This window comes from Hippocampus zosterae, chromosome 1, assembly GCF_025434085.1.
Source record: "Hippocampus zosterae strain Florida chromosome 1, ASM2543408v3, whole genome shotgun sequence".
NCBI lineage: Eukaryota > Metazoa > Chordata > Actinopteri > Syngnathiformes > Syngnathidae > Hippocampus > Hippocampus zosterae.
In genome coordinates this window covers 14,236,064-14,790,000 of record NC_067451.1, presented here as the reverse complement: position 1 = coordinate 14,790,000, position 553,937 = coordinate 14,236,064, and the positions used below count along the sequence as shown (strand labels likewise).

Below are 553,937 nucleotides of genomic sequence, written 5' to 3'. Positions count from 1 at the left end.
GATAGATAGATAGATAGATAGATAGATAGATAGACAGGAGGTTTTCTTTGCACCCATCAATTGTGGTCTTTCTCTTTGCGCTGATTCATCCCTTTGACCCTCAATGATTTCCCATTGATAAGCAGTCACATAGCTCCTCATTCAGAAATCTCTCTGACACCCGTAACGCACTCACGCTTATAACCACGCGCACACGCCCTCCACATAGCCTGCCACAGACGCTGTCCGCGGTGCTGAAACGTTCAACCAAGACGCCCACCGGATTGGGCAATTTGCCAAATTTAATCTATGTATCTATCTATCCATTGCTCGGTCTCCGTTTGTCCATCCGTCCATCTCTGTATACAATTATATTGTTTTAACCTGTGGTGTTCGGCGACTTGGCCATGGATAATGGTTGTCTTTTTTTTCCTTTCTTTTACAACGGAACAGTGTTCTGTGCAACAGGAGTGTATAATTGATTAAGAATGCTTGGAAACGCTGACAGGCAGCGGTTTGAGAGGGGGCAGACCAAGAGAAGAGAAATAAAAACGCACAATTAGGAAAAAAGCAAGAACGTGACAAACAAAGATAAAAATGCCTCAGTCGCAAGGCGTTACGAAACCATGTCTTGGACGTGGCCCGCTCTCCTGGACCTACAACAAGTAGTACATTCCAGCGGGTCCACCCCCGCCTTCCCGAGTGCTCTTCTCGCGATAGCTCGCCGGAGCCGTTTTGACAGGCAGTCGAGGTTGCAGCAGGCAGAGGGAGACTGTGACAGGAAGGTAAAGCAGGGAAGGCAGCATGATGGCGGACAGAGACAGCGGCAGTGACCACGGAGGGCCTACCTCGGGCCCTGGCTCGCTGCCGCCGGGTGCGATGGGAGCCATGTCCCGGCTACAGCACGACACCGAGGAGCTCGCCTCTAAACGGGTCGACATCCAAAACAAGCGATTCTACCTTGACGTCAAGCAGAATGTGAAAGGACGCTTCCTAAAGATAGCCGAGGTCGGCGCTGGGGGAAACAAGAGCCGCCTCACGCTCTCGATGTCGGTGGCCGTGGAGTTCCGTGATTATCTCGGTGACTTTATCGAGCATTACGCCCAGCTGGGCCCGAGCAACCCCGACTTGGTGCAGGATGAGCCCCGGCGGGCGCTCAAGAGCGAGTTCTTGGTGCGGGAGAATCGGAAATATTACATGGATCTGAAGGAGAACCAAAGGGGGCGGTTCCTGAGGATCCGGCAGACCGTTAATCGGGGGCCGGGACTGGGAAGCTCGCAAGGCCAGACCATCGCTCTGCCGGCACAGGGGCTCATCGAGTTCCGTGACGCTTTGGCCAAACTCATCGACGACTACGGCGTGGACGAGGAGCCGGCCGAGCTCCCGGAGGGCACCTCGCTCACGGTGGACAACAAGCGCTTCTTCTTCGACGTGGGCTCCAACAAGTACGGCGTGTTTATGCGCGTCAGCGAGGTGAAGCCCACCTACCGGAACTCCATCACGGTTCCGTGCAAAGTCTGGTCCAAATTTGGCAACACCTTCTGTAAATACGCCGAGGAGATGCGGAAGATCCAGGAGAGGAGTCGAGAGAAACGGGCCTCGGAACTGCTACCTGAGGGCCCGCACGGCGCAGATGACGGCGACGACGACTGACTGACTGTGACTGACTGACTCACGGAGACGAGACGCGAAGCAAAACTGAGAACTCATCGAAGAAATGAGACTTAACAGTGTCAAGTGACAGGAAAGAGAGATCTACGAGGGAATCACCCCCCACCCCCCTTCCACGCACATACACACACACACACTCGCACGCACGCACACAAGCGCCACAGACAAGGCATAACCTGGGCTGTCTCCTCGCTCATTTGACTGGATGTCACCCACTTTATCACCATGTCACAGTAAGCGCTGCTATCAAGGACTTTTAACTGTAACGTTTCAACTGTTTCTTACTTGATTTCTGTGACGATGAACAGTGTTTATATCTCTGTAAAAAGATTTTGCACACGTCAAAAGCGATTTGAAAAAAACAAGTATCAAACCATACTAAAGATTTCACCGGAAATGACAACACGTAAAAATTTTACGTAAAAATAACAGTCTACTCATCAAATACGTATTTGATATCAGCACAAAGAGAATATTTATTGACTATATCCCCAATGTGTACTTTAATATAATGGTACGCAGACTGAATATGGAAGCTCTCAACAGGTGTGTGACTGCGTGCTTGTAGGCTTGTTCTCTGAGCAGACGTGTGGTAAAGTAGGCTAGCCTTTAATTTGACCTAAAAATGCACAATCTAATTAAAACATTATTATAATGCTGAAAAAATAAAGACTGCAGCTCTCATGCACTTAAAAAAATGGGATATGTCTATCTACGTGCTGTCATAAGGATCCGACCCTCTTGCACCATCTCGATCGAAACATCAGTGACAAAAGTGCTAACTTAGATGTAATATTTATGATTTTGTGAATCAGCTGTAAAAAGAAACATCCTTATTGAGATACCCACGTTTTCTGTGGGGGATTTTTTTTTTTTTGTTGATGCTTTTATCCTCCCGGGAAGGGGGGGGGGGGGCAGGCAAACGAACACTAAGGGTCCATTTGGGTGTGTGCAAAGGTTAAAATTATAGGAGGGGAAAAGACACGCCTGCGCAGTGCAGGCATCCTCTCTGACGTCATTACAACCCGTGCCTTATACACTCCACACGTTTACGTGTCCTCACGTGGATGGTCTGTGACCTCGGTCCACTGTCATTTATGAGCGTTGTTACGCAGGCAGATATATCCTCAATACTGACCAGGGCTGCTGGATCCACACCCCCTGTGGGTGCATGGATCAGCGGCGGTGACACTGAGAGTAAGGTGCTCTGCTGCTGAGAGTCAAGGGAGGCCTTGCGGGGTAGTGAGTGCCGTGGTTGCCTGCCGGCTGCGTGGTGACTTCTCACTCCTCGGAATGCTTCGTAGCGACCTAAATGTTCTTAATATTTTGTTGATGGCTTTGCACACGGCACGATGTTAAAGCAAGCGCGTTGACGGAGACAAAGAATTCCACAGCGGCTCGACGAGACATTTTGTCGGTGTGGAGCGGTGACAAAAGCTGTTTAAAGAACTCGGCGATGCGTCCTTGCACCTTTTCTCAGTGTAGGGCGGAGGCAGTATATCTCATTATGGTGCTATTGCCCCTCCACTGCTCCTTTGCTCACTTTACATATTTATCATAAGATTCCCCTTGCTTTTCCTTATAGTTCCTTGCAGCTTTGTCTTGTCCAAAATCTTGTCAGGTTTCTCCCTCCTAGGCGGTGGCACAGCTACTTACAAGACTGGGACATTTCTTGTTAGTGTGCAATATAACATGCATGCCAATCATGGCGTAGTGTCACGTGTATGGACTTTCACAAGATGAAAACAATAAATAGGTATATGCTCATTCCAAAAGCATGACAATGTGCTTACTTAACAACGTGATGTTTTGTTTTATTGTTTTTTTTTTCTCCTCAGCTAGAAGTTCTATAAAACTTGGATCAGTGTGTTGGGTTTTCTGGCCCAGCATGAAAAACCTTCCCTTTTTTTATTCTGTGCCCCCCCCATCCCACACACACACACATCGTGGACATGTCAGCCCCCGCACATGCACGCACACAGCTTCCCCCCTACTGAGACCTCATATTGCATTTGGAGTGTTTGGGAGGCCTCTACAGTATTTCCAACAAGGCCTCCTCTCATTAGAATCCAGGAGTGTGCTTAGGGACTGAGCATGACCCCTTTCTCACCGGGGACTGATCACAGGACATACAAATTCCCATTTTGTCCCATGGTTTTACTGGAGTTAAGCTTTCGCGTCAGCAAGGAGCTAAAAGTCGACAGCTCGGGCCTGTTATTTAAACATTCTCAAATCATTTTGTAGAAAATGAGAAGGTTTGTCTCTTGAAGTACTGCACTTTAATGGCTCACCAACCCATCAGAAAGGCTACCAATGTTTCTCTTCAAAATTCTGTCTTGAATAGAAGTTTTTGGATTGGATTGGATACAACATTATTATCAAATAAAGTTTATTTCTCACATTGGCGGATGATTCGGAAAAAACAAGTCTTCAAAACTTCAGGTCTTGAATGGAAAACGCGAGTTTGACAGTCTGTTTGTGGTTGTTGGCAATTGCAGTGAGCATAAGGTTGTTTTTTGTTTTGTTTTCCATGCAGCAGTAGTCATTGTAGCCAACCCGATTCATTTTGCCTGTTGACAACAGTGTTTGCAAATGTGTTGATATGTACAGCATGTCATTTGCATTGGCCGTGCCCACATATCAAAAGCCTGCCTTTTTAAGACCCCCTTAAAATCAACTGTTAGTCGACTGACACGACCACGCATATGCATGATATCAGACGGCAGCCTTCCATGACACGTGGTTCCGTTTGCCAAACTGGACAGCCAACACATCTTCGACTTGGTGTTACCGTCCAGATTTCAGTGTCTCTCATTGGCCATGCAGGGTTCTTGCATAACCTCACAACCAAGAGCAGCCCCTGGTCACATGACTCCACACAAACCAAACCCCGAGTCACTCATTCAGCTCATCTTCTCGTTGCGGGCATACCCGACAGTCCATAGCAGAGTGTATAGGCTACATTTGTAGCCAATGCAACCTATAGCCAACAGCCAATAGACCGTTGTTGTTGTTGTTCTGAAGGAAAGTGGATCCCAGATTTTTCAATGCGGAGTGGTGTCAATGCACAATGAACATATCCCATGTCACCGTTTAGTCTGAAACCTGTTACCATCCCTTGAGATATGTTGTACTTTTCGATAATGTTTTATCTGTGATGTGTGTGTGTGTGCGTGCGTGTGTGTGTGTACATATATATAGAAAAAATATATATAAATATATGGTTTGTTATACATGATGCGCCTCCTTTCAGAAAATATCATGTAAAGAGGAAAAACATATTGCATTTTTCTTTTGCTTTGTATATTTCTACTCACAGAAAGCATTGAATTAAAATGGATACCTACTTGCACTTTAGATATATTAAGAATAAGAAGGCAAATCTGCATATTATTTTTGATAGGGATCTGATTCAAAGAATATAAATTACAGGCTTTGTGACCGTTGCTGGACAGAGATGTATGGAGTTCTACTTATTGAAGTATATTTTGTCTGTGTCAGAAAGTTTACTGAAGTAAATTGCATGATATAGTAGTGCTATACACCAATATTGTTCTTTTTATTTGTTTTAAGTTGGTAAAAATTGTCTGAGAACTGTGATAACGGCCCTCTTGTATGTTAAAGCTCTCCTTGCCCTTTCTAGAGTATTTCTTGATGGCCTTTCCTAACTACATGACGATGGTGCTTATACTTTTGACTTTGACAACGAGCTCATCCTGTACATCTCAACGTCATCACGACTCGTGTCCTGAATTGCGCTCCATTCACCACGTTATTCAATTTCTGTTGATGGCAAAAAAAGAAGAAAAAAAGAAAAGGTGTGCTGTTTTGTACAGTGCTGTTTATTTTTAAATGTTTGGGGGAGTCTTGTTGTCTGAAAAATGATTAATCATGCAATAAAAGCTCATTCCATGTGTCCCTGTCGCTGTTCACCTTTAGCAACACTACATTTATGGATGTTAAGAGACTTTTTGGTTTTGTTTGTTTTTAGAACAGGCACAGCGTGACCACTATTATTTAGTCTTTGTTCTTTTTTTCTGTATTAGGAGCATATAGATCGGCATAGTAGTACCCCCCTTTTATCCAAAAGATATTCTCATCAAACCTTTTAGTTATGTGACTTGTGCTGGCCTGAAATCACTGGCTTGGAAATTCGGCAAATATGCAATATTTTCACCTGATATTAATAGATTTTTATTCGACCTTGATATTGAGATGGATATTTGAAGCAAGAATGTTGTTAATCATTGTGTTGTAGCAGCTTCTGTGAATGTTTGTTTTGCTCAGCCAAAGTTGAAAAAAAAAACAGTTTAGGTTCACAGATTAAATCGTGCATGTTAGCATTAGGACATATGAGGAAAAGGATACATGTTGTTGGCCACATTGAATAACTGTGTAAGTCATTTTTCAATGTTTTTGGAAAACAAGAAAAAACAAATTGGTATTTAGACTTGGGTCTTTTATCCCTCTGGTTGAAGTTCTGTTACAATATCCCCAAAAATAAACTAAAATAAAAACACCAACGTGTGGTCTAAACAAAAAATTGTTTGTTTGTTTTCCAAACCAACAAATTGACATTGAAAAATGACCTATCGGAAATTATGCATTCTGACTGATGATATGTGATCCACAACAAAAACGATAAATGCATGTGCCCTAATGTTCAAAGTGAAGTCTAATCCCAACCAAGGTCTACTTAACCTTTGTGGCTCAGTTTGTCCAACATTTTAACGTCCATTTTGTGTGGGCTCTCAGCTTTCTTTGACTTGAGACTTTCATGTTTATTTAAAACAAAAGCAAACTAAATTGCTTATATAAATTGCAAAATTGTTGGTGATACCGCGTGTGTTGATCTCTGTGTTTCGTTGTCTAGATTACAATTGTGAAATATATGCAGTGGTTGTATTCTTCTAAAATGCCTTTAATATAGAGTACAAAGAAATATGTACAGTACATCATTGATGTCCGTGGCACCCAAACTGCTGCACATGGTTTCGGTGCCAATATTAATAAATCACAACTACAATCTTCTCTATAAATCCTTACTTTATGAAGCACAGACTAAATATTCAGTTAATATGTGTTGTACACTGTAAGATCATACAAAAAAAACAGTTCAAAAGTACAAACAAAACAAAATGACTCATGTTGACATCAAAGTGCCCAAGTTGTCATTTTTTTTAATTAACAGAACAATCAACATATTTTGTCACAGTCCTATTTTACAGCACAGGCCTACCCTAACATTGGAAACATCGGTTAGCACAAGAGCCAAACTGACTAGAAGGGGCAATCTTCTAACGGTTAACCGGTTAAGTCCCAAAATGATTTTCAAACCTGTCCGTTTCGCAAGAGGATAGCTGGACCCCAGAGCAGGAGACGTGACAGACCACAAGGACATGGAAAGTTCAGGGAAAAAGTCAACAAGTGCCTCAATGAGGGCTGAGTGGGGAGCTTTAACATCTACAGTTGTGTCATAAGAAAATTACTTTGAACGTATGTGTGTCTGTGTGTGTGTGCACGCGAGCATTTGGGCAGGATCAAAAAGGTGCTCGCAAACACTGGTACCATTACTACTCACTCAGCACGCCAATGTCCTCATATTATGCATGTTGCAAGAAAAGAATCCTTTATGTGATATTTTGTTCAATATATACTGGGTGTCTGCGTTGCCTTGTAGTTCTTACTGAGAAAACAAAACTATTTGCTTCTTTGAAAAAACAAATCTTTCGTCACGCTTAGAGTGACCCATGTGGCGGATGTTTTGATGGATCCTCGGCTGGCCACGTTGTTTTCCAGCCACTCTCCTGACACTTTTATTGGTGTTTGGTGCGCCAAATTGGAACAGTCCTGCCGCTACACTTGTCCAAATGGGCCAAGGGCAAAAAAAAAATGATTTTTTTTACTGTGAAAAACCCAAGACTGAACTATCGTCACTTTTTTTTAAAGAAGTGCATCTCACAATAATGGTAGCTGCATTTGTGCTGAAGTTTTTTTTTTTTCTGGAATGAGAAAGCCTGTGCCATTCCACAATAGACCTCCGGATTTTTTCCTACCTAAAATACCCAAAGCACAATTACTTCATAGAGCCCATGACAATGCTACGTGAACTTATTCCTAACCAACACGCAAAGTATGTTAACATTAAGTTGCAAATTCAGACCTTTATACACTGATATGATGGAAATGAAGTGTTTATTTCCAGATTTAATTGAAGAGGTCAGAAAAGAATCAGAATAAGTTAAGAATACTCTGGTGAAGGTAAACCCATCATCTTTCTGAAATGAAAATCCAAATAATAATGTTGAGCCACTGAAAATGGACACATAAAATTGGCCACACTTTTGAATGGTAAATGACATATTTGTGAGAAACCTCTTCAATTAAAGCTAAGCGTTGACACTTCAATCGCAATTCTTTCAAATTAATTTAGATGATATATGTGTATATATATATATATATATATGTATATATACACACACACACACACACACACACACACACATTATTAGGGTCGCGGGGGGTGCTGGAGCCTATCCCAGCTGTCTTCGGGTAGTAGGCGGGGGACACCCTGAACCGGTTGCCAGCCAATCAATCAGCTGTAAAAATATCACGGTTAAGGGTAAAGTATGAGCCTTAATGGAGACTTCTTACTTTTTCTTTTCTGATTGATATAAAAATTATTTAGTAGATATAAACACATGACGGGGTAGGACTAGATAAGTTTTTTACTTCATCCTACTCCCTTGAACATAATAACTGTGTTGAATGAAGACTGATTTCTTTCTTTTTACTTGTTTTATCTACCTTATTTTCTGTCAAATTATTACTGTATATGTTTTATGTTCAATAAACAAACAAACAAACAAAACAAACAATCGCAGGGCAAACAGAGACGAACAACCATCCGCGCTCACACTCACACACCTCGGGACAATTTGGAGTGTTCAATCAGCCTGCCATGCATGTCTTTGGAATGTTGGAGGAAACCAGAGTACCCGGACGACCCGGACGACCTCTGCACTGTGAGGTCGACGCGCTAACCGCCATATATATATATATATATATATATGTCCAAATGCTCCGGAATCTGGCTGTATTGAGAAGTGTTTCCACTCATATTTTAGGGTTCAGTCATCACCATTTCAACACTTCCCACCCCACGATTATCAGTGCAGTCTTTCAAGAAGAGAAAGGTGGCACTTAGAACAGAACATGACATAGTGCTTTCATTCAGTCACATGCTAATTTCTTCTTTGAAACGCTAAATAGAAAAAAAAAAACAAAAAACGAAATACACGCCATTGTTTCCGAGTAACGGCGGCTTCAAAATCACAGCGCGAGACCTCGAGCAAGAGTTGGCTCTGTTTCAAGTCCTTTTTGATTCAAGTTCTTCCTTGTTGACCGTGTGCTCACGAGCTGGTGTCAAGGTGCCGTGAGTAAGGCACTCAACTCCGAGCTCCTCCGGCAAGCAGTTCCATGAGGGTGTCGCTCTCTACGCGTGTGCAAGGAGACGGTTTTAAAAAGAGCGCTTTCATTTGCTGCAATAAAGATTTTCTTTTACAAATTAAATAAATAAATAAATATGTTTGCCATGGGAGGATCCTTCTGAGTGTGTTTTTTTTTTAATTTCTGTAACAGATTTGTGGTCTCGCCTTTGCAAGTCACACTCCACCCAATATGTAGGTCCAAAGGGGAGTCTGAAATGCAAAAGCCAAAATGCTACAGTCGTACCATTTCCGCTTCCTCTATCTCAGCCGCTGCCTGCAGAGACACCAGACAGAGAGGGAACCAGACGTGCCCGAACATCATTTGTGGCGTTGTCTGGTCTCATTCGCTCTGCTCAAAAGTAAATCCGTATTTCGACACGAAACAAACCGCATCACGCTTGACTTGAAAATAATACTGATGTAATAAATAGTGATCACAGTTCTGATCATTTTCAATGTGCAACAGTACTGAGGCCGAGGTGGGGGGTCTGTCAGAGTGCCGAGGGAAGGGTCTTCTATTGCTCAAGGAAACTTTATCACCAGGGTTTAGACATTTTCGGAAGGATTTTGATTTAGGTAAAACGACAACCTGGGGGACCCGAAAAGACGTTACATGACACTGGTTTGGCTTTGAGGGAGATCATTTTTAGGGCAGTGGTCTCCGTGGTCCTCTACCCTTTTCAGTTCGTCTGACCCACGGCAGTGCATCCAGCTCCTTTCCCGTTCAAGCCTCCGTGAGACTGGTTGATGGACGGCGAGGACTGAGTCTTGCGGAGGTGGCAATCGCGGCCGATGAGGACGCCCTCCATCATCCGGCCCGCCAACACGCTGGCCTCGATCTTCTCCAGATCGTCTGTCTCAGTGCGGATTTTGGCCCCAAGTAGGCTGATGTAGGTCTCATATCGAGTCTTCTGCTCAGAATGGAAGCAGAGTAGGGAGAAGGTTTGATGCAGGGAGAGATGTCAGAAATAACTGAAGTGAAAGAAATGGAACCAAAAAAAAAAGGAGCAGTATTGCCTTTTCTAAAACAGTACTCACCATAATGACAGTGACCCCCTTGAAAATTATCTCACTGCTTTTGTTCTTTGGCCAAAGCCATGACTGGCTTTGAAAACTGATATGAAAATATCAGTTTTCTGAAATGTTGAAAAAAAGAATTGAGACATATTTATCTGCCCGTACTGCCCATATCTACCAGGGAGAATGTTTGTATTGTCTCTCTGCGTGTGTTGCTGAATCCTTTGTGCTCCTATGTAGATTTGTTGCTTAAGAGTGGGACCGCACTTTTCTTGCAGACTTTAGGAAGGCAAAGGTTACTTCTCTCTTTTTTTTGTATCATATGAAAACTCCAAATAGAAGTGGCAAAAAAAAGAAGCTAGGAGCCTGTGTCAAACTGCTGCTTTTTGTGAAATGAGTTGAATTCATTGCCACCATCAGCCGTGCATATCTCAAACAATTGCTCGCAAGCCAAAGCAAAAAATAGGCAAAGCAACAGTTAGTATTTCGAATTCGCGTCCAGTACCACTGTATTTTAATGCCAAAGAAGAGATTTTTGTGCCTATTATGAAATCATACAAACACACCACAATCTCTTGAGAGCCAGTACAATGTACAAATCAAGGCGCATGGTGTTTGTGTGGTGGATTGTCCATATGTTAGCAGGTCCCTTTTCGGTCCAAGGACGATCTACTTGTAATACAGTATAATTTAACCAGCTCCACCCACAAAATAACTGGTATTGTATATTTCTAGCATCCCTTTGGGACAGGATCAGTCAAATGTGAGTATTCCTTTTTTTGTTTGATTGATACAACTGTGGGCGGCCCGGTAGTCCAGTGGTTAGCACGTCGGCTTCACAGTGCAGAGGTACCGGGTTCGATTCCAGCTCCGGCCTCCCTGTGTGGAGTTTGCATGTTCTCCCCGGGCCTGCGTGGGTTTTCTCCGGGTGCTCCGGTTTCCTCCCACATTCCAAAAATATGCATGGCAGGCTGATTGAATTGTCCCTAGGTGTGAGTGTGAGCGTGGATGGTTGTTCGTGTGTGTATTTGTGCCCTGTGATTGGCTGGCAACCGATTCGGGGTGTCCCCCGCCTACTGCCCGGAGACGGCTGGGATGGGCTCCAGCACCCCCCGCGACCCTAGTGAGGCTCAAGCGGTACGGAAGATGAATGAATGAATGAATGAATGAATGAATGAATGATACAACTGTGTACCCAATGTTATGGTCAGTGAGTGTCTGTCAAGAAATCAACAGCATAATCACGTAACAAATGACAAACGCAATAGATTATGTAAAAAAAATAATAATTTAAAAAATCTGAATATACCTCATAAGTGAGGTAGTGCTCTTTGAGTCGATACTCCTCCCATTCGCGGCTTTTGGGGTCAGATGAGGGCGGGTTTTTCCGGTGCTCTTCCAGCTCCAGGCTCATCTGCTTCAACTTGCTCTCGTGACTCAGCAGCTGCTCCTCCTGCACCAATCACACGCCGGACAAATTACAGAAGATCCGCCAAACAGCCCGTAAGATGAATGTGCATACAAATAGAATGTGTCAAAGTATGTAATGTAATATAAAAGACATGTGAGAAGCTTTGTTATTAGCAGTAAGATGAAAATGCGTTTATGCTGTTCTGGAGTTTTATAATAAAGTTTAGATGACTTTATACACCGACACACACACACACACACACACACACACACACACATACACACACATTCACATTCACATTCACATTCACACACACACACACACACACACACACACACACACACACAGACAGACAGACAGACAGACAGACAGACAGACAGACAGACAGACAGACAGACAGACAGACAGACAGACAGACAGACAGACAGACAGACAGACAGACAGACAGACAGACAGACAGATAGATAGATAGATAGATAGATAGATAGATAGATAGATAGATAGATAGATAGATAGATAGATAGATAGATAGATAGATAGATAGATAGATAGATAGATAGATATACATACACACATCAAGGTAAATTTACCCATTGAAATGAATAGAAATGCAAGTATGTATTACATTTCTATTTTATGACATATAAATGTTTTATTCTAACTGTAATTGTTTTGTGGTTGAAAACTAATACAGTACAACATAAAAATGAAAATATACTTCAGTATGAAGAAATAACACATGAAACAAACAAGTGCTTAATGTGCCTTAACTTTCAGTGAGGAGGGGAGGACAGCTCCTCCATTGAAAACAAGTCTACTTCCAAAATAATATGACAATGTTATTTGGATTTATTTATTTTTTTTGTGCATTTTCATTTTTTGGGAGGGTGGGGAAATACACACACACACACACACACAAAACGATCCAGTGTACCTGATTGAGTCTTGTTGATGACGACGGAAGGATGGGCCGGCAAAATTTTTTCATGGAGCCAATGGCAGCAGGAAAGGCTGGAGCAGAGAACAGCGCTGCAACCAGGTTTATTCGGAAGATCCACGACATCATCTCCTCCTCACTCCTAAAGAGGAAGAGCACAGCGATGAGCTGATTAAGGAATCTGGAAAGGCAAATTAACTAGTCTCCTGAATTTACTCACGGGGCTTGTAGCAGAAAAACTCTCCAGTCTGAGGTTTTGAGCTTGAGTACATTGGCTTTCTTGCTGTAATCGGTAGCGCGAGTGGCTAAGGCATGGTGGATCCGCACGGCATTCTTCAGGTCCACCTCTGAAATGTCAGCATCTGGTTTATATTCATCCTGAATGAGACAAATTGTCGGCCATATCGTAGGTTAGGCATACACTCACTTCCATGTATCAGAAAAGGAAAGAAGTAAATGTTTATGAATGTCTGTAATGTTCCAGGGAAGGCTAACACTCAGAGTTCTCATAATTGAATGCCAAGAAAATATGTAAAGTATCCATCAATATATTGAACTCCTGCTCATTTTGGGCAGAGATTTGGCAGCTACTCACAGGAAAATAACAATTCAACACTCCCATTTACTCCTATGGAAAACATACAGTTTACAATTAACCTAACGTGCATTTTTTGAAAAGTGGGAGGAAGCCCCAGCAGCTTGAGAAGAGTTCATACTCCACACAGGAAGGTCGAAGCTGAGATTCAAGCTTGGATCTTCAGAAATGTGATTTAGACGTCCAAAGTACACCTTATTTCGCCTATGTTCAAATAAAGGCTTATCGCCAGCAGAGGGAGACAAACACCCACGACAGTTGCCTCTCCCTCACTCGCCCAAGCACACAAAACCACAGTGCAGTAGAACCACTGGACAGCATCCAACACATCAGTGACGCGCGGTTTTGTACGTGTGTACGTGCGCGTGTGTGTGTGTGTGTGTGTGTGTGTGTGTGTGTGAGAGAGAGAGAGAGAGAGTTTCTATGGCAACAAGGAAAACGGGTGTGATCCAGTACCTTTTGGAGATACAGTATCATTCCCTTCAGAACCGCATAGAACTTCTTCCAGCCGCGGCGACCCCGTGGGGCTGCATCGTAGAAATGGGAGCGGGATTAGAAAAGGATTGCCTTTTCTTCACAATACAAGATTAGATTTTCACAAAATAAAAACATACAGATTAAATAAACTGCCTGTACAATCTACAGGATCGGTAAATTCACGTTTATGTACTCACTCCGTTTGCCATCCATGTCAGCATGGCTTTTGCGAGTCAGCACTCCGTGTTTGTAGGTTACAGCATTGAGGAGGACAGGAATGGCGATGAAAGGGTTATTGCTGTCCGTCACCCTGGCAACACGTTTACTGCCGCCCTCACACTGCTCCTCCACCAGCTCTGACAGGCTCTTCCTTAGCTCTTCTTCTTCACTGCACACAGAAAATAAATAAATACTAAATAATAATAATAAATAAATACATGAACAGGAGATGCGCATAGTGATGTATTTTCTTTTGGAGCAGAACTAAGAGCATACTCACACAGCCCACTCAAGCTTCTCGTTCTTGATTGAGTTATACAAGACCTGTGCAGGGAAGGCAGAACATTGGTGTGACAAAATCTTCCTGCAAGCATAAAGCATGTTTCGAGCTAGCTGCACACTTTCGGGAGAAGGTGAGTGCTGTACCTTCAATAAGTCTTTGGGAAAGTCATTGCCATTGTTGAGGCCATCTAGATTACTGATAAACTGTTGGCAAGACATCTTCTTTCCAATGTTCTGAGGAAAGAACAAGTCAAAAGTGTAACAGTTAGTGGTGTAATTTTGCGTAAACAACGTCGAAGACGGTAAATCGGCTCCTGAAATAGCTTTGACAGGGCCCAAACTGAATGCAGTTGTGCATCTGTCCACTTGGTGGCAGTGCTCATCTTCCCAATGCTCATGCTATTATTTGACAAGATTTGTACTCATCCCCCACCACGATATTTAGGTGTGCTGTAAAATTAGGGAAGGGCATTGAAATAAATTTCCATGAATGACCGATAATTTTTGGATTAGGCGGATATTATGATTGTCCATCTTTTGTGATCTGTTTTTCATAAAGTATATCTAAGAGAGTATGGCATTTTTTAAAATTTGCTGTCATTCAGCTTCATCTGCTGATTTGGAACCTCAAGTAGCATAAGCAGCGAATTTGGGATATTGGTTGAGAAACCAATGAAAGCACAATACAAGGACCGATTCAAACGTTGGCACCAGAGGAATACTTACCACCTGTGGGGACAGAGAGAGGCCAGGAAACCGGATGTGGTGAGCAGGGGGGGGATTTGAAAGGGAAGAAAAGGAACCAAAAAAAAGAGAAAGGATGTTAGTTAAAGGATGGCGATTCACTACGCGAGTGTTTAGCAGGGGCAGGATTGATGTGAGCACTTTCGGTTACATGGGCATTTGATGACTACTGATTGTGCTATGTGGTTCACATCACAATGCTCCAGTTTAAAATGAACACTTGAGACTATGTAAGGACAGGAGAGACGGAAGCAGGTCAAAAAGTAGGCTGGGAGGCAAGTGTATGGAGAGTCAGCGAGGGGTGGGGGAGGAAGTGGTGGGTGACTTTAGAAAGACAGAAACATGTCGATCAAAAATAAGATCTGCCATTGATGGCAAAGGCCTGTTTTGTTGGCATTTTGCAACTATGCAGGGTGGTTATATAAGACCGAATCCATGATAAGAGAAACACATACATGTCCGTGTAGATCGGTGTTAAGCAGCATGAGAGCGCAGGTTAATGTGTGGGCTCCATCTGCAGAGGGACGACACACAAGGCTGAGGTCAACTTCGTGTCACGCATGATTCAAACACATGCATGCGATGCCATGCATTCTCTTACAGTGAAGTAACACGCATTCAGACATCATTCATGTCACGGCGTGACAAACTAAACTTTTTGTGAAAGCACTACAGCACACTGTACTTTCACCGGCCACAACATTAGGTACAACTGAAATGTGTTATGGTATCTATAGTTCCAATTTGTTGTGATGTAGAATTAAACTCCATCATACTGAGCAATGCTAACAAATATTTAGTTCTCTAATTAAGCTACATGAGAGGGGCAAGAATAAGTAGAAACATATATACTGCGATTTAGCAACACATTATTACATTAAAAGCACTTCGATTTTTCTTCAATTAATATTCAAACCACACATGTAAAATGTACATTTTGGGGAGTAAATATTGTTATACATAAAGCTGTTGGATTGGGTTTTGGTATCCTCAGTTTACAATGGATATAACCCAAAAAAATCATTATTATTTAACTCGGAAGGCGCCAAATGTCTCTACAGCGAGACTGTCGGAAACCAACGAGCCCCTAAAATTAGATTTGCGCATCTACCTAATGTCGTGCCAAGTGAATGTATACAATTACTCTGCATAAATACACATTACATAACCCAAGTTATTCTTAGCGACTATGGTATGGAAGACCTTGCTCTACTTAAATTCCTCAAAGGCAACATCATTGCTCTGACCTTCAGAGGTGAGTGTTTGTAGATTGCAGTGGCAGAAGCGTTTGGAGAAATGCACTAGAATTCGCTCTCTTTCCTGTGTCTCCCCCATCAGTGGGAAGGCTTTTAAAAAGTTCCTGTCACACATAAAAGGCCAACTGGAAATCAGAAGTCTGAGGTCACAGATACAGACAAGCATGCTTTTAGAAACAAGGCAAAGGGGTCACGCATGATACCGTCCAAAATTTGATTTGGAATTGCATTTTCTCTGAAGATTGCATGTTACCACTGAGAGATATTTTTGCTGAGCCTTCATGTCAATAACACTTGATAATAGAAGAAAACAACGCCGGTTATTACATCACAACATATCATACCCACCATCCTAAAAAAACATTCTATTATCACTGTCCCCTTTGAACTTCTGGCCGAAGGTAATAAACAATTCACAAAAAATAAGAAAAGTGATGAGCCATTTTCTAAAACTGAGGAACAGTTTCAGAGGCCCTAACGGTTGGGATTTTGTGTTGCATTTGGACTATATGCGCTCGCAAAGTTGTACTCCACCAAGACCAATGGGTGATTCCGTGCCACATGTGCGTGCCATAACAAATCATCGGATGTGCCTGAGGGAAACTAGTCGTTTATTTATACCAGCAATCTATAATGACAGGAAGAATAATATTTTCTATACATGTTATGCTTGCCATTTTTTCCAGTTAGTTTTCAATCACATTTACACCTTGTTTAAATAGTTTGTTTGAATCTTTGTAAGTGTGTTCTAAGAATATAAAATGTGTTTAAAGTGTAAGGGATTAGGGGGGAAAATGGTTTGTGTATTCTTGACACGAGAGAGCAGATCTTATTGCTACTTCGCGATGACAGTTGGGAGAGGCATTCGCGAGGCTCAACGCTTCAGATAATGGATGGATGGATGGATTTGGAAGCAGGTGGATTTGAAACCACAATGAACAAGGGGTTCACTGTACCTCTATTAGATTATTTTTAATGTTAAAATGCACGTAGGATTAATTTAGGGCCAGTTTCATATTCTGATGAAGAGCTGCTGGAGGTACAGAAGATCAAAGCTATTGAAAAAAGAAACATTCAAAATGATGCTGGCGTTTTTGCTAAACATACTGTATTTCATTAGCTATAAATGAATGCTGCCTACCATACTAATCGATCCATTCATCCATTTTCATCCTCATTAGGGCCGCGGGTAAGATGGCGAACAGTACGGCTGCATCAGCTAAAACTTAGCAAAAATGTGATTTTTGAGCCATTTCAAATAAGACCATAGCTTTTACAGTTTAATAAAATGTTCACTTTTAGCCAGAGTAGTGAAATATTCAGGAACACTGTGAGCTTCATGGTCCCGGTCTGACAACAGCATGTTAGAACACCAACAGGTCAGCTACAAGAAAGCGGTCCGCTTGCTGTCAGCGCCGCTGGCGAAGTCCAGTGAACACAATAGTTTGATAAACACTAATGCCTTGTGAACAGCGAATGTGACATCCACACATTTGTGGATGAGTCTTTACCCCGGCACACACACCGCGGTGACTACTGAGTGCATTACCTTAAGGCCCGGTCCAGTGACAAGCCAGAGAAGTCAAAGAAACTCAGGTACTCTGATGCCACCAACTGACTAAAGTCATTACTGCAAGAAAGTAGAAGGCAAATGAAAAAGATAAAGCAACATCCATGTATTGTACACTACTTTCAAAAACTTAACAATATTGGGCTTTTGGGTGAGTGAATTTAATCAGACATGATTTGTCAAGCTCTGCCTTGTTTCAGTATGTTTTGCCCACCTTGACAGTCTCTAACAGTGAGCTTAATGGCAACATTTACAAGAGGTGTTTGTTCCATTATATTTCCTACTTCCCTTTGAATTAGCATTTGCTCTTCATCCTGCTGTTCATGTTTTGACATCATGAGACCAAGACAATATTCAAAAATTGATCAACAGCCCTTCACCATTGTAAGTGAAAGCTTAGCCTGTCAGTGTCATCAGCAGGTTGCAATCGAATATATATATATATATATATATATAGAGAGAGAGAGAGAGAGAGAGAGAGAGAGAGAGAAAGAGAGGAGTGAATGTCCTTAGTGAAAAAAAAACACAGTTTGTGATTTTTGTCTTTCACCTTCTAGTCAGAGAAGAGCAAATTGTGTGTGTGTCTGTGTGTGTGTGTTGGGGGGGTCGAATTAAATTGACCTTTAAAAGATATACTGTAGTGCATTTTATGTTCATCTTTGACCCACATAGCCCTAACTTTTTGTGAGTAGTATTCATGCTTGCATGTGCTCACTTCTTGCCCAGGTGTCTGGCCACATCGCAACGCTTGAAGCCCTCAAGGTGATAAAGGCGCTTGGCGAGCCTTTTGGCAGCTTCATAGTCAGCTCGGAAGCCATTGGCCAGAGTGTCGGTGCTACCGCGCTCCAAATGCTCCAGACTGCCCAACTCACACTCGTCTGAGTCAGACAGCACGTCTGTGATGTTGGCGTCACTGTTGGGAGGAGCACAAACACATTGACAGACAAAAACAAACACACAAGCAAGGTGACAGAAACTTACAAGCCACTTACATGCAAATTTTTGTCAAAATAGAGTTATAACGTCAAATGAGGTGCGACACTGAGACAAATTTCCATTTAAATAATCTCCTTCTTCTGTGTGCTGACTTTTTTTTAATCAAGCTGAAAGGGCAGATCACAACTGCCTCAATATCTCTCAAAGCCCCACTAGTCTTGTTATTAATTTAGAATATTTCACAATGATGAGGAAAATGTGGCTTTGGCTCAACCAAACTAAGCCTTTGTTGTTATAAAAATCCTTAAAGAAGCCCCTGAGCTAAACGGCTTCAGCTGACCTACTAAGGTCTGGGAAATAAGGGATGTAAGAATGTGACACTGAGACACAGTCCTCTGGTTCCTTTTACAAATGGATGCACACAATTTAGTCACCCCTATTTGGAGCAGTTATGCAAGTTGACAAACAGTTGAAATAGCTGTAAAGTGCAAAAAAAAATGTCTTGTGAAGTTGGTCGAGCTCTTTGAAGAGATAAAAATGATCATAGACATCAACCCAGATGATTTCCTAAGCAATAAAAGTATCAACCTGGCCATCCATTCTATTTGTAATCTACAGGTCTTTTTGAAGCTAAGGTGGAAATGTATAATCACTAGCAGACTTGTGGACACACAATCCTGCACCAAACTGATGTCACATGACTGTTGACAAACAGACAAGTTGCATTCTTTGGGGGGCAGAAAGAAAACCACCGACATTAATTCTTTGAAATACATTGTCACTTTGGGATGAGCAAACAAAGACAGAACTTGACACTGTAGGAGACATTTCACAACAAAAACTCTCATTCCTATTCCTCTCCATCACTCTAAATGGCATTTGCTCATTTCCTCTGGGTTTGCATCAGGGTGGCATGTCAGCATTCCCCCCAGAAGGTTTGTTTTTGCATAATCACATCAACCCAATTGCATTACCCTCACTAATTCAATACATTACTAGCCATTATCATTTCGGATTTGCCAGATACCAATGGATACATTGGAAGCCAAGTGCAAGTTGTAAGGGCTCAATTGTGCAGCTCGTCAAAAAGAAAAAAAAAATCAGAAACTGCCACGTGAATAGAGACTGACTCCAAAGAAAAACCCACAAACAAATATTTCCATTGCCCTCCCTTACATGTTGCAGGCTCCAGGAGCTGACTAAGGCTTTGCTCTGACCCCATCCTAGGCCCTTCAAAATCTTGCTACGTCCAAGGTTATATTTTCTTTCCTTGGCTGATTCAATAACACCGTAATTATTTTCCATAATGCCCATGACCTTGAACCACTTATAGCCGGGATACCATGCTCAGAGCCACTGCCCTCAACAACATTGCTCCAACGTTCACATTAATCCATCAAGCATTAGTAGACAAGAGATGGACATTCACTATTCCAAATTAAAGTACGAACAGATTGTATCTGCCAAAATTGCTTTCGTGTAGGGGGTTCTCGGCTCATCCTGAGGGACAGGGTGGGCAGCTGTTTTATCCGGAAGTGTGAAACCATTAGAAGAGTTATGTGTTAAAGGGCAGCCAGTGGAGTTGCTTGGGGGGAATCTGATTAAGATGCTTCCTGTAGAGCAGGAGGGTGAATGTATTTTCAGAAATACTTAATTGCACAAACTCAGGCAGAGCTTTCACATAGTTTGCAAAACATCATTGCATTTTTTGTTTGGAGCTAAAGTGCATTTCCCTGTCAGACCAAATGAATAGAGTCAATACAATCTCATTGATGGTGCACACACAAAAAAAACAACCAAAATTTACAATTGTACTTGACTTGGCAGTCGCCAATGTGGCGCCCCTCCCCCAAATAACTCACCACCAGTGATAGGACATTGTTATTTCCTAGGAATACAATCAAAACGATCATTTGAAAATGTAAACACTTGCAAAGATCAAGTGTTGCAAATTGACATTTATTAGTTACGGAACGTGTTCAATCGTTATAACATGATCAGTGTCTTCATTGCATGATGAATACAATTAATTATTAATAACAACGTCATTAAAGTTCATTTGAGCACATTTCCGGTGGCCCTTTGCATTTAAACCGTACGCTTCACCGTCCAAACGCAAGTAATGTCTGCAAATGTCATAATAATACACGAAACTGCATGTAAGTGACTATCCATCACAATACGGGACTGTAATTTACTGTGCATTGCTAGGTGATACCTAAATGCTTACTGAGAGCGCCAGTCTGCCTTAAAAACGTGTGTCAATGATACAGGACACAATGAACATGACGGTGCATGTCAGTGACTCAACTAATCTCTTTGGTGGAGCACGAACACCGAGCTTGTCTGCCTCCATGGCATGTTTGTATGTGTTCGTGAGCGTGGGTGGGACATTAAGTGATCCCCTAGGCATGAGGGATAATCACCAATTATGAAATTCTGGCATTTCATTGTTCAATTGTGGTTCACCAAGGTACAATACATAACTCGCAAAAAAAGCTTTTGTGCAAGCGCGCTATTGTGTGGCAGCATGTTTTAACTGATGAGGACCGCAGATATGATGTCGACAAAAATAACTGCTGCAATGTGTACTGTCTAACTTAACCCCACTATTTCATCAACTCGAGCTACTTTTTTTGTCTCGAGTTTGCTCATATTGATTTCCCAAATTGGTGGCCTGGTGGCCACAGCACGGGTCAGAGTACGTTCATGAAGATAACCACACGCAGAAAGAGAACTGTTAAACGGGCGAAAGAGACCATTTTAGGGCAGGGAATTATTTACAGACAAAAATAATGAAATGTCAAGAAATTATGATGATTACCGGCATTTGTTTATGTGCAATCCTATTCGATTATACTGGGCTGTGCTCTATAGGTTAAGACGCCATCAGGATCGGCCAATATGCGAATATGCGATTAGTTGTGTGAGGCAAAAATTAAGAGTTTGACAGTGATTTTCCTTGCAACGGCGGCTCACACTTTCCACTTTGCCACGCCGCAAAGTCGCTTATTCGACAGTAAAAGGTTCCATTGTTCATGAAATAAAAATATTGAACTTACAGAAGTTGCAGCAAAAAATCGAAGTGAGCATCATATTCCTCTTTCCACATCGTTTCAGAGCTGGGGAAATTACTGGTTAAAGTCGCGATGTCTGAGCGACACATCATCCGTTTCTCGCTCAAATCCGCATGGTTCCGGTTGGTTATTTCACTCCGAGCCAAGTCCGAATGTTAGTGCAGTGAAGCGGAAGTACGCTCTCATATAACTCCAGCCCACGAATGATACATCGCTGTGTGTTATTCCGCCATACTATTAACGGGCGGGGAATAAATGTGGCCTTTTTCCTCGAGGTTTTTTTGCCAGTGTGAAAACTCCACGACAGAGAGGATGTTGGGGCGGAGCACAGCACTGCGGAGACTTTTCCTGATGCAAGGTCTGATCCTTGTGAGTCGAGGTCCATACAGTACAGTACAAAGGCTTCTGCTCAACTTCCTCTAAGGCTGCACATCAATTCAAGAGTAATGCACGTCCTGGACTTTGGACTGTTAAATTTGTTTCGGTCCACATTTCGTTGATAGACGTTGCTCTATTAAGGCTTGAAATAGGGGGCTGTTGTACTGTAATTGCAATTTGATTCGCTACTCGCAAATTCGCCAATCTGCAAATTGTTTTATGAGTCCATTCTCCTTCACTGACAATTTCACCTATTTTGCTGTTTTTATTGTCAGGCTTAAGTCCTGCCAAATGGTTCCAATGAGATATTTGTTGAAGTAAGAATTGAAGCTTCATTTTACTTGAATGAGACAGTCACCCGTTAGCAAGCAGTCAGAAACTGAACACTAATTGAGGAGCATTTAGTTGTGTTGAGTGTATAATGTGTCCTAAAAGTCACACAATAAAAAATGAATGTAATGCAGTTAACAGATGAGCTAACAGTTAGCCCACTTCCTTCAATGTCCTTCTCTACAATTATCACAGTGAAAAAAATTCTATATACATTATATAAATATATAAAAATTCCTCGTCTCACCCCCCCTCGGGTGGTGTCCGTCCCTCATTCAGCTCGGGTCCTCGACCAGAGGCCAAGAAGCTTGAGGGTTCTGCGCAGTATCCTTGCTGTTCCCAGCACTGCACATTTCTGGATTGAGATGTCCGATGTTGTTCCCGGAATCTGTTGCAACCACTCACTTAGTTTGGGGGCCACTGCCCCGAGTGCTCCGACCACTACAGGCACGACTGTCACCTTGACCTTCCAGGCTCTCTCCAGCTCCTCTCTGAGCCCTTGGTATTTCTCGAGTTTCGTCGGACATCTCAGTCCAGTAATGTGCAGTGCTGGGAACAGCAAGGAGATACTGCGCAGAACCCTCAAGCTTCCTGGCCTCTGGTAGAGGACCCAAGCTGAATGAGGGACGGACACCACCCGAGGGGGGGTGAGACGAGGAATTTTTATTTATTTATATATATATTAGAGCTGTCAAACGATTAAAATATTTAATCTAATTAAAAATGCAACTGTCATAATTAACTCAAATGAACTAAAAAAATAATCGTGATTACTTATATATTTTTTATCGTTTCTGAATTTCCTTTTACATTTTTTGTCCTATTTTTCCCCATTTTAATGCTCTCATTAACTTGGAATCATGAATCAGTTTTCTATGTGCCAAATGCAAATATTTACTGAAATAATTTTACTGAAAAAAATTTCAATTTTACATGAACATTTTTCACTTGGAGTAGTTGTTTGTTTGTTTGTTTATTGAATGTTCACACATAATCTCTCACACAATATTACTGTCCATCAACAACAGTGAAAAAAATATTTTGTCACACAACAGCTGCTTTAACAGCTTTTTTAATGAAATCAAAACAGAGCAATATAACATTATAAAGTGCTTATCTAAGGTAAACTAGTAATCAGCCTATAGTGGATTTAAACCATGGTTGCATACTTCCTTTTTCTCAAGTTTGCTTTGAACACAGCAGTCTGTTTCTGTATGTTTGTTAGAGAATAACGAGGCCCCGGACACCAGTGTTCGTTATGTGCCGCTGTATTCAAAACTGCCGGCCGTATAAACACGGCAAGCACTTCCCCCGTGCTGCTGGGGCAAACCATTCTGAAAGAGGGGGGTTTCACTCCCCCTAACAAAGTCAGGCTATGTTGATTATGTTGGTCCTTCTTGCGCGGAAGTCTCTCTACGGTTTTTGTCTACCTCATTTCGGATGACTACACTTGGTTCGATGACAACACTGGAGACGTTTTATTTTCGCTAGGTCGGTACCACTGCACCGCTGAACATTCGTTGTCATGTCACCGCCTCTGCGCACCGTCACTGTCAGAGACAAACACAGAGAAGCTCCACCCACTCTATTTATATGGACACGGAACGCTGTAACCTTCCACACAAAATAGTTCCAAACAAGTAACAATCGCATCAGTGGCATACATCGTATACCTGTATGATACACAGAGAGAGAAGAACAGGTAACTTTGGTCTTGTCAGTGGAGCAATCTGGCAAGTTTTTAAAAGTAAACTTTCCATTCTTAAACTCTTTAAGTATCCGTTTTCGGTGTCTCGCGCTGCCATGGCTGGCAAAAACAGACATGGGCGTGGACTTCTGCAGTGCGTTTGTTGTTTTGTTTCTGGTGTATTTATAGAGCACCGTAACATCCGCTTGTGACGTGTGCCGCGTTAATCTCGCGAGAAAAAATTTTATCCCGTTAAAATTCATTTAAATTAATGCCAATAAAAACGTGCTAAACTGACAGCTCTAATATATATATATATATATATATATATATATATATAAAATCCTCATCTCACCCCTCTCACCCTGGTGTCCGTCCCTCATTCAGCTCGGGTCCTCTACCAGAGGCCAGGAAGCTTGAGGGTTCTGCGCAGTATCCTTGCTGCATATATATATATATATATATATATATATATATATATATATATATATTGTATCTACCCAATAAATATAGGCTAAAAATTTGCAGCCACTTTGAGTACATTTTAGTAACACACTATGGGTAGCAAATTCAGAAGCTAAGAAATGAGAAATTTTACCTCACCTTTATTACGCTCCACAACAAAATTATTCAGTAAAACTGAGGTAGACATACAAATGATTTTTAGTACTACTCCTACTTTCAAGCTCAAAATTAAATAAATTAGGTAAAATGGTAAATGGGCTTTTACTCATGTCGTGCTTTTCAACCTTTGCGGTCATGAAAGCCCGTCAGCTCTCTTCTCATTCACCCACTGATGACACAGAATCAGGAGAAACTGGGAAATCACTATCTTGCTTAAGGACACAATAGCATGGTTAGAAGGGCTAAGGTTTAAACTCACAACCTTTTGGTTGAGAGGCGACCACTCTACCATCTGAGCCATGCGGTGTTGATTGGCTCTCGTTGTATTGCAATAAATATATGAATGGAACCAGGAACCTAAGTGTATACGTAACAATTTCATGGCCTCTGAATTACGTACTCTCTACAGAAAATGATTTACATTTATGCATTTGAAATGCCTGCAAGTTGTTTGTTACCCAGTCATTTGCAGGCAGTCTAATCTGTATTATTATTTAATGGGTAGGATTTCTTTTCCTGTGTACTCTTTTTTCTTGTTCTTCGTATTTTCTGGCAGTGTGCACCGTGCTGCCTCCGGACAGTTTTTGTGTGTGTGTGTGTGTGTGTTTGTGTGTGTGTGTGTGTGCGTGTTTGTGTGTGTGTTCGGAAAGCAGATTTCTTGGTACATAATTTGGTGATATTTAACATTCTGTGTGATATGAATGTATAACATTTGAGGAGTTATTTTTGTCATGATCTGTTTTTTGATTCATTTTGTTTTCCTTGTATCCCTTTATCAATGGCTGTCTCGTTAGGTTATTGGGTCCACCTGTGCTTGTCATCCCCGGTGCCTTGCATCATCCAATCAGTTCCCTCAACCACCTGTGTTTTCCGCATTGTCTTGTCCGTTTCTTTGTATTGAGTTCGCTGTTTCCCTTTGGTCCTTGTTGGTTCATTGTTTTTGTCAGGCTTACAGTAGATGAACTTGCTGTTTGTTGTTAAATCTTTCCTTCATTTTTATTTGATTTTATTTTATTGTACTCTGAGCCTTGTTATATTGGACATTGTTGATTTAATATTTTATGATCAATCCAGCCTGGCCTCCCAGCTTCCCTGCATTTGGGTCCTCTTCCTTGGGGAACCTTAAAAATCATTCTCAATTCAATACATGAAACGTAGTGAATTCTCATCTCTGATTTACATATATACACGGCGAAATCTAAGTGTCAAATGACGAGAGCCACAAAGCACAGGAAAACTTGCTGACACACCATTGCATGCCCCCCCTTCCTCTTTCTGTTTAAGTGGAAAGAAGGAAAAAAGACGCAGATGACAGAAAAGCAGCTGGAAGGTCAGAGGTAGAGCAGAAGATAAGAATAGAGATGCAACAATGAAGGACCGTTAAATGGTAGCAAGCCATTTAATGGCTTGCTATGGTTTGCAGATGAATTCTGCTGGTGCCCAAACCAATGTCGGAATGATCGTTTGGAACCATGGCCTTTGACCAGTTCGTAAACGACGTTCCATGCCTCATGGATAACCTTTGTCATTTGCTCAAGTCTTTCACAAACAGCAAGTATTGCACAGATGTGATCTTCTCATGGCAGCTAACACAGAAGATGACTTTGCAGCTTGCTAATGTCTGCACCCACGGGAAAGGCTCCATTAGTCAAATGCGCTCATTCTTTCCAATGATTTTATTAGAAACGTCTTCAAACCAGGAAAAGGGCTTAGAGCATAACAATAACATTAATAACACCATTTAATCCAATTTTTTTAACAATAATTTGATGGACTTCATTAGCTGTGCAGTGGAATTGAGATTAGAAAGTCATATCATCATGTTTATTTCAAATATGTATATATTGTGTCTCTCAAAAAAATCAAAACGTTTACTAATATTTATTATAGTGAACGAAAATGAACAAACTCACTGACTTAAATTGAAAAAAAAAAATCTGTGTGTGAAACTTAAAAAAAAATAAAAAATACCTTTTAAAAAAATCAAAACTAGCTGACCACCCATTCATTTTCAACACCGCTCAGGATCGTGGGAGGTGCTGTAGCCTATCCCAACTAACTTCGGGCAAAGGGTGGACTACATCCTGAAGTGGTTGCCACTCAATCCCAGGAGACATACAGACACATGCAACCATTCACACCCAAATCGTCACCAAATGGGAACCGATCCCATACTGCCCGCACACAAATGGGTGTGCCACTATACCATCAGTGACTTAAACTAGTTGACATCATATGTATACAAAAGTACGGTAACTATAATAACAGCTTTACGAAAATGTCCTTTGTTTTCATCTTGGTCAATTAATATCATAGATAAGCTTTCAGGGTGGATTTTAAGTGTCTATATTTTGGGATTGTTTCACGTCCGTATAGAAAAAGGAAAGTCAAGCAGTCATTTGAGAATTGTAGTTTCCGTTACTTTATTACACAAAACTTGGTGGCTTTTGTTTCTTTTTAAATCTTGCCCTCAACAAATACTCCATTTAGTAAAAATAAAAATAAAAATGATACTATAACTAAAAAAAACGAAAACTAATAAGCAATATAAAAAGATAACTAACAAAGTTGCGATCAGACCAAAATTAACCAAAAAAACTAAAGTCAAAATAAAATAAACTTCAAACCGGTTATTACACAGGCTAGTTTGATTGAGTTTATTTCCTTTGAATGTGCCTCACCCAGGAAGTACTATAGCCTGTCAGGAACAAAAGAGATTGCAACTACTGATTGTCATCCATTTGTTTTCTAAACCTGTTTGTCCTACACTGGGTCACAAGGAGCTTCTACCTGTCTCAACTGATTAACAAAAAGGTGGACTCCACCCTGGACTGGTCTCCACAGGGGCATATATAGTACAGAGACAGACAACCATTTACACTGGAATTTAAGATATCCTTTATTCGTCCCACACTGGGGAAATTTACAATGTTTACACCGATGTTTAATTTACACCGTTACTGAATGGCATCTACTCGATAATCCGGGTTTGCCAGTCAAAAATGTTTCCTCCACATTGGCAGTTGCACGCTTCCGTATGAGACAAAGAAAAAAGAAGCACTCAGCTCAACCCAACCTGTTATTGTTACAGTGAGACTTTGCGATGTGTGGAACACACAGACTGCAGCTATAAATAGACAAGAATAAATCTGTCGCTCCTAAAATGATTCAGCGGCTGTGTGTGTGTGAGCCTGTTGGGAGGATGCAGCAGAATTTGTCTGTATTACTGCTTGTGTGTGTGTGAGTGCCTCGCTATTCCTGTCAGTGTGTGTGCGTGTCTATCTATATCACTACCTTACTGAGAACCAGGAGTGGATAATCTGCAGGATGGGGTTTTGCCACGCTATAGAATCACATTAAAGGTTTTATTCCAGTCGTGTCATGCGGAAATATGCATATGTGAGTTTATACGTGGAAAAACAGAAAGACTCTGCACATCGAGAGATGAAGTCCCGTGTTTGTGTCACCACTCACAGTTTTGTATGCACATGCGCCGCATGATTCTTGCATGTGTGACGGCATACGTGCAAGAGATTAGTTCTCAATGCAAAGCTACCCCTTCCGATATGGAATCAAATGTGCTTAGCTTCTATCTGCTGTGCAGGAGTTTAGATCCGGCAGGCCTGAACGCAAGGGGGAGGAACACACTCGTAGCATGTTTCCAGCATGGAAGGCGTGTCTGCGTGCAGAGAAGCAGCCACAGATGCTGTACACATGTAGACATGTCTTTTTGCGCCGGATTTCTGAGCGGAGTGTTTCGTAGTGGGCTACATCTTTACTTCAGTGCCTTAAATTCAGCATTTCACAGTTTTGTGTTTTGTTTTGTTTTGTTTTTTAAACGTAAGCCTCTGTTAGCTACATCCCTCAAATGATACTAAATGAACTAGTTGATAAATAAATCTGAGCCACTCAGTAGATTACAAGCTTGAAATGTACCCTTCCCTTTTCTATTTCAACGCACGCTCACCCCAAAACATCTGCAATGTGGTCTAGGGGGCGCTGTTTTTTACTTTAAAATTCCAAACACTTCCAAACACTCATGAAGTCTTTGATGAATGATGTTCAGCAAGCTCTGTCGCAGCCTGAAATGATCATGATCGATTGAATTAGGTGCGTTGGAGTAGGGAGAGCTCTAAAACAGGCCGAATATGGCTATCGAGTAACCGGAGTTCCCTACCCTGCACTAAACTATTCTATACATGGACGTCACCTCAGTAAAGACTACTTAGCTTAATGACCCTGGGTGGGTGCCAGATTATCCAATGGGGAGGATGAGGTCAGAACAGAAGAAGACAACAAGCAGTTACATTGCAGGGGAAATATTTGCTGTTTCTCACATCTGCTTTACAGATGCTGTGAGTCACAAAAAAACAAAGACACCAAAACTTTTCATTAGGGTCTTACATTCCAGAATGGCTTAAAAATATAATGTCAAAAATATTCTCATTGTTCACCATCAGCAACTGGAAAAAAATGCGGACTATCACTCTATTCATTGGCAAAGTTTCCATCCTTCTTTGATATCCCCAAAGCTTTGTTGAGTAGACATCACTGACTGCTTCATTATGAAATAGATACCATCTTTCAAAGAAAACTACCCCACCAGATGGATCCACTCGAGATTTAATTGGCAAGACAGCAATGCACACACGCACACACACACACACACACAAACTAAAACCCTGCTGTGTAGAGGAAAGCTGAAAACGATGATGTCATTGCATAAACAATAGCTCATTCAGTTTGGCACCGCTGGCCAGGAAGCAAGCCTGTGCCTAAAGCATAACATCTTTAGATGTGGGGGGGATTGGACCCATATCGTCTTATCAAAGCTAACTGAGCTGTGGGGGCACCAGCAGTGCCTGATAAACAAATCCCAGCAGTTAGTAGAGGAGATCGTGTCAAAGGTGTGTGCATCTGTTTGGCATTCCAGTCGATTTGTAACCATTGTAACCAAAAGCTGGTGGGGGCAGTGTTGGGAACGAATGTGTGCAGGCAAACAGAACAGCCATGCTACCATAGGTCAGGTTACGTGGCTCTCCTCATATGGTTCCTCTTACCGCCGCCCCCTTCAGTAGTGCTCGTCTGTGTTTTTTAGTCCCGGTTATAGCGCTGTTAAGGTAATTAAAAATAAGTTGAATGCTATGCCGGTGTGCCCCTCTTGTCCTTGGGGCCTTTGCATAAGACAAGTCAAAAGATTTGATGCTTCCATTTAATCACATACTGTAAGTGGATCAACATGACTATTCAGCAGATGTGAAGTGATTAACATCTGCCCTAAGATATTTACCAATTTGTAATAGCAACATAAACATGTGATGATCAGGACATTAGTGCATGATGAAGTAGATTCATTTTCTTTCTTTGCATGGCATACGATGGCATTATTTTATCAGGTGGCCCCATGGTTCTACATGCATATATCGGAATAATTATGAATTTAGGTAGTCAACAATAACTTAAGTAAAAGCCATCTGTAAAATGCATAGAAAAAGCCATAGAAAAATGCAGTTTCATTTCCATCCATCCTCTGAACTGCTTATCCTCAGGTGGGCTGTGATAGGTCGAGAGGCCGGGTACACCTCGAACTAGTTGCCAGCCATTTGCAGGCAGTCTAATCTGTATTTTATTCATGGCATACTTTAGAAAGGGAGAGAGGTTCATTCCACCAGTATACGGGTACGTTGATTTCTTTTTTAGTGGAATAATCTGCTTTGCGTAGCTATCATCTCTAATACGTGACTGTCCTAAAGTTTTGCCGAACCAAAAACAGCTCATTTTTTGGTGGCATTTGTTGACTCCATATTACATACATTTAAATTGGAATAACAAGAAAAAACAGACGCCTGTTTTGTCAAGTTGCTTCAGCGCTCTGGCTCCCATGTAGCCTCACGCCATCTGCTGGTTCCGTCAAGGTCAAAGCAATGTAAACGTCAGGATCTCAATGAAGCTGCTGTGACGTGTTTGCAACAGGATACGTGATGAAATCTGCCATCATTAAATTAATCGTTCATGTTCAAGTTTAATATGCTTCCAGTCTAGTTATTAATCTCAGAACAATGCACTGTACGCCACGGTCACGTCACGTTGTTGGTCAGAGAATTCACTAAATTCAGTGACAGCGCGACTTTGATCAGGACTGTAAAGTTTTAAGTACATTCATGAGGTCGGCATCTCGGGAAAACGTTTTGCACCAAACAAGGTCTGGTGGTCATTTGAGAACCACATCAAAATTGAAATGTGCACTTTTGTGTGTGTGTGTGTGTGTGTGTGTTATACGCACAGTTTTCAGTTCGCTATGCATTGAATCTTCGAAAAAATCAATATATTTTATTGTTCGGTTAAAAGTTTAAGTAGATGTTATCTTTATCATTGAGTATTATTGTTATCATTATTACTGTTATTATTGTATGTTATTCCAACCATCTTGGAAAAAGACAAACTTGTGCGAATGGACCAATTGGAACGCAGACATCACGTCCCTAGCTTCAGATAACCTGATCGTCACTCGACTTACATTTATACCAGCAGCAGGACCACCGAATGGAACAACGGCATCTTTGTGAAGTGACATTTTGTCGCCATATTATGTCCAATATTACTGACGAGAACTTAATAATTATCACAGTTTTATGGACAGCACCCAAGAAGCTTGTTTGCCTCTGCTTCAGTTCTCACCACAAATATTCAGCACTCTCTGGAACAAAGGTTCCGCATCTTTTGAAACACAAACTGTGATTAAAATATGTATTTAAAAAATATATATCTACTGTATATCCCTTTAAAATGTATATAGCAGTAGTGTCTATTTTTCATCGACTGGACTTTAGTTCTTGGATGAATTTCTGAAGAAACAAAATGTGTTTGAATTGCTTAGAAAATGTTGTTTCATTGTTGAAATAAATCTGCAAAATATAACAACACACTTACAGATACCAGTATCTGGTCTAAGTTTTTACTCACCACCTGAATCCCGAATTCAGCCAATACGAAAATAGTCGTGCTTAGTTTACTGGCTCCCTATACATTTGAGAGTTCTTTTTAAGATCCTATTATTTGTTTTCAAATCTTCAAATGGCTTCACTCCACCTTACCTCTCTGAGCTCCTCCGCCTCTGCACACCTGCGCGGTGCGTCAGGTCTGCGGAACAGACATTATTTGAAGTAGCACGAACCAAACGGAGGCTCAGAGGTGATCAAGCCTTTTCTGTTGCTGGTCCCTCTCTTTGGAATGACCTCCCACTGAGCATTCAACAAGCCCCCTCGCTGCACCTCTCTAAAATTCGTCTCAAAACTCCTTTGTATTCTTTGGCATTTGACTCGGCATGGCTCAGACTTGATCTTAGCTTTACTGTTTTGTGCTTTCTACCGACTTTGTTATTAATTAGTGTTTTATTGTTGTATATATGATATTTTCTCCATGTACAGCACTCTGTATACAGCGATGGTTGTTTTAAAGTGCTCTATAAATACAGTTGGGTTGAGTTGAGTTGAGTTTGGACTGAGAGCCATTCATCAAACAATGTTTATTCTTGTTGTAGTTTGCAGTTGTGTGTCGAGTCTCCTATTTAGCAACATGAGGGATGAAAAATACAAAACACATCTATCAGTGTCTGTCAAACGTCACGTCTCATTAGCTTGAAGTGAGATGTGGGTTGCAGTACAGTTCCACCTACGCATCTCAGTACATAACAGACAAAGCAGACCTTCTTACCTGACAGAGTTGTGCATGGCTCCGCATGTCCCCGTGGCTTCCTGGGAGTCCGTATGGTATCCATTCGGGATGCCCCAGCGTCCAGGCTGGCTCAGAACAAACTCTGACCTGCTTCCTGGAATGGTGGTCCTCAGTGGGCTACCTCCTACTCCTGCCACAGCCCCGGCTCCACCCCCGGTACCGTCCTCATCCCTAGGTTCATCGGTCAGGGCATCTGGTCCAGCCTCGGCCCCTTCCTGCTCTTGAACAGTTGCCAGCTCCAGCTCAAGAGGCTCAGGGCCCTGTAAGAGAGCCCTCTGTTGGATGAGCGGTGTCAGTGGCGCCTCAAAGCTGACGCAGCTGTCAGTCTCGTCGGTGAGCGACAGCACATCCAGAGAGTCCAAACTGCTGTAGCAGGTCCCGCCTCTCAGCAAGGCAGACTCCACGATGCGCTCAAACGTGGAACTGAAACCATCTCTGTTGTCCACCTGGCCTTTCTGTTTCTCTTCTTCCAACCCCGTCTCCCGTTCGTCCTCTTCCTCCTCATGCACCTGCTCAACAATGTGCTCAAATGCAGAGCTAAAACTGTCCTGAGTTCGTCTCCCACCCCCTTCTTTTGACACGTCTTCCTCCTCCTCCTCCTCCTCCTCCACTTCTGTGTCAGCCTGTTCCACAGTGGTTTCAAAGTCGGAGCTAAAAGTGTCTAAGTGTACATGAGGCCCTCCCTCGTATCCTTCGTAGTCCCCTTCGCCACCTTCTTCATCATCTTGGTTCCCGGTTATGCCATTTGTCAATCTGTATCAAATGAAGAAGGGAAAAACATCAGATGATTCGTTTTTGGTGCAGGGATCTTTTTTTTTTAATTAGGAGATGTACACATCATCGACAAATGTTTCAGCTTGAATGGCTACAATGAGAACTGAACTTTTCATACAGTACTTTGAGCTCATTGTACGCTAACAGTACTATATATGGCCCGCAATGTGAAAACATATTTGAAAAACATGATGAACATTGTTTTTGGCCCACTCACAAAAATGATGCTATACAGTGCGTATGTGCTGGTTGTGCGTTCAAGGATATTAAAAGGTTGATAAACAGCTTATGTGATGCTCTGCGCAAGTGGACCCTCTGCCAAAAACAGATTCGGTTGTGGTGATTTCAGTGCGCTAAGCCTCAGCTGACCCAAGCAGTGGAAGTTGGAGGAACGGACTGTGAGTCACATTTTCATCCGATCTCATCCATTTTAAACTTCTTGCGTTAACATCTTCACAATGAAGTAGCAAGAGTGGAATTGTCAAGACAAGGTCATTAGCTGGAGGAAACTAACCGTCCATCTTGCTGGGGCCGAGTTGCTCCATCCTCTGCTTGTGGTCGCATCTCTTCACCCTTTCCCCCTTCCCTGTCTTCTCTCATCTCATCCTCAGCATGCCTTCCCTCCTCCCTTGTTGAGCTCCCCTCATCATTTCTGCATTTATCTCCGCTTGCCGCATCCCTCTCTTCATCCTCCCTTCCATCTGTCGGTTGATCATGGACCACGGCGCTCGCTTTCAAATCCTCCTCACCTGCCTCTTTCTTTATTTTTGCCCTCCTTTCAACATTACAGTGTTCCTCCCCCTGTGTTCCCACCGATCCTTGACTGCTCCCGTCTTCTTTTCTCTGCTCTATGTCCTGCTTCACCTCTGTACCTGGCTTGTCTTGCCCTGTCTGGTTCAGAGCCTCTGCGGGCAGATCGCTGGTGCTTATGGAGGGCTCAGCTGGGTTCTCTGATGGGGTGGGCGACGGCAAAGCCTCCCCCTCCTGGGTCATGTTGCTCTTCACGTCAGGGTGCAATTGTCCTCTCTGGTCAGGGAGGAGGACCAGATCTTCAGATTGGCCACTGGGCAAGATGCTCTGAAAACAAAGTGAGAGTCCTTTAAAAAAAAGCCAAAACTGCACCTGAGTGATTGTGAGTATAAATTGTTTCATAAAGCACAATTGAATTATGTCAAAAGCATCCAGTAAGCTCCTGCACCCTCTGTCTATGCAGACATTAGACAACTGAATAACAACTTCCTGTTCCCTTCTCTGCTGTAAACGTGCTTTGTGAAAATTGCATCATTTCATTTGAACAGGGCTTCTTTTGCACTGGTGCACTTTTGTGCGACCTCTGGGGCTTATCTTCCATCATTACACAAGGGCAATTTTCATAAGCACAGTGTAATTACTTGAAGTTGAATTGATTGGAAAATTATGGAGGAAGAAAAAAGTAAGCGATTCTTATTCAGAGCATATCCCCCTCATGCGTCAAACATGGCGTGTACGCATGCCGTGCTCATGAAATGAGCTCAGTGGTGTTTTTTGATGATGTGATTGCTGACGGAAATAGCAAGATGAATTTGTGAAGTCTGTGCAGTGTGTGATTACACTTTTGACTCACATTCAGTTAAATGTCCAAAACTGACTTGATTTTTATTTTGAAAGCAAAAAAAGTGGAGTATTCTTCAACATCCAACCCAGTCGCGTGATCTTAGTGGAGATAAATCTCCTGTGGATTATTGAATCTCTTTCAAGAGTGGAAGCTGCGCATATTTGCATAAATTTGACAACTAACCCCGAAAGTGGGAGGGCTAACTTAGATTAAAATTTAAAGCAATGGCCAAATAATATTACTACAAATGATGATACACTAGCTGAAAAAAAAATCGGTTAGAATTGAATGGGGGGGTGGGGGGTCTGGACGTTGAGGCATGCATTCAAATAATTTTGGTTTGTTCAATAAAATTAGATGTTGAAACAACAAGTCACTCGGCAGTAACAAAATGTTCCATTTTACATTTTGAATTCAAAGACAATGTTAAAAAAAAGGATAAAAAATATTTTGTATGCATTTGTAAGTCGTTGATGAAGGTGGCACCATATCAAATCTGGCCTTAGGCGCCATATTGGCTTGGGACGCCTCTGGTCCAATCCAATGCTGCATTTGCAAAAACAGCCAGTGACTCTGCAGTCTGAAAGGAAGGCAGACAGACCTTAAATAGGACAGCGGGGTAGAGCTCAATATATAGAATTGCAGATGTTTTTCAAATGCCAGCAGGATGCATCGTATGTGTCACATTTGTGCACAAGCGCAGAGTAAAGATTAATGGAGAGATTTGTCGTCACAAGATTCAAATGCATTATTAGTCAGATTCCAACGGAATTGCCTTATATTATTGTGATGCAGTGAAAGGCAAACCCTTATAGTTGGCTGTAAAAATATACCAATCAAAATATTTTCAAGATGAAATGACTGCATACCATTGCTGTAAGGATATTATAATGTCCTTGAGAAACTAGCAACAAAACAAAAAAAACTCTAACTTGAAAAAAAATCATGACTCAATGCAGGCGGATTTGATGAGACCGTGGAAGCTTTCGTCTTTGGTTTGGACCCAAGCACGAGGACACCGCCGGCCCACTTAATTTTTTATTGGAGTAATGAAAGTGTGATGCAAATTATGCACAAGCCAAAAACTGACGCAAATTCACTCCAGGTATATTTCCCATTTTAGACATTTTCTTGTTGCAGCGACATACAAATGCAAGCTCCAATCAAATCCAAATCTTTGACCTCGAATGAAGAACTCCCTGATGGAAAACGTAGAAACGGAAAGGTTGTTAAAATACAGCAGAAAAGGCAAGTCTTTTGTGCTTTGTCTTATTTCCACAGGCAGGCACTGAGTGTCTCTGCTGCATTCCACTAATCCCTCTCACTGCCGTGTGATGATCTCAAAGGACGCTCTGAATGATCCCTCAGCAGATTCCTTCTGAATATGCGAGCTGCAATCGGCTGACACATTTTCTTCACGGGGTCAAAGTCATTGGAAGCATAATCTGTTTACCAAAAACTGTCGATATATTCTATCTTGCGGACACCTATCCCTTTGGAGCACATCACGGTCCTGCATTTTATTCGATTCATTCAATAAGCTGCAACACACAGGCAAAATCTGCATTTAAAGTCACATTTGAATTTTATCCAAACAAGTAACAATCCCACGAGCCCTCATTACTGATTATAATTGAGTCCAAATAGCCCTAAACTATAATGATGTTGACAGTGGAGCATTTAGTAATTACCAAGCATATGCAAACAAGCACTGTTAGCATCCATTTATGCAGCTACATAAGCACGCATTTGCAAAGCGCGCAGTCAAATGTGAGCGCATACGCAAGCAAAACAGTGACAAGGCTCCATAAATGGAAACAGTCAACCGTTATGAAACCAGAAATGGAAAGTGGGAATTCTCGCCGTGTCTGACTCTCGTGTTTCCTTTCTCTTCCCTTCTCTCCACTCCATCTGCTCCACATTATGTTTCCTAATATCTCTGTCTAAATCCACTGTCAGACTTTCGTTCAGAACTAAGTGAGCTAAATGGGTCTTCGAAAAAGAACTACGCCCCATTGTGATTTCCACTACTGAGGAAAGCAGATCTGCTCTCACACATACTACAAGAATACATGTAGCCTTTAGAAAAGAGCTATGGGATTCTTATTGCAGTTCCACTTTTGTCAGCGGAACATTGAAGCACTTCAACCTCATCAAAATAAGTTCATTGCACTCAGACCACCCGTCAATCATGCAAACACACACACATGCCCAATCAGACAAATACGGTAAACCACCAAACACAGTGCACTTGATACACAGCTGATAAAAGGTTGTCACTTGTGCCTTTCCTATTGCACCCTTTTATCTTTCAGACCCACCACAGACACAAACACACAGCGTCTAATGCACACACACCCACGTCTGCATATTACACACACACCAGTGTGATTTATTGATCTCTCTGCCATAGAGTCGTGGTCCACTGGGAGGCTCTCAGATAACCATGATTGGGATCTGTCAGAGATCCCAAAGTGGCTACTAATGCAATCAGACTGGAATTAAACAGACTGACTTGTTGGGAATCACATTTAACACAATCCAATTCAAAACGACAATCAAGCCACATGAATGTACACCTTTTAATTTCATCGTCTACCAATCGAAAAATCTAGAACACATAGTCCATGCAGTGATTGAGTGTATAATCTGTTATATTTTAACTTTATATTTTTATGTTGGATATTATATATTTTTTTAGATTTTTTTCAATATCTTCATACAGTATAATTCAACATTGCCCCCCCCCCCCCCCCCCCACACTCCATAACTACAAAAGATCCTACGGAACATTCACATTCAATTGCACGTTTAGATTTTGTCACTAAGTGGTTTTATTATTATTTCTCTACTTTTCATACTTTTCATATACACTGCGATAGGCTGGCAACCAGTTCAGGGTGTACCGCAATTACTGCTGAAAGTCATCTGCGATAGGCTCTAGCACGTGACCCTCGTAAAGAGAAGCAGATAAGAAAATGGATGGATTTTCATGTTGACTCCATCAGGAGTCAACAAAGGTTTTAGTATTATTGTGTTTCTCCTATTATTAATATGACTTGAGAATTTTGAAATGATACTTGAAGGCACGACTATAGTTACAATAAATGTTTTAGGCTGTCCTGCATAGCAGAACATGTGTTTGGCCTTGGACTATCCAATGTATTGTCCGCCTGTACTCAGATTCCTTGTTTATACACTTTGACCTCTAAACTGACCTTCGTGTGTCCGATGCATATGCACACTTGTGCCACATGTGGAGAATTGCGTCACTCGTCAGATTTGTCATCACAGCCAAGTGAACAATGACGCATGATGAGCAGCTGTTAATAGCTAAGCATAACAATGCAGGGAAAGAGCGCCTCAGAATCATTTTGAAGCCCTGGACGAAAGTAAGACGTGTCAGGTTTTCTTGACAATTTCATTCGTAAGACAGCAAAATCAAGTCATTCGGTTTCATGTACAGCATAATATGGCTTATTTCTGCCTCAACGTCTGGAAACAATATGTCGTGTGAATGCTTCAGATCTTTCTTTTTAAGGCACAGCTATCACGTTCCAGTGACTATTTTAAACAGAGCTAATGCAATATGCATGTATCTGCCCGAGTGATGAAATGAAGAATGACAATAAGATGTGAGTTCTATGCCCCCCACCTCCACTCTTCTTCTAACAGAGACATGCTCCAAAAGAAAAAGGAAAAAAACTCACTCTCACGGTTATAAATGACCCACTGACCCTGTTCACCTCATGCTGGCTGCATGCAGCCTTGCCACTGCAGCGACAGTCCAAAGCTTTAGTGTCACCTTTTAAAAATGTATTTATATGTCATGCATACAGATGGAGGAAGAAACAATTTCCTGCTTGTCAACCCAAGACAGGAAGGCAGCAAAACACAAAGTTGGAAGCAATCAAGAATGTGTTTTTGGCTGCCTGCTATATCCAGCAAGAATCGAGCCTCCAATGAAGCGGAAAAGTCCCCCCAAATCGCCCCGATATGTCACTTCTAGCACATCAACCATTTGCTGCTGTTTCTGATACTGTATCCTTACTCTACAAATACTGTAAACGCATATACGCAGAACAACGTCCGCTTTACTGCCAATACTTTTTGAAAGATTTTGGAGTTGATTATTTTGCCGCTGCTCTAATTCATCCATAGTCTTATGAAAGGGTTGCGATCCGATTCTAATACACCAAACTCATACATGCATACAGATAGATAGATAGATAGATAGATAGATAGATAGATAGATAGATAGATAGATAGATAGATAGATAGATAGATAGATAGATAGATAGATAGATAGATAGATAGATAGATAGATAGATAGATAGATAGATAGATAGATAGATAGATAGAATATATTTAGTCAAAAATGAAATACTGAAGGGGAACTAAGGGGTCAAGCCCAACCGCTGACTGATTAATTCATGAAGATTTGTTGTCTCAGTCCTTCTTGCCCACATATACAATAGAATACATAATGCATGGCTTTATCTTATTATCGGCTTAATCTCTTCCATTTACAACAGAATTGTGTCTTTGTGGGGGTTGTACACAGCCAGAATTTCAATGTTAGCATTCTCACGTAAAATCTAATAAAACTAGAGTTCACTGGCAACACTTCCAATGATCAAATTTGAAAGATTTTACATGTTAAATCCTATGCAGTCGTAGAGATGGATTTTCACTTGTGCCAATCAAGCGTGCGCCTGATGCTGCTGCTGGAGCGTCTCCATGTCTGACACCTTGACTTTGAGATAAACAGTCGGGAGACGCACTGTGCTGTTGTCTCAGGGCTGTGAAATGCAAGGGATCTTGACTAGACATGTAAATGTGTATAAGTAGGATAGCCGGGTCTTTTCTAATACGGATGATCATTAAGATGTCATTGAGTCCCTCTTCCAAAGAACCCCTGGTTCAGTATAAGCACCTCCCACCTCTTCCCACACACACACACACACAATCATCTTTATGTGTCCATTTGTGTCAACCAACTGCCTCTTAACATGTGCTTGTCCCATGCTTGTTTTTCCCAGAGTCCCCCAGTACACTTTAAATGACATAAACAAACTAGATAGACAGGGCATCATTGTCTACTTGCACAGTGTGCATGTGTGTGAGTGTGTGTGTGTGTGTGTGTGTGTGTGTGTGTGTGTGTGTGTGTGAGAGAGAGAGAGAGAGAGAGAGAGAGAGAGAGAGAGAGAGCGAGCGAGAGAGAGAGAGAGAGAGAGAGAGCGATGTCCTCCCAGCCTCCTCGAGCCAGTAACCATGACAACAAGATGGCTGGGAGACTTGTTTCAAGCTCAATTGAGGCCGGTTGTCTTTCTTTCAATACAAAATAGACCTGGGTAACGTTTCAAAAAGCAACGTGTCTTCTGTTTAACTAATGAAGACGGGGAAAGGGCGATAAAATACGAACACACCTGTCATAAAATCCCACGACCTATTCGTTGCGTTAGCTAAACACACACTGCAGGTCGAGACCTAATATTATGATCCCAGATTAGCAAGAAAAACAGCACGTCAAGCACCCCGCCAGCCCATATATCATGACACACAAATAGACCAGAACCGTGTTACAAGTCCATTAAGATACTGTGCTATCATTATGCAACGATAACCGCAGTCGTCGAAAATGAATATTTCGTCACTCACCGGTAAAACGCGAGCGTGGCGATGCTCCTCTGTCGCCGTCTGTCTCCGTACATTCGCACCGGGGAATAGCGCGATCAGACGGGTTCGGTTCTCCTTCTCAAATTCTCTCCCTCACTCTCTCTCTCTCTCTCTCTCCCTCTCTCTCTCCACCTCCCTGGCCTCAGTTCTTGAGGACGGACGGCCTGTCTCTACCGTCACACGATGCCGCACAGTGTGTCTGGTGGGCGGCTGGGATGCGCTTCGGAGCACCGTCACTCTCACTGGCTGGGCTGGAGCAGCGCGTCACTGGTGCCAGGACAGCCTGCAAGGCAAATCAGCACCAGAGTTAACCGGAACGCATTTGAAAACTCGAAATGTGTTAGATGTACAGTCCTCGAGGAGAATGAAAGAATGAACGTCCTCCTCTTCGATTCATACTGGCCTATTTATTTCACAGGCTATTGACATCACATGAGTCGTGATTGGAAGGGGGAAAGTTGGAATAGTGACCCGGAAAAAAAAACACAGCCTGCAGATGATTTACAGCATTTTAAATAGTTCTGTCCAAGGTCTAAAGTACCACAGATGTCATATCCAGGCATACGCATTCATCATGCACGTTTGGTTAGATATGACATTGACGTCTGCTAGAGAAATCAAGATGAAGTAGCCTGATTTGATACATTCTAGGCCAACTGCTGGATAAATAAATCAACCAATTTAAACCCGATTTGGGGCCATGCACACGTGTCAAGAATAGATTCTTTGGCAAATGATGAGACTGCACCTCCAAAGAAGTTTTTATCAGCTTTTATAAAGCGGAGACACATATTTAAATACATCTCCATCCATCCTCATTGAAAAAAAATGTTGCAAAAAGTAAATAGACCGGTAAAAGTGAACTGCCTGTGAAGAGCATCGATTGGTTTTGCCTGTCATTATGTCGCAGGCAAAGATAAACAAAATACAGTTTCATCATTTATGCTCAATCTGGTGTCAATCTGGGGGGGGGGGGGTTGTTGTTTTTTTACCTTGGTGCTTTCTACCATCTTTGTTCCTGATTTATTGCTTTAGTGTTGTATATATGGTAGTTGCTTCATGTACAGCACTTTGTATGCAGCGATTGCTGTTTGAAAGTGCTCTATAGATACAGTTGAGTTGGTTGCCAGAGTATTTTAAACAAACCTACGTCAGGAAAAATGAAACTACCCACAATAATGAGACAACCACAATATACCACTCAAATGCAGACAATTAATTAGGCAGCCTGGAGAACAAAGACGAATAGCAGTATTGGAGAAGTACTGATTTATTAGTGGACATTGCGTCTTTGTGAAAGCGTTCCTCACAAAATGAGGAATTGATTTTCCCCACATATTTGTGAAAAGAGTGAGATTGTGCCGTCAACAAGCAATTGCTATCTGCCCTGAGCTGTGATGACGTGGCCGCTTAATGTCTTTAAATAGAAGAATGTTATTTACCTGCGCATTCTCTGTCAGCTATCTGCACTGTCCTCAACCCGATGCCATTTATTTGCTGTAAACAAGCACAGTTAAATTGTGAAATCAAATACAGAGTAATCATTTACGTGTACTCTTATTACATGATTCAAAGGACACATTATCATATTTGTTTGTTTGTTTGTTCGTTTCACAATTTCAAAGAGTTCTGAGATACCTTGCTTTTGCACGCTTCAGTCAAATCAAAATAACAATAAAAAATATTAGTACAATTTACACAACATATTTGTGGTCTTGTTGACATTGGTTTGTTTTTAAAGTATTGATGAGTGACTGATTGCACTCTCTCATTAGTCATGAAATGGAAGACGAATATTTATCATTACTTTTAGGTAGTGAAAACACCTTCATTTGCACAGTTCGTCAAATAATGACACGCTTGCTTCAAGCTGTATCCTATCTGCCACTCCTAGTTAAAATGTACTGTAAACTGGCACATAAAACATACAATTAATAAACATTGTATATACCACAATGTTCAACCGTATAACTTCAGCTAACGAAACACAGCTAGCTTAATGCTAACAAACCCTGTAAACCCCCTTTGACAGGATTCGGACCAGCGTGTATCCGTTAACTTGAACAATGAACCATGATAAACTTTCCAATCAACGTATAATGAAAGCTGCGCTTGCCATTAGATCACGCCGTCTTCAGCTGGCATGGCTGGATACGCCATTGAGACAAACTCGATTCTGACTCCTTCGATTGTGCGTTGGCTTACTTTATGTCACTCCAGAACAGAACTCAAGTGAGGTTTCATGGAATTTGCTGACGACTTGAGGAACTTTACAGATGCTGATTGTGTGACCTTGTGTCACTTTTAAGGTCAATTTTTGTGGAAAATGGTGGTTGAATCCCCTTTGAAAAATTTGGAAGTACTATTATTGGAATGTCACCTCAAAGCCACCAAAGTGTTTACATTTATTTTATTGTATTTTATATTTTTACAAAACACCAACATTGTGTGATGTTTCTTTCTTGGGTATTGGACTAAGCCTCTCAGGCTTTATTGCTAAGTCGCTATGGATTGAGAAGCTCCGTCAATGGAGGGATCTCTTGTGATCAATAGCACATGAGAAGGAGATGGAAAAAACACTGAAGTATTAGGAAGAAGCAGGTTTATAAAGTCATGAGGGGGGTTGTGGGCAGAACAAAAGAGGCTGGTGTGTGTGTTTGAAGACAAGGGGAGGAGAAGGTTAGACAGGCAAGGCCCACTGTGAGGCAGGTGGGGGGTGGGCAGAGAGGATGTTCTTGTGCAAAAGATGGAAAGACGTGATAGGAGGGGGGGTTCAGATGACAACGGGAGGATGCACAGCTGACCAGAGAATGAGAGATTCAAAACATAGTTTCGGGGGAACCTACCGGAGAGGCGATGTCAATCCTAATTACTAATTCATTAACCTGCTGGTCTCCCCACACCCCCCCCCCCCCCAACCCCGGCCCCCTGTAGACATACACACATATACACAGACACACATTGCTCCCTCATTTGTGTCCCTGGAGAGGCGGAGAGATGGATGGAGGAATAAAAGTGGTGTGTCTGCTGCTAAGTGACATCTGCTGGACCATGACGGCAGAAACATTTAGGGGACACTGGAAATCCCTGATGTGGCAACGGGATGGGGGAAGGCAGGGTCGAGTTATTGCTGGGTGATGAAAATAAGATAACAGCTTGGTTGGATGGGGTGAGGCGGTCCCCTGTGAGGCTGCATGAAGAAGTGAGTTGTTGTGTAGAGAAAAGACAAGACCATGTGGTGTGGGCAAGGTTTGCAAGGGTCTGCCTATCCCATGACTAATGACGAATCAATAGGCTAATGTTGATCAGCTCGAACATTCATTCATTCATTCATCTTCCGAGCCGCTTGATCCTCACTAGGGTCGCGGGGGGTGCTGGAGCCTATCCCAGCTGTCTTCGGGCAGTAGGCGGGGGACACCCTGAATCGGTTGCCAGCCAATCGCAGGGCACACAGAAACGAACAACCATTCGCACTCACACTCACACTTTGGGACAATTTAGAGTGTTCAATCAGCCTGCCACGCATGTTTTTGGAATGTGGGAGGAAACCGGAGCACCCGGAGAAAACCCACGCAGGCCCGGGGAGAACATGCAAACTCCACACAGGGAGGCCATTGCTGGAATCGAACCCGGTACCTCTGCACTGTGAAGCCGATGTGCTAGCCACTGGACTACCGGGCCGCCGCTCAACGAACAACATTATGAAAATACACTCATTGGCTGCAACATCAGGTATGCTTCCACAAACTAATGAAATCTAACACCAAGGATGGCATCAAACATCCTGCCAAAAAAGTGTGTTGCACATACAGTATTGCTTATTATGGGTTAGGTCCCAGATGTGGACAAAATGATGGTAGAATGTTAATCCTGTTCAGTAATATGACACAAAATCACTTAAATGCCACATTAAAAAGGTGCACCTTTGACAGTGTCAATTAAACCTTACCATCAATATTTTATTTGTTACACCCCTTGAAGTGGGCATACAGTTGTACCTAATGAAGTGTCCAGTGTGCTACAGTGCAAACGGTATTCATATTGCTCTTTTTCAACATTTATTTTCTTACAGCCCTAACATTATTTTTTTACCGTGCAAATTCTTCACAAGAAAACAAACAATGTGACCTTTTTTCAATGGGTCTTAATAATCAGATAAGATATAAGATATAAGATATCCTTTATTTGTCCCACACTGGGGAAATTTACAGACTCCAGCAGCAAGAATGTGGGTAGAAAGAAGAAAGAAGAAAAAACAAACAAACACCGTTCAATTGAGTGCAATATAAATAAAAAATTGATAAATCGCAGTGCTATTTACAATTGTTTTTCACATTTTACATTTGTTTCACATCAGGTAGGACAACTTGTCAAATATGGACACACATCTGCAGTGGGGAACTTCATACACTGCATCCTTCAATCTAAAACAATGCATGCCTACTCTACACCGGAAAAAAAAAACCCTACAGACCTCTACAAAGATGGGAATATAGTGACTGAGGTGGAATGAGTAAAGGAAAAATCCTGCAAATGAGCATCGATCCAAAGAGCTTAGCGCTCATAAGCTGTCTCCTGCGACAGGGCAAACAACGGGGGGCTGGTTGAGGCATGGCACACACAGTATACACATTTTGGTGTGTAAAGTGCGTTGATGCTAAGTGTTTTAACATTTCAATGACATTAAAGTTTTGTTTTTGTTTTTTTGTTTATAGTTGCCACTTGGGTGGTTTGATGGTGTGGCATGATCTGCTTTACAATGATCTCATTGTTGGTCATTTCAAAAGAAAGGCACCTCAGCTTCATTCGGCTTCTGACATCATTATTCAGACTCGATCAGAACAGCTTCATGGAGGAGGAAGGGGATATTGCCTGGCTGAGTGTTGCTTGTGACAGGATGTCCACAGGCATGAAAACGTATGACACATTGCCTCAGATAAGTGAGTCTTGGAGAGCTTTCCATCACTTTCACCTGTGTGCACTTGTTCACCACATAGAGCCAAAGGGGGAACATCTAGCACCTGAAAAAATGTCTGTGTTTGTTTTCTGGAGCGCACATGTGCTTGTGTGTGCATGCATTTGTGTGTTTGAGAGACCGCCAGACAGACAAACATGGGACATCATGCCAACATCATGACAGAGTGTGCCATGTGTGTTTTGAGATTCATTCTGTCTATTGTGGTCACCGTGCCAACTAAGAGTTTGCCGAGCAGCCAGGTCAACAGACTGACATGTTGCCATAGAAACAGCAACACACTCCGTCCTCCTATATGCCAAGTGGTAAATACAGAATTAAGAAGTTTTTGAAAAGAAAAAAAGAGAAAAATAGTACGAAGCTGACACACAGATGGAGTCGGGTTCCTTCTGTATTTCCATTCCAAGAGCTGATTTGAGCCACTCGAAATGTGATTTTGTGAATTTTTTTTTTATGTGAATTGCTTCCGATTTCCAGAAAACCCAGACTCCTGACAGAGCATCATTTTATAGAGCTTAAGAGTGTGCGGCGGCAGGAAATAGAATGCATAGCTCCCTGCTGGTTTTCTTTCCAAAGAATAAGCCAACACACACTCACTCCTGTTTTGACTGCTTTCCAGGGGGGTACTGAGCCTGTGTTCAGATGTAGCACTTTCTACAAATGTTTTTCCACTGTTGATCCAGCTGTATGAAAAGCAACCATTTTTAGCCTTCAGCTTGGATAGGTTTCACAGCCTGGAGCTAAAGAACCTAACAAAGTCATGAATAGAACCAAGTCTCTCCTGTGAAAAAAAAAAGTGGAATAATTCACCAGAAACTCTAGTCATGCATCCTGCTTAACTAATTGCTAGTCTGCACTCCATCAAATAACCATTATTGTAAACATAATAGGACATGACTTTTGTTTATTATCTAAAGAGGTCTATAAATACAATGATTTATTTGTTCTATGCCAAAACCCCGCGAAACAAATCGAACAGAAATTCAACAATGGTGCTCTAGGAGAATGGTGTTCAATGATGGCCCCAGCTTGCTTGTTCTGCCTTGGAAAGAAAAATACTGTCAATATTTGTGGTCTGTCTAACCACAACCATCATGTTGTGCAAAAAATATTGTGGGGTGGATTATAAAACGCTGTAATATATATAGATTGATAGATAGATATCCAACTTAAGGTCTACAGTGTATGTATGTATAGTGCACTCCCTATCCTCACTACTAGTGAAACAATTCAGCCCACTTGCGGAACAGTGTCTTACTTGTCACATTTTTTCCACTACTGCATTTCTGACCTTTCTGGTCATGGACCTTTCTGCACACGAGTAGGATAACTGCGACCACATGTTACTTGTGAGACAGTTTTCAACGAGTTCACATTTGTGGCTTGCTAGGAATATGTACTTTGCACATAGTTGTCCCACTTGTATGAAAATGTATCCTCGTAGTGAAGACAAACAGCTACATGGAACTCAAAGTGAATATCAAGGATGTGGAATAAATGCTTCAACGGCTTTCCATTAGTCTGTGGTTACCCATAACACGTGAAGGAGGAAAAAAAAATAAAAAGTTACCAGAGGTCTGCGGACAAGCTAACAGTGGTTAAACTGCTTTCTCTCAGTGCGTATCATTCACTTTATGATGAATTCACTTTTAGACGGACATTACGTTGCTTGTGGTGTTTGATTGCTGGTTTGGAAAAATAATCTGCTTAACCTGCTGTCCCCTCGACATGTACAGTATATATTATATTTGTTGTCCTCGTGTCTTCGAATATTACAGTTTTAATCCCTCCAATAACAGCCTCGCATGTTAAGACGTGACACCATCTTGACGTCCCTGATTTTCTTTTTCCAAGCAGGTCTGAAACATTTTTCTGATGACTTTGCCGACTCATTTCTTATTTTGGTTTTCACAATGGTGACTGCAGGGCCACCTAGTGTTGAAAGTAAGAAGTACAATGCACACCACCGCATACTGAGTGCAGACCATAGTACATGACGGTACATGTAATTTTTCGAATGTGCTGTAGGAGATAACAAAGGACCTGCCCGGCGGCCCAGATTTTGGACAGGCCTGAATGAGAATCTACCGATTCAGAGCTGGGGCTACATTTTACCGAATAAGACTACAAAATGCTTCCAATAATTTGATTTTCGACTCGACCTTTAGTATGATTCCTCCTCGTTAGGTATTGAAGTGAATCTTTAAAATCATATATTTCGGTTGTTTGGATTTGTTTGAGCAGAAATCAGAGGAGATTAAAGTAAGAGGAAAAGCTGGAATCATATTTTAATGTTCTCAACTGCTCCCCTCATTCTTTCCACCCTACTATGCATATTTTGGTTCAGGAGTGTGGAAAATATTGCTGAGTATCCTTCATGACTGCCTCGGAATTGGAGAGCAGGCAAGGATAAAGTTATTAAGCAGCACGTGAGAGGCTGAGTTCACCAATCCTCCATTCTGCGCGCCAACCCACACTCCTGTTTTGTGTTGTAAAAGAATAATAGAACAGTAACTTCAAAATATATCATTCAGCCGCTCACACCTTTGTTACTAACCTAGTAACCCAACACATAATACATCCATCCATCCATCCATCCATTTTCTGTTCTGCTTTATCCTCACTTGGGTCGTGGGGGGTACTGGAGCCCATCCCAGCTGTCTTCTGGCAGTAGGCGGGGGACAACCTGAACCGGTTCCCAGCCAATTGCAGGGCACACAGAGACAAACAACAATGCTCGCTCACACTCACACCTAGGGACAATTTAGTGTGTTCAATCAGCCTGCCATGCATGTTTCTGGAATAGGGGAGGAAACCGGAGTACCCGGAGAAAACCCACACAGGCCCGGGGAGAACATGCAAACTCCACACAGGAGGCCAGAGCTGGAATCGAACCCGGTACCGCTGCACTGAAGGTCGACACACTAACCACTGGACCACCAGGCCGCTGATATATAATACAGTATTACAAATATTAACTGGCCAGTGGCTAAACACAATTCATAGTAGGACACAGACTTAATAAATTATAGGCTATTTTCGTTTTGTTTGGAGTGTTTAGAACACTTTAATTTAACTTTTTGTTATTATTAGAGGTAAGCGTGGCTCGGGCCTTCTGTGTAGAGTTTAGGTTTTCCCCTTGTGCTTGTGTGAATTTTCTCCCACTATTCTGGCTACTTCCCACATTTCCAAAATGGTGTGAATTTCCATCCATCCATGAATCAATTTTCCTGAACCACTTATTCACACTCGGTCCGCGGGCGTGATGGAGCCTATCCCAAGTGTCATTGGGCGAGAGGGAATGCATTCTTTTTTTTGTGCGGCACCGTCCCACTTGTCCAGCAGAGGTCACTGTGTCTACAAAATATCATCAAAACGTGCTCCGTATTAAAATCCTCACCTCGTCCACGTGCTGGATGACACATTGCCGATAACTGTGGGGACTTTCCCAAGGTGTGTGCCGATGGAAATTCAAATGTAGGTTGATGAGAAGGACATATGCATCGCTTGCTGTGGAAAACAATTTCCTCATAATTCCCAGACAGCAACGGATCATTAAAGGAGTTGTTCTAATCTTGACCTGACTAATCCTTCCATTCACATCTCGTAATATTTATGGGTGACAGTATTGTTTGGCTTCCTGGTTCAGACATTTTTTTTCAACTTTATATTAGATGATATTCTGCCTATATATCTGGTTGAGGAAATTGCCTCAAAATAATCAAAGAGGAAGTGAAAGGAAATGTGTTTTTGTTTATTTGGTTTATTTGTTTTGAGTGATTGTCATTGTTTCATTTACCGGAGTTTGTTCATTGTTCCTCTCAGACCCCACAATGCCAATGCTCTATTACTCCCATGTCTCAACCTTGACCTTTCCTCGGTCTCACCAGTGACAAACAAAGAGAGAAAAACAAACAGGTGTCTGGTATCAGTGTGACTCGACTTTTGACAGAAACTCATCTGTCCTGACCACTGATCCATGTGGTTTCATTTGGCGTGCTGCCATATATAGAATTACAAGAACTAATGAGGTTGTTGTTTTTGTTGAGGAATTTACATGCAGGTTCCGAGAAAGGCACATCCGTTTTGGCCTAACGGGGTCACATAATCAGGTGGAATTATCACCCGCATAACAATAAAGTGTACTAAAATGAAAGATCCTTGCTATCTTTTATATTTCACAGACAAAACTAAACGTGTGTGTCACAGAAGAATTTCTTGAATTGGACCCTCGTGCCTAAAGAAACGTCCAGTGAGTGGAAAGAGCCATAAATATTCAATATTCAGTCTGTGAGTACCAATCTCCTTCGTCAACTGGACTCTAAAATGGCAGCATTGTGAGGTAGGAAGGACAAAGAAAACACAATGAGCGGTGGCTTAATAAACGTGCCAGCAACCTGTCATCAGCTTCAGTGCGCACATTCTTTCCTGCACATGTGGTGTTTTGATTACTGCTTTCACACAAAGCCAGCAGGACTTCCTACAGGAAGAAAACAACGGAAGGAGACTGAAGATCAACAACCGATTCGCTGGTAAACAGATGAAATCGTAAGGAAAAATGAACCCCCCCCCCCACGAGTTCCTGTTTGTGGTGTCCACATGATGCAATTACATATGAAAGAGCTTATTATGGTTTTATTTATACAGTACTTACTAGATAGAAGTAGGCCTAATTCTGCATGCAGCGGAGTAACATTTAAGAGTCATTTATAATGACGCTGAGCTGTTTTTAGATCACTTATTTGGAAATGCATCTTTAATTTGTTTTACGTGATTCATTTTTTTTGGCAGGTGATTGGGGAAAGAGGAGGGAAAAGATCAACGTTTTATTGTTGGTCCGTCCCACTGCTGTTGAGTACAAATGCAGCAGAGTAGAGCTGAGACGGCATTCCACCCCTCTGACGACTGAGCTCACAAATGCACACATGCCTACACAAACACACACACTGTTCCATGCGCCCACGTCACACACTTATCATTCCGCTCTCTTGAGGAAGCTCAGACTAGTATAAGGAGATGCTGGCGGCTGGCAGACAAAGTAAGTCCGCTCTCATTCGCTCTCTCATTTTATCCTTGTCATCGCCATTCTAGAGTCTGCCTCACTTCATTTGTCTCCCACACTCTGCTGTGTCACTGTGAAAGCAGCCGCTGCGTTCTCACATGGTGTGACTTTTAAAACTTTTCGCTCAGTATGCATTGCGCACACCTTGCGCCTTTCTCCCTCACACACACACACATACTCTCTTTCTTTTCCCTGCATGTGAGCCAAGGCACAAGTAAGAGCTGAGCTCATTTGCATGTTGGAGCATGGCCAGAAGGGCAAGCTTTGTCTTTACATGGGAACAAAAGAGTTAGGCCTGTGAATGTTGATTCTCTATTTATGGCCTCCACGCAACTCTGTTGACTATGCTTGGTTAACTATAGCAGCTAGGGTGCCGGTAGAGAGCTGCTACCTGTCTGGCAGACATGACACACCTGCAGATATAGTATCTTAGATGCATGACATCAGATAGATTACAATTCAATAAATTTTTGTAAATCACTTTTAAAAACATGGGGGTGGGGGGGTTCCTCTGGGTTTCAACCTGGCATGGGGATGCTGGTTTTCGTCATCTGATTTGACTTTGTGTAATTTGTTTACTTTTTACATGTTACATCATTTATTGAAGACATCAAACCGCCACTCACTGTGTGTTTGCGGTAATTACGATTAATTTTGCAACACTAAGTGAAAATCCAAATTGGCATCATAATTATCTTACTGCTCCAAGAGCCCCACAGACGTCAAAGTGCATGCCCGTTGAAAGCTCCAGCTTAATGCTGTCAATCCAAATCTGGCTCACACGTGGCCACACCTGATGCCCTAAAGTAGGGCCTGATGTTTCAACACTATTTACCTCCTTCCAACAGCCATTGGCTGAGTCTTATCACACAGCTCAATTGCTATTGGCTACATCTCAGTCGCTCTTTTTGAATTTCTATTTACACACTTTGAAGGAGGAAGACGTTTGCTTTTCTGGGAATGGGCTTTTTGAGGACTTCCCGCGGTAATACCTAACTGGGCTGTTAATGGCTACCTAGCAATGCCGTGTGTGTGTGTGTGTGTGTGTTGGTGAACTACTGAAACTATGTGTGTTTGTATTTATGAGGAAATGTGTGAGTCAAAATGTGAGTATAAGAGCTCATTTACCTGATGGTGAAGAAGAAGCACCTGTGGCTAAAGACAAACAGTGCCAAGGTTTACTTTCTGGACCTGGATTTAACACCTCTGTCAGATAGGAGGATTTTCATTTTGGCTGTAGATATGCAAGTCGTATGTTTAAAAAAAAAACTTTTTTCAAATGCATTTCCAATACCCTCTCACTGTATGCACAGTAAAAAAAAAATCCACACACACATTTGAACGCTATGGTGTGAAAGGTGAAATCGTTGAGGTAGCAATCATCTTTCTCTCTCATCTTTCTTCTCAAATCACAGCAGCAGCCTTCAGTATATACCATTGATCCGGACACATTGCACCTTCAACTCAAGAGAGTCCAACATATTCTCTCTGGTCTGAGGAGGCAGCCAAAGGATAGCAGGGCTTTACCTGATCCTTGCCTCATTCAGAGAGCAGGAAACCTGAGCACAAAAACCAGGGCGAGCCATGATAAGCAGCTACCACTGCAACAAGAGACTGTGAACCGACCGACTTCGACACCGACAGCTGGTTGCGGTGCTTGAAAAAGAGTGTCAGGATGCTTGCTAAAATCCTGGAGGAGATGTGGGTTGAGCCGGAGGTTCTGGCGGCGCTGAGTGAAGAGCAGAAGAGGATCCTCTTCCTCAAAATGAGAGAGGAGCAAGTACGCCGTTGGAAGGAGAGGGAGGAACGGCAAGAAGAAGACAAAAGAAAGCCAAAGAAAGGTAACTTTGCTTAAACATTACTTCATGTTCACTAAAAACTGGGAAAAGCAATAGAGGTTGACAAATACTTCACATTTTAAAGCAACAAATCGTTATTTAGACAGGATCCAATATTTCTAGGTTGTTTCACTTGTCAGCTTTCTCCTACTTATTCCACCGTTTCTATGTTATTTTGGCAACCACAAATCCTTACAGGGTTCTTCATGGTTTATTATGTCAACTCTCGCATGTGTTCACCAAAATCCCTACCTGCAGTCCTTGCTTTGCAGTGTGTGTGTGTGTGTGTGTGTGTGTGACTGATAGCTTCCATCAGCGTAAGTCGAATAGGTTTACCAGTTTGCAGCTGAGTAAGATTGACTAACCCCTGTGGTTTCAACCATATATTAAATTACAGTCTTTGTTTACCCAACCTCTGCCACATCACCTGAGGCAACCAAGTCTGTGTTACACAACACGCATCTTTTGTTGCTTGTGATGTGCATGGCGAAAACCAAATACATAATGAAAACTTTACAATAGAATTAAGATTTCTTTTAATAATAAATGTACTTTTGAGTTAAATGTATTTATTTAAAATAAAATAATAATGAAGGTAACACTAAAAAAAAAAAATGAAAACAAAACACAACAACAATATGTATGTCCAGTCCAGTGTGTACCACATCTTCAGCCTGATGTTAGCCTAGATCGGCTCCAGTTCACGACCCAGCTTGCGAACCTCAGGTCCATGACCAACCTCAGAAAACAGGCTTGCTGTTTGGTCGTTACCTGAGTAACTGTGATGTCATTTTTATTTTCTGGTCACCCCCAAAGATTGATATAAACAGGTGGATTTTAAATTCATATTCCAGAAGAACTATTTTTAATCAGAACCTTGAGTTTAGACTAGTGAGGCGCATACAGCATATTACTGAAATGTAGATTTTAGGCTTGACTCCCCCCTTGATATACAGTACTGTAAAACAAGCAACAACCTTTGTTGTCCTTTCAAGCAGTGACCATTTTAATCATCAAGCTTTTTTTTTTAGAAAAAAGGCAAGTGCAAAACCTAGAAAGAAAGAATGAAAAAGGGCAAGTTATTAAGCATCAGTTAAAAATAATAATAATCATCATTTTCGCTTTCCCTGTTGTTTTGATATTTATTTTTGTATGTGTGTTGAATGGAATTGTGAATTTGAAATGTTCAAAAGGTTATGCTTAAAGTGAAATCATATTTGTTGAAATGGGTATCGTTTGGATTGAAATGACACAAGAAAGTCTCAAAGATTTTTTGATCGAGATAGGATTAAATATTTTACATGTATTCATATTTTAAACATTTGGGAAATTAATCATGTTCCTGATCAATACACAAACTTTGCCACCATACTTTTGTGCCAACTATAAATTCAGAACAATGGATATGAAAAAAAAACAATCAAACTGTAAAAAAAAGAATCATAATAACAAAGAAAAGAGGGAAGAAAAAATGTTTCAATATAATATCACAACACAATTTAAAGTCCACTTTAAGATTAGGCCAGGGCACGAATAATTTTGGTCTTAAATGCTGGCGTGTTTTATACAAACAGCAATGCTGCATTCATAAATTCGTTTGGGTGCACTCTTAACAAAGAACGAGAGCGTTAAATCTGCAAGTAAAAGGCCAAGGGGGCAGAAATAATCTGCAAGCAAGGACAAAGAGGCTGCCAGAGGAATAAATTTGTAGGACAGCACCATCTTCTGGAAACAAGTCTTCATAACAATCCATGAGGCGACGTGCTCGCCTCGATTTCCCTTTTTTTGTTGTTGTTTGTTTGCAGCCACCAACAAGCACGTGAGCTGGCTCCTCGGTCGTGATGGAGATGTGTGTGTCCGTGTGATTGGAGAAGAGGACGAGTTCAGGTCTTCCAAACTTCTCCAGAACCTTCTCAATAACAGGTTAGCACGCACAAAGTCACGCGAGGAACCGTCATTCACATTATTTTTATGGAATGAAAGTCGATTTTGGAAATCCCAGCATCAACGTCAAAAATGGCTAATGACTGCCGATTATTCGTGATAAATTAGAACGCATTTGGAAATAGCTACATTAATAAACAAACACATTATATTAAGATCTCGATGACAATGTCCAGTGTATGTGTTTGTCTGCTTTCTACCGCCTTTATTACCATTTCGTCTTACTGTTTATTGTGTATGTTAAATCGCTCCATGTACAGCACTTTGTATGCAGCGATGGCTGTTTGAAAGTACTCTATAAATACTGTTGACTTGACTTGACTTGACTTATAAGACAGTTCAGTCCTTTTTGTTTATTTAAACATGAGTTCAAATAAAAACAGTAATTTTTGTAAACATCCTATTAAATCCTTCCAAGGCGCAACACTGAAAAATATGCCACTTGGCTGCGAAAGTAATCAGTGTACAGCTCATGGAACAGTATAAATTTACTGCCCCATCAAAATAACTCAATACCTAGACATTGTTGAAACAGCTAAAAACAACAGTGACAACACCCCTGAGTGAAAAAGTCCAAATTGGGCCCAAAGTGTCAATTTGTTTGTGTGGCCAGCATTATTTTCCAGCCTTGTCTTAACCCTCTTGGACATGAAGTTCACCAGAACTTTATTTCCACCAGAACCCTCTTTCACTCCTCCATGATAACATCACTGAGCAACTCACGTTTGTGCCATAATGAGAGAACTCACGCTCACTGTCATGTTGGCTCTTGATCCTCAGTCAGCACATTCCACATAGATTCCTGCCGCCCTCTAACCCAGCACGTGACCACATGACATCACTAAGCCTTTGATAAAATGACAACAGTAAACTAAAGTTAAGTGGTTAGCTTGCTGTCCACTCATCCCTTATTGGATTATTCAAGTTATTTGCTTTATGCGTCATTGGAGGAGTGATTCAAAGGCTGTTGTGACTGACTGTCTGCTGACCGTCCTCTGATGACGACTGTTGTGGAACAGGCTCCATCCTGATAATATGAATGGCATCCAGACAGCAGACACGCAGGCAGGAAAAACCGCCCGGCAGCTTGGATTTAAAGAAGAAACCCAGCTCGCCCTCACTGATGACGCGGCTGTGAGTTAATGTGTTTGTGTTGGCTGTTTAAGTTAAGATTATGTGATAACCGCCCACTGATTGTAACATTGTGCTTTCTTTGCACACAGAATGACCCCGACTCACCAAACGCCCAATCGTCTGAGGATGAGATGGACGGCTACAGCGCAGATGACGACCTGAAAGACCCCGGCCAGAGCAGTGACAGTGAATCAGGCAGCAGCTCAGACAATCTCAGTGACTGGGCTCCTCTCTACAGGCCCCATTTTAGTAGCTATGGCAACAAACCAGCACTCAAAGCCCAGCTGTTAGACGCAGAAAGGGTCAGCCCACAGGCCAGAGGTGAGAAAACCAAAGAGCACTGATGGTCAAAACAAACTGCCAATGTTCAGTTCTCTTATAGGTACAAAATACTGATTGATCAAAAGCAAAAGTGGTAAAAATCCAACAAAATGTGTCGTTAGTTTAGCATGCTGACCCTGCATCATATGAAAATCTTGTCAAATGCATCACTTTACCCTGCTCTAAAACGATCCATCAATCCATTAACTCATTCACTCCCAAAGACGTTTTTAAACGTCTTTTTAGACTTGGTCCAGAATTGGCTGGTACTGAATGAGTTAATGGTTTTCTATCCTACTTGACTGGTCGCCAGTCAATGGCATTGCACATATAGACAACTGCAGGCACATGCTAATACTTTATACTTCATTCGAAGACTATTGTTCCAGTACATGGGTATGTACTGGAACATACCCACTGGAACCAGTATGTGGTTTCATTGCATACCGAGGTCTTCAGAGCCATACAAATGCCAATGAGTGTTGTGCCATTGCCAACTACGTGAATGGAATACATCTTACAGAGTTGTCAGTCGTTAACAGGGTTCTTTTGACAATGCTCCATTTAAAATGTAAAAACAAACAAACAAACCAAAAAAAAAGCCCACAAAATCATTGCCACTTTTGTGAGTCCTTGTCATGTAAACATGGCCGACGTTTTCAACTTTTTAAAGTGAATGTAAGACAGTGGTTTGTTTGGGGTACTGTTCCACTGTGTCTTGACAAAATATATAACTGTGCCATCATCATACATCAAACCAACACATTTCTAAAGTAAGATTAAAGCAATAAGTCATGGTGGACTAAATCGGTTAGGTCTTAGAACACATCCTTGTGGAGTTTCAAATTTTGCAAATTTGTTGCAGGCAGTGAAGCACTGCAAATAATAATGTTTCAGACCTTAGCCTTGTTTATTTATTACTTTCCCCACTTCCAATCAGGTTAGGACATGATGTAAAATATAAGTTTTAAAAAAGAGCACAATGATGTGCATATCCTTTTCAACCCATATTCAAGTGAATGCACTGCAAAGACAAGATGTTTCATGTTCAAACTGATTATCAGACTAAATGAATTTGGTCTTAGAAGGTATCCTTGTGGAGTTGCACATTTTGCAATTTCACTGCAGGCAGTGAAGCACTGCAAATAATAATGTTTCAGACTGTAGCCTTGTTTGTTAATTATTTTCCCCAATTCGGTTGTTCAAAAGCAAGGATGCGCTCAGGCATACCACTTTGTGAGCGACTGTGTGCTGTGGTCTGATGAGTTCGCATTCCAAATTGATTTTGGAAATCATGGACCTCCTATCCTCCAGGCCAAAGAGGAAAAGAACCATCCACATTGTAACTTGTGCAAAGTTCAAAAGATAGCATTTGTGATGGTATGGTGGGTGTTGGTGCCCATGGCATGAGTAACCTGCACATCTGTGATAGCACCATTAATGTTGAAAAGGTACAAATTGAATTTGGGGCAGCATATGCTATCCAAACAATGTCCTTTTCAGCGACATCCATGCTTATTTCAGCAAGAAAATAGCGAGCCAGATAATGAATTCATGTGTTACAATAAGCAGTATAGTATTAGACTGGCCTGTCCTGCTAGCAGTTTAGACTGTGTCTCCCGTTGTAAGCATGTGTCTCATGATGAAGCGCAAAATCCAACAACGGAGACCTCAGACTGTTGAGCTACAAAAAAAAAAAGGGAAAATAGTGCCCTTAAAATGCTTAATGAGTGTTGTTAAAATGATATGCAAGACAGTGATTAACAAGACCCTGTCCAAACATGTTACAGGCATCAAAATCCAAATCTGTGAATTTTTGAAAGTAAATAGATGAATAAATAAATAAATACAGGGTCTTTTTAAATGTATTAAATTGAATATACAGTAGGTCGAAAATGATTTACGTTTTACCCAATGCCCCAACTTCATTTGAACACGGATTTGTACAATAAACAATTACAGTTTTTCTTGTTTTTTTTATTCTCACACCTCACCTGCATAATTGCAAGTACCGGTAGGTATAATACTAAAGCCGGCAGTGTCATTCTGACTTTTTTTAAAATTAATGTTGTCATTACTTTCCTTCTCAGATGGCTTAATTGTTCAAGAGAATAAGTCAGAATATGGAGGCAGAGTGGCCCAGCTCAGGAAAGCCTTTGGATCTGTTCCTTCTCATAGCTTCAGTAAGCCTCCATTGCCTGCAAAACCTGCTCATCTACTGACCAGAGGCACGTCACTGATCCATTAACACGCCGCTCGGCCTGCTGTGAAACAATGCTGTGGCCCCTAAGAGACTGATGAACTGAATCATGTCATGAGTACTGTGCAAAGAGTAACTCCAGACTTAAGACATCTGTGGTCCAGCTCAAGGCCACATGAAGGCGGAACAGGACCCTAACTTGAACCCCAAAGTTCAATTGGGCATGGAGTAATATGCAGAGAGAGCTCAATCACCATCTTGGACAACTTTCAAATGAAATCTAATAACCAGTGGCGCTTTGTTTTCATGGTACAGGTATTCTTGTGTTTATGGTGGGTTCGCATGTGAAGTATCATACTCAAAAATAACCTGCTCTAAAGTGCTTGAACAAATGATTTGACAGTGTGACGGTGTTTAAATACAAGGATCCCAGCAATTCTGACTTTTAGTGCACTGAGATGATAGGACAGATCAAGTAATGTCATCTTACTACTTCATTCTTCAACTCAAACAGAAAGACAAAAGTCCACTCAAAGGAGAGAAGTCAAATAATTCAAAGAAAATGCTCAATAGCTACAACAAACACAAAACAAGAGGACCTTTTTGCATGAACATCATTATGGTGTGTACAGTGCACTCAGTGGCCCAAAACTTCAGGTACTTGTATATCTGCACAAGCCGATTCATGGACAATCCCAAAGCACAAGTAGGATACAGTTATTGAATAAATAAATATTCAACCGGCTTGCCATTACAGTGCAAGTGTGTTGAACCTTCACAGCACTTTCATTTGTTGTCAAGTGTACTGGTTAACAGCCAGGATACACCGTGAATGCCAAATATTTACAGACCAAACTGCACTTTCGTTTCCCTTTCGGGTGGTTCAGAAAAAAAACCCCACCTCAAAACTCAAAATCTGGAATTTCTCCATTGCGAGACTAATAAAGGTTTTCTTAATCTTAATCTTAATTTTCTTAAAACAAAAGGTGTTGTAGCATGGCATGAGCAAGCATTGCCATTGAGTATGTGGAAGATGACTAGTATTAAGTGTTGCTTTCTCACGTGTTTAAATTGTCCCTGCAAAATTGAACATAGATGGTTTTTATCAGGGGTGTCAAACTCATTTTTTGTCACTTGCCACATTATAATTTCCAATTCCCTTGGAGGGCTGTTATGACTGTGAAACCATATAAGGAAGCCATGAATAATGGTTTATTCAACTGTAGTTTAAGTTACTGTCATGAGGGTTTTGGTAACAAGAAAACTTACAATGGCTCTCTTGTACATTAGTTATGAAGATTTTAAATTTTGGTTACATTTTTAGCAAGCATCATAGAAGTCAACATGTTTGATTTGCTTTCGTGGGCCACATCATATGATGTGGCGGGCCAGATCTGGACCCCGGGCCTTGAGTTTGACACTGATGATTTATAAGATGGGAAAAAATGACACAATACTTGTCTTTATTACATATTCTACTGATGTTGTGTGTCTCGAGACAACATTCTGTGTGTGTGTGCGTGTGTGTGTGTGTTAGGGTGAGGGTTGGGGGTGGGGGGGTTCCAATAGTGTTAGACAAGGAGGTTGTTGATCGTGGCCGGCTCTCACAACGATTATCTATTCAGCAAGAAAACAGCCCACCAGAGATCAAACAGAGAGCACATAAAGCTGATTAGCATGTGGTTAAGACGCAGAGACAGAGGGCGAGACGCTCGAGGAGACGGAGCAAATGCCAGTTGGGTCACGGGGAAGCAACACGTCACAGCCGACTCATTAAAGCTCCTCAGCATTCCCTCACCACCTCCACACCCTCAGGATTTGGCGTCTCCGTGTGTGTGCGTGTGTGTGCGTGTGCGTGTGCGTGTGTGTGCGTGTGCGTGTGTGTGCGTGTGCGTGTGTGTGCGCACGCCCCATATCTTGGATCATGTGACTCGACGCACGCAAGCAGTGTGAAAAGGCCCACTATATTTAGCAGGGCAGTGTAGGGTTTCCCAGCCAGGCATTGTGGAGAGAGCGGTCAACTTTGCCGCATAAGAAAGTGAACACATATCAAGTGTGAGTGGCAAGAGTGTGCAGGTGCTTTTAAAAAAAATGTATGCCCCAGAAGGAGAAATCGGGACACTTCTCAAGTGATGTGACAATGCACCTGTCAAAGACCACATGCTGTACACCTGAGACCGTTTCCTTCCATAATGAAGTAATCGTGGCAAAACAGGAGCTCAGACTACTGAGTTGCAGCTCTCAGTTGGACATAATGCCTTATTTCTCACATCTGTTTAAAATGAAACACAATAATAAATGCATACAAAGAGTGGAATGTCACATGATTGAAAATGTACTTGATGTTATACTGTATTTAGCACCTTAACTCCGGAGTTTTTGGAGTTACGCTGCCACGCAAGTTGAAGTGCGGGTGAAAAGGAGAGCAACCGTCACTGATGCACTTTTCAGATCATTTGGGGTAGAAACAGTCATAAATACGGAAGCGGGAAGCTGCCAATGGGGAGTAAAAATATTTTGACTGGCAAATACGTTCAAACGTTCTAATGTGAAAGGTATTGAAATATTCATTATGAATACAAGAGAAAATTGACACAAGAGTGCCAGGGTGAGGATGTATATAATCCCGATACAAACCAAAAGTTGTAAAAATATCACGGTTAAGGGTAAAGTATGAGCCTTAATAGAGACTTCTTCTTACTTTTTCTTTTCTGATTGATATAAAAATGATTTAGTAGATATAAACGCATAACGGTCTAGGACTAGATAAGTTTTTTACTTCATCCTACTCCCTTGAACATAATAACTGTGTTGAATGAAGACTGATTTCTTTCTTTTTACTTTTTTATCTACCTTATTTTCTGTCAAATTATTACTGTATATGTTTTATGTTCAATAAACAAACAAACAAAACAAACAAACAAACAATGTAGTTGAATTAATTCAAACCTACTTGCGAGTACATTCAGATGGATTTAAATACGTTCAAATGTACTGCCAAGTATGCTCAAATGTACTCACAAGTATAAACGCAAAAATATAAAATCAGTACATGCCTGGTAGGATCTGCAGCAGATCATACACTCAAATCAAGATATCAAAACTTCCTGTTACATCGTAAATGTGCATATTGTCCTTATCGGACGCTGCTTACTTCTGGTATATATATGAAGCATCCATCCATCCATTTTCTAATCCATTTATAATGACAAGGGTCGCGGGCATCCTTGAGCCTATGCCAGCCGTCTTTGGGCAGTAGGCGTGTTACACACTGAACTGGTTGCCAGCCAATTGCAGGGGACCATTCGCGCTCACACTCACACCAAGATCGTTGCATTAAACTGCCATGCATGTTTTTGAAATGTGGGAGGAAACCGAAGTACCTGGAGAAAACCCACGCGGGAACGGGGAGAACATGCAAACTCCACACAGGAAGGCTGGTGCCAGAATTGAATCTACTACTTCTGCTCTGTGAGGCCGAAGTACTAACCAGTCGACCACCGTCCCGCCATTTTAAAAGCAATATCAGATTGTCAATGTTTATTTTTCATGAAATTATCATTTATTCTCGCTTCTGTCAGATTAAAGTTATTTCTGTGTTGGGATTTCTGTCATTAATAGAGGGGGACCAACAATTATGTCCATGTGTATAGACGTCCATCCATCCATCCATCCATCCATACATTATCTGATCCGCTTAATCCTCACAAGGGTCGCGGGCGTGCTGCAGCCTATCCCAGCTGTCTTTCAGTAATATTCAGTACAGATCCCATTAGATTAGCACAGGCAATCAGATTAGATGGCTACTACTTGTCCTTTGCTAGTTATTTTTGTTATTTTGCATGTCAATTAATTCCAGAAAAAAACCACATTATATTGCTCTTTGTTTTGGCACCCCAGGCAATATTGAACTTTTCTGAGCGTCTCCATGACATCTTTACAGAACATGTTTGTGGGATGCTTCTGTCAAAATACCCTCTGGCTCAAGGGGTAAAGCACATTTTACACTCCCTACGTCTTGCAGTTACAATAACACACTGGTTCTCAAACTTTTGACACCAACTACTACCTAAATAATTGTCTCTCCAAGTACCACCATCATTATCAATATTCATACATAACAGTATAGTAGGCCTGCGTGTTCATCAAAAATGAGACAAAGTACCCCCCTTACCAAAAAAAAGTACATTTGGCATTATTTTAAGCCACTGTAGCAAAATTCACAGTTTGAATATAAAAACTGTGCCTACATAGAGGGGGGAGATCATATGATTCAATTCAAATGTCTTTCACATTAAAATGTTTAATCAAAAATATATCTAAATAAAAATTAGAAACAAACAAATAAAACAAACAAAAAAAGCCCAATAGACTTTAGGAAAGAGGCGTGGTACACCCAGGACCCGTCGCCAGCTATGTATCGTGTCACAATGTACTATATATTTTTGTTCAATTCATTAAAAAGCCATTGATTCAAAATAAATTCTGCCCCCCCTCCACATCCCCAAACACACACACTAAAAATACAAAACAAAAACACCTACATGTCTGCTCAGTAAACAATTCTGTTTAAACTATTGATATTTGTTCAAACAACGCCTCAAGATAGCTGATGACTCTCACACGATTTGCAAACCCATGACAAGTTACCTGGTCTGCGGGTGGATAACAGAAGCAGCGTCGCTCTTTTCTTTTCTGGAAATTAAACCAAAGGAACACTTTTTGGGAGTGAAGGGGTTTAAATGAAGCGCACGCCATTTTTACCAGAAATATTATTTTTTTTCCACCCACTTAGCGAGTACATTGAAATCATCTGCTTTGATTTGAATAAAGGACATGAAAATATCATAGTAAAGATTTTTCTGAGAACAGCAGATTTCAGCTAAACTACTGAAGGAAAGATTAATATTTATTTATTGATCATTGTCATAGCTCTTGTTTTCATTTTGTTAACAATAAAGTAAACAGATTTCATGTGTGTTTCCACATTTTACAGGGATTACCGCAGACCATTGAAGAAAACTGTAATGAGAGTAGTATTTTATCAACCATTAGTGGTGTATGATCATTATAAATCCAGCAAAACAACTCAGTTCAAGATTTATCAGTCCGTTAAAAAGAAAACGCTCTTGAGAGTGATGCAAATGGAGGAGCGAAGGCCGCTCCGAGCTGAATACTCGGTGGTAACAATCGATTCCGCATCATGAGATGGCGTGACAAGAGGCCGTGATGAACTATCGCTGCAGGCAGGCAGACTTTATCAGCGTGCTTTGCTTAACTTCCTGGAGCCACGGTGGCTTTTTTTCCCCCCACTCTGCAACCAGCAGCAGGCTAAAGATTAACAGATTTTTTTGCACACATTACCTCTGAGAGAGAAGACCATCTGACCTTGCCTAAAATGGCGACCAAACGTGTGAAATTGTTTTGATTGCTTCAAGAAGGACATACTGTTAGATTTTATTTATTTTTGGCAAGTCAAGTCAAGTCAACAGTATTTATAGAGCACTTTCAAACAGCCATCGCTGCATACAAAGTGATGTACATGGAGCAATTTAACATGCACAATAAACAGTAAGACAAATCGTTAATAAAGGCGGGAGAAAGCACCAAACAGTAAAACCAAGAACAAATCTAAGTCATGCTGAGTCGAAGGCCAAAGAATACAAGTGAGTTTTGAGGAGGGTTTTGAAGATGGGCAGCGAGGAGGCTTGCCGAATGTTCAGTGGGAGGTCATTCCAGAGAGAGGGACCAGCAACAGAAAAGGCTCGATCCCCTCTGAGCATCAGTTTTGTTCTTGGTACTTCTAACAAAGACTGGTCCACAGACCTGAGGCGCTGGGCAGGTGAGTAGGGGCGGATGAGCTCAGAGAGGTAAGGTGGCGCAAGATTATTTAGAGATTTGAAAACAAAGAGGAGGATATTGAAAATAACTCTAAAATGAATGGGGAGCCAGTGAAGGGATGCCAGAGTAGGAGTTATGTGCTCCCTCTTACGAGTACCAGTCAAGAGGAGAGCAGCGGCATTCTGGACCAGCTGAAGGCGCTTAATGGAGGACTGGCTGACTCCAAAGTAAAGGGCATTGCAGTAATCGAGCCGGGATGTGACAAAGACATGAATTACTGTCTCAAAGTGTTCATGTGAGAGGAAAGGTTTTATTTTGGCCAGCTGTCTAAGGTGAAAGAAGCTGGATTTAACAACGGCACCAATTTGCCGATCGAGTTTGAAATCACTGTCTAGTTTAAGGCCCAAGTTGATACTGTTGACTTAAGATAAGGAGACTGGGGGCCCATGTCTACAGGATGGGATGTACAAGGGCCACTGGGACCAAACAGTATCACCTCTGTCTTCTTTTCGTCGAATTTGAAGAGATTTTGTTATAACATTTTTAATACCATGAATGTGACATGTTTTCATCAAAATACCACAAGGATCAAGAATTATGATGCACTTGGTATCCCCTATGTCTTGTCTTGCCATAACTTGCAAGCAAATGACATGCAACAACGCTCCATCTCCTTCTGGGCTACAAATGAAAGGCATTGTACGTGTGGAGACAGCACTTCCTACACTACGATGTGTGTGTGTGTGTGTGTGTGGCAGATGGACGATTGAACACACAAATACATTGACCGGTATATTTCCGACCGCGTCGATCGTTTCTCAGAGCAATCAGGTATTTGCAGCTTATCAGAGGTTAACACACATTATAAAGTGAATTCAGAGATTTGTTTCTAAAGACATAGTTTAAAGATGAAAGGTAAAAGCGTGCAAAGATTGGGAGATATGTGGCACTGAACTCTTTCGCCATTTCAGTTTTCCAGATTTTTGGGGTCTGGCTAAAGCGCCTTCCAATTACTATGAGATTTGAATGAATTCCTTTACATCTATAGCACAGCACGTTAGCCAACACTAATTGTATACATAGAACAAAACTAATTGCAGCTCGACTTACATTTGGCTTTGACAGTACAACAGTAATGTTGCACCCGTGCACATTGAGGATGTTGGCTGATAAGAGTGACTAGAAAAATGTAGTGAGGTAAACAAGCCATTCTACATTAAATGAAGCTTAACTACCTACCAGAAATGTGGCAAGTTAAGCTACAATAAAATGACAACGGTAGCTAAACTATCAGAGAGCTACTTCGGGTCAACATGTTGTAATTGCACTTTTGGGGTATGAATAACCACATAATTTAACCTTAATACCGGTACTCATGTTTCTCGTTACCACCACAAAAGCAATGACTGTGACTAACATTGTGTTGTTAATAACACAACTGAACAGCGTGTATGGTACAAATAATGTTTATAGTTGCAGATCTCATTTTTCCTACCTCTTCCTTAGTTCCCTTAACACACACGCACACATAGACACACGCAAACACGTGCACAACACACACATGCACACAATTTTACCCTATTGCTGTCCAAAATATGTTGATTACTAAAGCCTTGTTTGTGAAGTCGTGATGACTAGCTTAGTTGCCGATTGTTGTTCGAACTTTGGGAACTAACACTGGCTGTCCTTAAATTTGTGTTGCACTTTTCGGATATTGATAGAGCTTCCTTTTGGGGTTGCCCAGTCAACCCTGGAATGAAAAACTGTTCTGTGAGAACTTGATAAGTAACGTTGTCTCAAGCCGCACAGGTTCCATCCCACTCTGCTGCATTTTTTTCCCTACATCATCTACGACGAACATCAGTTAGGGGGATACACATGTGCAATCAAAAAGAAGAGTTGCATTTAAGGTTAAAAAACGCCTGTGGAAATGTCGCTCCTGTGGACATACCGCACGCAGTATGTGTTCACCAAAGTAGCTTGACTACTCAAAAGCTATTTGATGTTGAAAACAAGGACGCTACGACCACTCGACTGAGAAATGTAGTTAAACTAGTAATGCCGCTATTTGTGACACCACTATGCCCGACAGTAATAGCATCTCTCCATAATAGCGCATCAGACAGTGTCATTCAGTGGCCGGTCTCTGGCCGTCTCTTGAAAGTGGAACCAAAACTTGACGCGGTCTAACCAATCACAGCAAAGGAAAAACTCGTTGTGATCAGAAATAGGCACACACCAAAAAATACTGTGGATATACTTGATTGTTTAATTTCACTCTTGATGGTTAGGCATTTGCGCTAGAAAGTCATTGATTCATTTTTGCACCGTGTTGTCCTCACAAGGGGTCGCAGGTGTGCTGGAGCCTCTCCTACAGACTTTGGGCAAGAGGCGGGGTTCGGAATAGACTGGTGACCAGCCAATCACAGGGCACATAGAGACAATGAAAAATTCACAGTTGAATTCAAACATAAGGACATTTTCGAGTCTTCAATGAACCTAACATGCAAAAATAATAGTAATCAATACAATAAAATAAACTAGACCGGAGAGAACATTCATACGCCCCACTGGATGACCAAAGGCCGGATTCAAATCCAAATTCTCAGAACTGGGCCACCTCCAGAGACACAAATACTGTATTGGTGCAGTGCTCAATCAATTAAAAATGAGTAATATAAACCGCCTGCGTCCCTCACTCACTCCGCACACCACCGCTATCCTTGTTCACAGTCTCGTCACTTCCCGTATTGACTACTGCAACTCACTCCTCTTCGGTGTCCATCAGAAATTCTTCCATAAACTTCAACTTGTTCAGAATTCAGCAGCCCGGATCATCACGAGAACCCCCTCCTTCCATCATATCACCCCCATCCTCCGACAGCTCCACTGGCTACCTGTAAAACTTAGAATCAACTTCAAATTACTTCTCAATACATTCAAAGCCATCCACAACCTTGCGCCCCCCTATCTGTCAGATCTTCTTCAAATCTCCATTCCCTCTCGCTCACTCAGGTCCTCATCCTCCCTCCACCTTTTTCTACCCTCTGCCCGTCTCAGTACAATGGGGTGCAGAGCCTTCAGTCGCTCTGCCCCCAAACTCTGGAACTCACTTCCTCCCAACATTCGTAATATTGACTCTCTTTCCTTATTCAAAACCCACCTATTCAGACTTGCCTACCCGCCTTAAATCTTTCTTTCTTTCTTTATTATTTTATCTGTGTTTTACCATTGGTCTTGGCTGTACAGTGTCCTTGAGTGTTGTGAAAGGCGCTTACAAATGTCATGTATTATTATTATTATTATTAAAAAGTCACTTTTCCTGATGTTCCCCATAAATATTCATAACGCTGACAACCATAATAATAAACATTGTTTAAATGAATCGCTCTTTGACAGTGTTAATCAAAGCCAGCATTCTCTTTGAAAAGGGAGACTTATTGATTATGTGACCCGCGAGACTGATTAGGTATTTATGGTTAAAGCGCAGCAGTGACACAGAGTATTTTATTCTTGTAAAACCACTTTTTTGGAAAGAGCATTTGTAATGTATTTTTATTTAGGTGTCCCTAATATTGCGGCTGCTCAGTGTAACATTTGACAAGGACAAAATCAATCTATTACTGAATAACGATTTACGGGTGGGTGAAGCTGTTTTTAGATGTTGGCCTCATCTAAATCCATCTTTAATAGCTTAAAAGGTCAAAGGTAAAGAGTCCCCTTTGGCCCCAGTGTCACCAAAATACAACCAGAGGGCAGATGAGGCTGAACTTTTCAAGGAAGTAGAGACATCTGTGTGTGTGTGTTACCGCAGTGGGCTCTCCCCATGAGAGTGAGGCCTCACGGCTCTGAGGTTTGGAGTTTGAATCTCTGCTCTCGCCTGTTTGCATGATCAAGCTGTGCTTGCACGGATTTACTTCCACCCAAAACCATGAAAGACTGAAAATCACCCTGATGTGAGTGTCAATGTTTGTTTGTCTATATGCGTCTTGTCATTGACTGGCGACTAGTCCAGGGTGTACCGCACCCGCGCACTCACAATCAGTTGGAACAGGCCCCAGCACACGCGCGCAAGTATGGACGGGCACAATAGAAAATTGATAGAGTGCCGTGGTTTTAAAAGATCCTACGTTGTGTCCGACATTTTGCCACACAATGAGACGCAGAGGCCAGGACTGGAAAAGTCTGGCTCGCGAGTGGGGGTCCGCCCCGCCTCCAGCGCAGGTTGCAGCGTGCAGGCTGGCAAAGTATTGCACTGCAGTGCGAGAAGAGTTGCTGCCAACATATGCAGGCGCCACGGGGTTGCTTGATTGCACTCACCCAGCGGCACCGACCGACGCGACCGTCATTCATTCCACCCGGCACGCACTCACGCGCCTCACTGTCTCAATGCATTTCTATCACCTTCGTCACTCTACTCTCCGGAACTCACACTCATCTCTTCTCTTTCTTTGTTTGGCCCACGTTATCTCCATCCCCTGCTGTCCATCTCCCCGCGTGTCAATCTTTCTCTTTTTTCCCCTCCTGTGGCCTGCTTTTCATCCCTCCCAGTTTCACCCTCTCCAATACCCCGGCCCCCACCCCCACCTCCCTCTCTGCCCTTCACCAAGTCTCTTTCAAGCCCCCCTACGCAACCCCGTTCACCCTCCACCTTCTCTCCCTCTCCCTGGATCCGCTTTCGACCCCCCACCCCTCCTCTTCCCCCTCCTCCACCCACCCCCTCCCCGTCCCCTGTTCAATCCCTTTTCCTCCCCCTTTCTTTCCTGCCATCTTGCAGGCCAGTGGAGCCAGACTGCAGGCGTTCAGGGAGTCACTGGACCTGCTGGGCAGCGGGTGACACAGATTTCCGGTGTGTGTGTGTGTGTGTGTGTGTGTGTGTGTGCGTGTGTGTGTGTGTGTGTGTGTGCGTGCGTGCGTGAAGAAAAAAAGGGCGGGGGGATTAGGTTCCAAATCACTAGAAAGGGACCGACGAGGGGTGGGGGGCTGCAGCTCCAAGAATGTTGCTGTCGTGCGAGAGCCACAGAAAGATGAGTGTGAGGACTTGGAAGCTTGTGTGTTTGTCATTCAGAGCGAGTGTTGTAATTGCATGATGTTGGAGCTCGCTGCTGTTCTCCATGAGTTGGCAGTGTCCTGCATTGGCTGGCGTGCTGCGCCTCTCTCTCTCTCTTTCGCCTGACAAACACACACACACACACACTCACACACAACCCCCCACCCCCACAGATGCACGCACACACACACGGTCCCTCTGCGATCCCCCTGACTGAAGGCGCACAGGAAGTGCAGCCGTGGCCCAATTATAGCGTGACACCTCAGGCCGACCGTTGCCATGGTTACGTCTTCCCTGAGGTCCCCTGGAGTGTGGCGCTGAGGAAGAAGGTCTTATCACATCAGCCATCGTTACGGCAACAAGCGAAAAACCCACACGGCCCAGCTCGCTCCGAGATCTTTCTTATGTGGAGTTGTGAATAAAAAACACATTGCGTCACAGTGTGTGCGTGGTTGTGAATGGAGATTGTTTGTGATGTGTGTCAGCTTAGGTGTGCTCGTCAAGCAGCGTGGAGGTGTGAGTGTGTGTGTCTGTGGGGTGGTGATAAGGCTCTCTGCCACGCCATTAGGTGACTCATAATCCACACACACACACACACACATGCGTGCACATGTATCAGCGGAAGCACGGTGGCCAATGAACACATACCCCCAATTAAATATGAGTACAAGCGTGTAGACAACCGCGCATGGCCAATTTCTTTTATTTCAAAAGGGCAAACAGATCTATACAGTACAAGTTGCACATGAAATAATTTAGACGACTCGCTTTACTGATGATGCGGTAACAACAGAATTGAGAGTCCCTGTTGGAAACAAAACATTTGGCTCTTTTTTTTCCTTCGTCATTCTTTTTAAACGGCTGCAACACAATACATCCAAACTGGGAAGGGATGTAAAAAAGACATAATGTTTTTCCCCCCCCCGATATTTACAGTCTATTTACAGCTTTTTTTTTGTCATCGGCGATACAGTGACACATTGGTGTCTTTTCACTCTCTCTCTATCACTCTCTCTCTCTCTCTCTCTCTCCTCTCCTCTCCAAGTCACTGATTGTCAAAAGAAAGGATGGGAACGAGTGAGAACATTCTTGAAGAGGTGCAGCTCTGCACTAAACATCATGTCCACGTCTTTGAACCACCATGGTGTCCAGTGTGTGTCTACTGTTTGTGTGTGTGTGCGTGTGTGTGTGTGTGTGTGTGTGCGTATGCTTGTTTTGCACTTCAGCTCCTCAACAATCATCCAAGCAGGATCCTGTGACAAATGCAACAAACGTTACTATCCATCCAAGGCTCCGCTGCTTCTCTCCTGCGCCAGGCCCAAAGAAAAGTCGGAACCTCTGAGGTCAAATGCGGACACTCTGCCCTCAAACCCAGGACCTCCCGGCTTCCTCTTCAGCTCCTCGCACTTCCTGTATTTACAGATCTGGTGTCCCCTCTTACGATTGCGGCAGCTGCTGCACTGTTCGCAGTTCGTCTGACGCCGACACGGGACGCACTCTCCGCACCGCTTCCTCTTCCTCCTGCTGCCGCCGCCGCCGCCGCCGCCGCCGCCCAGAGAGCCGGGAGAGTGACCCTCGGCCACCAGGCCCTCAATGCCCTCGGCCCCCATTGCCGTGCTCCTCCAGTGGCCTCCCCCCATCTGGAACCCAGCGAGAGGCAAGAGAGTGGGGCTGAAAGGGAACCAGGCACCCAGGTAGGGCTGGATGTCTGTCCGGCATCCGGGAGAGTCCTCTTCCTCCTCATCAGGCCCGGATCCTCCTCCCTCGCCATCCCCCTTGCCTCCCTTCACCTCCGCCGCGTCCCTTTTAGCCGGCTGGCTGCTCTGCGCACCCGAGCTGGCCTGCTCCGTGGCGGTGGGGGTCAGTGCCAGCAGCCCGGCGCGCATCAGCAGCTCTGCGGCATGGGCCAGGTGTAGCCCGCTGGGCGACTCCCACATGTCGGGCCAGGAGGGGGCCCGGCGAGGTTTAGTGGGGCCGGGTGGGGTTGCCTGCTGCTGGGCCGGGGAGGGTTGGATCAGGCCTTTGACGTCCATGCCTTGGGAAGGGCTGGCGATGTAATGGGACAGGCCGTAAGGGTGGCTGGAGCGCTTGAGGCTGGGTCTCAGAGGCTCGTTGGGGATTTTAGCACTGCTGTTGGCTTGATCTGGCGAGGAAGGGCCAGCAATGTCTACCGCTGTGGACATAGCCGTGAATGTGGGCGTCGGTTTGTGTCCTTGTGTGTGCGCCGGAGGGGGTGGGGGGGGTGAGGAGAGGGGAGGTGAGGTGAGGGAGAGAGGGATAGACGCCGGCGCGCAGAGTTGACAACTGTCCTGTTCCTTCAGCCAAAATGGCAAGCCTTGGCCTGTGTCCTTATTCCCATTCTCTGCAGCAGCCGTGGAGTCCTGGGGAGCAACACATGAACAGAGCGAAGGGAGGAGGGTTAAGAATAGAAATGTCGGGGGAGAGGGGAAAAAAAAAGCAGAGTAAACACAGCAGGCTAACATAGCTCAAGCGGTGCTTAGAATGTGACAAATGCATAACAATAACGTCATCATCATAATAATGTCAATTGTTTGAAAATAAAGCTTCCTAAAAGAAGCTAACCGGCTCCTGTGAGCACGAGCGCATGTGCAGCTGATTTCCGCATACAGGAGGTTAGTATCCCTTTAAGAATTTCACGGTATATCAATGCAATCAATAACAGAGCGACAACAATATGCAAAGATATGCGCATATGCGCAGGTCAAATGTGGAGCGCGCTTTTCAAATACATTTTGACGACTGCTCTTATGTGTGCCAGCCATGCTTATGTGGCTTTCCGGGGTAACACTACACACAGAAGCGTCCAAAAACAAGGCTGTCTTTTGTCTGCTGTCGACGACGAGCAGCGGCGAGGTGCGCAACGATGCGGTGGCAGTGGATAGAGAGGGAAAAAAAACAAGCAGGCTATATTCCGTGGACACGTTTATGGACAAATTCGGTGTTAATCAAGCGATGGATACACGTAGCAGTCACCCGAGAGCCCGGAGGAGTGTTTTTCGCGTGGATTGGCGAGGCTTGTCGGTGTTTTCGGGCCGAGTTGAGGTTACCTAAAACGACGACGTTCGGCCGACGCCACGGCGCGCTGACCACAGTCCGAGTGGTCGCTGCGACACGCACGGAAGGCGACAGCACAAAGCAGCGGCAACCAACCAGGAAGTAGCGTGGAAACGTCTCGTCTTACCTTCTAAAACGCTCGTTCGAAAGCCGCTGTCAAAATAAAAAAGCTTCGATGAAGTCATGAACTAATGGCGTTGGTGCTGGTCGTAGCGTACACAGACGGCCGAGCTGCCGATTCCTCCTCCACCTCTCCGTCCCGGAGGGTCTGCAAACACTCGGCACGGAATTTGGGGGCGTCGCTCAAAATGCGAAGTGGACTCGACGGCGGCGGTCCGACACCGCCGTGGCGTGGTGGTCGTCGTGGTCACGACGAGCCACGGAAATGCACGCAAACGTTTCAACATGCGGATGGAAGTCGGCACTTTAACACACAGACGTGAAGAAAAGCAGGCATGAAACACCCCCACCGGCCCGTCTGTTGTCACCCGGGTTGTTACTTATTATGTGACAGCTATTTTTAAAAAATAAAATGTTTTGCAGGTTACCATTTCAACAAATAACCCCAACAAATGTTCACACAAAGTTTGCATCACTTTGCATTTAGTTAAGTACCCTATCATGTTAAGCTCGGACACCGCCCCCTCCCTTTCATGGTATTTATTTACTTTGTTCATCTGTCTATGCCAGCGGTGTATAGTGACAGGCACAACACCTAGTGACATTTCACCTAACATAGTTGCCATTTTTGGTTGCCAGTGCGCCGGGGTATTTTTCTTGAGTAAAATGCGTGATTTATGACATGTGTGCCCTGCCTCATTAACAGAAGGAAAACACGACTGTGATAGATGACGTAAACATTGATGGGAGCGAGAGGAGGTATCTGTTTTGAACAATGGATTTGGCAACAACGGATTTAATTTCAATTCATTTTGGGTCCTCAGTTGACCTGTTATAATGTACTTTGTATACGTGCGTACATTGGGTGGTGTATGTTTTATTAACACTTAAGGTATTAGATTGGATCTATGTGTAAACGCAAGTGCAAGCTGCATACAAATAACAATTTGTATAATTATATTTTTATTATAATTATTGGTATTACGTATTCGGAGATAGATTAGTCTGCTTTGGTCGTGTCAACACAGATGCAGCTGAGGGCTTTTGCGTTCTATTACATTTACATCTAGATAGAATTACTTGTTTTGTTTTTGATCTTATTTCCGAATCGTACTTTCCTTTGTGAGGGGCCAACACACCCAAAACAACTCGTTAAAAACTAAACGTTGGGGCAACATATGTTCCCGGTCAGTTTGCCCGTGGAACAGACAATAAACATGGCCGCAGACCAGAGCCGCTTGCGCAGGTGACTCCTCACGAGACGCGGGAGTCCACTCCACCTCTTACGAGAGTCCTGCTTGCATCTGGCACGCAGCCACATAAGCCTGTGCACGCGCGCGTGCGTGTGTGCGTGCGCGCGTGTCACTATAGCGGCAGTGGGAGCCCCCGCCAACACTCGTGAACACGCTCTGGACACGACTGCTCGTGTAAACACAGCGTCTTCTAGTGGTGACCACACATAATGACGCGTCTTAAAATGGCCACTGGTGCTAGAGGTGGACACTGCAGAACGCAGCCTTTCATCAAGCACGCGCACACGCACACACACTTCTGCCACCAGGCTGGCGTGGGTCAGTGTTTAAATGCAGTGGTTCTATACCTTTGGTATTTTGATAGCAAGGACTTCCTAAATTTAAAAAAAAAACAAAGAAACAAAAAAAGGCAAGGTGCGCTCATCAAAGTCCCACCAAAAGCAAACTTTATTCACATGATACAGAAGAGGAGACAATACAATCTGGAATTGGACAGTAGAAAAACTCAAGAAAAAGAAGCATTGGGGAAGTTGAGTCTAGCTTTGAGCACATAAAAGTGTTGCCACAGTGAGTGATTATAGTTGATCAGCATTTTTTCAGAACCATGGAGGATCATTTAAGTCAGACAAATGTCAAGCACTTAGCACATAAAATAAAATATGTAACATTCATCTTTGTAGTGTATCTTGAAACAGAATTTATTTAAGGCCTTGTGTTTCCTTATATGACTTCAGAAACAAACCATAACACCACCACACCTCTGACCATTCAACATCTCTCTGCAAATGATTAATTTCATAGTACCAGAAATACTTTCACCTCAGTTATTGTGGTAGCAGATTCTATTTTGTGTTTTTTTGTGACAACATGATACTGTGAACAGTGCTTGCAACGCCATTACGCCATACAGACAAACAGGGGAGGCATGAAGAAGGGAGCACCAAAATTGGGATTGGTTGGCTCAAACGTCCCTCTTCTTGATGATGAGAGGGCCCACATTGTCGCCAGTTTCCTCATTATGTTTGCTATGGGCACCATCGCAATAAGGGAACTGCAACAGAAGAACAACACCTCATACGTCAGCTCCTTATTTTCATATCCTGAATCAACAATCTGGGGTTTGTAAGTTAAGACAACCATTTAAATTGTCTGGGACAATACAATACTAAGTGGTTAGCTCATTTTAGTGCTTGTGTGACAGTTACAGGTGGTCCCACACGGGCTTCACTACAGTTCCAACATCTGACAACCTCATGTTACAAACTGCACACAATCAACTATTTTGAGCAGCGTGAAGATACGGCATCACGCAGTGCAAAGATGCACACTATTTGTATTTTTCAAAGTTTAAGACAACACAATAAAACCTCAATTTAGAGTGCACCCCTTCAGTGTAGTACAAGCTTCTGCCACAACATGCCAGGCAGTACCGAGGTCCACTGGATGAGATGCCGTGATATTACAAGCAAGAAGAAGAGCTAAAGAAGTTCCCAAAAATGCTCCGGTGATGGTCATGTCCACAAAGTCCCCAGGCCACCCCCCAGAGTCATTCACGGCTCACCGCGACATGGGAAGCACGCACGGCTATTAGTCAATGTTTTATAGCTGATGTTTGACCATGAAACTGATTATTTCTACTGAGAATCTCATGTTGAAATTCAAGACTATGTTCAAAACTCGTAGAAGAGGGCGCTGAAAACACATTTGTTACAGAGACTGATGTTAGTCTTTGGCAATAAGTAAGACTGGCTTGAAATCTGACCTTCTTTGACTTCCAACAGCGGCAGTACACAGCCTTGGTGCCAATGTCCTCCATGTCAAAGCTGTGAACCACTTTGGGACTGTCTTTGTTGATACACGTGTTCACCGGGCCCTTTTTGCAACTCCGCCCACTCAGGTAACGGCTCACCAGGAAGCCTCCTGTGGCTGCAACAACCGCAACAGGCACTGCGACCAGGAAATGCTCTGCAGAAACACAAAAACGGGAAAACTACACTAAAAAGTAGTGTTTGGGCTTTTCTTGTGTATGCTAGGGCTGGATTTGTACCCAAAGGCTCAGGTGACACAATTTTGAAGTAATGAAATTTGATGGTTGGCTAATGCAGGTTTCATGTGTTCTGTGGGTTTCATGTGTTACGTGGCGTAAAGTAGTATATCCGTATGGATTTGGAATTTTTTAAATGGGTGAGTCACTGTTAAAGTCCTGCTCCGGACAAAATGTAGAAATGGCAACCCACCCACATAACTTGTCTGCATCCTGGCTAACATTGGAGTACCATCCAAGCCCAAGAGGTGCAGAATTTTCCTATTACTTTCACATCTGTGTGACACAGGTAGATGCACCTTTTAAACTTGATGCAATTATAACACATATCCATCCATTTTCTGATCCGCTTATCCTCATTAAGCTTGCAGGGCGTGCTGGAGCCTATCCCAGCTGTCTCCAGGCAGTAGGCGGGGTACACCCTGAACTGGTTGCCAACCAATCACAGGTTATAACACAAATATTGAATATATATTGTGTCAGTATAGTAAATCAGCATATATTGTACCGTACTGTAAATGGGAGCAAATGATGCCTTTCCCAAATGGAATAAGGACCTATTCCTTATTCCACTTGTGAAAGGCATAATTTTGAAACAAACACTTAAAGATTTCGAGAATGACAAATATGCTCTCGCCATTGTATGCAAGGTACTTTCGACATATAAGGAGGAACGTGTGGAGTTTTTTTTTTTTTTTTTCCCGAGGAGTGTGTTGGAGCAGATGTCTCAAAAGTCACAAGACGAACAAGCTTAACAGGTCCCGTGTCTCGGGAGCCACAAGGCCATTACATGGAGAGAAAGTTGGATCACCTTCAAACTCACCACTGGCTGTAAACTATATTTGGCTCTTTGGCCTTAATTTAGGCTAGCAATTAGCCCCTAATAAAAGCACTAGGTGTCCCTGCAGCACTTTGCACGAACGAGTTGTCATTCATTTTAGGGGCTGACGTGACTTCCGGTTGTATATATCCAAACAAACTGTCACTTAAACTGTGATAAAATGACCAAGTGTCAAGGGGCCAAGCTAAGTTTTGTTATTTAAGTTACAACGAAACCAGTCGCAACTTGCTACGAAGCTATAGTTGAACACTTTACCTTTTGACAAACTCATTCCCGAGCTGGTTGACAATTGTGGAATGGCGGGTAGCCCGGGAGTGGCCATGTTTTTCTCTGGACGCTTCTTTACTTGGCGTCAGCGGCAAGGTCAATCGCGGCTGCCGTCCTCTTTTCGCAAGCGTTGGTCTCGCCTATAGCACGTCACCCCACAACACAGACGTCATAACAAAGAAGGCACAAGAGGCTTTAAATAATTACTCTGGACTACTTCCGGTTTCGTTTTAGGGTTTTTTTTTCATCTCCAAAGGTCTCCAAATATCAGGGTTAAATTAACTTGATGAAGAGATTTGCACGTGGCTATCTTCGGCATCTTCTCGATTGGTTCAGATACCGTACCAACAACTAGAAAGGTTTTGCAAACAAGCAGATGCCTCTTTCATTGACATTGAGAATTAAAGGAAGTGAACTCGCTTGATGGCTACGATCTTTGGTGAAAATCAACGTTTGAGTATCATGGACGGAGCAAAGAACATTTATTTAAAACACACTAGTATGAGAACTGTTGCAAGTTGGTCGGGGTGTAACGAACACCGATGTGAATCATAAAATCGGGTTTGACTTAAAATGTGAATGCAGTGTAACGAACACTGATTTGAATCGTAAACTCGGTTTTGACTTAAAAATATGTGAGTGCATCAACACTCGCCGAATGAAGCTGTCTCAATATAGCCTGAACAAAAAGTGAGAAATCTGTTTGATGTTCTTGATTTGTCGTTTCTTTGAATGTAATTCCCTTCAATAGTTTGGGTGTAAGAGACTTATTACATATCGGCGACGAATAAAAATGGCAAAAGTTCTCAATACACTTAATGTTCGATAAATCTCTTTGAAGGAAATGTCACATTAACCGTATTGAAAAATTACTAAAATCATTGCCTACTTTCAACAAGAAATTCATTGCATCACAATCATTCAAATCGAGCCATATGGTGTGAAATGAAATCATAATCCCACTCGCTCGAACCGACTTGAATTTTCTACTTGAAATGCCACCCTCGAATTGTATTAAATCCCATATATCAAGATACGTATCAAATCGCCTTTCATTGAAGAAATGCACACTCCTACTTATTGGGTAAAACTGCACTCGTGGGCATTTACACACAGGGAGTGCCTTACGGAACTATCACCTTGAACCTTTTGCCACACATCAACACAACCATGAAGTGGAATTAAATTCATACGATATATTAAAACTTTTTTATTATAAATAAAAGCGGTGTGAAAAAGTATTAACACTTTTTTTTCTCTAGATTGCAGAAAACGGATTACAGAAAGTTAATCGATGATTCGATGATTCAAAGTTGACCTAAATGACCGATGTAGATCAGAAAGAAGTGCGCTACTATGCCAAAAGTAGCAGGAGTGGTGGGGAGAAAATGTTCAGTTGTTCTCGTGCGCTCAATTGTTTTACGAGAGAGGAAAACATGGATTTTAAAATGAATATCAAGGACATTTAATACATGCCTAAACTGTTTCCATTGGTAATCTGTTAATGGTAACTTGTCCGCAACTCCTATGAAGCAATCCTTCATGAAACAATTCCAATTAACGAAGTGTCTACTTCTCTACAACTAAAATAATCTTGTAATTTCGCGAGGCAACATCTGGGGGCGACAGAACAAAAACTGCTCACGCAACCGAGCGGTAAGTATATACTGTACAGTACTAGTGCAGCGTAAAGTACACTGCATAGTCATTTTAGGTGTGCTACATACGAACATTTCCTATCAACGCATAAAATCAATCTACCAACCAATTTATTCAAGACACTCTGTATGGACTGCATAGGCGGAGCTAAACTACTACATGACGAGATTCAAATCCCAGTGTTGTGTTCCGAACCCTGAAAACTAAAACTCTCAAATCTGAATATAAAAATGTACAGTGGCAATCAACGCAGTAAAAGCAACTGTTGTGTCTCAGCATTCCCACCGCGCCATCTCTGGTGTCATTTTACTAGCTTTTACTTGATATTCCTCACACAAATTAAAAATTTAAGGTGACATTCAATTGTCCCCAAATTATGAACCACACATCATTTTGAACAACTTACGTGCACATGAAAAAAAGTTAAACATATATCCTCATTAAAAATGGTCCAAGTCATATTTTAACAAAACATCAAAGGGGGGCCGTTTGCCTAAAAACATCTAATGATGCTAGCCACCTTCGGCTAAAATCAGCTACATCCTTAAGATCATTTGATTCTGCGCTGAAATGAAATTATATTAATCAGTATTTGGTCCCGTTTTTTGTTTTCTGAAAATACTTCAGTAGGGTGACTCTTCCATAAATGTGTGAAAAACTTTTTAAAAAATCTTTTCACAGAGTGGACTTTCCAACATATTCATAAAAAAATATTTTTTCATATACATGGAGTACGGTGCTGTATATGTTGCTCTATGTGACTCGCTGTTGTTTTGCAGCTTCACACGGACTCTTTGCGGACTTATATAGGTATATATTTTACCTGTATGTTAATTGGTCGCTAATTTGCGGATTTTCGCTTATCGTGGGTGGTTTTGGTCCCCATTAACCGTGATAAACGAGGGATTACTGTAATATATAAATATGAATGAATGAAACTCACAGAACTTGACTCAATGTACTTAAGTTGGAAGCTTAAAAAGGGATCTAAAGCTATTAAATAACCATGTCTTTTCTCCGATGTCCTCCCAAAAAGGTGTTAGAATGAGACAAGACAAGAGTCACAGGTTTTTATTACACAGTTTAATCAACACACAAAGCTCAACGAGCCTCTCAGAGTAATTCAATATACAGAGGTTTTGTGCAAGAAGAGTGGGTTCTCCTCGCACTCAAGAGCCCAAGCCAGTCCCAGAGCCATTTATGATGATAACCTCTAAATTTAACAAAAAGCAAATGGCAAAAAGAAAACAAGCAACCTAAAGAGACATGGGGAGAGGGATGGGTGGGGCGGGTAAAAACACAGGTTGGAGAGAAAAAAAATGCTTAAATACCGATACAGTTGTCCATGTGAATGTGGTTGTATATAACATGGGTGTTACATCATTGTATTTAATACAGAGTGCCGTTCGACTCAGTCAATCTGCTTTCTCCACAGATGGGAATCAAAAAAGAAAAAACTAAAATATTGGATGCAAAGTGTAAAAAAAAAGTCCCCCAATTTTGTGTGCCCCTCCACCCCCCCCCCAAAAATGGATAAAAAGAAACGGGTCCCTTCAAAGATTAGATGCTCAAAGGAATGCTTTAAATTGTGGTGGGTGGGTGGGGGTTTAGACGGCGACAACCAAACCCGCAAGGAAACCAACTAAAACGCAGTCAGATGTGAGGAATAAAAGGGCGGGGGCACAAAGGAAGAGGCGCTTATTACCATTACAAGTTGGCTGTTCGTTCACGGGAGGGAGGGCGTGTCAGGTGGTTGGAGAGGCAAGACAAAAAGAGATGGAGACATACGGGGGAGGAGAATCAACACATATGGGGCAGAGGTACTCTGGTGATGGGGAGGCGTGGCTCAATGAAAGCACTCCAATGGAAACCAACAAGATCTTATTTTAAACTTTTCATTTGTTTGTAAGTGTTTTTTGTGTTTGTTTTCTCTTTATATCTCATAGCTTCCCAAAATTTTGCCATAGAACTGGTTGGCCACAATTCTGCCTCACCAACACTACATTGCATACTTTGTTGTCCATTCCCGGGCTATTTTGTTGTACCTGAAACAGACAGATGGACAAATCATGAGAATTTCTGTTATTCAATCATACCCCGTGATTTCTGTCTCTCAAAATTGCGACAAAAATAATACAATACATTACAATACATGCTGATTTATATAGCGCTTTCACAACAGAGGCAGCTGTAACAAAGCGCTTTACAAAATAGTTAACAAAGTAAAATAATAATGGCGGTATCGTTGCAGAAATTGATTTTATCTTTTCAGCTTCCAATTAAGTCCAACTTCAAAATAAAGCTTGGTTTGCAAAGCATACATAGACGTCAATAACTTGGGAACACTTTTATTTTTTAAATGCTTTTTTTAATCGTCTGTGTTGTGGCATCTGTCCCAATTCAAATTTTTTTGGAAAGGAAGTCCAATTAAAATTAAGAGAAAAATTAAGCAATAATGTCATTATATGCGTTGATTATTCAAAACCAACCTGATAAAGAGCAACATTTTATTTTGTAACATGTAAGCTGTAACTGACAGTTTGAAAGTAGACATAATCACAGACACTCTTAAGGGCACATAAATTATAGTGCTGTGCTAAAATAATAGCCCCTTTTGAACTTTTGCCCGCCCCACTTTTTTTTTTATTAAAAAAAAAAGTTTAAAATATAATTTGAATTTCCTCCCACTTTTTGTTGATTCATCACAACAACAACAAAAATCCAAATTCATATCCTTATGTTTGAAGTCTGAAATATGGCAAAAGGTCAGAAAATCCAAAGAGGGCCAAATACTTCCACAAGCCACTGTATGATTTTCTTGCGTACTTCACACTGAACCGAACTGAACCAAAATGAAGACAGAGGAAACATACTTTTCCCTGTCCGTCTTGTAGATACGGGCGATCTCGGGTACTAAGGGGTCATCCGGGTTTGGGTCGCACAGAAGAGAGCAGATGGACAAGAGAACTGCCAAGAACATGAAGAGGTTCAAACAGCATTCAAATGACCAGTTTAGAAAAAAAATCTGGACATTTTCCATGTTGTGCAGACAGATTTAGTTTACATATTTGTGTAAAGTAATACATATTGTGGGGCAACTCATCTTACACATGCAATTCAAAATATGAAAATTACTTTGGGTGTTAACCTCCTATAAGTAAAAGGAACAATAAATAAAAGAGTTAACTATGAATGATGACAGAGTGCGTATGGACGGGTGGAACTGCCAATTGTGGAGAAAACATTTTTGACTGGCAAACGTATTTGCAAGTACATTGAAACATACAAATATGAATGACAAATTTTCCCATATTGTACAAATACATTAGAAAGTTAAGTAAACAAACATTGTTCATTGGCTATTTAGTCAAATTGCCAATGTGGAGTAAACATTTTTGACGGGCAAATATGTTCAAACGTATCTGAAAACATGCTCAAAACCAATGCATGACTTTCATTTGGCATTTTTGTACCCGCATGCCATGTGGAATTTTGGGGGAAGTCAAAACATAATTGAACAATTACAAACATTTCTTGACATTCATACAGTAGATGATCTGACAGGGGCCCAAAATATTTTTGTTGGGATCAACCGACAAATCGTGGAAATGGATGTGTCAGGTCATGCCTGATATCCAAAAGCTTTTCCATGATTTCTAACGTGCATTACTGCCACCTGTGCGTCTTAGCAGTCAGTGAAAAGGCAGCTGGGCGAAGAAGACCGCTTTGCGTGGTTCCCGAAGATTCTTGTGCAGCAAGCACAATGTGTCAACGCGTTTTGAGAGTCCGAAGGCTCGACTGAAAGCGCTTACCTTTGGAGATGGTGAGAGCTGGAGACCACTGTGATCGCAGGATGTCAAGACAAATGCTGCCGTTGCTGTTGATATTTGGATGGTAGATTCTTGTGGTAAATGCAACCTGTAGAAGACGCACGCACGCACACAAGGAAGTCAATAAGAGGCAACATTTTTGCCACTTCCATTTTTCAGGGTGTTCTTGTCTCGCATACCTTTGGTGGTTTGAAGGGGTAATCTGTGGGGAAGTGGATGGTCAAGAAGAAAACCCCGCCTTGGTAAGGACTGTCATTCTAATGCAGGACACAAAAATGTTTAGCCTAAAACATACACAGAGAAGCTCCATGGATGACAAACTAAGGATCATACAATAAGTTAATGGACCTGTCAACATACTCAGAGAGAGAGCTCTGCGTTCAATACTTACAGGCCCCATTATTGTGGCTTGCCAATGAAAACCTGAAACGCAGAGGAGCTGATTAGGAGGGAACAGTAGTTGGGGGATCCATTGCATTTTTCAGATGAACTTGCATCAAAAAGTATTGCTTTGGAGAATGTATTGACTTGTGGTGCTTAGTAATTGGTTTTGCCTTCACATGTCCCTTTAACCTTTGTACATGTTATTTTAACATGCCGATGGAAGTCTACCGGTGAGCTGCTCGTGGCACCAAAAGAGGTTACCAACATTTTGCAAGTGGCACAAAATATTATTGGTCATATCTAGGTAAAACGGGTATATTTTAGATAGTTTTCATATTACATCTAATTTCGTTTGCTGTACCTACCTACACAGGGTGAGGGTATATACATCACTATTTAACAGACCAAATGAGAACAAATACAAAAAAGAAGCCCCCCCCCCCCAACAAGCCATGAACAGCTCAGGAGAGACAACAAATACGTGATCATATGCACGCAAACATTACAGAAATGGTATTTAATAAATAGTATGTATATTGTGATCATGCTTAAGGAGCACAATTTAAAGCCAGTGTGTTAACTGCTGAATTAAACCGATTAGGCACGGGCTCATTGGTATGCTGTGGTGGTGCTTAGCTTCCGCTCAGCCTCTCCTAAAGGCTGTCAGTCTGTGAACTATTGCCCCTTTTTGCCAATGCACAAGTAGGCTCAGCTCAAATCTGCTCGTCGGCTTATTATTACGATTATAATTATTATTTACTGTCCAAATTAAGGACCCAAAGAAAAAAGGCACAATGCGGGTAATTTTATTTTAACCATATTTAACCTTTCATTAAGATGTCAACACAACAATAAAAAAGTCAAACTGGTCGACATATAGAGCCAATAAACGCCTTTTGAAACAATGTACTTTGTACAATAGAAAGGTTCAGAGAATCTGGAGAAATCACTGCATGTAAGCAGCAAAGCTGAAAACCAACATTCAATGCCCGTGACCTTTGATCCCTCAGGTGATGCTGCATCAAAAACAAACATCCATATGTAAAGGATATCACCACAAGGGCTAGGAACACCTCGGAGAGCCAATTTATTTAAATACAGTTCTGCGCTACATCTGAAAGTGCAACTTAAAAGTCTATTTTGCAAAGCAAAAGCCATTTATCAACAACACCCAGAAACACCGCAGGCTTCTCGGGGCCTGAGCTCATTTAAGATGGACTGATACAAAGTGCAAATGTGCTCTTGGTCTGAAAACTCCACATTTCAAATTGTTTTTGGAACTAGTGGATGTTGTGTCCTCTTGGCCAAAAAGGAAAAGAACCATTTGGACTGTTAGGGACGGAAAGTTCAAAAGCCAGGATCTGTGATGGTATGGGGCTGTGTTAGTGCCAATGGCACGGATAACTTACACATCAGCGCGGGTACTAGGCTGGCTTGCCTGCAGCCCAGACCGGTCTACCATTGAAACTGTGTGACACATTATGAAGCCTAACGACATACGACAGCGGAGACAACTGTTGAACAGCTAAAGCTGTAAATCAAGCCAAGAACGGGAAAGACTATAACCTACAAAGTGTCAACAATATGTGTCCTCAGTTCCCAAACGTTTATTGAATGTTAAGAGAAAAGTTGATTAATCATAGCGGTAAGCATGAATTGACCCGGTCCCAACTTTTTTGGAACGTGTTGCAGCCTTAAAATTCTAGAGATAAGGATTATTTGCTAAAAACAATAGTTTGTTTGATTTGCAAATCATGATATTCTGTTTAACACAACGTCCAAACTTAATTGGAATTGGGTTGGTGCATTAACATTCAATGTTCAAGTGTAGTGAACTAATAATCTTGGAGTGCGTGTGTAACCCAGGGGTTGTTAAGACTTCTTTAATATCTTGTGTTAATGTGATGTTTTACACATGCAATACAGTTAACCAACCGTTTTAGCTTTTCTCTTTGCTTTTCTCATGCTGTGAAACATGTGGCTTTTAATGGATTTGTGGTTTATTTATGAACTTTTATGAACTTCAAGCAATTATTAGATTTACCCAAAGGTTGACCAATGAAATTACCGAACATGTCATAGTGGACCAATGAAACTGTCTCGGGTCTGCCATCATAATGAATAGTCATCAGCCAGAAAGCTAACACTGGGAGAAGGTGATAAAAGTGACTTTGCATTAACATCAGTATTCTCCTGCAGTGTCACAAGACACTCGCCACACGATGCCAACACTCTGAGGCAGAACTTCCATGTAAAATTTCAGCATTCTTACATTTTTCAAAACATGATCTGCTAGCCAACGTTACACTACTCTTAGTTAAAAGTGGGGTTTTTTTTCAATTGATACGTACATCCGAGTTTGTTTCTGCGCTTATAAGGTTTACTTGTATACATGCAGTGTATATTCCTATTCATGAATTTGACACATGGCGCTTGAGGCATTTAGCTTTCCTAGCAACTGACTTGGATTCATTTACTTTATTGGTACCACTTAATTCATTCAGTGACATATTCGCCATGTCTTGAACTGATCATGTGATGAAAACAGTCTTCCTGCTCTGAGATGAACGGACTGAGCTGGCAGCATCCATTCAACGGTAGTGGCATACAGTCAATAGCAGGAAAATCAGCTGAGTTGCAAAATGAATTGTTCGACATGATGCTTTATGACCTTGTTTTGTTGAAATGCATTTAAATACAGCATGCTGTGCTGTTATAATGTCAAGACTGTGAACACAACATTCAGTCAATACTTAAAAAATAAACACTGTTCATAACAATGAACTAAGACGTGTTTTAAGTCTTTAGGACTCATAATCTATAAGTGTGTACTGTATATCCAACTGTTGTGGACATTTGACTCTTGATTATGGTAGTAAGGTGATAAACGTACTGTCATCTCCTACAGGTCCAGCAGAACACTGGGCTGGGGGATCCCGTGCGAAGTCATTCAACTCCTAACACAAACCCCAAAAAAAACAATAGCAGAAAAGTCAGTTAAGTCGAAGCAAAATCATATGCATTGAAGTTTCAAGACCTGGGCCTTGTAAAATTATGAACAGTACAAATTACAGGTGGCGCCAGACCCCTTTTACTGGGAAACATGCCCAAGTAACAACGGGCTGTTACCCAATATCAGGCGCAGACTGACCATTGCGGCGCGAAAAATATAACAAAATTGCCACGCAGTCATTAACGTGTTGCAGCGACCACCACCAGTGTTTCGGTCCAATCATTGATTCGCAACATGCTCACGATGGGTGGCTGCTTGCTTCCCCTTCAATCCCAGGTAAGCGGCACTAGCAGGTGGGCCCCACCTTCGACAGACGGCATAAATTTGTTTAGATCAATGACACAATGCTACAAAGGTAAAATAAGAACCTCATTGTCTGAATAAAAGAAAAAAATTAACTAATGAACATTGCAATAACACATTGGGCGTCGGTGAGCCCCCTACAAGCAGGCTTGTTGAAAATGAATCAAACTTATGGATCAGGGCACGCAAAAAGAATAAAAACCAAAAGAGGATGAAGAAAAAAAATGAAGAGCTGGTGATAAGTGTTTTTATATGTTGCAGAAGAAAAGTAGTACTGCCAGTTTGTCCGAGTATCACAAGGCCGATTGCACATTACTCGCTCACATTAAACAACAGGAAACACAAAATTACTGGGCTAACATTGCCCTAATGGCCACAGCAGGAATCAGGAGCCAGTTAATCTGGAAGACAGTGGAATATTACATAGATGCCTACACATCATACACAATTTTTTTTATTATTTTTTATTTCACGGTCAACCTACTGTTGGATAAAATACCTGATGCACGACAGGCCAAGAATTCCTCATGCCGGCGATTGACCAATCAGAGCCGTTCACGGCAATATAATGCTGCTCGCATTATATTCCAATTACATATTGCAAGAGTTGCCAGTCTAGTAAGGGAGTGACATATTTCCCGTGAGTGTTTCTCGACCCAAACATTTTTATCTATCTTAGAAGTAGTGTATTGGCATGTTACTGTCTCTACATACCTTTCATTTTTACAAGCACTGCATAACACAGGCAGCCCGGTAGTCGAGTGGTTAGCACGTCGACTTCACAGTGCAGAGGTACCGGGTTCGATTGGAGCTCCGGCTTTCCTGTGTGGCGTTTGCATATGTTCTCCCCGTGCTTGCGTGGGTTTTCTCCGGGTCCTCCGGTTTCCTCCCACATTCCAAAAACATGCATGGCAGGCTGATTGAACACTCCAAATTGTCCCTAGGTGTGAGCGTGAGCGCGAATGGCTGTTTGTTTCTGTGTGCCCTGCGATTGGCTGGCGACCGGTTCAGGGTGTCCCCCACCTACTGCCCGAAGGCAGCTGGGATAGGCTCCAATACCCAGCACGACCCTAGTGAGGATGAAGTAGTTCTGAAAATGGATTAATGTATGAATGAATTAATGAATGCATAACACATCGCCAATGACAAGGAATTTACACGGATGTCATTATTTTACACGCAACTTAATTTTGACACACATTCAACTACTGGTAACCAGGCATAGATTTTTTTTAGGGCTTGGAATGAATTCAATATCGATATATATATATATATATATATATATATATATATATATATATATATATATATATATAGCGATAGTCGTGATCAATATCAGTTGAAATTGCACTCAACATTAATATTAAAAAAATAAAAATAACAAAAAAAATCAGGACACAAAACCCAACCCTTGGTGCTGCATGCAGAAGCTACAGTTTGACGTCCAATTACAAGCACTTCAGTGTGTAAAATGTTGTGAATTATTAGAATGCAACGACATAAGTTGGAAACACGCACTACGGTACCTCAGAGAGACCACACTTCGCAAGCCTATTACCAATCTCTTCAGCAGAGGTGTGAGCAAAATGTCATCACAAACGACTTAAGTGTTCCCTCAAGTGACTAAGTGCATTGCATTTGTTATACATGCTGTTTTTATTGGTACAGCAAATTTATGATTGGCTGATTTATTGTCAGACTTGTTTATTACTATTTACTGTGACATTGAAAGGAACTTCTACTTACTCCCATGCCACTGGCCAACTACGTCCGCTTGTGTAATGTGTCAATGCAATTAAACCAACCTATAGGGCACACACACTGACTTTTTTTAAACAGACATTTGGACCATCTCAAATACACATTTGTAGACGGCCCGGTGGTCGAGTAGTTAGCGCGTCGACCTCAGTACAGAGGTACCGGGTTCGATTCCAGCTCCGGCAAAAAAATGCATGGGAGGTTAAATGGACCACTGTAAATTGTCCCTAGTGTGAGCACGGTTGATTGTTCATCTCTGTGTGTCCTGCGATTGGTTGGCAACCGGTTCAGGGTGTCCCCCGCCTACTGCCCGAAGACGGCTGGGATAGGCTCCAATACCCCCCACGACCCTAGTGAGGATTAAGCGGTTCGGAAAATGGATGGGTGGATATTTTCAAGTAATATTACATAAATTCTTTTTTTCTCCAGGTGCTTATTTGGAGGGGAAAAATAATAATATTAAATATATAATCGATATCAATTTATAAGAACAACCTTTGTCGCAAATGCACTAAGGAGTGGCACCCAAATTTCGTTGTATGTTTTACAATGACAATAAAGGCGATTCTGATTCTGCAAAAATTATCTGAGTAGGTTTTGATGGGAATGTTAAAGCCAACAAAACCTATACCAGTTGAAACAGAAATTAATAAAGGCAGTGTTAAAACGGTATAATCTGGAAGAGGGTAAATAAGAAGTCATTCGTTAGTGATGGCTTTCCTTTTTTATTGAAGAAAGCCATAAGTGTGGGTTTGTTTTCGTATTTTTGCTGTTAGCATTCAGGTGGACAAAGGATGTAATTTAAAAAGCTCTTTCCTCCGTCCCCATTTCAAATCTTGGTTTTTATTTAGTTTGTTTTGCTGTGGTTGCTATTGTTTGGTTTGGAATTAATTGCTTTACAAACAAAAAAACTAAAGCACCTGCAACCAGGTAGACTCTGCAGAACTGCCACAGACACTCGCATAGAGTCCACTCAAATGTGCTACATACTGAATCTACAATATTGCTAAATGAATCGCAGCATTATGTAATAGTAGTACTAGTTCAGATATGGCAGGCAGTGCACGCGACAAAAGAAGGCAGCATGGATACTATTTAGGGACTGAGTAACAACAATTACTCTATGTTCTAATTTGTTTCAGACAGAGATCCAAGTCAACTACAAGTTGTTGTTTTTTTGGAGCCGGTGCAGCCGTACAAATGTTACCTGGTGTCAATGTGAGCGAGGAAAACTCTAACAGGATCAGTGCAGAATCAGATTTATGGTTGCCGTATAAACACTTAGTAGACAACGACCAGCTAATAAGATCTAAGAAACGGTATGTCGTTGTTCTGCGGCTCGCCCGCTGTCACTAACGCGACATCAGTCGAACTACGCGTGGGGCCTGCTAACATCATTTACAGCTTCCCGGCGGTCTGGTGAAATGTCAGTTGCAAAACACAAACAAAATGGCAAGATATAACTTTTTTTCCTGACACAACCACGTAAAATACCTTTCAAGGTTGCGCATTGTCAAAGTAATATGATGGGAAAAAAGCACAAGCACAAAACTCCTTTAGATGACATCCGTCCTCACGTCCGGAACCTGATAGCAAACGGAACACGTTTATCCATATTTAATAATACACTGTGTGGATCCATTCACTAAAAAATCCAACTTAGCGATTTGGACAACAATTAATCGAGCGTAAGGGGTCGTTGTTGAGAGAGCTAGCATAGCCGCTAAGGGGACAACTGTCAAATGTAGCAGCGAGTTGAGCCACTCACATTAGCAATAAGAAATAAAGTTAGCAAGCATCGTATCCGCGTGGGAGACTTCGAAAAACGATACGATGGACGACGAGCTCAATTATTAGCGAGTCCAATCAAATTTTACCTGAGTGTTAATGTGTTAGCTTAGCTTCATCTGAGGAAACATTGAGTTTATCATCGTTAGCTAGCCACACGGGCATATTCAGATAAGCAAAGCAGTTGAATGCAGACGTAATGTCGTTCACACGGGAGTGCCAACAGCCCAACATATGGCGATTAAACGCGTGGAAGGTAAGCCAAATGAAGATAACCACCCACGGGAAACAAAGTCGTCGTGTAAATCGAGGTGGCCCGTTGGAGAGACCGAAAGCGGCGCATTGCTTTAGCCTCCCAACTGTCGTCGATGGCTGGCTGGAGGTGATCTACGCACAGGCCAGTCGCGACGATTTTGACAATGTCAGGAAATTATACGAAGCGTAATAACCCCAAAAAGACGGCCAGTTATAGAACAACGTAGGGGGAAACCCACAACATAACTGCGAAATACAGGGCCTCTGCGCTCACTTCCTTACCTTGTGGATTCTTTTCAGAGCCATTGTTGTGCTAGCGCTTCTGCCAGGGAAAACGTGCGGGTAAAATGGCGATTGATATCAGTCCGTTGATAAATCACCGACGTGATTATCATAGAACACGACCAGAGAACACTCAAACGATCGTAGATCGCTACTACAACGAGCTATCTAAGGAATTCCAAGTCGAAAGTAAGCGATGGAAGGGTTAGACCCGCAGTCCTTCCTCCTACTGCAGCAGCTACCAAATCACAGCGGGCCTGTGCCTACACAACAGGAACAATGACAGAACATCCGACTGCGCGCCTTCACAATAATACATTTAACCATTGCAGAAAAGTTTGAGGTTGGCGTTTATTGTCTTGTGGCCATGTTTTGTAGTAAAATGAGTTTAACTGGATTTGTTCAAGAACATTAAAAAATTATAAGTGCCACTGGTCAATGGCAACCTTTGAAATCTTTTGACTCCCAACGCCCCTATCCTTCCCATCCCAAGCAAACACACGTACAAGTGCAGCACAAACTCGAAAGCAGCGATTAGAACAGAATAGCTACATGCTAAGTTTATTGTCTTTAAACGTTATTGAATTGATAAAAAACACATTTAAAATGTAATATCATTGCTGGATGGGCTCTACCGGTGCGACACAGATTTCCGGTGTATTGCCGTACCTGCTTGCCGGGAATCAAAACCAGCATCATCGGAAAGAAAGTGAGCAAGCGACATGTACCAATACACGACCAGTGAATTAGCTGAGGTTTATTGTTAACATCCTAAATTAGGATCCTAATTCAATTCATCATCGTGTAAAGTAATTGTGTATCACTCTAAATTTCAATATTTACAAGGATCTATAAATGCATGCCTTTGAAAAGAATAGAAGACTTGACCTGAGATGTTGAACAATGCAGACCTTTTGAAGTGAGACTTTAGTACAGTATACATGAAGCAACGCCATTACAACAGAAGCAAAAGTACTTACATTGTACTTAAGAAACAGACACTTCTGTCTGTCTGTCTGTCTGTCTGTCTGTCTGTCTGTCTGTCTGTCTGTCTGTCTGTCTGTCTGTCTGTCTGTCTGTCTATCAACAGTGTCTATATCCATAGAAATTGGGCAATATTTGCATTTCACTTTCACGGCATGGTGAGTGACTGGTAAGCACATCCGCCTCACAGTGCAGAGGTGCAGGGTTCGAGTTTGAACTTTGGATTCCTCCCACATTCCAAAATCATGCACGGCAGTCTAATGGAATCAATTTTCTGATCCGTTTAAGCTCACAAGGGTCTCGGTGGCGTGCTGGAGCCTATTCCAAATGTCTTTGGGAAGTAGGCGGGGGACACCCTGAACTGGTTGCCAGCCAATCGCAGAGCACACATAGACAAAGAACCATCTGTGCTCTCTCTTATATACCTAGGGAAATGTTAGGGTGTTCCATGAACCTGCCCCGCATGTTTTTGGAAGGTGGGAAGAAACTGGAGTACCGAGAGAAAACCCACGTAGGCACGGGGAGAACATGTGAACTCCACACACGAATAACACAGCCGGTATCAAACCGTTGCACCTCTGCACTGTGAGGCCGACATGCTAACCGGTCGACCACCGGGCCGCTCTAGGTTGCACATACAGGATTGATATAAATTTGCCAATATGGCCTAACAACTGTACTATGTACAGACAGAGCCATAAACTCTGCTTCACATGTGAGCAACCCAATGGTAGCTTGTTTCTTAGTCTTCCATGAAACATTAGGAATGTTTTCTTAAGGCTAATACAGTAATTTGTTATGCTTTGTCTGTCACGAATGTCAACTGCCTAATCATCACTGTACACTTGTAGTTCAAGGGTGTCATCACATTTATTGAAGTAAAGTTCCCTACGATCTGTTTTACTGTAGACCATTGCTCTTCTGTTGATGTTGTGGAATATTGTAATAACTTACTCAATATGAAACTCAAATAAAGTCTCATGCAAGTAGTTAAATTAAGATACCCAAAGCCACTCTGTATTACCTGACATCACACATCTCTTCTGTCTACTCAGTATAATTATAGTTCACATAGCGCCATTCTTGGTTTACAGTTTTTTCAACATACTTTCTTAATGTCAATTTTACACACTTGTTTGTCACCTTGTTTAAAATCACTACCTAGGTTGTGTTTCCGTTTACATAATTGAAGAGAAACTGTAGAATGGCTGAGAGTTGATGGAGCAAAATCAGATTCACTTTGAACTTCTCCAAATTTTCTGCAAACAGCTGATTATATCTAATAAGGCGATGAATCAATCGAGACAAGCTCATTTCTCAAAACGTATTGGTGAGAACCGGAATAACCCGACAACTACCGGTATATTTTTCCACAATTGATCATTTGATTAATCCTGTTTTTAACAACCAAATCAATATGTCGTCGAATGCAATGTGTAAAGAATTTGCAGCCCATTTAATAGTAAAATAGAGGCTAGAATGTCAAACCTATTGCACTGTCAATCCTTGGATTTCAACATGAGTTCTTACTAATTATAAACCTATAATGAACCTGCCATTTTAAGTAGGATTTAGAAAAATGGAATTTAATCAGATGATTCATTCATTCATTCATTCATCTTCCGAGCCGCTTGATCCTCACTAGGGTCGCGGGGGGTGCTGGAGCCTATCCCAGCTGTCTTCGGGCATTATACGGGGGACACCCCGAATCGGTTGCCAGCCAATCGCAGGGCACACAGAAACGAACGACCATTCGCACTCACACTCACACCTAGGGACAATTTAGAGTGTTCAATGAGCCTGCCGTGCATGTTTTTGGAACATGTGAGGAAACCGGAGTACCCGGAGAAAACCCACGCAGGCCCGGGGAGAACATGCAAACTCCACACAGGGAGGCCGGAGTTGGAATTGAACCCGGTACCTCTGCACTGTGAAGTCGACATGCTAACCACTGGACTACCGGGCCGTTAATCAGATGATTGATTTATTAAACATTAATTTTAATCTGCTTTCTGGGCTAAAAGTATGGGAGCCTGCTTTAAAAACCCACTGTGTCTTAAGATTCAAACAAATATTTAAACGGTGGGGAAATCCCTCAAACTACAGTAGTCCTAAATGTGCGATCCACCTATGTTTGCCAGGATTGATTCGGCCCATTTGACCAGCCAATCACTGGGCCCCACTGGTTTGTACCCCTACATTTGAACAAAAAGGTGCAGATATGTCCCCTTTACACCCATTTGATAGTTTGGACCAATAATGTATCATTTTTAACCATACAAAGTAGACTACCGGTACTTATTTGTACCAAGTGGTTCAATTGTGAGCTCTGTAGTTGTAGGATAGAAAACGACATAACAACAGTAACTATTTTATGACATTGTACCGTATTTGTGTCTTACTTAAGAGTTCATTGTGAGGACTTTTGGCACACCTGAAGACCACGTGACAAAATTGTCAGACCAGTACAGTCATCCGAGCTATGCGTGAATGGCGAGCCCTGTACTGTAAGTGCAATCCTCCACAGGATGGCAGTAATAGTCCGGGTGCGTATTTGTGCCTATGCACGTCGTCCCGCGTGAGACTGAATATGCGAGGGAATTCCTTCTCTCGCCATTCTGGGGTGTTGTCGACCGGTTGTACGTCGTTGCTTCGCAGGGGGTCATTGAGAGGTAGAGCCCGAGTTTCTTCTTGGTGAGAATCTGCTGCAGTCTACCCCCATATCTCTCCCCCCTTTCCTACAAAACCCAGCATCTTCACCAAAACAAGTCCGAGATTTAAGCATGCCGCCTCAAATGCCGCGAGCTATCCGTCCTCCCAGTCCCAAAAACCTGAGGACCAACAGCTGGTTTTCCCCGACCGAGAAAAAAAACAGAGAACCCGCCAAATGATGCCAGTGCCGCAACCTGTACCCTCGCATATCGTCGACACCTGCAACAGGAGGACCCGACAACACCACGTTGTGTGACAGAAGATCAGAACCCCCCTCCACCCCTCACCCCCCCCCCCCCCCTACACACAGTCGCCCTCGTTCCGACTCCCTGGATGTCCGTCTGCAACGCAACTCCCGCGGACCGGCTGATTAAATGTAGGCATGGCGAACGATGCACGGCCATTGACGGCGACTGAACATGATGAGCACACTGATTCAGCTGTGATCATCCATCACTGGTTCCTCGCCCTCTCTTTCTCTTAATCTCAGAATTCTCAATTTAAAGTCAGAATTCAGAGATTGAAGTGAGAATCTTGCCAACCTTATTTTTTTAATCCATTGGCCCTAATCCTCCACCGTATCCCTGCGTGTTATCGAAACACCTAATTTCACTCAATAAAGTCACCGTGCATGTGGCTGCGTCTCAACCTTTTCGATGAGGGCGGGAGAATAGAAGTGGTGGGTGGGGAGGTTGGAATCGGGGTGGGGCGGGGGGGGGGGGGTAATCCAGCGCCATACGACACAATCAGGGTCTTCCCCTCGATTATTAGAATTAGAATTCGTTCCTCGGCGAGGCAATACCCCATTTTCCAAAGGAGGAGGAGGGGGCGGGGGTGGTGGTTTGCAATGTAGCGGCTCCGTGTACGCGCACTACTCCTAGCGGTGGTTCGCTGTCACTGAATAATACCCTCCAGAGTCACCCACGGAGTGATAGAGGGAGACACAAGCCGGCGAGTGTCGGAGATGAGCGTCTTGTTCCAATGAAACGCCGAGCAGTGTGACGATGACAGCGAAAGGCAGACATAAAGGTAAAGAGCGTCTCTGCGCGTGTTTTGCTATGCGGCGTGAATGTGGTCACGGGAGATGATGTTGCGGCGACGCGAACAGGGAGGGAGGAAAGGATGCTGCTACGTGGAAGCGTTTTACAACAATTCTGCCTATCATATGCTGAGTTTTTACTGTGCACGTTATATGTATGCGTGTGCACGTCTGCTTCCCCCACCAAAGGCTGGCCTACATTTGCGGTCTAGTTTTATTTTTAGACACGGATAGGTGATCGATTGCTTATAAACGCTAGGATACAGTAAAAACTTTTCCAGACCGAGTGTGCGGCATCCTTGCGGTTTTTCGTCTTTAAGATTGACTTCCCCACCGCGGCCCTTTAAATCCACGCACGGTCGTCTTCTCGCCGAGGCTTGCGCGTCCGAGAGCGATGGTTGCTTTTGTTGCCGCTCCTCCAGCCTCCTTCTTGGCTTCACCTCATGTTTGCCTGACGGTCAAACGAGAGACAAAATGGAGTGAGGATATGCTGGGCTGCAGATGAGGGAGTCCGTCGCCCGCCCGGCCGTCGCCAAGATGACGACTCGTCATCTCGACGATTCGTGCCGCACTAATGCTGTGTTGTTAATGCATCATTGGATTATGGAATATTTAATGTGCTGAAGAGAGTACGCGTGGCTGACTATAGGAAGGGGGCTTGTCGTGCGTATGTAGTCACCACTACTAGCCTGACATGTTTCACGCAGACACAGGCGCAGCATCTCTGTCACATGCGACGATGTTTGGTCGACCCACTGGTAAGACAGTCACAAGGTCTCTCTGCCGGAAGAAGCGGAGCTGACAGCTGGACGCGTCGCCCGGGCATGCCCCGGTATTCCGTGCGTAGGTCGTGCTCAGAAGGGGAGGGGGGCTTGCAGTTTTTGCACGTAGACCATTAGACTGAGATGTGCATGCACTTCCTGGTCGATTGTGTGTGTGTGCGTGTGTGGGTGTACAATTGTACGGCACGCTTACGCATGTGCATGGGCGGTGCTGGATCTCTGAACTTGCTGATAATATAGAATGCCCGACCCCCCCAAGCAGCATCGTGGATGAATAGTTGCCTCGCAGAAAGAGAGCTTCTCACAGGGGCATAGTTAAGGGGAGGAGCTGTGTGGGCATGTCCCTTTCTGAATGTGTCACCTCGTGTTTTAATTAAAACACTTCAATTCCCTTTTAACATCCAATATATTACATTTGTTTATAAATGGCATTGAAAGCATCATGAACATTCAAGATGCAGACGACCAGTCACACACACACACACGCGCGCGCGCACACACGTACACACACTCACGCACACACGCGCGCACACACGCATACACGCACTCACACACACACGCACACACACGCGCGCGCACACACACGTACACACACTCACACACGCACACACACGCACACACACGCACACACACACGAAGTAGAGGCGACATACAAATGCAAGCGGCCTGCTGCCATGCTGCCATGGTAGAGTTTAAAAAGCAAAATAATAAAAATTATAATAATCAGAAAAAATGTTTGACGGGTTGGTTGTTTATAATTAATTTCAAAAGTTGACTCACACCTATTCAGATGTAAAGTTTTTGTGATATAACTTGTAACAATGAGGCCAGGTAAAAATAATTCAATAACTGTTTCCCTCATTAACGTGACTGATCATATGTCACTCAGTTGAAAAAATATATATCGGCAGCCACGTAGCATAATTGGCTAAGTCCAGCCTTCCATCCATCCGTATCCGAGCCGCTTATCCTCACGAGGGTTGCGGGTGTTTGCCTATCCCAACCATCTTTGGGCATTAGGCCGGGTACACCCTAAACTGGTTACCAGCCAATCACGGTTCACACACATCCAAACAACCATTCACACTTATTTTTCAATACTTTTGGAAAACAAGAAAAAAACACATTTTTAGAACACATATTGGTATTTTGGGAGGCGTCTTTTCCCTTTTGCTTACTTGTTCAGCCATCTGATTGAAGTTTTGGTTCCAATGTCAATAATAAAATACTAACATATGGAACCCCATCGAAAAGGTCTGCCACTGCTACTGTTGGCCCAGAGGATGCAATGTCCATGTTTTCCAAAAGCAATTTGAAATGTGGACTCATCAGACCACAGAACCCTTTTCCACTTTGCATCAGTCCATCTCAGATGAGCTTGGGCCAACAGAAGGTTTTTACTTGCGTTTTAGATCTAGCGACAAACTGAAGTGATCTCGATCCCCTGTATGCTCATATCATATAAGTCCTTTTTTAAAGCAGTGCCACCTGAGTGATCAAACATCATAGTCATTCAATGTTGATTTTCGGCCTTGCCAATTGCGCGAAGATATTTTCAGGATTCTCTGAATGGTTTTGATGACATTGTGGACTGGAGATGATGAAATTCCTAAATATCTTGAAATTGAGAACCATTGTTCCTAAACAGTTGGACTATTTGATTACATCGTTGTTCACAAGGTGGTGAACCTCCATTCATCCTTGCTTGTTAATAACGGAGCCTTCGAGCTATGCTCCTTTTATACCCAATACAAACACTCACCTGTTTCAGTTTGGGAACTCAATTTTGAACTATGAACTCAACTTGTTCATTTCATGATTTTTGAGTTGATTTTTGGACTGGTACTTTTTTTCACCTAATATCAAAATTAGATTATTGTGAAGGGCGGCCCGGTAGTCCAGTGGTTAGCACGTCGGCTTCACAGTGCAGAGGTACCGGGTTCAATTCCAGCTCCGGCCTCCCTGTGTGGAGTTTGCATGTTCTCCCCGGGCCTGCGTGGGTTTTCTCCGGGTGCTCCAGTTTCCTCCCACATTCCAAAAATATGCATGGCAGGCTGATTGAACACTCTAAATTGTCCCTAGGTGTGAGTGTGAGCGTGGATGGTTGTTCGTCTATGTGTGCCCTGCGATTGGCTGGCAACCGATTCAGGGTGTCCCCCGCCTACTGCCCGGAGACAGCTGGGATAGGCTCCAGCACCCCCCGCGACCCTAGTGAAGATAAAGCGGTTAGTAAGATGAATGAATGAATGAACATTATTGTGAACGCTTTTGTTTTGAGTCCGAAAAATTGAAGCATTTATCGATGAATGAATACTTCTAAAAGTAACATACATGGTTTCCATAAACACTGACATCAGGAATGAGTGGAAACAGGATATACTGCAATTGCATGCAAAGTGAAGTTGTTGTCTCTATGGTAACGTTTTTAATAAATGACTGTAATTAAATGTACCTGAATTGCTCAATGAGTGTGTGTCAGTCATGTGATTGACTGCTGATCCGTTCAGGGAGTACCGTGACCCCAACAGAAGTCAGCTGTGACAGTCTCCGGCTTCTAGTGTGTTATCGAAAATGGATGGATGGATGGACGGTTGTTTGTTTTCTACTCTCCTTAACAACTCCCCTTCCAATATACCATCATTACTCTCCCTGTGTGTTGTAAACATCTGGCCCACCAGAGCTCAGCTGCCTCCACATCAAAGCAATTGTGCAGCATATACCCTCATGCATTAGCCATCACAACACACACACACACACACACACGCTCAAAAAGCACGTTCGCTTACAAACGGAGCAACACCACAAAGCAGCTCATCACACCTGTTGAGAATGATTTAATGTGTTTGTGCTGAAGGAAGACGGTGACATCAGTCACCCAGACAGCACTGGTGACATCAGTCACCCAGACAGCACTGGGTCGGTTAGACTGAGCTTGGTGGTTCCCATGTTATGGATTTTAGTGCTGTTTGTCAGATAGAAGTGTGTGGAGATGGAGCCAAAGGACAAAGCATCCCCAAAGGAATGGACAGAAAGTGTGGGGGCGAGGCGACAGAGCGAGGGAGAGTAGAGCGTGTGAAAAGGCCACAAAGGAGTCTTGCTGGATCAAGGCACAGCAACAAGATTGATCTTTTTGCACCTTTATGACTCACATTTGATAAATATTACAATTCCCTCTAATATGAGGAATGTTATTGCAGAGCCAAATGCCAACAAGCACTGTAATGCTTGTTCACACAGCATGATCTCGTTCACAGTTCTGTGTTCAATCTCAGCTGCAGTCTTTCGCTTAGGAGTTTGCATTGTCCATGTGTATGAATGGTGTTTCTATTCGCCCTGGAGAGTAAAAAGTCAAATCACATCATATAGCAATCCGCAAGTAACATGGAAATATACGATTGGATGTTAAGTAAACACTACCATCATCGATTGCTATCTTCCCCAGAATCTCAGGAGGAAAGTTTTTGGACTACAGGACTAAAAACTTTGGCGAGTGTTAGTTCTTTGACTTGGTTAAAATCAAGGAGGAATTGGCAATCAATTTTGCGTTTATTGTTGCAGAAAAACATTAGAATGTAATGACACCGCCTTGCAACTGCACTGAGGAGCCTATGTCATGGCTTGGTGTAAGCACTAAACTAAATCAGGATCATGGCATGTAAAAACATATTCCTGGCTAATAATATTCACTAATACTCCATGCACAGTTGTTTGTTAGCAAGCGGTGCAGAACACTCAGCGGGGATGAAGCACGTTGATTGAATAAAAATGCATCTGTCCTTCCTCATTTTATCTCTAGCTGCAAAAGGATCCATCTTCAAGATGCAAAGATTAATGATGCTATCATAAAATATGGGCATTGCTTTTTGAAACTAAACCTAAGCAAGCTCTATCAAATAATAGCATAATTCAAGTTGTGCCATTTTGTGGCTGCGACTCGATAAATGTGTTGACCAGTCTATCTGGTATCCATTTCTTATCAGCGTAAACAGAATAGCCAGTATAAAAAAGCTGCTTTATAGCATCACATTCAATTAAGTGTGGTCACAACGGGCTCGGCTGATGCAATGCCTAGAAGAGAGCGAAGAAGGCGCAAGGATAGGCGAGGAAGCCAAATGCAAAAGTTTTATGCCCCCCGTGAGCATAGGTCCTTCATTGTCTGTGGCAAAGCTCTGTTTCATCGTAATGCCCTCCAAGAGACTTTTGTTACAGTGCACATTTTGGTTCGTAAGCACAACTGAGGTTGGTAGTGTGAGTCATGGCCGCATTTCATTTAGCCGTACAAGAGTCACAGTCGTGGGGATGTGAGAACTGGCTGTCTGACCCATGGAACTGGCTCAGCAAAGCTTAGCGGCACATCAGCGATCTTCACTTTATGCTGGACAAATTGCAAATAAGCAAAAAAGAAAGACATTGATACATTGGCACACATTTCAGTACATATTTGACTTGTGTCAATGGGGACTCTTTTTCTCAGTTGGAATCGGGATTTTAGACCAGATGGGCGAAATTATAAACAATTCAAAACAGCAGTCAGTGTTAGCACAAATGTTTCAGACTTCCGCAAGAACACAGAATAAACAAAAAATAAATTCAGTCAAAGCTTCCTACAACAACAACTGAACATTATTTAAGGTTTAACTGATGCACTTTATGTGGCAGCTATGCACTGACTCCCATTTGCCGTAAATTTGAACATGTTTGGTCAATGCTGAACATAGCCACATCCCACTTATAAGAGGGTGTGCACACATTCGTGCAACTACACTCTCTGAAATTGTTATTTTTCATTCATTCATTCATTCATTCATTCATTCATTCATTCATTCATTCATTCATTCATTCATTCATTCATTCATTCATCTTCCGAACCGCTTTATCCTCACTTGGGTCGCAGGGGGTGCTGGAGCCTATCCCAGCTGTCTCTGGGCAGTAGGCGGTGGACACCCTGAATCGGTTGCCAGCCAATCGCAGGGCACATAGATACAAACAACCATGCACACGCACACTCACACCTAGGGACAATTTAGAGTGTTAAATCAGCCTGCCATGCATGTTTTTGGAATGTGGGAGGAAACCGGAGTACCCGGAGAAAACCCACGCAGGCCCGGGGAGAACAAGCAAACTCTACACAGGGAGGCCGGCACTGGAATTGAACCCGTTACCTCTGCACTGTGAAGCCGACGTGCTAACCACTGGACTACCGGGCCGGCCGTTATTTTTAATTACATTAAATTAAAATTAATTTAATTTAATTTTTTAATTTCAAAATTATTTGAACAGGATTCAATTGAGTCATGTCGGTTATAAGGCAAACAAATTTATGAAAGTGTTTTGCAATAATTTATCTTGGTCGCATTTTTTTCCTGTCACAAATAAATGGCATTTGAAAAAGGTATGTAAACTTTTTACAAGTGTAATTGTTCTATTACATCTATTGTTTTATTTTTAGTTTTTCTTAGCCATGCCATACAATTTCTTGGCAGTTTATTCGTATAAGCGGAGCTTAAAGGGCTCAATCATAACTGTCCTGTTTCCAGGGATGCACATATAATTTTGAATCTGGTTCTTTGAAATAAATTGTTCTTTGAAATAAAGTTCATTTTCAGAGTACGTAGAAACATATCAATTCATCAAAGCTTGCTGATATCTAATCTGCACAGTTGCCCACATGCATGCATGTATTCATGCATGTGCAAGCCACCACTTCTGGCGTGGCTTGGGGGACTCTGGCCATATTTCTTTTTAGTGCAACATGCGGTCCCATTCCCTCACGGTTGCCCCAAGGCCTTGTTTGAACTGCATATTAGGCGCATAAATGTGTTAAATTTGCATGTTGTTTCGTGAACCAGGGGTCACACCTTGACAGGTCTGTGTGCGTCCTGTGGGGAGAGGGGCAGGTCACTGTCTATTTATAGGGAAAGTACGAGAGAGAGAGAGAGAGAGAGGGAAACAGGGAGCGAGGTGGGGTGGGGGGGAGCTGTTGTCTAATGAGGGCAGGCTGTTAGGCGATGAGTTGTTGTTTCTGTTTGTGTGAGTGTGTGTGTGAGTGTACACAGATGGCGCTTCATGTGTGTAGTGTGCATTAATTGAATGACTTCAAACATATCTTTGCTTATTCCCCTACCACCATCACCACCTTCAAATACCCACGGTCCTGTCTGCTGATCTGGGGCAAAGATGACGGATAAACACACATACACACACGCACTATTAAGAGTCACACAGTTCCCTCTTCAATTTCTATGCACTCCAGATTTTGCTCCTCCCCCTTTTTTAATGACTTGGTCTCATCCTTTCATCCTCCACTTCTTTGCATTTTATTTATTCCTGCAGAGCAACAGAATGCAGGATCTTGGAAGGTGTGTGTATGGGATCATGTTAGATGTAGGTTAGATGTTAACCTACATCTAATAACTTACTGACACACACACACACACACTTGTCACTCGACTAGAAACGCACAGATGATCAGTAGACACAATGTTGCACAAGAATGATAAGATAAGATAAGATATCCTTTATTCGTCCCACACTGGGGAAATTTACAGCCTCCAGCAGCAAGAATGTATGTAGAAAGGAGAAAGAGGAAAAAAAAAAAAATGAGGGATCCTCACTTGTCTATTGTACGTCTTATTGCAGTTCAACATCGAATGTTTCAAATATGTGACAAGTACTCTCCTTAATGTTTATACCCGTTTTCCGAACAAAAAAATTTGAAGAGATGTTGGCATCTTCAGTCTTGTCTGCAATCTCTCTGTTCATCATTGCTGTCACTTCCTGCTACAACATCCCCGCTGCTTGCGAATAGTGTTCTGTGACGCTGAAACTAATGAAATATCCCTATAATTGATTTTAGCCATTATAAATAGTAGGAGGGTGCATTCTGATCAAATTCTGCTCCACTTAGGGCATTTGAGCAGCCCAAACAAATTTAGGGGCTTTGGTTGAAAGCCATGTCATGGACTCATCCTTCGCTGCTCTGTGCTGTTGAGATTTTTGGCAGAGCTGGCTGCTTTTTCACTGAATAGATTCCACACTTGGGAGTTCATCTGTGGAGAGTAAGTCAAAGGACATAAACAGTAGGCAGTGTGAATGGATGAGTGAGAATATTCACAGTCAGTAAGAACTACCTAAAAGTGATTTCATCTGTCATTGTGCAACGGTTGGGGATCACACGCCCCTCCCTTGAAAGAGGAAAATTACCTTTGTTTCTCCCTCAAAGGATTCTTCACCCGAGATGTGCAACAGATTCCTTCAGTTTTTCATTGATAAGGTCTCTACAGCTAGGACTCCGGTCTCAAATACCGCATCTGACCCCTCTGTCCATGTTCCATGTTCAGCTGTACTAAATTCTTTTGATACTGTGTCGTTGGCGCTTTTGGAGGATGTAGTTCGCCAGATGTAGCCATCTGGCTCCCCTTGCGACTCTCTTCCCCCACGCTTCTTTCAGGAGGTTCTCCCGAGTGTTGGTGCATCGGTCTTGGATATCATCAACAGCAGCCTTTCTTCTGGTGTAGTTCCCCAACAGTTTAAACGTGCAGTGGTCCAACCCTTGATCAAGAAACCTGGTCTTGATCCAGATGTGCTGTCAAGTTACAGGCCCATTTCCAAACTGCCTTTCATTTCCAAAATTCTGGAAAAAGTGGTGCACATGCAGTTGAAACTTTTCTTGGATGAACATAACATCTTGGAGGTCTTCCAGTCAGGTTTCAAGACAATGCATAGCATGGAGTCAGCCCTGTTACGCGTTTCTAATGACATCCTCCTGGCAAATGACTCTGGAGACCACGTGTGTCTGGTTTTATCGGACTTAACTGCACCATTTGATACAGTGGATCACAGTATTCTGCTGACTCGTTTGCAGAACTTGTTGGGCATTGGCGGCAGTGCTCTTGAGTGGTTTGGGTCCTATCTCGCTGACAGGACCTTTTGTGTCAGCCTTGGCTGCTCTGAGTCACGCACTGCTCCCCTGTCATGTGGTGTTCCACAGGGCTCAATTCTGGGGCCTCTGCTGTTCTCGCTGTATCTGCTCCCATTGGGTTCCATCTTAAGGAAACATGGTATTCTCTTCCACTGCTATGCAGATGACTGCCAGATCTATGTCCCACTGAGCAAGAAAGACGCCTTCTCATTAAGACCACTCCTATCCTGTCTGGAAGAAATCAAAACCTGGATGGCACAAAATTTCTTGAAATTCAACAAAACAAAGACAGAGGTGATATTATTTGGTCCCAGTGGCCCTTGTACATTCCATTCTGTAGACTTGGGCCCCCTGTCTCCTTATCTGAATTCAACGGTCTCAAACTTGGGCTTTAAACTGGACAGTGATTTCAAACTCGATCGGCAAATCGGTGCCGTTGTTAAATCCAGCTTCTTTCACCTTAGACAGCTAGCCAAAATAAAACTTCTCCTCTCACATGAACACTTTGAGACAGTAATTCATGCCTTTGTCACATCCCGGCTCGATTACTGCAATGCCCTGTACTTCGGAGTCAGCCAGTCCTCCATTAAGCGCCTTCAGCTGGTCCAGAATGCCGTTGCTCGCCTCTTGACTGGTACTCGTAAGAGGGAGCATATAACTCCTACTCTGGCATCCCTTCACTGGCTCCCCATTCATTTTAGAGTTATTTTCAACATCCTCCTCTTTGTTTTCAAATCTCTGAATAATCTCGCGCCACCTTACCTCTCTGAGCTCATCCGCCCCTACACACCTGCCCGGCGCCTCAGGTCTGTGGACCAGTCTTTGTTAGAAGTACCAAGAACAAAACTGATGCTCAGAGGGGATCGAGCCTTTTCTGTTGCTGGTCCCTCTCTCTGGAATGACCTCCCACTGAACATTCGGCAAACCTCCTCGCTGCCCATCTTTAAAGCCCTCCTCAAAACTCACTTGTATTCTTTGGCGTTCGACTCAGCATGACTTAGATTTGTTCTTGATTTTACTGCTTGGTGCTTTCTACCGCCTTTATTACGGATTCGTCTTACTGTTTATTGTGTATGTAAATACTCTATAAATACTGTTGACTTGACAGTCATAAAAAGGTCAAATTGAAAAATTTGTCGAAATAATCATCACAACTTTAAATACTTGAGTTGTATAAATGAGGATTTTGTGGTGATATGTAGTATTCTTGGACAGGTTGTCCACAGGGTCACAAAAGTGCCTTCAAACTTCTAATCACTTAGTCGGCCTATTTAAAGAGTGATGAAGGGCCTCTTCGTAAAGTCCAGTCAGCTAACCTTTATGCCGTCAGGTTCTGGACCGAATCGAATAATGTTTGTGGATTCCAGAAATGCTGGCTCAGGCAAATTGCGATAACAAAAATATTTATTACAGAAAAGCACACCGACAAAGTACAAACAGAAATCACTGGTCTCAAGGAGCCAGGAGAAACAATGCATAAACAAAAGCACTTGCAAAAGGCAAGGCATGAGGGAACACCAAGAATAAACAAACGAAATATCAAGAAGCCAATCACGCAAAGCCAAAGATCAAGAGCAGTAAGAAAACAAATAAAAATACTTACAAACTAGAAACAATGAAAAACAAGAGCAACTATGGAACACTTGAAGCGCAACAGCGAGCAAGTTCAATAATCCGACACGAGACTAGAAAGCTTAGCAGTCCTTTAATACTTGGCAAAGCTTGATTGGAAAATACGGAACAGGTGCGCCTGCTGGAGGGAAACGCCCTTCACTACAACTGGATCTGAAACATAATTAAAGCAGACAGAACATGACATATGCCACCTTTCCTACACCTTTTTTGGATGATGTCACCAAATCAAGGAGTGATGAAAACGTGCTTTCTGTCCAACATACGATAGGATAGCACTTTTTCAAATGAATTTGACTCCACTTTTCCATACTGACGTAAACGCGCAACGACAAGTATCGCTGACGTATCTTGCGGACTTCACCCATCCATCTGTTAGCGTGGCGGCCGTGCTGGAGCCTTTCCCAGCTGTTTTCAGGCAATAGGCAGGGTACACCTTGAATAGGTCACCCGTCAATTCCAGCACACATAGTCAAACAACCATTCAGTTTTTTGTGCACAAGTGCATTACAACCAAAACAACAATGACAAACTTGTGGGATGTTCTTGTCTTTGTGCTTCTAAAACATCATTTTACGACACCACTACTTGAATTGATTTGAATCGTATTACTTACACACGTCAAGTTATAAACTCACTCATTTGTTGTTGTAATGTGTGATAATGAATGAATAATCATTGAGGTTAAGATGGTTTTATGTGACTACTTTCCATCTGGCCAAATCTGAATGTAAACACTATATAAACACCAATTGCATTAGTTGTCTCCTCCCACAGTGCTGAAATCATACACTGCCACTGACGGCTATCTTGTCGATGCCGAATATGCATTGTCACTAGGAGGTTTGGCAGTGATTAAGAACAACCCTGAACCTCAAATTCAAATGTCTTTCTGCACTAAAATGAAAAAGAGCTTGTATTATGTGCCAATGAAAAGGTCAGCAGTCGGTTGAAAATGACATTTATGGTAAAACTGCATTGGTGCCGAGCCCTCTTCTGGAAATGGTTTTCCCAAGTATCATTTCGTTCTCTGCTGCTCTTGACACCCTGCCGTCTTGTTCACACTTGACTCTACATTTATGAGTGTGCGCATACACACAGATGCACACACACACGCGCAAACGCACACACATATACATGCCTTAGTTTTGCCTCAAACGAGGTGCATGCATGTATTGAGTTACTGTGTATGTACTAGCTTGTGTTTATGTACATTACACCACTGGACTACAAAGTTGAGTCACACATTGACCACGGCTTATTCTCGTTTTTTTTTTCAGAACTCTGAAGTCACACGCACGAGTAACTTATACTCTTCTGTGTTGTCTGACTGCCTGGTATGCACAAACTTTTTAAAAATATTAATCAGCCGCTACCTGAAAGGCAAAGATGGTCCTCGCACTCGGTGTGGAGTGACGGAAAGCAGACTCTCCAGTTTGGCAGCTGCTGTTGTCCTGGGTTGTGTCAGGGTGCTCTGGTGTGTTGATGTGTTGTATTCACTCTTAAGCTTACGTAATGGCCTACTTATTGAGACATGAGGTGCAATTAGGTAGTAGCGAGTCGTCATGTGTTAGCTAATGCCTCTTTTCTACAGCACAGTACCTACATGGCTACGACTCGACTTTTTTCCACTGTCACAACTAGTTATAGACCAATTACACTGGTAAACAGAACATTTTAATCAATGAGTCCCTAAAGGTGTTTTTGACACTGATTTAAAAATGACTTTATGAAATTTTTAATCACATTTTTGAGATATTTTCATTTTTGGTTTTTAAGTTTGACCAATAAAAGCTTGCTTGCTCAATACAGATTTTACCATGCATTGTAATTCATAGCTAGATGTTTCAGAAAAAAAATCACCTGTTCGTGAAAAAACTGATTGGTGACGGGATCCCACAAACGTACACACAAATAAAATCCATAATAAAAACATTTATTTCAAGAAAAGACAAAGGGCCGACAAAGTACAAACAGAAATCGCTGGCAGCAAAAAGCTAGCAAAATGAAACATGAATGGAAAGAGCTTGAAAAAGGCAGTGTAATAGCAAAACCTCAAAATGCAAAAAACAAATAGCAAGAGTCCAAACATGCCTAACCCAAATCAGCAAAAATCTGTGATTATTAAGTGTGTGTATATAAAAAAAAAAATCCTCATCTCACCCCTCGGGTGGTGTCCGTCCCTCATTCAGCTTGGGTCCTCTACCAGAGGCCAGGAAGCTTGAGGGTTCTGCGCAGTATCCTTGCTGTTCCCAGCACTGCACATTTCTGGACTGAGATGTCCGATGTTGTTCCCGGGATCTGTTGCAACCACTCATCTAGTTTGGGGGTCACTGCCCCGAGTGCTCCGACCACCACAGGCACGACTGTCACCTTTACCTTCCAGGCTCTCTCCAGCTCCTCTCTGAGCCCTTGGTATTTCTCGAGTTTCTCATGATCCTTCTTCCTGATGTTTCCATCACTTGGGACCGCTACATCCACTACAACGGCTTTCCTCTGCCCTTTATCTATGATCACGATATCTGGTTGGTTCGCCATTACCATCTTGTCAGTCTGGATCTGGAAGTCCCACAGGATCTTCGCTCGGTCATTCTCCACCACCTTCGGAGGTGTTTCCCATTTTGACCTTGGGGTTTCCAGTCCATTCTCCGCACAGATGTTTCGGTAGACTATGCCAGCCACCTGGTTATGGCGTTCCATGTAGGCTTTCCCTGCCAGCATCTCACACCCTGCAGTTATGTGTTGGATCGTCTCAGGTGCCTCTTTGCACAACCTACACCTTGGGTCTTGTCTGGTGTGGTATATCTGGGCCTCGATGGCTCTGGTGCTCAAGGCCTGCTCCTGAGCAGCCAGGATGAGTGCCTCTGTGCTGTCCTTCAGGCCAGCCCTCTCTAGCCACTGATAGGACTTCTTGAGATCAGCCACTTCAGTTATGGTCCGGTGGTACATCCCGTGTAGGGGCTTGTCCTCCCATGATGGTCCCTCTTCCAGCGCCTCATCTTCTGTTCCCCATTGTCTGAGACATTCTCTGAGTACGTCATCCGTTGGAGCCTTCTCCTTGATGTATTCATGGAGCTTGGATGTTTCATCCTGGACAGTGGCTCTCACACTCACTAGTCCCCGGCCTCCATCCTTTCGGCTTGCGTACAGTCTCAGGGTGCTGGATTTGGGATGGAACCCTCCATGCATGGTTAGGAGCTTTCGGGTCTTAACGTCTGTGGTGTGAATCTCTTCCTTTGGCCACCTTATTATTCCTGCAGGGTATCTGATCACTGGCAGGGCATAGCTGTTTATTGCCCGGGTCTTATTCTTGCCATTGAGCTGGCTTCTTAGGACTTGCCTCACTCGCTGGAGGTATTTGGCCGTAGCCGCTTTCCTTGTTGCCAGTTCGAGGTTGCCATTGGCTTGTGGTATACCAAGGTACTTGTAGCTGTCCTCAATGTCTGCTATTGTTCCTTCAGGGAGTGAGACCCCTTCAGTGCGGACTACCTTTCCTCTCTTAGTCACCATCCGACTACATTTCTCAAGCCCGAATGACATCCCGATGTCGCTGCTGTAGATCCTGGTTGTGTGGATCAGGGAATCTATGTCCCTTTCGCTCTTAGCATACAGCTTTATGTCATCCATGTAGAGGAGGTGACTGATCATAGCTCCATTTCTGAGGCGGTATCCATAGCCTGTCTTGGTGATTACATGGCTTAGGGGGTTCAGTCCTATGCAGAACAGCAGTGGGGAGAGTGCATCACCTTGGTATATGCCACATTTGATGGACACTTGGGTAAGTGGCTTGCCATTGGCTTCAAGTGTGGTTTTCCACATCCTCATCGAGTTCGCAACGAAGGCTCTTAGGGTCCTGTTCACCTTATACAACTCCAAGCATTCAGTGATCCATGTATGTGGCATCGAGCTTTCTTGTAATCAATCCAAGCTGTGCACAGGTTGGTACGTCGGGACCTGCAGTCTTGTGCGACTGTTCTGTCAACCAGGAGCTGATGTTTGGCTCCTCTGGTATCTCTACCAATGCCCTTCTGTGCTTCGTTCATGTATTGATCCATGTGTCCACTTATCTTAGCCGCAATGATGCCTGACATGAGCTTCCATGTTGTGGAGAGACAGGTTATTGGCCGATAGTTAGATGGGGCTGCACCCTTCGAGGGATCCTTCATGATCAGGATCGTTCGCCCTTCGGTTAGCCATTCTGGGTGAGTCCCATCCCTCAGCAGCTGGTTCATTTGTACTGCTAGGCGCTCATGGAGTGCTGTGAGTTTCTTTAGCCAGTAAGTGTGGACCATGTCCGGGCCTGGTGCTGTCCAGTTCTTCATATCTGAGACTCTTTCCTGTATGTCTGCCACTGTTATGGTAACCGGGTTCTGTTCAGGGAGGTTGCTGTGTTCCTCTCTCAGGGTCACCAGCCATTGTGCACTGCTGTTATGTGCAACCTCCTTCTCCCATATGCCTTTCCAGTACCTTTCAGTTTCCAGTGTTGGTGGGTCAGCTATGGTGTTAGGACCCTGCCACTGAGCGTACACTTTCGCAGGTTGTGTTGCGAACAGCCTGTTTATTCGTCTGGCCTCATTCTCTTTCGTGTACCGCTTTAGGCGACTGGACAAGGCTTGGAGCCTTTGTTTGGCAGTTTCGAGTGCTTCAGGTATGGTCATCTGGATGTACCTCTCGGGTATCGGCCTTTTCATCACACCTCTCTGGGCCTCCGTCAATTGACTCACATCTTTCCGGGCCGCCTTGCTCTTAGCCTCCAACCGTCTTTTCCATGGTGGGTAACTTATCTCATGGCTTCCATGGTTGCTCTTATAGCCCAGAGTCTCCAGGATCACTGATGCTAAAGCGTATATCAGCTCATTGGTTTCTGTGATCGTTACGGTAGGGATCGCCCTCAGTGCTGCATTCACACTTTCTATGAGACTTTCAGATGGTACTTCACATAGCCGTTGTAATCGGTTTCTAGGTTGCCCAGCTTTCATTCTCGCCATGATCTTAGCTTTCAGGTCAGTTGCTCCCTCGCTCAGCATTTCATTCATTGGGGCTGGCCACCCAATCTCATCATCTGCATTCATTGGGGCTTGCCTCCCAATCTCTTGTATGACCTCCTCCTCTGATCTGGCAGCCTGGGGCCCTTCACCATGGAACCTGCGTTGTACCTCATCAATCTCAAGTTGTGACAGCAGTTGCCGTTTGTGGATGTTGGAACACTGAGCTACTAGTTGTTTCGCGGTCAACCGTGACTGTGGGTTTCGAAGTAACCATTTAGCCCACATTCTCTGCATGTAACCCCTCTGACTAGGGTTGCTTGAGTAGTAGCATTCCAACAGAGCCATGTTATCGCATCTCGCCCATCTCCGCTTTGTTCCAGTAGCCCATTTTTCATCAAGGTGCTCTGGTTCCCCAGCACCTGACGCAGACCTTGTTTGGCCGGGCGACGTCTGAGCCGGCATGTCATTCGTTTTATTGTCTCTCATCATTGTATGAGGTAGGCATTAGCGTGAAGGATCTTGCCCAAGGACCCACACTGGATGGTGTTATGTGCTCATTTTTGCCCCAAGCGGGATTCGAACCACCGTCTCCCGTATGCCAAACCGATGCCTTACCAACTGAGCTATCCAGCCGCTGTGTATATATATATATATATATATATATATATATATATATATATATATATATGAATGACTGATGCCAGCATCTTACACCATGCTGGCATCAGTAAGATGCTGGCAGAGAAAGCCTACATGGAACGCCATAACTAGGTGGCTGGCATAGTCTACCGAAACATCTGTGCGGAGTATGGACAGGAAACCCCAAGGTCAAAATGGGAAACACCTCCGAAGGTGGTGAGGAATGACTGAGCAAAGATCCTGTGGGACAAGTGATGGAAACATCAGAAAGAAGGAACACGAGAAACTCGAGAAATACCAAGGGCTCAGAGAGGAGCTGGAGAGAGCCTGGAAGGTAAAGGTGACAGTCATGCCTGTGGTGGTCGGAGCACTCGGGGCAGTGACCCCCAAACTAGATGAGTGGTTGCAACAGAACCCGGGAACAACATCGGACATGTCAGTCCAGAAATGTGCAGTGCTGGGAACAGCAAGGATACTGCGCAGAACCCTCAAGCTTCCTGGCCTCTGGTAGAGGACCTGAGCTGAATGAGGGATGGACACCACCTGTGGGGTGAGACGAGGATTTTTTTTTTTGACTGATGCATTCAATGAGGTATGGTTTTCTCAGTCTCCCAAAAACCAAAGCGAGTAGATTACTGTAAGGCACCACACAATGGAAAGTGGACCGAAGTTGTATCTGGCAAAAATATGATCCATTCGTGCCACGAGCAAGCTTTGTACAACCCGTTTTTCATGTACTTAGCTATAGCACTGGACGTACCCATGTCATTGAGGGTTGGGTGCTTGTTCCTTAGCAAAATGGAATGTGAAATTCACGTTAAAATATCCTGACCGACATGAGTGCGAACCCTCACAGAGATGATTGTCGCTTGTTCCCAGCGTCAAAAATGAGAAAGAGGCATGGCAATCTCGAACAGGGAGGAATAAACAGACGGTGCAAGAGGAGTGCAAAACAGAGACAAAGTAGCAGAGTCAACGTGTGCGTGTGTTTGTGTGTGTGTGTGTGTGTGTGTGTTTGTGTGTGTGTGTGTGTGCGTGTGTGTGTGTGTGTGTGTCTGTGTGTGTGTGTGTGGAGAGAAAAAGAGCCAGGCCTACTTTTAGTGTGTGATCTAGGCCATTATCTGTGTTAGCACTGGTGGGGCTCGAACAGGCTCAGTGGATTCTGCGCAACAATGCCTTTTATTACATATGATCTCATGTGTGTTCAGGTGATGTGCCTCTCACAAAACAAGCAGTCAGCCATGTACTGTAACTGCTACTGTTGCATACATGATGTACGCATGCGCCCTGTACACCTCTGCCTTTTGTTTCGTACCACTGACTTTGTGTTCGCTCGTGTATGATCGCAATGTTACCAACGTGTCTATTTTTTGTGGCTGTGACTCCTCACGTGCAGCTGTACACTCTCGTTGTATCACCCTCGTCCCCGCACCCCCGTGCTCCAGCAGTGGCCTGAGGGCCTTCATTATGTAAGAAAGACATTACTGCAGAACAGAGGCGAGCACCCCTGATAACTGTGGCAGCCCCTGCTTCATTACAGTACGCCTTACCCTCCATAACTTACGCAGAGTCAAAGCGTGCAGCTCAATAATGGAGAGCACAGAGGGCCTCTAATGTTTGGAGACATCTATTCATCATTTCTGCACCCCTCAGTCACAGTGCACACCAGCTCGCTTTTGTTTTCATCCGCACACCTTTTCAAATGATCTCTCTCCACAGCGGTCCCCTTCCCTCTGGCCCATCGGCTGACCATGAAGGAAGTGTTCGACGCTGAGGGCCGACCGAGGGTGGACCTGCTCAAAGCTCACCTCACCAAGGAGGGCCGGCTGGAGGAGGCGGTGGCCTTGCGCATCATCGATGAAGGCGCTGCCATCCTACGCCAGGAGCGCACCATGTTGGACATTGAGGCTCCAGTAACAGGTATGGCTCTACAAGGCAGTAAAATGATTACTCATAGTAATTAAAAAGTAGAAGATTACCCAAAAAAGATCTGGACTGCACATCACCATTGTGAAGAACTGTGCCGATAGTTCGACGTGAAATGCTCAGCCGAATTAATTCCCAAACTGGCAAAACGAAAATCAAGATGCACAGGTTTTATGCTCGACAAATATAGTTATTGCGAGTCATTACCCTCAAATAACTTTGCGTTTCCCCGTTGTTGCAACCAATTCAGTCTACATTATTAAGGCAGGTAGGTGCAGGGTAAGTCTTTCACTTACATTCGCATGTACATTAGTACATGTTTGAACCACAGACTTATATATGAATGAACTCACAGTGCAGCCTCCTCCCCGTTGGGAGAAGCAAAGCCACCGGTCGATCCCCAAACCCGCCTAACTTGAATACATTGATTTCGCTGCAGCGTTTTCACATTGTTTGCTGTCTCTACAGCATAAATGCCACCATGTATAGCCTACGGTTGTATAAAGAAATCTGGGAGAAGTGCTACAAGCACATTTTACAGGTAAGAATGTCATCTTAAATGTTCTCAAACAAGGTATACCCAGTGGGGGGCGGTGAGCTTTGGAGCTGGGCCTTCAGTGGTTATCAAGTGATCGAATCCACCTTAAATAACGCCATCACGTGAAAATATGTACCCCCAGAGACAATCGATATATTATACACCTCACAATATCTGCATGTATTTGCTTGACAAGGAAATGGCATGAAGCAAGGAGAATAGGGCGGGTGGGAAGACAGGGTAGATTGAGATTAATGGAAAGCAAAATGGAAAACTGATTTCTGAAACTAGAAGACAACCATACGTACTGCAACCCACCCAGACGATGGACAAAAGTGTGTGTGTATATTTATGCAAATCTTAAGTGGTGAGATGAATCTATGTGGGTTGTTCCACATTGCTAGTCTTTCACAGGTCCCCGGGGACAATGAAAGACAAGCAGATGTTGCGCTGGTGGAGTAGAAGGTGTTTATTGCAAACCTTTTGCAACCTGCTGTTTTCGGCACAGAAATATTGATCTGCTATTCGAAGTTCTTCCGCAGCTAAACAATCTGACTCAGAAGAACCTACCTCACATTACTTTTGTCTGAGCAAGACAAAGTGATGAGTGAATAATTACAAATAGAACTGAGACGAATTAGTCCAGGTTTTCACGGACGGTACTAAACAGAAGAGAAAATCTCGATAAAGAATTGAGAAATGGGTGGATAGGGAAATAAAATTCAGGCTTTGGGAGAAACACAGAAGATAGAAATTCAACTGCCTTAAAAAAACTACAATAAAAAAGTGGGAGAAGCACAACAATCCGGCACTGTATTTTTTTACTGGCCAAACAGAGTCTTGTAAATTAGAGAGATTAATTCTGAATAATAACAATTTTGGCGCATTATAAGGCGCCAGCAAGAAAGCTGGAAATGAGGACCATTTTTTAAAATCTTCTAACTGGAATATGATACATCCAATAAACAAAAGATTGGAATCCATAGATGAAAACAAAAATTTGAATTCCCCAGCCAGAACTCGTACCAACAGCAAATGCAATGTGTGTGAGCTGACCTAATGAGGAGATTTGCAGTCCATGTGTGAGGAAAAATAGACAAATATTGCCAGTGCAACATGCGGCGGATGTCTACGTTCGTGGTTTCATACCCAGAATGGCTGACCCTTCCATAACGTGGGTGTGCACACCCACACAAAAATATTTCTTTCCAATAAAGGGAGACTGTTTGTTTTGAAAAAAATGTACAACTATTTCTTTTGAGAGAATACCTGGAAAAGTTGGTCCCATTGTTTACACCATTACTTTCCATTTAGGTGGCTGTAGCACCCTTGTATGCAGTGAGTGATCATGAGTGGTGCTGCAGGGCAATTATCCAATTTCACTCAATTTGTCTGAAAATGATTATTTATTGATTACCAAAAGGACTTTGCTCATCTGCCGATGTGAGTGATGGAATGTGACAGACAAAGCAATTAAATTTTGTTGTTTCAGTCTGGGTACGTTTGGTTTGGATTCCTCATGTGACCTTTTTTCGCCACCTGTTCTCGTTATGAGTGTTCCTTGTGTTTAACCAATCATCTCGCTCAACCCTTTGTGTCTTGTCCAGATGTTTCTTGTTGTCTTGTCACTTTGCCTGTATTTAGTTCACTGAGTTTCTGTCAGTCTTTGTTGGGTCGTTGTGAGCCGTGAAGATGTGAGCATACATCTGCTCCTGTCATGTTTTGTTTCCTGTTATAGTTTGGTTTGATACTTGTGATTTCCAAGCATTTTTTGAGTACTTCGACTTGGTGTTTTTTCCATTGTACTCCTGTGTGTATTTTTTGTTAAATACATTTTGGTCTATCCTCCCTGCTCCTCCCGGCTTTTTGGGGTCCTACAATTACAATCACGCAAAACGTGACAAATTGTCTCATATGAAATGGCTGAAGTTACAGTGAGCCTGGGTAGCCACCTCTCAGGGATTCCACCAAGCAGCTACTAAAAACTAAACCGGCCAAAATTCCACATTGAATATGTTTGCGGGCAAATTGAAATGAGACAAGATCGCCATGATTTCAGTTTTCAGTTTTTTGGGGTGACATTTTTGTTTTGTGTTGTGCAGTGAGATTTTTTTTTTTGTAAAGGGGGGATGTTTACGCCACTAGGCATTCTTGCAGAGGCTCATTGATGAGTGAAAAAGCAGATATGTATGGCTCAATTTCACCCAGGTCATTCTCAAATTCAAGGTGGATTGAAAAGAGGATGCAAAACTGACAGAGACAGAAAGATTGCAACGTGATGAAGGGACAGACAGATGTCAGCATTCAGACAGATGTGGAAGATCTAAAATGAAGCGGCTGCAGAGGGGCGCTTTGACTAAGGGAAAGCAGACAGATGGTGAGAGAGGGGATGGGGAGATCATACGGTCCCGAAGTCTTTCACAATGTGACAGCTTCCAACGAGAAGGCTCATTTGAGGTGGTGGAGTACACATTGGGATATGAAATGCAACATGCATATTTGACGAAATTGAATCGTGAAGTACGGGTTCACTGAATGACAACATTCACCATAACACCGAGGGTCAGTTTTAGTGCGAAACGGTGACACAAGACTCTTTTCTGAATGATGACAATTTGTTTTGGGCAAATCAAACTATATTTATGCTGCACGGTTCAAGTGGCACAATTGCGATTTGGAAGAATTTAGATATGTGTCATGTCTGCAGAACAAGACAAAAAAAACAAGGAATTGGGTCCAATTGTTGATGATAATCACATACAGACGTCATTGCAGTTTTCTTACACTGTATGCTCAAAATGCACAAATAAATACCAAAAAACTAAACAAAACAAAACAAAAAAAAAGCTTCCACTGATATAACGACAATAATTGCTGACGGGACAAATGCTCAGTTTACGCTAAGTCAGTCTAGGTCAGGGGTGGGCAATTATTTTCCCGGGGGGGGCAAATGAGAAGCAGAAAATATTGTGGAGGGCCTGGCCAAAAGTTAGAAATAGAAATAGAAAATAAAGAAGATAGCACAATGTCTTTGTATGCCAGTCATAATGTAACATTCTCCTCCACCATCACACTCAGCACCGGTTCTCCTTAAGGATGTGTACTGAGCCCCCTGTTGTTCATGCTCTACACATTTGACTGCTGTCCGACTCTTATTAGCGGTTCAGTTTTTAACATGATAATAAATCAAACCATTCTAGGAAATGTTCATTTGCTCGAGCCACAAGCAATTTACTCTGTGCATGGAAATTGCCAGACTCGGACTGAGTAAGAATCGCTTCCTTGTTTTTCAAAGTCTCGTAGATTTGAGTCTTTCCGACTCCAGGCGTCTCCTGAATGTTTCGTACTTTGTTACCCGCTTCGTTTAATCAGATACATATCACTTTCCCTTCCATGGTCATTACTCTCTCCCTCTTTCTTCGTCTTCCCTTCCCTCCCTGTGCTCTGCAACTTGAAGTAACTGAGCCACCTGGTGTTGAAATACCTGTAATTACAAGTCCAAACGAAATGAATGCAATTAAACCTTAATTGTGCACCAATCTTCGGCGGGCCGGATTAAAAAGACCAACGGGCCGGATCCCGCCCGCGGGCCGTAGTTTGCCCACCTCTGACTCTAGGTCAACCAGTGTGCCACGTTTAATATTTGTATTGTGTATTATTGTTTACGTCTGTCCTCACTTGTGTACTTCTATGTATTGTTGCAAGAATTCTGTGAATGATAACACCGTATTGGATGTGTCACATGTGAATAAACATTTGGAAAAATGGGATACAGGCATTCAACGGGAATTGCCCACTTGGATCTGCGGTGTCGATCCAGCCAAAGCGTCATAGTGGAATGGGGGGAGCATAATGTACAATTCAAATTGCTTCTGTGCAGAATGTGACTGCAACCAGGATGATACGATGCCCTCGTATGATATATGTCATTGTCAGTGTGCGGAGATATCCACGGCCAGTTCTTCGACCTGATGAAGTTGTTTGAAGTGGGAGGTTCCCCTGCCAATACGCGCTACCTCTTCCTGGGGGACTATGTGGACAGGGGCTATTTCAGTATCGAGGTGAGAACGCATCGACACTGGATCATGACCGAGCCTGACTGCAGATTGCGAATAATTAACGCTGCCCTTAAAGTGATTATAAATGTCTACGTTGATACTTTAGAAGACCGTAATTGATGGTGGACATCTATAAGGGATGACAGAGTCCAACCATCAAAAAATAAAATAAAATAAAAACGTTTTTCCCCATTTTTAAATGACATTATCGACAACAAGACCACAAATTGTCTTTGTGCAGTAGATGCAAGTGCATGAAGGTTTTTCTGCACATCACATTGTCTTGCTGAAGTGAACCGTGGTGAAGCGTGAGTGTTATGTCATTGACAGTTTGGTGGGAGGTGAGCAATATTTAGTCCACCTTTGTTCCTATCGTCAAGGGCAGACAGACCTAATGTAGAGCAGTCCCTTTCAGGATATCAGCTGGGAAAACTCAATTCTGGAGTCAATTTATTTTAGTTACATTTGTTTAGTTTACTTTGACTCTCACGTTACCCCAAATTGACCATTGCTGTCTGATTATGGCCATATGAAGTTCAAGTCTGTATTTTGTTCCCTTTCAGACACTTGCATTTTGCGCAGAGGTGGTTAGACAGACAGTTGCGTGATGCGACAAATAGGATGAGAATTAAAAACAGCAGGCCATGTGAATGGACTGTAACCACGAACAAACACTCAATGTTGCAAAATTAGCTCTACTCTTATCCGGCATATTGAAATGTTGCTATGATGTATGATGAAGACTCGTTTTTGTGTGATTTCCTTCCCAATTTTTGTGAATGGCATTTGAAAAGGGTCTATGCTTGTGAATGTGTTTCATTAAATGTTTTGCTAAACTTTTATTTTGATGTATTGCTCACTGTTCAAATGTTAAGGACTTTTTCTTTTGTATTATTTACTTTTTTTGTGTGTATTATTGAAGATAATTGTTTGTTCAGTCAAAAGAAAGAGGAATGACCATTTGCATGTTTCTACCATAGACACAACAAATCATCTCATTCGTTTGCTTCTTTGAATTCTTTCTCTTTCCCCGGTGAACATTTAGTGTGTGCTGTACTTGTGGTCACTGAAAATCCTCTACCCAAAGACACTCTTTCTTCTACGGGGAAATCATGAATGTAGACATCTGACGGAATATTTCACCTTCAAACAAGAATGTGAGTAACTCGTTTGTTCTCTCAAAATGTCACAACGTGTGCGTTCATCCTATGCGTCATTTCCACTTATGCGGTGCGATTTCTTAGTGAAAAGTTGTTCATAAGAGCAACAGTTTCTCCACAGTGTTGCATTTTTTTATCGCTCATTTTATTTAATTAAAATTTGGGCAGCACATTGTGTAGAACAATTGCCTCAAAGTCCCAGGATTCTGGATTCAAATTTTCAGGTTGCATGCACTACTCCAGCATTTAAAAAAAACATCTCTCTCTCTCTTTTCCGATCCGCTTAATCCTCACAAGGGTCGCGACGGGTGCTGCAGCCTATCCCAGCTGTCTTCGGGCAGTAGGCGGGGGACACCCTGAACCGGTTGCCAGCCTATCGCAGGGCACATAGAGATGAACAACCATCTGCGCTCACACTCACACCTCGGAACAATTTAGAGTGTTCTATCAGCCTGCCATGCATGTATTTGGAATGTGGGAGGAAACCCTAGTACCCGGAGAAAACCCACACAGGCCCGGAATGATGCAAACTCCACACAGTACCGTATGAGGGAGTCCAGTAATGCCATTGGAAAAGTATTTTGTTTTGTATCATAGTGTATCAGTGTTTGATCCCAGATTAAGTGTGGTCCTCTATCTCTCCATTCCTCGACCATGTTCCTAGCTGAGTCCTTCAGTCTTCATTCCCCCCAATCGAGACTTTCTTTGAGCTGATTCTTCCATTCCTTTCCCAGATCATTTCTAAGCCTACTCTCTGACTCCACTCTGCCTGTGAGTCCTGTCCAAGAGTGGATGATTAGCGGCAAATTAATTTGGCCCACACTGATTGGTTCTGGGACATCCTCCTCAATGTCTGATTGGCCAGGGGACGAGGAAGCTAATTTCCCCTGGTGCTCCTGGCGAATAGTGGTCGCCCTCAATTACCATCTGCTGCATGTGTGTGCTTTTGCAGTATCTTTAGAAATAATGCGTGTGTGTGTATGTGTGTGTGTGTGTGAGAGAGAGAGAGAGAGAGAGAGAGAGAGAGAGAGAGAGAGAGAGAGAGAGAACAAGAAGAAGAAGAAAAGAGCTGACACATGTCACAAGTCACATGGAGTGAATGACAATGACACTCCTGGCAAACACACTCACACACACACCTTTACATCTCTCGGCTCACATAAATGCTACACTGTTCCAATACTCACCTTGATTGATTGGAGCAAATCGCCTGTCCTCAGCCACTTCCTTCTCCTCTTACTCTCCACAAATGTTGCCCCCTTCTTTTCTTCTCTCTTGTATCATTTCTAAATGTCCTCCCTTTTTTTCTATTCATGACATTATCGTATTGTTAGTCTTCCACAATCTACTCCTTTGATTTCATGATTTATTTTTTTTAACCTTTGTGCTATTTTAATCCAGCGATATTGTCTTTGTGTTAGAACTCATTTTCAGGGCCGTGTGTGAAATGTACTTTCAAGATACGTCCTCTTGGAGTTCATAAGTGATATTGCTGCCAAATCAAAGGAGGATTTTGTTTTTAGAACATTTTTCTCACAGTCTGTGCTGCTTCATGCTCATATTTGGGTCAGATTTTTAAATCCCTGAAAGTGGAGTCTTGAAAGCATATATTGCACCTATGCCATCCTATATGTGTTTTCATGTGTCCATACATAAATGGCTCATGAAAGTCACACTGCGCTTTCAGTCCCAGCTTTGATCTCTCTCACTTTCTTTCTCACTTTATACTTTTGTTTGAATCCAATAACAAACACACTGTGTGACAAACTGGCCGTTCAAAGCATAATCCAAAATACATTTGGAGCTTCTCTCAACTTGTGTCCCAAAATGTCCCGCAGGTAAGATTAAGTATTCGGAGCAGGTGTATGACTCCTGCATGGAGGCGTTTGATTGCCTGCCGCTAGCAGCTCTGATGAACCAGCAGTTTCTCTGTGTGCACGGGGGCCTTTCACCAGAGATCCACACACTGGATGACATCAAAAAGGTACACACGCTCAAAATCTTGTTGCACACATTTGAGATAACCTCACTCTTTTTTGTTTAGATTTGTTGCATCAAATTTCGACATTTTCAAACATTTGAAAACAGAAAATAATTCTGGGTGATTAATAGCATATTCTCCTGGCATATTTTCTGAAGCGAAGTGCACTTTTTTGGCTGTGCCAATCCTCACATCGACTTACTATAACTGTGTCATTTACGCATTCAGGGTAGAACTCAACAAAAAGGAGGGCGTGCCCTGTTAAATCTCACCTTGTGCGCACACTCCCAAAAACATGGGTTCCTTTCCTCTTGCACAATCTAAAGACTGTAGTAAGTCCAGGTCCTTGTGAAGGTACATCATATTGCAGACTTTGGGCCCTATTTTCATGCGCAGTGCAATTCTAGTGCATCTAGAGCCATTTGCGCCATTGTGGGAGTGAACATAGCCAACTTAATTGCTGGCCAACTGAAGCACTCCTTTCATTCCCTTTAATTCAGCACAGGTAGAAGCATAATGGACTCGCTCGCTGGTGCCCAAGCAGGAAATTAGCGTTCACAGAGGACTTTTATCACAAACAGCAAGGAGCTGCCCACTTGTGGCTGCTTTAAAGTTGAGCACTGTAAAGTGAGCCTTTAGGGGACAACTTTTACCCCGGATCCTACATCTGAGTGTGACACCCTCCTTAGCTCCGTGCACGCACACGCACACACACACACAGACACACACAGTCATGGGGTGGCCCACATATGCTCACCAACTGTTCACCAGCCAGAATGTGAATGTACGACATTATGCCGACGGCGGGACATTGACATTATGTCATATTAATTGGGGAAAAGGGATCAGTACCAGTGGACTTGTTTTGTTTTGGTGTTTTTTGTTTTTTGTTTTACCTGCAAATACCATTTCTGCAGGCTGATGGGGGCTTGAGCCCTGACCACAAAGGCACATTACTGGGCAACCTGATCAACATTCACTCGCTTTGCACTGGCTCCAAACATCCATTCAGTCCTGAATTAGTATTCTTACGAAAGTATTTTTATTGAATACAGACTGCTAAAACACGTTCTCCTTCAAAGTAGCCAGTTAGATGAGCTGCACACACATCACTAGTGTGTAACTTCCAGATCTTCTACTTAAGTTAATTTCACACTTAAAGTGTGACATCTTTTCCAAATGGCTTTCTACAGAATTCTGAAAACTCCACACTCCGGGAATTAGGGCCATTCTCAGATTTCATTGAGTCACCCCTGTTTTTCTGATCACGCACAAATTTCTAGGTTACGTGTGTCAGATGTGTGCACGTGAGTATTGGAGGCATAGTTTGAAAGTGGTAAGCCATGCGCTTAAAAAAATGACTTGATTGCAAGCGGGAGGATATGCCCTGAGGATTTGCTATTCAATATTGTATTGTTACTGCATTTTTGGAGGTTCCTTGTCTATGATGATATTTGATTTCTCTCCAGTAATTAGGTCCTTTTTTTTATGAAATGTTTTTCTTGGGTTTGTTGTGTTGTCAGGATTACAATCGTGCCCTGCTGATGAAACTATGTGAAACTCGTATGTACTTTAAATCAAAATATGCTGCCATTAACCTACACAGGTGCAGTGGTAATGTCATAGTCCATCCATCCATCCATCACCGTTATTTCCTCTGGCGTCTGTCTTCATTAGGATCAGACATGAGCCGGATCCTATCCTAGCTGAATTTAACCAATGACCGTACACCCTTGCCAATCCAAGAGCTTTTGCTTCATAATTCTTTTTATTTATCTTAATACAGTATTGGTCACATAGAATATTAGCAGCAGATATCTTCAGGGATAGTCACTTGACCGAAACAACCTTGGCCCCTTTGCAGCTAACTGGTTTCATGTTCTCTGTTTTTCATGTCTTCAATTCTGTTTGGATTTTTCACGAGGACCATGAAATAAAACACTACATGCTGAATGTAATACAACATACAAAACTCCCCACATGACCGTGGAGATATTAAGAGAGCACACACTTCCTCATCTAATGGCAGTGTTTCCATGGTGAATCTTTTGTTGTGAGATCCTCTACCTCCTGGTTGGTGGGGTGGGGGTGTGGGGGGTTGCTATTGAGAGGATCTATAGTGTATGTGACTATGTGTGATATGTTTGCTTTCTTTCCTTTGATTTACATGACATGTTCTGGTGTGTCTGATTTTGTGGAGGAAAACATGGGTGTGTCCCTTCCTCACAGCCCTCGTGTACAGTATGTGAGACTTATGTCGATGTGCTTTTGTGTGTCAATGTTGTGTCCTAGTTGGACCGATTCAAGGAGCCTCCGGCGTTTGGGCCCATGTGTGACTTGTTGTGGGCAGACCCACTTGAAGATTTTGGCAATGAGAAGACCCAAGAGTACTTTGGACACAATACAGTCAGAGGCTGCTCCTATTTCTATAGGTAACCCCCCCCCCCCCCCCCTCCACACACACACACACACACAATGTCCAAAGTACACAAGAGTCATACGCTGTTGCTCCAGTTATGATGCAGCCCAACAGGCTGGTAAAACGTGATGTTTAAACTGGAATGACTTTAACTTACAAATCAGAAGTCTCATATGTTTTAGGTGGACTTCAAGCTATTACTTTGGGACGCTATAATGATGCGAAGAGAGTGATTCCTCCCATGATCTCTGATCCAACAACGATCACTTGGATTAGAACTGGAGACGAAAATCTTGGCCAGTTCATAACACGCACATTTGCACACGCAGACAACAGACACACGGTTTGGTGATCAAACACAAAAACACATGCAGGCAGTTCTGTTTCGGCAAGAAACAATATCCCACAATCCCAAGGGAAGCTGCACGATTCTGTTGCTATGACGACTGGCTCCCCATGCCAGACACAAGTGATATTAAGATACAGTGAGAGAAGAGGGAGAGTGACATCGGAGAAGTCCATGATGGTGCTGGTGTTGAGGAGAGGAGATAAAAGATGCACATGAAACTGTCAACAGTGAGAAATGGAACCAAACAAGCTGCACTTAAAAGAGCGATGACGCGCTCTTAATATTTGCGGTGGTGTTCCTGGTGTCGAAGTTGTTCATACGACATGTTTTTTCTTGCATAGAGAAGTGATTTTCTTCAAGTTTAGAAAAAGCCATTTTATCCAAGATATTGGCAGAGTATCCATCGCCTCGGCAACATTAACCCTTTCAGGCACAACGGTTACTACAGTGGACAGTGGACAGCTTGTCATTTTATCAGCTGCTTTTACATATTTACATATCGCTTGTATGTGTATTCTGTGTAGCTGATCATTAATGGGTGCATTTTGTTTTATAGTGCCGCGGTGGATTTTATTCACATTCACTGACTTTCTTTTCGTCCTCTTCTTTTCCTATCCCAGTTACCCGGCAGTGTGTGAGTTTTTACAGACCAACAACTTGCTTTCTATCATAAGAGCGCATGAAGCACAGGATGCTGGGTAAGACGTCTGTGTAATGTGTTGTTCGACATTTGTTTTCACTTGAAAAGCCAAATGCACAAGGACATTTTCTTCTTACGACAACCAGGAAAATGTCCTGTGCAAAACTCCAAGGCCGCCATGAGATATGTTGTTCATGCTAGGATGGCAAACAGATGGGCACTGTCAATTGTTCCTTTGTTGCCATAGGGCTGCAAAAGGTTGAAAATCAATTTCTTTATGCAGGCACTCGCCAAAATTACTTTACATTAAAAATGTGGCTTCAGATTTAAGTGAAAGTGCTTTTGACGGTCTATCACGATCAAATTTCCACTTCTTTAGTTTGTTAGTCAACAAAGCTAGCAGGGAGGGCTGACATATGCCACATGGTTGCAAATTCGCACTCTTGCTTGACTGAAAAGAACTAAAACATCAAGTTTTGACATCTTGGGTTTAGTTCCTCTTTGAACTTATTGAAACACGCTGTGTCACTAACAGGAAATGGGAAACTGTGGAGATGCAATGAATTACAAGGTGAGGAGACAAAAGCAAGTCGTGTCTCTTTACTCTCAAACAAAACTGACAGTTTTCACAGCAAGCAACCCTTGTTAACCTTTAAACATATTTAATTCACTTCTCTGCCTTACAGACACCAGATTAGGGCTTAGATAGGATATGTAAATGCATCCATTTTCATCTAAACGTAATCATTTAACCTGGAGAAAGTCTGTGGCTGGCTAACGAAAAATAGACTTAATGTTTTGTTAGTTATAAACTTTGAAACAACTGCTACTTTTGAAACATGGAAAGCGACATATACGAAGAGCGCATACAAAAATAATCACAGGTGATCGTATACCAGTATATTTTCTCTCCCATGTGGGAAAACCAACAATTATTACTGCAGCTTGACAGTCTTCTCCGCCTCTGCTTCTTAATTATTCTGCATGCTGCCGAGCATGTTGTCGCACAGCGTGAGAGTATACACAAAAACGTGGCCCTGTAAATTTGGACTGTCGAAAATAGTAAAAAAATGATTTAACTAACACAGGACTGTTTGTATGTCCCAAAAGTTTGTAAGATGAATGTTCATCGGCAGTAGTAAAATAAAAAATATAACAGCAGAAGACTACGTTAAAATGATAACTGTCGAAAGGGTCCTCAAAACCGGAAAGCAAGTGATGTTCTTGCACCACTTTGTCCCATACATTCAACCTCAGCCTGCCTTATTCACAAGCGATGATTTTTTTACAGCAGACTGACCAGCTATCCTGATGTAGAATGGGAAAATACATATTCATGTGGGGTTGTCATTGTCTCTGACCCATAATCCCCGCCCACCACCACCCCATCCCAGCATCTGTTAGCCGAGAAAAAAAAAATCCTCTCAATGTAATGCAGCAATTAAGGAAGCACTATTCCACTTGTTGTTGCCGCTGTACTCTTTGTTCAGTTTGGTGAACCCATTATCGGCCATCAACTGTGTACTATGCTTTTTGTGGTCCATGGGTCTTCATATTTGTGCAATATGTGGTTCATACACTTTGATCAGGAAACTTGACAATCTTTAACTCTACAAAAATATCCCCATAGGTACCGTATGTACAGAAAGAGTCAGACAACGGGGTTTCCTTCACTCATCACCATCTTCTCCGCTCCAAACTACCTAGACGTCTATAATAACAAAGGTAACTCTCACATGAACACAAATACACACTCAGCTACATATTTAATCAAGTTAATCCCAACAAAAAGTTGAGCTGAAGTGTGTGCGTGTGTGTAATTGTGTTTCCAGCGGCAGTGCTGAAATATGAGAACAACGTAATGAACATCCGTCAGTTCAACTGCTCTCCTCACCCCTACTGGCTGCCTAACTTCATGGACGTCTTTACCTGGTCTCTGCCTTTTGTGGGGGAAAAGGGTATCACACGCATGCACACGTGCAGTATAATGATGTATTTTTATCCAGCACCCTTTGCAATGACGTCACTTACTGTTCATGATTTATTCTACCAGGGTAGTCAATGCTGTTACTTGTAACATCAGCCACGTTCAAACAGCACTAAATGCATAAGGACACGCGCTGTTATTTTTGACATGTTGAAGTGCGAAGCAGTAGAACAGATTATGTACCTGAGGTGTAGCGGCAAGCAAGAACTAAAAATAAAATATTGTGAGAAGGTGGGAAAATGTGCCGATGTACAAACATATTTTCAAAGTTGGGGTCCCTATGGTACCAATTTATGTGTCCTTCAACCAGAATCATACTGCCAAAGCGCATCTGTTTTGTCAACCAGGAAGTAGGCTGCCACCAATGTTCCCTCTTAATTTTCTGTGTGTCTGAGCATTCACACAAACTCCGTGAGCATTCCTTGAATTGCGTTGCGCCACATCGGACATGCACGTGGTGGCCAAACCAAGATCACACCTGTCCATAACCTGATCTCATAATAATTTACACCACACATTTATTGACAAAAAATAAATACATCGAACCACCTAGATGTATATTAAAATAGAGGAAGGAGATTTGTACAATGCGCAAAATGAGCCCAGGTTTGTAAGAATCGGTTCCAGATTCATGATTTTATGCCACTTTTCAAATCATGACCCGTACAGAAATTAATGGACCGTAAGTAAATGGGAGTATTTAAAAATAAATAATGACTCCAATATTTGCTATTAAAACAATGAAACAAAACCAAAAAAAAAAAACAATAACTGGTAATAAAAACATGTGTGGACCAACAAAGCAGTAGAATCAGCAGTTAAATTAAAGGCCAGGCAATAAAAGTCAGTTTTGAGAAGAGATTTAAAAGAAGAAAACGATGTCACCTGTCTGAGTTCTCAAGGCAGTGAGTTCCCCAGACACAAAGCTCATCCCGCAAATGTGTTATCCATATTACGTAGATGTTTTCTATTAGTATTCAGCGCAAACACGATTCACGAGTGACTCGGCTCCTTTTTCTTTTAACCATCAATTAATATGGAATAAAGTCCCAATATGTGATAAAAAAAGGGTATAACCCACTGAAGTTCTACACATGCCAGAAAATAATTTAATTCCAAAGGTACAGAATTTTTTTTCAGGCCAATATTAAAAATGTGACAAAAACTTGTCATGTGGTCATTTTGTTGTGAGCCTAGTATGAATATTTCCATCTATAGTGACGGAGATGCTGGTGAACGTCTTGAGTATCTGCTCTGATGACGAACTCATGAATGATGGCGATGAGATCTTCGATGGTAAGAACACTCCACACTACCACTAAGGATTCAGCTGAACATTCCACAATGTTAACAATTCGGAATCCATCGTAGAAGAGTCTTCTTTGTGACAATTAATAACATGCTGTTTGTCTCTTTTACAGCAAGTGCAGCTGCAGCCAGGAAGGAGGTGATTAAGAACAAAATCCGTGCCATCGGGAAGATGGCCAAAATGTTTTCTGTTCTACGGTGAGTTGACTTGAGAACAGAGTCTAGAATGTACTGTGTTAGTCTGATGCCCTGGACGTTCCTTCATTTGATTTTTTTTTTTTTTTTGGTTTGGCAATGCTTTCATGACATCTCTATTTTTTATTTTTGTAACAATCAGAAGACACCCAAAAACTGAAGAAAACTGTAAAAGGTTCAAGTATTTAGTGTTACAATCATCCCATTATGTTAAACTGTGTTAAGCGCAGGGGTGTCAAACTCATTTTAGTCGCGAGCCAGTTTTGGTGTCCCCTTAAAGGGCCGTTGCGACTTTGTCACTGAGAGAGGCGTGCCCGTAGCATCATGCATGCGGAAGAGCACGTTGGATTCCATGCAGGAGATCGACGTGCGCAAAGTGCATTTACACGTCAAGGAAGCACAACATCTCCACTTGTGGACGATGTAATCGGCCGTGCATGTATTGGATACCGTCTTGCACCCACGACTGTGTGTGATAACCCAAGTCATGGAGCACTGCAGTCATGGGAGGCTGTTAATATATTTTTAAGATTAAAATGATTCTAATTTGTTTCCTGAATTGATTTCTATATTGCTTCAGAGGGATTGTCCCATGCTGTTGTCATATAAATAAAATAAGATGCCATCCGTGACACATGTCCGCAAGTGCCGAATCCCTCTGCCTGTGCCTACATTAAATACAGCAAACTCGTGAGACGCCATCTGCGCTACATTAAGACTTTTAGGTCATCTAAAATTGAGTCTCCTTTTTCTCACCAAATTGGCAGGTGAGCCTGGTGGAGGGCAATAGAAAACGCCCAAATTCAACCAAATTCAAATTCAAAGCGCGGTCTACCAAATTCACCTAAACGCTAACCAAGACTTGCAGCAGTGCAAAAATAGAGATGTGTCTGTTTTTACACTAAGCACAGTCTACTTTCTGTGACCAAATTATCTTTTCCTATGCTTAGTCTTCATCTTCTCTGCCGCCTTCTCTTCTCTCTTCTCTCTCTCTCTCTCTCTCAGGGAGGAGAGTGAGAACGTGTTGACCCTGAAGGGGCTGACCCCCACAGGTATGCTGCCAAGCGGAGTGCTTTCAGGGGGCAAACAGACTCTGCAGAGCGGTGAGTGTTTTACACAATCGCAAACACACACTTAAACACACTTGACTGTCAAACCAAACCCAGAACTCTCCTGAATAGACCAAACATTTGAAAATAGATGAATCCACACACAGGTAACTACAAATATGGTAGACTTGGAAGCACGTGCGTTGGACCACACTGAGGTCCTTTCTTGCCTTCTTTCCTCTTCTCCTCTTGAACGTCCGTTTATCTCCTGTCATCCCTCTGCCTTGTGGACTCATTCCCTCTCTCCACTTCACTTGTGCTGAGGATACTAACAGCCTGCTGGTTGTACGTGTGAGACAGAGGGGGACGGATATCAGGGGAGAGGAGAGAAAGGGATAGTGTGTGAGTGAGCCAAAGGTGCCGCTAACCCCAGGAGCCCTCAAACCTGCCTCGCCCTCAGCGCTGCTCTGCGGGCCTCACGTGGATTCAGCCTGAAACATGCTTTTGCATGTTTCAATGTGCAAGTTTCACACATATTTCCAACAGAGGGCCTGTATTTTTCATAAGCCTCCATGAGCCACAAACGCTGTCATGTCCAGAGATGTGTATCTGCGCAGAAGCATGTTTCAGCCTTCACTCGTGGTTTTTTTATTTTATTTTATTTTTTGTCTCCTCCGTCTCTTTGACTCTGCTCTCTCGGAATCTGTCGTCTTTCTTCCTGTCCCCTCTTCCTCTTCTGATCTGTCTGACCATCATTCAGCTACCATTGAGGCCATAGAAGCCATCGAGACAGTTAAGGATGCCGAAGGTAAAGCCACTCATATCAACGTGCGTGTGCGTGTGTGATGTGTGGTTGGGGGGGGGGGGGGGTGCGAGCAGCATGGAAGCGCTCTTTGCCACCCACGCCCATTAAATCATAGATTGTCTTTACTCATGATGCACAACGCTTTTCTAACTGCATCCGCTCTCACAACAAAGCCGATAACCGCAGCTCGCTGAAGTCACCACATTAAAACACATTCATATTCAAACAAAAATACTCTTTATATTCTTTCTTTTTTGGTGGGGGGTCAAATAACAACCTTCTTCATCTTTTTCTCTCCTAGCACACACAAGTGTTCACATTCGAAAGCCACTATCATTTTGGAATACACATGCGCGCGCACACACACATCAGTTGGTGGTGGGAGTGTGCATTGTTGAGGTGGATCTGGCCCCCTTGTTGTCTGCTATTCCTTTTATTCAATATGTTATAGATGCTGTCGACGAGGACTATGAAATCAATCTGTTTCCTCCTGTGAGCAACCTGTGAGGAGGGAGATGAAATTGTTGTCATATATATATATAAAAAGATACGTTGACTCCTTCTCTTTTAACGTTGTCCGCAAAAGGGCAAAGAGATTTACAGCATAGGAAAGAGCTGATTGCCACAACTTTGTTTCAATACACTAAGCCACTATCATTTTGGAACTGTTCATTTACCAAACAGATTGATGTCATGGTACTTGTATTTAATGTGTCAGTATTTTGTTTACAAAGGCTTGGTGGTGAAAAGCACGCTTTAATTAACTGCAATGTTCCAGTTTGTCTGTTCTTCCAAAATCACTGAGGTGTGGAAAGCAATGGTTTGCATATCAATTATTCAATGTGGAATTGAATGCCTGGAACACGATTCGGTATGGACATAGTCAAGACTGGGAAATATTTGCAATGTTGAGCTTTGGTGCTCATCCACAAGCCAGGATTTGAAGTTTGAAGAAGAAATCTCAGAATTACGGTCAAAGGAAAATACAACCAATGGCCTGCGGCCTGTGGCATTTAGCACCGAAAGCAACATTGCAATTCGACCTGGCATGGCATTACAGTATAATGGTTTCCCGTAGGCCCTCGAATGCAACAGTCACATTTCCACCAAGTAGTATACTCCAGTTCTATGGTGTGATTTGTAACTGTAAAACCTGCTCTGGCCTGTGTTTGTTCCACAAGATTATGGAGAGTATTTGCCCCTTTCCTGATTTCTGTGTTCTTTGTATATTTATCACATACAAAGGTTTCAGGTTCAGAAAAGCAATTTTAATATCACACAGGGACTGATCAGGGAAATACACAATGCAGTTTCTAAATGCCAATGTAATTTTTCAGGCACAAATAAACAAAAATCCAAACCTACTGCACCCTGAACCTAATCATTGGTTGTTCTGAAATCAAGCATTTGCGATAATTGGTGATGAGTTTTTCTCGTTGTTTTGTTTTGGTTTTGGCCTGCTCCTCTTCAACTTTGCCATGAAGGGTTCTCAAGCATGAACTGCCCATTTAAGGTCACACTACATCATCTCAATTGGATTTAAATACTGACTTTGACTTTGCCATTCCTAAAACCTTAATAGGGGGGTGGGGGGTTAAGCCAATCAGAATTGGACTTGCTGATGTGTTTTGGATCATTGACGTGCTGCATGATCCAAGAGCACTTGAGTTTGAAGGCGCAAACTGTTTGTCGGACATTCTCCTTCAGGATTTTCTGTTAGATAGCATACATCATTGTCCCATAAATCTCAGCAAGTTGTCCTGGTCCTGAGTTAGCAAAGCAGCCACAGACCATCTCACTGTCATCGCCCTGCTTCCCTGTTGACAGAATGTTATTTTTGGGTTGTCTCTGTGTGATATTAAAATAGGTTTGACGAACTGAAATCTTTGTGTTTGATAAATATGCAAAGAACACAGAAATCAGTCTACGTTTAGTACAAGCAATGTCAAATGGAGGTAATGTTTGCTTGAAATATTTTTGTCCGCTCCCAAAAATTGTGTTCCCTCCCAAACTGAACGGGGCAGCTTGGTGTAATATAAACCAGGACAAAGAGATTTAAAGTTCACAAGCTAGCATGCTAAAAAAACAACAACAAACAAAAAAAAATGTTCGAAGCCATGGCATTCCTGAACATATTCTGTGCTGCAGGCATCATATTCCCCTTGTATCTTGCTATAATTGACCACAAGTTGAACTCATTACAAAGTCTTTGCTCACACACCCTCTTTTGAATTTGGATTTGTATTTATAACCTTGTCTGTGACTTATCATAACTACAATCCATAATTTGTTCAAGTCAATAAATTATGGGTATTTCTTGTATGATGTTTTTTTCTGTGATGTAAATAGACCCCTTAGACCAATGTTGGATGTCCAGTGTGAAGCAGAATATTTGTAAGTGGCTGCATGTTGGTGAAAGATATTAGCAGTCTGAACAGTGGTGCTTTTCAATGGGAGTATCTGTCATCATTGATGACAAATGCTGGTGGCGGCTGAAACTGTCACCTGGTCTGCTGTGTTTTGTCAAGTTGTCTTGTGAAACTATATAAAATGGCCAAATTAAACGGCTGCTTTTCTTTCCTTTAGGAATAAGCCTCAATTGTTCCTCAATTGACGGTACAGAGTGGAGCAACAACTCTTGTAGTTAAGCCTAATTAAATGAGTCCACTGTTTTAAGCAGTTAAAATAAATGAAAACATGACGACTCCATTTGCGAGACCAAATGAACCACCATTTCTGTTAGAGCTGTGATTTGTTTCATCCACTCGCCCTCCAAAGGGCTTTGCTGATCTAGGATCAGTGGTTAGGTCCTCCAGCTAATCCGGGCTCAGCATGGAGAACAACAGATAAACGCTGCCTGATGTGTGTAGATACTGCGAGAAGAACAAGCGCAGTATGACTAGATTCTGTTTATCCAAACCGAAAGCTTCCGGAGATAGACAGGACTAAATAATCTGCTTGTCCCGACTGGTATTGAACGAAAGCATTAAAAGGTTCTGCCAATTAGATTAGACTCGAGCTGGACTGACATTCAGTCAAGAGGGGTTTTCTTTCAAGAGTTTGGATACAGGCATTTCTTTCAAACGTCCAGATAATAATTGCATATGCACTGTTTGTGCGTCTGCTTGTCTTCGCAGCCATCCGAGGCTTCTCCCCACAGCATCGGATCAGCAGTTTTGAGGAGGCCAAAGGTCTGGACCGAATCAACGAGAGAATGCCGCCGCGGCGTGACGCCATCAACAGTGTGGGCCTGTCCATGGGCCGCATGAATATGGGAGAGCCCAATGGGACGGATAGCAACAGCAATATACAGTGATTGGATGCGTACTGTCACACGGCCAGACGCAGTTCCTGCAGTTTCAACCCTCGTATAGCACCATCCTGAACGATAATCTGTACATACTCAGACTCGATACGCAAAAGCATTACACACAAACGCATATTTCACACATACAAAACATACGCACACTCATATGATTACCGGTATCTACTCCTTGTTTTTCGCTGTACGTTAAGGCTCGAGTGTGGCCGGACTTTAGGAAGTCTTCTCTATTTAGAGAACTACCACTCCCTTGTACCCACGGCAAGAAAGAGGAAAGGAACTACAAAATGAGCAGAACGAGAGAGGCGACTATTCACTGTGCATGTCGGCGATCACCAGTGGGTGCACAGCGTCAGCGTCATGCGGCCGCGTCGATGGAATGAGTCGCGTTGACGAGGAGCGAATGGGGTCAAGGTGCGGCCATCGGAAGCTTCAGAGAGTCTTGTTCCTGTTTGCAGCAAAACGCGAGAAGTGGAACCAAATGTATAAAAAGTGATGTTTTTATGGGAAGGATGATATGCTTTAATAGTGTCCATGCAGTTATGTTTGACAAATGTGCCGTTCACCAAGATAGAGGGGGGAGGGGGGGACGAGCGGTGGCTTATCCAACAAAGATGCGCAAAGATAATCGCAGCCTGATCTGAGCCCTCGTCTGTTATTGTGGGGAGAACATTCCCATTTGCTTTTGTAGCACAAGACCTCCACCCAATTAAGAGTGGAGGGCCACTCACCCCCTCTGGTCTCAGGCTAACTAGCTCTCGGGGAGAAAAAAAAATGTCGGAAACTAGGCTGTGATGAAGTATCTCTCCTGAGCTTTGGTATGTAAATAGCATACTTGGAACGTTTATATTGCACACCTGATGCAAGATGCAGTTGAGCAGTAACGGATTGCTTCATGTTTGTGAGAGGACGCTGGTTGAAATGTGAAGTCATTCAAAATTAATTCCCTTTCCGCAACCCTCTTGCTACCAAATAGCAGTGATGGCCAATAATCTCTGGCCTGAATAGCAGGAAATTCTATTTTACGGAAGACACAAATTCTTCAAGAAAAGAAGTCCGAGGAAAAACATCTTTATAAAGCATTTATATTAACGCATCGGTGCATGCACAGTTAAGTTATTTGATAATACTGTAATGTGAATTATATATTTGTGCTCTGTGTTTCATCATAGTAAGAGTTTTTTTTCTTCTGTTTTTCTGGCTAATGTGAGGAGAAATGACACAGTTTGCTCATCATGTCAATTTGAATATTTTGTATTCACTTTGTGTGATGTTAGGTTGACTTTTCTTCCCAGTTCTTATCATCACCGCCTTCCCGTTTCTTTTAGCGCTGTCCAGAATGACGGAACACTTTGAATCAAAGGTGTGGAGTCCGCAGCCCATATTTTGTTCTTTGTCAATGTACAGGAATCGTTTCTAATGAAATACGAATTGGTATTGAATGACCACCCAATATACAGAGGCACAGGCGATTGGGCAGCCAAAAGCATGATTGCATGGTTTAAAAAAAAAAAAAAGTAGAAAAACAAAACCAAAAAAAATGTGCAGTTCACAGCAGCAAGACACATTTTAACACAGTACGCCGTGTTGCTGTGACAATTTAAAGAACTGTGTACTTGCATACATCTTCATTTCTGGTTATTGATATTTATGGTTCAATGCTTATATTTATTACAAACATAATTCTTAATATTTAATCTCTCTCTCCTCTCTCTCTCTCTCTCTCTCTCTCTCTCTCGCTCCGATTGTTGCTTTTTATGTTCCGTTTCTCCTTGGTCGATCTTGCTGTGATTCTTTGGGTGGGAGAGGTGAAACCATGTGCCCCTGGCAACCGCATGCCATGCCATTGCGACTGTGCCACGGTTTCTTTTCCCTCTCTTTCTCGCTTTCTCTCGCTGTCTTTTCTTTCCCTTCTCTTGCTCACTCTTTTGGTTTTCAACTCTCCAATCACCAACACTATAAGCATGCCCCTGGGACGATCCACTTTTTTTACTCTTGAATAAAATATGCATGAAACTTTGGTATCAATCCTTGGCCTTTTGTTCCTGGAGATGAAACATTGCAAACTCCATGTCCCCTCCATCCAGCCATCCATTTTCTAATTCTCTGATCCTCACAAGGGTCGCGGGTTGTGCTGGAGCTCATCCCAGCTGTCTTCGGGCAGTAGGAAGGGGACAACCTGAACTGGCTGCCAGCCGATCGCAAGGCACACAAAGACCAACAACCATTCGCGCTCACAGTCACACCAAGGGACAATTTAGAGTCATGCGTTGACCTTGCACACATGTTTTGGGAATGTGGGAGGACACCATACCACCTGGAGAAAACCCCAGAAAAATGGGGAGCATGTCGGCCTCACAGTGCAGAGAGGTGCAGGGTTCGATTCCGGCTGCGGTCTTCCTGTGTGGAGTTCTCCATGTGCCTGCGTGGGTTTTATCCGGGTCCTCTGGTTTCCTCCTCACATTCCAAAAACATGCATGGCAGGCTGATTGAACACTCCAAGTGTGATTGTGAGCACAAATGGTTGTTGGTCTATGTATACCCTGCGATTGGCTGGCAACCAGTTCAGGGTGGACACAACTGCCCGAAGACAGCTGGGATACGCTCCAGAACGACCGCGAACCTTGTGAGGATCAAAGGATTAGACAATGGATAGATGGAAGCAGACTAAAAGTGACAAAGTGACGCTATGTGGCTATTTTGAATACACACTGGAATTCTTTGTGTCTAGTTTGACAGTATAACCAAACGGAGAGGAACAAAAAGAAGAGAGAGAGAGAGACAGAAAGCGAGCGAGAGAGAGTGAGATAGCCTGTATAAAAGTTGGGTCACTCATATTTTAAGGCACCACTGTGCTTCCTTTATTTCCGATGTCAGCATCTGTTTGTTGTTTCTCCAGAACTGGGAAGAACCTCCTTCTTCCCTGACTGGCAATGACCCAGAAATGTCGCTTATTTTCGAGTCTTTGGGAGGAGAGAACAAACAAACGTGAATCAATTAAGGTTTGATGCTGGGATGAGAGTCTATTTGTACAACAGATGTCCTCATGATGAGCTTCACTGACAACATTCGAGTCGACGTTTATCAACATGAGATGCGCTGAGCAAATTGCAGCTGATGCCATTTGATCTACTTCCAGAGCCACAAATATCCTCTTCCACTTGGGAACTGGAACTAATTGTAGAAATGAAATGCAAGCACATGATCAGGTAGGCACCAAATTGAAATCTTGGTGATGCATTTTAGGCTGTAAAAATATAATTCCTATATCCCCACACAGTTCAGAGGTCTATGAGGTGTGTCATAAAAAAGTACAAAACAATATTTCACTATTCCAAGTACTCCCTCTGGAGCAGGGGTGAGCAATTATTTTTTGCATAGGGCCACATGAGAACCAGAAAATATTATGGAGGGCCGGATCAAAAGAGTGAACTAAATTCAACATAATATTAATTGGATTTCTTTATTTAAAAAGCAGCATTTTGCATTTTTTGGCACGTTTTTCAGACTTTAAGAGTACATTATTCCGTCGTATCAGACGGGATTTGCTTGACTTGGCGCTACTGCGGGCTTCCGTATCGTCTCCCCCTTCCTCCCTATGCTCTGCAACTTCAAGTAACTGTGCCACCTGGCATTGAAGTGCCTGTCATTACAAGTCCAAATGAAATGATTGCAGTCATTGACAGCGAACCTTAATTGTGTACCAACCTTCGGCGGGCCGGATTAAAAAGACCAACGGGCCGGATTTGGCCCGCGAGCCGTGGTTTGCCCACCCCTACTCTGCAGTCTACTGCAGTTTTCCAGCCTTTTCTGCCACACCTTCATACACTCCTAAAAGAATTCGTCAAAGATTCTCCGCAGCTCCGTCGTCGCAGCCGCTTTGATTTTGCAAACATCTTCAAAACAGTCCACATGGGAAATCACACAGTGTCAGGTCATGTGCTTAGGGAGTTTGCTCCAGCAAGGCAATGCCTGTCTTGGCCAGGAACTGAGCAAGTCAGGCATTGTTAGAAGACACTTTGCCATGAAGCAGCCACGAGTTGTCCTGCCACGACTTTCACCTCATCTTGTGCACTGAACAAAGCGAAGGCTGCAAGGTCTCCTTATAGATGTGCCGGTTGATCGTCTGGCTGACATTAGGGAAACGCTCCTAGTTTGTGGACTGGCTTTAGAATACATCTTTAGAGACATTAGCTTCGGACCTTTTTCTGACACATCTCGACACACTCTTCAAGATATGAACCACAAATATTTAAGGGAGCCAAGTCTGTCTGTAGCTTTTGTTCTAAATATATGGGCATCCTACATAAGAAGGTGATGCGCATTTGCGGGGGATGCCATTTGCTTTTGCCTGACATCTTCAAAAGGGTGTCAGGTGGCTCCCGCTGAGAGGTGATGTGTTGTGACATTCTTGGTGTGCAGAGTCCATGAGGGATGGCAATTTCAGACATCTAGGGGGTCAAATATGGCCCAAAGCCTGCCTTTGTCCTTTAACTTGGCCTACCGAGACTGCTGCTGCCGCATCACTAACAATCCTTGAAGTATATCAATCATTTTAAACAGCGGTTATCAAATGAAAAGTTGGATTTTGAGCACAATATTATTTTTAGGAAAACGTAGGAAGACATTTCTAACTTGACAGTGCTTCATTTGCAAGCCTTACAGTGTAAAACAGTGTCACTATTGTTTGCAAGCCTTACACTGCAAGACTTGCAAACAATAGTTCCCTGTCGAGTAACAGAGGAACAAAAGAGCTGAACCTCACAGAATGAAATGTGCTGTACTCCAGTTCATAATGAACTGTTCATTCCTAATCCATGCGGACTGAATTACGAATTGAATGAATGAAAGCGAACCAGAGTGTCACGTTTTCCGTGATGGTAGTTGTAGGACCCCAAAAAGCAGGGAGGCAGGGAGGAGCAGGGTGGATTGACCAAAATGTATTTAACAAAAAATACACACAGGAGTACAATGGAAAAAACACAAAGTCGAAGTACTCAAAAAAATGCCTGGAAATCACAAGTATCAAACCAAACTATAACAGGAAACACAACATGACAGGAGCACACGTATGCTCACATACTTACAGCTAACCATGACCCAACAAAGACTGGTAGAAACTCAGGGAACTAAATACAAGCTAAGTGACGAGACAACGAGAAACACCTGTACAACACACAAAGGGTTGAGGGAGCTAATTGGTTACGAAAAAAGGGCACATGAGGAATCAAAACCGAACATAACCAGATCGAAACATAACACAGAGAACCTTAATCTATGCGCTCCGTGTCGTGAGCCTCTGATTTCAAGAAAGAGACAGGCTCGCATTGCATGGCAGAACTGCGTTTCCTCCAAGAGACTTGAAGAAGCCTACCGGAAGGCCAAGAGTGAAGCACAGAAAGAGATCCGGAGGATCCAAAATCAATGGTGGGTTAACTTTGCCCACCAAATGCAGAGTTTTGCTGACCGTCACGATACTAGATCCTTCTTCGAAACAACGAGGAAGATCATCGGTCCGTCTCACAGTGCTCCAATGGCTGTGAAGGCAAAGGACGGCACAATCCTGCAGGAAAAGGAGGATAATCACCAGCGATGGAAGGAGCATTTCATGGAGCTCCTGAACCGTCCGACATGCGCAATAGACGGCTTCCTCGATCCTGTCCCCCAGTTCCCCGTGCAACACTGGATGACGGAGCTGCCGACTCTCCGGTAGATCTCCGGAGCCCTGAGAAGGATGAAGAAGAACAAAGCTGCTCGAGTCGACGACATCCCCATAGAACTTTTACAAGCTGGGGTGGCACATCTCCTCACCGGCCTCCACACCTTCATCCTTCAATGCTGGGCCGAGGAGACGGTGCCTGGGGAACTGAAGGACTCCGTCATCGTCACAATATTCATGAAGGGCGACAAACTGGACTGTGGAAACTATCGTGGAATTTCCCTGCTGTCAACTGCTGGAAAACTCATCTGTCGTATACTGGCAGGCCGACTCACCTGTCTCGCTGAGCGGGTTCTTCCGGAGTCCCAGGCGGGCTTCCGTCCAGGAAGGGGAACCGCGGACATGGTGTTCTGCGCCAGACAGCTCCTGGAGAAGTGCCGGGAGCAGCGGAGGCAGTTCCACGCCATCTTTTATGATCTGGCCAAAGCGTTTGATTCTGTGTCCCGAGCAGCACTCTGGAAAGTGCTGGAACGTCAAGGCTGCCCCCCCAAATTCATAACCCTCATCCGGATGTTTCACGACGGCATGAAGGGTTGCGTCCTGACTCAGGGTGAAATGACTCCCCCATTCCCGGTTCGGACCGGAGTCAAACAGGGCTGCACGGTGGCGCCGACGTTGTTCTGCCTCTACATCGCCGCGGTCATCCACCACGTCACCCCTGTCCAGGAGCACTGAATCACTCTACGCTACCAAACTGAAGGGTCACTTTGATTGGCAGTGGGGCTGTGCGGGGCGGGGTCCGGATCCTCGAGACTCGACGCGTCGCTGCGGAGGAGCACCGGCGAGCGCGGAGGAAGGAGAGGGCCCGGCAACCGCCCGGCCCCCCAACCCACTTCTGTCAATCCTGCGGGCGGGGCTTCCGGGGAAGACTGGGCCTCCACAGTCATCGGAGACACAAGCATCAGGAGCCATCGCCTTGTCCTGGGGGCCGCATCCCTCGATAACGAGGGCCTTTACCGACCGATCGAAGCGCTCCGTGCTTGATGTACTGCAGGTATCAAACCACCATCCGCTTTAAGGTTTATGCCATACCTGCGCTAAATTAGCAGCATATGGAATTACAGTCCAGGCTGCGTCACTCAGGGCTGGGGGCGTCGACGGAGTAAAAGCTCGCCACACAGTGTTTATAAGGAAGTGCGTCTGGCGACACGATGCCGCCTGCCGAAACAAGCCAGACCTCACTCTCGCTCGCTTGTCAAAGTTCGTGACACGAACTTCGTGCCTTGCCTATTATGGAGCAGAAACGCAAATTATCCACCGTGTGGGACTATTTTGATCTCCTGGATAATAGGGTATGTCAAATCTCTTTCTCTCACCAAGTGCCTCTCAGATTATTGACATTATTGACCATTCTAATTCAAATTCATTTCAAGGTAACTCTTAGTTACTATTCACATTTTATTGCAGGTGAAATGTCCAATTTGAAAGGGTCGACTTATCATATGCCAACAAAAGCACCTCCACCATGCTGAGGCATTATCGGGCAAAGCATGAGAATGAAGTTCCCAATACAATGGAACAATAGCAGACATTGAGGACAGCTACAAGTACCTCGGTATACCACAAGCCAATGGCAACCTCGAACTGGCAACAAGGAAAGCGGCTCCGGCCAAATACCTCCGCGAGTGAGGCAAGTCCTAAGAAGCCAGCTCAATGGCAAGAATAAGACCCGGGCAATAAACAGCTTTGCCCTGCCAGTGATCAGATGCAGTGATTCCCTGCAGGAATAATAAGGTCTGGAAAGGTCTGGACTGGAAACCCCAAGGTCAAAATGGGAAACACCTCCAAAGGTGGTGGAGAATAACAGAGCGAAGATCCTGTGGGACCTCCAGATCCAGACTGACAAGATGGTAATGGCGAACCAACCGGATATCGTGATCATAGATAAAGGGCAGAGGAAAGCCGTTGTAGTGGATGTAGCGGTGCCAAGTGATGGAAACATCAAAAAGAAGGAACATGAGAAACTCGAGAAATACCAAGGGCTCAGAGAGGAGCTGGAGAGAGCCTGGAAGGTAAAGGTGACAGTCATGCTTGTGGTGGTCGGAGCACTCGGGGCAGTGACCCCCAAACTAGATGAGTGGTTGCAACAGATCCCAGGAACAACATCGGACATCTCAGTCCAGAAATGTGCAGTGCTGGGAACAGCAAGGATACTGCGCAGAACCCTCAAGCTTCCTGGCCTCTGGTAGAGGACCTGAGCTGAATGAGGGACGGACACCGCCCGAGGGGGGGGTGAGACTAGGAATTTTGAAATTTTTATATAATGCATACATATTTTTTAAAATGTCCAAATGCTCCGGAATCTGGCTGTATTGAGAGCTGGAATCAAACCTCTGCACTGTGAAGCCGACGTGCTAACCACTGGACTACCGGGCCACCCTGGAGTATCTTGTTTTTCTAAATAAAAATGTGTGAAGACAAAGCCCACAAATATCCTCATTCACATGATTTTCACATTATTGAAACATAGTAACTCGCTGGCGTAGTTGAAAAACTAATTCAAGAGAGGAGCACAAGAAAACTACCCAAATCAGAATTAAGCTCATAAAAATGAATACATTTATAAAATATAGTAAATACATCAGAATTACATTGATAAATGTATTAATTGTATCAATGAAATGCTGTGTCCATTATAAATATGAGAAAATCGACATAAATGTGCTGGAATGAGCATGTACATACAAACCTAAAGTTATAAAAATAAATAAGTACAGCACACATAAAGGTAAAAACGTTGATATGAAGACATTTTCATTTCTGTCGTGAAAAATGATCAACTCATATATTATCTAGTACTACTCCTTTTTATATAAGTTTTTCAATAAACAAGAAACAAACTTTGAATGAATCAATATGAATACATGGATGTGAATTTTGTAGACACTTCATCATCAATCAGTCAGTTCAGTCTGCCAAGTGGGTTGGCTGCAGGGTTGGCCAAGTGGGTTGGCTGCAGCATGTGGCAGTGGTCAGAGACACAGTATCAGCACAGTATCAACAGTGTGTCTGTGTCGACACGCCTCATGAAGCCTCATGAACCCATCACTACTCCACAACTTCCACTGTCACATTTGCTACACGGCGACTTCATAAAACGCATAGTAAGGAAAATGAGTACCTTATATTATAAAAGTACTGTTATATTTCAAATGCTTGCCTGCCATCCTACGGGTGTAAATGGATGTGTTGTGGGGCGATGTGGCCGAGGAGTCCAGTCCCTGTCTGATTCAACCAAGGAAAACAGGGTCACAAGTATAAATTACCAATTGTGTTTTCGTGTTTAAAATATCTGCTTATTCCTGTGTGGAGTTTACATGTTCAGTGAGATTTTTTTCTGCGTGTTCTGGCTTCCATCCACATTCCAAAAACATGCATGTGTTCATAGGGTGGGCTCCAGGCGGCCCCAATGAGGACAACTGCTATATATTTTTTTTATTTGAATGTTATTTCATTTGAAATGGACAGGCTTTGAGAAAGAATTTGCAGTCTTTATATCGAGGACAGTCTAATAAAGTTGCAAACTACTGGAGTTTAATCAGAAAACAAAAATATTAAACAGTCAGCATGATACACCAATTTGCAGTTTAGTTCTACACCAGTAGAAAGGTAAACTCAAACACAATCACATTGTTCAATGAATACCTCTCTGACGGTGTAATTCATAACTGAGCATTATTGTCTTGATCTTGATAGGCGACAGACTTTCAGCAATATCCTCACCACCTGGTCAAAAGCAATAATTTGGCCATGAAGGATCAGGTTAGTAAAGCAAAGTAACAGCGCCATCTACCTGTAAAACATGGTCACATGATATAGTATAGCAAACAAAACAAAACAGTACTGCGAAAAAAACATCCCCGTTTTTTTATTCCATTTCATTTTAATAATAATAATAATAATAATAATAATAATAATAATAATAATAATAATAATAATACATATTATTTGTGGGCGCCTTTCTAGAAACTCAAGGACACCTTACAACAAGTAGTTAAAATCACGAGTACAATGTTAAAAACAACATCAAATAAGATAAGAAAAAAATACAATAAAAATAAATAAATAAATAAACTAATAGCTTTATTGTCCGAGTGAATAGGCTTGTCTAAACAGGTGTGTTTTGAGGCTGGATTTGAAATGTGTTAATGAGTCTGAATTACGAAGGTCAGCTGGGAGTGAGTTCCAAAGCTGGGGAGCAGAGCGACTGAAGGCTCTATTTCCCATGGTGACGAGGCGAGCAGGGGGGACAGAGAGGAGGACAGAGGAGGAGGAACGAAGAGAGCGGACAGGCGTAGAAATATGGATGAGGTCAGATAGGTATGGATTTTCTTTTTTTTCTTCGAACCACTTGACAAAATTAAATTGTGTAAATTCAACGCACCATTCAGTGTAAGTGCATTCAATGTTTCAGGAAATAATTAAGACATTCTTTCTGACAGTGGAAGAGACATCCATTGATCCATAATCTGACCCTCGTATCCTAACAGGGGAAGTGGCGATCTGGAGCCTATCCCAGCTGTCTTTGGGGAGTCAGTGGGGCACACCCTGAACTGCTTCCCAGCCAATCGCACGTCAAGCATTTACAATTTGCACTCACAACCACACCTTGGAACAAATTAAAGTGATCCATTAACCTACCATGTATGTTTTGGACTGTGGAAGAAAAGGGAGTACCCGGGGAAAACCCACGCAGGCACAGGGAGAACATGCAAACTCCACACAGGAAGGCCAAAGCCGGAATCGAACCCTGCACCTCTGCGCTGTGAGGCGGATGTGCTAACTAGTCACCCACAGCTCCGCCCATCGAGAATGTCCCTATGGTGAAATTATTTTTCTATGGCTACCATCATTTGTCCAGGCCTGTTTCACTAGTTTATCTTTTTAATATTTCTGTTGAATTTCACTAAACATGACAACTATTTTTGTCCAAGTAAATCATTTATTGGAATCACCTCACATCCTATCTTTGACCGTACAAAGACAAGTCACTGAGCAAATAGCCCAAACTGTCTCTCAACCAAACATGTTAAGGCTCTTTGGGGATGTTACTGTTCAGTTTATCAGCTCACAGTCAAAGGGACTTAGAATGCAGTACGCAAAATTCACTTTTGTATCACTTGGGAACGAAGCGTTTCCTGACATTTTATAAAGGAAAAGTATGTAGTCGCCCTTTCAAAAGTATTGGAACAATGAGGTCAATGTCTTTATATTTATTGTTGTTGCTGAAACATGAGAAAAGAAATTCATATTTAATCGTTTTGGGGGAGTTGGGGGGTATTTGCATCCGGTACACAATTTAGATTATAGAAAAAAAATCAACATTGCTTGTACCGTTAATTAATGAATATCATTCTATTGTCTTGTTATTGCATGTTCTCAAACTAATGTCCCTTCTGTTCCAGACACTGCTGACAATGCGAAGCAATGGAGTGGCACACATCATGGCTACCTCACGACTAACTTTTCGCAAAGACTTTCTTGCACTTCGTTGAAATGATTCCAGTAATCTTTCTTCTTTTGTGGGGCTTGTCGATGGACATGGTCTTGCGGAACACTTCCTATGGATGTCGTGAACAGTTCCACCAGCTTCAAACCTAGCTCTAATTCGAGTGACGGTAACTCGTGTTGGTGGTGTTTTGTTAAACTCCCTCCTAAATTGTCTTTGCACTTCTACTGCATTTTCATACTTCCAGTAGCATTTTAGATTAAATTTCCTTTCTTCAAAGTCAAGTCTGGCTACCATCATTTGATTCAATGATTTGATTTGATTCAGTCTATAAAGAAAGAATAAATAATTGAGTTATCAGCTGCTAAATTGTGTATACATTTTTTAGGACACCCTATATATGTATTCCTTTTTACAGCCCGCCAATCACCACCAGGCGTGATTGGCGTGCGGGAGCAGCTCAGGATCTTTTTTTTTTTTCCAGAGAAGTGACATAACATGTCCTCTGAACCAGCTTCTGTAGCCGTGGCTCTGACTGCCAAGGTCCTTGACTTAAGCCGCTACCCATCTGCGAAACACCTGATGTCCTTGGCCCCTGCCATAGTTGGTGAACCTTTCCGAAGCAGGACTGAAATGAATGACTACAGCCAGGAAAAAGTGACATTTTAATACAAATTATGAGCAGGTATCTAACTGAACAGTTTTGTTTCTTGCAAATCGGGTGCTTTGTTGTGTGCATGTGTTTTTGTAAATAAACAAACCCTAAGATGCAAATGGATGAGTTCACCTCAATTTGGGTGACGATTGAGACAGGTCAGACTTGTTCTCCACCAATGGCATTGTAAGCAGGTGACGTCAGCTGACAAGCTAATGTTATTCTAACAAGCTAGTCTTCCGGGTTGAACTAAACAAGCCAGTTTAATCCTTCTCTTTGAGATATAGGATCATTGGAGCTTTGGACGTTTGAGTCTCCTTTTCAGAATATATTTCTATATTTCAACGGATAAGAAAAGAGAAAATTTATTAAATGGAGATCTGCATTTTTTTCTCTTAAATGCTGGAAATGTATGATGCTCACCTGTGATCCTTTTGCTTATGTTTAAAAAAAATCCCATTCATTGCCTCGTGAGTACATTTGAATATTCACAGGCACATTTAAAAAAATGTTTAAAATACATAAAACTGGTTGATTTCATTCATTCAACAAGACTGAGTTTTATAAGTTGAAGGTCCAAGCCTGTGGAAAATCCTCCCTGATGATAGAAGCACAGCTCATATCTTTAACAACAAACCTAAGAACCTTTATGCAAGCCTTGATGAACGTGTTTATCTTCCGGCAGTCACAGCTGGGTTTTGTTTTATTTTTCATTCAAGACATTTCTGCATCAATCATTTGTTGGGTGAGTGGGTGCATCTTTTTACCCCGCCGTTCACAGTGGCGAGTTCCAACTGTTTGAGTGAAAAGTGCTCTCATAATAACGCTTGATTGGTTGATGATGATTTATATTCCTGATTATCAAATGGTACATTGACAATCGTATCAGACCACTAAGTCACAGTCCTGATTACGCCGTGTTCTTGCACTTTGTCATTTTCTCTGAGGAAAACAACTTTTCACTTCATCTTCGTTAAGAACCCATGATGTCGAAGGAGGAACATTTTCAGAGCCGGTGACTCAGCAGTCTAGTGCTTTCCATATTGTCTTTTCATGATTGCACAGTTAGAAATGTTAGGCAAGTTACTCATTTTCCTTACTATGCGTTTTTTGAAGTTGTCGTGTTACAAATGTGACAGTGGCAGATGTGGAGTGACCTGAAAGACAATTATTATGAGAAGACCATTTTCATGAATATAATCGAGATCTAACATAAAACACATCTCAAGGGATTAATGAATGAATGAGTAAGGTGTTACTCAACTGTGAGTAAGGCAGGGCTCACATCACGAGTCTGGACCCGTCGAGGTCAGGTGATCGCAGCCTCGCCACCGCTTGTTTGGAAGCAAATTGCAACTAAAATGGCAATTCCATTACCACACAGTTGCCACATTTGAAAAACAAAACAAAACAAAACAGCTGTGAAAATACACTGTAACATTGTTGTCTGATCATTACGGTTTAAAGACAAGCATCTTAAAATGGGATGTCATTAAAGGTTTTTATCCAGGACAAACAAAAATGTATCTGTATGTGTCACAAGTCAACATGTTGAATCGTAGTTTTTTTCTTCCATAAAGCCAGTCCGCCAAAAGGTTTTAAACATCCATCCAAACACACCCGCGCGCACGCACACACACACACACTCACACTACGTGCCTTTTTTCTTACCTTATTAACTTTAATTGAAGGCTTATTTTCTCATGCGGAAATATTTGATTCACAGATGCTAAATAGTATTTGCAAACACAGCAAACTATGTGGTGAAAATAAAATATCTCAGTAAGTGTCCAGTCTACGTTGTAGTTTGATATATCTTCTATGCTGTAAAGTCAAGCCCCCACCGCCCAAAAAAACGTATTAAAATCACCCCCCATCACGAAGAGCACCCGTTAACCAGCACACAAATCCTTTTGTTTATTTTCTACATTTGGATCGTTGCATGATGCAACTTGCATCACTGTATTCACTCGCGGTGTCCACGATGTCTCACAATTTGTTTTACGCGCAGAAATAAGCGGTCGTCAAAGTTTTTACTCACATGGTGTTTGTGTATTTAAGTTTTGCTAATTTTCTTTTTCATTTCCAGGTGGCGTTTTTTTTAAGGTACACTGTTGCTGAACCAGATTATATTAGGTGCCACTTCCTTCAACCTGGCGACCGAAACGTCCGGAGAAATTGTGTGAGACGTTTCGGGAACGTTCGAAAGCTCTAAGCCCCGCCCACACGCGCGAGTTCAGCTGATGCAACCAACTCCTCCGCTACAAAACTCGTACGCTCTCATCCGCGTATGTCCAGACTTGACGCCGCTCATCAATACATGGAGAAGAAAGAAAGTCAACGTCCGGACGAGATACCGGAGTTGTACACACAGGAATCGAGATGGTCTATACCGCGGCTCTTCTCTTTGGAAAGAAAGTGCCCGTCTTGGGAGAGGAAGAAAGCATCACGGACGTGATGGGAACGTACTTTTTCAGGCTCTCGTCGCTGCGTCAAGAAAAAAGAGAAGGCCCTTTGCTTCGACGGGGAAGCGTAGACAGTTGCCACGAGCCCGACAACCCTTCACTTTGTAAGTATACAAACTTGTACAAATAACTTGCGGTGGGGGCTGATCGAACTAGTTCATGTCGCAGAAGAAGCACCAAGCGACGCTTTCTGATGCAAGTGGTGCGTTTCTTGAATCAGCCGATGTCATGCTGACCAGTTGAATTTCTCTTCTGGTGATTCTCAGCAATGTATATTGGAATGTAAGAACAATATGCAGACACAGTGAACCTGTTTATCGCAGGGAGTGCATTACAGATGGAGCGTATTATTATTATTTTTCCTTTTACAGCTTTACCCCATTGCAAGTCCCCAATCTAAATGAGGACTTCTCAGCTAAAGATCACTTTCAAACCAGCGCTACAGCATGGGTTCACTGTATACTTTTATCTTTTTCAATGTATTCAACTAAGAAAAGCTCTTTCTGCTGTCCTTCACAGCTCCCAACATGGATGCTGGTTTGGAGCAGGAAGAGAGAGTCCTTCAACAAGATTTGACGCGTCACATAGAGCGCTGCCTAACGGAGGCCAAGGTTTCCGTGCTCCACTGCAAGGTGCTGCTTCTCCCCCGCCAGATGACCGCCCGGGTCGGTCGCGATGTGCTGCGCTCCTCCACGGATGAGCCGTGCGGGCTGCGGGGCGCCTCCATCAGGCTCTATGTGGACACCAAGAATGGCCTCAAGTCTTTGGGCTCCATTTTTCCCGACTCGAGTGTCACCCCGACATTTGAGCTGTCGGTCGTGTTTAAGGCGGACACGAATGACAGCTGGCCACCACTCAAGCACATCTTTGAGAGCAGTAAAGCGTTAAAGCTGAGACCAGAGTACAAGCTGGTAAAGAGAAAGCTCTACTCCTCTGCCAGTCCTGTCATCCACGAGTTTAACTAGAGAAGGGGGGCAGCAGGTAGCCCCCAAGGACCACATGACTGGCCCTGTGTTGCATATCTAAATGTTCAAGCTCAGGTTTTACAAATCCACAGGTTCTGAACTGAACCTGGCGTCACGTTATACTTCATGCTTATTGTTGTGTAGAGTTGAATATTTGAATTTGTTTGAGCAAAGGGTCAGACTGTAAATTATTGAATGTCTACTGACTTGACCGCTCATTTGCACAAATTGTTGACTGTCCCAAGTGTACACTGGATGCATCCCCTCTGGAAGGGGCGGGTCTTATTCCTTGAATGTGCTTTGTATTTATAAGAAATAAAACCCTTTGTTCACATTTTTTTTTCCAAGTGTGAAATTAATACCCTCCATATAGGAAGTTACCGTGTGAGACTTTGGAGGCTCAACTGAACTTACATGGAAACAATTTAAATGTTTTCATGTGTGTGTGTGGAACATCGTTGAGAGCAGCGGTGCTCAACCTTTTTTCCTGATGGCCCTATGAAAAATTTTTCAGCCAAGTAGTCCTTAACCAGCACACATTTGGAAGCATTTTTGAAAGTCCATTTGCAGTGGTATCTCTCAAACTAGAGATTAAAAGTTATTAACAAAAACAGACAAAAAAACCTACCAATAATCAACACTAAATCTTGCATTGTTGCACTGAACGGAGTGTTTTTGCATTGAAGTGAGAAATTGAGGATCTTTGTCATCCTTAGTGGCAGCGGGCAACTGCTGCAACTATTTTTTTTAATTCTTCCGAATAGATGCGAATTTTCATAATTTAAAATCTCATGTACCCCCTGAAATGCCTTCTCATACCCTCAGGGGTATGCATAAACCCCGTTTGAGAGCGACTGGTTTCGACTTCCATCTATTTAACGAATGCAGGGAAAAATCACTCCTTTTTTCAAGAGAACAGCAATTAGGACAATATAATAGTTTAAAACAAATCTTTTATTTAACAAATGTACAACAAAACATATGATACATGGATCTGCTACCCAAACACAAACTGTAAATGGTACCATCATGTGGGCACAAAACGTTGTTTTATTTATTTTTTTTGCTTTCATCTAGAACACATTACACAAGCTGTCTTAGATCACGCCACAAATTCTGGCAACATCTTAAGCGACTAGTACAGCAAAACTGGCTTGACAAAACTTAACTCCGCTTTCGACTCCTCCTCCAACAAAGTTTGACTAATTTCATTTTTGACCGGGGATGCATCTCTGGCTTCTACTCACTTTCCTTTACGTAGTTGAAAAATGTCTTGGCATCGTTGCAGCTAGGCCAGAGCAATGACTCAAATTCAAATCGGCATTGCTGAATGTAATTCTCAATGCGCAATGGCTGCAATTTGGGAATAAACAACAACAACAACAACAACAAAAAGCTGCAGCGATTTTGGTCAGAAGCTTTTTCAATAGGTATGTATCTTTTTATTTTTCAGTGCCTAGATTCATTGCTTAATACATGCCATCCACATGGTTACATATTGTTGTAATTTGACTACTGACTTACTGAAGTGTTTTTATTCCACACCTGTGCGGTAGAATTTTGTGAAGTTTTAGCGGACACTTTAAAGACTGCAAGTCAACTTTCATATTTGTTGTTGTGGTGGTAATTAAGCGCAAGCCTGACCTATAAGACTAAAACATTTATGTATCATAAATGTGATCATTAATTTGTAATGGAGATGAATTTATTGCTCGTGTTGATCGAAACAAATATAAAGTACATGGGACATGAGACCCTTGGAAAAAAAAATGCATACTAAATCACGATTGCAGTATCGAGGATGAAAAAAGTTCTATTCCATAATTTTTCAAAATTGTTCAGCCCTAGTTACCGTTGATGATAAATCGAGTATTTTGAACACCACCGTATCTCGAAGACATGGACTGTTCATCTAGAAACTGTGGTGGTGCATTCACTGACACTGAAGAGAATGGGAGTCAACAACTGAACATAATGTAAAAAAACAAAACAACATTGGCACTTAACAGTGCTAAATGATGGTTATTTACATTTTGCTACGATGGACAACTTCCAATGAGCAACTCAAAAGCCATGACTTCCCTAAAACCCATTAAAAAATAAATACTGTATTACAAACAATGGGGAACCCCCCTCCCCCCAGAGGACACATAGAAAAGCTGAACACCTTTGCTTCTAAACCGACAACAAAATTCAAGTCAACAGGTGAAAAAAAAAAATAAAGAAAAGTGATTGAGCAGGAAAAGTCTTCCAATTTCACAGTAATAAGTCAAGTTTCTTTCCAATGTTTTGCCGCAATCTCAACCGTCTCTGAATGCACCACCAAGGGAGATATTTGAATATGGTCCTACAGGCCAACTGCAGAAGGTAAAAAAAAAGAAAAAAAGATGCCGCTCTATGGAAAGACATCGACACATCCACACGTACCGTATGCTCATCTACAGAAAAGAAGAAATGCACTAGCACAGGTGCTAATACACGATAGGCCCACACACTGAACACCTCTCTCAACTGAACTACGAGACCAAAGCCACACATTTCCTCTTTTGCCTTCAGGGGGGTCTTGCTCAAGTCTATTTCTTCATTTTCAGGTCAGCCTCCATTGCACTACGGCGACCCCTGGTGCCGCCATCCTGTAGTGCAGAAAGAGGGGGATGGGGGCGGGGGGGGGGGGGGGGTAAGCAGGAAGCAAATGGAAAGAAGGAAGGGGACGGGGGAGGGGGGGCAAGAAGGTGCATTAACATTTAGGTCGAGAAAGTCCAAGATCAGCTGGGCAGAGGGAGGGGATGTAAGTGAGGTGTATGAGGTGGGGGAGGGGGTGTTCCTCCTCAGATGGACAACAGAAATAAACAATGATCAACTGAAAATCCATCTCAAGGGAAGAAAAGAATTATCGAGCATGCAGACAGGGGGAAAAAAATACAGACATGAAAGAAGCACGTGTCAGTGCGCCGGGACTGACGAGAAACCCATGAACGGAGCAATACAACACACTTCAAATGTGTGTGTTGGAACTTCCAGGTTTTGGGGAGACTGAGGAGGGGAATGTTATTGGTTGGCCAAGCACTGATGTTTAACGTTGTTACAAACGCTAACAATATTGTCACCTTCTTAAAATAACGGCCCAAGTCATATATTGACATTTTATTCATATTATTTTTTTTGTCTTCAACATCTCGTGACTCTAGCCACCGCTGCTTATATCAGCAACATCCTTAGAGGGAAACAGATCCTTCAATTCTACCGTTGAAATGAAATTAGAAAGTAATACAAAGTCAGCAGTAATTTTTGTCTGAAAAAAAAAATGACGGGCTGTTATTTTTAGGACGTTTTCGAAAGAATCTTGGTTGTGGTTTATCTTGGTTAAGCTCATATTGCGCTTGCTGGTGAAGGTAAAAAAAAAAAAAAAATTAAAAAACCTGTTGTGAGTGATTATTGTGCATCATTGTATAAATCTGTTTAATGCTCTCCGCTCCTGAGTTAGATTCTCCTTTAAGAAGGGAACATACGCATTTTGATGACGTTCTGAGTCTGTGGGATGGTGGGATCAAATCCAGGCCTGCCCGTGTAGAGTTTGCATATTGTCCCTGCAAGCTTGTGTTGGCGCGGGTTTTCTTCTGGCGCTCCTCAAAGTTGTCTTTAGGTGTGACACGACGGCCTGTTTGATGATGCGTGCGGTGCAATAGGGCTGGCGACCATTCCGGGCACACCATCTCACACTCAAATTCAGTAGTATACAAACGGATGGCTGGTTTGACAGTGAATGCAGCTCGGGAAATATTTTGGAGCTGGAGAACGTGTTGCTTTGTATCGAAATGTGGATTTCCTGCAAATCTAGCCAACATATTTATTAAGTCGAGCGTTCATAACTTCCTGTTGCTTGTGACTCCCGTGAAATTTGTGTGTGCGTTCTGTCGATGGAAGGCCAGAGCCATTGTTCCGTGCCTTCTTCAATAGACGCAACCCGCGTGAGCACCAAGGCGCGGTGACATCAACCCCCCCCCCACGCAGAGTTGCAACCAACGGCTCACAAATGTCGACCGATTTTGCGAGTTACAACATACTCATCAGTCCATTTTTTTGCATCGATCAGTGTGCACAGCAGTTAATGGAAGTTCATCTAATTCGAATAAAGTCAACTGTGCGTAGACCCCGCAAAGCAAACACCGATAAGCCGTGAGGACAGTTGAGTTGCAACAAGTAGCAGTACTGGTCAAAAGGTGACTAACTTGGCCATCACGTGGCAGATAGCCTTTTGAATCTATACGGTGCTCAGACTGAGCTCAAATCTTCTGCGATTCCAGGAGTCCCAATTCTCTGCTGGGACAATAACAATTAGCGTTCATTATGGGGGGTTGAACAGCGTCTTGGTCTTCATAGTCACGTTTAAGTTTTTTGTTTGCTTTTTACTTTTCTTCATACAATAAGAAAGTTACAATCGATGATCAACGGAATCAATAATGATTTTGATGATGGATGAATGGTTTGGAGACCTTGTTTGATGTGAAATTGCCCAAGCGCTTGGACGTTCAGCCTCTGAAAAGTAAATATCCTCAGATTTCCGCCGTCCCCCACGAAAGCAGAGGGATGAGCTTTGCGTCCAATCAAAAGAACCCATTTGCAAACATCTGCTTTTACTTTGGAAAACAATGATTGACATTTTTGCCCATCATCTGACATGTCACATACCAAACCAGTCACCAGCATTGCAGCTTATTTTTTTGGGTGCGTTTTTCTGCACTGTCCTATTTTCGAATAAAAGGATGGAAATATATATATTTTAAATCCGATTAGTAATCGCTTAACTAAGATAACCCCCCCCCACCCCCCAAACTTTGAACAGATGTAATCATATGGCCCAATACACTTCTATCATGCAAGAAATGTCAAACTGAAAAGAGGAGACGAGTGAACTGATGAGGTGGTTGCGATGGCAAAAACGCGGGCGGGAACCGGCCCGCGGCCTGCCGCTGGTGAGATCTGATCAATAACCTGCATACTTACAAAGAGAGAGAGAAGGAAAGCAGGAGAGGCCATTGGGACCATGTCCTGCAGAAGGACACACATTGGAGTGAGAAGGAGAGAACGTGCACATACACACTCACGCACACACGCGTGCGAGAAAGCAAGCGTCATTCAAGTGTCCATCAAACAGTTAAGCAAGTGCAAAGACGAGCGTCCAAAGAAATACCGATGAATAAAAGGTCACAAAAAACACGCACACAATCGTACGCAAATAAGCAGGTACTTGTAATAATTTGGTGGTATTCAATCCGAGAATATAATGTATCAATCATTTCACGAAGACCGTTTCACTGAAACTGTCGCAGAGGCATTCATTTGACAATGTTGCTCATCGCTGGTGTGTGGCCGAAACCTCCTTGGTCAAAATTTGGCAAATTTTATAAAACACATTTCCACCCCTCACAAATCTATACTATTGGACAGTAGCCCACACGTGTTCGTGTTTACAAGTGATTGACCAATCTAAAGTGTTGCAAATGACTTGCTCTCTGATGATGCAACGGCTGAATAAGCGTGACCTTTTTTTGGGAGGGTCTTGTCAAGAGATGATTTCGGAGGTTTGAAGATTCCAGCAAACGCCAGCGTCCTTTATGTGGTTGTAGTTTGCAGTGGGGCATGACCGTACTGAGAGCCATTCCGAACATTTTAGACTCTCACGTAACTAATCGAAGTAGCCAGAATATGTCGCTCAAACCTGAGCATCATTTTCTTTTTTTTTTACAGAATAATACGTGATGTAACTGTTGCGGTTGTTTTGTGCGACCGGCACACTGTATGGTTAGCCACAGGCATCTGATACACGTACACGATCCATGCACAAGACGGGTACGGAACAATGGCAGCACAAGTCCAAATCAGCAATGACAACGGGCTTCACAAAAGTACTTGCGACGGGCATTTGACTCAACTTCCTTATTAGATTGTTTATGTTTCGCTTTTCATATACTTTGCATGGATGAACAATTTTTATGGAAGGGGAGAATCACTGTCAATGTTCCAAGATTCATGATGCCCGGCTGAACTTCCAACTAGGTCGATGTCATGTTGAGACCGCAATGTCGGAATTGAATCAATCGTGCCCGTGCTGGATGCATCCAAGCAAGGCACCCCCCGCCCAAAAAAAGCCTGCATTGCTTCAACAGCCGATGAAGCACAATTGCGCACTATCTGAAAGCCGATGAAGTAATATCATGCTCGTCCTTGACAACAACCATAAAACAACACATTCGCACAATTTACTGTCAGAGTTATCTTCCCCAAATTACCAATCCCTCATAATGCAAAACGCTGTCCTTTGAAATGTTTCAGGACGTTGTGATGAGCCGCAACTTCGGGCTGGCCTTATCTTGGGGAGTGTAGTGAAGAGCGATTTGGACAATCGTCTTTGATTTCAAAAGGTGTCAGTGCTTCGGGATACAAACAAATCGCCTTAATTTGTTGCTTCTTTGGATTTCATTCACTTGAATTTTTGAACTTTGACACCTTGTTACCTGTTCATCGGGACAAATCGAAATGTTTCAAAATCCAGATGAACATAGCACAATAGATATAGAAATAGATTTGTGTTTGGTATGTCATTTCTTGGTTGTCACCATGCTTTAGGGGAAAATGGTGCCAACATTTGCAACTTGCATTTGCCAAATATCTGTTTGGCATGGACTCTTCTTTGAAAACTCGCGGAACTCCAAGTGTGACCTATGGGCCCTGCTACACTGGTCCGGCATCCGCTCTATGAATTGGCATGCCACATTTGCCCTATTTGGACCAATAGGGCAACTTTAAGATGGTGTTCTCAAAATAAAGCTGTGGCACCATTCACACCTATCTCCAAACCTATCCTTGGTAAAACGGAGGATTTCAGAGACAGGCTGCAAAGGGGGCATCCCGAGAAGACCGTTTTCTCACCCTCAACACACGCACGCGCACACGCACGCAGGTATCAAAGGCGGTTCCTCTACAGATGACAAGGTTTGCAGGACGACATGGTCGACATGGCTCACTGCCCAGATAATTCGGAGCAGACCGCACATAGCCCATCTCTGGGAGGCCTGCCGAGATTGCCCTTCATCGTCACATGCACTGGCACCTGAACACGTGGATGCGATTAATCCAGATTTGGATCGCAGGGTCAAAATGAAGATGCATGGAACACTGTACTGATTGTTGCAATGAAAAAGCAACATCTGTTGGGGGAGGCGGTGTGATGGTGTGAGGCGGCATCTGCCTCACTGAGAAACGAGGCCCATTGTCATCGAGATAAACATCGACGCAGACAGATGACAGTCGCAACACGTGCAATTTGATCATCTCCTAATTCTGAGACTAATCGATCAAGACGACAACGAGACTCCCGCCAGAATTTGGGAGCTACTATCAGTAGTCCCGCCCTCAGCCCACTTCAGCACTTGTGCGATCAGCTTGGACATGCTGTTCATGCGAAGGGTGGCCAACACAACCACGTTGGCTGACATGTGACACATGCTGGTTGAAGAATGAGATGCCAGGCCACAGCGGTGTGTGACCAGCATGCTGATCATCATGAGGAGGTGTTGGCCCATTGTGGCCGTTGATCATTCTTCCACCCTCCTGATTGAGTGTTCAACAAATGGTTAAATGGCCAAAATGTTTGGTTTCCTCCAATTTCAATCATCTAATCTACCAAACACGAGTCAAGTAAAAAGAAACTGTTCGGCAGGAGCAGAAAATATTTGGAACATTACTTTTGCTCTTTCCACAAATACATGTCCATGATAGAAGCTAATCTATTTTCAGACTTGTCTCGTGCTGCGAAAGCACAAAGCCTTGGCACTGGGAGGGCGAAATTCCACCACCGCGCCCTCAGTGTAGTCTATGGCATGTGTTATTTCATTCTAATATCTTTCATTCAAAATAGCTTTTATCAATCAGCCTAAGTTACAAGACATGAACCTCCAGCCAATCAAAGATGCAACTACCAGGCAGGCATCTTGTTTGTACAAAAACACGGAAATAGCTCCATTGTGCTGAGAGTCACACACTTTTGCGAAATGAGGGTATGAGATATACTGCGGTCATACCGAATGTAGGTTGAGCTATTCTCACAATGCCATTACATACAACTATGTATTCACAAAAAGTTCGGGACTTCTGGCTTTCAGGTGAAATTTATGGAAAATGTAAAAAATTCACATTGCAGTGATATCATAAGAAAGTAAGGCATTTAAACAGAAGGATGCACTGGTGATTTCCTCATCTCAAACAATTCATTCAAACTAAAGTTAACAACAATGGTGGGTACACCACAACAAAAAATGTAAACACCTCAATAACTCGTCATGTGCCCTTGGGTGTGTTCATGCTGTTCACAAGTTGACTTATTGTCAGCTGAGGCATGGCATCCCAATTTTCTTGAAGGGCGGCCTTTAGGTCATTGAGGTTCTGGGGGCAAAGTTTTGAGTCTCGACACGGCGACTCAGCTGATCCCGCAGATTTCAATAGGAACCACGTCTTGAGAAAGTGCAGGCCATTCCATTTGAGGTACACCAGTCTCCAACAGCCGTTCCCTGATGATGCGACCGCGATGAGCTCAAGAATTGTCATCCATGAAGATGAAATTAGGCCCGTGTTGTTCATCTTGGGGCACAGTCACTGGATCAATAATGTTATCAATGTTATCAATAAATATGTTATAAATTATAATGATTGGACGCATCTGCCCACACTGTAATGCCGCCACCACCAAAAGTCCGTCTGGTGACAACGGTGGCTGATGCACAGCGCTCTCCTTGAAGTCCTACATCGTCGGCGGCCATCATTTCTGCTCAACCAGAATCGACTTGTCCAGCATAAATGCTCCCCGGCCCATGCAAGACGATGACGCCTGTGCCTGGTGGCGTGGTCAGGGACCCTTGCAAGTCGCAGTCCACGCTGACGTAAACGGTTTCAAATGGCCTCACGTGACTCTTGGGTGCTTCTCACCTCCCTTAAACGTGCCTGGAGTTGAATGGCATTCATTATTCTGTTTATCAGGACATTGTTTATAATGAAGTGGTCATCGCCATGGGATGTGGCCAAAGGACATCCACTTCTACATCTTTCTGTGATTCGTCCAGTCTCTCGGTATCTCTGTTGCAACCTGCTGATGACACTCCGTGACACTAAGCTCATTCGCCACTTCCGTCTGAGATCGTCCAATTGAAAGCATCACAATGGGAAGGTACCCTTGATCCATTGTTAGGTGTCGCCTTGGTCTCATAATGTCAAAATGGGAACAGCATGATGAGGACGATTGTTTAAACACCAGCTCTAATTGAATCGGGATTTATTGGTCGTTTCATGGATCAAACACCTATTGTGAATTTTGCCGTTAAGCTCCTTATGAGAGAACAGCAACCTGTGCAAAAAATACTGAAACATGTAACAGTTTGACATGTGCATTCAAAAGCTTAGAGAAGGTCACTTTAAGTTCACCTGTGAAGAGTTGAATGCATTTTAGGCTTGTCCTGAAATTTCATCCGAAAGGCAAAAATCCCAAACTTTTTGTGAGTAGCGTATAAAGTAAATACAGGTTGCATAGACAGGGCCGAACCTATACAGCTACATCGGAGCCAGACGGCTTTGAGAATATGATACTTTTTCACATACACGCCAGGTTCAAAGTGTACAAACACTGTATGACAAAATGATAAATGCGGTATGTGGGCACTGGGACTTGTACAACACAGCCAGCTTCCAACATGAGCCAATAAGTAGCAGGCGTAAGCTACTTGTGTGATGACAGCTGTTGAACCAAGACAGTAATATTTTCAGTAAAAGCAGCGGTCACCTGACTGACTGGCGATCATGTTCATGTTTTTTTTTTTTTTATTACTGTCAGAGAAGATGTTAACATGTTAACATTACATATTGTTTTTAGTGTTTATCAACAGGTTTTTAAAAAAGAATTTGGGGGATATAAATTGTTTTTTCCAATGTATTTTTGCATGGGTCTACAGTAAAGTAAATATACTTAAATAGATACATCGCCCCATTTTCTGATGGAATCGGTGATCGAGTATTTGCTTCTATTTTTCAAACCTTCGTGACTGCTGATCGACCCCAAAAACCCTGATCGCATAGAGTCTACTCATAAGAACTATGTTCAACCACATACCAACAGGTCACTGGACATTCATGCAACATCAGCAAGTACCAGAACAGCTGAGTCAAGCGGCTGACTTGTACAGGTGCGCGCCCGCACGGAGGTAAGAAAAGAAGTGTAGCCCCCTGCAGGAAAATATTTTCCCAGAAATTATTGCACCACATCACTTATGGGTGAGCAGGGAGGATATCGTCAGGCACATAAAGACAATGTCTCAGCTTTCCTGTGTGTGTTGCCTGTGTCTTTAAATGTGTGTGTATCTTCATAGGAATGCGAAATTCAACAGTTAAAGACAACAGAAAATCACACATCAAGGTCTGACTTGCTGTGGAATACAATTGTTTTTTCCCCCTTTTCATAATGTACTGCTGATTGCGATAACACACTTTTGCTGGAAAAGGAGACCTGCCAACAGACTGCTGATGGTTGACAACCATTGAAATATCTGTGGCAGAGACTCAGAGCAAATTGTGCAGTGTATTTCTATGAGCAATGCAAGGCACAGATGTAAAAGAAAGTATATTCTTAACTACCGGTAAATGAAATAGTGTTAAATTCATAATCTGAGGCAGTGGAGATTTGTATTTAGTTGGAATAGAAACACATATTTAAGGAGAAGTGTTACACAGGTCCCCGATTCTAATAGTCACTTCAGCCACATATCCATTTTACAAGACCTTGGGCATGCCAACTCAAGCAAGTGGTCCAATGAGTAACATCAATGCTCAAAGCAAACTACAGTAAATCTCCTCCACTGCAGGGGCTACCTACGTTTCAGAACAACCCCGCAATAAATGCAAACTGCCCGGCATGTTGTTCCAGCATTTACGGGACTTCATTTCTTCTTAAGGTCTTTAAAAACGCACTTTTAAAATTATACTAACACATTTGAACATGTATAATATACTGAGAGAGCAAAATCAATGAATGCCACACATTCAACGTGTACTCACACCTACAAAGACGACTACGATGATGATGCAGCGCGCTGTAATACAAAATATTCTTGTTTCAATGCCGAAATGAAGGTGTCTTAAATTGGCAAGCGTGTCATGTAGTGAAGTTGACCAAGGGATGCTGATGGTGTAGTGGTACACTCGCCTGTCTTGTGTGCGGGCACCGTGGGATCGGTTACCACTCAGTGGCGCTGTGTGGGTGTGAATGGTTGTTCGTCTCTATATATGCCCTGACACTGACTGGCGAACAGTTCAAGGAGTTCAAGGTGTGGTCCGCCTTTCGCCCAAATAAGCTGGGATCAGCTCCATCACCCTCCCACGACCCTATGCAGGATAAGCCGTGATGAAAATGGATGGATGGATGAAATTGACTGTCCATCTGCATAAACACTGCTTCGTTCTTGTTACGAACGTGGCTGTGGGCAGTTGCAGGCTGCGTTTCTTCTTTCGTTGGTGACTCCATCAGTGTTGTTTCGGAACTGCAGTGCACAACCCATGCCAGGATCCCACTCCAATATCATTACATTATGTACAGCGTGTGAAACGTGCAAGTCATTAGCAAGGTAGGCAGTGCGCGACGCGCCCACTGACAGAACACTACTGCCAATCAGCGGCTGACAAAAAGGCCGCGACGCTCTGATTGATTGAATTAGTAGATACGGGTATTTTATCGTGACATGTGGGATTATTAACTGAAAAATATAAGTCACCTAATAAAAGTACCATCAAAGCATTCTTGTATATATGGTTGCCATTTGATTATTTATTCAATCTGAAACATCTGATTCTTGGTAGACCTGAACAAATATATCGTTCCAGTTCAAAGAAACAAATGTGTGGAACGAGTGTGTAATTTTCGTCACAGTTAAGTTGCTCAACACACCTTCTCAGCTGGCTCGCCAGGTTTGCGATTTCCCTCCCTGCCACGAAGGCTCTTGGCGGAGATGGCGCTCTCTGAGGTCTGCATGATGAGCTGTGTGGCCAGGAACTGCTGCACGTGCTCCAGGACGTCACGCTGCATCTCCAGAGCCATGTGGTAGACGTCGTGGTCTGATGAGTTGTACATGACGGCATTCTGAAACATCAGCATGATGTCCCGCTGGAATTCTGCTGTTGTACGGATCACGCCGGATTCGATATTCTTCTTAATTGCAGATAGGTCCATCGGTCTGTGACAGGATGAGTTTGAAAGATATGTTATTTTGTTTGTTGTTTAAAAAAAACTTTCATTAAAATGAATAAATAAATAAACATAAAATGAAAAATAAAAAGTTTGGCTGGACAATACGGTATTTTGGTCTGAGAGGTTCCATGTGCTATGCAATATTTATTAAAGAAAAATGGCAATGTATTGTATTCATTCATCTTCCGAGCCTATCCCAGCTGTCTTCGGGCAGTAGGCGGGGGACACCCTGAATCGGTTGCCAGCCAATCGCAGGGCACACAGAAACGAACAACCATTCGCACTCACACTCACACCTAGGGACAATTTAGAGTGTTCAATCAGCCTGCCATGCATGTTTTTGGAATGTGGGAGGAAACCGGAGCACCCGGAGAAAACCAACGTATTGTATAAAAGCACCAATACATCAAAACAAATGAGAATGTCAAGAAATTAATTTGTTTTACAAATTGTAATTATTGTCCAATGGGACAAGATGAGTCACAACAGCAACGGTTGTGTTGTACGCGTGCCTTTGAGGGACATCAGCAACAAGGCCAGTTTGTTAGCACGTCAGCACAGCGCTGTAAGTTTTAGCTTACTGGAACTCGGGTTCCCCTTTTGTATTTGACAGCTCGTCAGGTTCAATAAAGCTCTGAAAGTGCACCAGCGACTGTCGCTTTTTTCCGCCCCCGCCCCACTCTACCGGAGAGGCAGCGTATCTGGAGATTACAAATTTTGCTCATAGAACAAAGCAAATTTCGTGAAAAACTCCTAAATTGAAGCAGTCACAAGTCAAGTTGTACATGTTAATATTTGGATAACCCAGCTGTTTAAATGGATTGCAGGAAGACTGTGATCTCACCTGTGTACAATGCTGTGGTAACCAGGAGCGATATCATCTGACACAGGCTGCAAGAAGACACTGGCATATCTGATAGAAACAAATTGAACAAAACGAGGTTGAGTTGTGGCAGAAGCACTGTGCAAAACAATGGCAGCAGAAAACCGTTGATTTGTGTTCTCGGCAGAGGCAAAGTTGGGAGAGCAACACCTGTGGTTAGCCGCAGCTCTCCAAACCAGCATTATGGCTTTCTTCCAAATTTTCTGGGCCTGTACAGCCTCTTGGTCCTCACCACATGTAGACCTGGTAGGAACAGAGAATGGGGAATGGGACCCAAATGAGAAAGAAAAAAACATGCATGCAAATTATGGCTACGGAGACATGAGCAGGTGGATACTCACAGCTGGGAGGAAGAGGCAGGGCTGCTGGCCAGTGAATCGGCTGTGTAGCGCTGAGAGGGCGGCCCATAACCATCTTCACTCTCGCTGGCTGCTCGCTCCACTTCTGACAAATAGGGGCCCTCGCCCTCGCCCTCGCCGCACTCCTCTTTCAGCTCCATCCCTTCTTCAGGATCACACTCGCTCCCTGCTTCCTCATCTTTCACCTCCTGATTTCAAGTACCGGTACATGCAGCAATTAGGTCAGTGGCAGAATATTGAGAACAACTTTTCAAATCTATAATAATGTTTAGGCCTATTACCTTGGACTCTCTGCCAGATACAGAACTGTCCTCGGAATCTGTGGGCCGAAAATTATTGTTATTATCATCTTTTAACAGGCACATCATGTGTGTGTTTGTGAGGTCACCTAGGCATGGTGGGTTCACCTCGGGCTGGTTCCACTCCTCCACTTCACTCTTCACGACAAGATTTGTGTCCACCTTCCCTACGTTCCTCTCTTCTGTCTCATCACCTCCAGCAGCAACATATTCAGAGGTGCCACACAAAGTGATGTCATTTTCAGTCACAGCTGGCTCACAGTTTCCCTTGACCTGCTCCTCTGTGCTTGTCGTTTCGGGTTGATTTTGGCCATGCGGGCTCACAGGGGTGGGGACAGACAGTGCGGCCACATCGCAATCCTCCTGTATGTGCTCAGAGTCTTGGGCAGTGGATGTTGAGTCTGATTCCTTTAGTTCCTGAGTTTCCCAGGGGCCGGGCAGGGTGTGTCCTTCTGAGACGGCCTCTTCACACAGAGACAGTGCTGCTTCCACTGCTGCTGCGTCCAAAGCCTCCACCGAATCATCCACCTGGGAAGCAGAGCAAGCATGACTTCCCATTAGGCTTTATCGAATTGCTGGTCTTCTATACAGTGGAAGTACTGGTAACGTAGTGGTACATTGCGCAGCCTTTTGTACAGATGGTTCGATTTCTGCCAAATACGTAGCTGCTGCGTGGTTTGTATCAGGAAGGGCATTTCGCCCAAAAAGTGTGCCAAACAAATTATGCCAGTGACAAGCCAAAAGTCCCAACGTACTGCCAAAAGTCCCAACATCATGACCCTCATTTGTTCCGACAACGTTCATAGCCCTAAATGTTTGCAAGCCAAAGCAATTCTTTCAGTTAAAATAAATTGAATTGAATTCAATCATTCCAGCCCCAGAAATAAGTTATGCTAATCTTGTTTCTGTGGGATTAGATAAAAAGAAACAGAAATGAATGAACGCTTTATTGCACCTTTCTTCGAAAGAATAGTACAAAGCAGATGAACCCGGGTGCAGATGTGTGGGAACACGCCACATTGGCGCACCGAGCAGGAGCTACCCTGCACGGCACAGACCCTTCCCACACTACAGCTTCTGTAGCAAGTACATCTGTAGCGTTCCGTGTGACAAATGAGGCATACTTTAGGAACCAAGGAAATATTTTGTTGAAAAACGACTTTGTTTATGAATTGGGTTGTTCTTGAACTAAGACTTCACTGTAGTTTGGACCAGCTGAGCTCTGCGTGTATTGCAGACTACTGCCACCTGCTGTTCAAATGAAGCTCAAATCAATACAGGTACAGTACAGGTATTGTCTTTTCAATGACCCTGAAAATATACCACCCAATATTGAGATGTCAAGTACTGTATATACAAAATGTAAATATGATATAACTGAGCTGTGTTCCGCACAAAAATTATTTTTTTATTTCTAAGGCAGATGGACAACTACGAAACCATAATATATTCTCATCTTCCGAGCCGCTTGATCCTCACTAGGGTCACGGGGGGGGTGCTGGAGCCTATCCCAGCTGTCTTCGGGCAGTAGGCGGGGGACACCCTGAACCGGTTGCCAGCCTATCGCAGGGCACATAGAGATGAACAACCATCTGCGCTCACACTCACACCTCGGAACAATTTAGAGTGTTCTATCAGCCTGCCATGCATGTACAGTATTTGGAATGTGGGAGGAAACCCTAGTACCCGGAGAAAACCCACACAGGCCCGGAATGATGCAAACTCCACACAGTACCGTATGAGGGAGTGCAGTAATGCCATTGGAAAAGTATTTCGTTTTGTATCATAGTGGACACCCTGAATCGGTTGCCAGCCAATCGCAGGCCATAATATATTGTACAACACAATTCCAATGAATTTGAGACATTGTGTAAAACATAAATAAAATCATGTTCAACCTATATTTAATTTAATACACTCCAGAGACGAGACATTTTTAAAACTGATAAAATGATTGATATTAGCAAATAATCATTAACTTTGAATTTTATGGCTACAAGACGTGCCCATAAAGCTGGGATTCTATCACGTTTACCACCGTGTTACATCACCTTTTCTTTTAACAACATTCAATTGTTGAAGCTTTGTCGGTGGAACACTTTCCTATTCTTGCTTGATGTACAGCTTTAACTTTTCAACAGTCCGGGGTCTCCGTTTTCGTATTTTACACTTCATAACGCACCACACTTTTTCAATGGGAGACGGGTCTTTTTGGCATTCTCTTGCTGAAATAAGCAGGTGGTTCATGAAAAAGACATTGCTTGGAAGGCAGCACATGTTTCCACGAAAACCTGTATGTCCCTTTCAGCATTAATGATGCCTTCACAGATGTGCAAGTTACCCATGTCATTGACGCTAACAAAGCTCAATACTATCACAAATGCTGGCTTTTGAACATTGCATCCATAACAGTCCAGATGTTTCTTTGGCCAAGAGGACAGGGCATCTACTATTTCCCAAAACTATTTAAAATGCGGACTCATCAGACCACAGTTTACTTCTCCACTTTGCACTCGTCCATCTCAGATGAGCTTGGGCCCAGATAGGCCAGCGGCGTTTATGGGTGTTGTTGATATATGGCTTTTGCTTTGCATAGTATGGTTTTAAGCTGCACGTATGGATGTAGTGCCCAACAGTCTTTGCTGAAATTGGCCTTCTAAAGCGCTCCTATTCTTTACATCATTTTGTCTTGGTTTTTGCGGCCTGAGGGATGAAGTTCAAGTGCATTCAGAGTTGGTTTTCAGCCATGCCGCTTACATGCAGTGATTTCTCCAGAATATCGATGGGCACCTTTGGTGAGCATTCCTCAACTTTTTTGCCACCTGTCCAAAGTTTTATGGAACGTGTTGCAGCCATAAAATTCAAAGTTAATGATTATATGCTAAAGGCAATAAAATTTAGCAGTTTGAACATTAAATATCTTTTCTTTGTAATTTATTCAATTAAATACAGGTTGAACATGATTTGGAAATCATTGCATTCTGTTTTTATTTATGTTTAACACAAAGTTCCAACTTGATTGCAATTGGATTTGTAAATCAATCTCTTTTGGGGACATGAAAGAACTGAAGACCACCCTATTTACATAAAAGAAAACAGTATTCTCAGCCCAAGTGTGTACCTTTTCCTCAATGATGGCGATGATGTCGCCTACGGTTTCCAGATCTAGTTCATCTCCCATGTAAGAGACAGCGACAAGGTCTTCTTCGACTAATCCCGTCTCTTCACCAAGCTCTGCCTTCTCTGCAGCTTCAACTTCCCCCACTGCAAACAAAAAATAGAGAGCACACAATGAAACGGTTGCTGACACAAGTGTGAGCAGTACCTCACAGACCTCCAATGTTTTACATTAATGTAGTCCTGCCTCTTTCTTAGCTCAGCAATCACAAAAGAACTGGTACTTGCTTTAACCCCCCCCCCCCCCAAAAAAATGCAAAAGATTCAAACATACATTCCTGCCCAGGAAATCTAACAATCATGTCTTCATTTACAGTACATTGCTTGTATGCTAAATCTAAGAATGACCAAGCTAAATTTAATTTTTGATTGACGGTTTCAGTTACACACCAATGTTGACACAAGCAAACCAAAACTTACATTATGTTACGAGTACATTTACCTGTCACGACATCATGGTCCGGTGGTAATGGGGTGGTGACAACAGCAGACGTCTGTATTCCATTGCTAAGACTTCCAGAGGAGTCGCCGTCAGTAACCTGCAAGAGCACAATCATGTGTTCTTCTTGAAATAAACAGTCTGTATACAAGTTATTGTCAGGTTTCTACTGTTTTTTTAAACACTTTATTCAGTAAATTGTGAGTGGTCGACATGGGCTCAATAATGTATCAGAGTATTTGTATCTTGCTTGTAGCATTCCCTGATGTAAATAATACACATCCCAAAGAAACACTGACTATTCTAAAAAGTATTATTTTACTTAAAAGCTGGTTTGGCACACTGGGAAAATAATTGATTGAAGCACTATAAAGAACTTTAAAAAGGAGATTTAAATGTGAAGGATAATTGGGGACCTCCATTTTGGAAAAGAAACTAAGACCTTTTTGAAACATCAAATGAAAGAAATGCTGACAAGGCATGCTTATTTTGTCATTTTGTTCAACAGACCATCAGACAGCTCTGGCATTGTTGTTGTGGTCTAACGCTATTGTACGACAGCATCTATCACGGGATAACAATTACAGTATCCTGACAAAAAACATTATGAGAGAAGGCTCTGTTGTTCATAAAGTAACCCGACTGAAATCTCACACGGTTGTGCTCCTAAGTTTACATACCCTTGGGATATGTACGTTTAGGAGCACAACTGTACACCATACGCTTTGCTGACGAGAAATTACAGTCCAATTGGCTGTGGTGCACATAACTTTGCTTCACGAATCATGTGACTTTCTTGAATTGTAAAATTCAGGCTATGCTGGCTCTCACAAGGCAGGGGCTGGCTGAGATGTGGTTGCCTTTTTTCAGCAGTTCCGACAGGAGAGGAGAGGGTGGCGGTGTAGCTTTCTGAGGCAGGAGCCTCTTCTGTGAGGTGTCCTCTACAAGAAGGGTAAGGCCTCCGTCTTTAGGTCCTGGGCCTGGAGCTTCTGTCACTGGGAGAAAAAAACCTACACCTTGAACCTAGAGCAGCAGCAGAACATTAAATGAATGGTCAACAAAGTTCAGAGAGATCAAATCAATCAGTAAAAACACTGACTATAAAAATGGTATGGCAGATCAAGAGGAAGGCTAACATGCTAACAGCTGGTATACAGGAAACCGTTGCTGATTTGCAAATTTCAATTCTTACAACAATACTAATCAAAGAAAAAGGCACCTACGTATTTACACCTATTTGCATATTTTTATGCTCTCAACGTCACACCTAGCTCCTTAACATAAATATGGTTTACCTTTTTTTACATTTGTATGAATGCGATTTAAAACGCTGCCTGTTCAGTTAAAATGCCCTTCTAATATGTCTGTAGATAAAAAACAAAAATCCCCCTAATTAGAGTATAATAATGTTTGGCTTGATTTTTGGCTTTGGTCTGAACACAAAAAACAGCTATTAGGTGAGTGTTTCAGTTAATACAATCTGCAAATAGGTTACTTGGCGAGTAGCAATAACTATTTGAGGGTACAAAATACAAACAAATAGGAGCATCTTTGAAAAAGGTTTGTGTTTGACAAGGACTTTAATACATAGACACGCATACACTTACAGAGTGGGTGCTGGTGTCATCTGAGACAACGCCTGCGGGTTCCGTGGGTGGCGGGGGAGCCGATGCATCCATCTGAGATTCCAGGTTCGTGGGACTGGTCCCCAAAGGGGACCGAACAGTGACACTGGGCAGACGCTTGGGTGTGTTTTTGATTGCCTGACGAGCTGAAAGACAAGGAGAATAATATTTGTAGTCATTAAACTTCCTTTTTATCTTTAAAACAATTAGTATACAGTATTTATTCAGAACTGGTACAAATATTCTAATTGGAAATGCATTGGTTCTGACGACTAAAGCGTAACCAATCAGGCATTCTCAAAACTATTCCGGCCGATGAAAACAAACAAACAATAAAAAAGTCAGGTACAACAAAGGCCATCTGGGGTACAAATGAGTCACTCGCTGTGGCAACACCTGATGGTACAGGTCAAAAGTAGCAAGGGCAACAGATTTCAAAATTCTGTAGTTTTTGCATGCAAACTTCCGGACTTCTCAGTAAATCAAGTCACATGATTTGTGACAGTTGAATGAATATATGTGTATCATTCTGATTCTTTATATGCTGTCATTTTGCCAAATCATTTCCAGAACATTATAGCTCGGTCATGAAGCTCATGCAAAGAAAGACCAAATCCGGATAAACCGATTGACATTTTGCACTGCCTAACTATCAAACGTCACCTTCACCAGGTTGTCACACACGGTCTGCATATAGCTTTCTTAATCTATCTGGGATCCCTTAGTCAACCACTCTTTCAAATTGGCATTTATGAGGTAGTCATCAGAGAATTTTTATGTACCCATTGCAAGTTTTGACAACAGAGAAGATCACAGAAGCTGCATATGTGTCATATTATGCGCTGTTTTGAAGTCCCCTCAGAAAAAGAGTAGAAGAGCTCATTACTGGTGACAGATGGTTATCGTCTTCAAAACAGACAAGATAATAAATCTTGAGGAGACAAAATACAGCTATGCTGTCCCATAGTCAAGAAGAGATGCAGTTCAGTGTCCAAGGAGTAAAGAGATTTGCCCTCAGGCCTGAGAGATGTATTTTGTAAATCTGAAAGTGCACACTTTTTTATTTGATGGGTGCGTCTTCAGTACAACTCAGGAATTTGCAAAAGCTATTTCTAAAACCAGTATTTTTTGACAATTCTCACCTTGATATGCCATTTCTGTTGCTTTTCTCTTCTGCTCTGCCTCCTCCTCATCCTGCTTCTTCTTTCTGTGGCAGTAAATTGAAAGAAAAGGAAAGGAAAAGTGTGGATGCTTTAACACAGTAAAGCAATTAAACTCGATGAACTAGTCTTACAATGTTATCTCTGCCCACTGGTCTTTCAGCTGGGGGTCCATGTGACCTGTCTGTATTAGATCTACTTCCTTTTTCAACTTCCTGCAGACAGAAATCACAGATTGGGTGAGGGGTGAAAAAGTCGCATCACAAATTTTTAAAGCTTCCTTAAAGGTTGTAGCTACCTGTATTGTTCTTGCGTGTCTCGTAATAGTTTTTTCAGCTCCTCTATCCTCTCAGTAGTCAGTCTACGAACAATTACATCTTCAATGGTCTCAACCACCTCCCCCTTCTCACCACGCTTACGTCTAGAACAAAAGTCACGTTCAACACAAATTACAAGTGTGCCAAATGCAACAACAGATCATTGTTTTCGTATTTTGTCTGTGTACATGTGTTTTTCGGGACTGACTTAGGGGCTTCTGTGGCTTCCAGCAGCTCAGAGTATTGCGAGGCACAATGCTGAAACATTAGATGAATAAATAATCCCTCATGTTGAGGACACTGATTAAATCCAATGCTACCAGCTCAGAAGACAATAGCCGGGATCTCTTACCTTTTGTGAGAACCAGTCAGGTGGTCGACCGGGCTCAGAGAAAGGCTTGATGGCTCTACTTACAGACACCCTAAATGTATCCAAAGAGGAAAAGTTACTTCAAGTTAAGACAATCGTACAAAGTGATATTCTTCTAAGATTAGAAACTATGTTCATAAATGAAGAGGAGGGATATTGAATTATCGGTTTACCAGTTTTGGTCACCACTCCTCATAACAGAGGAAGCCAGGCACAGTTTCTCCCTGACTGACCATGGCTCCGTCGGCCCCACATTCAGAATCTTATGTTCTGGAACAAAGCACAAATACAGTGAGCACTGAGTACCAATAAAATGTTCAGAAGCGTTGTGATAAGCTGATTGCATCAGACTGACATTTTAAAAAATGTATTCTGAACAAATTTGATTATGTTTGTATATGAAACAATATATATAATACAATATGTGAAGAGTGGCCCAGTGTTCCAGTGGTTAGCGATCAGCCTCACAGTGCAGAGGTACCGGGTTCAATTCCAGGTCCGGCCTCCTTATGTGGAGTTTGCATTTTCTCCACGGGCCTGCGTGGGTTTTCTCCGGGTATTCCAGTTTCCTCCCACATTCCAAAAACATGCATGTCAGGCTGACTGAACACTCTAAATTGTCCCCAGGTGTAAGTGTGACTGTGAGTGCGGATGGTTGTTCGTCTCTGCGTGCCCTGCGATTGGCTGGTAATCAGTTCAGGGTTCGCCCCCCCGCCCCCCACTTCCAAGAGACAGCTGGGATAGGCTCGACCTTTGTGAGGATAAGCGGATTGGAAAATAAATGAATGAATGTGTGAATGCATATACAATTCTGAAGGAAAATTTGGACCACAGTGAACAAGAATAAAGTAATTGACCAAAAATTAAAGGTAATAAACATTTACAAGACCGTATTACAAAAAGTTTAATCTATATTGTGATTGTTGAAGATAATTCGTTAATGTTTTAATAGCAACACACTCATCAATGTACAGTTGTTTTGTTGAATCTGATGTACATATAATTGATAAGATCGAACATTAACCAATAATGTATGGCATAAATCTCAGGAAACTAAGATTTACGTCAGAATTGTAATGTTTATAGCCACAATTAAAGCTAATTACTTGACTGACCTATGATTAAAGAAATGTGATTTTGGCGAGAATACAGTTTTGTTTTCAGTGATTTTCAGTGATCTTAATTTAAAAGGGAGTACAATTAGAATAAATTAACATAAACACATAGGGGATATGTGCATTTTGAGTTTAAAAAAAACAATCATTAACGTCAATCGTTTTGGGTTACTTACGTCAAAATACTATAGCAGACAACGCACCAAAACATTCAGCATGACTATATAACAACCCAAAACTAAAAACTTAACGTAAAGCAGGGTGAGCTGATGTATTCATTATCCAGTTTATTTGTAGGTGGCTAGCCTAATTGATACGACTTTACATCCCGTTTAAATTAGGCTGTATTGCTTGAAACGAAATCATAGCAGTTACAGTGACCGATTGAAAGGGGGAAGAGAAATTGCAGAAAGTAGAGGCAAATACAATAAAGGCGCGCTAACGAATCGTCGATACACAATCTGCGTTAGCTTGACACTGTTATTACGGGGGAATACTATGGTGAGACACAAACAGCTACGCTATGCTACGTTTCTTTAAGCAGATCAAACTCCGATTTTCAACTAAAACAAGACAAAAAACAAAGCTTGGGGGATATTCTCTTTACGTCTGTGCAATAAACTACAAAGAAAAACCCTAGAGAGCTCTAAAAACATTACTCACTGCCTATGCCGCTCGCCATTTCTTTTGTAACAAGGCCAAGGTCCCAACTTCCGCCGGACGAATTTCAGTCGTACACAAATGGAACTCGCCATAGACATAAAATTACTCCGCCCTTTGGAATGCTTCGTTATTGTACGTAAACGTCACTGCCATGCCATATTGAATGTGTCAAAGTGGCATGATTGCCGCAGACGTTGCGACGTTAATTTGCTGCAGCGAGATGCTGTGCTTCGACTTGTGTGGAGTTTGCGTGTTCTCCCCGGAACTGCGTGGATTTTCTCCGGGGACTCCGGTTTCCTCCCACATTCCAAAAACATGCATGGCAGGCTACTGAACACACTAAATTGCCCCATAGTGTGAGTGTGAGCACGGATGGTTCGTCTGTGTGTGCCCTGCGATTGGTTGGAAACCGGTTCAGGGTGTCCCCCGCCTACTGCATGAAGACGGCTGGGATAGACTCCAGCACCAACCCCCCCGAGGATGAATCGGTTCAGAAAATACTTACAAGTACTTACAATACTTCTATCTCCATTGAAGTTTAGGCATTATCTGTTGCCTATTTTCCACCTGCGATCTCCGAGCCGGGTGAAAAATGCAAAGATGACAAAATGAAGATGTTCACAATCAGTTAAATATTGGCAGTCTTTATTTCAACAAGACTAAGAAATGTTTAATATACATTTTTCTTACAATTCAACATCTATCTCATCTTGTTTTTCCATAACTTTTAGGAGATACTCTGACATGTATAAATCTGTTGTAATGTTACGGCCTCTTTCAGAGACATCTAAAATGGCTGCTCTTTATTTACACTTCTCTTATTCTTTTCAGTTGTTCAGACATTCTCTCCTCAGAGATGATTGAGTTCATTCATTTCCTTGTAGGCCGAAGACATATCAAAGACTACCAACACCTGTCCAACTCAACTTCGTCCCGAGACCAAAGTTGTTTTGTGGTTCAAAAACACGTCATCCTGCAGCGGGACCAACTCCTGCCAGCTGGAAAATGCTCCTGCGGTCCGGCCCGCAAGCACAGACATTTACCATCATTTTCAAAAACACTTAATCTGAAAGTTCATTTTTTTGGAGGGGTATTCGTCACTCAATGCAACTCTTCTACATGAGCGGGAAGACTTGCATAAGCACTTGAAAAAATGTTAGTAATATACCATGTCGGTCAAATTAAAGTACAGCAATGCCAAATTCAATCGCAGAAGCTCAGGCTTAATTATTTTAAGTTAAGGCTTCGTGATGTTAAACTGATTGCATAGGAGTTCCTTCAAAGTGAGATTTTTAACAGTGATATCCTCACTGATTCATTCTCAGTCTTCATGACTGGACTGCTCACTTATGTTGAAGACATTTTCATGTGAGCTTACAATCAACCTGTCAATTTCAAAACCAAACAGGAGGCAAAAAGGCAGTGACCAGTATTTTCTGCCAGTCCTTACTGTAGACAGACCTTGTAGGTCCATCAAGGTACCGGTACTTGGAAAAGCCACTTTAAAAAAATCTGAAAACTGCATATGTAAAACCCTAAAATGTAAATGAAAGACTTTGTGATGTTTAAGTGACGATGAATATTGTTAATTATGGATAGTCTCTGTCAGTTTCAGGGAAGATGCACGTACTGTAAATTACTGTACAGAGTCACCTCAATTGTTGAGATGAAATGAAAAAGATAACTCAGAATAATGAAATGAACAGAAAGTCTTGTGTTGTGCTTTTTGGCCAAACAACATATGACACAAAGGGGATTTCAGCACCTGACAGACACAATTCGGGTAAATCAAATTCATTTTACCTTTAGAAGTTGCCAATTATTCTACGGATATACAGTATGATGCCCCCCCCCCTCAAATAACAAAACAAAAAAATCTACTGCACATTGCATTCATTTTGGTTGCAATTGCGACAAAACTTCAACATCATCCATGAGTTGAAATTATGCGGCTGTGAGGTTTAGGATTGATTTTTTGAAATGGTTCACAAGGAGTCCAATTATACCAAAAAAGGGCATGTATGAGGTACAAATGTGCAAACAAGTTGCACACTAGCCAGTTCAACCATCTAAAAGTGGCATTCAAAACCCACTGTAGTACCTAAGATACATCTTCATACCAAAAATAGCTATAAAAAAATACAGTACCCCTTCAACATAAAAACCCTGTATTAAAATAATCTTTTTCTTTTGATCGAAGCACTCTCTTTTGGTTCTCTTGTCTAGATGAATGTGTGAAAACACATTACTTTCAAACATGCAAGACTGTACAAAGTCAGATCTTCAGTCGCGAACTGAGTTGACAGTACAAAAACAGGGGCATTTGGGACTTGTCAGCTTTGCCGTCTTCAGGGATAACACCGGGAGAGTCCAGCTCCTTGTCAGGCCTGATCTCCATTCAGCGGGCGCCAGCCACAGATAACATCTCTACCAGACACTTTCAACTCCATAGTCACTTGATTGCACTGACAGAGAGAGCATGTATGAGGTATGACCTTACTACAAAACATCTGAACAGAGAAACTTAGACATGAGGCTGTGATTAGGCTCAGAGCCGATATAAACTGTGCAGGTTTGGACTCAAAGGGAGTCCTCAAAGCTCTTGTGAAGAATGATTCCACCCACTGAAAAAAAAATGCTGCAACTTCTCTCTTTGTATTGACTGTATGAAGTAATGTTGTAGCCCTGACACAACATGCTATTTTTCCAAGGCAAACACAGAACAAAGAGCCGACACAGTTTCCCTAAGTTAGGAGAAACAAGTCGAGACTCCCCATTCCCAGAATTTCATGCTGGCTGTTGGAGGTTCATGCATAAATGCACAGAGATTCACAGTTTGCACACAGAGCGATAAATGACTGTCAGAAATGAACGCTCATTATCACTGCTCTAATATAACTACTAAAACCTAGGTTTTTTGTTTTTGTTTTTGCAGATGTCTGTAGGATGGACGGACACCAGTGACAAAGAAGGTCTGTTCCGTCATAGATACCATGTGTTGGTTGTTTTTTGTAGACGGCACCATCAAAGAAGGCACACACAGAAGGATGAGAAGAGACTGCCGAAATAAGACATAGTTTTCCTAATGCTGCAGGCACAACCATTGTGTAGCTCCAACTGAGCCAGAAGGAATCAAGGTTTTAGTTAGTGGGAAAGGTGGCTTTCTTGGGATGAGAATCAGATTGTTGGACACTGTAGTCCTCGAAACATGCAAACAATTAATTAAAAGTGAAATTATTGTAATATTAAGAAGAGCACCCCCCCCCCCCCTCCCCGCCGTCCTCCCCTCTCTCCAATGGTGGACTGTCCGAGGTCCTGAAGGCAGTCTTGTTAAAGTCTTTCTGACAGTTTTCCACTGAACTCCATCGTTCTCATTCTCAGTCATTCTCTTCATCACATGGCCCAAATACTTTTATCTCAAGTAAGCAGTAAGCAGGGCCAGCCCGCAGAGCGCCAGTGCCACGCTTCCCTGCAGGGTTACGCCAGCTGACGCTTCACCGTGCACCAGATTAACCCGAGGATCCACCGGATTGGGAGGAGTGGAGAAGTAGATGTCCCGATCCATGTCACAGGATGGAGAATCGCAGCCGCTGCCACTCTCCTCTCCGCCGCTGGCTTCCTCGTCTGAGTGCACAGCGACACAGAAAGTGATGTATTTGCACATATCCTCATAGGCAATTACGACTTTAGCATTCTCACCGTTATCAATTGAGATATCATTGCCGCTGTGCGCAGCTCTCAGCCAACTTGTCATTTCCTTCAGAACTGCAATCTGGCTTCGAATCACAATGTCTGGCTTTGTGATGTCCACATCCACATCAGGGTTGGACACCTGATTGGCCAGCCCGTTGCCAATGACAACCGCCTCATACCTATGTGACAAAAATCAGCAATATAAGCTGGTTTAGCAGAGGCGGTGTCAGTTTACTATGCAGTACAGTGAAGTTCAGTTTATTGCGGGGCGGGGTCACGGGTGACAGACCCACCCAGAACTTTTTTTTAAATTCTACTAAATCGAATTTTTTAAACACACTGGAAATGCATTTGAACACAAAACAACAAATGCAAGAATAAAATGTGAATAAAAATTGAATAATGTCTGGGTACATCTTTGTGCCTTGAAGATGCGGCGCCTGTTGGGGTAGGTGTGTTGTCAATGAGCCTGCTTTTATGAGTCTCTGGACATGAGCTATGGCTGACAGTAGCTCCTGCGTGAGTTTTCTCATTGCATGAAAAAAAGCATGGAGTGTATCAGTGACTGTGGCTCCCCTTTCCCAGACGTGAGGGCATTTAAATAAGTAAATACAATTGAAGCTCAATTTCATGGACTCAACAGACTCCAGATTCAACGGAAAATATTGTCCAGTCCACTGAAAATGCCCCTTTGTCAAGCAATTGTCTGTTGGTTACAGAATTGTCTGCTGTTGGTGCTATGGTGCAATCCACAGGCAGAGACCAGTACACGTATTTTCTTGGTTAAAGATCACAGCTATGCAGTACAGATCACAGCAGGCTAATAGACTTTGTCTGCACGACACTCAGGTAATGGAGTTGCATCTTCGTATGCACACAGCTAAAAAGCTCAAAAGGAAAGTGCCGTGCCTACCTTTGTATGTTTATAATTATAATTGCTTGTCATGTAGTGTGTGTGTGTGTATTTTGTTACAGTATACAGTAGATTTTTTTTTCAAGCCCATATGTAATCATAACTGGGGAGGGGCGGGGGGGGGGGGGGGGTATCATACTAATATTAGGGCTCATGATCAGCAAAGCACTATAGCTACCCAAGCACCAGCAAGGTCAATTTGGATAAACTGTCAAACAGCTTCAAGCTTTTTTATATCACTTAACTGGGCATTTCATTTGTCTCTAATGTATGACTCCTCACCCACATTAGTCCATTAAATCGGGGTTCTGCTGTATGCTGTAAAACAACAACAACACAAAGACTGCTTAAAAACCCCAGAAAAATATATCTGAAATCATTTACCTGCTTTTTGCTGTACCATTCCAGCAGTCATCACCAGGTGCAATTCTCTCACCATCACAAACAGTGTCTGGCAATGTGGACCAAAATTTCTTGGCGTGTTTCAACTTCTTCTTTACATCACTCGTCTGTTTTAGAAAACACAACTCAAGCACTGCCTCACAAAAAGACACAGTGGTCTATATCGATCATCTTAAAAGTTACCAGTCTATCTAAACTTGTTCCAGCAGCAGTGGTAGGTCTTGCGTCAGGGTTGTACGGGCGGAAGCGACCAGTGAAGACCGTGTCCTTGGCAGAACGTTTGGAGCGGAATGTCATGCTGGGTTTAGGCTGGCCACATCCATGGAATACCTGCCATCCAAGGAAAAACATTAAATGCTATTTAGTCTCAGTGTATTTTTTGCATCTGTCCAATAGATGGAAAATACTGACTTTCTGTGAAACTTGCATGCTGTTCTCTTGCATGTTCATGATAGCGTCGGAAATCTTCACATCAATGGGATCCATGACAGACTCGAAATTGAAAGGACCCTCCAGCCTCTCAACCAGAGCGAGCATAGCATCTTAAAACAATAGGACAAACTACAAAGTTAGAAATCGTTCATGGAAAAGTCCCTTCAACCACCTCAAGCATTGGTGTTACGAATGATGTCCACTAGGGGGAACTAAAGTCAAAATCTGCATCGTGCTTTGGTGGCTGTGAATTCCAGGTGGCTCCGACACACAACAGTGGGTTTAATGGTCGAATATGGTACAATTAACAAAAAAATCTTGAACTTGTTTTGTCACAGCTCTAGACAACAACAGCTACATTTTAAACACAGGCCACAAAGCTGTGCTATGAAATAGTTTGGTGTCATCATATTTCAATACTCATCTGTATGTCAGAACAGCAAAAGAATTTCAAACGTTTTTAGCTTATCATACACAGTTCCACGATAAATATAATGAAACGGATGTGCCTTTGTGTCTACTGATGGATCTACATTGATCAGGAAGCTGTGTGTGCAGAATAACAGGCGACGATGGTGTTTCCTTGGAGAGTTAATACAGTGTTATCCCAAACGTTACTGCCCCAAAGCACATGTTTTAGATGAGCCAAATACAGTGGAACCTGAGGGTACGAACAACCTGTTTTAAAACCAATTTGGGTCATGTTCAAAAATGTTCAGAGAAAAATCCCCCCAAAAAATGTCAGACTATTTTCAATTTGTAACGGTCATAGTATGGCTGTATGAAAGATTTATATTGTGCCTCTACCTGCGCCGCAGTATGGACTCTGAACAAAACGCAATGCTGTAAAGTAAACATTTGTTGTCGGTTTCGCCGTGCGAGGCATTGTTGTGCACGGACTTCTGCCTCCACAACCTCAACCAACCGTCATCACTTTTTGCCCGGTGGTTTCGAATCAACGAGTTCATGTAAATAGTCAAGAAGCTTCAACCAAATATCTTTAGGCCACTTATGTTCTCATGCCAATACGGGTAGAAAAATGTCGTCAACTCTGAAAACCAACAGCAGTGTAATACAAAGAAAAAGGCATGGAGATTCTACACAAGACTTGAGCTACTCTGCAGGACCTTACTATCATCACTTACCAAGAAAGTTGTTCCACTCTGTATCCAGGTCTGCCTGATTGGCCAAACAGCCCCGCATCACATTCAGACAGTAATTCTGGCAGGGCTTCAGTGCCACTTGGCCCGAACAGTAGGGACAGTACAACATCTTCATGGCGGCTCGCACGCAGCTGGGAGACGCGCTGACCTGCAGGGCAGTGTGAAGACAAACATTGACGCAATAACACACTTGGACACTGACTGTTTCGTTTACAAACTATTATTTCACAAAAGGGTATAATCTAATCATCAATTAATCACTCTGCACAGTGGAAAAACATTGTCACTGCAGAAAAAACAAAGTGGTTTATGTTATCAGGCTGTAATGGAATCGGAGCCAAGAATGATATGTGTTTGGAAAACACAGCGCCGCATTCCGAGGGAAACGTTTATCGCTGGCAAAAGCGCCTCTCTTTAACTCTTACCGTTGAGACTTTGTGGACCACCTCCGGCATGAGGTTTAAGCCGCGCACAAATGTGCGCGCGGCGACAAAAGCGCGCGTCAACTGGATGCGGAGCTTGCGAGGCACGTCTCCAAAAGGTTGCAGCTGCTCGGTGTGGCGACTGACACACTCCATGTAGGCGTCACTGAATTCATATTGCACGTTGACCAACCGGAACATCCTCTCCAGGAGGTCAGCCCAAAAGTCTGACAGCATGGACTCCAGGTTTACACCCGCGCTGCCGGACACGTAGTACCGCATCAGGGCCTGGAAGAAGTTCTTGAACAGCTCGGCATTCTGCACGTACATCATCCCGTAGGTTCGTACAAACATGCTGTGCAGTGACTCCTCTGCATTTTTCAAAAGTTCCCGGAAGAACTCTGTAAGGGGATGGAAGACAAGAGGAGATTTGTGTCATTAGTGAAAAATCAACCTTCTCTTCGTGCCATTTAAAATTCTGACCATTATGCAGGATTTATTAATTGCATCATTAAGCAAGTGAGAAAAACAGAGCACCATTTGGCCGCACCTAGCAGAGTTGCTGTTGATTCAGCATCATTGAAGAATGCTGTATCAACGGTGCTACATAAGTTAAGCGTGATTGATTTTTTTGAAGAAGCATCTATTTGTACGCATTTGAAACCATGGAAGGTGACAATAAGTAACAAAAAAAAAAGGATAAATCCTTAGGTATTATATACCCCGCTCTTGTAGGAAGATACTTTAATGATGCCTGTTTTTTTTCCTTGTCTTTTTGACAGTTCAGGTTTGACAGGTCAAATTTCTAAAACTGCCAAAGAAAATCAAAATGTAAACTAACGCTGTTGAAACAGTATGCAAAAGGATCAAAACCTGAACAATGCGGACTGTTGGAAAATGTTTGGCTCAGTATCACAGAAGGGCCATTCAGCAGTGACATCGCCTTACATCAAAACTGACCATCATCAATGGCATTTTTTTCCTCTTGTCACATTCCATTGGCTTTGATTCTCCTGGCTTCTCTTGGACAGTCCTTCAGAGGCCCTTTTTCAATAGGATTACTGAATAATGAGAACTGTTTCCCCTCCAATATACGGACCTGTGTGCCTTTACCCATCCCAACATCTCCCTCCCTATTCTGCTTTCACTTCATCAGTTCCTTCAGCGATCGCTCTTCAGTAGACAGCGAACAATGACCTACTTCATCCTGAGGAATGTCCACCCCCTTCCTCCTCCACCTACCCTCAATAATCCAGTCCCCCTTGCCCCCCGACTCTCTTAATCTGAACAAAATGAGAATTCCACAGAGTCACTGAAAAACGCGTCGCCTTCAGCCGTGCATGCATGCAAGCCGGCGCTCACAGCCCCCTTTCACTCATCTCCTTTCTTCCCCTCGCTGCCGCGTGCAGACAAAACTTCTGTCCCACTGCCGTTTCTCCGGGTGCCCTATGCTTGCCTTTGAAATGTAAAGTTCCCATGCTCTCACAGAAGGAGACACTAAACGTTCCTTGCCACACACACACACACACATACACACACGCACGCACACAGTCCCCTCGTAATGCTGTCACTTCCACTCCAGACTGACATACTAAAAAGAAAAAATGGGGAAGGGGAGGAGTGAGGGCAGCATGGGGTGGGTTAAGTTGAGGGCTTTTTTAACTCCAAATCCCCACTGTGTTGCCAAGGATACCGGAAACACCGCAGCCCCCAAATCACATGCACAGGCACACACAACAGATGACAAGAAACCAAGTTGTACTCTTCACTGACTGAGATTAAAATAAAATGTTCAGCAACAACCTTGGAATTTTATCGTACCAACAAGTTCAATGTCAGAAAGAAGAGTAGATCAGGGTCTTACATCAACAGTGCACCGGGGCCATTAAGTGACCAGTCGAAGTTGACTGACGTTGACCCGACTGGGCGGGTAAAAATCACATATAGTAATTGGGAATTCAACAAGTACTATATGAGTGAATACTTATTTAAATTGATCAATCGTCACTGATATTTTTACCACACCGCAATTTTTTTTGAGTGTCAGGTTACCTCCTTCCATAAGGAATGGCTTTTTTTCCCCAAGCTCAAAAAGGCCAAATGTTGTAAAGAAATCTGTTAGATTTTATACTGCAAAACAAACACAAAAGTAAGGTCCCATCAATAATCCTTTCTTACAAAGGCTTAAATGTTATGTCTCCAAGATGCTACATATGAAATACTCATTGAAATGGTTATCTTGTATAATGTGTCATGAATCTACCGGGGTCAACACAACATGGGTCAAGGTGGCCCAACGACTAAAAAAACTTTATGTAGGACCCTGCTGATAGACATGAAGACGAGGCCGTTGGGAGGAAAGGAGGAAAAGGTGGTTTCCGTGCTATGAGTATGAGCAACAACATACAGGCATCTTGCAAAGTTGATGAGATGAGTTGTTGCAACAGGAAAGGCTACACACAGCAAGTTCAATGTAGAACGACACAAATGGTCAATTCTATCCTCTTCAGTCCTCCCTCCAGCCATTCCGTTGTCTCACTATGCATCTTGCATAGGAGCCCGAAATGATAAACAACGATCTTAATCCATGATAGAACAGAACATCCAAAACACCTCCCACTACACCCTCCCATTTCCTTCTCTTTGCACCCCCACCTGTGTTCCCTTAAACTCTGCTCCACCCAATCTCAACCCAAGAATTAATTGCACCCCTATTTGTGCCAATTAGTTCTTGCTTTTCTCATGGGATGTGATTCCGTCACTCCTGCTGCTGGATGTCTGGCGGAGGGTGCCTCTTGTGAGAAGCTTTAATCCACGTTCTTAAATTCCTCACATGAGCCTGCTCTGCTGGACAGGGTCAGAGTAATAAGGCCGGCAGACGGGCTGAGATCATGGTAACGGGGGGGGGAGAACTATTTCTGTCTCCTAATTGGCCATGACTTCCAGCTCCAGGCACAGGGTGAGAGCGTGTCTAATCACAAACTACCACTTCCTGGATTTGTTCGTGTGTAAATGTGTCTTAGTCACGTCTGTTTTCATTGACATTTCTAGCTATGTTTATGCAGAGATGCGCAGTGCGGTTCATGTCATCTTCATGAACGGTTAATACAAGGGTAGGCACTTTGTGTGTCAGCTCAAGGATGTCGGGAGAATAACGAGTCAATAATAGGACAGCAATCTGAACATGTCATAAGCGGCGAAAGGTGTCAAATGGTGCAAGGGGAAGAAAGCGCAGCGGGTTTTTGTCAAGAGATCCCACATCTAACAGTTTGAATATCAGTATCGGGTAAAAAAATATCGTATTTATTATATTTCTGAACATTTAAACGTAACAGAGCTTCAAAATAATGCAATTGTGCAAATATCTTAGCAGCTTAGCTTTATTATATTAATATAATATTTCACAATGTTTCAGGGATTTTTTTCTGAAAATTTTTTGGTAGTGATGCGATTGGAGTGACACGGATGCACACAGACACGTCACCTCAGATGATCACAGCCCTCCTGCAGGCAGAGACAGAGTGATGAGTTTGTCTTCACAGCTTGCTTGGAGGGAGCGCCAAGCTGAAAGATGCTCCTTAATAATAGTCTGCCTTGCCTGATTTAAAGAACCCTCCTCACTAACCGGCATGGTCAAAGAGTTGAAAAAGTTGAGAAAGCCGAGAGCGTGACAGACGACTTCACTTCAAATTGAAGTTAATTGAGTGTAAATGTTTTGGTGACAAGCAAGCTTGTTCCCCACTGGTTGCATTTAAGGAGGTCAAAGATCAATAGTGCAGTTTCTAGTAGAGAGAAGTCACGCACGTACCCAACAACAACGTAGCTGCGTGGACTTGTCATTTTAGTATTAGAGTATCAAAAATAGAAAATGCCACTGATTTGGTGTGATGGTCCATATAATATAAATACATATAGTAAGATAAAAACAGATACACACTGATGTACGCTCTTTTCTTCCTTAATGCATTGCCGAGATATTAGATGGGGACTCAGTATCAGCAGATACTTTCAACCACTGACTGCCCAAAAAGCAGGATCAGGACATCCCCAGTACATAATTTTAAAAAATGCTATTGTATGAAATATAAAAATTCCCACAATATTTATAACCTTTTGATGCTTTTAAATGATTTGAGAGGATCCATTGAAATGAGAGCAACTTGGACCAGCGTGAGTACAAAAAGGAGCACGAAACTGGTCAGGGAAGAAGAAGAAAGAAGAAGAAAGAAAGAAATGGAGGAAAAGAAAGGTTTGAGTGGGACGAGAGGGAATGTCCGGAGAGGCGCAAGATGGGGACAAAGGGCAGCAAAAGGAGAAAAGCGAGGGGCTGCCGCTGCATTCTGACACGTCACATTCCAGTTCACATCTGGCTGCAATACACACGCACCCTGTTGCTGACAATCCTTCGCTCTTTTTCACAGACACACAAGATGTAAAGGTCTGTGACCCACATATGCACAGATGTGCACATAGGACATGCATAGCACATCCATAAAGTAACCCGACTTCTCAATATGACTGTTGCATCATCCTTTCCACAGCCTGACTACACCCTTAATCTTAATCCGAGAAACACATCTACCAGAACGGCAGTGGTGGCTTGGGCGAGCGCACAAACAGTCTAGAGCAGGGGTCCCCAAACTACGGCCCGCGGGCACATTTAACCCGACCCTCTAACCCTCCTGTTGTCCTTGGGGCAAAATGACCCGTCACTGTGTTAAAAACTCCCCAAAAAAACCCTAAATGATCATTTTTAACTTGAAATTTTATGACTTTTCCTAGATTGTCCCCAACTGCAGAAAATTTGAAATGTTTTTATTCACATTTCCATGGAAGCTGTACAAAAAAAAGTACAAAGGTGGTCTTCGGGGCAAAATGACCCATGACGCAAATAGGGTTGAAATCAAGGTCACAAAGTTATTTACACACCATAGAATGTTTCAGTGTTTTAGTTGTGTCTCAGATCAATTAGTAGAACACGTGAACAAGACGGTAGCAGACATAAACAAGACAAGATAGGTGGCGTTCTCGTAGATGGCAGAACTCTTTTTTTGTGGATTTCAAGGGGCTATAAAGAGAGAGACTTGTTTAGTTATTATTTATTTCCTGTTTGTTTTCTGTGAAGAACTCAGAGAGGGTTATTTAGTTGTTATTTATTTCATTAATAGTGTTATTATTTGTTTCCTGACTTTTTTTCTGTAAAGAACCTGGAAAGGGTTATTTGGTTATGTGTGGCTTTCTGGGAAAGCTCCCCTACGATCGTTGATGTTACAAACTGACACCGGCCCCCCATCAGAGAAGGGAAAAGTTCACAGGAAAAACTTTGGGGACCCCTGGTCTAGAGCCTCGTGCCACTTCCTCTGTGATTCCGCAGTGTCGCATGTTCCCAAGTGCTTCCGCCCTCCACAAGCAAAATCGGAACCAACTATTTACAGACATATCCACATGTCCGCACAAACTGAGGAAAAAGGCAGCGCAAATCTGAAAATTTGTGTGGTCCGTCTGGGAGCGTGTGCATCTCTCGAGAGAAGGAAGACCGGTAGAGGGGGCCGCTGAGGGAGGGCACCGAGATGTTGAGAGACAGGTGGATGGGCCAGTGGACAAAGCCCAACTGTTTCTGCTGCTCAGGGCAACGCTATGGCAGGTAGGAGCGTCCGTCAAGAAACCACGGCGCTTGCACGGAAACCGCTGCTAGTTAGGGGAACACTTGGCCCGCAAATGTACTGTAGCATGAAACGTAGCTGGTGTTTGTGTATGAGTGCTCGCTTACGGTCAAAGTGCTCATGCCTCTGTCGAAAGGTCGACTGTAGACTGCTGCTAAGCCTGGAGACAGGGGCTTTGATATCGTAGTGACTCTGCTGGCTCAGCTTTTCCTCCATCTCCATGGTGCAGCAGGAGAAACCCTGCGGACAGACTTTCAATGATGCTCCTGGAAGAGAGGGGGAGGGAGGGGTGGGGGGAGCACGCATGTAAAAATACTGTAAGATTATGTGTCACAACAATATCGAATCACCTGTAAATTTGTTCCATAATGGGGGAATTTGCAGAAAAAAAGGCTGTATGAGACCATCTTCACACTCAAGCACGCAGGTTGCATACCCAAAATGCTCCTACCACTAGGGGTCGCATGACGAACATGATGAAAGTCCAGTAGACGAGTCCCTGATGATGTCATTGATATTATTCCAGATACGTTTAAACGCAAGTGCTTCACTGTTAGTCACGCGAAGGCTCAATTGTATTTCTAGACTGGGAAAGCCAAGTAAGGTTTGCACAGCTAAGGGAAATGTGTCCTTTGTTTTGGTCCACCGCAGCAGTTGGTTCTGCATGGTGGGAATTTGCGGCATTTGCGTATAATCACAGACCTCCTCATTTGCGGTGGAATCATTCCTCACTCTTCTTTCCCTTAGATAGTCGTGGCTGAGACGTTGTTCAAATTCTGCTTGAACCAAGCCTTTGTGCTTTTAACTGGACTAGACTCTCAGGTGTTAGGCATCTGCTCACCTATTTAAACAGGTTATTCCAAATGTTTCAGAAAGGGGAATTTTTACCTTAGACTGAATAGTGGTGGCATCTAAACGGAGTCACTGACAGCTCATAGGTGCATTATTCACCTTGCACATTGTTGCAGCTTACGCTCAGATGCATTTTACCCTCCTCACTTATAACCCTATTTTAATAAATAACAAGATCAAAGATTTCATCCTAATGCATGTTGCAGTGGCAAGAACAAAACTTTATTGCCATTTTAAAACAGATCCAAAGAACTTATTTCTGTGTCACTGTCAACTAAGCAAAACTATTGGGAACTACAGTAACCATTTCTTAAAAGTCTTTCATACATCAGTCATGGTCAAGTGTGTCAAAGGTACCTTTTTTACATTCAGTTAAAAGAAGAATGAATGTAAAACTGCAGCAGCAATAACGCCTTAAAAAAAAAGAAAAAAAGAAAAAGAGGGACCCTTTCAGGACATGTAAAGTGGTGCGTTTAGTTTTCCCCAAGTGGAGGTGCTGGCAAAGGATTCTTGCTACTTGCACAGGGAAGAGCTTTATCCTCAGCTTTAAGAGATGAATTTAGTTTTGTAACTGTACAATCGGTTTGGGGGATTTTCAGCACTTCTTCCCATTACGACAAGACAACCATGGAAAATGTATAACATTTCATATGCTGATATACTGTAAGTTATTTTATATCCCAATGATATATATCCTGATAGAGTATTTTTCCTTAAAAATTACATAAAATGAATCACAATTTACTCGTCTTTTTCCCAATGTATTTATGAAACACATTTTATACTGGAAACACAATCTAGGTAGGGCCAGACTGATTAATCCGCCTGCCGATTAAACTGGTCAATTATATTCCTACAAACATGAGCAAAAAGTCTCGCATCGCTCGGGCAGCCCGTCGCTTCACCGGGTGTTAGCAGATGACTGAGCTGGGAAGAAAATAAAGTAAACAGGAATCCCTCCATAGAGGCGAGCAAAGAAGGAAGCTTGAAATAAGAGAATAAATGAGTGGGTTATATAATATGCGAGACATGTTTATATGACACTGCCATATACAGTACATCGTTATATCGCACAGCTTGAACTACAAATCATAAACTGAAGTGATGTTTCCATCTACTACATTATCACGTAGAAAAGTGAAATTGCAATTAAAATGGTCATAAGGACATATAGCATTGTACTCTCACTAGAGGGTGATTCAAAACAAATATCTGGTTTTAATGAAGAAGTTATGTGCAGTCAAAGTTGTTCAAATGGCATCCAAAGGAGGGATGCACCCTGGCGCCATCAACTGGACCCCTCTGTCTGGGATCAAGTCCATGTAATCCTCTAGTGACTTCTCTCACAGTCCTTTCCCCAAAGTCATCTCTCTCTAAACCTCGCCCACACCAGCAGGCCCCGTTCATGTACACGTGAACACTGGCAGCCCCAACTTAAACATATTCACACATCACATCACCGCTCAACACATGGCTCTTTGTACAGGCATGATTGGAGACACCGGGAGCATGGGGTACATACACACACACCCACACACAAGCACACACACGCATGCACGCACACACACCAAACTTTCAGGTCTTACAGATATCCAACCCCCCACCCTCCAACAGGGGCCACACTGCACAGCACTCAGAAGGGCTATATCCACATGGAAAATAACCCTAGTTACCAAAGTACACAAATAAAAGTGAGATGGCCGATATTTCACAGGAATGCCCGTACAAATGTTGGATTATTATCTCAAAGATTCAAGTCTCTGAAAACTCAAGGTTCTTAGCTCATGCATACTTTGGAAGTCTTTTTTTTACTTCCTGGTATTTGGAAGTCTTTTTTTAACACACACACACACACACACACACAAAGCACACACACACAAAGCCTGAGGCACAAGACAGCGAGTGTCGATAGAAGTCGGCATCGTGCAAGACTATCAACATTAATTATTGACAGCAAACCTTTGCCAATTATTTTCGTTCAGTCACCGACATGAATAGTCTTTGTTTTCGGTGAACCGAATCATCCTTTTAGGGGCCTCTCCGGACAACCGCTTCCCATTCCTCAAAGATGAAACAAGACAGAGAGAAATCTTTGTTTGGGTGTCACTCTGAAGAGGAAAATAGCCATTTATGGTGGTCAAAACAAGTGAACGCCACCTTGTAAACAAACGTGGTTGTGTGCCGTGGCATTCATCAGCACTCCACTACTTCTCTGGCTTTCCTTTGTGGGGAGACCACCATCCCCTCTAAATGGCTCATAAAATAAGACACTTCCCTTTGACATTGTCCTGCCTTTCAAACGCTTCTCTCAGAAGAAGGATGGCGGGGGAGGTGAAAACGCCTCACAGACAAAAAACAGATTAGACACCTTGCCGCCCTCTCTGCCTGCCATCATGTGCCCCTGAACCAGACAGACATCAGGTTGCGGCCCCCGCCAACCCTCTGCCCACCCTCCCTCCTCGTCAACTACCACCACCCTACAGGCTTAACCGGTGAGGTCAAGGGTTAACAGCCACTGCTCTGAGAGAGGTCCTGTCCTCTGACAACCCCCTTGTCCATCAGCCCGGCACATCCACCACACACAGTAACCCACCACCCAAACCTCAGTCATCCAAACATAACGCCATAAACACGCACCAGTAGACATATTGGCAATTAAAAGTCGTAAAAGTCACAAATTCAAGTAAAAAATATAAATAGAAAGGCTTATCCCTCAATTCACTCCATTTGAAGTCATGAAAGCCCCTGTGGGATTATTTCTGTACCATCGTAAACTCAAAACATTGCTAAAAACTATTAGCAGAGCTGTGAAGGAAAAAGTGGGAGAAGTTCACGTTGCACGACTGTTTGCTTGCTTCAACTCAGCGCTGACACACATTTGTACCAAATAAACTGAAATTGGCCATAAATTATGTACATACCGATTCCTATCGCGAGGAATGTTTGCAATGTAAAACTGTGGAGGCATTTGATTTCAAAACAATCCGACTACAAAGTGACTGGTAGGCGCCATAGCACCAACTATACTGGCCAAGTAACTGAAATCAAACGTGAACGAAAAGTCTGACTATAAATAAAGATAACGATGACTCACGACTGAGCGTTGTTCACTAGAACTGTAAATCCGCACTCCCGACAGACATAGGATTACCCTTCCTGCCTCCGCATTTCTGCTTAAGGTGCATCCCTGGGCCTGGATATTGTACAATAGCTTTCTGTTCAGATACACATCCAGTCATGCCGTGTCAGACAGACTGGCAGGCATTTGGAGAGTATGCTGTTTTTTTCTTTTGACTGATTGATTGAAGATAGGAACACACAACAAATATCCGTCCATCCATCTATCTATCCATCTCAGTCGCTTATCCTCGCTCGAGTTACGGGCGTGCGAAAACCTAACCCAGCTGTGTTCAGGCAGCAGGCGCGATACTCCCTGAACTGGTTGCCACGAATCGCAGGGCACACTCAGACAAATAACTATTAACGCTCACCTAGGGACAATTTAGTGCGTTTCATTAGCCTGCCATGCATGTTTATGAAACATGGGAGGAAACTATAGTACCCGGATAAAATCCATGCAGGAACGGGGAGAACATGCAAACTCCACATAGGGCTGCAGCCCGTATTCGAACCCGGGACCTCTGTACTGTGAGGGTGTAGATACTGTAGGTTTGGCACAGCAATTGACTGGTTAGCACGTCCGCCTCACAGTTCAGAGGTCCCGGGTTTGAATCCAGGCTCCGGCCTTCCTGTGTGGAATTTGCATGTACACACATTCTCACACACACACATACATATACAGTATATATAGCAAATACTGTACCTGTATCATATTTATATCCCCACCTCCTTTACTTGAAGTCTGGTCTCTTGCCGTCTATGCATATTATTCAGAGTACCGTAAGTTTGATGTTATACAAGTCCCATTCAGTCAGAAATTTATGACCAATCATTATTCTGTCCTCAAAGAAAACAACTTGCTTTCACGGCACCATCTCAAAGGGCTTTACTGCATAGCATTTTAATGATAACTTTGGAAAAGCCATCATTTCATTCCACGTTGGACGTGTGAAGTTGAAATTAAACCCCAACCTTTAACGAGGATAAGAATAATAGTCGTTGAGAAGGATCCATAATTGTGCACAGTAACATATGGGAATCTCCCCCTGGAGTCAATTTTGCAGGTGTAAAACAAAACATGCAAGAGTCAAGGCCTCCATTAGAAACCTCAGAAGCAGGAGCTCAGACTATCATTTCATGCCATAAATGTTCACTGTCATACAGTGTTAGCAGTAGCAAGTACAATATATTATTTCCCCCGCAGGTTGCAAAGATTTCATTCACTCGGTGAGATGCCGGACGACTACACTACATCTTTGGAGCGGAGCCGCAGGCGGGAAGGAGGTTCCACACACCCACGTACTCACATCAAGTCGCTCCTCAGTCCAACCGCAGACTTGCTTGAGGGCACCGTGCCAGTCATAGTTGAAGAAAGGAGAAGTGTGTCTTGTGCACATTCCAAATTCAGATTTTCCTACCTGCCCTCAATGTCAGTGCTGTCCTAAAGACAAGCTTACATTTCACTTTATTCACTAACACACTGTACTTGTGTTCAGATTTTAAGGTTCAAATAACATTCTAAAATATGCCGTTTGAGTTTTTTCTTAACATCCCAAATGAAACTAAATTATTTTTAAAATGAAAAGAAAAAAGGCTGAGTTGCATCAACAAGGTTTAATTTAATGTAAGATTAGCGCTAATCAGAGATAAGTAAAATCACATTTCAAATGAGTTCATTCGGTTTTAAAATTAAGCAGAGCGCTGCTGCACCATGTGAGATTATTCTCAATTTCCTAAAACTATTTAATGGATTATAAACTGAGTCTAACCCCATTTATAAGGTTGAGATTGAAATTAAAGTTCATCATACAATACAATACATGCTGATTTATATAGCGCTTTCACAACAGCGGCAGCTGTAACAAAGCGCTTAACAAAACAGTTAACATAAAGTAAATAATAAACACAACACATAACATAAAACACGGACACGGACGTCATGCAGTTCTAACCACTTTTCCATCACACGCTTTGTTGTTTGAAGCAGTTTGAGATGAAAGAGGAGAGAATCATGAAATATGTGATTAAATGTACATACTACACTGTTACACTACTGTCAAGCCTTCTGTGTCAACAGCTGCTCCCCCCGCCCCCCTTCAATTAAACATTACAAGCTGTAATTTTAAATTTACATCCCATATCTGACTGGGCGGCGGACGTTTGGTTTGCAAGTGAGTGTGCACGTAGCGAATGTTGTCTTTTATGGGCTGACATTGTTGGTCACAAGCAAAAACATGAGCCTAATGTTACTTGTTAACTTGATAACTATGTGATAACAGCTCCGTAAGAGAAGCTTAATCTTTGACAACAACAAGCTGTCTGAAAAAATGCAATTCTGCAATGTCAGGCACGGTGCTTCGACCACCTTGATTTTGATGCAAATATGGGACATGGCACGGATTGGCTAGGAAAAGTTTAATACCATCTCACAACAGCGCAAAAAGGCCCCTTACGCCCAGCTCTACTGGCGCAACGTGTAAAGAAAGAAAACTTCACCCAATGCATATAGTTAGACTCCGCTTATACGCTAAACTTGTGCCCAGAACAAAAATAGGGCCCACACAGTACAGACTAGCAGACTCAGAGACATGCCTCCGTGGCGATTATGTTGGCAGAGGTGACTTTTCTGTTGCTGGTCCATCTCTCTGGAATGACCTCCCACTGAACATTCGGCAAGCCTCCTCGCTGCCCATCTTTAAAGCCCTCCTCAAAACTCACTTGTATTCTTTGGCGTTTGACTCAGCATGACTTAGATTTGCTATTGGTTTTACTGCTTGGTGATTTCTACCGCCTTATTACTTATTACTTATTACTGATTCGTCTTACTGTTTATTGTATATGTTAAATCGCTCCATGTACAGCACTTTGTATGCAGCGATGGCTGTTTGAAAGTGCTCTATAAATACTGTTGACTTGACTTGACTTGACTTTCCCATCAAAGGCATGTACACATGCACATGTACATATGTGGCGGCCATGTTAGCAGTCTCATCAAAGTAACTGAAAGCATGGACATTAGCTTAACATCGCAGTAGGCGTGCAGCTTAACTCATTCAGTACCAGCCAATTCTGGACCAAGTCTGAAAAGGCGTTTTAAAAACGTCTTTGGGAGTGAATGAGTCAACAGAAGCATGTTGTACTCTACCTATTCATATTTGTATCTGCTCTCTAAGGCAGCATTCCCCCATTGGTCTGTGATACCGCGGGGTGGCTGTACATAAGGAGCAAGCTGGTTCGACACTTGCTCCTGCTGTTGTGAAGTGAACTGAGTCGATTTCACATCCACCATTCAGTGTTTGTATCTCAGGTTTGAACTCGAGTCAAAAAAAAAAAAAAAAAAGAAAGAAAATCAACCGAATGATGACTCCTTTATCAAAGAACTTGTAGGGTTAACTGTATTTCAAGGCACCATGGTATTGTCAATAAAGGAATTTAAGGCAACTGTTTTGTATAAACATCAAGTTTGAAGAAAGTTTGGGATGGTTTTTCACAGCACTAAATAAATCTCAGTAAGTGTGGCTGAGTGAATTGAGGGGATGGGCACCTCACAGTTTCTAAAAGACTTCTCTAGTTTATGTTAAGCTTGGGAAAAAAAATGAAAGCCAGCACAGGCTAACTGCATCTTATATACTCCATATGTGTCATACAGTTGTGGGTACAGCAAGAGCAGATGCTGAATCACCACAATGGGAGAGAATATTTAATAAGCATTATTAGAGACAGGGCTGATCATATGCATTTGATCAGAGTAGGGCAATGCTTCCACCTACTTTGTCTTCACGAGTTATCCTCTCATAAATAAGGTAATGACAAGTCTATAGGCATATGTATGGCCAAAGCAATGATGAGTTTCAGTTTTAAACTGCATAAAGACAAATGAACAAGAATGTCCAGTAATTGTGCCACTCAATATATTTTTTGGGGCAGAGGGAGCAATGTCAATGCTTGTGTCTTTGATTTCCTTTACAAGTCACAAGTACTTGCGGCCTCGTTATCACCAATCAAACGTAAATCTAGATCGGCTATTGTAATAGTTTGTTCATGCCTAAATCATGGCAGATAAGCTTCTATCGAATCCGCGTGTTGGCTTCATCTGGATGACTTGCACTAAACAAAAAATTCCGAAGAAATGCTGCATACTTGACCTGTGTGGGGAACTAATTTTAGTGCATGTCAGCTGTCCCATGACTCTATTCATTACTAGTCTTGAGTGTGTTAATAACAACAGAAAGCCAGAAACTTGAACTTTAACACCAAGAGCTTTTGCAACAACTACAGGAATACGCATCCTCAACATCTTTATTTTTCCAATAAAGTTTGAGTCATTTATTTTGCTTTTACGTGTATGGAAGACGATTAGGGCCAATGAAGAAACAAAATATATACAGTATATAAGGTTGGCAAGCCCTAATCCTCTTCCTTGGAGGTGAGATGACGTTGATTCACTAATTTTCTGCAACTCATTCATTCCAACTACTGACTGGAAAGACTTTTTGATGACTGCTTGTTTTTTACAAGCAGCTCCACCACATAGCAACGCATGAACCATAACTCAATAAATACTTGACTTCATCATTTGACTGACTGAGCCACAGTAGCGAGTTCCGTCATCGAGGCTAGCCGATTCAACTGCTGGGCATTTGGCAGTCAGTTGATGAGAGGCAGACATTCTTACATGATGAGCGAGGAAGTATAGAGGATATTGAATTGTTCTTGGCAATACGATCACGTGAACAGCTTCAAAAGGAGGAGGGGGGGGGGGTTGAAGACACACAAAAGATGACTGCAAGAACTGTACTCAACGATGCCACAGGGGTGCAAGAATGATAAGTAGGAATGAAGCAATACAACAAATTCACAGTTCAGAATTTCAGTGCCACTGTTCCAGACTTTTTCAACACAAACGAAATTGAATCAAATGAAAAAGTGTTTCCGGTCCAGCTATTCTTGACACGATCAATTGTGCAGTTTTAACTGTCAAGTGCACTGCTGTAGTTGAACTGTAAAATTTGGTGCATGCCTGCTTTTGTCTTGGTCCACTTGATTTTGCATTGGGGTGATATCAGCATAAATATGTTGTCATGTCGATCCCATATGTCGACGATTCATTAAGGAAAGAAAAAGATGGATTGGGGAATGACAGTGATAAAATGTTTCTTTCAATAAATTGAGGATTAAAGCCTTCAAAACATATGTACGACTTCTCACTTTTACCACCAAACATTTATGATTCATTGTGTGTGCATATAAACAAAATTGTTCATTCATTGCAAATTGTTTTTCAGGACTGTCAGTATCCAAGTGCATGGATAGATGAATCATTATTAGTTTGTCGTGACCAGAGTCCATGACTGATTACTAAACCACTCGGGTCCTCTTGCCAATTTAAATTCTCCACTTGTGAGTGTTCCAAAATGCTGTCATCCATGAACATTTACCCTGAAGCGCCTGGGGTGATTCTACAACATCACAGCAGCCTCTCACTCCGTTTCCCTCTCCCAACCCGAGCCGGCATCTCGAGCTTCTTGTCCAGGCACAAAAGCTCCCTTGCCTATACTCCTTCCCAGGTCACTGCTTTGTCGGGATTTCAAGGTGCTCGCACATTTCCCCGAGTACATTCACAAAACAGAAAATAGGAACTACCACTGTTTGTTGCCCCTCCCAAAATGTTCCACCATTTAGCGTTGAAATAATCTGAAGACAATGCCTGACATTTACGTGCAAAGCAGAATGAGGCAAATTTAGAACCTCAGTAGAGATGCACATTTGGCATGACGGGATTGACATTATTCGTAGTACTATATTTGGTGGATGTGACAGTAAATGTTCATAGGTTTCAAAGTGTCTAATGATCTTGCGTTGCATGGAGGTTTAAGAAAAACACTATTAAACTGTTGCAAATGTGTTACTGATTAGTAAAGGACAATGACTTAGGGGTCATCCCCTGAGCCAGTTATTTCATGAATGCCCCCCACCCCTCAAAAAAAAAAAATTAATGAGGTCACAGCATATCAGTCACCACTGCCCAACATGATCTCTGATCTACAGTACATAGAAAAGGCAAGAATCGTATCTGAAGGCGCTGCAAAAACGTTTTTGATTAGTGCAATTTCTACTGCACACTAACATTTCCAGAATTTATTTTAGCAGCTGTTAGTCTCTCCAGGAAGAATGCTCATGTCTATTTATATAAAATAACAATAAAGCAATAAACTGAGTATGTCATGAAACTTTCATTTTTACCTTCACGACTCGGAGGCACTGGCAATGATTGATGGGAACGACTGGCCTTATCTTCCAGCTTCGCCACATTTTGCATTCAGAATCTATGCCTTCTGAGAAGCAGCAAACATTTTGTGAGCTTGATGTCGTGCTTCTGTAACATACCATATTCCAGGGGTGTCCAAACTTTTTGCCAAGGGGGCCAGATTTTATGTGGTAAAATGTCGGGGGGGCCGACCTTGGCTGACATTCTTTACATTGAACAACAACATTGTTCAACAAATTTTAGTAAGCCAGTCTGTTTCACATTTCCATTTTTATTTTAATTTCAACAATCTTAAGAATTTATTTTGGTTCATTTGAAACAGGAATTTGAAATATGACATATCAGTCAATATAAACACGGAGTAATGTCTTGTTAACTCGTGAGTGATGCCCCCTAGTGTCTAAATGCTATTACTCATTTAGTGAATGCTATTACTCATTTAGCCACTAGAGGGAAGCAGTACTCTATGAAACATCTCTCACCAGTCTACGAGACCTCAGTCAATGCAACACGTGTTCCATTGCGCCCAACCTGCGGGCCAGACGGCACTGATTTTATGACAGAGGCCGAGGGCCGGATGAAATTCGACCGCGGGCCGGATTTGGCCCGCGGGCCGGACTTTGGACATGCCTGCCATATTCCATCTTGCCTTTAACCCCAGTTCAATCTTTTGAGCATGTGAGACAAAGAGTTATTAGGGTTTGAAAGAGTAAGGCAGGATTTATAGTCAAGATTTGACGAGGTGAGTTGTGTACAACTACATACACAACAGGAGGGAACAAGATATTGCAGTGCTTAATTATCACAACTGAGAGGTGGGAAAAAGTACACATGACGCCTAATGCAACACTCTGATTGAACGCCCGTTGAGCTATTCTTACAATGCGATTACAAATAAAGCTAATGAAGTTTGTGCACCTGCAGGTGAGACAATTAATGCATTTGAGGCGACATGAGTGGGGGGGGAGTACATTCGCTTTCGCTCGAAAGTTGGTAAGTTTGAACTGAGAGCCAGACATTACATCGCGACAGCCAGTGGAGGTCAATCATGTACTTTGCGCATAACTCACATGCTGATATTGAAAACACACACACACACATACACATACACATACACATACACATACACACACACGGCGTCGGGAGCAGTTAGTGTGGAGAAACAATGAAGGACAGACAAATTTGTGCAGTCTAAGTGTACCGACAGCTGTAGGGTGGGGCAATTATGGGAAAAAAATAACGCAATATTCTTTTTGTCAAGCACAAAATGGTCCATTGACGATTCTTTCACAACGTTGGGAATTTGGCAATGCACTGCGCCGTTTTGCACATGAATCGTTTTCCTTTGGTTATGTGTTTAACATCAAGAGAAGGCAAAATCCAAATCACGATTAAAATGCAATTCATCATCAGCTTCCAATACCAGGTGGGACAGATCCATAAATGAGCAGATCTGAAGAATGGTGAGCTAGGGAAGTTGAAAGTTCAGGGCATTTTCAGGTTTACAGCTGCTGAACTGTGAACCAAAACGGCAACTGTATTTAGAATAGCGACTTTCATGTCTCGCGATCAAACCCATGTGAGGCACAAGGGGGGAATTTATATTTTATATTCAGTCTATGCACCATCAGACCTGAGGCTGGTCTTACTAGATCTCTCCTTCGCTGACAGCAAATTCATAGCATATAAAAGAAAAGGCCTTTATGTAAGTCTAAGTGCTTCACAATGGGACTCTTCTGTCAGCGATTACAGTTGAATGAACAAATGGAGCCTTTTCAAGAGACAAAATTATACTGATATGCTTCCATTGGTCATGAAGCGATTCAGCTGGGTTTACACCCACAATGGCGCAAACTGCCCGTCTCCAACGGCACGCATCTGCAAAAATACCAAAAGAAAGGTAGCCCCACCCATGCTCACAACCAGCCCACGCTTTGCGCTAGACTTGCGCTGCGCTCAAATCTAAAGCCCTATGTGTGTGCTGGTTAATGAGATCAAGAGAGAAATATATAAGGGCCCTCCTTCTGTTTTGATAAAACACCAGAACCTTTTGAAAAGGTTAAACGCAAAATACACATCGTCATTATGTTTTTTAAAAAAAACATTAAGGACAATGTGAATATGTACCATCCTAAAGCAGTTGATGTCCACCAGATGATAAAGCAGGACATGGCCAGGCAAAGTGCCTCAGGCGGAATGAGGTCAGCTACAAGATTAGGTTTCTGGAGGCTCGGCACTACAAAGACGCAACAGAGATTTTGATATACCTGTTGGGCCTTACGACATTGGACACCAGTTGAGCTGCTGGGAAGAAAACCAATCGTCAGAGACGGTCAAAGGGACAACAAGAAAATCTAAAGCTGACAGCACAATGGTTTTATGGACCTTAGTCATGAATGCTGCAACACGTTCATCATGTTGTCGCTGTGTATGTGCTTCTTAGCCGCTTGCCATTCCACTCATTCACAAGAATTTAAGGCCTGGCAGGTCAACTAGGTTTCCCATTGAACTCATTATTCTGCCAACACACATTAGGCTGAAAACATACCAACCGAATGATTTGCAACCTCAGAGCCATCGTTAAACAAAATATTCTTTGATGTTTGAGATTCTTTTGCCTCAAGCCAGCAGGAAGCCTGCCATTGTTTTCATCATGTTTGGCATTTCAGTTTTGCTCTAAACATGGCATCAGTTCGTGAGTCAAGCTCAGAAAGGTTCAGCAGCCAAGGCTCCGCCTAAGGTTTTTTTCGAAGGTTGTTTGTTTGACGAAATAAACCGAATGAAAACCTCCTGTTCCTTTCTCAAATACTATAATTGTATATTGAAATAAATCTGACCGAGAGTAGGAAACAGAAGAATCAGATAAATATTAGGAAACATATTTAAATTGCAGTTCTGATACGTGAGCAAAGTGTGAGCGAGGGCCTTGTCAGAGGGTGATGTAGGATGTAGGAGTCATTAACGGGGATTACAAATCATCTGGCCAGGAACCAGCGCGACGTTTCAACCCAAAAAACCTTTCAATACATACAAATCTCCAATACACACAAATCGCAATGACGATCATCACTACTGGCACGGACAATTGAACTTGAAATCTTCCGTTTTCACTTCTTGCAGTTTACAGTAATGAGATGATTTCAGTGAGGGAGTTGTATCACCCAAGGGGCTCTCAGGCCACGCCTGCAGTTTCAGATCAGAGGCTACAGCCCTTGGTGTTGGCGGAGCAACAAAAGTCATGAAGGGATCAACACGGGGGAGATGTTCGGGAATACCCATAACCGAGAACCGTTTCTACTTCAAGCAGTTTATGGACAGAAAAAGACTCACAAAAGCAGGCAGCTTAATCAACAGGAGGCAGTCAAATAATGGAGAGATGGTTGAAGGCATAGCATAAGAGTTGTAACAGACAATACATAAGGTACATATCAGTCACCAAGTCAGACGGTGCATGATTTCAATCACAGTGTTTTACACGAACATATCCAGCACAACATATATCCCCTTGTCTCCAGGACACTCAGATCAACTTGGACTGGTCCAAACTCTTTCCTGTCAGTCAAACATCCCACTCTTTTACTCTGCATGCCTTGGTCAATTCCTGCAGAGCTCTTTGTTGTTGAGTGCTCCCAGCTCTGGGCTTCCCAGTGTGTGGGTCTTGGTGGTCCGGTGTGGAATGTGGTGAGGAAGGGGGTAGGAAGGCTCGCATATTTGGGGCTACTCAATTGTTCTTGCACTCAGCATCCACCCCCCAGAGTGATCTCTCGCTCACTTGGCCATTTGTAGAGGTCCTGGTTAAAGCAAAAGATGCTGAGATGGAATTACAGGCTCTCTCGGTGAATACACTGCCCTTGAACTGATGTTGCACACAGAGCATATTAAACAAGTTTAAGGGGAAACTTGACATTCCAATTGAAGTTTAAGAAAGAGGGCTTTGCAGAGCTTGGAATAGATGGGCCGTGCAAATCCTCACAATTTTCAATTAAAACTTTTTTTTTTACTTTTTCTGGACACCGATTTGCCCTATTGTTGTTGTAGTTGCTAGCATCTGGAGAGCCAGTGATGTCGGTACTGCCCTGCTGTGTTCACAGGAAGCTGATAAAAGGGGAGAGACAGCGCAGAGGTGACAGGCACGTGCAGCAGGACTCCCACTCTTGGCCGAAGTCAAAGCCAGATTGCCCCCCGCCCTGAGGTTCACAAAACTTCTGCATCATGATATCTAAACGTCATTACCGATAGTTAGTGAGGAGATGTCACATACAAAGGTCCAAGAGCATCAGGAACTTTCACGTTAGAACTATTTTTGAATGGAATATTGGTCCAGGGTGGGCCCTTCCAGCAAGTAATCATAATCCTTTTACACTACAGCCAGCAACACCTTTCTAAGACGGTGTTAGCTGTAAGGTGAAAAGATTTGAAATGCACACATTCGGTGAATCTGCAACGCAGCACGGCGGTACTTTGTTATGGTTTGCTACTGGTATGAGTATTGCGCCATATAAAAAAATGTAAAATGGCAACTAGTAGTTGAAGAGATTGTAGTCTGCTTCCAGACTACTGCCGACGTGTCGATGAGGAAGGCACCGACGCCCCAGCTCACCAGGTTTGCACAACCCTTTCACTCGGACATCTCCTTGCACGCATGCATGTTTGTGACCCGGTTCTTTGTGTGGTGTGCAGCACAAATACACAGCAGAGTGCCAGTTGAATTGAAGAGGGTTCCTGCTTTGAGAGGGCTGTGGAATTTCTTTCTTCCCTCTAAGATGTCAAAATAATAATGATGATGACCATCTGTCATTTGAACCACGATTGCATACCTCAGAAAGAAAGTGACTGTAGTAATGTTTTGATCTAATGGTGGGTGTTTTGTTTGTTTGTTTTTTTAAATAACACACTCTCTCTCAGGTTGCCTCCAAATTATCCTTGAATTTCTGAAGATATACTTGTTATTGAATGTTTACCAAAAAAAACAAAGATACTGTTCTCACTCCAAACTTCTTATTTGCAATCTATACAATCCAACACCCCTTTTTTGTGAATGTTTTATGTAAACCTTTTGGAAAGGTTGGTCAGGTGCAACCTTTGCTCAAGGTGGTATAAAGGTTGAATCAAGGCGCTTTTCCTAATTATTTAGAAAACTCGAATGATCTATCCTCCAAGAACTTCTGACTTATCTTGCTTGGATAGGAAAGGTCAGGAAAGTAAAGTTGCGAAGCAGAAATGAGAATTCGAAGAGGCCAAATGTCTGTAGCACAACACAATCGTAATTATTGTACATTGTAGTTGTATACAGTATTCCATTTGGCATTACAAAACAACACTATTTATTACAATTTTGGTTGTTAAAGGAAAAGACCTTCAATGTACTGAAGCAACTTCTCATGAAAAAAACATGCAGGGCGGTTCACATAAAACAAAGAATTTTATGGGATTGACCTTGAGAGAAAGACAAGACATTTGAATGGTTGTTTAATAGTTAATTACGTAGCACTGGAGTTAAAATGTGAAGAGCCTCTTTGGAGGGCCACTAAAATAGTGACCTTTGGGTAATAAAAGGCCTGTCAGGCTTTGTGTGCACTAGGTTCCTTCTCCAGTATTTGGACACTCTATATCACACCATTAATTCTTTAGTAACAGGGTGAGTTGCTTCTGGACTGGCTGAAATATGGCCACCAATGGAAAAGAACGGTTTCACCTTCAGGCCATTTTTTTAAGAGTGAGTATAGACGACAAAGAGGTTCAGGTATTATAAGGATGAACCAAATATGTTTACTTTGCAGAACTGTGTGAACCCATATTGCACAATAGAACTAGTGTACATTTTTTCCTCTGATTTGACTCTTGACGAAGCTATCCACGACAAAACTCGAGCAAAATAGCGAGTTGCCTTAGGCTACAATTTGTTTGGCCGGACTGTTAACTGAACAAGGTATGTAAATGATTAAGATAATATAAGATATCCTTTATTCGTCCCACAATGGGGAAATTTACAGCCTCCAGCAGCAAGAATGTATGTAGAAAGAAGAAAGGAGAAAGAGAAAAAAAACAACAAACATCTTTCAATTAAATACAATATGAACACAAATGGATAAAAATTATTATTATTATTATGATTGTTATTTTCTATTCATCAGCCTGACAGCAGTCGGTAGGAACGAGCGTCGGTATCTCTCCTTCTTGCAGCGCAGGTGTAACAGTCTCTGGCTGAAGGAGCTACCAAGTGCTGTCAGGGCGGGCTGGAGGGGGTGGGAGGGACTGGCCATCATAGCTTTTAGCTTAGTTAGCATCCTTCTGTTGCCCACCTCCTCCAGAGTGTCAAGGGAGCAGCCCAGGACAGAACTGGCCTTCCTGACCAGTCGCTCCAGTCTCTTTCTGTCCCGGGCCGAGATGCTGCCTGACCAGCAGACAATGCCATAATGGATGGCCGAGGCCACCACCGAGTTATAGAACGAGTTATAGATTAAGGAACCAAATAAGACAGGTATTTCCATACAGAGTGGGATGACTTTTTTCGGGAAAAAAAAAACTTTAGGATGGTATTTTCAAAATGCATTTGCCTTGTCTGCCAACATACTATCGCTAAAAGGGAAGAAGGGAAAGGTTGAGCGCCATTTTTGGGCCATGTGACCAACCCACACTCCCTTGACGATCGATGTAATGTGCATCTCTGATCCTTACCATACTGTGGCCATTGCGCTTCACAAAGCAAAACATTTACTTAATTGAAAACAATGTATTGTTCTTTTTTGTTTAAAATTTGCTTATTTTAACCTGTATTCTTTGCCATGGCGGGGGCAAAGATTGGACTGGATTGGTTATTGCTCGTACGGCCGTAAATCTATCCTTGTTGGCTAGCTGGGACCAGCTGCTAGCTAGCGGGTGAGACATTGTCCTTAGGGCCAACTCCCTTCGTTTGCTGTCGCTGCTGGGTGAGAGTCCAGCAGAAAAGTAACGGCAGAGGCACTGATACACAGCTGAAATGGGCTTTATTGACTTTAGTGCTTAACAGTTTCATTTAATGCTCAATACCCACTTACACACTTCAGCGCCATCCGGCTACAAAGCACTGCATCTCCTCACCTACATCCACAAGCATATTGAGTTTCCCATCACATTCAAGTCTGACAGCAGCAATGGTGCAAGATTTGTTGTGATTCGAGTCCAAAAATTCTCAATCACTGATCGTTTTCCCACACCAATTCCAATTCTAATGCACAGCCTAACTAACATGACATGAGCCTTGCAAATGTTCTATTTTCCAGTGAACTGACGTGGCCCGAATGAATCACCACATACTGTCACAGATAAGAAATTAGGGCTTGGATGTAGAATGTGGAATGAGACTGATCCCATGTGATCAACAAGGAATTCACAATCTGGGCCTGCTGTTACTGTCCATCACTTAATTTGGTCTACGCAGAAGCGTTTGGGGTTTCTATTTCACTTTTACTGCATTACAACATCTTTATTGTACCTCTTGTCAGGTCTCAACAAAGCCCCCAAAGTAACATTAACGGGAACAAACATCGCCACTGCTGCACCGTGCCAACAATAACACAAGATTTCCATGGTTGTAAAAGGTAGGTTTTTGAATCCTGCGTCTCCGATACGACTCATAGTCCACCAGTCTGATTTACTATCAGTGAGCCAGTTCCCGTAAATATTTCGTGAAGTACTTATTAGACATTTGGCAAAAATGTTTTCTTGCTCCGAATAAAAAGAAGTTAGTTATCCTGGAAAAATGTCTGAAGCTACGGTTTGGATCTCACAGTACTGTTAACCTGAGGTTGACCTTTTGAAGCAGTTTGTGGACACACCTGACTCACTTTAATGACAATGAACCTTGAGACTTACAGTATAGCTCTCTATGGATGAATTTTCTCAGTGGCCAGGAGTCTTTTTGTACTTAAGGCCCAGACAGACATACCCAGGCCATTGAAATCTATTGTAAAGGAGAAAGCAGGCGGGTAGCTCTCACACCTGTACAATAAATCCAGATTTATTCACAACCTTTCAAATTCCAAGGATGCAGCACAATTAAATGTGACCAATAGAGACATATTAGGGTACTCTTAACAACACTAAGCATCACAAAGACATACTTTCAGAACACAAACAATGGTCCTTCAGACTTCAAATGCAAACAGTGCTCTCCTTAATGGACAGTTACACCCAACTCCAATCAATTGAATGACCCAAATGTAATTTTTTCCCCCATTTCAAAAAATACTCAATTGGCCCATAAGGTCACGATCTCCATGTGTAATGCTATTTACAACACTTTATTATTCAGAATTGTACAACAAATGTTGACACCCTTTCTGTAAAGTAGAGGTGATACAGTTAATAAAAATCACTGGCAAATAAAATCAACGATCAAAGTGTGCATATTCATTTAACCAGTATAAAAAGGAAATGAGAGAAAGGAGGGATTTGAAGTACGGTGGGCAAAGTAGAATTTCAACCCCAACTCTGCTCCCCCACCCCAACCCTCACTGTAAAAGTCACTTCCATTTGTTTCCATTACTTGGGTTGAACTCACAATTATGTATGCCAAGAGGATGTGTTTTTTGCAGGGATAGAATTGTTTGTCTGATAATACAATTTATCTGTAGCTTCTTACAAAACAATGACATCTGTCAAACTGGCATAGATCCAGTGCATGTTTTTTCTAACTTTGCATAAAGCTGTGCTTTCACTTGATCAATGCATTGCTGAATGGCAGATTATAAACAAACAAAAGACACCGTAATAGTGAAATATTATATATATATATATATATATATATATATATATATATATATATATATATATATATATAAAACATCCATCAAACCTGTTCTCACTACCTCCAAAGGCTAAACTAATCCCCTGCCAGCTTGGGAGTTTGACTGAGGAAGTTTGGAAATAAACAAAGGCTGCCTTCTTTCAGTGGGGAGCACACTGTGTGTGTGTTGATTATACCTCTCCATTGTTATGAATTGCCTTCAAGTATTTCCTAAATGATTGTTATATTTACTGGCTGAAGCACTTAAGTGTTGCCAGCCACCCGCCAAGGTGCAAAACAAGCCACTAAAGGCATCAAAGAAGCTTGTGCGAGCTTGTCCCTTGCTTTTATTTGACATACTGTAAGTATCTGAGAAAATGAAAATGCGTCTAATTAACGACCACTTTGATAAAGGGTTTGGGGCCAAGGAAACAATCTTTAAAGCGGTTTATCTTTAATTCTTTGCAATTTATTTGACAGACAGAGGCAAATAAGAATGATGTTACATTGTTCAGCGGGCTTGGCTAACAACAAAGTGACCGCTGGACCACCAGAAGACCTCTGTGGCCCATAACGGGCCCCGATTCCCATATTGAGAACCATTCTTTCATAGCAGATTTTTTTAAACAGTCTGAAGAGAAAATTGGACAACATTTCGACTTTACCGTTAACTCCTTTGTTGGGAACATCGTTGACGTTGAAGCCTTTGGAACTGTAAGCAGCGCGAACGTCGTTGCAGTTTTTCGACTTTTGCTCCGCCGTGGCCGACACACAAAACACGACCAGCGTGCTCAGCGCACACAGCAACAGCAGCGTCTTCATGTTGTCAGTTTCAGACAAACAAACAAAAAATAAAAGATAAAATAATCTGATCGGCGAGTGCAAAAAGTTTCCAGCAGTGCTGTAATCTAAGTATGCGCTACACGAATGTTCCTCATGGAGACACGTTGGTTTCCTTCAGCTCAACAGCTTCATTGACTCAAAAGAGAGGGAGCAAAAATCAAAATCACCGAAACCGCTGGAAAACACACCCTCTAACGTATTCCCTTAAACGGAGAGGGCGTTCAAGAAAAATGTCGAGTTCCAGGGTCCTCTAAAGACACGTAGAAGAGCCCAAAAAAAGTTTGGAAGAGTTTAAAAAAACTTTTTTGCACTGCAGAGAAGAATCCCAAAAGGTGGCTCATCCGTTTCGACGACAGAATTAACCACCGGCGGGGAATAAATGACAAAAGGGTCTTATTCTTTCGGTCCTTTTCTCGTCTTCTGTCCACACGCTTGAAGGCCGTGGTTTTTGCGGGTCGGGACAGCAGACTGTATAATCGTCCTACAGCGATTCAAATGCAGGCTGGAGGCGCTGGTAGACAGTAGACACCCAGGAGAGAGGAGAAGTTCCGGGGACAAAGAGAGTGGAGAGCAGGAACACAAGGGCTGGATTCACGAGTCAGGAGCAGGAGTGTCTACATTTCTTTGGCTCCACTTCGCAAGACTCGTGTTCGCCAGGACTACGAAGAACCCCCCAAACTGGTCAAAAAGTGAACCCCTGCAAACACCTCACGCATCAAGAAGAGACAGTAGACAACCCAGAACCTTAAATCACCCTATCACCGAGGACTCTCATTTGACTTCATGAGTTTCTTATCTGTTCATCCAGATGGATGGGGATAATACGACAGATAACCATTGGACCAGGGGGGTTTCCTGGCTCAGAAGAGTTGGTATCTTTCTGATGGTGTCAATGTCTGCCTCCTATAGCACTGCTTTCCAGTATTTAGAGCCTACATGTAGTTCTTCTACATCATTCTTTCAGATTTCCTTTTTCAAAATACACTTGTTGCCACAAATATGACATCTGACGTCACTGAAAAACCAAAATCACGAATTGTAGACTCGCTTTGGAACGCTTTTTTCGCCCTGCAAAATCAGATGTGCTTTGTTACAAAAGAAAAAAATATTGACCGTTTGAAAATACCTAGTAGACCAATTTTTATGAATAGAAATGGTAAAAATTGCTTTGGCTGTGGACTTAAAATTGATGTCATTATCGAAAACACTAAAATGACAGTAATGCATGTGCTAATAATGGTTTGTTCTTGTTTTCAGGTCTATGTAATGGAGGACCGTTGGGAGAAAGAAAGATAAATAACAGAACTTTCCATTTTTCCCAGAGTGTTGTCATGTAAAGTTAACCCTAAATGTAATAACGGTGAAAATAAGCCTTTCCTTATTCAGGGATATAACAGAGGCACCTCGAGCACCCCCTTAAATAGAGACCTCAGGTGAAAACAAACACATTGTGTTGTGAAAGTTTATAAAATACATGTAGCCCACTTATTTATTTTTTGAGGGAGATTTACTCACTTCAAACCGAATGCCGCCGCTCCTGTCCGGACGTGTTGTTTCAGTTCTGGTTTTATTATTCAGTACATTGTAGTTTGTTTAAATTCTGTCTCGTGTTCCAGGAACTGTGGAGTAAAAATTTCTCCAATGGTACTTTACACAAACACACAGATCGAGCTGACAGAGCTCTACATACTTGCATGTTGGTCAAAATACAGGTAGAGCCATGCACTACATTTAGTCTACATTCAGTCGAAAAGAAACCACTGCGCAAATGGTTCCAAACAGAAAGGGTCAAACAAAGAAAATCACAACACATCATTTACAATCATGTAAAAATATCAATGGAATGCAAAATGTTACATTTTCAAGGACTTAATATTTTTCTGATTGTTATGATAATGTATTACATGTTTATTTTTAATATTTTGGAGCGGTGGGAGACCTTTGATTACTCCGTTGTGATGCCTCCAGCTGGAAATCTCTTATTGCAAAGCAAACAGATGCAGACGTTTTCAAACTCACGCAACGGTCTGAAAGACATTTTATTCAAATACAAATTCCCCAGATTCTTCAGCGACTACTTCGCTCATACCATTCAACCATGAGCTTGGTCTTAAATATTGGCTTTGGGGAATAAATTGCACCTTGCGTTTTTTTGTCATTTAACAGAGTCCCTTAATTAAAATGAAAACATACATTTTAATTAATGTATGTTTTCATTAAATATGAAATATATAATTTATTCATTCATTCATCTTCCGAGCCGCTTGATCCTCACCAGGGTCGCGGGGGGTGCTGGCCAGTAGGCGGGGGACAACCCGAACCGGTTGCCAGCCAATCGCAGGGCACACAGAAACAAACAACAATTCGCACTCACACTCACACCAAGGGACAATTTAGAGTGTTCAATCAGCCTGCCACGCATGTTTTTGGAATGTGGGAGGAAACCGGAGCACCCGGAGAAAACCCACGCAGGCCCGGGGAGAACATGCAAACTCCACACAGGGAGGCCGGAGCTGGAATCGAACCCGGTACCTCTGCACTGTGAAGCCGACGTGCTAACCACTGGACTACCGGGCCGCCCCTGAAATATATATTTCATATATAATATATGAAACTTTCTAATGTACATATTCGAAAGTTATATGCCAGCTTTAAAACATGTTTAAACAAGGCTGACTTGTGGGTTGTGCGTGTGTGCGCACATTCATTGGTTTGGGGGTAGCACTCAGCAAAATGACATTCCTCCTTTTGTGTCCACATTCCTCAGGCGGCTGCATTCATTGCGTGTGACTGTGGCGGCTGCAGGGGTTGCCGAGGAACAGGAGGAGGATGCTGGAGCTGTGCGCTTGAGAGAGCGTGGGCCCGGTGCTTTTCTTAATAGGCCAACAAAAGGTCCAAAAATGCTCCAGTGCCATGACAATTAGACATGAATGAGCTCTGAGCGACGTGACATGTCTTGTGCCTTCCATCTGACCGAGGAATTGAATCAGCCGGCCTGGTTCAAATTGGACTGGACTGGGCATCCAACACACACGGAAGCACCTGAATCACAATGGTATCTTAATTTTGTGCAGGGCTTGACAGCCAGTCAAGTAGCCCAACGATGAAATACATATTCTGCATATTCATTAGGAGGCAGAAAATGCAACCATTTCTGATAGTCAGCACATTGCGGCATTCCTGCTGACTAACATCAATTTGACCTGTCACTCTCTTAATGCGTGCTGTTTCAACATTGCCTCAATATTACCCTAAGAAAACACATGTACTCTGCATCTCAATAGGCCTGTTTGCCCTTTCTGCGGCCATGCATTAGCATTCAAAATATAACACCCCCGACACCGCACCTTGGGTAGGCGGCTGTTCTCTCTGCAGCCAGCGTTTGCTCATCTCCTCCTAATCAGCCTCTGTTTTCCATGTAAAAAGCTGCAATACAGTTCATGAGAGAATAGCACAGCTGGAGCACAATTTCGTTTTTATCTAAATCTGCAGCACGGAGGCCCTGCAGGTGTGAAAAGTTACAGTCAAGCACCCAGATGGAGAAAAAGGATTGCCAAATGTGTTTGCAGTGATGGGTGTGTTTGCCTTGTTAGGTAAGGGAGTAGCTTCATAGGTAGAAAGAAAATCAATTAAGATTAATGAACCTTTATCATTGCTGGGGGTTATATGCATCCGTCAGCTGGTCAGCGTATTAGCCTCACAGTAGAAACCGGGACAAATAAACTGCTGAGTTAGAGCAACAGAGATACTGTATATGAACTGCAAATGAAATAGAATCAAGAAATGTGTTCACGACGTATATGAGTATTCTGCAATTGGCTGTCAACCAGAACGCTCAAATGTGAAATATTCACTGAACCCTCATATGAGAATGACTCATAGTGAGTCATATGATGGCTCAGGCGTACTCTATGATTCGCTACTGGCATTCATACTGTCATACTACATTTATTGTGAGATCAATGTTTGCAGAGTCTATATTTTGTAGAAAGAATCATAAATGTGCAAGACATTTCTAATATTATACCCAACAGTGGATCAATTGCCACATAGCTTGTATGCCTTGTATGTACCCTCGGCTGTGATTGACTGGCGATGATTCCAGGGTATACCCCAAGGCTGGGATGTCAGCTAGGATAAGTTGCACGACTCCATGGCCCTTAAGAAGATAAATTGTAGAAAACAAGACAGCAATAAGGAAACAATTGACATATATGCATATTATATGTTGGCCCTTTTTGACGACCAGAAATATAATTGTGACTTTACATATTACAAAGACTAACTCACATGTGAACACAGCCAGATTTAAAAGCTGACATACTTTACATTTTATATACTATATAGGGGAAAGGCCGCTTCATATTCTTCACAGCTGCTTTGCCACCATCATCTGTGTTTGACGAATGGTAAGTCCACCCCTGAAATGAGCCTCAATTATTTAACAGTGGGACAAAAATTAACCAACACATTTTCAAAAAGAGTCAAATTACTAAAGATTTACATAGACAGGCTATACTAGAGACCAGGCAAGCAATTATGTCCTGTTTAAGTGGGAAGGGCAGAGTAAAATAATCATGTCACTGAGCACCAGAATGGAATTACAACACAGTGAGATAATTGCTGTTGTTTGCTCAGGTTGCCACCTTTAATTAGTCTGCTCTGAAGTTATCAAAATCAACATCTGACAAGATATGCAGTTGAGCAGATGTGAAACATGGTGCCCAAATCTAAATATAAGTATTCTTAAATTAGACCCACTCATTTTGGTCATGTTTTGCTTTTAATAATGATGAGACACTATATATCATGAACATATTGCAAATAAATAGAATGATCAATGGGTATTTATTCACATTAGACATACATTTAGCTGTCATTTTAAATACATTCATTGAGATTAAATGTCACTTTTCCCAATCGGCATTGGGAAATTGAGAAGAATAGAAACCATTCGTTTGGACACATTTGCTCATGACATGTTCACAATACTGTTGCAATTTTCAATTGGAGCCCAGTCTCGTCAACACGGAAAGTCATTTTGGTGGCAGCAACGTTATAGTGCAAGCCTTCACACTATATGGTTGGAGGCAGCGGCATTACAGATTTAATAACCAAAATAAATGAAAGCAACGCTTTCATTGAGGAAAAAAACAAACAAACATTCAAATAAAAATATTTCTAGATACAACATAAACATTTCAAAAGTGCATACAAAAGCTCCTGCAAGTGAAAATGAATTGCAATGACTGTTACACAAACATTTTGTTGCCTAGTGCTGACATTGGCAGGAAACTCCACTACAGTTCTGCTGACATCAATGATGTTCCTTGCCTTCACCATAGACATACAGACAGGGCTATATTTTCTTGCCCAGCCAAGTCTAATGCAAAGCAGCTTCGATTGTGTGCATGGGAAGGGTTTTTTTTCTTCTTGTATTTTTGTCGACTAGAACAATCGGAAATTGGGATTTGCGCCGTTGTGGGCGTGAACCCCGTGAACAAAGCTGACTTGAGTTGCGCCCAATAAAAACGTCGCCTCTCATTCCATTTAAAATCAGTGTGGGAGAAGTGCTCTGTCTTTGTCATGGTACAAGCAGAAATAGCCCCCCTGGAGGCAATGCAAAAGATCGAAGCATGAAAAGTATGTTTATATGGAACTGCAATTAGACCCCCACCGCTGGATGATGTCAAGTATGCCAGGGTGATCACCCGTGTGAAATGGGCACTTTGAGAGCGCCTTCCAACCAGCGTCCATGTGTGACCTGCTTCCAGCTTGTCTAAAGTTTAGTCTAGCTTTCAGCCACCAAATTATCAGGTGCACCGAGGGCATGTAAGAGAAAACGCCCTCGGTCCGCCAGAATGCCCAGATTGATACACCATAGTCTGCCAAATTTCCAAACACGCTAAACTAGGTGTACATGGAATGAAATATTCAGCAGCTTATACACCCAAGCACATTTGTGTTGTCTACGAAAATAGAGCCCACAAACACCGCATTGATAGCTGAATCATACCTTGGCGTCGCCACCATATTAGCTGTGAAAAAGTGGAGCGATTGGAAAAGATTCCTCATTCATGTGTAGCTTGGATTTTACAGTCAAAGTCAGAGCTCATGGGGTTACATTTCACAAGGGAGACTGAACAATTCCTTCAATTGTATTTGGCCAGCATATTTTTATATTGATGACTTTGAAGCTAATACTATGAATAAATAATAAATAACAAATCGTTTTTTGTGATTGCCAATGTCAAATTGACATGAATCACTGAAAATAAAACGGATCAAAATCAGTTACATGTAAACGTCACTGCTCTTTCCTCAGAAAACACACACATCACATCTACATCTAAAGACACACAGAAATATTGAATATTAATGTTCATCATCGCAGTAACAGTATGATACACATGGGTACCTGTAAACACTCATAAAAACAATAGAAAAATACATACATTGGTTTGGTGCGATTCAGCACTCAAGGCAAATGTACTGTAATGATGTGTTGACATCTCTGGCCTTCAGTGTAGCAGGAAACACATCAATCTCTTAAAGGGCCAGTGCACAGTACATGTAGCTTCTCAAATTTGACAAAATTTGAATGTTCGCCTTTGTTAAACAACAGGGTATTTTAAATGGTCGTAATTATTTACAAAATTATAATAATAATAATAATAATACATTTTATTTGTGGGCGCCTTTCTAGAAACTCAAGGACACCTTACAACAAGCAGTTAAAATCACGAATACAATGTTAAAAACAACATTAAATAAAATGAGAAAAAATACAACACAAATAACTAAATAAAAATAATGGCTTTATGGTCTGAGTGAATAGGCGTGTCTAAACAGATGTGTTTAAAATTGTCAATGTGTGAATTGTCATCAAAATTAAATGGGGACATGCTATCAAGAACACCAAGCCATCTTCAAACATCCAAGTAGATACTGTATACTGTAAACTGCGGGCAAACACACAGTCATTTAAAAAAAAAAAAAGCTAAATTTCCCATGTAAATATTTCTATACAATTCCAGCTTGACACCTTGTGAAATACGGTAATATATTTTCCAGAAGTTGATAAAATTTGTTAATATTGAAAATGTTCATATTTTGTAAGCATAGAACCAACACAGAAAAACTTACACAGTACAGTTTGTAGCCGGACACATACTGTACATATACGCTCAGGCCTTGACTACCTTTGTAATGGACCGACAAGAGCAACCAGTCTGAAATTATTTGGCTATGTCTAGGACATAACAACACCAGAGAACTACATGAAACATTTTTGTGGCATTGGGTGATTGTGTGGGTTTTTACCTATCAAGGCAAGGAGGAGATTTATTTCCATGGGTCTAGTGCTTGCAAGGCAGTAATTCAGTGCAGGCAAGGACAGGGAGCATTTGAGAAAAAAAAAGTCCACATGCCTCCCATTTCCACTTGCCGGTCAGTGACAGTGCTCAGTACTAAGCGGTGACTTGGATGTCAGAATCAGAGTGGAGATGCTGCAACACTCTCATTTGTTAATAATGGGAGATGCAGAGAGAATGGGTTCCTTACTTACATAATAGTAAAAGTTTCTCAGTTGTGCTTTCATAACAAGAGAATTGAGCATTGTCTGATGCTCATGCTTTGTTCAGTCTTTTTCGGAACCACGTCTCTGAAACAATGTTAAAAAGAGTTTCTTTTGTTCGACAGAGTTTGTAGTGTGTGCAAGTGAGTGCACAGGGCAGATGGTCAGTGGTGACACAGAAGTAGGAAACACAGACCGACAGAGACCATCAGGACCAGGTAGACGCTCTCCAGGGCGGTCCCAGGCGAAGGGATGTGTCCAACTCCAGCTGTGGCCAACCGAGGTGTCAGAAGCTGCTCCTGGAAGGTGAAGTCATCCATTGCCAGGTTGTCGGCGAGGTCTGAGAGGTTAAGTAGATGAAAAATAGGGATAGGGCAGCGCAGATGGGTGGGTGAAGGGAGGGAACAAAAGAATGAAAAAGATATGAGAGGAAGGAAAAGATGGGAAGGATGAAGACATTTAGACCCGACATTGTCACAAAGCTGAAAAACATGTGTGGTATGTCAGTCCTCCTTCTGTATGATGCCTTGCACAGCTGTAACAACAATGCTAAACAAGGAGATTGGCAAAAAGCCGAGCACACTGTATGTGTAATTGCAGACACAAACTGCATCGCAAAGCATTTTTCACTGCAAGTGTTGAATTGTGAAGCAAAGATGATACGAACCTTAAACGGTTGCCTTATGCCAAGCTTCAAACGTGTTCTGTCTTTTTCACGGATTGAGGAACTGTCTGGGAAGAGCGCCGTTTAGCTCACAGTTGCATATTTTGATCGACATATTTATGTCAGTTTGCAAAATGAATCACACGACATACTGCAATTGAGAGAAAGCAAACACCACTTCACTGTTTTGAACTGTGTGCTTGTGGTGTTTTGGAGTCAGCAAAATGTATTGACAAAGAGGACATCACGCATGCTCATAGTTTCTTTCCAAAGGGACATACATCTCCATGTTCATTTTGACATGACATGCACATTGCTGCATTTTCAATCATTGTAACGCATCTATATGGACAGGAAGCACTCTTTGACAACATTATCATCCGTGCAAAAAACAAAATCAAAATGCGCAGGAAGTATATTCATGTTTGTACGAGAATGTTGTCCTTGAACAGCGCTCTTCCTCTCGTCCCCTCACATCTGAAGCAAAACACTTCGGGCCAAATTGAGAAAATGCAAACCTCAACTTAAGCAAATAGACGACACTGAAGAGAAAGTGGAAGAAACAGAAAGACAGCAACATATTTAACATTGTCAGGCTATCATTAATAACTACGGGTAGTGACTCCATTTTTACTTCATAACAACCACCAAGAGAGTAATTACACATATTGCAGCCAGCCCAACTCAGGATTCAGGCAATTCTCACTATGCATCAAGTGCTACTCATCCTAGGTGTTACTACTCCACAGTGGGAGTGGTGTTTGACTCTATTTCGAGTAACTAAAAGCTGTACTTAATGTATGATTTATATTTCTTAACCATACATTACTCCTCTGCTCCTGTACCACACTTCTCCCTGTCCATCTGTTGCGCATGCTGCAGGGATTTAGTCACCTGCTGCTGCGCTCTTACTCACAGCTGCCTCATCGCTCCGCATCCACAGCTGTGCACTTCGACTGACACTGAGCAGAAGCCGTCCCTCCCGTGCGCACGCGGGTATGTTTGTGTGCATGTGAGAGGGTGGGAGAGAGAAACTGACGATACTGCCTCTGCTTTGTCTGGCGAAAAGCTATGAAGGAGACGGGAATAGGAAGGCTGAGTTATATGAGGGGGCGGTAGGATATCAGTAATGAGGCGCGCTGTGCTTCGGCATGCCAACGATGAGCTCGTGCCAGATGGACGCGCATACACTGTCACATCTGCGCTCAAAGAATAATGCAAAGTTCCAAAACGGATTAATAAGATATCCTTTATTCGTCCCACACTGGGGAAATTTACAGCCTCCAGCAGCAAGAATGTATGTAGAAAGAAGAAAGAGAAAAAAAACAACAAACATCTTTCAATTAAATGCAATATGAACACAAAATGGATAAATGTATCCTATGCTGCTGTGTGGGAGGAAGGGGTGTCACATAATCACTGTGCAATCGGAGGAAGCAGTTAGAAACAGACTCGAGATGCCCTCCTTGAACACATGAGAGGGTCGTTCCTTAGTGCTCAGGCCGTTTGCGGCCAGGCTTTAAAGAGAGGAAAGGCAGACCTCCGTAAAACTCCAAAGTTTGAAATGGCACCATCTCGGAATTTCATTGGAATTACGACATCATTTCGAAATGCGCCAGAGGGACAATTAACTTTTCCTCTCCTCCTGTGTGCTTTCCCCCCACTTCGTCATGGCATGGCATCGGGCAGACATTCACCGAGGCTCTGAAAGAGCAATTTGTCACTGGCGATTGCAGTGCACCATAATGCTGAATCAATTAAGTCCAAGGTGAAATTCAATACAGCGCACATACAATAAAGAGGAGGGCAGGAGCAAGTGTGTTTGTTGGAATTTGGCTTGGTTTGCGAGTGCGTCTAAGAAAAAGTGTCCAATGAGAAAGCATTATATTTGAGTGGCAAACATTTGCAACTGTGTGTGCAAAGTGAAAATATGACCTCCGTCTCTCTGCTAGTTTAAACACACGAGCAGGACCACAGAGGGGCTTTGTTCTGCAAGCTCTGAAACGACTCCAAGGGGACAGAATACTACACTAACTTAAATCCCCAAAAGTCGAATGCAGGGTCAGCAAGAACAATATCCTGGCATAATTAGTGATCAACACCTGTGCCTGTGTGTAACAACGTATAGAAAGAGTGAGAGAGAATCGTTTCAGGCAGGAGTCATGACAGTAGACACGCAGTGACAATTAGTCAGACAGATGGATATAGAGAGAGCCGCAAAAGATTTACAATCTTGCGTGTGATTATCGTGACCAATGTTGTCTTTCATTTGAGCAAAACAGCCCCCCCCCCATTCACAACCACCTAAACCCTCCATTTTGAGACCATCACGCCACCAAGGGCACCAACTTGCTAGTGTACCCCTCGCTCGTTTTATTGTGACCATTTGAGCTCAAGTTACAAGCCAGGGGAGAGGTCAGCAGTGCACCCATCGATTGGTGACGCTCTGGTTGTATATGGCTCTGAATGAGCCAGACGTATCACAAGTCAACAGCCGCCGATGCGTTTAAGCTGCAACTTCATGTTGTCTTAAGCCACAAGTCCCCAGGAGCAGGACAGGTCAGGGAATTGCGGTCTTTCGGGGTGAGCGGATGTTTGTTTGGATCCCTGGAGTGGGTCAAAGAGTGGCGGAGCGTCTGTATATACATGCGTGTATGCATGTGGACTCGTGGTGGTCTGTCTGTGCAAAAGGAAATGGGGGTAAAGGGGATGTGGGACTGGACTTTTCTTGACGGAGCTTGAGACATTTTCTGTCCAGTCTGTAGTTTTTGTTATGAGCTAGGCCTTCAAAAACAGCCACGTGCGGTGAAAAGCTACATTTAGTGCAAACACAGTTAGATTAAAAATTATTTTTGTAAGACAGGACATCATAGGCAGGTTCCGAGAAATTGAGCATTTCTCTGTTTCTGTTTCTTTTAAGCAACTCTGCTGTGTTGTGATATTAGTGTAGGTTGTCGCAAATAACTTCAATGATGAATAAAGTTCTCGTTACCACATATAGTGTACGCTGTCAGGACATTATTAGAAATAACACTTTGGCAAAAAAGATGAAGCTTTACATCGGGCCACTGCCTCGGTCTTCACTATTAGTCCCATGGTCTCGTTGGTGTGCATATTTGTAAGATTAGCGATGATGAGAACAACTGAAGCTAGCGAGGCGGACCACTGTTCCTAGATTCCAAGAATCAGCTTATCTTCATATCTCTGATTCACACACACACACACACACACACACACACACCCACACACACACACACACACACACACACCATGCTGCCCGGAATAACATTATTATATACAACGTAAAGCATTAATTCATTACGATTGTGCTGATCCTTCTATTGTGCATGCTTTGGCCACTAGGGGGAAGTTTAATACAGAAACATAGTGACACGTGGAGATGGAGGATATGGTCAAAACTCCTCAGTAAACTGTAATAATATTATCAGTTTTTCACTGAGGATACAGAATATATGCCGTTGCGTATTGTTATATTGTCTGTCTACACATGTTGTTGCACCATTTGTGTTCAAATATCCGAATGCGATTTGTGTATCAAAACTGTATATTAAAACTGTTTTGTTTGCACTTTGAGTGAGGTTAGCATTTCTTTAGTGATTACCCTGTTTATTTTCCCAATGTATTATGCATAGGATCAAGAGTTCTTCTGACTTTACTGAAAGAGTAAAATTGAAAAAACACAATCAGAATTTTTGTGGGCTGTCACAGTAATGGAAGTTGAACTTTAAAATATAAATGATTGATATTTTTGGCTATAATGTTACAACAACAGTTACCATAACAAAGCAGGACGTTGTTTGCTCCAAAACAATTTGCTGAGTTGTATTTCCTCATATCCTTAAATTGAGACAACTACCTGCGCCAACTCTTATTTCTTTGTTGTGAAATACGGGACTGCCAATTTTCACAATAGCAAAACTTTAACAAAAAAGAAATAAAATACAAAACAATAAAAATAAAAATAGTATTGTTGAATTGCCCAACTTAAAATGTTATCAAAGTTTGTTGCCTTGATTTTTTTAAACTGTGTACGCAGTTTATTATCAAAAAAAAAAAATCTATGACTAAACATCAACCCTTTGATTCACATTCCATTCACATTCCATTACTGAGAGCTGTTGCATGACCATGTAGTGCTCCAATACACTTCAGGATCCGCCACTTTCTATCCTGATTATCCTCATTAAAATCAATCACAGCTGAGCGGCAGGTGGGGTACATCTTGGACTGATCGCAAACCAATCAGAAAAATAAAAATGTCTCTTCGTCTCATAACACTGCTCGTCACACAAGCCAAAGATAAAGCAGAACACACAGCCTGGCCTCTATTTTCGTGCTCAGCACAAGTCTAATGCAAAGCAGTGTCTAATTGTGTGCACGGGTGGAGTTTTTTTCCATTTGGTATTTTCGCAGGTGAGCGCAGTTAGAAACGGGTGTTTGCGCCGTTGTGGACGTGAACACAGCCGACAAGCTTCCCGGTCAACGGGCGCGGCTCCTCTCATTCCCCTTAAAATCATCTTTGACTTTGCAGAAGCTGAAATAGACTCTTGGAAGTCCAAGATCAACTGACGCAAAGTACGAAACAAGCAGACTTCCCACGGCCGGAGGATGTAAAGTTGGCCAAGGCTATCACAGATTGCTGCTGTCACGGGGGCGCTCGGAGACTGCCTTCCAACCTTGATTGTTTGATATGTGACCAGTGCATCCTGATGTTACCTGCTGGTATCTCGTCTGACGAATGTTCACCTAAAAGTTATGATCTCTGCTATTTATATTTAAATGATTCACAGTGAGTATATATCGTAAATATATTTCTTAAATACGTCTTAATTCCTTTCAATAAAGGTGAACATTGCCAGATGACATGATTGTTACAACCCCTCGGGTTGATATGTACTTTCGTGGTCCAGTACAGTTTATTCAGTACATGTGCGCTATGCACAAAGGCTTTTTTTGGGTTAGATAAGTATGTGGAATGTTAAGTCTCCAAACACAGGTGCTTCTTATGAAATTGGAGAGATGGTTTAGATTGCTGCTACATTGGCAGACGCTGTGTGCACATAACACGCCAAAGCGGGTCAAATTTGATCTAGGTTCTCAGCAAGAATTAACCATCTTAGAAGACATTAAAGAGTTTGAGGTAAAGCAAATATTTGATCATTTACCTCATATCAACAAAACAAAGCGAATGTTACACTCAGCAAATTTGGAAAGTCTCTCTCTCTAGAATCCTTGGTCAGTGTATGGAACTCAAACTCAATGAGAGAACCATACTCCTGCAGAAAGATGACAGGAGCTCTATGGATTGTGTCATCTGATGGTGAATCTGTGTACGTGTATGGTGAGGCGGGGGCATAACCGATAAGGCGGTGGACTGTGATTACTGGCTTGTTATGAAATGCTCTGGCCAAATTATATTGCTTCTCTGACTTGACCTGAGTAATTTGTCTCATGACACCGCTGACTGAGAGCTGAGAATCAACCGAGGGAGCCGTGCAGGATGCTTCTGTCTGTGGAATGTGACCGTCTGCCTCCACACCCACAGGCTGACCACAGGGGTGATCGAAGGGACTAGGAATGCTGGGCCAATACAAACGGAACAAACCAAGCAGGCTGTGATTTGGGCCTGTGGGACATCACTACGCTCTGAGTGGCCCTGGCCTCGCAACCTCCAAAACACTCCCAGTTGTGATGTTACAGACTAAGGGGAATAGGTGAAGTCCTGTAAATAGGTGATGATGAAACACTTGGAATTTAGAAATGTATGAGAAAAAGTTCCTTTTTGGGAGTGCGTGTTTCTGTTCCAACAGACTGCGTTAACCATGACTTTGGTCGACAAACACAAGTCAACACCTTTTAATTATCAGTGAGGAAAGTTGGCGTTTGTGAGAAGATAAGCCACTTGTTACAAAATTGGCCTCTCGCTGCACCGTGCAGGATTTGATGTACACCGATGTCCGGTTTTTAATAGTCTTTATACAAGTGAAATGTAGTTATAGAAATTAGAAATTGAGAAAGTTGGAAGATAAATAAAAACTGGAAACAGGGTCTTACATTTCAAATGAAAAAAATCCTTTTACAGCTGTCAAGGCGTAAAGTGTGTGAGCAAGAGAGTGAGGTAAAAACGATCACAAATCAAGCGTACAAAGAACACATTCTGTGCGCGAGGCATGGCAAAGGTCTCATTCAGGGTGGGGAGCCCCGTGCTCACAGAAAAGGCCTGTAACCTTGCAGAGCTCCGTTTACTACTATTGGATGGTCTGAGAGTGACTGGAAGGTTTTTTTTTGAGGGAGGATGAGACAACTAGGTTGTTATGAGGGTGAGAGGGATTGCGGCACAAAGAACCAGAGAGTGCACTGGCTGTGCAATAAGCAGTCATGTGGATGAGTGTGTCAGCTTTTGCCTGAAGGAACTGCTGGCCAAAGAGCCTTTGAGGAACATATTCTTAAGGCGCTATCTTTATCATCCAATAATGAGTGAGGTTGGCTTCCCACAGAGATATTTACATATCTCCGCAGACGGCAGTCCAGAGAGGGAACACGAGCTGGCATTTTGGGACATGTGTTTTATGCCTGCAAACAAACACGCAGAGCTTTCTTTGCATTCATGCCCGATGAAAGACAGACTAGAATTACTACAATGAGGGACAATTTGGCTGTACAGATCCAGTTGAGTGCTTTCACTGACTATTTGGAGCTGGTTCCAGTGGTCAGCCTGTGGTTTTATGCAACAGCTCACAGCCGATTGACAAGAGTGCTCCGGCAATGCTCACGGCATTGTTGAATTACATTCAAGAATGAGCTGCATAATCAAAAGCGAAGGCCGCTTGGAAAGAGACACGGCTACGTGCGAAGAGGGAGAATTTTGGAGACGCATGTGAGAGCTGGGGGTTAACGTGTAACATGTAAATCAGCCGAGCCTTTAAAAAGTTCCTGCGGAGATTCCCACAAAATGGCTGCAGTGTGTTACTGTGGCAGCAAGCAATGGAGCAGTGAGCCTCGAGAATGGACCCGCTGTGTGCAGAGTGTTTGTGGACTGTGGCTGAGCTGATGGACACAACCCAGGAACGGGCCTGGAATCAATTTAGTGCGTCCAAAAGTGCCTGTGAATGTAAATAAAGCTCTTGAGCAAACAAACGCTTTTCCAAAAGGCACACACAAACAGAAATATGCATAAAGCCTACAAAACGAATCAAGCGCTGGTGGGCCCCCTTCATGAAAATGATGAGAATCCAGTCAGATCTGTGATTGTTTCCACCGAAATTCAAAACAGGGATCCCCTTCTGGCCTTTCAAAAATCTTAAGGATTTTATCCCTGGAATCATATGAAAAGGCGGCATGGCAGAAAACCAACAAGCGTTCAATAAGAGGGGAACTTCCTCCCTCTGTTCTTGCCCTCACTTTTCTCCAATCTCCTTTCAAAACAGCACACACAGACACGCACACGCACACACTCGTCCACACATAGCTGGGAACACAGTGGAGCTAGTAAGAACCAGAGAGCACCATTGCAACAAGCCAAGCCTATTTACACAGATGGTGGCAAACGTCATCATTTTTGTGTGGGGCGTGGAGGAGGCGAGGAAGGAGCAGGATTGGCTGACTGAACAGAGGTTGCTTATGAGCTGAAAAAGAGATGAACGTTTTGAACATTCAGGTGGTTTCACATTATACCATGTCCGGCTCTAGCATCCATCAACCTTTTCACACCTCTGCTGCCCTCCAGAAATGTACAGCATTTTCACTTGGCAATATAGTCACTGATCATTCTAAACACAACATACAAAGGGGTTTTGCATATAGAACTCTTTTAATAGGATGGGAATGTATTTACTTATTTATTTTTAGTACTGTAATTCCTGAGAAAATGAGGAGTGAATGCTGATCGAAGTTGTCTGCAAGGGGCATATTTTGATTGGCGGTTGAATAAAATGTGATGACATGTAGTGCCACTACATTGCTTCTTTCTTGTCCATTATCTTGTCTTTCATTTCTTTCTTTCTTTCTTTCTTTCTCTCTCGCAGAAAAACATTTTGGCAAATGATCGGTGGACTGAGAAAAGTCACACACAAAAAATGCAGAACAGCTCAAATCCTGTGCAAAATGAAACACTTTTTTCGAAACAGTATACAAGTCACCGATTCTGATTCATAACCTTTATGGACAGAATTTCTAGGCGCAGCCGAAGCGTTGAATGGGTCCGTTTTGGTGGCCTCAGTATTGCATCTCTGATTTTTGCAGATGATGTGGTACTGTTGGCTCCTTCAAGCAGGGCTCTCCAACACTCACTGGAGCGTTTCACAGCCAAGTGTGAAGCGGTTGGGATGAGGATCAGCACCTCCAAATCTGAAACAATGGTTTTCTCATTCAGAAAAGGGTGGACTGCACCCTCCGGGTCGGGGAGGAGATCTTGCCCCAAGTGGAGGAGTTTAAGTATTTTGGTGTCTTGTTCACGAGTGAGGGCCGGAGGGAGCAAGAGATCAACAGGCGGATCGGTGCAGCGTCTGCCGTGATGCGGACTTTGTATCGGTCTGTCGTGGTAAAGAGGGAGCTGAGCCAAAGGCGAAGCTCTCAATTTACTGGTCGATCTACGTCCCAACCCTCATCTATGGTCACGAGCTACACACACACACACACACACACACACACACACACACACACACACACACACATGCACACGCACACGCACACACACACACATTTTCATTAGGCTTAATTGTGTTTGAACCAGTTACACACTGCTGAATTAAACTTAAAACACAATTAGCAATTCTACCTCTCTGTGATTATATTACTGAAAGCGAAGTACACAGAAAGTGCAAACATAAATGTTAAATTCAAACTCAACACAAGCTCAATGCCGCAAACTATCCAAAATACAGTTTATTTCTCCATATCATTAAAATCTGTCATATATAATGACAAAAAAAACATGTCCCAATTCCATAAGCCCTGAAAACAGAGGAAAACAGTGTAATACCATTACAGGCTAAAAGTAAGTTTTCAGTAACAAAACAAATAAGGAAATCTGAATAAAATGAATTAAATATTACACATCCATTCTCCTGGCTGAATATTTCTAAAGAAACACTGCAGGCAATATTCTCAATGGCAAGACAACAGGGGAAGAAACGTTGTGAATGATGGCTCCATCGTTGCACAGCTGCGAGTTCAATCTGGTCACAAGTTTCTTCCACGGCCTGAATGAGGGGCACCACAGCCTGGAGCCGGAAATCAGAAAACTTCCACCGGCATGCTGAAAAAAAAAATCTCTTCGATGTGGTTTAGAAATGGAAAATATGGGGGAAGTACAGCACTGTGAACTATGGATGGTGTTCTGCGCGAAATAGCAGAAGCGGTGAAATGACACATTGTCCCAGATGACATAGTGTTGCATCTGGTTATTTACTGTGACAAGGTGGTGCCATTGGTCCAAAATTGTCAGAATCAGTGTCGCAAGGGGTCATTTTGGCAAGACGGTGGACGACGCCATTTTGTGAAATAGCAGCACAAAGGGTGAATAGTTTGAATTTATGCTAAATTTACATGTAAAAACACGTGCCCGATCATCACAATGCTCAAGTGGACAAAATGTACCTCCACGTACTCATGACACAGCTGTTTGGTTCTCTTCGCATTCTTCTCAAAAGTCACTCGATAAAGTTGTTTGATTTGAAATTGATGTTTTTGTCAGTGATCCGCAATGTGGCATAATTCAATTCAAATTAGGCATTTCAAAGAATATTTACTCAGTTAGGTAATTTCATGCTTGTCGGGTGGGTACATACTCCAGCGACCGAACTATTTTTAAAAATTTTATTTAAGTCACGCTAGCACAAAATGTGCCCTGTAAATCTTGCTTCTACAATTAAAGGTTTTGCGAGAATGCCACTTTCAAAAGTCCTCCACAACATCAATGTCCGACACATCTTTTCCTCGGGCACGTGGTGCATGCATGGCCACCACATGTAGATAATCTTGCACTCAGAAAGAATGCTTGTGTGTTATAGCTCACATAATCAACTCGAGAATGTAATATACTGGATGTACAAACACACAACAAACAGAGTGGATATAGCGTGAGCCACAGTGTCTGGAATATGGCTGCTCGGATGAAAACGTGGTAAACACTAATGTGGAGAAGCGGCACCGTGTGACTCACCTATCAGGTGCCGAGAGTCAAAGGTCACAGCTGCAGCTAATTTACATGCCAGGTTCTCGCACTGGCAACGTGTATGGGTGTTAATTTGACCCATATCCAGAGTGCACAATGTTTAGGTTTCCAGTGTATCAACCAAAAATGATCAAAGGTGTTTTTTTTTTTTTTGGTCACATTCTACTCTACCCCTGCATTCACTCACCACATTCCTCTTTCTTTTACACAAAGACAAACAGTCTGACATGATGGCAATATTTCCACTTTGGAATTTAATAACCTGCCGTTTTAATGAAATGCTCCAGAAAGCTTCCAGAAGAACAGCTTTCCTTTGGGGTACTTAAAATGACCGAGCGTCTGAGTGCACCGTTCTTACAAGAGGTCTATTCACGTGGCTCCTGCTGAGGACATTGAGTTACAATGCATATCCTGCCAGGCAAAAAAAAAGTGCTCCGGCTTGCTTAGCTGTAAGCTGAAATAATAATTCTTATAATGTACATTTTTAAAAAATCATTTTGGTATACTATTCACTAGTTCCAGGTTTCTAGTATTTTCCAGAGGTTTCTCCAGTCAACTAAAGGTTAAAAGAATACAAAGGACCACACAGAAAAAATAAAAGCATCCATGAAAAGCCAATTTGTAAAATCATTCAACGGGCTTAATATCAACCCAGTTGATGGTAAAAAATATTAGAAATAATTATTGTAAAATAATTCTGCAACATCATGACTTCAATAATGTGAAAGCTTGAGTTTGTTCCTGACTTCATTTGAGTAATTTTTTTTCGCTACAGAATTACTTTTTATTAAGTTATGATGTTGATGAATTTTTCTAGCATCATTGGTATTTAGTCTTTACAGAGTGGCCCTAATATGGCTTTGTACAATAAAATAACCTTTCATTGGAGGAATTCCAATTTATACCCATTTTACGTAAGTCCTAAGATATAACTTGCATTTCACTTTACATTGAATGGTGTAGTGAGGGATGTACTTGTTTTGCTGTTTTACGGGGTGAACGGTTTGAGGCCAGTTGTGAAAGCATAAAAACACGGGTGAGCCCTCATTAACATCCATTCATCACTGCCCACACCATCACGTTCAATACATGATAAATAATAATTCTTGCACAGTACAAAAAAAAACCATCAAATATTTAGCATACCGTCCTTGATTGAACATAATATATTTCTGTTTCATTTTAAAATATTTTTTTCTTATTTGTTGTGACATAAATGTGACAATAGAGCACGTAGTGGTGCAGGCGACGAAAGTGAATGTTCCAGACAATGTTCTGCAAAACACTGTGACCAATGTGTAGGAATGCTTAAGATCCGTCCAGTCATTTTCTATGTCATTTGCCCTCAGTCGGCCGGCATGAAACTGGATCAGTTGACATTCGCCGAGAAACGGCGCACACCCTGTCAACTGTTCGCCAGTCAAGTCATTTGCACACAACTCCACACAGAGATGTTTCAACAAAGACTAAACTCCTGACTGTGAGGCAGATGTAGTAGCCACTAGTTCTCCGTGTTGGCACTCACGAGCAGGTAAGGTAGAAAAATAAAATAAAAATGTAAAAAAACAACAACAACAACAACAACAAAAGCCTCAAATAATTTAGCAGTTCCGTAGCACAAAGCACAGCAGGGGACAACACCATCAGAGGTCACAGTAAAGACTGATTTGTGCTTGGTTGCTGGTGACGGGTCGGGGGGCAGGGCGGGGGGCCGGGAGGTTGTCCTGGAATAGCTCTCCTGCCCTGGAATGTTTTGGGGAATGTTGTTCGGCAAGAGGAATGATTGGTCAGGAGGGGAACTGTGTGTGTGTGTGTGTGTGTGTGTGTGTGTGTGTGTGTGTGTGTGTGTGTGTGTGTGTGTGTGTGTGTGTGGGTGTGTGTGTGAGTGTGTGTGTGTGTGTGTGGCAAGGGTAATCAGTCAGTCGTGGAATCCGTGTTGAGGGCGAGTGGGGACAGATCAACCATTAGGCACGTTTTGGGTACATCCTCCGTGTATTTGGAGGTTGACAACCAAGCATGCGGGCATCTCTGCCCCGCGTCGGACCTCTCAGCACCTTGTTGTTGTGGCTTCTGTCACCTTTCTGTTTTCAGTATTTGCCTGTGTCATGTGTTGTATCGTCCTTGCACTCCTGGCTTTGGGAAAGCAGGTCTGGCTCGTCCATTCAATAGCCCCACAGCTCAGACATCCAGCCCATTAGCCCTCATGCTCTGTAGGTTGACCTTTGAACCTCAATCCCCCAGTCCCATATTTGACCAAAACAGGCTGAAAGGGCCATGCAAGGTCAGCATTTTGATGGGTCGTTGCAGGCTATCAGCCACTATCTGTGTGTCTGCCAATGAGTGGGGACTTACCAAGGTCTGCAAACATTTCTAGCTTACATGCACAGGGGTCTAAACAGCCTGGGGACAGTCACAAAATTGAAGCAAAATCGAAATCTGCGTATACACATCCTAACATGTCTTGAAAGTTTCTTCTGTTGTCGAGATCACAAATACTGTGCACAACACACATGGCCACTCCTCCTTCAAAACAGTTGTCGAACGAAGGCGGACGAAGAAGAAGGCTAAAGGGAATTTTCAAATGGAGCTTTGCTTCTATAGCTTAAATGGCCCACTGACTTAACCTTCAGCAGCTTGTAAAGAAATAAGACACAGTTTGATGTGCCTGGAAGTGAGACATTAGAGTCCAGAAGCGATGGCATGAGGCTCTCACGGTCAAGTCCGCTGCAAGTGACGGCCCTCCAGGAGTCCCGTGTTAACCTCTGCTTCTTACTTTTGCTCCCTGCCCAGAAAACCCAAATCTCTGCCATAACATCCCCAACAGGCGGACTACTCCCTTGGACTTGTTTGCTCAGCTGCACTGGCTTTGTCTCGGCGTGTTGGGCTCCCTTGTTCCCGCTCCCCGGCATTTTCTCCCTCTTTTTCTGTTTGATTTCTTTTCTGCAAGCAGTTTGTAGCCTCAGTTGCTCTTTGTTTGGTCTAAGCAGAGCCCGTCTGACCATTTTAACTGACAGCATTGAGGTCAAGAGGTCGACTCGAGGCGGCTACCTGAGGAAGTCTCACGTCTTCCACCTCATAGTGTCACCTTTGTGTCAAGATGTACAGTCGTCATGTAAACACCTCTGCTTGTGTTTGGACTCTGCTCGCTTTGACTCACTGCAGAGGGAAACTTGCCGTGCGCTAACCAGTCTTACAGCAAAAAGCTCTAGTTTGTTTAATGAACAACTACTTCATAGCCTGTGACCGAAATGTTTTCACAGTCCGTCTCATAAAGACAAGTGCATGTCTTTTAAAGTGAGACTAAACCATTATTGTCACCTGTACCCAGCAGCCGAGTTCAGTGAAGTGATTGACAGACGGTGGAAGAGCAATTCTGCGCACCATGTCTGCTTTGGCTCAGAAAAGTCTCACCAAACTGGGACGAAACATAACATCAGCCCACCGTACCAACCGCTCACCAGAACATTGTGAAACATATCAACGACTGCCAGTTCATGCCACGACTGCTTGGATCCAGCAGTTTCGGGTCAGGAAACAGCAGTCTGAGTCAAGAGCTCAGGGTGCCCAAAGAGCATATACTGACACAAACTTGAAATACAGCCAATTACAGTATAATCACTTTGAGTAATGTCAATTTTTTATTTATGTATTTATTTATTTACAGAAATTGATAATTTTCAGTCAGGCTATCCCTATAAATAGTGGGGGTCCACTATTTGGCTTTGTTATGGGGGGGCTGTAAAATAGGGCTATGCAAAGCTACGAAATTTACAGCACAGTGAAACAATGAATTGGAACAACACAAGCAAACACACAACAACAATTTTTTGATTTGAGTTGGGAGTTGCTATGACTAACGGCAACGAAAAGGGAGACGATTGTCTCCACAACTCACTACAGCATTAGTGTCTATATTTGTCATTTGAAGTATGACGATGACACGCTGGTTAAGAGTCGGCTTGATCAATGGGCGACCAGAGGTCGTTTACATCACCCATATGGTATTGGCTCTGGCTGACCCGGTGGAAACAGTACATCCTTGTACCTAATATTTTGTACAGCTCTGTTTAGTCGAACAGGTACCCAGCAATGGACAAAAAAGGTAATAAATAAATGAATGCATCTAACCTGCAAAGACGCGTAAACGTTTGCGTCGTGGTGGTGGTCCCAGGCCCGACATGCCAGTGCACTCGTCCTCATCATCACAGTCGCCGCTTTGGAATCCCTCGTCGCCTTCATCGCTCCACCCGACCACCCCACTTGTGCGCGTCCGGGCCCTCCAGCGTTTTTCAGATACCGTTACATGGCGCAGCAACTGTGGAAGGAACAGAAAGTAGCGAAGCCAATCAGCGCATTGACAGTAAAGCCAGTAAAATATGACGTTCATTCAAGGAGTAACTAGAATGAGCCAATTAGGATTTTATTTTGTAGGGTATGAATCACCTAAAGCAACACCAAAATCACTTGCAGGCAGCAAACAAATTGTTATCCATGCATCCATCCAGGGACGTAGCCAAACATTTTTCAATGTGATGGCCAAGCCACGGGTGGCCGTGTGTGCATCTGTGATTCTTTATCATACCTCCATAGTCAGGGTTTCATAGAATAAAATTCACACATACCGAGAACAATTCTACACAATTCTGAATGTTGCTTTTTTCCTTAGATTTGTTCCTGTTTGTATTAAGAGTGTGTGTGTGTGTGTGTGTGTGGGTGTGTGTATATATATATATGCATTTTACTTCATAAGACCATGGATAGTATAGACTTCTCAGCCATAATGTTAGCTTGCCATGGCGGGGAAGTCATGATTTTGAATGGTCTTTACCTAAAAGTGATTGTTTCACATTTTGCGCTCGGATCAATTGTATATTTATTTTTTAAAAAGATGATGGAGTGTAAACACACGAAGGGAGTACTGCATTCACGGAAGAAATAAAAATCACAGCTATAAAATATTTTCCCCGTGGTGGCCAGGTGGGTTGACTGACCACAGACTTACATGGGGTGGCCATGGCCAAACCTGGCCGCTTTGTAGCTCTGACCCTGCATTCATCACCCGTTTTCAAAAGCGCTAGTCCTCATCAGTGCTGCGGGTGTGCTAAAGCCTATCCCAGCTGACTTCAGGCAAGAAGTATTATCGGGTTCAATGTCTGTTTTTAAAATATGGGAGGAATGTGCTGTACTATGAGAAAATCCACAAAAACATGCAAGCTCCACACAGGAAGACCGGAGCCAAAATCTGAACCCAGGAATTATGGACTTGAGGATGACATACTTACTCCTCCACGTGCTACCTAATTATATTTACAAAGTATAAATTTTGTTTCATTATCTATGTTAGTATTTTGATGACAAGAAAATAATTACAGGTAAATAATTTGCTATTTGTCAACCAATCAAGGTGCTTGGACGTGACCTCTTTGTTCTACCTGAACCTTGATTCGTCATTTACCAAGATAACCTGTGGCCATGATGTGTGAATTCTCTTTCGTCACATCAATTGTCACAGCAGATTGTAAGCATGAGTTGACCTCTTGGCTGAAAAGCAGCTTGACTCTCGGGTACTTGCCAAGAAATTTACAGAAGCTCTTAAAGTGTTATGCAGAACATAACGGACGTGTCTTACAGAGCACTCTGGCAATGCAATCTCAGAAAAAAAGTGCAATTGTTCAAATGTATTGCGGTGTGTAATTCCATTATTAAAATCATGTTAAACATCTCAACTTGAAAGGGGAAACATTCTTACGATTCATTACCAAAGGATGAATGGGGGTGGGGGGGGTGGGGGGGGGGGGTAGGAGTTCATTCTTGTACCAACTGGTGAAAAAATGTGAGTGAGTGCAGAGACGACCTCACTTGTCGTGCTCTGACCATCTTTCAGTCTCCTTAACATCGCACATGATTGAGAGCCCTGCCAAGCTCGCAGATGTGCTAAATTCCAAGTCCGTGCCTCGCGAGTTCCTCCTTTCATCTCACCGCTCTGCCTCCTTGAATGCTTTTTATTGAGTTGCTTCTATCTGCATACGTCAGCGCGATTGTTGTTGTGTTCGTTGTTTAGGCTTTCTCTGGGAGAAAATGTAGTTCATATGTGCTGTGTCTCCGGTCAGCTGTGATTGGACTTTGTGTGCGTGTAGAAGCAATAGACAGAGACAGCTGAAGTATAAAACTCTAATCACAAACTGATGTCAGTCTGAGCATAAACAAAGCCGTTCTCTTCCTTGCCATACAAACTCGTCGGTCTGGGTTTTACAACATGAGAATTCAGACAGACGCAACACACGATCACTTTATTTCACAATGCCCACAGAAAGACACCTCAATTTATATCCCGGCATGATAAAAGAGCAAACTTTTCTCAAAGGCTATTTACATACACATTAGGATGGACAAGCAGCCTTCTACAGGCAGAAAGGACGATACATACGTGAGACAAGAGGTGTCACTTGAGGACAAATTCTCTCAATGATGAGTGGGAGTTAAATGTACTAAACAGACTCCTTTAAGGGCAGGACACTGTTTGTCCACTTTGGCCAGAGTCCTCCACAGATTTACTGACTTGGAGAAATTGCTTCTCCTCGTGCCTAGCAACCTGTTTGGACTTTGTGAGGGCCCCTTGTAGCCCATCTAAGGCAAACAAACACTTGAAAAGAGGCACATTGATGCAATGGTTCGGTAGAAATTAGGGGGGGAAAACATGACAACAATAAAAACAGAAAAAAACCCACAAGAATGGCAGTACTGCGCCAATGTGAAGTGTTTACGCAAGCACCATTAAGAGTAACTGATCACCTGCAAGCAAACATACCTTAACACAAAAACTCAAACTGCCATTTGACTAAATGCTCACGACAAGACACGTCAAGAGTTTATTTTTTCTTATCAATCTGACACGCTGTATTTATATGACAGTGTCAATCAAAACTGAACTTGGTGAAGGTAGAATTGTTGATTGAAATGCTCACCATTTTGCATGGTCGAGGACTAAAATGCAGCAAAGCAGGGAGGCAAGACCGGGAGCAAGAGGAATATTTATTCACAAAAGACAAAAAGGCAAGCAAGGTGCATGGAAACAGAAAGACTGTCGTTTCAGAATTTAAAAAACAAAAACAGGATATAAATTCAACCAAAAACTGGGAGTGCATTGATCACAACTGGGAACAAGAACACAACAAGACAGAAACAGAAGCAACAGAAATAATCCGAAGAAGACGGGAACTAAATACAAGTCAACGAGTGATGATAAATACCTCATGCGAGTGATGAGAGGGAACCGATTGGTCGAAAGAAGGGACCGGGCTCACGAGAACACGAGGACACAAAAATCTTATGACACAGACAAGGAATGGAAACAGCGACAGGAAAACGTGACAAAACTCAATCCAAGCAAAACCAAATGAACAAAAACGTATATCGTGGTAGAAATGACCTCAGCTCAACTCAAATTTATCTGTCGAGCATTCCCCCCCAAAATAATAATAACCCTGCTCCCTACCAAGTGCAGTAATGGAGTAAAGAAAAGGAGTAGAAAAACACAGCATAAACATTCTGGAATCAAATATAAGAAGTTTCTTTCAGTCCTACACAAGGAAAGCAACGTCAGTATCATGCCAGCTATAAATACGAGCAGAGGCACAGTGGCTGTGAAGTAAGATGTTTTTTCAAGAATTGGACACAAACGTGGGCAGCATAATTATAGCAGTGGTGGAAGTGAGCAGTAGCCTTGCGCGGTGCCCTTTTCCACAAAGGGGTGGGCCTCTGGGCCTCTGTGGCAGGGCGCGGTGGCTTCTCCCCACCGGCTGCTGGCCTCTGCCTTGGCAGTGCGAGCAGGGGAGGGCTGGATTGTATGTTTGTGTCACAAGTGACGCGGCTCTTTTGGCATATGGCTCGAACAGTGATCTGGAAGGAGCAATCGAGATTCACCACAAAACCTCAAGTTGCTTCACCAGGGACTTTCGTGGAATTCAATAAGACAAAAAAACCCCAAAGCGCATAGGAGCATTGGGACAGATAAAAGAGACATTGTTGACAACTGCTCAGTCTGTTTTCCATTAAAGCTTGGCCTTTTTTTTTTTTTTTTTTTACTAAGACCCGGCAGCAGGTATGAGCCTCCAACCGATTGTGGGTTCAACTCCCCCTAGCGCAAATCATATCCGAGGAAATGCTCACTTTCCAGGGACTGCGCACGAAGTTGTGTGGAATTGTGCTGAATGCAGGCCAGCTCAGACAGAAACCCAGAAAGCACAAAGGGCTGTCACAGCCTCCCACACAGGACATGAACTCCACACGGGGTCACTGCTGGACACAGCAGCTGCAGCAGAGCCACGGTGGACGTCCGCTGATACAAATAAACCTCCTCCCACTGGTGGAATTTTGTCATTCATGACGGCGCGTGAAAAATAGGAAGGACGAAGACGGAACAGAAACATGTATCATCTTGTGTGTGTGATCTCCACGGAGTTTGAACGAGCGCTGTTGCAAGTGACAGACAGCGAGTAATGAAGACAGAACATGTTCAAAAAAAGGGTCTCTCCTTCTCAGGTCCTGTCTTATGTTCTTCTTCTCCATGCAGAGGACATGTCTGGACTAGAAGCGTATGACTCGGCCCAGGCGGAATCTGCTGCTCACAAAGTTTCAATGCGCCAACACATCTTGTCTACAAATCTAATCTCGACAATTTGGGGCCCAACTTCCCCAAGAGACGATTACTTTCCAGACATATCTATTTTTGTAAAAGTCTTGGTTCCACCTTATCTTTTGGACCGTTTCCAGAATCATCAATACGATCGTAAAAATGCCCCAAAAACAGTTTGCACTTTGTAATGAGCGTGAAGTTAAGGCGGACTTTGGAAAATAACATCAGAACATTTCGTTCTTCATTGAGACTTTATAGAATCTAGCATCTTAATGTGACCATCTTTTCACCTTTCACTTTTTACATTTCACAGACAGTCATTGTTTTGGCACATCAACACTTGGGACTTTTTTTCATCATGTACACCTTTTCTGGTGTGTGGCCCTAATCCGCCGAAGTAAATAAATATGTGGCAAGTTAGTACAAGGTTCTCTCTTGACATGGTAGTAGAGCATTAGAGATCATTACAAAATATTTTCCTTTACATATAAAACAGCCACAGTCAAGAAAATAAACACAGATTTGTAAGACCAGTAGGTCAGTTGTGGACTTGCAAGACAAACAAACACCCAAAAAGCACCACCAATGACGAAATGGTTCATGGCATTTGAGGAAAATAACCTGAAAGATGAGAACACCAAAAGTAATTGTGGCCCTGCGTCGAGTGGAGTTTGTGCAAACACAGCCATGTGTAACTTACCACCTGCCAGCACACACACCTCAGCACATAAACATTCAAACTGCCATCGTGACTGACCCATCAGACATTTCGTTAGGTATACCCGCACAATCTCGTCAGTAAAGCCCCCTCTGGTTAGCTAAACAGCGGGAGAGAAAAGTACATTATTTATCCGCAACACTAAAATAGCAATGCTATGGATCCTTTGGCGGTGTACTTGTGATGTCATCATGACACGGTGGGCTCAGGGTGGGGGGACTGTATTTGGTTTCTTCTGACCGCTTTACTGACCAACTCCTGTTTAATTGTATGAAACAGACACAGTCAGAGGGAAAGAAAGGTAAGAGGGAACCGTTAATCCAGTAATTGCTATAAATAAGCGTGCAGACACTTTCACAACAAGCTGTCAACTCACCAAGACCATCGCCCTTTGGTCGTACCAAATATGAAAATAAAACCACACTACCGCATGACATCAGTGTGACAATATGTCAAAAACCAGCATTAGCTTGGAACAAATTCCAAGTCCCAAAGACTCACATGAAGAGAGTGCGGTTAGTCTTGCCTGTCTCTGACACACCAACAAACAAACAAATCCATTAAAAGCAGGCGCACGTAAACAGTCCCCAGTTTCCAAAAGAGAAAAAAATTGTATCCACATTTGCATCAAAATGTACACATCACTCAAAGTTATGGAAATCAGTTGCGTAGTTCCTGTAGCATCTAGATACTGCTGTTTGCAACAAAAGGAAAAATGTTAAAGACCAATTTCGAACAGGTGCATCTTTAGGCACCACAAATATTTTGAACATTTTGATATATGCTGGGTCCGAACAACAGTTTCTTAATAAGTTAAAAACAGCCTTGTTCACATGGCTGTCCGTCGAAGAACTACATTTCATGTGGATTTGGACTAAAATGTGTTTTTTGATCCACATATGTGCCACCTCACCATAAAGTCATGAAAGCATTCGTAAAGTTACTTTTGTACTTCTGTGATACTTCTGAATTAATGGAATCAGAAAAACTGCAAAATGTAAAACTATGGCATTTGAATTGAATACATTCCTTTAACAAGACAGTGATACCCAAACAACAGAATACCAACAATTTTGAAAAGATGTCATTCAGTTAGCAGTATATCGTACATTTTGATGAACTTCCACACTTTTTCACAAATCCAATCATTCTTTTTGTTTTTTCTTTAGACAATCACATTGCATTGTGTATTGTTATCGGCTTGAATCATTAGGCCACAGGGAGTGTTAAAAGAAACCCAAACCTCAGAAATGTGAGTCAGACGTGCTAACCGCTAGTCCTGCCATGACAAGCATGAACACACACTTACTGACATCAGACCAATTAGGGTTTCCGTTACAATCAACAACCTCTATTTGAATGCATCAACAGTCACTGAAAAGCCAACAGAGAGTCGAGAAGACAAGCGGGAAAACGACACTGAATTAGAAACCCAAGTCGCCGAGAAGAGCAACGCTGCCTGCGCAAACGCAAATACAGATGATTATGAAATCCCAGCGGAAAGATTTTTAAAGTTGGCCTGCGGCATCTACAACCAAACACCGTAAGGCTTTGACACACTGATACAAATGTTATAACAGAGATACCAGAAAAGTCCCTCATGCAATTCAATGCCTTAAGTCGGGACTCACCCAACATATTCCAAATCTTCATCCCACCACTATTATTTTGCAATTATAGAAACCAACAACACTGTACAAACGTGCATTTTAATAGCATGCAAGTGTGCCACATACATAAGCAGGAGCCCTTTAGAATCAATATTTATCCATCCATCCATTTTTCGATCCGCTTATCCTCACGAGGGTCGCGGGGGGTGCTGGAGCCTATCCCAGCCGTATTGGGGCAGTAGGCGGGGGACACCCTGAACCGGTTGCCAGCCAATCGTAGGGCACGCACAGATGAACAACCATTCGCGCTCACACTCACACCTAGGGACAATTTTGAGTGTTCAAACAGCCTGCCATTCTTTTGGAATGTGGGAGGAAACCGGAGTACCCAGAGAAAATCCATGAAGGCCCGTGGAGAACATGCAAACTGGAGGCCGGAACTGGAATTGCACTGTGAGGTCCACGCGCAAACGACTGGACCACCGGGTGGCCCATCAAAAATGTCGCTAATGCTAATTTGAATGAGGAGGAAACAGCAAACTATTAATGAGGTAAATCAATAAAAATGAAAAAGAATGGAATTGATGTATCTTTGTCACACTGCATCAGTCGAAAGCTGCTTCTTCTGGTGTGCCCGCGTTGTCTCCCTGGGACCAGTCTAAGAGAGACAGCTATACCGATCATTGAGTCATTATTCTGAAGCCCACAGAACTAGGCCATACTTTGCAGCAGCCGGTCATTTTACAATGGGATGTCCTGCCTTGAAGTGAGATTCATACTAACGTTTCAACTACTCTCTAAGCTCATCCATTCGGCACTAGTGCTGTTCTGCGCAAAGGACAATGACCATATGACAGCGAGTACTGTTAATTACTACACTTAGTGTCTTCAAAACAGCCAAACAACTGTCGAAAGGAAAGCCCCGCTAGTACTTAAATGCGAATGCTAATTAGCATCCATCTTACAATTCTTGAACCCTTTGACCAAAAGATTAGCACAAATGTTTCAACAACAATATGTCGACAAATTGCAGTTCTCATTGTTTTGCGTTTAATCAGTTTCATTTGCTAGCTTCAAGTCTCTTTTTTGAAGATTTGCTCAACTATTTGTCAAATTGCTGTTTTGTGTCAAGTGTGTAGAGTTGAGGCCCCTGCCACCACACAGCGCTCCTATCTCAAGTTTGTGCTGACAAGTCAGAGCAAAAATTGAACGACAGCACGTATCCCAAAACGTGTCGGGTCACTCGCATCTCAAGGCAGCACTGTATTAGAATTTAAATGTGAATGTTGGTCAGAATTTGATTGGTGGGCCTTGCAGTAGTACAAGAAACAACAGTGATTGGGATCGCGTTAATATTGAAAAGTCTGACTCCCAAAACTGTTCATGAAGGTAATAAAGGAAATAGACCTTCTACACCTTAAATTCTAAACCAGGCAGCCAGGCAGGCGGGCAGCCCGACTTAGTAAGATACATAAAGTGTGACAGCGGACACTTTTCCACGCTCTGAGTCATGGAAAGCTCCAATGCAGAGTTCTGCAGTCTCACCTGCAGCTCACGGCTCATCACTCAACTAACTTTTATTCAATGTGAAATGTATAGAGGGAACAAACCGCTCTCTCTCTCTCTCTCTCTCTCATTCTCATTCTTCTCTTTGACAGCCCAACAAACCAGCCCGGCCCCACCCAACCCCTGTCCTCCTTAGCGTGTCCACAGCTCAATATGTCACGCAATGGTCGCTCAGCCTCAGACTGTCAGACAGTTAACGCAGACAAGATTAATTTCCTGATGTTAATTCAAGTCGTAACACAAACACAGAGAAGAAAAGCAGCTCTGCGGTCGTTAAACTGGGTGCGGACCCACTCCACCTTTTGTGACTAAGCCCACAACTTTATTTCCAGACTCCTCTAGCTGGACTGAAAACTGGAATTCATATTTTGCTGGCAGTCACTTTGTTTCTTGTTTCAATTACCTTTGGAAGGGAAACTCTTGAGCCATTTACATATTTTAGGCCTATCAGATTAAATCATTTGTTACCGTGCCATCCTTCGCTAATTAAAATGCAACAAGATATGTGTGTTTATTTCACAAGACTCAGCTCAGTTTAAAGAGTGAATGTAGTGCCCTGTCTTAAAAGGATTTGCTATAGCAATGATTTTCAACTGTTGTGAGGCCTATGAAAATGTTGACTAATTTCTGTGAATGCGACTGATTGGCTGCATAATGCTGAACAGTTTAAAAAGACTCATTCCCGTCCAAGCGGCTGGATGTGAAATCAGATTACTCTTCTCGGACAATCTCTTTTTGTCTGCTAGCCATCTCCTTTGCACGGTATCGCGGTGGTTCCCAGAGTCATGTGTTGGTAAGAAACCTTCCGTTTAGCAGCAGTTGTCCACTGCATGAGAATCCCATGATCACACGTAGGGAGCCGACAGACTCAGTCGGGTAAAACAATATATTTCGGACTCTCAACAAAGAGCGCATATTAGAGATGGGCCTTTGACTAATGCTATCTCACATGCACAAAGATATTTTAAACGCATTTTCACCTCACTCCGATTTAGTTTAAAAAAAAAAAAAGAAGACATCTTGACAATACATCACTTGTCTATCATTTTATGAGGTTCAACATGAGGCAATAACACCATGGGACATGTTTCATATTGCACTCAAGATCATGTTGCACATTTCGAATGGCACACGACTTCCTCGTCTTTCCCTGTCTACACACTAATGCAGAAGACAGAGATTTTGGAAAGTCTTTAGTCTGGCCATATTTCCCCAAAAACTGAGTTTCCAAGGCCCAAAAACCCAATTTGCATGTGAACAAGATCAGCATGCAAAACTATGGCTACAATGCCTTGGCCTTGACCATTAAGGGGTAAAACCTTATTCTGATTCATTCATTATTCAATCAATATACAGTACTGTGTGTATTTTTTTTTTGATGACGGACAAGCTCTCTAAAGAGTCTGAGCTCCCGTTTTGAAACCAGCGGTAAGGAGGCGTGTTGAGCAGCAGTATAAGGGAAGCACCGCATTTTGAGAAAGAATATCAATGTGTGATGAACGAAAAGACCACCCAGCCATGCACCCATCCATCGACTATTGCGCTTGTACCCATTTGGGTCACGGGTAAGCTGGAACCTATACCGAGTGAGTTAGGCGAAGATGCAGAGTATACCTTGGCCTGGTCGCCACCCAATCACTGGGCACATGTTGACAAACAAGTATGCAGACTCAAAATCACACTTTTGGGCAGGTTAGTCTTCAATTATGCGAACGTGCAAGTTTTTGGGAACATAGGAGGAAGATGAAGTTAAACAAAAAGACCATTCAGCAAAAATAAATAAAACAATACACACATATGGTCATGAATTATTTTGGGGCGCGAGTTACTCTCACTTCATAGAAGACGCCGCCTTGTTTTTCTTTTGACCCGTTGCTGACAAGGAGCACCACTCCATGTAGCAAATTCTTAATAATTACTTCAGGAAGAATTGATAACGTATAATGTATGATAATAATAATGTATGACGGCAACACAATCCAAACAAAATTAAAGTTTCCCAGTCGTCCTCGTGGGACTGGTTGATGCTGTTGTATTACCACGACCACCCCACCCCCCACCCTTTAGTTTGAAGGGAATGGTGAGACAATTGTCAAGCTGAAGACCAGGAGGGCAGACCAGGCACACCGCATCATTTAATGTGTCCTGCGAAAGCAGCTCGTGAGCATCAAATTCAGGCTTCTTGCCAAAATCGCAAAATTGTCTTCTTTAATAGTACTGACAATCGCAAGCGTTTTCTGTTACCAGTCCCCCTTTTGAAATAAGATGATTAATGGTTTAAGTAGTGAACTAGTCATCCTTCAATTTATTGTGTGTTAGTAAACATATTAGGCAATTAAGTTTATATGGTTTCACAGTCATAACTGCCCTCTTAGAGAAGCCATCACCGTATTAAAAAATAATGAGTATGACAACACTGAGGGGGCAGAAGTGATCCATCAAAAAATGCCACACACAAAGTGGCCAATTTAGGTTGCAAATGCTGACTAGTTGCTTTGCATGAGTTCAAAAAGCAACCTTGTTTTTTAGCCTGATCAAAATGCAGATGATGCGGCTTTTTAAAGGATGGCGTCCCTTTGAGCACCTTGAGCTGCATTCAGAAATGACATATTAGAGATGAAGTCAACAAAAATGGTCAAAGATTCAACTACACAGGGCAGACAAAAGTGGTTGAGTTAACAATAAACACTAAACGTGTGATATTTAGTATGTTGATGCCGCATCGATTGCCTTTTAATAACATAATTGCCTTTTATATGTTTTTGGACAAACAACAACAAAAGACAACAAATTCAACAAACTGGAAGAGCTCAGTTAAACCTCTGTGGATTATCATGACCTGGATGGTTGAGAATCTACACAGAAATCAAGAGAACGCAATGACTTAGCAGGCTCAATGGCATTTAACCCATTCAGTACCAGGCATTCTGGACCAAGTCTGAAAAGACGTTTAAAAACGTCTTTGGGAGTGAATGAGTTAAATTGATATTGCGAAAGTAAGCAAAACATGACCGAAGCAATTATGCTATTAAGCATAATGTCATTATGCGTGGAAATCAAATTTTGTACACCTAAAGTGGTACAACTCTGTGTTGAGTAAATCTACTAATTTGCTTTCGGCAATGATTATTAACATCCCGCCTAACATACTGTTCACTGAAAAATATTTGATGAATTTACCAGTACTCGATTTTATTGTGTCAAGAGGTTGCATGAAATAAAATTATCTGGATCCAAATAACATTTTTTTTTACTCTGATTTCGCAGGAAAAATATTATCTGAATCCAGATGACTTTTTTTGTGCAGCCACGTGATGAAATGAAATTGAGTAAATTCAACACACCATTTGTTTTCAGTGTATATGTACACCTCGCATCAATAAATTGGAGTTGGGTTTGTTATAAGAGTAAAACCACATTTTTGTGCAGAACACGTTAATAGTTGACTTTACTTTGCTGATTATGAGTGATCGCTCGAAGACAAAAATGCCAAGGCCGATTTATTTATTTGCTCCACATCTAATCATGACAGACTCAACACAACCTGAGGGCCAAACGGCGGCTGCTGAGATGAAAAGCCAAGGACTTTGAGGGGCAATGAAAAAAAGTTAAGGGAGTGCAAACACTCTGACAGGTCCGGAGAGGAGCCTCTACTCTGCTGTGCCTGCCACAAACAAAAGGCGGAGGAGGTCTGTGACCCTCACATAGAGACCCTCTGATGACCTAGCGCAGACAGGAAACAGGAAGTGTGACCCCTGACCTCTTTGTGGGGGAAGGAATCCTGTTACACGGGAACATGTGACTGCGCCCGGTGACAACACAACAAGCTCAGAACGTCAGGATTGCAACAGGAAAAATTGATACATTCATCTACCTTGTGGCAAACTTATAAAGAGTAAAAAAAAACTAAATTAAAAACGGTAAGCTTGAACCGAGAACAAAGCATCATGGTGAGGTAGGCTTTTATTTAAAGAGCATTTTTAGATCGGTTTAATTGAAAATTATGCTATCCAGTTCAAATCACTCCTGCTCATTTTGAATGATAGCAAAGTTGACTCTCCTCAAACTGAATCAGAGGTTTGACTTACTCCAAATCAGAGGTTTTGAATTCAGACCATGTGATGTAACACCAGGTTGCGCGCGGGTCTCTTTCTGCCATCAGGCATTAAATCACAACAAAAATAAAAGATGATGATTGCTCAAATTAACTTAATGATGCCTTTCTTTTTTTAGCGAGTAATGTGGTCATTTATCGTTAAATCAAGATGAATGATGCAAAGCAGAAACGGGGACAGCGCGACGGATGAGTGGTTCGCACGTCTGGAAATAAACGAATAAGGTGGTGGGTCAGATGGGAAGAAAGGAAGGAAAAGGAAGAAAAAATTTCAAATGGAGACAATGGAACAAACAATGGTCAATATAGTCTATTCTATTCTGAATTAGATATTTACTTTGTGTTCATGTAAATGTTTGACAAAGGCAAAGTAATACTGTGGATTGGAATAAATTCAAATTCAAGGTTTGAACCCAATCATGAATATCATTTGTGGGGAAGTAACCAAATTAGTTGAAACGGATTTGTTATTTCAAGTTGTTACAAAGTATTTTTCAGCGCAGGCACAACTTTTATAACCCTGCCGTGTCAGAATTACACCTTGTGCAATGGGGTGGCCGTGGTGTGGGAGTGGTTACAGAGAAGTCAGCCTGACTTGAGCCAAGAGGTTTGAAACGGGGGGGATAGGCAGACTAATTGGGAGGAAAAGGACCTTCACATGCTCCGTCTGACCTCCCAGCCAGCAGGGGAGAGGGCTGCTGTGGTACTATGTGGACGTGGGGACGTCTGGGGGCAGTGGGGGGTTATCTGGTCGCTAGATTCCCAAAGTTAAAGAACCATAACTTCAAATAACGCCTCCAATCTTAAACCGAGCATGAAGCCCAAAGCCACCTGACAGGATAACGTGCGTGTGGCGCTTTGACAAGGGAAATGACTGCGCCTGCATAAATGCCCCCCCTCCTCCTCCCCATCTCCTCAGAGGTTTACACCAGGTGTCACACTTCATTTAAAAAACCCTCATGGCTTATCACCCGCTTATAAATATAGCAGAATAACAAGCGCTCCTTCCTCCTCTGCTTCAAGGGCAGCCTTCCTCACCCACATAAAACCGAGGAGGGCAAGAGGACGAAGGCCCCGAGGGGGTTTGTTAAATGACGCTTGGTAAATAACATCAAACAGATTTCTGCCGCTTTGACTTGAGGCAGCATAATGGCTCGGTGAGCGAGTCGACATTGACAAAACAGGCCCTGTCTGACACCTTTGGTGTCTATTAGTCTTGATTATAAGCACACCCGGTAGGAGAACGCCAACGAATGCTGGCACTCTTATGAAACGGTTTCTATTTTATATCTGCAGTAATTATAACACGCAATGCGTGTGTCACGTAATTTAAAAGCGATCTGAAGAGCCGGTTTATGCTCAAGCCATCTGGTTGTATGTCACGGGCATATGTAAAAAGTATGGGTTATAATTAGAGACGCACGCATGTAAAAAAAATACACAGACACACACACACACACTGAACATGTACTGTGTTCCCTTTGTGTGTGTGTGTGTGTATTCTATATGAGTTTGCATAAGGTGTCACGCACATACTGGCCAGGCTCTGGTGCCTCTGAGGAAGTGAGACTGTGCGATGGAATTTTTGGCACTCAGGACGTGGTTTATTTTCCACCCCGGATTCCTGTTCTACCTGCAAGATTTTCCCAGGTTCTGGCTTCAATTAGCCTGGGAAGCTGGAAAGAGGGGAAGGGATCTCGGGCTTTAGAGGGAAGGACGAGGCGGGAGGGAGGCGAGGGAGGGAAGCGCGACAGAACTGGAGTCTGTCACACACAAGTCGGCACAGCTGGAGTGTTGGAAAGAGGGCCAATGAGCCCGCAGAGATAAAGGACGCTTCCAAGTTGTAAAACTTTTAACACGGAATTCAAGGATGGGTTAATCTGGTAATGAGAGAGCAATTTGAACAGTTTGTGATGAAGGAATTTGATGTTGCCCAAATAGCAGCCATACAAAGACTTCTTTCATACCCGTTGTGTTGTTGTTAATGTATCTCTCTAAAGAGCGTCGCATAGCTAAGTCGAGCTTGTCAGAATAAGTCCCAAGAGGTCTGACCCTCTAAATTGCAAATTCATCCAACAAATGAGTGGGAAACACTCTGTAATCAAAGACCAATCACATAATTGCTCTATTTTGCCACTAGCTCAACCATCTCCTGTGAGATTAGTTGTTCGGAGTTGAAACTTGATACCCTGGGAAGTTCAACAGATGTGGAGCTAAACAAGCTCATCTCTGCAGAAGAAGAAGACATCATCAAAATAATATGTTCTCACTTGAAGGCCCGCGTCACCACACGGGAGCTGTCTGGGCCACTTTTCATAACGGACACAGCGCAAGCAAGGCGTCAGGACACACGGCGGAGGCGATGTGTTGTGTTGATGTACACTTGACCGTGTCAGCTCTGACATATTTCAAACCGCACAGACAGGACCTCACAAAGCGACAAAAAAGTACCACGGCTCCTCAAAGTTTTGGGCTGCTTCAAGAATTTGTGAGGTTAAAACAGAAGGAAGCAAAGTTGCTCAATCCATTTTTTTTTTTTTTGGCAGATCATGTTAAACTTCGGCTCAGGAATCTTATCAGCAGTGACAAGCGTGAGAAAAGATATATTAGTTCTTTTTGGTATTTTCCTTCGGGTGCCTCTTCCAGATAGACTCTGTGACTGTAGATACTGGGATCAATGCTGACAATGTGAGAAATGACACATTTCCGCTGCATAGCTTGCATTTCTCACGGTTTCCATCAGAGAGGCACTTGGAGGTGGGGAGGAAAAAAAAAAGACGATACACATTCCAAATGCGGTCTGACAATTGGAAATGCATTAAATAGTCCCCACAGGAATCTGCAGAGAAAAAGTGTTGATTCCACGGAGAAACGATCCTGATTTTGCATAGAGCAAATTATGATTCTACGGCATGAAAGTTGATTTTCTGAAGGCATTAAAATAAAGACCTAAAAGACCAGTTACAACGCAAAATATCTGCAAAACCAAAACACTGAGGAAAATTGCGGTGATAAAATAATCATCGTCAATATTTTCAATGTCACGCTAGGGCAGACGAATTGAACAGTAATAATTATTTTAGATTTTATTTTCATGATTTCTAAAGTGCAAAACATTACACCAAATATGGGTTGAAGATAGAACAAGTAGTTTTAAAGCAAAGACTGAAAATGGACACTAACCACTTGACCTGGATATTATAAGCATTCTGCATACATGTATGATAGTTGTCATTCAACCAACATTTATTACGCGCGGCGATGACCTGACGTCATCTTTAGTGGACATCTCCGTTATGTGACGGCATCTTTGCCAGTGTTGGAATCCAATGCGTCTGTCCTCAATGTTCTCCCTCTGTTCTGTTCTTGACTGCTTTTCCCTTAATTCAGTGTGTGCTGGGCGTCTCCCCAATCATGACATCTGTCTCAGCCACACACCTAAATGTGACTGACTAGGGGGCAAACTGTTCAGATGGACGGAATATTGCATCAGAATCGAACTTGGTTCAACCCGTTATTTGAGTTTAGCCATATGGCCGCCGAATGCGTCGCCTGAATGGATCAACACGCTGCGTTGAACTCGGAATTTGGCAGCCTGGCCCCAAAATGAGCGCCACTAAAATGATACATCTGAATATGAATGAATACACACTCCATGCTGGCTCACCTGCACTTCAAATGTGTCACAAATCGCCATCCCGTCATCATGGTAACACAATGCTGTAGTTGCTAGAGACAAGTACCCTGCAGTTGCTCATGAGTTTGAGATAGGACGCCCCGCCCCATCTCAAAGCGGGCTAATTTTAACAGGACTGTAAAAAACAGGGTGAAACATAAGGAACATTGCATATTTTGTCTCGCATCAACATTGAAAAACTGTGCTTACGTAACAGTCATTTAAACTTCCCTAGACTATGGAATTGGATTGCTTGACTGCAATTTGCGAAGAATTCTCCTTACTTTGTGCACCGCTGTTAGACGACTCTGCTGTGTAAAAATTTGTCTTGACAGCTGGGCAGTAAATGACTTAACGGCAAATGAAATCCGCAATCAGTTTTTCATCAGATGATCTTCCAGGATTTTAAAACTCAAGTAGAGTTCATGCAGACGCCAGAGTTAAAGGTGGACAGTAATATCAGGAATCTATTTCCAGAATTAAAGAATGCGCGCGCACGCACACGCACACACACACACACACACACATACACACACGCACACACACACACACACACGCACACACGCACACACACACGCACACACACGCATGCACACACACACGCACACACACACACATGCACACACACGCACACACACACACGCACACACACACAAACGCGCGCACACACACGCACACGCACAGTGTCTGCAACACAATGAGGTTTGTCGTCTTAGCAAAAGACAAATGTCATCACTAAGAAATATGATCTCCATGACAAATAGTTCACATGAAGTGGAGCAGCTCTGCTTAATATCATATTGTTAATAATATTTGTCTCTAGCGGGGCTGGGCTGTTTTCAAAGGATTAGTTTGTGTGAGGGTCCATTATAACTTTGTTATACAGCAGCTCCAAAAGATAAAAAGAAAACAAACAAACCCCCATAATATAGCATTGAAGGGGGCATTGTTATCATTTTTCTTTGATCATATATTCCATGCAACCATTTTGCACAGCACTCGTTCTCATTCGGGTAACGGGTGAGCTGCAGCCTATCCTAGCCAGCTGACTTTGGGCGAGAGGAGGGGTACACACCGGACTGGTCAACCGTTCATACTCACATTCACACCTGACAATGTTAAATATTCATTTGAGGCAGGCATGCTCATCACTTGCCCACCATGCTGCCCCTTTTATCATATTATCACAAAATAATTGTATTTTGTTGGATGAGGAGTGGACACATGCATTTGTCAAATCATTTCTTGCATATATCTAGAACAAGCGTCAGCTCGTACCAGTACGTAAATAATTATATATTGATGGGCAAAAATAATCCCAATGTTGACAGAAAAAAAACCCACCCGCATTGTCAAAACAGAGTCAAACTGAGTCATGAGTGGGAAACGTTAAAAATAACAAGACAGGAGGGGAGTGAACAAACTTCCAACAATGATGTTAAAAGCCTGACTTTCCAGCAGGACTATAAGCATGAGGTCATGCTGAAAAACAAAATTACAGTCGGAAACCACAAGCCTCTGTATTTTTTCTTGAGAGTTTCTTCTTGTCAGAGGAGCTAAGAGGGTCGGCAGCTGCTCTTTGGATCTTTCAGGTTGTTTAAAGCCGAGAGAAGTATTGTAATCCACCAAGACAGGCCTGCAGCGCTCGCCGGCTCTCGCTCTCTCTCATGCACACACACACACACACACACACACACACACACACACACACACACACACACACACACACACACACACACACACACACTTTAGGCAAATGTGTCTGTGTTTGTGGTGCTGTGGTGATTCAGTATGTTGACAGCTACAAGTTGTACCACCGGGAAGCGGGAAATTTGGCCACAGCCATTGCGTAATACATCTGCCAGCTAACTTTGAGCCTAGGTGCAAGCATTTCTGGTTCCTGCCCGCCACGCTCCAAAAGGTGGTTTCCATGGTGATGACAGTATGAAATATAGGTCTCTAACACTAAAAATAGCCAGAGCACACTGTGCGATTAATTTTTAAACGTCAAAACAATCTCAATCGCCCTTGCAAGTGTCCTACACTGGCCCCACTGTTGTGAATTTGTGTCTGAGACCACACACAAAGGGTTTTTTTTACAAGTTCCTGCCTCTAACACAAAATGGACAAATGTTCACTTGTCTGTGCTAACCGCTGCATCACCTGAGTGATGGCTCACAGGTAAGTGCACACACATACACAACATAAACTTATTCTACATTACATAAAAGAATAATAATAACAATTCCAAAAAAATCATAGCACTCACCTGGTTGATGTGCTTGAGTTTGTCTATCATCTGACTGATGACTGGCTCGAGGGGCTTGTTGTTTCGGGATTCAGAACCTGAGTGTGAGCGCTTCAGGTTGGGCCCCGAAACCCTGACAGAGCAGCAAGACATTATGTTGCTGAATTAGAAATACAGTCATTGGCATAGGGCACTGACATCAGGGTGTAAAAAAAATGAACACTCGACCATAAAGTTAAAAACTGCTTGATACAGTATTAAGCTCAAACTGCATTGTATTGAGAGATGTTTCCAAAGCAAAGGGCATTGTTCATAAATCGAAATTCCAAGTATTCTTGCCAAGTACTAACTCAATATATCCATCCATCCATGTTCGATTTTTTCGGTTGCGCTAGAACATAATCCAAATGGTAGACAAACACCTATACACACTCACATTGACACCGATGCAGAATTTAGTTTTCAATAATGTGAAGGAAAGCCGGAGTTTCTATAGAAAACTCATGCAAACTCAACACCAGAAGGCAAGAGTTGAGATTTGAACCGCGAACCTCCCAACTGTGAGGCAGACGCGCAAATTAGTCCACTGTATTGCATGTCGTTAATATCATAATATCCGATCCACTGAAACACCTACAGACATAATTTTGACCTCAGGAAAAAGGGATCAATGGTTATAAATATAATATAATATAATATAATATAATATAATATAATATAATATAATATAATATAATATAATATAATATAATATAATATAATATAATATAATATAATATAATATAAACATAAACATAAATATAAATATATTTGACTCTAATCAGGAGAGGCCCTTGGGTTCACACTAAAACAGTTCTGTACTAGAAGACAAAAGCTGGCCAGTGGCTACCCACAGTCTTAATAAATAAATAAATAAAAATATATTTTAAAAAAATAGATAAGACAAAGCTAAAACGTTGATGACAGCGTCTGCTCAAACGACATGGGGGTTGTTATTATTCTCAGGGTAAGCGACTAAAACTTGAAGTTTACTGCCATCTCGTGGTAATTATGTAAATCGCAAGCCCTCTCTTTCGAAATGTAAATAAATCTCTTGTGATTCATGTATATTTACAACTTAACACAAACGAAACGCATCCCCCTTCATTTAAATAATAACATTGTTTTAAATAGTCAACGGAGAGTCCCCTGTTCAGTGCCACCTCGAAAACAAGGGTATCCAAGGATATTTTTTTCACATCTTTGCAGATTTCTCAAAAGTGACAGAACCCCGAATTTCATGTTTACGTTTGCCAGTCCAAACCATTCTTGTAACTCTGCACCGCACAGGATAAACATTTAGAAACATCCGCTAGTCAGGAAATTGACGACTGAGGATTGGGGGGGTTTGCCCCAATTAGGAAATAATTATTTCCAGTGTCAAACGTTTGCCATCATAAATCTTTTTTCTTTGCGTGATTTTGGTATCATGTCAACACTCTCACCTGTGATATTAGTGAAAAAGAAGCCACGGCTACTTATTAACATACAGTACTGTAACTTTGACAACTTGGAATGAAATCCAGCAGGCCTCACGTGTACACACACACACACACACACACACACACACACACACACACAAAAGAAATTTACCTTCAATTTCCATTAAGCAGACTTTTTCTGTGCACTAATTCCGGCTTTCCATTAAATTCAGAAGACGGTTTGCCGAATTATTTATTCTTCTTATTAGGAACAATCTCCACCCTTTTCCGCTGCTAATTATCATATTAATAATGGAAAGGGGTGGGGGGGGGGGTCCATTTAGCTAAGGATCAGGGGATGTGTGGGTTGAGGGGGGAGATGGATTAGAAGATGGAGCTAAGCTAATGTTCCATATAATAGTTCCCTGTAATGTTACTAGATGCAACATATTGTATTTATATATTTTGTTTTCTAACTATTTTCATGTTATATTACTTTGATCCGATTATTCAACCAAAATTAGACCGGCTGATACAGCTAATTCTCAACAGAAGTGCAGCTATTTCCACATTACTTTGGTTGGTTTATTGAACATAAAACATATACAGTAACAATTTGACAGAAAATAGGGTAAATAAAATAGTAAAAAGAAATAAATCGGTCTTCATTAAACACAGTTATTATGTTCAAGGGAGTAGGAAGATGGCGCACACCCGACTGAGCTAACAGGTACGGACAGGGGTCACGCTTTTTTGTGTTTTGCCTCTTCTGTTAATGCAGCCACTTGACATCTGGTGAGAGAGCCTTCAGTGACACAGCCCTCCAAATCCCTGAAACACCCTCCCGACTGAAATCTGTGACATGACTTCCCTGATAATTAGTTTTTAACAAGTTTTTAACAATTAGTAGTAGTAGTCGTCGTAGTGCAGTAAAATTATAATGAATGAATACCTCTCAGATAGTCCTATGGGAAGATAAAGAATATCAGACAGTGGCCTCCTATGTTGAACAGCCAAATTATTTAAAAAAAAAAATCCTCATCTCACCCCTCGGGTGGTGTCCGTCCCTCATTCAGCTCGGGTCCTCTACCAGAGGCCAGGAAGCTTGAGGGTTCTGCGCAGTATCCTTGCTGTTCCCAGCACTGCACATTTCTGGACTGAGATGTCCGATGTTGTTCCCGGGATCTGTTGCAACCACTCATCTAGTTTGGGGGTCACTACCCCGAGTGCTCCGACCACCACAGGCACGACAGTCACCTTTACCTTCCAGGCTCTCTCCAGCTCCTCTCTGAGCCCTTGGTATTTCTCGAGTTTCTCATGTTCCTTCTTCCTGATGTTTCCATCACTTGGGACCGCTACATCCACTACAACGGCTTTCCTCTGCCCTTTATCTACGATCATATATATATATATATATATATATATATATATATATATATATATATATGGGCGGCCCGGTAGTCCAGTGGTTAGCACGTGGGCTTCACAGTGCAGAGGTACCGGGTTCGATTCCAGCTCCGGCCTCCCTGTGTGGAGTTTGCATGTTCTCCCCGGGCCTCGCGTGGGTTTTCTCCGGGTTCTCCGGTTTCCTCCCACATTCCAAAAAAACATGCGTGGCAGGCTGTTTGGACGTTCTAAATTGTCCCTAGGTGTGAGTGTGAGTGCGAATGGTTGTTCGTCTCTGTGTGCCCTGCGATTGGCTGGCAACCGATTCAGGGTGTCCCCCGCCTACTGCCCGAAGACGGCTGGGATAGGCTCCAGCACCCCCCGCGACCCTAGTGAGGATCAAGCGGCTCGGAAGATGAATGAATGAATGAATATATATATATATATATATATATATATATATATTAGCTGGTTCGCCGCCCTCCGGGCTTATCAGCTAGTTCCTGCGGAAGGCTGGTAAGGTGGGCCTTCGGCCCACAAAAGTGTTGTTGCTTGGTTCAACTTTTTGTTCATCTTCATTGCTTATCGCGAAAATAAAGAGATGTTTAGCTCTACTAAATAACTAACAATTTCATTGCAATGCTTGTGGGTAGACAACATTTTTTCGCTAAGATGCCCGTGCGATCGTAGTGAGCCACTGCCTGAGCGGCGCAGTGGCGGCGCGCAGTGGCGCGGTGAAGTAGGTACGTTTTGAAAAGGGACAGACGGAAGGACAGACCGCGTGCGGGACGACGCGCAATATATATATAATATATATATATTATACATATATATATATATATATATACACACCGGTATATAGGATATTTTTCTATTTCCATAATTTCCAATGAGCAACAAATGAAATGAAAGGAGGTTTAACTCTGAGATTGGACATCATGTCTTCGACACACATACCAAAGAATGTTCCGTATCTATTGTACACCAATCCTTGTGTGACTCAAACTGAAATAAACACTGGTATCTTTTGCTTTCTCCGACCATCTCTTCCCCCAGATATTGAATGTTTAGACACCACAAAACATTTTCTCTTCCATCATTTATCCCTCGCGCGTATGCAGAAGAGGATATGTACTGTTGGAGATCACACACCGCTCCAATCTATCAGTTATCAGCGTGACGCTGTTTGATGTGCTGAAAAAAGTTGCTCCTGTGATCTTAGCTCGGACTGGTATGGTAAATACGCCTGACAAAAAGTACTATATTTGGCCTTAAGCTCGCAATGGGAAAAAATGCAAACATCCAACCCTTGATTTTTCCAGGACTCTATAAAAAAATGTTTTTAAAAAATTCCCACAATGAACCGCGCGAGACAATTTGAAGAAGATCCTATCTGTAATTGTAATGGAGTATAATCCAACACAAATCGTAGAGTAAAAATGTACTTTGCTGTTTTTACGCACACGTGCCATACGAGGTGATACTGAGAATTTTTTGCCGGGAGGTATTGTAATCGCTCCATCATTCACTCTCCACTGCAGCCCACCTACACGCTCCTATCACGCCGTTAAGTCCAGCTTGTAATCGTCCCCTCCGGACAGTCATGCCCCTCACCAGCACCGTGTCTCCTCCTTAAATTCGCTATCTTTGCGGCAGACTCCCACAGCAGCTGCCCTCTTGAACAAGAGGTCAAAAATTCACCCGGAGCACATTTCCTCTAAAACGTGCCAGTGCAAAGATTCAACTCCAAACAATTTCAAATGGCAAGCTGTACTTCCATTGGGAGGGTATGGGTGCCAAATTAAAAATGGTGGTGTGAAAGGATGAACAGAAAGCAGCAGCGTGGTCATACCTGGGGTATCATTTTCATGTCTGGGATCCTTCTGACATTCTCACATGGGACAGAGTATTCTTAGAGACCTTGTTACACATTGTTTGCGTTAACTTCAAATTTAAAGAAGATAAAATCGATTTGAATGCAAACTCTAAAACAACACTATCATTCATTCATTCTTTCATCTTCCGAGCCGCTTGATCCTCACTAGGGTCGCGGGGGGTGCTGGAGCCTATCCCAGCTGTCTTCGGGCAGTAGGCGGGGGACACCCTGAATCGGTTGCCAGACAATCACAGGGCACACCGAGACGAACAACCATTCGCACTCACACTCACACCTAGGGACAATTTAGAGTGTTCAATCAGCCTGCCACGCACGTTTTTGGAATGTGGGAGGAAACCGGAGCACCCGGAGAAAACCCACGCAGGCCCGGGGAGAACATGCAAGCTCCACACAGGGAGGCCGGAGCTGGAATCGAACCCGGTACCTCTGCACTGTGAAGCCGACGTGCTTACCACTGGACTACCGGGCCGCCCTCAACACTATCATCTAACAGTAAAATAACATTCAATTGTGGCAGTCAACTTGATTTAAAATCATTACTTTCAAACCACAGCGAAGCTAAGAACTTGGCCAAGAAGTCATTGTTTATCATGGTTTCATGATATACGAGTGAAGTGGAATTCTATGGACACCACATGGAGAAATATGGAACAAAGGAGAGACTGATGGAGTCAGCAATTAAGTGAACAGCAAGACGGTGAAAGCATGCCTGATATTAATAGTCCTGTCGCGCCAAAGTCAAGTCACACTGTTGTTGTGTGTAGCTCAATTAGCGCTTCACACTTTCGTTATTGGTTTTCGGGCCAACACAGAAAGGAGCAGTTGAATGTGGGAAGATGATCGTAAAGTTCGATTTTTTTTCATGCACAATTTGTTCCCCCTGATTTCTGAAGTGCTTAGCTCCGCTCCAGGGTGTACCTCATCTGTCACCCAAAAATGGGATAGACTACAAGTAACCCAAGCACTACAGAAATCAATCAAATGCTTTCCGTTTGGACTACCGGGCGGCCTGGTAGTCCAGTGGTTAGCGCGTCGGCTTCACAGTGCAGAGGTACTGGGTTCGATTCCAGCTCCGGCCTCCCTGTGTGAAGTTTGCATGTTCTCCCCGGGCATGTGTGTGTTTTCTCCGGGTGCTCCAGTTTCCTCCCACATTCCAAAGACATGCGTGAGAAGCTGATTGGACGCTCTAAATTGTCCCTAGGTGTGAATGTGAGTGCGAATGGTTGTTCGTTTCTGTGTGCCCTGCGATTGTCTGGCAACCAGTTCAGGGTATACCTCACCTAATTACCGAAGACTGGTTTAGGCTTCAGCACACCCCTTGTGAGGATAAAGCGGTTCGGAAAATGGATGGATGGATGGATGGCTTTCCGTTTGGCCCACATGATCCATTCAAGAAGATACGCCACTGACTTACCTGTCTGTCATTTCTTGGCCGTTCCAGCAGAGAGAGTGGTTTGCTGGGGGAGGCTCTCGGCTGCACAGAGACTCCCCGAGACCACTGTAGAAGGAGCTGAATTCTCTCAGATTAGAAATAAACTCCCTGAAGAAGGGGAAGCAAGAAAATGTCCATCACATGACTCGAAAGAGAAAGCTAGCCAATGAGCTCAGTCCCGCAGGAGAGCAAAAAGTAGCAATGTCTCTTCTCCTAATTGGTGTTAATGTAGGTACTGTGTTGCAGAGGCCAGTGGGCCCGAGCGGCATTGTTACAAAGTGCGCTCGGGCCTGTTACTGCATTACTTATGTGGGGGAAATAAACTGGATGAAACTAGCAGAGTGCCATTTCGGCGCACAAACACGCAACCAAACGAGAAGCCTGTGGTCCGCTCACCTCCGGAGCCCCGCTAAGGTCTCGTCAGGATCCGAGGGCGATGGCTGAGTGTTGCGGGCCACAGAGGCAGCGGGATGCTGGAAAGGAGGAGATACGACAGAGCGGGCGGTCCGCTGTTGAGATTGTCCGCACATGCCGCTCACCTGCAGAAGAGAGGGAGAAAGGACACTGAGAGTGCTTCTATTTTACTTCCAGCTTCCGCTTGTAAGCAGGTTCAATGTCACTCCGTTAAGCGACGACGGCACCACAGGCGCTGTCTGCACTCGATCTGCTGAGCCCCTCTGCAAATTGTCATCTGTTTAGGTGTGTTTATTTTGAGAAGGGAAGAAAGTGGGGATTTGCATAACAAACGCGTCATTGTATCATCCGCCAGCCATTCTTCAGCTTGTCATCCCAACACTCCGAAACGTGAGGCAATAAAATGAGGCCTCTCGTTTGCCACGCTCCCAAAATAAATGCCATTGTGTTTTCACATGGGATGTACATACCAATAATAAAGAAGGAGTCCCACTCTGTCTCAGAGAGATAATAGACTTGGCGCAGCCTTTGCAGGTGCTATAAACATGCAAATTGTTGTTAATGTTTCGCTGTTTAAAGATTTGCTGGTGGTTTAATTTCCCCAGGGGATACTGGCCTGAGCTTAATTTTGCCATTTAGCTTTAACGGCTAATTGCGCCTTGATCTCGTGAAACGGGATAGACTGGTGCTGCAGTAGCACATTACTTATGGAGACTGATGGATCAGTGAATATGTCTATATTCGGAATATGGTGGCACACACTCAGGGATCAAGCACAAATATGCACTCGCTATCATTTAAAGTCTCCATAAGACTTTTACCCCATGACATGAGGACAACCTAATGTAAAAACTCACACAGGCACACATACAAACACACGCATTTATTAACTTGCTGAGCTAAATGGGAGATGATAAAAAAAAAAAGCAAAATAAAAACAATCACACAACAGTACCAAACATACACACAGACAAGCACATAGACTAACTTGTTTCATGAAATCAGCATTGTCAGATCGTATAACAGGTCATAACTTAAAGTACAAAATTGGATGTAACTCGCCCTCACGGGCAAAACACTCATGCCTCAAAATATGGGGTTGGAGGTGAGTCAGACTGCACCGATGGCCCACCGCAGTCAGCCCAGAATATGTATTTGTTATTTTGTTTAAACGTGTACAATGTTTAATTTTGTTTAAGTGACTGTGATTGTTAATAGTTGTTGCTGGACCCTGAACTGGTTGCCAGCCAATCGTAGGACACATTACGGTCGACACTTCATACGTGTGTTGCGGTAACAGGTTTCAATTGTGCAAAGACATTTTCACTCAGCATCGAGGCTCCTTCCCCTGATTTAATATGAGCGGATTCGTGAGGTGACAGCGGCGTCGGCGGATAGCAATGTTCGTGCGACAATAATTCCATGACGTGTGCTCACCCTGCGTTTCACCCTCCCCCACATTTTTCTTTCCTGCTACGTCAACCACTTAATTTAAATAAACTTTTTATATGACTAAAATATGCTATACAAAATCCAAATACAGGTCAGGTAAAAAATAAAAAAGTCATCCGTTGCACACATTTGCTGTGAGCTGGGAGGGTGAGAGTAGTGCGGAATTGCTCACGCAACTTGGAGGGAACACGACCCTACCGAGGATAAGCGGTTCTGAAGATGGATGGATGGTCGGACGGATATATTGTTTGTTGTCTGGTTTGACAATAAAAAACAAACCCACTAAGACAGAGACAAAGACATTTTTCCTCCTCCTGTCCCCAAAAGGTAACATTAGGAGGTCCCCGTGGACCCCACAACAGCCGGAATACCTTAGCAAAATACCCACACCCACGTATCCATGCACTCAAAATTATGAGGTTTCCTTGGTATACTCCCCAGAAAGAAAAGTGGACCTCACAACAAAAGTCAAATGTAACCTAAATTACACTAAACAAACACACGCACGCACGCACACACTCACATAAATACCTATTTATGCTATATTAGGGCCTCATAACTTGACAAATACTTCGCATAAACATACACGCACACACACATTTTTTCTGTCAGTGAATCCTCTTCTCCGACATCCCCTCCTGTAATTGTCCCTGCGGCGAGCACTGATGCTCTCTGGCCATGATTAATGTGATGGGAACCATGTTCTTCTTTTGGTTGGCACGTTCCTTCAGAAGCCACAGGGGACTCTGGGACGGAGCGATTCAGCACAGACGCCCCTCCGCCCACCCATGGGCTTGTTTCGCGAAATCCTCAAGGAAGGGGCACATTATCGGGGTATTAATGTCGCGCAGGGATGGACTAACACGAGCTACAGGGTAGCAGCTGATAAAGCCTGCCTCAGTGGTAGTGCTTAGAAATACCTGCCCAGTTTTATCTTCACTGAGCAGCCTGCCGCACTGATGGTGGATGGGGCCTGTCCACAAGTCATAAAACACACAATCGGGCCTTATGATTTGCGGTGTACAAGCATGCACCTCAGCTCTTCTGAGTCTACATCGCATCATGACGTAAAGCTACAACTGCAAATAAATACTTGGATGAGATGACTTTCATTAGAATTCCACTTGACTGGTCGTAATATTACACTTTTTAGTAAGCAGTTTGAGGGAGAAGATATTGGCCATGAGCAACTTCACTATGGCTCTTCCTTATTTTAATAGACATTTGCAACGAGTGCACTCAATTCTTAACGTACCATTTTGACCTTTGTAGGCACAACTTTCGTGCCCGCCGCACATCGAGTATGCAAACTACAATCGAACCTCTTTCCAACGTATCCCGTTTACGTTTTCACCACGTTTTACGTTCACATTTCCAAATCCCAATTGCACATAATACATTTTCCATTTGCAGATTTTGCTAAAAACCAACGCCGTTCTAAAAATAAACGTCATTAAAATGACTGGATTTTTCCCGCAGCGTCCAAAACAGTCAGTTCCAAACCTTTGTTACCAATTGTGGACCCCGCACCCTTTCATACCATGAGGACCCCCTCACTCATAAGGGTTGACGAGTTCTCCAAATGCAGAACATAACACAACTGATTATTATATGGAAATCTTTTTAATTCTTCTCCATTATTAACAGTTCTTATCCATTATCATCTTCTTAACCGAAAAGAAACATGAAATTAATTTCCTTGCAAATAAATCAAATTTAATAATATAAATTGAAAAAGTAAGAACTCAAAATAAATAAAAATGCTTTTGTTATGCCGCACAAAAAAATGGAGCTGATTATTTGACTCCGTGCCCTTTCAGCGGGCGTTTAAACTTGGCTCCCTCTGGAAACCAGTTGGAGCCCACTCAATCAATTTCATTGACAGATTTATGTAATTATTGAGAATATTTGCTTATCATCTGGGAAATAAAATGAGAAATGTTTGCACATAGCCAGCCACATCAATGTGTTCGGTTGCCCACACTACCGGCTGTGAAACACCGCAATAGCCGGCCACTGAGACAGATGTGGCTCCCAAACTGTTTTCCAAGATCAGATGATTCTCATAGGGGTATGGCCGCAAGCCACACTTCGCTTCGCACAGTCCAGTGAGCAGTTAAAGGCCACTCATTCATTGTTTGTAAGGCTTTAGGCCAGGGGTGGGCAAACTTTTTGGCTCGGGGGCCGCATTGACTTTTAAAATTTGACAGAAGGGCCAGGTCAGCACGAGCTATGGTACATTAAAAAAAAAACTGCATTTGTTGACAGTCCATATTAAACATCAACAGAACAAAAGCATGAACATACTGTATTAATATACTTTTTTTTAATGACGACAGTGTTGTTGATGATCTATTTTAGCCTGTGCATTTCTCCAGATGGGTTGTGATCAGACCAGTAGAAGTAGAGCGATACAGAGGTCCTGGGTGGTCGAAAAGATCACGCCCCCCCCCCCCTGTGTTCTGCAACTTCAAGTCAATGCGCCACCTGGCGGTGAAGTGCCTGTCATTACAAGTCCAATTGAAATGAATGCAATCATTCACATCGAACCTTAATTGTAGACCGACCTTCGGCGGGCCGGATTAAAAAGACCAACGGGCCGGATTCGGCCTGCGGGCCGTAGTTTGCCTCCTTCTGCTTTAGGCACACGAGGTCGGCGCTTAACGAGTGGCAAGCTCGCTTTCATTGAAAAATGTTTTCCTCAACTGTGTGTTGGGTCAGTACGTGTCGACCGGAACTTGTCTAAATGCAAACGATACACAGACCTGCCTGTTCAGTTGCTCCAAAGTACCGGTAATTCATTGTTCGGGAAAATATGTTCACCTTTTCAATGGAGGCGCCTTAAGCATGAATCCTTTTAGTGCACATCTGTCTCCTTTGTTTTTCAAATGGACCAATTGATGTCCTGTAGGTGGGCAGTGATGTCACGGTAAATGACTGGATCAAAAGAGTCAGCACAGAAGAGTCAGTAGTGTGGGTGCCAGATAATTCATTCAATCCGTCTGTGATGTCTCTGTAATATTTGAAAAGCGCTATACAAGTGGCAGCCCATTTACCCTGACTGACCTTGATAAATCGATCTTTGACTAAAATGTATCAAGAATTTCTATTTGCATACCCCTAACTTTGATGAAGGTGCTCAATAGTGGATCCATGCCTGTCTACTTGTACGTTTTCCCCATATTTTATATGTTTTTTAAAATAATTTAAAATTATGTACGGCGTATTACAACTTTTATACGGGGGGAAAAAAAACGATTGTGAACCATCTCACGAAGACCACTTGGGCTCAAATCCAAATCGTCTCACCTGCTAGTAGCCAACGACAATGCCGTCGTCGATCGCTACTATTGTCATGGCAAACCAGCAAAAGTAATCCTCAATCGTATTTTTTTTTTCATCGCTGCATGCGGTCGGATTGATAAAGCATGATGTGTGCATGCGCGGTAAACCGATGTACGGGTTTTTGTTGCTTTGCAAGGGGAATCGTAATCATTTATAAGGGCAAGTATTAGCCAAGGTTGACAGGTATGTGGATCAGATATTCTAAGGTCAGATTTTTCTGAATTCAGACCGTTAACCTATAGTACAGGATGAGTTCTTGCAAAACAACTTAAGTTGTTTAAGTTCAGATCAACTTGTGAGTCAATCAGTTTCATATACTTTGGCTTCACATGAAAAAGAAGTGACACAAAACAAAAATTACATTCCAAAGTCATTCATCTGCCACGAAGAGTAAAACAGATGAGTCAACGATGCGATTCACAGCAGAGTTAAAATAGAGATCTGCTTCCTGGCAAGGTTATGAAAGTTCTCCTATAAGAAAAATTGATTTCACAGTTTTCACTCACAGTTCCGTAATTTCTGAACCATTAGGAATTGTTAAATGCATGGCTTCCACTTTTTAGCCACCGCTTATGGTACTGATAAAACATCAAAAAGATTTGAATGTGTTTAATACACAGTAAGACCCATAACTTTCCAATTAGGGTGAAATTATGAGGCGATTACATGCATTGCACGTTAACGAATCTGTATTTTAGGGCAAATCCGGGGTAATTGCGTTTTGCAGCCGGTATATTTATAGAGGCCTAAATGTGAAGTACCGTAAATAGGACGCGTTTGAGTAAACTGGCAATCAGCAAGAGTGCCAGTATTAAGTGACTTGATTAACAAAACCACATGCTTCTGCATGGTAAAGATGGGGACAGTTTGTCTTCTAGTAGAATTGTCTCATGACCTGTTATGTTTTACAAGCTCATAGGAGATTGTTTTGCTTTGGGTTTTTCCCCCCTGAATCACGTTCTGATTTCCTGAGTGAAATATTTATTAGGATTTAGTCAGATCTGCCTGCACAACAGCCAGGGAATGGCAAATCAGAGAACTGAGGAAAGTGAAGAGTTCTAAAAGCATGTTACTGACGCAGTGACAAGACGTGGCATTATAGCGCGCTTGCTGCTGTGTCTGGTGTGAAATGACACATAACAGACAATCTCCAACAATGCCGGCCAGATTCATCATCTTTGTGTCACAGTCGACTTCCCGTCTTCATTTGAGCCGAGGCCTGGCTGGGTGATGAACGTCTCCTCTGCACCCATCTGTCCCTCGTCCTCTTGGGTTCCCCCCCCCCCCCCCCCCGGCCACACTTTTCTTTTATTCTGTCCCTGTCTTTGTCGCTCCTTTGCTCTTCTTTCTCCTGAGTAACTGATAAAAATAGAGCTTCATAAATCATGCATCTTCTCTCGCAGCCAAGCGAATGAGCGGCAGAAAAAGAGGGAATGAAAGAGCGAGTGTAATGTTCGGAGTGAGATGTACAGAGTGAGGTGGATGACATCAAACTCCGAGAGAAAGGGTGGGAAGTTGACAAGGGGATAGATTGGAGCTGCGGGGCTCTTGGCTGCCCTCTCTTTTCTCGCCGAACAGGTTGATTCATTCTGGATTTGTGCCGGGAGGAAGAAATGAACATTAATATGCTGGGGGAGAAGGCCGCCAGACTTATGATGGTCACCCCGCCAGCAGAGTCCATGTTTAAAGTGTTCACAGGCCAGACGCCTCTCTCTCGAGTGTGCTCAGTCAATCTGTCTATCACTGTGGGTAACACAGTGCATCCCGAGAGGGCAGGTTAAGTGAGAGGCTCGAAATCACATGAAACTACCAAACAAGGCAACATAAGAGGATCCTTTCAGAAACTATTGAAGTAGACTTCAAAAGGATGTTTTTTTTTTCTTTGCAAGGTAGATGCTTACATGTCAAAGTCAGGCTAAGAGTTTGTAAGTAAAGCGCATTTGCAATGTTTGCATCTTACAAATCATTCAATGTGTTTAAAGTGCAATTCTTTTGGTTGTAAATGAGTTCAACCTTGACCGAAGCTCCCATTTACAAACTGAGATTCACTTTGGCTTTCATGCAAAACCTTTTCATTCACCATTTCAGAATAGGAATGTTGTTCGTCTTGAAAGCTATCTTTTAAATCGGATACTCTTCCGAATTACTTTTTTCCATGTCTACGGTACAGTGGTACCTCTACTTACGAACGTATCCTCATACAAAATTTTCAAGTTACGAAACGTCTCAACAGGAAAATATTGCCTGTTGCCATGAAAAACAATCCAAGAAACCCAAGGTGAAAATACAGTATAGACTGCTGCTCGCAGCTCAGAGTTTTCTGCATGCAACATATTTATAGCTGCTCTCCCATTGGCTATTACCGAGCATCATCCTGGCATCCCATTGGCTAAGAGGGACTTCTATCGTATGTGTCTATGTGTGCAGATGGAGAGATATGTGTCTATGCAGCGTCCTCGTCATTCACCCCTCGGGCCATGAGGTGTGCCGATAGTTTTATGTAAATGTGAATCACCCAGAAAAAGTGTTCACCAGTCAGGCGATCGCTCACTATGCTGATGTTTGCCTTGGGCATTTTCGAAGGATTGTTAAAAGTCAACAAAGCAAACGTCCTGAGATCAGTTCTTTCCGAAACGCCAGGTAAAAACCACTTCTGGGAGAGAACACGGACTCAAGAGGGCAAAAAACAATGAGGACGCAGTTAAAAGTTAAATGACCATCATTTTTATTCGTTATTCTTAGTTTTTTTACATTATGCACAACTATCATTTATTGCGCAATAATCTAATTGTAACATGTATATCGTATGCATATTTTGATGCATTTTTATGCTTTAGGAAACATTTATGACTGAATTTTGGGTAGGCTTGGAACGAATTAGGGCATTTACATGGAAAACGCGTCTCTACTTACAAAAGTTTTCTAATTCAGAAATTTCTTCCAGAACCAATGAATTTCGTAATTAGAGGCACCACTGTAGACTGATCCATCAATGAGTTTGCTCAGAATACAATGAACTTAATGATGTTTTTTCCATCAAATACATGTAATTAAAAATGTAGTTTCCTTAGGTACATGTTAAATATCGCAAGATCAAAATCACAATATCAACACCCATACAGCATATTGCATAGTTTTCCAATATCACGCTCTTCTCCACCCTGCAGTCCTTTGTACTGCTATGAAATTAAGTGCATAGCAATGAAAAAAAAACATACTTTTGGTTAACTTGGTGACAAGTATTACAGAGACTACCAGATGGATTGAATTCTTAAGGTCCTTTTCCACTGTACATATTTGGATATGTCTCATTGAAATTTGGAGCTGAAAGGTGCAAAGTACTTATTTGGGGTAAAATTATGAAGTGCGTTCAATTCTCCAGTGATGTTTTGCAGAAAAAAAAACCCGCAGTAAGGGAAACAATGCCGCTGTCCTTTCAATGACAATCCTGAGCAAGGGGTGTCTCTGCAAGATTACATTGGAACACTAACCCACTCAGACAGACACGCATGACCTTGTCACAAACCGGAGCAACACACTGACATAGCAGCGATAATCCTATATGGTGGAATCGGCCTAAGCCGTGAACACACATTCAAGTCATCCGTAGCGACTGCAACTGCCATGGTTTTTAATTTTAAATGGTGATCCTGCATAGAGAGACGGAAAGAGCCTCAGCGATTTGAGGATGCGAAGTAAGTGAGGTCAACCTGTGAATTAATAAATGATGGCTTGTGAGTGGAAACCCGGTCACTGCGGGGATTCCGGGTGTGAGAGTGAAAAGTTCACCAGATATACAAGAGCAAACACACATCCGGCTCTGTCGCTTTGGCAGAAAAATGCCTCCATATTTCATGAGCACTACTCTGCAACTTCACTTGTGGGTCTCGAACAAACCTGACGATTTTATTGCAGTAGAAATCGCACATAACGGGTCACCGCTGTTGGGACGGCTTTTAACTGCTGGGGGAAAAATACGGAAATGCTTGTTAAAACAATGCTCTCTGACACTTTTATACATTTGTTTTATGACTCGGAAAATGTTGCTTTTAAAACTGTTAATACGCTCTCACTGGTACACCTACACACTTTATAGAGATCCAAGAGCTTTTTTTTCTAAATAAACCTTCGCAAATGATCATGCTCACTTGGGGTTGATACTCTCAGAAATGTGTGAATATTTTTACTTAACTTTGAAATGAATAATTCAAATAATTAACATCGTTATTTTATGTTGTCGGTTTCTGTAATTTAGCAAGCATTCCAATGAGAGCAACCTTTTAAATATAGCATAAATATTAAGAAAGTTACGAAAGCTTGAATCTCGATTTGAACACAGGCCACGCTTAAAATCTTCACCCTTAGTGGCTTCCTAACAAGTTGGCAAAAAAAAATCTACGCATTTTCACCATTTATCACAGAAAAATGCTCTCAAAAAGGAAATTTAATAACAAAAGAACAAAAGGGAATCAAGGTTCGCAGATTAATCAAAACTAGTGAATAAACAAAAGTCAAGCTCATGAACAAAATGATGCGACTCAACATCACAGGGGATGATTTGAGGGCTGACACGGATTGAGACAGCAAACACAATGAACTGACAAAGACAGATAGAAGCCAGGGAACAAAGGGCTAGTTCGGAAATTCACTTTGATGTCCACGCACAACTCCGATGCAAAAAATCTGCTCATCAGCAAGCTCTGAGAAGCCTGATAACAATCCTGATCATCTGAATCAGTTGTGTTGGAAGAGGGAGACATCTAAAACAGGCTGGAATGGGAATCACGAGGTCCGGACTTGGGCATCACTCTTCTAATTCTATCAGGATCTCATTCTTGAACCGGTTCTTTAAGGACTGCCTGACACACTGTATGTGCTCAGTTGGAGCATCGAGAGCGCGCACCGGCACTTGTGATTTTAGTGCACTTGGAAGAACCGGACGGCACATTTAAACATCACTTTCCGGGTTTCCTAACGGTCAGAGCGAACTAGCGTGCGTTTAAGAAGTATTTCCGAATGTTGAACTCAATTAACGTTTGAAATTATACACCATAAACTCGGTGGGTCGTGAAAAAAAAAAAGAGCACCATAACTTCTAGTTCTCCAAGGAGAAGCCAGCCAAACGTTGTTGTGTGCACCCCTGGTTCATTTTCAGCGAAATTGTGACAAACAATAATTCAATGAATCAAGAGAATGCATCCATTTGTCATCAATCTTCGGGAAACATGGACCAACGTTGTTTGGCAAAGCATAAGACGTCAAAGATATCTTTCACCACGAATAAGATTCTTCCTGTGAAATAATGAATGCCTATAAACCAAAATGTGTGTATTACAGTATAATGAGTGGGAGGCGGGGGTTGTTTTCTACGGATTAGTCTCATTAGCGATCGGGTAGAGTGGCATCCATACCAGCAGACTCTGGGCGACAGACGGGGTACACCCTGAACTGGTCAACAGTCAATTGCAGGGCACATATTAAGTATTCATTAAGTCTTTAGAGAGTGTTGAATTATTAACCGAACATGCATTTGTGAAAACCATGCAATCACAGGAAGAACACCGCAAACACCATACAGGCACCGAGGTGTGAAGCAAAGAATTGAACACAAAATCATTGCCAATGTGCTGGCTCATAGATTTGAGTTGAAAATCTTCACCTTAACAGAAATGATTCAGCTTCAAAAAAGACAACATTCTTTCCAAAAAGAACAAAATGGGAGACAATGATTATAAGAGAAAGGTGAGCTGTTGTGTCTGTACTTCAACAAAAGGTTTTACCTCACAGCCATTGAGACCGACAGTAAAACCACCGTTTCCTCTCATAAAGTTCAAGGTTGTTTATTCCAACTTGATCGTAATTTGTGGTTCCTGGCCTGTATGTGTGTGTGTGTATGACTCACCACACTACTGAGACGGCCGCGTGTATTTACTGCATTCTTGAGTGCCAGTTTGATCATGGCCGGAAGTCTGAGGACAACCGCCTCCATGTCCTGCTCGCCGCTCATGGCCGCCGCCAACTTCCCCAAGCCATCCACGTAGGTCTTCCAATGAGGCTGCACCTCGACCGCTCCCCCCAGGCAGCCGTGCATAACCGCTTGACAGAATCCTCTGCAGACTGGCGGCCCAAGCAAGCCCTGGCAGTGCGGACAGTACCACAGTCTCATCAAGGCTCGGCTACAGTCCCGACCGGGTCGCAGGTGGTCCGTGGTATTAACAACCTCGATGCCCAGGTTCAACGCCTGAAGAAAAACTCGCGTTGCAAGAAGGGAGCGGGAGAGACGGGTCATCATGAGTTTGGGATAAGGGCCAAAGGCTGCCGAGTCCTTCCAGGCCTCTTTGACGCACTCCTCGGACAAAGACCCGCTGCCCCCAAGCAGGCGACGATATGTCATGTGGAAAAGACGGCCATAGAGCACCGCCACCATGTGATCCACCGTGGAGTCCGAGCCCAGGATGTAGAGCGACATGTCCAGGAAGAGCTGTCCGACTGAGCTCTGGGCTCCACTTCCGAGAGCGGGGAACTCAGACTTCAGCATAGCCAGTGTAGCATTTCGACCATGGCGCAGCACCAAGTCAAAAGCCTCTGCAAGACAACAAACAAACGATAGCGGGGAGTTATTGTAAATAGACGGTGAGTGTTTATTGAAAGCTGGGATTAAAACACACTGAGCACACCATCGCCGGAGCTGCCGCGGGCCACAGCTCACACCCAGACACTCACATGCAGACTCGCGACTTGAGCCAAACCAGCCAATTTACACCCAAAAGCTTCTTTTTTTTTTCCTTTGGATGGGTTGGCTGGATCCAAGATTTTTATGAATTGCAGGTGCAGGTGCAGGTTACAGGGTTTACTGTAGTTCAAGTATGATCTCTAGTAATTATCTAAATTCTTTTATTTGGTCCAAAAACCCCATCACAGAGATAGCTGAGATACTGGGTTGTTTAGTGTTTTAGTGTGTCTTTAAAGCACATTTCCTCATCTGGTCTAACGTTTCCAAGAATTCTGGAGTGTAAAATACAATTCAACCCAATCATCTGATGCAAACAAGCAAAACAAAAAAACAAACAGGAACTAACAATGACTTTATTAGTGTGCCTTGTACATCGGATACTGTACAAAGCTATCCATAGAGAGTGTGCAAGAAGCAAGGCAAGCGTGGAAGGAAAATAATCAGCCGCATTTTGAGGCTCAAAGAGTCAACGTCTTATCTTCAAGCTGGCGCAGGAGATGAGGGCTCTATCAATGCAGCCAGCAGCCATCGTATGAAAGGACAATAACAGCAGGGATTTAGAGCACTATTACCAAACTTCACGGGGAACTGAAAGTCGGTGCAATGAAGCTTTTCCCTGGAGAGAAGCGAGTGATGCTGAAGTTCTACCCCCCACAGGTCCTCTATACCTCTATTTTGAATGATGGCTCCATCTTAGATGTGCGGCGAAATGCATTGCTTTGAGGGACTCCGACGGCAGTGATTGGTTGATTTGCTTGAACAGCATGCCATTTCATCTTTTTTGGGGAATGTCTGATTTCACGGGAGATGGGTTGGTGGGGAAACATCTGCTTTGGTTTGAATAAGAGCTGTCATTGAGCTTCTGTATGAGCTCTATGCATCTTTGAGAAGAGAATAGCACCGGAAATACAGTGTCAGTGAGCAAGTAAATTCACCACGTGTCCCATGACAACAGTTAACATGATGAAAGTCAGTACCAGTGCATTTACAGTCCCCTCCAAAAATGTTGGAACGACACGGTCCCTTAATTTTTGTTGAATACTGAAGACATTTTGGGCTTCAGACAAAAATTCATAATTCTAACTTTTATTTCATGGTATTTAACTCTGGCGGCCTGGTAGTCCAGTGGTTAGCACGTCGTCTTCACAGTGCAGAGGTACCAGGTTCGATTCCAGCTCCGGCCTCCCTGTGTGGAATCTCCGGGTGCTCCGGTTTCCTCCCACATTCCAAAAACATGCATGGCAGGCTGATTGAACACTCTAAATTGTCCCTATGTGTGAGTGCGGGCGTGCATGGTTGTTTGTCTCTGTGTGCCCTGCGATTGGCTGGCAACCAATTCGGGGTGTCCCCGCCTACTGCCCGAAGACAGCTGAGATAGGCTACAGCACCCCCCGCGACCCTAATGAGGATGAAGCGGTTCGGAAGATGAATGAATGGTATTTAACTCTAGATGACAAGTCAGGACAGAGCACCTCTTATTGAAAGACGCCTACTTTTCAAGGGAGCAAAACTAGCGTATTTTCTGCACTATAAGGTGCACCGAAAAGGATTCGATTTTCTCAAAAGCTGACAGCGTGCCTGACAATCCGATGCGCCTTATACATGGATCAATATTCTGATTTCTGGGATGTGGCATTTTAAATGTTCTGGAAAGTGTTTTGTTACAGGCGCAGTATTTGCGAAGGCTCAATATAAATACTGTATTGGATTCCTTTTAGCGTGGCTCCATCTAGTGGATGCATAACGGCACTATTGTAGCTTCTATTCTATGCACCTTATAATGCGCTGCGACCGATATGTTATTTTTTTTTTTTAAATAGGCCATTCATTGACGGTGCGCCTTATACTCCAAAGCACCTTATAGTGCAGAAAATAGAGTATTGAAATTGACATGATGAAATTAAAGTGAACAATATGAATAAACAATGTGAATAATTTGTTCAAAGGAATTTCTATCCTAAACACGGTTGAAAAAGGTAGCCGTCATCAGGCCATGGTGAGCACAGACTGACGGTGTAAAATCTCCGTTTGATCATTAGGTCACAAGGTATCTTTCTCTTGCGATTTTCAAGGAGAGATATTGAGCTTTTTCTTCATGTGTCTATAACAGTGGTCCTCAACTAGAAATGCTGTCGGTCCACTTTTTTTTTTTAATAAGACCAAGGTCCGGTCCCATGCACAGCGGTCATGGGGAGCAGGGCAATATGCCCATTTAGTATGGTCAAGCTAAGCTTATACAAATCAACACTCCTCACAACCAACCAATAATGGGGTGCATGAAAATAATTATTCACTTTGCCAGTACACAGCAAATAACGAGGGGTATTGTGTTGAGGCACAGGAACTCTTTTATTTTGTTAAGTTGTGCCTGCTTAATAATAGAAATAGCCCTTTTAGGGAAATAAGACATTTTTATTTTAACTTTGTTAAACAGTAGTTGTAATTTTCCCATTAATTTAACAAAAACAAAACAAAATGCTAATTTTACCAAAATAAATACTAAACATAAAAACAAAAATATCCTTTTCATTTGTACAATTCCCTTTTCACATCCCTTCTGAAATCACTTAAAAAATATATCAGAAGAGGAGTTAAGAACCATTGTAAATACTGACACAAGGGAGCACAGGAATGTGCAGTGCTTTTCTTCCACTATAGGTGAATGCAATGTCTGAGGCATGCAAATATTATTTGAGGACGCCATTGGGATGTTCATTTACCGTGTTGCGGTGTTCTGCTATTAAACAGCTGCAAAGTAGACGGCAGCAGAACTGCACACAATCGAAACCTCCCGCGATTCGTTTTGTCTAATTGTCTGTGTGCGGCTCTCCTGGGCTGAAGCTGTGAGCACACTGTGACGTCGCGCATGCGTCTGTTTCCTGACACAATCGTCCATTTTGAATGCGTGCTGATGCTTATGTATGGACACACCTTAAGTTCAGAGGAGCCAATCAGCGCATCGTTATCGCCGACATGCCCTGCTCAGGCAAGGTCTCGAGTGAGTCAAACATTATACACACAAAGTCGCGCTGCCGCGGTCCTCTGCATTACATCTGTTAGTGCACGCAAAGAATACAACGGATAATTTTAACAAGCAATCCCGGTAATGCGCAGATTATAGTCCACAAATATAAATTGTATAACGTAAAAATCAATTTATAAATTATTTTATACAATTTGCCGAGGGTCCGGACAGAGGAGGCCCGGACAGAGGAGGTCGGCGGTCCGGTCGTGGATCGCGGTCCGCCAGTTGAGGAAGAGGGGTCTATAACGTGCTTCACTCCATATACACTATGCACACACATCCATTAGTTAAAACTTGTGTACTGGTGTCTGGGAGAGTCATCTGGGATCAGCTCCAGCTCATCCATAACCCAAATGTGGATAAGCAATGTAGAAAATGGATGGATAATCAGATATTTCTTTGGTTCGTGCTTGCCTGGTGCTTGTTCTCATTGTTTGAGGCTAGCTGCCTTGATCACACACACACACGCACACACACACACACACCATAAATAATAACTCTGTCTTTCATCTGCTTCTCTTAAAGGGACTACGTATTGCTCACTCTTAAAACGGGCTTTGTGGGGTAGGTATGGTGCGATATGAGAGTTGAGTGGATTTTTATTGATGATTTGAAAAAGATTTTAGCTAATATGGTTATTCAATGGGCTTTCATCCAGTGGTTATTGTGATAACATAATGCTTCAGGATAAAGTAAAGCGAGCACGGTGTTATCGCCTTTGTATTCGGCAAAATGGTTTGATGGAGTACAAAGAGAATTGACGGGCATGGCATATTGGTTTACATTTTCAGGCTGCCGCGCCACCTGAGGGATACTGTACCTCCCCATGTGATCACTCGGGAGACGAGATGAAGAAGAAGGGAGAGATGTGGTACCAAGTTGCACATCCACCTCAAGTGTATTTGCTCCTCTTATCCATTGTTTCTTCTTATTTTCCTCTAATTCCACTGCTACATGTAGCATCTCTTTCCCCACAAGGAGCAGAGCCACTTTGTAAAGTTTCACAGAAAGACTACAGGGCTCATGATAAACGCAATTCACTGGATGTAAGTAGCCAGGGTCATGGTAAGAAACACCGCAAGCCCATTTCCTGTGCATGCTGCTGTTTTTCTTTCATCGGCGAAAGCATTTGTGGGATCAGGTGTCCTCTAATGGACGGAGAGGGCCTGTATGTCAGAGACCTGTGGCATTCTGGATTCAACTGTAGGGGGGTTGAGAACACACATTAGCTAAGCAGGAGCCCACAGATGGATAGCTACAGGGACACAATTAGAATTATCAGTAACGTTTACTTTGTCAATGTCACAGATGGAGGCAAGCTGGCTGCCTGTTTGTCCTCTTGGACTGAGAGCTTTGCACAGACGCGCCAATGGAGCAAGATTGAAATATCTCTGCCTCATTCCCCTCGGCCCTCCAAATTTCAACATTTTCACCCAAGGGTTGAGATTTTTTCAGAATTGTGGCCAAGTGCTGGCAAAAAAGGCTCGATGAGAGGACTGGCACCTAAAGCATGGATGACACCACAGAGCGGAGAGGGCACAAGCAAAAGCCGGCTACAACAAGCTACACAGGCTGGAATTCTAATTTGGTTTCCATCCCTGTGTCCTTTCAATTTCACCTAATTCAAGCGTCTCGTATCCTTTGAGCATTAAAATACGGATCAGATACTTCAAAGTCCTACAGAGGGCGCCGACTGTCATCAGTGTTATATTTCCATCGTGTTAGCACATCATGTGGCAGATCAACTTTCTCAGTTTGTCATGGCATTATCTAAAGTCTCCCTGCCCCAAAGCTGTGCACATTAAGTTAGTCTAATGTGGAGACACCCCTTCATTTTGACATCAAGAAGCTGAAACTGACACGAAGCGCGGTTCTCTTTTAATATATTAATTCTCTATCATTGCTCATATTCGATGTTCATGAAGCCCTCAGACCGCTTGTCAAATAAATCAGCTATAGGGCTCGTGGCAGACAAGACTGGCTGACCACCGACTGCGGCTGTCTGCAATGGCAGACTCGCTCTCAACTGCCTCATCAATCTTCGCGCCATTCTCCCATTATCCGCGTGCGAGAAAAACATCAATAAATTACCACAACAATGAGACTAATCCATTTGGTTGATGGAGTGTCACCTCGAGACGCCACAGAGACAAATGTAGAAGTTGCAAGCACCTGGTCCCGGTGACAAAATAACACATGCACAAGCTTCCCAAGGAGGACTGGCAGTCACATTCAAAAGGATTACCGGTAACTGCACAAGTGCTTTCTCTTTTGCTTTCTTTTCTTTCACAGAAGGGTGAAATTTGACGATGTCAAAGGGGAAAAAAAATGGGTGACTACCACAGAAGTCGAAATGGAAATTGTTGCAACATAGCAAAAAAAAGCCTTTTCGGTCTAGATGTCTATATTTATGAAATCCACCCGTCCATCCATTTTCAAGAACGCTTGTCTTCATTAGTGCAGTGGCTGAGCTGGAGCCTATCCGAGCTGACTCTGGGGAGGCATAGTACCGACACTAATTGTAGCGCACATATGAACAAACAACCATTCACTATGTGGATGCAAACTCCCCATAGCTCAAATTGAAAATGCACTTGAAAACGCATCCATTTATATTTGTGGTCTCCTGATGGAAAATGGATTTGGATTGAATGTTGTTGCTCATGCATATGACAATTTGTCAACCAAAATGTTTGAATTGAAAAACGTGTTAATATGTGTGATTAATTGAGTGCAATAAATCAATTAAACACTTCATGAATTAACAATGTCGCTGATGATGTAGCGATGCACTCGTCGGACTTGTGTGCGGGCAGCATGGGGATCGGTTCCCACTCAGTGACGGTGTGAATGTGGGTGTGTGGTGTTGCTTGTCTCTATATGTTCCCTGCGACTGACTGACGACCACTTCAAGGGTTAGTCCGCCATTAACCCGATGTCAGCTGTGATATGGTCCAGCAACTCCCGTGACCGTACAAGATAAGCCGTGTTGAAAGTGGATAGATGGGTGGATTATTGAATTAGCTCGAGGCTGGGATCTTAATTGTTTTTTTTTCCGTTTAATCCCATCACAAATTTTAAAACATTCCATGATGACGAGAAAAATATGTACATCTAGTTCTAAATCTGTCCAGTAGTAGTAATTTGTTGCACACACAAACACACACCCACACACATTTCCCAGCAGACTTTTATAAGTCCTTCTAGAAAAAAAATAGTTGTGGTTGATTGCCTGTACTTGTTCCAGGTAATCTGAGAGCTAATCACCTGACAATCTGCTCTCGTGGGATGGGTCCGCGTGTCTACGGCTTTACATGGTAGCTATGGGAGCAGCACAGCCAAGTCGGCTGGGCTGATTCCAGGAAGCATGCAAGCAGGATTCTGGTCAGGCCCAGATAGCATCACCAGTAGACGTGAGGGCCAGTGGACAGCAAGGTGGAAATAATATTTGCTTGAGGTTACTCCATCTGTCCTTCACGGTAAACATACACCAACAAACATCGCATGTGCACACAGAATCGCGACGCTTTCCCGCAGAGCACAACAGTAGCCAGCTGGCAACACTGTGGGCCAACATTTTGCACACCATTGTGCGAGAGTCCGGTATGACTCAAAGATGACGATGAGACAGTCACACACCAGAAGATCCTTTTCATTCATGAAAATGTTGGGATAGTTTTCCGTCAAAACCAGACCAATGCAGGGGAACCTCAAAATGCCAATTCCGTTTTTTGTAATGTTCACTGTAGTAACTTAAAATACCACTGTACTTTGTACTTTGTAGTTGGCTGACCGTTTTCCTCCTCTGAGCTAGTTATATTGAGTCTACTGAAAAGGCAAGCAAGAGAATATCCATCCATATCATCCCCTCTGTTTGAAATTGATTATTGGTTCAAGAAGCACATTTCCCATCATGACCCGCATCTCTTCCAAGTTGCAACCAGAGAATGCAGAAACAAATAGTGCTGCCTCGTAGCTGAAACAAAAGATACCGGGCTGTTTCCTCTCTTTCAGTGTTTCTGACTTTCACTATTGATTCCATCCTTCTGTGGTGCTCGCCAAGGTCAAAACGGCCGACTTGCAGGCTCCATCAGAGGACAGGATACTGCAGTGAAGAGAACACGGCAGGGAGCAGAAGACACCGGGGCATAAGCAAAGCCAGCAAAGGGCCAGAGGGTAGAAGAAGGACAGTTTTAGTATGATCTTCCCAGAAAGGAAACTTTGAGTGAGGCTTTGAAGCTGCATTCAAAGGCAGCAGAGTCAAGCGTTGGCAGAGCTGTAAGACATACCAGGCACTTGGCAAAAGTCAAGCACACTGATGGTGTGAAGGCACACCATCTGACTCAGGACTCGGGACTCCTTCCAATATAGACTGGATCCTTTGGTGAAATGTTAATGCAATAATCAGTGGGAGGAAGTCAGATCTAGCGTCAACCAAAACTTAGTTTCCACCTTTCACTTCCCGCACGCCGATAACGTGAGCCACGGCAAGGGTGGGGCGGTCTCTGTGTGTGATGTAACACCAGAAGGCGTCCAGCCCAGCTAGGCTTTTTGGAACCTTCTCTGCAGTTCACTTCTCAGAAAAAAAATATGAACCTGTGATTCTCAGTTACGCTTTTCAGTGTGTTTTTATGAATGCACAAGATGTACACGTTGACTTGGAAATTGAAGTGCAAATCCAAGCCTTGTTCGTTCAAGAAAACTTTCTTTGCTGAATAAATGAAAAGCATATTGGAATTAGGAAGGTCTCTCTTCTCTCTTGAAGCCGCAATCTCACCTACCTTTAAACTCAGACTGACACACTGATGTCAAATGTCAGACAGAGATATTCTTACAGTTTGAACAGGACTAAGCAATACATAGGATATTGCAAAAGCGCTACATAAATAAAATTGTATTTTACTGTATACATGATTTTCATATCAACATATACTGTACCAACATACAGGTATACCAGAGCATATCAAACAAGTGTCAGCACAAAACTATGACATGAAGTGAAACTGTGGGTTTCCACTCTTTCCATCCATCATGAACACACATGCAGCATTGTGGCTCTGGTTGCTTTCCAGGGCTGCAGTTCAAAGATCCATCCATCCATTTTCCGAACCGCTTAATCCTCACTAAGGTCGTGGGGGGTATTGGAGCCTATCCCAGCCGTCTTCGGGCAGTAGGCGGGGGACACCCTGAATCAGTTGCAAGCCAATCGCAGGGCACACAGAGACGAACAACCATCCACGCTCACATTCACACCTAGGGACAATTTAGAGCGTCCAATCAGCCTGCCATGCATGTTTTTGGAATGTGCGAGGAAACCGGAGCACCCGGAGAAAACCCACGCAGGCCCGGGGAGAACATGCAAACTCCGCACAGGGAGGCCGGAGCTGGAATCTAACCCGGTACCTCTGCACTGTGAAGCCGGCGTGCTAACCACTGGACTACCGGGCCGCCCCAGTTTAAAGATGGTGGATTAAAAAGACTTACTTTATGTAGCTCGTCCCGACTGAAAACAATTTAAGACTACACATATTGATCAACCAAGCTCAAGCGCCACTCTCTAAATCAAGTGGCTCCACTTTGTTCATCCAATGTGCATCTGTGAGGAGGTCCTGTGCCGTGAGATGAATATGCTCCCACACACGCGCCCACTCGGTTGCGCAAAAATACATTTACAAAGAAATGTATTTTTTCAGATCACAATCACACACTGACATTTCAAGCGCTTGAAGAGTCTATCTGTTTTTGAAGAGCGGTGTGGAGGCGATCAATGAGAAATAATCTGTGAGTTCGGAAAAGGCCGACAAGATGACATGCAATAGAAGTTCTTCAAATCGATGAGTGCACAGTGTGAGAGATCCTGAGCGAAAGAAACAAGATGTGTGAACGATGGAAGGATCCGGCGAGGGTGTCACTGAGATCGCGCCCGACTTTGTTCTATACACCAAGGAGGTGAGGTTCTCATCACTCTCTTCCTCTGTCAGTAAGATGTCACAGAAACTACAGGTGGGATGCCCCCAAATGAATAGAAAGCGCACGGCAGATTCGGTTGATTTAGAAAAGGTGTTTTTTTTTCCTCATTAAATGTAATTCAAAAATAGTAGTATTTTAAGAAACAAATCTCGTGTGCCAAATTCTTAACAGGCTTCAGGGAAGAGAAGGCGCAGCACAAACAAGTCACTGAGCTCCGCTGACCCACTCCGCCATCAGTGGGCAGTTGAGAGACGTTGTGCTGCGCCTGCTTGAATCCAAATGAGATGTTTTATTGGAACAGAATTTAGTCGTGAAAATCAACGACCACCGTTAATAAAGTCAAGATAGTAAGCCCATTATCCTCGTCTCGAATGCCTTGTGTTGTTTTTAATTAATACCAAAAGGGGAAAAAAGGGAAATGTTACTTTTCTCCTTCATGAATAAAAACTGAAATTATTTTTTAACGGCATTTTCTTGCTGCTTTAATGATAAATAGCAAGCCATGAGAGCTCTTCTGGCCTCATATATTCTCAGGACAAGTAGATGTCATCAGATTCAATTAGTAGGCACTCACATTAGTCCAAGTCCACACGCGCATGACGTCATGGAAGAATGTAAACTGTCTTTTCTCTCAGGTGTGAACACATTGTAGAGCTGTGGGGGGGGGGGGGTCCCTTTCTCATGGTATCAGTACGAACGGCAAGTGGACAACCGCAGTTCGCAGGACATCCATTCATTAAAACCCTTTCAGGGACAGCTGTTACGACAGTGAACAGTTTCGCATGTTATCAGGTTGCAGGTCATCATTATTGGTGCATGAAAGGGTTCATTTGAGATTGAGAATGTTTTTTTTTAGTTCATGACCAGCAGTAGGGAGAAGCATGATTAAATCTGTGATCTTGGCAATGACAGTGGTGAAGCCCCACTATCATGTCATCTAACACAGTTGTACGCGATCCAAAAAGAAAAGGCGCCAGCTGTCAGCAACATCTGAAACGGAATCAAGCCGAGCAGCCATCTCCGAGTGCAACACTTCAGAAGACGACAAAGAATGCAGCGCTGAACGACTGTTTCAAGGGTGAACTAAAAGAAAGAATCTGACGGTACTGTCGAGCACAAAGGGTGCCTGGAATCGAAGAAGAGGAATGAGCAAAGTAGCAGTTTAGACGGCTCATTTAAAATTAATTCGCTCATTTTCCTTATGCGGAGAGTGGATCAACATTCCATACACCCCAAATCAAGATAATATTTCTTTTGGGGTACAGTATAGTATTTGTAGATATATTGTATTTTCGTCTGAACATTGTTTTTTTTTGTCTTTTGTGTAGAAGTACTGCAGGGGAAAGTGAGTAGCGAGTATATTCGACAACAAACATGCTCAATGCGCTCACTTCAAAAGAATTCTCTTGTGTAACAATCAATTTGAAGCTAAGCTCTTACGTGATCTTATCATTAAACGCGCTAATAGCCTGAAAGCACATCAGACACAGCAATGAGACGCCGATTGCTGAGCTTTACCTGATGCAAACATTACAGCAATATTAGTCTGTGACTGACATTTAAAGCCAAAATCGACTTAAAGAGGAGGAGGAGGATGGTGGAAGCCTCCCACGCGGACAGCTGAGAGGTAAGAAGCTGCAATCTGAAGTGCCATGTGAGTTTCGATGAGCATTTTTTTGGATGGTCTTGCTGCTTTCGGTCTGTACAAGTGTGAAAGACAGAGTTAACTGGTCCCAGATCTGTCCTTTTGCACACCTTATCAGGGGTCATTTTCAACCACTTACCCCTTTCAGGGTCACTGGTGAATTGGAGCCTATCCTAAGTGACTTTGGGTGCACTCTGGTCTGCAGGTTGCACAAAGAGTCAACGTGCCATTGAGTGGGGATCGATGCCAGGCCAGCTGATCAAAAGTCACCAATGTGAACACCGGGAAGCTTGTTAAAACTGCCCACGGAAAACCACACCAAAAACAAGCACATCAGTGAAGATGTACACTAAGTATTGCCGTTGATGCGAACTGACATAATAGATAGCCTCGTATCATAAAGTAAAATATTAAAATAAATATGCATCAGCTGCCGTCTCAAACAATTTGACTTGCACAGACAACAAATGCTTCTGACTTGCTTTTTCTTTTTTCCGGGCTCGCAAAAACTGAAACAAGAACAGCTCCTTCTCCGAAAGAATATTCAAAAAGATCACTTCCCCAAAGTCAGCGTTCTGGTGAATCTGAGCATTGTTAGCCAAAGTCGATGGATAAACAAGTTAATTGAGTAATGCTGCACAGCGTGAAGACGTTCTCCCACCTGTGCTATAAATAGGTGAGAGGAAAGAAACTCTGTTGCATGATGGGAGAGATACTGAAAACTCCGTTGTTTATGTGTGAGAGATGAAACACAAACACCCACGCCACCTCAGTGACTGAGGGGTATCCTCAACTTCAACACCCACTTCTTTCTCACTGCATCTTCACAAACTGTCATCCGAAAAGTGACTCTAGTTTGCAATCACCCCCCCCCCACACACACACACACAAACTGACATTGATGCCAGTTTAGCAGAATGTGTGTTTCAGTCACCACAACACAAATGAGATACAAAGAGGCACAAACACCCTGACAAGCTCCTGGTTTGATCAAAGCTGCAGCGCACAAGCACATACGCACACACGCAAGAGCACACCTAGCCTTCTCCATTAATTAGGCCTGCTCTAACCTTCTGTGCCTTTTCTCCCCCATTTTTCACCCCCAAATACATTCTACGTTCATTTGAAGTGAAAAAGAAATTCACATTAAAGGAGATGGTAACAACAGGGTTCCCACTCTTCCACTTGTATTTATTTATTGACCTTTTAAGGACTTTTGAGGGCTAATTTAGTTTTTAAGGACTTTTCTCCATTCAGGGGATTCGCGGTGGATTTAATGCCCGCTCGGCAATAAGCGGGCTGAACAGAAAGCCACATCTCACTGTGCTGGTGCTCAAATCATAGCTGCCAAAGGATGGGCACATCTTTATTTTTAGGGGCAATCAGCGAACCCTTTATTTGACATACTGCATGTGAATTTTTCATTTTCCTACCTGTATTACAAGTAGGAAAATGAAAAAAAATTGAGTTCATTCTCGAAAAAAATTAAAATTTAGAAAATATAAAACAAAAAAATACATTTGTATGGATTTGTATTGATTTTAGAAACTTTCCCTTAAAATTAAGGACAATTAAGAAAATAATTTTACAACTTCTTTTTTAATGGATATTTATGAACTTTAAGGACCTGTGGGAACCCTGAACAATGTTACGGGAGTGGGTGTCAAAGGAAAAGTGATGACACAAGGCCATGTTTATTTTATTTATTGCAAGGTGAATCCCCTTTTCCCCTCCACAGCCCCAAATCCCTCTTGAACCCTGTCCTCCTATCCTCCGTGAATCAACCCAGCCATCCTTACATTACGATCTCAACAAACACTGAATTTTTAATGAGGGTCTCAGTCAGAGGGGACCTGGCTTCTTCCATTCACCTTCGCCCACCACCTTTCACTCACCTTCACTCCTGCACCGGCTCTCTCTAATTCACCCACGCAAGCCCCGATTTCTCCCCTTCCCCTTCCCAAAGTCACAGTGATGAATGGGTGAGTGCTGCCATCTCCGTGCACCCACCAGCGAAAGGCAGAGGCCAGCTAACGCGGCTCAGACGCTCCCTGGATCATAGGCAGGAGAGACAGTAATTAATCCTGGAGGCAGTGCTGCAGGATGTACTCTGTGCTTCAGGAACATATGGGGTGTGTGCGGGTGTGAAACTCTAGACAGTTATATTAATACATGTGTAAAACTTGGGGTGATGTGTCTCAGAGCACAAGGTTAGATCAGCCTGCGCGTGTGTGTGTGTGTGGGGGGGGGGGCACCTTAAATAAACACCACTTGGGTACAGACTGGAGCAGCCAGAGGCAGGACATACAAGACTGTCCTTCAACTCTTGGGTCAAACACACTGAAATACACGCACGCACGCACACACACACACACACACACACACGCACACACACACACACACACACACACACACACACACACACAGTTCCTTGGCAACAATGAATAACATAGCTGGGGAAACCCAATGCAGAAAGTGTGACAGGGTTGTGAAATAATATTCCGGCTCCTTTGTTGGACTAAATCGATTGTCGGCGGCACTCTGAATAATAACTAAGGTCTAATTGGGTGCAGAAATCTGAGAAGCCTCCAACGCCACATTCCCTCAAACCGCAGCCATTGGTGTTACTCAACTGCAGACAGCACCAGGAATTTATTTGTACAAATGCTTTAAACCCAAGTCAACCCCAAAATGTTCTGAACAATAATATGTTGTCTATACATTCTGATGAATATTGTGTGTGTGGAATAGGAGTTAAACTGAGAAATCCTGCTGCCTCCAGTTGAGGATATAAATATTCTGAATTTAAGTCCAGTTGACATAATTGCATCCATATTTGCTGTCTGATTTTCCATCAGCTACGTACCTGTGTTTGAAATTCTTACCGCACTATGGTATTGAATATCAAATTGTGCCCTGGGCTTTGCAACTACCTGGGGACCATCTGTAATTTTTTCTTATTATTTAAGTGGACGATGCACACGATGAGTCATCAGGGCACAGTGTCAGGAAGAGCAGAGGTCATACAGTAAAAATGCATCACTTTGATAAGAGTCTCCCAGGAACCTAAGGGGCAAAGTTGGCTCCATAAACATCAAGGTGTATTTTCTATCATTGCGCCATGCTAATTGGGCCAATCTGTTACCCACTGACTGACATGTTTAATGTTTCGGGGGATGAGCGATTATTGCAGTGTACACAAGTGATCTGGCCCCCGGGCCTTGAGTTTGACACCATGATTTAGAGTGCTCCATTAACCTGCCATATATGGGTTTTTTTGGAATATGGGAGGAAGCCAGAGTACCTGGAGAAAACCCACGCAGGCAAGAGGAGAACATGCAAAACTGAGGTCTTTGCATAATGTGACATCATCACAGTGACAGGTTTTGTCCATGGGTAGAGCATGCAGCTCCAGACGAATGTTACTCATATTGTGAATAGTATGAGCTCAAGAGTGTTTGCATGGATGCAGGAAATAAAAATGTTGTGTCCAATAAGAGGTTGGGGGCTTTGGACAGCTTGCAAACAAATCAAATGAACAACTTCCAGCCATGTTGGATGTCTGCTAGCCAGAATACCGGAACAAGTATGTGCTGGGCTGCAGCCCACGTGCAGTGACCCATTTTTTCCCCAAGAAGAGGTAACTATCAGCAGCACAGCCATTGGGTTCCAGAGGCGGGCGTACGCCGTCCCAGCGGACAGAACGCTATTACAGCACAGGAAATACAATCATGATAAGTCCAGAGGCTAAATGTAACATTTGGCAATCACACAACAGAGGAGTTAGGTCCTTTTTAAGTCCAACCAGCACCCCCTACCCGCGCTTAAACGTATTTGAGCTGCTTGAAGATCTGATCAAAGACACTTGTACACCTAGTGAGTAGCTGTTGGTGTGCTGCACAGCATCCAGAACAAAACAATGAAAGAAAGCAGGTTTTTCTCGACATTTTTTTTATCATACCAAGAGACATTCCTGGGGGAGATTAGCCGGCATGTATGATGCCAGAGTGAGGCTGGTGGTTTCCAGTATGCAGAGATGAGTGGGAGAAATGGAGAGACTGGATTAAAGAAAAAAGGCGAGGAGGGACGATTTGAGACGAGAGGTCACAGCAAAGGGGGGAGAATGGAGTGACAGATATGGAAATGAAGTCAAGAGGGAGACAGAGATACCAAGTTTTCCTTCACTTCCTCTTTGTATTTACCCTTCAAAAAGGGAGAGAGCACAGCCTAATAAAACATTTATCATTCCAGGAAAGCGCTTTAATGTCTGTGGTCTTAAAAGGCGGGAAGAAAGGAAAGAGAAACGAAACAAGAGAGAGAGAGAGAGAGAGAGAGAGAGAGAGAGAGAGAGAGAGAGAGAGAGAGAGAGAGGATGAAAGAGAGCGTGTACTGTGGATAGTGGTGAAAGGTGGACGAGTGGCAGGGCACATGCAAACACCCACACAAATGAGAACAGACAATATATTCAAACCGAAGATCAGGAGATGCTCTGACAAATAATTTATCAGAAGACAAAGAACGTTTTTTATGGTAATTACCCAGGCTTGATTCATAAGAACGATACACGAATAAATTCATCTTGATCTTGAACACAGTGTGTGCAAAATTAGGCGTGTTTTTGCTTTTGATAAAACACGAGGGGTCTGGGAAAGTTAGTGAAGTCAACATGATTTGAAATATGGTATACTATAATATACAGTCCAAGAGAAGCCGTAAATAGACACAAAGTAAAAGCGGTGAGATGCCCGAAGTAGTCACTAAAAACATGGCCGCTTATTATCAAAGCCAATTGATTGTTTGTCCTTTTAATACTAAGTGTCTCATTTTACACTTTACACTGAAGAAAGTTGACAAAGAGACAGAGAGAGAACAAGACAGACAGACAGACAGACATTCTTGGAGTTTCATCAGCATCAGCTGTAATAATCACTTTTGCATCACACCTTTGCTATTCATAATTAAATTTCAGAATGTGTTTTACTGATTTTATAATTTCCAATTTAAAGTGCTCAGCTTGTTTTTATGATGAAGTGAGATTATTCCAAACAATAATGATTGGTTTTACTATTGGTGCTTTCTACCGCCTTTATTACCGATTTGTCTTACTGTTTATTGTGCATGTTAAATCGCTCCATGTACAGCACTTTGTATGCAGCGATGGCTGTTTGAAAGTGCTCTATAAATACTGTTGACTTGACTTGACTTGAATAATGGTGACAGAACAATTCTGGAAGTATTACCATTTTCTTTACTGGTGTGCGTGTGCGTATATGTGTGTGTGGGTGTGTGTGTGTGTGTGTGCACGTGTGAGTGTGCGCGTGTGAGTGTGTGTGTGCGCGTGTGCGCGTGGGGTTTGGGGGGGGGGGGCTTGTGCATGAAATGCTCTCAATAAATAAAGCTGCTTTGCAGTGCCGTGAAGAAAACCGCCTTGGAGTCATCTGTGCCCCAACCTTTTGACAGTCAGCATTAGTGTGTATATGTGTGTCAAAGGATTTTGCTGTCTTTGTGTACAACAGAGAAATTTTCATCCTGCAGTTCTGTTGCACAAGTGTGGCAGCCCAACGTCACAGCTTAATCAGGCATCCCCTGAGGCTTGAATACAACCACTAGCCAAAAGTATTCCCCTCCGGTGTGACTGCCAGGCCCAACACGGCTTGGTTGACAGACTAACAGCCTCGTACGGCAGCCCACAGCGGGCTCGGGCAATAGAGGGGCAAGACGCAGCAAGAGGATGTTAGTCTGCATGTGAGAATGTGTGTCTGTCTGCATCTTGCTTAAGTTTGTCTGGGTGACTTAATGCGGGCTGAAATGGGATGGGACCCTCGGGGAAGATGAACTTTTGACCCTCATGCCACACCCTAAGGCTGAAGGCTTATCTCACTATTAGAGAATATATACAATACAATATAATGCTGATTTATATAGCGCTTTCACAACATCGGCAGCTGTAATATGATGGAATTGTCGGTTCATCATTATTTCACATCGAACTACCGGTAAACTGTCATCGTCATTTGGTCTGTCTGTCATACAGTTTCAACCGTGCTTCCGTCAGTAAATTTCACCGGTGTGTCAACTGTCAAAAGGGTAAAAATTGTAGTGCACTACATATGAGTGTATTTGCTTCATAGAGGGCCTGTCCAAATAGCTTTACACATACACATACGGAAGGAACGGATCCTTTGAATTCGCCAAATGCTTAGGAAAGGTGCCTGGATGCAACCGTAAAACCCCCTTTAGGACAGGTTATTCCTGAACAGCCTTTAGGAAAGTATAGTAAAAACCTTCCTTTACGGCAGCATAATTTGGAGCAACAGGACACCAACAAACTACATGAAGCTGTTGAGTTTCATGTCCAAGACATACAGTATAATAATTGATTAGTGGTTCGGATAATGGATGGATGGATTTATGTTAAAAAAAAAAGCACTAACTAAATTATTTTTTTCACAAATGTGGATAGTCAATGAGGTCAAGGAAAATCAAAGGAGTGTTTCCCCACAAACAGAAGAATAAAATTGTAAACCCCTCTCCATAATTCATTAGAGAATTGGCAATCCCCAAATCAATGAAACACATCATAACAAAAAAACAACACTTAGTATGTATCATTTCTGTTTTATTATTTAGCTAATATTTTTCGGGTAATGTCCGCAAGCTAGAGACTTGTGTCAGTGGTATTCGCTGTGCCTTGATAACGTCGATTAGGAAAAGGGGGGAAAAACTCATTTGAACCGGTGCTGGCCTTTCCTGTGTTCAAAAGGAAGCAGCTTTTCATCTCTCCTTGACCCGATAACGTCATCGAACAAAGGTGAAGCAAAATTGGCATGAAGGTTAGGAGATTTTACTTTCTGAAAAGGCCAAATATTGGGGGGGGGGGGGGGGAAGACTTTAATAAAAATGTTTAGGGGTGGCATCCATTGCTCACAAACGTTTGCTCTTGATGTTCTTCTTGGCTTTGCCATTGGTTCCCCATATAATGAGAATGATGTATGTGCACTTTATGGGGATTCCGTCTTTTTAATGACGTGAATGCTGAGATGGACTAGCGACCAGTCCCCCCCCCTGATGATTCAAATATGGGAAGCAAAAGATAAACTAACGAAAACTGTTGGGAAGGGCTGGAACTCACCCACGACCCCAATTAGGACAAGTGTGAAAGAAAATGAATGGATGGATGAATTATCTGAAAATCTGCATTCCTCTCTATGTGCAGGTATGAGTAAGAGACTTCAAAGTGCAACACAACGGCTTACTTTAATTTAGTACAGGTTATTATTATCATCATTAAATGTGCCAAAATTATTTCAGGTACTTCAAAACAAATGAACCGCAGCGCCGTAAATCATCCAACTATGGGAGGGAAAAGATAAACTAACAAAAAACTGGCTTGCGACTTCACTCTCAGATCCAGCCGCAGGGAACTGTTAAGTGTCTGGAGAAAAAGATGGGGGGGGGGGGCATTGTTTGTTTTTTAATCTTCTCATAAATTCCCCATTTGGCATCCTATTTCGAAACTTGTTTTAAAATAAGATGGTACCCGTCTGTGGATGTGTTTATCTTATTTCCAGCAGCATTTTTGGTTACAATCAATCATATCAAAGTCATGTTGAGCCAAGTGGACGTTTCTTTTTATTCCACAAATTCAAAGGTATTATTGTTCGAGAGATTTCGATAAAGGTGGCTCTGATGTCATTACTTGCACTCAAAACGGCGCTTTGAAACAAAGTGATGGAAATGCCGTGGCATGCGCTGTCATTTTTAGTTTACTGCCGGCTTTCCGCCGAGGTGTTAATGATAGAGATAAAATATTCACGTGAGTAATGTTAATCTCAATGTGTCTGCAAGCTATCACCCCTAATAGTCACATTAAAAATGAAGCCAATTAAAAATAGGAACGAATTAGAATTAGTTAAAACGAATCCTGGTTTGAAGCGGCAGGAAGTAAGTCTTATCTTGGGGAGGGGGAAGGATGGGTCGTGTAATTATTTTTCGCTGCTTCTGAACACCTGTTGCTGTCTGTCTCCTTAATTAGATCAGCAACCACAAGGAGAGGACACACACCAGGAATGCACGCCAGCTCTCTCTCACAAACATGCAAAGATCTGCATCAGGTGGTCGACTTTTGAATGCAGAGTTTGTCCACTTCTCTTTTGAACGTCGAACATCTGCACTCACATCCATGTGAGTGTGCCAGACCAAATATTGAAAATATCTCAATGTCATTCTTTGCTAACACTGAGCTTTGTTGCAATGCGTTTCAAGACCATAATATCGATGACATGCTTTCATCAAAAGACACCAACATTGAAGGATTACAGGACACTTTTAACGCCAGTTTTGTAGCTTCGTTACGATCGGCCTACTAAAACCACCATGCAAGTGAATGCTTGCTTAACCTGCACAGTACAGCAGTTAGTTACTATGGTGACCAGACCAAGGACGTTGCAACAGGCAAGTGGATATGTCTTTCAGAGGTGTGGCAGCTCTAAATGTCAAGGAAACGCGAGACGAAGCATATTGGATTTTCAATCAAGGAGGCAGAACTTCATGACCAATCTATTTTTTGTTCTTCGTTAGAATTATTATTATTTGTTTCACAAAGGTGGAGGTAGCAGAGATGAGGATGTTGAAGTTCTCTTTGGGAGTGACCGGGTTGCATAGGATCAGGAATGAGTACATCAGAGGGACAACTCATGTGAGAGGTTTTGGAGAGAAAGTCAGAGGGGCCAGACTGAGATGGTTTGGACATGACCAAAGGAGAGAGGGTGAATATATTGGGAGAAGGATTCTGAGTCTTGAACTGCCAGGCAGGAGGCCGAGAGGAAGAACAAAGAGGAGGTTTATGGATGTAGTGAAAGAGGACATGGAGGTAGCTGGTGTGAGAGAAGAGGATGCACAAAACAGGGTTAGATGGAGGCAACTGATTCGCTGCGGCGACCCCGGAGAAGAAACGCCGAAAGGAAAAGAAGAACTCTACTCATGCCTACTTCATTCTTGTGAAAATATCAAAGTGATCATCGGCATAATTTGCATTTTATTGACATTATATGTGTGTTTCTATGAGGAAAAACATTATTACCGCCACAAAATCCAAAAGATGAATGTTTTTTTCATACATATTTATACAGACTAAAGTGGACAAGATGTCACGTGAGGAGCGGATTTTGGATCCGGAAGCAGGCAGGAGACAAAAGCGGCAAAGTAAAATTTTTTGTATCCAAAAATTTAAAGTTTAAAAAACACAGCAAAGCTGGACGCAGCAGCTCATAGAAGGCTTAACGTTCTGACAACATTGTAACTGAGTAACTCCAGCTTATGTACAGAAAAACAAGGCCAGCCCAGTGTGACCAACTAAAGACCCAAAGCAACAAACAACATCAAGGAGAGAGCAAAACTCTGCCACAGTCACAACACACGAGTAGGAATGTGCCCATGGCATTTGGTCATAGTTTTCAGATATTTAACGACATTCTAGTTTGTTAGACTCCACAGCCCCCGCGGCTAGTAGCTCTTCTTTTTTTATCTTTAAAACAAACAATATCTGAAAAAATATATACATTTCAGCTGCAACTTTCTTAAATGAGCATATTGTACAATGTTTTTTTTAACTCTATCAGTAACAGCCAACTCTAGACTCCTTTTTTTTTTTATCTTAAGTCTTGGAAAATTTGAAAAAAAATAAGTATCTGGTGTTGATCATGTGGAGTGTGAAAAGACATAAATATGTCTTTGGGAGTGAATGAGTTTTAATTTTGGTGCAAGTTTATTTAATTTTTTTTAAACACTGAAAGCGTTTCTAATTTCTTAATGAGATGTTTTGTGGGATAAGAAAACCAAAATGATAACACTCTCTTTGGGCATTTAAAAAGAGTAAGTGCAGTCTTGGCACTGCAAGGGAGACTAACACGAGAAGTGACAGGCGTGGTGAACAATGCAGCAGCTCGATGTTGTGGATTTAATGTTTCTGTTCCTCAATTCAGTGTCGCTCCAAAAGCATCAAAGAAGCTGCTTCTCAACCGCCATTCAAAGTCTGTAGACTTTCAAATGACATTGACAGTCAAAGTGTCTCCTGCACAGCAAGAGTTACATGGATTGTCTTTCTTTTGAAAGTATTCAATGACTGTTTTCTTTTCCACATTATTTTATGTCAGACACAAAGAGACTTCCAGAGAGACCCCGGGGGTGGGGAGCAGAAAAGGGAATTCTTTTTAGCAAAATAACTTTGAGAGAAAGTAATTTTCTGACATGCCGTGTCGTGTTCATCCCTTTCGGTGTGTTCCCAAGGCTTCCTATTATTTTTCAAAGAACAGAGTAGCTCTCTGTCAGAGTGACTCAAGAAGAAACGGTCAGGGTCACTGTCTACAAGCAGCCCACAAATAATTTGTTTTTGTAGTCGGGAATGAAAGGTTCTTTTCGTCTGCACTTTTCTGTTCAAAATCCAGATTCCAGTGATGCTGCTGGTTTGAACAGATACAAAAGAAAGCGCTAAAAAAAGACTTCGCACAACTTTGGATGATTTTGTTCTGTGTCCATTCATGCAGATGTATTTCTTCGTTGTTGGCTGTTTATGTTTGAGACAATGAGCCTCATTGACAAATTGTTCTTAAGAGCAAACTTATTCTTATAGCCCCGTTACAATATGCACTCTGTGAATCACGTGACATTTACCGATGTTTTCTTATGAACACTCCACAGAACACGACTGGAATTCATGAAACTCATTCGAGTCTCCTCCAACAAGAAATTGAACCTCCCATTTGCTCCTGTTGCTGGCAGAGATGTGTCCCTCGAGCCGGTCCTTGGCCTCGAGGACCGGCTCGAGGACCGAGGGGCGGTCCTTGGTCCTCGGCCTTGAGGACCGGCTCGAGGACCGAGGGGCGGTCCTTGGTCCTCGGCCTTGAGGACCGCTCGAAGACTGAGGGGCGGTCCTTGGTCCTAGGTCTTGGCCTTGGAGTCAAGTCCTTGTCCTTGACCTCGGATTGCCGGTCCTCTGACACAATGAGGGATAAAGCATCGAAACCCTTGTATAAGGACCGCAAAAATCCCAAAAGAATCTAATAAATTCCATCCAAGGAAACCCATATTGATGGATTTACTCTGGCACTTTAAAAGGGCAGGTCTGCCACTGACAGGTAACAGTTAGCACAGCATATAAAGAGCAGCATCACAGTTAGTTTCAATCACGGTTTGTTGCGTTCGCGATCTGCAGTTTAAATAGCGTGTAAAGCCTTTCTGTAACAGTGGTGTCTTTTATTTAGTTATTTTTGCACAGACGTCACGTTTGTGCGGTTGCATTAGAATGTTTGTTTGAACCAAGTAATTTGCGTTACAGTTGGAGTCAATAATGTCCGCAGTTCACTTCCGGGTTTGGCCGTTGGGATTTGGAGTCCTTTTACTTGATGTGTTTTGTGTGTTTGTGATGTGGTGTGTTAGTGTGTTTCTTCTAATTTACTTTAGTTTTGTTTTGTTTTGTTTTCAGTGTTGGGGGAGGTGTACACAACAGATGACGTTATGTGCGTATGCGGGCTATTATTTTAGTCCGCAAACTGAGGAATCGCGCGGATGAAAGTTTGAGATGGCGGCGAAAACAACTTACCAAGGTGTACTAATTACGATATTTAAGAAAAGGTACTGCATATTTGATTTTTCGTATGAATCATCCAATGGGCGTATCACTAAACTTACCTGTGACGTATGCACAGAACGGGAGAGTGAAATACAACGCGAGGCACGATTACGAGGAAAATTGATCATTAGATTTGTAGGCTAATCGCTGTGAAAAATATTATGAAACAGTATTGTTTATTCTATAATTTACTGGTTGTAGCGTGGTAACTTTATGAATAAAACAGTCGTCACAAGGTGTCCTAATGCTAATGTTAACTGTTGGTAGAACTAATGATGACGTGTGTTAAATTCTTTCGTCAAATTGATCGTAGATTACACATGCATCGTCTTGGGAAGAGGATGTCAAGCCACATCAATACATGCCTGTATTAATGATTACCAGTCAATTAATCTTTGCAGTGTGAGATTGGAAAAATACTCTGAATGTGCCACATGAGTACACCAGTTTTTGATCCATTTATTTTTTGGAATAAACCTGGAGTACACAGCTGCTGATGTAATGTTCATTGTTAATGCATAGTTTTCAAACATTGACCCTTGAAACATTATACTTTTGAGTTTCGGAATTCTTGATTATCAATATCAGTCAAAATAGAAAAATGGGTTCCCATGATGAACGTTTACGGAACACAACATTTGTTATCGTGGTTTCCCATTGGGTAATCCGACGGAACCGAAAAACGGTTACCATGAATTTCTGAAATCCTCAGGCCTGCTCCTGAATTATTAAAAATTTTTGCAGCTTTTGTTTATCATTGTATGTTCTGTATATGTTGTTGTTTGTGTTATTATCATATGCAATTGAATAAGTAGACTCTTTCAGAATTCGAAATTTGGGACACTCTCAATGCATAATGGGACTCATACTTTTCTGATCAGCGAGTCCCTGTGAGTGCTGCCGGTAAACTGTAAAATTATCACTGAGAGATTACCGCTTTTTCTGCAGTCAGTGATCGACTTCTATGCAAAGTCATTTCTCAACTTGTGTTCCGTGCCATGTCATGCCTGTTGAGTGTTGATTTACTTCATATTAAACGACTGCACTAAAACATTAATTCATAAATGTATACCATATGATTTTATTTTTTTCTCTCCGTATATATAACACGTACCCTGACTGTTCTACTCTTTGCATAAAAACACTTAATTCAAGCATTAGGGAGTGCAAAGGGTTTTAATGGAGGGGTGTTGCAAATCATGAGGACCTGCCAAGTGGTATGATAGCATTGTTTTATACTAGAGCTGTCAGTTTAGCGCGTTTTTATTGGCATTGATTTAAATGAATTTTAACGGGATTACATTTTTTCTCGCGAGATTAACGCGGCACACGTCACAAGCGGATGTTACGTTGCTCTATAAATACACCAGAACAAAACAACAAGCGCGCTGCAGAAGTCCACGCCCATGTCCGTTTTGCCAGCCACGGCAGCACGAGACACCGAAAACGGATACTTAAAGAGTTTATGAATGGAAAGTTTACTTTTAAAAAGTTGCCCGATTGCTCCACTGACAAGACCAAAGTTATCTGTTCTTCTCTCTCTCTGTATCATGCAGGTATACGATGTATGCCACTGACACGATTGTTACTTGTTTGGAACTATTTTGTGTGGAAGGTTACAGTGTTCTGCGTCCATATAAATAGAGCGGGTGGAGCTTCTCTATGTTTGTCTGACAGTGGTAGCGACCTAGCGAAAATAAAACGTCTCCAGTGTTGTCATCGAACCAAGTGTAGTCATTCGAAATGAGGTCTACACAAAAACCGTAGAGAGACTTCCGCACAAGAAGGACCAACACAATCAACATAGCCTGACTGTGTTAGGGGGAGTGACTCCCCCCCGCTTTCAGAATGGTTTGCCCCAGCAGCACGGGGAAAGTGCGTGCGCTTTTTTGGACGGCGGGCAGTTTTGAATACAGCGGCACATAATGAATACTGGTGTCTGGTGTCTCGTTATTCTTCAACAAACATACAGAAACAGACTGCTGTGTTCAAAGCAAACTTGAGAAAAACGAAGTATGCAACCATGGTTTAAATCCACTATAGGCTGAGTACTAGTTTACCTTAGATGTGCACTTTATAATGTTATATTGCTCTGTTTTGATTTTATAAAAAAAGCTGTTAAAGCAGCTGTTTTGTGACAAAATATTGTTTTCACTGTTGTTGATGGAGAGTAATATTGTGTGAGAGATTATGTGTGAATAACTGCAACCGATTTTCAATGTTCATGTAAAATTGAAAATCGAAGTTGTTATTTTAGTAAATATTTGCATTTGGCACATAGAAAATTGATTCATGATTCCATGTTGATGAGAGCATTAAAATGGGGGAAAATAGGACAAAAAATGTAAAAGGAAATTCAGAAACGATAAAAAATGTTTGAGTAATCATGATTAATTTTTTAGTCCATTTGAGTTAATTATGACAGTTGCATTTTTAATTAGCTTAAATATTTTAATCGTTTGACAGCTCTATTTTATACATGTCCTCGGCTAAGCCTCAGTTTCAAAATCAGTCCTTGGTCATTGGCCTTGGCCTCGGAGGCAAGTCCTTGGTCCTTGGCCTCGGAAAATTTCTCAAGTCCTTGGCCTTGTCCTTGCCGCGGAAAAGTTTCCAAGTCCTTGGCCTTGGCCTTGGCCTCGGACTCAAGTCCTTGGCCTTGGCCTCGGGTTGCCGGTCCTTGGACAAGACACTGGTTGCTGGATCGTCAGCACTCTAGCTACTGCGAGGATGAGCAACTGGAACGATGACACCATTTTTCATCAATGCAACTGAGGAACCACACACTTCCTAAACACATGAATAACAAAAATGCCAATTATAAACGGGACACGATATGTCCCTTTTTTTTTAACGAGCAAATGTACAAAACAGTATCTTAATATATGTCAATGCTCTAATGCACATATAAAAGAAACGCTCCTCAACTCCAAAGGCTTTGAAGCAAACAAAAATAGCCTCCTGTTAATCCCCCCCACAACACACACACAGCATGAAAAGGGGCTGCATAAGAAGAGAAAACTGCTGAACAACAAACCAACAAGAACTCATTTTATACACGTTTTCACAAAAATCAACTCACCCAAAGCTTTAAATATCATGTTTTTCCTTCATGTATTTCAAAATCTCCATCAATCATTAGACCAACTTGCGCACCTTTAAAACAGGGTGCAGTATGGGGATATCAAGCTCACTTTGCTTTTTTGGAGGGACCTTAATAAAAGTTCCTTGTGGGTGCGACATCCGTACTGCAACTTGTCAAAGCCACCATATGCATTTGTGACACGATGACACTACAACTTAGTAACTCGGCATGTACTGCAAACGAGCTGCCAATGGTTCTTTGAAAAAAAAAAGAATAAATCCAATATTTTTCAATCACTGTTTTTGTACTTTTGATATCGGCGCTGGGGTAGTGACTTAAAATCTTTCATGCCTGATAGCATCAAACTAGCCAGACAGGTGTACGCTTAAATTTGGTGAAAATATTCCCTGCACTACACATTTTTATCATTTTCATAAATTATTGGAGGGCCACTCCGGAGTTTGGCCGTGCGCCACATGGCCACCTGTTGCTCATCTCTAACCAACTGTGTGTGTAATTCGTTTCCCACGTTACCGGTACTTTTCAGTTTTAGATTCGGCTTCTCTGGCACATACGTAGGTGATAGGTGACTTGAGCCAGACCGCCGATGTGTCGCTGTGACCATTTTCCTGGCTCTGCATCTTCCTATCTATCTACACTTTGGCGCACATATCGAGGTAAAACCAATTAGGGCCGCAGAGTCACACATTGTCACATGGGCAAGCCGGAGTGCCATCCCAACCCTGGAGCTGTGCAGCCAAGAGTATAAGAGTAGTAATCATGGGGGAAGGATTCACATCTTCCTAACGCAATCTATAAGAAAAAAGCTCCACGGCTATGTGTCGATCTTCCTGCCATCCCTTATTTTTGTTAAGCAAAGAATTCTGGTATATAATAAAATAATTCAAAACTCTGGTAAGCTAGTCACTGTAAGTATAATACAGCGAGCAGTAAATATAGAAGGACCAGGCGAAAGGTTCCCACAGAACTCCAGCCTTTCTCCTGGGTTGGTCATTAATCCTGACAGAGCCTCGAATTTTGACCCTTCTTCACCTTATGAAGGCCTCCACACTCATACAAGAGTGTTGTAAGCAGATCGAGTCACAATCACACCCCGGGAGTCTTGTACCCAGTTTGTTCGGAAATGTTGTGGTTAAACCCAACACCTCTCCTGGGCTTTTAACGGGCTTGGGCTTGATCTCGCTGCATGCGCGTCATCTTTTTAAAGTGCTGCATCTCGTGCACCTCTGAAAAATAGATGAATATACTGTAAGTGATGCTGCTTTGTATTAGAGCAAAGTCTGCCTTCTCACTGCAGGAAGTACGTCATCCATCTCTGAACGTAAAATGTGTCAAAAAACAAATGTTTCATGGGAAGAAGAAGAGAAAAAAAACTTTTGAAGCACAACATTGAATTCCATATAGCAGAATACTAAAGAGGGTCCCCATCTTTAAATTAATGAATAATGATGGCTGCATTCTTCGTTTCAGTGTAACGATGGAAATGTATGGAGGATTTTGAAAAGTCCACAGTTCTCAGCCAAAGCTTTGCAAAACCCACCTTGCAAAGCGCAGCACAAGCGAATAAGAATAGAAGGGGGAAATCAGATATGACCTCTTCACAAGACCCATGACCAGCCAGCAAACCTTCACAGTTGAAACTGGATCATGCAGTTTTCCCCTCCAAATAAGCTCATTGTTTTTCAATTACTTCACACAAGAGTGAAGGCGTATGCACCGAACAGCCGCTTAGAGTGTACTGCCTTTTTAGAGCCCTTGGAGTGGGGCGTAGAGGTGATGAAGTGCGCTCCCGCATGGGGATTTACATGGGCAACGACAAGTGAGACCTGGAAGAGTGTGATTGGGAGTGCACATTGACATTGGATGTCTGTGCTTTTCACGGATTGTACATAACCAACACCTCGTTTCAGCATTAGGGTGAAGGTATATGCACTTGGCATCCAAACACCAAAAGCCACGGTTCAATGATCAAATTTGTGGTCTTGCCAGCTGACTTGCAGCAGCGTCTTGGATGGGGAAAGGCAGAGCTGTCAACCAATCACCACCTGGTGATGAGTTAGCTACGATGGTGGGGGAAGGATCCTGGTCTGGCATGGCAGATCCAAACGTATTGTTAGACTCTGTTGGGAAAGTCCGACGGAGTCTTATGTCAGGAGGTGTTTCAATTCCTACTCCGGCAGAACTTTGAGCACATCAAGGGGACAGACGAGTACGAGTTTATCATGTTCCTTGCTTCCATGCCGCAGTTTAGTGCAGCAGCATATCCAACGAAGAACCAAAAAAATGAAGTAATATTATGCATGAAAACAATGGTGATTTTTTAATCAGTTTTTGATGTCAGGCTGCAATGCCACTTTGCTTGGCTGATAAATGTGTAAATCTAAGTTTAATGTCCGCTCCTTACCACACATCTGAAGTCGAGGTGGCTGTAGTGAAGGCCTCGACGGTTCATCCTTATATTTGATAGGAGAACAGTGAGATCAGTCAAACGGCAGTGAGGAATACTCGAAAGACAGACAAGCCAACAAAGAACACTTGACCTCATTGTATAAAAAGTCATTTCGGATCGGGTGTTTTTCTCTTCTCATTAATGTGAAGTCTTTGTGTTGCACTGAGACATTCTTAATGGAAGCCCTTTGCTCTGCCGAAGAACTGTGTCATGACTACAGAAATACGACGAATGATGGGGGTACTCTCAAGTTATTAACACTGCATGGACTTTTGAACTCTGTCTGACTTCAGAGCAGGGATGAACACGTGAACAGAAAGAATGTGTGATAAGCTCGGTAAATGCTGGTCAAAACCTCCATGATTCGATTTCTTTTAAAGTGCGCACAACAGAGTGTACAGTATACAGATTCATCACCAAGTGAAAGGACGGGGTCAATACATTCACCTAATTTACCTGCTACAAGACTACAAATGCAAAATAACGAGACTCCCTGCGGAGGTTGACAGGTAGTAAAACAGCACAAGGGTTCTGTGATGGATGACAGTGAGAGATGCTGCTCTGGGACAAGAAGACAGGTAACAGCATGGAGACTCATGGGAAGGGGGTTGTGGGGGCAAGTGGTTTGAGTGACAGGGTGACACTGTCAGCTCCTCTGCATCATACTCTTCAGGGGGTCCTCGAGTGTGTTGTGGTGAGTAAAGCGCTGCAGTGACAAGAGTTCCACAAATGTAACTAGGGCATGTTTTACTGCTCTTGTTCAAATTCCCTCAAGTGGACCCAGTGAGGCCAACATGTCGCCAGCACGTCGTCGTCAGATCCTCCAAAGCCTGCACAGCCAGAGGCCCTCCCTCAAGGACGATGCACAACCCTCGGGTGGCTCATTCCAACTCACAACAAAACATTTCAGACTCATAATGAAAACGTACTAAAACACAAGTTCATCTCCATCCACTTCCACCCTGCGTCTTGGCCATCCGGCGGGGGATAAATTATGAATGAACGGCCGCCGAGTCGGACGGGATCGATAGTAACAAGGTCTGAATTTGCCATGAAATGTTTTTCCTGTTTATTTCTTTTACAGCCTTTCCCATCTGTATGCTGGTTTGTCCCTGAGAAGAACAAAAGCCCAATGTCAAAGAGTCATGGATGCTCGAGAGAATAACAACTTTAACAGCTGTAATGAAGATTCCGCAAAAATCCGATCCAGTACACTGCAGATGATGTGAGAGTTAATCGAGCACTCTGATCGAGCCACCAGTCCACTGACAGGCCGACCGGGAATCAACTGAGGGTGGGTGGGGTAATGGAGCTCGCCGGAGTGCTCCCCGCTTCACGCCACTTAGCCTCTCTTCTATCCGAGGGAGGCAGAGGTGCTCCTACGGGACTCTGCGCAGACTCCTCGCAACCCAAACATTTCTCCTCACATCAGTCACGCCATGCAGGCAGAGAAACACGTAGAGCTTCTCTACGCCACTCCTCTTTCTTCAGTCTCGCTGTGTAACCCAATTAGTCTTTGCTTGACCTTGACATCCACTCACAGTCCTGCTGGGCTAACATGGTGTCCTTCTTCATCACTCAATATACTCTAAGTATGGACAATTCTACCTTTGGCTGCAGCCTCAAAGCTGGCTGGGACTCCACTGATTTCTTTCAAAGCATTTACTGCTGGCTGACATTTTTATAAACCACGCCAGATGCTGCTGCTGATCTTATCACGCATCTAATTTTGTGATTTTTGGAAAGATGTGTGAAAGAATACCAAGTTTAAAAGTTTATTTATCCTGGCATTGTCCCGTTTCGCTTGCACATAAAATGTCTCTGGTGTGAAATATTTCCAGGCTCTCTGTGTAAAAGGGTGATGGTGCTGCATTTGAGGTTGATGGGAAGTACGACATATCCCACTTGGAGAACTCAAAATATTCTGGGCAAAAATAACATGGTTGATGATCACAGTGTAGTAATGTGTTTGTGAAGAAACAACAATAATATTAGCGGGCATGACAGCAAAATTTCACCCATATTTGGTTGCCCAGAGCTTTTTCTTTTAACTTCGTGCAGGAGAAGTAACATAGGAAATCGAATATTTTTCTTACAGCATACAATACTGCAATGGATTTTGACCAGAGATGGATCGGCTCGCCAAAATGTTCCTCAAGTAAGAGTAGAACATTAAGGCAAATTCTTCAACAAGAAATGCTCCTATGCACTGTACATAAACTTTCTTTATGCTCTAAAAACAGCACAGTAGGCTAACCAGGCAGCAATTACATGGAAAAACCAGAACATCTTTTTTTCTAGTCCGTAAAGTATTCATAGATTGAAAGTGAGGCCAGTGGTGGTCCAACTCAATTTTTCTGCCACATTTCATGTAAATTAGTCACTTTGAAAACATTGCTTCTGTGTGGGGCAACTGGGGCCACAGAGACTTGCTGTGCAGTCATGTGACTGCCTGTCTCCGTTTGATTGATGAAGTGGAGTCAAACATCGCGAGTGGTAACCTTGGACTATTGAAACAGATTCCTGTGACAGCACCCAGGGCATAAGTCTCTCTGTGTAGACCACGCAAGTAACAATAGCTTTTGAAAAATAATGAAGCAGCGAGCAGAATGTACAGTAACTCATTGCTATTAAGCAAAAGTCACATTCCTTCATTACAAAACGGTCCAAGTACAAAGTATGTCACATTAAACCTATTCAGACAAGTACTGTACAATGTATTCAAAAAGTTACTGAAGTAAATTGAAAGCAGTAAATACCGCGCCTTTTGACACACCATTTTGGTCATCTCAACTGTTGATTGTCTTCAGGATTATTCAATGATGAAACAAATTTTGTCATAACTATAACAGTAGATTTGTCAATCATCAGGAATGATATAATTATTTGGCTACATCAAAATATAAGGAAGCTGTATATTTATTTCATTGTCATCAATAGAGGTGGGCGGGGAGGGAGGGGTTGTTTTTTTTTTCTTTTCTTTTTTTTTTAATCATTTTTCAATCAAACCATGTCATGAGATGGGCAGGTTTAGGATTATTTGGCCATGGCAGAATATAAGTACCATTGTTTGTTTTTTTCTCCAAAAAGCTCATCCCCTCCACCCAACCAACCATGGTTGTTTTGGCTCGATGGGTGAGCTCATGTTGCATAAGCAAATGAATATTTCATATGCAGATATTAACAATTCATCACTTTGGTGGCAGATGGTCAAAGGCAAAAGACAAGCAGTGAGGTCACAAGTTGAGAACAGAAAGAACCGTAGAAACTGAAGTGAACAATTCACAGGGAGCTACTCACTCAATTTTTAAACTCGCACTGCAATCTACCTCTGTTAAACAACTTAGACGTGCGAGTAAAATGACATCAGAGTGCACTTTGCCAAAGCCTGAGATGCTTTTCACCAGACCTTGAAGATTGATCTAAGAGCAGAGGTCCCAAATCACAACTTGACAAAAAGTAAGCACAAAGAAAAAGATTGTGGTCTTGATGAGGTTGAACTCACTAAACTCAAAAGAGTTTGATCAAAAGGTGGGACGACTTTGAATTGAAAAGGCTCACAAACTTTTTCAGCTCCGGCACATCAATTGTAAAGATACTGTACTGCATGTTGAGGCTTTACCTGAAGACTTTTGAGAAAGGAATTATATTTGGTCATGTGAAGCAAAATTGACGTTGCACGGGTCACTAAGTGGAACCATGTGATTTCTCCAGGTCCACCAAAAAAGACAGGATGGAGACTTAGCCACCGCCCCCTCGCTCCCCCACACCCCTTCACACCCCCCCCCCCATCCCTCCAAAAGGTTCGAATCAATGTCATGCATGATGTAACATCAGCATCTTGTGCATGCTCATTGTATCAAAGGACTACCTCTGCACATGTTTTGTTTTCCTTCCTCAAAAAGAAGCAGCACCTTCAACAACAGCTGTTGAGTGACCAATGTGACAAGAGAAAAAGACAGACAACGGACGTTATTTGAAAAAAGCTGACTCTCATTCAAAACAGTAAAACCCAAAGTCACTTTTGGTGGCCTTGTGGTTCGAATTTCTACCTACAGGTCTAAGGTTCAGTGTTGGGATCTCATTTCTGGCCTTCTTGTGTGGGGATTGCAGGTTGTCTCGGTGTCACACAGTAAACTAGGATAGACTCCAACTCACCAGCAACCCGAACAAGTGGAATGGCGAATAGAAAATGGATGGAATGGCGACTAGCTTTTAGAGGGTTTGAGTTGAACCCTGGAACAGATGAGTTCTATTTTGGCGATTCCCTAAGGGAAAAATTGGTTGGAACAGTCTCACATTCTGGAACGGACTTTCCACCTTAGAGGTGTCACTATACTTATATATGAAGGCAGTAAATATCGTAGTATACAAGTGTTACAAACATAGACATTCATTGATCAGGATTATATGTAAAAAAAAAAATTCAGGTTAGTTAAAGCATAATAATTTTGCTTGAAAAGGGCAGCCTGGTGGTCCAGTGGTTAGTGCGTCGACCTCACAGTGCAGTGAGTGGGTTCGTGGGTTCAGTCCCAGCTCCGTGTGGTGTTTCCATGTTCTCCCCGTGCCTGCGTGGTTTTTTTCCGGGTACACCATTTTCCTCCTACATTACCAAAACATGCATGGCAGGCTGATTGGACACTCTAAAATGTCCCTAAGGTGTGAGTGTGAGCGCGGGTAGTTGTTCTTCTCTGTGTGCCCTGCGATTGGCTGGCAACCGGTTTAGGGTGTCCCCACCTAGTGCCCGAAGACGGCTGGGATAGGCTCCAGCACGGCCGCCACCCTCATCAAGATAAGTGTTGAAATATTTATTTGAATTTCTTCACATTTCATGAGTGCCATTGTACTCTCATGGATAAAGTACAAATTACATTTCCATGGGAATTAATAGTGTGAATATGATTTGCCTTTACTTTGTTCCCTAAACTGACTCATGTTTAGTCAAGTCAGCATGACCAACCTCTCAGCTTCTCTGTGACAGGAGAATCAGTACAGTCAACAATGAAATACAAGAAAACCATGTCGCATTGATACAGATTTGTCAGTTTTATTGCTTTTCAGTTTGCATCCATGTACTTTTTAGATTTTAGAGACATGCATGCGAGGAAATGGTATGTATTTGGCAGCTAACGGAACATATGGAAATACCCAGGGTTAATTGGGAGAAGCTCATTTGCTCATTGCCCATGTCAATATGGGGCATTCCCTCTCTTGACAGCTCTCCATCCCGACTCATGTCATCAGACAGCCCAAAAAACAAAAGGCTCCTTCTCTCAGCTGGAGATGGGAGGAGCTGTCAGTCCCTTCTGCTCTGTTTGATGAGAGCATTTCAAATGACACTTTGATCCTTGCTGCATACTGTTTGTTTTTCCTCCATGATGAAATTCAGCTCGAGAGGCATGCAACAAGGCACATCATTAAAATGTGGCTCAAACACCGAGAGCTACTATGCTTGTCCTGAAAAAACACTCGTGACAATTTTGGGTCACATCAACATAAAAAACAGTGCGGTGGGTGGTGTAGGAGTTTACAAATGAATAGAAACCATGTATTCTCACACGCGAAAAATAGTCCGCCGTGGTGACACAACGACTCAAGTGAAAAACATTTTTTTTTCTTTTAAGAGAATAAATGATCTTAGGATCTCAAAAGGTACAAATATATGGCTCATTCCAGAATTCGAGGACATTTTAGCTTCCAAATTCTTGAAAAAGACACCTTCACTTTTCTGATTTTCTGCTACATATTCATCAACAATCGGTAATATATTTTCAAAGGCTTTGATTCGCTCATTTTTGATCAATTGTACAATTTTTATTTCATGATTACCGGTACATATTTTTTTAGTGGTACTTGTAATCACAGTAACAGCATTGAAGGAAAGAGATTTGCAAATCGGACGAATGTTAGCGTTCCGTCAGGAGTAGAAGCTAGCTTTTTAGCTAACTGTTGCTGCTGACCAATCCATGCACTTTCCATTCTTTTGGAAGATTATTTCTTAATGTGAAATACAGTGTATCATGTTATTCACTGCTTTCCTCTTCTTCAACCATGCTAAAAATGCTATGGTAACGGGTGCGTGCAGTTGGTGCGCACACATACCATGAGTAATTATTATTTAAAATATGACATTTATTAAAACAAATGCTCCAATGGGTCCAAGAGACGAAATAAAATTGTGAAATTTAAGTTTCATTTTGACGGATTTATTTGAGATTCAATTTGGTGATGGATGTTGGGACAAGAGAAAATGGCATTTTAGGGGGTACTCCAGACTTATTTGGTATTATTTAAACTATTTTCAAGCATTTGTTTTTGTTTTTTTGTATTTTGTATGTGGATGATTTAAATTTTGATTGTTGGGACACATGTCCTCCAATTCTGGAATGACCCACATGCCTAACACAGGCTAATTCTAAATCTCCCATTACTTTCAATTATTTTTCTTTTTGTTTCACCGACGTTGTTGTTCATCAGGGAGAAATTATGACAACACTTTTAAAAGCATTAGAAATGCTCACAAAAGTTATCCGAATGTCTTATTCCTCCTTCATATTCAAAACAAGCAAATCCTTCACAGCAGAGATCAGCTCAGGATGAATACAACACAACACATTCACTCTCAGACGAGAAGCCACCCTTTGTTAAGCGCACATGTAAGATGAGCAGGCCAAAGTGTGTGTGTGTCTCACAGAGCCTCTTTTCTTTCATAATTCCACTTTTGAAGAATTTTTACCCCATGCAGTGATGACCGGCTGAAATATTATCTACAGAGAGACAGCCGTCATGTTTGGGTTGGTCAAATAGAAAGACAGAGTTTGATTAAAAAGGTACATTCTAAATGGACTTTAAACAGGGTGCCAGCTTTGTTGCTAAGAAGGAAGCCGGGGCCTCCTGTGGAGACAGGAGAGCTTGGCAACCTACATAAAGCCTGTAGGGATAAGACAGACTTTTTGCGAAGCCAAACAATGAACAATGAGAGCACTGACACTAAATAAAAACCAAGTGATATTTGGGTATAATGTGTTAAATGATTCATATGCTAATCGTTAAAGGCTAGCTTTATTACATGAAAAAGGATCCCACACATCCCTCACAGTTAACTAGCCTGCATGATGAAAACAAGGCTAGCTACCTGGTCCACTTTTTGGCCTTTTTTTAAAAAAATTACAAATCAAGCTTCGGTGCATTAGTCACTATGTACAGTATCATTTAAAAACATAAAAGAAAATTACATCGTACCATCAAAACCTTCAAAGCAGTAAATCATATAAAACAAGCACACAAAGAGGCTGTGTGAGGGAGGCAATGGTTTTTCAAAGTTTGCAAATGTGTTCAATAAAGCAAGAACTACTGTTTATGTCATGCATACATAAATATGTAAGTATGTGTAACAACCAATCACAGTAAATGCTTTAAATGTTGCTTGAATGTAACTATTTCTTATATATAAATGTAAGCTCATGTGTTTTCTTTCTCCTATTCTTGTCAGAGACTTAACTGCTTCAAATGGACACTGGAGGCTGAGCGATAGGACCTAAATCGTAACTACTCCAAAATTGCCTCGCCCCCTAAAAAAAAATCTGAATTGAAAACTGGCCACTTTACAGTGGAAATACTGTAGTGTCATAAAGTCCAGTTTTTCTTAAAGAGTACGCCTTGAAAGGGAATTTCCGATGATCTGATATCGTCCTCTGTCGAAAATCAAGCTTCGGCCGCATATCGAGCTGAAACAATCATAAGTGATTGTAGCTGAACCAATAAGAAGATAGATAAACACACTCGTCACAGCGCCAGCCGGATGGTTTTCTGGAGGTGACTCTTCAAACCGATTGACTAAGAGAAGAGCCAGCGATTTCAGTGGTGTACGTGTGGTCAACACCTGCACTCGAGGTCCTGAAGGCACTGGACGAAAGAATATGTGCATGGCAGCAAATCAAAGATGAAATCTGATCGGACAGAAAAAAAACAAAAAGAAATACCCACAAAGGATTGGAAGCCTCGCGGCAAAGTCATAAGCACTGAAATGAAGACAATACACTGTTCGAAATAAATTATTTCCACTTCATTTAAGTTGTAAATTTAAGTCTGTGTTTCTGATAGTGTTTGTGCCTCAAGGCCTTGAGTGAACGCCACCACTATCATTATAAGCGTTTATGTATGTGCATAATGATGAAAACACACAGGGCACATATTGTCAGCGACTATCTGTGCCAAGTCTGTCATCTTAATCGAGTGACAAAGTGCATCAATTTTGCATTTGCCTCTGGGGACGCATGCCAGATTTTCTTGACTCAATCCACAAATGGATAATGAGGGAAAAATCACAGTTGGGTTGGATTCGCAGGTGCAGTTTTTTTTTTTTTATGTTGTTCCTTACACACTCAAAATGTTCTCTCGGGCACTTCACTTCTTTGAGACACAGTCCTTGGTGACTCCTTTAAACTACAAGCAAAATTGGTGCACTCAAATTGGGAGCATGCACACACCGCATACTGTATCATTACTTTGTACAATAGTTTGCCAGAGAGAGCGTAAGAAAAAAAACTAATGCGTGATGGGCATCATGATAAAACGCACTCAATGGCAATTAGGTTCAAGTTAAAATTGCAAGTTGATGGAAGAAGTTGTGGTAATGGTTGGTGTACCCCATTGTGTCTGCTAAACGATGCTCCAAGGAACCCATTGGATGCAGGAAAAGTGCCTCTCCACATCATTAAGTTATTAGATTGGCCCAGGGCAGCACGTAAACAACTTCACGCAGCATGCATACTGTACAACCTACCAGTCTTTATTGGATTACTGAGGGGAAACTACTTCGGTAGACAAAATGACTGAATGGTGGAAGTGAGGCAAAGGAGGTATTATAGGAAATGAGATGATGACAAGACTGACCTGCAGCATTCCCTGGTCAAGGGGACAGCTAACGAGCCGATTAAGAGAAGAGACGTGGAGGACACCCAGGTCCACTTTGGATTATTGGCTACAAGGGGCCTGCCAAGATTCTCCACCATTCACCTCCTGCTTTATCTTGTTTTGACATACTAGCGCTGAAAATGTCCATCCAGCACCATCACAGACACATGAGGGGATTTTTTTTTGTCACGGTCAACCATGGCCACGCCACAGTGGATCAAAGACAATTGAATATTTGAGGTTTCTAATGAGATAATAAATATAGTAGCTGCTTGGAACAAGAATCGAAAAGCCACTCGTTACGAATTTGATTCTTGTAAACATGTGCGAAAAAAGCCGGCACAGGGTCATGTTTACCACTGTGTGACATCATCTTTCCTTTTAACAACACTCAATATGTGTTTGGGAACACTAATTGTTGAGGCTTTGAAAGTCAAACTCCTTCCCAATCTTGCTTGATATACAACTTCAGTTACGGTACTCAACATTCCGGTGTCTTCATTGTCAGATTTTGCACCTCATAATGTGTTACACATTTTTAATGGGAGACAGGTCTGGACTGCAGGCAGGCCAGTATAAGACCTGCACTCTTTTACTACAAAGCCACACTGTTGCAACGCATGCGGAATGTGGTTTGGTGTCATCTTGCTGAAATAAGCAGGGACATCAATGAAAAAGATACTGCTTGAGTGACAGCATATGTTGCTCCAAAACTTGGTTTACAGCTTTCAACGTTAATGATGCGAGTCAGGCGGCGCGTTTCCATCAGCTGTCACTGAAACAGTAGTCTGTTAGTGACGAAATGAGAAGTTCCGTAGATACTGACCTGTTTATGGACGATTACATCGATGGACAAAAACCCACTTCCGTCAGTGCTGACTTAGACCTTCAGTTTTTGACGTTTTCTATCACTCGTCATTTATCAAACGGTAATTTGTTTTTTTCTTTTGTTTTGTTAAGGATGAGCTTGGCTTACTTTGTAACAACACAGTGATCCTGTTTTGCATGCGGTTTTCCATACACTGGAACTAAGTGTACATATTTTCTTTTTTTTGTGGGCGGGCCGGGTGGGGGTCATTGATGCGACTAACATGTTCCCCGTGTTTTTGTACTGTAATTATAAAACATTAAAAAAATTATAAAACTGTAAGATAAAACAGTACAAATCTAATCTATTGACTTCAAACCTTTACATAGTATTACCAGTCTTTGGTAGCTGCTTGTGAAATGTGCTTGCATGCTGGAATGGCTCGCATCCTGTACATCTTATGCTTTTGTATGAGACCAGACAGGAAAGCAGCTGGTGCGCGCATGAAACGCAAACAAACTACAAAAAAAAAACACATTACTAGATTGTCTGTGCCTAAAAGGTACCCAAAGTCATCCATGCACTGACCTTGAGAACAGCCCACTGATCAAGCGTGTTGGTGGACTGGGCCGGGCTGCCCCACTTTAAAGCAGATATCACACTCACATGCTCAAATATCTATGCATGACATTATAACAATCCAGGTCAATCCTGTCATCTCATGTTTATTAATTGGGTTTGCTCCTTGGATTTGGTTGTGATTGCCTTGAGGGTCAGGATTGTTACCCCGCCGGCTGAAAAGGAGCAATGGACTGTGATGAAACTGAGCCGACAGGATTGTGGTCTGTGGATGTGCCATTTTACCCAAGGACTGTATAAGCACATGTACACAAATCCTGCCTGCTCCACTGCACATGAAGATGCTGCTCTCTTGACCGAGCGTGAACATGCTAACAACTATTCTACCCTGCTGCCTTCAATCAAGATGTGCTGTGGAAAAAAAAATGTTTTGAAGTCGTTCATCTATGAAGTGAACACTCATCCATAATGTAACTTCACACGAGACCTCAGCGTACGTTTCACAGTTTACTGACTATTAAAGGGAGTGTGTTTAGCTTTTTATTCTGCTTTTTTTGCTGCCACACTTACAGCATTGCAAAGGAAGGACCAGTCTCAATAGGTCATATGGCAAACGGAAAAATAGAAGGAAAGAGAAAATCTGTGCACTGACATTCGAAGCGGTGAGACTCACATACTGCATGTGTCATCTCGAGGCCGAATGTTTTGTGGTCAAGTCTGTTTTATTACTATTAACTGTAGTGGAATTAATGTAGGCAAAATGGCATTTTTAAAATTGTCTGAATAATCAGTCAATGACTCGTGAATGATTACCAGTAGCACATGGCAGCAGTCATAGGTACGTGACATAGTAATAGCAATCACATGGTCTTTTGACTATTCCTGTATGATAAAACTACAGTCAAATTAGGAGTGGGAGATATGGCAAAAAAAAACATGATTGTTTTCATCATTATTCTTTTTTTTTTTAACTAATTTTACTGACCATTTTCCTCATATAAAACATATTTAAAATGTATGTAAACACCCGCAAAAGTTAAATACCAGTAGGTTTGTCATGTTGCCATCCGACATCCGAACGGAGTCTCTGCAAACTTTGTATACAACTTTGGTTTGCGCCTTGTCCGATGAGGGAAAAGCCAAAACAAGTCCATGCTATGGAGGTGGAATTATTTTATTTTTTGGGAGCAATTCTTTTTCACTTTGGCTTTGGGCCTTGGCTTTCCATTATACAAATAAACAGGGAGGCAGGACATTGACTGTACAGTTCACTATACCTGCTGTGATTGGTTGTACGGGTGCACGTCAGCGGCTCTGGGCCTCAATAGAGCTAAACTGGATAGAATGTGCCCTATAGACAATGTCATGATCTTTCAGCTTCATGAGATCGTTAACATGTGAAAGTCCTTCACCATCAAATATCGTTGTATCAACCACCTCTAAATCAAAGTATTTTTGTTGTAACTTTTGTTTCCGACTTCTCCCACAGCATTGACACAGACAGCTGAAATGACATTGTGTATCGTCATTTTCACTGCGCTACATTATGTGCTGACTGACACACTCTAATAGAATATTCATAATTCATTTATGGAATTAAATTCCCAGCATGTGCAACTTTGACTTCTCTTCCCAGCATGTGCAATTTTGACTTCTCATTTCAAATTCTAAAGATGAGCACCCAGAACAGGTTTGCAGATTCTCATTTTGAACAAAAATTGAAAGCATCGGGCCATTACGAGTGAGGCAATCATGGTACGCGGGGGAAGTTGATATTATGATCTCAGTAATAGGAATCAAAACGAAATTTGAGTCCATCACAAATCAGAGTAGGCGCTGCAATTATTCCAATGCACATTATTTCCTCAGTATAACATCAAGATATTAGTCAGGGCTCATTAGATTGCCAAAGAGCAAAGAAGGCATATATATGTGATCGCCGTGCACGACTAGATAGGCCTAACATCTTACCTATGCCTAATCATCCATCCATTATCCGAACCGCTTAATCCTCACTAGGGTCGCGGGGGGTGCTGGAGCCTATCCCAGCCGTCTTCGGGCAGTAGGCGGGGGACACCCTGAACCGGTTGCCAGCCAATCGCAGCCTATGCCTAACCATCGGTCTGAAAGCAAGGACGAGTATTGAAGCCGTCATCCCCAACCAAGGTGCCATGGCAGACTAGTGTGCGCTGATCATCAGGAGTGCCATGAGATCCAATTACACTAAATTTGTCGAAGAATTATTATTTATTCCATCGCTTGGTTGATCCATCTATGCGAGTGATGTATGGTGACAGACAGCACAATTAAAAAGGCTACTGCCATTAGATGGCAAGAAGTAAATTAAACATGTGTATTCACCTATTGCCATTCATACAACAGTAAATCGTAGCTTCCATCAAGTATGACGGCTTTGTTTTCAATTAAACAGGGCCAGATTTCACACTGGGTATCGGCCTATTTGTGAAGTTGCCATTTCAGTCCTGACTAATGTGTCAATATTTACTTGCAGGAAGGCTCTGTCCAGTGATTTGTATTTTTTCTCAGTTACAACCACTATGCAAGTTAATGAAAGAGGGAAACTATTGTGTGCGTATTACATAATCAACAGTTTTCCTCTGAACCTGCTCATTTAAATTTTGGACTTTATTACTTTTATTGAGGGAGTTGATTACAATCCATCTACTAATTTTACCAAACTATTATTAAAACAAGTATCTCTGCTTCTACTTAAATACAGAGTGTGAGTATTTTTGCCACCTCTACTGAACAAGTGAGGGTGGGCGAAAGCAAACTGAGCAGGTAGAGCCACAGGGAGGAGGAGGTGCAGAGCTGGAACACTCAGAGATGGGAGATAGATGAGTGGAGAGCGGAAGCCTTTTGATCTGTGCTAGGAGTAAGTGAAAAAAAACGAACAGCAAAGAATATACGCTCAATTCCCAGTACTGGTAGCATTAACACATGGAGGAAGAGGGAGAGGGAGAAAGGAGGAGGTGAGGGGGGAGAAAGAGAGAGAGAGAGAAAGTCAAATACATTGACGGAGACAGACATGGAAAGAGAAGATGACACGGTCTGAGGAAGAAGAGGAAGATAAAGTAGAGGGAGACAGATAAGGCCAGGATGATAAAAGGATTTCTGGTCCGTGGGATGTTTTGGGAGTTCTGTGCAGCCCTTCACTAAAGCAATTAGTATTGAACCCCGTCTAGGAAAGTACAGCGCTCTCTAATGTTGTTAGCTGTGGACAACCAAGTCAAGCAAACCGCATAGTCCCCATTAAACCCCATGTTTTAATTGCCATGTGTGTGTGTGTGTGTGTGTGTCCTTCCAAAGCTCTCTACACATAAGCAAGCGGTATAAACCCGGTGAAGAAGTTTTGATGCAAGCATTTTACAGCACCCGTTACACAAAAAGTCTCAAAGGGTCTTGCAGCCGCATGAAGTGTCCCTCGACAATAGTAAGACAGCTATCAATGTGTTACGCCCAGACAGGATTTTATGGCTTATTGGCAGTTGTAACTCCTTCGAGTTGATAATTGACTATAAAGAAAACGATCCATTTTCTGATCCCTTAAAAAGTGGGAGCCACATGTACAAACTGTTGTAATTCCTGCACTGTACGCTTTATTTGCATGTAAATACTGCACCTGCAAATGAAATCAAAACGTCTGCCGTTAAAGCACACCTTCTTCTTTCATTTCAAGTCCATTGCGGTTTTAAGAGCCAAAAACATGAAAATGGTGTCGATGTCCAATGTTTATGGACCTGACCGCACAGGCAGTTTCACTGTGCTTAGCGATCATGAAATGCTGAGAGAAAGATCAATAGGAGACTTGGCCAGCCATGTGTGTGTGTGTGTTCATTGTGCTTTCTACGACTACAATACTCAAAGTCTCTTTTTGAAGGAGTTACATTACGCGCCATCTCACCACCTGTCTGACCTCTTCACCTTGAGTGGCTGTCTGAACTGCTGCTGTTTTTCACCGTATAGCTCCCAGTCTTAGGTGGAAGTGTACCTTCCCTTTCCGGAGCGACACGTCTGCCACCCAGAGCCAAACGACATCAAAAGTCTCGTCAACAATCTCCCATTTGTTGTTAGAACCTTGATTTGAACAGCAACACGTTGCCGCTTCTAGAACGGACGGGCACATTACATTGTGAATGTGCGTCTGAGGATGTAGCTACGGACACCAGTGCAGTTGTTGTCCCATAAAAAGCTTCTAAAGTTGAAACCATCGCACGTATTTGTTATTTGTCAACTCAGCGCTTACCTTGGAAAATGGCAGCATTCTGGATGATAATACGCTTGAGTTGAGCACTGACATCTTGCAGGCCGGACTCCATGTTGCTGCGAGCGGCAAACTGATAGCGCTCCTCCATCTTTTTAGAACAGCAGGCGGGGCCTTTGGTTTGGCAAACCTGCAGGTCGGCACCTGGCAGGAAATCAAAAGGGACATGAGGCTTTGAGTCTTGATGAGTACAAGGAAAGAAGCCAAACTGCCACTGATGTGTAATTTTATATCAGTTTCTGCCTCGCACAGCATCAGAGCAGTCATCAGACCAGATCCTGCCTGAATAAACTTGAGATTCTTCTGAAGAGCTAGTGATGCTTCGGGAAAAATAAACAGCTGCTAAAAATATGAGTCATTTGGAGACTTGCGCCGTGTTGTTTCCCACAGAGATCAATTTGGTCAAGAGAAATTTCGGGACCACTCAAGGCTTCAGTGAGATCAAAAGTCTTTTCTTTCTGCACAACGTTGGGAGCCAGGAGCAGTGATTCTTGCAGACAAACATAGCCAGCATGTTCTTAGATAACACGACCGCTGGTAAGACTGGCGAGGGTGAAATGTGCAGTCGTTTACACATCCAATGATAAGAATTAATTGGGCTCACAAAATTTTCTCAAACGTGGATAAACAAACAATATTTCTCGGCACGGTAGCTGAACAATAACTGGATTTCATTTCAGAAATTGACATCTGAAGGAAGAGAGACAATTAAGATGAATGTTGCGTCATTCTGGTAATTGGAGCGATGCGACAGTGTTGCAAAGTCACTTTTGTCAATCCCCATACAAAACCGCACTAAACACTGCAGTAATAAAAACACAGCCCAGTTCAATTGGACACTCCAACACAAGAAACACATTAATCCATCCATTTTGCGATCCGCTTGATTCCCATATGGGTCGCGGGAGGGTGCTGGAGCCCATCCCAACCGCAATTCGGGCGGTAGACGGGGGACACCCTGAACCGATTGCCAACCAAGTCGCAGGGCACACAGAGACGAACAACAATCCACGCTCACACTCACACCTAGGGACAATTTAGAGTGTTCAATCAGCCTGCCACGCATGTCTTTGGAATGTGGGAGGAAACCGGAGGACCCGGAGAAAACCCACGCAGGCACGGGGAGAACATGCAAACTCCGCACAGGGAGGGTGGAGCTGGAATTGAACCAGGTACCTCCGCACTGTGAGGTCGAAACGCTAACCGCTGGACCACAGGGCCGCCGAAACACATTAATACTTTAACAATCTACATTCTTTATTCTTTGTGATGATGTTGAACTTTGCCAAGACATTTTCTCCGCTGTTTATTCATGAATGAATGTGACGCACTTGCACATGCAAATGTCCTCCGTTTTAGAAAACAGTATTTCAGTGTTTAGATGGCACGACAGTTTTAACCCTTTTAAATTGTTAAATAGGCAGTCATTCGTTTTATGTTTATCATTTTTGTGAAACCTCTTCAAGTCAAGCTGAGCGTGGGTACTCCAATTACATCTTGTTTCAAATCCATTGTGTGAGCTAGAAAGGCAAAATCAAAATAACTGATTCCATCAGTCCATCCATTTTTTTATTTTGCTTATTCAGATATCCAAAGTCCTTTTCAACAGCAGAACTGCTATGTTGGGATATAAATAGAATTGCTTTCACCTTATAAAAGAGACTTTTTTTGGCACCCGAGTCAGTGTTTGGACATCCCTAATAAGGTGAATGCCTATTGGCCCCTTCAAGCTTTTGATCTTGAGAAACGGACGAGACTATAAATGGCAGACGGCAGATGACCATTTTGTGAGGAGATGCACCCGCCCGACTGTCAGTGGAACTGATTAACGAGCATCAGAGAACAACACTGCAAAACAATTCACCTAAAATCCTGATCTCAAACGACTCCACTTCCTGGTGGAGGAGCGCAGTCTCAGCAGTGAATAAGGAAATAAAACTGTCACACATCTTTTGTGCACGCTGAGAACCTTGAAGCAATACCGACGATGGTCTCCAATTGATAAGATCAACTCAATTTCAAGCTGCAGGGGAAAATGATTAAACTGTCAGCAACACTGTGGTTAGCATAAACAATGCAGAGGAAGTATGCTGGAATGAAACTTTCAAATCAGACAATATAGACACGTTAAGGGGCAGATGATAAATGCCCTTTACTCGTTAAATTCATCATAATGGGGAAAAAAAATCTTTTTCTGATCCAAAAACATCTGTGAGTTTGATTGCACCAGCTCGTATTGTGATAAGATTTGGTCCCCCTACTTTGTCAATGTTGCATGATTTTGTTTTGTCTGAGAGGCTTGACACGTCATTGACCCTGAGGTCAATCAAATTCGGGGATCAAAATCCTCACTTGCATATGAATTCCTTTTCGTACATGCCAATTGACGTGTAAATCCTCAAACATACAAACTCAGCTCAAGGTGATGCCTTTCAATTCTGTACTTTCAATCAATATAGTGAAAGTGAGGTGGGGGGTCAAACAATTCAACATGCAGAACAGTCGTCAAGGTTTTTCAGGGTACTTGAGGCTAACTCGACAAAAAAAATAAATAAATCCCTGACAATCCCACTTGTGTCTTTACAGAAAGCAAGGGACCTTGAGGATGACCTCTCACATGTCTACCAAATTTAATCCACAGAACAGTGGATTCACCGCTTCACTTTCTGCGCACCAATTACATAATTACAATGATGCAAGTTTAATGATGACACATTAGGGAAAAGGACTGGTATTAATATACAGAAGGTATTAAAAGTTGTATTCATTGAGAGCATACGTTATAGATCGACTACCGGTGTAATCTCAAACCACGTGGGATTTTTGCTCACAGCTAGAAACAATAATCAAATAAGAGAGAATGAAGGAATTAGACAACACCGTTTACAACCAGCCTCAATATTGATGTGGTGGCAAATGGGATTAATTTAAAAATGTAAGTGTTCCTGATTTTCTTATTTACTTTACTTTAAGCTACTTAATGAAGATCTAAAAAACGGAAATTCGATTCTGTCATTCAGACCAATCTGGACTTGAATGAAGAAAAGTTTGCATCATTAAAGAGATATTTTCACAAAGACTTTCAATGAAATAAAAGACAAATGTGTGCTGAATTAGACTTACAGTGCATCATTTGTCATACTTTTTGGCTAGTTTTGGTGCCATGTCGACGGCAGGGGTGTTTGTTCTTTGCTGCCGACTATAATTAAGAATGAGTTTAAAACTTACAGTGGTCAACAGAAGCATCCACCACCAAAGCCGGGTTAAATTTGAGTGTTGACCGAAACCTATTGTTTGATGAAACACAGTTCTCAAGTTGGGTTTTATAAGGCAAAGCGAAACACCACCACCGACCACTTGATACAAACATTGGATCACTTTAGTTCACTATTTTACTGTGAAGGAGAGCTAACACTCAACACATTGTTAATAACCGTAAATGGCTGCACGTCAGTATGTTTGTAAAATAGTTCGGGAGGGTTTTTATCACATTTACCAAGTACCAAGGACTAAACTGAGGCTCAGAGGGGATCGAGCCTTTTCTGTTGCTGGTCCCTCTCTCTGGAATGACCTCCCACTGAACATTCGGCATGCCTCCTCACTGCCCATCTTCAAAACCCTCCTCAAAACTCACTTGTATTCTTTGGCATTCGACTCAGCATGACTTAATTTTGTTCTTGGTTTTACTGTTTGGTGCTTTCTACCGCCTTTATTACCGATTTGTCTTACTGTTTATTCTGCATGTTAAATTGCTCCATGTACAGCACTTTGTATGCAGCGATGGCTGTTTGAAAGTGCTCTATAAATACTTTTGACTTGACTTGACATTTGCAAGGCTCTCTCATCTTGAGGTCCAATAGTGCACATTTGTCAAAATTCTTTGCCATCTTCATTCATGTCAGACAAAAGTATTTGTTTCAGCACAGACGACAAAAAAAGTGGCATAATGTCATATTGATCGTTTGTTGTTGTTGTGTGAGAGGACATTTGTAGCCTCCTACAAAGTCATCATCGCATTTTCAGTTCTTCACTCATTTCACATCCACACATTTCGGTTGGGTGCCTTAGTGTGTACTGTAGACACACACACATACACACACACATTATACTGTGGAAAAAGTAGACATATCACTTAAAATATCGAGGTTTGTTTATCACTGTCCACAGAACCTGTATACTGACACAATCTAAAGAAATCCAACACATTCTGGAGACATAGTGTTCTCTTTTGATTGACGCTGTCAGAGGTATTACCCGTCCACTATTTACTCTACTGAGTCTCCTCGTTCGGGTCATAAGGGAGCAGGATGTCACTTTTTGTACACCCAAGACTGATCGCCAGCCAAATTCCTGGTACATACAGAAGATCAATCATTGACTCTCATTGAGACCCAATGGCCATTTAGAGTTTTCAGTCGACCCTATTTATGTAACCCATAGAGGAAATGCACTCCACGCATGAAAGCCAGAGCGGAAATTCAAACCCAGGACCTCTCATCTGAGTCACATGTGCTAACCGCTGTTTCACCGTGTTGCCTATCAGAAGTATTAACATTTGAACAAAACCACGTTTTCCTCAAATGTGTTTTCCCATTGCCGTAAAGCATCAGTGAGCATCTAGAAAAGCACTCTAGGTGAAACAAGAATTATTATTCAGTGACATTTGATGTGGTGTCCAAAGGCAATGAATCTAATTGTGCCACCTTTAAATTAGCTGCTTAAGGAAAACAGCAGGGAACCCCTTTCACGATAATGTCATCCTATTTTAATATCTTTTATCTTATACAGTGTTCATCAAAATGGAACATTTGTATTGGGTCTTATTAGGTGGTACTGGTGCACCTCATATTAAACCTTTCCTTGAAGCTACATCAAAGGGTTTTGCAGAGGTTTTAGTCGAGCTGACAGACAGAAGCAATTAGTCCCTTTAGAATATACTGTATAATTCTAAATAGATATCCCAATTGGGCACATCATCCTGATTAACGTTTTAACGAAATTGTAGCAGGGCAACTCTAGGTGTCATGTGCATGTGGTAAAGTAAACCGTGCCGCAACTGTGACAAACTGTCCTTTGGCTGACAGCACGGCGAGGTTACTTCTTGAACTATCTCTCCTTAGTTGAAGACAGACAGACTTTAAGATTGGTTAAGGCTAAATATTTCTATGGATCTTTCCCCAGCGGCTGTTCGATATCTGCTGGCCCAGGTGCAGGGTGTTTGATTAAAAGTGGATGCATGGAGAAAACCCGTTGCTGGAGCTGCATGTACCCGCAGTTGGGAGATGAATATGAAATGTGGAGAGGGCAAGCCAATTTTTTTTTTCTCAATGCATGTCACGCTTCTTCCCCGCTATTAAAGTTGCTTCCTTTTCACATTTACTCCACTCTTCCCTGTTTTGGAAGAATGTTTTCTGGCAAAGAGAAAAAGCAGAATGGAGAGTGTGACAGTTCACCTGGAGGACATTGACACTCAAACACCTAATAATGAACATTTGCCACCTTTCCCAAAGCGGAATTGGTTGTTTTACAGGCTTTGAGTCATTTTGTTTTAACCAAGTATCTGTTTTTTTTTAAATATTAAGTTGGTGTGAATTTAAATTTTTCCACTATCGAGGAAAGTGAGCTTGCCCGTGATCACAGTAATTTATTGGAGGCCATTAGTCTTGATTTGTGTTCATTCCATCATTACAACTTAATGTAAAATTTGGTCCGAACAAAATCAAAGAGTAGCCAAGGAAATCAACCATATGCTTAGATTAATACTCACTGATTTCCACCCTTCCTGTTTGAAACGAGCCAAGTTGAATTTTAACATCTTATTTTGCAGGTTGGGACGATTTGAGCTAAGTAGCCTGGGTTGTGTGCCACTTCTGCTACTTGCAGGTGGTAAAAGGAGCTCATACACGGTACGTAGAGGAAGCGTTGGACTGGAGTACTGGACTGTCGTTTAACATGTGGTCAACAGTCAGGATCAAATTCGCGGATATACTGTTGAGGGCGAGGTAGTACCTGAGACGGCGGTTTCGGGGACCCACTTGGATCCCGGGTGCAGAGTGTGAAACACAGCGCGGACCTCCTGGCAATTCGGCACCTGTCCGCCGATCCCGGAGAACAACCGGATGAAGGCGCACAAGAGAAGGGCACTGCTGACTCTTAAACTAAACATGGTTGGAAAGCAAAACTTAACTGCGATGGCAAAAACGTCATATATCAAAGTCTGCAAAAACATATGAAAGCAATCAAAGTTCGAAGATTAGGGTTTTCAGCGCCGGATTTTTGACTCTGCGAGCTTGTGGGTCAGCATCCTTCGGCGGGTCGAGCTCCAGCGACCACGCGAGCAATTCCGACGCCGGCAAGTTGTGATCTCCTGCACCGAACACTGCTCGAGTCAACTAAAGGCACGTGCGCGCGCGCTCTCGAAGGGGCGTGCACATACACACACCTTGGTGCACATTGAGGGCTTCGTTGGTGCTCGTATCAGCGGCAGCATTGTGAAACGATGTCCGATTAATGTGACGCAGTTGTGTTGATAAAAAAAAAATATTGAATGCGATTCGGGTCACGTGATCCTTTGTGCTGCAATAGTCACAACAGAGACAAACATGGTTGGGAATTAATTAATTCAAATCAAATTATTCAGTTACACGTTCTCACATATCTCAAGTTCACTCTTAATTTTAAACGCCAAATGAGACGTTTGTTAGCAAGTTCACACTCTCAAAATATCTCGCCGGCACTTGGTATCAAATGAGTGTCAATGGCGTCATCTAGCGGTCAATCTGCATGCCAACCACATTGCAGACAGAAATTCACAATACGAAAACGACTCAGCAGTTATTCCAGAAGTATCCTTTTCATTTTAATTGCGGACCACATCGTTTTCCTTTAGCAAGCCGTGTTAAAATAAATAATCACCTCACCATTTTATGTGTAAACGAACTCCCTTGAATTAAAGATTTTTAACAAAAAATTGATTTCAAAAATCAGAAGTTGGGGGGGTGACAATCAAATATAAACATCGGTGTTCAACACATGTTGAGTGATGTTTGAATTTCTGACAAAATGAGACACAGAGTTTGTAAGAATCATGAGATTTTATTTGTTTCATTGGGCCACAAACAACATGGCAGGCTGAAGATGGCTCCCGCGCCTCGAGTTTTACACAAGTGGTATACACTAATGGAGGTTGTCGCGACACATTTCATTTAAGACGTCCATTTACACATATAGCTCTGATGGGGCACATAAAAAGGACATGGCCTACCAAATACAGACTGCAAGCCTCAAATTTGACATTTTGGCATCATCCCTGTCCAGCCAAAGGTCCCTGTACTAGTACACCCCGTCCTCAGAAGTAGAACAACCACGTTCATTCCTTAGTAAGTCAAAACTACTAACAGGCATTTGGTGCTACAGGTAGGGCTCAAGAGGCTACTACAGTAGTTGGGCTTGGTGCAGATCTGTTGAAAAGATTTAATACTAGTAGGCCAGAAGTGGCTCTAGCAGTGAAATAAATGTTACTAATAAAATTCAGTCATTCTACCAGTCCACTATATTGTGTTGCTAGCGAGGAAAAAGAGCATACTAGTATGCGTGGACCTTAAGATAAACAAACGACAACAAATTAACGCTCAAACGGCTTGTCGCAGCTCAGGAGATATACTGTAACCCTTTAGCCACCAATTCAGTCATTTCAGTAGTGTGACTTCATTTCAGAGTCTTTACTTTAAACTTTAGAAGCCCTGTGAGTACCCTGTGAAAGCCCATTCAAGTAGCGGATGAACCTCTGCACCACACAGAAGAGCTTATATTTAAACCACGAACAGCCCACCATACTGCAATGTATTTCAATCCATCTCTTCAGATAAAAATTGCCGCAGCCTTATAAACTCAGGGATGGGCTAATCATCTGGCGGATGACAGATGGATACTGTGCAATTCCTTTCATTTAGTAAGGTGTTGGAATTGCGAGATCATCCACCTGAAAACCACAAGATAAAAGCAGCAGTGTTTTTAAGTCTCCCATAAAGTTCTGCGCAACAGAGAGAATCGAATAGCTTGGCCTTGCCATTATGAACAATGTATAACGTTCAGGATTTAGGGACATCTTCGGTGGGTTTTGTGTGACAAACGGAGAGCTTTGCATGGATTTGCACAGCAAAATGTGACAGAAGCTGAAAGCAAACCAACAAAACTCGCCGTCGGCCCATAAGTCCACACAATTACTGATTGACGAGGCATGGTGGAAGGCCAAGTGACTGGCAACACCTGAAGTGCACAAACTGCAGTAGGTTTAAGTGAACACTACCTGCACTGTGAGCACTTTGGAACAGCCAAGTCAATGACGGGACATATGCACAGCATGACAGATGGAAGAGATTTAATGTGTTTCTCAACTACAATGGGAACAAAAACCCCTCGAGGTAAAAAAAATATTCCTCCTAAATCACTTGGGAACACACACTTCAAAGTTCCTCTCTTCTATTTTTCACATTTTAATAAAACAGCTAATCAAGCATTTGATAGCTTATTGCCTATTATTGATGAATGTCTAGCAGAAAATCAGAAAAGTGAATGAATCATTTAAGAATTTTGAAGCCAAAATGTCCAGCAATTCTCGATCGACCTTGGAACAGACTTAAATGTTCAAATCCTATGGATTAAATTGCCACCGGTGTCCTGGAATGGCTTGTGGAGGTTCCACTTTATCGGGCTATGTAATATAATGGGATTATATCTGCACCATTGATTGTTGGCATGAAGACAAAGTATGATTTGTTAGCCAGAAAGAACCACATGAGCACTTTCTTTTCAAGCGTTAAACAGCGGGGTTTATGATTTTGTAGTTATCTAACAAATATTAATAGTGTTAAAGTGTAGTCCCTCCCTCCCACAGATTGCTTGCAGAGAACTCCTCGGAGAGTCAGCATAAAAAAAAGCTCACCAGCCAGAAGGAGCAACTAGGGCAGTAGATTATCAAGTATTACACTATACTACACTAGATGCACCTTAGCTGGAGGGCCTTGGGGTCAAGCGGCTCATCGTAGGTGGCGAGAAGAGATTGGTGTGCTCCATTGCAAGCAAGACAATGTCCAATAATTCTGAAAAGGAAATAAAAACGAGTTGATTGCGTCACATAAAGAAGAGACTCACTCGAAATTCATCTTTGGATCACTGTGAAAGAACAAATGCCGTCAAGCCAGATGATTCGGTCTGCAACTGCAAATGCAATTTGTTTGTGGAAAAGGATCACAACCTTTTTAAGGGTCGTTCTTGTTGGGAGGAGCCACGTAACAACGGATGAGCCGATTGTTGTCCACTTAGGCGTCGGATGCTCAGGAACTAAATTTCTTTGAGGAGGTGAAATTTTGTTTTATTTATAGTTTATTGGAGATGTTTAGTCATTTGTGTTGAGAGTGTTTTTTTAAACAGTCTTTTGGTGCATTTGATTGATTTCTACTGGTGTTGGTTCATGTGTTCGTATGTGTTGATCTTTTGTGAAGAATGAATAGTTTAACCTCTGCTGAACTATGCGTCTTGTTGTCCTTTGCTAAACATAAATATTGCTGGAGTGTATTAGCATATTCATTACTTGCTGTCTTGTTTAGATTTGACAGATTTATTTCAATACCTCCTCAATGTTGTTCTTTGAAGTACATTATTAACACAAGTGCTTGTGTGAATTTGCTGCAGTGCTCTCCAACTCTGTCTTTAATTCATCAAGAGATGCACAGAAAAACCCAATTTACCTGAAAGAAAGTGCCTACGATCCGGTCATCAGCGTGCATTCTTGAGATCAAATCTCATAGTAATTCATATCAATCTTAAGAACTAGAATCGGGGTGATTGTATGACTTCAAGTGCCTGATTCCTCTTGCACAAGAATCCCCAAAAAATATTCAATTGACCAGGATACAGGTACGTACGTAATTAATCAAAATCAAACAATTGTTTTTGTTGATTGCCCGATTCCGGATCCCACAAATCAGTGCAGCACACTTGATTTCATTGACTGAATGAATACTTTGAATGCAGGATTAACTAATATATTCAGTCGTCATTTTTTTTCCCACATTTTGTTCAGTTATAGCCTCACCCCAAAATGGACTCCCCCTCCAAAAAAAAATCTACACAACATTCCATAATGACAATGTGGGGAGCGTGAGGGGGTTATTTTTTGTTTTTGCAAATTTGACATTAAATAGTAAGTAATCGAATGTATTAAGTCAGACGGGTCATATTCCGGTCCTCGCAGGCCGCTGTACTGCCCGTTTCGCCATCCCTTCATGGTGAAACACACCTGATTCAAAGGATCAGATAATCGGCAAGCTCTGAAGAAACATAAGAACAATCCTCATCATTTGAATCAGGTGTGTTGCAGCAGTGACAGATTGAAAACAGGCAGGAGATTGGCCCTGACGAACCGAGTTTGGACACCCTTGTATATTAAGTATTCACAGCCTTTGCTCAATATTTTGTTGATGCACCTTTGGTAGCAATTAATCTCATCAGATCAGCTAATTTTCTTCCTCTGTGTGAGAGTCTTTCAGGTGCCTTTTGGCAAACTCTCAGCAGGCTGCCCATGTGCCTTTTATGAAGGACTAGCTTCTGTCTGGCCACTCCAGCATACAGGCCTGATTGGTGGAGTGCTGAAAGACGTGGTTGTCTTTCTGGAACGTTCTCCTCTCTCCACAAATGGAGCTCTGAGTAACCATTGGGTTCTTGGTCACCTTCCTGACCAAGGCCCTTCTGCCCCAATTGCTCAGTTTAGACTGGCAGACAGCTCTAGGTAGAGTCCTATTGGTTCAGATCTTCCATTTACGGATGATGGATGCCACTGTGTTCATTGGAACCTTCAAAGCAGCAGAATTTTTTCTGTTCCCTTCCGTAGATTTATGTCTTAAAGCAATCCCGTCTCTGAGGTCGACAGACAATGCCTTTGACTTCATGTTTGGTTTGTACTCTGACATGCACCTGTGGCAACTGAATTTGCCACAGGTGGACACCAGTTAATTGTCGGAACCTCTCAAGGATTATCAGTGGAAACATGATGTGCCTGGGCTCAATTTTGAGCTTCGTGGCAATGGTTATGAATACCCATTTATAATGTGATTACTTTTTTTAAAATTCGTTTGCAAAGAAAGAAAAATCTATGACAATTATCATGGGGTGTTGTGTGTAGAATGTATTCAATTTAGGAATGAATGAAGTTCACGTTTTACTACCAGATTCTCAAGAGTTGCAAAAGGCTTGTCTAAAACGAAAACAAATTAGAAAGTAGTTGAGACACAGGAAAATAAGTTCCAACTGTGAGGTCGTGTCCTGCTTCTTACATAGTGGCGCCAAAGGCACCTCGTGATAAGCACGTCGATGTTTTAAAAAAAAAGTCCCAGGGACACTACCATCAGTTTATTCGATAATACCTCGGCTCTAATAGGATAACGTATTGATTTTTATCCCACAACAAGCATTTTAAACTTAATGTACTGCGACTTCAAAACATGCTTCACATAAAGTTGTTGTGACATTAATACACTCTTTTTGTTTGTAAAACACCAATGCATCGCATTACTTTAACGACCAACAGTCTCTTCAATGAATGGGACACGCGTGAGATAGAGCAGCCTACCTTGAGTTGGTTGCACGAGGGTGGTTAAAGAAGGAAAGTAGAGCCTGGTTCATCGTGCAGAGCCGCGAGCTCCACTCCACTCAGCCTTGGCCACAGATGTTGCAACCTGCGCGACCCTTTTTTGGCACAAACAAAACGTTTTTTCATGCATGAAATCGCGAGAGCACCTTTATAGTGGTTTTTCCTGTTAGTGGGGGTGGGGTGGACGCGCCGGCGACAAAATCTTCCGAGGGTGTAAATCGCCACCAAAAGACCTCTTGTAAACAAGCCAAACAAACGGGGAAAAACGATGGCAATAAAGAGCGTCGTAGCGTATTCTTTTCATTCCGGCAACGTGGTTGCATTGATCTGTTTGCCGGTAAAAGCAGCAACCCAAGAGAGACTTGTGACCTCTCACCCTTGTAAACCCTGCCCCCACAGACCCTTCTGCTCCGTCTGCAGGAGCCCGCCTCATTTGCGCGTAGATATCACCCCCCCCACCCCCCCAAAAAAAAAAGATCATCACTATTATTTCTTGTCCCTCCACAAGCCGTTAGGAGCTCGGTGCAACCCCCTCCACTCCCCCCCTTCGCCTATGTCATTATTGTGGGAACCAGCGTTGCCTAACTTGCCTCTTTCCAGGGTCGAACTTTGACCTACATTCCCACTCTGCATGTTCCCTGCTGGTGCGGTGCGGACACGACGTAGATCGTGGTCATGCCGAGCCCGGAGTCCCATATTTGCATTAGTCAATGACTGTGGCATTTGGAACAATTATTCAAATGAAATCCACGTGTTGAACTGACCTGCAGATAGACTAACTTGTTGCACAAACTTCAGTACGGTTCAAAAACCAGGGACTATTTTGCCGGTGCAATCACTCAAGTATACGCGGTAGACATTTCAGGTATAGTAAGTATTCAAAAAACAAAGTGCTCAGAGATAAGAGAGAGCAATCTTTGTGTCGGTTTCCTCCTAGCAAGATGGAGCGTGTGTCAGCGTTTTTTGAACAGGCCTGCCACAAGCCTGGGAGGAGGAAGAGGGGGAGGAGGTGATTGCTTCCAACTCAAATAAATATGCTGGCAAACAAGGGAGACAATTAAGGCAAACGCTCAGTAATTTTACATAATGAATTCGTGAGAGTGTAAACGTTGATACACAATTACTCTTGAACCTATTATCCCATAAATGTTGATTTGGGCGCTAAGAGAGAGGCAAATTGATTTAGGTTGCAAAGGGGAAAAATAATTGCTAAATCACTGGCAAACCTAGTCAATTTTCCAAAATTCAAAATTGTAAAGATTCCAACATATTTCACAACCTATACAAGATGAATTGACTTGACTATGACTCTCATGTTTGAACAAAATGTTAGAGGTCAGTGATGTCCCGACAACTAGGGGTACACCAACGGAGCCGGTTTTATAACCGTCCACCCACAGAGTCTCAATGTTCGCGACGGCTCCGTAGGTTTGTGTCACGTGATCCGACATGCAGCATGTTAAATATGAATTCACCGGAACAGCGTTTATTTGCAAACATAAACCTCAAGACTTCTGCAATTTTGTGAACATGAAAGAATCTGGAGATCATATGCGGTTTGATTGCAACAAAGTTTATTAATGAATGCGTTCACACTTCTTTATAAATGTACAGAGAATTCCACCCAAATTAAGTCTGTTCATGATTAAATAGGGGAGACGGCATCAAATACTACCGGAATCAGGAAATATACAGTCAAGTCCATAATTAGAAGACTATACAGCATGTTATTATCTTGCTCTATAGTTTAACAATCAAGGACTTCGTGTCATGATCTTGCCAGTGATTTACTGTCTGTAGTCGCAGTTGGAGGTAGGATTCAAACATGAAATATTTTTAGCACAATATAAACAAGGTGCCAAATAATACGAGGAGTTTCCTCTCGGTAAGTGACTGTATAACAGGGAGATGCCTGTACTATACACACTTAGTAACTATTGTGTATATTAGATGATTTAAAATGGACATTCAAACAGAATATATCCCATGTGGGTGTTCTTGGCTTTATAGTTACTTATGATAATCGATGCACATTATAAAAATTAGGAAAACGGAATTGTATTTGTCTCCATATTAGAAAGGCTTTGGTTTAAAAAGATAGAATTACTGAAATGAACGTGACCGTGACAATCCATTTAACATCTTTAAATAAGGTACCACTCACTCTAAAGGTCCCACATGGTAATTCATTATGAAGTAGCATCCATGTGGCACCACCCAATAAAATAGTTTTGCCACAAAGAAAAACCCTGTTCAAGTTTGACCACGTAGAAAGATCACATAATGCACACATACAAACCACACAAATTGAAATGTTAGGGAATGCAAAGGAGAAAAAAAGGAATTTCTAAACTTTTGAGGTATTTTCCATAGTTAGGATTGTGCACCTAGAAAGTGCATCCTGAAATTTAACATTTTCGTCCCAATGGCTGAAGTCAAGCAGATACACCAAATTAAATGACTGCGAGGAAATTAATATATTCTCCACTCGTTATCATAACATAGTCCCTCTTGTTTAAATGCTTCAAAAAATGCATCACGGTGGAACAAATGCAATATTACATTTTAAAAAAAGTATCACAAAGACATTTGACCTTGTGCATTGCGTGTGTGTGTAAAATTAAACATATCCGCCAAAGAATCCTAGTTAGACATTTCAAACAAAGCATGATTTTATATTAAATTTCCTATCGTCTCCATTTTTCTAAATCAAGTTCAATTCATCAAACAAAGCAAGCCCTTTTGAAAACAAAATCTTCATGCTAACTGATTAGAAAACAGACTTTGGCATATGACTTCTGTATGTTTGTATAAATACTTGTGGTGCATCCTTTGCAGCTGCAGCGGATTAATGCCATCTTAACTTTCCACAATTTGCCTGCTATCAGTGAGTGTCTTTTCATTTATCGTTGTTTGTAAGAGAACATATGAGGAGTGGCAAGGCCACACGGGGGTTAACAAGGGAAAATTTAAGATTGATGTGATATTACAGAAATAACTTGATATCGAAAACAGTTCAGGACGGGAGATGTAATTTCCTCGTGATTGTGTCCAAATTCCCTCAAACTTAAACACCTGAGTCTGAGACCAGAAGGAGATCTGCCATAATTGACCAAGTAATATTATTGAATATTGGTGAGAGCATTTTTGGTTGAACAAATCCTTTTTTTTTATTACAATAAAATGCACACTGTGGCACTAGCATTCACGCGGTACAATATTGCAGGTGATTAAAACTTGTCAAGTGTAATGTGATGTTCTATTTTGAAATGATGACCTAAAAATGTTTTGACCTTACTGTGGAAATGTTTCCAACTGTAATCTCAGAATGGCTTTATTAGTGTGTGGTCATTTGAGTGCGGTCCTCATACTCTATACATGACAATGTGAGGATGGAACAGGGTCTTCCCAGTGAGATCAATTGGTCACTGTGTGGATGGCGCAGGGATGGGTGTTACCCCGCAGCGCTATCTGATGCCTTGTTTCCATTTCAGGCATGCCAGCTCCGCCGAGCGCTGGCTAAAACCACCTTCACAAATCAATTCATTCCTCTGCTGTTTTGATTTTCTCTTGCTGTGCTGGCAAACGCATTGGTACTCTCGTCACTGACCTCCACGAGCGCAAAATGCAGACAAAGGCCTAAAAACGGCATATTAGGCACGCAGAACGACAATGTGCAAACTAGGTTATTAATATGAGCCACATGCCAAAGATGTCTTTTGACATCGTTTAAATACTCGAATGAACAGGAAAATGAACAATAAGGCAATGAATCAGATGTGTCACGAGAGCGGTTGGATGAGATCATATTGGAACATGAACAGTTTTTCAGTCGACACGCACACACGCGAGTTTCTGTCATTGTCTTACTGCTGGAGCTCATGCCGCCAATGGAGTGATTTTGTCAAAGGTCTGTGCTGGCAAAAAGGAAAATCTGGAAGAGTAACAGTTTAAGGTCTGACAATACAAGAATGGACAAGTCAACACGTAAGAAGCGCTACGTTTACATAAGAGTTCTTGGCCCACTCAGGTTGCTGTATGGAAATCCCATTCAAACTAAAAAGCAGACAGAAGTCATCTTTACTTTGTTCCTATATTTTGTAATGAACGCTAAGCCTTACAGAAACACGTCTTTCGACGCTGGCTGGCACTACTGCATCTACCGCTTTTGGAGCACTCCATTCTGCAGCCTCAGGCTTCCTCTGGGCCTGTGGACTTCTTAAGGTCCCGGATCTGCTTGACAAGATAGTTTTTCTCGTCGCAAAATTGCTCATCCTCTGACCGGTCAGTCTGAAAGTGGCTCAGGAACTCCACCAGTTTGGTCTGGTTCTTCAGCAGGATGTCCAGCACTGGCTGAGTCTTGTTGGGATTTGCAACAAACACCTGAGAGATACAATGAGGAATATTTCATCATTAAAGGGGAAGTCAACCCCCCAAAATGTTCTTCACTATGCGCCTGCACACGGCATTCAGATTAACATTGCATTTGTGAGAAATGAGGGCTCAGGTAATGACCAATCATGATTAGTCGTTTTAGTGTGATGTCATTTTCAGTCGACAGCAAGTGGCAAAATGGCCGACCCGGAGATGAACAAAAACTGGTGGATTTTCCTGCTTAACTCATATTCCACAAACACAATATTAATCAGAATGCAGTATTCCGACTAGTGCGGTTGCAAAGAACTTATTAGTGTCAAAATTTGGGGGTTGACTTCCCCGCTAAACTGATAATTGATATGTCAATACCAATGTCTATTTCAGCATGTTTACTCCCATGCTATTTATCTTAACGAGCAGAAAATGCCTGCTTGATTTCAGCAATTAACAAATACACATCACTGGATTAGAGATAGCATCATAGGAAAATACCAACCAGAGAATTTCTCACAAGTTCAAAAAAACGTAAAACTGACATCGGAACAATTAGAAACGGACCACTCGCCTTGAAAACATGAAACGCTTCAAACTGGATGTTGCGACTGTTATCTCGTAACATGTTCATCATCATCTTCAGGTTCTCTGCTCGGCTGATGTACTTTGTCATCACTGTAAAGTTGTGTCTATCCAGCAAAAGCTCCCCAAGAAGCTGAAAACATGTTTTCAATCTTAATTGTAAACTGTGAATACTTGCACAACTTTGATTCATGTTAAACCTGTGAAGGCGGTACCTTTAAAGACTGTCGCTTGGTGACGTAATTGTCAGAATGCAGGAGCTTCTCATATTCTGTAAATACCTGGCAGACATTTTTCAAAAGGAATATTAGATCAAGTCACGACATTGTTTCTAGTGAGGGCATTTGAGCATTTACCCGGTCATAATTGGTCTCCAAGAAATCAGCACACATAAGCTTATGCCTTGTGAGGAGATCCTAACAGAAAAGGGTTGTTAGAAGATGCACATGACCCAAACAGACAGGATTACTAAAAAAAAAAAAATAATAATAAAATCTCAGCATACCTTGAATGATGCAAAGGCATCTGACGCTATGTCAAAGGTGGAGAGCTCCACATATCGGAAGAAACAGTAGAACTCTTCAGAGAAGAGTATAGTCCGAGCTAACGGCTCATGGCGAAGACACTCTCTCAGCATCATTCCACAGTTCAGAGCCACTTCTGCACTCTCATATCTGTACACCATACAAGTCAGGTATGCAAATGTACATAATTGACATGCAATAGCCATATTTATTCTTCGAATGAAACTTATAATGTGCAATGAATAGTATAACAACTGAGGTTGAATGCCCCTGGAGTTGTACAATTCCGCTCTAAATTCCCATAAAACCTCAGCAAGTCTAACCGCTGATTGGATGCCAGCATACATCTCCAACTTCAACAACTCTTATAAGCCTTGAGCACAGTGAGCATTTTAGGATTATTTTAGCATGTTTTGCACATTCTTGAGCATATTTAGGATTCGATTCGTACCCAGTGAGGAAAAGAGTGACGACCATAGAAAATAAAATGGCTCCCATTGCAATACAGCAGTAGTGCAGTCCCAAATATCATTGTGCTGTGAAAAACACGAATGCCCATTTTGGGGGGATTTTTTTTTCTCGCATTTTTTACGTTAATGGGGTGCCCGCATTTCAGACAACCATTAATTTTTTTTTAAATGTGAAAAATGAAAAAAAGGGCATGAGTTTTCCAGGACAGCGATATGCTTCATCTGTCCCTGTACTGGGTGGGTAATACAATATGATTCGAGCAATAGTTGAACCAAAATATCAAAACAAGAATGAAAAGTGCAGTTCCAAAGTTGTGTCAAGTCTTAATCTGAAGTGTCAACTCTAAACACATGCAGTAATCATCCTTTGGTTTTCTATTATTTAATCTAGATGAGCAGTTCAGAAGGGGCGATGGATGGAAACATTCAGTTTCATGACAGTATGTGTTAAAAAACGCAACACATAAAGCCAGCTGTCTTCTTCTGATTTCCCCTTTAGTAAAGGTTAAACAAAAAAAAAATCACAATTACCTTATTCAAGACAAAATTTCAAAGAAAAGGTTGTGCTTGAGATTTAGTGTATTTCTCCAGTGATGATCTAGGTCATACAAATTGATCTAGGTCGTACAAACGAGCCCATCAGTTAGAGACAGCAGCTCAGCTGATTCCAACTCAATATAAATCGTACATCCACAATACGCAAGCTGGCCCCATTTCAGACCGCTGTACAACTAGCGTGTGACAACCATTTTTTTTTTTCAAATATACGTCTGTCACACAGGTAAATGCAACAAGTTCAAGCTCGCTCTCTGGGAGTTTTTGGAACATATTCTGGTGGGTAGCTTTAAAATTTGAAAATTTGTAAGGCATGTCAAGGGAACGTCATTTTGTCAGAAACGTTTTCATGGTGTCAATAAGAGGCTAAATTACTCTAATAGTCATGATTCTGATGTGATTCAAACAAGAGGGACTTACCCTTTTAACAGCATGAAGAGGATCTGTTGGTGCGTAGAGATGTATTCTACCGTCGGAGTGCGTGTTCCAATCTGCCGTCTGACAATATTACTGAACAAATGAACCACATCCTTCTTACCCTGTTTAAGAAAAAAATAGATATACTGTATATTAATGGTTGGGCCTGAAAAAAAGGTTTAATTCAATACAGCATTGTATCTAAATAATAATTGTAAAAAAATTAAGATGACTACTTCACGGATTTCACTTATCACTGGTTCTTTTTGGAACCTAACCACCGCGATAAATGAGGGATTACTGTATAGTAAAGCAATGGGAAGCATGTATACTACCTCAAAGTCAATCCTTTGCAAATTTGCAATGAGTGAAATGAGAAGGTTGGTGTTGTACAGCTCCTGTGCAAGTTGAGCCACTGCCTCGGTCTGAGGCTCCTTCTCACCTGTCCCACAAAGGACCTCCTTCAAAGAAGCGAGATTTTTTGAAGCTTCCTCTGCCACCTGAGAAGTGCACAGTTAAAATTAAGAGACATTCATTTCCAAGTATAAACAACCCCACCCAACAGTCACCTTTTCACACTTTTTACTTTCTCCAGCGTCCAGCTTTTCCATATATGTCACATTTTCTTTCAAACTCCTCACTATTTCTGCTGGACTCTTCTGAGACTTTCCGAAAGGAAAAGGCATGACTGAATGAGATGACCTAGTACCTGTCAGAAAAAAAGAATACAACCGTGACTTGCATTAGGTAATAGTTGCGAAACGCACACCTTAAGAAACAAGGCCACGGCGAGAGTTGGTTAGCTTCTTCCAGTGGCAAGTCGACACTGTAACAAACTACTGAAGACCAGATCAACAGACCTAGCAAGCGGCGACATCAACTTCCTCTAGTAACTTTTTCATTAAGGTTAAACACTTTTCGCGTGACTTTTAGAGATTCAATTGTCAGAGCAATGTTCATCGCCAAAGTTTAGCTAGCTTGTGACCGAGTGACAAGAGACTAGCAATCGCTAATACTACACGGACAGTGAACACGACGAACACACAAAACACGGATTAACGATTCTCAAGTGTCAAAACTCACCGACCAAATGCGAGGAGTAGTTTTAAAGTTGGAGGAAGGACGGTGGCTAAAGCTTAGCTAGTAGGCTAGCGAGTTGCTTCTACTTTCCTGTTGTCACTGTTAGGTTGTGTTTAAATGTAACCTTATCTCGGATCAGTCGCTTTCTTTGCCCGACTCGTAACAAAATACGGCTACAAAATTCCCTGACGAACGACCATCGTAGCGGTGCTTATGAGTGTAAACCTCGCTACTCTTGACCGGCTGTCACCTAACTAGCTAACTGACTAGTTTCAAGCAGATGGCTGGCCAAACTGACAACTTAATTTCCCTGAATGACTGCAGCGCAATTGCAAGCATCGTCGGCCTCTCACAATCTCCCCTCTCCTATTCCCGGGGACGCTAGGTGGGCTTGTTTTACCCCTATGATGACTGACATCGATGTTAGCCAATCATGTTAGGAATACGGCACTTTTTTTTCGGCAACCGTCCCCTCTTGACGAAAATTTGTTTCGGGGATTATTTATACAGTACTGTATTATGTTTGGGTGGATGTTTCAAGATGTTTCAAGAATGTGCTATATAACTGTGATCATCTAAATTCTTTTTTTTATCTAAATCCGTGTTTCTGGTTAATGAGTAACAACTGTAGTGTTATATAGTGGTGTGCGCTATTTTGGAATCGATCTGACACAGGGCCATCCAATACCGGTAATCTGCAATAATTAAGAACGATAAATCTTTAGAATTACTAAATGCCAATTAATATTTACAATCTCTAAATATTTCTGTGATGTTTTGTATTATTATCTGGCGCCACCTTACCTCTCTGAGCTCATCCGTCCCTACACACCTGCCCGGCGCCTCAGGTCTGTGGACCAGACATTATTAGAAGTTGAGTTTGTTTTGTTTGTTTATTGAACATAAAACATATACAGTAATAATTTGACAGATAATAAGGTAGATAGAAAGTAAAAAGAAAGAAATCAGTCTTCATTCAACACAGTTATTATGTTCAAGGGAGTAGGATGAAGTAAAAAAAACTTATCTAGTCCTACCCCGTTATGTGTTTATATCTACTAAATCATTTTTATATGAATCAGAAAAGAAAAAAAGTAAGAAGAAGTCTCCATTAAGGCTCATACTTTACCCTTAACCGTGATATTTTTACAACTTTTGGTTTGTATCGGGATTATATACAGCCACACCCTGGCAGAAGTACCAAGAACTAAACTCAGCTCAGAGGGGATCGAGCCTTTTCTGTTGCTGGTCCCTTTCTCTGGAATGACCTCCAACTGAACATTCGGCAAGCCTCCTCGCTGCCCATCTTCAAAGCCCTCCTCAAAACTCACTTGTATTCTTTGGCATTCGACTGAGCATGACTTAGATTTGTTCTTGGTTTTACTGTTTGGTGCTTTCTACCACCTTTATTGCCGATTTGTCTTACTGTTTATTGTGCATATTAAATTGCTCCATGTACAGCACTTTGTATGCAGCAATGGCTGTTTGAAAGTGTTCTATACTGTTGACTTGACTATTATTAACTGGTTCAAAGCCAGGGTATAATTATTAGGACATTTTATTGGTGAATAGAAAATACATTTCCCCCGTACATTGTCATGTGTGGCTATTTTTATTCTTGAACAAAGTGCACAAAATTATCACCGTAACCAGAAAACGTTTTTCAGGTACTGTGCAAAAACTGCTAGACAAAAAATTACTTTTAAAAATCCCACTTTATTGCACTACTTTCATGGATTTGAATTGTAAAAAAAAATCATCAAATTATTCATCAGAAATATGATAAAACATTTTTTAAAAGATTTTTTTCAAGTGTAATGTCCAAATACAAGGACAAAACATTTATTCCCTTCAATACACTTCTTTTATCATTCTGAAAAACAACATTGGAAAAAATATAATAAAGTGTGAGGAATTAAACAATCCCCAAATCCTGGAGATAAACCAGAAGGGACTCTGTACAGAACATGGTTTTGGATACAGGTTTTTGTGAGCGATTCAGTTGAGCTGCTTCATATCTGTGGATCCATGCATTGTGTGTGCTGGTGGGTGGACGGACTGATTTTTTGCCTTGCTCAGTCACATGCGGCGGCACAACATGGAAACATACGGGAGGTCGGTGGGGATAGGGGCAGAGTGTGCTTGCTTGGCGCTGAAACAAACAGCGAGTCCAGCGATCTGGTTGTCACCTTTTTGATGAAACTGCAGCAGTGCATACAAAAGTGAAACTGAAATTAGTTTATCGATCTCACCCTGGAAGTATTAATCCGATATTCACACTGCCTTGGTATGTATATTATCCATATTTGGATTGATAGTCCTGTAACGTCGTAGCAACAGTGGTTGTCGGAGTGTCATAAAGTTTCATAAAATGTCATATTTATTATTATTCGGGTCAAATCATATTTTTTTTCAAGTTATATTTTACTAAAAAGAAAAGGCTTTTTATGAAAGCATTTGGTACAGTAATAACGGAATACTCAATAAATCAATCAATAAAGAATTCCCACTTTTAGGCACGTGGCATTCATTCACTGGCGTTCCTTCTGGTGTGCCGCCTTGGCCACACGGGGGGAGTATTGACCCGCTAACTACGTCACGTGATCACGTGAGTGTGCCATGACGAGCAGCATAGTTTAATGACTGCCAAATCGAAGTGGGCAGAAAACGGAGCGATTTTGCGACTTACCGGCTGTATAAGTTAATTTTGCCTATCTATCCATGGCATCCACCACTTTAACGACCGTGTTCACCGTTTTAATCAAATCGCCGACTTTGCCGAAATTCACAGCGCACGACGTTTTTATCGTCATTATGTTTTCCGTCCTCTTACAATGGAGCTGATTTAAAAGCTTTTTAAACTCTGGACGCATACCATTTTTTGTCCCTGGCTGGGTCCCTGGTAAGAGATGCTACGCTTACACGGGGGGGAAGACAAGACGCATTGTAATGGCGAAGGTAAAACTTGCTAATGATGCTAACTGACGGATTTTTTTATACATTCCGTCCTATGTTTGCGCAAAGAAAAAAGTCGTTTGTTTTACGCCGCTGTCTATTAGTACATACGACCGCACAGCAAGATATGACAATTTTAAAATACGGTATACAGTAATCGCTTATGTAAATGGCTACAGGAGTTTCAACGGTTTCCGCAGGCACAAATCGTTATAGTGCCGTCCGTCAAGGCGCAGGGGGCGTTTCTACGAAGACTGTGACGTCGAACGCAATCTCAATGTCCAAACCCGTGTTCCCGTCGAAGTATATGTCGCATGTCCCAATTCTCAGAATGGCTCTCTGGCCCCACCTCCTTTGCGCCATTTCCCCACACTTCAGTTATGCTCCCATCGGAAACTCAAGTTACCCAGAATTCTTTCGTGGAAGAGTTTTTACTTTACTACTATTTTACGTAAGTTTTATTAAAATGTTATGCCGCAAAAGTGACAAAACAATTGTAAGCTTATGTTATATTATTAATTATGATTTTATGTTTGAGCATCATATTTTCATGTTAAGCGTACCTAAATTATATTCTGTTGTTTAATAATTGCTTAGACGTGTTTTTATGTTGATAGGTTCTTATTGGCTGTTAAAGTAATAAGCAGGAAGTGATTTTAGTTAGGGGAGTTGTGTTCTCGGACGTGCTGCGGTGCAGGTGTTTTTTTTTCTTTTTCTCCTTTTATTAAACTGCATTAAAGGATTCCATCTCTCCATCTGTCGTTCCCAAAGAAGAGCCATCCACTGAAAAACAACGAACCCCTCAACTTACACAATTACCGGCTTCCCCTCCATGAGCCGTCACCTTACTCTGGTGAAGGGTTTTGCATGTCCCAATGAGCTTTGGTGCTAAATTGTCTGAAGGGGTGTTCACGCGGCAAGATTTGGTCCGGTGCTGCACCGGGGCTGCCCCAGTAGAGCGTACACACGTGCAAATTACCTCCGGCATAGCCCCGGAAAAAGGCTTACACCGGACCAAATTTGATCCACCTCAGGGAGGTTGTTTAAAAATTTGCTCCGGAGCAAATGCTCGTTTGCGAAGCAGCACCGATGTAAATTTGCATGTGTGAACGCAACTGGGTTAAATTTGCTCCAGAGCAAATGCTTGTGAAGAGTACGTATGGCGAGAATGCGTTGCTTTCGTGTTCTGTCGGACTTCCGTAATGTGTTTGTTTAATAACGACACAAGACTTGGCTGGTAACATCTTTCTTTTTGTAGGAGACTGGACTGTCTCGGAGTTGTTTGTTGCTTTGTTGTTTGTTCACAACCGCCGCGCCCCCATATCATTTATTTTGTGATTTCCTCTCATGATTTTCTGTTTGGCGCATTAGTGTTTGCTTTTCTGAGTGTCATTGAAGTCATCGTTGATTTACGTTTTCGTGGGCGGTCACTCTCGAGCAGAAGGCACGGAGACCGAGAAGGAGAAGGACGTGCCTGTCCAGTAGTCGCTCGAGTTGTGTATATACAGTACGTTTTAAAAAGAACCAACATGACAGCTTATTTGTTTTCTGTCGTTTTGCTCCGCTGCAGAAACTGCCGTGTGAACGCAAGTGGGGCTGCACCGACGCTGTGCCGATGCTGTCACGCTCAGCGGCTTTGTACGTGTGAACGCTCCACACAATTTGCTGCGATGCAAAATATATCGCAACAAAATACATCAGTGCAGCGCCGGAGCAAATGTGTGCCGTATGAACACCCCATGAGACTTGATGCCTCGAAGTTTTTTTTTTCTTGGTCTTAACGTTTTATCATTACCATTTATGTTTCATGTCACATGAAACTGCATTTTGCTGTGTGTAGCTCAGGGGTGCCCAAACCTTTTGGATCGAAGATCTACTTTTCGATCAACTAACCTCACGGGATCTACCCTTACCGGCGCGTGCATGCGCACACACGCACACACATGCACGCCATGAGGAGAAACAGCCTGAAACTGACGCATGCGATGCACTTTTGCAGCCTGTTAACTATCGTAGCTCACACGCACCGTTTTAAAGTGCTTCCCTGGGCCCTCCTAGATTCCTATTCTTTGCTTGTGCCCTCGGTGAATTGTACACGAACCAAACTCTGAATGAGAATCATGACGATAAAAGATAGAGCGCAACAGCTCTGATCACAAGCTGCAATTGCAAACTGCTGAGCACTAACAACGTCCGGTGACGTAATCACACGCCCCCGTGAATTTAAGATTTACCTGCTTAATTTTATTTTTTAAATATTTTTTTGTGAAAATGAGACTGATAAGATGTACAAACACACACAAATGGTTGTTTGTTTTTTTTCTCCTCGACACTCCTCGGATCTACTTGGGACCTGTCTTAGATCTACCGGTAGATCAGGATCGACCTAATGGGCACCCCTGGTGTAGATGATATAATGCTAGTTGCAGAAAATGAATCTGACGTTTAAAAAATGTTAACAGTTGTTTATTCATGGTGGAATAAAATGAGAATGAAGATACAAGTGATACATTTCAGTAAACAAGGGCCTAAGTTGACAAACTTTGAATTTCATTTTGTTGATAACATTTGGTCATTTTCTAAAAGGTACAAATATCTTAGTTTTGTTGTTATAAAAGCATTATCTGATTCAGTAGGGAGAGACCTTGGACCTGTTATTAATAAAGTTCAGGCTTAACGCCATCTAGACTTCAATACCTGCACAGAATCATCACCACAAATGATGCCTTTGTCTCGTGTTGTACTATGGTGCTGGGGTGTGGGGTTGCAAACAAGCCCACTTTGAAAATGTAGAGCTTTAAGTTATTTTCTAGGGGTAAATAAAATGCTCCTAAATGTGCTCAGAATAGCGATATGGGTTTGTAACCATGTCACGTGAGACATGTTGGTGATATGGGACCAGGCACTTTCAATTGTGCATGACCATAAATAAGAAATTTAAAGTAAAACTAAAGCAAAACATTTTACACCACCGGACCGAAAAAGAAATCCAAAACGTTAATACACCATTCGTCACACTTTTACAAATTAAGAAATCATAATTTAACATTAAATTACAGGCATACGATTGTAATGTGATTATGACACGAAAGAGTTAGTACCAGTCTTTTTTAATTTATGAATTTCACTTTTTAAAATGAACTATTGAAATAAATAAACGTTCTTTTTCCACATTCGAATATACAGTACCTACTCCCAATTACAGTTGTTAATTTTATATGAGATTGCCATGTCATTATTACAAACATGGATGATCAAGTGTGGTTACCTGCAACCGACTCTGGTTCCACATACAATATCCCGTAACATAGTGAAGTATCTTGCATCCGTGTCGACCAAACCATATTTATTTTCACATTTCCAAAGTTCAAATTGCACCTCGTCACGTGTGCTTTTATTCTGAAAGCCACGTCCGGAAGTAGCGAATGTAAGGCTTCGGTTACTAGCTTCACTGTGGTTAAGTGGGGAATGCACACGATCACTTGTGAAGGACGGGGAGAAATTCAGTCGCCACTCGCTACACTTTCCCTTTTCTTAACCTCTTGGCGCCGTAAGATAATAGTTGGCAGGTAAGACTTTTGTATCACGGCCTTGCGAGACAGCCAGTGTGTTTCGTGGCCTGCTGTGGTTCGAGGCCGTTGTGCTGGCGCTCAAGCCAAGCTGCTCTCTTCTCAGAGATACATCACGTATGGCGCTCTTTGCTTTCGAAGCGGTTTGCAAAGACCCGCGCCTGTCATGACTAGATCCCGCATTTAAAGGGAAATATTCGCTGCTTTTGCGCTTCACACTACCACCGAAACAAAAAGTCCTATTTTCATACCTGGGCCTTTTTCTTTCGTTTTTTATTATTTTAAACTCGGGCCTTGTGAAACATTTCGAGGCGTTGAAACGTTCCCAGTTCCCCCAAAATCACCAGTTTGTAGCTAGTTTGTCAGCGTAGGATATACACACCCCCTTTAATTCAAAACTTTGGGGGAAGAAACCGAGGGGAGTTTCCTCATTTCATATACTGCGGCCACATATTCCTCACATTGTTCGCCGTGGAATATGCCGAAATGTTCATTGATCAGGATTGTTTAGCGAACAGTTGACTTTGTAATAAGACTTGATTAAGTGTCGGTTCCATGGGCTTATTCTGTGTTTGCACGCCGCTGTAGCCGCCGCAGTGAGGCGATGGTGGCTCTGCTATCATGGCAGTAATGGCTCGTTCTAGGCGTCGCAGTACATTGTTTGTCCTAAGGAAGAAAAAAAAAACATTCACTTTTATTTTTACATTAATGGCGAGTCTCATCTTGAAATGTTTACGTGGATTACTTCCATCAAGCTCGTTTAGCAGCGTTTTAAACGCACCATCCTTGGAAAAAAAATAGCGATTGAACTGTCTCTTGTTGACAGAAGTGGTTTTGATTTTTACATAAATGCTTAATTAATGTGTCATTTTAATTTATTATTAAATAAAATGTATTCGTATAATAATTGAACTACGTAATCTTAAAAGATTTTGAAGCGTAAAATACAAGACGCCGTGTTCTAAAATGTCCCATTTATGTTAAAATAATATTTTTACAGACAGAGTGGATGCAAAAATGAATCCGATTTGATACATATGCAGGACTCATAAATACTAGGTAGCTTGTGTCAGCAAAATGTATTGCATCATTCAGAATGATATATGCACAGGTAGTCCTCATATATACTGTGTGTGTATGTACTGTATGTATAATTTATTTGATATAATTGGATTGGTCCTGATTTTGCCTAGTTTAACATAATTATCCTTAGGCTGACTCCTGGTGTTGCATCCACAGGCCTCTGCTGTGCCGATATAATAAACTATCACTGCCATCATACACAAACAACATTCCTCAAATGGTCATTTGAGAAACCTTTAATCTATACTGTGCATATTTCATTACCGGTATATGTCACAGATGTACTAAATATGTTACGCAAGAGGAGATGATTCAGCATTTGTATGGACCACAACTCTACAAGTCTATGTCTTTTGGATGCATTGCTCTTCTTTTGTTGTCTTAGTATATTTTTAGAGTTTATTCTACTCATTCAAAGTTTGGGTTCCAGGTGTATCTTTGGCTTTTTTCCTCCGACTTAAATTTATCGCTCATCTTACGACTGAAGCAGTATTACTGATGAGGATGAGTTGTTATAAAGCCTTTCTAATCCTGCTGGTCTTTTTCACTTCCTTGTTTGATTTTCATTGGAAACTCATCCGCTCTCAGCGCTCCAGATCATGTCTGGGCAGAGGAAAGGTGCTGCAGCTCGCCTCCCTAAATGCGCCTTCTGTCGAACCAGCAGGGAAAAAGACTGCGGGCAGCTGCTAGTGTCTGATAGCCAGAAGGTGGCAGCCCACCACAAGTGCATGGTAAGCAGATAGAGCATAGTGGTCTTTTTACTTGTAGACATGTGACTGGACAAACTACGTTAACCCACACCAACATTATTACAGAGGGAATATTTTTGGGGGGCTAGGGCAGCAGGGGGGTTATTCAATCACCATTTAAATGCATATCTAACCTACATGGATTTTGTTAACATGTTTTTGTTGAAGATCAATCTTCGGATGTTGTAAAAGCTACTGTACACCGGGAGATAAATGTACTGTTCATCCTTATGTGGAATATGACGCAGAATATAAACGGTAATTTACAATATTGCTATTAATAGAACTGTTACTGGTGGGATCTAACACTAAGCTAATCAAACACACAAAAAAGAGTCAATGCCTATGGCTAAGGGCCCGCAGGCATTGAAGACAATTATAGGGATGCAAAAAGTTGAAAAATTTGAGAATTAAGCGTTGGCATCAATTTTATTATGAATTTGTTGTGTCACGTAGTTGTGACATCACACATGCAGATAGCACCACCAGCATTAGGATTAGAGCCGAAGAAGAAAGTCACGTTTGAATTTAATTAATGTAAGTGAGACTGAGAGAGCAGGGGGGTAGGATGCTGTATATTTTTTCATGGAATTTCTGATGCCTGCTGCACTTTGTACACTAACGAGTCACCAATTAACAAGGCAGCTACAGGCAGGTAGTCTAGATGCAATAAAGGTGAAAGTGCTAAATGAAAGAAAAAAAAAAGGACCAAACCCAATATGTTATCACTTTGACGCTTTCTTTATCATATTATTATTAGTGGCCATGGCCTCTGTCTCAGTCTCTAGCATTTATCATGTAGATTGTGGTTTGTCATTGTCTTATATTTATGGTGTTTTCCGAGTCGATGGCATCCTACTTAATTTTGCACCCAGAAATTCCTTGATTTAAAAAAAAAAAGAAAAGAGAGAGAGGGAAATGGTGTGCATTGACTGCAAGAATGAAATGTCCAAATGTTGTTATACCTTTATTTTTCCAATCATTATTTTACAAAAGTCACTGGCAAGACATGAAATGTGGAATGTTTTTCTTTAGATGGTGGATCCAAGACTACACTAAAAATGTTTTTTTGTGTTTTTTTCATGTTTGTGGCATAGCTTTTCTCCTCTGCTCTGGTGTCATCACACTCAGATAATGAAAACATTGGAGGATTTTCTGTTGAAGATGTCAAGAAGGAGATCAAAAGGGGAAACAAATTGGTGAGTCTTTTTTTAAACAGTGCATTAACAAAGGCGGTGGTAAAGCAGAACAGAGAACACTCCAAATTCGAATATCTACCCGTTCGGTTCTGAAATTTCATCAGAAATATCACAAAACTTAAAGATGTGTGAGATCTTAGTGTCCTGGACATTATGAGAGCGCAGCCCAGCCAGCCTTAGGCTTAACTTTCCGCATTTTTATTTTTATTTGTTCTTTTATGTGTTTTTGTGAGTTTATTCTTTTTAAAGATACCAGTTTCAATAAGGGGTTCTTGGATTGATTGTCCAGCGTTCGGTACCATTTTATATGCAGACTCACCATTGATCCAAGGGTCGTCACTTGTTAATAAATCCCCCCATCCATCCATTCTCTATCGCTTATCTGGAGTTGGGTCGCAGGGGCAAGAGCTTTAGCAGGGAAACCCAGACTTCACTCTCCCCAGCCACTTGTTAAAATGACAATTTTCCAACTTGTTAGGAAAAAGGGAAAAAATGATTTTATTTTTACTTTGAAAGTAATAATGAAGGCCTCGCTACAGATGTGTTCATCATGTCATCGGCCGGGTGCTACTATTGGCTGTGATGTGAATACGTGCCGGAGGACTTACCACTACTACTGCGCTGTAAAGGACAAAGCCCAGGTTAAAGAGAATGCATCACAAGGAACTTACCTGTAAGTTACTTTCCCTTTAGACACCTTTTAGACCTCTTTTAAAATATACATCATTTCATTTAACTATTGAACTACTACCTTCTCTAAATTGTAGAGTTTACTGCCGCAAACATCGGGATGCTTCTCGAGATGGCATTGAAGGCAAGTCTGTCCACAATGTTAATTGTATTTTTTGTTATGTCTACTCCATGCCCCCCAACCCCTGCACTTCACTTGTGCAATATTTATGAATAAGATGTTTGATCCATTTTCTAAAGGTCTCTCTCCAATGTTTTGTTTGTTTTTAGATGAAGAGGAAGGTGTGGCCAATGACTCGGACTCCTCACCGCCACAAAATAGGGGCAGAGGAAGATTTGAGAAGGGCAGAAGCAAGGTTCGTGGCCAGTCAGAAGACACCCGCTCTACCTCCTCCCAGGCTGCAGACGAGGAGACTTCCTCACATGTAAGGCGACTTGCCTGCACACAAGGTCGTTTCCAGTGTGTCTCACATTCACTTGCATGGTGGGTTGACTGTTAAGGTGGTCTCTCAGCGGTGTCTATGTGCTGTACTGTGTGTCGTAGCGGGAGAGGTCACCCCTTAGGGCCAGTCCGGCTGATGGCGGGCAGCGCTGTGGCTTCTGCCATGCTGGTGATGAAGAAAACGAAACGAGGGGCGTACTTCATACCGATAACTCCAAAAAAGTGGCTGCTCACTACAAATGCATGGTACGGTCTGTGTGCGTGTACATCCAAGTGTGTATGCTTGCGTGAGTGTGTTTGTGTGCCATTAAGGTTGTTGCAGTGAACTTAAGTGGTTGTGCTGTGTTACCACATCTTCTCTTCTGGCTTTACAGCTTTTTTCGTCTGGGACAGTTCAGCTGACCACCACATCACGGGCGGAATTCGGGAACTTTGATGTGAAAACCGTAATCCAAGAGATAAAGAGAGGGAAAAGAATGGTAGAAAAAAAATTCTTTCTCCATTTTTTTGATGAACAACTGTGAAAGTAGACGATTATCATCTAATCAAAATTTGTGGTTGTCTTGTTGTATTTGAAGAAATGCACACTTTGCACCCAGCTGGGTGCAACCATTGGCTGTGAGATCAAAGCCTGTGTGAAGACTTACCACTATCACTGCGGTCTGCAGGACAAAGCAAAGTACATTGAGAACATGGCACGCGGAATCTACAAGTGAGCACTGTTAAGACCAGTCTTATTTCTTGTCTAGTAAAATGCTTGCACAGTCCATTCCTAACGCTGCTTTGAGCCACAGCTTTGTAGAGGATGAATTGTTGTTGTTCAGTGTTAGTTACAAATCCCCCTTTGTTTTAGACTATATTGTAAGAACCACAGTGGCAATGAGGAACGGGATGAGGAAGATGAAGAACGAGAGAATCGCAGTAGAGAAAGAGCAGCGATCGACCACGGAGGAACACCGTCAATGCAAGTGAATGGCAACTAGTTACAATGTAAGAATTTCAAATCCATAATCCGTTGGCGGCCATGTTTTCTACCCACAACAATAACATCGAAAAATATATTCGCCTTCAAAATCAGTTTTTAATGACCTGGTTGATTTTTCTGTTTTACAGGTTTGACCGCAGTGCAAACAGCAAAACTTGTCGGGGGAGCTATGCGTTTTTCTACAAAATCTCAGCCTACTCTCAACGCTGTGGTCTTTAGTTTCCCATCAATTGTCCTCAGCACCTCGCCCTCCCAAATAAACGGATGCCATGCATTGAGACTAGATGAGCTTTTCACGCACTGGTGATACCCACAGAGCATGGACTCGTGCAAAATTGTGTTGAAAAGCCAAAGGTTAACTTTCACAAGAGAGTCATGTGGACATATCTTCAACCGTCTTCTGCTACTGTCATGACTGAAGTTCTAATTGCCACCCCACAGACCACTACACTTGATGAAACCATATTGTTCCTTTTCCCTCACTGCAATAGCTGTCACCAGTCTCTCCCAAGTTGTGCAGTTTTATCATTTTGTTTTGTTCATCATATTTTTCGAAATCTCTTCATGTTAGCCTTTCTTTCTTGATACGTAACACATTTGCTACTGTGTAATCATCGTGAGTAATTTTGAATGTTTGGATATCTGATGGGCACAAGTCCAAGTTTTACTGGCATGCACTTGCATTTGTCCACATTTAATGGTGGATTCTTGGTTTTCTGTTTAGCCGCAAAAGAGCTCAGTACAAGGCTCTTCAGGAAAGTTGGCTTGACTTTGTTTGGTGTGATGTTACATGTATCTCTACAAATATATCCAATCGTTTTTGGAAATAGAAAATGTTTTGTATTTTACATGTTTACTGAAAAAAACGTGGTCTTCTTATTTGACTGTTCGGAAAAAAAAACCTTCTCATGTAGCTGGTAACTCGATGCTCCGCTTCCAAGAGAGGAATGTCACACCAGCCAAAGTATCATGAAGTCACTGTGTATCTTTGTGAATTTAGTTTTACATTCTTGAATCTGACTGAAGCTTATCATGCTCACCTGGAACATTCATTCTGCCTTTTTAGTATTTTCAATAAATTGATTTGTGCATTTTAATTCATGTAAATGCACAGATGTCTCTTTGCATATTTGTTTGGTTCTTCCGTTCAACACTTAAATGTTCCGTTTTGGGGATTGGATCTACAATGGGGCGGCCTGGTCGTCCAGTGGTTAGCACGTTGGCTTCACAGTGCAGAGGTACTGGGTTCGATTCCAGCTCTGGCCTCTCTGTGTGGATTTTGCATGTTCTCCCCGGGCCTGCGTGGGTTTTCTCCGGGCACTCCGGTTTCCTCCCACATTCCAAAAACATGCGTGGCAGGCTGATTGGACGCTGTAAATTGTCACTGTGAGTGTGGGCGTGGATGGCTGTTCGTCTCTGTGTGCCCTGCGATTGGCTGGCAATTGATTCAGGGTGCTCACAGAGCAAACCACGTGTCGATGCATGTGCCTGCTTCATTATGTCACGTGATTGACACGTGAACTGCATTGACACAGTCCAGGCTTCTAATTGACACACCGGCTGCGTTGACACAGTCCAGGCTGCTAATTGACACATCGACTGTGTTGACACAGTCCAGGCTGCTAATTGACACATCGGCTGCGTTGACACAGTCCAGGCTGCTAATTGACACGTGAACTGCACCGGTGCAGTTTAGACTGCATCGGCTGCTTGGCACAGTACAGGCTGCGCCACTTACTCCAGGGGGCGTCGACTCAGTGCAGAGGGCGTTGACGCAGCAAAAGCCCGCCGCACAGTGTTTATAAGGAAGTCGTTTGGCGACACAACGCCACCTGCCGAAACAAGCCAGACCTCACTCACGCTCGCTTGTCGAAGTTCGTGTCAGTGCAGACTTCGTGTTCGTGCCTTGCCTTCCTTGCCGATTATGGAGCAGAGACGCAAATCATCCGCCGTGTGGGACCATTTTGATGTCCCGGAGAATAAGGTATTATTTATTTATTTATTCAAATCGCCTTCTGTCGCCGAGAGCCTCGGCGAGAGGCACTCGCCGAGTGCCTCTCAGATTATTGACATGTGTTGTACCATTCTAATCCGAATACATTTCAAGGTAACTCTTAGTTACTTCTTATTCACATTTCATTACAGGTGAAATGTCGAATTTGCCGGGTCGAATTGTCATACACCAACAGAAGCACCTCCACCATGCTGAGGCATTATCGGGCCAAGCATGAGAATGAAGTTCGCGATACACCCAGTATTACACCAGGTATACAAACGTTCACTCATCTTTTCGCGGTTGCTATGTTGATGATTTAATTGACAATCAGTAATTATTATTGGTTGACTCTCCACTCAATGTTTGACAATCAAGGTTCCAGGAAGCAGCTGTACTGGAAGGACCAACACACTTCTTTCCCAAACATCTCCCACCTCGCAAAGGAGTTCCTTTGTACGCCAGCCTCATCCGTCCCTTGTGAGCGTGTGTTCTCCACAGCAGGAGAAATCGCTTGTAAAAGACGCAACAGGCTGAAGTTTAAAACATTGGAGCATCTTATTTTTCTCAATAAAAATTTGTGAAATAAAAGCCCACAAGCATCCTCATTCAAATGATCTTCACATTATTTGAACAAATTGAATGTTGCAAAATGAATGCATGGATGTGAATGATATTGTATACACTTCATCATCAAATCGATGAATGACCTTATGAAAATGTTTTGGAACAGTTGTAGATGCAAAACCGTACTGGCAGCTACATAATAGATAATAAAAAATATCCCAAACCATAGGGATCCTCCCAAAAACTAAGGATGTGCTGAATAAGAGATCCTTGTACACATACTTTTATTACTTCCATATTTGACCTATTGTGTGGGAATATGGGGAAATGCCAGTAAAACACTGTTTTAAAACTACAATACAAAGCAATCGGAACAATCACTGGTTCCAAATGGACGGAACCCACAAATCCACTGTTTATCAAATTAATGAAATCTCATGACCTGATTGACTTCAAAATCGCCCAATTAATGTACAAAGCACACAATAACCTTTGCCAAAAGATCCAGAAGCTTTTTAAAATTCGAGAAAGTTGTCATAATTTAGGGGGTACTAATCTATACAAAATCCAAAACACTAAACGAACATCACACAAAGGAGTGTATCTGTAATAGGTGTAAATCTGTAGAATGATTCAGAAACGGACCAGTAAAATGAGGAACTCTCTTGCTGAGATTAAAAATGAATTCGAGAGTAGTACAAGACAACTACACAAATCAGAATTAAGCTGATAAATTCGATACACTCATGAAATATAGCAATACATCAGAAATACATTGATGAGATTATTTAATATATTAATGACATGTAGCATCCATTATGAATATGAGAAAATCGACATATACATGTGCTCTAAAGAGTATGTACTGTATATACAAACCTAATGTAAAAATGTATTAGTACAGCATACATAAGGATAAAAGCATTTGTTGATATTTAGACTTTCTTTCCTATTTAGAAAAATGATCAATTCATATATAGGAAGGGGTAGGACTCGGGGTAGGTTTTTTGCTTCTTTCTACTCCTCTGAACACATATTTGTGATGATGACTATTTTCTTTTCCTTTTTTTATATCTTACCTTCACCTTTTGCCAATTTATTACCGAATTGTATATTTTATATGTTCAATATACAAAACAATTTATCAGTCAGTTCAGTCTGTTAAGTGGGTTGGCTGCAGGGATCTTGAAGGTCCAGCAGGTGGCAGTGGTCAGTGACACAGTATCAGCACAGTATCAACACAGTGTGTCAGTGTGTCGACACGCCTCATGAGGCCTCATGGACCCATCACTAAGGGTGTCCCTCGCCTGCTGCCCGAAGACGGGCAGCAGGGTTGGGTTCCAGCACCCCCCGTGACCCGAGTGAGGATCAAGCGGTTCGGAAAATGGATGGATGGATCTACAATAGTGGTAGGATAATGTTGTGAATGAACCCCAGCATATACAGTTGGGGTTGGATGGGAAACATAAATGCTAGATGGGGCCTGTATTTTTCATCAGTATGACTGGAGGGCCGCACAGTACCACGCACTTCCTAACCAGATGTATGACAAAAATGCTTCCAATATGGTACGCCATTTCTTCCCTATTTACCTAGTTGTCCCATGCGTCTGTCACACACAAATGCAAAGAGTGAATTTAACAATAATGAACAAGGTAGAAGACAGCAAAGTGGTATTGGTCCATTCTCCTCTGTCCTGTGCCAAATCATCTGTCTTTCTGCCTGCACGCAGACAGCTCACCCCTTTGCGCTGTCTCCGTCTGTCATGATCGTTGCCTAGTAGTGCACTCAATGCACACAACACCAGGCTGCACCGTGGGCTTTAAAAATGTAGAGTGAGGCAGATACTCCGAGACTCCAGTTTGACCTCAAATGACGAAACTACAACAAAAATATAGACGAGAGTGGGACGAGGCATAACCATGGTTTGACACCGTCAGTTGAGAGGACTATGAAGCAAACTGTAAAGTTTGGCGCAGAATTTTTTTGTGGTTTTCTGTAGTTCAGTCTTTGAATGTGTCACGTTGAGCCCGAGGCGATGAAAAATCGCCTCGTGCACAACAAAAATAACGAGGTGGATCCCAGGGAAAAGCAGACACGAAAAGATTTTGTATGAAACACAAAAGGTTTTAATAACGAACAGAAAGAGCCCGACAGGGAAAACGGTAACAAAAAACGCTGGTCAAATAAGGACCAGGAAATAAGGGAAACAACCGAAAACGCTCGCGGAAAAACAAAGAGCGAGGAAGTACAGAGATCAGTAAACTTAGAGCAATAACAATTTGGATGCAACGCGACTAACAATAGTAGTGGCCGTAAGGCAAAAAGGCAGCGAGTAATATCGAACGATGAAATAGCAAGAGAGCGCAATGGCACAGTAAGGAATTCTCCGGCAGTGAGATGACTGCCGGAGTCTCTTAATAAAGGAGGGTAATCAGCCCGAAATTACGGACAGGTGTGCAGATGGCGGAGGAGAAAACCCGCCACCTGCTGGCGGACACGCGACGTGACAGAATGCCCTTTTGTTGTGAAGAACCAAGCAGGTGAGAACTGAGTACCACTTCATCACAGCATGTGACAAAGAGGACTAATCACGGAAGATAATGAGTGCTGCATTCTAGAGCATCATCACTTACTCCAGTTTTCGCAGCATGTGCTGACTGCAGGACACAATGCATCGGGCAGGTGATGCATTGCGAGCTTTGTCGCCCGGGCATAAACTGGAATATCAAGAGGCCGAGGTTTTTTTCCCAGCATATGCACCCACAGCACAGAGCAGGAAATACATGCAGTGAACAAACCCTTTCGTAAAAGAAATTATGAAAAATAGTTAACAGGGATGAAAACAAAGGAGGAGAAAAACAAAAAAATATCCTTTGTTCTATTTATTTCATTTTCCTTTTTGGTTCTTTTTTATGTTAATAAGGATGTTATTAGCAGACAAATGACAGACAAATGACATCATAGTCGGGGTAGAGAGTTGGAAGGGCGCGAAATATTTTTTCCTCTCCCAACTTTCTCTAGCCCAGGTACAACATTAGGCAAAAAAAGGCTCACATATGCGTTCGTTGTAAAAGGGGGCGAGTCTCCCAAATCCTGCTGTTGATTGCTCACCTCGTTCTTACGTCATAGTGGCAACCTACTTGCTCCACCCGAGTGGAGAAAGTTACGTGCGTCACGTGTGCAGCTAGCTAGAGCGAGCCGGAAGGGTACAGCAACGGTAACGACGCAGATCACGCAGCTAGCTTCTCCCATGTGACTTGTCACAGGGGATTGCAACATTAAGAACTGTTCATCTTTGTCTCCGTTATATTGGGGAACACGCACTGTACACCAAAGGGAAGGGAGCTCAAGCGGGAACCGACATGGCGACATCAGGCCAGTGTGTTGTGGTAAGTCTCCCTCGCTTCACAGAAGGCTTGTCGGCATGCTCATACAGTCGACATATGGGCGCACTCCCGCGTCTCGAACGAGGGCGTTACTCATGTGTTTTGTTAAGTCCCTGTATGCCATCTATACTGTGGTTGTAATTCCCCTCGCTTTAACGTGTTTCGTATTTGTCACCGTTTCAGCAATTTCAAGCGCTTGCCCTCGTGCCCACTATGCTTTGTGTACGTCACTCAGGCGTCTTTTTAAAATATAATTTATTGTTTGACCTCCACAGTGGCATTTCGTGCGGATTTTTCCACAATAAATCAACATTATGACTTCATCATACTCTGGAACAGCCGGTAGCAAGAAACCTGCAAACTCCAAGACCGGAACATGTACAAATCATACATTTGCGAATTATACTTTGCACAAACGCGATTCGCATTTCATGCGTTAGCACTGTCTTGTGTTTTACACTCGTGGACAAAATTGTTGGTAAGAAATAGAATACGATACATCTTTATTTGTACAGCCTTTTCACAACAGCTGCAGCTGAAACAAAACACAACAAAAATATTAATAATGCAACGGATGTGATCTATGATTGTCACTGAAAAAAGATGATACTGACTAACATAATAATACATTTAAAAATAAATATTTCAAACTAGCCAAATAAAATTGGACATTACTTCTGAATTGATCATACAGTACAGTAATGCATTACAAAATAAATACATTGCTTTTGAATTTTGGCCTCAACAGAATCATTTTTAAAAAGACAATGAATAAATCAGGCCTAGACACAAATGATGGGACCTTGAATATTTTGTTGCACCAATCTTGCACCCGTTGTATTTTGGCACACTCCTCGTGAGCGAACTGCTCCGGTTGTCTTAAGTTTGAAGTGTGTCTTACACAGATGTTCAATCAGGGTCCATAGAAGGCCACTTTAGAAGAATGTTTTGCTCTAAGCTTTCTTTTTTAAATGTGTATATTGGGTCATTATGCTGTTGGGAAAACCCATAATCTGTACCTGAGGCCTTCTGATTGTACACTCATAACTGTGTAGTTGTACGGTTTCAGCATATCTTGCAAATCTGTTTCATTTTGGGCAAAGGGGTCAAAATTATTTCCCCTTCTTTGATTTTGTGACTGCTTTTGCTTGTGACCATGGACTGGGTTGTTAAAAAGTGATAAAATATGGACGAACCAGGGCATAAAAAGAGAAAAACTCTCGCCCATGGAAGCCATGTACTAAAATGGGGGACAAACACAGGCGAGTATGCTGGATGGATTAAAGCATCTTCAAAAGGAGCAGAGAATTCCTACGTACTCATTTATTTCGTCAGTGACAATGTATGTATGCATGTACATCCATTATCTGACCCGCTTAAACACAATTAAAATTATGTTTTGTTGAAACTTGACTGAAGAAAAACTGGATGACTTTGACTACCGGTAAATGCTGAAAGTTACATATAGGTTTTATCGAAACACATGCTGGCATCCAAGCAATGTTTTTTTCTTGGATGCCCCTGCTTATTTTCAGCAAGACAATGCCCAACCACTTTCCTCACGTGTTACAACAGCGTGCGAGAGCCCGGGTACTAGGCTGGCCTGCCTATAGTCCAGACCTGTTTCTCATTGAAAATGTGTGCTGCATTATGACGTGTAAAATATGACAACAAAGTACTGGGATTCGTGAACTGCTGAAGCTGGATATCATGCAAGAATGGGAAAGAATTCCACCTGCAAAGCCTCAACAATTCAATGTCTCCTCTCCTTATTGGGTCTTTTTTATGAATGTCAAATTGATAAAACTGACAAGGGTCCTCAGTTCCCAAACCTTTTTTGGAATCTTGTTCATAGAAAGGGTGATGTAATGCAGTGTTAAACATGTCCCGGCTTTTTTGGTTCCAAGTTAACTATTATTTGCTGAAAACAATAAAGTTAAAAAAATGTGAACATGAAATATATATCTTGTTTTTGTAGTGTATTCAATTAAATATGCTTAACATGATTAGCAAATTTGACAAAGTTTATCCAATCCAAATAATTGTGTTCTGTTTTTATGTACGGTATCACAACTTCACTGGAATTGGGTTTGTACATTTACGTAAGAGTGCATTACGTAAGACTGTATCATAAGTTCAAGCTCTGTTAAGTACACTATTGCCGAACATGGAATTTTCCTGTACAAACGTCAAAGTTGTCCCAGAAAGAAGTTCACCGCGTATTATGTCTGTGGGGGGGAACACTCTCTCAGATCATGTGACCTTGAGGGACATCTGCTGTGTGTCACGGTTATCTGGATTTGCGATTGTGTAGCCCACACAGATGGGCATGCTTTTTGCAGCTTTCACAAATGCGTTAATTGTACCCTTGTACAACTCAACCACATTTTCCGTTAGGACGCAGATGCGGACGCTTGACTCCTCTGACCTCATGGTTTACATTACTTGCTATCGTCAAAAGGTTTAGCCTGCTTGTAATTACAGTACCGGTACTCTCATTATTCCCGAGGTACCTGCACCAGCTTCTCAGCTTTCACATGACACCAGTTCTGTCATCTTGTTTCATCAAGGCAAACAGTTGTGCAACGCTAGTGGATATGTGACAAAATACAGGAAACATACAGTATTGCGTTTTAAAGGAAATGCATGTATAGCTTTAAGGTGTAGACACTCCAGTGGTTGCAATCGGAACCCCTCCAGTCCCACTTGATATTTTCTCAATGTCTAAATTGTACATGGCTCTCTGGTTTTTACAGCCAAGTCCAACGGTCATTACCTCTTACAAAAAGACTGATTTGTTAGTTTGTTACCAGTGTCACACTGAACAATTTGTGTAATTCAGTGGTAAAATGCCGCCATAAATTGTTAGTATCGACAGTACGAGTATGGAATATATTATGAGTTTTCAAATTATAATCATTTGGACTTCAATCAAATGATTCAAATCAAAGTCTGCATATTATACATTCCACGAGTTGGAACCTTTTCTTGGGAAAGTAAAGCTCCAATGACCTAGTCATCTGACCTTGTCCTGCCCTCCTATCAGATTAATGTTAGGGAACACCCCTGTCTCTTGCTTCCTTTCAGATCACCGACGATGAGCAGGGGTACGATCTGGATCTGTTCTGCATCCCAAAACACTATGCATCAGACTTGGAGAGGGTCTACATCCCACACGGACTGATTTTGGACAGGTGATTTTTGGACACGTTTTTCAAGAGCTTGCAAAAATATGACAGCTAATGTCAGCCTCTAATGCAAAAATGTGGTTTGTCTAAATCAGTGCTTATTCAATAAATATGTTTGTAGTTCAAATATTAGGTGTTGCAAAGAGTATTATGTGTCTTAATTCCTAAAATGCTGTGCTTTACACAAGTACTTTTTTTTCTTTGAGATGGGGTGTGTTGATGACTGCTCTCTCGACCAAGTTCTCACATGATTCACAGGAAAATAACGCTTAGTGGCGAATTGCCGGTCATGGCAAAGTAAGCACTGCAAAATAAAACATTAATGTTCATGCTGTTCACGGGGTCCGGGAGAAAGACAAGTTGTGTTTTATGGATACATTTTTGTTACATTGATATCAAGCAAAAAAAATCATGCTTGATATTCGTCAAAGGGAAAGAAATGAAGTTTGGTGTTGTGGACGAGACTCTGGCTGAGCTTTAGAAATGATGCCTGCTGACACAAAACAAAAGTGGAACCTTCTGTGAGTAGAGCAGAAAACTGAGCTGTCCACCTTCTCGGTCCCTCTCCCTCATGTGATCCCAGGACAGAACGATTGGCCAGGGAGATTATGAAGGAAATGGGAGCGCACCACATTGTTGCCCTCTGTGTGCTGAAAGGGGGCTACAAGTTCTTTGCAGACCTGCTGGACTACATCAAGGCCCTGAACAGGAACAGCGACCGCTCCATCCCTATGACGGTGGACTTCATTCGCCTGAAGAGCTACTGTGTAATTAATTTTTATCATATATTTTGTTTGCCTAAAATCCTCACATTTTTAAATCGTGCGTTTTTCATCTGCAATCGGTGCAGAATGACCAGTCAACAGGAGAAATCAAAGTCATTGGAGGAGATGACTTGTCGACTTTGACAGGCAAGGTGAGTGTTTCTTCAAATGGTCGCATTATATTATAAATGCCACTAATTGGCCTGCTTTCCCTGCATTACTGTGCAATACACCGACACATAGAAAAGGAATCATACTCAAGTCTGCACGTTAAGATAATATTGAGTCCATTGATTCTCCGAAGCGCTCATCCTCACTAGGGTTGCGGGAATATCAAATGTTTCCAATTCAACTCGACTCAACTTCATTTCTTTTCCACAGAATGTGCTGATTGTGGAGGTATGTTTTTTTCTGCATTTGATACTATTGTAGTTTGCTTTCTACTTGAATCCCAGTTAATATGAGCTTCTCTTGCAATGTCCCTCAGGATATTATCGACACTGGGAAGACAATGATGACATTATTGCAACTCCTTAAACAGTACAATCCCAAGATGGTTAAAGTGGCAAGGTTAGGTAAACCCCTACTCGGTGCAACTAAGAAACCATGTGCTTATAGTTAAGGGCAAAAGTATTTGGACAGTGCACTGTTTAGAGTACCGTAGTTCCATTACCAAACAAGAATTAATTATCCAACTGCAATGCATTCCCTGTTTACATCAAGAGTCGTAGACATTTTGAGTTGGCATTTAAGAACTGTTTACTGGAATAACCAAAAAGTAACAAAAGTGTGATGCAAATTCTATGTCACAATTATCCTATAACTTATAACTGCTTCAGACAACAAAGTGCATGCAGGAAAGTGGTTAAGAGTGCACGATTGTCTGTGTCTCATGTGTTGTTTTGTATTATTTTGTCATTTTTTTGTTAACTTTTCTTTTGATAGCGGCGCTGAAACCCGCAGCGGTTCCTCTTGTTTTATGTTGAGAGGGAAGAAATTGAATCTGTGCTGTATGTTACACATACAGTACATTTGACAATAAAGTTTATCCAATCCAATTGTGACCAAAACAATCAGTTGGTAGTATTACCATCCTTGTATAAAAAAAGATACAGATACATGGACATCAGGAAACCTATAAAAACAAGGTCAACATGACATAGTTGTGGGGCTTAATCCCACTTCCATTCATTTGTTGCTGAAGGAATTCAGTTTGTGGACCAAAGTGTGACTGCATTTCAAATCCATTGTAAAAATGCGACAAACTTGTCAATATCCAAATACCTCTGGTCATAACTAAGCTGGCACCTAGGGGAAAAAAATTGTAAGCAGTTTAGGTTTAATTATTGTTATTTTTTAACTATTTCTCAATATCATTTTAACTTGGTTTCCATGTAGTTTGCTGGTGAAAAGGACACCAAGGAGTGTTGGGTACCGACCAGACTGTGAGTTGAAACTTTGTTTGATTCAAAACAACAGGCACGTGTTTTCGATGAGTTGAGATGTCTGACATATTTGGTCTCTGTGTTTCAGTTGTAGGCTTTGAGGTCCCTGACAAATTTGTGGTGGGATATGCACTAGACTACAACGAGTACTTTAGAGATTTAAATGTGAGTATGTATTTTCTGTCAATGAAATATTGCCGCTGTCTGATGACAGTTCATTGCTTTCTTATACTGACCAAAAATATCCATTGATTTTTATTTTATTATTATTTTTTTTAACAAGCATGTGTCAGACTTGGTTCGGCGGAAATATGTCTTTGTCAGTCAAAAACAGGATGGCATGCAAGGTTGTTGTCACTCAAAGTAACGTCGATTGGATGACATCTTCCGTTTGTTAGCAGTGTGGTCCAAAGAGGAAGTACAGGAGAAAATATTATCATGTTAAAAAGACAGTGATGATAAGCTATTATCTGTGCATTTCCTTGTACTTAGATTTCCAATGTCTGTCCTTTTTTTCCAGTGCTTTTAACAATTCTTAACTTTTGGCTTCCTTTGTGTTTCAGCATATCTGCGTCATTAGCGAAACAGGGAAGGAGAAGTACAAGGCATGAAGAGGACCTTTTATTTTTGGACGACTGGTTATATTTTTTAAAGACCAATTTTATTTTGGAGTGCATAACAAAAAAAACGATGCCTGCTCAGATTATCCAGGGGGTGCACGGGTATTGTGATATTTTCGTTCTCTCCACTCCCATATTATTCTGTTTCTTACCTCAGATAAAGCCATGTTTGGGAAATACAGTATGGCTGTAAGGTCAATGGTCAATAGTTAACCTTCATGAAATCTGAAATGGTGAACCTTGTTACCTGTCTGTCCACATTGTGTGTGAATACTAAACTAGCTTCTGATCAGACCCAATGTTTGCTGCTAAAATGTCAAAGAACGAATAGCACTGAGGCAATTTTCTCGGAATCGTCAAGATTTTTACTTTATCTGAATTTCAATTTATTACTGTAATGGCATCATTGCTTCAGTCATTTTGCAACATTTTCAAAAAACAAGGATGAAAATGCAGCTACCGCTAATTAAACAGATGGGAGTACAGTTGCTTCAATTCAAACTTTGCAGATTAACGTGACAATCTACACAGACACACATTGGTATTTTTTGTTTGTTTGTATTGTGACCGTGAATTGTAAAAAGATTTTGGCAATTAAGCTAACAAGTTAAAATATACAGTAAAAGCTGTGATGATTGAATTTTAAGAAACTGGCTAACCACAAATTAATTGTAAAGACCGTTGTTTTCATCACCCAGTTTTACTGATGACTGCTCTTAAAATAATGGGAAAATCGAATTTTGTATGTATATCTTGTATTAATAATAGATAGATGCATAAAATAGACCCCCGAATACTTTTGCTTGGACACCCGTGGAATTCCATGTGTTTTTTTACAAATATTTTTAAGTTTTTTTTTTTTTGACTGTACTTGAAAGTCACAGTTATGTGATTTTTATCCCCGCATTTCAATGTTTTCACTTATTCTGCATGAATGTTGTGGGATGACAATGTTGTCATTCGCTTTTACAAGGAAATCGCAAATCAGGTGTTCTGTCCCAAAGCACATAGAGGCCCAAGATGAATAGTGATGAATTTATGAGTGGAGGGTTTTCTTTCTTTTAAAGCAAAACAGTTGATCATATTGTGTACTATATGCGTCAATTTTGGTATATAAACTGTTATGTCTTTATTTTTTGCTGTTTAATCACGAATACTCAAAAAAGAAACAATTTTAGTTTTGACGTGTCATAACTAGGCAGACCTGACCAATGTGTTCAGCTTTAGCTCAACACAAGCTTTCAACCAGTGGTGTCACCCTTATAAAGTACTAGCTGGTTCGCCGCAGCTCGTTCCTGCGGGAGGCTGGTAAGGTGGGCCTACGGCCCACAAAAGTGTTGTTGCTTTATTCAACTTTTTGTTCATCTTCATTGCTTATCGCGAAAATGAAGAGATGTTTAGCTCTACTAAATAACTAACAATTTCATTGCAATGCTTGTGGGTAGACAACATTTTTTCGCTAAGATGCCCGCGCGAATGTCGTGAGCCGCTGCCTGAGCGGCGCAGTGGCGGCGCGTGGCGGCGCGGTGAAGTAGATACGTTTTGAAAAGGGACAGACGGAAGGACAGACCGCGTGCGGGACGACGCGCAATATATAGATAGATGTTTTGCTGTCTTGCACAATAAATTTGCACACCCTGACTTGTGTATTTTAATTCCTTACATTATGCCCAAACGTTATCTGGGAATTGAATTAATGTATCTTACTTCCAGATGTCATGCCGACATCTGGTATTTGTATGCTGCTTCCAGGAAATATTCTTTCCAGTCAGATTAGACGGTTCTATGAGTGTTCAAGCCTGCACTCGGGCCAGTGCTGTATTTAATTTAAATTAAACCAGCCTCTGCTTATTGTCGATATCAACGACGCAGTCAATTACGGTAAGAAACTGCCTACTCCCTGCGAGGGCCAACTTCAAAATAAACGTTTGAAACATAAATGCATGGCCACTACAACGATGCTTTTGATGTAAAATGACTTGAGAAGATAAAATTAATTAATTTAGTAGATAAAAGTCCATTATCACGCAACCATCCCACTTCTGAGAAATCTAGACTATCATGGGGTGGTACAAAGGAGCTCGGTTTTAGTTGGATCTGTTCTAATTATCAATAAAAGTATTAAGATCTGTGTATGGCTGGTGCCAGGCAAAATACTCGCACGAAATCCTCCCTTTTCACGAAGATTAATGGCATGTTTGTTGAGTCATTATTAACATTTTGTCGTCAAAGAGTTCGAGCCATTCTCAACACTTTAGAATGAGCAATAATGTGTTCACAAAATTGTGGGGACTGGCTATTAGATTTTCATCCATCAGTGGCGATATTGTAAATCCATCCATTCATCCATTTTCTGATCTGCTTATCCTCACAAGGGTCGCAGGGCGTGCTGGAGCCTATTCCAGCTGTCTTCGGGCAGTAGGCCGGCTCCATCCTGAATTGGTTGGATATTGTAACTACAATGTTTCAGAAAGACTATACCGTGATACCACCCATAAGATTTCAATCAGATACTGATATATTTCCAGATTTGAAAAACTGAATGCATTATTTAAACGATGGTACGTTTGTGGGTTCAATTCCCATGAATGGCTGTCCATTTATGCGTGCACAGTGCCTTGTGAGTGACTGGTGACCACTTATGGTCGGTCGTCTCCCCCTTTTACCTAAAGTCCGCTGGGAAAGGCTCCAGCAGCCCGGGACTCTGAATAGGAAAAGCGTCTTTGAAAACGGATGGATTGATGAAAGTATTGTACAGATTTTTAAATAATTTTATTTTTACGCGTAACATCGGATATTCATGAAACCACCATGCACCCATGGGATTGTCTAGATCAGGTGTCACCAACATTTTTGAGGGTGAGAGCAACTTCATGTGTACCGATTGTGTGAAGGGCTACCAAATTGATACACGTCTGAAATAACATATTTGTCCAAAATACCTTCAATAATATGAGGATGTGTTATTTTTAATACTTGATGATTTAAATTGTCAGACTTTGACCGTGTTTCGAAATGTCTCACAGTACTGCCAATGTTTGCATTTTTAAATCATAATTTCTACTAGCAAATCACAATGTCCAGGCACTGGCGGGCTACTCAAGTGGTCTTCACGGGCTACCTGGTGCCCGCGGGCACCATGTTGGTGACCACTGGTCTAGATCCATTTAGCAGCTCACTTAAGTGGATTGCGTGATAACGATTTTTAAATAACTTTTGAAATTCGTATTATTGGGGATTTAATTACAGTCAAACGTGAATATTTTAAATGACTTGGTTTTCAAATGGAGCATCAGATCTGAATGAAAACTTTACACTTCCACCTGCAGACCTCAGAAGTGGAATAGTTGTGCAAAATGACGAATTATTTTTGTTTTTGCAGACAGATATAGTCACATGCAAATTCCAAATGAGTTAGATTTTGAAATGCAACATCAAAATGGTTGCGTAATAACGGAGGGATTATTTTATAGATTTTGTTTAAATCAAAATCAATGTCCATTTTTATTTTCCGAGCTTTTATTTTTTTGAACTCCTCACGTCGGGTTACCGTAATGCAGGGTAGCAAACACGTATAGTCCATGGGGCTGGCCTGATCGTAATCCTAAAACGGGCGTGAAGTTTGGCTTCTGTGCTAACAAGTAGCTACCATAATGCGATGCTGTGACGATCCAATACTTAATTGTCGGCCAGCTGCAGAAGCGGAGTAACGCAACTCTACGCCGTATAGTGCTTAGCTTGTTTTCGCGGGACCTTGTCGACATCAAAACAGACGTACTGTACTCGAGTGTACAGCTAAGAACGAGTTACCCGGATCTCTGGACATGGCATTACGGCTATTGGCGCTAATGCTAACGCATCTAGCTAGTTAGCTCATTTGGCTAAGCTGCTGAGCGACTGACGGCCGTTGGAGCGGCTGTTAATATTCGCGAGCAACAAGCTAAGCCAACAATCGCTAACGTCAGCTCTGTGTTAACCACGCGTTATCAGAACCACTTGATGTAAAACTGCATTTGACTTGAACGTTCATTGTGCACTTCGTTATCATTTAGTAGTTGTAGCCACCACGATCTACTTTACTGAACGCGCTTTCGATGGTAACCGTTGTAGTCAGTAGGCACGCTCTTGCAACTATCAGCTCGAGTTACTGGTCATTGTGCTGCATTTAGCCATTGCATGCTAGCCATCCATCTGGAAAGTTGGTGAATCCACGTAACGTTACAAATAACGTTAACGCGGACCATCCGTGTCGTGGCAATTCTGTTGTAAATAATAGTAGTGACAACGTTATTTTGTTTGACGGCGTTAAGTTTTTTTTGTACGGTAGAGTTGTTCAGGAGACGGGCCTCGTTGATTGCGGTGGGTTCTGTCTGACGCTGGAGCTTTTAAAAAATAACTTCTTTCGCACCAGGCTGATTGATGATTTATTCTCAAACGTGCGGAGTTGACACGTTTCGAGAGCAAACATGTAACAACTTAGACTTGGCCTTTGGGATCACAAAACGAATCGCAACATTAACTTGACACAATGCACAATTCAGGAGTCCTATCACAAGAAAAGATGGAGCTAGACCTGGAGAGCCCATCTTCCTTAGTTCAGACGGAGGGGCAGCTGAGAAGATCCAACAGTGCACCCATGATTAATGGCCTAAGGTTCTTTTGTTAACTATTTCACCAAACGTGTTCCTTGTATATGTTTACTTAAGTGCAGTCAACACTGACCTTTTAACTGTAAGCTCTGAAGTAAAACGAGTTTGTCACATTGCAGTGATAACTCCCAAGTGTTTCAGAGAGAGGTCTTGCGATGCCGCAGAAATAGCACAACGGTTGTCAACAGGCCCAATGTGGTACAACACTTAATTTCAATATAATTTCTGTTTTTGGTGTTAGTCAATTGCGAATGTTGACCCCTCATCTCTCATTGCAGGTTCCGTCGTCGCCCATCCGTGTTCCCAGCACCAGGCTTCATCAGATCAAACAAGTAAGAAAAGGAACATCTGCACACAGTCATGTGGTAACATAAGCATGGCAGACCACCATCTCCCTCTCAAACCATAGGGATTAATGGTGTTTTATAAACATGCTAGAGTAACATTTTGGGGTTAGCAAGACCTTTGGTTTGAAATGATCAATTGGTAGTACCAGACTCCAACAGAGACATTGACTGAAGTGCGGGTCAAGTCAGTGATTGTCTAATAATATTGTTGTGGTTATGTAAATAAGAATTAATACTTTAATATGCCATCACAGGAAGAGGGGGTCGATCTGATGAACAGAGAAACTGCACATGAGCGGTAAGATAATTTATTGAAGCAGTTTGAGGATTTTCTGTTGAGGGAACCTCTTAAAGCGGTTCCTCACAAACTAAATTTAAAGATCTTAACTGTTTTGTTTTTTTTTAGTTGTGAGAGACGCACACATGAGAAAAATAATGAATGTGTCTGCTTATTGCTGTTAGTGAGCGTGATCAGGGCTCTCGGGCGTGCCCAAGTTTCACACTGGTGCCACTGAAAAAAATTCTAGCTTGTACACTTACAACTCGCTGATGAGGTGGCCGTTTTGCCACTTGCTGTCATCTGAAAATGGCATCACAGTTGCTCAAGGTTCAGGTACTGACCAGTCACGGCTCAACTGTTTTCTGTGTTTGGTCGTGTGAATTTCAAAGGCTAACCCTTCGATTGGTTGTTGCTGCAGATTCCTATTCCGATACTGACCACACTGATTAGCTGGACATTTTTCAATTTTAGAGCTGTTCACTAATGATTATTTTAATATTCGATTAGTCTCAGTTATTTTCTCCAACGAATAGATGAATCAGATTTTTCTATCCGAATTTCCATTCCATTAATATAAAAAAGCGGGCACATTTCAAATTAATAATGTAGAAAACGCACACACATACTATGTTGAGCCGCTGGTTATGAACCCCCCTTTAAAGTACAATTCGAGTTATACACAAAATGTTAGTTGAAAAATGACCTTTATTTTACTATTTTTTATATACTGTACAGATTGTCTTGGCATGAATACCATAAGCAGCCACATTGAATGAGTGCCCAAGCAGAACCTGTGTTGACACAGGGAGGGTTAGTTAAAGCTCTTGTCATTCAGGAGTAAAAAGATCGGTGCTGTTCTCCTTTTCTAGGCTATGTATTTGTTATTGTATTTGATTTTACAGGGAGACACCACGTTGTGGTTTTTAATTTGGTATTATGTAGTGATTGCCTTGTCAGCTCTGAATAGTTTGGTACCATTTGAGAATATTAAAATTTTACTGATAACCTTGCCTGTACAGTTAATAGTTGTGGTAGTTTTATGATGGCACCAGTTAGAGCAAGGTATGCTGCAACACCTCCCTCATCGCCAACCCCTGCCCCCTCCAAAGTACAAGTTTTGTTGGAATTTATGTTGTGATGAGCTGAGTCCCCCCCCCCCCCCCAAAAAAAAATCTGACACTCGATTGCAAGAATGGATTGGTATGAAAACACAAAGCACATTAAAAGTGCAGTACATTAAGCCGAGGAGCATTCAGAATGCTGTACTTTATTGTTTAAAGAACATCACAAACCGCTGTTATGTCACAATGTGGCAAAGCTGACCGACACCTCAATGCCTGCAATCACACAAGCCAGTTTAGTTCCTCTTCTTAACTGTACTGTTGGCAAACAAGAGTTCAACTGTCATTTGGTGGGATTGTCCCTTAAAGTATAAAATTGAAGCTCTTGTTTTCTATTTCTGTCCACGCAGGGAAGTTCAAGCTGCTATGCAAATAAGCCAGTCGTGGGAGGAAAGTCTTAGTCTGGTAAGCTCCGTCACATCACTTGTTACACATTGGTTGTCATCTCTCGGCTGTATTTCTTCTTGGCATGTTTTGGCCTCTGGGCATTGCTGCTCTTGTGTGGAGTTAGCGTGAAATAACATGCTAGATGAAAAATACAATGACTGTGTTTGGGAGTTAACAGGGCCACCAGTCTTTCAAGTTCAGGCTGCGTTGGTAGTATAATACTCCAACATTATTTTAATGACTTAAACTGTCAGTTTGGGTGATGAACAATGTTCATATTTTTGTTTTGTTTGGTTTTGTTTTAGAGCGACAATGATTTGGAAAAGTCTGCATCGTCGTCTCCTAAGCGCATCGACTTTGTGCCTGTGTCCCCAGCACCATCTCCAACTAGAGGGATAGGGAAAAAGGTACAGCTCACCTTTTCATGTATTAAAATGCACATGAACTCATTGTACTGCCACGAAGTAGATGAAGGTACCCTAAACTAACCTTATTCGCCCCAATCACCTTCAGTCAGATTTTGGTCATGACAATGCTTTGTGCTAGCTGGTAGGAAGTAATTTCTTGATTGACTGTAAGCAAACACGGGACTGGAGACTTTTCAACAATCTGATAGAATGGATCCAAACCGGTTAATATTTAGCATTTTATGCATAATTGCTGATTGACTGTAATGTCATAATTTATGACATCATGTATTGCATCAGCAAAATAAGACATTACATCACCAATGTATGATGTAAAAAAAAAAAAAGAAAAAAGAACGAGCCACAGTATGTATTATTTTAATATTTCTCAAATTCTAAATAGCCTTGCTCTCATAAATGCAGTGAGGCATACATCAGGCATCTGACTGGTTGCCCTGTATGTCAATCAAGTATGTCAATTTAACATGAGTTACATCAATATGAGTTAAGTTCTCAAATGAATGTGATTCTATGACACAATGCTATGAATGCTGCATCTTTGCATTTGACAACGGATGACAGGCGGAAATCTACTTATTCTATTTATATATTTATTTTAACTCATTTGCTGCTGTTGACAGGCTGCTCTATCCATGGTATAAAACTGGGATGGCTGGCAGTGATTTGTGTTGATGCCGTGAGAGCTAATTGACAAAATCAGCCGAGAGATATATGGCGTGGGCACCCAAAGCGTACGATGTATGAACAATAGAAGCAGAAAACAACAGTTAGGGGTGCACCGTCTACATACATTTAAGAAAAGAATTGAAAACAGAATCGGTAAACTGAAAACACCTGTATGGGCGTCATGCCTAACCCAAGCTTTATAATGGATTTGTATTGATGAGTTTCCATTACATATCCGAATTTGTATCCGTATTTGGAAGAAGTCTGGTCCAAATCATTTCGTTTCTATCAATGCTATCACAATGCATACAGGAGTTATGTCAATTGGGAAACCTCCTAGTTGTTGTTTTCCCTTGAAATCCAGCCTTTGAGTACAATAAATGAATGGCTCTGCAGACGTCTGACAATGATTTAATGTTGTCTCATGTGTTGCGTATCATTCTGTTTCTTGCTGGGAGCAGCAGTGCTTTTCTCCTTCCCTTCAAATCCTTGTGAGCAGCAATGGCCTCACTCCCAGTCCTATACCAAGTCCAACCAGACGCTTTGGGTGAGTCGCTATTGATTTTTCGACATCAATGTTCACTTGACCTCCTGACGTCTTTTGCTGGCTTGATTTTGATTATCATTAACTCAGGGGTTTGGTGGGTGGGGTCACATGTCACAATTGGGCTACTGTTTGAAAAACAGCCTCACCTTTGACGCTTTCTGTGTACTCTATGTACATTGTGTGACATTTAAAGAAGACTGAAGTGGCCAGTTTGAGATTGACTTGTTAAGTCCATGTTTTTACTCTCAGCCGGCGTAGCCAGAGCCCCATCAACTGCATCAGGGCCAGCATACTTGGACCCATCAAACGCAAAGGTAATAATATTAATATTACATTTTAAAAAATTGGGCATGGTTCTGAAATGTGCACTTGAGGTTGACGTTTGGTGCTCATTTTTCCTCCCCGACCCACCAACCTGAACTTAGACCTATCGCAAGGTATATCATTTGTATGTGTGGATATGTTATCAAATATAACTGCCGCATCATAATAGCTAACCTGTCGCCCTCTCAACTCTCGCGGTCTTCTGTGTGTTGACCTTGTATCAGGCAGACTTGGGCTATTTTAGAAGCTTTTTTTTTTAGCTTAACCTGTTTACACCTTATTGTGCTTTGGATTTTTGGTCATTATGTGACCTTTAAAATTTCAGAAAATGAAGAAAAACAATCCTTTTGCTCCAATTTCCGATCAGCAGAAACCGGCTGAACGGCTTTGATTTCCAATTTTATGCGATAGATCAACACAAAGTAGCTCATGATTGTGAATTGAAAGGAAAATGAAATGCACTTTTCGAACTGATAAGCGAATATAAATCTGAAAAGTGTGGGATGCCTAATTTTTGATCCCCATAATATTTTAATATCTAATACCCACAAATACAACACAGTGCAATCAATTGCCTTTAAAATGTACCTCATTAGTAAATATCAGAGATGGGAGTAAGTCAGATACGTCTCAAGTTGTCACCTTCAAATCTCAAGGAAGTCCGAAGTCACTGTGGGGGAAGAAAAAAAAATCAATACTTCAATACGTCGTACTTCTCAACACAAATCAGAATTCTGCAAACATTTTATTTTTTTGTTGCATTCTCACATGCAGGTGAGATGGAGACAGAGAGTCAACCGAAAAGGCTCTTTCAAGGCACCACTACTATGTTGTCATCTGATGTCTCCAACTTGGCAGATCTTGGCTCCTGGTAAGATATACTCAGCAGCCACGACCAATAAATGAACTGGTTCAGATTTCACTAGAAAGTAATTGTTGTTATATGCTCGGATTATGGTAACGGTTTCAACAAAGCTGTTGAGAAAGCCATCAGATTTTGAATAAATCCTCAGAGCTGTTGTGGTTTGTCTGATAGAAGCATCTGAACTTGTTTTCCATGATAAATTTAGATTGTTCACAAATATGGGCCTGGTGTGATACTACATCTGTACTTGCCAATTTAATAGGAGCAGATCATGAATTAATAAACCCCATACACGTTACTTTAATATAATCAATGACACACCCAAAATAGGGTGAGAAAAAAATCTATATAGTGGGTCCTCCGTTTATAGTGGAGTTCTAAATTTGAAGTTGCAACCTACTGGACATATGATGATACACATTACGAAACATAGCCCATAGAAAAGATTCTATCGTGTCACTTTTTTTACAATTGTGTCTGCCGTCACTGGTCATCTGCGGCAAGCTGTTTGTCGCAACAATGTCAGAGGAAGCTTGATTTGATAGGCAAAAGCTTTCACTTGTCAATCTTGTGTGACGCAACTGCCACCAGGTGGCAGACTGAACAACAGGATATGGAAGTGAATCATGGACACAAAGACTTCCTACATTACAATCGTAAGGTGCAAAATAACATCTAAAAGTAATTGAAAATTAAATCACGAGGTGGGTCAATGCAAATAATGGTAACTACTGCTTTGAGAAAGAATAACCTAACATTTTGAATACAATTGACTTTTATTTATATAGCACATCACAACAGCTGCAACTTTAACAAAGCACTTTACGGAACATTAATGTAACTACTGTTTTAGCTATTTTTTTTATAAAAAGCTCCTTGAGGCATGCTGGGTACTCCTAACTAAACATGCATAGCAGTTTGCATTTTGAACCTCGTCAAAACACAAAGAATACCAAAACTGAGAAGATAATTGTGAATTATACTATGAGAGATTTCTTCCATATTGCCCAGCATGAGAACTGATGCTACAGTAGTAAAGTCATCATTACAGTACTTCTATGGAAAAACATTTGTAGGGGAAAAAATACCAAATAACCAATAAATGTTGTGGTAAATGTGCATCCCTTCTTTGGCCACATGATGACATTGTTTAACTGCTGAGGAAACGAATTCATTTCACAACGCATGTAACCTTGAACTGTTTATTTCGGGCCTGTCATAACATAAGCAGTCAGGTTCTCTGGTTAGGGCACTTGAGGCGGTGCTTGCAACTTGTACTTGAAGGAATGGATGTGCTAGTAGCCTTTGAGCAGTTACACTTTCTTTATCAACATGAACCACAGTGAACCCTGCTCTGTCGTGGTTCATGGTTGACGCCCCAGCTTTATTGCATATTTTCACGGGTTTTGACAGTGTACTGGCAAGTCTGAATTCAGAGTTGCATGCCTTCAATTGAGTGACATGTTGTACCGCAACATGCTAGGACAGCACCGAGAGCTTCTGGAAGTAGATGCAGTCTAATAGAGAGCAATGGGAAGAGGCTTAGAAGGTTCTCCACTAGGTTGCAGCAATAAATTTGGTCCCACTCAAAGTTGATTTAGTATGAAAGTGGGTTCTCCACACTAAGAAGTATTTTTTTCCGTTGCAAGTCTTTTCTTGATGACCACCTCCAGTCATCTTCATAAGCACAGAAGATTTTGCGCAGAGCGTGTCTGCGTCTTTGTTTTTGAGAGATCATGAGATTTCTGCCTTGGAGGGCCTGTTTCGAGATCAATAGTGGAACAGAATCTTTGCGTGTGGTGCTGTGTGTTGAGGTTGTCGCATCACACAATCCGACAAATTGTTTAAAGCCAGTCTTTTACGTGTTGGGTCTGTCACATATTAAAAAATATATTTTCGGATTTCAAATATCCCTGTGTGTCCCATGTCTGTGTTTTCACGCAGCCACTCTCCGGATGGTTTGTTGGATGGCAGCCTCAGTAGCATCTGCTCCTCAACTGACTCCCCGGGCAAAATGGAGGGAGTGTCACCGTCTTCGTCCAGCAACTCTCCCTTTGCTCCCCTCCAGGATTTATCTCCCAAGTAAAAGCGTGATGGCAATAAGACACATCCCAAAGCCAGTCTTCTCTGGCCAGGAAACACGTTTCCCTGTAGACCCTCCACCTCAGCAATGTCGAGAGGAACGCGCGGAGTTGCTGGTTTTCTGGCCATGTCTGAAGTCAAGAGGTGAAAGCCATGTTGTGGAGTGACAAACGGTGACAGTGTGAAAGACTGAAGATGCTGAGTACAAGCTGCTAGTCATTGGATGGATAGTGCTCGGCTTGACTGGCTTTAGCGCTACAATTACAATAGCTATCATTCATGTGTGTCCCCCTCAATAGAGATGAGACATGAAGCACTGGACAAAACCCTGTTTGGATTTGTGTATTTCCCGTTTGTGCTGGACCCTATTTTTTCCAACAGGCCTTTGTATGTAAAGACTTGAGTTTTGTTTTGTTTTTTTTGTAAAGATTTAACTTATTGTTTGCTATCATATACATAGTAATCTTATGGATTAGCTTCTATAGATTATAAAATTGATGTGATGAGGTTTAATGGTGACACCATGCGTCTGCAAAAAAAGAATATATGGAAACTTTACTGTTATACTGCGTAGAGACAACTGTGCCCTTGGTTAAAGAGAGTGCATGTTTGTATGTCACATGGCACACCAGGAGGAGCAATGAAAAACCTTGCAGTTACTTGCATACAACAGGTGGTGGTCTTGGTAGTGTTTAACACTGAAGGCCTCTCGATAGTTGTACGGGGGGGGTATTTATGGTAAAACAAAAAACTTTATTTAGGACTGCGATAGCGTTCTATCCCGAGTATAAGTTAACATTTGTGTTATTTTGAGTGCAGTTCACATCCAAATGGCGCCAGTGCTTTGTTTTATGGGAGGCTGCTGTTTCTGCTGTGGTTCATGTTGCACAGGGTTATCTGTTTGTTTTGTTTTCAGCCTGTGTTAGTCTTAAATGAGGGAGGAGTTTGACTGGACCTCCAATTACTAGAAAAATAGAACCGTATGTCAAGTTTAAGCCTATACTGTGACTTTTGCACCTAATTTGTGATCACCTGTCCCCCTTTATGTACGAACAAGGATGTGATTGTAATGATTTTAAAGGAGTTGTGCCCTTTTTACTCTGAAGAATGGTTTGTTTGCAGTTATGCAAATGAATGTCATTTTACCCTATCCAAGATTAGAACATGGAAAAAGCGGTTAGTTTGCCCATCTGTCGATGCATGACTTTAGTGACGTCAAATGTCAAACTCGCCTTTGCTTTTTGTTTGCGTTCATATCAAAGATGAAATAAATTATTTCTTTGTCTGCTGTGTATGTGTTCCCATTCGAGAGCATGTCATGCAATCTGCCATCAACAGCAGACCTCATTTACAGCCTTATCGCGGCTCTCTAACTAAAAATACTGTCATTTATACCAGGTTTCTGTACTGACACTTTATTGAACGTTTGGAATATTGGAATAGTACATGTATTTTAAGCAAAAGGCTTTTTTGTAACACGATTGCTTGAAAAAAAAATCAGATTGGTACTGATACATGCAGAAAATTGCATTGCGTCTTCTTCAATCCACTTGATTTGAAACATCAATAATGTTGGTTACAAGTAAATGCAGTAAGAAAATTGGTATGGCTTTATACACATGTATGTAGGTTGCATTTTCATTCACTGCTGCTCACTTCACTTTCATCGCAATCGATGGGAAGAATCATGCTTCTTCACAGGTCCTGCCCAAGGACACCCCACAGGTCTGTTTCCATCAATGTGCCACAAACAAACCTGCAGTTGTAACGTATAACACTCAAATGTTTCAGATGTGAAGATGTATGGGGAGAGAACCCCCCCCCCCCCACCTGTAGCCAGCTTGACCGATGAAACAATAGTGTGTGTGTGTGTGGCAATGTCTGATTAGTTCAGCCCCCCTCAGCTTCATCCATTTCATGTGCGCAAGATGACCATTGTGAGAAGTCCTGAAATGAAAGAATTAGGACACCATACTCTTAACAAAACTGAACATTACTTTTATCCCAGTTGAACTTATGAATGTATAAAATGTATTCCGCTCACCGAGAACATAAGCAGCTACAAGTTTCTTGTTAACACTTAAGTGGAGGTAGACAGGCACAGTGGATTCTTGCTCCCCCAGAGTTGGGAGCATCAGGGCTGCCACACACACGAGCCCCAATAGCACCGTCAACAAACTGGGCCCTCCAGTGGTAGGACGGCTCTCTGTGAGACACACATCATTTAACAAAACTGCTACTCCATACCAAACAGCCTGCAACATATTAATTCTGACACGGGGGTACATATTTGAACAGTGGTGTAAATGCTCCAGCAGTGGACACCATTTGGGACAATTTGTTTTTATGGAAGTGTGTGTGTGTGTGTGTGTGTCCCCGCACGCACACATCATGTGAATAAGATGACACCTGAAAACAAGAAGTGATTAACAACACCTCACCATTGCGAGGCTTTAAATGGGCTATTTCAAAGGAAGTAGTGTTTAATCTGGTCTGTCACAATAGTCTCATCAACTGTTTGCAACAGAGCTACAGAGAGACTGGAAGTGTCACACAAAGGCATACTTGTGGAAGTGGACCTTCTTGGAAATGTAACAGTTAGATTATGAACCAAAAAGACTTGTGAATTTTTAAATTTGTGAAAATGTGGGCCTGCTTGGTAACTGGTTTTTACCCTGGCCAAACCCATTGGACAGGCTTCTTGAAGGAATACCTCCCCAAATGAGCAATTGGCTCCCTCTATTGGCCAAAGGCTACACCCTTACCTGTTTGAAAAACAGTCTGTTCAAAAAACTCGCTGTCCGCCAGCTGGTCTTTGGCCCTGCGCTCATCATCTTGTGAACGGAGGCCGCCGGGCTCCTGCAAGGCCGAGGGACGCAGCGTGGCCGTGACCTCCTTGCGGCCCAGAGCTTTGCGTTGACTTTGCTCCGACACCTGCAGGCGGAACTTGTCGTACACGCCATAATGGCATGGCCGCACGTCTCGTAGTCGAATTACGCTGCATTACATAGATCACACAGACAGAAAAGTTAGTTCACTGGAATCATTGGCGTAACGTCAGGGTAAGCAAAACCTTCTCCGATGGCCTAAACACAATCAGAAACGCGGATTTACATTTCCTACCTAAATTTTAGCATTCCCGCTATGAAATTTTATAAATGTGTTCCCCACTAGCATTTCTTTTGGCTGCACTGGCTTACAGTACAGTAATCGACCCAAGGCCTTCCCAATCAGGAGAGCTGACCGATGCCTCTTCAACTCCAAGTGGACTTTCAAATTTGCCTCATCGGGTCAATTAGCTGTCCCAAAATGATATCAGCAGTTTTTCTGTAATGAGACTGGTTGGTCGGAGTAAAACTTGCTTCAGACAACTTTCAATTGGCAAAACACATTAAGCTTAAGGTTATATCGCCTGTTAGGTGCATCTGGAAATGTCAACTGAAATTTCCCTAACTTTTTGTCAGTAGTGTATTTTGCCTATTCAAACACACAAAAGAAGCTCACATGTCAACACAACACTGCGGCTTGACAGCTCCGGTGGCGTCCACCACAGTATACTTGTTTGGCGCTGTACACAGCACTGGGGGAGAAAAAAAAGACATCAATGTTCATTGGCAAAACATACAAGTCACGTCCATACAAGTCACTATTGTGTGCCTACTGACCTTTAAACTTGAGAGCAAACTCATAGGGATTGTAGAGGGTGAGCACCTGCTTGTGAGACGTCTGCTCATCGGCATAGAAGACGAGCTCAGTGGGGAACACAAACACGGGAAGGTTTCCTTCCACCAGCTCAGGCTGTCGATGCTGCTGCTGCATTGGCACCCACTGAGCTCTTTTCCGGCCCCCGTCCACAGTCTGCCCGGGGCCCCTCTTCCCTCACTTTGCAAACTCTAGCAGGCTGTGTGAAAGAAAATGGCACCCCTGGGTTCTATGGCATGGCACTGTGAGTGGACAGAGGTGGACGCCAATATTAATAAGGCCTTCCGTTGTAGCATTCAATTCCATAATTTGGAACCCTTCATATGCACACAAACACAGTGACTCTGTGTATTTTTATCTGGCAACTCTTTTCACATTGCTCTTTTTGTTCAACTGTCATACTATTCTTCTATTTTCCATGACACTTGTCCTCATTCGGGTCATGGGTGAGCTGAAGCCTATCCCAGCTGACTTGGAGTGAGATGCATAATATACCTGAAAGTGGGCACATTCACATATGCACACCTATTGTCAATCTTCAATGGACCTAACATGCATATTTTAGTGATGTGGAAAGAAGCTAGAGTGCCTTGAGGTAACCTGCGTTTAACTATCCATCCCCATCCATCCATCCATTTTCTGATCCGCTTTATCCTCATAAGGGTCGCGGGGGGTGCTGGAGCCTATCCCAGCTGTCTTCGGGCAGTAGGCAGGGGACACCCTGAACCGGTTCCCAGCCAATTGCAGGGCACACAGAGACGAACAACCATGCGTGCTCACACTCACACCGAGGGTCAATTTAGTGTGTTCAATCAGCCTGCCATGTATGTATGTGGAATGTGGGAGGAAACTGGAGTACCCGGAGAAAACCCGCACAGGGAGAACATACAAACTCCACACAGGAAGGCCGGAGCGAACCCGGTACCTCTGCACTGTGAGGCCGATGCACTAACCACTCGTCACAGGGCTGCCCTGTGTTTAACGAATGAACTATAAATATTTACCTTGGATAATTAAAAATATATATATATTATATATATATATTGTCATAATAATCTGACACATTTTGTTCAACACAAAAATAACAAGATATGACCATTAGTTAGTGGGTGTAACTATTTAACAGATATTTGAGTTCAATATTTTGGAGTGCAACCGTAATGGAGGGAAAGCAAGGGCAGCACAGAGATCTAAGTGGTTTGCATGTCTGTCTAACGGCTATAACGTGTTGGATTTGACTCTCAAGTTGGCATTTCCTCACTGAGGTCACTTGCATGGGGTTTCTTTGGGTATGCCAGCTTCCTCCCGCATCCTTGTGTCCATGTTAGGTTCAGTGAAGGCTCGAAATCTTCTAAAAATGTGAATGCAGTATGAATGGTAATTTGTACATGACCTTAAGGACAAGCGCGATACAAAATGTTTGGGAAAATGTGGTTTACTGACACATCATTTCTTTGCGAAAAACTGTGAATAATATCAAATTAAGTCAAGTAAACAAAAAAATGTCAATTTTTTTTAATTTCAGTATCCTATGCAGGACAGATAAACCTGCCATTCTTGTTATTGGTGTTAGTTGCACTGCTTTGTGATTCCCCATAATTAAATGTTGTGTTACCTCAGTGCAACCGTTTGTGCAGTTTTATCCCTTAGGAACACTAAATGTCGCATCGAGTAGCTAAAACGTTTAATGCATGTCTGTTAGGTTCTAATGCATGTTACAGAAGGCCATAACTCGCTCCACGCGGTCATTTGTTGACATGTTTTTATGGTCAGGCAGGGTCTGAACACGAGGCTAGTGGTCGTGTCGCAACACTCGATGCTCCGGGAAAAAAACTCACAAATGTAATCGTCTTCGTCGTGTGGGCATCAACAACGGTACACACAATGTTACACTTTCAATGTCATGTAAGAAATGTTATGTTATTATTCTTCGTCTGGAAATGAAGCCCACAGAAAAAATGCACAATTAAGCTTTCATGTTGATGCTTAATATTCATTGAAACGGGCTTTTATACGATTATGATACATACCCACACTAATCGCCAATTAACCCTATCAGATTTAAATTCGATGACATTTCATCCGAAGAGTTATATTGTCGTATTATTGTAGCTAAAGAGCTAGCATGCTACGACAACACGAATGCTAACCCAAAGGCTAATCTGTAAAATGTCCTGCCGCAATTACCATACTTCATGATAATCAAACAATACATTTTTGGAACTACATAAAATCAAAGTGAAGAATTACCTCAATTGTAAGGTTAATGTCACCGCCGGGGTTTTCTTGTGCCGATGCCAGTGCTGCTCTTCCTTTCTAGTCTGTTTTGTCAATACAGTACTGTAATAGGCTGCAGAATTCGCGGGGCATGCTGGGAAGAGTTCGAAGAACGTGCGAAGACGTCAACAAAACGACTTGACATCAAGTGTTTGTTGTTTACGTTCTTTACGACCCATACAAACTGTATAGTACAATCAAGTGCTGGCTTCATTAAGTACATCATGCACATATGTTTAAACACGATCGTTGAGTCCATTATAAATTTGCATTTTTACTCATGTCACGATGTTAAGGGTCATGCACATCTGATTTATTTATATATATACACATATATATATATACACACACACACACACACACGACGTAATTCATTTATATTTACTGTTACAACCATTACGCATTTACGACACAGGAGACAAACCACAATTACTGTGTAGTACACAGTTCTATTTGTATAGCACGAACACGACCACGTCAATCGCGTTACTGCTGCTCGTTTATATAGATGTGGCACGTGAGGGGCGTGCCCATAGCAGGCCCGCTGAGCCAATTACGTCGTGGTGGAGGCAGGGGGCGTTCCTTTTGGTTGGGAACAGAAGTTGAACACCGCGAGCCGAGCCAGAACACTGGAAAGGCGGACAGAGGGAGGGCAGAGGCAGCGGCCCTCTTCTGGAGGGGGTGGGGGGGACTTATTATAACAAATATATACGCACGTGTGACCTGCTTGGCCGTACTATAGGTCATATGTGGATAACAGTTAATGAAAAAAAAAAGCATACAACCGCAGCTTTACATTTAAAATGCCTATTTTAGTTTTCCTGTTAGACACGTCCGCCTCTATGAATCAGCGCACTTATTTGGGTACGACGTATCTGGACATTGCTAAAGGCGCGGTTGAGGTCTTTATGAAGGTAACGAACGCTTTTACCCCGACTTTTTCCCCCTCAGCAAGTGTGCACCTTTGGCGAGCGTCGGCTTCCTTGGGCGAAATCGGTCGAAATTAATATATGTTGTTTTGGTTTTCCTTTTTTGACAGCTGCGTGCCCGAGACCCGGCTAGTAGAGGCGACAGGTACATGCTAGTTACATTCGATGATCCGCCATACGGAGTGAAGGTAATTAGCAACTGATACAATTGATACATTTGCCAGCCCAAGTTGTTTTTCTGTTCGTGGGATTTTATTGTCCGTCTGGTGCGTTGCCAGCATTCGATGGCCTTCCGGTAGCAAAACAGCGGCAATTTATTTGTTCGCGCTATCCGCAGAAGCAGAGCATCGCATCCTCCTTACATCCAGCGGACATTTTGCTTTTGTGTAGCGAAAACTCTCGGGCGTTGAGATGGAGGCGTAGAAATTTATTATCGTCCGTGACGTCACATTCGCCTCACAGTGCACTGTCCTCATTGGCAAACGAAGCCGTCAGTCATCATTAACCCTGCCCCTTGCCCTATTGGCGTATAACCATTGGACTGCAAGTTGATAAACCGCCTTCACTGGACTTGAGTGCGATGGAACAATATACTGTATGATGATTATTTTTCATACCGATACTGCGAGAACTGTGTTTCAGTACACAATCATACCTGCCCCTCCTTCACCGTCATCTCTTTCACGCATCATTGTGTGATGGATATTTCGAGGGACTCATCAGTGTTGACATATTGCATTCAAATGAATGCCCGGCAATCTCCCTAAGCGTCTGCCATTTACAATTGATGTGTCGTTAAAAAATACAATAAAAATAAGTTAATAAACACCTGGATCATGGACAAATATTAATGCAACCTGTGACACACTACAGTTCTTACAGAGCCTCTCAACATGTCATTTGTTTGACATGTTTTATAACCTGGCACCTGACTCTGTGGGTTTTCTTGCCAGATGAATTTACATCCTATCTGTTTGTGGCACCAACTGAAAGAGGTTTACAACAAAAGGACAATAGATTAACACATGTTGAAAGAGCATTCCAATGCAGTTCAATGCATATTATCACCAGGACATTGACAAATGGAACATTGAATGTTTGTTTAGCACAAACTTTGATCACAGTAATTTGGAACTGTTTCCTATTAATTTAATGAATATAATGTAATTATCCCCATCCATTATAGCCTAACAATTGTGTTGATATACAGCAGTGTTGTGTCCAAGGACCGGCAACCCGAGGCCAAGTCCATGGACTTACCTCCGAGGCAAGGCCAAGGACTTGAGAAATTTTCCGAGGCCAAGGACCAAGGACTTGCCTCCGAGGCCAAGGCCAAGGACCAAGGACTGATTTTGAAACTGAGGCCTAGCCGAGGACATGTATAAAAATATGCTATCATACCACTTGGCAGGTCCTCATGATTTGCAACACCCCTCCATTATAACCCTTTGCACTCCCTAACGCTTGAATGAAGTGTTTTTATTCAAAGAGTAGAACAGTCAGGGTACGTGTTGTATATACTGAGAGAAAAAAATAAAATCATATGGTATACTGTACATTTATGAATGAATGTTTTAGTGCAGTCGTTTCTTAATATGAAGTAAATCAACACTCAACAGGCATGACATGGCATGGAACAGAAGTTGAGAAATTACTTTGCATAGAAGTCAATCACTGACTGCAGAAAAAGCGGTAATCTCTCAGTGATAATTTTACAGTTTACCGGCAGCGAGTCCCAGGGACTCGCTGATCAGAAAAGTATGAGTCCCATTATGCATTGAGAGAGTCCCAAATTTCGAATTCTGAAAGGGTCTACTTATTCAATTGCATATGATAATAACACAAACAACAACATATGGAGTACATACAATGATAAACAAATGCTGCAAACATTTAAATAATTCAGGAGCAGGCCTGAGGATTTCAGAAATTCATGGTAACCGTTTTTCGGTGCCGTCGGATTACCCAATGGGAAACCACGATAACAAGTGTTGGGTTCCGTAAACGTTTATCATGGGAACCCATTTTTCTATTTTGACTGATATTGATAATCAAGAATTCCGAAACTCAAAAGTATAATGTTTCAAGGGTCAATGTTTGAAAACTGCATTAACAATGAACATTACATCAGCAGCTGTGTACTCCAGGTTTATTCCAAAAAATAAATGGATCAAAAACTGGTGTACTCATGTAGCACATTCAGAGTATTTTTCCAATCTCACACTGCAACGATTAATTTACTGGTAATCATTAATACAGGTAAGTATTGATGTGACTTGACATCCTCTTCCCAAGACGATGCACGTGTACTATCAATTTGACGAAAGAATTTAACACACGTCATCATTAGTTCTACCCACAGTTAATACTACACCTTGTGACGAATGTTTTATTCATAAAGTTACCACGCTACAACCAGTAAATTATAGAATAAACAATACTGTTTCATAATATTTTTCACAGCGATTAGCCTACAAATCTAATGACCAACGTGCCTCGCGTCGTATCTTGCTCTCGCGGTCTGTGCATACGTCACAGGTGATACGCCCTTTGGACGATTCATACGAAATATCAGACTAGCATTCCCATTTCTTGAATATCGTAATTAGTAGACCTTGGTGAGTTTTTTTTCTCAAACTTTCATCCGCGCGATTCCTCAGTTTGCGGACTAAAATAGCAACCCGCATGCGCACATAACGTCATCTATTGCGTCCCCCCCAACACTGAAAACAAAACGAAAGTAAATCTGAAGAAACACACTCACACACGACATCACAAACACACATTCAGGCGCAGTGAAATCGCGTTGATCACTGAGTCAACTCGTGTGTGGTGACTTTTATAGTTAAACTAATTATCGGTACCGTGAAAATGACGCCACGGAAACGACACGCTACCGGTAACGATGGTTACTGTGAAATCCTCAGACTTGCCGTAGTTTTTTTGTTTGTTTTAACTGAGACATTTCCTTGCGTCCCAAAAACGCACATTGTTTGGAACTGTGCGTCCCGTGGGTTAATTATGCGTCTAGGACGCGGGACGCAGAGGTAACGAGATGGCTGTACTCTAAACATTATTCTCTGAGTACTACTATTATTACCACTCCCACTAATACTACATTAATGATTTTAATACCTTCAACTTCACATTAATAATAAAAATAATTAAATCAACCATGATTTCAAACTATGTATTATCAATATTCATTATTCCAAACATGAGAAAGCATTCAGCAAACATAACTGGAATCGAGGAAAAGGACTCCAAATCCCAACGGCCAACCCCAAGTGAAGTGCCTCTATTATTGACTCCAGCTGTAACGCAAATTACTTAATTCAATGCCGCTCTTTACACGTTGCACTGACTGTCACCTGTCAGTGGTAGCCCCGTCCCTCTTAAAGTGCCAGATAAAGTCATCAGCATGGGTATTCCTGGATGGGTTTTGTTGGATTTCTTCATGATTTTTGCGACCCTTGGGCCCACTTTGAATCTGTGGACGAAGGATTAGAGGCTCAAATCCGTTGTGTCCGAAGACCGGCAACCCAAGGCCATGGACTTGACTGAGGACCACGAGCCGGTCCTCGAGGCCGAGGACCACGAGCCGGTCCTCGAGGCCTAGGACCGGCTCAAGGAACACATCACTGATATACAGGTTGAGTTTGAAAGTTAAAAAAAACAAATCCTGCCATTTACAGTTTTAAAAAATGTGTCTCTTGCTGGAGCTTACATTTAATAGCAAGCTACTTCTTTGCGTAGGCTTGTATTTTGTGACATTTGTAGAACTGTAGTTGTAGCTCGAGTGCCTTTGTGCAAGACACAAAGTCACATCCTCATTAATCGAATGATTACAAATAATTGGGACATAACATCCAGTTTGAATTTTCTCTTCATTATGTGGTTTTGTGCCTTGTGAGAAATGCCAAGTTCAGTTGTGGAATTGGTTTTTATCCATCTTCAGCTTCAGACAGGCACATGTGTTGCTCCAAAGCTCAAGTAGTACATTCACTATGATGAGCAACAGTCGGAACGGGCTGAAAATGAATGAAAGCTCAAGATACTGTACAAACAAACAACAAACTCACACACAAATATTTTTTTCCCCACGTATTTCCTCCTCCCAACCCTTGCGGTCGACCTGGGACCAGTTCGCTGGCTCCCGGTCGATTCTGAATGACGTATTGGGCACCGCTGCCTTAAAATCAGAGATAATTCGCTGACTAGCTTAGCACTTAGCGCCGTTGTTTGGGCATGAGTGGTTATGCAGTCATCTGATTGGTTGCTCTCTATGTTAATCAAGTAACGAGATTGATGATAGGCTGGCGGAGTACGTTCTGTGAAATTGGCGCCTTGTTTGAATGGCATCGCTGCTGCCGAGGTGTTTTCGACGCTTGTCGTGTGAAAGCCCCAGAGCCGCATTGAACTAGCCAAAGAGCCGCATGCGGCTCGCCCGCCGCGGGTTGGCCACCCCTGGTCTACAGGCTGAAAGTGAGAGCATTTTCCCCTCAGTTCTTAAATTTTGAATTTTCATACGAATTACACAGTGGAACAATGGCGTGATAAGAGAATGTGTGTGTTTTTTTGGTACTTAATCCAGTTAGCATTATTGCCAAAACAGCTGTCAATACACTTGCAAAACTAGTAAATTGCATGATTACACAGTTATTTACTATTTTCTCAATCTCAAATTTTTATCATTCTGTTGTTTTGGCACAGCATTCCAAATCATTTGCACACTCGTTTTTACACCAGTATTTTTGAATGGTGCTGTGATGCTACATGTCAGCCACACCACAGATAATGGTTTCATTGCGGATATGTTTGTACCGGTAGTTCCTTTGAAAGAGGAGGAATTTGCACGGAATGGCTCAGAATTTGCACAAAAAATGCTTTTTTTTTCTGTCCTCTTCCCTTACCCGCAGTGGCTCCTCTCTCTCCTGTGGTTGAGAGGAAAGACATTTCATCTGTGCTGTATGTTTGTACATCGAGCACATTGAACAATAAAGTGGACTTGAACTTGAACTTATGTTGTATGCACATGATTTGTGCATGGTTGATTGTAATGGAAGGACACAATTTTACTGCATGGGGCTTCTCCAATTGTGCCGTTACACAGGCAATAAATTGTTGATGTAGAAGGAGAGGGAGGCTGCTGGGCGAAAATAAAATAAAAATATTCTGTCGTCTGAATTATTGAGTGCAAGCAAGGCTTTATATGTCTACCAGCCTACACAAGGGTGTAGCTGCTGTACTGTATGCCTGGCTCAGTAGCTCAGCGTTGTGGTTCAAATGACCTAATATCATACATGCAAGCACAATGGGATTCCACCTACATCCACTTTTCCACTCTTACTCTACTCTCGCTGAACTATGCTGTAAGAAAACACGTTGACACTGGCACTTCAGGCTCTCCTCTGCCCCTCCCTTTTCAACATTGGAAGTGGTAATCTTGCAGGTCATCCTTAGATTAAGCATGAAGCTGCAGCACTGAAGTACTTGACCTCACTGGAGAAAAAGTCCAAGAGTAGCTCCACACCCACATCCTCTCCCGTAGGATTACTGTATGTGTCTATGTATCCTTCACAGAGAGAGAGAGCAGTGGGAGGTGTATTTTTGGACTCTTTTGTAGGAACTTAGACCAGTGATACCCAACCAGTGTGCTGGGGCACATTACTGTGTTGTGAGAACTCCGCCGGTGTGCCACGGGAACTTATCAAATTTCAATTAATTGATGAGAAAATAATTTATGAATCACAAATAATGTATCTGTAACTGTACTAAATCTCAACTGATTATAATCGGTCCTCGGTCCCTCACCCAAACAACCACCAACTTTACCCTCACTATAGATAACTTCACCATGTTCCCCCTCCTCTCACTGTCGCAACCTCGGGGTCCTTTTTGATAATAACCTCTCTTTCGATCAACACATCAACCAAACCACCAAAACTGCTTTCTTCCACCTCAAAAACATCCGCCCATCACTTTCTTTCAACGCTGCTCAAACCCTCATCCACGCCTTCATCACCTCCCGCCTTGACTACTGCAATAGCATTCTCTATGGTACAACCTCCAAACTCCTCAATAAACTACAGTACATCCAGAATGCCACCGCCCGCCTACTCACCCACACCCGCACTCGTGATCACATCACCCCCGTCCTTAAAAACCTCCACTGGCTCCCTGTTCCCCAGCGTATTCAATTTAAACTGCTCCTACTCACCTATAAAGCCCTTCACAATCAGGCCCCCTCCTATCTTTCCAACCTTTACCAATACACTCCTTCCCGCAATCTCCGCTCCTCAAACACAAACCTCCTCGCCATCCCCGTGACCAAGCTCAAAACCTGGGGGGACCGAGCCTTCTCTGTCGCCGCCCCCACCCTCTGGAACGCTCTACCACAACACATCCGCAACTGTACTGACCTCCAATCCTTCAAATCATCCCTAAAAACTCACCTGTTCCGCTATGCTTTTAATACCTTTTAATCTCTTTTACCAATTTTTCTTTTGTTCATCCAAATGTGCTTTTGTAAATTATGTATGCTTGTTTTAAATGCACATTTTTATCCTGTGTTTTTATGCTCTTGTAAAGTGTCTTTGAGTGAGATGAAAAGCGCTTTCAAATAAAATGTATTATTATTATTATCTATGTTGATCTTCTATTCAATGGCAAAAAGTATGAAATTGATATATTTGTTTGGTGGTGTGCCATGCGATTTTTCGAACTGGAAATATGTGCCGTGGCTCAGTAAAGGTTGGCCATCACTGACATGGACACTTCAGTGGGGATATGTCTGTGTGTATGATTGCCTATTTGAAAACATTGTCTCATCTAATGGTCTTTGTCATGTCTTGAAAAATGTTGAGTGCTTGGATATCAGTCTGTGGAAAAATCTCTATTTGCCGCTTTTCTTTTGGAATAAATCCCACGTGTTACTCTGTGTTTATGTTTATTCTCACTCTACTGTGCTCAGCCTCATTGCTCTTTGTATTGCAGGCAGGGTGGAAGGAAAACCACGCCACCTTCATGTGTGAGCTGAAGAACCTGCAGGCGTCTGGGCTGACGACATTAGGCCACGCTCTTCGCACAGCCTTTGACCTGCTTAACCTTAACCGCCTTGTCTCAGGCATCGACAATTATGGCCAGGTAAAGTATGTGATGTCGTCGTCCTCTACTGCAGTGTTATTTGTTGCTTCCGGAGAAAAGTGGAAAATGTGCACAGGCGTCTTCAGAAAATGCTTGATGAAACTAATGATCAGTATTTGACTGACGTGGTCAACTAGGTTCACAGTAAATTGAGTATTTTGGTTGCAGTGGAATAAAACTGCACTGCGTCATACTGAAAGCTATTTGTTTAAATGCAGTATATTTTTGATGCTATTGATGACATGAGAAGGATTCATGCATTCTTGAAAACATGGATGGATACTATAATTGGATTACAGCCCGTGTCCTAAAACACTACTCAGTTATGATTGTCCCATTTGGAATAAATCCAATTCCTTTTCTTGAAACGCCTCCGTGGACTTAATCTCTACAGAGGCAATGTATGCTGTACAGGCAATGTGTGTTGTGGTAATGTGGCCTTCCACGTGACTCATGGTGATATCAGATGTTTAATTTTGCAGCTATTGTATTGGAAATTATTCGATTTTGCAGGTGTACTTATGCTGGCCAGTGTGTCCATAATACTTTTTTTTTTTTTTTTTACAAACTTTACACTTAGTGCGATAAATTGATTGAATTTGAGAAGAACATTTTCCCAAATCCTCTTGAACTTAGCCTGGTGCTTGAGTGAAAGATTTGATGAGCGTAAAAGCTTGTAGATAGGCTTTATTCATAGGAGACATCTAATTCTAATCCATTCCATCTGGCTTCATATTCTTCACTCCTGTCTTGCATCTCTTCCTCTGACAGGGGCCGGGTGGATTACGATGCTCAAGTAGTCACACCAGTTAAGGAGTGTGAAAATCTCCCTAAGCATTCTGTCTGTGTTGCATTAAGACAAGGCTGACCTCTGTAACACGGAGCCTCTCGAACTGTGAACATAGTAATTCTGTCACAAAGAAACAACGGCCAACTTTCATAGACAGCATTTTATTGTTTACTTGATGCTCATATATTTATCGATATTGTTCCAACAGTCCCCATGTCAACTTGGAATCTTTTTAGAATCGATTATCTTATCGACTATTCCATCAAATAATCACAATCGGATGGGTTTTCCTTGCCCCCCAACCCTAGTTGAGAAATCTTTCCTGCCAATGTGCCTTTGCACATCATTGCAAATAAGACTTAAGTTTGTTAAAGTTGTTGTAAGTTATTAAAACTATCATGACAATAATAGTCAACAATTTCTTTGAAATTCATTTGTGCAAAAACTTGGAAAACCTTGATCAGAACCTTTCTTGAGCCATTCCCATTAAAAAAATAAATAAATGATGACGGCAATTGACGTTGACGGCGCTCTTCATAAGGATTCCTGCTGTAGGCATTTCAGGTGAAAGCATTCAAATGGTTCACAGGCATGTCACTTTGTTCACAGGCAGCAAGCTATAGTACGCTAAGTTTAGCTTTCTTGCATATTTCAAACTTTCCACATCTTAACCCTGATATCTACAAGCAACACCGTCATGGCTGAAAGATGTGATGGATTGTTGAATTGCTAACACAGCATTGTATAAAGTGTGCCAGGGTTCAAATCCATGTCACGAATGGTCGCATCCTACTTGGGTATGAACGTAATCGTGGTTTGTCTCATTGTGTGTTTGACTGTTGATCATTTGAGGGTGTACACAATGCCTCTTATATGTGTCATCTTGGACAGGCTCTAACTTCCCTGGCGTCACCCTCAACAAGATAAGCAAATTGAAAATGGATGGACAGTTGAGTACTTTGTCTAAATTTGTAGATGACTCTGGGATGTTTCCTTCTTAGGGCCGTAACCCCTTCTTCCTCGAGCCTTCCGTAATCATCACGATCACTGATGGCAACAAACTCACACACAGCTCTGGTGTCCCAGAGGAGGTAAAAAAAATCCCCCAAAACAGCAATAATGCGTTGCTATGTTCTACTTGGCACCACTGAAGCCAGCATGTGATCTGAAATGTGCATATGTCATAAGCTTCGTTTTGCCCCTGTGCAGCTGCACCTTCCTCTGAACTCACCTCTGGCCGGCAGCGAGCTAACCAAAGAGCCCTTCCGTTGGGACCAGAGGTTGTTCGCGCTGGTACTTCGTCTCCCTGGAGCAGCGACTGCAGACAACGAGCAACTTGGCAGCGTCCCCACCGATGAGTCCGCCATCACCCAAATGTGTGAAGTCACAGGAGGTTGACACTCACATACTCTTTTGTTGTCTTCAAAGAGATTTTTTGGGGACGGGGTTGTATTTGTATGCAGTGATGGCTGTTTGAAAGTGCTCTATAAATACTGTTGACTTGACTTTTCTATTCGCTCTATGTTAGAAGCACATACAGTTTTCTGTTTTTGTCTCAGGGCGATCGTACTGCGTGCGAACACAAAGAATGCTGAACCAGTGTCTCGAGTCACTTGTCCAAAAAGTTCAAAGTGGTGTTGTCATTAACTTTGAGAAAAGTGGGCCAGATCCCCCTCTTCTTGGGGAAGGTGAGTTACTTATTGATCCACACTTCATCCTACTAAAAGCCGTTTCTCTCTCCTTGAATTGTTTTACTGTAACAGAAACAACTTTTACACATCTTATCAATAGCAACGTATTAATCTTGTGCAGAACCGTCCATGGTGTGTGACGCACAACTACAAATTTAGTTTGAGTGGCTGTGAGATTTTTTTTTCCCCCTTCATAACACTAATGGCATGGAAAGATCTCTTGTTTCCGGAAAATTCAGTGTAAAACATCCATAACCACGGATTAACATGAAATATTTTGACCAAACAATGGCCTCTTTTATTTTGAAGACAACTCAGTGGAGTCAAGCCGCTCTGTGTCGTCCTTCAGTCCACAGCTGTGGCACAGTTGCCACAAACTCATATATGTGCGACCCAACCCCAAAACAGGGGTGCCAGTTGGGCATTGGCCCATACCAGAGTCTTTCTGGCCGGACCAGAACTCTCCTACGCTGGTGAGTAAAGAACTGAGAGCGGAACTTTTTTTTCTTCTGTGGTGGAATTTTCCTGCTGATATTGCATCTGTCAAGAACGAACTTGTTTGTCGAATCATACATGCAACTCCGATGTCTCACTGTGAGCTGTTAAATTTTTAATTTTCTCGTTCCACTTACAGCGGCTACAACTTTGGTTAGACTGTAGAGTTTAGTGAGGTGCTCTCCAAAAGCGAAAAATAATAATAATAAATGTTCTGAACATTCAAATGGTGAGAAATAATTTCACATTATATTTGGATATATATTGTCATTGATTATAAGGCAGTGTACTGTACATTTAGTTTTTGTAATATTTAGCTCCTCTGCCATGTTGTGCAACTATCTATTTACCCATTTTCTCAAGGGGTTCTCCTCATTAGGGTCACGGTTGAGCTGAGGTACCCCAGCTATTCTCAGGCGGTTACCTACAAACAACCATTCACACTTACCTTCACATCTTTGAGTCATTTTAAGTCTTTGGGGAACTTAAGGAATAACTACTTTTGGAATGTGAGGGGAAAGCTGGAGTACCTGGAGAAAGCCCACGCAAGTACGGGGACAACATGAAAACTACACAGGAATTTGAGAGCTTGGATTCTCACCCAGAACCTCACAATTTTTGGGCACACACTTTGTCACCGTGCATCTTCCTGCAAACTACAACCACAAAGTTAAATAGATTGTTCAATTACTAGTTCTTGAAGTGTGTCAGTCAAAGCTGAACAATACTATCTCTGCATCCGTAGCTTTTTCTACTCCTCCTGGGTTGGATGCTATTGTGTGCAGGTGTACCTATTGTTGTGGCCTGTGAATGTATTGCACTTGTCCTCGCCACAGAAAATTTTTATTGAAACTGAATTCCCTGCTCTCAGCCCCCTCGCACTGCCCATCCTGTGGTGCGTTTCTCCTGTGTGGACTGTGAGCCAATGGTGATAGACAAGCTTCCGTTTGACAAATACGAACTGGAGCCCTCGCCTCTCACCCAATACATTCTGGAAAGGAAGTCTCCACACATGTGCTGGCAGGTAGGTATTCACACGCAAATCTGTCGGATCAAGCGCCGAAACAATAAATTCACAATCAAAGCATCACGTGTGTCTTGTGATCTGATGCACACATATGCGTTGGCACAATCGTGCTTGACTTCATATGAAATAATAACACATTCCTCCACCCTCTTGCCTCAGGTGTTTGTGAGCAGCAGCGGGAAGCAAAGTGACCTGGGCCAGCCTTTTGGTTACCTTAAAGCCAGCACCACTCTCACTTGTGTGAACCTCTTTGTCATGCCTTATAACTACCCAGTGCTCCTCCCACTCCTTGGTGAGACATACTTTTTAATTTTGTAATGGTATCCAAACTCCTGGGTTATTTAGTGTGAGCTGGTTTTAATCATGTGGAGCATTAGGCATTACATTTTATTCAGACATCATTTGCAGTCAACATTCACCTACAGAACATTGTTGTAGCGGAGAGAGATCAATATCCCATACCCGCAACAGCCTTAACTGTATATGAGGAACTGAAGGTCAATTGGGCTGCTCAGTGCTCTTTATTTTCTGCTCTCAGACGACTTGTTCAAAGTGCACAAATTAAAACCAAACCTCAAGTGGCGACAAGCCTTGGAGATGTACCTAAAGACGATGCCCCCGTACTACCTCTTGGTAAGTCACTGTCAGCCCTTCTGCGGCTTACGTGTAATTTTATTGCTGTTGTTCTTGCAAAAAATAACATCTTGAATTTTCTCTGATGTCTTTTGACAGCCTTTGAAAAAAGCCTTGAGGATGATGGGGGCACCAAATTTAATAGGAGACAGCATGGACTGTGGTCTGAGTTTCAGTGTCATCTCTTATCTGAAAAAGCTCAGCCAGCAGGTAAACATACCATGCCTACAGGATCCCTTCGTCTTACGTCAGTCGTGTGAAAGCTGCAGATGGCCGATGGTAGACAGTTGTTCCCCAACACTTTAACTAGGGGTGGCACTGTCAAGGTTGAATTTAATCAGGAAACTGGGCCACCTCCAATTTGTTTGAACTTTGATTTTTTTTTGCTGTATAAATAATCGAAAGCAGATGAATCTCCTCTAGGTTCAATATTGTTAGCCAATGGAACTTTACTGTCTCCAGGAGGCAAACACCTGTTTGACACAATCAAACATAGAGGAAGGGGGGATGTGGACAGGGATAATACATTTTCATAAATACATCAATTATAGTCAATACATAGTTGTCATCATGTTATATGGAGTGCAACCTCGGATCTAACCCCTGATTTAAATGCTCAGCAGCTCTTGGGACGGACGGTCTCTGGTACAGTGCCATGAAAAAGCAATTGCCCCTTTCTTGATTTCTGTGTTCTTTGCATATTTATCACACAGAAAGGTCTCAGTGCACCAAACCAATTTTAATATCACACAGAGACAAACCAAGGAATTACAAAATGCAGTTTTGCCAATTTTATTCATCAAGGCGGGAAAAAAAAATCCAAACTAACCTGTCCCGATGTGAAAAGGTAATTGCTCAGTGAACCTCCTAATGGCTTGTACCACCCTTGGCAGCAATAACTAAAATCAAGCAATTTCCTTGATTATAATGATAATTAGTGATGAATCTTTCACATCACAGAATTTTTTTGCCTGGTTAAAGACGACAAAAAAAAACATAATTCCATTTCATAATAAATGGCCAACTGATTTTCTTTTTATACTTAAAATTGAACTGTGCAGAGCAATACACAATTTTTTCCTCTCTACAAACATTAACAAGAATTTAAGTGAATCTCTCCCCAAATATTTTGGTCTATGAGACGAAGTGATACCAGAAGCACAGTAGAAATTTTGCAGGCTGAAACAACTCACTTAAGTCTGAACGTGTAGAGCTACCAATGTGAAGTAAAAATATTCTGACCGACAAAGACATTAAACCTACTCACAAATACATCCATCCATCCATTTTCCGAACCGCTATAATATTTCAGGCTTATTCAGTTTTTCAGCACATAACTGTGGATGTGAGTTGGTTCAAAAATATGGCACAGGTCAAATCTGCGGGGAACACAGGCTGTTTTCATGCAATTTTTATTTGATTTGGTCGAGTGTTATCAATGACAGCATATTTGGTTTCTGAATACCAACCTGTTAAATTAAGCTTTTCCATCTTTCATCAAGGCAAAGATCGAATCTGAGCGCTTCATCGTATCTGTGGGGAAGAAGGCACCACAAGAAACTGGCATAAGGGTGAAGAACCACTCCAACTCATTGTCTCTGGCCCACCGGCGAGATTTTAAGCAGCTACTACATGGAATCACTGGGGAGGGTCCACTTCGTATGGTGGACATCAACTTAAAGGAGTTTTCTGGATTCCAAATCGCCCTGCTCAACAAGGCAGGTGGAGGACAACATGTCCCTGTACTAAATACTTGTTTTACTTGTGTGGAATAATGAAACGTGTCTACTTTCCAGGATGTAAAGCCTCAAGCTTATCGAAACGCCTACGACATTCCCAGACGGAATCTTCTGGATCAGCTCACTCGAATGCGGTCGAATTTACTGCGGACTTCACAAAAACTAATCAGAGGACAGGATGAAGGTATGTTGCATCGCATTTTAGAAACCATATAACACTTTCACAAAGCCTACGCAACCTAATGAGTTTGAATGTACTGTACTTGTTAGATTACCTGCACAGTATCCCAGTGGCTCAGATGGGAAACTACCAGGAGTACCTGAAGATGATGCCGTCTCCTCTGAGAGAAATCGACCCCGATCAACCGAAACGATTGCACACCTTCGGGAATCCTTTCAAGCAGGATAAGAAGGTAGTAACAAAACATGGGCATACACTGTTTGGTACCCTGCAATCGGTCGGCGACCGGCCCAGGCTCTACTCTGCCTCTCGCCCAGAGTCAGCTCATTTAGGACACAGCTCATGCACACACCTGAGGATACGGTGGCTATATGAACCTAGATTTTGTAGGCTTTTTCAAAGATTTCCTGATCAAAACTTCATGAGGTTTCATACATTCATTTATGAGAAACTGGTCAAAATTCACACCAAGTCTGAATGTGAAGGTGGTGACCAGTCCAGGATGTACCCCACCTCTCATCCCAGAACCTGATGAGGACAAGTACTGTCCAATATTTATGGGGGCCGGGGGGTGTTCTGTGGTCTGGCGAGTCCACATTTCAAATTGTTTTGGAAAGCTTCAACAATTAGTGTCCTCAGTTCCCATTGTTTATTGAATGTTATTGAAAGAAAAGGCGATGTAACACGGTGATAATGACGCTGTCCCAGCTTTTTTGGAACTTGCTGTAGCCATAACTTTCAAAGTTAATAATTATTTGCTGAAAGAATAAAGTTTAACGGTTTGAACATTAAATATCTTGTTTTTGTAGTGCATTCAATTAAATATAGGTTGCATGTGATTTGTAAATTATTGTAGTTTATTTACAACATCTATTTACAACATCCCAACTTCATTGCATTTGGGTTTGTAACATAAAAAATCTGGTTTGCTAAGACTGGTTTGACTGTAGGCTCCAGTTACATTTTGTTTCCTGGTTCCCAGATGTAATTTTTGCGATTCAGGATGATGTTTGTGCTTGGTCATAGATGTGCACTCATTCCACTTGATGTAATCAAGACTTGGCGGATGTCTGTGCTTTTCTGTATTCTTGCCAGCCAGTTCAAGTGTTTGCCCCATGTGTTTTCCCAGGGAATGATGATCGACGAGGCCGATGAGTTTGTCTTGGGCCCTCAAAACAAGAAAAGGGCAAATTCCAGTGACGCAAATGCAGGTGCCACTTTGAAGAGAAGGCGGAGCATGTCACCGTTGCTACGACGGCCCCAGACTGCACCAGTCAACACCAACCACATTCTGATTGGAAAGAGTCCAGTTGGAGGTCAAGGGCAACCAAATCTCCTGAAAGTAATACCGCAGCACAAAGGTACGACTTCAGTGGTAATAGTGTCAAAAAGAGCTGAATTTGTACTTTCACTTGCGGACCCGGTGCAAGGCTGAGAGGCCAAGCCGTTGATGGAGGAACTCAGCCCCAGGGTGATATCTTGGAAATCAGCCACACTGTCATTCCCCAATCAGACAAAACTCAGAATGACTCGCTTACAGACACATTTTTATAAATGCAAAGATAAGAAAAGATATACTTGTTTGTGTACTTCCAACATTGATGGCTGTGCTGTGCCGGCACGCCAGAAACCATCAAAAAGGGAGATAGGCAATTACCATTGGGAAGTCATCTCGGCCACATGCATTTCAAAAGACAAATAAACATACCGTATGACTATTTTCTTTAGGGCTGGATGGCAATGTGGTGGTCACGGAGAGTAATGGTGATGTTATTCTCGGGCCTGAGTCCGGGGACATTTGGCCCTGTGAGGAGGACCCTGTGACAGGAACGCAACCTTCGCTCAGCTTGGAGGGAAAAGCCACACTAGAAAGAGTGGATCAGAGGGAGGAGGTTAACATGACCAAGGAGAAACCAGTGGTCCAGGACGGTCAAGAGGAGCAGTCACTTGAGGAGCGATACAACTGTGAGCGGCTGAGTCCACAGAGCCAGTTAGAGAGTGCAGTTCCTGAGCCAGCAGTGCTGGAGACCATATTCATACCGCCACTAGATGGCAGTCAAGCAGAACTGCGAACGCGGGTCATCAAGGAGGTCCGCAAACCTGGCCGAAGTGAGTAAGAACCAGTCAAGTATAGCTTGCAAAAACCGACCCGTTCTGATGAACACAATATGACAATACTGTAGCTATTTAGTAATATTATCACTTTAGAGCAGTCGTTCTTAACCTTGTTGAAGGTTCATATGCACATTCACCGAACCCTTCATTCGTGAAAAATAAAAAGTGCTCCTTCAGTTTTGAGTTGCTCAACTTGGCATGACAACTCATGCAGATAAGACACTGACTCCCATCATTTTGCCTGATGCATGTGAATCCATGTTGTAAATATGAGTCCGATGTTGTTTTTATTTTATTTTTTTTGCTCGACATAGTTAGCATGTATTAAAACATTTCTTTAAAAAAAAAATCACACAACGTACTATCGCGACAGTCACTCGTTGACGACTAAGTGAACAACATTTCCGGCAGCACTGATTGGACAAGCGATGTAATGTGATCATCTGTCGCGGGCGTGTCATAACTAATTAACATGTTGAGTCGGGTGTGTCTTAACCTCCAAGGCAAAGGCGAACTGTTGAACCCCGGAGACCGATTCAACGAACCCCTGGGGTTCAATCGAACCCAGGTTGAGAACCACTGCTTTAGAGCAAATCACAAACCATGCATTGTCCGTTTTTCTGGCTTTTTTTTTTTTTTTACAAAGTAAGGCAGCACATTTTCCGAAAGGTCTCAACTGACCATCACTGTGACTTGAGACATTATTTGCTGTTGACTCAACTTTGATTCTTGTCTTTGTTCCCTTCACCAGACTTTGAGGCAATACTAGAACTACTGCAGCAGGTCAAAGGGCCGGTCAATATCCAGCGCTACTTTATCCAACATGCCATTAAAGAGGCCTCCAGGTAAGAAATAGTTGAGCAGCGCGTTGCTCCTCTTGCACTGTTGCCATAAAGCACGCATGCACATTCAAATACACATGGAGAAAACCAAATATACCTGACCAAAATGACGAAAGGAATGTACATTGACAACATTTAAATACATTAACAACAGATCCTTAAAAACATCTAAATGTAAAGAAACAAATGTAGAGGTTTCCAAAATTACTGAAAGGTCACACTGTGAAATTAAGTTTAAAATGTTTAAAATACCTCAAACAAAGAAAGAGTCCTTCACTTCACTTCTGTTGGAAGCTTATTCTTTTTTGCATGCAGCATAACAGCTCAATGCTGCTTCACCATGTTTGCATTGAACTGTGCTGGGCTCCACTAACTCACCCAAGGCTGCAGACCTCAGAGCCCTGCTGGGTTTATAATCAATCAGGCCTTCTCAAATGTATTCGGCATCCAAAGGTGTGTGCTAACTTCCAGTTCAGATACATTTAAATGTGATTGGTTAATTCTAAACACAGCCACATCCCCCGTTCAAAGATGGTATCCGCGCTTATGCTACTAGTGAAGTGCTAGATTTTGGCTGGTAGACTGTTAGAATATGACTCATTACGAGTACAGCTAACATGCACTTGTCAACTAGTTCTGACTTTTGCCTCACTAGTTGTTCGACTAATACACCTGTCATTTTACTAGTACAGTATCTTTTATTGTCTTACTAGTGAGAACAGAAAGCATACTGTTTCATGGACCTCAAGCTGCCGATCAAGAATGTTGGATAACTTTTTAACGTTTTGCCGTACGTGCATCAAGCCGCCTTTGATTAGTCCATCGGAGTTTCATTCCTCTCCCCTCTCTCTTAACAATCTCATCCAGGTTCAAGAAGCGGATGCTGATCCAGCAGTTAGAGCTGACCCTCGTCAAGCTAGACGAAAAGCATGGGACACCGTCACAGCCTCCCAGTGATCTTGGCAGTTGAGGAACGTCAGCTGCGCTGTGTGTCGCCATGGACAACACAAGAGTGAGACGCCAAAAAAGGACAAGCATAGGACAAAAGCACTTCGATGAGAACGGTCCACATGATGTTATGTCACGTCCTGTTGGCTTATCTGCATGACAGATTCATTGGGGATAAGTTGAGCGACTTTATGAATATAATCCTCTTCATCGTGACAGATGACATCCACAATCATCCACTCGACAAACACTCCGCCATACACGCAATAAGCCATAAAACGTCCTCAAATGGCAGCGCAAAGCTTTCTTCAGCTGGTCTGAAGTGTGCTTCTGAAGCTCAAATCGCTGTTTTGAAAACAGTCATTCATGAGCTCCTATTGCCACTGCCACGACTGCTCTTTCCCCATCTCTGTTACTGATATGTGTGCATCTGCAATTCTTTGATGTGAAAGCAATATACAGTGTGTGTGTGTATACCATATATATATATATATAATGTATGTATGTTCGATTCCGGCTCCAGCCTCCCCATGTGGAGTTTGTATGTTCTTCCCATGCATGGCAGGTTACACTCAAAATCGTCCCTTGGTGTGAGTGTGAGCGCGAATGGTTGTTCGTCTCTGTGCGATTTGCTGGCAACCAGGTTCAGGGTGTCCCCCGCCTACTGCCCAAAGTCAAAGGTACTGCTGAGGTCAGGATTATTGTCCCATTGAATTTCAATTATCTCTGCATTAAGGTCAATGCAAATGACCTTTGCACAATTGGAATGTTTTATGTAATGTAAAAAACATCATCACTCAAAAATGTCTATTGTGCAACCTTTTGGGCACAATGACTCAACACATAGCTCTCTAATGTCCTGTTAAAACTGCATTCCAGTCGTGTCTTTCGGTTTATTTTCAGCACACTTTCTGGCTTGGCTGATTTTAACTCGCTGTCGGTTTTTAACGAGATTTGGGCCAGTCCTTCTTAGCTATGAAGTGTCCTCTAAAAATCACTTACTAAGCAGCTCAGTCATTTGAAAATATTCAGTTCAGTGCAGGAAGCAAGACTGCAAGACAACCTTGACCATATTATACGAAGGATGGTGTTATTTTAATCTTTGGTTTTATGTGGCCGCCACGCAATAAGATCAGAACTCAAATTTATTCGTTAGTTCTGGCTTTTCAAATATTGTACTTGTATGGCAAAAGTAGTATTGCACCCCTGGAATCAGGCAGAGCATTTTTTTATCCGTAAAACTTTGTAATTGACACAATTGTTTTTGCAAAACGTTATCACTTTTTGGGTAGTTTTGGTCGACAATTAAAATTGCAAACATGATATTGCTGGATACTGCATTTTATACATTTTTTTCCCCCATTCCACATCGTGAGACGATATTTAGTAACTTCAGACTAATTGTGCTCTGATTGTACAAGATTAATTCATTTGCAATTATTTCTGTTCAGTTCTTCTCTATGAGAAGTTCAGAGAAGCTCAACCATCCTGACATGACGACACAATCTCACAAATGTATTTAAAAAAACATCTTAAGATTTACAAACACCCCGACTGGGGATGTTTTTGTCCTCATTTGACATGCTGCAATCAAACAACATGCAATAGTGTTTTGAGAGCTTGGAAATGATGGACACAGATGTTCGAAAGTGACAATATATCAGTGTTAGAGGGTGTATGGTGATGGAACGCAGAGAAGTCCCCCTCTCCTTTGCAGTCACAAAGTTTTCTTACAGCCGTCTGTGTCCATCATCGAGAGCACACAGGCACACGTTTTACAGTGTCGCTCTCTGGGAGATTACACAGATTTCAAGGAAATTGAACATAACCGTAACCACTGACCTAAAAAATCCCATCTGGCATTGTAAGTCCCTAAAACGTGCCAAGTCGCGAGCGCACACTTCTCCCCCCCCCCCCCCCCCCCCCCCCACCCCCCCCCCCCAATGACTGTCTCCTCTGACTGGCATTGTGACAGCGTCATTTGAAAGAATTTGTGCATCTGTGCGGCCTCGGCTGACGGTTACATCTGCTGCAGTGATGACGTAACAACTCCCTCCTTTGTTTTCATGACCAATGTTCACTACTGTTTCATGTTCATAAGCAGACTGATTATTTTTGTGAATTTGTTCATTTCAGAGGAAGACAACTATTTTGAAAGGCAATTTTGTAAACTTATAGTTTTATTGAATTTTTGTACAAAACAAATAAACCAGCTCTAAGATGTGTGCATGTCGACCTGTGTGCATATTTTGACTGCTTGAGAAAAATCAAGGTTTCTAATAAAATATATTGTGTGTGTGTGCGTGTGTGTGTGTGTGCGTGTTGGTGGCGGCCCGGTAGTCCAGTGGTTAGCACGTCGGCTTCACAGTGCAGAGGTACCGGGGTTCGATTCCAGCTCCGGCCTCTCTGTGTGGAGTTTGCATGTTCTCCCCGGGCCTGCGTGGGTTTTCTCCGGGTGCTCCGGTTTCCTCCCACATTCCAAAGACATGCATGGCAGGCTGATTGGACGCTCTAAATTGTCCCTAGGTGTGAGTGTGGGCGTGGATGGTTGTTTGTCTCTGTGTGCCCTGCGATTGGCTGGCAACTGATTCAGGGTGTCCCCCGTCTACTGTCCGAAGACGGCTGGGATAGGCTCCAGCACCCTCCGCGACCCTAGTGAGGATCAAGCGGTTCGGAAAATGGATGGATGGAGATATATATCCCCCCCCCCCCCCAAACCTTTTCTGGTTTGAAGAAATATTTTAGACCAGTATGGATTAAAACAAGTAAGGTTCGGGCGTAGCCTACTTTATGTATAAACCTTTCTGATAAGGAATTGCTCACCAGCTAAATATCACTACAAATATTCATAGCCTGCAAGACCAAACAATGACAACTTGCTCCCTGTCACTGTGGTCGAATTCCTTCACGAAAATGCTCCATCCTGCTCAAAGCACTAATTGGAATAAAATGTTGGCTTGAACCTGAAGTCATTCCAGTACATAGAAAATACATTGAATCCTTAAAGTGTGCCATAGTATCTGTTGCGTCACCCACCCATAAAACACAGGTTATTTTTATACATATTGCATTACATTTAGTTCATATAGTATATAAATAATATATCCAGTAATGTTCCAGGTCCCTTTCCTCTCATCAAGGGAATTGGCAACGACTGCAAGACAACATGTGAAGTTGTGGTTAGCATGTCCATCTCATAGGGGAATAACTCTCAATTCCAGTCACTGCTTCCTGTGTGGAGTTTGCCTGTTCTCCATTGTGCATTTGAGGCTTTTCTCCAGGTACTCCAGCTTCCTCCTACACTGTCTCTGGTGTTTCAAGTTAACACTCACACTTTGTCCGCTACAGCTCCTCAAGAGTCACCCATGGATGGAGAGAATACATGAGGGAGGTGATGACTGATGAAAAATAAGGATAAAAGGAAGCGTAGAAGAGGTGACTAGTGTGATCCAGAATGTGGAAATGGGATTTGGCTGTGGTTCAGTGCAGAGCAGGATCTATTCTGTGAGATAGAATGGCTGTTGGGCACCCCCCAAAATTTGGAAAAAAATCATCAGCTATTTTCCTTAACACATTTGACAGAAAGCTGATGAAATATACTAGACAATACAAACAATAATAATAATACATTTTATTTATAGGCGCCTTTCAAGACACCCAAGGACCCTTTACAATAACAAACAAATACGGGTTGAGCAGCGGCAGCCAAAACGCGCCAGCTTCGCTCAACCCGGAAGACAGAAAGAAACCACAAGGGTGGGAGAGGGGGAGAAAAAACACACGCTCAAACTACCCTCATTTTGAGGATAATTTGAGTTAGACAATAATTGCTTTCTTGACTGACTTCATTGTGCTTCAAAAAGTTGACCAATTTTAAAAGTGGCCCTATCATCCTTCCGTTTTTCTGTATGTGGCCCTCATAAGAAAAACTGGACAGTCCTGTTCTACTGGTTGCCAGCCAACCGCAGGGCATTCATAGACAAATTACCATGTTTCTTTTTTTTGTTTCTTTTTTATGTCACAAGTTAGCGCAAAGCCCGTGGGAAAAAATTAGGCGAGGCAGACGTTAGCCAATTGAATAATTTATTGTTACCAATAAATAACTTCAAACAATAAAAAGGAGTATGGAATGTGAGCATGTAAATTCATTGTGAATACATGCCATCCATCCATCCATCCATCCACCATGGAAAATGGATGCATGTAAATTCATCCATTTTCTAATCCGCTTATCCTCACGAGGGTTGCGCGTCCCGTAAATACGGTATCCTAAGTGTGCGCAAAGTGCATGGATGAATGTAGGTATACGTGTGTAATGTGTGAATGAAACACACAAAGGAGTGTTACTTGAGGGCAGAGGGCCAGCAAGGGATTGAGGAGCACACCTAAAGACCTGTTGAGCTACCCAAGGACCCTCCCCTGCCTGCCTGAGAAAACCGCCCCAGCAGGAGGAGCTGTGACATTTAGGAGTGACCAAGTCGGATAAGATTAGAAATGAGTGGGACAGCCAAAGTGAAGATGTTTTGGGGTCAGTCGGTGGCTGTGTCCAAATTCACAGGCTGGGTCCTCCGAAGTTCGCATGACGTGGCCCGCTGGCGCGACTTGCCTGTGCCTGGTGTCCAAATTCACAGAGGTTTATGCGGTCCATGAAGGCATCAAAGGTCCCAGCCTGCAAATTGTCTTTCTAGAATTTGTAAACCACATGTGGTTGAGTCATGCCAGAAGTGACGTCATGTGGAAGAAAAATGCAGCTTTTGGAGGAGGCACCATGTGAATTTGGACACAGTCAGAGAGCCAGCTTGGATGGTGGTGAAAGTGGTTGAAGGATGAGAATGGAGCTGCCAGGCAAGTGAAGTGGAGGAAAACAGAAGAGAAGGTGGCAAAAGATGTCGAGAGGGAAGACAAGGGCAGTTAGTGTTTGAAACAAAAGTCGACCGTAGAACTTTTTTTTTTTAGCCACCAAAACGATGGTCAGTTTTATTTCCTCTAAGCGTTCATTTAGAATGATTGCAGAGCTAATTTGAAATGCCAAGTCTAAATGGAAACCACATGAAATTCAAACATCAAGAGTAAAATCCGGTTGCTTTTATTAAATTATATATTAATAAAATGTCAATGAAAACAGATGTACCAATCATTTCTCTTCCAAGTCAAGAGGGATGAGTCAACACCCCCCGCCCCCCATGTCCGGTCAACACAAATCTAACAGGAACCTTCTGTTTCAGGGAGCTAAACTTAAAAACTAAAGGTTAAAACTAAATGCTTCCCTGGCCTAAGACAATGAAAAATTGATGAAATGAAACGGCTTCTTTTATTTATCCTTCATACAGAGAATATTCAGTGCAAAGGAGAGAAATATCCCAAGTCGTGTCGCGGGGGACACAAATGGCTAAGATGCCTCTGTATGCAAGACTCCAAAGCATTTCCATACTGTATATACAAATCAACTGAAGGGTTGGCACACTGGTGGAGGCGACTACTTCAGTGAAAAGAGGTGCACGTTTGTACAGCATGACTGATACTTTATGTACAAATGCATGATCAAAAAAATAGGGGATGGTCAGTCGTGACTCTGCCCCTTCCGTCTAATGACAACAACAACAAAAAATCCTAACCAACATGAGTAATTTCACAGGCAGGGAAAAGGCCAGTCTCAGTGCAAATACTCCAGCTTGCGGAGCCGTAACGGATTTGGAAGCGCTTGCTGAGAGGATGGCTCTTCCTCGGCAGCGCGGAACAGCACTCGTCCTCGGTGGTTGAAAAGGTAAAAAGATGGATGATTCCTCAGTGTGTCAAACGTTCTGTCCAGGGGAAAAAAATGGCATTTAGCCACAATAAAACGGAAACTTCTGCAAGTAACACATACATGCACACACACCAACTTTTTTTGTCGTACAGTAGCCCCATAAATAGGCAGCTGAAATACATCTTTGATGTTTTAAAATTGAGGACTCCCCCACTATATTGTGGCATCTGAGGCCCAGTGCGTATTGCTGTTGATAAAGCTTGTAAACAGCTGGAAACGTGCGACTTTGATGTGCAGTCTTAGGGCAGACACCAAATGATGATACACTTACTAGATAAGTGTATGCCATTTACCATTTGAAATCACATTTTTTCATCTGGTGGACGATGTGTGACTTTTTTTTTTAACTGACGGAAGCAATGATGGAAGCTCAGTTAAAATAACATGACGGGCTGACCTGCTGATGAGTACAGTTTGATTTGGCTTGGGAAAAAAATGATGGACTGACAATGACGGACGGGCAACATGTTGCCAAGTGCCCACATCAGGTAACAGCCATGATCATTTCCGTTACCACACACGTTAGCGTGAAGCTAGCGGACTTTTGTTTGATGCAATTATATGGTTTTTGGTTAAACATTTTGACGTGTCAATATGAGGTGTTTAAGTTGAATTGACCATGCCAGTTTGACAGCAAACATCGACTGGGAGGGGAAAATTAGCAGTTTTAATACACATGCTCTTATTTGGAAAACTGTGCAAGCAAGAACCGTGAGAACAGGTTTAAATAAGCCTGGGGTGGCGGGCTGTTTTTCACATGTTTTTATTTGCTCTCGCTATATCCTGGATTTTCTCCCACTCCGGGTCATCAATTATCTTTGACTCAAACTAGACTAAAGTGTCAACAGTTTTCGTCAACTAGAACTAGACTGAAATAGCCATAGACAATTCTGACTAAAATAAGAATAAGACTAAAATGCTCAGTGTAGAAAAGGCTCAGCTCATTCATTTATTTATTGCGAGACATTCGTGATAAGATATCCTTTATTTGTCCGACACTGGGGAAATTTACAGCCTCCTGTTGACGGATTTAAGTATTGCGTAAAACTTGACGAGACTAAAAGAGTATGCACATGACTAAAACTAATAAGAACTGAAATGACAGTTTAACATAAAGATTAGAGAAAAACAAAACTAATTTCTGGAATAAAGTAAGCCATTTTAGATCATATGTTGTGCCAACTTTGTTCTGTGAAGAATTAAGTTGAACACCCACCTGAGAAATAGAATATTGAACAGAATATTGCTGAATTGATGTTTATCCAATTTTTGCACTTGTTTCTGTTAGGATATTTCAAATGGTTCGTAATTAGGAAAAAGTTAATTATCAAAAAATGTGAATACTGTATATTCAGAATGCACATAGAATTATTTGCACCAAAACATTGGCAAAATGTTGTCGTAATCTAACTCATTAGGCCACTAATATAATGATCTTGCCCACTTGAAGTCAAATTGGGTTGATTGTGGCCCACAAACTAAAATCGCACAGTCAATGCAACTACAAGATTAAGCATGAAAGACAAACACCGTCATGTCTGTCAACTTGTGTACTGCACAAGAAATGTATGAGGACAGGTTGGTGTTGGATAAAAGAAGTAAAAGAGCACTTAAGGAGCCGTATTAAATGAGACAAAAAAATACCAACATCTTCTACTCATTTTATACTTGTTTCCACAGATTTGTCGATTAATCTGATTTTGGAATAAATGTGTTAAAGAGTAAAGAGTCTTATAGACAGCATGTGTATTAAAGTGTGAATAGGCAGAGTCGTTTTTCAGGTGTATGCAGCAACCTACTTGTTCTTGAGCTCTGAGGAGGCGTCCATGTCTTTAAACTCCCCAGCGATATGGACAATGCCATAGCAGGTCATGACGAATGACAGTAATGTCTGGAGCACAATCTGCAACTCGAACAAAAGTTCGTCGTGTCAAAACATCTCCTGTTGTGCAACGAGAATCTTAAACGTGGGGGAAATGAATGAGACTCACGTCGATTGGCAGAGTTTCGTTTTCCTTCTCTGTTAGTCGCATGTAAGATCGATCTGTGGGAGAAGACGATGAAGTAAAACCCAAGTCAGCGAGATACCGATCAAGTTTTAAATTTAAAAACATCTGCACACGTGTCATTTGGAAAGATTGCGATTTAAGATCCAAGGGTATCATTCCCGCTTGAGCTGAGTTAGCATCTTGCAAGCTAGACGTCACCGCACAAGGCCTCGCGAGCGGCTAAATGCATCAATGCCATCCGAGCCCCTCTCCCGAAAGACAACTGGACCGACATCCATGCATCCACTCCACGCATATAAACTCACGCTGTGCCGCTGAGAAAGCTGCGTGTGCTAAGGCAAAAAGTCCAACGCCGACGACACCTTTCCAAAACGACGTAGCCATTTTCAACAGGAAAACCCTGTGCAGTGCCGTAAAGTGAAACGTGTCGTAAAAAGTCGACAAAAGAAAAACATCGCACCGGTATGGATGCAATGTAATATTACACACAGTTTCAGCATTAACATTGCGTCGAACTGTTAAATTAAAAACAAATCTGCAGTTAGAAAAACTATGATTCCATTTTAATATGTCGTGCACACAATTAAACACATATTTTAGCTACATAAATGTTTAAAAGCAATTCTAAAGATTAATTGCGAATGCATTGAACTTTGAAGTTACACTGAAGTGTACTTAGGAAGTGATTAGCTGGACATGTACTGTACCACACTTTGAGAAGCATTGATCAAAAGGGAAATATTTTGGTGAAGTGTTATTTATGTTAACTTCTGTTCTAGCAATTATTTAAAAAAACGAAATCCAATAATTAACATCAATGACTGTTATTTTTCAAGGTCGTGTTGCCCGCTGTGTGTCAGTAGATGGCGGTAAGGTATGTAATAGATGGTTGCCAAGCATCAATAACTACCAAAGAAGACGAAGAATATCCGGCACGAGCCATCACCCTCCTTTCCAGTCCTCAGGTACACATTCAGCAAGTCAATCCCTTGTTGTAAATATTCACTTAACGAACTGACCATTTGTAGTTATTTCAGTAGAAGCCAACATGGCGGAGGTCATTCAAAAGAAGTTGAATACTGAGTTAGAAAAATATACTCAGATGCAAAAAGGTACGTGCTTTATGTGGCGTTGCAAGATTTTGGGCTATGGTGACTTGCTAGGTTTCCATATATGGGGGAGTCGCGCATTCCACGCAGTCTGGATTTTGTACATTTATGTGTTTAGGTTACTAAAGTGCTAACGTAATTGTCTTACTACCGATTGTCTGTGCTACTTAGATGTTAGCAAGAGCATGTCAGCACGACAGAAGCTGGAGACGCAGCTAGCAGAGAACAATATCGTAAAAGAGGTACATTGGCCATATAGCAGACCGCACGTGATTTATGATTCGGCGTAATAACATGGCTGCATTTTCTTTGTTTCTAGGAGCTGGATATATTAGATAGTGCAAATACGGTGTACAAATTGATTGGGCCTGTTTTGGTAAAACAAGACTTGGACGAGGCAAAAGCGACTGTGACAAAAAGATTGGAATACATCAATGGAGAAATGTGAGTCACTTCGTTTGAGTTCTGTCATCTTTTTTCGGTCCACCCATGTGTTATTATTATTATTTTTTGTATAGCTGCTACTCTCCATCCATTTTCTGTAGTGCTTGTTCTCATTAGGGTCACTGGTGAGCTGGAGCCTACTCTAGTTGATTTGTGGGCGTGACGTCGAGACAGAGGAACACAGGTTTCTCAACCTGATTCTGGTTTTATTTGTATGTTTAAAAACACCGGCAATTGAATTTAATACACGCTCAGCTGTGAATTTTTGTTAGACGCCGCACAAATGCAAGAATACAAGGCATGTCCCACCTCTCAGACGGTTCATTGCCTCGTTCGCAGGCATCTCGGCAAGAGATGGAAAGCAGACTTCCATCTTTTCAGCAACTGTTTAGAAATAAAAGTGTGACTCAAACAGTGAACCTGGAGTTTCAAAGTAATCTTTCATGTGAATTCCCAAACCCCAACTCTTAACGCAACTTTGGGGGCCTTTTAGGTCAAAGTGATACAGTATAGTATGATACTAAACCACATGGTTGTAAGCGTATCAACAAGACTATAAGTACAGTGAACAGTGTTGTATTGAAAATTCACTCGTAATTCAGGCTCCTAAAAAGTTTGCTTCCTCTTCTTCGGTCGTATGTTACAAAATAATTGAGAACAACTGGTCTAAATGAGGGTGGCCCGGTGATTGAGTGATTAGCGCGTCAACCTCACAGTGCAGAGGTATCGGGTTCGATTCGAGCTCCGGGCTTCCTGTGTGGAGTTTGCATGTTCTCCCTGTGCCTCCGGGTTCCTCCCACATTCCAAAAACATGCATGGCAGGCTGATTGATCACTCTAAATTGTCCCTAGGTTTGTGTGTGAGCGTGGATGGTTGTTTGTCTCTGTGTGCCCTGTGATGGCTAGCAATCGGTTCAGGGTATCCCCCGCCTACTGCCCGAAGACGGCTGGGATAAGCTCCAGCACTCCCTGTGGCCCTTTTGAGGATAAAGTGGTTCAGAAAATTGATGGATGGTCTAAAAAACGGATGTGTGTTTGTGTGTGTGTGTGTGAGTGTGTGTGTGTGCGCACGCGTCCGCCTCGATTCACGTCAACATACTGTCCCTCCTTGCCCCCATGATTCCACCAAATAGCGCCAAAGCGATATTATTACTTTATAGCCTGGCACAGAACCACAAAGTGTGACCCATTAATTTGTTTCAAAATTTAATCAACCAAAAAAAAAGAGGCACTTTGATATCACAGCTCCCACAGGAAAGTGCCAGGATAAAACTATATACATTTATTGATCACATGCCCATATATCTTGCTCAGTTAAGCCATTCATACAGTGGTTGATTCACTTTTGAACCATGTCCCCTTGATCTCTTGCATGTGTATCTGCACTCCCGTTTGGATTTCAGTGTGCATGTCGTATGTAGAAACAAAAATGTGAAAATGTAAATAGCTGATGTCATTCAAGTGGTCAGTGAAGGAGAAGTTGACTCTTAACTCCTCCCATTAGCGAGTCATTCCCATAATATGTTTGACACCATTTTCACACTGGAATCTAAATTTTATTAAGAAAAAGAAAGCACAAAATTGTCCGATGTAGTTTGGCTTGTAATCCAGTAGAAGGTATCTTTGGCTAGCACTTCAGAGTTGACTCTTTTTCTCTTAGTCCGCATCAACAGTTAAAGAGTGAGAAACATAATTGCAGCACCCAACAAGGCAACATATGCGTTTTGGGGGATTTCACACCACCAAATGCAATATTTTTCCCACTCCTGAAAAATAAATATTTGGAAGTGTCAGAATGTAGAATATTTGATTCATTAAAGGAGACTTGGTCCAACTCACATTTTGATGTGATTGACTCGAAAAGTGAGCACGGTGCACAAGTTCTAAGGTCTTGACGATGTTTCCAGTCAAATAGAGAACAGACTTGAAATGTTGCTTCCATTTTTGTTTTTATTTTCTGTCTCCATCTCTTCTTACAGTCAGCGGTATGACACACTCCTGAAAGACTTGGAGAAGAAGTCTGACCAGCACCGACAGCTTTTGTCCAGTTTACAGCAGGAGTTTCAGAAAGCGCAAGGCCTCACTGTCGGGAAAGTCTGACCAAGTGAAGAATTTCGATTCATCAATACGCACGCGCATACTTCAGAGACATAATCACATCCTTACAGCTCAGAAGATGGGATTGAAAATTCACCCGCATCTGTCGTTTAAATGCAACGCAAGCATTGCGACTCCTCTGTTTGTAACTAATAATAAATCTTTTCTTATTCATGAAACTGTTTCAACAGCTTGTCTTGATGACTTGTCAGGTGACGATTAGACACATTAGCAATGCACATATGAATTTTAACATGGTTTGAGGAAAGGATGAACACGTATTGAGTCTGCATCTCTTCAAAATCCTTCAAATAGCGAATGATATTCAGTGTACAATGATGGGGCGGGGACTGGGACCCCAGTTTGCAAGATAAAAACAAATACCTGCTCGATACTCTTTAAAAAAAATGGTTTATTAACATGCAGGATGACTCGACAACCCATGGCAAAAAATTAGGGCATGGGTCATCACTTTAGTTGTCTAATTTTGGTGGGGAGAAAAGGAAATCCATCCCTCTGCCTTGAAGAAACTTAAAAGAGCAAGACGAAATGTTTGTGTACTTTTTAACATACGGACTTGTTGGAAGTTTTGGCTTTTTTGGTGTGCCGAAAAAATTGAATCGGAATTCAGCCCCTACATTTTGTATTTACTTGGGTAGTCTCTGCGTGATATTAAAATTTGGTTTTGGTGAACTGAAACCTTTTGTATGTGATAAACATGCAAAGAACACAGAAATCACAAAGGCGGCAAATGCTACTTCACAGCACTGTATGGTATTTCATTTCAGACATTTCTACTGTGATTTGAACAGTGTTTTATGGTTTTCATGCTCATGCTGTTGGGAATACAGTTGACAAAATCCAACAGCATCATTTTCTATTTTGGGGTATGTTGTTGTCAACGGTGGCACAATGGGCAACTGGTGAGCATGTCAGCCTCACTCTACAGCAGGCATGTCCAAAGTCCGGCCCGGTCGAATTTCATCCGGCCCTCGGCCCCCGTCATAAAATCAGTGCCGTCTGGCCCGCAGGTTGGGCGCAATGGAACACGTGTTGGATTGACTGAGGTCTCGTAGACTGGTGAGTGATGTTTCATAGAGTACTTCTTCCCTCTAGTGGCTAAATGAGTAATAGCATTCACTAAATGAGTAATAGCATTTAGACACTAGAGGGCATCACTCACGAGTTAACAAGACATCACTCCATGTTTATATTGACTGATATGTCATATTTCAAATGATCCTTGCAGTTGTGGATATGTGTATTGCTTGTTCATTTCCCTGTTGTTCGAGTCAAAGGTTTTGTGACTACAGTATTGAAAAGTCATGGTGATACATTTTATGTTTCAAATCAATCAATTTGCACTCAGGAGACTTCTGTTTAAGAAAAAGTCAAGTGAATAAGCAGTTGCATGTGATATACCTGTTTCAAATGAACCAAAAGAAATTCTCAAGATTGTTGAAATTAAAATAAAAATGGAAATGTGAAACAGACTGGCTTACTAAAATTTGTTGAACAATATTGTTGTTCAATGTAAAGAATGTCAGCCAAGGTCGGCCCCCCGACATTTTACCACATAAAATCTGGCCCCCTTGGCAAAAAGTTTTGACACCCCTGCTCTACAGAGATCCAGCGTTTCAATCCTTCCTGTTTGCATGTTCTCCTCATCCTTGTGTGGGTTTTCCCCGGGTACTCAGTTTTCCTCCCACATTCCATGGATAGTAGGTTAATGGAACGCTCCAATTTCTCCCTTGGAATGATTTGATGATGGATGAATGGTTGGATGTTATCAACATAGCAATCGTTGACTTGTGACAAATTGCAAAGGCGTCTGTAATTATTTAGCTGACCATTGTTTTCTTCTGTTTCCATATAGTATATTATTGGGGTTGGGATTTACTCATTTGTTTCTTTTTTTGTGACGAAACGAAGAAAGGTGTTCAGAGAACGTTATATTTCAAATGCACTACAAACTGCCCCAATAGTGGCACCCGTAACGTGGAAGTCCCCCGTGAAACACTTGAGAGTGATTTGGTCTTAACGCCGTCAGTGTGAATTGACACTTAAACTTCTGGTGCGCACGAGCCTGAGAGGTCTTTGGCGCGTGGGTGTGAGCGATCCCACGCTGCCATTTGACACACCACGCACCGTTCCAGAAACACGGCCTCTATATCACAATCTTCTGAAGAATGGTGTGTTCTTAATGCAATATGCGTGATACCTGCATCCGTGTGCTCTTTTGGCTCCAAATCAATCCACGCAGCTATTTGATGAAATGTAATGATAGTTGCGATGTCATAATATCAATATATTCAAATACATTTGGGTTAGTTTACGCACAGATAAGTAGTTCAACATAAAAGGGGCGACCACGTGACTTCACCGGTGCGTTACTTTCCCCCAAAACGAAATCGCGTTAAAGAGCACAAACACATTTGCGATGCATCTTTACCTCGTTTCCTTCAGTACTCTCGCTCAACGCGGGTGCCTTCAAACCCAGCCAAGTAATCCTCCTTTGCGACTTTTTTTTTAAACGCAGAGACAATAAATGAAGTTTAATCTGTTTTTTTGGGAAGCAAATGCCCCTCAATGAAAAGATAATCTCATTCCTTTCATTGACGCTCCTTTGCTGCGGGAGGTTTAATCCGTGTGTGAATAGAGAATCCTGGCCATGCGATCAACCAGCGGGACTAACACCTCCATTCAGAGCAGCAGACTGCCAGGAAATTGTGCTTTTCAAGTTACAGTACTCCCCTGCCTTGCTACCTTGAAATTAGGTGAACATTGGGTTCTGAAAAGTATTGTAAATATTAAACGTGTTTGATGAATCACTATGATAGAGGTTTTCCATTGTTTTTTTAACTACTCAATTTAAATGAACTTTTGGACGATATCACTGGTCAACAAATCTCGTAAACCTTTTTTTAAATCAGAGTTGTAAACTTCTCTTGTTAGGTTCAGCATGTGTCATAGCTACTGTAAATTACAAGGCATGGTAAAATCCATAATGCAGAAGCTTTTGTTGGTCAAATTTAAAAAGAAAAACAATGAAAATAGTATATATATAAATAACCTGATGTGCAAGTAACAAAGTGAAGGAAGGCATTTTTAATCAGAATAATCTTTGTGTAGAACACACATGGAATTTGTCTCCGGTACTAAAATACTTTTAGAGACACATAAAGCCATTTCTGATTCAAATTTACTGTTGGCCATGACTGTTTTCTTTAATTTATTGAGAAATTCATATGTGGTCCCGTCACATTTTGTTGTTGGGCACCTGCTCTACATTCTCATCAAATACTAAGAGAAAACATGCACACACACATTTCACAAGCACAACCATCTCTGCAGGGCTGTTTGCACTCTTGTTTCCTGATGGTCAATATGGATAAACCATTAAGGCGCACATTGTGATGTTGATCTCACAGGGCTTTCATCTTCGAAAAGAAACGACAGTGGCCTTTAACAGCCGTCCCAGGCAGCCAGTTTCAAGTGTCCTTAAATTGTTCAAGAAAGTTGTTCATATCCTCAACAAGGTTTTCAAAATTTGATTTAAACTTCCAACTCAACTCTGTCGTCGATGCTGGACGATAACACTTTGTGGAACAGCGAAATATCTGGTCGTTGCAGAGCCACCGTCTTGATACGTCGACGTGAGTCCAAAAATAAGATGGTTCTTGATGAGCAGAGCAGTTAGCTGTGTTAGCTTCAGCTTGTGCTAGACCAGGGGTAGTGAACTCCAGTTCCTTGAGAGCCATATCTGACCTGTTTTAGATCCCTCTTGACTTCAACACACCTGATTCAAACGCAGCTCATTAGCAAGCCCTGTAGAGGCCTGAAATAATCATGAACAATTGAATCAGGTGTGTTGGAGTAGGGAGGGATCTAAAACAGGCAGAATATGGCTCTTGAGGGTCTGGAGTTCCCTACCCCTGTGCTAGACTAATCGACATATACCGGGTAGTCTTTGACTATTTATACGGGCAGGGTTTGTGGTGAGGAAGGAAGTCAACGACATAAAGCAAAGATCCATCATGGTCACCAAAACAATAAAGACAATAATCCACTGACTGTGTGTCTATGAAAATTTTATTGAGTCGGAAATAATATGACATTGTGTCATCACTTGCAGGAGGTTTTATGAGTCAGGATGGAAAGTTGTGGATGAGCATAAAGGTTAGCCTCATGTTGACATCTTTAGTTAGTCTGATTGCTTTTAACAGATGTTTTGTGATAAAAAACATATACCATTAGGATTACAACACTGAAAGCGACACATTTCGCTTCACGACACTGACATCAGTACTGGGTGGCCAGAGCAAATTATAAGGGCGGTGAAATGTTTTAGCAAAACTGAGACCTGGTTTTGTGCATGTCAATTAATTTAATGGTCCTTCTAAATATTTAATGATGGTCCTACTGCTTGGGGACCCCAGGAGACTGAGAAACAACTCTTCCGAGCACTGTCGGTTGATAATTCTTTTTCTTTTAAAAAATTTTTTAGATTGAGTATTTATCTGAATTTATGTTCAGATTTTAAATTTCTGAAGTCATATATAAACCTATTCTTACATAATCATCATGTGAATTGAACAGCATGTCACTTTGTGTTTTGTTGGAATTCATCACTTTATCTGATTTACTGAATCAACATATTTAGACTCTTTGCGGTAGAATTGGTCTTGTTGTTGCAAACAAGTTCCAATGAAATCTAATCATCCAATTGTGTTTCAGCCTTTGTAGATTGGGTGCTGTCTGGATTGCTGGACATTGTGTGAGTGGCCACTCGTGTGTCCGTCTACATGTGAAAGCAAATCCAAGACGTCATTAGCATGTCAATTGGGATGTCCAATGTGCATCGAGTATGTGTGAACTACAATGCCCTTTCATATTGGATGACCAATTGACTGTAGAATTGCTCAAGCCAACCCAGCAACAAAAAAAAAAAAAAAGAAAAGAAAAGAAAAAAGAAAAAAATGCCAAAAATAGTAGCAAAAAAGTAAAAAAATCAAAAACATTAACAAGACTTTTTGCTAATTTGCATCGTGTTCCCATCCTTGCATAAAAAAATAAGACCATGATCAAAATATAAGAAAACCCTGAAACATAGGTCACATTAAAGCATCTGCACATGGACGTATGGCCCACGTGAGTACTGTAGTCAGTGGGCTAACAAGTGATGGGACGTTGTGATTTTCTGTAAATGTTGTAGAAATGATCATTTGAAAATATAAAGACTTGCAGGGATTTCTAGACATTAATTGTTTTGTATAGCAGTCTGTTTCTTTGAGAAATACTTGTTTCTAATTAGTGGGAGAAATCATTGCATAGGAATAACGTATGATTGAAGGTAATTTGGGCAAATGTCTTATTTCAGAAGTGTGGATGCATCTGCTATCCCTGCGTATTAAGCAGTTCTCTTTTTCAAAAAAAGAAAGTTGGTGACCCCTGGTCTACTGGCATGAAAATGTATCAAAAATAGAATTTACCACTTTACCACATGAAAAAATTCATGACTGAGGCCAGGGCCTCCACACAGGGTCCGGACTCTGGACGCAGGCTGTGGGGGAGGAGAGCTGTTTTGTGGTGTCGGAGTACTGATACACGGTCGCCTGGGGCTGGTAAGCATGGGAAATGCCTTCCTGGAGCTGGTGCTGACTCTGATGCGCAGCATACAGAGAGTGGACGTGTTTGTGTGGACTCACTGAAGTGGGCTCTTGAGACCCTTGGTTGGAACCTGATTCATCACTGGCTATGAAGCGTCTGATCCTGAGGAGACACGACCTCATGCCCTCCCGGTCATCATGACGCTGCGGGGGGACACTGGGGCGCTGCCCCTGGGTTGACAAAACGGACGTTATTGCAGGCTGACCCATCTCGTCCTTTTTGTCCGACTTTAAGAATCGCACCACACTCTCCAAGATTTCAGCCTTCTCCACTTTAGGGTTGGTTAATTTCTAAAATGAACAAGAAAAGAGACAAACGGTCAAAGTCAGAATCATCTGGAATGCATGGATGCAGTCGGTCCTTTGCCCTATCATGGTTTGAGATGACACACAGCGCACAAAAAAGTTTGCAGTTTGCATCAGAATACATATGTCGTCACAAGGCTCGTTCGCAGTACTGTCATTACATTATTTGTCTACAATTTCTTTTCAGTCTTTTTTTGATTCTTTTTTGTGCAACTCATTTTAATTCTGACATTATTGAAGTACAGTTTGTCCCTATAATTAGTAAAGGTTTCATGTTCAAACTGTTTAATGTTGTAGTTGCTTCCATTCATATCGAATGCACTTTTTAGAACTAAAACTGAAAAAAAAATCTTTTTAATGAACCCTTGGGCCCCACTGTGCTTTTGTGTTTTTTTAAATGTTAATGTTTTTGGGCAGTCCATTTTTTGGAGGGTTGGTGTAAAAATTGTGTGAAACGCTGAGGTACATAATAGTTTGCTCACAGGAAACTTACTTTTCTTTCTTTTTTCATTTATTGTCAAGGGTTTTTCATGCTAATATTTACTATAATTAGAACTACGCGTAGTTTGGTGCTAGACTGTGGCGTGTTTCAATTTACGCACGAATTGGGGTAATGGGGGAGCCCGAGAAACGGAACGCCGTCGACGACAACGACAGACCGTCGTAAACCAAGAACAGCACGCAATCTTATCACAACGTGTACCTCATTGTGTGTGTTCTCCAGCATCAAAACTCTCAACGTCTCCAAACTGCGGTTGATACGCTCCCGTCTGCGTTTCTCCATCACAGGTTTCGACACCTTGAAAAAAAGTCAGTCAAATATCGCTCGAATCAGAAACACGTCTGTTGTTTTTGTTGTTGTTATAGTTCCAAATGTGCAGCTTACCCTTCTCATTCTGTGCCTGTGAGGCTGTGGTGAAGTGCACGCTTTCATACCGACTTGTATCGGCAAAGCTCGCTCTGCACAAATCCAGAAAGTGGATGTCTTGCACCTGGTTTGCAAATATAAGGAGGTCCCTGCCGCGCCCCAAGCATTTAGGAGACGAAGCGAGGCCAATTTCATTTACATTTAATCCTCTTTGACTCATGCATGTCCCGCGGTACCGCCTTAATTCACATGTAAAATCACGTCTTCAACTGGAAAAGTCTTTCATGTGCGGCCGGTTGTTCAACGACACCGCGAAAGACGAGGCACAGGTAAATGAGCTCGGGGAAAACCCCGGGAATAGGATACAATAAAATAAAAATAAATACAGAACAACAGCAAATACAACCAGGTGTATGTATGATTGATAACAATATCACAGATGAATAGTTCAGGGAATACACCTTTTACGGGAGTGGACAATATCAGGACACAGCAAACAAGAACGATAGTAAAATACTGTATTATTACAATCAATTACAAGTATATAATGTTTTTGTTCTACTGCGTGAACCTCTTATGGTCGCTGCTGTGTCCATGAATGCATCCATAAACGCTCGCGCGCACATGCGCGCGCACTCGCGAACGCACACGCACGCACAAACTTTTGCCGCTGACCAGATCGTCCATTTCACACCCGAACGCCCGTGCTCGTGTTGTTTATTTTCCCTCCAGGAGTGTCGTTGTTAAAGAGTAGCACGAGCACACTTGTGCACCACAACACGTGTCTTGTTTGAATGACGGCCGGATGTTGTATAACATATATTTGATTTGCCCTCGACCAACGTGCATGCATGGTGGCACTTTTGGTGTGTGCACACTGCATTTGTGGCCGCCCTGATCCCTATAATAGGCTCGAGTGTGGAGATAACACTAAAGGATGATAGGATCATGGCTATCCCGCGGAGATTAAGCGCCTTTCAGACGCGCTGATACTTCCGCTTCAAATCAAAGAGGGCCGATTAGTGGAGGCCCGAAGACCATGGTAACCATGGCTAACCGAGTCTCTCATTCTCATCTATCTATCTATCTATCTATCTATCTATCTATCTATCTATCTATCTATCTATCTATCTATCTATCTATCTATCTATCTATCTATCTATCTATCTATCTATCTATCTATCTATCTATCTATCTATCTATCTATCTATCTATCTATCTATCTATCTATCTATCTATCTATCTATCTATCTATCTATCTATCTATCTATCTATCTATCTATCTATCTATCTATCTAAAACAACTGTATTTATTTTATTTCATTTTATCCATTTTGAGTGTACTTACAGTACTTAAGTACACAAAAGATGGTTCCACGGGCTCCTCTAAAAAAATGATATATGAAGGACCTTGTATGATCTTGTCATTTTATCATTTTGAGTGAAGCGTGATGTAAAAATTCCAAATTTTGATATGAAACAAACCTGGCCATTTCCATAATAATTCGTCAGTAAAATACAGTACTGGATATCCAACACACACTCACCAACTGAACTGGACTGAATCAACAAAACATGATACCGCAATGTACTGCATCATGTACTGCAGTATATATTTGCTTAACTCTATGACTTCACAGGAATATATTTTCACTATATTTATTCATTCAAAAATTCTAGTACGTAGACCTAAAGTGTACTGTAAATTACCCAATTCAGAGCCTTTCCATACCTGTAGCAATACACTCATGTCACTGCAACATACCATTTTGTGCTAAACTGCATATCAACTGTGGGTGAACATTCATACTGCAGAGGCCACATTTGATTTTCAAAAGGGACAGGTGGGGGTGAATCGGGTTAACGTGTAAAAAATGCTTTTGATGAAGAAAAAAACGACAGTTTTTCTCTCATGTTTCGGTACATTTCTCTGCTCAGAATAGACATTTTCAAAAAACTAAGAGCATTTTTGAAAACAATTCATACAAAGAGCAAAACATCATGAATGCCCCCAAAAGTCATTCCCTTTGTCAAAATCCTTCTAACGCCTCTTAGAAGTCAATATCTGTGTCACTGAACATGTCAGTGCTTTGGCCTTGAAGTGCAAAACACAAAATCAATCATTAAACACAACAGAAAAAACACACACACCAAAAAATGAACACATCAGCAAATCAAAAACACAAAACACAAAAAATAAAAACAGAACACAAACGCAAAAAAAAAACCCAAACAAACCTAAAGTCCCCAAACTTATTGCAACAGCAAATTAAAAATCATTAAAAAAAACAACAAAAAAACTAATCACGGCAGCAAATGAAAAAAGGCACACAAATAACTAAACAAAAGTTACTTTGACACTCATGGTATATTTAAATCGTGAAATTATGGTATTTAATGTTGGTGTGCCACCCCAATATTTTAAATGTCCTCATCTAGCCACCCCCAAAAATGGAGTGGGTTGCATGTAGCAGGCAGGCCAAACTTTCCTCACCTCTGCTGTACGCTATTTAATTGCAGCATGGGCATTACAGTCTGCATTTTGTTGTCTTGTACTTGTGACACTAAAGTTGAATCTAATCTGTCTGACCTAATTTAATTTCATTTACCATATTCTTTCTGGGGGAGGAGTTAAGTGTACACACCCTCTTAAACAAAACAAATACTGTAGAATGCTCGCTTCAGCCTGTGATGGAACTAATTAATTATTTTTTTAAAGTGTGCTTTGTGGACACCAAATGGACCGTTTCCTTCCAATATCGTAACTCTTTCGTGCAGTCACGCCGACCTAAGTATGTGTGCCTGTGTGTGTGTGGGGGGGGGGGGGGGGGGCGGCACCGGGAGACGTGTAGTGAAGGTAACAAGTGGCCGTCTGGCTTGTGAAATGCAAACAGGAGGTATGAAGTTGACCCCCGAGCAGCACACTTGACACTCGGGTGTAAACATCATCCTCACACTTCATCATCATCTTCATCAGCAGACAAACGTGCCCCCCCTTTCCTGTCCTCTGCTCCCATGGAAGCAAACCCCATATTCGTAGTTCTTTACAGTTACGTTCAACGCGTCTCTCTAAACGAGAGGCATGTAAAGCATCAAATTGCGTTCGGACCCAGGGAAATTCACTCGTGGACGTCGTGCTCGTTTGGTCGTGGTCATCACTTCATGCAAAACATCGAAGTCTCACACATCATAAAAAGTTGGGCAGTTTCTCACTTCATTTCTGTTCCCACGAGAACGAAAGCCCTTTCCCAGCCTCGCACCCCATTGGGGGCATGTGAGGGTGAATACGTCGCCCGATTAAACATTTAAATAAATTGTATGCAATTCTATCTATTGATTTTTCGTTTTTCACATTTTTTTTCTGATCGCTTATTGCAAAAGATTTTTTAACGGAATGTAAGTAAGCACTGAGATAAAACAAAATGCGTGACACATGAAAGCAAACTAGCATAAAATAAGACATTTAATTGTTGATATTATGAAGATGTGGCTCAATCAAGCTTTCATTGTTGTGTGACATGAGTTGAGTTTTTCCGATCTCTATTTAAAAAGTGTAGTTTTGATTTTGTGATAGGGGCAGCAAAAAAAATCCTAATCAAGGCATTCTGATTATGAGGCGTGGCCACGGACGCCTGCCAGCCAATCAAAGGCGAGCTGTGGGCGCCTACTTAAGCACCCCTCCCACTATCATCACCATGTTCTTCACCGCACCAGCTCTCACTTCGGGACCAACATGACAAGGAACTTTGCGAAAACGCTCGAGGAGGATAACAAGAGTAGAAAAAGGGTGAGACTTACACGTGATCATTTGCTCACATAGGATTTACATAGAAAGTACCTCGAAGATCGGGCTACCAAGTTGGTGGGTGAGGAGGTGGGGTTGATATAGTTTTGACTTTTGCATGATTTAGCCCATTTTTTCAGTTATTCTAAACATAATAAGTGAAGAGTTCTTATCTCATTTGAAGACAATCATAGATTTATTTCACAACATTTACACTCTCCACGTGGATAAAAAAAAATCAAACACCTTTGGGACGTCTTATGTCGTTACAATTCAAATGATGAGCTGTTCAGAACACAACATATGTGCCGGGACCCCAACTTAAGCAATGCTTGCGTGGACCAATCCCCTATATGAGAGGACAAAATCCTATATAAGTGGCATGAAATATGTTTGTGGCGAAATGTGTTTTTTTGTATATTTTTCAATTTAAGTTATACAAAAAAATTAAAGACAAAGAAACACTTAGATGAGACAAAAGGTCAATCAATAAGTCAAATTATAAAAATACTTTTGAATTAATATTTGACAAGGTAAAGCCAAGACGAGCATTGTCGTGGTTGTAAGGACTCATATATTGAATATCATTATATTCAGTGCTGGCTCAGGGCTTTACAGGGCCCCAAGCAGAGTTTGATGTAGGAGGGGAAGGGGTGGGGGGGCACCTCCCATCAACACAAGTCACTTACCTCCTGACACAGGTACAGTACACGGGATTTTCATATTTGAGTCATCCCTCTCATTTCTTTTGTGAATACAGTATGTTTATAAACATTCTCATGCTTTTAGGGGTACACCCCGAGGCAGTTACTTAATTCGTTTGCGCCTCAGGCAGGTGAATCAATCAATCAATCAATTCATCAATCCATCAAAACATTAGAGCGCTTTTCACAGAAATTGTAACTGAAAGTGCTTTAGAGATCAAAATCATATTGTGTTGCATTATTTGGAGATTGAGTAAAACCCAAATTTGCAGCATCTACTCATCTTGCTGTCGATACTTATCAATAGATTCTCAAACCGGCTGTGGAAAAGAAGAGAAGAGATCGGATAAACAAAAGCCTTGCAGAGCTCAGAAGCTTGTTGTTGACTAATACTGCGGATCCGGTGAGTTGTCGTTATTCAAAAATGAAAATGTGAGCAGATAGCATCTATTGATAGGAACTGTATTGAAAACAATATCACCAACAGCGTTTGCAGAATCCCAAAATTGAGAAAGCAGAAATTTTGGACTTGACTGTGGAATATCTTCACAAGTGGACAGATGGCAAGAAAATGAGCAATGGTTAGTCACACAATGTGCTGTATCCGCTAGGCCAGTGTTTCCCAACCTCCATTGAGCTGAAGTGGACTACTGTATACAGTTTATCTTTGAACATTCTTATGGCACACCACCAAGCAAAATTGAGGGGGAAGAGAGAGAGAGACAAGTGGATACACAGATTAATGAAATACTATCCGCCATGTCGTGGAAGAGCATTTAATTGTTCTGCTTTCCACCATATATCACTACGAAAGACAGAGGATGACTTGCGCGGCACATTGGTTGGGAATCACTGATCTAGTCATGTTCATATCAACCTTTGCAACACCTAATGAGGGAACCGCTCCCTCTGTATCCACCAGATGCTCCCAGTGGTGTGGTAAGTTTCGACCCGAGTGGCCCTCCTTGCTTTACCGTTGAGGGTGCAGGTTTTCGGCAGTGTGTGTGGCAAATGGCCAGCTATATGCATAAGATGCCGGCGTTGCAGCGAGCCGGCTTAATGGAAGGGCTGAAGCACCATGCGGAGAAGCATCGGGCCGAACAACAGCCTTCGTTCAACTCCCGCACGACACTGACGAATGCGGCGTCAGCGGAGGTCATTAGCACATCTGAGATTCAAGATTCCCACAACGCCCTGCTCCTCTCGCATTCCCCGCCTCAGCCTCATGGTTGCTCCACTCCGCTCCATTCTCCTCCCACCTCCCCCTGGTTCTCCACATTTTCTTCCTCCTCTCCTCCTTTCCCCTCGTTCGCCTGTCACTTCTCCTTTTCTCCCAGCCTGTCACCTCTGTCAGCCAACACCTCTTTTTCCTCCCTCCCGCACTCCATTCACGCTCTGCCCGCCCACGTGACTTCCTCCTCCTCCTCGCCCACGTTGGCTCAGCAGGCAGGCCCGACGGTCTTCCACTACCCCTCGGTTACCTCGTCGAGGTCCCCTTCGCTCCCCACTCAGTCACAGAAGTCATCCGCACTCACGTGGAGACCCTGGTTCTGAAGTGTGGCGCCCTCTAGCGATGAGTGACTGGAACTCCAGTATGCCTGCAAATGGACAGTGTAAATACACGATGAAATGACTACTATTTTGGAATTCCCTTGTAAATAAATCTTATTGTTTTTGTTCTTTCGCGATCATGGCGTGATAAAGGTCGCTTGTGAATATTTTGGTCAGTAGTGGTTTACACCTTAGAACTCATGGATTACATGGTTGAAGTTTTTGCTCAGTCTCTTCTTAAGTCATGAACACTGGCCTCAGCTGAGGCGAGGGAGACCTCCCATTTTTTATTTTTTTTGTGTTGTCCTGGGTTCCTTTGTGACCTCCCTGATAAATCGCTGCTCTGATCTTGGGGTTATTTCCTTCAGACGGTAACACCTGGAAAGATTTACCACTGTTCCATGTTTTTCATTTGTGGAAAATGACTCTCATCGTGGTTGGCCGGAGTCCTAAAACTTTAGTATTGACTTTTGCAACCCTTTGCGGCCTGATGGATGCCTGATAGTGATCCACTTATTTGTAACTATTCACAAAATATTGATATTATAAAATGTATTTTTCTCAAATGACCATAATAACAATTGAATAATGATCAGTCTTATGCTATTGGTTGGAATACAGTACTTAATATTCCCTAAATTATTGCTATGACTATTATGATATGACGCTAGTGATGATGATAATGATGGTGATGATTATTAGTCGTAGTAGTACTAGTACACGTCCTAGTAGTAGTAGTACAGTAGTAGACTTATGTAAAACCATGTAACTAGTGGAATTATTATTGTTACTATTGAAATCCCACTGACAAAATGGTCCAGAGAACGGATGGATGCATGGTTCCATCTACTGCATTCAGGAGCACCGAAAACGCTTGAAGAAAATATTGGCCAAACACCCTTCTGGAAGAGATTTAATTCTTGGCCAAAAGAGGGCAGCACTGACACACTTCAGTTGCAAAGTCGAGGTGGTGAGCTCCAACTTCGATTCCCTTCTCATCCTTCCAGTCATCCAGCAATCGTCAACTGTACTTTTCCTCACTATTATCGTGTGGGTGTGCTGGAGCCTAACCCTACTGACATTGGGTGACAGGCAGGCTATACCCTGGACCGGTCAACAGTCACTTGCAGGGAAGAATCTGCCAACAACCATTCCCACCTTTCGACGCTTATTCTTCAATGAACCAAACAAAGCATATTTTGTTCACTTTAGCTAAACGGGGTACGTATTATCACAGGTCATGATTCTTCTGTTCTTTTAATTCCCTCCAGAATGTGAATGCTCCTAACACACTATCAGATGATGATTTCTAGAAAAAAATTGCAATCGTTCCATCACTGGACTGGAGGGTCTCACTGGGAAAAAGGAGAATTAATCACATGATAGAACATGTACATTGGATAATGGTTACTCACCCCCACCACCCCCACCTCCCTTTGCTCCGAAGAAGCTCCTCTGTTTGAGTCCCATTAGTTATGAGGCGGCCATTGTTCTTTGTCAGCCAAATGAGAGGGCATACACATCATTGAGCAGCTCGACTCTTCACTGCGCCTCATCACATGTTTTGAGTGTATGAAAGCGGAGAAGGCTGCCCACGCTGTGAAGGATGCTTTCCACCGCACGGCACACATAATTAATAGGGAAAAGGGGGAAAAGAGTGACCTGACAATGGTGGAAAAACTCCCTGGCATTTTCTCCTGACACACTGATTAGAGCTGATCCTGTTTCCGCCTCTAATCGCCGTTTTGTTTGCCGTGAATGTGCCTCAGCATTCCTGATTGGGAGAAAACTTGAGATGCGTTGGTGCATGCTGAAGATGTGTGAATTCAATCGGCTTGTGCATTGTACAAATACGAACAGCGATATGCAGTGATGGGAGGCATCAAAGTACAGCCACGTACTTCAGTTGTTTTTTCGGCGATCTGTATTTGTCTTGTATTATGTTGTATGTTCAGGTTTAATTCTGTTATTTTGCTGGCTCCACTGATATGAGTCAAGTACGATACTGAAAATACGACTCAAAAAAGCACCAAGAATTACACAATCATTCAACCAAGGGAATGGGGAAAAAACCCAGTAGGCCAACAACACCCCCTCCAAAAAAAAACAATAAGTGCTTTTTTATGGTACATTTACATTCAATAAAGCAAAATGTTCCAGTGGGGTTTCGCTTTCTCATTCCACAGCTCTTAAACAGTTTAAAGCTCGCCCAAAAGCAAAGGATAATATTACACAGAAGGCAGACCTAACTTTGTTGCCATTTGAAAAAAAAAAACTCGAAACAAAAGTTGAAAGTTTCCAGAATCAAAGTATTTTACCTGACCAGCTGCACAGACTGCAGTGCAATACTGTTGTCATGCAAAAATATTTTTCTTACGATTGCTAGTAAATATTGTAATGATTTCTATCATTGCCTTCCAATGCCAAATGTGACCCTTACAATTACATTTGTCAAAATAATAAAATGCGCACTTGATGGTTTTATCAGTTGTCTCTTTAAGCAGGCAGGACTTCACATTTTTTTGCAGTGGAGTCATTTCGTTTTATCCGGCAGACGAGGACCACACTCAGATAGTGTGTCAATGCTCAAGAATGTAGATCTGTCAATAAGCGTAGCAAAATATCATTTTCCCTCCCTTTCATTTCTCTCTCTCTGCCGGGCTACTTTGAAGTAAATAGTGAAAAGATCCCAGACTGTAGCAAATTACCTGCGGACTGAAGCATTTTTGACATAAGTCCTGAGAGAAGGGGCGAGCCACTTTTCCCGGCGGCCCCTTTGCCGTTTTTAATCTGAGGCTGGGGGAAACAGTGGCGCTGACAGAATGGTGGGACAGCTGGACATGCTTCCAGGCCGCCAGTAACGGGCCAGAGAGAAGCCAAGAGAAGGGCCACTGCAGATATCTCAGCACCAAACCAACAACTCAACAACAGACCTGAGGATTGGCCGGCCGGACGCGTCTTCTCAGGGAGCCCCATCCCAAATCTGGAATAATCACGATGTCTTGCTCTCGTTTTGGATTTTCAACATGATCTATTTCGATACGAAATGAAGACATCATCAGGGATGAATCAATATGTGTCCATATGTCATATGGATTGCGGTTGTTTCATAAAAATGAGAACAGGGACACAATACGAGTCATTACATCATCATTAAGAAACTTCCATTGTGTATTAGAAACATTTAACACTTTGGAATCTATGAAAATTTTGCTTATCCACAAGGAATGTTTCATTGTTTCTGTGTTAAGCAGTGATGATTCGATATATAGGCAGCAGGTGGAACATGTGGTTAGCATGTCTGCTCAGGTGGTTCAGGTCGAAATCGTGGCTCAGCCCCCCCTGTGAGGTGTCTGCATTTTCTTCCTGTTGCTTGGATGAGTCTTTACACTTCTGAAGAATGGGGAAAAGTTTTATATGAGACACTGTGTGCCCGTGTCACAGTCCCGAAACCTCAACAGGGTTTGCTTGCCATGTGGATTTTTTTTTTTAGATTAAGTCTTTTGGATCTCCTTGATTAATAAAGTACTGAAAAAAGGACAATTTGATTTATGATTATGTCCGATTACTTTTGTTCACTTAAAAAGGTGGAGGAGGCATGTATAGAATGTTTTGCACACCCTACATCGTTCACCTGATTTGGATGTAAATACCCTCAAATTCAAGCTCAGAGACTGAACTTAAAGCATGTGTCGATTTTTTTAAAATTTGAAATCCATTGTGGTATTGTACACAACTGGAATGTTGAAAATTGTCTGGACCTTTATGGCCTTGACTGTAGGCTGTATGTGACAACTAGTGCACATATTGCTGAAAAATGCTGCTGATGTATTAACATTAGAGGGGAACATTATTTTTATATTAGCTAGGAAGACTTTGTATTTTTATTGCCTACAGCACTTTCTGTTTTAAGTGGCCTGTTCTATTTTGTCTCTATAATGTTTAATTGTGAATTGCAAAATCAAACATCCCTTCAAGTTAGCGCATAGTCACACAGCCAAGCCAGAACATTCCTGTTGCGTGTGCGACTATGCATGGCCAAGATGTCTCAGTGGTGTAACATGCCAGTCTCAAGGGATTCTGCTCCCCAAAGGAAGGCTACGGTAAGCTGTCATTACCTTTTCAAAGGTTTAACATTTGACACATAAACGCACCCCAGCAGCCCTTTTAACCACCGTAAAATGAACTGCAATGTAAGTATGGAAGTAGCACACTTTGACTACTAGTCATTACAATATACTGTACTTACTTCACAATGTACTTAATTGTATCGTGAATGCTTAAAGACTCATAGTTATTCATCTCCTTGTCAGATTTTAGTCTGAACCTGTGCTCTTGCGACTCTTTCAACATAATGACCTGCGAAGAAATCTTCCAGCAGTTCTCCAATGTTCTCTGATGGAATGTGAACAAAAACAGGAATCATGAATGAAAACAATGACAAACTTCAATCCTATTTTTCGAGATAGGTTGTCCTCACTTAGGGTGAGAGGCGGGGTACACTCTAGACTGGTCACCAATCAATCACAGGACATGTGTAGACAAACAACCATTCATGCTCACATCCACATCTAAGGATAATTCAGACCCTCTAATGAACCTAACCTAATCTGCATGTTTTTGGGAACGCTGGAGAAAACTCACACAAATATGCAGAGACTGCGCAAGAAGGATGAGCTCAGACTGAAACCCATACATTGTATATGAGCCCTTAAATATGCTTCGGTATATATAAATACATATATAAATATATAAAGGCGATTTTGTCATCATAGCCGTTCAGTTTTTATGCAGATTTGAACACCCCCCACCAAAAATAAAAAACAATAATACAAATCCCTCTACATGCTGTCAGTCGAGTGAGGGCATCCACCAAGGCCAAAGTATCCCAATCTTGATAATCTGATTAGTTCGGTTCAAACTGCACATGCAAAAGGGATGCTGCTGGTTTCTTGCCATTTCCATGTTCCATCCGTCCACAAATTGTATGGAAAGTTGTTCTTTAAGCAACTTAAAAATCACGGAATAATCAAGCCAATACCTTCCTCCCTTTGCACCTGTGGGAGGTAATTACAGGCCTGGAGTAAAGGAACTAAATGGGATCAAATATCATCTAAATAAACCTACAGTCTACGTCAGGGGTGCTCAAACTTTATGGATCGAAGATCTACTTTTCGTTCAACTAACCTCCCGGGATCTACCCTTACCGGCACGCGTGCACGCACGCACACACACGCCCTGATTAGAAACAGCCTGAAACTGAGGCATGCGACACACTTTTGCAGCCTGTTAACTATCGTAGCTCACACGTACCGTTTTAAAGTGCTTCCCTGGGCCCTCATAGATTCCTGTTCTTTGCTCGTGCCCTCTGTGAATTGTACACGAAACAAACTCTGAATGAGAATAGTGACGATAAAAGATAGAGCGCAACAGTTCTGATCACAAGCTGCAACTGCCGAGAGCTAACAACTTCCGGTGACGTAATCACGCGCCACCATAAATTCAAGATTTACCTGCTTTACTTTATTTTAAAATATTTTTTGAGTGAAAATGAGACTGATAAGATGATTAGGGTGCAGTGTACATTAACACAAAAAAATATATTATTAACATGTACAAAACACACAAATGGTTGTTTGTTTTTTTTCTCCTCGACACTCCTCGGATCTACTTGGGACCTGTCTTAGATCTACCGGTAGATCAGGATCTACCTAATGAGCACCCCTGGTCTACGTGGTGGCACATGTGCGTGTATCACATATTGTAGCTTTCATTGTGTGCATGTTTGATGTCCACAGGGAAACTCTGCCCCCTTAATGTGCTTCACCCTAAGTGACCCACAAACAATAATGCAACACTCACCGGTGAAAAACGAAACCAGTTAGGGAACAGAGTTCTCAAATGGGCCTGGCTGTCACTGATTCGGGACAAGGGGCTTTATTTTTGTTGGATGCATAGGCACACATATTAACTGCACTACTTCTTCTAAATGTAAATTCTAAAGTTGCAGAACACTTGAAAATACCAGTACAGTGGTGCCTTGACTGCGATGTCAAATCAATATTCCAATTGAAGTGAAGGGAATTCCATTGGTCCGTTGCAGGTCCCCCAAAAAACACCAGCATTTTGTTGTGACCTATTTTTTTTACAAAACAACACGAGCACAGTATTGTAGAGAATAATAATAAAACATCATAATGTAGAATCTAAAGAAATTACTTTTTTAAAACATATAACTAACTGCATGTTGGGACAAGCGGGAAGTCTCAGCAACAAATTTCTGCTTATGCTGTGTGCATCTAAAGGGCCTCGTGAGTACACCTCAGAAACAGGGCCAGTTCTGTGACCCACTAGACCAGAGATAGACAACTGGCAGCCCGCGGGCCAAATGTGGACACGACCATATACAGAGCGGCCACTAGATTCGTTATAGTGAAAGTGAAAATCATACAACAAGACCAGGGTTTAAGTTGTAATAACAGCATTCACCACTAGATAGTAGACTTCAACTGGGTCTTCTCTATCAGATAAGAGGCAGCATCGAGTGGATTCGGCACAAATCAGATTTCAGCGGTGCACATCCTGTCAAGAGGAAACAAATCTTGTCTCTAAGGTTAAATCAGAAGCAGATTATATGTTCACCAATTTAAAAGGCAAACCAATGTGGTGAGTTATCATAGAGGCACTATGAGATATGAAATATTTCAAAGTCTCTCGTAGCTGATCTCAAGCCAAAAGTACACAAAGAACAGTGTAGTTTTGTTTGTTTTTGTTTTCTGTCGGAGCCACAACCACACAGGAGGCTGCCCTCACGACATCTTGTGCTGATGCGCTTGAGTTTGTTAAAGCTGAGAAGCCGGAAATTGTGTCGAGGTGTGTTAATGAAATGGCCAGCGCTTTGGCTAATCTGGTTAAAGACTTAAAAGACATTTTTTTTGCATCTGACAAAAACTCCCTGTAGTTTTTGACATTCACGATTGATCTGAATGAAACAGGTTATGCATGACTGCAAGGATATCTCCCTGGACTTATACAAAAGTACACATGTGATGGATGTTAGCCAGCTGCTGATTTCCACAAGAACCGTTGACAATTCGTTTGACGTGCATGAGGAGTTACTCAAATGTGTGTCCTCAAAAAACACGGACGTATTTAATGGCATTAATAGTGTTGTAAACACGTAGGGCGGTCAAGCGGCTCTCATGACGGATGGCGCACTTTGCAGGGCTACTTCAAGTTAAGTGAACCGCCACCCTATTATGCACTGCATCATGCATCAAGCAGGTGGGGGCCGATTCATTTGGGGATTTAGAATGACATGCAGGACAAAAATTGGGTCATATAAACCCTTTCAAGCACCCTGTAACCTGACAACATAATAAGATGGCCACTGTAGTAACCGCTGTCCCTGAAAGCGTTGAAATGATATTGTTGTCTCTTACCTGGTTAGGAAGTGCTTGGTGCTATGTGGCCCCGAGTGGCACTGGTAAAAAACTGCTAAATTTGGGCACTTGTAAGTCCCCCCGCTAAAACTGAAAGTATTATTACAGTGTAAGCATATTTATGCACTTATAATGGTAATTATGGTGTGGGACATATCCGAGTGGTCCACGTCTCTCTGATGGATTACTTTTCTGAAGAACAACAACCACGAATCCAATTAAATCCAAGGAACTTGACTGTGGCACACTCAAAGTAGACAGGAAGTAACCTGAGCCAAACAGGAGGGACTCAAATGAGACAAGGCTCGCTTGGAGAATGACATTTGACATAAGGCGCTCTTGATTCATGCATCAGTGCGCCTCACTATCAGGAGCTTCAATCGCATTGGTACGATGGTTTGTCTTTCGCCCTCTGTATTTTTGCAACACTCATTTTTGCTGGGGATGATGAACAATGACTGCCTTTTCAGAGATCCTATCACATTTTCCTCTGGAAGGGGTATTGCCATGAACACTTGTAATCATTTCCTCACTGATTACAGGTACTTTTTAAACTTCATGATGATGATTCATTTTCAATGAGCATCCATACTCATCCTTTTGCTCGAGCAAATCTTTTCTCTGTTCTCCCTGTGGCGTGAGAGAGTGTTTACGTTCTGGAGTTGTTCATTTTGGGAAAGTACTTCCTCTTCAGCCTCTGTGACCCTGCCCACCCTCCCCCTATGGGTGGGCTGTGACCCTGTTAGCCTGCAGCCACCGCAGGTTGCAAGCACTCACCCTAAAAGGTTTGCAATCCAGGGCATGGACTTCACTGCATTTTGTGCACTTTGCCCTCCTCCAGAATTCAGTAAGAACCTGCGGGCCACAGGTCAGTGGACCAAACCGAGGCGGCCGACAAAAATAGTGAGTGATTCACAGGTCATCTAAAAATACCGGCTTCTGTCCGTTCTCATTTAGAAACGACTTAATTTCCAGGGCAGCCTTATGGGAACGTCTGCCCGGATGTCACCAGAAACAAGAGTGTGTTTGCGAAAAAGGAGGCTTAGTGATGCCGATGTCCCTTTCCTCGCATGTAACCTCATACTGCTGAGAAAATGTCAGAGTGCACAAGAAAAAAGAGACTGCGGCCATCAGATTCTCCAGGGCCTTAAGGGGCCCCATGCCCTGACAAATAGAGCAGTCTGTCCTTATCTCTGCCATGGAAGAATTCCACCGTGACTGCGGTAGCGGCAGCGTCTTAAGACATGCGCTTTTTCAATATTGCAGCTCACACCTAGTCTAAAATTAGTTGAATTTAAAATGTGTTTTTTTTTTGCTCTATGTGTGGCTCCGATTACAACAGCACTATATTTAACAGTGCAGAGGAACATGATCTGATCAAAGATGACAGGTACTTTTACGCACAATGCTCCAAAATATACCACCCCGCGCTCCAGAGACTAAGCAAAGAATGACAAGGCTGCAATTGAAGCTATTTGTGGAATTTGAGCGCAGGCATTACAAGCATGGAAAAATAGATGCACTTTTTTTTTTTTTTATTGCTGTGTCAAAAGCGGCCACCTGTCATCACCGCTGCAGATGAGCTGAGTCTTGGCTAGCCGGGGTTTTCCCACCGCAACACCTGCATCCATGCAGGAACAAGCGGTGAAAAGGAGCTACAGTAAAAGAGGAAATTACATCCTGTCCTTGCCAAATACTTTCAACGTTTATTGAGCTGGGAAGACATAAACAGTTGTGTTCGTACGAGGCCTACTTCGGTCCAGCGATTGAGGTTGCACTGATTGCAGTCAATCGCCGAGCTCGGCCCCAAGAGGATAAATCGGATTGAATTTGATTCGACTGCTGACGCGGCACTTGTAATGTCGTGTCTCGACAAAGTCATCACGGTGTAACACAATCTTGTCTGCGGGATATCAACCTGCAATTGATGATTGCGAATCATTTTCATCTGCTGGTTTCAATCTTTCCTCTGCACTTACCTGCTGCCCACACAAGTTGCTCAGGTAGTGCAGCTTCCAAGGGGCGGTGCATCCATATAAGCCATGAGCAGGTTTCCAGGCCAACACTAGAGGTTACCTGCAATGAAAAGGCGGAATGGTGTTTAGAAAATATGCCACACATTTCCAAGGTTGTGGGTTCAAATCCGGGCTTCCAATGTGGAGTTTGCATGTGGAAGCCGTGGCTTTACGGCGCAATCACTCCCGCTTCCTCCAAGATTCCCAAATCTTGCAAGTTAGGTTCGTTGAGGACACCTTATGTAAGTATGAGTGAGCATAAATGCTCGTCTGTCGATTTATGCTCTGCGTTTGGCAGGCGACCAGTTTAGGCTGTACCTTGCCTCTTGCCTAAATTCCACTGGGGTGGGCTTCAGCTTACCCGCGATCCGAGTGCGGATAAGTATTATATCATTTACGAAGAGCTGCATTTGTGAGTCATATCTTTCTGGGATTTTTTTTAAATTTTTTTGCCAAGTTGGTTTATAAATTAAGTTGCAATGATAAAACATTTTTGGTCAGTCACACACAGACACAAACGATCGGGGTGGAAGCCGGTCCCCACTTCACAGTGATGATCTGTTATTGACCGGCAGGCCAACTATACATCATCCGCAAGTGGAGTTCTGCTTGCAGTTTCTTATAGACATACTTTGCATTCTTTCATCTTCTGCAAGGATTCCAGCGAGTCTTATTTCTGTTTCCACAATGTCAATGACTGTGCATGCCTCTCCTGCACTGAATTTAAAGGGAATGAGTGGAGCTGCTTTCATTGACCAAGAAATAAGTTAGCTCCATTCACTCCCATAACTGCGCAAATGCAAGTACACCCTGAACTAGTCACAAGCTAATTGCATGGCACATATGGGCAAATAACACTCATGTTTGTGAGAAGCAGTCAGAGGAAAACCCATTCAAGCAAGTAAATGTGCCCCGAAAAACATTTGGTGTGTGTGCAGGTTTTCATCCCTTCTTGTCTAATCACTGTCCTCTTCATCCATGTTGCCTCCATCCCGACGTTTCATCTTTGAAGCGTCAGAACATTTGAGAGATGAGTGCTCTATCTCCTTTTGAGAAGTGTTGCGTGAGACTGTGTGTGTTTGTGTGTGTGTGTGTGTGTGTGTGTGAGAGTGTGTGTAGTTTATCAGAGATTTACTCTCTCCTCTTCTGTGTGTGCGTGTTTTTTTTTTTTTTTTATGAGACACAGATGCCCCCCATTGAATGCAGCACATCTTATCTGTCATTCAGAACATGGTACAACAGTGTAGACCACCAAGCTCTCATCTGCTCTGAGGAGTAAAGGCGGCGAGATATGATAAAAGAGATGAAGTTCTGCTACGGGACCTGGTGGTACTCTGTCTGGCACATCTCGATGCTTCTGATAGGACGTTGCGATAAGTAACATGAAAGTGTCCTGTCATCAGCTTTTTTCTTCTCTCTTATCTGTCCCACAACAACACAGCATCAATTAAAAAAAAAAAAGGTTGGCACGTTACTCCTTTTTCAGAAGTGAAGCTTGGTCCTGTCGATGGCTTTTCTACTGTTTGGTGAGCATACTCTCAGCCTCCTCACCTCTGGACTGCTTACAGCCTGGCACGACTCCTCATCCATTTTTATAGCACTTCTCCTTATTAGCGTAGCGGGTGAGCTGGAGTGTTTCCCAACTGACTGTGGGTGAGAGGCAGGGTGTACCCAGGAACCAGTCACAAGGTACATGGAGATGATCATGTATTTTTCTCTTGTAAGTGTGGCCCTGATGCACCTTCCACAAAAATAACTAGACAAAGATTCGGAGACATGTTTCTTTATATTGCATGATGCAGGAATACATAAACTGAATCAGTAACCTGGCTTAAAGTAAAATAGCATTGTATGGCATAATCAGTTTACAACAAAGAGAATTTGGACAGTGCTTTTGAACCTGATGATGTTTGCTGGCGAGTGTACTGTAGAGGCACAGCTCTCACTTGAAGTTGGAAACACATGAGTTTCTCTGAAAGGTGATCAAAGCTGACATCATAATTATCACCATCTACAGTATTACCATTTTCAAAGCTACCAAATGCTGGCAAGATTCTATATTTTGCAAGAATGGGATGCAATAATGTGGTGTCGCTCACCTGGGAACATCCATTTTTTTTCTTGCCATTTATCTTGTTCAGTATCAGGCGAAAGTCAGACTACATCCCGGACTGGTCGCCGGTCAACCATAGGGCACAGAGAGACAGACAACCATTAACACTTACGTAGACACCGTCAACGAGTGGGAGTTGATCCTACTACACTGGCTGTGCGTAAATCATGGGAGCGAACAACTACACTATCAGTGACGGACATATGTAAAAAATATACAAAATTTTGCAACATAGCGAAAGAACATCTGCATTATTTTGAGGGCAAGTGTGCAAAGCAAGTTGTTGAAAACTCTATTGGTGAAATAAGCTCAACAGGAAAATGCATTTATCATGAATATCGTGAATCGTGAGAAAATCAAGTCGAATCAACCCATGACTTAGAATAGATTGCAACATTTGAGACGTCACAGGACTGTAGTTGCTTTTTTAAGTGAAATAAATACAATGAGGCAGGAAGCAGCCACCACTCCCTGTCTTCGGGAATTTGGCACTTCTGTTTTCTTTTGGCTGAACCTTCTGTCTCCAAAACTCCACTGAGATTGTAAAAAGAGGAGAATAGACACCACTCAAAAAGACAAAGACACGATTAAAGAAAGGACCCTTGGTAGCAGTGTGTGTGTGTGTGTGTGTGTGTGTGTGTGTGTGCGTGCGTGCGTGTGTCACTACTTGCACATATTTCTAATGATGACTTTTTGCAGGATGACAGGGTGCTTGTTGACACAGCGCATGCTGAATGGATGTGTAACGTCTGCCGCTGTGCAGACATTGAAATGCGTCCCTATCGATGTTGTTATGATTACAAGCCTCTCCGGGTCAGACCAAAGAAATGAGGTGGTCCTTATGAAAATAAACATGATCTGTGCCGTGTATAACACCCTATTGTAAAGCATCAACCAATGACAACGTAAATCCTCACCTATCCACCTTCAGGGCCTGGGATTGGAACGACTGTTGTGATTGGTCACCGCCGTCGAGGCTTGTTGTGGAAACGCTGTGCGATTTGCCTCCCAGAAAACTATCTTTGTTTGGTTCTGACAGGGGGAATGTGTGGCTAAGCATCCATGTGGCATTTGGAGCAGCTCAAATGAGTCCCCTGCATTCGCACACACAAGCGCTTTGATCTTGCCAAGCAGGTGGGCGTCAGCTGTTGAAAAGAATCGGAGGGATTCTTCCTTTTTTTTAAGGTAAGCTTCCACGAATTTGTCATATGGTCCACGACAATCTGAGCACCATACCTGTTGCTAACATCAAGGTACGTACTTTTATTCCCCTTCAGCAATAATTAATGACGCGTTCTGGTTTCATAACACAGAGAGGCCGACCTGCCCCGTTGGCAGCAGGTCTCTGATCATCTCACTGATAAATTTGGCTCCAACAAAAACATACCAGGGCTAGCGCAACACCCGATCCAAACAGACATTGCTGAGAAATACTAAACCCTAATATAAAACATTCAACGCGTTAAACTTGAATAAAGGCAGAATACATGCAGATAGGGTTTGGTTTAAGTAGGGGGATAATTTCACTGGGAATATGACCCTTGCCCACATTGTCATTGTAAAACAAAAAACAAAAAATCCCCCAAAAACTGAGAATGAAAAACTCAACATGAAATATCATTGAAGCATAAAGCGGCATCCTCAATAACAATCAAGAATGGTTACAAGTTGTAACCAGAGTAACTGCAGCGAACCTCTAACCTGTTTTTGGGAAAGCTTTTTTTCCCCAATACTCTGTAACAGATTATTTCTATTTTTATCCTTTCCAACGTTAAAATAATAATAATTCTCAAGTCAACCCATCCATAGCGTTGAACATCACCACATATATCAAGCTCAAGTTGCATTGTTTAACCCTGTAACTGTAATTTATATCTCAACAGACCAGTCTTCAACACATTCAACATGTCATTATGAAAAAAAAAACGAACTCAAAGAAAACTAAACCTTTATCTGCTCTAAAACATTCAATCCTGCTTTCTGTCGGGGCCCTGTCCAAGCTTATGAAAGTGAATTGTACCTAATGAAGCAGACAACATGGAGATCCTCCTGATCATGACATGGGAAATGAATTTGGGAGGTTCCGTTGAAACTCAAGACAACCTGACAATGATATTTCCTGTGACCATTGAGTCTGTTCTTTGCCAGATCTGTGCCGTGATTAGCTGCTGGGAAGTGAGCGGATGGATACTTTTTAGAGTGAGGAGGAGGACAAGCTTGCAGAGAGAGAGAGTGAGAGAGAGAGAGAGAGAGAGAGAGAGAGAGAGAGAGAGAGAGAGAGAGAGAGAGAGAGAGAGAGAGAGAGAGAGAGAGAGAGATCAGAGTAAGTCATTTCAAAATTAATTCCACCATTAATGTGACCAATATCCTCCCACACCCATGATTCATTTTCGGTACTGTATGGTTTTCTATTGGTTAAGATCAGTGTTGTGGTTTTTGTCAAAAATAGCTTTCAAGCGTGCGTTGAAAGTAAATTTTTAAACATGGTTTGATATTGTTCTTCATCGAGAATTAAGCTGAAACAGTCACAAGCGATAAAAAAACAAAACCAAAAACCCCTCACTCATCACAAGGTCTGTGGGATGGCTTTCTGGAGATAAATTTACACTCAGATTGGCGAAAAGAAGAACCGGCAATTCCAATGGTGTGAGTCTTGCCAACGGCTGCACTTGAGGCTCTGAAGGCGAAATAATATATGCGTGGCAACACATCGAAGCTGATATCTGAAACAAATAAATAAATAAATGGATGAATAAATAAATAAAATAAACCCGCAAACAACTGGAAAGCGCTCAGCCAAGACACATGCTATGAAATGAAGACAAAAGACTGTTGGAATGAAATTATTTCCACTTCATTTAGGCTGTAAATACATGTCTGTGCTTATCATACTGTTTGGGCCTGCAGGGGAGACTTTGAAGGACCTGACGGCATGCCACTGTATTCTGAGGGAAATTAGGTAAATTAAGTCTCTACTGAAGGTCCAGGTCCAAAACTCACCGCCCACCACCATATCATAACAATAACACGCATGGTAGCAGGGTTGAGTAGTGGTTACTACACCTGCCTGACAGTCAAGAGGTCCTAAACTTGGCACGTTCTCCCTGACTGGGTCCAGCTCACCCTTGCCACGAATGAGGACATGCGGGGAAAATAGACGGATAATAATTAAAACAATATACCGTATGCAGGCTACTTTTGCATACTGTCATTGGATTCCGAGTATGACAAGTATGGTTCTGCTCTACATAAGCACATTTGGACAGAATAGGTGAGAACATTTCGACTTTTTTCCTAAATATCGAAATTAAAACTTGGACTTCCCACATGCATTGGTTCATGATTGACTGATGGCGCTTTGTGTGATTTAATAAATGTTCTCTGGCTGTGACATGAGGTTAACAGTCTTCCATATTGTGATTTCAAGGTGGTGTCTGATTATTGGCTGCTTTTATCCATCCAGCTTGTTGCTTCTGCACTGATGAAGAGGTGATGTGTCTTTCCAGGCCAGGGGATTTCCTTCTTTCAGAAGTACTCAAAGTTATTAGTGGAGGAGGATCTGCTGCCAGTTCTAAGTTCTAAATGATATTCGCTGCTCTGCTAAACGACCCAAAAAGTACATTCTCAAGGATAACTGCTTTTACGGTATAATAAAATCAGTTCAGATGAGATCTCAATACATTAGTTCACCTGGAAAAAAAAAAAAAAAACAATCTTCCAATGTTTCATTGTACCCACATCCACTACAAAGCGTGCAAATTATGTAATAAGAGATTGAATATCGCATATTGAGTGATTACGCACATATTGAGTCACATGGACTTGAGTGAAGTGTTTTTCCTTAGGCTCTCTTTGGCTCTATAAAGCCCACACGGATGGATCACTTACGACTTGCTGGGACTTGTCCAGGTAGAGTCACATGATTTAAACTGTAAATCGCAGTGGGCCGCAATTTGACAGCGGCAGATTAATGTACTTCATGACAAAGCCCTGTTTCAACTTTATGAGAAACATGGAAAATGACCTTGAAAGCAAAACGATTTTCGTCTGTTAGTGTAAGGATTCAGTAACAAATTGAGGGAGTGAGACACTTTAAAGCGAGACTTTTGCAAAGGACAGTGATGGGAAGTGAGAGCACCCACCTACACACACACTTTGATATACTGCTGCAACCAGGAGTTTGAACGTGTGAAAACAAAGATGACACTTGAGTATGAAAGGGCGGTTGTTTGTACATCGGTCCTTATCTGCCTATATCATGCATAGAAATATGCTTCAGAACAGTCTTTGATTCAAGATTCAAGAGCGTTTTATTGTCCCCACGGGGCAATTTGCGGTGCAGCCAGCCAGACAAACAATACAGAACTACAATCAACAAATGACAGTAAATAGCTCAAATACATGACAATAATAGCTCAAATGAAATCATAAAAACAAACTAAAATGACAAAGACCACAGTGAGTGCTGTATGCTTTAACCCTTTTACACACCAATAACGATAACTTGTAAAGATAACATGATAGGCTGTCCACAGTGGTCACCGCTGTCCCTGAAAGGGTGAAAATGCTAAAAGCGCTAAAAACAAGGGTAAAAAGACTGAAAAATAGCTCAAAATGCACACAGTCAATTAGGGCTGTGTAAAAGGCCAGTGGCCACTGCAGTGGGCTTTTTAAAAAATTATTTTTACCTTTTTTATACCGGAGCCCAGAATGACGCAATTTGAATTCAGATGGCAGGAGATGCGTGGGATCTGATAAAACCTGCCGTGTTTTCATTGAGAGACCTGTTCTGATAGGAAAGAGTATGAACAAATTCAATAAAACAAGAGTAAAACATCTTCATAATATCGTTTGGACAAATGTATAATGATGATCTATCATTACAGCAGATTTTTTTTTTATTATAACCAGCTCTGACTGTATTTTCTCTATCTCACATCATTTCCATTTGTGCACTTTTGAGTAATGTGGTTTATAAAACAACAAGAATGTAAACTTCACATACAGTATACACATTTGAGTGTAGAAATTCATCCAGCAAGTAAGCTGACACTGTGTAACAACCGAGCAACAGAGACATTATCTAGTCCACGTTGAGTCATTTGGCCCATTTGTATTCTTGACATCGTGGGAACTCCTGAATGGAAAAAAAAAATGTCATATCCAACTTGCCTCGCTATTTCCTAACGATTTTAACAATTAAATCTAAAAAATGATTGCAACCTTGATTAGAAGTGAACGACCTTCAAAAATATTAGCAAGAGGCACAAGAAAAACGATCATTCAGGTAAGAGCCAACCCAAACATCACAGCAAAGGGATTTTCAGCGGTCTCTTGCTGTGCCTGGGACACTTGCACGCTTCACCAATAAGAAGAACACTTAGTCGACCGGGCTTTCATGAAAGCATTGCTTGGAAGAAGACACTGCTTACAAAAAAAGAACAAAGTACCTGCACAAATCTGGAGCATTTTAGAAGTCCATTCTGTGGACAGATGAGTCCAAAATTCATGTTTGGCGAAAACCTTCACCTTACAGTGAATAATAGATGGCGGGAATGTTAAGATCTGAGCTTGATTTCATCTTCAGGACCTGGTTAACTCCACATAGATCAGGGAATATTGCAATCTCCTGGACCATAACCTGAAGTCATCCGTTGTTAAAGTTTGGCAGAAGATGGATCATGCAACATGATAATGATCCAAAGCCTTCCAGCAATACAACCAAGGAGAGGCAGAAGAAGAAGATTCATGTTCTAGATAGGCCCTGTCAAAGTTCTGACTTAAATTGTATCAATTGCTGTGGTGAGACCTGAACTGGGCAGTTCATGCCAGATACCCAGCCAACCTGTTGCATTCTGCAAGGAAAAGTGGGCAAAAATCGCCCCAAATATAAATGTAAAGAAAATGATCAATTTCTCATTTTCAATCCTCTTCAAATGTTTTGCAGTGATCTTCTTCTAGATGTAATTTAGCCCAATAATGCATGAAATATCTGTCCATAAATACACCAAAAGTAGCAATTTCTTAAGCACTTTGCCTTATTAGGGTGGCAGGTGAATTGCAGCCTACCCTTGAATTGGTTGCCTTTTAATTAATATCGACAAACAACCACTCACACTCACTTTCAAACTTGTGGACAATTTCGAGAACGGGTTGTTTCAGTTCAATTATTTTCCTACGGGAAAGAAAAAGAAAAGAAAATGTGAACACATCGCAAGACAACCATTGTGAAAGGATTGCATTGGACCTCGGACATTCTGCTGCAAGACATTTACTTACCTGGGTTGAAAGGTCATTGAGGTCACTGTTTTTGCAAGCCCTCTGCTGGTACACATTTCTGCTGCACTTAATCAAAACTACTGCAACCAGTTCCCTGTGACCAGGATATAAATCAAACATTGGGAGAGTTTTATAGCATGTCTCGTTTATTGCCTCAAATCATCAGCTGCTGTTTTGACCAAGAAAGAGGGAGGCGGGGGGGGGGGGGGGGCAACAACACTGTTTGCCAATATGGCCACAAGCAGGAGTAATTGGTAGTATTCAGAGTTTGGGATGGCGGCCAAATTTGAGCAGTTCATCTGCCACCGTGAGCCGCGCTGCATGTGCATGTACGCCGGGCTCAAGTGCGACGGCCAATAGATGTGCAGGATTTCACGCTAAATTCTTCTCACATATCCTTTCTCTCTGCCCTGTCTTTAAGGCGCTACCTCTAAGCCCTCTTTTCTCTCAACCCCCACCCCACCCCCCTGTTTTGTTATTTTACCTGGAGGTGCAGGTGTGAAAGGGTGAGGCTGTGGAAAAACATAAGAGCTTGTCATGAAGGAATCCACTGACCGACCTCTGCGTCTTGGCACACAATGACAAATGGCTTCACAATTTTCCACCTGAATGAGGGGCAACAAAGCACATTTCCACTAGCACTGTTCGGTCCAGCTAGTGAGAGTACAGTCCTCCTCTATCGTCCTGTCGAACCAGCAGCACACCAAGCTGACAAAAACGCACTCGTGCCTATCCACAAAAAGTGTTTCACATCATACGCTCATGAGCTCATCTCTGCTGCGGGGCTGAATGAGGATGGATTTGACTGATAATTTGCAGACCAAAAAATTAAAAACAACATAGATTAAAAGTCTCACGGGTGTTAAAGTGTGTGTGCCTCTTGTCTCCTTACTGGTAGCAAGGGCTCTCCCGCCAAGTGCCCTGTTTCGTTTGGCAGTCTTGAGAGAACACCACGTGCATGTTTTATCTTTGAATTTATGGTTTTACCAATAACTCCTTTCAAGTGTGTGTTTATCCTTCAGGATCCACAGCACCGCGGCGAAACCAGACAGACAGCTGGTGGATGTGCAAGAAACTGTATACGCTTTAATGGACTTTGCAACTGCATTGCATCATGCGCAAAAGCCATTCAACACGAACCACACACGATTTGTCAAAAGGCTTTTGAGTAGGAATTCCTAAAACGGGATTTTTTTGCTCCTGACCAACTGCAGCACGTGATTGCCTTCAATTACCACAATCTCTAGATTGTGACTGTCGGGCGTCCGCAAGTTTGCGGACAGAATCGGACAGAATCGGACCGCACAAATGTAGACTCAGGAAAGTTGATCGAGCGAAAATATTTCTTTACAAAAATAAATGCAAGGCTGACAAAGTATAAATAATGACGCTGGACAACAAGCCAGGATGAATGCGAAGAAAATAAAAAGCGTTCGCAGAAGACAAGGAAAAAACACAAATGAAAATAGCTTGAAACAAAAGTAAAAGAAAGAACAAACCATGTGGAGAACAAACCGTGTTTGCACTTTAACATATCAAACACGACTTACTTGAATAACAGAGGAAACATAAATCAAGGCAAAAGTCAAAAACGGAACAAGAGTAAAATGAAGAATGACTTGAGCAAGGCAAAATTATTCGACAGGTTGGCGTGGGTCCATGAGGTCCGAAAATAGTCCCAATAATTGCGATGCCAGACAGGTTCGCGGCAGAAAAAACGGGAACGCCTCTGCCACCTATTGGACACTAACAGAACGCGATCATGACAGTGACCTCAAAGACAATGGGAAAAAACAAACAAACAAACAACTAAAGAAATAATCAAATGAATGAATACATTGATTCATTTATCGCTTTTCATACATAACAAAAAGGAGCATAAATAAATAAATGCTTGGGGATTCCATCCAGGTCATTTCTTTCTCAGAGCAATGAAGTTGCATCCAATTGCACTGTTCTGCTGGTGGTTCGATTCCAGCGCCGGCCTCCCTGTGTGGAGTTTGCATGTTCGCCCCAGGCCTGCGCGGGTTTTTTCCGGGTACTCAGATTTCCTCCCACATTCCAAAAACATGCATGGCAACGATCAGCTCATCAGCAAGCTCTTTCGAGGCCTGAACAATTTAATCAGGTGTGTTGGAGTAGGGAAGGACCTAAAACAGGCAGGATATGCCTCTCAAGGAACTGGAGTTCCCTACCCGTGCTCTCAAGTGTTCCGAGATGTGAGTGTGAGCACGGATGGTTGTTCGTCTCTAAGTGCCCTGCGATTGGCTGGCAACCGGTTCAGGGTGTCCCCTGCCTACTGGCCGAAGATGGCTGGGATAGGCTCCAGCACCCCCCACGACCTTTGTGAGGATAAAAAATCTGAAAATGGATGGATGGACGGATATACTAAAGAGAGAGTTGCACAATTATCTCATACTTGTGTGGACAGGGCTAGCCACTCAAAAAACAGGGTGCGCAAAGTGTGGTGTGGATCTTGCACAGGCAATATTTATCAAGTCACATGAGAACTGTTTTATATTGTGAAATAAAAAGCATGATATGTCTTCTTTAATCATCTCCCGTCTCATGATGTCTCATGTGCGTAATGAGAGTTAAAACAGCATTCAACGACATATACACAAAAGTCCATTCGAACAACTTGCACACTCTCATTAGAACTCAGGTATCGTGATGCTCGGTTGAGTGATGCGAGGTATTCGTTTAACTAGATAGATAGAAAACAGTGGACTGTATGGCATCCGTCCTGTTAAAAATGTCTGATAGTCATTTGAATCGTCTACCCAACCCCTTCAGATGCACATGATATTTGTCAGAGGAATCCATCCATCTTTTGGAGAATGTCGCGGCTGGTAATTCCTGCTAACCAGTGTTTTCACTGCTGATTGAATTGCTTCCAAAGCAGAGAGGAATGTTTCATGTGGAAGCTATGGAAATGAACCAATTGACCTTTTGCCTGACCCCAAAGATCTCTACGCCCTGTGGGAGAACAAACTGTCAGGCGGCACCAGAGTCAGGAAATCAAAGGGGGAGCGCTACGCTGTTATTAGCGCAATGGCACTGTGAGACATGCCGACACTCCTCTGCGCATGGCTTGACATCACAGAAGATAACAGCCAATTCTAAGTAGGTGACATGTAGTTTATCATCAATAATAGTATAAAGGCAGGCAGTAATAATACAATACAAGCTGATGAATGCTTATTGAGCATGTGAGTATGTGTGTCCTGGCGGGGCAGTCCGGCTGGGTGATTATGTCCTATAGGGATAACCTGTCACAGTGCTGAGAGCTTAATTGATGCCTCATGCTTTTCGGTGGGCAATTATGGCGCCCAAATGTCAAGCCCTAATTTGTGACTGTGTAATGTGGACACACACACACACACACACGCACACATAGACATGAACATACACATGCATATACACTTACACATACACACACGGGCCACCGGAAGGGGTGACACGACTTCTCCACAGGGATTCACTCACAGGTTTGTTCAGCAGAGTAGCTTAGAACATAGCAGCTCAAATGCTGTCAGAGTTTACGTCATGAATCAGTCAAAACAATGCAACCCTTTTTTTAAACACTAATTTGTTTTGTTAGTTGAAATAATTAAATGTACAATAAAACTCAAACCTTTGTTCTAAATATGAAAATGCGTCTTCTCTGAATCAGTTGCTTATTTATGGCCTCGTAATTACACAAAGATGTTGAATTTGTTCTCAAAATGAGCACCCTGAAAATACAAATCAAAGATTAGCTGTTGATATTTTTTTTTAATGCAGACCAATCAAGAAAAAAAAGATTTTAAAACATTATTATTATTTTTTCTCTCTCTTTTTTTTTTAGGGGACAAAAATATTTTTGTTCACTTATGTGATGTTTATTACTGCCCCTTCAAGACATTAGGCCTGGTTAGTTTCAACAACCCCATAGACCATTTCATAATGTTTGTGAACAAAATGCGCCAGGCTTTTAATTATGGACTAACCCTGCCCTAAACTCAATCTATGACAAGTGTTTAGGGTTGCGCTGCCAGATATTCCCCCAAGTTTTTTTTGGGACCCATTTCCTTAAAAAGCACCACAGTGATCCAGCAGGTTTGAAAAGGATGCATCCAATGCATGTTGCAAAGAGTTGCACAAAAAAAAAAGCCTGCTGTCATCTGGTAACCACTTCTCCTGGTGCAGACTGGCAAGAAAAGCTCCAACATAAGGTTTGCGTTGGGCATTTTCTCAGAGGTATCTATAAAATGTTTGGTTGGCTTGACTTACAATATCTTAGCCACTCCTAATGTCCAGCCTGCTCGGAGACCACAATGTTAGGATTTATATTATTGACTCAACTTACTGATTGAAATGTAAAATCATCTAAAAATGTTGTGTTTCAGCGCCGCAAGGATCTGGTTTTGAATGTCTGCTTGCCCTTTTGTTGTAGACAGTTTGGATGTTTTCCTTGTAAATATGTCAGCTTTCTCTTAGTTTGGCTTCCGCCCACAATCCAACAACATACATGTTAGGTTAATTGACTCTCAATTATCCACAGGTATGAAATATTATAATTTACTGGAGACTAATTCGGGTTGTATGGTCATTTCTTGGCAAAATGTTCCCCCCATGGTTATTTTGTCACATGTGAGGACTCAGGACCTTTATACATCGGAACCTAAGGTACTTTTGCAGTATGAATATTTGTCAATAATTTTCTTGTATCTAACAATGGCTGCTTTCTATTCATGTCTCCATGGAGATGGAGATAGAAATGCGAACAGAGGAGCATACTTTCCACTGGAGCAAGCCGTCAACTTGAAATGTGTCAGTAAATCAGGTATGCTGCTCTAATTGCTCCTCGCAGATGTCAGACCACAAAGTCCTGTCCTGTCAGCGACTACACCAAACAGAGTAGAACTCAAACTCAGTGAAATGTGGCCGCAAATGCACGATGGATGTTTGTTGGGGAAAGGATGAATGGATCGCACAGTGCTCGACACCTCTGGCTGCTGATGTCAAATGGATAAAGCTACACTTAAACTGCTGGTATAATCCATATAAACACACACATGCAGCTCCATGTGACATTTACAGTACCTGTGAAATGAGCACACTTCAAAGAGCCCTAAATCAATAGTCACAGGATTCAATTGGCATAAAACAAACTCTCAGAAGGGGCTACAGGTGAGCTTCTCTGTACCTCCCTGTCCTCCCTAAACACTGCATTTTAAATATAGAAGTGATGCTCCGGGATCACCGGGGCCAGACAACAAAGCAGGCTATATTATTTCCTCCCTCCTCCCGCTAAGTCTCGGCCTCAACAAGGGGTCTGAGATCAGACTCTTTGAGGGAACACCTGTCAGGGTGGACGATCGCTGATTTCCACACCTGCCTGTGTACTCACTTTGCACACACACATACGCATGCGCGCACACACGTACACGCCAAAGCACGCATGTGCACAAACTTGATTGGGTTTCAAGAGCCCTTCAAGGCCTCCGCTGAGGAGGTGATGAAAGTCAGGGAGCGTCCATGAGGCTTGGGAGAGAGGTTTTAAGTGTTTTGAGCAAGTAGTTACACACCACCTGGAGGAGCTGAAGCACAGGGGCCAGGTAGATTCCAAAACATTCACTGGCAATATCCATCATGATTAAAGAACTCTATTATGCAAAGGTAATAGCCTCACATTTATTGCATAGTTAACTCGAGGACAAAGTGTAAACAAACTTGCAAAGAAATATATATATCAATGAGCCTCCATTTATAGCTCCAGCTGTTTCTTACTGATAACAGGTTTACAGGATAATAAATGGATGTGTGATGTCAATATAATTCTTGGGTTTGTCTTGTTTTTTTTGGGCAGGGGGGGATATCAAACGGTTGCAAATAACTCATTAAAGCAACAAAGTAGCATAAAGCCTTTTGCCGGATACTGTGTTCTTTGGATCGCTTGAAGAGATGGGACTGGAAAGGAATGATGAACACACCCCTTCCATCACTTCTATTGTGTGAAGTGAAAGAAAGATGAGTAGTGGCATATTACTACATTAGAGTTGTGTCTCACGATAGGCATGCGTGTGTTTACACAGCGGAGAGGGGAGGTCCACACGCACGCGCAGGTGATAATTCCGGTTGCATGTTGCTGACATTAATCGATGACAGGGGTGTGTTGATGTTCAAGGTGTGCAAGTGGGAAAGTCCCAGAGTATCATGCAGTGGAAATACAGAGAGGGAGCAAGAGAGACAGAGAGAGAGAGAGCGAGAGAGAGAGGGAGAGAGAGAGAGAGAGAGAGAGAACTGTCAGGAGGCTTTGCTCCCCCCAGCTCGCCATCACGCACATACATCACAGGCTGAGCTTTCAAGCTTCAGTAAGGATCTGCTCTCGACCGAGGAGGAAACAGCACGGTTATGATATGAGAATGTGGAGTCCTAAAAATATATCACTCAGACGTTCATCTTTTTTTTTTTTTCTTACTACCGACGAGTTCATACACGAACCTCCTACAACACTATTACCATTTTGGTTACTTCTTTTATCGACATGAGTCAAAATATGAGAAACCGCCTCTCAGTATGACACAATGCGATTCTTCACGAGTACAAACTACAATCACTTAAATACGTACCTATTGCTCAATTAATAATTCTTCAACAGTGTCAATTCGTCCCAGTGTGGGACGAATAAAGGATATCTTATCTTATCTTATCTTAATAATAACCATAACAGTAATAATACATTTCATCAGAAGTGAGCAATATTATCTTTACAGAAGCAGACTTTGTGATGCAGCTCTTATATTGGATCTCATGAGACTGTGCAAGAGGTCTGCTGTTTCTTTTCTTTAGGATTGTTGGAAGGAGGACACACGTTGCAAGAGATACAGTCTTCTTATTTTGTAAAATAAAAACAGTTTAACTTTCATTGTAAAAATAATCTGGCGGCAGAGGTCACCTAATCTTTATCACTCTGACCTCCACTTTTATTCAGCCACTAACTTCTCAGACCTGCTGTCGAGGTCGACATTGTAATTGGCCTATTCAGCCAATGGTGGACTTTGAGGTTTTTATGTGTGTATCAACTCGATATGAGCTGCGCCCAAGAATGATGGAGCCCATGAAGAAACACAACATTGATCTTGTAAACAGGTTTATATGTTGAAACTGTGGACGATAAAGGCAACCAGTCAAAGTGTTTCTTTTACAAAACGGCTTTCGAAAGTAACCATGGGCGTCAGTTAGCTCCGATTCTCACGATGAAACACATCATGATCACATTCGTATTTATTGTTTTTCATCAATAACTTGTAAGGGATCTTGCTGATGACACACACGGTTGGTCTGTAACTGCGCCACATTTTTAATTGTGACTCGTACTTGTGGTGAAATGCATTGAGAACATTAGGGGGACGATTAAAAACGTCACTAATATTGATCATATGCTTGGTGGCCTGACAGTATTGTGGAGCTTTTCAATGGATGGAAGACGTAGTAATTGTACAGTGTTTCAGTCTTTACATAATTCATACACTTTCTAGTGGTTTCTCTATGCTGCATGTATCTAAATGTAAAAAATATATTCTCAAATAAATAAATATATAACATAAATATATGTATCTAAAAGGAATAAATAAATCAGTACACTTTAGCTCTTCTTTAAAAAAAAAGTCACTGTTTTCCTTCAAAGTCCTCCTGAACAGCACAAAGCACCCAAACAAACACATTCCCGCATGCTCATCGGATGTCCCAGAGGACAAGGCCGTTCCAGCTTGGACTCCCATTCTATTGCAGGTACTTTGAGGTTCTTCCGTCCACACGGACAAACGGCGCCCTCATGTTGAGCGTGCAGACTGACAGAGTCAGACAGTCTCGCCTGCCTGTGGCTGCTGAGAGATGCCCGTGCATTCCTAGAAGGGGCCCGGGTGCCTTTATCCCCACCGGCTGGCCCACTGTCCTCCAGCCTGCACAGCCTGCATCCGTCCCCACTCACTTGCTGCCTGCGTGGAAAGGGTGGCAGCAGCTTTTCCCGCTCTGGACCGGACCTTGGCAGGTTTCAGCTATGGCCCAGGATGTCCCTGTATAGCTCTGGCACGCGATCAGGGTCAACGGGCCTGGGCAAAAAGTGTGTAAATTTTTGATGCCGCCTGGATTTAGTCCCATCCCTTGGTGTGCCGTCTTTATTTAAAGCCACAAAATAACGTGTCCCTTTGTCTCCGTGTTTGTAGAGGTTGGACGAGTATGTGTTGTACCAGTTCTCCTCAAACTGCTCTCGAAAGACACATTCAGCTGTCAGCTTCTCCTGACAACAAAAGGAAAACAACTTTTCAACATTTTTTTCCAAATACAAAACCTTTTTAACATTGTGCAGCTTCTGCACACATATACACTGTAACATCGTTACTTCCAATTAAATGGAAATGTATTCAGTAGAAGTTGTAGAACGTCAGTACTTTACAATGTACAGTCATTTATTGTGCATGTATAATAGCTACTGATTCAGGGAGCTGTACATCAGTGAAAAAAATTGCATGTTGAATTTACTCAATTTTATTTCGTTAAGTGGCTGCACATAATTGAATCATCTGATTTTGATTGTTTAAAAGTAGATGCAGAGTCTACTTGAGCATGTACTGGGATTCAGTTTGTTTTGTTTTGTGCAACCATTTGACAAAAAAAGCGATTACATTCAACACAGCATATTTTTCAGCCGTGTACTTGAAAGTTAGTAAAAGCATTTATCTATCTATAAAAGCTTATAAAGGTACTTACAGAGCCATATAGCTCTCCTTTGTCATTCATTCCCAAATAGAGTCCACTGTCCACTCCTCGGATGCTTATTAGGCCAACAGCAAGGCTTATAAATTCCAAAATACCTGGAAATGTAACAGCACATGACAGTCAGTATAATATATCAGTCATGTTTCAAACTACATGACAACTACCAAATGAGACCCGTTTTAATTACAGACTAGACAAGTATGACTGATGTATTTTTGGGGTTGGTTATCCAATTCACATTTTAACATTGCAGTATGCTCTTTTTTTTTTTAGATCAGGATAAATATCAATGTACCGAAACGACTGTGGTCCTTTCTCGTCCCTTGCACGGTGCCATCCGGAAGTATTTCCAGATGGAAACCAGTCCTGCAATACAACTGCCTCCTCCTCAGGATCCCTTTGAGGTGCGTTAAATCCGCGGCCGAGCTGCGGGACAGTCCGTCCCCCGGTAACAGTTGCTCCCCGAGCAGGGTCGGTGGACTGTCCACGATTGGGGTCAAGAGGAAATGGGAACCGACGTGCGCGATACCGTCGATGCCGTGCAGGACGCCACCAAGTTCCCCGAGAGAAGCAATCGAAGCAGCAACAGAAGCAGCCATCGCGAAGTTCACAGAGGAGCACACTTGGCGTGGATCCTGAGCGCCCCGATCACTTATTCCATGTTGTGCAAGGATTCTTCGCCACTGTCCACGTTCTGCAAATACACGCTTCTTCCCTCTCTCTCTCTCTCTCTCTCTCTCTCTCTCTCTCTCTCTCTCTCTCTCTCTCTCTCTCTCTCTCTCTCTCTCTCTCTCTCTCTCTCTCTCTCTCTCTCTCTCTCTCTCTCTCTCTCTCTCTCTCTCTCTCTCTCTTGCTCGCTCTCTTTTACCACTCCTCACGCTGCGTACCTGCTGGATGCCTCTGTGGGTCCGTGGGTTGGGGTGGAATGGGGTGGGTGGCTGAGGGGATTTAAGGATGCGTACAAACTGCAGTGCAGGCAGGTAGGTAAGCTCCTGGGAGGTTTGCGCTCAGTAGCAGGCAAGGTAAAGCAGGTGCAAAAGCAGAGACGTAGGAATGGGCGGGGCTGTCACACTTGAGACGAGCTCTGGCCGGGCTGCAGCCCCCCCCCCTCCCCCACTTCTCTCCTGCCCGGGCGACCCATGAGGCCACGAACAAAGGTTGAGAATGAACCCTCTATTTTTGCCAATATTTTGCCTTTATATTTATCAATGATATTCCGTTGGTGAATTTCCCCACGAGGGATTAAGAATAATTTAAAAAACAAGTACATAGACGACAACACCACAACACTGTAAGAGCAGACTGGAGTTGATTTACACCACATTCCAAGTGATAAAGTAGTAAATGTGACAAGGAATATAGGCCACGAGTCACCAAACGTTTTTAAACAGAGGACTACAGGTACTTCTTGGATACTGATTAATGCAAAGGTCACTGGGTTTCATACTCACTTCTGAAATAAGCTCATGCTGCCTTTAAAGTGCAAGTCACCACAAATATTTTCTTGACATTAATATGTTGTGTACACCCATGGTAGTCGAAAAATTGTATTCTGATTAATGTTGCGTTTGTGGACTAGGAATTAAGAAGCAAAATCTACTCTGTTTTCATCTATCTCAAGGGACGGCCATTTTGCCAGTTGCTGTCGACTGAAAATGAATGACATTACAGTTGTTGTTGTTGTTGTTTTTTTTTTGGAAAGCAGAATAGATTTTCGCTGACCACCCCCAAGCCTGATTAACTCCAGTCTGTTTGATTGAGAAAATCACTTCAATAGATTCTGTCATAACAAAGTTAAGTTGGCCAAAAGATCTCAAAAAGGAGAATAAAATACCTCGATCCCCCCAAAAAATTCGAGAACAGATGCAAAATAAAGTAGACACATATCAATCTGGAAAGGAGTAAACAGACATTCCTAAAGCTGGACAACTCAAAGGTTCCATGGTGAGAGCCATTATCCACAAATGGAGAAAAAATGGAATACCTGTATTGATGAACCTTCCCAGGTGAACCTTCCCAGGAGTGGCCGGACAACAACAATTACCCCAAGAGCACATCAACGACTCATCCAGGAGGTCACAAAGACATCCAGGAGAACGCTAAAAGAACTGTGGGCACTCTCAATTAAGGTCAGTGCAAGTTTTCATTACGCAACAATAAGGAAGAGCCAAAAACGGCAAGTCCGAATGCGAGCTTCTGGATGTGCGTTTTGGCTTACTGTAGCTGTTTGCTCATGTTTTATTTTCATACTTATGTGATTCCCATTCAACAAAGTGCATAAGCAACTCTCACTCCATAAAAGTAAGCAACATGTACTACTACGCCATGACAGTGCAAAAAATACTATAACCTATCCAAAAATTAAATTATGTTCGTCTGTTCTTCCTCAGAACTACTACCAACAAAAAGATCCTGAACAACTTGTGGAATGTGCGTGTCACAATGCTCAGGCGACACTTTCAACATATTGGCAACCAATCTCAAAACACACATCACTTTGATGGGTTGATATATATAATTATGTTCCTGAAAAAAATAAATAAGGGGTGTGAAAACATGTGATCAAAGCGGCACATCAAAGCCAAGCCAAAATGTGGGTGTAGGGGTTATGCACCTAATGCTCCCTGGTTCCACCAGCTTTACCCCCTCATCCCCTCTAAAAAAATGTTTTAAAAATACTACACTAGGCTCTGTTGATTGTGAACTGCTTTTGGGTGCCCTCTAGTGATTGCAGTGCCCAGACCTGATGCTTTTTTTTGCTCATGTCTTTGGCAAGACCTGGATGGCACAAAATTTCTTGAATTTCAATGAAAACAAGAAGTTATGGTGTTTGGTCCCAGAGGCCCTTGTCCATCCCATCCTGCGGACTTGGGCCCCTTGGCTTTTCACAAGCCAACAGTCTTGAATTTGGATCTTAAACTGGGCGGTGATTTTAAAATTGGTGCCATTGTTAAATGCAGCTTCTTTCATTTTAGGCAGCTGGCTAACTAAGCGGAGGCTCAGAGGAGATCGAACCTTTTCTGTTGCTGGGCCCTCTCTTTGGAACGATCTCCCACTGAATGTTCGGCAAACCCCCTTGCTGCCCATTTTTAAAACTCATCTTAAAACTAATTTTTATTCCTTGGCATTTAATTCAGTATGCAACTAGATTTTTTGGTTTACTGTTTTCGTGCGTTCTACTGTTTTTGTTATGAATTTATTGTTAATTGCTGTATGAATTAATTTTGCTCCATTTACAGCACTTTGTATACAGCGATGGTTGTTTTAAAGTCTGTTTTCATACATTTGCATCAGGCCAAAACTCCATTCTAGCTCAGTTTAAGATACAATCTTGATACACCAATTCAGGTTGGCTTTACAATTACATCATCAAATGTATGTGAAGTTACAGTACTCTTAGTCTTGTCATTATCAGGCGCTGTCCATTGCCCTTTGGTGCTGAAACAGCACGGTGACCACATGACCTAAAAGATGTCCTACCTACATGCTTTTGAGGAATATAGAAAGGTTTACACCACACCATGTAAATAACGAGCCCCAACGTTGAGTTTCTCCACATACATTGTTTGTACTGATACTTCCACAAGTAAAATTACTTTTATTGGCTTTATAGGCTCTGTTTTTGCCCCTCATACTCAAGCAAGCAGCTGATCACAGCATACACTCATCTGACATTGTACCTATCTATCTATCTATCTATCTATCTATCTATCTATCTATCTATCTATCTATCTATCTATCTATCTATCTATCTATCTATCTATCTATCTATCTATCTATCTATCTATCTATCTATCTATCTATCTATCTATCTATCTATCTATCTATCTATCTATCTATCTATCTATCTATCTATCTATCTGTCTATCTATCTGTCTATCTATCTATCTATCTATCTATCTATCTATCTATCTATCTATCTATCTATCTATCTATCTATCTATCTATCTATCTATCTATCTATCTATCTATCTATCTATCTATCTATCTATCTATCTGTCTGTCTGTCTGTCTGTCTGTCTGTCTGTCTGTCTGTCTGTCTGTCTGTCTGTCTATGTTAGTGACATCATGGCTCAGTAGGGTGGTCGTCTCCCAACCCAGAGGTTGCGGGTCTAATCCTCAGCTATTGCGACCTTGTCGAAGTGTCCTTGAGCAAGATACCGAACCCCCTGTTGCTCCAGATGCTGCGTCATCAGTAGGTAAATGAGGAAACAGTGTAAAGCAAAAAGTGCTAAGTGACGGCCCATTTCCCATTCTCCCTCTCTCTCTTTCGCGTGACGTCACATGGTCAGATGGGCTACACGATTCTGTGCCACACATCACCATTATAATAACATTGTTAAATTAAATGCAATAGGTTGTGGCTGTAATATTGTTGCTAATTGCTGTATTATATTTGAAACTAGGTCACTGTTGGTGTTGTGGGCACAATGCTGACTTTCGAGCAGCCAGTGTGGGATCAGTTCCACAGCAGTTCAGTCTAAGTGTGAATGGTTTCCTGTGTGATTAACTGGTGGTCAATTTGGGGCGCACAGTATTCAGCTGTGATAGGCTCCAGCCTCCCCACAACAGGATAAGCTGTTGAAAACAAATTGCTGCTGGAGGTACTGGTAACTAATGCTTAGGCCGCAGGATGCTGGTACACAGGGCTGACGTTCGATGATTGGTGGGGTCAGTTAGCGAGGGGGGTTAATGGTTAAGCGGTGGAGAAACACATTCTCTGTACCCATTACAAGTGGCACAGTGCCACCTGACTGAGAGATCTGCTCTGTCCTCACCAGTCCAGCCGCTCTGATCTGGCTGGGAATGGACTTTTGAAGAGCACAAGGATGAAATATGTGGCCAAAAGAACATGCACCTTATTAGTGAATTCAAGCAGGGCCTCTGTTTTGAGCAATCCGGTCTTTATAATCACCAAAAGTTATAGTATCAAATTTTAAAAATGCACATTCATGAATGTGGATGTGCGTTTACCAGCTTGGACCTATGGCCCGCATTTTCAGCCGTGTAGAAGTTGCAAAGGGATTAGCTCTTTAAGTGTATATAAGAAACAGCTCACCACTGTCCGAAGCTAAAAACAAGAAACTAGTCCACATAATAATTGCAGACTTCATTGCTGAGGCACGGCAAATGCTTTTCATGGATTCCAGAAATGCACATCATTACAGTAAAAAAAAAAAAAAGAAGAAACGACAAAAACAAGACAATTAATTAATTCATATAATATATGAATTATTATATTATATATATGAATATATAATAATTCATAATAATTATGTTTGCTTGAAAGCAGGACGGTGGCCTGCATACGTTAAGCACATCCATCGGCCTGTTTTCAGGTTGGCGTCCAAATCCAGACTCTGGCCGTCTTTGAGGGCTTTGTGTGTTTTCCCCAAGTGCTCTGGCTTCCTCCACGTTCAATAAACATACAGGTTAGCTTCATTGAAGTCTCTAAACTGTCATTGGGTGTGAATGTGAGTGTGAATGATTTTTTTTTTTTTGGTCAATATGTGCTTTGCGATTGCATTTTTGGAATGTGTGAGGACAGTTGAGATTTTAACAAAAACCTTGAGAACTGTGTGGCAGACACGCGAATCACAGCACCATCGTGCTTTTGCCTCCACTAAGGCGATATACAGTGTGATGGCCACATACTGTGTTTTATAACCTGTTGACATGTTTATACAAACACTGCATGGGCTGATTTTCATCTGACTTGTTGGTGATGGATGTTTCCAGTGTTTCAGGTAACTGCTGTAGGTGTATTCTAAGTCGAACGTCCTGATGTCAGTATGGCTGTAAATATGTTCCCATCTTTGCTATTCTGTTGATAAACTGACCATGTGCTCAATAGTGATTTGCCTAATCACACCTCAGTCGAGTTATCAGATTAATAACGCCAATTTTTCTTTTCTGCCGCAAAGATTACGGTCCTAATGGCACCTACCAACCCTATAAAGATCTAAAAGAAATTTGAATTCCCCTGGCTCTTATTTGAAATGTCTGGCCTTACATGCCGAAGGAAGAGCGCAGAACGTTCTGTTGCATATTATCCATCCTACCTCAGTCAGAGTCTGATCTTCCGGTGTTACTCAATTTAAGGGTTGAGTATATTGTAAAGGTATCTCTCAGTTTGGCACATCTCCTTTGACTGACAGACGGAGCATTGAGCCAATCTCAATGCAAGTTTTATTCTTTATTACCGTCCTTTTCTAAACAGTTTCATTTGTCTCGTCACACACTTTGTCAAACTGTCCAAGTGTAGTCACTCCTGCAGAACAACATGTTGAAAAGCAAGTGGGATGCGTCATCAGACAATACGTGCAGGCTTGGTGTGCTTCAGTCATAACACCTGCGTAAAGATAGACATCTTTACCAGCAACCCCACTTTTATGGCTCATTTATGTGGCAACAAACTTTAGATCCACAGTGATCAAGCCATGCAACAGGCTTGTCATAAATGGAATGTTGAGGCATTTTGATAACTGTGATTGATTGGCGTTTAAGGTTTCTGACCTGCTCTCCTTATTCTTTTCTCACTTGACACTAAAATGGTCATAACCGTCTTTGATAGTTTTTAACAGATGGAAGATTAGTATTGACCTACCGTGTAATATTAACCACTCTCATCGCCATTGAATGTGGAAGAGAATGATTATTGGTGTTGTTGAAGTCAACTTTCACTTCACTTTTGTTTGCAAGGGTAACTTTGATTTGCTTCTTAATTTGTCAGGAATGCATGTTTTTCATGCAAGTTATTCTTATTAGTATTCAGCAGAGTAATGCACTTTAGTGGCGAACACGTCACATCATATAGCAATGATCATCGCCTACTTTCGTGCAGCCTATAAAATGTGTCAATGCAAGGTTATTGGCAGTGTTATCAATGCCATTATGTCCACCATGTGTGTTTACGACACTCTCTTCTTATCTTCTCCTTTATTGGCCATTGGAATGCATGGGCAGCAATACACAGAGTGCATGGCTGTCCGCATTAACTTGGTTTTCCCTTTTTCTTTCCTGGTTCTGTGTTCGCGCTTATTTGATATGTATATTGTATCTATGAAGCTATTTGATCAATTATACCTTAAGAAAATGTTATTCACATACAGGTGCTGTACCATGTGCACCCATCCATCATCTGATCCGCTTACCCTCACAAGGGTGGCGGGGGTGCTGGAGCCTATCCCAGCTGTTTTCGAAGAGTAGGCGGAGTTTATGCTGAACTGGTTGCCATCCAATTGCACGGCAGAAAATAGACAAACAACCATTCATGCTCACAATCACACCTTGGGATAATTTAGGGCATTCAATCAACCAACCATGCATGTTTTTGGCATGCGGGAGGAAACCCGAGGACTTCAATAAAAACTATTTTTCACACAATGAGTAGCCCCTCACACATACATGTTGATGATTCGCCAAAAGAACGTAACGCAACTACCGGTAATTATGAAATTAAAATGTTTTCATTTTGTCTTCTTAATTTCAATATTTAATTCTCAGGCATTGTCTTTCTTTAACTCAAATTATAGAAGCAATACGCTCCCCTCCAAAATAATTGGAACTGCAAGGTTAATTCATTTGTTTTTGTTGTGTACTGAAGACATTTGAGTTTCTAATCAAATGATGACTATCCCACAAAAGTTCAGAATTCCAGCTTTTATTTCATGCTATTTACCTCTACAAGTGTGAAACAACTTGGGGACAGAGCACATTTTATTTGAAGCCACCCACTTTTCGACTGGTGGAAAATTGTCATCCTTGTATCAATGTACTAATTTGTACATTCAAGACTCTCTGTTATGATTAGGCACTTTACAACCATTTCTATAAGAGGCAAACCTTTCTCACTTCAAGTTGTTCATTTGTCACTCCAAGCTGTTGTTCCAAACAAAATGATCATGGCAACCATGGCAACTGATTTAACATCAAACGTCCGCTAATTAAATGCCATCATACAGTAAATTGCAGGCGCACTTACCAAAATGAGCACAAATTTTTCGTTAAATTACAATACAAATCTCCACTATTAAGGAGGACACAGGAAACAAAAGCATGTCTGCGTTTAAATGTGAAGCTCTGTAAAAAGAGGCGGCCTGATTTCTTTTTAGTTCTTTTTTTTCTTTTGGGTGGGTGTCAAATTGCTGGTTTGTAATGATTTTGGGAAGACTAAAAAAAAAAAAAACTTTCTTCCTGACACAAACTACACTCCAAAAAAACGATGACACCCATGCATTTTTGTTTTCTCATTAAAATATGTGACAGTGACTTAATCATAGCTTTAAACACTCTGGTAGAGCAATCAAGTTGTGTGTCTTACCTCAAGTGTGTGGTTATATATTCGTACAAGCTTTAACTTCAGTGAAGGATTTCATTAACTTGTTAGTTGTTGAATAACAATTGACCAGCAAAGTTGCATGATGTAAGCGAAGCGGTCAGTGTGGGCGAATATGGTTTTAAGGTTTCCACCCGAGCAAGCACCTTTCGCTCAGTGGGTGAGGTGAGCCAGTGAAGCATCAGCTCTCCCAATGCTCCCAATGCTCTCTCCTCTGTTGCTTTTGCTAAGTGCCAGTGTTGGGATTCGGGGCTTTTAATCCTGCTGTTAAACGTTGCGGCTTTGTCAGAGGGAGAAAAGGACCGGATTGATCTGGGAACAAAGCGTTGCTTTCGAGAATGAGGGAGTCGTTTGAACCCAGCTATGTCGAGACTTGTCCCACTGGCCACCCCCTGATCACTGCGGACATTATGAAGCCTGAGAATGGCATTGGATTACATCTCTGGGACTGCCACTCTGTATGAAGTGTTTCTGTGGAATTCTCTGTATTGTCTAACAACATCTACTTGAGCTCAGAGGTTGAGCTGGCGGGAGGGAGGGAAGTGGGGTGGGGGGGGGGTGTTCCCTAAGAGTGAAGGTGTGTGGTATTGGTGAGACCTGGCTGGAATCTTAAAGGTTTTCTTTTTTTTTTCTTCGACCCATTTAAGCTTAAAAGGCTTTGAAGTAAAAAATATCTTGTCATTATAGGGCCGTACCTGCCAAACTGAGAGCGCTTGATGAGAAGTTGGAGCACCTTGGTGTGCCAAAGTCTCGGATGAAACTTTGGCATGTGCATATGTTCCTATGACTTTCATGTCAACCAAAAAGCACGTGTGTCCCACTCTCGGATTGTGGATGCAAGGCTAAATTAAAAAAAAAAAAAAGCTTAATTGGTTACCATTTTTAATTCAAGTATTCAATTTCCTAAATGTCTACCTGCAGCAAATCACAAACCAGATTTTTCCCCCCCACCCATGACACTCAGAGCAGTCACCCAGAACTATCTTTGCACAATTCTCTATCTTCCCGAGGAAACAAAAGCTTGGGAATGCTTTCAGAGGCAGAGAGGACAAGCCTCCCAAGATGGCTCGTGACACTTACTCTTCCCATCTCCGTGTCACATAACAAAGGGAGCTGAAGGACACGGCACAAAACCTGAATCGGCCATTCTCAATCAGTGACAGATCACTTGAGAATGTATTACACCTTGTTACCCAAACACGATCAGAAGCCGTAGGCCTTAAATTTGTTTGGGTTTGCCTCGAGATAGGTCAGCTCAGTTCAGTAAAGCTTGTGTTTGTGTGAGGGGAACACCAAGCATGAAGTCAAAAGGCACCTTTTAAGATGTTATCAGTCAGCGTGAGAAGATTACTCTTGTCTGAAGACGTGCTGTCTTTCTTTGGATGGCTTATTCATCTGGGATGCGTGACTTTGAACATTTGTAAACACCTTAAGCAAACTAAGTGATGCTATTTGATGCCACATTTCGGGCCAAAATGGAACATCTTGTTTTTTGTTTCTTGACTAATTGTTCTCGCTGTTCTTGCTGTCATCCGCTGAAAGAGTACGTCTTTCCCAACAAGTCAGTGCAATGTTGACTCAGGTTTTGTTTCATTCCTTTTTTTTTTGTTTAATTATTGTTTTTGGGAATGCAAAGCCGACAGCTCATGCAGGCCTCAGAATTATGTTATTTATTTTATTTAAGTAATTACATTTTTGAGAATTTCATTCTGTAAAAGCTGGAAAATTTTCAAATTGGTGTCCATTCCCGGAACACCTCACCAGGTAGGCATTCAGGAGGCATCCTAAACTGGTGCCCGAGCCACCTCATCTGGCTCCTCTCAACATGGAGGAGAAGCAGCTCTGAGTCCCTCCCAGATAACCGGGTTTCTCACCTTATCTCTAAGGGAGAGACCCGACACCCTGGGAGGAAACTCCTTTTGGCCTCTTGTATCCGGGATCTTGTTCTTTCGGTCACAAGTGGTGGGTCGTGACCATAGATGAGGGTGGGGACATAGATCGTCCGGTAAATTGAGAGCTTCGCTTTCTGGCTCAGCTTATTCTTCACCACGACAGACCAATACAAAGTCTGCAAGACATAAAATGATTAAATCATAAACTGAATAGTAATACAACATACAAAGTCTCCTCGGCTGCTTTCTCCGTCTCACTCTCTCTGTACCATCAACCAACAGGCAGATAATTAAGCAATGTGTTTTATATCTAATAAGACATATAAAACTAATACATTAATCCACTTCGCATCATTCTAGGATGGACCATTTGCTCTAACTCTGACCTAAACCTCTGAGCTCATACGCCCCTACACCCCTGCCCGGCGCCTCAGGTCTGTGGACCAGTCTTTGCTAGACGTACCAAGAACTAAACTGAGGCTCAGAGGGGATCGAGCCTTTTCTGTTGCTGGTCCATCTCTCTGGAATGACCTCCCACTGAACATTCGGCAAGCCTCCTCGCTGCCCATCTTTAAATCCCTCCTCAAAACTCACTTGTATTCTTTGGCGTTTGACTCAGCATGACTTAGATTTGCTATTGGTTTTACTGCTTGGTGCTTTCTACCGCCTTATTACTTATTACTTATTACTGATTCGTCTTACTGTTTATTGTATATGTTAAATCGCTCCATGTACAGCACTTTGTATGCAGCGATGGCTGTTTGAAAGTGCTCTATAAATATTGTTGACTTGACTTGACTTGACTAAACCTGGTTCGTGTTATCGTCAGTAAATTTTGCTGGTCCTTCATTCATCATCTGTCAATGATCAGGCCACCCGTCCGTCATCATCAGTCCATTATTATTTCAAGCTGACCAAATCTATCATTGTCAGTCCATCACTCGATTAGTGTTATTTTCCCCACGCTTCATCATCACTAAATTACCGCTACAGGGATTTTTAAAAATGCTTTATTAAACAATTTATTACAGCTCATCACCACTATTTTGAGACAGTCAGATCTTCTTCGCCGGCGGCGCATCTGCGACAACAATGTACTTACAACATTACATGCACAGGACATGCAAACTCACACAAACACAAACATGGTGCGGTGAAATAAAAAAATGTGGGACAATATCATTGCGGTCTGTCATTTCTTTCTCAGAGCATTGAATCAATTGCAACTGGATTGCTGAGGTTGTCTTAGAAGATGTTTTGCCTCTCACCGGAAAAGATTTAATCAGTTCGTGCAACAAAGCTTGGTTCGGAATGACCAGCCTGAATTAACTATTTATGCTCTGCGTTGGAAGCATGCTCCACCATCATAATTGGTGCCATTCATTTGGGATGCAAAACATCATTAAGATGTCGTGCAGGGACAAGTCATTGCATGAAACTCCCTCATCAATATTCCATTCAGTTGTGAAAAGGCAGTGGAACTACCTCTGCAATCAAGAGGGACTTTGTTTTGTCATTGTGGTCAGGGTAAAATTATTGAGCCTCTGAAGTCCCTATCCTACTGAGCGGTGAACATTTGCGACTTATTGGCGAAGACAGCAAAATGCGTGTGCACGTCAGGGTTCGTTCAAGGTCACAAGTGCTCACCAAACCTTCACCAGATGTCACCAACAGCTTTCCTGTTTTTTTTTTCTTGTCGCAACATGTTCAAAATTCACTTGCGACAAGAAAAGTACAGGAAAACGTCTGACGAACATGTGGGGACCGTTTGGCGAACATTTGCGATCTTGAACGAACCCTCACAAATCATTCGCACAAAACATTCCCTGCCTTCGAAAACATTCACAAATGTTCGCCGCTCTGTGGGATAGGGGCTTTAGAAAGGGATGAAAGGATGGCATTGTATGTGAGGAGGGGGGGGGGGGGCTAGGTGCTTCAGCACCCCAAAAATGAACTAGACATGCCTATGGATAATACTTGATCAGAATGTTAATATGTTACTCCACCATCCATTGCTTTGGTCAGAATGAACAAATTGATGACTCACTAACTGAATGAATGAAGCTTTTGAATTGACATTTGCACCATTTAAGGTATGAAATTGTCCAAACAGGGTGAAACTTGTCTGAGGCTTTTATCTCCTGCACTACATGCAGGTGGATGTAAACATGCATAGCTGTATAGAGAGATAAGAGCTTCGCTTTGAGGTTTTATCACTCACACACAGAATAAGGTGGCTTTGCTGGGCCAAACCTTCGCATCTCTGGAAGGTCTTAGATTAAACTGAAGCCCGCACAACCATCAAAAAGATCATTAAAATGGGTGCTCCGGTTTTGAAAAATATCATTACGCTTTGCAGGTAAACAAACATACTTTTCATATATTCATAACGCTCAGAAATAAGTGGCAGAATTGTTGAAACACCAATTGTATGGACTAGACGGCAATGACAAAAACAAAAACAAAAAACAATTGAATCTTCCAATTTCTAAAATACTAAATGAATTCTGTCTGGAATTTCTCTTAATGCCCTTTTTCTTTCATGAACCTTTCCTTTTTTTTCTTTTACAGCACACCTCTCAAGTCAAAATGGATCATTGCCACACAGCATATGCATTGTTTTTTTTGTATGTCTTCGTTGTTCTGTTTGAAAAAATGCATATACCGTATATTCCAGGAGCTGATTTGTCTTTCTTCATGTGAGATTGCTGCACTGAAATCCTCATTATGTCAAGTGCAATTATCTTATCTTATTGTTCTCGTCTTTGTGCATGTAAGCGTGTGTGGTACTGCCGTGCGCATGATTTATGTACTTGTCAAGATTGGCCGAGAGGCTGTACTTCAAAAACCTCTTAACTGAAGATTGACACCGTTTCTGTCCAGACCCACATGTTTTATTTTTACAGTTTCTTGCGAAGTGGTATTTGGGCTCAGGTTACCTTTTGTGATGGGTTTGACCATGACGATACCAGTCAGAAAAGAAGATGTGTCACTGTGGAAAGCACTCCCTCTCCCTCTCCCTTGCTTTCTCTCTCTCTCACACACACACACACACGCATGCAAACACACTTGTGCACACACACACATACACACACACCTCCTGATAGACAGATCCATCCTTTCAAAACTCGGCCTAAAGACTTGAACCGTAGGTGTGTCTTTTTTGTTTTGATTCCCTCTGTATTACCGCTGGTATCTTTCCAGCTCAAGTTCAAAAAGTGAAATGCTTGCAAAACACGTAACAGACATGTCTTCAGGCCTGCGGTTGGGCTTTCCCCGGTGTGTTCTAATTACAAGTGTATGAGGATCTTTTCATGGGCTGAGATGGCAACAGCGAGGTGCATTCAAGAATTCTTCCGTAATTAGCTCAGGGATCATGTTGTAAATCTCCTTCTATGGTGAAAAGAAGCGACGCACAGAGGAAGTGGTATTTTATCAGCGTTCTCACATCCTTCCGTAGTCCAGCAACATGTAAAAAATGAAAATTAATGAGTGATAAACATTTTCAACATTTGTAAGCCATATTTAAATTGCACAGGTTGATGTTGGTTTGCTGATGATGAGTGATGTTTCTGTGATCATTTAATACACATAACACCAATTAAAAGAAATTGTCTGTTGTATGTCAGCAATGTGTAGTTAAAGTGGTTCAACATCCACAGTGAAAGCGCTAGCCCCTGTGTAAACTGTGGCAATAATCACCATTGTGCAATCCCAGATCAGCACTATGGCATTACGACCACCAGGCTGCTGTAAAGGGGAAAAACATATTTGCAATATGTTCTATGCAGCCCCACGACTCGAAACACGGCATTCTGATTAATACTGCGTATGTGGAATATGAGTTAAGCAGTAAAATGTACCCGTTTTTGTCCATCTTGCGGGCGGCCATTTGGCCACTCGCTGTCAACTGAACATTACATTACAGTTGCTCAGAGCTCAGTTAATGACGAATCATGGCCCTGCTTCAGAAAACAGGTGAGCCGTGACTGGTTGTCTCCTGAGCCCTGATCCACTGTGATGTCATTTTCATCCGACAGAAAGTGGCAAAATGGCTGCCCCTTTAGACTACCGAATGCTAAAAACAGCTGGATTTTACTGCTTAATTCATATTCCACAAAAGCAATACAATTAAAAATACAGGAGTTAGACTAGTGAAGGCCCATAGAACATATTATTGTCAGGAAAATTTTGGAAAATTTCCTCTCTAAATATGAGAGTTCTGAGGCAAACAGCGGATGGAATGGACCTAATAACCATAATTACCTTTTAAACAAGCGCCACAACACCCACACACCCATCCTTTCCAGGGAATTACCTCTCAGATTTTGACCCTGCTTGCTGCACCCTGTGCATATGATTCATTGGTTCAATGTCCTGTCAAGAGACTGCATGCATGGCTGCAGCCAGTCTCATGTCAGACATGATGGACCTCTCAGATAAAGTACAGTCCGTCACGCCTGTCACACTCCCTTTTGGTCTGTTTGAAGATGGAACTCTAAATTCAATCTGAATCTGTTTCAGGACTCCTGAATGCCATCATGAAATCTTTATGAAAGCTTTATCCAATTTACAGGCAATGTTTTAAATCCAATTATATATATATATAAAATATATTGCGCGTCTTCCCGCACGCGGTCTGTCCTTCCGTCTGTCCCTTTTCAAAACGTACCTACTTCACCGCGCCGCTGCGCGCCGCCACTGCGCGCCGCCACTGCGCCGCTCAGGCAGTGGCTCACTACAATCGCGCGGGCATCTTAGCGAAAAAATGTTGTCTACCCACAAGCATTGCAATGAAATTGTTAGTTATTTAGTAGAGCTAAACATCTCTTTATTTTCGCGATAAGCAATGAAGATGAACAAAAAGTTGAACCAAGCAACAACACTTTTGTGGGCCGAAGGCCCACCTCACCAGCCTTCCGCAGGAACTAGCTGATGAGCCGCCCGGAGGGCGGCGAACCACCACCTTACCAGCCTTCTGCAGGATCTAGCTGATGAGCCGCCCGGAGGGCGGCGAACCAGCTAGTATATATATATATATATATATATATATATATAATATATATATATATATATATATGAGTGAATAAAATGGTAAAAAGAAAAAAAAGACATTACAATAACTGTACCCTTAGGAGATCATTGACAATAATGCTTCTTTCATGTCTCGTGCAACATGCCCCTTTCCCAAATTTTGTGATTTTTTTTTTTTTAATGTGCATTCTTGCAAACTGGAAGTGTCTATTATAAATAAACAGAACAACATTTTCTAGCCAGTTTAATCCTTATGAGGGTCGTGAGGTAGCTGGAGCCTATTTTGTCATTGACTTTGCCCAGAGGTGGGCTGCACTCTGGACTGGTCACCATACAATCAGATCATTACTTGTGTTTTAAAAATCAAAATGACTGCTCTGAAAAGGGACATTTTGAATGGATGTAAAATAGTTACGATACAACCTTCCTATGATGTCGCATGTCTGTTTCATCACTAAATCAGCTGAATCAGGTCTACCTCTTTGCTCTTGTCCTTTGGCTTTTCCCTAATCTAGATTGCATGTGCCAAATTTACAGTATTTTGGCTTCTAAGAGCTGACATTCAATGCCTGTTGTAGGTCTTAAAAAAGAGAGAGCCAGCATGCGGAAGCCCGGAGCATGTGGGATGGAAGCAGTCTTGGTCTGTGTTTTGATCTCACAAAGGTAGCTGCAGCATGCCTTATTTATTTATTTGCTTAAATGAGAATTCAATACAGTGTTTGACCTTCTTTTTAGTTCTCTTACAAAGTACACATGCTTTGATGTTCATAGAGTAAAGTGGAAACTTTACTTTTCATTAAAAATCTACTTCCTTTGAGTAAAATAACACTTGCAAAGATGCCAGTAGTATGTGGAAGGACTGTGCTGCACAGCTTGTATTTGTATTGTGCAGGATTAACGACCCCCCTGTTTGGTCACAGGCACAGTGAGATATTAAACATTAACTTTGAGTAATTATTCAATAGCTGGATCTCTGTACAGCTATTGACTAACATCTTTACAGCTTTGGGCATAGTGAAGTCAATGCCAGTGTTAATATTTACCTGGCAGCCCCACCACAATCCAATTGCAATCGATGCAGTGTGAAACAGACCCAGATGATAGTGTCACATCAGTTGTGTAAAGTGCACGTGAGAAAACAATCCGGGGCATGTGACGAATGTTATGATGCACAGTTATCGTATTTTCTTTTAGAAGATTGACCAAAACATTTTTAGGACAAAGCTTTGAAGGTTCACTTTTTTTTGCAGACTTCAGAAGATAACGTTTGAGAAAGGCATGCTTAGTCTGTTGTTTTTCCTGAGGTAAATATGTTTTCACGTGTTAATATCCCCTCAATGACTTGCATACATTGAAACTGTTGTGATTTGCTCATGACCGGGTTAAGTAATGTTTTGTATGTGCAACTGTGGTGGTGGCGTTTCCTGTCAACAGCCTGGCTTTGTCGCCCATGTTCAAGGACGAATTGCAGACAGAACTACTTGAAATGAAGTTCTTCTTCTATTCCAAAGCCTGCGATCGGTCAAGGAACTTTTCACTTATACCTCTTCGCTATACACCAATGTATGTGATGTCAGCAGATACTTGTGCCCCACAGCATATCAGATAAAAAGTTGTACCATTCTTTTTAGCATTTCAGCCAGCTTTATACATAAGTGTTTTCTATCAGTTTCTTCTGACTGTAAATTTCAACTATACAATGGATTTAAGGTTTACACACCCCTGTTCAAATGGCAGGCTCTTGAGGAAACATTTCCATTTGAACCTTTTTGAGACGGTAAGTAAAAATAAAACACTTTATATGGTTGCAATAGTGTGCACATCCTGTTCTAAATGATCAACGACAAGAAATCTGATCATTTTCATCTCGTTTTTGCTTGGGGTCTAAAATGTCCATCGATTTTAGCCCAGTCTTTACTTAATGAACTACATTTTGGTTTCATCTCCATCAGTCTACGAAAATGAGCTCATTTAGAGCTCATTTCCTTGTCTGTTGAGTAGAATAACCTTTGGCTAATGACAAACTGGCAGGGTTTACTTTCTGGACCTGGTTTTAACACCTCTATCAGACAGAATTTCCATTTTGTCCATCAATAGGTTTCATTCAAGAGATGGTTGATCGGGATGAACACTGGTATTTATATAATAGGTGTGTATGTAAGGATGTATTCACACCTGTACTGTTCGGTCAACTGTAAACGGACCAGGCTTCGTTTCCCATACTGGTTTGGACCTTTTGCGCAGATGAGAATACACACAATCCTGGTGCAGATCGAGCAACCAAACCAAGACTCACTTTTTGAGGTGGTCCCAGTACACTTACAAACGGACTCGGTGCGGTTCGTGACAGGTCTGAATACAACCCACTGCCGGTCAGACCTAAAACAAAATATGTGTGACTTTTTGGGCTGAACAAGCCACTGTGGAAAATATTACCCCGGACTAAATGCTGATCATACCTGATCATTTGTCTTGTGTTTAGCCATGTCGCTGCCAGCAAGTTGTTGGGTGTAAGCATGCAGAGTCCACGCTCCTGCGGGTTACTGCATGCATTTGCTGACACTGTTCTACAATTGAGAAACATGGCGTTGCGAAATGAATGAGCTGCTCTTGACACTCAAAATTATTTTGAAGCTCTCATAACAGCACAAATATGCAGAGCAGGAATGCCGGCATGTAAAAAATTGCATGTTTGTGCTCTCTGTACTGCCCTCGTCATTTCAGTCCAATGAGTGCACCGGTTGTCACATGTGGCAATGTGTTTACAGAATATAGTTCACTTGCAAAAACTACAGTGTGAATATGAACCGCATCAAACAACAACAACAAAAAAATAAAGTGGACCAAAGGACGTTTCTGGTGTGACTACACTCGAAAAATTTCATTCACCTCCCTGAAAAAGTCAGTTGTGATTTCATGCTTTTTTTAAAATGACTACAACAACAACATCTTAATGACAGCCATTATTTATGGGCGGAGACAGCTTGTTTTCAAACATCATCCTGACTATTGTTTCCTTGCTCACTTTGCCACATTCTGTTGTTACCTACCTTCTGAAAACGGTGACTGATCATCACCAAAATTCATATGCACAGCTTTACTCATGTCCCCTCCATCCAGTGAAAATATACAAGCCATCAGCAGATTATTTTGTATTTTATTTAGATTAAATGTGAGCTCCGAAGAGGAAAAGCTGTTATCACCTCCAAAAAATCAAAATATTGTGTCGACCATTTTACATTTTGACAGGTTGAACAGGACAAGAGTAGGGATGTGCACATGAATTTTGGTGGCGATTGGTTTAGTTTTCAGAAATTTAGTGTCAGAAAGTAGTCAGCTGCACATTGCTTATGCAGTCAAAGTTAGTGGGGCGAAGCTGGCTTCTGTCTGGCCAGAGATAGACCTCCAAACCGATATAGGAGTGAAGTACATCCCGGATGGAAAATAGGTCGTAAGCCGGTATGACACGCGCTCATTGATGTGGCTGCTGAAAGTGCGTCAATGTTGCAAAGGCAGCTGATGCAGATGTTGGCTTGGCGAAGTTTCAAAGTTGCACTTTGAAAAATCCGGCACATTTATGACCAGGTTTCTAAATGAACTCTTTTGATCAGAGGTCATCATATTGCCTGTTGACTCTCTAAAGTTACCAGCTAAACAGAATTTCCACCAGCCATTTTTTTTTACCTCTGCCGTTTTTAACCACTTTGAACTACATTCACACTATCTCTGTTCATTTCTCGCATTGGTTGCACCCTAGACTGCAGCATGAAATATCACATTCTTAGAGTCAATCGTATTAAACGCCATTATGTAGCATTACGGCACAATATTAATTGGAAATGTAGGAGTCACCGCCAGGGTAAAAATGACTGAGAGCAAAACGTAGTGGAGCATAGGGTTGGCCACCATTTGAATTGAAATGATTTTGGTTTCAAACAATTCTCTATTTCGATTATTTTTGGGGTGTTTAAACTATGGACATTTATTATTTGCGGCTCACAGCAAAGACTATAATAACACTTGACATGGCCCCTGTCATTTGCCTGCATTGTATGACCGTACTTACCTTCTACACTGAGTGGCAAGGCAGGAGAACAGAAGTTTCTTCTTCATCTTCCTTGTCTTAAACCAATCAGTCATCATTCAATAGAGCCACGGGACACACCAAAATGTTGAAAAATCATTCATGTTTCTCTTTCTTACTTAGTTTTTTTTTAATATGCAGATACTGTCAAGAAAAATAAATACAATATATCTTCACAAACCTTTACCCACACTGATGAATTGTTTAAGTGTTAAATGAAACATGTCAAAGCAGTCAAAAGCACAAACAGAAATGTTTTAGTCGGGTGCCTGGGATGACACAGTGAATGTGCTTAACATATGATATTTATTTTTTGAGTTTGCATTCAGATATGTCGTCCATTTATTCTTTAAATTTGCAATTGGTATTCTAAATAAAACATGGCAGAGTATCAAGAGGTCAAAGAATACTGCATCCATGTGAAAATTGAAGAAATATCTCATATCCAAATTTTAAATGACTCTCAGCAGGAAGGCGCTGCAAACTAGCGTTTATCACAACGTTCTCTCCTCTTGGTCCGGAATGCCAGTTCAAAACATTGGTCTTGTAGTCACCGATTCAACTTATCCTGCTTGTTGGTCCAACCACCACAGCGCAACAAGTTCCCAAGCCAAACAAGATATTTTTCAATGCAATGGGGGCGAATGGCAGAGTGCAAGTCATTTGATTTTGAATATCTGCTGATACTGAGTCCCGATGAACACCTCTGCAATACAATAGAATGGAGAGGAAAAAGAACCCCACATCCCAATTGTTTCAATTATCTTATTCATTTATTTTGAATGAAGGTATCTCAAGATGAAACACGTTATATGGCTGTTAATGAGCAGTGGTTCAAATAATGAAAAGAATGAAACTATTTTATCCTTGACTTTAGAAATTAAGACAATTTAAAAATCAAATCTTTTTGAGCTGATACCAATCAGCTGAAAGTCATGTGATCGGCCCAGAGTTTTAACCATGTCCACTGGATGCCTCAGAAATGCGCTTGATGTGATTGTGACCAGACTCAATCGCTGGTACAGCGGTGAATCTGGTTTTCCACGCTATAATTTATGGTGATTTATCTATACACATTTCCATTCAAATGTTGACCCAGAATTAAAGCGCATATTTCCTGTGATGACGTTCCCGGTTAAGTTCGGAGGAAGTGATCGAACAGCATACTGCATGTTCATCTTTACCTGCGTGACAAGACACCAACAAAACACAGCACACTCGAGCAGCATGTTGCTAGATTTCCATTGATAATCAAGTGGGCCTCATCATTAGGCTAAGAGATATTTTAGGGCCCACACCTTGTTAAAACAGCAAACCATCACAGAGAAGTCATTACTCCATTTATTCGGCTGTGTATGTTACCTGTTTAGAGGGCCCCCCGGTGATAGAAGGAACTAGTCCCGTGGGATGCTTGAGTGGAGATCAATAGGCCCAATGTTTGAGTCACCAGCCAACCCTGAGATGTTTGGGGATTCATCACTTTTGTTTTTGTTTATTCAAGTATCAGGTTAATCTGCTTTAGAAATGTCTGCAAGAGGCCTGACCTCTTCCCAAAAGCGACAGCTTACCCCCCTTCTCTGTTGATGAGAGCTCTGCGAGTCCATACTGCACGGGGAAAATCCAGCAATGTATGCTTTATCTCTTAGGATGTGTTATCTCCCTGGTGACTTTAAGGTCCCGTTCACACCAAAGGAATCGCCTCGGGATGAAAAGAAGAAGATTATGTTTTGTGTGAACTGGAGCGCTGCCCTTTGTTGACACTTGTAGCTGTCTGCTTTATGTGGCACTTATAATTTCACGATTTGCATTTCACAATGCTCAAGTTTATGTCTTTGCAGGGAATTGTCTTTGAAGACTTCAGATCTTTCTTACAATTTCCCAACAACAACCTGGATGATTGTACCTTTGCTAACTGTTACACTGGTCAACAGGGCCGGAGTGGGACTGACTTTTCAGTTTTGGCGTTTCACGGCTCAGAGCTGCCCACTTTAGTTCACAAAGTTTTAACTGCCAGCAGCGCAACAAAGTCCCAAGCCGTGCAAGACATTTTTCAATGCAATGAGGACTAATTATTGCTTAAAAAAGGAGGTGAAAAAACGTGCAAATACACCACTCCATGTAACGAAGCCAACTGTATCAAATAGTTTAGCTGAGGTCTCTTAAGGTCATTAAGGTCATCTTTATTAACCTTATTATTATATGAAATATATTTATTAATATATTAACCTTGACCTCACCGGAGTCACATTCTCATTTCCCCATGAGAGCCCTCAGAAATAAGGTGGATAAAATGCTGCATCTGAGGAAGGTGGTAGGTGGGACTTTTCAAACTCCTGACAAGGGAAATTGCACGACAAGACAGAAGACATCTTTGAACTGTGAGGTTCGAGTTCTGAAGTCAGAAAAAAAAAGGACCCTGAGTTCGCGGACCTATTTCAATGTGATGTTACTCGATAATGGCAACCCCAGGGAGCGAGACCCAGACCGTTAATGGCAAAACACAACTGACAAGATTCCAAACATACTGTATATTTAGCTTTATTTAATTATTATTACGGTACATTAATTAAGTTGTTCAATTAACACAACGTGATTAAAATGCTTTGAAGATAAGATGTTCCTCTATTTATATAAATGGAGGAAATGATGAATAAGGTTTGCCGGAGCTCAGTTGTGATGAACATGTGTTGTGATGAACCAGAACAACAAACAAGTTATTGAAATCAGCCATCTATGTTGTTTACATTCACCTCAAATGCTTTGAGGATGGAACTTCGACCATCCATCCATTGTCTGAACAGCTTATCCTCACGAGGGTCGTGGGCATGCTGGAGCCTATCCAAGCTGAATTCGGGCAGTAGGCGGGTACACCCTGAACTGGTTGCCAGCCAATCTCAGGGCACACGTAGACAACCATTCACGTTCACAATCACACTTAGGGAGAGTTTAGACCGTTCAATCAACCTACCATGGAATTTGGGAGGAAACTGGAGTGCCCGAAGAAAACTCACTTCTGCACTGCGCGGGGAGAATATGCAAACTCCAGACAGGTGGGGACAGAATCAAACCCCTTCTCTCTGCACTGTGAGGCCGATGTGGTAGACTTCCCGCCTTTCTCAAATGCAGTATAAAGTGAATGGCAACCATATCACGTTATCATCCTACAATGCATTGGGCATGTGAAAAACATAGCGGCCGCTATACTGTATATGAGATTATGTTGGAAAAAAGCAAGTATTTTTTTTTACAAGAAATTAACAATATGTTTAATAGTAGAGGTCAGCGGTTGTATTTTATGAAAGCAGATTTATCGAATGCTGTTAAAAGAGCAAGTTTAAGGCAGGTAACAATGAGATTGGTTTGCTATTGCGATAAATGCAGATACCACTGCAGTAGGCTTGCTGGTTTTCGAAATGATTCGCCTGAGATTTGCTACTAAATCTACATCTACAATATATTCTCATCTGGGAAGGCTGCAGGAAAGACATGAAACCTGGGCTTGGGTTATCTGTAATTACAATCAATAATGGATTTCCAAACCGTGCAAATCTACAAATGGACGTGTATGAAGTGTCAAATGGAGACAACTATACTACCAACCAACGTGGAACATCACCACCATCTACTGGATTAAAATGGATATATATTGAAATTTACAGCCCCCCAAGTAGGCTGAGCATTGATCTTATATAGTTGATATTATATATTTGTTGTTGTGACCTTTTTCCCAACGAATGTTAGAATCGTTGCTTAGCAATTCCTGGAAAGACACTTTTCCAAGAGCTGCTAATTGTTTTTAATAGATGGAAGGTAATGAGGACGGGAGTATTTAACTACAAATCCCAAGGACCCCTTGTAAACGCAATTTTGTTCAGGGATCCAGGCGTGGCGCTACACCGGGGCGCTATTGCACCGTGAGAAACTTATTATCAGGAAAGCCACTCCCCACCCCATTTTAGATTTTGGATTCATTTCAATCGTTTTTTAACATATCAAGAATTTATTCTAATCCAATCTCTTATTACATGTTTATTCTGCGCCTATACTCCATCTGTGTTTGGGATGGGTGGAGAGGGCAAGGGTGTCCGGAGTCTTAGTTTGCGCTTTCGGTTCAAGAAGTTCGAGTACTTTTATAACCAACATGTATGTGCTGGTTATCATCCCTTCAAAAAACGATCATCTCCATTATTTTCTCCCGCATCACACACACACACGCGCGCGCGCGCGCAAACACACACACACACGCACACACACGCACGCGCGCGCACACACACACACACGCGCGCACACACACACGCACGCACACACACACACACGCACACACACGCACACGCACACGTATTAAACACCCCAATCCCCAGGAGAGAAAAAAATCGGTGCCTTGCCAGTTTGTGTCGTATCTCGGACCAGTGCGGGCAATGCCACACACAAACATTTTCATATGTGTGCACTTGATTATAATACTCGCTTCCACATTACTGTTTTTTTCTTCGGCTGAGCAAATCTACGGCCCCGTTAGAAGGAGCTGTCCCGTCCGCTTGGAGTGTGCCTATAGTTAAAAGAGACACACCATCTGCCTCTAAGAACACAGCTGATTGGCCGACAATCCTGTGAGTTCAGATTGTCGTTCAGATGGAGCTCGAAGAAAAATAACAGCTTGTTTTAAACTAATTGTCGTATACACATTTTCATTGGATCGAGGCTGCTTTTTTTAAACGTTGAAATGCAATTGCATTCGCTCGACTAAATTTCATTTGAGGAAGAACGTGATATCGACCGTTGATTTGAAAGGATATTGAAGTCGCTAATGTTAGCTGGTGTTGAATCGCTTATTAAAAGAGGCTAGTTGGCTAGTATTGTAGTATGGTGCAGTTAGCTTCATGGCAAACTCGGAAATCAGTTTGCGAATGATTACATGAATATTTATGCCATGTTGATTCTAGTTAACAACTTTCACTAACATCGTGTGTTAGCCTCGCGCTATCCGGGTTTAGCACTGCCACTAAGCTACCTCTATCCATTTGTCTCCAAGGTGACGGTGCTTGTGCTTTCGTGCATCAATTTCCGCTTGGTATTTATCAGCAAGACGTGTGCCACTATCGATCATTCAAGATCAACCGCGGTGTTATCTGGAAGACCTTACCGTGGATGACTGAAGTAATGGTGCTGCGTGGCCGCCGCCGGGCGGACCGGTGTTAGGAGCCGGGCACACAGCGGAGTAGGTCGGTCTGGAGATGCCGGAGCGGGTATGCCGCTTTTTGAACACAATGTAGTAGCTGTGGGTATAGAAGAGTGGATCTACCTCTCCGACTCGGCACTTGGACTAGGGAATCAACTTTTCTGCCCAACCTGCAGTGGCACATATATGGATGGTGGGTTCGCAGTATGCCCACCCCCTCATCTACCACAACAAAACAGACTGGAGGGAGCCGCTGTGCAGGAGAGGGGCCCATGTTTGCCAGCTCTTCCTCTCCTCTTAGCTCCTCTTTCCGGTTTGTCCCGGCTTTCTTTCTGGGTGCAGTGGCAGCAGTAGTGTTCCAGCTGTCATGGGGAGGCTTGTCCCTTACCTCCTTCATCCTGAAGCTCTTCATTTATGTGTCATTCGCCCTCCTCTGTTTCCTGGCTGGGAGCTTTGTTCTGCTTGTCAGGAAGAGTCCTCTCAAAGTCAGCTGCTTTGACAGACACAGGAAACATTCAGTCCAACAGCTGGAGTTCTTCAACAAGCTCATGGTAAGATGTTTCTAGTGTCTCAAAGACACAGGTTCCCTCCTTCCACCAACCACAACATTCGGTACACTTGCACAATCAATTGCAGTTACAGTATTACCAGCCCGGTGCTTGGCTCACTCTTGTGCCGCTAGAAATGGTCAGTGGGTACTGTGGGAAATGATCCAATTTTATGAAAAGCTTTTATTGATAAATTACAAATATATCTATGTTCATTTAGGCAGAACAATGAAATGCTCTTCCAATGGATGGCAAAGAGTACAACATATCTCTCTATCCACCTGTTGCCATTCATGCAACAGAATACGTCATGGCTTGTAAAATAGGCTTGGCTCAGTCAAGGTTGGGAAACACTGGTCTGATGGGTTCTAATATAATCAATAGAAAATGACCTATAAAGATATTGTTGTAGTTTGTAGTGGAGTAGACCTGCACAGCATCAGACTCAGTCAAAAATTTGCCCCTCTTAGTTGAATGAGGTAGATTTCAGATATACAATGCAGTGCCGTTCTACACCACTGCAAATAACACATATTGTATGTAACTTGGTTGGTGTGCCGATTAAAACTAACCGATATTATAATTGCAAAAGCTGTTTAAAAAAAAATCACACAAGTATTGATGTCAGATATCGTCATGTGGTGCTGAACTGAACTAATGCATTGGTTTCAATGAGCTCGGAATAAATTTCTTCAGGCTTTTACTGAAATTGCTGTGTGAAAAGGGACCACATGCATTCATCAACAAAGAACAGGCTTGTGCAATTTGGTTGAATCATTCTAAGAAAAGTGATACTGTCTTGCTTTTATGGGAAAGCAGTGGCTTTTTTATTTGTTCATTCCTGCGCTGAATGACTTATTCATGTTGCTTCTGTGGAAAAGAAAGTCAACATATTTCTTTTACTTTCAAGTCAAGTCAAGTCAAGTCAACAGTATTTATAGAGCACTTTCAAACAGCCATCGCTGCATACAAAGTGCTGTACATATACATATAACATATACAATAAACAGTAAGACGAATCAGTAATAAGTAATAAGTAATAAGGCGGTAGAAAGCACCAAGCAGTAAAACCAATAGCAAATCTAAGTCATGCTGAGTCAAACGCCAAAGAATACAAGTGAGTTTTGAGGAGGGATTTAAAGATGGGCAGCGAGGAGGCTTGCCGAATGTTCAGTGGGAGGTCATTCCAGAGAGATGGACCAGCAACAGAAAAGGCTCGATCCCCTCTGAGCCTCAGTTTAGTTCTTGGTACGTCTAGCAAAGACTGGTCCACAGACCTGAGGCGCCGGGCAGGGGTGTAGGGGCGTATGAGCTCAGAGAGGTAAGGTGGCGCGAGATTATTCAGAGATTTGAAAACAAAGAGGAGGATCTTAAAAATAATTCTAAAATGAATGGGGAGCCAGTGAAGGGATGCCAAAGTAGGAGTTATATGCTCCCTCTTACGAGTACCAGTCAAGAGGCGAGCAGCGGCATTCTGTACCAGCTGAAGGCGCTTGATGGAGGACTGGCTGACTCCAAAGTACAGGGCGTTGCAGTAATCGAGCCGGGATGTGACAAAGGCATGAATTACTGTCTCAAAGTGTTCATGTGAGAGGAAAGGTTTTATTTTGGCCAGCTGTCTAAGGTGAAAGAAGCTGGATTTAACAACGGCACCAATTTGCCGATCGAGTTTGAAATCACTGTCCAGTTTAAGTCCCAAGTTTGAGACCGTTGATTTCAGATAAGGAGATAGGGGGCCCAAGTCTACAGGATGGAATGTACAAGGTCCACTGGGGCCAAACAATATCACCTCTGTCTTCTTTTCGTTGAACTTCAAGAAATTTTGTGCCATCCAGGTTTTGATTTCTTCCAGACAGGATAGGAGTGGCCTTAATGAGAAGGTGTCTTTCTTGCTCAGTGGGACATAGATCTGGCAGTCATCTGCATAGCAGTGGAAAGGAATACCATGTTTCCTTAAGATGGAACCCAATGGGAGCAGATACAGCGAGAACAGCAGAGGCCCCAGAATTGAGCCCTGTGGAACACCACATGACAGGGGAGCAGTGCGTGATTCAGAGCAGCCAAGGCTGACACAAAAGGTCCTGTCAGCTAGATAGGACCTAAACCAATCAAGAGCACTCCCGCCAATGCCCACCAAGTGCTGCAAACGAGTCAGCAGAATACTGTGATCCACTGTATCAAATGCTGCAGTTAAGTCCAATAAAACCAGACACACGTGGTCTCCAGAGTCATTTGCCAGGAGGATGTCATTAGAAACGCGTAACAGGGCTGACTCCGTGCTATGCATCGTCTTGAAACCTGACTGGAAGACCTCCAAGATGTTATGTTCATCCAAGAAAAGTTTCAACTGCATGTGCACCACTTTTTCCAGAATTTTGGAAATGAAAGGCAGTTTGGAAATGGGTCTGTAACTTGACAGCTCATCTGGATCAAGACCAGGTTTCTTGATCAAGGGTTGGACCACAGCATGTTTAAACTGTTGGGGAACTACACCAGAAGAAAGGCTGCTGTTGATGATATCCAAGACCGATGCACCAACACTCGGGAGAACCTCCTGAAAGAAGCGTGGGGGAAGAGAGTCGCAAGGGGAGCCAGATGGCTTCGTCTGGCGAACTACATCCTCCAAAAGCGCCAAGGACACAGTATCAAAAGAATTTAGGACAGCTGAACATGGAACATGGACAGAGGGGTCAGATGCGGTATTTGGGACCGGAATCCTAGCTGTAGAGACCTTATCAATAAAGAACTGAAGGAATCTGTTGCACATCTCGGCTGAAGAATCCGAGCAAGTAGGCAGAGGGGGTTTGAGTACAGAATCTATAAAGACATTGTCAATTGTACATTTTTCGCTGTAGCACATTTCCCCCAATGTTTATATTGCTCTTTTACATTGTCAGACTGAAGGGAATGAACTAACGTTAACTGTTTTTTCAGACTCGATTTTCTGCCCCAGTTCAAGAATTGAGCCAGAGTCGGAGGGTAGTGGTATCACACAATTTGGACAAAGTCCTCAAGGAAGGTAAAGTAAGAATTAAGTTATTTTATTTTTTGTGTGGCAGTGCGCAGGATGAAACTGAAGTTGTACATCACCAAACTTTATATCATTAAAGACACTATAGCAGACGCATAATTCTAGCAAAATATATTCATCAATCTCTTCAGGAACAACTACTCCGTATACAGTACTCCCTTTGCTGTGTTTCTTGCATTTCTTATTTATTATGATAAATGTTATGCAAATGAAATCGGCCAATGTATTTTTCCGTGTTTCTATATCTTAAATGTTAACTCCAGCATAAAATCAGCGTATTTGCACTTCAGTAAAATGTCACTCCTGACAATCCTCTTTTCTATAATTCATCTCGCATACACACTAGTTAATTCAATTTGTTGTGAAGTGATTAATCATTTAATCAGCGCTTTTCTTTTAACATTTTTTTCTACACCCAAATGATGGTTGTATGACTATTAACAAAATTGCACATTCTGACTACTTGCAGACACCTTTTTGTGTTACAAATTTATGTTGAGCAAATGCCAAATGTGTTACACTGGCTCTGCTAAATGTCATAACAACCTCAGCTTCTAAAAAAACTGCTGAGTGATGGATCTTTGCTCCCCCATGTCATCATAGCCAGACACTATTTTAACACGGCTGCAAAATGAGTTGCGAAACTAAGAATCACTTGCCTTCCTCATTTACACAATGGGTGTTTATTTAAACCTGCTGCATGTGTTTGTAAAAAATACTGTTGATTATCATTAAAAAAATACACTACTGTCAGGGTATTCTTGTTGTCATTGTAACCACAATGAATACATCTCCAGGTTTTAAGGTCTCGTTCGGATTATAGTTGGAGACCCAACCTTCTGTTCGTATTGTGTTTTACAACAATAATAAACAGTATTTATAATTCGTGTGGATAAAATTCATCGAGTGGGTATGAATACCATGGGCGTCAGTGAATGGCGGGCGATGGATGTATATTTGGACACACTGTTTTTTTTTAAATGCCATCATAATGCCGAGACTCTGATATATAATTTTCAAGCAATGGTAATAATTTACTGATCCTTGAGGTGTCTGATGACTTGAGGTTTTCATAATTAAAGTCAAAGGTGCTTTCTCCTAAATTGTTCAACACCTCTTGACCATGAAATAAATCTGGAATTCTGAACTTTTGTGTCACATTCGTTTGATCTGAAACCCAAATAGTCTTCGGTATACAATGGAAGCAAAATAATTGACCTCGCCATTCCAATAATTTTGAAGGGACTGTATTTGGCTAACTAGAAGCTCATTCACTTGTTAAATATGTGGATCATTATGCAATTTGTGTCAACTCTGATGTGAATATATATTTAGGTTACTGTCTCTTGTGATATTTTCTGTTCCCAGATGTGCTAAAGCTTGTATTTTCAACCACAGAATATATTTGATTAAGACATGTTGTCTACCCACAGTGTTGGACTATGCCTACAGAGACTACATCCTGTCCTGGTACATTCCTTTGAGTCGTGATGAGGGCCAGTTGTACTCCATGCTGTCAGAGGACTGGTGGCAGATGATTGGGCAGTTGAGATGTCGACTTGCCGATATAGATCTTGTTAACGTGGTGTGTTACGACACCATCCGAATTTTACATACACACTTCACTGGCCTCAAGGCTGCATCTGCAAGGTACCCACTTCTACCAATCCATTTATGTTCATAAAAACAAACAAAAATGAAACATGTACAGAACCTGCAAGGTAGTGTGGTAGAGTAAACCACTGGTGTCAAACTCGAGGCCCGGGGGCCAGATCTGGGCTGCCATATCATTTCATGTGGCCCACAAAAGCAAATTACCAGTATGTGCATTGACTTCATGTTTCTTGGTAAAATACCAAATTAGTAAATTAGCTTCACTTTTAAGAACATTGAGATGTTGCAAGCATTGTTTACCAATCAAAAGTACTTATTCATAAATTTGTTGAGTGTAATATGAGGCGATCATTTATTTGGGTGCACAGTCATAACGGCCCTCTGAAGGAAACCATAACTGTGATGTATCACGTTATAAAAATGAGTTTGACCCCTCCTTAATTTTCAAGAAAAGTTTGTTTTCAGTGTTGTGGTCGAATGTAATAAAGTAACTGTCACCTAATTTTTCCCACTTTCATTCACTCTTTCCTCTGCTCATGTTAGTGGAGAGAAATTACATGATCATCGACGCTCACTTTGTGTTGACACACACATTGCCACCAAAACACAAAGTCCAAATATTCACTTATCAACTAGTTTCATTATCATATAAAGCCACGGAAGCCTTAATATCACTGTATTGCCTTCCCGTTTGTGAAAATGATTTGGAATTAAATGTGTCGACCGGAACTCTATGCTATGCTATCTCTTGGTATTGAAATCACTCAGACTTTTAAGTACTTCATGTCAAGATGACAGAACCAGTCCTGTTCCTTCTTCATTGTGTGTTTTTTTTTTTATGTGTGGACAGACCAGATGAAGGAGCTCGGCCATTTCCACTCCATCCATGTTTGGTTCGTCCGGAGTCAGAGTTGGCCTTCCTTCGCTGCGTAGCCAGAATACTGCTGCTATGTTTGTTGCCACAAAAGGATGCAAAGTCTCACACACTACGCTGCTGCCTCACAGAAGTGATCACTACGAAAGGTATTTCAACTTGTTTATCAGTCACTGCAATACTTAGAAGTTGTTAGAACAAAATCTGAAATAAAGTCATGTGGTTTCGAGAAGGTGTATAGTGCCTTTTGATTTTATGACCATGTTCTGTTCTTTGAGGGTAGTGATGCCAATGTAATCAATTTTAGCAGCCATTTGAGTAGATAGTAATCTAATGCATTCATATTTTGAAAATAGTAGTTTGAAAAGGTACTGTTCCAAAATTTCTATTGCATTCTTCAGTGATTAGACCACACATACGATCAACATATAAACCGCATTAGAATGTCTATCTCCAGTAACGGCAATTAAATACCTGTACAAATTTGCATTATTTATATGGCCAGCTGGACCACTGTTTTGTCCCTTTACAAAGGAGTCAATAGCAGACAATTGCCACTGGATTGTAGAAGTCAGCAACATGAGGCGGAAGTCATTGATCACCACACCAAATTCGGTGTGTGCTAAACAAAACGAAAGACTCCTTTTTTGTTTAAAAACAATTATTTAAGTCAAAAAGTCTGTAAAAAAACAACCTTTTTTTGTGTGTGTGCGTGTGTGTTCTACAGTTTTGAAGCCTTTGGTGGAGGTTCTTAGCGACCCCGACTCCATAAACAGGATGCTGCTATCTCAAATGGAGCAGCGGGAGCAGCAGGCTGAGCAGCAGAAGAAAGCTTACACCTATGCTGCCTCTTATGAAGACTTCATTAAACTGATATCAACTTCCACTGATGTCATTTTCCTCAAACAACTCAGGCATGACACCGAAATAATGCACAGCGCATACACAATAGATCCTACTGTCCTTACATACTAATTGCAGTTTACGCAAATGTGTTTAGCAAACAGTGTAAACAGCTCATCTTTTTGCTGCTGTGGGTTGTTGTTGCCATGGGAGCAGACTATGCGTCTGAGGCAATATAAGAGAGCTCAATGCAGAAAAAGTCATATTGCTGCTTTGTCTCATTAATCCAATATTATTTGCTAACTTCAGTCAAATTACTCAGATTCAACACTTTCTCATTACTTTAGGTTGCAAAAGATATCAAATGATTGTTCATGTAATTTTAGTCACACCATATTAAAGATCCAAAGACATCACACTATTTACTCAACAACCTTTCCTCCCTGCAGGTATCAGATAGTGGTAGAAATTATTCATGCCACCACCATCAGCAGCCTGCCACAGCTCAAGAAACAGAAAGGTACTATTTATTGCTTTTCATCAAGATGTCACCCCCCCCCCCCCCCCCCAACTTCAGTCAGGTTTGGTGCTGTGCTGTTAAATTTTATGGCATCAGCTTGACTAAATTTAGTTTAGAACCTAAATCGGTAGCTTCATCAAAGTTAGTAATGTTTTGCTTCTGTGAATATGTTTCCATAAAAGACTCCCTTCAAATTTTAGGGCATCTGTGAACAATCCAAAAATGAGTGACTTAATGCAGTGGTCACCAACCTTTTTTGTGTCATGGAACAGTTGAGCTAAGAACATGCTGTTTGTAGACCGGCCACCATTTTTTTCATTGCTATAAAATTGCCAGCTTTAAAGCACTAGTACTGACAACTAAGATCACTATAAGAATAATTAAACATGTTAACAGTTTTTTTCATTCTACTGTAAAACTGTGTAAAATAAAATAACACAGTGAACTATTAAGACATGGACCAATCAAATAATAAATTCGCTAATAATTTTTAAGTTCTGATCTATGTACAGCGTTAGCATCGTTGCTACTTGCAAATGTGACTAATCAAAAGCTGTACAATTGATTGCTGCTTTCATCCAGTGGTGGCCGGCTAGTTATTAGAGTGGAAACTGCACGACACTGGGGGGTCACCAAACGTTTTGAAACTGAGTGCTACTACTTGATCAATGCTAAGTTTGATACACATTGCTGAAATAACAAATGTGCTCAAATTACATTGAGTAATATTTCTAATTATTCATGCTAATCATTTATGTGAAGATAATATTCATGTTAACGGTTTCTCACAATAAGTGGGAAACGGATGCATATCAATATGCAACACTTTAGTTTATATATCTCTGCCATTGTTCACAACGTCCCATTCATTTTGTTCTACTTGCTGCCCGCTGGTGATCTCTATTCTGAACACATCCTGGTATTGAATCTGATGACTAAATATTTCACATTCATGTAAAATGTGTGAAGGTTTTCTACATTTTGGATCTATTCTGCAGAATTCAGTTCTTCAAGGAAGTTCGGTCGGCAATTGGGTTTTGAACCTGCTGTGATGTGACACTGACTCCACACTAAATAATTTGGTCCCACTCCCTTGGTTTGTCTTTGTCTCTCCCAGAGCGTAAAGGCAAAGAATCAGCAGCCATGAAGGCAGACCTGCTAAGGGCCAGGGACATGAAACGATACATCAATCAGCTGACTGTTGCTAAGAAACAATGTGAGAAACGAATCCGGCTACTAGGTGGCCCAAACTATGAGAACAATGAAGATGGAGGAGCCGATGACAGTGATGAGCCTCTCAGCCAGAGGGTACTCTTTTTTTAAATTGTATTATTATTAATATTATGTACATTTCTGACTTATCATTCTGGCTCATTTTACAGACTAAAGCCTGAATTATGATTATCTCATTGGCCCAAATCCCATTTGCCTCATGTTAGCCTTTTTCCTCATGTTCAGATTCTCCTGTTCGATGACATCATGTGCAATCCAGGTTACAGGGAACATTTCAGAGATTACATGGAGAGAGTTGATCGGAGAGCTCTGATAAGCTTCTGGGAATTGGTGGAAACACTGAAAACTGCCAACAAGGTGACGCACTTAATCAAATATTAACTATACTAACTCAACGAAAGTTTGAATAAAGTACAGTTAGCATGGGTGTGTCATTGTGCATTTGTATTCAACAGAATGAGGTGCCCCAAATTGTTGGAGAAATCTACCAGAAGTTCTTTGTAGAAAGTAGAGAGATTCCGGTGGAGAAGTTTTTGTTGAAGGAGATCCAACAGAGTTTAGTAGGAAACAGAGGAACTGAAGTCTTTGTGAGACTACAGGAACAGGTCAAATTTCTACTTCTAAAACTATGATCACTAAAGCCATGCAATGTCCAAATGTTCTTCTACAGTGTCAGTTCTGTCCTTGCCAATTTCTAGATGGCTGAGACAATGAGGGAGCGTTACTACCCTTCCTTCCTGGTTTCGGATCTCTACGAAAGGCTCATCAAACGAGATGAGCAGCACAGCCAGTCACAGTGTCGCACTGAGGAGAAGGACGAAGGGGTTAGAAAACATGCACGGATTCTTACCATGAATGTACAATATCTGCACATGCCTCGGTGTGTACATTCCTCTTGGGGGTGTACACATTTCAAGTTGTACGTCTTCAAGAAATATGTTTGTGTTATGGTGTAGTGTCGGGCTCTAGATGCTGGAGAGGAGGTGTGTGATGAGGGCAGTAAAGGAATCAATGAGCAGGCCAGCTACGCTGCCACTAAACTACGCCAGCTGTATGACAAATTGGAGTATAAGAGGCAAGCCCTGGGCTCTATTCAGAATGCACCCAAACCAGATAAGAGGGTAAAGAAATATTAACAAATAATTAACGTTATTATAAGTAACTAGCTTTGTGAGGGTATGGATCGAATTATTACATGTGTAAAACCTCATGGCCTGGAGGCCAGACCGTCCCGCCACATCATTGTATGTGGCCTGCGAAAGCAAATTATGTGTCAACAAAATTGAAATCTTTGAAATTATGAATGCTTTTACTTGACATTTGCTGTCGGTTAGCATGCCGGCTAAACTGTTTGTGTGTTTCTAGATTGTGAGCAAACTAAAAGAAGAAATAGCGGCCATGGAGAGAGAGCACAGTGAACTTCAGCGACATATCACCAGAACTGACTGGTGGTGTGAAAACCTGGGTCACTGGAGCGCTACAATTACCACTGCTGAAGTAATTTCTTTTTGATTACATTTTTGATTTATCATATACCTTAGCATAATGAGCCAGCTGATGCCCCATATCATTCTGTGGGTGGGAACAAACAAGAAAAAATATGTCACTGGATAGATTAGGTCTGGCAAACGCTCGACTGATTGCATGACAAATATTTAAGTATTTTTTTCCCACAAACAGTACAATCCCAGAGTGTCTTTTATTTTGTGTTATCTAATGAAGCATTGAATACTACAGGTTTTTGTGAAAATTAATGTGTACTGTGGACATTTTAAAATGGTAAAATAATTTTTGACAAAATGAGTGTTGGTGGGTTTTTTTTCCAGGCTACAGAGGAAGGTGGGGAAACTGTAGCTTGTTACAATGTGTGTGTCGACCTGTTGGAAGGTGAGGAGACCGTGAACAGCCACTGGAGCGTCCAAAGAAAACTTACTGAATTCCACATGTTGCACCGCAAACTGACAGAGGTAACACAAAATCAAACACACTAATTCTAGTGATCATGTGGAAATATATTGCCAAGTCATTACTTGTGGTGATAATGGTAATGTCCAATATCACTGCGACCATTAATAATTACAGTATTGTTCTGTCAGTGTTTTCCATCTTTGAAGAAACTTCAATTACCATCACTCAGCAAGCTTCCTTTCAAATCCATTGACCAGAAGTTCTTGGATAAGAGCAAAACTCAGCTCAATACCTTTTTACAGGTAAAATAAAATATATATATAATGTACAGTCACACTTAGACCAGGATATAGAATGCTACACGGCTATTCTTTTAAGGATTAAAGTGCTTGTTTCCAGAAGGAAGCACAGAAAGATAAACTGCTCACAAAGATTCAACAAAAAAATTCTAATAGTACTATAGATTCACTTCAAGTCAGTCTAAGAGATCGATTGAGCTTGTTTGGTTCATGGCAGCTCAGTGGCCACACTGTCGCTGAGCAGTTCATAAAATTTAGTGCATGTGCTTGCAGCGTCTGCTGACAGATGAACGACTGTGTCAGTCAGAAGCACTTTATGCATTCCTCAGTCCGTCTCCAGAACACCTCAAGGTAACCAATTTGTTCTCATTCTTCTTTCAAAGAAGTAGCATGTACGAAATCAATTTTGTCATCTCTGTGGCTCTTAGCTCACACCAACTTTTAGAGTTGATTTCTATTACGTCTTTTCAAAACAAATATAAATGTGTCATCAAGGGCAACCCTTCGTAGAATTGATCGTGATACTCTAAAGTGATGAAGGATATCACCTTTACTAAGAGCTGTTTGTTTAATACAGTATACCGGTATTATTAATTTGGTGTTGGATGACAGAAACAATACAGTCCATTCATGTTATGCTCCTGTCTGATGTTTAAAGGTGATGTCCATTCAGAAAAAGTCTTCTTTCTCTCTGGCCTCTTTCCTGGAGAAACTTCCTGGGGATTTTTTTTCTCATACAGAGGTACCAACTCATATAGGCTCCCTTGGCCATCATTTGTACTGTGAGTGCCGCATGTGCTTTTTATTGCTGTTTATAGGAGGAGGCGGACGACGACAGCGACTTGTCAGATTACGGCGATGAGACAGACGGAAGGAGAGATGCACTGGCTGAGCCTTGCTTTATGCTCATTGGCGAGATATTTGAACTCAGAGGAAGTGAGTGCAACACTTCCTGCATCATATTTTGTTGCTTTTGCCACACTTTATTAATTTGAAAATTCTGTCTTGAATCAATTTTGTAAATCTCTATTTTTGTTTATGAACACTTAATTTAAATGCACATATTTCTGGTCATTCACTCAGTGTTTAAATGGGTGAGGAAAACCCTTATTGCACTAGTCCAGGTGACATTTGGACGAACCATCAACAAGTGAGTACAAGTGGAAAGTCAAAGTGATATGAATAACATGTAATTCTGAACACGGTATCGTGCATATCCACTTGAACTTTTTGTCCTGCCCAACTGCAGACAGATCAGGGACACAGTGAACTGGATCTTCTCTGAACAGATGTTGGTGTGTTACATCAATGTCTTCAAGGACACTTTCTGGCCCAACGGGATTCTGGCAGCACATGTCAATGTCCGAACTGATGCTGAACGCACTGAAACCAAGGAACGAGCTCAACAAAAACTACTTGAAAATATTCCAGGTAGCAAATAAATATTGTTAGGTCTTTATTTAAAAAAGAGAGAAGGAGCGAAGTGAATTATTTAACTTTGTGATTTTAACATTGCTCTAAGTTTGAAACTGAAATGCAAGATGCACAATAACCCCCCACCCCTTCACCACCCCCTGTATTTATTTTACCTCCTATATATCAGATGCATTAGCAAATCTAGTGGGCCAACAGAATGCCCGTCATGGAGTGATCAAGGTCTTCAATGCCCTACAAGAAGCGAGTGCCAACAAACATCTTCTCTATGTAAGAACACTAGCTTTCTTAGTAAGTTTTTTTTCTTTTTGTCTGCAAGTGTAACTGGAGTGTTTTTTTTTCTTTAAAGGTCTTGATGGAAATGTTACTAAAGGAAGTGTGTTCTGAACTCCGAGAAGAAGTTGAGAACATGTGAAAAAGTACATTTTTACACTCATACTTTTTGTACTTGCTTATCTTTTATGCCCACTCCTTATACACACACACTCACACACTCACAATAAATGTGTCTTTTCTTGCAGAATATGCTGCCAGGATTGAGATGAAGGGATACCCAGAGTTGGAAAAACAGGGTTTGGAATTTGTTTCAGTAGTAACCTTCAAGCATTGCGACTTTATTCATCTGTTTATGTTATCATCTATCATAAGTGGCAACTTCAGGAAGCTCCCCATCGTTGCCTGGGAAGATAATGTCGTGATCCTTTGGAAACATCAATGAGGTCAATACTAGAGTCCACCTCTTGTACTTTTACATATCTTTGCACAGGTGGTAGTATCTCCAGAGCACACAATGAGCCTTGAAGATGATCCGAGTGTGATGGAGACCTGATCAAAAGTGTAATTTTGTCACTAATGACAGACAACAAAGGCATCTTAATAAGGTTTAGGGTTTTTTTTGAGTGGTTGCATAAAAAATATCAATTGGGGGGAACAAAAATGTGCTATGTTGGCCTTTGTAATGTTAACCGATCATTACCAACAAAGATAGACTGACAAAGCAGTGTTTGGCCCTTATGCTGATTTGATTTGTAAAACTTGGCCTGTGAGAAAATGTTGGCCTGGCAAGCAATTAAAAGGCACTCATGTTAATTCTGGTAAAAATTGCAACTACAGTACTCAGATTTGTATTATGTTCACTCAGACGAGACTAACTACAGGTATGCGGTTCACTTTTATTCCAGAAGACTGGAACGTTGTTCTTGTGTGAATTGAAACTGTGAGACCTCCTTCTCCTTGATCATTAGCAGCAAACAGCAGATCTGTATCACAACCAAGATTGTTTCTTAATCTAAAGCTAAGAAGGCGGCAACAAATTGTGAAAGTAAAACACTTGGTTGTTGAGTCATCATGTTCAAATTGATTTGTGTAGACATTGATTCAATGCAGCAAAACAAATGAGGTTCAGGTTGCTTGTTGCCTTTGTAAAATTACAAATATGTTGAATGCAACCTCTCAACATTCCTGCTACACAAAATCTGAGCAACACTTGTTCTGTGATTGTTGTAAAGGCTTATAATCGTGCAATATAATGCCATGTAAAAGTCATTGTGATTATTTTATTTATTGATAGATTTTATTTTTACCAAAATTGTTTAGAAAGCATTTATATAAGGAATAAATAAATGGGGAAAAATCCTTCACTGTGGTATTTTGTTGCCTGAAAAATATAAGCTCTTGACTAATCATCATGCTTTCAATGATGGGGAGACGATTGCAAGTCGTGTCTCTTTTACTCTCCACACAAACTGATTTCTTCAAAAAGCAAGTACCAAGTGGTGCCCGTCCTTCTTCCATTGGATCCAGTGAGTGTTACACTACCGCCACTCCCTTAAAGATACAGGACCCTGGTGATTGTAGAAAACCGCTTGATACAGTGTGGAAGAAAGGAGGTGTTGAGTACTGTAGTGTTGATCGCCCCAGGAGTCGTTGCCACCATACGACAAGACAAGCAAATGTCGAATTACAAGGGGTGCAGCATCATGCTTTCGAAATAAAAGCGTTCGTTGACAGTGAAGCGGTTACCTAGCTGACTTCCGTTCAGGAGGCGTCACTTGTTTTCCCTGTGATTCTTGTCTCCTCCAACTAACAAGCAACGCACAACAGAAGAACGAGTGGCGATGGGACAACAGGAACTTTTAACACGCGCATTCCCTAATAATTTACGGATCAATCGGTAAGTACCGCTTTTCATTTTAAACGTGACACGGTTCTGGTCCAAACCCCAAATAAACTGCCATATGCGTTTTATTTTGACAAGGTACACCGGAACCTGCATTAACATTTGGGTAAATGTTTAAGACGGAACAAGGCGCCGCAGAACACTTGCTAGGTACAAGCCGTTCTACAGGTAAGTAACGTTGCATATGACGAACTAATGATGAAGTTTGGCGAACAGCGTGAGACGTTAGCATCCACACATTTGATTTAGTGTGAGGTATTGTTGAGCTTTGCTGGTTTCATTGTTCGCTTTGACTGTTATATTCAGGCAAACAGGCGAGCTAAACCTTAAACTGTGGGATTGGATTAGCTTGCACAAATTGCAGTAAACCTGATTGATCGTTCGTGCCGTCAATGTACAGTAATAGCTGCGCTGACTACTATTTATAAATAAGTTTGACGCCGTGTGTAGCTCGATAGCTAACTCTTCGGTGCTTATGTGGTTGCCTGACAACGGGAATTAAAGAGCCAGCAACCGCATTTATTAATTTGACTGGTAATGAATGGACAGCACCTACTAATTCATTTGAACTAGACCAAACGGGTGTTTAACCCACACCATTTGAAAAATGTAACTCCTTTGACAGAAAACACTGGCTAGTGTGATTCCTGGGTCATTCCAGGCAATTTAGGCATTACCATGTTTGGAAAAAGCCACCACTTACTTAAAAAAAAAATCTATCTGCATTTAGAAGGTCGAGATTATCTTTTGTTGCTCACGTATAGACGACAAAAATTTCCATAACATACGCATGCTCACACCTTTTGTACATGGATGATTTGACATTTGGGAGAGAGGGGCAATTCTGTTTTCGAGATAAACAAGGTGTCCATAAAACATAATACAAAATCAACGGATGATGATATATGTTGATTGGATTAGTTACCTGCGTTCTCTGGTTTATCTCATTGCATTCGAAACTGTGTTTCACTACATTGGAAACTGCATGTCCTTGGGTTCTTAAATTAAATGTTTTCATAACGTTGGATTGGAAGATGTGTACTAATGTTTCGGCCAATTCATTCACCAAGCATCACTCTCTGGGACTTTCCTCTGTAGGGTTATAATAAAGATATTGTGCATTGAACAAAAAAATTCGATATCTACTCCTCATTTTAATCATTTCCACAAATGTGTCTATTCATTTGCTGTTATAATAAATTTGAAATTGTAAAGAGACTTTCTGGACGTGTTATGTTAATACTGTACCTTTTGCCAGATTGAGATGGAAGATGAGCTTGAGCTCTTCATCAGGGAGCGAAAGGCAAGGGTGGCCCATGATAGAGCTAGTTTGGAGCAAGATCCTCCTTACATGGAAATCCAGGTGAGTTGGCATATTCTTCAAAACCAGGCGACACTTTTCAAACTTTGACAATAATGCTATCACACATTCTGATCAAATGGTTTATTTTTGTCCACAAACACTCCAATATTTGACGTTATGGAAAGGCTGAACCCAATACTCTCCTGTATTGTTTATTTTTATTCTGTTGATGTGAGCCACTTTTGTAAGTAATTAAGTATATTTTCATCTGACAGGCAAAACCTCTTAGAAGCTATGGGTCCCCGCTCAAGGAGAACATTCCGCCCAAGTTAACTGCACAGGAGAATGGTACATGATCATGAGGGCTGGGTGATGCGCCTTTATTGTATCCAAATCGAAATATGGACATTCAAGCTATTAACATCGAAATGAGGATTATATCAGTCACTTGACCTCTCCACACTTGTGTAGCACAGAAAGCTTACACACAAGTCATCTACTTCCATGTTCGCCGTGGATGGTACACTTATTTTGTGTCTCAAAGCATTATGTGACCATATTCAAAATTACCAGCGGATAAAATAGCAGACCTTGTGAGTGAGCCTCACCTTTCAGTATATCTATATTAATAATATCATTCTTGTATTGTTATCGAGATATCCGGCAAACCAATCATGATAGTAAATTTTGGCCATATCACAGAGCCCTAATGACTACACACTAATGCATAGTGTCATAGTGTTACGGTTTCCAGCTTTCTGTGATGTCTTTATTGTTGTGAATTTAAAGGAACCACATCTGCTTATGGTTCATTTGGTGTGTTTCTATCAGAAGAAAGCAGCAATGTGGGTCTTCCCCTCGGTGTGGAGTATGAAAAGAAGAAAAAAAGGCTTCAGCATGAGCTCCGTATGGACTACAGACGCTACATTGCACAGGTGACAGATTTGTCATGCTTTCATAAAAGTCATGATCCAGCCCAGTGACAATTCCAAAATGCACAAATAATGACAGCCTTTCAAATCCCTGCCAAGTGAAAATTCCACTGCGGCTTGTACCATTTGGAAAACTGAATTGATAAACTAGGCTCGACATTGCGTTTTGCAGTGTTAGCACTGGTGCGACCAACTTTTTCAGTTGGTCCCACCGCATAGGATTTGGTAGCAACCATTTTTGGAGAGGCATGATATAGCATGATCATGTTTGCTGATCTCATTTGGAACACCGTATTTTCGTACCATGTAAAGATGGACTCAACACCTTTGCAAAATATTTAGCTGTAATAAGAACTGTTTGCAACAAGCAGCGGCTGACAAAACAGGGCAGTTGTTTTATGTATCTTTAAAAGAAGACAAAAAAGGGAAACGATACCATGGTAAAAAAACTTAAAAACATAAGTAAAAAGCAGTGAAATAACTGAAAGCTAAACAACTTGGAATTACTTTTAGTTGTATTACTGGTACGGGCGGCCCAGTAGTCCAGTGGTTAGCACGTCGGCTTCACAGTACAGAGGTACAGGGTTCGATTCCAGATTCGGCCTCCCTGTGTGGAGTTTGCATGTTCTCCCCGGGCTTGCGTGGGTTTTCTCCGGGTGCTCCGGTTTCCTCCCACATTCCAAAAACATGCGTGGCAGGCTGATTGAACACTCTAAATTGTCCCTTGGTGTGAGTGTGAGAGCGAATGGTTGTTCGTTTCTGTGTGCCCTGCGATTGGCTGGCAACCGATTCAGGGTGTCCCCCGCCTACTGCCCGAAGACAGCTGGGATAGGCTCCAGCACCCCCCGCGACCCTAGTGAGGATCAAGCGGCTCGGAAAATGAATGAATGAATGTATTATTGGTAATTCAACAAAATGCGAGGATACCAATTATAATGCTTTTGATTACATAAACCAAAAAAAACACACATTTTGAACATGTTTGAACCCAGAACAACAATTAAACATGGAAAATCAAACTGTACATTACATCCCTCTTTCTTTAGCAAAATGGTGTCCTCAGACAGCGCCCCCCTTCACGGAGGGACGTCGGCACTCTGACAGAAGCTCATAAGGAGTCTCGCAGAGCTCTTTCCCCTCCTGAGAGTCCCTTACACCAGGTCAGACGAGAGAATCTTGTGGACGAGGAGTCAGAGGGGGAACAGTACACAGAAGAGAAGCTATCAGAGGTCACAAGTAGCAGGCGACTGGGTTTGGACTGCAGTTCCAAGAAGACACATTTCAACAAGGATGATGGGAGGTAGTTGTAACACACCTTTTCGCCTGTTTTTTTTCTGTATTTTCTGTGTGCATCTTTTAATTAAGCTTTGGCATTTTCCCAGGGAGGAGAGTGAGAGTCCTTCAGGTTTTGCCGGCCAAGGTAGACGATCAAGAGCACTGAATAAATCTGATCAAGCAGAATTTTCTACTGGCCTTTTAATTGGTAAAAACGACTTGCATAACACACTCAAGTTGAATGATTGCCAACAAGCTGCCCTGTGACCTTTACAGTGATTCTGAATAAAATACTCGGACAACCTCTTTTTTTCAGGAGAAATTGATACAGATGTAATCCTACAAAGGAGGAAAGAGCGCTACAGAGTGGAGCTGCAGGAACAAATAGCCGAGCAACTCAGAAACAAAAAAAGGTAAGTGTATTCACCACAGGGCTCTAGACTAACTTTTTGTACGGGTTGTACTCATCGATTTTTGTATAAAATGCAAACTATCGTCCGATCCCGGTCACTCGCATCGATGTAAAGTCCATTTATGATTCACTTCCTGGTTTGGTCTCTAGCATGTCAAGAAATGGGCAAAAATGTTGCTCATTGTTTTCTAAATTGAAGAAAAAGAAGGTGTTTGACTTGTGACAAATGACTTTGATTGAACAAAATGATAATCAGTCTGCTTTCATGGAGGACTATAGAAATCTGAATATTTTGTGTTGAAAGACTGAAGTCAAAGCCTTTGGACAATTTTTAAGTTAAACGATGGATCAAAACGATCAGTCTGTTATCGAACGAGTGTTTAATTTGATAAACAATTGTTTTCCAATTAATTGTTGCACCTCCAAATGGGTTATGTTTAAGCATTTATTATGTTGTATTCTTTGTACAGGGAGAAAGATTTGGAGCTGAAAGTTGCAGCAACAGGAGCAAACGATCCAGAGAAACAGGTCAGCATGTATCTGACAAAGGGTTTTACGATATATCGTTCGAACATGGTCATCGCATGTACTCGTGCGCAGTAGTGACATCACTGGTCCTGCTATGTAGGAGGCAAATTAACTTTGTGTTGTCATCTACATTCAAGGGCTACAGGTACTGTATTTTCTGCTCTGCAAGGCACTTGGGATTATAAAGCGCAACCGATCCCACGCTGCCCGCACACAAGTCAAGCGAGTGTACTACTACACCATCAGCGACTTGTTGGTGAATGCACATGTCTATTAGTGTCGGGCAGAATCCTTTCAGGTTCCAATTGGTTCCTGCTAATAATCACCACTAGATGGCATAGGAACACTAACAGCGAAACAACTCATTTGCCAACTCATGCTGAAGAGACTATGACACCATATGGAAGGCACATTGGGTAATAGGGCGCACTGTCAGCTTTTGGGAAAATTGAATGCTTTTAGGTGCACCTTTTGGTGCGGAAAATACAGTACCGGTACTTTTTATTCAATGATAGTGCATGAGTACAGTTTGACAGTTAACAAATTATGCTCCAACTAACAGGCAAAATGGTGTGTGTCAAAAATTACCGTCAGGTGCGCTCATCCAACCTGCATATTATCAAAAGGCAATGTCACAATTCATTGACAAAACAGACAGCAGGAAAGACAATCGTGGACAAATGAGCAGAAAAGAGTCGGTGGCAAAAAGTAAATACGTTAAGGCTGATAAATATATGGGGACAACAGTCATTCGGAGCACAAAATCCTTGAAATTGCCGCAAATGCGTCAGGACAGAAACCTCCCAGAGTAGCCATATTTACCATATTCATATCTATAAACGCATGGCACCATGTGACATGTTTTGTGTACATGCGTGTCACTCCACGGACGAGTTCCGTTCCAATTAAAAGTCACATTTGTTTTTATTATGTGAACGACCACACACAAAAAAAAATCTGATTGGGCATCATATCCTGCAGCGTGAACATAAGATAAGATAAGATATCCTTTATTCGTCCCACACTGGGGAAATTTACAGCCTCCAGCAGAAAGAACACATAGTATGTTCGTGGGCGATGTATATGACATGGACTCTTAGGTCCTCCACTCCATGTCACAAAGCTTTTGAATGACATTTAACTCCTAGGTTATCATCTCCTTGTCACAAAGCTTTAATAGAAACCCTCTATCAAAGTGATTCACAGAGAACGTAAGTTGAGATGTCTCAGGGCAACCAAGACTTTGAAAAGAGGGGCTTCAGGACACAAAGAAGCGAAAGACAATGTCCATGACAGACCAAAGCTACAGAAAGAAGACAGCTGCAGTCCTCAATCTTAGCTATGCAACCTTGCCAAGCGAAATGAGGTGATTTCCTTTTGTGGCCATAAAAAGACACTGGATGCTTCACTGTTCTGTGTTTTGATCTTTAAATCAATGTTCTACGCATTTATGCTTAGTTTCCACAATGTTTGATGATTGCGTGCAGTGTCTGATGGTACCAAGCTGCAAAGAAAGCAAAGCACCATCTGGAAAATTCTGACCACTTGAGTTCAGGGGCAACTCAAATCCTCATAGCACCTGTCCTGTATGGAGTTGTTGGCCACAGCAGAGTTTAGGCTTATTCAAGCATTTTAACATGACCTAAACAAAACCTACCTTTACAAACAACTGAAAACTTTTTTGGGGAGAACGATCAAAATTGTTTGATTAAATTTACCCGTAAACGACTTTGAAAACCGTCAGTCAATTGTAATCATATCTCGTCACCTGATACTGGTCGAAAGTGGACAGTGGTGATGCTCTCATTTATAGCAAACTTGTGTGTCTGTCCGTGCACATTAGCCAAACCGAATCAGGCAGTTTGGACTGAGCAAGAGAAAAGAGTCTTGGCTGTCGCGGCACTCCATGTTGGGACAGAGCGAATCATCATCCAGCTTACCTAATCATGACAAGACCGGTGTTGGAGACAGGCTGATGCCTGCACAGAATCAGTCCCATGTCGCCTTTCAGTCTCCATTGTTGGATTGCAATGAAGGTGGGCTGTCTCCTGAAAGACAGCCTTTTGGCCTCTCCTTTCCCAGAGTGATGGACACTTCCAGGTATACATTGTGTTATTTACTCGTCACTTTTTTATGCCTCGTTGCTGGGAAACATTTTTGCTATTAAAGGTTTATTAAACAGAAGAGATGCTAATCCTGATTGGGTTATGTGATTGTGAAGGGAATACCCCCCCCCCCCTTTTAAAACATTTTTTATTAACATACTAGCCTCAGATGATAATTTTTGTTGTTGTTCTTTTTAGTGTACTGGCCCATTCCTGTACATCAATTGACCTACAATCCTTACACCAAGACAACATGATCAGTTTAACTTTTTTTCATTCCTCAGAATTCCTTTGCTCTCTCCTCATCCTGCTCACATAGTCAGTCCCTATCGAGAGCCCCGTTACAATTACAGCAACAGAAACTTCCTTGACCCAAGCCTTGCCTACTGTGAGTACTAAACTCTTCTGTTGAATACGATCCACTCTCTAATCTCAAGCCACAATCATCTTTCACCATTTAAATGAATCTCCACATATAGATGGTCATTTGCCTTACCCTGCTGCGGGACTTCCCCTGTCTTACTATAACATGCCACCAGGAGGAGCTATGTGCAGTCAATTGAGTGACACAAGCCCCCAAAGTGGAAGCAGTTTACCTGAGCCCACGCCACAGTAAATATCCTCGCTTCTCTGTTAACTCCGTTTTGCGTGAGGACCCGATGTGCATCTTATAATTTGTTTTGATGAAACATCCTTTATTATTTAATATTTAGGCCTTGTTTGATTTTACTGCCCGAAAGTGTTGAATCTAGAATTAAACCAATTTAACCCACATTGTTATGAGTGTTGTCAAAATGTTTCAAAAAAAGGATGCACATGGCCACTACAGAGCCCAGATGATTAAATAGTTGCAGCCCTAGTTGATACCCATTTAATGATTATTTTAATAATTGATTCATCTCTTGACTTTTTCAGAAATTAATCAAACTGAAAATATACATTCATTTCCATCTGTTTATTTCAGGACATGACATTATTTCAGATTGACTGCAGAACATTTACAAATACAAATTATGATTCAGTTACTGATTCGGTCTGTAACAAAATTTTCATCACTGTTTCCCGAAGTAAAAGCAAATGTTTCATTTTGATTCAACACGGAGGTAACCAGTCCATTTTCATGGAGGACTACATAACACAGTTATTTCCAATTGAGAAGATGTAATTCTCATCATTTGAACAATTTTAAATTAGAAAGGTAACTAAACTATTTGTTAATCATCAAAGTTGAGTTAATTGCTGTACCTCTAGGATCAAGAAGTGCCTATTTAAGATCTCATCAAAGTATCATGTTATTAAGTCTTGACATTTCTAATTAGGTTACTAGGTTAAATGTTTGTACAGAAAACGTTAAAATAACAAAATGGTCTTTACAGTGCATGTTTTTTTTCCCTCCCCGATCCTGGCAGGCCCACTACTGAAACTGTTTCAACAGCCCCCTATACTGGGCTAGTCCCCCCAGAGAGACCCAAATCAAACAGGGAAAGGACATTGAACTATGGAGAAGCCCTGAAAAAACAGGTAAGACGTACTATAGAAATAATTAGTTTTGTTAGAAACTCTCTGCATAAACAATAACATCTGATTCTTTTCATTATTTTGTCACTATGCCTTTGTTGTAATTGTGAATATTGCTGCTGTGACAATTTCATTTCACCCATGGATGGATGCATCCCTCCACCAAAGACAATTTGATACGATTGTCAATACGATACGATTCTGGGATGGAACGATTTTAGTGTTACGATTTGATTCAGTGGGATTACGATTTGACATATTACGGCTGTAATATTTGGTATAATATTAAAACCTGTAGATTTTGCCATGATATTTACTGTTGAACCTTGCGAGAGGAAAAAAAACAGAGTGTCACAGTGTACTCGTTAGCACTAAGCACAGCAGTGTTTTTCGAAGGTAGTGAATGTTGCCTTCACGTCAGGGTTTGTTCAAGGTCACAAACATTCACTCAACATTTGCCAGGCATTCAACTGTAGTTTTATATTTTAGAGCTGACCTGAGCATATTAAACATTTTCTTGCGACCCTCAAAAGAAACAAAAAAAAACTTGGGCGGACATTTTGCGAACATTTGCGACCTTGTAAAAACTCTGACCGTGAACGTTTATTTTTCTACAATCGCAATTGTTCGCCCCTCAGTGGGGTAAGGGCTGTCGGAGCACTAAAACATGCACTTTGGACTGTGCGCCTGGATTATTATTATATTTATTTATTTTTATTTTTTTTAATTTTTTTATGAGCACACCTTGAAAAACCGGGACATTTACGAGCCCTGCCAGTGTGGTATTCATGAAAATTTGGCTGAGACAAACTGTATGAAAATGTGAATTGGTTGAAGAGAAGTTTGAAGAGTGTGAAATTCATTAAGTGCATCTTAGTTTGCGATATGTTGACAGAATGATGCCAGTGAAAGGAGCAGCAAGCTATTGAACAAGGTAAAATAGGTTTTTGAGCAGCCCTATTGAAACCTTGGATCCCCAGTTGGACAGACGTGTATTTAGTAGATGTGTTTGTTAGACTGTCAGATGTTAAATGCTCCCATGCACCACCATTACTGCTCCTATCTTCCTTTGTTTTTTCTGTAGTGCCTCTCATCATTTGTGTATGTCAGATCCTATTCTCGCCTAAGAACATGTTTTATCCTTGAAGTACAGTCTTATATCCATACAACAAGGCAGGTTTTTATTGTTTAAAACACATCACTGCGGTATTTTCTGGGTCCTGCTAGAGCCCTAAATAAAGCAATTACAGTAACTAAGATCCCCATTTTGATGCAGTATTCAGCACAGAAATTGACTTTTGATGTCCAATGGTTGTTGCGCTAATGTTAAGTATTGTATCCTGCCATTATTTTGCATAGCAGAAGACATTATCTTAATTTAATCTTTGTGAGGAAAAAAATCTGCACCCTGACGAAACTATATAAACTTGAGGAAATTGCAATATTACCGGTACTCCAAATTGTAATACGTACAGTAGTTCAGTTGTTATTATGGGAGTACATTTGATGTATGATCGATTTGGTCAGATGTAATAGAAACCAAATGTAGCCACAAATCATCAAAGAATCACTGGTTTGAGCTTAAGTAGAGCTGTGGAGTCTTCATCTGATGAAAGGAGGACTGTTTGTTTTGAAGATTTTGGAGCAGCAGGAGCGGAAACGAGTAGAGAGGGAGGAGCGCGAGCGTTACGAGGCCAAGCTGGAGGCCGACATGAAGAGGCATCAGCCTTGGGGTCGAGGCGGCGGTGGAGCCCCACTCAAAGACAGTACAGGAAATCTCATCGGTGTGTCCTACTGTCACCCTCAAAGTTTTGCCTAATACCCAATTTGATAACTTCACCACACTCCTCTGTGTGTGTATATTATGGTAAGCTTTTGTTTTCTCATGGCCAGCTGACCTCAAGCAGATGCACAAGTTGAATGAAGAGGCCCACAGTAACCCAGAGTGGCAACAAAGAGCCCCAGCTGTGATAGCCCCTTGCCCAATTGAGCACTCCAATGATAGGATCTCTGGTACTGTAGCAATGTTGCATACCGTCCATAATTCTGAACTGAAATCTTCCTCTTCAATGCTATAGTATATTCATGTTATACAGTATGCTCAATTTCAGGTAACCAGTATTTTTAAGATAATTTAATTTTCCAGGTCATCGGACACACATATCGATTGAGGAGGCAAACAGTAACCCAGAGCAGCATCAGAGAGCACCAGTTGTGGTTGCAGCCTGTCCATCTGAGCATCCCAACGACAGGATCTCTGGTACTGTTGCAAAGAAAAGAATCAATGACAATTGTTCTGCGAAATACATTCCACAGCTGGCTACTTCAATAAGCAAAATGGAGTGGTCAAAACTAAGAAAATATTTTGCAGGTATGGCTGACATGGACAGTATTGCTGACAGCCTGAGGAGGCCTGAATGTGCTTAGATATGAGCTCTAAAGTTGTACATGTTGTGAATCTCTGTGGCCGATGTGATTTAGAGTTAAACTCTAAATCACGCTTTTTTCCAAGCGGTAGTATTTGGATCAGAAGAAGAATGAGCTGGGATACAACTTGGTGAGCGCAATTTAGTGCATTGAAATAGACCGATTGCTGGCCAGCCAGAGATTGTCTTTGGATAAGAAACGATATTTGGACACAGTCTTGTGTCCAACATGAAGAATAAAATGGAATGTGTTGTGAGAAACATGAAGATGGAGAGAAATGCGCCCCCCCCCCCCCAAAAAAAAAGATGTCTCCCGATTTCCAACACACTGGATTCAAATGAAATCTTTTTTTTCTTAACGCATTGCCGAAGTATTGGATTGTGACTCGCTTTTGGCAGATACTTAAAACCGGAGACAAAGTACAAATTTGGTGACTAGTGTAATGTAATTGTTTTTATTTTTCCCCATTTTCCCCCTCAATATTGTAATTGCAATTTCATGTGCCTTTAATTTTTTCTATATCCTCTACCAATGTTTTTTTTTAAACAAACTAATCAATTTCACATCAGATTTATAATACATACAGCGATCCCTCACTTATCGCGGTTAATGGGGACCGGGACCCTACCGCGATAAGTGTATGTGGGTAGCAGCATGTTTAAAATATGTAAACAGTGATTATACTTTACATATTTCAGACAAAGACACATTTAATTTTTAAATTACAAAACCTTATACAGTAATTAACATTCATCAGCATTGCCTTCTGAGTGAGATGAACGAGAGTCAACAGCGTGACGAGACACAAGGGAAGGTGCTGGGTGGGGCTGCGAAGATGCGCAGCCAATCAGCTCATGGGATGAACCATGAGTTCATTTGAAAGACAGTTTATCATTTACAATTGTTAACTTACTAAATACTTTTCAGGTGTTTAAACATTCACAACCACTTCACAAAATTCTACCAAACAAATGTAATGTAAACATAAATCAGTAAGTGATAAATCAGATTACAATGATGATACAATCAAATCTGCGGCTTTATTATTTCATCTTTTCATGTTTCATGAAACAATATGTAAACATCTGAAATGCATTTCTTGAGCACCACATGTATCTAGGCGCTATACCATTGAAATTACATGTATGTAAAAGCCCACTGTCCAAAATGAAGCTGTGTCCCGTCCCAAAAATTACAGGCTTTTTTAATTTGAAAGTTGCATTTTACTACATTGCGGTGTCGATTTGAATTAGATTAAATGAAATATTATCGGCTTGACTTAAAATAATATTTTTTTCTTTTTTAGGTTTCACTCATGTTCAAACACCCCAATTTTCCAGGGGCAGTGTGTTGACCAACCAGCCTAGACCACAGCAACTCGATGAGCAAGACAAGTACAAAGCTTACCTGAAAAAGCAGGTACTGTATCTCGTAAAGCAGCGTTCGTTCAATATGGCTGATTTTGATTGGTAAATGACGCTAATGCAAATCAGAAGCTTTTGGTCTTCAAACTCCAAACGCAGAATTGAGATTCGATTTTGGTTGTTTGACCGGAAAGAGTGCCATTCTGTTACACTGCACACAGATTTGGAAATTCGACAGGTCATGACTATCATCTAGCGACAAACTAAAAGCAGCCACCATTCCCCTTCTCAAAATTGGCCTCATCCCTCCAAGCTCCAGCGTACCTCCTCGGTAAGGATGATCTAGGCTGGGAATTTAGATAGAAACTGCCTTTGCTTTCAGATTGAAGAGAAACTTCATAAACAGGCAGAGGAGAGGGAACGGAACAGACTGGAAGATGAAAAGCTCGAGAGGAAGGTGGCAGAGCAGATGGCTCGTATTAAGAGAGAATATGAAGAAGAACAAGAGAAGAAGAAACGGAAGGAGATGGAGGTAAGGTGCTTTTTGTTCAAAGGCACCATGCCCAAAAACTTAATTCTTAATCATTTTGTGGGGTGTGTGGAATCTGCATTATAGCAAAAGGCCAAGGAACAAGAACAGCTTAAGCTGGCAGAACAGAGGAAGATGGAAGCAGAAAGAAAGAAGACTGAGGAGAAGGAGAAAGCAGCGCAGAAGCAACGTGAGCAAGCGAAGCATGCTCAGGTACGTAGACTCTGGTCTACGTTTGGGCACTTGTCTCCCCTAATGAATTGTTCGGACAATAACAAGTAAATGAAAATTTTGATTTTTTTTTTTTTTATGTGTTGCAATGAAAGTCACAAAAGATTCTACACATTCGATTTTCCCCAGTGGGTCATACTGCATGTATCATTTATTTTGTAACTTTAGGTTCACCGGGAGTCGTCGGCTCCAGTTCCAAGTCTGCAGAAGAGTCCCAGGTCATCCATTTTTGAGAGCCGTCACTCCACTGCTGCCGTATCTGTGAGTCTCACTTTTGCGCAAATAAATCATTTAAAAGTAAGAATGCGGACATGATTCTAGCCTGCTTACAGAGTCTGGACAAAGCAAGAATCTGCTTCCGATCTTGTTAGGTTATAGAACAGAAATGGCTCTCTTTCTTACAAGTTTCTTTTTTTCTGGTTGAAAATGTGACCCTTACTTTTCTATTTTTGTCTTCAGGAGCAATCTATGTCTGGTCACAGATCTCCCCCTGTTCCTGCTTGTAGAAATCAACTACGAGCTGCAGGTGCGTACACGCAGAGTGTGTATATTATTACTAGCAAAAAAATTATGAACTACTTTGCATCCATAAAATTGTGAAGTTGAACTCCCTTTCGGGTACAATTTGGAGCGGTATTTTATGAAATTAAACTTCCCATGGTACTCTGCTTTCATTCACATAAATCCATATCTAAACAAAGACGCTTCTCTGATGTGCGTTAATAGTGATTACCAAGTGATTTAGCCATGCATGTCCTGCTCTGGTCCCAGGTAGTTGGTAGTTTAGTGTGTTGGTCAAGCAAGTGTTGGTCACCTCTGCAGTGCTCCATAAAAACACCATCTCTCCCGTAGCGTGAACATATTCACCACCTATTTGGTACTGTGTGGGGAATATCCAGCAGTAGTTGGAACCGATCTCAAATCAGCAAGCAATGATTTTTGAGTCTTTACCCAATAAATGTCAGCAATGTAAATTCATAGCATGACATCGTAGCCGTACACCAGTTATAATTATTCCAACAAAAACTAGTACCACGCAACTATTACTTCCTCTTAGCCTTTTATGTTTTCTTTTTGTTGTGTAACGCATATCACAAGACCATCATGCTTTTTGTGTAAGAAAATTGAGATTTTGTGTTCCCATTCTATTGTGGCTTCCACCGAATTGATCATTCTATGTATTGTTTATATTTTCAGTCAGTAAACTTGACGTGTACAGTGAACTGTCAGCGTTGCGTCGGCAGCTTCGTGCAGAGCAAAAGCGACTTGAGACTCATCTGCAGCAGGGCGTTTGTGATGAAATGGACCCCGTAATAACTGGAAGGTCAGATCCCTTACGTATGACAATGTTCAGCTTACAATTCCAGCCTGGCCCGAAACAATTTCATGTATAGCTGTGAGACAGAAAATTAATGCTCCTGAACTTGATTTGTATTAAACACCAAGGTATAATAAAAAGCAATGCTAAAAATAGCTCGGTCTCATTATTTGCAGCGATGGGTAGACTTGTATCGCTGTGTAAATTTTACGTTGATGATTTAAGATGTTTCTATTAACACAGACAATCACGTCCACGAGTGGATGTTTTTAATATGGCGATGCTGCGGCTCCAGGCTCCGGTTCGAAAGCCCCCCTCCAGAAACATGGAACCAAGTAATCTGCTCCAAATTCATGACACGCTTCAGCTTGATTACACAGGTTGAAGAACTTAAGCTTTGAATTGCATTATTTTCAGAAGAGATAACGGCCGCAAATTACTCCTGACTGCTTCGTATGTGTATGTCAGATCGTGAATCCAGGTTGAGTTCCGTGGAGGTTGAGAGGATGGAGAGAGTGGGTGCGGCCAGCAGGAGGAGGCGTGTCTACAATGAACCGCTTCAGAAGCTCAGTAGCCAGAGGCCCTCATACACGCATGGTCGGAGAACAGTGCTTCTTTTTAATTCTAATTAATATAGAAGTAAACTTGACCTTTTTGAGTGTGTCTGAATGATGAACTGGCTTCAGGAGACTTCCATGTCCTTTATGATAAAAAGAAAAAATCGGGAATGACTCAAGTTATTCAAAATATGTAGGGTTGCATCTGTAGTCAAAAGTTCTATGGCTATGGCCACTCACATGGTCACAATCTTCAAAGGCCTTTCTAAACCATCTGCCGCAGACGTCGACACCACGTGCAACTGTGCCATTGCCCCAAAGAAGGGAATTTGGATCAAATGCGTGCAATTGCATGCTTTTTAAAATGGAAAAGAAGTCCAATTTTAATCTGTTTTTAATTTTAATTTTAATTTCTTTGGCGTCGGGGGCGACTACGCCTAGAACAATGGATTTCATCCCTCTGGTCTTACATCAAATTCACCGAATCATTGATACTCGACCAATACAGTATCATCTACAGTTCAATACACTGTTCTTAAAATTTCTGACCATTAATGGGACATTGTGATTTCCTAGGAAAGCTGTCGGGTACAATTGAATGCTCATTGGAAAATATAAAAACAAAAAGCATTTCCTAGTAAAATAAGTGTCCTTGTTAAATCCTTTGACTTTTGTGACAAATTTCTTAACGTGATCAATGTCCTCACAGAATATGAATAAAGATAATTTGAGCCAATTTATTTCAGAAGGGTGTATCAAACTATCAAAATGATATTGGCTAATTTGTTATGGCTTTTGTCCAAAAATATACCCTAATAATTTTTTTCCAATGGGATGCCATATCTAGAAATATGCAGTATGGGTTCTGAGGTTTTGTTCCATTTGTAATTTGTGTAATTAGTTCAAAGATTTGACACTTGTTTTCTTGGAGTGAAAAATGTCAGCCATTTTGGAGGTGTAAATATAAATGACCAATTTGTTTTTGCTAATTGTGGAAGCCATAAAATAAAACTTTTGTGTTTCAGGTGATTTTGATGTATGCCATACTCATCAAAACGATCTGGTGAGCGACAAATAATGGTTGCTTTGTCATCCTCAGTATTTCTTCTGTGAACTTCACTGTAGCCTTTAGCATGGAGTTCTGAATGGGAGGATTTTGTGTTTCAGGAAAGTGTGATGGGGCGACATGCAAGAGGATCTCTCCTCGAGTCGGATAGCGCTTTTCTTGGTAAGAGAGCTGTGCTTGAAACCGATTAACTCAAAGCAACGTAACACGGGTTGTTTTCAAGAGGTCAAATAATACATTGTTGAAAAAAAAGCTTTATTTTCAAACTTTCTCCTGTGGTTAGATTTAACTAATTTTCTTATTATGGGTGTTTTCAGCCCCTTTAGGAGATGCTTTTTCTGTGCCAAGCTCCCCAGAGGCTGAGACAACACTGCTCTCAGCCCGGGAAAGGAGGAGGCTGACCAAACAGTCCCAGCATTCTCTGGTGCGAACCTTTCCATAACTTAGTGTACATACTTCAACCATGTTTTTCATCTCAGTGCTCCTGTGACATTTGTCCTGTTATAATGCAACAATGATGATACTTTACTTATGACTAATCTTGTGTTTCACATCCTCTGATGTTTAGGAACCAGACAACCCCACCCATTCAGGTAGCAGGAAGCAAAGAGAAGCAGAGTCGAGCGGTGAGGAAAAAAGCCAGGAAAAGATGTCCCCCGCTTGTGGGGGCAACAGAGCCGGTACAGCCTGTGACATATTTAGAAATGTTAAGAGCTATGTGGATTTATAACGAGTGACTACTGTTCCTTGATCTCCAGGAATAGTGGACCTATCTGATGAGGACTTGTTGCCTCCCAAAATTTCTCAGCTCACTCACAACCGTCAAAGTTCAATAGAATCCTTCTCGACTGATCCCTGGATGCGACCGGGTACTTCAGAAACTCTCAAATGTTTAGAAGAATCCATGAAAAGGGACCCTTTGACAACGTAGGGGCTTATCCAGTCTGTACCTGACTTACCACGTGATATTTCTGTTTAATAAATGACAAAAGAATGGGTCAGTGGGAATTTCTAATCAATAGCTTAGTTTCAATATTCACTGAGTTACAGGGAACTTTAATTTATTTTACAATGTACTGATGCAATATACTTTTCAATAAATTATTTGTATGGCTATTTTATAAGTGGATTTCTTTTTTTTTTTCTTCAAAAAAATGACGGTGACGAAGTGCAAACTACTTGATCAGAGCCCACCGACTGTGCGCGCGTGCGCGCGAAGACGCAAGGCAGCATAGGACACGTAATACAAGGGGGAGTGGATGCTGGAAGGACTCGGGGTGTTGTTGGTTGAGAGGGTTAAGGCGATTTCTCCTGCTCATTGGTCGAGAGAAATGGAATCAGATGACGTAGTGGTTCCGGGTTCGTGAGTCTTTCGAAGAGGTAACTGTCGGTCATTCGGAATGGAGACTGGAGTCACGACCAGCCGGCTTCACGCTGTCCAAGGTAAGAATGGCGCCAGCCTGTCAATTAAGCTGGATATCACTCGCTTGCTGCCCACTATAATCCTATTCGCGACTTTATCCGTTTGTAGTTTGAAATTGCGGTTAATTGGAGAGGGAAGTGTTGAATAGGTTTAGATCAAACTGGTCTCAATATCCGTTGTTTGTGGAGGGCGGGCATCAACGGCTGCTCAAAGCCGTACTGACACACTTGCACGAGCGGCGACTTTTGTCCTCTTTGCTTCCTATTGTTTGACAATCAATACGGAGCCTATTGAGACGATTTTTTGTTCATATTATGTCACAAATAAGGTTGGGTTTGAATATTTTTAATTGCGGCGCAAGTCAACAGGAAATGTGGTAAGAGGGGTAAGTCTGGTTGATAATGAAGTCACAAGAAGGTAGCTTAGCATCTATGGCGTCAAAACTACAGTGATTCACCTCACAGACATGGGGCAGCCGACGTTCCTTAACCTGCGTCACGTTACGCCGCCCCTTGAAGGCTTCCAGGAAAACGCAGTCCTTTCATCACTTTGATGTCTCTATTTTTTTAAGTTCAGATCGTAGTCCTCATGCGATTGCGGAGGAACGTTTTTTTTAACTTTTACGTTCAGGCTCCCTGTAGCAGTTTTGTAGTTTTAGTGTAACGTGGTCATGAGCGGGTTCACCTGAGAGGTCAGCGAGGAGGAGAAGGAGAGCTTGACCTTCGCAGGGTGGGGTGAGTCCTGCGTCAAGTGATTGGTTGGGCCACGCTGTCACTTATAAAGCGCTTTTCTACCTCGGGTACTCATCGAGCTTTACACTGTTACCCCATTCATCTACTGATGACGCAGCATCAGGAGCAACTGGGCGTTCAGTTTCTTGCTCAAAGACACTTCGACATGGTCGCAATGACCCGAAACGACCACGCTAAGACCTTAGCCGAGCAGCTCCCTGATCGCATAGTCACTCTAATTTGGCTTTTTAAAGATGACGTGGCCTGTTACTGTTGAATGTTTGCCATTGTGAGTTTGAGCTTTCACACTCATTCATACTTTGACATCACTTGACTGTTTCTTATGAATGGACAGTGGAGGCAAAGAGTAGCATCATGGGGATAAGCAGATTTGAAAATGGTGGATGCATAGAACTCTAAATTATACTGTACGAAGTCCCTGGGTCCTTTGGAACAGTGCCCAAAAGAGGCTTCTTCAAAACTGTTGTAAGATGAATAATTTTGTAAACGTATAGAAGAGACTAAAGTCTTAAAAGGCATTGAATGCATGAACCTAAAAATTAGACTCTAATAGGCATTAAAATGCCCCTAATGGTTTTAATGGATTTGATGTGCAGTAATGCTTTTCAATTTTTAAAAAAATATATCATATCATTGCAGTTTCAAAAAGCTTTGTTTATTCAAATTCATTCTGCGTTTGGAGCTTTGGTTTATTCAAAAAGGTGTTTATGCTCTACTGTCTCTTATTCATTTTTTTGTCATTTGCATAATGTAAAATTAGGACTATTTTTATGGTTTTTCAGCAGAACCTTGAAGATTGAACACAACGGGTTTTGGGATACTGGTAGACCTCCAATTTGTTGGGTTCTGCAACTTAGAACATAATGTACTCTAATAGAAATAATCACTCACACAGTCAAACCAAAATTATGTTAAAAGTAACATTTTAACATTCTTGTAACTATCAGTGAAGTATTCACAGTTTCTATGCATCAATAAAATAGTCACAACTCCAAGGACAAAATGTATTGACATCACAGATGCAGTGTATTTTTCAGCAACAGTAACTGTTGTGTAAAAGGAAAAGTAAACTCTAATTAAACAGTGAAACCACGGCCTTAGATAACAGCTTACGATGTAGACACCGTTGTCTTATAAATAAAGGATATCTTATCTTATTGCTAGCTAATTCTTTCAAAAATAAAAACAAAGCAAAGCTGTATCCTTTGATGCTGTCTTAAAAGTCTTGCATGGTTGATTATACACACTGTACATGATGCATGATGGTGGTTGTGATAACTGCCTTGGTGCTGCATCACAACCACTCGGAAATAAATGTTTCGGACACAAGACGTTCCTGCGTCCTATTATGTTTTGTGCTCAGATAGCAGCCGCAGTCCTCTTGACATGTTTGACGTAACTGCACTTACCTAAATTTAACAGTTCAGAGTTCTTTTCCTGTGTCATGAAAGGGCATTTAGACTTTTCTTGGTTTGGTGTAGTGTAAAATTCAACGCTGCATGTCACCTTACTTGCTCTGTAACAGACTTTTGTCTTTTCTTTCAGTTCAATACTCTGGCATCTGAGGGACGGGGGACATCAAGCCATCACTGGGCCTCTAAGGCATATAGTGTTCTTCCCTACCCTTTTTTAGAGCAGCTCCCCATCTAAAGCAGGGCTGCCACTCTGCCTTCCCCTCCTCCCTACATAATCCTTCTGTAACGGTATGGGTTTTCAGTCAGATACTGTTCAATCACTCCTCCTGTTTCCTGTCCACCTTGTGGTGTGGCTCTACTCTGTCATCTCCTTCCTACCATGGTACTACATCACCGGGGCTGGCCAGAGGAACACTATGTCTAAGCGGGTCAAGGCCCGCTCCACTACAGGCTGTGCGGAGGGACCTTACCGCTCCGTGGACCACTTCGACAAGCTGGCCAAGGAAGACCTGCCTGGCAAGGACACTCTAGATAAGTTGTTCACATTCGCTGTGGAGCGCTTTGGAGATTCACCATGTCTTGGCACCAGAGAAGTCTTGAGCGAAGAAAACGAGATACAGCCCAACGGCAAAGTTTTTAAAAAAGTTCGTATGGATGTCTTTTATTTGTTTGAGGCTTACCTTATTGGTTTTGTGTATTTGATGACTAAAGGCTCTGATTTTGCATCTTGACTCCTTCTAGCTGATCCTTGGTGATTACAAATGGCTCTCCTACAATCAAATCGACTCTCTGGTCAGTCAGTTTGGCAGCGGATTGGCAGCTCTCGGACAGCAACCCAAAAGCACCATTGCAATCTTCTGCGAGACCAGAGCGGAGTGGATGATAACTGCCCAAACATGCTTTAGGCATAATTTCCCATGTGTGTATTATTTACAGTGTGTCTCCAGTGAATTTTATGGAAAAGGCAACATACCCATCTTCAGTCAATAAATGTTCTCTCAACAGTGGTGACATTCTATGCAACGTTGGGAGAGGAGGCAATTGAGTTTGGACTGAATGAAACTGGAGTTTCACATCTTGTAACCAGTGTGGAGCTGCTAGAGACCAAACTAAAAGTGAGTTTTTATCCCTTGTAACACATGATTACCATCAGCTATGCCATTTCTCAACTTCCTCTACACATTCAAATAGTGGTTGTTCTAATAGACAATGGGTCTCACATAATTGACACTAAAATAAACAAAATCAATCCCCCTTAGGGAAAGAGTTCCTACCAAAAATAACACACAAACTACACCATTATGAACAATAGCGATCTTTCTATCAAGTGGTATGTCCGCTTTGGTAAAATACACCCTGAGTGCCTTGTGTGCATATATAATGTATTGCATACAGACTGAAAATGTGGCACATGACAATGCTCTATGGCCCATAGGTGTCAAAGTCCGGTCCTCGGGGGCCGCTTTCCTGCATGTTTTCCATCTCGTCCTTTTGCAACACACCTGATTCATCAGCAAGTTCTGCAGAAGCCTGATATCGATCCTGTTCATTAGAATCAGGTGTGTTGCAACAGGGAAAGATGGAAAACATGCAAGATGGTGGCTCTCGAGGACTGGAGTTTGACACCTTTGCTCAGGGGTGAGCAATCCCAGCCCTGGAGAGACGCTATGCTGCATCTTTTCCCATCTCTCCTTGTTGCACCACACCTGATTCTAATGATCAGATTATCAGCAAGCTCTGCGGAAGCCTGATATTGAACCACCCCAAAGCAAATTAAAGAGGGCTATATGCAGTGATCTTAAATTGAGCCACTGCTTGCAGCAGTTAATAACTGGTGCATGGATAGTAGTTCCTCCACTACTTGCTGGGCCTATTACAACTCCAATCAAAAGACTGTGTCGTTGTGCAGATGTTTAAAGTGAATCAACGCTTTGTCCTTTTACTGCCTTCATTTCCATGCTCTTGTGGGTTTCTATTATATTCAGTAACCACCATGAAGTCCTCAAGACTTTCTTCCTTCACCATTTATGGGTGCTGACATCCTTTCTCACTGCATTTGTAATTCCTTGATTTATTTTCCCAGATATCACTCCCTGTTATCAGTATTTTATGCAAATGTTTTCACTGTACACAAGCCATGAAACCAGATTTATAGAGAAGCTGCGGTCTCTTATTCGTAGAGACGTCAGCAGTTTCGGAGCAATAAACTTATGCAGGCATTTTGACACCCTGTTTTTGCTCTTGTTTATCCAGAATGTGCTTCCAAATATCCCAAAACTGAAACATATAATCTATGTGAACAAGAAGAAAATGACCACAGAGGGCTTCCCAGCAAGACTTTCTATCCACAGCATGCAAGAAGTGCAAAATCTGGGTGCGCTACCGGAAAATGGTGCGTGTCCTGCAGTCACACCTTGGAGCATGTACAGACAGTACCGTAACGAGAGAAATTATCATACCCAGTTTGAGGTGTTTTTTTTCCTCCTCAGTAGCTAGGAATGTGCTTTGCCGCAGATAGTATTTTTTAAGTGGCACATACCAGAAATGACACGGAACACATGAAACCACCAAGCTTGCACACAATGCAATGACGTTTGAGTGTCACCTCACGCATCTTCCTTGTTCTATTGTTGAAACATTGTACATGCTCTGATCACTGTTACTTTATTTGGTTTTTCCGTCCGGAATTTCAAGCGTCCTTGGCCGCAAACATTTCCCGCTTAATTGCCCCTCATAATCTTTTGTTAGCAGCAACAATGCTTCTCAAAAGTTCCGGTGTGTTTTGGGTTGCGTGTCGTGTTTAGAGTTTCAACAATACTGTTTGGTGTTGATTCCATTAGGTCAATTTTGGTCACAGCTGATCGTCACATCTCAGTCGAGCAGTACTCCTTTAGTTGCATTTTTATAATTGTCTATTCTTTAAATATTATCTTCAGTTTTAACTTTTTAAGATTGGGTATCTCCAGTCAGATTTACTTTGGCAAATTTGTGTTTATAACATGGTATGATGACGTCCGAGGGCACTGTCAGGAATGAGCAGAAAGAAACAGTAATTGTAATGCACAATAATTGCAATCATTTTTCTGTTGTGTTTTGCAGCAGGAAAGGAACTTGTGAAACCGCAGTCGTCGGACCTGGCTGTGGTCATGTACACCAGCGGATCCACTGGGCGTCCCAAAGGAGTCATGATTATCCACAGTAATTTGATTGCAGGAATGACAGGCCAATGTGAGCGCATCCCAGGACTAGGGTACGTTTGAATATTTACAAAAGCAGTTCAAACTTGAGCTGTAAATGTATGACTTTGCAAACAATCATTCATTTAGAATTTTATGGGTGCTACATGTTTCAAGAAAGACTGAAAGTGCCATGATTGAGTATGGCATGAGCTTCCCTGAATTGCTGAGTCATTCATAAGCAAAGATGAGGCTAGGTTCACCTCTTTAACAACTGCATGAGAAAATAGTCAAAACGGTTTAAAGACAATGTTCATCAATGTACATTTGGCAAGGAATTCAGGGATTTCATCATCTACGGTCCATAATATCATCAAAAAGGTTCAGAGAATTTGGAGAAATCAAGCAAGGCCCGAAAACCAACACTCAATGGCCGTGACCTTCGTTCCCTCAGGCGGCAACGCATCAAAAACCAACATCAATGTGTAAAGGATATCACCACAAGGCCACAGGATCACTTCCGAAACCCCTTTTCCAGTAAATGCAGTGTTAACGCCACATTCGTAATTGCAACTTCAGACTCTACTATGCAAATCAAAAGCCAATTATCAACAACACCCTGAAACGCCACCGGCTTCTCTGTGCCCGAGCTCATGGAAGGACGGACTGATGCAAACTGGAAAAGTGTTCTGTGGTTTGACAAGTCCATGTTTCAAAGTGTTTTAGAAATTGTGGACATTGTGTCCTCAGAGCCAAAAAAGAACCATCTGGACTGTTACGGACGCAAAGTTGAAAAACCAGCGTCTGATGATATTTGGCTGTGTTGGTGGCAATGACATGGATAACTTACACATCTATGAAGGCACCATTATTGCTTAAAGTTATATACATGCTTTGTAGGAACACATCCTGTCATACAAGCACAGTCTTTTTCATGGACACACCTGCTTGCTTCAGCAAGACAATGCCAAATCACATTCTGCACATGTAACAACAGACTGGCTTGCCTGCAGCCTAGACCGGTCTCCCATTGAGAATGTATCCGCAAAACTGCACTGCATATTTTTTCTATTATATATTTTCAAAAAGAACCTCTCGAGTGCTGTCAACGCTGTATGTGCTTCCCAGCTGCCAAAGAAATTGTGGAATGTGTGATTAGAAAGAAATAAGTAAAGTTGAATAATACTGTCATGTACCACTGATGATGCCTGAAGACGTCCTTGTTTGATAAGAAAAAAGGCAGGTTTTATATTACGGGCGGTCTGTATAATTTTTAGCAGTCATATGAAATTTTTTAATTGTTTGTTTATTATTATTTTTTTGGGGGGGGCGATATTTTGAGCATGTTGGCATGATTAAATGTTTTATCTATTGGCTTGAAACTGAAAAAGGCGGATGCCACAAAATGCAGCAGAGGAATAGCTTTACTGTAAAGTTCTGAGTATAAACCACAACTCCCCCTCCCCCCACCATCTTTAAAGTTCTGACTGTCAGAGCTGCCTGCAATTTTTTTTTGACTCCTGGTTTAGCCCCTGTGCTTTAAAGGTCCATCTCAAACAATGAGAATATCATGAAAAAGTTCAACTAAATTAATGAAAAAAATAGTTTCAGAAAGGGAAACCCATTCCTTTATATGACTATTTACAGAGTCGTATATTTCAAGCATTTTATTTTCTTCAAGTTGATGATTATGGTTTGCAGCTAAGGAAAACCCCAAATTCATTCATTGCGTCTCAGAAAAATGGGAATATTCTGAAAAGGTTTACAGTATTGTAAAGTCATGGCGTCACACCCTCATCAGCTAATCGACTTGAAACGTCTGCAAAGGTTTCCTGGTCTCAATCTCGGTCAGTAGGCTACACAGACTCGCGAAAGCTGTCCATTGACACACTCCACAAGGGGACGCTAAGCCAAAGGTCATTACCGACTAAGCTGTTTTTCCCACAAAGTGCTTATGACAAGCATGATCATAGAAAGTAAAGGCCCACCAGCAAAAGGGATAACTGCAGCCTTGGGAGGATTGCCGCGCAATATCAATTCAAGAATGTGGGAGAGCTTTACATGGCCAGGAGCTGTGGACTGAGGATGGAATTGGCTCATTAAGAGCGACTATGAATCAGTGAATCATCCTAGACATGTTATCATGTCAAGCCCCTCCTGAATCAGAGACGGAAGTGTCATTCCTGGGTTGTGGAGAAAGGGAATTGGACTGATGGCTTAGTGGTTCAAATTCCTTTTTTCAGTTAGAAGTAAATAGTTCATTGAATTTGGAAATCATAGTCTGGAGATAAGAGAGGCACAGAATCCACGTTGTTTGAAATCCACTGTGATGTCCTCGCGTTCAGTGGAAAAAAAAGGAAGTAGTTCATACAAACCAACTGTGCTTTTAAATGTTCCAACCATAACACGCGATGTGACTACACAGTACACAGCTGCAGGCTCTCACCTTCTTTTTTTTTCTCCTACAGCCCAAAGGATATTTACATTGGCTACCTGCCTCTGGCTCATGTTCTGGAGATGACTGCGGAGATCAGCTGTGTCACATACGGATGTCCGATAGGTTACTCTTCCCCACACACGCTGTCCGATCAGGTAAACATCCCACATAGCCATATTTCAAGTCAATTTTGCATGTTGACACGAAGTGTCGTTGGCTTAGTGGATGTGATTATCTGTCCTTGATCTTCTAGTCCTCAAAAATCAAGAGAGGAAGCAGTGGTGACACCACTGTGCTGAAACCCACGCTGATGGCAGCTGTGCCTGTAAGAATCGTAATTGTTTTCCCTCTTGTCACTTTTTGTTACATTCCCCCTGCTTTTAGCTCATGTCTCATTTTGCCCCACCAAATAGGAAATTTTGGATCGCATAAACAAGAATGTGATGAACAAAGTGCAAGACATGAGCTTTGTTCAGAAGATGGTGTTCAACCTGGGCTACCAATACAAACTGAAGCAGATCAAGAGAGGCTACGATGCACCGCTCTGCAATGCGTAAGGACCGTCTGTGGCTTTCGAACAAACATTCTCATGTTGCCGCTCGCAGCGTTAAAAGTAGAGCAGCTGGTTGAACTTCTTCCAATGATGAAGAGCCTGTTGTGCAGCCTGTTGTTCGACAAAGTGAGGAAGCTGCTGGGCGGGCGAGTGCGGTTGATGCTGTCAGGAGGAGCTCCTTTGTCCCCAGCTACACAGCGGTTCATGAATGTGTGCTTCTGCTGTCCCGTGGGCCAAGGCTATGGCCTCACTGAAACCTGTGGAGCAGGCACCATCACTGAGGGTAAGGCCACTCCAGCATTAATCAGATGCATTGTGTTTGGGCTCTGGCTGCACACGATTTTTTGGCCGGGTCTGGGAAAAACAATGCTGTTGTGAAGCTACTGACTGCTTATCAGCATTTGTGTATTCAAGTCTAGTGTCGTGATATTCTTGCCAATCAGCACAGGAAAGTTGAAAGTAATGCATACAATACTCACATATTCATACTGTAAATATAAATAACAAATTTTCAAGCGTTAAACAGGCTCTCTAATCTCAGTAATGTTACTACCACTTTATGTTGTATGCATGAATGTAAATCTATTATAATGGGACCTGGGGGTTCTTTATCCCCAGCCTTTGAAGTTGTGCTTCACGGGTGACTGTGGACAGAGATTTTTTCAAAACTCTATTGTGTGAAGACTACATTTAACAAAGGACATTACTATGTACAGTGGGGAGGATAGGATAATTCTTTGATCTCCTTCATTACAAATAAATGAATACGAGCATATTTTAACACTGAGAAACAGACTCCAAGAAATACTGGTCATAAAATATGTAAATTGTCATTTGCTCAAGAGAAACAAGAAACCCACAAAACAGTTGACATTACCTTGGAGGCACGCAAGCTAGCCACACTCTTTTTGGAGAAGAACCTGACCACATTCGAGCTACTGGAAACGCCAAGCGATTTGGGGAAATTTGGATTTAGATAGATCCTGCTCTGTGAAGTTGATTTTCTGAATACAAAGTAACCAATTGCCCTTGGTCCTGCACTTCCCGCACACGGAATAAGAATAATCGAGAAAAGTGAGAGATCAGCCCGGAACTACATGGGTGGATCTTGTTAATGTCCTAAAGGTCGTTGGTAACATAGTCAGCAATTAAAGACACTTGGTTATGCACTGTAATGTAATAAAATCCTGCTGTACCGTTAAGGTCCCCCTGTTTGAAATGGCGCATGCACCAGGCACGTTTCTGTCTAAAGTGTGCAAATGAAAGCTTGAATTGAATGATGTCAAGAATTTGGGTGATGTGGTCAGATGAGACCAGATTTGACACGGGATCTCGATTATTTGTAGAGGTAGAAGAAGTTTGGAGTTCACAATTAACAGTTGAAGAGGAATGGACGAATGTTCCTCTGAAATGTGTGCAAACCTAATGAAGAATTACAACATGTCTGATTGCAAACAAGGGCATGTCTACAAAGTTATACTTCACTTGGGGATCAAAAACCCTCCACACATTAACATTCATGACTTTTCCACTCTCTCTGTAGAAATACACCAAGCATCAAAAAATTGACTGCGATCAGTGGACACATGCTCAAAATCGGCAGGAGGGGATGATGTTCTCATTTTTATTGTTCTGTCATACAGTTGCAGATAGAAGCACCGGTCGTGTCGGAGCGCCACTTATTTGCTGTGAGTTGAGACTGCGGGACTGGGCTGAAGGTATGTGTATTTAACAGACTTGTTCCCTCTTGTCTCAGATTCCACCAAAACAACCGTCAGTTGCGGTGTTAATACATCTTTGTGCTTCTTCATTTGGTTCTTTGAATCAGGCGGCTACACCAGCAAAGATAAACCGAACCCCAGAGGAGAGGTCCTGATTGGCGGCCCAAATGTGACCATGGGTTACTTCAAGTACGAGAGTAAGGATGAGGACTTTTTTGTGGACGAAAATGGTCAGAGATGGTTTTGCACTGGAGATGTTGGCGAGGTTCATCCAGATGGCTGTCTACAAATAGTAGGTGGGTGTCATCACAAAAATAAATGGCAGCCAATGCCAAAAAAATGAGTAATTTTTTTTTAATTTACCCCCACTCCCCAGACCGTAAGAAAGACCTGGTCAAACTGCAAGCAGGGGAATACGTGTCTCTCGGTAAGGTGGAGTCGGCCCTGAAGAACAGCTCCCTCATAGACAACATCTGTGTTTATGCAAACAGGTGAGTCACATGATACCATTGTCAATTCTTGCAAACGTATCGACAAAGTACCGTACATGAGAATTGGCTCGTGTTCTATTTCAAGACCAAAGTGTTGCTTTTGTTGCAAAAGCTAAAACCAGATGTGGTCATTGCACAGGAAATAAGAGGGGAAGAGCATTTTTCCTATTAGCGAGGGCAAGTTACCAGTAGGTGGCAGTAGTGTCATTCCAATGAGACACGATACAAAATCTGACATGCATGAGGAGTCTTCAATCCAATACTGTTACTCTACAAGTGACTGCACGCTACGATAGCACAGTAACTTGATACGGTGCTCTGAACCATATGATTCCACACTTTGCCATCAACTACCTTTGTGTCCAGAATTTTGGGACACCTGATACATTGCGTGCTACTAGAAACTTAGGAATGTCATCATTGCTGTAAGTGCAAGTGTGACACACTTGTAGGCCATAAACAAAACACATTCAAAGTATAAATGATGAATACTTGTAAGGGGGATTGGCATGTGACAACGTGACCACTTAATAATTGGCTCAGTTTGAAAACTCGGACGTAAGGACCAGTTTAAACCGCAGATTCCCTGCATTTACATTTTTACATCAGGAATCTTCCACTGATAAGACTACTACATCCTGTGTTGGTACTTTCACTTCTGCTTATTTTAGTGCTTCCCAATTATTTTCTGTTACATTTTCCGTACCCCCAACTATAGTATAATTTGTCAAAGAAATTATGTACACCTCTGCATAACATCGTGTCTTTAATAACTATAAAGGCAGCAAAAGAGATTAACTGATAAAGAACACCTTTAATGTTTTTGTAGTCTTATCACAAAAGATTTGAAGTGATTCATTTACCTGAAATAAATGCCACTGCCACCTGTTGTGGAACTGCAGATACATTTTAATCTTGTACTGTATGCAAAAAAAAAAGTATGTTCCCTTTGACAAGGACTGGCTCCCTGGCTAAAAATGGTTTGTGCGACTTTTGTTTGGCAACTTCCATCTCCCTTTACTTCTGCTGATTTATTTGGATTAGTGTGCATGCAGTTAATTACCCTGTCTTCATTATCTTCCCCTTCAGTGACCAGAACTATGTGATCAGCTTTGTGGTTCCCAACCAGAAGCGGCTGATGGAACTGGCCAAGCAGAGAGGACTGGTCACAGATTGGGAGGAAATCTGCATACATGCCGACATGGAGGAGGTGGTCTTGAGGGAGATCAAGGACGTTGCTGCTAAAAGTAGGAGCTCATTGTTATAAGACTAATCTGTCCTCATCTGTTTTACTTTTTTTGTATTTTATTTTTCACGCCATATAATTGAAATTGTTTCCCTCCCATCCTTGTAGTTAAACTGCAGCGCTTTGAAATTCCTGCGAAGGTCCATCTGAGCCCGGAGCCGTGGACGCCTGAGATGGGTCTTGTCACAGACGCGTTTAAGTTGAAGCGGAAAGAGCTTAAGAACCACTATCGCCACCACATCGAGAGAATGTATGGGGGCAAATAACAGCCACATTTTCTGCCAAGAGGCTTTATTTCAGCTTGACCACTTTTTTGCCTGTAGTTTTCCTGTGAAGTGTGTGGGTTTCTTTGCTGTCTGTGTTCCAGAGGCACACAAATGAAATTGGGCTGAACAGGGAAGTTAGTTTTTGATCCCCCTGTGCAACTAGCATGTTAAAAGGAGGATGGTTACAAATGACCAGGGAAATAACTTTGTCACCCTTTCAAAATATCACCTCTCCATGTGTTGATAATGCTGTGCTATGTTAAGGTCAATGAACTATTAATGAAAGCGATGCTCTTTTGTAGTAGGAGTACTGATGTTACTGTGCCTTCAGTCTGTAGCGGAATTGTGTGGCGTCTTGGTAACAAGCAGTCGGGTGTTTCTATGGCCATGCTAGAAGTTTACATGAAGCATTAGGTCACTTAACACTCCTATCCAGAGAGATGCTTGGCGACCTGGACTTAATTTATTCTGTCAATTTTTTTTCATGCTATTTATGTCAATTGATGCTGAAAAAAGACCAAATGTGTAACCATAAATGACTCAGGAACACCAGGAGCAGATGTTTTATTTTTGGACACTGCCAAAAATGGTTTGCTTGCACTTACAGCACATGCCGAGCAGCTTATTTTGTTCAAGATAGATGGGTTAAAAAAAAAAAAACATGCCACATTTTTAGCCTTTATAAGGGGAAACTTACCATGTATTTTCATGAACATGTTTGTATACTGTACACAAACCACTCCATTCTGATCATGGGCCTTATTGTTCAAGCTTTTCCTGAAAATAAAACCTTTCATATGAAACATTGAACTGTGTATATTAAAAAAAAAAGAAAAGCTGAGGACACTCAGCTGTTCCAATCTTGAAAACGAAAACAATCACTAGCAATCTTCCACACTGGCTGGTCGTTGTTCGGTGACGCCTGAGCCGTTAAAAGAAAGTTCTGGTTGTAGAAACGCTGCTTGTTCCCTTCAAACTTAACTGTTCCGCCAGTCACCACAAGTAGAGTCATCTGACCTTGGGTTGCTTGATCTGTGAGGCAAGGGAAACAAGGGTGAGCTCTTGATCGAGATCTTGGAATTTAAATCTGTATTGCAAAGGGCATCCTGAGTCTGGCCCTAAGGCCATGTTTGTTTGGTTTTTCTTTAATCAGCTGATGCAGCTTGCAATGCTCTTGGGGGGGGGGGGGGGGGGGAATTGGGGCATCAGTGTAAAATGTGCAAGTTCCTGTGGATGGATCCTTAAACGGTCTTAAATGCATTGAACCTTCGAATAAGGCCTCAAATGTCAAATTGATCCATTTCACAAAAATGTTGAAATAATTTACTGAACGTGACTTGTGTAACAACTTGGAATCAATACAACAGATACAAATTCATCAATTTCACAAAAATGTTGAAATAATTTAGCCACCGTGACGTGTAACATCTCGGAATCAATACAACTGACGTGGTTTTTGTCATGATTTGTATAATATAGATACAGTATACAAGTCTGTGCACAATCATTTTAACGGTCATCCAAAGCCAGAAACTCTTTTGGTCACATCTGGTCCCCATCATATTAGCATTTGGCCTCTCGGGGTGCCACGAACCGTGAACCGGTTGACAATCCAGTGTCTGGACTTGGAACTCGCTGGAAGGCAGGGCCTCAAAGAACTCTCCCAGCGCATCTAGTCCTGACACAGTGTTTCCATTCCACACCAAGGTTGCCTTATCCAAGTAGAGTCTGGTGAGGTTCTGAGACACAAAAGTAGCGAGACATCAGAAAACAGTCCAGTTTGATATTCCGTGATGATAGAATGAGAGCACCCAGTGGTGTAAAGATCATCCAAGGCCAATGAATGCCAAATAAGAGTAAAAGGGTTTTTGCACAACTTGCTGTTCTCAAACAAATGAGTTCAATGGCAAAATTCACAAGTATTTGATCCATGAATGGACCATTAAATTTCCCGTTTCAATGCACTTCGTCACAAAACAGCACTAGGATGTTCTCGGAGGTGAAGTGGCCACAGAGTTGATAGTTCCTCAGAGGTTATCAGCGGGTTGCAACGATGACATATGGAGACTGAAAGAGTCACAGAAAGACAAATAAGTGGAAGACTTTCTTTCCTTGATCATAAAATTTTTGGCATTCGACTCTACATGACCTGCTCCATGTGCAGCACTTTGTATTCAGCGATGGCTGTTTGAAAGTGCTCTATAAATACTGTTGACTTGACTTGATCACTTCATGGTTTAACCAACTTTGGAGTATTTCATGGTTCAGCTCCTTGTTCGAAAACATTACGTTGTGCAAAGCATATTGAAACATTGACCTTATGAGATGGACAAGTGCATTTGAAAGTTTATAGGTCAAGTTTAGAAAGAGGGGGGAGTTGAGAGATGTGCATGTGAATTTTCGTGATGATATATGGCATTTTTCAGACATTAAGCGACGTTAAGCTTTTTTCCACCCACATTAAGCGTTGTACACGTCTCAAGATGAAGACAAGACATTCCAATTTAACGGCTACTCACTCTTCTTTTCTTATCCATGCAGTCGTAGTAAATGTTGACGAACTCCTCCGAATATCTACACGACTGGTCCGCATGGGTCCTAAAATCCTACGGGAATGCAAAACGGTTTACAGACAAATTGGTATTGTTGTTTCTAGCCACGTGCCCGTAAAAAAACTAGTACAACTAACTACATTGTGCTGTCTGTCGACGAAAAAAAATTAAACTATATCTTACCAACGTCGCTGCCATTAGTAATATATGCAATGTTTTGGTATGGCGCTGGAGAGTTCGTTAGATAAATTTAATCCAGTATTGCTGATTGTATTATTTCAATTAGCTTGTCTTCAATGTCCACTACGCTGTGCCATCGATCCTTGTTTTACTTCCTGCAAAAGTAACTTGACCTACCAAAATAAATTCAATGTGGGTTATGTGCAATATGGTTGTCCACTTTAATTGGTACAGGATTTTTCATATATTTGCTAATTACTTCTATTCATATTTATTTGTATATCCATCAAAAATATACAGTATTTCAGTGGCACAGATTGTAGAGATCTCGAGTTGAGTTTTATTGTGACTGGTTCGCTGGTTTTATGCGGAAGTAGAAGTAATAATTTCCTGAGTCATTCCCCCGTGTTTCAAATCCACCAAAGTGTGCACTTGTATGCATTCTGTTTTTCAGAATACATTTTGGTGCTTGTTTAAGTATATATAAGAATGGAGGGGTCTGTATCAAACGTTGACGTGTGTAATTTAGCATATTTGGGTCAGTTTGAGAAACTAAAAGAGTGCATTTTATCAGATAAAACCCTTGCCTGCAAAACGGACCAGGTAAGAACGCACGACCCAGCAACTTGTTTTGTTTACGCGATGACAGCACAGCTAAACCATTCATTTTGCACATTCCTCTGATTTCAGGATCACAGAACTGCCCTTCACTGGGCTTGCTCGGCTGGCCATACCAACATTGTTTCTTTTCTACTTGACCTGGGAGTTGAAGTGAACCTGCAAGATGATGTATGGATTAAAACACAGAACAGTACATTTAGAACGAAGAACCACTCTTCCAGCCTTTCAACTGGTTTGCCACTAAAATAATGACAATAGATGGCAGCACACGTTCTGGTCAAACACAATCTCGAGTTTCACCAACAAACACGCTTACAACACAAAGAATAACAATATCGAATGGCAGAGGTTATCTCGAGCACCAATCATTTTAGGCTGAGTGCATATTAGGTAAACTTCAGTATATGCAGGGTTTCCCATAAATCTCCATACATAGGAAAAATAAACATTTCTTGACACGAGCCATACGACTGCTTGCCCAACTACCCTTTAGGATAATTTCAATTCGTTGCTCTTTATTCAAATGCATTCTCTGGGTTCTTCTGGATTTTTTCTCCTATGTATGGAGACTTATGGGACACCCTGTCGTTCCTATTTGTACGTACAAAGTAAAAACAATGTAGTAAGTATACATCAATATATTGATTATTGGCTGGATACCACTCAAGTTTGTGCTCCACCATTCCCCCAGCTGTGCCCCGAATGAGGACTGGTGGTACTGTATAAAAAAGATGGATATACAGTACAGTATACTTAAGAAAGCGATCCAAAAGCATCACTGCGGTTATGATGCATATATGTTTGTTTCACATTGAATAACTGCTCTGTATTCTATGCTTAAATGCATTTTAATTTTAAGAATTTATTTTTTATTGATATGCTCGAAAACAAACATGAATCTTGCGGTGTGCTGATTGCAGTCACCACTGTGGGGTGTAAATCTGAAATTATTTTAATTTCAGTTATTGACCTTCATTTAATGTGCAACAGAGGTACTTAAATAGAGGGGAAAAACGGGGTATGGCAAGGGAAATGATTGCTTGTTGAATCGGGGAACTCAAAATGAGAGTCGTTATTAATGTAATGTGTTATTTCCAGGCTGCATGGACCCCTCTTCACATTGCATCGTCTGCAGGTAGAGAAGACATTGTCAGAGCACTAATATCTAAAGGGGCTCAGCTCAACTCTGTAAATCAAAATGGATGCACTCCTCTACATTATGCTGCCTCCAAGGACAAATATGAGGTAACATTCTAATATAAATGACTTTTCTCCATCTCTATATTTTTTGTTTGGTGTAGCCAGGTTTTTTTACATTTTAAATTGTGAGTTGTTGATTTAGCTCCAAGGAGGCAGAAAAATCTATCCATCCATTTGCAACACCTCTTATCTTGAAAAGGGCCATGGAGGTTGCTGGAGCTTGTCCCAGCCAACAACTTGAATGTCTCCGGTTGGTCTAAAATGCTGCTGTTCGCCTCCTAACTGCACCTTGTAAAAGGGAGCACATTCACCCCAATACTGGCTTCTCTTCACAGGCTCCCAGTACATTTTGGAATCCATTTTAACATACTTCTATTTGTATTCAAATCTTTAAATGTCCTTTCTTCACCTAACCTCTCTGAACTCGTCCACCCCTACGTACCTGCTCAGTGCCTCAGGTCTTCAGACCAGATGCTACTGGAGGTGCAGAGGACTAAGTGGAGCCTCAGAGGGAATTGACCTATTTTATAAGGCCCTTTGGGGCAAATCATGCATGCCGACTACATGTTTCTTGCATATTATCTTCACTTTGAACAATGCCGAGAGATGAGATATTGTAAGCATTTTTTGTTACCAATCTCTTTTTTAAAATAAACTGAAAATAGTTGAAGAACTAACTATTTACTGGCTTCTGAGTTCAAAACTAGTTATCCATCAAATTGTTCTGGATATGTGATAATTAATACAAGGCAATCATACATTTATATGGGTTAACAGTCATATCAACTCTCCTGTAACTATAACGTTGCCCACGACAAAAATGGGTTTGACACCGCTGCTTTAAAAGAATGTGAACTATATAATGTGAACTAAGTAGAAAAACAAGTAGGCTTCTTTCAATGTTGTGCTTCTCTTTCCCATAGATTGCACTGCTATTGCTTGAAAATGGAGCAGACCCAAATGCCACAGACAAACTTGATTCCACTCCACTGCATAGAGCGTCCGCCAAGGGCAACTATCGCCTGATCCAGCTGCTTCTCAAACAGAGTGCCTCGACCAACATCCAAGACTCGCAGGGCAACACAGCACTGTATGTATGGAGCACTGTATGTATGGAGCAATGGTTTGAAACCACTGTACCATAATAACATGATTTATAACATAAATTATTTGATACTTAGAGCGAACAATGTGGAAGTGTGAAATGACTAAAAGGCATATTTATATTTGCAATTATTTTGCTTGCAATTTTGTTGAACCAGCCACCTGGCGTGTGACGAGGAGCGTGTTGAAGCAGCAAAGTTGTTGGTTGAACATGGAGCCAGCATTTACATTGAAAACAAGGAGGAGAAAACCCCTCTGCAGATGGCCAAGGGGAGCCTGGGCAATGTACTTCGTCGAATTGTGGAAGGATGATGCATTTCCACCCTAAGGTGCTTGTTCAGCTGTTCAGCTTGTTCACCATTTTGACCTGGTCACTAAACTGGAGATAAGTGGAAACGCATCAGCAGCACATATCTGACCAAAAACACTGAAATGCACTGCCCAAAACTGCAGCCCACCTTCTGTGAAGTTTGAATTGTTGCAACTTGCTTAATAAAATCAGTGTTAAGCTTGTTTTTAATGTGTGGGTTTTCATTTTGATGTACTGTTGCACATCCATTGCCATCTTGTTGGATAGAGCAATAGTTAAGGTACAAATACAATACAATACAATACAATATATGCTGATTTATATAGCGCTTAGTGATTTGCATTTACTCATAACGACCATTTGAAATTTGTAATCATAAGTAGGGTTCTTTTTAGGAATCTGTAATGCTTTACTTTGAGTCTTTATTGTTCTTATGTCTTTTTTTAATTTTATTTTTTTTATCTTTTGCTGAGAACTTTTGAAAAACGGTACCTGTGTTACTTCTCTGCTAGCTTGCCCAGGGCTGGCATTGGCAAATTTACATCACCGCATCACTTGGTTTTGTGTGTTGATGTGGGTCCACATAACAGAGACAATTGAGAAAATGTGAACTGTTTATTAATCTAAGCAGCAGAGCACTCTTATTCAGCCTGTGACTCACACCATAAACTGAGAACATGCCTTTGTTCAGGAATGCATTGTGATGACAGGTAAGAGTTGAGCAAGGAATGTTTTCAACACATTTAGGGGACACACCCACACTGTCTGAGAGCTAAGTGGAGGTTTTATTTTACATGATTTGGGAGACTCATTTGATATATTTTGTTGATGTATTTATTTTCATTCATTCAAATTTGCCAGGCTTGTTAACAAAACTGTTATCTGTGGTTTGTAAATTTGTAAGACATTTTACCATAGCTGTACAGGACCATTAAAATCATAGAGAGGTGCTGAATTTAGTTGCTGAGCAGAAACGTTGCTAATTCCGCACCGGGTCTGATTTTTTTTCAGTTCCCTGTGGCCCCTCCAGCACTCTCAGGCAATTTCAATGTTCACTCTTATGTTTCAGAAGCAAAGTGGGGCCTGAGAGGTATGACCCCCCCCCCCCCCCACACACACACACACAAATGTATGTCAGTGAATTTTATTGCAGTTGAGTAAATACATCTGCTTGTACCAGTTATTCTTGACAACTGTATGTATTCTGCATTTAAAGTTCGTCGTGTGAGACTGATTAGTGGTTGTTGCAACCACTAATTTGGTTTCTACCATCATGGACGAAAAGAGTTTCAAAAACATGCAACCGATATGTGCGTTTGTTAAATCGTCTCAAAACTGCGTTTGCTTGCTTGAATATTAGTTGTTGTTGCAACCACTAATTTGGTTTCTACCATCATGGACGAAAAGAGTTTCAAAAACATGCAACCGATATGTGCGTTTGTTAAATCGTCTCAAAACTGCGTTTGCGTGCTTGAATGATTATTTCCTTTCATGATTCATAATTCATTTCTTGATGGGCCACGTGGGATGCGCAGTACATGTTGCGCACCAGTCAACCTTTGATCAACTACTTCCTGAAAAGGTCGCGTCATACGATACACCTCTTTTATGACACTCCTGGGAAAGATTCACAGTGAAGTTGTAGGTGGATTAACGCCCGACGAACTGGACAGATAAAGGTAAAACTTGAACTCTGACAAACAAAAAATAAACTAAACACATGTAGAATAGCCCGCATTATGGGACTAGCTACATGTTTACAGCTAGCACGAATGCAAAATGACACGACGCTGTTCCATGACTGCTCCGAACAGTACTGTACGCTTGACTTTGACATATCTTTTTTTTTATTTTAACCACCGAGCGAATGCTGTGTTTGTATCGTTGGTGAGGAGCAGCAGTTCATTCCTCACCACGCCATGAGAGAGCATGACTACTAGCTCACTAAAAGTCGCGTGAGTCGTTTCAGAGGTTGTGGTTGGAATTATTTGTTTGCTGGGAGAGTTGACGGCCATCGCAGCAAATGACTGGTTTAACGGCATAACACTCGCCTTGTATTTGGAATAAAGCAAATTAATGTCAACGTAACCCATGTTCGTGTTTTCGCACAGTTGCAGTTGGCGATTAAGTTCGACGTTTAAAACGCGGGGTTCAAAAAGCACAGGCAGTCAACTGATTATCGGCAGTTAGATATAAACGTTTTCATCCATATATCAATCAATCGAACAAACAATCTTCCAAGACCTTAAACATTGAGATTAAAGTTTTGCGTTGAGATTATTGTTTGGCACACAGCAACAATGTTTTTTAACTCCATTATAGTCACATGATAAAATACTACATCATGCATTGCAGTTGTGCATCACTCTAAACTCCAGCAGCAATCAACCATAATCCACAATCAATGCTTTTCTAGTATGTTCTACATGCATATGAAACTGTTAGTAAGTTGAATGAATTTGTTATTGGTTGTGTTGACAGGGTTTGTGTTGCTGGGTGGCAAAGTGATACACCCTGTTCTGTAGACATTGCCTCTCACGGCCGTGCCCATCCCACACACGTTTTCATGTCCCAACACCGCATGGAGTACACGCCAGATGATAAACCTGAGGAGGTCTAAAATGTATTATTTTGAAATGTTTTGCTATTTTTTCTAATCAGTACAATCTAGTTTTGAACGATTAATCTATAATTTGATATCAAGTTCAAGTTAATTTTATTGTCAAATGCGTTCTATGTGCAACATACAGCACAGATGAAATTTCATTTCTCGCAACCACAGGAGAGGAGCCGCAGCAGGTGCCCACGCCGCCATGAACAGAACAGTTAACATAAAACGGGTGTCCAAACTTTTTGCCAAGGGGGCCAGATTTTGTGGTAAAATGTCGGGGGGCCGACCTTGGCTGACATTCTTTACATTGAACAACAATATTGTTCAACAAATTTTAGTAAGCCAGTCTGTTTAACATTTCCATTTTTATTTTAATTTCAACAATCTTAAGAATTTCTTTTGGTTCATTTGAAACCGGTATATCACATGCAACTGCTTATTCACTTGACTTTTTCTTAAACAGAAGTCTCCTGAGTGCAAATTGATTGATTTGAAACATAAAATGTATCACCATGACTTTTCAATAGTCACAAAACCTTTGACTCGAACAACAGGGAAATGAACAAGCAATACACATATCCACAACTGCAACGATCATTTGAAATATAACATATCAGTCAATATAAACACGGAGTGATGTCTTGTTAACTTGTGAGTGATGCCCTCTAGTGTCTAAATGCTATTACTCATTTAGTGAATGCTATTACTCATTTAGCCACTAGAGGGAAGCAGTACTCTATGAAACATCACTCGCCAGTCTACGAGACCTCAGTCAATGCAACACGTGTTCCATTGCGCCCAACCTGCGGGCCAGACGGCACTGATTTTATGACAGGGGCAGAGGGCCGGATGAAATTCGATCGCGGGCCGGACTTTGGACATGCCTGACATAAAATAACAAAATAATACATCAAAACACAAAAGAGACAGACAGGCGTGCAATCTTAACCACTTCTTCTGCATACACTTTGTTGTTTGAAGCAGTTATAGATGAAAGAGGAGAGAATCAAAGTGTCCTTTTTACCAGTGGATCAAAGACTTCATTCTGAAAATGTGCACACATCTGCTACAAGCTAAGTTTGAAAGCAAACAAGAAGCTGTAGCGTCCATTGACGAAAAAGAGATTGGCTCACATCTCCTGTTTCATGTAAATCTGCTTGAATTCCAAGCGGCGACTCCCAGTTACACATACACGTCTGTCCTCTGTGCTGACGCTCCTTTTTTCTCATTGTCGGTTCCACAAGCCATCCATCCATCCATCCATCCATCCAGTCGCACACTGACCAACAGCACCGATATTTCCGCTGAACAAAATTTCATCCATCCAGTCGCACACTGTACAACGGCACCAACATTTTTGCTGAACAAAACGGGCTGTGAAAAACGCTGCCCATTACAGGCGCAAAAACCGACAGTCAAATGGCGCCGACATTCCTCCCAATCAAAAACATATATTAGTAAATTGTACCATGTTTAGTAAAAACAAATACATCAATGTAGTAATGTCAACCTGACAGTAGGGCTACCGCATACAGTAATTTTGCTTGTCGACTCATCACCAACAGTAGTCGCGATTAGTCAACAAATCAGATCATATGTAAACCTTGGATTTCGCACCAACAAGCAGTTGCTCTCTTGTAGTAACCATCATTAGCTTATGGCTTGAATTCTTTCAGGTATGTGCAAATGAATAATAAAGATGACAGTATATTTAACTTCGATCAAACATTGCACCATTTTGCGCTGTCACGTTTACTGTTTGCACTGTTGGCCAAAAGAATCCTCGAGTGCAAGCTAAGCTGTTTGTAAATGGACTTTGAAGTTCATTGTGTTACAACTCTTCAAATAAATACGACAGCTTGTTGATGTTAGCAGGCGAACAGCGTTCATCTGGCTAGAATCCAAAATGTTGCTGTGTCAGGGTTTGGAACTAATTGCCTTTCTGCCGCCGCTCAACTTCTTGCAACTGTACAACTACAGCCGTCTCAAAAAATAGCTTTAAGTGTGCTAATGCTGTCTGCTTCAACTCTGCTCACACTGTGTGTGTTTTGAAGGAGGAGTGGGGGGGTTCACCTCACACAGCCGTGAGCGTTGACTGACAGGAGAGGGAGTAAAGCAGTGCGACTGAAGTTGGTTAGAATCTGTTCGACGCACTCTTATGAATGAGGCCACTAGTGAGTTGGCGAGATCACTGTTCAGGTTTTAGAGGTGTCATAGAATAAAAAAATATTAGCATCATCTTTCTTTTTGCCTGATATTTGCTCATGCAAAAAGCAAAATTTCTCCGGATTTTGGGCAAAGCAGCCGAATTGCTTACCGCTTCCCTACACTGTGTTCGACTGCTAATAACCTGAGAACAGAAAGGGGTCGAATCTAACTATTTTCCTGGTAAAATAATAGACAATCATTTTTTAAAGTAAATATATTCTTTGATTTGGTAGATTCAATGTAAAATTAATTAGAGCACAATATTCTTGTGGTTCTTGAGAAATCAGCCAAAATGCTCCAAAGGTTCCGCTGGCACTAGGGTTGCCATCATTCTAAATGGCTGGAATGAGTTAAGTGACCTTTGGAAGTGTAAATTACACCTGGCATGCCGTCTCCCTTCCAAGTGACATGTTCTTGATCGACACTTCACACATTTGAAAAATGCCATTAAATAGGAAAAGTAATATCATCGTTAACCCGTTTTGTTTGTTTTCTCAATACCATTGTCTAATTACAGGAAAGTTTGCTTACTCGCGGTCCACGAAGAGCTATTGCCACTGGAAGTACGCTGGCCACCTTAGTGACAATGTGTCGTGTGAGTCGTACAGCAAATGTCTGACTGTTTCCTCATCTTTTTTTTCCCCTTCTAGTCTGAGACGGCAATTTCCTTGCCGGCTGCAATCATGTCAGACCTCAAAGAAGATGGCAGACTCGAGAGCGATAATATGGTTGACTTCTCCCTAATGAACAACCGTCTCCACTCGTTCAACGGCTCCAGTCTGGTTGAGCAGGTGCCCGCAGAGCGACTGGCCCGGGCCGGATTCTACTACACCGGTCATGCCGATCGCGTCCGCTGTTTCAGCTGTGAAATGACGGTTGAAAACTGGTGCAGGGGAGACACACCTGTAGAGAGGCATAAGGAGGTAAGTCTGGATGAGATGGAAATGGGACACACACACACACACACACACACACACACAAACACAAACACACACACACCTTCTTATCTGCTTCCAACATATTTGATCTGAATTTTAGGTTTCCCCACTGTGCAAGTTCCTCAGCTGCACCCATCGCACCGATTTCCACCACAGTTCACAGTTGACAGGCTCTAGATACAATGAAGAAGCTGAAGATATGGAATATCGTTTGAGAACAGGCGAGGTGGTTGACGAGTCCACCTACCCAATGATCCCTCACATGAGGCGGGAGGAGGCCAGACGTCAGACCTTCTCGTCTTGGCCATCTACTGTTCCTGTGACAGCCAGAGATCTGGCACAAGCTGGCCTGTACTACCTGGGCCAGGGTGACCGGGTTCAGTGTTTTTGCTGCGGTGGCATCCTAGGGGGCTGGGAAGCAGGGGACACGGCCTGGGGTGAACATGGCAAACATTTTCCCCACTGCTTCTTCATCCTCGGCCATGATGTGGGCAACAGCCCATCCGAGGGGGGTACGGGAGTGGAGAATCGTAGGAATCCACCTCAAGTAAACGCTCACGTGCCTATGGGGAGCTTCGAAGAGAGGCTACGCAGCTTTACAGGAGTTCAGCACCCTGTCGATCATGCTCGACTTGCAAGGGCTGGCTTCTACAGGACAGGTAGGCACCTGACTTAGATCAGTAATTATTATAATTTGTAAATTGCATGTACAGTGGAACCTCCTAAATTGAACATGATCCATTATGTAATGCTACCGGTAGTTGATTCCCATGTTGTTTTTATTCTGAAATTACTCCATCTGAATATATTTTTTTAAATGTTTGTGTGCGTGCGTAGGGACAGGAGACATGGTGATGTGTTTTCGTTGTGGTGGAGGACTAAAGGGCTGGCAGCCTGATGAAGACCCATGGGAAGAGCATGCCAAAAGTTATCCTGGGTAACAACAAAAATTTCAACAAGCATTTCACCTAATGTTGGTGTTCAAACTTAACTCTTATGACATTCCAAACTCTCCATTAGATGCAGCTTCTTGTTAGCAGAAAAAGGACAAGAATTTATCAACATCATCCAGCTACAAGATCCTCAACAAAACAAAGCTGTAAGCCTACATTACATTTATTTCCCACTCAAATTTTAAATCTCAATTGATTATGCCAAGTTGGAAATGTATCACTTTTGTTGACAATTATGCCTCATGAATGACAGAAAGAAATCTTCTCAAATTTGTATGACATTTAAGAATGTTTTTATAGGGAAACAAGTATAGTTAAATATATCCTGTACATATTTTCAAGAAGATGACAGTTTCTTTGAATTGATTATTTATATTTATTTGTCTATTCTATTAAATGTGAATTAGTATGAGGTCTTTGTCCCTGAATCAGGGTTATAACAGTTTGGGATTTTTGCATTTTCATTCATTTTTATTTCATTTTGACTTTTTTGGGGGGGGCCGGTTGGGGTTGGTTTCCAATTCTCAAACGACTGAACTTCTGTACGGACATAGAGCAATACCGAAATATATATATATAGGTACATTTTCTGTACCTGAAATGGACAGCAACAATTTTTGTCAATTTAACCTACGGTAGTTATTACGTTTGGGAAAATAGTGTACTGGAAGATTGAATATGTCTGTGCAGGATATTGTCAGGAGTATTCCCCCCATTTTCTAACTATGCACATGTTTGTTTTCAGACCTCAAGTCATCAAAATGGATTCACAGCGTACAAAAATGGTAAATACATTTATAGACTAGCTTTCATCCATCCATCGATCCATCGATCCATCCATTTTCTGTACCACTTTTCAGTTCAGGGTCATGGGAAGCCAGATCTTATTTCAGCTGATTTTGGGTGAAATGCAGACTACCGCCTGGCTGGACCTAACACTAATTAATCATGGAACCCATATAAAGACAAAGAATCAGACACACTCATATTTACAATGTTACTGAGTGGGAAATTAACCCACAACGACACAACAGAAGTCAGGCAGGTATAGCACTACACCATCAGTGACTTCGAATGGATTTTGTTCTTTCTCTTGCTTGTTTTACATTGACAGAAACTGGCAGAAGGTGTAAGGGATTAAAATAGCAAATTAAATCCTTGATATTATTTCACGCTATATATTAACCTTGGTGCTGCTGTGCTGTACAGTAAATGTGCATTAATCTATATATTGGAACATTCGGTCAACCTGTAGAAACATTACAGTATTTGAATAGGACAATGTACAAGTGAACCCGTTTTCCCCCCCTATCAAAATCAAAGTAACATTAAAAAAATAAATCACAAAATAAAATGCTTTCAAGAGGGTTGTAAAATGGGGGTGGAAAGTTGGCTAAAATTGTTGATCAATTTTGTATTTTCGTTGTATTTTGTCCAAAGTATGTCACAGATGTGTTATGGCACGTGAGATTAGTTTTTATTGGAAAAAAGGTTGTCTCCTTTAATCCTGTGAGAGAAAATAACATTGTGATGTTATTTTGCCCCTCAGCTTGTAAGGTGTATGCACATACCACTAAAAAACACGGTGTCAGAAGATGGGCAATCGTGTATGTTGTTGTGTGCACTCATGATCTTCTGAATAGTAAGAGTGTTCTTTTCTTTCGCCTTTCAGATGAGGACCCATTGGAAACACTACGGAAACTGCAGAGGGAAAAACAGTGCAAAGTGTGTATGGACAGAGATACTTGCGTCGTCTTCATCCCGTGCGGTCATCTGGCCACCTGTGAGGAATGTTCACAGACGCTTATTAAGTGTCCAATTTGTTGTGGGGACATTACACAGAAGGTCAAGACGTACATCGCTTAAGAAAAATAGACTTTTACCAAACGGACCTTCTGTGCTGGTGTCTCATAATGCCTGACTTTGTATTTTAATATTAAGTGTAGATAACCTGTAATATTGCAAAGGACTGTTTGACCACAAGAGTGGCTATTGTAAGGTTAAGCAAGAGTATATCATAAAAGCGTTTTTAATAGGTGAATAGTTAGTACATAAACACTGAATGATTTCTTTCCATTCCAGATGTGCCTTCACTTAATTTGCTTTTTATTTGATGTGTTTGGAATAGATCCAAATTACTTGTATTGGGAAATACTGTATTTGATTTCATGCTCGTTTGACTTTGCTTTTGTTTATAATACCTTGACATTTTGAAGAATTCACTTAAATGGCTATTTGTGTTGAAATAAATGATCAATAATGTAAGTAATGGATCCACAAAAACTCCTCATATCGCTCATGTGAAAACGGCTTCACCAATAAAATTTACTATTTGGTCATAAATCATGTTGTAATGCATATTTATACTGAAGCACAGTAAATTACTACCAAGTTAAAACAAATATATATTTCAATGACATAATTTGGAATTATTTATTTAAATTGGGTTGATAAAGGGAGTGTGCAAGAAAATGGTTTCGATCCCCTACAGTACAACATAAACATGGGTGTCTGACGTGCAATACTGAGCAGTGGCCAGTGGGTGTCGGAATGGTCGAGCGCCGCTGTTGTGGCCGCTAGGTGGTAGCTCTGTACAAGGATTTCCTCCTCCCAGGTCGTCGAAACAACAAATTGAACTACGGAGCAAGCGGGCGAAGGAACGTCCGAAACCGCCTCTGACCGCGACTTTTAAACTTTTTTTTTTTTTTTACTAAATTAAGTGTGAGATTCGTCCTGGGGCTTGTCGAAGAAGTACAAGTTAGGAATCATCTGGGACTGCTATTTCTCAGCAAGGTAAGTTAGCTGTAAAATGGCGGAAAGCTATATGCAACTTAGTTGATTTGTATTTTGCTAGCTGCTTGCTAACGAGGCTAGTTGAGCCTAGAGCGCGGATGTCTGCCTCAGTCAAGTCGCCTCGCTAGCTCCGCTGTGAGAGGCTAGCTGCGCCCAGGTTTGTAGCGAGCTAACGCACACGATTCTTTTACCAAATTGACGCAAAATAGAACTCTTGCAACGCAACGAAGTATTTTGTTGTTTCGATGGACTTGGTTGCACTTCACAATAATTGTAAACAATGTTTGTTGCTTATGCAATACGGTGCTGGAACTCCCGAGGCAAGATGGAGGACGCAAGGACGTGATGTTTTTTTTGGGAACGTTAGCACGTACTGTTAGCATGGTTGACCATTCGTAGTTTATCGTGCTCGTGATTTTTTCCTTAATCATCAGTGTTTATGGTATTAAGTTGAACCTGGGATACGAGTAGTTTATGAAACGGTCATTGGATGCGCTTGCTTCTCACGCCAGTTTCTTCTCGCTCATATTAGCATGTGAGGGCACCGTCGAGCTTGCGTTGTTGTGTTATTATGGTCGTCCTAAGATCGCGGCAACAAACACTGACCCGTTGCCGAAATCCAAATCATACTTTTACGCTCAGGTATAGTGCACTTGCTTGTGCATTTCCACTCTTGAAGCCTCCGAAATTCACGGCTGCTAGCGCCGCTAGCAACACCCGCGCACCGGTGTCAATTTTGACAGGAACCGACGAAGAGCGTGGTCGCGTCGGCTCCGTTGGAGGGAACGGAGGCGTGTGTGCTGCTGCGTTGACTCTGGAACTCCTCAGTTTTGAGCTTTACGGCTCTTTGCTAGCCAAGATCTTCTCCCCGAGCTTCATTGTGGCAAGTTTATGAGATTCACTGAGCGATTTGGCGCCACTTTTTCAGTCAACACCCATTGAATCCCGTCATCTTGTCATCACCTAATATTTACGTATTAACTCGCGAAACGGCCACATGTCTTCAAATGGCAAAGAAGAATGGTTATAACGAACAATGCCATGTTACATTACAAACAAAGCACCTGTGTTGAGCTGTGACTGATATCGTCGTAGTTTCCGGTAGATAGATTTGTTACTTGTATTATCGTGGCAAATACTACCTATTGTAAGCAGCGACAGGCCTCCTCTTGTATTATTCCCTCGTTTATTAATTCGCTTATTAATCGGCTCGAGTACTGTAATATCGGCTAATTCACTTTCTGTTGTAGGATGCACGATGTGATTTATTAGCATCGGATAAAGTGTGTATTATATCGTTTATTTTGCAGTTGACAAGTCGGTGATTGCCTTTGAAAAGTTACTCTCCCGAAACGCATGCATGTATGTGCCACTTTTACACACAGTACAGTAAAGCAGTAGTTGTGGCCTGCAGTACTGTATCTTGTTGATGTTGGTAACGTGTTCTGATTGGTTGAAGTACGCGCGGGGGAGTTGGGGGGGGGGGGGGCACGTCCATATATGGCCAGTGAGGAAGATACTCCAATAATTGAAAAGCAAGCAGGGCGAGGAAAAGGGAACCAATGCTTTGAGTGCTGAGCGCCACAATAGCATCTGTACCGCCCACCGTTACCATGTGAAGCAAGAAAAATCTGTTTTCATCAGTTTGTTTGTCTAAGTGGTACTTCTTATTTTATATCTTTAGATTTCATGCAAGCTTCCATCTTGTATTTTCTGCGTGTTACAAGACCGTAATAAAGTGGAAGTTATCCAGAAGATGTTAGAGAAATGATAGCAGCACCAGAAATACCAGCAGACTTCCCCTACGCTCAGTAAGTGCTCCTTGTAATTTTTAGCTCTGTTAGCTTGCTTAGTATCGGCCCAAATGTTCATTTTATCAATTATTTTTCCATCTCTAGGGATACAGACACACAATTTTCCTCAGACACAGACTTTTCAGAAGATCCAGATGGGAGGACTTCAAATTCAGCGAAAGGAAAGGTATGTTAAGCAGTATTGGTTTTCTTCTCTTGTAACTAACCATTTTTAAATGAAAAGAAAAAAAAGTCACAAATATGACATTCAGTTAGTGGTAACAGAAACGCACGTATATGACGAGGACCAACGTAATAAAAACTTTGTTGATTAAATGAATTGTGCCGAGCAATGCACTCTGGGAACCGAGTCGCTACATCATAGGACACCCCTGTGCAGTGTCGCTGTGTTCTGTTGATCGGTGGCATAAAAACTTAAGGGGAAAAAAAGGCAAGGGCGTATGCTCTGTATTGATAGCACACATTTTGGCATTGCCAAAATAAGTCAGCCTCATGAAAAGCGTTTCTGTGGCTTTTGTTCAATGCACATGGATTGGCTTTGCCTTCCTTTGGAACGAGCATCAACACCCGCAGAGGGTCAATGCCACCAAGTGTTTCAGAATGGGCAACGGTTGGTTTCTGGACTTGTTGACCTACAAATTTGACTACGATAATATTTATTTATTTACACATTTACGGTGTAGCAGAGCACCAAGATATGACGTCACTTCAGATTTCTTCAAGGTTATGTGGGTGCCATCCAGTACTCGGGTAGAAAAACTGCAGTTGAAAACCTGAATGTTACTTGAAGCACTCATATTCCTTCTACAAAGTTGTATTTTACTTATCCATCCATCCATCCATCCATCCATCCATCCATCAATTCATTCATCCATTTCCTGAGCCTCTTATCCTCACGAGGGTTCGCGGGCATGCTAGAGTCTTTACCAGCTGTCTTCAGGCTGTAGGTGGGATACACCCTGAACCGTTTGCCAGCCAATCTCAGGGCACACATTGGCGAACAACCGTTCAAACCCACAGTCACACCAATGGACAATTTAGAGTGCCCACTCAACCTACCATGCATGTTTTTGGAATGTGGGAGAAAACCGGAGTACCCGGAGAACAGCCACACAGGAACGGGGAGGCCGGAGCCAAATACTAAATCAAGGCCTCTGCACTGTGAGGCAGACGTCCTAACCAGTCAGCCGCCGTGCCGCCCTATTGTACTTATACCTAACTATATAGTACAACATTGGCTACATGAAGGCATTTTGTTTCACCCCTTTAAACACAAATGAAATGTCATTCCATTTGTTAATTTGGTTTAATTGGAATACAAAACTCTATGTAAACGTGAGTAATAATACGACTTTTGCAAACAGCTGCATTTAGATGGGGAAAATACGGCCCTTATTTTCTGACATGTTACTGACAGTAACTGAATCATATTTTTTTTTTTACATTTTAGTCAATCGGACCTCCTGGGCAAATCCACACACTGGGTGAACAGTGCGATTATGAGAAGCGTTTTGTTATATCTGTTCATCGTGACCCTGGCTTTGACCAACACATACTCTAAACATGTTGATGACAAAAATTAGCAACCCGTTTACCCCAAGTCAGCTGGGGTAGGCTCAAAGTGCTATAGAAGATGGATGGATGTCAAAATTAGACAAAGCTGCAAAAAACTGCACAACTAGAATACCCTTTCTTAATATAATAATAATATGTAAATATTGCACAATCTCGGATTTTGACAGAACAGACTGAATTGTTGAACAGACAGTTGTAGGAAAGTGTTTTTCATGTTTCCCTCATGTCAATGGCTTTCTTTCAGGGTGGAAAGAAAGGCAAGAAACCAGCAGGAGACAAAAGCAAGGGGGGAAAGGGGGCAGGTCGGATAAATGGCCATCACCAGGAGAATGGCATGGAAAACATGATGCTGTTTGAGGTGGTGAAGTTGGGGCGGAGTGCAATGCAGGTGGGATATGTTATGTCACAAACACCTATGTTGTCATTTTAAAAAATCCAAAACTTTTCTTATGTTTCTTTAAACATATGTATTGCCCTTTACAGTCGGTTGTTGATGAATGGATTGAGTCTTACAAACATGACAGAGATGTTGCGCTGCTTGATCTCATCAACTTCTTCATCCAGTGCTCAGGGTGTAAAGGTATGTTACTAAATGTTATTTTCTTGCAATTCGCTCTGCCATACTAAGACGGTTACTTAATCTTTAAATTGACTAGTTAATTTGACTTTTTAAATAGTTTCACTGACTCCGTGTCACTGTTGATAATGCTTCTAATTCTTTTTTTGTCCTGAAACGATAAGGTGTTGTTAGTGGAGAGATGTTCCGCAACATGCAGAACTCAGAAATTATCAGACGAATGACAGAGGAATTTGATGAGGTAATTCGATTTGACCCTTTACTTTGTAGTAGATTGTGTTGATTTTTGAGATTGTCTTAAAATCGTTGCTCTTTGCACATACTGCTTCATGGCACGTGATTAAGGGCACTTGCTAATAAGCATTCTCTTTTCCTCTGTAGGATAGTGGAGATTACCCTCTCACTATAGCGGGGCCCCTGTGGAAGAAGTTCAAGTCAAGTTTTTGTGAATTCATTTCAGTCCTTGTGCGGCAGTGTCAATACAGTATCATCTATGATGAATATATGATGGACACGGTTATCTCCCTTCTCACCGGACTATCAGACTCTCAAGTCAGAGCCTTCAGACACACATCTACACTGGCAGGTAAGATTGTTGCTGTTTGAAATTGAATAGAAGGGTTGGAGTTTTCACCATAATAACTAATCTTGAATTGCCTCGAGCTGACCTGTGAAGAGCATTACCGTATTTTCCAGACTATAAGCCACTACTTTTTTCCCACACTTTGAACCCTGAGGCTTTTAATGTGGCACGGTTTGTTTATGAATTTTTGTAGGTGATCGTCGAGCCGTCAATAGATTTATCCAAAGTCTAGTCACATTTGACCAGCGAAATTACAGAACACGTCACATTGGACGAATGCAACCAACCAGAGTCTGTCCTCTTTCTGAATTATTCATCAGCCATTAATAAAAAGTGACTAATGTAAATTTGTTTTTATGGCTAAATGTAGCTGTTGCGGCTTTTAATCAGAAACGGTTTGTAGTCCGGAAACTAATGCTTGATTTATGAAAATTGCCCATATTGACGCTGTATCTTTCTTAACAGCAATGAAGCTGATGACAGCCCTGGTGAATGTAGCTCTAAATTTGAGCATTAACATGGACAACACCCAACGACAATATGAGGCAGAGAGGAATAAGATGGTGGCCAAAAGGGCCAATGACAGACTGGAGCTGCTCTTGCAGAAACGTAAAGAGGTATGGTCACTTTCATTTATATCAATCTAATTTAGGAAAAGTGGAGTTCATTTTCAATTAGAAATTAATTTGGAATGAAAAGAAAGGGTATGACCAGCCAAATGCCAGATTATTTATACCGGAGAATGTTGAGCAACAGCAACATGTCATTCGATGCATGCCAACAATTGTGCAAATTATTGTCATTTGGCCTTCTGTTATTGTTTGCCAAATGGATGGGTGTGTTTGTATTTATTTTTTAAATAGAAAGGGTAGCGAATAATATGTCCTCTGGGTTAGTGTTAAGAATTCTGCAGCTCTATTTATTTAGCTATTTTCCTTTTAACATTCTGATAATGGAACAACTTTCACCATGTCTCAAAGTCTGTGTTTGGATTGTATCCCCCATTAAATTAATGACAAGTAGGAAGCACGGTTACAGTAAAAATGCAGTACAGTATTTGCTAGTTATTTTACCCATTTGTGTCTTGGCTATGGTGCATCAGTTAATCAGTGTAAAGGAATCACTTTATTTTGCGACAGAATTCCTGTTTTGGAGGTGTAACCGTTAATTTGGTGGTCGACATGTTTTCAAGTTCACTTCTAGTTTTATTCAACTAGCATCTACTGTTAACTGGTTTATATCACAGCAAGTCCCACATGGCTCCCATTTACCTTGACGGCACAGTGTATTGCCTTGCTACACTCTAGTGGCGTATTTGGCTGCCACAATATGATCATGCACTTTTGGTAAAGGAAGGAAAATCCCACAATGGTCACTGAAATAACTGACAAGACGACATCGTCATTCCACAAAATGTATGGAAGAAGTTCCTTTGGACAGTTTAGGCAACTTTTGGAAAGTCATATCAGTTCAATCCACACATAATGTATACCAAGAAAATCTTAACCTTTCCGCCACAGAACTCTTGCATGATGATGTTCCTCCCACATTTTTTTCAGGCAATATTGAGGAATTAACTTTGTTTCCATTTCAGCTCCAAGAAAACCAGGATGAGATTGAAAACATGATGAATGCAATATTTAAAGGAGTCTTTGTACATCGTTATCGGTATGTGACCATGAAATGAACTATTTCTGTCTTTTTTTGGGCTGCTGTGTAAGACAGAGTTGTTGTATTGTCTTTTAACCAATAATCATGATGTTTCCCCAGTGATTCAATAGCAGAAATAAGAGCCATCTGTATAGAAGAGATTGGAGTTTGGATGAAGCTCTACAGTGATGCCTTCCTTAACGACAGTTATCTAAAGTATGTGGGATGGACCATGCACGATAAGGTGGGTCAGCTAAGAAATTTACCCTTGCTTAAAAATTTTTGACAGAACATTGTTTCCTTTGCTGCATGAAGGTGCTATCTTAATGTTTTAGTCAAATCGAATATTTCTTTATTTTGGACTCCTGCCTGGGATACCTGTGTAAAACTCAAATTTCACCCCCGGAAATAAAAAATCTTTACCAATGCCCTATGTTCTCCCAAATATAAAACCCACGGTAGCCCACGCTACGGTCCCCACCCTGGATTTTGGGCGACGGTTCGGTCCAACTTTGATATTTATTTGCGTATTGTGTTGTATTGAATAATTATAATTGATTTCAAGTTGACCATTGAACACTCTTGAATTGTAAACGGCCTCTTATTCCTTGACAAATTTTATTCCACGTGACAATAGAGTAATATCAAAAATGTAAAACAAAGCATAAACATGTAGAAAAAACAACACTGGTTTGATTGGTCTTGCCTGCACAGCCCTCTGCAGGCATGACCAATTGACCCGCGCTTTATCCAACTGCTACACTTATGGTAGGTTCAGACCGAACATGAAATTTTGCGGCACCCTGTATGTCTCGCGTGCTTTTTTTCACTGGGGAACTACACAAGGTTGCTTCCTGTGGAGAAGATGTGGGCCTGCTCCTCCTCCAACATAAATAAATAAATACCTGTACATTGAACAGCGAAAGTCAATCTGGCTGTGTTATTGTGGCTGCTGACTGCTATCTTGTCTGACCTTTCAATAGTTATCAACAAGTCAGTACACTCTGTTCCTGCTTGCGCTGCGTGTGACATAGTAACTGCATTTGAGACGTCGATTGGCTGGTGTCGATGCGACAACGCCAAAAGTTCAAATTTGCCAGCCCCGGCGAAATGGACAAAGAAGCAACACTTTTGGTTAATCTGCGCAGCAAACTGCATTTACTACTATGGAAACACGCCACCAGAAATGCTCAGTTTGTGTTCAGTATGACTGCATGCAGCATTAGGTTGGGAATTAAAACATGGCTGAAATGTCCTCGTTCAACCAAACCACACGTTTTCAAGCACATAAAAAAGGGCTGCAAACGTTAAGCTATTATTACTCCCACTGCATAGGTGCTCCGTAGCATTCTCAATAGACTCTTGTTTTGCTGGTGTGACCTGTTGAAGTCCAACAAGCAATTAGGATAAGGATTCAAACACAGGAGAGGCTTCTTTTGTTCATTTTGCTTCTTTTGTTCAAAGTCCGGGAGATGTTTCAAGCACCGCTTGCACACAGTACAAAGTGGACCGTTTTCTCTACTTGCCACTGTCTTTAATGATGAAATTGAAACTAATCGACACCGTAGATTTGGCTGAAGAATCTTCAAATGTTCAGCTCTGAAATTCGCTGTTTCACTGCATCTGTTAGCTGCACTTTCAAGTTGGAACTGTGACACAAAATGTAAATGCAAAGTGCATTGCAAAAACAAAAACAACTATTTTCCAAAAGGCTACATTAAGGCCCATTTAACATCCCATTCCTACTTTGTGATTCAGACACATGGTTGAAAACATAATCATTCATTTATGAACCCCAAAATCCAAAGATCTTGATTACATGTTTCCTAGTGTTTCAATTAAAAGATTTTTTTCTAACGTGTTTCATCAAGCTTCCTACAATATTTCACTTGTTTGATGCAAATTTGTGTGTGTGGTTACCGAATTGTTTAATTTTAATACAACATTTGAATATTTCCAAATTATTTTTTAGCAAGGTGAGGTACGACTGAAGTGTTTGACAGCTCTACAGGGTCTGTATTACAACAGAGAGCTTAATGCAAGGCTGGAACTCTTCACCAGTCGCTTTAAGGTCAGTGCCACCTGCTGGACAGCTTAAACACCACAATTACACTACTTACAATACAATACTTAGTACATATTTGTCAATCTCGGCAGCCATTGATATGTCTGACACAACGGACAAAACTTGGGGTTTTTTTTTTCAATTGCTTCATTTGTACTGACAAACATGTTACATTTTTCTACCCTTTTATTTTTCCAAGGACCGAATTGTCTCCATGACCCTCGATAAGGAGTATGACGTTGCAGTACAAGCAATCAAGTTGCTCACGCTAGTTTTGAAGTAAGTTCTATAAATGGTTATCCCAGTTTTGAACCTTGTTTACCACTTATCAATGGAAAAAAAATATTCTACTTGTAAACCCGTTGTATGCACACGCGCACAAAGTACTCCATCCAGGACACGGAGTAACTTGTAACAATTTTGTTTGCACCTTCCACTTGAATGGCTCTTTTTTTTGTTTGTTTCTGCAGTAGTACAGATGAGGTACTGACCCCTGAGGATTGCGAGAGTGTCTATCATCTGGTCTACTCGGCACACAGGCCGGTTGCTGTAGCAGCAGGAGAATTCCTCTACAAAAAGTACGTCAGACGTAATTTAAACAGAATTGAGCGTTTCGCTGACATTCTACATTTGCCATCTGTCTTTCTCCTCGGCTCGGGTTTTGTGTCTTACCTACCAGGATACACGGAATTTATTTTATTTTGTATACTGTGTTTACATGAGGGGCTTGTAACTCTCTTCTAATAACCAAATTTGGATTGCAGTGAAGTTTAAAGGGTTTAGTGTTCTGTTATAGTACTGTTATTTCCTCAGTGGGTATTGCCAGTACAGGTTACAATGTTCAAAAAGTAGAGTTTACACTTGTGGATTCTTTATTTTGAATTTGCGTATCACAACCCGTGACATGACACTTACAAAAACCAAAATGTGGCAGGTTCACCGACATTGTGTCCACCGGAACAATTTACAAAATCCAAACATCGACGCCAGCGACCCCCTGTATGCTTCTTTTTGAGAGACCCTTGCTGCTTCTTTGCGTGATTACATTTGATGCTCAAATAGAGGATGTTGTGGGAGTGAGTTGCCAAACTACTATGTTTTCAAAGATTGTTTAGCCAGAGGGAACCAGAGGAGGAAGGTGCCCCTAAGAGGAGAGGCAGACAAAGTCCAAACGCCAACCTCATCAAGACCACTGTCTTCTTCTTCCTGGAGAGTGAGGTACACACATTTTCATTCTGTCTTCATTTATTGCATGCAAACTATCAAGTTATTCACCCATGCTGTGTGAAAATCTTTTTAGCTCCATGAACATGCCGCCTACTTGGTGGACTCTCTCTGGGATTGTGGTCCGGAGTTACTGAAGGACTGGGACTGTACGATCAGCTTACTATTAGATGACCCATTCGCAGGAGAGGAAGGTATGACGAAAACCTCATCACGTGCCACTGACAAGTGGCTGAGAGCAAATGCGTGTATTTACTAACCAGGACTTTTTTTTTTCTTCTTGACTTGTAGCTCTTACAGATAGACAAGAGACAGCTTTGATTGAAATCATGTTGTGCACTGTGCGCCAGGCTGCTGAATGTCACCCCCCTGTGGGAAGAGGCACGGGGAAGCGTGTAAGTTGCATTTATGGGATTGTAGTCCTTTCTCTTGATTTTTTTTTTGTATGGAGCATTATCAGTTTAGAGCCTATAACAAAGGTTTCGTTCTCTCCACACATTGAAATAAGCAACAACTGTTCAACGCCCTTTCAGCGTTTATCAGCATCATGTTCAAACTCAACAAAAGATATTAATGTGCTAATCCAGATCCACAGCGACATATAGTAATTTTTTCCTTGGCCCTTGTAAGGTAATTATAATGTTGGTAACAGTCGTCAATATATTGGAACAACCCTGGAAACTGTTGACTATTTGCTGAAACCGGCTTCCTCTGTCTAATGCCTAAACAATTAAAGGAATTACTATGAGTTGTTGCGGTTTTCTAGTCCATGTATTTCTAGTCGCTAGTGTATTTTTCATTAATCATGAATTCTGACAGCACAAAGGTATTTGACTTGCATTCAGGTGATGACAGCCAAAGAAAAAAAGACTCAGCTTGATGACAGAACCAGAATGACAGAGCTCTTTGCTGTGTCTTTGCCCCCTCTACTGGCCAAGGTATGTCATTACGTTGACACGTGGTCTTGTGCATGTTCTTCAGAAAATAGCTAAATTGAATGTTTGCCCTGTTGACAGTATGCCGTGGATGCAGAGAAGGTGACCAACCTGTTGCAGCTCCCTCAGTTCTTTGACCTTGAAATTTACACCACAGGACGTCTGGAAAAGGTCTGTCAAATGTTCTTCTTAGATTATATTGATTTAATGAATTATAATAAGAGTAATACACCACCCATGCATGTCATACATGCTGCGCTCATCGGAACAGGTTGTATTATTATATGATATTATGCATTTCATTCAATATGATCCAGAGCTTTCCTGCTCACACTTCCTCAATTCCTTGGTATTGACTGTCTCCACCAGTATCCTAAAAATGTTTTTCCGTTATTTGATCTAAATACTCCATTTTTATGCAATTTGTTACTTTTATGGGATTCCTACTTGTATTTATTTACATTATGTTGTAAGGTGACCTTGAGAAATCGAAAAAGTACCTCCAGACGTGTTGTTGTTGCACTGTATAAATATTACCAATTCATCAGTGCGCATTTTCAATCCCACATTTTGGACTTTGTTGACTGTGTTATCTGTTTACTGTTGACTGCAGCACCTTGAAGCCCTGCTCCGCCAAATCAAGGAAATTGTGGAGAAGCACACAGACACAGAAGTTTTGGAGACATGCTCTAAGACGTACCATGCCTTGTGCAATGAAGAGTTCACAATATTTAACAGGGTCGACATTGCCCGCTCCCAGCTGCTGGATGAGCTGGTGGACAAGTTCAACAGGCTACTGGAGGATTTTCTCCAAGAGGTATGAGTCAAAGTTGACTTTTTGTAAGCCCTCTTCCTGATAACCATACTTGATTATTCTCACGCCCCCCTTTTTTAATTTGTTTAAGAAAGATTCTTACTTTTAGTCTTTTCCTTTTAGATGCTCATCTTAAGTAGTAATTTAATGTTAATTAATGGGTTAATTGTGCCATGTCACCCAAAATGCTGCAGTTCATGCAGAATTTATTTTAATATTTATTTTTGTGTACTTCTGGAATCATATTAGGTTGGGATGGGCTGATACCACTTTTTTCAGACCAAATACGAGTGGAAGTACTTAGATTTGAGTACGAACCAACACTGTGCACCGATATGTGATACTTCATAATGTCATTACATCTTACAATTGTAAAGAATTACTTTTATTACAGTCAGAAATTGTTCGGAAAACACAAAGCATTTTATTCTTTACCATTGCATAACTTTTACTCAAATGTAACACTTTTTAAACGAACAACTTGTCATAACTGACATATTGAACATCCAACTGCATCTTCTTCCTATATGGCTACACGTTTCACTTAAAATGTCAGATGTCACACAAGGCATTTTGATTATGTCGTGTCTAAGTCTGAACACAAGGGGACACTAATACAGGAGTACATAGAAGCATGATATTCATAAATTAAATAGCCCAATAAAAACAATCATACATACATACTTGAATCCTTTCTCCTTCTTTCGGGTTCCTTTTCACACTGGCTTGAAGGGAAGAATTGTGATTCTTTTGGCAGAGACGCAACCTGTTGTCACAACCTTCACCAAGGCTTCACTATTATGAACTCGTCATATGGAACTCGACGATGCATTCGTTTTGCCAAGCCCATCACAAGTATTGTTCATTGAACTGAATGTCTCTTTCCAGGGTGAAGAAACTGATGAAGACGATGCTTATCAGGTTTTGTCAACTCTAAAAAGGATCACAGCTTTTCACAAGTATGAATGTCTTCTATTTGTAGGCTGCTCTTTCTCATGTCTGTCCATGATGACGAATGTAAGTGAGAAGTGTCTTCTTTTAACTTGATTATTTGTATATCTTGTAGTGCACATGATCTCTCTGGATGGGATCTGTTCACCAGCAACTTTAAGTTGCTCAATACAGGGATCGAGAATGGCGATATGCCCGAGCAGGTTATTTAAAAACACTTTCAAATAAATTGATTGAATGCATTGACTGTCATGTTCTCAAAATTAAGCCCACTCTGATCAGCATTTGCAATTTTAATGTTCATCTCTTTTTTGAGCAGATAGTCATCCATTCACTGCAGTGCACCCACTATGTCATCCTGTGGCAGCTGGCCAAGTTATCTGAAGGCAGCTCCCGAAAGGTGAGTGTCGACTCGCCCAACGTCAGTGTACTTCTGTGAAGCATGACTGTGCCGGTCAAATCACTATCTGACCTTTCAGGAGGACATGGTTACCTTGAGGAAACAGATGAGGGCCTTCTGTATGATGTGTCAACGATACCTCACGAATATCAATACAGCTGTTAAAGAACAGGTAAAAAGTACCTTGGACTTAAGCGATGAGAAATCCTGTGACTCATTGTTATATTTTAGGACTCCTCCTGTATTGTTATGTAGGGGAGTATACAGGTTATTACTACGTTTTCCTTTTCTTTCCACTGCAGGCATTCACCATCCTTTGTGACCTCCTGCTCATCTTCAGCCACCAAATGGTGGCTGGTGGCAGAGAACACCTGGAGCCCTTGGTTTATTCCCCTGAGGACTCGCTTCAGTCTGAACTGCTTTCCTTCATCCTAAATCATGTTTTCATAGACCAGGATGATGACACCAATAGCACAGGTACAAGCAAATATGTATCCGCTGCTCAGTTGGGTGTGTTGAGAACTAGGGTTGGGCATCGTTTGATTTTGTATGATTTCAGTTCGCTGCCATGCATACGTGCAATGGTTCCAATGACGAGGAGGAGCTTGTATGACTAGATCTCTTGATCTTTAAAACATCGTAGAAGAAAAATGATTATTATGCAGAAAAGTACGGGATGTTTACAAGTTCCCGACGTAGAGAAAGTACCCTGAATGCGCCATGTAGGCAGCGTAGCATGCGTGTAGCATAAGTGATTCTGTCATCACTCAGCGTCCTTTAAGCTGTAAGCAGTTGGCATTTAGTATAAAACTAAACACACACAAAAAAGAATTACACACATTGTGTATTTAAATACAAAACATGCATCGTTTTAAAAATATCGTTCCTCAAGAATGCTAAAGTCAATATTGTATAGAAATTTAAAATTTGCATTGGCTTTGGTTGTGCTATTGCTCCAGATAACAAATATTCACACAGAAGCGGTGCGGAAATACGTGAGTTCATTTGGAAAGGCCTATTTTGACTAGAGCACATATTCACTGCGCTCCTGCTTTTAAATTGCTTTCAGCTTTTGTGTTGTTTTCAGACCAATCTAATCAAAAGTTCAAACGGGCCTTGCAAAGGTCGAAGCCACATGGCCTATAGTTTTTCCATGCCTTTTCATGAGCTGGCAGCAGCCATGGCCAGGGGCATTTTGTTTTAACTTCTGTTTACATCCTATTCTTGTGAAAGTGATATGTATGACTGCTTTCAAGGAATTTCTACAAAGAATCAGAGAAGACCTGATTAGATTTTGAAAATCCAAGGTCACTCTGACCTCCCTCAGTTTCATCTCTTTGCCATTAATTTCTGGAACGCCTGAAAAGAGTGGTCATGACATCTGGAACAAGTGTGACCTCAAAGGCAAAAATAAATGATTTTGCCACAACAGAAAAACAAACCGTCCTCCTAAATCTACTTATCATTTCAAAGAAATTGATCATTGTAATTGACATGATTTTACTTCAACCTTTGGCCTATATAGATGATAGTAAACGAAAAAGGGGATTACTTTACGATGTGTTAACTAGTATTTGTTGTGAAGACTAATATTTGGATTGTTTTCTGTCTTTAGATGGCCAACAGGACGATGAGGCAGTGAAAATTGAAGCATTACACAAGAGGAGAAACCTCCTGGCTGGCTATTGTAAACTGATCATCTACTGTGTGGTCGAAATGAAAACCGGAGCTGACATTTTCAAACAGTACATGAGGGTTAGTTTGTTTTTTTTAATCATAATTTATTTAAGGATGATTTTGTTTCCAATCCACATTCTTTGAAGCAGGAGCACCACATCCAAAACTATCTTTGCAACTAACTATGTGCCCCCCCCCTTCATTTATGCAGTATTACAATGATTATGGCGACATTATAAAGGAAACAATGAGTAAGACGCGGCAAATTGACAAGATTCAGTGCGCCAAAACCCTCATCCTCAGCCTTCAGCAGGTCAGTGTTCAGTTTTGCTCAGTTTCTTTCATCCAGGCATTCGGTAGCTTCCAATTTGTTTGAGCCATATTGCAAATGTTAATACAAATGTTTCCTCTCTGTCTCTCTTAGCTTTTCAACGAGATGCTGTCAGAACTGGGCCATGGGTTCGATCGCTCCTCCTCTGCTTTCTGTGGAATCAAAGAGTTGGCCCGTCGATTTTCTCTAACCTTTGGCCTTGACCAAGTGAAAACCAGAGATGCCATTGCCATGCTGCACAAGTACGACTTTTCTTTCATGTTTGTTCACCTTGGACGTTCCAACTTGCAAACACCACATCAATAATATAAGAAATTAAATCAAAAGCTTCAATGTAAGATTTAATGCATTTAAAGCCAATGAAACACCCCCTCTTGCCACCTCAATGCTTCCTTTTCTTCTTGTCCACATTTGCTTATATCCTAGGGATGGAATAGAGTTTTCTTTTAAAGATCCAAGTCCCCAGGGAGAAGGAGGCCCTCCCCTCAACTTGGCTTTCTTAGACATCCTCAGCGAATTCTCCTCTAAGCTGATGAAACAGGACAAGAGGACTGTGTAAGTTTGATTTCTGTTGTGCTACGAAGTGGGAGGCTCAGTGCAACAGGTGTTTGTGACAAAATTAAAAAAAGACTTAATTCTTCATTCAAAACCTGCCTTCTTTGGAGTATTTGTTCTTTTTGGTGGCAGCGTGTGTTTGTTTCTCTAATCCCTGTCACTTTTCCATTTCTCCACAGCCACATGTACTTGGAGCGTTTCATGACGTTCCAGATGGCACTGCAAAGAGAGGACTGCTGGCTCCCCCTCATTTCATACAGGAATTCCCTACAGGCTGGCGGTGATGACGACACGATGTCGGTGATGAGTGGCTACTCCAGCAGAGGCTCCTCCATTCGGTCGAAAAAGACCAAGGCTCCTGCTACTACAACTGGAACTTCTGTAGCAAAGCGGAAGCTGCCAGAAGGTGGTGAGCATTTGGCAATCTGATTTCTCTGCATTGTTTAACACTCAGAACAAGTCTCGCTTTTCTGTTACACTACCACCTATAAACAATCCCGTTAGCCATGAGAGTGGCATGCATTAATACGTGGCTGCAATAGTACAGTTGAAGTCCAGAAAAGCAAGAATGTCTTTCAACGTTTTCAATGCGTTCCAAGCATCTTGGCTCTCGCAGTCGAGTCGATGGGCAAAGGGATAAAACAGCAGATGGTAGAAGCCTACTAATAACCACAATTTCCGCATCATTTCATCAACAACGAGAAAATGCAATTCAGTACTGGATCACCCAAGGTGGTGACTGTAGTGGAGTTTGGATCAAGTTGCTGTCATCACAGGAATTTTGATTGAAACGTTGACAAAAACTACAAGCCATCTGTGCAAAGTGAAGTCTACGTAACTGGGATGGAACCGGTGTTCATGTTTCATCTGTCTTTTCCTTTCCTTCCAGAGGAAAGCAGTAGCAGCGAGGTGTGGCCGCAAGGCATTCAAACCCCAGTCATGTTGCCATCGCCCCACCTCACCTCCACTGCCATGCGAGACCCGAAACGGGGTCGTGATGACAGCTACATGGGTGTCTACGCCCTCCCTCACGACCAGCCGCCGCCCCAGCAACACCCACAACAACACCACCAACAGGCATCTCAGCATCATCAGACCCCCATGGATTACAAGTACGCAAATCTATAGACTTCACTGTCTGCTACATTGGAGTCGTTGAAATTCTCTATTAATTCCGCTTGGATTGAAGTCGATTCGTATTTCGTTTTAGTTATGACTTTCTAATTGTTCAGTGATGAAAGTCCTCCGTATTTTCCCGGGATTTCAGATTTTCACATTTTCATGAAAATTCCTACGGAACATTGAGGAAAGAATGCCTAAAATTAATTTGGATATTAGTTGACAACATTGAACGAACACGCGTTTGAGTTTGTTGTTTGGCTTTCACGATCGTAGCCATATTGAGGCACTAACATTAACAGTAACATCCCTCTCCTCGCATTCTCATGGCCTCGACATATCTCGGAGATTTCGAAATTTCGGCGAAAACGGAAGCCACAAAGGGTGCACACAAAAGGCAGATTAATCATTGAATGCCAATATTTGAATAGTGTTTTGTGTAAACTAATTCATGTGTGATCGGCCAGGTACGGCTCCAGCGCAATGTTCAAACAGGTAGACAGGCAAGCTGACCTACGTGCAATAGACGCGCGTGTTAGGAAAACGTTCAAGTGGTCATGGCTTGAGGAAAAGGACTTGAAGGGAGATTTTTTTTTTGGTCCGACTACATTAGAAAGGTCGACAAACTTGGTAAGTCAGTTAAAATCTCTCATATATATACAGTGTCTATATATGCGTGCTCGCATTTGTATTTTCAGGAAAGTCCACTTTGATCTCTGATTGTTGACCAGTCGAATACAAAAGAACAGACTACGATTGACTTGGGGCTGTTAAGCTTTTGTGATGATTTTATTTAAATGAATGGAATTTAAGCTTTCGTACACGTTGGCCCTTAGTTTTGTGCTGTAATTTTCACTTGTCATTCGTAACATTTCACTGCTAAGTTTCAGTTTCAACACTTGGATGGCTCCTTTGATTCCTAATATTTACAGTCTGTGTACTTTAATAAGTGTTCGTTTGGACCAAGGCTCATTCTTCAGTTGAGTGCCTATCGTGTGAGACTGGGATTAGAATTTGAATGTGCAGCCTACCAGGTGGTCTTATAGTGACAGTGATTGATGTTGATGTTTTTTTGATAGCCGGCCAGTGAGACAACAAAACAGTATTTCTAGCTGTAGGTGAACAGTAATGGCTAATTAATGTAACTTGTCTAGTTCCCAGGTGACGTGGATGCTTGCCCAGAGACAGCAAGAAGAGGCTCGTCAGCAGCAAGAAAGAGCAATGAACTACGCAAAGCTCAGGACCAATTTGCAGCATGCTATGTAAGATATTCAACCAGTGGGACGGTGACGTTGAGGTGATATAATGTCTCTAAAAAGCCCAAAACCTTTTAATAAATGCATATTGGTACATTCACGCAGACGTCGTGGCACTGGCCTCATGGAGGAAGATGAAGAGCCGATTGTGGAGGATGTGATGATGTCATCTGAGGGTCGTATGGATGACCTGAATGAAGGCATGGACTTTGATACAATGGACATCGACCTGGTGAGAAGCATTTACCATTCATCATTTATTGCACGCTCCTTATTTATGAGTAGCAAAGATTACATCGAGCCACAAATGTAGCATTTCCATTGTGCTTTTGTGAGGCTCAATATTAAAATTGCCACAATATCATCATTGTCATGTTACAAGTTTAAAAGCAACAACGCATCTCCGTCAAAATACTGACTAACATTGGCTTGCTTCAGGAGAACTCAGCATGTCATCTGAGTGAAGAATAGACCAATCATGGTCTATATTGAGTATAGACCATGATCTATACTCACTATAGACCATGATAAGCCACTGAGCCAAAAGGAATAAAATGACTGGCCATGCCTCGTTCTTAGTCACTGCTGTTATGATGAACAAAAACACAATATAGTATCGAGCACTTAAAAAAAAAAGCAATATTGTGAGTTTTTATACAGTAACGTGAGCTCTTTTTATATCACAAACCTCACCACAGTATCGTGATTATTGTATCATGAGGTCGATATCTCAATAGTATGGTATTAGGACATTTGGATATTGTACATCCATAATTTTTAATGGTACTTTTGAAAGAAGATGGTTGAGAAAATAATTGCATGAAGAAGCTGTTATGGTCTTAATTGTTGTTACATTCCTAGACTTTGTTGATTTGCAGCACCATCACAAAGCGCCTGCAATGGGTCTTTGAGGTCACTGCAATGGAGGTGATTGGGCAATATAAGTATGGGTTTTTTTCCCATCTGGTTGAATTTATCCTCATGTGCTCTTAAATTTTAATGTCGCATTTTAGCACTCAAATCTGAGGATCCAAAATAACGTACAGTTGCCCATTTTCCTTTGGCAGTTGTTTCCCCAAACATAACCATTCAATTTATTTCATCACCGCTCCTTCCAACAGACATCTTTCTTTGACCCAGACGACATGTGAGGTTTACTAAAATCCTCAGAGCTCTTGTTGACTTTGAGGATCCAGTCAGTCAGAGAAGACTTATTTGTTAGGCCTACAACAACTATTACAGACCATCTTGTGCTGATTTTTCAATGTCGTTTCCAAATGCACAAAGAAAAGAACTGTAATCATCAAAAGCTTGGTTTTGGCTGCGTGTAAAAGGGCCTCTGTGTCTTGTTTAATGAAACATTGTGTTGACAGTGCATTGCAACATCATGACCAATTTAGTTGACAATTTACACCCGCTCCACAAAACCATGCATGATGACTGTAAAACCAGAACTAAATGTAATCGGAAACATATGTCTCAACTGCATACCAAACGTCAAGTTGATTTCACAAGTACCTACAGTAAGTCATTCCACCGATTTCTCATATTAAAACGGGTAAACCGACCTAAGTGACCTCTGATTATTTTTTTAACCCCCCTCCCTCTTGAGTCACTTTTCAACACACCTTTCCTCCTCTCATCTAGCCGCCATCTAAAAATCGACGTGAAAGGTCTGAGCTAAAGCCGGACTACTTTGACCCTGCCTCTATCATGGATGAGTCGGTAAGACCGAGTTGCTGCTTACATGTGTGGTGTTTGTATGTTGACAACCAAGTGTCCCCCCGCTCAAACATAAAACTTGGCTGTGTCATCCATGGTTCATTGGATTTGCTGACATGAAGCTTATGACCCGTCTTTGTACGCGTTCAGCCATCTGAGCTGTGTGCACCCTAGCCAAATTCCTTTCACCTTGGCCTTGAAATCCAGGTCAGACAGCAGACGCTCAGCCCTGAACAATGTTCATGAGTGTCTTGTGTCCACTCCAAATGATTCATCACTCGCATTTCTCATAAACGGGTTTCATTTGAAATTTGTTGAGAAACATTGTGCCACAGATTACTTTTTGCCACTCTTACCAATTGTAGCTACAGTATGTTCTTGTGTTCTCTGGCACATTCAGCAACATATTGTACAAACTTTGCTGCTGTGAATCTGGAATTCCTCCATTGCGAGACTAATAAAGGTTTTCTTAAAAAGTAAATTAAAATAATTTAGCCGCTATTGCGCACTTGTGTGTGTGTCTGTGTGTGCGTGTGTGCGGGTCAAGCCTTTCATAAATTTTGGACGTGTCATCTGAGTGAATTTTTTTTTCCTTTTAGGTCCTGGGAGTGTCTATGTTTTAAACTAATATCCAAATTATGTTGAAACTGGGATACGAGAAGAGGAGCTTTGTATTTAAAGAGAATTTTAGATGCGAAAACAAGTGTGTTTTCTGTAAGAAAAAGCAAAAATTAAAAAAAAAAAGTTTTGGCTTGTACTTCATGTGGACCAATGATGACCCACACTCAGTGTTGCTTGCTCAGAGAGGACTTCAAATATATACTTTTATAATCTTGGTTAAGATCTTCCTGTTCCAGAATAGTGAAACAGGCCACTTCCAAACCTATCAAAGACGATATATGTCTGAATAAAAATCCATAATAGCATTTTCCCTCTTTTTTTTTTTCATTTCTCTCCCAGTGAGGATGGATTGGTGTGTTATAACTTAAGAAACATAGCTTTTTGTTGTTGTTGTTTTTTTTTTTTTTTGTCTAACCCATTTTACATTTGTAGTAAGTTACCAGGTGTGATGTAGTAATTTATAAACAGACTGTAGTAGCTTGCCTGTACCGTGTTAGCCAAGTGAATGGAGGTCTTTCTGTTCTTGTACTTTCATTGCCCTCCTCTCTCTTGAGTTCATCTTCCCGCTTTGAGGTCCTGATAACCACTGGTGGTTAAGATTGTGAGATGTCATGTAGAATCAGTCTCAATCCTTGTTTATGCTGTGAAGCTTCCCACAGTCCAGTAGTACGTAAGTCTTGGCGCTTACCCCAAGATTTGGACCACTCCAGAGAATTGTTCCCTTGAACCACAAGTAGCCTGGTCCAATGAAATTGTTTGTTTTGTTTTCTTTCCAATCTAGCAGCATCATGTCAAAATGGGTATCTCTACATTTTAAATAAAAAAAAACAACAACATATGAATTGGTGCTGATTTTTATATATGTGCTTTGTTTTTCTTATTTTTAACCTTCAGTCACAAATGAAAGAAGTGTGTAAGAAACTGAAAAATTGAACACGTCAATCCATGCAGCGAGAAAGATTTTTAGATTTGTATTTTTTACATTTTGATTTTCTTTTCTTCCTTTTGTCTTGATAATGTCTTCGGGTTTTTACCTTCTTTCCTAACGTGTAAATTAGTTTGGATAAAACGAATGAAATTCAGCTTTAAGAGTTTCTCCGCTCGAGTCCTGTCACGAAAATACTTCAAAGAGACTTCAAATGTTAATAACCGGGAGGTCGTCTTTCAGAAATTACTGAACGCAAGCTATTCAGCAGTGATGTGGCAGCTAGACAAAGCTTAGATTTTGACTTATATTTGTCACACATGACTTTTAATGAACTGTTTTGTCTACTGAGTTTGTTTTTGTAGTCATTCCATGCTAAAGCCTTAAACATGCTTCTTCTCTCACTCTAATCTTCCATGTCAGCAGATTGGTCATGTTTAAAGGGTGGATAATTGGCTTCTTAGAACATGAAACATGAGATGGTCAAATGTATCAATGTGATCAAGTAGATGAGCAGTCTATGTGTGTTTTGCCTAATTAATTTATGTAAGTAAAAAGAAAATTCTTTTAAGGAAAATGTACTGTTTATTTGTTGCTTACCACTACATTGGTATAAATCCTTATTAGATATTGTGTATATATCTTCAATTTTTTTTCTTTTTTGGCTATTTTGTGTTCTGCACTCTTGCCTACACCCTGAGTTGTCTACTATTCTCCCATCCTCTTTCAGTCACTCTGTTTTCTGATTTGTACTTGTCTGGAGACAGTAACTTTTGAATAAAAATCAACACACAATTTCTACTGTGATAGCTATTTACTCCATTTACCAACCACGCTGTTGCAATTTTGAGTTCAATGGATTTGTTTCTGACCAAGAGTGAAACAAAAGATAATTGATTTTTTAAAATATATGTAGCACTCAAAATCCCGATCAACATAATGTCGTCTAGAACATTCTCATCAGGTATAAATTTAGAACATGGAATACCTGTATACCCGCAATGAGTAATGTGATATTCATACTGATGGCCATCTAACTAAAAAAGGTAATTTACCAAATTTATAAAAACGAAAGAAAAAAAGCACAAACTCAAAATTTGACCAGAAGGTGAAATATTTTGGATTTGACAGGTCAGAATGCTCGATCGAGCCCTCATGCCAACACCCCGTGTGGTTCACTTTGCAGACGCCAGGGGGCAACGTAGACCAAGTTGTAGTCACCCAACGTTACTAAACTGCCACTGAAGTGCTATTTTTGCAAACGATGCCACTTGCTCTTTTGTATTGTTCACATTGTCCCATCCGAGAGACAATATTGCTCTGTTATGGTAGACTACGTGCTATTTACTCGACTCATATTGTTGTTGTGCTGTTTGTATCATACTGAGAGGCTTATATTTTGGCCGTCTTTTTAGCTGAGAATAAGGAAACAAAAACACATTATGTTTTGCCGCCCAATAACAATGATAAGCTGCAAACATCAATAGCACTAAGTATTTACAATATATACATATACACATACAATATAGTGTGTACATATTTATATACATAGATGTTGTTGTGTACAGCGTGTTTGTGGAAGTTTACATTTAATTCCCTGAAAAAGAATTGACAGAAAAATGTCCTATACTGCAAGTGCTGCATTATTGACAACAGTGGCAGATTTTTACGGTGGTCACTCGTGACATTCTGCTCGAAAAGTGTCTGCGATCAGAAACGTGCAGAAAAAAAGCCTCATCTTTATCACTCCTTTGTGATAGGAATTTTTGTAATTGGGAATCCAGTTCTGCATGCAGCTGAAACTGTCAAGCCAGTTTCCTGAAAGCCGAAAGACTCCCTTTGTCCACGTTGCTGTTGCGGTAAATCAAGTTTCACTTTCTCTTACTCGATCCTACAACATTTTATGTGTATGTGTTGGGTTGAGTTGTAACATGGCTGCAGACCTAAATCTGAGCCTCTTGAGTGGCTTCCATTTACTCCTGATAACCCCTGGCCCTCCACAGGCCTATCAGCACAGACCACGTTAAGACCTCAAGAGGGTCAAGGGGGACTGGCATACATGTTTCACACACAACAGTACTTCATGAAAACGTAAAATGCACATGCTGTACGTTAAACACAACCTCTTCTTTCATGTACAGTACGGGGGCGTGGGGTGGAGGGGGTGGGGGGAACTCTCAAGGGCTTCTGAACACAGCCTGAGATTGACGAGTCTCCGTGAAGATAAATCCAGAACATGTTGAATTCAGTGAATAAATCATTAATGAGAGTGCCAGTGGTAATCTGCTTGTAAAGGCAAAGCAGCTGATTTTAGAAAATCATTCACCAGCACCTGCTCCAGATTAGAACTCGGAAACACACTTAAACACAACTAATTGCACTTGAAAAGTGTGTCACGGTCAATAAGGTATTTCTATCCTCTCTATTTTTATCCATGACTTCTTGTTTTTAGGATTATTACATGTATATTTGCACTGACAGTTTAGTGCTACATGCAGTCGGTGTTGGATTCCCACCACTGCCTGGCCCGAACATGGATAAAAATGTGTTGGTTGCACCAGGAAGGGCATCAGGTAGAAAAACTATGCCAAACAAATCAAACATGTGACTCTCGGGAAGCTGTTGAAATTGTCTTTCTTTGTTACAGTTGACGGGTGCACACAGCAGTTGTGCTCACCACCACTTAACCACGCTACCAAGATATGAACAATGTGCAATCTTTTGTCCACCGTGTCCGCCGTTTATAGCGGTCCTGACATCTGCAATTTTGAGGTTATGAGTGGGCTGCAGTGAAATACTTCAGCGCATTGGGTAAACACATACCGACAATTGAGCAAGCAACCACTTATCGGATACTTGAAGAATTATCCTGAACGATTATCCTGTGGTGGTGGTGTTTTTTTTTTTGGGGGGGGGGGGGGTTCTGCTCCCAGATCTGCTCAGAAAAAATTAGGCAAAATCATTCACCACAACAAAAATGAAAATGAGAAGAGTTAAATGTCGCAATCTCATTACTAAATAAGCTAACAGTTAGCCTAGCCTCTTGTGTTTCTTTGACTGAAGTACTACCATTTCTACTTCTTTTGGATTTTCCAACAATCCGGATGCCCGCTGGCAGTCTTGGTATTGCAACAGACCTGGTTTGGGGGAGGAGGCACTCACTTTTCTGTGGAGAGGTCTTTGTGTGTTGTGTGTGGTGTGCTGTCTTGGTTATCTCGAGCACGCCACACACTATAAGAGCAGTAAGAACACCCTTGATCTTGTCCTCATTGTGTGTGGGGTCTCTCACATTGAAAAAAAAAACCCCAATCCATTCAAAATCCATGTGTGTGCGTGCATGTGTGTACATATACGTGTGTTCCCTACTCTTAAGGGCACCACAACAGTGCAAACACCAGACAGCTTCTGGCTCAGCGCCCGTAGGCCCCGGAATTGCAACGATACAGTAAAATATGTGTTGAGCAAATAAAGTGAAGGAATGTGTTTTGGATTAGGGGGAGGAAGCAGTGTTAATGTGACTGTAAAGTGAGTAAAGGATCAATGCCCTTCAATGACGAGACAGGCCCGAACAGGTTAGAGATAATGAATAAGAGCGCCGTGGGACCTTCCGAATTGTGTGCCGTTGGTTTGCTGTGAACTGACGCGCAGGCGTCAACGCAGCTAAAGGTGTGCACGAGTGATAGGGCTATTGACCTTAGAGGACACAAGCGGTAGGATTAGCGCTGAGGCCCGAGATGGTCCAAGTGTGTGGAGGGAATCTGTCATCAGCGGAGCTGCAGGTGGTCCAAAGGTCCAAGCGGGCCATTCGGCCTCACCAGGCGAGAAAACAAGAGCGCTTTTCAGCGGGGACTAGAAGGATATTTACCCTGGAATCGTATTCTCTTCAGCTTCTCGCCTCGCGTCACATTATTGTTGTCGGGCCACTTTCCCTCATCCCACCGGGTCTGAGCTTGAGCGCCGAGGATTATCATGGCTTCTCATGCCGAAAGTGTAGTCTGTAGTCATTTTACAGTTGAAATGGTGCACGCGTTGTGTGCACGCGTTGTGTGTGCGCGCGCGCGCCGCGTGTGACCTACACTTCTACACTTCCCTATTCCTTAATCCAACAAAGCTTATTCAAAGGTGACCCGCGGATGACTGAATGCATTGCCGGGCCAAGCTGCTCTGCTAAATCATGAGTCTCACTGAAGTTTGGATGAGTGTCTTATAAGGAGTGATGAGACAAGTCCTATAAAGATGACAAAGAACTCGGTGTCACGAAGCCCCTGCCAGGAAACCCCAGTGATTAACGAGATCCGGGACACCGCCGCTAATAAGACTCTTCTCTTTAATTGGCTCTACGGTGTGTAATGGACCAAGGTGCAGATGTGTGTTGGTGCAATGTCTCTCTGTGCTGGCCTCGCGTGCCAGTGATTAGATTTTCGCTTGTGTGTGACTGTGAGCCAGCGATGAGGTAGGCTCGCCTCATTAGAACGAGAGCACTTCAATGGCTGGCCAAGAGTGATCCCCCTTCCCAATACGGATTCATTCAATCTATTCTAAACTATGGCATGCGTGAGGAGACGGGGGTTAGACGATGCGAGGGTGCTGCTGTACCGAGTTGGACTGTGTTATGATGATGATTATAAATCCAAGGGAGTGGAAAGATGGTAAGGTACTTTAAAGGTTCAAGCAGGTATAACTCCTCTGCAGAGGAGGGAAGGACGGCGTGGAATTAGCCCGAGCCAAGACAAGACGAGAGAGTGCAGGCACAGTAAGGGGAGAGCTGGTCCTTGTTAGCACACAATTCATCTGTCTCGTGAGGTCATGGTTCATGCAGGCCTGAGGCGGCAGTGTGTGACCCCTCACCTTTCACCCATGACCCCGATCCCAGCACCTGGAGCTGAGGTATTTCCTCATAACATTTACTTGTAACATTTTGTCTCAAAAAACACATTTGTGACCCAGGGGCATTTTTGGGCCTCATATTCGCTTTGAACTGGTAAGTAACACTCTGAGGTCTCACACTACAACATCAGAGTGGGTACTGGTTTTCACTCCGAGACTGGGTGGCATGGACAGGAGGGAGGGAAAGGAAAAAGCAGCGCTAAGAGTGGAGCTGCGACAAAGAGGTCACAATGAAAGATGTTGCTCGATTGAGAGCGAGCGCAAAAAAAAAAACTCCCCTTAAAATAGTTTGGAGACTTGTTCATTTGTCACCTGTGTCGTGTGTGTCGGGTGCGAGCAATGTGGCGCTTGATCACAGAGCAGGGAACGGCAAACTTGTGTGATCTCGCAAACTGGGTTAACAATGTGGAAAATGTGTCCAGGGGCAGTTGATGGCAGTTTGCTGACACAACAAGTGAAACAAGTCCTTTGAGTAATTTGCATCACGCAGCATGATAGAAGAGTGGTTAGCACATCTGCCTTCTAGTTCTGAGGGTTCGGGTTAGAATCTCCACTCCGCCCTTTTTGTGTGGAGTTTGCATGCTCTACCTCGCTGTTCACGCGAACCTCTGAAAAAGTCTGAAAATGCTTTGGGCGTTACTGATTGTCCTTTTTCTTTTTTCAAGTTAAAACAGATCCCAGGTGTCTTCACTTAGCCGTGAGAGGCTTTCATCAAAATACTCCAAATATCAAGAATTATCGAATTGATCGTATTTCTTGTCATGCTAAAGCTAGCTTCTTTGATGGGACGATCGGTCACTCGCAGTGAGCCAGCCCTCATTCTGCCCCACAAAACTGCCGGACCAGTGGCGGCTCCCGATTTTACTCGTCTGACGATCACCGATCGGCATTTCGCAGATGTTTGCCCTCTGGTGAATGGCTGTCTCCTTTTTCATCTCTTTCGACAGCAAGTGTTACATTGGCTGGCTGCTTTCTTCGACTGTACTTGCAGAGGCAGAGCTCCTTCCGCTTGAAAATATTTAGAGCATTTGAACTCCACTCCTAGCACTTCTCTACCAAGTAATGACCTGTGAACCAATGTACAACTTGTAGCTGTGCTTACCTTGGATGAAGCTACCACTGCTAATTTGATCATGCTATATTACCTTACCCTCATAAAAAAAAGCTCCCTTTACGATTCCACCCGATGATCACTCATGGATGCAGCATTTAATAACCACACTGTTTAATCACACCAACTGGTCAATGAATGTACAAGAAACAAACTTCCATATCTGTGCAACTAGGGATACATGATTAGAAATCAACGCCACTACTCATGAACATTCGACCTATAATTAGGCACAGGCGCTCTGAGGACAGGCAGAAACGGCCTCGCCCCCATCGCATGGGGACTTGGCCGAGAGGGCATCACACGAAGACGGCGGACCCGCTGCTACCCAATGATAATAATCTAAATGGCTTCCCTTACTGAAGGGAACTTTTGCGAGCTCTCAAATCGACCAGCTGTAAGTGTACCTTAGCCACACAGGCTGACTTTTTTGCTCTGCACACAAATGCCGCACAGGGCTCACACCGATTTGATTACTTCTGGGGCTGACATCTATTCTGCTGCACATCCTCTTTTACTGTTCCTCCCTCAGAAGAGTACCGGAGGGAACTGCATGAGTGTTGCAGGGCGTACCGGTCCCTCTCTCGTCACACATCTGACGGTCATTCCTTGGTCAAGCGCCGGATGCTGAAACGTCTGGCCTCAAATATTTGTCCATCACAGAGCCTACAAGAGCTAGTCCTCCTAACTGTATGATATCTGTCGTACCATTAACGATTTCACTGCGTCAGAATCTCCCATCCATCCTGTGCTGCTTGTCCTCATCAGGGTTGCAGGTGAACTGGGGCTATTCCCAGCTGACTTTGGACAAGAGTGGAGTTACTGTGGAGAAAGAAGGTCAGTCAGTCGCAGGGCACATTTCATTTTACACACTTATGGGCAATTGAAAATCTGAAGTGACCCGAGGAAGCGTGTCTTTGGGATGTGGGAGGAGAGCTGAGTACCTCGGGAGGGGGGGGGGGGGGGCGTGCAAACTCCACACAGAATTGTTCTAACAGAGATTCAAACCATGACAAAATCAGTGCGGTGAAAAAGGACAAGAAAGGTAGTGGTTGCAAGATGTGGTGATAACCAAATAAAAGATCCCAAAGCAAACCAGATCATTGGAAAACAAGGAAGTAATTTATTGAAGAACACAAGGAGGAGGAAATACATTGTAGCAGCTAAAAAGGAAACAAAAACCAACGACAAAAAAATATCATGGAGAAAGATAGAAATAATCTTTAAAAAAAAAACAACTGAAGTTGGTTTATGGAAAGAGCATAGTTCAATACGACTGTCTCTGTTGTCGCATGAGCGGAGGGACAGTCAGTCAGGTGTGCCTTAACCTCCATGGCAGAGGCTCCATCGAACCCCTGAGACTGATTTACCGAACCGCTAGGGTTCGATCGAACCCAGGTTAAGAACACTCCCGTATCCGATGGATCTACCGCTACAACAAAAGGAAGGTCAGAATAAGCTTGAATAACGACTTGTGAGCCACTGAAAAGACCAATAAAGGCGGTTTAAGCTTGTGTTCCTAACCAGCAGACTTAAGCTTGCGCCATAACACTGTAAATATCTCTAAAAATTGCCAACCCCCCCCCCAAAACTTCTGCAAGTTTGTCCATGATTTAGAAGTTGGCGAATCGACCACAGCCTGGATGTGAATCTAAGTTGGCCCTTCTCCATGAGTAAGGTCTGATCCTTCTTGTTTATTAAAAAGAAACTGGCACCCACCGGTGAGGTAGAGGGACCAATTAACTCTGAAGCAAGACAGACATGTTCTTGTTCAGCCGTCGAAACCTTATACAATTTGGCATGAGGTAATGGAGAATTTGGAATTAGGTCAGGGGCACAATTACAAGAACGATGCAGAGGAAGGGACTGAGTACAATCCTTTTGAAAACCCAACTGTAAATTGTCATATTCCGCCAGCACGTTAAAACACACAAACCAACTGGATTTAACCACTTGAAGTGCTTATTGAAGAACAATGAAAATGGAAAAATAAACTCACCAACAATTCATATTTGGCTGGTGAATTGTGATCCAATTTTACCGCCAAAACATACAGAACTGGTCCAATGTGGTTACCGATAATTGGAACCAAAGAGATTCCGTCTCATGGGTTACCACTGCCCATAGACACCCATCGAGGTCTAGAACATCCTTAAGCTTTGTGAACTTTATCAACTGGACAAGGAAAAGTTCTCAACGCACAAAGTATCCAGCAAAAAGATCTCCGGCCCCAGAAACAAACATCCACCGGTTTTCATCCATTTGAGGGTGCTGCCATTTTGACTTGATAGCATCCTCTGCGTTCACCTTGAATTGATGTCCAAGTGCCCTCAGGTCGACGTTGCAAACTTCACGGCTCACCTGTATCCTGTTAGGTTAGTTTCGTTTTATTTTCTCGAATATTGGTTTATTTCTTGTTGTGCAATATTAAAAAAAAAGGTCACAGCAAGTATTGTGTAGTAAAAACTCATACAGCACTCAATACAGGTACTGACTAACATTGAGCAAACTTTGAAATACAATAAGTGCATATTTCTGCTTGTACACTTCAATGCATCACAATTTTGATGTTTTCATTAAAGCTAGGATGGTCTTGCTTTCCATCCGTTGCCAACTTCTTAAGTGGATTTGTGGCTTGAATTTCTGTTGAGAAGTATTTCACACACATATCGCACTACGAGCTACTTTGGCTATTCGCTTTTATCTGTGACAGTCATAGACAATTGGATGGATGGAAGGATGCCACTGACAGAACATTAATACCAAAATAAACATTTAAAATCAACATCAAAATCTTGGGTAGGAAATCACTTGACAATGATGAAGAAAGGACATTCTTGCTCTGACTATATCGTATATATATTTTGTTTGTGCAAAATGTACTTTCGGTTACCGGTAGTTATCTTTTTTTAAGAACACTTATTTTTACTTTTTATTTGTTTGAATTTTGATTTTTTTTCAATTTTTGTTTGCATTATTTCATTAGTTTTCCTTAAGTGGAAAAACCTTGCTTTGATGTCAATATCAGTCGACAGTAGAGGGGTGGTACGGTTTGTCAGCCCCCTAAAAACGGACGATAATGGGTGGATTCAGTTTGATTCCACAAACACAATCTCAATCAGGATACTGTGTTTAGACCAGTTGGGCACACAACACATTGCAAAGAAATATTTTGAATTGAGTTCCCCTTTAAGGTTTTCACACAGGTTTTCAAAAAGTCAATGTACATTTTTTTGGGTGTGGGGCAAGTGTCACAACGACATACGCTATGTTGTTTAATTATTTATTTATTAAACTATTTGTGTTACTGATCACTTTTCAACATGCTCCAACGTGTTTTTTTTTGACAGATTAACACATTTGGTGTTTTCATGGAAATGAGAACTGTGTTGTTATCCAAAACCTTCAATCTTCGGACCCCTTTTAAATGTTTTAGGGCTCCAAAATGCCATTGTTGTATCAACAAACCTGTCAAAGACGATTTTGTTTTGCTTTGTTTTCCAAATGTTCGGTTTAACATATGAGGCGGTCCCTCAGAAAGCAACTTCTCAGCTGAGTTTACAGATCCCCTTACAGACAGCTCACCCGCATCTAATAAATATGACACAGTGGCCTTCACTCACTAACTGTTCAACTCTGACCTTTTACCCCAACCAAGGTTGTTGACCTTTTCTTTCATACTCATCCTCATTTCCTGCGAGTACTTTTATTCACCTTTGCTGGCTGAGTCACACGTAACAGTTGAGAAAAAAACAGCTTGAGAAGATTCTTTCTCGCTGATTGGCAGATTACAATATAAATGAGTCAAAATGCTCCGGGCTAATAAGACAAGCAGGGACACACCCCTGCACGCCCCTCTGCCTATCTCTTTTTTTTTGGTCTGCTCCTTCCTATACTGCCTTCTCTTCTTTCCGGTGCCCCTCCCTCCTTTATTTATGCCTGCAGAAGCACTTTGTTGTGCTTTTAGAGGCTGGGTTTGTAGTTTGAGCAGATGCTGAGACTTGATATTCCCAGATCCTGCAGCGAGCCGAGATAAGAGCAGATTTATGCCAGAGTGAAGGAGCATGGGAGTAATTGCTAATGCTTTGATGGTGAGGCTGAGTGTGCTTGTGTACCCTCAGCCGCTTAGTAATATGGACACTTTTAGATTTACAAGTTTATATTACCGTATTTTTGTCTCTATCGCTGGATGCCAAAGGTGTGTTTATAGCCCAAACCTGCTACTTCCAAAATAACACGTTTCTCCTTCTCTTTTTTAAAACACAATAAACAGATTTTGAGGGAGAGAAAACAAACACATGTAGGACTGTTTAATCAGTGAACTATTTAGTTAATTAGTTGATCAAGGGCAAGACCAAAAAGCTTGTGGGAAGTCTGCAGAGAAAAGGCAGTCGCTGTAGCTGCAACAGAGGGAAAATCCACAATGGTTCCTCGAATGTTAAATCCTGTCCATTCCAGGATACCGGTCTTTATTGCTATATGTGTCAAGTGTAAAAATAAATTAATCCCTGGAAGATGGAATGCTTAAAAATATTATCCTTAAGGACAAACGACCAGAAGGTACCTGGGCTTCCGGTGGAGACTTGATCGCATCTCAAGACCACCACTATCACGTCACATTCATAGAAACCTTTGTTACTTGCAGCAACAGAGTACAAAAAAAGGGTTTTAACTCGTGGAAGGAGAAGTTCATACACTGACTGTACAGTGTATATGTAGCACACGGACACGTCACCAAACACAAATAGCACAACTTTCACCACGTTGGCAACTTCACTGAGCAACCACCTCAATGCTGTTCATCTGGTAACATTGCTAGCTAATGCTAACCTGGGCATTTAACAGAACCCAATGCAGCCCTGCTTACCTTGTGTACTTACAACCGGCTAATTTGCCAGTAGTGCCCCTGCTGATTAATGGAGGTGCGGAAGTACAGAACGACTTGCACACTTTTTCGGAAATATATTGATGAATAAGAATTTCACACTTGATAGTTTTCCAGAGCAGTTTTCATACAAACAATAAAAAGGTTTATTTGTTTTCCATAATTTATTGCCTTTAAGAATAAATGTCAAGGTGCATGATCAAGCTGTTTTATTTCTGCTCAGGAATGTTTATGGCCATCGTATTTATAGCGAGACTGAAAACACATGACATCATCAGAGTGACGGATAACGTATCTTATGATAAGGTTATCTTGGTGGGGATTTTCTGTGGCTCAAGTACAAGTGTATTTTCATTTTCCCAGAAGCGGCTGATGGCTACTGGAAAGACTTAAAAAAAAAGAAGCCACACTGATAGAAGTTTAAAATCGATAGATACACACACACGCCTCCTATTACGGCTCGGTATATACTGAATATGATCAAAGCTGCTGTGGGCCTCCGTGCTGCACCTGCCAGCGTAAAATAGAACTCTGATAAGGCTTCTTTATTCAGTCCTCAGATTAGAGGTGGAGTATAATGGCTCTTGAATTCAGCTAAGCAGTGAAGTGAGATGAATCATGTGCTCCTGAGTGATGATGTCACCGACGACGTGTCGGTGACACCAGGCAGCAACAATGACATGCTAATCCCATGAGCTTTGGGGCCTGACCTGACTCTTGACTGGTCCAAGTGGACACGCACACACACGCACACACACAGTCTCATATTTGCACAAGCGCACAACTCACACAAATCTTATCTTCCCACTTTTGGCTTGGCCCTCACCCTCGAGTCTTCCTGTTTATTCCCACAGCCACTAGTGGAGTCGAGCTGCAAGAGGAAACATTTTCAAGAGGAGAAGGTGGAGATAAGTGGATGTTCATCAGAAGCCCACGCTAGATGGAATAATTAGATGACTCACACCACAAGATCTTATAACACAAGCCAAAATCAGTAAGGAGACTAACATCAAATTAGATGTTAAATCCCTCGGTGTCATTTAGCAGCAATCATGTCTTCAGCACGTTAGCTCTGTGGGCTCCTTCGTTTTCTTCTGGTCGTGCCAAAGGCAGCCAGCGCTCATTTCAGAGGGAGGGATGTGAAGAGAGTGACGAGGGGAACGGGGGAGGGGGTGGCCAATGAGTCAGATCCTCCACTCCAATTATTTCTGCATCCTGCAATGTGCCCTTAAATGCAGAACAGCATCACGAATCAGGAAAAAACACATCCACAAAAGAAGCCACACTTTGAAATGCCTGTTTTTTTTTCCCCTCAAGAAATTCACACGACAGCTCGAAAATAACATGAGAATCTCAAACACACGCGCACACACGCACACACACACTCAAACACACGACACTTGAACAGGAGCTTGTTGACCATCATACAGCCGAGGGACCATGATGGGGAGGGGAGGACTCGGTGAGGTCGCTTTGAAGTTTCTATTCAGGTCTTTGTCCCATTCAGACTGCTGGCAGTAGACATCTCTACTCGAGGCCGGCCCCTCCCATCGTCACACCGTCCCTGCACATACACACACACACACACACACACTCGAAAAGAATAGCAGACATGTCTGCAGGTCCTGTCCATCACGCGGAGCGTAATTAGGGTAGATTCAAATGCACCCCTTTTGTAGCCTTCTCACTCTCTCCTCTTTCTTTCGCCCCCAACCTCCACTCACTTCACTCTCCTTCACTCGCTCCCACCCTCCCGCTTTCTCTCGTTGCAGCCTCACCCCCTTTTTCTCACTTTTGTTGCCTTCTTTTCTTGGCAGGGAGCGAGGCACCTCTCCAGACGTTTTCTTCTCGCGGCCCTCTGCCCCCTTCAATTCCTCTCTTCTGCAGGCGCTCTCCCACCAGTTTTGGCGTTGAGTGTGACCTAATGTTTGACAGACAAGTAGCCTTGGAGAAAAGATGCATCTCATCTATCAGAAGCTTGTAATTCTATTAGAATGGACAGAACATCCCCCGGGCAAGCATTTGGCGTATACTCTCCATCAATTTAGCTCTTCCCTAAGCCCTCCAGGCCACAGACCTACAAAATGCAGCTTATGCAAACAGATAATCAGCCAGTTAATAAAATGCGCAAGTGCATGCCTTAACTGCCTATTTTCCTTCATCGGATTTGTGACATTCAGCTTCAAAGCACGATTTCTCTTCTTGAAATCTCATCTGAGCTCTAAAGAAGAAGCTATAACGGCGGGAGATGTGGCAAGTTAAGATTAAAGGATCACAGCCATCCACTAATTAGGATTGCTATCAGGAGCCCCCGTATGTTTATATGTCGGCAAAAATGGTTACGCGGAAAACATCTATTGTCTGGGCTTGCCATCTGATCCGGTTGGGGATACGACAGAGGAGGGAGAAGAGGAAGCGGGAGTGATGCTTCCATCTCCTGCCGGGATGTTCCAATGAGCATATGTTTATCAGAGATGATTATTTGTCTGTAATCAGCACTTCGCCGTCAGTCACGAGATGATGGATGGGAGAGATGGAGAGGGAAGTGGGCGACGGAACCAGCAGGAAGATGTCTGGTCGGCAATCAAGCGCTGCACAAACAGGAAATGTACGTCTGCGGATGGCCCGGCTGTTTTGTTTGGCCTTGCTGCTGTTCCAGTTGAATCAAAGCGAAATGAAACAACTCGTACAACAGCGCCCGAAATAGCCCGTTTACATTAACGGAGTTTTCCCGCTGTCTCAATGGCTCGCTGTTTGCAGAGAATCCCTGTTGTTTATGCCCGCGTGTATCCGCAACTATAATAGAGAACACTTAACTCTGCGTGAGACAGATGGCAAATGTGTGTAGTTGTGTGTGTGTGCGTGTGCGTGTGTGTGTGTGTGTGTGTGTGTGTGTGTGTGTGTGTAAGTGAGTGTTTTTGAGGATGTGTTGTCTCAGCGGTTAATGGCTATTCATTATTGATTACAGCTGGAACGTTGGAGTCACATGTTCCTTGTACTCTCAAAGATAACGAAGGTTAACCACTTGACCCGGTGCATGCCAAGGGGCTCGGCTCACCTGCGTCCACGCAGCCTGATAAAGAGGCCCGGCTCACGGCGACGCTACGGCCCGCCGCGCTCCGAGCCATGCCTGTAGATCACGGTGGTGTCACTGAGCTACACCGGGGGGTAATGTGCCAGACTTCATTAAAGGCAGATTAAAAGCAAGAGAAGGCTATTTACACTGTGATTTATTTTCACTTTGAGGTTGCTGGCCCGACTGCCGGCTGCCTTATCCAGGAATGATGTCATGGTTTCTGTGTTGGTTTAGTGCAAATATCAGATTGGACGGGGACTATGTCCTTTGGTAGCAGGGTTCAGCTTCGGCGAAACAAAAGACAAAGAAAGCTGCCCTGCTTTCATTTGATTTGTGTCGTTCGAGTAACCGTTATTCGAGTAATGGAAACACGTTTACAACACATTAGCACACGGTTAAAATTATGACGGGTTATTGCGGCAGCTTCCAAGTTAATTCTGGCTATTAATAGAAGCAGTAATCGCCAAGTATACACATTAACGTGATGACCTCATTACTGGGAAATGCCACCATTTCTTAGATGGCTCTCTCTTCTTCTGTGTGTGTGTGCGTGGGTGGGCCACGGTGAGGGACCTGAAAGCATCATTCAACACTTGTTTTTCCTTACAAGCACATCATTCTTTGTTAAGCCGATGTGTTTTTCTGTAGATCTTTCACATTCTTTCCATAATCCCCAAGAAATAGATACAACGACTTGTTGTTCTTGCTCCGGTGCCATGCGTCATGGTAAACGCTGCTGGTTCAACATTCATTTTGATTGCTTCCCACAACAAATCTTGGTGTAATGTTGTCCTTGGCAAATAAAGTGCTTCTGATCCCCAAGCTACGGCTTGATCAGAGTAGTGCAAGATGTCGACTATTAACGCCTTGGAGTCCGATTCCTATTGGACTGTTAGCACTGGCTGTGGTAGACCTCAAGCTCTTCTATACAGGCTGCTTTCTGCAAGATCAGGTGTCAATCTGAGGCTCTGTACAGCAGAGGTATCAGGTTAAGCCCAAATGTCTTTGGAGACCTATATAATTAGTTCCTGAGGTATTTGGATAGTGTCACTAAAAA

At 42.1% G+C, this 553,937-nt stretch overlaps 29 protein-coding genes and 4 long non-coding RNA genes across 53 annotated transcripts; 16 read left to right on the top strand and 17 right to left on the bottom strand.

The window, feature by feature from the left end:
- The first annotated feature begins 616 nt into the window (after nucleotides 1–616).
- LOC127604537 (transcriptional activator protein Pur-alpha-like) lies at nucleotides 617–5,566 on the top strand. Its single transcript, XM_052071669.1, has one exon. The coding sequence runs from the start codon at nucleotides 784–786 to the stop codon at nucleotides 1,630–1,632; it is 849 nt and encodes a 282-aa protein (XP_051927629.1). The 5' UTR covers nucleotides 617–783; the 3' UTR covers nucleotides 1,633–5,566.
- A 3,151-nt stretch (nucleotides 5,567–8,717) lies between these two features.
- On the bottom strand, nucleotides 8,718–40,839 carry psd2 (pleckstrin and Sec7 domain containing 2). 3 transcript variants are annotated; one of them, XM_052071403.1, is made up of 16 exons: nucleotides 40,444–40,839; nucleotides 36,236–36,323; nucleotides 33,703–34,265; nucleotides 32,394–33,167; nucleotides 18,364–18,561; nucleotides 17,628–17,708; nucleotides 16,070–16,182; nucleotides 15,278–15,336; nucleotides 14,223–14,312; nucleotides 14,077–14,120; nucleotides 13,775–13,965; nucleotides 13,557–13,627; nucleotides 12,726–12,883; nucleotides 12,503–12,647; nucleotides 11,467–11,610; nucleotides 8,718–10,051 (listed from the first exon to the last, which is right to left on the bottom strand). In XM_052071403.1, the coding sequence occupies exons 1-16, from the start codon at nucleotides 40,494–40,496 to the stop codon at nucleotides 9,821–9,823; spliced, it is 3,003 nt and encodes a 1,000-aa protein (XP_051927363.1). In that variant the 5' UTR covers nucleotides 40,497–40,839; the 3' UTR covers nucleotides 8,718–9,820. The 3 variants fall into 3 exon arrangements, with proteins under 3 accessions (XP_051927363.1, XP_051927371.1, XP_051927381.1); XM_052071411.1 differs by lacking the exon at nucleotides 36,236–36,323 and having other exon boundaries at nucleotides 14,223–14,313; nucleotides 15,276–15,336; nucleotides 40,444–40,837; XM_052071421.1 differs by lacking the exons at nucleotides 32,394–33,167; nucleotides 33,703–34,265; nucleotides 36,236–36,323; nucleotides 40,444–40,839 and adding an exon at nucleotides 21,647–22,056 and having other exon boundaries at nucleotides 14,223–14,313; nucleotides 15,276–15,336.
- Nucleotides 40,840–50,171: 9,332 nt separating this feature from the next.
- zgc:92242 (uncharacterized protein LOC436899 homolog) lies at nucleotides 50,172–60,246 on the top strand. Of its 2 annotated transcripts, none has more exons than XM_052071691.1 (6): nucleotides 50,172–50,474; nucleotides 51,917–52,339; nucleotides 54,142–54,259; nucleotides 55,300–55,414; nucleotides 55,504–55,735; nucleotides 57,826–60,246. In XM_052071691.1, exons 2-6 carry the CDS (start codon nucleotides 52,174–52,176, stop codon nucleotides 57,981–57,983), a joined length of 789 nt encoding a protein of 262 aa, XP_051927651.1. In that variant the 5' UTR covers nucleotides 50,172–50,474; nucleotides 51,917–52,173; the 3' UTR covers nucleotides 57,984–60,246. The 2 variants fall into 2 exon arrangements, with proteins under 2 accessions (XP_051927651.1, XP_051927642.1); XM_052071682.1 differs by having other exon boundaries at nucleotides 51,914–52,339.
- A 9,267-nt stretch (nucleotides 60,247–69,513) lies between these two features.
- Nucleotides 69,514–72,398, bottom strand: LOC127604530 (CXXC-type zinc finger protein 5-like). The gene is made up of 2 exons (XM_052071655.1): nucleotides 72,029–72,398; nucleotides 69,514–71,207 (listed from the first exon to the last, which is right to left on the bottom strand). Exon 2 carries the CDS (start codon nucleotides 71,007–71,009, stop codon nucleotides 70,104–70,106), a length of 906 nt encoding a protein of 301 aa, XP_051927615.1. The 5' UTR covers nucleotides 71,010–71,207; nucleotides 72,029–72,398; the 3' UTR covers nucleotides 69,514–70,103.
- A 1,299-nt stretch (nucleotides 72,399–73,697) lies between these two features.
- Nucleotides 73,698–76,586, bottom strand: zgc:110843 (uncharacterized protein LOC541492 homolog). Its single transcript, XM_052071746.1, has 3 exons — nucleotides 76,415–76,586; nucleotides 75,037–75,239; nucleotides 73,698–74,325 (listed from the first exon to the last, which is right to left on the bottom strand). The coding sequence occupies exons 1-3, from the start codon at nucleotides 76,479–76,481 to the stop codon at nucleotides 74,236–74,238; spliced, it is 360 nt and encodes a 119-aa protein (XP_051927706.1). The 5' UTR covers nucleotides 76,482–76,586; the 3' UTR covers nucleotides 73,698–74,235.
- Nucleotides 76,587–79,140: 2,554 nt separating this feature from the next.
- Nucleotides 79,141–89,981, bottom strand: LOC127604572 (ubiquitin-conjugating enzyme E2 D2). Its single transcript, XM_052071733.1, has 7 exons — nucleotides 89,699–89,981; nucleotides 85,193–85,256; nucleotides 82,307–82,338; nucleotides 82,095–82,172; nucleotides 81,898–82,003; nucleotides 80,959–81,052; nucleotides 79,141–80,130 (listed from the first exon to the last, which is right to left on the bottom strand). Exons 1-7 carry the CDS (start codon nucleotides 89,720–89,722, stop codon nucleotides 80,085–80,087), a joined length of 444 nt encoding a protein of 147 aa, XP_051927693.1. The 5' UTR covers nucleotides 89,723–89,981; the 3' UTR covers nucleotides 79,141–80,084.
- On the bottom strand, nucleotides 86,875–89,692 carry LOC127604605 (uncharacterized). Its single transcript, XR_007963371.1, has 2 exons — nucleotides 88,581–89,692; nucleotides 86,875–88,532 (listed from the first exon to the last, which is right to left on the bottom strand). It is a non-coding gene; the product is annotated as an uncharacterized LOC127604605 (long non-coding RNA).
- Nucleotides 89,982–94,193: 4,212 nt separating the features above from the next.
- On the top strand, nucleotides 94,194–134,160 carry LOC127604483 (protein phosphatase 3 catalytic subunit alpha-like). Of its 2 annotated transcripts, XM_052071573.1 has the most exons (14): nucleotides 94,195–94,423; nucleotides 112,115–112,315; nucleotides 116,796–116,920; nucleotides 117,963–118,074; nucleotides 119,916–120,061; nucleotides 122,351–122,490; nucleotides 123,447–123,524; nucleotides 125,097–125,191; nucleotides 125,299–125,424; nucleotides 126,672–126,749; nucleotides 126,875–126,959; nucleotides 127,962–128,059; nucleotides 128,766–128,813; nucleotides 131,948–134,160. In XM_052071573.1, exons 1-14 carry the CDS (start codon nucleotides 94,399–94,401, stop codon nucleotides 132,124–132,126), a joined length of 1,536 nt encoding a protein of 511 aa, XP_051927533.1. In that variant the 5' UTR covers nucleotides 94,195–94,398; the 3' UTR covers nucleotides 132,127–134,160. The 2 variants fall into 2 exon arrangements, with proteins under 2 accessions (XP_051927540.1, XP_051927533.1); XM_052071580.1 differs by lacking the exon at nucleotides 128,766–128,813 and having other exon boundaries at nucleotides 94,194–94,423.
- A 9,791-nt stretch (nucleotides 134,161–143,951) lies between these two features.
- LOC127604608 (uncharacterized) lies at nucleotides 143,952–146,128 on the bottom strand. Its single transcript, XR_007963372.1, has 3 exons — nucleotides 145,997–146,128; nucleotides 145,220–145,311; nucleotides 143,952–145,112 (listed from the first exon to the last, which is right to left on the bottom strand). It is a non-coding gene; the product is annotated as an uncharacterized LOC127604608 (long non-coding RNA).
- An 81-nt stretch (nucleotides 146,129–146,209) lies between these two features.
- Nucleotides 146,210–147,719, top strand: si:ch211-39i2.2 (DNA damage-inducible transcript 4-like protein-like). Its single transcript, XM_052071705.1, has 2 exons — nucleotides 146,210–146,524; nucleotides 146,940–147,719. Exons 1-2 carry the CDS (start codon nucleotides 146,338–146,340, stop codon nucleotides 147,383–147,385), a joined length of 633 nt encoding a protein of 210 aa, XP_051927665.1. The 5' UTR covers nucleotides 146,210–146,337; the 3' UTR covers nucleotides 147,386–147,719.
- Nucleotides 147,720–148,321: 602 nt separating this feature from the next.
- brd8b (bromodomain containing 8b) lies at nucleotides 148,322–170,282 on the bottom strand. Of its 2 annotated transcripts, XM_052071435.1 has the most exons (19): nucleotides 170,076–170,282; nucleotides 168,471–168,567; nucleotides 168,280–168,349; nucleotides 168,136–168,185; nucleotides 167,909–168,031; nucleotides 167,745–167,825; nucleotides 167,593–167,657; nucleotides 166,433–166,596; nucleotides 165,657–165,848; nucleotides 164,829–164,925; nucleotides 164,331–164,473; nucleotides 161,299–161,737; nucleotides 161,192–161,229; nucleotides 160,893–161,098; nucleotides 160,702–160,794; nucleotides 160,513–160,581; nucleotides 159,369–159,654; nucleotides 152,390–152,434; nucleotides 148,322–150,018 (listed from the first exon to the last, which is right to left on the bottom strand). In XM_052071435.1, the coding sequence occupies exons 1-19, from the start codon at nucleotides 170,092–170,094 to the stop codon at nucleotides 149,959–149,961; spliced, it is 2,337 nt and encodes a 778-aa protein (XP_051927395.1). In that variant the 5' UTR covers nucleotides 170,095–170,282; the 3' UTR covers nucleotides 148,322–149,958. The 2 variants fall into 2 exon arrangements, with proteins under 2 accessions (XP_051927395.1, XP_051927403.1); XM_052071443.1 differs by lacking the exon at nucleotides 152,390–152,434 and having other exon boundaries at nucleotides 170,076–170,280.
- Nucleotides 170,283–170,703: 421 nt separating this feature from the next.
- Nucleotides 170,704–203,287, bottom strand: gpc4 (glypican 4). The gene is made up of 9 exons (XM_052071564.1): nucleotides 202,436–203,287; nucleotides 182,871–183,029; nucleotides 177,104–177,501; nucleotides 176,661–176,826; nucleotides 175,495–175,625; nucleotides 175,267–175,413; nucleotides 175,066–175,190; nucleotides 173,775–173,947; nucleotides 170,704–173,699 (listed from the first exon to the last, which is right to left on the bottom strand). Exons 1-9 carry the CDS (start codon nucleotides 202,590–202,592, stop codon nucleotides 173,488–173,490), a joined length of 1,668 nt encoding a protein of 555 aa, XP_051927524.1. The 5' UTR covers nucleotides 202,593–203,287; the 3' UTR covers nucleotides 170,704–173,487.
- A 4,155-nt stretch (nucleotides 203,288–207,442) lies between these two features.
- gpc3 (glypican 3) lies at nucleotides 207,443–310,668 on the bottom strand. The gene is made up of 8 exons (XM_052071553.1): nucleotides 310,153–310,668; nucleotides 304,126–304,287; nucleotides 260,904–261,586; nucleotides 250,187–250,329; nucleotides 249,773–249,898; nucleotides 243,637–243,748; nucleotides 225,177–225,363; nucleotides 207,443–210,529 (listed from the first exon to the last, which is right to left on the bottom strand). Exons 1-8 carry the CDS (start codon nucleotides 310,370–310,372, stop codon nucleotides 210,354–210,356), a joined length of 1,809 nt encoding a protein of 602 aa, XP_051927513.1. The 5' UTR covers nucleotides 310,373–310,668; the 3' UTR covers nucleotides 207,443–210,353.
- Nucleotides 310,669–311,218: 550 nt separating this feature from the next.
- On the bottom strand, nucleotides 311,219–316,190 carry LOC127614418 (uncharacterized). The gene is made up of 2 exons (XR_007966514.1): nucleotides 315,773–316,190; nucleotides 311,219–313,244 (listed from the first exon to the last, which is right to left on the bottom strand). It is a non-coding gene; the product is annotated as an uncharacterized LOC127614418 (long non-coding RNA).
- A 1,160-nt stretch (nucleotides 316,191–317,350) lies between these two features.
- cab39l1 (calcium binding protein 39, like 1) lies at nucleotides 317,351–324,253 on the bottom strand. Its single transcript, XM_052056491.1, has 9 exons — nucleotides 323,796–324,253; nucleotides 323,282–323,421; nucleotides 323,048–323,212; nucleotides 322,716–322,834; nucleotides 321,252–321,420; nucleotides 321,103–321,162; nucleotides 320,962–321,027; nucleotides 320,736–320,879; nucleotides 317,351–320,176 (listed from the first exon to the last, which is right to left on the bottom strand). The coding sequence occupies exons 2-9, from the start codon at nucleotides 323,396–323,398 to the stop codon at nucleotides 319,985–319,987; spliced, it is 1,032 nt and encodes a 343-aa protein (XP_051912451.1). The 5' UTR covers nucleotides 323,399–323,421; nucleotides 323,796–324,253; the 3' UTR covers nucleotides 317,351–319,984.
- Nucleotides 324,254–330,148: 5,895 nt separating this feature from the next.
- Nucleotides 330,149–336,591, top strand: phf6 (PHD finger protein 6). Its single transcript, XM_052078713.1, has 11 exons — nucleotides 330,149–330,316; nucleotides 331,988–332,130; nucleotides 333,246–333,347; nucleotides 333,887–334,020; nucleotides 334,115–334,185; nucleotides 334,308–334,462; nucleotides 334,582–334,725; nucleotides 334,854–334,958; nucleotides 335,058–335,191; nucleotides 335,333–335,469; nucleotides 335,593–336,591. The coding sequence occupies exons 2-10, from the start codon at nucleotides 331,999–332,001 to the stop codon at nucleotides 335,460–335,462; spliced, it is 1,107 nt and encodes a 368-aa protein (XP_051934673.1). The 5' UTR covers nucleotides 330,149–330,316; nucleotides 331,988–331,998; the 3' UTR covers nucleotides 335,463–335,469; nucleotides 335,593–336,591.
- Nucleotides 336,592–341,190: 4,599 nt separating this feature from the next.
- hprt1 (hypoxanthine phosphoribosyltransferase 1) lies at nucleotides 341,191–349,071 on the top strand. Its single transcript, XM_052078200.1, has 9 exons — nucleotides 341,191–341,416; nucleotides 344,501–344,607; nucleotides 345,185–345,368; nucleotides 345,452–345,517; nucleotides 345,747–345,764; nucleotides 345,853–345,935; nucleotides 346,764–346,810; nucleotides 346,899–346,975; nucleotides 347,374–349,071. The coding sequence occupies exons 1-9, from the start codon at nucleotides 341,390–341,392 to the stop codon at nucleotides 347,419–347,421; spliced, it is 657 nt and encodes a 218-aa protein (XP_051934160.1). The 5' UTR covers nucleotides 341,191–341,389; the 3' UTR covers nucleotides 347,422–349,071.
- Nucleotides 349,072–350,984: 1,913 nt separating this feature from the next.
- On the top strand, nucleotides 350,985–360,408 carry pabir2 (PABIR family member 2). Its single transcript, XM_052079614.1, has 10 exons — nucleotides 350,985–352,083; nucleotides 352,199–352,277; nucleotides 352,358–352,411; nucleotides 352,681–352,724; nucleotides 354,178–354,232; nucleotides 354,520–354,621; nucleotides 355,770–355,855; nucleotides 356,105–356,169; nucleotides 356,954–357,050; nucleotides 358,989–360,408. Exons 1-10 carry the CDS (start codon nucleotides 351,959–351,961, stop codon nucleotides 359,128–359,130), a joined length of 849 nt encoding a protein of 282 aa, XP_051935574.1. The 5' UTR covers nucleotides 350,985–351,958; the 3' UTR covers nucleotides 359,131–360,408.
- Nucleotides 359,849–365,272, bottom strand: mospd1 (motile sperm domain containing 1). Of its 2 annotated transcripts, none has more exons than XM_052079634.1 (6): nucleotides 365,079–365,272; nucleotides 362,792–363,027; nucleotides 362,631–362,706; nucleotides 361,892–362,124; nucleotides 361,171–361,332; nucleotides 359,849–361,073 (listed from the first exon to the last, which is right to left on the bottom strand). In XM_052079634.1, exons 2-6 carry the CDS (start codon nucleotides 362,943–362,945, stop codon nucleotides 361,042–361,044), a joined length of 657 nt encoding a protein of 218 aa, XP_051935594.1. In that variant the 5' UTR covers nucleotides 362,946–363,027; nucleotides 365,079–365,272; the 3' UTR covers nucleotides 359,849–361,041. The 2 variants fall into 2 exon arrangements, with proteins under 2 accessions (XP_051935594.1, XP_051935586.1); XM_052079626.1 differs by having other exon boundaries at nucleotides 362,792–363,070; nucleotides 365,079–365,267.
- A 440-nt stretch (nucleotides 365,273–365,712) lies between these two features.
- ints6l (integrator complex subunit 6 like) lies at nucleotides 365,713–385,425 on the top strand. Of its 4 annotated transcripts, XM_052079578.1 has the most exons (18): nucleotides 365,718–366,019; nucleotides 366,145–366,222; nucleotides 373,031–373,180; nucleotides 374,972–375,061; nucleotides 375,180–375,363; nucleotides 375,530–375,658; nucleotides 375,971–376,134; nucleotides 377,028–377,180; nucleotides 377,343–377,475; nucleotides 377,722–377,816; nucleotides 377,916–378,026; nucleotides 379,319–379,534; nucleotides 379,613–379,739; nucleotides 379,826–379,968; nucleotides 380,866–381,097; nucleotides 381,465–381,845; nucleotides 382,603–382,696; nucleotides 383,561–385,425. In XM_052079578.1, the coding sequence occupies exons 1-18, from the start codon at nucleotides 365,909–365,911 to the stop codon at nucleotides 383,661–383,663; spliced, it is 2,694 nt and encodes an 897-aa protein (XP_051935538.1). In that variant the 5' UTR covers nucleotides 365,718–365,908; the 3' UTR covers nucleotides 383,664–385,425. The 4 variants fall into 4 exon arrangements, 3 of the variants coding, with proteins under 3 accessions (XP_051935562.1, XP_051935548.1, XP_051935538.1); XM_052079588.1 differs by lacking the exons at nucleotides 380,866–381,097; nucleotides 381,465–381,845; nucleotides 382,603–382,696; nucleotides 383,561–385,425 and having other exon boundaries at nucleotides 365,716–366,019; nucleotides 379,319–379,538; nucleotides 379,826–379,972; XR_007964709.1 differs by lacking the exons at nucleotides 377,722–377,816; nucleotides 377,916–378,026; nucleotides 379,319–379,534; ... (4 more) ...; nucleotides 382,603–382,696; nucleotides 383,561–385,425 and having other exon boundaries at nucleotides 365,714–366,019; nucleotides 376,011–376,134.
- A 3,286-nt stretch (nucleotides 385,426–388,711) lies between these two features.
- Nucleotides 388,712–391,921, bottom strand: mmgt1 (membrane magnesium transporter 1). Its single transcript, XM_052076787.1, has 4 exons — nucleotides 391,762–391,921; nucleotides 391,439–391,491; nucleotides 391,247–391,350; nucleotides 388,712–389,442 (listed from the first exon to the last, which is right to left on the bottom strand). Exons 1-4 carry the CDS (start codon nucleotides 391,838–391,840, stop codon nucleotides 389,295–389,297), a joined length of 384 nt encoding a protein of 127 aa, XP_051932747.1. The 5' UTR covers nucleotides 391,841–391,921; the 3' UTR covers nucleotides 388,712–389,294.
- A 451-nt stretch (nucleotides 391,922–392,372) lies between these two features.
- On the top strand, nucleotides 392,373–395,284 carry pfdn6 (prefoldin subunit 6). The gene is made up of 4 exons (XM_052076904.1): nucleotides 392,373–392,568; nucleotides 392,737–392,807; nucleotides 392,885–393,009; nucleotides 394,988–395,284. Exons 1-4 carry the CDS (start codon nucleotides 392,505–392,507, stop codon nucleotides 395,106–395,108), a joined length of 381 nt encoding a protein of 126 aa, XP_051932864.1. The 5' UTR covers nucleotides 392,373–392,504; the 3' UTR covers nucleotides 395,109–395,284.
- Nucleotides 395,285–400,618: 5,334 nt separating this feature from the next.
- her5 (hairy-related 5) lies at nucleotides 400,619–402,014 on the bottom strand. The gene is made up of 3 exons (XM_052060059.1): nucleotides 401,967–402,014; nucleotides 401,784–401,879; nucleotides 400,619–401,065 (listed from the first exon to the last, which is right to left on the bottom strand). Exons 1-3 carry the CDS (start codon nucleotides 402,012–402,014, stop codon nucleotides 400,619–400,621), a joined length of 591 nt encoding a protein of 196 aa, XP_051916019.1.
- A 3,523-nt stretch (nucleotides 402,015–405,537) lies between these two features.
- LOC127598470 (transcription factor HES-2-like) lies at nucleotides 405,538–408,155 on the top strand. The gene is made up of 4 exons (XM_052062504.1): nucleotides 405,538–405,735; nucleotides 406,744–406,839; nucleotides 406,924–407,017; nucleotides 407,359–408,155. Exons 1-4 carry the CDS (start codon nucleotides 405,682–405,684, stop codon nucleotides 407,988–407,990), a joined length of 876 nt encoding a protein of 291 aa, XP_051918464.1. The 5' UTR covers nucleotides 405,538–405,681; the 3' UTR covers nucleotides 407,991–408,155.
- A 24,802-nt stretch (nucleotides 408,156–432,957) lies between these two features.
- On the bottom strand, nucleotides 432,958–435,311 carry fgf20b (fibroblast growth factor 20b). Its single transcript, XM_052085252.1, has 3 exons — nucleotides 434,898–435,311; nucleotides 434,594–434,697; nucleotides 432,958–434,123 (listed from the first exon to the last, which is right to left on the bottom strand). Exons 1-3 carry the CDS (start codon nucleotides 435,199–435,201, stop codon nucleotides 433,878–433,880), a joined length of 654 nt encoding a protein of 217 aa, XP_051941212.1. The 5' UTR covers nucleotides 435,202–435,311; the 3' UTR covers nucleotides 432,958–433,877.
- A 7,416-nt stretch (nucleotides 435,312–442,727) lies between these two features.
- On the bottom strand, nucleotides 442,728–459,231 carry LOC127614510 (uncharacterized). Of its 4 annotated transcripts, none has more exons than XR_007966794.1 (6): nucleotides 459,094–459,231; nucleotides 455,519–455,649; nucleotides 455,313–455,406; nucleotides 452,917–455,134; nucleotides 452,326–452,433; nucleotides 442,728–445,008 (listed from the first exon to the last, which is right to left on the bottom strand). It is a non-coding gene; the product is annotated as an uncharacterized LOC127614510 (long non-coding RNA). The 4 variants fall into 4 exon arrangements; XR_007966945.1 differs by lacking the exon at nucleotides 459,094–459,231 and adding exons at nucleotides 456,701–456,827; nucleotides 456,919–457,390 and having other exon boundaries at nucleotides 452,917–455,406; XR_007966698.1 differs by having other exon boundaries at nucleotides 452,917–455,406.
- On the top strand, nucleotides 458,542–473,066 carry snx25 (sorting nexin 25). Its single transcript, XM_052085223.1, has 22 exons — nucleotides 458,542–459,680; nucleotides 462,612–462,696; nucleotides 464,142–464,358; nucleotides 465,173–465,345; nucleotides 465,924–466,110; nucleotides 466,489–466,559; nucleotides 467,677–467,867; nucleotides 468,018–468,149; nucleotides 468,248–468,397; nucleotides 468,491–468,616; nucleotides 468,749–468,913; nucleotides 469,158–469,289; nucleotides 469,619–469,759; nucleotides 469,889–470,002; nucleotides 470,273–470,350; nucleotides 470,658–470,741; nucleotides 470,818–470,935; nucleotides 471,083–471,149; nucleotides 471,249–471,430; nucleotides 471,603–471,703; nucleotides 471,783–471,852; nucleotides 471,955–473,066. Exons 1-21 carry the CDS (start codon nucleotides 459,336–459,338, stop codon nucleotides 471,846–471,848), a joined length of 2,925 nt encoding a protein of 974 aa, XP_051941183.1. The 5' UTR covers nucleotides 458,542–459,335; the 3' UTR covers nucleotides 471,849–471,852; nucleotides 471,955–473,066.
- A 517-nt stretch (nucleotides 473,067–473,583) lies between these two features.
- On the top strand, nucleotides 473,584–490,178 carry LOC127608409 (centrosome and spindle pole-associated protein 1-like). Of its 4 annotated transcripts, none has more exons than XM_052077438.1 (29): nucleotides 473,584–473,606; nucleotides 474,871–474,975; nucleotides 475,191–475,263; nucleotides 475,747–475,850; nucleotides 476,894–477,147; nucleotides 477,230–477,330; nucleotides 477,439–477,535; nucleotides 478,005–478,062; nucleotides 479,906–480,162; nucleotides 480,452–480,555; nucleotides 480,647–480,779; nucleotides 481,577–481,688; nucleotides 482,581–482,619; nucleotides 483,322–483,469; nucleotides 483,579–483,698; nucleotides 483,832–483,945; nucleotides 485,419–485,531; nucleotides 485,859–486,008; nucleotides 486,093–486,218; nucleotides 486,405–486,497; nucleotides 486,696–486,762; nucleotides 487,434–487,560; nucleotides 487,798–487,934; nucleotides 488,023–488,151; nucleotides 489,137–489,174; nucleotides 489,279–489,339; nucleotides 489,495–489,601; nucleotides 489,746–489,857; nucleotides 489,936–490,178. In XM_052077438.1, exons 2-29 carry the CDS (start codon nucleotides 474,877–474,879, stop codon nucleotides 490,106–490,108), a joined length of 3,246 nt encoding a protein of 1,081 aa, XP_051933398.1. In that variant the 5' UTR covers nucleotides 473,584–473,606; nucleotides 474,871–474,876; the 3' UTR covers nucleotides 490,109–490,178. The 4 variants fall into 4 exon arrangements, with proteins under 4 accessions (XP_051933398.1, XP_051933380.1, XP_051933408.1 ...); XM_052077420.1 differs by lacking the exon at nucleotides 473,584–473,606 and adding an exon at nucleotides 473,733–473,780; XM_052077428.1 differs by lacking the exon at nucleotides 473,584–473,606 and adding an exon at nucleotides 473,809–473,867.
- A 274-nt stretch (nucleotides 490,179–490,452) lies between these two features.
- acsl4a (acyl-CoA synthetase long chain family member 4a) lies at nucleotides 490,453–503,467 on the top strand. Of its 4 annotated transcripts, XM_052077492.1 has the most exons (16): nucleotides 490,453–490,620; nucleotides 492,898–493,055; nucleotides 493,177–493,411; nucleotides 493,509–493,686; nucleotides 493,773–493,882; nucleotides 495,021–495,159; nucleotides 495,867–496,017; nucleotides 498,412–498,535; nucleotides 498,634–498,705; nucleotides 498,794–498,933; nucleotides 499,044–499,216; nucleotides 500,577–500,651; nucleotides 500,762–500,950; nucleotides 501,031–501,145; nucleotides 502,235–502,392; nucleotides 502,500–503,467. In XM_052077492.1, exons 3-16 carry the CDS (start codon nucleotides 493,184–493,186, stop codon nucleotides 502,655–502,657), a joined length of 2,010 nt encoding a protein of 669 aa, XP_051933452.1. In that variant the 5' UTR covers nucleotides 490,453–490,620; nucleotides 492,898–493,055; nucleotides 493,177–493,183; the 3' UTR covers nucleotides 502,658–503,467. The 4 variants fall into 4 exon arrangements, with proteins under 4 accessions (XP_051933452.1, XP_051933443.1, XP_051933422.1 ...); XM_052077483.1 differs by having other exon boundaries at nucleotides 492,898–493,411; nucleotides 495,870–496,017; XM_052077462.1 differs by having other exon boundaries at nucleotides 492,898–493,411.
- nxt2 (nuclear transport factor 2-like export factor 2) lies at nucleotides 503,207–505,571 on the bottom strand. The gene is made up of 4 exons (XM_052077521.1): nucleotides 505,393–505,571; nucleotides 505,177–505,263; nucleotides 504,252–504,396; nucleotides 503,207–503,689 (listed from the first exon to the last, which is right to left on the bottom strand). The coding sequence occupies exons 1-4, from the start codon at nucleotides 505,405–505,407 to the stop codon at nucleotides 503,505–503,507; spliced, it is 432 nt and encodes a 143-aa protein (XP_051933481.1). The 5' UTR covers nucleotides 505,408–505,571; the 3' UTR covers nucleotides 503,207–503,504.
- A 196-nt stretch (nucleotides 505,572–505,767) lies between these two features.
- Nucleotides 505,768–508,827, top strand: psmd10 (proteasome 26S subunit, non-ATPase 10). Its single transcript, XM_052077514.1, has 5 exons — nucleotides 505,768–505,992; nucleotides 506,080–506,178; nucleotides 507,109–507,255; nucleotides 508,134–508,300; nucleotides 508,473–508,827. The coding sequence occupies exons 1-5, from the start codon at nucleotides 505,879–505,881 to the stop codon at nucleotides 508,624–508,626; spliced, it is 681 nt and encodes a 226-aa protein (XP_051933474.1). The 5' UTR covers nucleotides 505,768–505,878; the 3' UTR covers nucleotides 508,627–508,827.
- Nucleotides 508,828–510,144: 1,317 nt separating this feature from the next.
- Nucleotides 510,145–517,677, top strand: xiap (X-linked inhibitor of apoptosis). The gene is made up of 7 exons (XM_052077503.1): nucleotides 510,145–510,303; nucleotides 514,094–514,366; nucleotides 514,482–515,040; nucleotides 515,219–515,318; nucleotides 515,402–515,480; nucleotides 516,080–516,119; nucleotides 517,007–517,677. Exons 2-7 carry the CDS (start codon nucleotides 514,127–514,129, stop codon nucleotides 517,198–517,200), a joined length of 1,212 nt encoding a protein of 403 aa, XP_051933463.1. The 5' UTR covers nucleotides 510,145–510,303; nucleotides 514,094–514,126; the 3' UTR covers nucleotides 517,201–517,677.
- A 272-nt stretch (nucleotides 517,678–517,949) lies between these two features.
- On the top strand, nucleotides 517,950–539,716 carry stag2b (stromal antigen 2b). 3 transcript variants are annotated; one of them, XM_052077408.1, is made up of 34 exons: nucleotides 517,950–518,127; nucleotides 519,812–519,938; nucleotides 520,026–520,107; nucleotides 521,761–521,904; nucleotides 522,000–522,096; nucleotides 522,258–522,334; nucleotides 522,475–522,679; nucleotides 523,142–523,293; nucleotides 524,271–524,344; nucleotides 524,447–524,570; nucleotides 526,299–526,397; nucleotides 526,591–526,670; nucleotides 526,862–526,969; nucleotides 527,498–527,609; nucleotides 527,692–527,809; nucleotides 527,907–528,010; nucleotides 528,461–528,553; nucleotides 528,632–528,721; nucleotides 529,164–529,367; nucleotides 530,253–530,323; nucleotides 530,431–530,518; nucleotides 530,635–530,715; nucleotides 530,795–530,887; nucleotides 531,018–531,192; nucleotides 532,331–532,470; nucleotides 532,604–532,705; nucleotides 532,817–532,965; nucleotides 533,150–533,278; nucleotides 533,458–533,684; nucleotides 534,168–534,390; nucleotides 535,552–535,659; nucleotides 535,759–535,885; nucleotides 537,301–537,378; nucleotides 537,975–539,716. In XM_052077408.1, the coding sequence occupies exons 2-34, from the start codon at nucleotides 519,895–519,897 to the stop codon at nucleotides 537,996–537,998; spliced, it is 3,822 nt and encodes a 1,273-aa protein (XP_051933368.1). In that variant the 5' UTR covers nucleotides 517,950–518,127; nucleotides 519,812–519,894; the 3' UTR covers nucleotides 537,999–539,716. The 3 variants fall into 3 exon arrangements, with proteins under 3 accessions (XP_051933368.1, XP_051933350.1, XP_051933359.1); XM_052077390.1 differs by having other exon boundaries at nucleotides 533,458–533,687; XM_052077399.1 differs by lacking the exon at nucleotides 517,950–518,127 and adding an exon at nucleotides 518,231–518,284 and having other exon boundaries at nucleotides 533,458–533,687.
- Nucleotides 539,717–553,937: the final 14,221 nt, after the last annotated feature.

Bases quoted from the DNA above. Each gene is read 5' to 3' on its own strand.
- LOC127604537 (XM_052071669.1), top strand. From the start codon at position 784: ATGATGGCGGACAGAGACAGCGGCAGTGACCACGGAGGGCCTACCTCG.
- psd2 (XM_052071403.1), bottom strand. From the start codon at position 40,496: ATGTACGGAGACAGACGGCGACAGAGGAGCATCGCCACGCTCGCGTTT. The intron at 14,121-14,222 runs GTACAGCACTCA...TTCCCTGCACAG, and splicing joins TTCCCAAAGACTTATTGAAG to GTCTTGTATAACTCAATCAA. The intron at 12,648-12,725 runs GTGAGTAAATTC...CTTCCTCTTTAG, and splicing joins GTTTTTCTGCTACAAGCCCC to GAGTGAGGAGGAGATGATGT.
- zgc:92242 (XM_052071691.1), top strand. From the start codon at position 52,174: ATGCTTGCTAAAATCCTGGAGGAGATGTGGGTTGAGCCGGAGGTTCTG. The intron at 54,260-55,299 runs GTTAGCACGCAC...GTTGTGGAACAG, and splicing joins CAGAACCTTCTCAATAACAG to GCTCCATCCTGATAATATGA. The intron at 55,415-55,503 runs GTGAGTTAATGT...CTTTGCACACAG, and splicing joins CCCTCACTGATGACGCGGCT to AATGACCCCGACTCACCAAA.
- LOC127604530 (XM_052071655.1), bottom strand. From the start codon at position 71,009: ATGTCCACAGCGGTAGACATTGCTGGCCCTTCCTCGCCAGATCAAGCC.
- zgc:110843 (XM_052071746.1), bottom strand. From the start codon at position 76,481: ATGGCCACTCCCGGGCTACCCGCCATTCCACAATTGTCAACCAGCTCG. The intron at 75,240-76,414 runs GTAAAGTGTTCA...GTGTTTCTGCAG, and splicing joins GGGAATGAGTTTGTCAAAAG to AGCATTTCCTGGTCGCAGTG. The intron at 74,326-75,036 runs GTCAGATTTCAA...CTTCTGTTGCAG, and splicing joins GCTGTTGGAAGTCAAAGAAG to TTCCCTTATTGCGATGGTGC.
- LOC127604572 (XM_052071733.1), bottom strand. From the start codon at position 89,722: ATGGCTCTGAAAAGAATCCACAAG. The intron at 82,004-82,094 runs GTATGCGAGACA...CGTCTTCTACAG, and splicing joins ACCCCTTCAAACCACCAAAG to GTTGCATTTACCACAAGAAT. The intron at 81,053-81,897 runs GTAAGCGCTTTC...TGTTCTTGGCAG, and splicing joins AGCTCTCACCATCTCCAAAG to TTCTCTTGTCCATCTGCTCT.
- LOC127604483 (XM_052071573.1), top strand. From the start codon at position 94,399: ATGACAGCGAAAGGCAGACATAAAG. The intron at 112,316-116,795 runs GTATGGCTCTAC...TGTCATTGTCAG, and splicing joins CATTGAGGCTCCAGTAACAG to TGTGCGGAGATATCCACGGC. The intron at 128,814-131,947 runs GTAAAGCCACTC...TTGTCTTCGCAG, and splicing joins GACAGTTAAGGATGCCGAAG to CCATCCGAGGCTTCTCCCCA.
- si:ch211-39i2.2 (XM_052071705.1), top strand. From the start codon at position 146,338: ATGGTCTATACCGCGGCTCTTCTCTTTGGAAAGAAAGTGCCCGTCTTG. The intron at 146,525-146,939 runs GTAAGTATACAA...TGTCCTTCACAG, and splicing joins GCCCGACAACCCTTCACTTT to CTCCCAACATGGATGCTGGT.
- brd8b (XM_052071435.1), bottom strand. The intron at 164,926-165,656 runs GTGAGAGCCAGC...GTGCTCTTGCAG, and splicing joins TCTCAGCCAGCCCCTGCCTT to GTTACTGACGGCGACTCCTC. The intron at 150,019-152,389 runs GTAAGTATGCAG...TCTGCACTACAG, and splicing joins CTTTCCTTCTCTCTCTCTTT to GATGGCGGCACCAGGGGTCG.
- gpc4 (XM_052071564.1), bottom strand. From the start codon at position 202,592: ATGAAGACGCTGCTGTTGCTGTGTGCGCTGAGCACGCTGGTCGTGTTT. The intron at 173,948-175,065 runs GTAAATGATTTC...TTTGTCACATAG, and splicing joins AATGGTACAGCAAAAAGCAG to GTATGAGGCGGTTGTCATTG. The intron at 173,700-173,774 runs GTGAGAATGCTA...CTGTGCACTCAG, and splicing joins TGATATCTCAATTGATAACG to ACGAGGAAGCCAGCGGCGGA.
- gpc3 (XM_052071553.1), bottom strand. From the start codon at position 310,372: ATGTTTTTGCAGACTTTGATATATGACGTTTTTGCCATCGCAGTTAAG. The intron at 250,330-260,903 runs GTGAGTCATACA...TCTCTTCTGCAG, and splicing joins GCGGCCGTCTCAGTAGTGTG to GTGAGCGGCATGTGCGGACA. The intron at 225,364-243,636 runs GTGAGTGCTATG...TTCCTTCCACAG, and splicing joins AACTCAAGCACATCAACCAG to TTGCTGCGCCATGTAACGGT.
- cab39l1 (XM_052056491.1), bottom strand. From the start codon at position 323,398: ATGCCTTTTCCTTTCGGAAAGTCTCAGAAGAGTCCAGCAGAAATAGTG. The intron at 320,880-320,961 runs GTACCGCCTTCA...ACATGTTTTCAG, and splicing joins CCAAGCGACAGTCTTTAAAG to CTTCTTGGGGAGCTTTTGCT. The intron at 320,177-320,735 runs GCGAGTGGTCCG...TGTATCTCTCAG, and splicing joins AAGCGTTTCATGTTTTCAAG to GTGTTTGTTGCAAATCCCAA.
- phf6 (XM_052078713.1), top strand. From the start codon at position 331,999: ATGTCTGGGCAGAGGAAAGGTGCTGCAGCTCGCCTCCCTAAATGCGCC. The intron at 332,131-333,245 runs GTAAGCAGATAG...TTTGTGGCATAG, and splicing joins CAGCCCACCACAAGTGCATG to CTTTTCTCCTCTGCTCTGGT. The intron at 334,021-334,114 runs GTAAGTTACTTT...TCTAAATTGTAG, and splicing joins GCATCACAAGGAACTTACCT to AGTTTACTGCCGCAAACATC.
- hprt1 (XM_052078200.1), top strand. From the start codon at position 341,390: ATGGCGACATCAGGCCAGTGTGTTGTG. The intron at 344,608-345,184 runs GTGATTTTTGGA...ATGTGATCCCAG, and splicing joins CACGGACTGATTTTGGACAG to GACAGAACGATTGGCCAGGG. The intron at 346,811-346,898 runs GTGAGTTGAAAC...TCTGTGTTTCAG, and splicing joins TGTTGGGTACCGACCAGACT to TTGTAGGCTTTGAGGTCCCT.
- pabir2 (XM_052079614.1), top strand. From the start codon at position 351,959: ATGCACAATTCAGGAGTCCTATCACAAGAAAAGATGGAGCTAGACCTG. The intron at 354,233-354,519 runs GTAAGCTCCGTC...GTTTTGTTTTAG, and splicing joins GGGAGGAAAGTCTTAGTCTG to AGCGACAATGATTTGGAAAA. The intron at 356,170-356,953 runs GTAATAATATTA...TCTCACATGCAG, and splicing joins TGGACCCATCAAACGCAAAG to GTGAGATGGAGACAGAGAGT.
- mospd1 (XM_052079634.1), bottom strand. From the start codon at position 362,945: ATGCAGCAGCAGCATCGACAGCCTGAGCTGGTGGAAGGAAACCTTCCC. The intron at 361,333-361,891 runs GTAAGGGTGTAG...TGTGTCTCACAG, and splicing joins ACAGACTGTTTTTCAAACAG to AGAGCCGTCCTACCACTGGA. The intron at 361,074-361,170 runs GTGAGCGGAATA...CTTTCATTTCAG, and splicing joins TGTAGCTGCTTATGTTCTCG to GACTTCTCACAATGGTCATC.
- ints6l (XM_052079578.1), top strand. From the start codon at position 365,909: ATGCCTATTTTAGTTTTCCTGTTAGACACGTCCGCCTCTATGAATCAG. The intron at 379,740-379,825 runs GTATGTTGCATC...TGTACTTGTTAG, and splicing joins AATCAGAGGACAGGATGAAG to ATTACCTGCACAGTATCCCA. The intron at 379,969-380,865 runs GTAGTAACAAAA...GTGTTTTCCCAG, and splicing joins CTTTCAAGCAGGATAAGAAG to GGAATGATGATCGACGAGGC.
- mmgt1 (XM_052076787.1), bottom strand. From the start codon at position 391,840: ATGGCTACGTCGTTTTGGAAAGGTGTCGTCGGCGTTGGACTTTTTGCC. The intron at 391,492-391,761 runs GTGAGTTTATAT...CTTCTCCCACAG, and splicing joins AGCTTTCTCAGCGGCACAGC to ATCGATCTTACATGCGACTA. The intron at 389,443-391,246 runs GTAGGTTGCTGC...TCCCCTGGACAG, and splicing joins TCCTCAGAGCTCAAGAACAA to AACGTTTGACACACTGAGGA.
- pfdn6 (XM_052076904.1), top strand. From the start codon at position 392,505: ATGGCGGAGGTCATTCAAAAGAAGTTGAATACTGAGTTAGAAAAATAT. The intron at 392,569-392,736 runs GTACGTGCTTTA...TGTGCTACTTAG, and splicing joins ATATACTCAGATGCAAAAAG to ATGTTAGCAAGAGCATGTCA. The intron at 392,808-392,884 runs GTACATTGGCCA...CTTTGTTTCTAG, and splicing joins AGAACAATATCGTAAAAGAG to GAGCTGGATATATTAGATAG.
- her5 (XM_052060059.1), bottom strand. From the start codon at position 402,014: ATGAAAGCGTGCACTTCACCACAGCCTCACAGGCACAGAATGAGAAGG. The intron at 401,880-401,966 runs GTAAGCTGCACA...CTTTTTTTCAAG, and splicing joins ACAGGCACAGAATGAGAAGG to GTGTCGAAACCTGTGATGGA. The intron at 401,066-401,783 runs GTACACGTTGTG...TGTTCATTTTAG, and splicing joins TGGAGAACACACACAATGAG to AAATTAACCAACCCTAAAGT.
- LOC127598470 (XM_052062504.1), top strand. From the start codon at position 405,682: ATGACAAGGAACTTTGCGAAAACGCTCGAGGAGGATAACAAGAGTAGA. The intron at 406,840-406,923 runs GTGAGTTGTCGT...TATCACCAACAG, and splicing joins TGACTAATACTGCGGATCCG to CGTTTGCAGAATCCCAAAAT. The intron at 407,018-407,358 runs GTTAGTCACACA...TGTATCCACCAG, and splicing joins TGGCAAGAAAATGAGCAATG to ATGCTCCCAGTGGTGTGGTA.
- fgf20b (XM_052085252.1), bottom strand. From the start codon at position 435,201: ATGGCTGCTTCTGTTGCTGCTTCGATTGCTTCTCTCGGGGAACTTGGT. The intron at 434,698-434,897 runs GTACATTGATAT...TTACATTTCCAG, and splicing joins AAAGGACCACAGTCGTTTCG to GTATTTTGGAATTTATAAGC. The intron at 434,124-434,593 runs GTAAGTACCTTT...TTTTGTTGTCAG, and splicing joins AAGGAGAGCTATATGGCTCT to GAGAAGCTGACAGCTGAATG.
- snx25 (XM_052085223.1), top strand. From the start codon at position 459,336: ATGCCCACCCCCTCATCTACCACAACAAAACAGACTGGAGGGAGCCGC. The intron at 470,742-470,817 runs GTACCAACTCAT...TGCTGTTTATAG, and splicing joins ATTTTTTTTCTCATACAGAG to GAGGAGGCGGACGACGACAG. The intron at 470,936-471,082 runs GTGAGTGCAACA...TCATTCACTCAG, and splicing joins GATATTTGAACTCAGAGGAA to TGTTTAAATGGGTGAGGAAA.
- LOC127608409 (XM_052077438.1), top strand. From the start codon at position 474,877: ATGGAAGATGAGCTTGAGCTCTTCATCAGGGAGCGAAAGGCAAGGGTG. The intron at 478,063-479,905 runs GTCAGCATGTAT...CGTGCACATTAG, and splicing joins CAAACGATCCAGAGAAACAG to CCAAACCGAATCAGGCAGTT. The intron at 486,763-487,433 runs GTGCGTACACGC...TTATATTTTCAG, and splicing joins AAATCAACTACGAGCTGCAG to TCAGTAAACTTGACGTGTAC.
- acsl4a (XM_052077462.1), top strand. From the start codon at position 493,058: ATGGGTTTTCAGTCAGATACTGTTCAATCACTCCTCCTGTTTCCTGTC. The intron at 495,160-495,866 runs GTGCGTGTCCTG...TGTGTTTTGCAG, and splicing joins GGGTGCGCTACCGGAAAATG to CAGGAAAGGAACTTGTGAAA. The intron at 498,706-498,793 runs GTAAGAATCGTA...CCCACCAAATAG, and splicing joins CGCTGATGGCAGCTGTGCCT to GAAATTTTGGATCGCATAAA.
- nxt2 (XM_052077521.1), bottom strand. The intron at 504,397-505,176 runs GTGAGTAGCCGT...TTTGTGTCTCAG, and splicing joins GCATGGATAAGAAAAGAAGA to AACCTCACCAGACTCTACTT. The intron at 503,690-504,251 runs GTTCGTGGCACC...CTTGCCTCACAG, and splicing joins GGATTGTCAACCGGTTCACG to ATCAAGCAACCCAAGGTCAG.
- psmd10 (XM_052077514.1), top strand. From the start codon at position 505,879: ATGGAGGGGTCTGTATCAAACGTTGACGTGTGTAATTTAGCATATTTG. The intron at 505,993-506,079 runs GTAAGAACGCAC...CTCTGATTTCAG, and splicing joins TTGCCTGCAAAACGGACCAG to GATCACAGAACTGCCCTTCA. The intron at 508,301-508,472 runs GTATGTATGGAG...TTGTTGAACCAG, and splicing joins TCGCAGGGCAACACAGCACT to CCACCTGGCGTGTGACGAGG.
- xiap (XM_052077503.1), top strand. From the start codon at position 514,127: ATGTCAGACCTCAAAGAAGATGGCAGACTCGAGAGCGATAATATGGTT. The intron at 514,367-514,481 runs GTAAGTCTGGAT...TCTGAATTTTAG, and splicing joins CTGTAGAGAGGCATAAGGAG to GTTTCCCCACTGTGCAAGTT. The intron at 515,481-516,079 runs GTAAGCCTACAT...GTTTGTTTTCAG, and splicing joins ATCCTCAACAAAACAAAGCT to ACCTCAAGTCATCAAAATGG.
- stag2b (XM_052077390.1), top strand. From the start codon at position 519,895: ATGATAGCAGCACCAGAAATACCAGCAGACTTCCCCTACGCTCA. The intron at 527,610-527,691 runs GTACACACATTT...AAATCTTTTTAG, and splicing joins TCTTCTTCCTGGAGAGTGAG to CTCCATGAACATGCCGCCTA. The intron at 533,279-533,457 runs GTAAGTTTGATT...ATTTCTCCACAG, and splicing joins AAACAGGACAAGAGGACTGT to CCACATGTACTTGGAGCGTT.